This window comes from Aquarana catesbeiana, linkage group LG02 (genome assembly GCF_042186555.1).
Source record: "Aquarana catesbeiana isolate 2022-GZ linkage group LG02, ASM4218655v1, whole genome shotgun sequence".
NCBI classification, from domain to species: Eukaryota; Metazoa; Chordata; class Amphibia; order Anura; family Ranidae; genus Aquarana; species Aquarana catesbeiana.
The window spans coordinates 709,589,866-710,132,661 of NC_133325.1; the positions used below are offsets into that span (position 1 = coordinate 709,589,866).

At 43.2% G+C, this 542,796-nt stretch overlaps 2 protein-coding genes across 4 annotated transcripts; one reads left to right on the forward strand and one right to left on the reverse strand.

The window, feature by feature from the left end:
* The first annotated feature begins 505 nt into the window (after positions 1 to 505).
* On the forward strand, positions 506 to 47,388 carry RIOX2 (ribosomal oxygenase 2). 3 transcript variants are annotated; one of them, XM_073616982.1, is made up of 10 exons: positions 506 to 631; positions 7,654 to 8,076; positions 10,528 to 10,647; positions 27,406 to 27,534; positions 27,627 to 27,730; positions 29,322 to 29,424; positions 33,261 to 33,447; positions 36,573 to 36,658; positions 37,954 to 38,046; positions 43,398 to 47,388. In XM_073616982.1, the coding sequence occupies exons 2-10, from the start codon at positions 7,657 to 7,659 to the stop codon at positions 43,566 to 43,568; spliced, it is 1,413 nt and encodes a 470-aa protein (XP_073473083.1). In that variant the 5' UTR covers positions 506 to 631; positions 7,654 to 7,656; the 3' UTR covers positions 43,569 to 47,388. The 3 variants fall into 3 exon arrangements, with proteins under 3 accessions (XP_073473083.1, XP_073473085.1, XP_073473084.1); XM_073616984.1 differs by having other exon boundaries at positions 510 to 610; XM_073616983.1 differs by having other exon boundaries at positions 512 to 644.
* A 55,777-nt stretch (positions 47,389 to 103,165) lies between these two features.
* CRYBG3 (crystallin beta-gamma domain containing 3) lies at positions 103,166 to 403,658 on the reverse strand. Its single transcript, XM_073616985.1, has 22 exons — positions 403,030 to 403,658; positions 340,310 to 340,379; positions 308,105 to 308,523; positions 223,264 to 228,751; positions 212,098 to 212,145; positions 202,319 to 202,434; positions 188,893 to 189,040; positions 181,663 to 181,796; positions 177,974 to 178,088; positions 177,507 to 177,542; positions 177,266 to 177,405; positions 173,406 to 173,532; positions 166,755 to 166,897; positions 161,006 to 161,132; positions 157,230 to 157,262; positions 139,866 to 139,975; positions 137,999 to 138,125; positions 136,722 to 136,861; positions 117,991 to 118,114; positions 114,817 to 114,975; positions 108,887 to 109,046; positions 103,166 to 105,323 (listed from the first exon to the last, which is right to left on the reverse strand). Exons 1-22 carry the CDS (start codon positions 403,425 to 403,427, stop codon positions 105,235 to 105,237), a joined length of 8,451 nt encoding a protein of 2,816 aa, XP_073473086.1. The 5' UTR covers positions 403,428 to 403,658; the 3' UTR covers positions 103,166 to 105,234.
* Between the last annotated feature and the right edge of the window lie 139,138 nt (positions 403,659 to 542,796).

The window sequence follows — 542,796 nt, forward strand, 5'->3', positions numbered from 1 at the left end:
GACAGTCCCTCCAAATCAGGGACAGTCCCTCCAAATCAGGGACAGTCCCTCCAAATCAGGGACAGTCGGGAGCTATGCCATTACCGAATAATCGAATCATACATAATGACTCAATGCACACTGCACTGAATGTGCGATTCCTGTACAAATGGCATGCGATGAGGCAGACCGCATCAGTGTGAACCCAGCCTAAAAGAAGATTGTACAAAAAAAGTGATTAGTTAAACCCACAAGTGATTTTTTTTGTTACCACTACTATTCCTTTATAATGAGATTTACAAATGCAGCAATTTAGAAATTAAATGAAAGGTTTAGTGCTGGGAAACACCTTTTTGATAGATAAGTAGTGCATTTTATATAGAAATATATAGATCAGACCAAAATGAGGGACAAATGGGGAGGAAATAGGGACTTTGCTCTGAATGAGGGACAGTTGGGAGCTATCAGCTGGAGGTGTACAGAGGCAAGCTGGGCATGGCACGCAGTCTGCACTGCCACCACTAGGTGTCACCCTCCGCCCCAGCACAGCGCGCGGCCATGTGTTGTGATTGGAGCGAGGCATGCTGGGAGAAGAGGTGCAGACACGTGGTGGAGGTGGCATCGTGGAGCGGTGGGTAGATCAGGGAGTGCGGTGAGTGAAGGAGGTGAGAGCATAGAGATCGCCCATCCTGTTCTCCCTCCTATATATAGTACACGGGCTCTTCTCTGTGCGGAAGTGTATGGGCAGTGCCATGTGTTCTCAGAAATGCTCTGCTATGGATCATGCTGGGATTCTTTGTCATGTATAGGAAATAAAGTCTGGAGGGGAGAGAAGTGTACAGAAGGGGGGAGGGGGTTATACCAGACACTTGTCACCACTAACACCATGACATTGGGTGGAGTGGTGAGGGGTTATGGCTCTGGCAGGTTCTTATTGAAGTCAGTGTCCCCTGTGGAGAGAATTGCCCACTGTTTGTTCTGATGACACCAGGACAGGAAGTGATGAGAAATAGTCACCTGAATGACCCCACAGTATAGATCTCCTTCCTCCATACACAGATTGTAGGGCCCATTAATAGCACCGTGTTGTGATGTCACACATGTGTTGGTGCTCCGCAGTGCTATTAGTTTCAGGTGACAATGTAGAGCTAGGGTTGTCACCTCATCCCTTTAGGGCCGGTTCACACTGCTGCATAGAGTTGCCACCTCATCCCTTTAAACCAGAACACATATGAATCACACAGGTTCTGAGGATAATTTAATGAAGATAAGGCACCAAGTGAGTTTAATCGGCCACAGAACCTATGTAATATGTGTTCGCTTTTAACCGGTTCCCGACCGGCGCACGCCGATGTACGTCGGCAGAATGGCACGGCTGGGCAAATGGGCGTACCCGTACGTCCCTTTAAATTTGCCGCCATGCCATCTCGTGCGCCGGCCTGGGACCTCCGTGAGTCGGGTCGCAGGTCCCGTGGACTCGATCACCGTGGGGATACCCGCGATCGCCGAACGGGGAGATGCAAATGTAAACAAGCATCTCCCCGTTCTGCCTAGTGACAGTGTCACTGTTCTCTGCTCCCTGTGATCGGGAGCAGAGATCAGTGACGTGTCACAGGTAGCCACACCCCCCCCAGTTAGAATCACTCCCCAGGACATACTTAACCCTTACACTGCCCCTTAGTGGTTAACCCCTTCGCTGCCAGTGTCATTTACACAGGAATCAGTGCATTTGTATAGCACTGATTGCTGTATAAATGACAGTGGTCCCAAAAATGTGTCGAAAATGTCTGATAATGTCGCAGTCACAGTAAAAATCGCTGATCGCCACCATTACTAATAAAAAAAAAAAATATTAATAAAAATGTCATAAAACTATCCCCTATTTTGTAAACGCTATCACTTTTGCGCAAACCAATCAAATGCTTATTGCGTTTTTTTTTTTTTTACCAAAAATATGTAAAAGAATACGTATCGGCCTAAACTGAGGAAAAAAAAAATTTTTTAATATATTTTTGGGGGATATTTATTATAGCAAAATCTAAAAAATTATGTGTTTTTTTTTTTTTTCGAAATTGTCCCTCTTTTTTTGTTTATAGAGCAAAAAATAAAAACCGCAGAGGTGATCAAATACCACCAAAAGAAAGCTCTATTTGTGGGAAAAAAAAGACGTCAATTTTGTTTGGGAGACACGTCGCACGACCGCTCAATTGTCAGTTAAAGCGACGCAGTGCCAAATCGCAAAAAGTGCTCTGGTCTTTGGCCAGCAAAATGGTCCGGGGCTTAAGCGGTTAAAGGGATGAGGTGGCAACCCTACTGCTGCGTGGTGCGAGATTGCATGCGATTCGCACTGCTGTGCAAATCACAAGCGTTGTCCATGCGATGCAAATTCAGACCAAACTCGCACAGCACCCTTTTCTTGGTCCGCAGCAGAATCGGATCGCATGGGTGTTCACACCCATGCGATCCGATTTCTGGTGGAATTTGCAGATCGCACTGTGATATGTGAACTGATTTGGGGGGTGTCATTAACTTTTAATTGACATTCCCAGCAGTTTGCATTAAAGCAGTGTGAACTGCCGCCGGGAGACAAGCGATGCGGGAACCCGCATTGGATTCGCAGGGATCGCACATTGCGGCAGTGTGAATCGGCCCTCAAACCTGAACACACATGAATTACACAAGGATGAGCTCAGGCGTGTTCATAAGTCCATGTCCAACCGCTCAGTGTCTGCCAACCCTCTACTTCAATCCCTACACTGGCTCCCAATCACCCAGCGAATTAAATTCAAAATTCTAACCACAACATACAAAGCCATTCACAACTCTGCCCCAAGCTACATCACTAATCTTGTCTCCAAATATCACCCAAATCGACCTCTCCGCTCTTCTCAAGACCTCCTGCTTTCAAGCTCTCTCATCTCTTCCTCCCATGCTCGTCTCCAGGATTTCTCCAGAGCCTCTCCCATCCTCTGGAACTCGCTACCTCCATCTATCCGGCTATCCCCTACTCTTGCTACCTTCAGGCAATCCCTGAAAACTCATCTCTTCAGGAAATCCTATCATGTCTCCAACTAATCTCCTACCACTTCCACCAGCTCATTCCCCACAGTTACAACCTTTTGTACCACTTGCCCCACCATATTAGATTGTAAGCTCTTCTGAGCAGGGCCCTCTTAATCCTATTGTATTGTATTGTATTATAACTTTATTGTCTCCCTTTTATATTGTAAAGCACTGCGTAAACTGTTGGCGCTATATAAATCCTGAATAATAATAATAATAATAATGTGCCTTTCAGGAAGCTGACACTCCACAGCGCTAGTCACAGGTAGTGAGACAGTTCCCAATCTTTGCGGATCAGGAAATGTCTCAGTGCCTGTGATTAGCGCTGCGGAGTGTCAGCTTCTTGGTGGGCACATGGACTTGCGAACTCACCTGAGCTCATCCTGTGTTCTGAGGCTAATTTAATGCAGGTAAGGCACCAAGTGAGTTTAATTAGCCACAGAACCTGTGTAATTATTATGTGTTCGGGTTTAGAGGAATGAGGTGGCAACCCTATGTAGAGCCCCTGTGTTGCAGCGTACAACCTTACTGTGATACGAAACATACTGCTGGTGTGATTGAGGCTCCATTGTGGTTCATTAGGTAGTCCATTCATACAAATCGGTGGCCTTGGTGCAATGCTTGTTAAAGTGGAATTCAAGGATATACATAACTAATAAAACTGCTCCTTCCCCTCCTAACACCGTCCTATACTAACTAACCTGTGTAAGAAAGACATATAGACTTGCCTATTTTCAGCCCACTCCGGTCAGGTCATGTGATCTGGCTCCCCTGTGTCAGTCAGCGGCTGCTGCAGGGGAGAGGAGGGAGCGATGACAACAGATGGGCCAGAGGTGCCTATTGCAGCCATTTGCTAAAATCATTTAAAGTGGATGTAAACCCGAATTTTTTTTTTTTTTATATCATACTGTAGAGCAGGCATATGCAATTAGCGGAGCTCCAGCTGTTGCAGAACTACAAATCCCATGAGGCATAGCAAGATTCTGACAGCCACAAGCATGACACCCAGAGGCAGAGGCATGATGGGACTTGAAGTTTTGCAACAGCTGGAGGTCCGCTAATTGCATATCACTGCTGTAGAGTATAAGATTTCCTATCATTTGAGCCCAGTCTTGCCACACAGAGTTAATCTATCTCTGAGCAATCCTCTTATATTGTTCAGTGAGAGAAATCTTGACAAACTGACAAAAACTTTGTCAGATCCTCCCCCTTGCTGTGAGTGCACTAGCCTAAGACACATGCATGATTTTTTAATTCCCTCCCCCACGCCTTTCTTCAGCAGCTCTGCAAGGATTGGATGTTCCACACCTCAGCATGATTCGGCATGCTGAAGTCATGTGGTTACTTTCCTGTCTTTTCACTGGATGTTAGAGATCATAGCAGAAGTTCAGTTAGAAATACACAGGAGAAAATGCATATTGACAAGGAGAGTGTAGAGGTGGGCGGGGAGTCTACTGACATCACGACTCCACCCACCGAGCTCCAGACAACAGACCCACCCACAGAATCTGCAGTTTTTTGGGTCTCATAACAGACAGAGGGGAGACATTTGACAGGTAAAGATACATGCAGGAGACATGTATATCCTTATAGATAACCCCTATGGCAGTAGTTTAGAAAGGATGACATTGGGTTTACATCCACTTTAAGTTCATTTTTTTCCTCATTAATGTACATACAGCACCCCATATTGACAGAAAAACACAGAATTGTTGACATTTTTGCAGATTTATTAAAAAAGAAAAACCCTTTCTAGAGTTGGCCGTCCGGCCAAACTGAGCTATCGGGGGAGAAGAGCCTTGGTGAGAGAGGTAAAGAAGAACCCAAAGATCACTGTGGCTGAGCTCCAGAGATGCAGTCCGGAGATGGGAGAGAGTTGTAGAAAGTCAACCATCACTGCAGCCCTCCACCAGTTGGGGCTTTATGGCAGAGTAGCCCGACAGAAGCCTCTCCTCAGTACAAGACACATGAAAGCCCACATGGAGTTTGCTTAAAAAAAAAAAAAAACACCCGAAGGACTCCAAGATGGTGAGAAATAAGATTCTCTGGTCTGATGAGACCAAGATAGAACTTTTTGGCCTTAATTCTAAGCGGTATGTGTGGAGAAAACCAGGCACTGCTCATCACCTGTCCAATACAGTTCCAAAAGTGAAGCATGGTGGTGGCAGCATCATGCTGTGGGGGTGTTTTTCAGCTGCAGGGACAGGATGACTGGTTGCAATCGAGGGAAAGATGAATGCGGCCAAGTACAGGGATATCCTGGATGAAAACCTTCTCCAGAGTGCTCAGGACCTCAGACTGGGCTGAAGGTTTACCTTCCAACAAGACAATGACCCTAAGCACACAGCTAAAATAATGATAATAAAGAGTGGCTTCACAGCAACTCCGTGACTGTTCTTGAATGGTCCAGCCAGAGCCCTGACTTAAACCCAATTGAGCATCTCTGGAGAGACCTAAAGATGGCTGTCCACCAACGTTTACCATCCAACCTGACAGAACTGGAGAGGATCTGCAAGGAGGAATGGCAGAGGATCCCCAAATCCAGGTGTGAAAAACTTGAGGCATCTTTCCCAAAAAGACTCATGGCTGTATTAGATCAAAAGGGTGCTTCTACTAAATACTGAGCAAAGGGTCTGAATACTTAGGACCATGTGATATTTCAGTTTTTCTTTTTTAATAAATCTGCAAAAATGTCAACAATTCTGTGTTTTTCTGTCAATATGAGGTGCTGTGTGTACGTTAATGAGGAAAAAAATGAACTTAAATGATTTTAGCAAATGGCTGCAATATAACAAAGAGTGAAAAGTTTAAGGGGGTCTGAATACTTTCCGTCCCCACTGTATATGAAATTTTTTTTTCATACATCATGGGACACAGAGTCAGGCTAATATTCATTACCTGCTGGGTTATACTCCATCATTAGGTGAATGGACACTGGTAGACCAAAGGTCTTCAGACAGGAAGTGATCCCCTATATAACCCCTCCCATGCAGGAAGTACTTTAGTTTTTTTTTTTTTTTTTTACCAGTGTCTGCAAGGTGGATGGCACGGTTTGTTTGAGCTCTCTAGTCCCACATTCGGTTCCAAAAATGAATCATGGGATTGACTGAATGGATCCATTTGACACAAGCTTTTATGCTTAGATAGATGGTACCCGAGCCTCGCAAAGAAGACTCAAGATCCTAAGAGGTTTTGCCTGTAATGTGGCCTCCAGGCGCTGAACCCTGCAGAGTGGAAATCCTGGACACTACAGCGCTAAGGCATTTCCTGCAGGGTGCTGTACAGGTCCAAGGGAGTGGTTCCTAATGCACACGACATGACTTGCTATTAATCCCATGTGTCCCTTATGCTGCTGGCTCGTTTAGCTGAAATTTTTCTCTTTCAATGAATAAGCACTCATCTTGCCTAACCGCACAAGTGCAGTCTGCTGCCTCTTGTAGCAGCAGTTGAGCTTGGTGTTCTGTGATAGAAACAGCGGACTGCACATGTGTGGTTAGGAAAGCCAATTTCTTGTCGTAAGGTGCCGAGGCCATGCAGCCAATGGCAGGATGAAGAGCGGGAGCACAGCATTTTATGTACAGACAGTGTTGTAATGCATGTGTTTTTTTGTTTTTGTTTTTTTATATATGTCAATAACGGTGAACTAATCTTTCAAGTGCACTGAAACTGACCTGGCTGGTGTGAATAGGCCCTTATGAGATGGGTTCAATTAAAAAAAACAAGTTAGAAATATTGGCACCTAATATTTATGTTCTTATGGGTCTCCTTTAAAGTGAACTGGAGAAACACAAAAGCCTCAGTGGCTAACCTCTTACTTTGCTTCTCCTCAGCCACTGCAAGTGTTCCCTGCTTCAGTGTCTGGAATACCTGCTCCCCTTCAGCACACTGTGGTTTCACCTGCCAGCTCATCTGTCACTGCAGTATCTCAAACCTGGTGGTAGGAAACACTGTGTGTAGCACTGTCCACTTAAAGGGTCCTATAAATGTAAAGGCTGGGTTTGAACACACAGGCAGCAAGAAATGTAAATATATACCAATCAGCCATTACTTTATGACCACCAACCTAATATTGAGTAGGTCCCCTTTTGCTGCATTGGTGGGCACAGGTCAGGCTGCACTGATGGGTACTAGTGAGGCTGCTATGATGGGCACTGATAAAGTTGTTAAAATTTATTTTTGTAACTTAAATCTACATAAAACATTTAAGTGTCATTTCATGAGATGATTTATGAGGGTGTTTAGGGCGTTTCTCCACCCAACCCCTACCATGACAACTGGTGGCAAGTAACCCTTAAGGCCTGGCTAGCAGCTCAGGACTTGAAATTTTTAGCCCTGTAGGTGAGTATATATGTTTAAAGCTAAACTCCAGGCACATATGAAATATGCTGCCAGCAATGACAGGGGAGTTCTCTTCTCCTTCATCACTGCTCCATCTGTCTCTGATCCCAAAGATCTGAGGACGCTATCACAGTTTTGTGCTACACCAATGTAGATATGCAAGGTACACTTATGTTTCATTCTATGTGACCAGTCTAAAGGGGCTGTGAATGGGACCAGTTTAGGCCTTTATCTTGATATGTGTAAATAATCATTTTAGTCTTCTCTCAATAGAAAATGCCACGCAGAGCAAGACGGGTGGATGCTGATGACGATGCCGCCATACCCACCAAAAAACAGCCACTATCAACCGATCCTCCTCTGGATTTCACCACACCACAAAGCCTCTTTGAAAGCTTTATTGCCCCAGTGACCAGAGATGAATTCTTCAGCACGTACTGGGAGAAAAAGCCATTGTTAATCCAGCGCAGTGACCCCAATGTGCAGAGTTACTACCGGTCTCTCTTCCCGATGCAAGACTTGAAACTTGCCAGCGGGCAAGGGATCTACTACAGCAGAGATGTGAACCTGTGCAAGTGTAAGGATGGGAAGAAGGTGCTTTTACCTAGACGGGGAAAAGCCAACTACACAGAGATCATGAAGGATTTCCGAAATGCCAAGGCCACCATACAGTTTCATCAGCCCCAAAGATACAATGTAAGAACATGGTCCGTAGTTCTTTCTTTTGCAGGAATAAATGTCACATTTTGGACACAGCAGACCATGGAAGATAATGTGTAATTCTATATAACAAATGTTTAATTTTGTTCATACTGCAGTAGCAGACTATATAATAAAAGAAAGGTTTAGGTATGCCAGGCAGTAGGGTTTTTTTTTTATATTTAATGCTGGAGAGTTAAACCCCTGACTGTTTCTTATATATGTCAGAACGTCTGCGAGATATCAGTTCTGGAGTTTTTGGTTCTTCACTCCTGCTGTGGCCATTATGAGGTTTTTTCCCATTCTTCTAGTTATCTTTCTTTATTTTCAATTGTAGTCAGGGATATCAAAACTCAGAGGAAGACCGTAAGACCCCTTTCACACTGGGGCGGTTTGCAGGCGGTATTGCGCTAAAAATACCGCCTGCAAACCGCCCCTAAACAGCCTCCGCTGTTTGTTCAGTGTGAAAGCCCGAGGGCTTTCACACTGAAGCGGTGCGCAGGCAGGACGGTGAAAAAAGTCCTGCAAACCGCTTTTTTGGAGCGGTGAAGGAGCTGTGTATTCACTGCTCCTTCACCGCTCCTGCCCATTGAAATCAATGGTAAAGCGCGGCTATACCGCGGCCATACCGCGGCTATAGCCGCACTGTACGAGGGATTTTAACCCTTTTTCGGCCGCCAGCGGGGGTTAAAACCGCACCGCTAGCGGCCGAATACCGCTGCAAGAACGACGGTACAGCAGCGCTAAAAATAGCGCTGTTGTACCGCCGACGCCCCCACCGCCCCAGTGTGAAAGGGGCCTAACGGTTTTGGGAATTGCAGCAGGAAGTTCTTGGTGATGATTATTACATATATAGAAAGTACTGACTACCTATTATTAAAATATTACTTTTTGGTATACTAACCCTTAAGGCTCGGTTCACATCTATGCAGTTTGCGATTTGTGCATTTTGCTGTGCGTTTTGTCTTTTTTTTTGCACACGTGATTTTACTGTGTTTTGTATGATTTTTTTTTTTTTGGTTTATTTCTTGGGCAGATTAAAAAAACGCATATTGCAGCAAAAACGCAATACATGCTTTTATGCAGCTTCTCCATTGGAGTCTATAGTACCAAAAAAAGCATAGTTTTGCATTTTAAAATGTCCCTGACCCTTTCCAAAAATGCAGCGGCTGAAAAAAGCATAGATGTGTACATGTCCCATAGGAAACCATGTTAAATGGACTGTAGTGCGTTCCTGTAAAAGAACCAAAAAAACACATTGGTGTGAACTGAGCCTTAAACCTGCCAAACCGTCATCTAAATAGAACCATTCACATTTCAGCTGTAAGGGCTTAATCACACATAAGGCTGTTATTCCTGGTATTTAAACAAGCAATGATGAGGCAATGTCACCCCACGCTGCTTTTTTATTTTTTTTTCTAACACTTTTTATTGACAAGTGTGTAAAACATTAGACATACAGGGGGTCCCCTACTTACAAACATCCGACTTACAAACGACTCCTACTTACAAACGGAGGGAGACAACAGGAAGTGAGATGAAATCTACCCCTAGTAAGGGAAATTCACTCCTGTAAGAGTTAATATGGGAAAAAGGTGTCTCCACTGATGCTTTATCACCTATCCTTATTTCCCTAATAACCCCAAATTTTCAAAATCCAATTGTCATTGGGACAGAAAGTGAGGTGAAATCTTCTGAACAGGGGCACAGACAGCAAAACAAATGTTGCAGGGGTGATAACCCTTCCCTATGCTATCTACAAAACTTAAAAATTGATTTTTTGGCTGGAGCTACACTTAAAAAATTTACCTGTTTCGACTTACAAACAGATTCAACTTAAGAACAAACCTAAAGTCCCTATCTTGTTTGTAACCCGGGGACCCCCTGTATTCAGTAAATATGCTCAACATGAGCACCACACTGCTTGTTTTAATCCTCAAAATGCCAGACCACCATGCCACAACCCCATGTGAAGCTCACATTTGTGGCTTAGCCCCATTCACTTTAATTGGTCGTGTTTAGTGGCGGTACCACCCTTGGAATGCAAAACGCTGTTCAATTTTTTGCCATGAAAAGCATTGTGGCCGTGGCATAGACACAGCCCTAAGCGGCTGCATTCTGTGTTTAGGTGGGCAGTCAAGTGGTGGTAAATCTGACTCTTTTTAGCCACCCCCTATCCAAAGAATTTCTGTAGGTTTGGCTAAAGCAGAGTTAAAGCCTCTATCAAGTTTTTATTACCCTGTGTCTTTAGCTGGGGAGGCTTTCCCTATACTGTGTGGCAGTGGGAGTTTAATCTCTGATAAAAGCCTTCTACGTTCATGTGGATGCCATTGGTGCAAGGTTCGGGGACAGATCAGGTGATTATATAAGGTAAAAACCTCTGTCGTTTTTAAAAGATTTTTTTTTTTCAAACATTGCTTTCCCTCTAATACGTCTCCCTCTGTACAGGACAAGCTGTGGCAGATCATGGAGAAGCTTGAATGTTTCTTTGGTACACTCGTTGGATGTAATGTGTATATCACACCATCAGGTTCTCAGGGTCTGCCCGCTCACCATGATGATGTAGAGGTAAGCTGTTTTATGTAGTGTATTGTATGTGATTGACTTTTTAGAAAGGTTTCTAACAGTGCTCCCAGGTAGAAATGCACACAATGGAGGGTGGGACAGACGAGGCTGCCATTAAAATAATGTATTTGTTTGCCTATATCCTGCTGGTTTAGTGCATTTCTGTGTCTCATTGTCCTGTTTCATCTTCTGTCCGATGCAGCAGTCAGACTCATGGAAGCATACAAAGGTAGAGTACAAAGGTAGAGTAGGGGAAGTTGGAGATCCATGGGGCCCAGTATACAATGCTGGTCTTTTTGAGAAATTTGTGTTTACTAGAGGTGGAGGAACAGGGGGATAAGTATTTACAGATGCAAAAGCCCCTGTTTTGGAGGGTTCATTCCTACCAATTTCATTGCTGCTCTGAAGTATGTAGAATGAACCAGCAAGGATGGGAGAGGAGCTGTCCAAAATGATTCACAGCCAGAATGGCAGAGGTACTATATGATAATGATCTACAGCAAAGTTGGATGTGTTGCTATTCAATATGATCCACAGCAGAAATGGGAAAGGTTCTGTCTGATAATGATCCACTGCAAAGATCAGAGAGGTGCTCCCAGATCCTAGACTGGCCTCTCCTGCACATGGACAGCTTTGGTGCTGGACATGATAGTCAATCTCCACTCTTCATTGAAAATAAGAAATGATCAGCCACACTCCAATTAGCTCTTCTTGCAGTATTTTTAACCCCTTAGTGCCGGAGGGTAAAACAAATGTTAATGCCTGAACATAATTTTGCTACTTTGACATATGTTAGTAAAACTGCATCTATCATTGCAACTACTTTGGGTATCCAGGTGGATTATACCTTGTTTTTTTTTTCAGGACAAATCAGACCTTTTTTTGGTGGTAAATGGTGACGAATATTTCCTGATTGTTTTTTTTTTTTTTTTTTTTTTTTTTATTATCGAAGAAATACTGGCCCAAAAAATTTTTGTAATTTAGCTGTATATTTCTTGCTACTATCATAACCTACCACCAAAGAACAACCCAAAAATAATTCTCCTGCTCCTGACAATTGCAGCGATACCACATATGTGTATGTTGTTTATACCTGTAGTACAGCCCAGAAACAATAGTGCACATTTCTCTTTTTTTATCCCACCTAAAAAACATTGATACTAATTAATTTTTTTAATCCTGCCCAAAACATACTGACCATGACCTTTGACCCTTAATTGACCCAAACACTAATCCTGGCACTGACCTAGATCAAACCTTGATCTAGTTTATTTTTTCTGTAACTGATCACTGTGATATCCACTCCCAGCAATCAGATGACCCTGCATTGGTACCCATGCTGTACTGCGTGCTCCCAGCACAAAGACAGATCTGCATATATATGGCCCCAAGAATAAAGGCCCACTTCCATGAAGTTGCATATATGTGTACTGTTGGCTCAAAGGGGTTAATAGTCAACACGTTTGACTGCATACAGCGATCTCTCCACCCAAAATCAGCCTTCCCTGACATGTTTCACCACTCCTGGTGGTAGAGAGCGACCCCCCATACTTCACCTTCGCTTATCTTTGCGGGCAAGCCAGGAGTTGTAAAATGTGTCAAGGAAGGCTGGTTTTGGGTTGGAGACATCACTGTATGCAGTCAAAAGCATTCATTTTTAAAAAATGTTACAAGAAGACCTCATTGGCGTACGGTTGATTTTTTTTTTTTTTTTTTCCTATTTTCAGTAGGAGAGGTGCTGTTTGATGATTCACAGCAAAGCCTTTAAGGAAAGTTACAGGGGCCAGGACAGAGCTCAGGAAAACTTCTCCATACCTTGCTTGCTTGGTGTTGTATTCTGTGACCGAGTGCAGGAGACCTATGAGAAAGCATCTCTGCACCCAACTTCTGAGCAGTTCTGCCATGGACCATCACTTCTCACATCTCTGGGGCAGTAAAAGGAGGCATAGGAGTAGATTTACTAAAACGGGTACACACAGAATCTGGTGCAGCTGTGCATGGCAGCCAATCTGCTTCTAACTTCAGCTTGTTCAATTAGGCTTTGCCAATAAAACCTGGAAGCTGATTTGTTTCTATGCAGTGCGGCACCAGACCTTGCACTCTCCAGTTTTAGTTAAACTCCCCCATACCGTGCTGGGAATCCCATCTGTACATATTTCATGTTTTTTGGTAATCTATCCAGTTTGCACTAGGTGGCAGTATAACCCAGCAGCTGTACAGTTGTGCTCATAAGTTTACATACCCTGGCAGAATTTGATTTCTTGGCCATTTTTCAGAGAATATGAACGATAACCCAAAAACTTTTCTTTCACTCATGGTTAGTGTTTGGCTGAAGCCATTTAATATCAATCAACTGTGTTTACTCTTTTTAAATCATAATGACAAGAGAAACTACCCAAATGACCCTGATCAAAAGTGTACATACCCCAGTTCTTAATACCGTATATTGCCCCCTTTAACATCAATGACAGCTTGAAGTCTTTTGTGGTATTTGAGGACGATAGGGATGTACTGAAACATATCGGCCGAAAATGGCGTTTTCGGCAATTTGCTGAAAGAGAAATGTTGCCAAAAATGGCGCCGAAAAAAGGGACGGGGCCATCCCGCCGGGTGCCGCACATGCCTCATCCTGGCGTGCCCCTCAGAGTCTCCCCTCCCTCCTCCTCCTCTCACTCCTGTCCTGCACAGCCTCCCCAGTGCTTGGTAATGAATGTCACACTCACATGCTGTGTGTGAGAGCTGGATCTGAATCGCCGTGCAGCCGATGTAACGATGTCCCGCCTCCTAGACCGCCTCTTGTGATAGACGGCCTGTGATCCAATGCTAGGAATCATTGTGCCGTGTGTCATAGGAGGGGGGACATCGGCTGCACGGCAATTCAGATCCAGCTCTGACACACAGTGTGTGAGCGTGACATTCATTACCAAGCACTGGGGAGGCTGTGTAGGACAGAAGTGGGAGGAGGGAGGGGGGACACTGAGGGGCGTACCGGGATGAAACTGGCTGCACGGCGATTCAGATCCAGCTCTGACACATAGCGTGACATCGCATTACTGGGCACTGGGGAGGCTGCATAACATGGGCACTGGCAGGCTGTACATGATGGGCACTGGCGGGCTGCTGCATCTGATGGGCATGGGCATTGGTGAGGTTGCATGGCATGGGCACTGGCGTGGCTGCTACATATGGACACAGGCACTGGTGAGGCTGCATGACGGGCACAGACAGGCTGCTCTAACTGACTGGTAGGCTACATCTGACAGGCACTTGTGAAGCTGCATTTGATGGACACTCGTGAGGCTGCATTGATCTCCTGTACCACGTCTGCAGTCTCTGACCATCTCCTGTAATGTGTCTGCAGTCTCTGACCATCTCCTGTACCATATCCCCAGTCTCTGACCATCTCCTGTACCATGTCCTCAGTCTCTGACCATTTCCTGTAATGTGTCTGCAGTCTCTTACAATCTCCTGTATCATGTCTGCAGTCTCTGACCATGTCCCCAGTCTCTGACCATCTCCTGTATAAAAATATTTTTTAAAAACAGGCACTTTCGGTATCGGTTTCGGTTTTTGGGCCTAGTGTATTTTTCATTTTTGGTATCAGTTTCAGCACCAAAAAACCCATTCGGTGCATCCCTAGTGGATGAGGCTCTTTATCTTCTCAGATGGTAAAACTGCCCATTCCTCTTGGCAAAAGCCTCCAGTTCCTGTAATTTCTTGGCTCAATGATATTCAGGTCAGGAGACTGACATGGCTACTCTAGAACCTTTACTTTATTCTGCTGTAGCCAATGACAGGTCGACTTGACCTTGTGTTTTGGATCATTGTCATGTTGGAATGTCCAAGTACGTCCCATGTGCAGCTTTCTGGCTGATGAATGCAAATTTTTCTCCAGTATTTTTTGATAACATACTGCATTCATCTTGCCATCAATTTGACCAAATTTCCTGTCCTTTTGTAGCTCATACATCCCCAAAACATCAGCGATTCACCTCGGTACTTTTCATCATAGGCCTTGTTGACTCCTCTCCAAATGTAGCATTCATGGTTGTTACCAAAAAGCTCAATTTTGGTCTCATCACCCCAAATGACTTTGTGCCAGAAGTTTTGAGGCTTGTCTCTGTGCTGTTTGGCATATTGTAAGCGGGATACTTTGTAGCATTTGCGTAGTAATGGCTTTCTTCTGGCGACTCGACCATGCAGCCCATCTTTCTTCAAGTGCCTCCTTATTGTGCATCTTGAAACAGCCATACCACATGTTTTCAGAGAGTCCTGCATTTCACCTGAAGTTATTTGTGGGTTTTTCTTTGCATCCCGAACAATTTTCCTGGCAGTTGTGGCTTAAATTTTAGTTGGTCTACCTGACCGTGGTTTGGTTTCAACAGAACCCCTCATTTTCCACTTCTTGATTAGAGTTTGAACACTGCTGATTGGCATTCTCAATTACTTGGATATCTTCTTATATCCCTTTCCTGTTTTACACAGTTCAACTACCTTTTCCCACAGACCCTTTGACAATTCTTTTGCTTTCCCCGTGACTCAGAATCCAGAAATGTCAGTACAGCACTGTATGAAAGATGCAAGGGTCTGTCAGGAGTCCAGAAATGCATTGATCTTTTATACACACACACACTAATTACAAGCAAACAGATCACAGGTGAGGATGGTTACTTTTAATAGCCATTCAAACCCCTTTGTGTCAACTTTTGTGCATGTTATCAGGCCAAAATCACCAGGGTATGTAAACTTTTGATCAGGGTCATTTGGGTAGTTTCTGTTGCCATTATGATTTAATTTAAAAAGTGTAAATACAGTTGATTCATAATAAATGGCTTCAGCCAAACTCTGACCATGAGTGAAAGAACTGTTTTTGTGTTATTATTCATATTCTCTGAAAAATGGCCAAGAAATTATAAATTCTGCCAGGGTATGTACATTTATGAACACAAATGTATGTACAGCATGGTGGAAATAGCTCATCTTTTCACAAAACACACTTTAAAAACTACATTTTTATAATCCCGTTAAACTTGAGTGAAAACATTTGCGCTTTTATCTAAGAAGTAGCATTTCCTCTTCACCTTTTTAGTAAATTGGGACTAGAACACTTAATACAATTAATTAGTTGCATTTTAACTTGCAGTGTTTAAAAGCGCAGCAGTAAATTATTAAATGGAACTACCCAGATCTAACACACGTATTTACCAAGCCTTAAAAAGACATTTCCTGCTTTTCTTGACTTCTTCAACATTTTACTTTGCTCCAATTGTAGTTGTTGAGCTAATTTATCAAAAGGCAAAGAAGAAGTCATTAGAGATGTTTTAATGAAGACTTGTGAAGTGAAAATTAAAGGATCATTTAAAAAAATCCTCAGATCTTCTGTCTGATAGTTTTCTTCCTCCCAAATGAAACCTAGATCTTACAAAATACAAGGCAGGACACAGTGAATATTTTAAATAAGGAACCACTGGGTAATCCTGCTACCTTCAGGAGTAGAATGCTAGGTACAAACACAAAAAACAGCTTAGGGGTGCCCCCTGCTGTTTACCCTGGCTTTGCCTGCTGGTAACAGCGCTATATTTTTTGCTTAGCTTTTAGAAGTTAGGACCTCAGAATCCCAGCTGCAATTCCTTTTTCCCCTTTCGTTAGCAGCATACGTTTCAGTGGGGAAAAGGCATGTAGTAGAGTGTACTGATCCAATGGTGACAGCAGGGCAACTCTGCCTCATCTGCCCACGGATCCTTGATCCACTTCCTGTTCTGAGGACGCAGTAGTTGCAGCCGAACCTGCCGTGTCGGGGAACTGCATGTACTCTGTTGCCAGTCTTGGGAGGCTATAATAGTTTATAATATCCAGCTTGTCATTTAGCCTGCAGTTGATTAAAGAGTCCACCAATTATATGAAAAAAGAAAAAAAAACCCTAAAAGATAGGGGGCTGGGGAGCATTCCAGCGTGGATTCTGAGGTCCTAACTCCTGATGCTGAGCCAAAAGATGGGGCTATTTCCATCAGGAGAGGGTTAAGCACCAGCATGGGCTGCCCCTAGGCTGTTTTTATTTTTTTTGTGTCTGTACCTAGTGTCCTATTCCTGCAGGTGGCAGTATAACCCAGTGGTTCCAGATCTTCACTGTGTCCTTCAGTAAACACAGAAAAGGATTTTACTTGTCAGTGCAAAAATTCTCTTTATTCCTCTTGAAATTGTGTATCTCTGTAAAATCACCGTAACTTGAATTCATTGGCTGCATTCTTATGAGGTGCATACATATTGGCTAGTTTGTTTGTTATAGGTGGCATTAGATTACCAACACCATTACACTGTGTATTGTTCCTTTTTTTTTTTTTTTTTTATACGACTATAATGAGCCCAGTTATGTCAGTAGCATTGCTGGCTAAAACATTTTATCTTCTCTTTTGTCAAAAGATAATTTTCTTTATCGTACATCACGGGACACAGAGCCATAGTTATTAACTATATGGGTATGTAGGCACCTTCAGGTGATGGACACTGGCACACCCAAGACAGGAAGTTCACTCCCTATATAACCCCTCCTCCTACCAGGAGTACCTCAGTTTTTTCGCCAGTGTCTAAGGTGTTGGTCATGAGTGAATATGTGCTCTAAAGAGCTCCGCTGGAGGGATCCCTATTGGATTTAAACAGCCTCCACTGACCGGATCCATCCAAAGTGCCACTGAGGCCAAGGTGGATGGTACCCGAGTCTCAGATAAGAAGAACGAGGTTTTGCCAGTAACACCTCTCCTTGGAGGGCTGGACCCCGGGACCCAGTGCTTTGGTCATGCTCACATTACCTAAAGTTTTTCCTGGCGGGGTGCTATACAGGTCCAAGGGAGTGGAACCCCCATAAAAAGGGACCCAGTCCTTGAAGGTTTGCTAAACGCAGCCCGCCGTGATGGGTGAAGATTGGATCTGTCTTATATCAGCAGAAATCCTGCGGTGAGGATAAGGTAAGGGAAGAAGCCTAGGAACGGTAAAAAGTTCACCTATGGTTTTTCTTCCTTGGGAAAAATGTTGTCATGCCTTAAATCTCCACTAGAGGAAGTAAATGCACATACCTTAGTAAGTTGTCCCTCACTTCATCTCAGTGTCATAGCTTGTGTGTGGACTCAGCTACAGCTTGTCTCAGTGGGGGTTCCTCATGTAGGTAAGAGATATGTCATACTGCACGTCTCCCCCCTGGGAGAAGTAAAAGGATAGGGAATGTTGAACAATGGTTTTGCTCCCCCTGCAACCCCCCCCCCACGGGAGGTGCGGCGGCTCCCTTTTGCGCTAAAGTTTCCCCTGCTCTGATCACCATTAGGCCCTGCCTCCCCTCCTGCTGGGTCTGCTGAGTGGCAGATCCGAATATCGCGCGCGTGTGGGGGAACTAGTTGAAATTAAAAAAGGAGGGGGGGGGGCCGGGGCGCGGCGCCGTGTGCGGAACGTAGCGTCCACAAGGACACACAGCACAGGCGCAGGGAGGAAGCTGAGTACAAAGAGCAGACTCTCCTCAGCCGGATGGCTGGAGAGCACGCTGGCTGATCACACAGGACACAGGAGCGGTGGGGCACGTAAGGGCTGCATGTTCCCAATAGAGGAAAGACGTTTTTTCCCAGAGCTAGGCTGAACTTTTATTAGCGGCATTTGCTAGACTATTGTTCAGCAAATAGTGCATTTAAATAGTGCCTCTGCTTTTGTGCTTAGGACTATGCCTCCCAAAAAGCCCAGTATAAACACCTCAAAAAAGGTACCAAAAACATCACCCCCAGGCACTGAAGACTCTAGTCATGCCTCCACACTGTCAGAAGTGGCTAGCCAGGGTGAGTCATTGGAACCAGTTGGTGTTGCAGCTGCTTCTCATATCTCAGCCCCCGTATACGTGACTGAAGATGCGTTTTCCTCCGCCCTGTTGGGGTTAGAGGAAAGACTAGCGGATTTAATCGCATCCTCCATCCAAAGGGTTAGGAAGCGTGGTAGATCCCCCTCCCCCACCTCAGACCCTTTACCAAGGGAACAGTGGTTAGAGGATGAGGTGTTACCCTCAGGCGATCAGGAGGAAAGACAATCCGATGACTCCTCTGCGGAGGAAACAACGGTGGATAAACCCTTTTCAGCCTCGCAATCTGAGAAATTGCTGGTACAATCTCTTATGGAAATGGTTCGTTCTGCTTTCAAGCTGCCCCTAACTGAGTCAGCTGAAAGTTCAATTTCTTCTTTGGGTTCCTTAAAAACTCTGCAGGCTTTGCATGCGTTTCCTGTCCATGCATTACTAGAACAGCTTATTTATGCTGAATGGGATCATCCAGATAAGCATTTTCTACCTCCAAAGAGATTCTCAGTACTCTATCCCATGGAGGAGAAATTCACGAAAAGATGGAATGTACCAGCAGTTGACGCTGCTATATCCAGTATGAATAAAAGTCTAACTTGTCCAGTAGACAATGCTCAAATGCTTAAGGATCCAACAGATAAAAGGTTGGAATTCCTGTTAAAATCCTTTTTTTTTTGGCAGGTGCAGTTACGCAGCCTGCAGTCGCTGCAATAGGCATCTGTCATTCCCTAAAAGACCAGTTTAGACAGGTCCTTAAGGAGGTTCCTATACAACGAGCCCAGGATTTGGCCGAACTGCCAAGAGCATTATGTTTTGCCATAGACGCCATTAAAGATTCTATTCACCAGGCGTCTCGCCTTGCGCTTGTGCTAGTACACATGCGTAGGATCCTGTGGTTGAAAAATTGGTCAGCCGAAGCACCATGCAAATCCTGACTGGTTTTCCTTTTTGGAGATGATTTGGACAAACACATCCTAAGGATTTCAAGTGGGAAAAGTACTCTTTTGCCAGTCAAAAGAAGGAATAAATGCCCTTCATTTAAGCAGGCTCCTTCTCCAGCGCCAGGGGCATCTGCCTCTAGGCAGTCGCGACGACCTCCGCCGTCAGAGTCTAGAGGAAAGCCCCAGGCTCAGAAGTCCTGGGGCGGAAACCTGCAAAGCAGAATTCTAAAGCCTCATTATGAAGGGGTGGGGGGAAGACTTCTGCAGTTCTCAGAAGTCTGGCAAGAGGAAATTCAGGACAGATGGGTCATCTCCACGATAACTCTAGGGTTCAAACTGGATTTTCGAGAGTTTCCACCACCCCGTTTTCTGAGGTCAAACATTCCCAAAGATCCAGAGAGAAAGCAATCTCTGTTTCGGGCATTAGACCAATTACTGGCTCAGGGGGTGATCATGCAAATCCCCATGGAAGAGCAAGGTTTGGGGTTCTAGTCAAACCTCCTTACGGTACGAAAACCAATTGGAGATGTTAGACCCATTCTAGATCTAAAGAATCGAAATCAGTTCCTGAAGGTCCGCTCTTTTCACATGGAGTCGATCAGGTCAGTGGTTTCTATCCTACAAGGAGGAGCACTTCTGGTGTCTATCGACATCAGGGATGCATATCTGCATGTTCCTATATTTCCCGCTCACCAAAGGTTTCTGCGGTTCGAGGTAGAAATGCATCACTTTCAATTTGTAGCCTTGCCCTTCGGGCTGGCTACTGCACCCCGGGTATTTACAAAGGTTCTGGCTCCACCTCTAGCCAGGCTAAGGGCGCAGGGCATAACAGTCTTGGCATACTGGGACGATTTATTGCTAATAGACCAGTCGGTGGCCCGTTTGGAGCAAAGCGTGCGCATTACAACCAAATACCTGGAAAATCTAGGTTGGATTCTCAACCTAGAGAAGTCTTCCTTAAAACCGCTAAAAAAGGCTGGAGTACTTGGGTCTGATCATAGACACAGCCCAGAAAAAGGTGTTCTTGCCTCAGGCAAAGATTAACGCCATAAGAGAGCTGGTGCTCAGGTTGAAAAAATATCCCTTCATTTGCCTTTGCATGAGGTTGTTAGGAAAGATGGTGGCTTCATTCGAAGCAGTTCCCTAAGCCCAGTTCCATTCAAAACTGTTGCAAAACAGTATCCTGTCTGCTTGGAACAGAACGATTCAAGCATTAGATTTGCCTGTGCGGCTGTCCCCAAGGATGTCCCAGAGGCTCAATTGATGGATGGTGATCCGGAATCTGCGGAACGGAAAATTCTTCAGACCAGTTATCCGGAAGGTGGTAACGACAGATGCCAGCCTTTCAGGTTGGGGAGCAGTACTAGAAAAGACGACTGTCCAGGGATAGTGGTCAAGAACCGAAAGAACTTTGCCAATCAATATCCTAGAGATTCAGGCAGCGCGTCTGGCTCTGAAGGCCTGGACATTCAGGTTACGGGGCTGTCCTGTCAGGATCCAATCCGACAATGTCACGGCTGTGGCTTATATCAATCACCAAGGAGGCACCCAGAGTCTCGCAGCACAGAGAGAGGTGAACCATATCCTAACTTGGACAGAAAGGAATGTTCCATGCCTATCGGCAGTTTTCGTTCCAAGAGTAGAGAATTGGCAGGCGGACTACTTGAGCCGCCAGCAGTAGCTCCCGGAGGAATGGTCCCTTCACCCCGACATTTTTCTGGCTGTTTGCCAAAGATGGGGGACTCCGGACGTAGATCTTCTGGCATCCAGGTTCAACATGAAATTAGTCAACTTTGTGTCCAGGACAAGGTATCCACTCGCGTGCGGAACAGATGCGTTGGTGACCCCGTGGGACCAGTTCTCACTGATTTATGCATTCCCCCCCTATTCAGTTGCTGCCACGACTTCTTTGCAGGATCAAACTGGTAATTTTTGTAGCCCCAGCATGGCCCAGAAGGTCCTGGTATGCAGAAATCGTAAAGATGGCAGTGGGGGATCCATGGTCCCTTCCACTACGTCCGGACCTACTCTCACAGGGGCTGATATTCCATCCTACCTTACGAACTCTAAATTTAACGGCTTGGCTATTGAAACCCACATTCTGAAGAAACGTGGGCTATTCGGGTCCGTTATCTCTACCTTGATTAATGGAAGGAAGCCAGCTTCCAGAATCATATATTATAGAGTCTGGAGGGCTTATGTTTCCTGGTGTGAATCCAAGGGTTGGCACCCTCAGAATTATATTATAGGCAGAATTCTTGCCTTTCTACAATTAAGGGTGGAAATGAAGCTGGCCTTGAGTACTATTAAGGGCCTAGTCTCGGCCTTATCAGTCTTATTTCAAAGACTGCTTGCTTCGCATTCTTTGGTCCGGGTTTTTATGTGGGTGATGCGCCTTAATCCGCCAGTTAGATCACCTTTGAACCCTTGGGACTTGAACTCAGTTTTGTCAGTGTTGCAAAAACAGCCCTTTGAACCGATACAGCATACTCCCTTAGTCCTTCTGACAAGGAAGTTAGTGTTCTTGGTCGCTATATCCTCAGCAAGGAGGGTTTCGGAATTGGCTGCTCTTTCTTGTAAAGAGCCATATTTGATTATTCACGAGGACAGGGTCGTGTTGCGTCCTCATCCAAGTTTTCTGCCTAAAGTGGTCTCGGGTTTTCACCTGAACCAAGATATTGTCCTATCGTAGTTTTTTCCAAAACCATGTTCTAGGGAAGAGAAGTCACTACATTGTCTTGATGTGGTGAGAGCGGTCAGAACCGGAAGACTGAGGTCTTATTTGTGCTGCCAGAAGGTCCTAGGAAAGGACAGGCAGCGTCGAAATCCACTGATTCTAAGTGGATTCGGCAGGTTATAATTCAGGCTTATGGTTTAACCACTTACCCACTGGGCGCTTAAATCCCCTTCCTAACCAGACCAATTTTCAGCTTTCGGTGCTCTTACATTTTGAATGACAATTACTCAGTCATGCAACACTGTACCTATATGTAATTTTTGTCCTTTTTTTCACACAAATCTAGTTTTCTTTTGGTGGTATTTAATCACAGCTGTTTTTTTTAATTTTTTGCGCTATAAAAGAAAAAAAGACCAAAAGTTCTATAAAAAAATTGCATTTTTCTTCGTTTCTGTTATAAAATTTTGCAAATTAGTAATTTTTCTTCATATATTTTGGCCAAAATTTATATTGCTACATACAGTATCTCACAAAAGTGAAGTAGTGAGTGTACAGCTTGTATAACAGTGTAAATTTGCTGTCCCCTCAAAATAACTCAACACACAGCCATTCAAGTCTAAACCACTGGCAACAAAAGTGAGTACACCCATAAGTGAAAATGTCTAAATTGGGGCCAAAGTGTCAATATTTTGTGTGGCCACCATTATTTTCCAGCACTGCCTTAACCCTCTTGGGCATGGAGTTCACTAGAGCTTCACAGGTTGCCACTGGAGTCCTCTGCCACTCCTCCATGACAACATCATGGAGCTGGTGGATGTTAGAGACCTTGCGCTGCTCCACCTTCCATTTGAAAATGCCCCACAGATGCTCAATAGGGTTTAGGTCTAGAGACCTGCTTAGCCAGTCCATCACCTTTACCCTCATCTTCTTTAGCAAGGCAGTGATTGTCTTGTATGTGTGTTTGGGGTTGTTATCATGTTGGAATACTGCCCTGAAGCCCAGTCTCCAAAGAGAGGGGATTATGCTCTGCTTCCGTATGTCATAGTACATGTTGGCATTCATGGTTCCTTCAATGAACTGTAGCTCCCCAGTGCCGGCAGCACTCATGCAGCTCCAGAACATGACACTCCCACCACCATGCTTAACTGTAGACAAGACACACTTATTTTTGTACTCCTCACCTGGTTGCCGCCACACATGCTTGACACCATCTGAACCAAATAAGTTTATCTTGGTCTCATCAGACCACAGGACATGGTACCAGTAATCCATGTCCTTAGTCTGCTTGTTTTCAGCAAACTGCGGCTTTCTTGTGCATCATCTTTAGAAGAGGCTTCCTTCTGGGACAACAGCCATGCAGACCAATTTGATGCAGAGTGCAGCGTATGGTCTGAGCACTGACAGGCTGACTCCCCCCCCACCCCTTCAACCTCTGCAGCAATGCTGGCAGCACTCATACGAGCACGTGCACTCAACTTCTTTGGTCGACCATGGCAAGGCCTGTTCTGAGTGGAACCTGTCCTGTTAGACCGCCGTATGGTCTTGGCCAACGTGCAGCAGGTCAGTTTCAGGGTCTTGGCAATCTTCATATAGTATAGGCCAGCTTTATGTAGAGCAACAATTCTTTTTTTCGGATTCTCAGAGAGTTCTTCACCATGAGGTGCCATGTTGAACTTCCAGTGACCAGTATGAGAGAGTGAGAGCAATAACACCAAATTTTACACACCTGCTCACCATTCACACCTGAGACCTTGTAACACTAACGAGTCACATGACACCAGGGAGGGAAAATGGCTAATTGGGCCCAATTTGGAAATTTTCACTTAAGGGTGTACTCATTTTTGTTGCCAGCAGTTTAGAAATTAATGGCTGTGTGTTGATTATTTTGAAGGAACAGCACATTTACCCTGTTATACAAGCTATAAACTCACTATTTTACATTGTAGCAAAGTGTCATCTCTTCAGATATAATAAAATATTTACAAAAATGTGAGGGGTGTAATCACTTTTGTGAGATACTGTATCTTTGGTAAGAATAACCCGATTCGGTGTATATTATTTGGTCTTTGTGAAAGTTATAGAGTCCAGAAGCTTATGGTGCCAATCTCTGAAAATTGATCACACCTGATGCACTGATGGCCTATCTCATTTCTTGAGACAAGCCAGGAAAGTACAAATACCCCCCCCCCCCCCCAAATGAACCCTTTTTGGAAAGTAGACATTCCAAGGTATTTAGTTAGAGGCATGGTGAGTTTTTTTTGAAGTTGTCATTTTTTCCCACAATTCTTTGCAAAATCAAGATTTTTTTTTTTTCCCCACAAAATTGCTATATTAGCAGGTTATTTCTCACACGCAGCATATGCATAGCACAAATCACACCCCAAAACACATTCTACTACTCCTCCTGAGTATGACGATACCACATGTGTCAGACTTTTACACATTATGGCCACACACAGAGGCTCTACATGCCGGGAGCGCCATTAGGCGCTCTTGGAGCATAAATTACACATATAATTCCTTGACTACCTCTTAAACTTTTGAAGGCCCTGGAGAACCAGGACAAAGGAAACGCCCCAAAAGTGACCCCATTTTGGAAAGAAAACACCCCAATGTATAATCTATGAGGCATAATGAGTCTTTTGAACATGTCATTTTTTTTTCTACACGTTTTTGGAAAATGTGTAAAGAAAATGAAAATGCATTTTTTTTTTTTTTTTACACAATGTTGTCCATTTACACAATGTTTCTAACACATAGCATGTACATACCAAAAATGACACCCCAAAATAGATTTTTCTACTCCTCCTGAGTATGGTGATACCACATGTGTGAGGCTTTTCCACAGCGTGGCCACATACAGAGGCCCAACATACAGGGAGAACCGTCAGGTGTTCTAGGGGCATAAATGTCAAATCTAATTTGACTACCTATTACACTTTTGTGAGGCACTGTAGTGGCATGGATGAGAACTGATGTGGCATGGATGAGCATGAATAGGGATGGATGAGCCGTGGATGGGGATGGCTGAGTATGGATGGGATGACTGAGCATGAATGAGTATGGCCAGGTACAGCTGAGTACAGATGGGTACGGCTGAGTATGGCTAGATATAGATGGGGATGGCTGGGTACGGCTGAGTATGGATAGGTATGGCTAATTATAGATGGGGATGGATGGATGAGTATTGCTGAGGACGGATGAGTATGCTGGGTATGGATGGCTGAGCATGGATGGATGGAAGAATATGCTGAGGATGGAGGGGTATACTGAGTATGGATGGCTGAGTATGCTGAGTGAGAATGGGTGAGCATGGATGGATGGATGGGTATGCTGAGCATGGATGGCTGAGCATGGATGGATGGTTGAGTATGCTGAGCATGGATGGTTGAGTATGCTGAGTATGGATGGCTGAGCATGGATAATTATGCTGAGTATGGATGGGTGTGCATCGATGATGGATGAGTATGCTGAGTATGGATGGGTGAGCATGGATGGATGGATGAGTATGGATGGGTGAGCATGGATATGGATGGATGGGTATGCTGAGCATGGATGGGTGAGTATGGATGGGTGAGTATGGATGGGTGAGCATGGATATGGATGGATGAGTATGCTGAGTATGGATGGGTATGCTGAGCATGGATGGGTGAGTATGGATGGGTGAGCATGGATGGATGATTATGCTGAGTATGGATGGGTGAGCATGGGTGGATGGATGAGTATGGATGGGTGAGGATGGAAGGAGGAGTTTGTGGGTATGCTGAGCATGGATGGCTGAGTATGCTGAGTATGGATGGATGAGTATCCTGAGTAGGATGGGTGAGCATGGATGGATGAGTATGCTGAGTATGGATGGGTGAGCATGGATGAATGAGTATCCTGAGTATGGATGGGTGAGGATGGATGAGTATGCTGAGTATGGATGGGTATGCTGAGCATGGATGGCTGAGTATGGATGGTTGGAATGGGCACATAGTGCTGTGGGCACTACACATCCAGACCATAGTGCTGCTGCCACTGATCTCTCCCCTCGCTCTGTACCGATCGGTACAGAGAGGGGAGAGAGGAACTGGACGTGACGCCGGTTTGTTTACAAGTGATCGCTCTGTCATTTGACGGAGCGATCACATGGTAAATGGCCGCTAGAGGACCCGGCAGTCAGGGATATTCCCGGGGGCGTGCGAGAGTGGGATTCTGGGAGGCCGTAAATGTACGCCCTCCCAGAGTTATCGAGCCGCGCTGTAGCCGTCATTCGGCTATAGTGCGGTCGGCAAGCTGTTAAAAGATAAGATCCTGCCTTTTCAAGTCAACGCGCACTCTACCAGAGCAGTTAGTGCTTCTTGGGCAGTGCATCACCAGGCCTCCATGGCTCAGATCTGTAAGGCCGCAACTTGGTCTTCAGTACATACATTCACCAGGTTTTATCAAGTGGATGTAAAAAGGCATGAGGATATCGCCTTTGGACGCAGTGTGCTGCAGGCAGCAGTATAGGTCCTCAAGTCTGTGGGCGCCCTGCGTGTTGTGTCTTCTCCCTCCCCTCAAATAGCATTGCTATGGGACGTCCCATATAGTTAATAACTATGGCTCTGTGTCTGGGGGACATTTATTAGTTCTACTATAAGGTTCAGCTTTATACATAAATTCCTCTCTCTGCTGCTGCTGTAGAAAAGTAGCTCTGTGACTGACAAGTTTCTCCAGACCACTTTTTCATTTTGAGTCTGCTTGGAATGAAAGGCTGTGTTATAGCCCATGCTAATTCTGTTTTAGATCGGTGCAGTTTTGCCCACCCAGGTCTAGGAGATGCAAAATGCAGAAAAATTGTAGCATAGACTTTGCTAGATGAAAGTAGGCTACTATTGTAATTGGTGCAAGTGTATGTAATTGCAGAGAGCGAGGAGGAGGTGACGTCCCATACATGGGGACTGCTCTAGAGCGCACGCTATCATTTTTGTAAGCAATTCAGTGGTTTTATCTTTGGACACACGCTGAGTGTTAGTGGCTAGGGACTCCGATGCTTGTGTCTAGCTTAATAGTGCCCTTTTCCTGCTCTGTTTCTTTCACATCTGTCATTTGATACACACTTTAATATTGCGTGCACTGCACTATAAACATTGAGGCAGCAAAGCTACTACACGTTAGAAGAATTATGATGCCGGCTTTATAGAGTACGTTTTTGGTTTTATTGCTACAAATGTAATCTGTTCTTTTCTATACAAAGTTGTGCACTGAGGATTTGTGTGAGCGCTGCAGGATTGATCTATGATACTTTTTGTGTCACCAATTTACTTGATAAATGTCCCCATTGGTCTTTCCAGGTGTTTATCCTGCAGGTGGAGGGTGAGAAGCACTGGAGGCTCTATGAGCCCATTGTTCCCCTGGCTAGAGAATATGATGTGGCCCCTGTGGACAAGGTCAAAACACCCACTCATGATTTCTTATTAAAGGTAATTGCCTTTTTCTGAATATCTCCAGACTAGTTGGAATTGGTCTGTACACATAATAGTTGGTTTAGTGCTAAAGCAGTTTCTCCTCTTAGGAAGGTGACATGTTGTATTTTCCCCGAGGTGTGGTTCATGAGGCTGACACGCCTGCAGGCTCCTCACATTCCACGCATGTGACTATCAGCACCTATCAGAACATGTAAGTATTTTTTAGATGCAAGGAATGGTATGTAAACTTGAATTTTGAAAACAAAAAACATAGCACCATGCGCTAGACCAAAAAAAAAAAAACGCCTTGTATATAAGTCCCACCAAAGCTGAAATCTGACTGTGTATGAAGATACTTGGGTTTTGTACTTTTTTGCTGCCAGCTGTATTTACCATATCGTGTATTCAGCATGGTAAAATGCTCTGCTAAGCAAGGCAGTGTTCCTTGTGAAATGGCCTACTACATAAAGGGGCATATTGTACTGAGAAAATAATTTACTTGATGTGTACCTTGCATAATATTTCTGATTTTTAGACCTTGCAAGACTTCACAATCAGATTTGTAAATGTTTTACTTCCTTCTTGCTTCTCCAGATTCCTGAAATGTCTATTTTGAAGACATATACTTTTTTGGGCTCATTTCTGTGGGAAACCTGCAGACACATGAAGTGTTGTTCATGCAAACATTATGTATGGAATGATGGTACTACAGACATCTCTTGTATAATATTGGAATAACAATCTTGCCTGTTCCTGTGCCTGTGTGGCTTCCAGCTTCCCTCTAGGCCAATCACCACCATGCAAGGCTGACACTCATAAACTCAGTGGAGTCCTTTCCAGCAGCACTGTGCAGCTGGGAGCACCTGATCAATATCCATCTAGTTGGCTACTGAATATGGGGTTGACTTATAAAGCAGTGGTATGGATTACTGCAGCCCTGCTACTGCATTTCAAAGAAAAAAAATCTGGCACATTTATAAAGGACAGTGGACACTAAAATTGATTTGGGACTCCAAGTCAAATGAAGTAATGATCGTTTTAAAAATTGGGGGTCAAATATCTCCAGAGAAGGAGAAACCAGTCACATGACCTGTCAGTCATGTGATGGAACTCTCCTCCTATCATGGACTGTCCACTGGAAATGCAAGGACCAGTGGCGGAACTACCAGGGTCTCAAAGGTCGCACTTGCGTCCAGGCCCTAGCATTCCGCCACCATTGTGGTGGCGCCACCTCCTCAGCAGGGCTCAGAGCACTGATGATCAGTGCCCTGATTATCAGTGTAAACAATGTACTGACAGTCTTGCCAGTTAACGGCTCTCCTTTCTTCACATAGACACAGTGTGGGAGGAAAAGACTGCCGATAAACAGCAAGTCTGTTTACATGTGATCAGTTGATTGCCCCTTTACCGTGATCTCTGATCAGCTATGTATGAAAAACACAGCAGTCACAGAGAGTGCTGAATGTGTGTTCTCCCATAACTGGAAGCCTGGGGCTCAGAATAGAAGGGGGGGGGCTAGCCCTTCATGTTTGCTTGTGCGGTTGCCCTGAAGGTTCTAGTTACACCTCTGGCAGGCACCACTCTGAAGGACACTACAGGCTCCAAACTCTTAAATTGCAGGCACAACCCTGTGTATACACTGCATTCTCTTGCAGATAGTTATCCAATCTCCATTATTGATCTTGGGGTCTTATGTTTTTCTTTATGTATGACCATAACAAAAATGTTAACCTGCAAAACCATGGTATTTCTCCTTACTGATTTGTAACATTGCACTATTTCTCTTTGTCCTGTGTCTAAAGCTCCTGGGCAGACTATGTGCAGGACCTGATGCCTGCACTCCTACATGATGGTGCAAAGGAAAATGTGGACCTGAGAAAGGGCATTCCTCTCCAACAGTTACTGGTAAAAACCACACTTCTTTGCTATTCTTCATTGTGTATGGAGACCTTTGGACTAACCTTATAGATAAATGGAAAAGTGATAGAATGGGCTTTCACCCTTTAGCAGCAATTCTAGGTGATATGAGATCCTAGTTCACACTCCCAGTAAACCAGATTTCAGTAGACAGGTGTTGCTGCACACAAAGGCATTACGCCAGGATCAGCTCTTGGATTAGAGAGAGACTGTGAGGATTGACATATTGGAGCTGCCACTGCAAATGTTTTGTTTTTTTTTTAGGCACAAAATTCAGGGCTGTCATCCTCCTTTCGCACAACCTAGTGAGCCATATCTAGAACAGGTATACAGAAAAGATTACGGATCTCTCGGGATGCATGCTTGTTTAAAGAGGAGGTCCGCCCACATCTGCAAAAATTAAAAGCCAGCAGATACACATACTGAAGCTGCTGACTTTTAATAATAGGACACTTACTTGTCCTGGAGTCCAGCGATGTCAGCACCGTTGCTGATGTTTCTATTGACTATCGGGTGCTGCTGCTGCCATTGCGGGTAAGGGAACCCGGCAGTGTAACATTACGGCTTCACGCTGGGTCCCTACTTTGCATGCGTGATGCACCGCTGCGCTCTCCCACTGGCCCGGCAGCAGGGGAAGGAGGAGGGAGCCGAGCTGTGATGTAATTTGCCGCGGCCCGGGCGCTTGGAAGTGGGGATAGGATACCTGTTAAAGACCAGTATCCGTTCCCCCCGAAAGGTGCCAAATGTGGCGTCCAGAGGGGGTAAGAGACAAATCAGCAGAATTTCCACTTTTGGGTGGAACTCCGCTTTAAGGTTAGTGGCTCATTTAGTTAGTGCAGACAGGCGTGAAACCAAAATGACCGCTCCCAACATCTTTTCTTACATCTCTTCAGTATTGAATTGTGTCCTGGGAACATTGCATCCATTTTAAAGCCAGTTGTAAGTCTGCTCAGCTAATAACATTTACAGTGGGGACGGAAAGTATTCAGACCCCCTTAAATTTTTCACTCTTTGTTATATTGCAGCCATTTGCTAAAATCATTTAAGTTCATTTTTTTTCCTCATTAATGTACACACAGCACCCCATATTCAAAGAAAAACACAGAATTGTTGACATTTTTGCAGATTTATTAAAAAAGAAAAACTGAAATATCACATGGTCCTAAGTATTCAGACCCTTTGCTGTGGCACTCATATATTTAACTCAGGTGCTGTCCATTTCTTCTGATCATCCTTGAGATGGTTCTACACCTTCATTTGAGTCCAGCTGTGTTTAATTATACTGATTGGACTTGATTAGGAAAGCCACACACCTGTCTATAGAAGACCTTACAGCTCACAGTGCGTGTCAGAGCAAATGAGAATCATGAGGTCAAAGGAACTGCCTGAAGAGCTCAGAGACAGAATTGTGGCAAGGCACAGATCTGGCCAAGGTTACAAAAACATTTCTGCTGCACTTAAGGTTCCTAAGAGCACAGTGGCCTCCATAATCCTTAAATGGAAGATGTTTGGGACGACCAGAACCCTTCCTAGAGCTGGCCGTCCAGCAAAACTGAGCTATCGGAGGAGACGAGCCTTGGTGAAAGAGGTAAAGAAGAACCCAAAGATCACTATGGCTGAGCTCCAGAGATGCAGTCGGGAGATGGGAGGAAGTTGTAGAAAGTCAACCATCACTGCAGCCCTCCACCAGTCTGGGCTTTATGGCAGAGTGGCCCGATGAAAGCCTCTCCTCAGTGCAAGACACATGAAAGCCCGCATGGAGTTTGCTAAAAAACACCTGAAGGACTCCAAAATGATGAGAAATAAGATTCTCTGGTCTGATGGGACCAAGATAGAACTTTTTGGCCTTAATTCTAAGCGGTTTGTGTGGAGAAAACTAGGCACTGCTCATCACCTGTCCAATACAGTCCCAACAGTGAAGCATGGTGGTGGCAGCATCATGCTGTGGGGGTGTTTTTCAGCTGCAGGGACAGGACGACTGGTTGCAATCGAGGGAAAGATGAATGCGGCCAAGTACAGGGATATCCTGGACGAAAACCTTCTCCAGAGTGCTCAGGACCTCAGACTGGGCCGAAGGTTTACCTTCCAACAAGACAATGACCCTAAGCACACAGCTAAAATAATAAAGGAGTGGCTTCACAACAACTTCTTGAATGGCCCAGCCAGAGCCCTGACTTAAACCCAATTGAGCATCTCTGGAGAGACCTAAAGATGGCTGTCCACCAACGTTTACAATCCAACCTGACAGAACTGGAGAGGATCTGCAAGGAGGAATGGCAGAGGATCCCCAAATCCAGGTGTGAAAAACTTGTTGCATCTTTCCAAAAAAGACTCATGGCTGTATTAGATCAAAAGGGTGCTCCTACTAAATACTGAGCAAAGGGTCTGAATACTTAGGACCATGTGATATTTCAGTTTTTCTTTTTTAACCACTTCCCGCCCGCCCACGTCCTATGACGTCGTGGACTTTGAGCGGGTATATCTGAATGATGCCTGTAGTTACAGACATCATTCAGATATTGCTGGTTTCAGCTGGCGAATCTCTACACCATAGGAACAATCATAGCGGCCGTTCCACCGCTTGATTGTTCTTACGGGAGGCGAGAGGGGACGTCCCCCCCCCCGCCGCCTTCCGGTGCTTGTTCCGACTCACCGTTACGATCGGTGAGGCGGAGAGCGGATCCGCTGGCGCCGGATGTAGATCATAGAGATTTCCGGCGGACCAGATGGTCGCCGGAGTCTCTATGATCGTCGGAGGCCGGGCGCGATGTTATGACGTCACACCCGGCCTCTCCATTCAAAAAATGTTTACATTCCTTGTAATAGGAATAAAAGTGATCAAGTTTTTTTTTTTTTTTCAAAAAAGTGTCAAAATAAAAAAAAGAAAATGTAATTAACAATAAAAAACAAAAAAAAAATTTTTTTAAAGCGCCGCTGTCCCCGTGTGCTCGCACGCAGAAGCGAACGCATACGTAAGTCCCGCCCACATATAAAAACAGTGTTCAAACCATAAATGTGAGGTATCGCCGCGAACGTTGGAGCGAGAGCAATAATTTTGTCCCTAGACCTCCCCTAACTCAAAACATGTAACCAGTAAAAAAATTTCAAGCATCGCCTATGGGGACTTTCAAGTACCGAACATTGGCACCATTCCACGAGCGTCTCCAATTTTGAAGTGTGACATGTTAGGTATTTATTTACTCGGCGTAACTTCATCTTTCACAATATGCAAAAACATTGGGCTAACTTTACTGTTTTGTTTTTTTTTAAAACACAAAACTGTTTTTTTTCCCCCAAAAAATGCGTTCAAAAAATTCCTGCGCAAATACTGTACGAGATAAAAAGTTGCAACAACCGCCATTGTATTCTCTAGGGTCTTTGCTAAAAAAACATATATAATGTTTGGGGGTTCTATGTAATTTTCTAGCAAAAAAATGATGATTTTTACATGTAGGAGAGAAATGTCAGAATTGGCCTGGTAGGCAAGTGGTTAATAAATCTGCAAAAATGTCAACAATTCTGTGTTTTCTGTCAATATGGGGTGCTGTGTGTACATTATTGAGGAAAAAAAATGAACTTAAATGATTTTAACAAATGGCTGCAATATAACAAAGAGTGAAAAATTTAAGGGGGTCTGAATACTTTCCATCCCCGCTGTATATAACTCATTGTTGCCAGATTCAGCTGGTTTTTCACAGTGAAGTTTTTATTTTTATGTTTCTTCTGCATATAAAAATTGCAATAAACGTTGTAACTTTGTCTAAATCTCAAACTGTATGAGTCTTTTGTTTAGCATGTTGTGCATCATGTACATCTGTGTTTAGTGTTTAGGTCCTACTAGTGCAGGCAGTACTTTGGCTGGTCTCTTGAAGGACTTGGCTAACCGGATAGAAGGAGGATGCCAGCTGCGTTCATGTGAGATGCTGCGGGACTTCATGGGGAGTAGACTGCCACCCTATGTGAAAGACGGCGCTCCTCTTAACAAGGAGACAGGAAACACAAAGAAATCAGGTGTGTTTGTTACAGCGTCTTCTTTCCTACATAATTATTACATTCATACCTTGTAAAATTAATGCTTTGCTAAAATGTATTTGCTTTAACCACTTCCTGCCTGACGGCCGTCATATGGCGTCCTTGACTTTGTGCGGGTATATCTGAATGATACCTGCAGCTACAGGCATCATTCAGATATCGGCTTTTTCAGCCGGTGATTCCCTGCGCCGTAAGAATGATCATAGCGGCTGCTCCGCTGCTTGATCGTTGTTATGGGTGGCGAGAGAGGATGTCCCCGCCGCCCTCCGGTGCTTCTACCAACTCACCGCTTCCATCGGTGAGTCAGAGACAGGATCTGCCGCCCCCGGATGTTTACCATAGAGCTTTCCGGTGGACCAGATGGTCGCCGGAGTCTCTATGGTCGTTCGGAGGCCGGGCGCCTCAGCATTCAAACAAACGGCGCCGCCTCGGCTGGGAAGTCAAGAGCGTTCTTTTGGGGTTTTTTTCGTAATAGGAATAAGAGTGATCAAAATTTTTTTTTTTTTTTTTTTTTAAAGTGTCAAAAAAAAAAAAGTAAAATTAATTAAAAAAAAAAAAAATTAAAGTGTCCCTGTCCTCATGTGTTCGCATGCAGAAGCAAATGCACACGTAAGTCCCGCCCACATATAAAAACGGTGTTCAAACCACACACGTGAGGTATCGCCGCGAACGTTAGAGCGAGAACAATAATTCTAGCCCTAGACCTCCTCTGTAACTCAAAACATATAACCAGTAAAACATTTTAAAGCGTCGCCTATGGGGATTTTTAAGTACCGAAGTTTGGTGCCATTCTACGAGTGTGTGCAATTTTGAAGCGTGACATTTTAGGTATCTATTTACTCGGCGTAACTTCATCTTTCACATTATGCAAAAACAAATTGGGCCAACTTTACTATGTAAAAAAAAAAAAACGCGTTCGAAAAATTGCTGCACAAATGCCGTGCGTGATAAAAGGTTGCAATGACTGCCATTGTATTCTCTAGGATCTTTGCTAAAAAACGTATATAATGTTTGGGGGTTCTGTGTAATTTTCTAGCAAAAAAATGATTTTTACATGTAGGAGAGAAATGTCAGAATTGACCTGGGTGGTAATTGGTTAAGGTGCTGTGCTTTGTGGTTTGCTGAACTCCAAAATGAATGGCACTGCAACATACTAATGTACTAGCACATGTTAAAAGTGTGATTCAGTGGCACACCGCTGGTAACGCATATCCAGTACACATGCATTGCAGCCCACTATTACAATGCAGCGTAATGCATTGCTGTGTGTTATGGTGCACTGTGTTGTGAAAAAGTATGCTTTGCAATTAACTGCATTGGAAGCACATTCAAAATGAACAGGCTGCCTCAGTGCAACACATGTTAACTCATGACACGATGCGTGTTAACACAACATACTAGAATGGCAGAGTTTTGGCCCTGACAGGTTCACTATAAAGTTTAATTTTTATTGTACTTGGCCTTTCATAAACATAGCCTTCCTCTACAATCTCCTCCCAACACTTTGAATATATCTTATACCATTGTACAACACTAAGGTTTGTTGATTGTCACTGAGCCACAAAGCCTGTAGGTGAGATGTTCAGAAATCCTCTGCTGAACTGGTATATGCACACTGCAGTCTGTCATCTTCAAAAGTAATCCCATCTCTCAGAAGGAAGACCTTTATTTGACTCATCCTTACTTCACCTTCCTACTTAACAACTGCTGAATTAACATAAGTGGCACAGAGGAGGTGTTGTCAATGAGTTGGCTGACTTATGCAAGCGAGCATAAAGCACAACCAATTTGTAGCACTACAAAGCTTGAAACAGAGCCTGCATTTGTAATGAATAAATATAGTTCACGTTCATCTTTTAATACAAAGTATACTTAGATACATTTTTAACCATTAAATCACACATTGAAAATGTTTTCTTCCACTACTGTCTTTTTAAACTAGCCCCGTACACACTGACCGGATGTCAGGAGAAAACGGCTGGTTCAAAAATAAACGCCCGACATTCGGCCCGTGTGTATGTCGGTCTGTCTGATAGATACCAGGTGGTTGGCCAGCTTCTGTCGGGCGTGCATGCTGGAAAACCAGCATTCGACAGACTCCCAATTAGCGCTCTCAGTCAATGGCAGAGACCGCGCTGATCGTAGTGTTCTGGTGGGGAGGCGTCCCCCTGACAGAACACAACAGCTCAGCGGGGGAGTTCGCTGAACTAATCTCGCATGGTTAGTACAGTGGCTCCGACCGGACCTGTCAGTTTTTTTTTGGTGCAAAAAGCTGGGTTGTACAAAAAAGAACTAGTTGTACCTGGTTTATAACCCATACCAATGGAGTAGCAGAGGTATGCTTTGCATTAACTACATTAACACTCCCTCTGCTGGCCATCTATACCCTAGCACCTCTCATTTCTTTTTTTCGCAGAACGCTCTTAAGCGCCATGTTTATGGGTGTCAAGTGTTTTTTCTGCCCAAAAGCTCCACTCAGATACAATTGTGGTGTTTTGTTTTTTTTTTTTTGCCTGAAAACACTTCTCTGCAAATATGCCTGTACTCCCTAGTGTGCATGGACAAATAGACTAACATAGAGTTGCTTTTACAGCCTCAAAAAAAAAAAATTCCAAAGCCTGTATAAGCAGAATTTTTTATGCCATGTGCATGGACCCTTAATGTGATTATGATAGTAACTACCAGTAGATCCTGTAATGTTAAATATTATATAATGCAACTTCATGAGATGTGTAAGCTGTTAATTGGCAAAATACTGAACAACAAAAAGATAGCAGAAAAACACATTTGGTCAGAAGGATGAAGTGGGTGGGAGAGCGTATCCTTTTCATTTTAACCTTTAACGGAAATATAGCCACTTTCCTGGAATCTGAAGAGTAATCCATCCAGCACAGTGCAGAAGTGGTGAATATTGTTATACACACAAGTGCTCAATGAAGTGGTGTTTCCTGATTTTGCACCTCTTTAGATGAATGTGGACTGCAGTCTCTGCTCTGCATCCAGCATCTCCTCTTATGCTACAGGAGAAATATATTAAGCATTGCCATATGTCCGACTACTAATAGTATGTTCTTATTTGTATATATTTGGCTTTTTTTGTGTAGTCCATCCTCCAAACCTAAACAGCACAATCAGACTGCAGTACCAGGATTATGCCGCCATTACAGTAGATCACGTTCCTAAGATGCTTGTGAGTAGTTTACTGGGATTGTTCTGTTTTGTTTGTTCAAGAAAACAATCTGCATCTGAGCATAGGTTACCTATATCTACATGAGTTTAAACTTCGTTGATTTCTGCTTTACATATGTAACAACCATTCTCGCTCTCCCTTTTGGTTTCCCATAGAATATTGAAAGCATGAAAAGGAGCTTGTCTTTGTTTTACACTTTAATGCCCGGAGGTCAGTTACCCACACAAAGGCCAAAGGGATAGTACTGACTTATTTAGTAAGACCATTGATATAGTCTTTCTATACAGTCTTGTGCAGGTCCATTACATACCCAAAGGGTGAAAAAGTAGTATTGACTTATTCAGTAAGACAATATAAAATGCAAAGAGTGCAAAACCAAAACGCAGTTATATATTTCATTATCCTAAATGTGCATATTTATAGGGGCAGATTTATGTAGACTAAATCCACAACTAAACATCAGTGGCGGCTGGTGGTTTATTTTTTTGGGGAAGGGGGGGGACAAACACCTTGACACACCCCCCCTCTCCAATTCTTGCACCGCCTGTGGGGAGTCTAGGGGCCAGTAGCCCTTGTCCAGCCCTCTTGGTCGGTAAGGATCTGCGTCTTATAATGCAGCTCGGTGTGCCGGAGCTGGGGGAAGTCTCTCTGCACATTAGAGGGGCACTCCATGGCTAAGGGAGTGTAGATGAGTCTGCTGGAGCTGGGGGGAGACTGGCTCTCTTGGATCCAGGGAGCTCCAGGAAGGCATCCTTCGATTCCGCTGTGCGTCTCCTCCCTTCTCCTATGCGGCCAATAGGATCACCTGTCCTTTCAGCCAATCGAGTGACAGGTCTCAAGACCAGCTTCTGACTGTTAGGGAGGAGAATCTGTGTGACAATAACAAATATTCATTCGCTATTGTCATACAACTGGGTGGGCTCAGGGCACAGTGCTCTGCGCCTGGAGCTCACCCTTTTTTTGAAGCCTATTAGAGCCTCTGGCTCTAATCACTTTCTTCAATAAAAAAAAAAAAAACCCACCATAGTAATCCATGCGTCCAGCAACCTCCATGTAGAGTAGGGGGCCGGATGCATGGATGGGGGGGCGCCTGTGCGCTCCCGATGGACAAGCCGCCACTGCTATACATAGAAACACATACAGCCATCTGACATTGCAGCTACTTACAATAGTAATGTACAGTAACCTATAGCAAAGACATTTCAGCTTACTGTATAGATGACTTCATAGGTGAATTTTGATTTTTTTTGGTTTAAATGGCTTACAGATTTCATACATGTCTTGTCTTGTTTTAGGATCCCACAGATGAATTAATGATATATGTCTTCCATGCCTTAAACAATAACCGGGAATCTCATATGGTCTCAGACACTGAAGAAAGCCCTCCAGTAAGTAGGATGCACACACTTCGGGGTCGGCATTTGTTCTAAAGGGGTACAACAAGATAACATTCATTGCTTACACAGTCGATAGTTCCACTGACAGCTGAGTGCAGCTTTCTGCTGGTGTTAGAGATAGCTCTCTCTCTCTTTCTCTTTATATATATGTGTGTGTGTGTATGTATGTATATATATATATATATATATATATATATATATATATATATATATATATATATATATATATATATATATATATATATATATATAAAATATAATATAAAATTTAAGCAGATACACTGCCTGAAAGTATTACATGATCCTTTAAAACTCCTCATAAGGGTAAATGGCAGATGGTTTTTAAGTATCGCAGGGAAAATGACTGGATAGTGAGTAGTAATAGTATTTTTCCCCCCATGTACATAGTTGAGTGTGCTGTGGTACGACAGCTTTAATATGTCGTCAGCACAAATAAAACATACTTCCCTCTGTTCTCATTGTTTTATGGTAGTCAGCTAATATATGTTTGCAAAATTCCCTAAGTGCAAGTAAAAGTAAGAAAAATATCTCTCCCATGGGGAAAATAGCGTTGTTTTATGAGTTGAGCTTCCTCTCCTGTCTTTGAAAGAAAAACAGGTTTTGCGTGATCTGGATGGTGGTAAAGTACATGTAGCATTGGTGGGGAATGGCCTGCAGGGGGCACTGTTGCGCTGTCAGTGTGCTTTCCTGCTACCATGCAATTTCTATTCCACACCATGAACCAGCTCACAAGGTGTAGCGGGCAGACCTGTTTTATGCTATGTGACACTTATTGGTATCCAGCAGGTTCTGTAACAAGACCTTTGTGGGGCTATAGAAAATCACTGCGCCTTTGTATGGCTTAGCTTTTGTTAGCTGAGCACAGCTACTAATGGTGTATCACATGCTGATTATAACATTTAAGGGGCCAGTAAGTTAAAATTATAGTGGTATATTTTACTACAGATGATGTAAAGAAAAAACACTTTTAGAAACTAAAAACAGTTGTTAAAGCTAATTTTTATGAGGAGAGATCCCTATACTCATGTCTGCTGACACTAGCTGTCACTTGTAAACTGTCTGAAGTGTAGTGTGGCTGAGAAGGTAGAATAGTGGGCAGTACTATGCGTGTATGTGGGTTTGCCAAGCTCCGGATTACTATTGCTAACAGCCTCAGCTCTCTCATTCCGATCACCCAAGGTTACACTGCAAGTTATACTAAGGATTGGTTTGGTGACATTTCGGGGAGCAGCCAGGATGAAGTAGCATGTGACACCTCTGGAAGTGTCAGAAGCTGCACTAAATAGTAGGAACACTTGCTCAGCAATAGGGGTACATATTTCCATAAGTAAAGAAGTAACAGAACTCTTTTGCCTTTTTTTTTTTTTTTAATGTGCCTTGATTTTGATACATATTGACAGTGAGTTCCATTTACAGAACCAGATTGCATGCAGCTTATAGGTGTTTTCTCAAATACTGCATGTGATCCTGAAGATATCAATTCACTATTGCTTTATGCGGTATTTGCTGCATAAAGCAAAAATGCTTGGTAAATACCGCATAAAACAGGAGTGAAAGTCAATTCACAGACAAAAAAATGCATGCAGTAAATAAGTAGTGGTCTCGGCATGCGTTGTTTAAGGAACCGGCAGCAGCTGACATCCTTAACAACCAGTAAACAGCTTGGTTAAGGAGCGGTTATCAGCTGTCAGCGGGGTTCTCCACTGGTGAATGTAAGAGAAAAAAATGCTGGCAATTTTTTATTTTTTTTTTACACATTTTGTAGCAGCTGCCCGCTACTTAACCACTTCACGCAAAACGACGTACATCAAGCTGGAATCAGCTTTGATTGGGTCTCCGATGAAGTAACCCTGAAGCAACGTCACTTACGGTTTACTCAGCTGCCAATGGCGTTGATTTTAACCACTTCAGCCCCGGAAAATTTGGCTGCTCAATGATCAGGCCATTTTTTGCGATACGGCACTGCGTCATTTTAACTGACAATTGCTCGGTCGTGCGACGTTGTACCCAAACAAAATTGACGGCCTTTTTTCCCCAGAAATAGAGCTTTCTTTTGGTGGTATTTGATCACCTCTGCGGTTTTTATTTTTTGCACTATAAACAAAAGAAGAGTGACAATTTTGAAAAAAACACTATCTTTTACTTTTTGCTATAATAAATATCCCACATTTTTTTTTTCAAAAAAACAAATTTTTTCCCTCAGTTTAGGCCGATATGTAATCTTCTACATATTTTTGGTAAAAATCTTAATAAGTGTAAATTGATTGGTTTGCGCAAAAGTTATAGCGTCTACAAAATAGGGGATTTATGGCATTTCTATTATTTTTTTTTTTTTACTAGTAATGGCGGCGATCTGCGGTTTTTATCGGGACTGCGATATTGCGGTGGACAAATTGGACACTTTTGACACATTTAGTATGACCACACGATCTGTCTCCTCTCCCCTGAGAGAACCGGGATCTGTGTGTTTACAGGGATGGAGGTACATTCTAATATCCTCATATAAAGTCCCAGACTGTTTCTTTTCTTCGTTTCATTGACATCATGGAGCTGGTGGATGTTAGAGACCTTGCTCTCCTCTACCTTCCATTTGAGGATGCCCTACAGATGCTCAATAGGGTTTAGGTCTGGAGACATGCTTGGCCAGTCCATCACCTTTACCCTCAGCTTCTTTAGCATACCTCCAAGATGACAGTGGTCGTCTTGGAGGTGTGTATGGGGTCGTTATCATGTTGGAATACTGCCCTGCGGCCCAGTCTCTGAAGGGAGGGGATCATGCTCGGCTTCAGTATGTCACATTACATGTTGACATTCATGGTTCCCTCAACGAACTGTAGCTCCCCAGTGCCGGCAGCACTCATGCAGCCCCAGACCATGACACTCCCACCACCATGCTTGACTGTAGGCAAGACACACTTGTCTTTGTACTTCTCACCTGGTTGCCACCACACATGCTGGACACCATCTGAACCAAATACATTTATCTTGGTTCCAGTAATCCATGTCCTTAGTCTGCTTGTTTTCAGCAAACTGTTTGCGGGCTTCCTTGTGCATCATCTTTAGAAGAGGCTTCCTTCTGGGACGACAGCCATGCAGACCAATTTGATGCAGTGTGCAGCGTATGGTCTGAGCACTGACAGGCTGACCCCCCAACCCTTCAACCTCTGCAGCAATGCTGGCAGCACTCATATGTCTATTTCCCAAAGACAATCTTTCGATATGACGCTGAGCATGTGCACTCAACTTCTTTGGTCGACCATGGCGAGGCTTGTTCTGAGTGGAACCTGTCCTGTTAAACTGCTGTATGGTTTTGGCCACCGTGCTGCAGCTCAGTTTCAGGGTCCTGGCAATCTTCTTATAGCCTAGGCCAGGGATATACAATTAGCGGACCTCCAGCTGTTGCAGAACTGCAAGTCCCATGAGGCATAGCAAGACTCTGACAGCCACAAGCATGGCACCCAGAGGCAGAGGTATGATGGGACTTGTAGTTTTGCAACAGCTGGTGGTCCGCTAATTGCAGATCCCTGGCCTAGGCCATCTTTATGTAGAGCAACAATTCTTTTTTTTCAGATCCTCAGAGTTCTTTGCCATGTTGAACTTCCAGTGACCAGTATGAGAGAGTGAGAGCAATAACATCAAATTTAACACACCTGCTCCCCATTCACACCCGAGATCTTGTAACACTAACGAGTCACATAACACCGGGGAGGGAAAATGGCTAATTGAGCCCAATTTGGACATTTTCACTTAGGGGTGTACTCACTTTTGTTGCCAGCGGTTTAGATATTAATGGCTGTCAGGGACAGCAAATTTACACTGTTATACAAGCTATACACTCACTACTTTACATTGTAGCAAAGTGTAATTTCTTTAGCGCCCTTTCACACTGGGGCGGGGGGTGGCGTCGGCGGTAAAACGCCGCTATTATTAGCGGTGTTTTACCGTCGGTATGCGGCCACTAGCGAGGCGGTTTTACCCCTCGCTAGCGGCCGAGAAAGGGTTAAATACCACCGCAAAGCGCCTCTGCAGAGGCGCTTTGCCGGCGTTATAGCCGCACCGTCCCATTGATTTCAATGGGCAGGAGCGGTAAAGGAGCGATATACACACCGCTCCTTCACCGCTACGAAGATGCTGCTGGCAGGACTTTTTTTACCGTCGTGCCAGCGCATCGCTCCAGTGTGAAAGCCCTCGGGGCTTTCACACTGGATACACAGCAGCAGCACTTTCGGGTCGGTTTGCAGGCGCTATTATTAGCGCAATAGTGCCTGCAAACCGCCCCAGTGTGAAAGGGCTCTTAGTGTTGTCACTTGAAAAGATATAATAAAATATTTACAAAAATGTGAGGGGTGTACTCATTTTTGTGAGATACTGTACAATGTTTGGGGATTCTAAGTAATTTTCTAGCAAAAAATACAGATTTTATCTTGTGAACAGCAAGTGTTAAAATAGGCTTGGTCCAGAAGTGGTTAACAACCATGACAGATACTGGTTGTTAAGAAGGTCGGTGGCTGCCCGCTCCAGCTATTTATATCCTGTGGTAAGGATGCCAGCAGTAAATTACCACGGGTTTTCACCACTAAAATAACTCATGCAATATTTTAGTAGCATTTTTTTTAGTGGATGTCAAAAAACTTTTTGAAAAACGCTGTTCTCATACTTGGATGCGTTAAGACACCGCTTTGTGAATGGCGCCCATTCTCTCTTTTAATCCTGCATTTTTTTCAATGCAACAAATCAATCAAATAAAATGAAAACAAACTAAAATAAGTATTAAATATTAATAGCTAAAAAAAAAGAAATATACAAAATTGTTATCAGGAGAAGGGGAAGCTGTTAATTATGACTAATTAGGCGTTTAATAGAAAATTTTTTTTTATTACTTGTCAGATTGCTTTAACTGACATATGCAGACTGAAGCTTAATCCTTTTAACTGCAGATGAATGAAATAAAGTAGATATAAAAGTGACAATGTCCATATTGGATCTCTGTCCTGTCTGAACTGTGTTTATAAACACTGTCAGAAGGTCCTTTTTTTTTTTTTTTTTATAGCTGCTGTGTTTACACAGCAACTCCCAGCTGTCATTTTGACAGCTGTGAAATGCTGGCAGGTGTGAGGGGGAGGGTGGCCCGAAGGACAGGGTGTACTATACACGCCCTATGTACTTTGTTGGTGTTTTTTGGCATGCCTAGTGTCCACAACTGTCTAATAAGCATAGCTATTGTAATAACTAGTAAATGCACTAAAAAAGACGCATATCATGTATCACTTTTTTGTGTGTGATTGTAACTTGTAGCTGCCTTCTCTGTTCCTCTTCTGCAGGTGAGCGGTCTGCGTTTCCCTTTGTCACACATGAATGCACTTAAAGCAATCTGGGAGAGCAAGTTACTGCATGTTAATGATCTTCCTCTGGAGGATGACCATGACAAGGTGAACCTGGCGATCTCTTTGTGGACTGAGGGCTTAATCGAGAATGTCCACACTGAGAGCTGAACACCATACAGTCTCTATAACACCAGCCCAGGATGTGATTTGTCTCCCAGAGGAACAAGCCTACTGCTGCTGTGTTTTATGTGTTCACTTAATTCTGCTACAACCAAAAGCAAAAAAATCATTTGATGTTTACAATGGGTTGGATAGTGCCAATGTGCCTTTATTTTATCGTCTACCTGACTTCTTCAGCTTGGTGTGGCAGCAAGAGTGGACTTATTCTTTAGTCTTGTTTGACTCATTATGACCTCACGGCTCACCGGGCATTTCTCTGAACTCCTTACTGTTTTGTATTCATCGTCTGTTGTGCCTAGCCTCCTGACACGCCATACTCCTGTTGCATTCATGGCAACTAGTCTTCTCCCCAACGAGTTCTGCCTTTTTATCATATGGCTAGAATATTTGGCTTTGGTATAGGTACTTCAAGTGAAATGGTTTTAAAATAGAATTGCAGGTTTGTTTTCACATTAAATACTTTGGGCCAAGTGGCTTCTCTGCTGCTGGATATAGAGAGAATTTGTCTTATTGCATCTCTGCCATTCAGGAGACAACTTGTAATTTTATATTTGCATCTGATTGGCCGAGGTAGAGATTGTGACGTCATGGGCCAGCCTGTTCACTTTAGTCAATCAGAGGAAGCCTTGTGTTCATTGGTAAATTTACAAAGCTTCCCCTAAATGGCTAAGATGTGCTATGCCACTCTTCCAATATCCAGCAGCTCCTACTGCTGCTTGTCCCTAAAAAACTATTGAAAGTGAAAACAAGCCTGAAAATCTTTTAACCACTTAAGGACCGAGCCTCTTTTTGAGATGTGGTGTTTACAAGTTTAAAACAGTTTTTTTTGCTAGAAAATTACTTATAACCCCCAAACATTATTAATTTTTTTTTCTAACAACCTAGAGAATTAAATGGCGGTCGTTGCAATACTTTCTGTCACACTCTATTTGCGCAGCGGTCTTATAAGCGCACTTTTTTTGGAAAAAAATAAACTTTTTTGAATTAAAAAAAAAAAAGACAACAGTAAAGTTAGCCCATTTTTTTTTATATTGTGAAAGATAATGTTACGCTGAGTAAATTGATACCCAACATGTCACGCTTCAAAATTGCGCCCGCTCATGTAATGGCGACAAACTTTTACCCTTAAAAATCTCCATAGGCAACATTAAAAAAATTCTACAGGTTGCATGTTTTAAGTTACAGAGAAAGTCTAGTGCTAGAATTGATGCTCTCGCTCTACCGATCACGGCGATACCTCACATGTGTGGTTTGAACACCGTTTTCAAATTCGGGCGCTATTCACGTATGTGTTCGCTTCTGCACGTGAACTCGGCGGGACGGGGCGCGTTTAAAATTTTTTCTCTTTTCTTATTTATTTTACCTTTTATTTTTATTTTTTTTAAAAGTGTCACTTTTATTCCTATTACAAGGAATGTAAACATCCCTTGTAATAGAAAAAAAGCATGACAGGACCTCTTAAATATGAGATCTGGGGTCAAAAAGACCTCAGATCTCATATTTACACTTAAATGCAATAAAAAAAAAAAAATGTCATTTTAAAAAAAATAATTAAAAAAATGGCCCTTTTAAGCGCTATGGGTGGAAGTGAAGTTTTGACGTCGCTTTTGCCCTGCAATGTAATGGAGACGGGTGGGGGCCATCTTCCCCTCACTCGTCTCCATACCCAGCTATTGACAGCATCCGATCGCCTCCGCCACCGCTGATGGCTCCAGCAAGCGGCGAAGGGCACTGGAGCGCGGCGGGAGGGGGGGGGCCTCACCCGACGCCGATAAAAGTGCTCTCGCGGCGGATTAGCCTCAGAGAGCACTCTTATCGGAAACCAGACCGCTGGCTGAAGAAGAGGATACTGGTGTTATGGCAGCTAGCTGCTGCCATAACAACGATATCCCCCTTCAAAATAAGGACGTATATCGTCGTGCGGCGGTCCGGAAGTGGTTAACCACTTCCTGCTTGGCCTATAACAGAATGATGGGTGGGAAGTGGTTCTGTTATCCTTTCTGGCCGTCATATGACGTCCAGCAGGTTAACATGCCGGCACGCACCCGCGGGGCGCTCATCGTGGTGATCACGAGTATGGCGTGTCAGTCTGACACGCCGCATCTCTGATCGTGATAAGAAGCCTCTGACAGAGGCTTCTTACCACGTGATCAGCTGTGACCAATCACAGCTGATCATTTGGAGAACCAGGAAGTTCCGGTAAACAGCATTCCTCGGTTTGCGCTGACAGGGAGAGACAATCGGCAGCTCTCCCTATCAGAGGGGGGGGGTGTCTGTGCTGATAATCAGCACACTGATTATCAGCACAGCCCTCATCAAATGTACCCATAAGCTGCCAATCGGTGCCCAGTCAGTGCCCCATCATAACCCCCTGCCAGTGCCCAATAAAGTGCCAATCAGTGCCCACCACAGAGCAAATCAGTGCCCACCATAGTGTCAATCAATGTCCATCACAGTGCCAATCAGTGCCCAGCATTAACACCTGTCAGTACCTGCCCAAACAGTGCCATCTATCAGTGCCCATCAACGCCACCTATCGGTGTCCATCAGTGCTGCATATCAGTGCCATCTATCAGTGCCCATCAACGCCACCTATCGGTGTCCATCAGTGCTGCATATCAGTGCCGCCTATTAGTGCCCATCAATTCTACATATCAATGCCTCCTCATCAGTGCCAACACATCAGTGCCCATCGGTGCCGACTCATCAGTGCCCGTCAGTGAAGGAGAAAACCAATTTTATAACAGAAACGAAGAAAAACTTTTTTTTTTTCAAAAATGTCAGTCTTTTTTAGTTTGGCACATTTGTCACCTTTTGGGTGGGAAGGTGGTAACCGGATACATGGTTTTGACAGGTACCCGCACCCACTTCTGGCTCAGTTTTCCGCAGTGAGGTGAGCCAGATTTCCACCGATTTCCTTCACCCCGCAGCTGGCTCATTCACGTATGCGCAGTGGAAAACCAGCTGTGAAATTAATTAAATTAAATTTTTTAAATTGAAATGTAAATGTGAAACTTTGTCTCTGTGTAGGAGCTTCCTGTAATAAAGACCACTCACTGTTGCTCTCTCTCCCATACAGATTGACTGGTCTTGAATCCGCCCCTCCTGTAGTTCTCTGCAGTCAGCCTGTAGTGGGTGGGGCATGCTGAGCTCCTCCCACAGCTCTGCCTTCTGCACAGGCTATGTACAGCACAATGATGATGTCACTGATCCCTTTACAAGTTAATAACTTTGTAAAGGCATTTGTTGCACACACAAAGTGGGTTTATATTCTTTGTAGGTGATGAAGAATATATTTAAGTTAAAAGTGTTGTGTCCAGAGTTCAGCATTAATGAACTTGTGCAGGCTAATTATGAAAACATTGTACCATACAAAATTATTTTGGACTTGCTGACATTAACGTGAGGGGCAAAAATCAAATTGTATTGCCAAAGGTGCTGCTATTCTATCAAGTTAAAATAAATTCTATCAGCTAAATAGAGGTGAGCACACAGAGATAGTAATAGGGGGACATGATTTTCTCAGGTATATACATCTGTGACAATCTTATTTTGGGTATGTTATATGCTTTAACTGTGTATAAATGTATATATAGTGTATGCTGTACGGATTGGGCTTGTGAAAAGACTCTGAATATGGACTATTGCCCAGAGCAACCAAATGGACCTCACTGGTCACTTTTCTAATAGAGGCAGCAAATACCTGTTTACATTTGGTTGTCGGGGCATTCTTGTATTTCCCCTTGCTCCACCTTTATAAGTGTTCTCTATTGTACTCTGCCTGCAGTACTAATGAACAAAAACTCTATCACTGCCTTGTTTTCACATTACTGGCATGCCAAAGTGCTGAATTCTGATTTGATGTTTTCAATTAATATGGTTTTCATAATTATTAATAATAATAATCCAAATCATTTGGTGGGGGAGGGGGGTTGTGGTTTGGTGGTGTTAGATTACAGAGCTCATTAGTGCACAGCTAAATGAGGGACTTTTGCTTACCTCTGGACCTACTCTATTTATATGTGCCCTATGGATATTCCGTTAAGGCTCATGCAGACTGCATCTCAAAGAAGTGACTCCTACAGGAGCTAATGTGTCCATGCACACTATGGCTTTTTCAGGAGTTTACAGGCATATGCTCTTACAGGCAGAAAAAAAAATCCCACCAAACTTGTGCTTTTTGAGAGGTGCTTTCAAGCAGAAAAGATGCCTACGTGCCCACAAAAGTGCAAAAAACCCTGAAAATGCACAAAATAAAAGGAACAATTAGCTGAGAGGGAGTGTTTGTGGAAAAAAACGCATATGCTCGAAGAAGCTCAATAAAAACGCAAAAGAACACAAAAAAAATCACAAGCTTCTTCAAGCTTTTAGGCAGAGAAATATAAGCTCACATGCCTGTAAAACCAGCTTTTTTTGAGCTGCAGTGTGAATGAGCCCTTAGAGAGAGACAGTCTGAAAGCAAACAGCTTCTGCTCTGTTTTCAAAACCCTTATTGATCCATCCCTGAGTTATGGTTGCATTCCATAATCATATTAAGTGTATGTAAACCCTAACAATGAACTTCTCTTATTGTCTCTCTTTTGTTTTAGGCATACTGTGGAAAGCCTTCTGTTACATCTGTTAGATAAATTGATCCTACCAGAAATCCTGTGAGCTTATAACTTCCTGTACACTTTGTATGTGCTGCACTGAAGTCAGCAGTGATCTTGGCCCTGTCCAATTCTCCCTGTGAACTACAGAACACTACCCCATTATGTTATGGTGACGAGAGGGAGAGGTGTTTTGAAGTCTTAATTGGGAGTGAGCATCATTAAGTGACGATGATCATCCCATATAGATACAGTGCATTGAGGGACTATTGTCAAGCTAGGACAGGAAGTGTTACTGGCAGGGTCACCAGGTGGAAATAATTGGGGGGGGAAAGTTCACCTTCTATGAAATATATTTTTAGCAGAAGACTGCATAGCGTATAGTGGGGACATGTGCTATTAATCAATCGCTCCTTGCAACTTCCTAGAGTCAACCATTAGTTGCTTTTGTGTCTTTGACACAGCTGTTGTCCATTGGGCATTGTAATGTCTGGTACAAGCATACTTTTTTTTTTGTTTTCTTTTTTCGTTCAACCCAGCGGGCTGAACGAAAAAAACTGACAGATCGCTGTACTAAGGCAAGCAATGAGAGAGACCAACAGACCGCCCATCCGCCAGAACACACATTTTTGCTCTCGCAGCCATTGGAAGCTGATCGACTGCCAGTTTTCCATCGTGCCCGTTTGACGGAAGCCATTTGTGAGAGCGGCTCGATGGACAGGGAGCTGTATACATGGGCCGAATGTTGGCCTGTGTCTATGGTACTGGCTGATCTTGGCCGATATTTTACCCATGTGTACCCGGCATAAGATTCTTTTTTTTTTTTCCAGTTAACGAGTTTTTATTGGAAGAGCAAATTACATACAATATACATACATCAGTAGTACAGTGGTATTATGTTCGGGTTACAGTAAAGAAGTCCATAAAGAGGAAGCATAGGACAGGGTATATATGTACATAGTATCATACTACATAAATTTAAGCAGAGATGCAATAGGGGGACATTGCATAATCAAATTTTGAGTCCTTCAAAATTCTCATATCCCTGGGTGTATTAATCAGGTAACACATTGCACGTGGAGGCATTTTCTAACCAAGTGTCCCATATTTTGCCATATTTGGCCGGGCAGCCCCTGTGGGCATATATTTCCTTTTTATATGGCAGAACATTGTTTATGGCAGAGATCCATTTGTGAAGTGTTTGTGGTGTAGGCTGCAACCATTTTCTGGCTATCAGTAACCTGGCCGTGAACAGTAACTCCTGGAGAAATATTTTATGAAACTTATCTGAGTCAGGGTCTGGGAACACCCCTAGTAGGCACTGTTTGGGGCTTAGCGTTAGGGGGGAGCCCATTTCATCATGGATGAATTTCACTATCTGGGACCAATAATCTTGTATTGCTGGGCATAATCAGAGGAGATGAAAGAATGTACTGGAAGAGCTATCACATCTGGGGCACCGTGGGTTCTGATTGAGCCTGTATTTGGCTAGACGGAGAGGGGTCAGATATGATCTGTGCATAATATAGAGTTGTGTTAGGCGGTCTGATAATTTAGTGGAGACCTTTTTGCAAGTATCTAAGGCGTCCTCCCACTCGTCTTCCTCCAACCCTCCCACATCTCCAGACCAAAGATCTTTTAATTTATATGCAAGGGTCGCCGCTGTGGGTCGTAACAGAGAATTGTAGAGCCCCGAGATTAGTTTGCGATGGTCTGATCCCAGTATACTATAGAGGATATCCAATTTCACCAAACTGTTTCCTAATGGCATGGCGAAGCTGGAGGTAGCGGAAGTGCATAGTATTAGGAAGGTCAAAGTCTGTTTTGAGTTGTTGGAACGATTTTAGGACAGTGCCACAATAAACATCCGAGAGAAACCCTATCCCATGATTAAGCCACAATTCATGGTTTGGCACCTTTAGAAATCCCCCCAAAGCCGGATTGTCCAATAGGGGTGTGTGGGAGTGTGTGAGTGGCACCTTAAGCTTACGCATTACCACTTCCCAGATTCTACAATGATGGTATAGCAGTCCTTTCCTGTTGTCCAGTCTATTGGTGCCTGTAAATAGAATCTGGAAGGGGTGTGTGAGTCTACGTCTAGAAGGGGAGCATATCAAGGATAGTTAACGTTCTTTGTCATGTTTGTCTAAGTGGAAAAAATGGGAGAGTTGCGCTGCCAAGTAGTAAAGGTTAAAGTCGGGTAGCGCCACACTACCCAATTGAGTTGGGTTCCTAAGTGTTTGCCAGGACAATTTATGACGTCCCGATCCCCAGACAAAGGAGTTAAGGATGGCCTCAATGGACTTAAATATCCTTAAGGGTAGATATATCGGAGAATGCCACAAAACATATAGGAATTTGGGGAGGAGGACCATCTTGATCAAGTTTACACGGCCCATCACCCCTAGGGGCAGTTTGGCCCAAGTCTGAGTTTTTGACTTCAGTGTTGCTATTAGAGGTTCTATATTGAGGCGAACAAAGTCCTCCGACGACCGGGTTATCCTAATTCCAAGGTAAGTCATGACACTAACCCTAAAAAGTGGGGAACGGGTCTGTACTTCTGTGGGGACAGTCACATCCATCGGGAGGATTTGGGACTTATCCCAATTAATCTTCAAGCCTGAGTATCTGCCAAAATTTCGAATTACATCTAGGGCTAACTGCAGGGATGGGCCCGCATCTGCCAGATACAATAACATATCATCTGCATACAGACTAATCTTTTCCAGCAGATTTCCATGGCTCAGCCCCTTAATACCTGGGTGTGTTCTAAGGGATGAGGCAAGGGGTTCTACCGCAAGAGCGTATAGTAGGGGGGAAAGGGGACATCCTTGCCATGTGCCCCTAGAGAGAGGAAAGAAATCAGAAGTTTTTCCATTGACCAAGACCCTGGCGCGTGGGCTCTGATATAGAAGTCGGATCCATTTGATAAATTTGGGCCCAAACCCAAATTTTGCGAGGCATTCCCAAAGGTATGCCCACTCAACTGAGTCGAACGCCTTTGCGGCGTCAAGAGACACCACAACTCTAGAGCCCATTGTATTATGTTCAGCTTGAATATTCATATGGAGTCTGCGTAGGTTATACGCCGTGTTTTTTGCAGGCATAAACCCAGTCTGGTCCGGGTGGATTAGTGTTAGGATCACCTCATTCAGGCGGAGCGCCAGGATCTTGGCCAAGATCTTAACATTCAATTGAAGAAAGGATATTGGGCAGTAAGATTCAGGGAGTTCTAGATTTTTGCCAGGTTTGGGTATCAATACTATATTTGCCTCACTCATGGAAGAGGGTAGAGATTCGGATTCAAATATAAAGGAGAATAGCTCATGAAGTTTGGGAATTAAGGTCTCACTATATGTTGTATAAAACTCTAGGGGTAGTCCATCTCACCCTGGAGCTTTGGACGGGCTAAGCAAGGAAATCGCCTTAGTTATTTCATCTTCAGTAATGGGGCCCTCTAGCAGTTCAAGTTAGGATTGGGTGAGGCAGGGTAATTCTATATCTGATAAAAGTGATACTATCTCTTCTGTGGGATTATTGGTGGTAGATGAGTATAGGGATGCGAAGAAGGAGCGGAACTCCCCGGCCACCTCATCAGGGTCAGTCATCATCCTGCCATCAGCAGTTCGAAGTGAAACTACCGTGGGAGGTCTCTGGTCCAGGTGTGCTAAATATGCCAAAAGACGACCCGCCTGTTCTCCACATTCGTATTATCTCTGCTTATTATAGTAGATTTTCCTATCAGCTTTCTCAAAATGTAAACTATTTACTATTCTGGTCTGCGAGTGTGGAAGGGTTATCCGTAAAGTTCTTTTCCACCTCTACTAGGGATTGTTCTGCTTGCCTAAGCACCTGGGAGGAAGTCTTGCGGTAGCGGGAGATACGTTGGGATAGAATCATACGGGCATGAGATTTGAAAGAATCCCATACCACATAAAAAGGTGCAGTATCTCTGTCTGGAAGAAGAAATCCCATTCAGTGGCGGCCTCCCCCAAATCGGGAACAACCGTCAACCAAAATGGATTAAGCTTCCAGTTGTATGTCCTGGGGGGTGAGTCAACCCTGAGTTTGATCCAGTATGGGGCGTGATCTGACAATATACGCGGATTAAAACCCACATCTCCAAGCAGTGGGGAGAGGGTACGGGAAATCAGAATGAGGTCAATACGTGACATGGTATTATGTGATGTGGAGAAGCATGAGTATGCTCTATCTAACGGGTTACGGTATCTCCAAGTATCTATAAGGGCCAAATCCGTAAGGATTTTACCAAATCTAGTGTATGATTGGGACGGGTTATCATGGGGTGTTACCGACACACAGTCCAGTTCCCTGTTCATGACATTATTAAAGTCACCTAGCCACATCGCAGGAACAGTAGGGAATTGAGACATAAATGCCAGTCCCTCATGTAGGATATTAAATTGGAAGGAAGGGGGTATATAAAATGCTAATATTAGCAGTTCTAGACTGTTTAATTTGGCATGCAAGAATAAAAACCTGCCCTGGGGGTCAGACCTGAGAGTTAGTAGCACAAATTGCACTGTTTTCGCCACCAGTATGGCAATGCCCCTGGAGTTGGCAGAGTATGGAGCTTGATATAACCATCCCACCCAGGGCTTTTTAAGTGCCATCTGGAGTTGACCTGTGAGATGAGTTTCCACAAACACCATGAGGTCTGCACACTGTGTTTTGAGATAAGATAGAACTGCGTTTTGTTTAGGCTTTGCCCTGAGACCCCTCACGTTCCATGTAAGACATTTAACCTCCAACATGATAGCAGGTAGAGAGAACTGGATACCAGACAGCCACTGTCCATGACGACACGGACCACCCCAAAATCGGGAGGGCCCGCGTCGCCCCCCACCGATCCCAAAATGGGGGTCTGGTAGGGTAGGGCAAATGAAGCCGGTCAACGTCCTGTATGCCAAAGCTACATAATAACCCACCACAGTGCAAAACGACTGTACTTTTAAACAAACACCAAAATCTGTTACTCTTCAGCGTGCAGTATAGAAACCAAACATTAAACCAGTCAGGACATTCTGACTGCAACTGTATCAACACTCTAGCATACCCGGGTAAGCAATGCATCCAATTAGTAGCAAATGCAGTTTGCTGGGACCGGGCAGGCCAGGGAAACCTTACTTGTGCTCGAAAGCAAATGTTACATTGAAAATAAGAAATAACGGGATCCACAAGGACACCCGCAACTAGGGGAGCGATATTTCGCTGTAGAGCGAGCAATAGCAAAAGGAGTAGGACCACCTGTCCAGGGGACATAACTTCCAAAGTTCCTATTCCAGGTGCCGTAGCGGGTGACAGCTTGCCAGAAGGATATAGGGAATTGAATTATCCTGCATGTTCACCTACTGGATACCCGTCCAAGCCCAACCACGGGGAACACATGTAGTATAGGTGGGGAGAGATGGGTACAGGATTTCAGAGCCCTCATAGGAGTATAGCAGCCTGAGGTGAAGGTATCGGTAAAGTCCGGGGAGTAGGCAGTCCTCGCTGGAGAAAAAGATATGTGCATGTGCAACACAGGGGGAGAGGCAACCCCACGCGACCGCGGTACAGTACCTGTATGAAGGGGTGAGTTCAACTATTTTGAATAGCACATAAGCTGCAATGCATGTGTCACATCAAGCGCAGTGTATTCAGAGTCCGGGATAATTAGGCAGCCTCACGACCCGGCTCCGCTTTGTCCTCCAGCCAGGCGAATACGGCCTCCGGTGTGTCGAAAAAGTGTGCACGATCTGCGCCAGCAACACGTAATCTCGCTGGGAAAAGCATCGCATAGGAGTAGTGGCGGACCCGCAGTTGGCGTTTAGCTTCCGTGAAGAGGGCTCTCTTCTTTTGGACGTCCGCCGAGAAGTCCGGAAATACCTTGACTTCGGTGTTTTTGAAGGGGATGTTGCCCTTTAGTCTGGTAAGCCTGAGAACAGCATCCCAGTCTCGGAAATTAAGCATTTTAGTGATGAATGTTCTCGGCGGCGCACCCTGGGGAGGAGGTTTAGCCGCCAGCCTGTGCGCCCGCTCAACCACAAAGGAGGTAGAGAACTCGGCTCTCCCAAAGGTGCTTACAAGTAGATTCTCAAGGAATGAGGGGGGTCAGAGCCCTCTGAGCCTTCAGGCAAGCCGACAAACCGTAGGTTGCATCTCCTAAGATGATTTTCCGTGTCGTCTTGTTTAGCGAGCACCATGTTGAGCTGATGTTGTAGGCGTTCAGTGTGAACTTGTAGCGGCGGTATCTCTTCCTCCACGTGGCTTATTCGAGCCTCTGTCTCCATGACCCGGTCTCTTAGTTTTTGTAAGTCCTGACGAATTAATGAGACATCGATTTTTACCTCTTCAATTTTGCTTGTCGGTGTGCTTTTGCAGTAGGAAATAGCTTCCAGCACACGCGCAGTGTCTTCTGCAGCTGGGTCTGTATGAGGAGAGGAGCCGGTGCCATTTTCTCCCCGCGGCCTCCTTGTCTGTGTCCCGATATTTTGCCAGTTTAGCAGCTGGATCTGTCTTCTGCTTCGGCGGTGACATGATCCCCGTGGGCAGGGGGAGGCAAGGAACCCAGAGGAGGGTGATAGGTGAGCTGGTTCAAGTCCAGGATCTGTGTAATCGGATTATAGGCAAGCGGAGCTCCCGTCTTTCACTCCTTACACCATGCCGGTCCAGGCCACGCCCCCATAAGATTCTTGTTTACTATAATTGGGATCCTTGCATGTGTTTATTGAGCCTAACCAACACAGCCCCTTAACCACTTGCCTAATGGGCACTTTCACCCCCTTCCTGCCCAGGCCAATTTTTTAGCGCTGTCGCTTTCACCCCCTTCCTGTACCCATATGAAATTTTTATAATTTTTTTTCACACGAGTAGAGCTTTATTTTGGTAGTATTTAATCACCACAGGGTTTTTTGTTTTTTGCTAAAAAAAAAATTCTAAAAATAAAATAATTTTTTTTCACAGTTATAAAATTTTGCAAACCGGTCATTTTTCTTCTTCACTAATGTGTGCTGATGAGGCTCCACTGATGGGCACTGATCAGGAGGCACCGATGGGCACTGAAAGGCGGCATTTATAGGCAGCACTGTGGATGGGGCACTGATTGGCAGCTGTGATAGGCACTGATAGATGGGCAATGTCCTTTACCAGGAGCCGGTTATTGGGTTTCTTCTTTTCACCTCATGCTGTGCGCGTGAGGAAAGAAAAGCTGATAACTGGCTTCTGTTTACATCCTGTCATCAGCTGTCAGCGCGTATCACATGGTAAAGGGCCGCTGTGATTGGCCCTTTACCCCGATCTGTGATCAGCCGAGTCTGAAGGACTTTTCAGTCACAGAGTGCGCCGCCCATGTGCCACAGGGGGTGTGCAGGCAGAGCGAGCACATGAGGGCGTCCATGTATGCCAGCCTGGCATTGTAAGCCCGCACTGTAGCCATCTTTCAGCTATAGCATGGGCAGGAACTGGTTAAAAAGAAAAGCTGTACTATTAAAAATGTATCCTTTTGTATGGTCATGTGCATGAGCTCTAAGGCTGGTAAGTTGAAATTTATAAAATTTTTGTCATGGGTTTAGGATGTATGGAATAAAATCGGCTTATAGTAAGAATGTCTGCTGTCTAAGATGTAGGGTGGGAAGGAGAAGCATTTGTTTGGAGGAGAAACATCCACTCCATGCTTGGCAACATCAGATCTAAAATGTGTTTAATTAATTAAGTACAATACTGAAAACTAGTAATATTACCTTGGCAGGTAGTACGTAGAAGCAGACCACTGTTTAGTCCCCATGGCCAGTTAATGTTTTTATATGTGTTGTTTGAATAACTTTGTATTATTAATGGTTTGATGGTTTTGATTTGTGATGTTGAGTATACATTTTTCAGTACTGTTGTATGTATGATCTTTCACTATGGACAGACACTGATAATATCTGTTTCACATACACCCATAATACACGTGTGTTTGGATGATTAAAGGGAAATGTCACTTTTGCTGAAAAAATATCACATTGATAACACTAGCCATTTTGTAATTTTATTTTATTTACAATGACATTTCTGTTTAATCTGTAGTCGCCGTGCCTTTGTAAAACTGTCTCATTTTGTCTCTTTCATGGTTTGGTGTTTTGTGCACTACGTACCTAACAATCGTATTTCCTGTTTGCGAGATTTCTTTGCTGCCTTTTTCCAGAAGGCTTCACTGAACTATACACTCACCGGCCAATTTATTAAGTACACCTTGCTAGTACTTGGTGGGACCCCCTTTTGGCTGCAGAACCTTCTTAAGGCTGGGTTCACACTATGACAAATTGGGTGCGGATTTCTCCTACATCTAATTCACATGTCAGGAGATTGTGACCGGCTCTCTATGAAGTCAGTTCACACATCTCAGGAGTCCTGTGCGTCTTCTGGTCCGTTTCAGGTTCGAATTCAGCCAAAAATTTGCACTAAAATCGGACATGAAACGGTGAATGGAGACGCAGTGGACCCCTGCTGTGAGCCGCTCCATACGGCAGTGTGAACCCAGCCTAAATTCTTCATAGCATAGATTCAACAAGGTGTTGGAAACTTTCCTCAGAGATTTTGGTCCATATTGACATGATAACATCACACAGTTGCTGCAGCTTTGTCGGCTGCACATCCATGATGCGAATCTCCCGTTCCACCACATCCCAAATGTGCTCTATTGGATTGAGATCTGGAGACGGTGGAGGCCATTGACATACAGTGAACTCATTGTCATGTTTAAGAAACCAGTGGTGAGATTGGAGCTTTGTGACATGATGCATTATCCTGCTGGAAGGAGCCATCAGAAGATGTGTACACTGTAGTCATAAGGGGATGGACATGGTCAGCAACAATACTTAGGTAGGCCGTAGCATTTAAAAGATGCTCAATTGGTACTAAGGGCCCAAAGTGTGCTAAGAAAATATCCCCCACACCATTACACCACCAGCCTGAACCGTTGATACAAGACAGGATGGATCCATGCTTTCATGTTTACGCCAAATTCTGACCCTACCATCTGAATGTCGCAGCTGAAATCAAGACTCATCAGACCAGGCAACATATTTCCAGTCTTCTACTGTCCAATTTTGGTGAGCCCGTGCGAATTGTAGCCTCAGATTCCTGTTCTTAGTTGACAGTAGTGGCACCTGGTGTGGTCTTCTGCTGCTGTAGCCCATCTGCTTCAAGGTCCGATGTGTTGTGCATTCAGAGATGGTATTCTGCATACCTTGGTTGTAACGAGTGGTTATTTGAGTTACTGTTGCCTTTCTATCATTTCAAACCAGTCTGCTCATTCTCCTCTGATATCAACAAGGCATTTTCCTCAACACGACTGCCGCTCACTGGATATGTTCTCTTCTTCAGACCATTCTCTGTAAACCCTAGAGATGGATGTGCATGAAAATCCCAGTAGATCAGCAGTTTTTAAAATACTCAAATCAGCCCAGTCGGCACCAACAACCATGCCACGTTCAAAGCCACTTAAATCCCATTTCTTCCCCATTCGGATGCTCAGTTTGAACTTCAGCAAGTCGTTTTCACCATGTCTAGATGACTAAATGCATTGAGTTGCTGCCATGTGATTGGCAGATTAGCAATTTGTGTTACCAACCAATTGAACAGGTGTACCTAATAAAGTGGCCGGTGAGTGTGTCACACCTTAACCACTTCAATACCAGGCACTCCCCCCCCCCCCCCCATTCCTGCCCAGGACAATTTTTAGCATTCAGCGCTGTCGCACTTTGAATGACAATTACGCAGTCATGCTACACTGTACCCAAACTAAATTTTTATCGTTTTCTTCCAACAAATAGAGCTTTCTTTTGGCGGTATTTGGGGACAGGCTGGCAGGTGTTGGGCACTGATTGGCACCTTTTGATGAGGAATGTGCTGATTATCAGCACAGACCCCCTCTCTGACAGGGAGAGCCACTGATCGGCTCTCCCTGTCAGCGTGAACCGAGGAAAGCCGTTTACTGGCACTTCCTGGTTCACGTGATGATCAGCTGTGATTGGTCACAATGTATGAAGCCTCTGTCAGACTGACACACCGCCCCTCCGATTGCCGTGCTGCCCGCCCCCTGGCTGTGATATCATGATCACGTCATATGAAGTCCGGTCAGTATATAACAACCACTTTGCCGCCGTCATTCTGCTATAGGGTGGGCGGCAAGTGGTTAATTATCATCTGCAAAAGGAGTTTCTTTTTGCCCATCCTCACCTAAAGAGATGCTGTTTTTCTCACTACAACACAAGACACTGGCCCTTTCATTTATAAATCTGTTAGAGACCTGTTCTGTGGGGGCTGTATAAAACCTTTATCGCAAAAGGAAAAAAAGTTGCTGTGTTGCTGGAGTTCAGCTTCAATGTGTTAGTGTATCTAAATCTGCTAGTGCATCTAACATTCCCCTCCCCTCGGACTGACAATGCTGCTGTCCAAAGGTGTCTCTGTGCTCTTTCATTCAGATTGGAGGAACTCCAATACAGGAGGTGTGTTACTGGCCAGATCACCAAGTGAAAACAGAGAGCCTAAGAAAAGAAAACTAATGCAGCCACCACATGTAATGATTGGTAAGCTGCAATATATTACATTTTTGGTTTCGGGTTTAACCACTTGCCGACCAGCCGCCATCATTCTACCCTGGCAGGTTGGCTCTATTGTGTGAATCGCCGTAGCTGTACGTGGGTTTGCGCAATAGATACAGTGGGCGCGCGCACAGCGCCGGAGCCGATGTACGTGACCGGTGGCCATGATGTCCGCCCGCCACCTGCGATCGCTCCAAAGAGAGCCAGAACAGGGATCTGTCAATGTAAACAAACCGATCCCTGCACTGACAGGGGAGTAGAGAGCGATCATCTGTTCCTAGTGATTAGGAAAAGTGATCTCTCTCCTCCTCCAGTCAGTCCCCTCCCCCCACAGTTGGGAACACATTTAACCCCTTGATCACCACCAGTATTAACCCCTTCGCTGCCAGTGTCATTTATATATAGATCACTCTACAAATGTCACTGGTCCCAAAAAACTGTCCGATCTGTCTGCAATGTTGCAGTTCTGCTAAAATTCACTGATCACCACCATTACTAGTAAAAAAAAATAAATAAAAATGCCATAGATCTATCACCTATTTTGTAGACACTATAACTTTTGCGCAAACCAATCGATATACTTTTATTGCGTTTTTTTTTTTACCAAAAATATGTAGAATACATATTGGCCTAAACTGAGGTAGAAATTTGTTTTCTTATATATTTTTGGGGGGATATTTATTATAGCAAAAAGTAAAAAGTATTGTTTTTTTTCAAAATTGTCGCTCTTTTTTTGTTTATATATAGTGCAAAAAAAAAAAAAAACCAGAGGTGATCAAATACCACCAAAAGAAAGCTCTATTTGTGGGAAAAAAAGAACAAAAATTTTGTTTGGGTACAATGTCGCACGACCGCGCAATTGTCAGTTAAAGCGACGCAGTGCCGTATCGCAAAAATCAGCCTGGTCATAAAGGGAGTAAATTCTGCGGTCCTTAAGTGGTTAATACTGCGTTAACTGCAGCAGAGAAATATCTAGTAATTACCCTAGCCTGTGCAGTGTTGTAGAGCTGTATAAATTTAAGGACTGAATGTACAGAAAGACAAATTCGTTGGCAGGTAAAAAAGCTCCCATACATGTATTTCATTTGTTTACCCAGAGTAAACGCACATTTTAATGATTGTTATCAGACTTCAAGTAATATTAAAGGCAATGTTTTTTTTTTTAAATAACAAATATGTCATTCCTGCTCTGTGCAATAGTTGTGCACAGAGCGGCCCCGATCCTCTTCTTCTTGGGTCCCTTGCTGGTGCTCCTGGCCCCTCCCACCAATTGAGTACCCCCAGAGTAATTAGCCATTTTCCCTCCCTGGTGTCATGCGATTAGTTAGTGTTACAAGGTCTCACAAAATGTTATACTACACTAAACTTTATGTCCAACCTTCAATTTATTTCATTTGTTATTATGAACATCAGTATAAAGTAACTGCAGTGGAGATATAAGCACACTTGGGTTTAACAAATCATTTTTGCCATTTTAATTCTTCGTGGTCTACATACTCATATACTTTGTGCTAACAGGTAGGTGTGTTATCGCTCTCACTCTCATACTGGTCACTGGAAGTTCAACATGGCACCTCATGGCAAAGAACTGTCTGAGGATCTGAAAAAAAGAATTGTTGCTCTACATAAAGATGGCCTAGGCTATAAGAAGATTGCCAAGACATATGGTGCCCAAGACCATACAACAGTTACACAGGACAGGTTCAACTCAGAACAAGCTTCACCATGGTCGACCAAAGAAGTTGAGTGCACGTGCTTAGCATCATATCCAGAGGTTGTCTTTGGGAAATAGACATATGAGTGCTGCCTGCAGTCAAGCATGATGGTGGGAGTGTCATGGTCTGGGGCTGCCTGAGTGCTGCCCTCACTGGGGAGCTACAGTTCATTGAGGGAACCATGAATACCAACATGTACTGTGACATACTGAAGCAGAGCATGAACCCCTCCCTTTGGAGACTGGGCTGCAGGGCAGTATTCCAACATAACGACCCCAAACACACCTCCAAAATAGCCACTGCTTTGCTAAAGAAGCTGAGGGTAAAGGTGATAGACTGGCCAAGCATGTCTCCAGACCTAAACCCTATTAAGCATCTGTGGGGCATCCTCAAACGGAAGGTGGAGGAGCACAAGGTCTTTAACATCCACCAGCTCCGTGATGTGGTCATGGAGGAGTGGAAGAGGACTCCAGTGGCAACATGTGAAGCTCTGGTGAACTCCATGCCCAAGAGGGTTAAGGCAGTGCTGGAAAATAATGGTGGCCACACAAAATATTGACACTCTGGGCCCAATTTGGACATTTTCACTTAGGGGTGTACTCACTTTTGTTGCCAGCGATTTAGACATTAATGGTTGTGTGTTGTTATTTTGAGGGGACAGCAAATTTACACTGTTATACAAGCTGTACACTCACTACTTTACATTGTAGCAAAGTGTCATTTCTTCAGTGTTGTCACATGAAAAGATATAATAAAATATTTCCAAAAATGCGAGGGGTGTACTCACTTTTGTGAGATACTGTACATATAGTATACAGTGCATTAAAGTGTACTGTAAGGTGGAAAAGTGAACATTCTGTGCCTTATAGTGTACTGTATTGCAAAAAATTAGAGTTGTTTTTTGTGTTGAGACATATTGAGGGCCCATTTAAAAAGCGTGCATTATGTGGACAAGACCCTAGCATTCAGATGTGGTGCTCCATGGGAAAAGGAGAGCTCTTGCATACAGCATCCAACAGACTCAGGCCCCATACACACTATTAGATTTTCCAAAACCATGTAGTGCAAGGGCCTGCCTGATTGCATACAAATTGAAACTCTTAAGGTTTGACCTCATATTATATGGTTTTGGTAAATCTGAAGACAAAAATCTGCAGACAATCTAATAGTGTGTATGGGGTCTAAGATGAAAACGGTAGACAACCGCCAACTCCAACTTCTGTGTTCCCCTAATTTTTAATTTTTGTGATGTGATTTGATATCTATGTGTAATCTTTTGAGATTAGTGCCGAGTAGATTTTTGCTGGAATTGGCAGTTTATGGTGTTCAGGTAGGAATTGCCCAGAAGATAAACTCTGTTTTACCTCTAGGGAAGAAAAAGCTGCAACATGCAATCAATACAGCTTTCTCTGTAACTGTTTGTGTAACACTAAGCACTGTAATTTCAGAGAGTCAGCACTGAAGAGTTGGAAAGGTCAGCCGTAGATAACTCAAACAGGAAAGCACTAAAGATTTAGTAACAACTTTTTTTTTTATAAATTTGGCTGGCATAAACACTTTCATGCCTTTACACATATTTTGTTTTATGTGTAAAACAACAAATATATATATATTTTTTTTTATTTCAGCATTATATTACTATAATATAGTTAAAATCTGTATCTGTCAGGATGCACGACGGCTGCCATTGTGGACCTCTGCTGCAAATAATACTTCTGATCCTCGACCTACATCTGTTAATCTGTCATCAACAAAACAGTTTACTAATCATACTAAGTAACGTCTATTGCCTGAATCAATGTACAATGCAAAACAAGCTGTTTCTGTGAATATAGCTAAACCCACTCACACCCACCTGTAATTTTGTTTATACATATACTTCCCTAAACTGTCCACACTGCCCTTCTTAGCAGATAGCTTAGCACTAGTGTACCTGCTGACTATAGGTATAAATGGGTTAGACCAGTGGCTTCAATAGCGGATCACATTATATGCAATTTGCTTAAACTAGGACAGCAACACACATAATACTGAAGCCATGACAGCTAAGAGTTTGAAAGTAGAATTACCTAAAAATAGGCTTGTATGTGGCCAGCGTAAGATTTTCAATGGAGCTGTACATCTATTGTAGTGGTCCTCAAACTGTGCCCACATGCAGCCCTTTGCTTGCCTCTAACCAGTCCTTGGCACAACTCCTCCCACTGACACCAACGATGGGGCAGAATCCCTCCCACTAACACCACTGATTGGGTGCTATTTATCAGAAAGTACAACACCTGCTGGTGGCATTGTGATCCCCAGACTTGAATGGTGTAGGTCCAGTGTCCACCAGGGGGTGTCTTCCAACAGTCGGCAGGTCTCAGCAATTAGTCACCACCTGATGTTGGCTGCTGGGAGGTTATTTAGCCCATCTTAAGACTCACATTGTGCTTCACTATTTTACCTGTCTACTCGTAACCTTTTACTTCCGGAACCTGCTACCCAGTCTGGTCCCCATTCCTGACCTGTCTTCATCCCTGTCCCTGCTCTACCTGGCTCCCCTTCTCTGTACATAGGTCAATAGTTTCCCCTTTTCATGCATGTTCTCTGATTTGCGAATAGGTTGCAATATTTCTGTTTTATATTACTTGCGTTTTTGTGTTTATAATAAATTGTATTTTTGCAGTTAGGTTTGAGTCTGAGTCTGTATTGTAATTTCCACATATCTGGACACATTAGCACTGCAGGAAACCAGCACATGGGCTCTTGACACTTTTCTCTCCCACCAACACCAATAATCAGGGGACTATTCCTCCTTATCCCACTATTCCTTCCACTGATACACACAATGGTCTATTATTCCATGAACTAAATGCATATAAAAGCAAAAGTGAGGGCCTTCAAAAAATACAAGGATGAGGGATCATCAGCATTTCAACTTTACAAAGAATGCAGCAAGAAATGTAAGGGTGCAATCAGGGCAGCTAAGATAGAATACGAAAGGCACAATGCGGAGGAGAGTAAAAAAAAATCCCAAGTACATAAATAGTAAGAAAGGGAGGTCAGATCATATTGGTCCCATAAAGAATGATGAAGGGAATCTGGTTACTAAGGATGGAGAAGGTATTGAATTTATTCTTCTCCTCAGTCTTCACGAGGGAATCAGGGGGCTTCAGTAACCAAAACTGCAATGTTTATCCTCATGACACGTCAAAGGAAGCACCCTCATGGCTAACAGAGGACAGAATTAGAAATAGACTTGAACAATTAACATTAATAAGTCACCGGGACTGGATGGCTTGCACCCGAGGGTCCTTAAGAAACTCAGTCAGCGGGGCGTGGCTTGTACGTAAATATAAGCAGATGTGCCTCACATCGGCTCCGGTATCCTGATACAATTCATCCTGTTGTGAGTGTATATACCTGCAGAAATTGACCAGACACTTCGCTCCCGGTGTGGAACTACCCTACAGCGACTCCTGGTCTAAATCCCCCTAAGGCAGGGATGGCTAGAAGGCAGGAGGAAAGCCTGCATGCCGAGCGGCAGATCCAGCATGGTGGATCCTTGCTCCAGCAGCGCACAGTGAAGGACCGATACAACTCGGCAGCATCCATGCTGGAAAAGTATGCCCGCGATCTGGGTGCCTAGAAATCTGTGCAACAGCCACATACATCGTATGCAGCAAAAGCGGCAAAGAACTGCCCCACTATGAAACCGCAGCACATGAAACAGCATGCAGCAGAAAAAAATGGCATCTCATCTCCCCTCCCTCCTCCTGCAATTGCAGACCCCTCTGATTCTGAGCATAAAGAACCTACTCTGCAAGACATCCTTACTGCAGTATATACATATGGCTCCTCACTCACTGAATTGTCAACAGAAGTTAGAAGTATAAAGGAAGGTATACTGCATATTAGACATGACATGCAAATGATCGGAGAAAAGGCTACTACTTTGGAGGGTATGGTGAACTCCATAGAGGATGAGCTGCCTCCACTTTTGCAAGATGTTCAAATGACAGCAGCTAAAATGACAGAAATGGCGGCTAGAGTGGAAGATATGGAAAACAGGCTGCGCCGTAGTAAAATCTGCATTGTTGGCATGCCTGAAAAATCTGAAGGGAAGAACCCTGTTAAATAGAAAATTTCTATGCTGCGCTATCTCCTGAAATTAATTCCAACAATGATTTTAAAGTGCCAACAATGCAATATTGAAACTGAAAAATAAACCAGGATAAACTAACAAAGAAATAATATATTATAAAAAATGTATATAAAGTCGTTTGATTGCTGTGGTGATAAGGTCGTATGTCCGTTCCCTGTGAAGCAGACCAGCTGCTTCCTACACCGTCCTGTCCCCTCCCCCTGAGGAAGATGCGAAATATCCCTTGTATTGTCACGCATAGGGGAGGGGACAGGACAGTGTAGGAAGCAGCTGGTCTGCTTCACAGGTAACGGACATACGACCTTATCACCACAGCAATCAAATGACTTTATATACATTTTTTATAATATATTATTTCTTTGTTAGTTTATCACGGTTTATTTTTCAGTTTCAATATTGCATTTTTGGCACTCTAAAATCATTGTTGGAATTAATTTCAGGAGATAGCGCAGCATAGTAATTTTCTATTCAACAGGGTTCTTCCCTTCAGATTTTTCAGGCAATGGAAGAAGAGCCTTGAGGGTCCGCACCGATGGAAGACTGGAATCATTTAGGGTTTAATGGTAGAAGGTTTTCTACCAGGGAGGACTCCACTGCCGCCAGTATTTTATCCAAAGCGCTTTTTTTACTACTTAAATGTAAGTGTTTACTATTTTGATAATTTTTTTCCTGCTTACGGAATTACACTATGTGGCCCCTTTTCTCATCTTATATGGGCTAACTTCCCCGGATGCATACCATTTTTATGGAGAAAACCTTCTACCATTAAACCCTGGATGATTCCAGTCTTCCATCGGTGCGGACCTTCAAGGCTCTTCTTCCATTGCCGGGGGCAATACAAGCACATTTGACTCATAGAACATATGTTCTTTTGGGTCCACAGTCTCTGGTAAGCCTGCAATTCACTTGGATGGTGGTACTATCACAAATTACCTTTCATCTATCCCATTGGTTATTCACGAGGTGAACAGGACTGCCTATTTTGAATATGGACTGTGAATAATCACTACATGGAAGAGAACATAATTTTTGAGATCATTAGGGACTTTATTTTTATTTCACTACATGAAATGCTCACTGCATTTAGTTGTATATAATTTTCACAGTTTTACGTGGTAATTATTTGAGCCTATTTAACGCAATACTATAGCGCTACACTTTGATGCACATGTGATTTTGAACAAATTATCTATTTGTTGTGTCGGCTGCTAAATTTTGAGAAATGCTTTACCCAAGCAAACTACGTGTAGTAACACGTGTGCTCCATGCACTTTTTTGAAAACCTGGCTATGGCTGCCAACTCGCTTGATCATCTTGAGCGACATCTGCGAGCGACTGCTTGTGGTGATGATCCGAGCTACATGCATTAACCTGCCTACTTACATTTCTGTTTGCTCACCTTGCTAACAATGGAGCCCAAAGAAGAACACATTTGGATTTACTGTTTTATTACATCTCTAAACCAGCAACCTTTGTGATTGACTATCAGAACTCAAGGTCCTAGCCCTCGCTTGTCCCCCCTCACATACCCCTGTGGGGCACACTTGGAAGGCTTTCCAATGGGAACTTCCGTTTTCTTGGTTGGAAGACTGTTTATTTTTCTTTTTGTTGTTTTCAGGCCCAGGTTGGGTGGGCACTACCTCTGCTGATCACTTTACTGCTCTACTCTACCACAAGATTCTGTACTCTAGAGTAGGGTGACTGACGCCAACCACATGGAGTGCCTCCTGCACGCTGGACACCGTGGTACACTGCTTGATCGGACCGCCGGGTCCCCTGGCCACAGAATGGCCCCCCATTGGTTTGGGAATTCTTCACATATGTTTTTAAATGAGTAACCATACAGATTCGGTCCTCTCCTGGAATTTAAGAGGCTTGCACAACCCTAAAAAGGGGACTGCAGCATTTACTTTTCTCTCACACCAGGCTCCCACTGTTATTTGCTTACAGGAGACACATCTCACTGGTGACACTACCAATCTCTTACATATGACGAAATATCCTATTACAATATCATTCTGTGCACACTCGATACTCTAGGGGGGTTAGTGTATAATTTTCCAGGACTGCCTCATTCACTAAACTTGACGCCCAAATAGACTCTGAGGGTAGATTCATTTTTCTGATGGGTATGTGGGAATCTCATTCTTGTGTAATTGCTAGTGTTTGTGGGCCAAGGATGCCAGTATGTCTGTAGATAGGGCTGAAGAAAAATTCTTGCAAGCTCCTACGCCTGATCATGAGAGGCAGTGGATAGATGCACAAAAACTTTATTGCAGTATACATCAACAGCAGGCTGATAACAAGCGTTTCTTTACCTCTCAAACATATTTTGAAGAGGGTGAGAAAACTGGCCATATGCTGTCCATTGATAGCCAGGTCCCAACAACCTACCCAGGGGGGAAGATAAAAAACAACTAAATGCATCTCTCACCCTTGAGGAGATACAACTCGCACGGGCCATATTCCCAAACTCTATGGACCCAGGAAACGATGGCTTACCAATTGAGTTAAACAAAAAATTTGGAAGAGTACTCTTACCAGAGTTACTCCATACACTTACTAAAGTTCACTCCCTAGATTCTTTGCTGAGTTCTATTTATGAAGCGGTGGTGGTGGTCCTTTTGAAACCAGAGAAGGGTCCTGATAAACCTGAATCCTATAGACCCATCTCTCTGCTGAATACAGATTTAAAATTGCTCACTAAAGTCATCACCATGAGTCTATCAAAGGTGGTGACTAAACTTATACACCCGGACCAATCCGGATTCATACCTAATAGATCTAGGGCAAACAATCTTCATCGCCTATATCTAAATATGCAAATCCCCACTGACAACCAGGGTCAGAGAGCCATCCTCTCACTCGATGATGCTAAGGTATTCGATAGTGTTGAATGGAATTACTTATGGCAGGTGTTGGAAAAATTCAACCTGGGAGAGATATTCATTTCATGGATCAAACTATCGTGTAAGGCACCGAAAGCCTGTATCAGAATCAATAACACCTTATCCCCTCCCTTTGATCTGCACAGGGGTACAAGGCGGGGATGCCCCCTGTCCCCTCTGCTATTTGCGCTGGCCATAGAGCCCATAGCTGAAGCCATTAGAGGGAACACGGATATATGTGGGTTTAAACAAGGTGATCTAGAAGACAAATTGGCACTATACGCAGGCGATGCGCTCCTCTTTCTGGGTGACACTTCTGCCTCACTGATAAACCTTATGGAATTAATACATAGATTTGGGACCTTCTCCGGGTTTAAAATAAATGGACAAATCTACACTATTACCATTATATCCTCTTGTGGCTCCCTTACCCCGGATAGCAGAACAGATTAAGGTGGTAAATACCTTTCGGTACCTGGGCATAGTTATCCACCCTAACTTAGAACTCTATATCAAACTCAATATAAACCCATTGATTCAAAAATTTCAGGAAAAAACAGCTAGTTGGATTAAATTACCACTTTCAGTAGTAGTCTGCTGTAGCTTAATAAAAATGATTTGGAATCCACAACTCATATGCGCTTCACAATGCACCCATCTGGATCCCTATCCACGTGTTTAAAGAATGCAATTCCATTTTCTGACATTGATCTGATCTGCTATGAAATAATAAAATGGGTTTGGAACTGCCAGGCCACCCAAGTCCTTCGTTTCCTGCAGAGTTTCCAACTTAATACGTGTAACCTGTTTCCTCCATATCCATGTGTTTAAAAAATGCAATACCACACAATTTTCCACACATTGATATGGAGGAAACAGGTTCCACGTATTAAGTTGGAAACTCTGCAGGAAACGAGTTCCAAACCCATTTTATTATTTCATAGCAGCTCAATTGCAGCATTTAATGGGCTGGCTGTACCCTGAGTCCTCTGATCCTATAAGGAATATTATACGCACACAGCTGTTCGGTGATGGCCTTGTGGAATGCATAGAAGCAGGAGAGCTAGGGGCGTTACCATCTTACCCCACACTGGTACTCATGGTCAGAGTGTGGCGTAAAGCCAAACAGCATTTCCAATATGGGGGATTCGCTAACTGTTCCCGTATTTGGAACAATATTAACTACCCAGAACTAGGTCAATTACAGGGTTTCTCTGCCTGGTCTAGGAGTGATGTTGTATATATTCCACAGTTGTACCATGGAGGCGAGACTTCCAATCACTGCGTGTGGTATTCAATCTGCAAAATACCTTATTTTTCCAATACCTACAACTTAGGCATGCTACAGTATATCAGCACAATCTACAATCTGCCTACTAGGCTGGTTAGATGAGGAACAGTATACACCCCACACCTATATAGTCATTCTCAGGGCACTATTTGTAGCTAAAAAACTTATTGCTATCGCTTATCGGTATCACCTCCTACACATACAGAACAGGTTACTGCAATAAATGACTCTCTTATAAGGGAGCAATTGTCATACAAACATCGAAGTAGCCCAAGGAAGTTTGATAATATCTGGTATGCTTGGCTAGAGGTTCCTGGTTTAGCTCCCCTAGGCTTGGTTCAAAATAAAATTCTCGGTGGCAGGACCTTATCCTCCACTTAACCATAGAAATTGTTAGCCCGGCGGATGGTGTGTGTGTGGCCGGGGGGAACAGTGAGGTAGCGTTCCATGTACAATTTAAACTGATGAGATATACTTGCTGTGATGGTGTATAGATCTGCAGTGGTTGAATGTATTGTTTTGTTTTACCCAATGGTTAATATATATAAATACTGTGAACCCCTCCCCGCTGTTTAGGGGTATGTGGCACCCCTGCCCCGCTTGATTGTCCTGCTAAGGGCTGGGAGCGGAGTTGGGGGATAGGATATAATGAGGGCACACACAATCTAAAGCAACTCATGGACAACGGACTCACTTTTATCTGAGGTGGGAAAGGGGCTCCCGCCACGCCCCGGTCGCCTCCGCCGCTTACCGGAGCCGTCGGTAGTGGCGGAGATGCTCCCCTCACTGCCTGCATGCCGAGTGAGGGAAAGATGGCCCCCGCTTGGCTCCATAGCATGGGAAGGGGGAAGCGACATCAAACGTCACTTCCGCCCAATGCTCTTAAAGGGTTTTTTTTTTTAAATGACATTTAATTTTTATTTTTTTATTTTTAATTGCATTTTAGTGTAAATTTGAGATCTGAGGTCTTTTTGACCCTAGATCTCACGTTTAAAAGGTCCTGTCATGCATCGTGCTTTTTTTCTATTACAAGGGATGTTTACATTCTTTGTAATAGAAAATAAAAGTAACCCAATTTTTTTTTTTAAAAGGACAGTGTAAAAATAAAAAATAAAAGGTAAAATAAATAAGAAAAAAAAAATACAATTTTATTGCGCCCCATCCCGCCGAGCTCGAGCGCAGAAGCGAACGCATACGTAAGTTGCGCTCGCATATGAAAACGGTTTTCAAACCACACATGTGAGGTATCACCACGATCGTTAGAGTAAGAGCAATAATTCTATCTCTAGACCTCCTCTGTAACTCAAAACTGGTAACCTGTAGACATTTTTAAACCTTTATGAATGATTTTTAAGTGCAAAGTTTGACGCCATTCCACAAGCGGGCGCAATTTAGAAGCGTGACATGATGAGTATCAATTTACTCGGCATAACATTATCTTTCAGAATATAGAAACAAATTGGGCTAACATTACTGTTGTCTTATTTTTGAACTAAAAAAAGTGTATTTTTTCTAAAAATATTGTGCTTGTAAGACCGCTGCGCAAATACGGCGGGACATAAAGTATTGCAATGACCGCCATTTTATTCTCTAGTGTGTCTGAAAAAAATATAATATATATAATAATATTATAAAATATGTTTGGGGGTTCTACGTAATTTTCTAGCAAAAAAAATGATTTTAACTTAAACGTAAACAGCAAGTGTCAAAAAGGGGCTCGGTCCTTAAGTGATTAATGTGAACTGTTAGACAGGACAAGTAAAAACTGCTCCCATACATGTATTTCAACAGTATATTTAGTTGTTTGCTTGGAGTTTAGCTTTAAAGCGGAGCGCCACCGAAAAAAATTTTTTTAAAAGTCAGCAGCTACAAATACTGCAGCTGCTGACTTTTAAAACATGGACACTTACCTGTCCAGGGCGCCCGCGATGTCGGCACCCGAGGCCGAAGCGTCTCTCCGTCCTCGGGTGCTGCCGCCTCCATCTTCGGTAAGGGAATCAGGAAGTGAAGCTTCACTTCCCGGTTCCCTACTGCGCATGCGCGAGTCGCGCAGCGCAATACGGATGGTCCCTGCTGCCTCTGGGACCCGTGTGTTTCCCAGCAGGCAGCGGGGAGGGAGCAGGAAGTGGCGTAAATAACCGCAGATTCTGCGGCTATCTATGCCGGAAGTGGGTACAGATATCTGTAATATACAGGTATCTGTACCCCCCTCCCCCCTGAAAGGTGCCAACTGTGTCACCGGAGGGGGGGAGGAATCTGATGAGTGGAAGTTCCACTTTTGGGTGGAACTCCACTTTAAACACTCTTCAGAAATCAAATGAGTGGAAAAATGCCTATCGTCCATTGCCCACAGAAGAAGATGTCTGGATACAATAAAATGTGAATTTTATAGACGGAAAAAGAAATACAGTAAACTGAGATGTTCTGAATATCTAGGACTTCTTGGTCATTGTTATAATTAAGGTAATGTCAGGAAATCTTCAGACGTTTAAGCCGTCTGTGTATTTTTTTTTTGTAGTAAAACATAACCTTTATTATATCCAGATGTGTCTTTTAGCATGCTGAATTATTTCTGTTATAGGATGTTGGATTATCGACAAGCCTTCCGGTGGGCAATAAGAAAGCCCAATATGGAAATGGGCTCCTAGGTTTCCAAAATGCTTAAAGGTCTTCACAGACAAAATGCTAAAACTTATAATTACTAAGCAGTAAACGACTTTCATTGTTCAGACTGCAATGCCGATCGCTAATAGTTACTGCACTGATTTATACAATGATATACCTTGTTTATATTGTTCTACAGAAGGTTTATATTTTGTTTTCAAAACTACAATTTTCTTTTCAGAATTCCAAGATCAACAAATACACAAAGTCTCTGAAGTTGATGTAGGGTGCAATCCCATGTTTCTATCTCTCATCTTTCTCTTTCTTTAATTAGGCCTCTTGGCTGTTTGGTTATTAGATTTCTTTCTCTAGTCTACATGTGATAGTGTCAATCATGGGGAAATGCATATCAATGTCTCCAGTTCTCTGTTGAGGAAGAAATCTTAAAGTATTGATGTTGATGTAAATCGTCTAGTTCCTGGACAGGCAGCTTCTACACCCCAGAAAATCTCCAAAGTCTTCATGGCTTGTAGTGTAATGTAACAAACATGGACATTGAAATGCCACACCACTGCTAAGAGGTCCAGATGTGTTATTCCAGTAAAAGTCAGGGGGACAATACAAAAAGTAGCCATGTTTTGGGGGGTCCAAAGGCACCCCCCTTCATCAGAGCTTGACTGACAACAATGTGAATAGACTAGAAGTGAACTGAACCTTTATGCCCCGTACACACGGTCGGACTTTGTTCGGACATTCCGACAACAAAATCCTAGGATTTTTTCCGACGGATGTTGGCTCAAACTTGTTTTGCCTACACACGGTCGCACAAAGTTGTCGGAATTTCCGATCGCCAACAACGCAGTGACGTACACCACGTACGACGAGACTAGAAAAGGCCGGTTCAGAACCAAGCGTGGCACCCTTTGTGCTCCTTTTGCTAATCTCATGTTAGTAAAAGTTTGGTGAGAGACGATTCGCGCTTTTTCAGACTCGTGGCTTTCAGATCGTTTTCTGCCGTTCAGTTTGTGCTTGTGGGTTTGTATCTGCTCTTCAGTGCGTGCAGTCAGTTCGTATCAGAGTTTTCTGTGTGATCTTGCCTGCTCGTTGCTGTTTTTCAGGTCGCTCTTCACAGGCCTTGCTGTTCTTCAGTGCGTTCTGTTACTTCGTTCTGAGCAGCCGACCGTTTTCTAGCCATGTTTCGTATGCGTACTCCTCGTAGAGTTCGTGCTGTGCGGGGGCTTGGTGTTGGGGTCCTGACCTTGACACAAGTCTAGTCCATGAACAGGGTGGGGGGGAGTTCATGGACCAAGAATTGGTTGCTTCAGCGTGACCAGTTCTGTCATATGCCTTTGCTCCGTGAGATCCGTGAGAATAATCCCGATGATTTCAGGAACCGGATGACGGACCCCGTGTTTCACCGTTTGTTGGCTTCACTGACCCCCTATATCAGCAGGCAGGATACCTGCATGAGGCAAGACATCACTCCGGAGCAGAGGTTGGTCGCTACCTTGCGGTATTTGGCCACAGGGAGAAGTCTGCAGGACCTCAAGTTCTCGACAGGCATCTCCCCCCAGGCTCTTCTTTGTGGACATTTACTGCTTGTGTTTGTTTGAGCTGACCCCGACAGAAATGTGTGGAGTGCAGAAAATGTCGTGATTGTGTAACCTTATACAAAGCACTGTTGGCTGTTATTTACTAAATGCAAAGACACTTTTCACTACAAGTGCACTTGCAACTGCACTGAAACTGCACTTGTAGTGCAAAGTGGATTTCCCCTTAGGAAATAACCCCCATTTTCTCCTAAAACAACAATTACATCACCCCAAAAGTGTTGTAGTGTTCAGACAATAATCCACACATTCTTGATGAGCAATCTTTTTAATACCTGCACAATCACATGTGCATTTACCAAAGGTTTTTCTGACAAACCAACATGTTTGTTGTATAACAATTTTTGTGGTGTCATTATCCAAAATCAAAATGTGCATTTTATAGAAAACAGGCCTGTGTAAAACCCACAAGAAAGACACAAATCTTGATCTTACAAAGTTCACATTTGGTAGAACTGGAAGGCTATATCAGACATGAGTATTTAGGAACTGTGTTTGATATTGCGTTCAGATGGGGGGAAATCACCCCTGGAAAAGCCAAATTTGGAAGATGCACACAAATTTCCCAATGTCAACATGTGCTATCTGCCATCAGGGGGGATCAAGGAATGTGTTTTGGGGGAGAAAGCCCTTCCTCACCGCTACTTTATTATTGAGGAAGGGGTTGCACCCCCAAAACGCGTCCATTGATCTCCCGTGATGGCAGATAGCACATGTTGGCACACTGTGTGCATCCTCCAAATTTGGCTTTGGGAAAAATCACAAAAACATTTCGCACATTGTAGCAGACAAAAGAAGAAAGTGATTTGGAGGGGTTTTAAACTCGCCCCAAAACATCAATGATGTTTTTATATTTTGGAATAACATCATTGATGTTTTGCTTGATGTTTTCCAATTGTAAATTACACCCCATGATCTCCCCGATCAGGATCTGGGCACTTTCGGATGTGAAAGGATCTTCATCCACAACCTCACGATCACCTAAAAAGAGAGGAACCCAAAATAAATTAGTTTTCAAAAAAATGCCGCAATCCATCTCTTATCTGAGCCTGTGGTTGCAGACACTCACCTGTTGTGGTGACTAGTTCCACCACGTCTTCTTCCTCCTGCTCATCTTGTGTTGGGTGGATTTCCCCTTCTTCCAGAGGGGGGGGGGCTCTGGTCTCCTCGGATGAGGGGTGTCCTCCGAGTCTTTTATCCCCTATGTAAAACAAAAATGGTATAATTAGCACACAGATATTTGATGTCAGAACTATAAAGATGAAACATTGCTTGGAAGTGGGGTACAATTATCTATTTTAGCCAAGTTCCAAGATGTAGCTTTTTTAGTGCCCTTTGTCAAGCTGCAATACTTTACCTGTTTGGTAAAAGCTTCACAGATGTAGCCCCCCCCCCTATAGTATACACTGGAGCACCTGTGTGGCCCCCCTAATAAAAATGGTGTTCTTGTGTCCCACACTATAGTGCTCCAGTGTCAAGATGTGAAAACAGCTGCTCAGTGTCCTCTCCTTACACACAATCTAGTTTGCATTTCATTCTAGTAACAAAGCCATCTACACAACCCAATTCTTTGAAGACAAGTATAGGGTGTCAAAATGGTGGCCAAATGCATATGGCCTAAACAATGGTATTTTATCGTCCGAAATAACAATGTGTGATCCGAACGAATAATGTGCCCATGAACATGAAAGTTGCCATTTTAAACTGTACAACAGTTCCTAAAAGCACATGGAGCAGCACGAACGTAATAAACACAAAAAGAATAGGAACACAGCACAACTACTTACTTTTTTGCAGCACTCTCCGGATCTTTCTGTACTGCTCATGTTCTCGTAATTTCAGATCCGACCACCGCTTCCTGAGCTGATCTTTCGATCGTCGTACCCCGAATTTCCGGTGCAGACTCCTGACCACTTTCGCCATGATCTTGGCCTTTCTGAGATTGTGGTTGGGGTAAGGCCCATACTTTCCATCATAGTCGGCCTCCTTCAGGATGTCCACCATCTCCAACATCTCCCCAAAGGACATATTTGAGTCCTTTAATCTCCTTCTGGATCGGGACGTTTCAGGCTCCAGCCTTTCCTCCTCCTCCTCCTCCTCGTTGCTGTACTTAGCACTATACTGCTGTCTCTCCGCCATGTGCTCTTCCTCCACTGCGCTGAACGAAAAGGGGCGGGGAATAGACTAGAAAGAACGTCAGGGGCGGGCGGAGTTATACGCATGCGCAGTGTGTATAAATCGTAACGCGCGCGTCTTACGTACGATCTGTGAGCGGAGGAAGGAGCATCGGAGACGCCGATCGTGCTAACGAAGGTAGGATCTAAACTTGGGCCTATACTGCTTCGAAATGGAAGCCTATATTGTAACAAGATTAGGGGAGTTTGGCCTGACATTAGGCTTTGTCTTGTGTTGTGTCTTACAGAGAAAATGGATGGGTTCAACGACCACAATTTCCTGCCCCTGTTCATAGACAAGTACAGGGAGCTGCCCTGTCTGTGGCAAGTGAGACACCCCCACTATAATCACAAACAGAAGAGGCAGGCAGCGCTGGAGAAACTGCTGGAGTTGGTGAAGCCGGTGGTCCCCACAGCAACCATCCCTTATTTGAAAGCTAAAATTGGTGGCCTGAGGAGCACTTATCTTAGGGAGCACAAGAAGGTCACAGATTCCCAGAGGTCCGGAGCTGCAGCAGATGACATTTATGTTCCCAGGCTGTGGTACTATGAGAGACTGCGATTTCTGTCAGACCACACTGAAGTCAGGGAATCCCTCTCCACTCTTCCTTCCACGCTTCCTTCCACCCCAGCTGAGGCTTCCGATGTCCAACCTGGGCCTTCCAGCCAGGAAGAAGTGGAGGGGCCCAGCTGGAGTCAGGTATAGCATTCTTCTACAGATTTCTGGTCAATAAATAAATGATGTTTATTAGATGTTATTATTGATCACTAATTGCTGATTAAAAAAAGTGCTTTACATATCAATAGACAGTAGTGGGCACCCAAAATTGGGACAAGAATGAAAACTGCTGGGCTCAGAAGGATAGTCTGTTATATTTGTTAACATTGAATTTGCAGCAGTCAGGAGGTGAAAATTGTGTGTGATTGATGAATAAAAAACTAAAACTATGTCCCTTTTTCATACACAGGAAGACCTCAGCCAGGAGGAGGCTGTGGAATGTGGCAGTCAGGAGGAGGCGGGGATTATTAGTGTCAGCCAGGAGGAGGCGGGGATTAGTGTCAGCCAGGAGGAGGCGGGGCTAAGTGGCAGCCAAGAGAAGCCAGGGACAAGTCGCAGCCTGACTGAGTCTCAGGTCCCTCCCCTCCGCCTGCCATATAAACGAGCCAGGAAGGCCACTCCGAGTCCCGTGCAGGATTCAGCGTACAGGCTGATCCAGGAGGCTTCTGCGTCCCTCAGAGCCTTCCCCAGTCCTGAAGAGGCCTTTGCCTGCATGGCTGCCACAAAATTGCAGGGCATGCAGGAGGGCCAACGCAAGATCTCTGAGGACCTGATTTATAAAGTCCTTCGTAAGGGGTTGAGTGGGGAACTGACACACAAGACGGATGTCATTGAGAGGGACGATCCTCCTCCTCCTCCTGCTGCCACAACTCCACCACCACAGCCAAAGCCTGTAAGGAAGCGTGGAAAGAAGACCAAAGAGTGATGACCCTGGGTTCAGTCTGGTCTGACAGAAGATGTCATCTGCTGCTTTCCGGATCTCTGGGACTTCTGGACCAGACTGCCCTCCCTTAGATATGGACTCCTCAGGCCACCAATTTTGCTTTTAAATAATTGATGTCTGCCCTGGGGGTCCAAGGCTTCACCCACTTCTGCAGTTTCTCCAGCGTTGCCTCCCTCTTTGTTTATAGTTGTGACCCCTTAATAAAAATTTTTTAGGGAAATTCTACTCTCCTGTGTGTGTTTTCATCCAAAAAGGACAGTTTGTTGGTGACGATTCAGGTACATTTCTAAAGTACAATGTGAAATTAACAAGGGACAACAACACCAAACAATCTCCTACAGATTAAATAGAACAACATATTAGTGGTGTTGTGGGAACTTGTCACCAAAAACACTCACAAACATTTTCGGGAGTACAAATCAAAATCACCAAAAAAAAAAAAAAAATAAAAAAGAGAAACACAAAAAAAGAATCTACATTAAAGTCCAAAAATAAAAAAAAATGTTGTTGTCAGATGTGAGAAATCAAAATATATTGAGGGAATCCCGATAAATAGTAACGAAATAAGTTTGTGAGAAGTGTGTGTGAATATGAGCAGCAAAACTACTTAATTCTTGTCACATTATAAAGAAGAAGAGAGTGCGCTGTATTAAACCATTTTGAACATTGCAGCGTGACGAAAGTGCTGTATCCATTCCGAACGCTACGTTTACCAGAACGAGCTGTCCCATGTCGGAATTTCTTCTGAGCATGCGTGGCACTTTGTGCGTCGGAACAGGCCACACACGGTCGGAATTGACGCGATCGGATTTTGTTGTCGGAAAATTTTATCTCCTGCTGTCCAACTTTGTGTGTCGGAAAATCCGATGGAAAATGTCCAATGGAGCCCACACACGGTCGGAATTTCCGACAACACGCTCCGATCGGACAATGTCCATCGGAAAATCCGACCGTGTGTACGGGGCATTAATGTTATTTTTTCAAGTGCGGTTGCAAAACCAGTCCTTGTCAAAGGCTGGTTTGACCTGTGCTTGCACACTGGAAAACCTCAGACATTAAAGCGGACCTTCAGTCATTGCTTCATCTTTCCATCTATTAAATCTTCTGCCCTTGTTGTTTTAACTTTGGATAGTAAAGCATTGTTTTCTGCCAGTAAATACATTTTAAAGCCCACTTCCTTTTTCTTGTCTGGAAAAAAAGCCTAGGTTCATGACATCATGCACAGATCTCTCTCTCTCACTCTCCTGAGAGTTTGCCAGGAAGGGAGGGGGGATGAGTCATAAGAGGGCCAATTAGAGCTGCAGGGCTGGAGGTGTGCCTCTCTGTGTCTGTGAACAGACAACAGCTTCAGCTGCCCATAGTTAAAATGGTTGCAGCCAGACTCAGTGGAGGGAGATTTCTGCAGCATATTTGGCAAGTACAGAATCACAGTATATGTAAAATAATATGCAAAATGGTTGGGAAGGTGAGGGAAGCTTCAGAATGGCAAAGATGTTTTTATTACAAATTATGTGAGCAGACTGCCGTTCCTCTTTAAACATAAAAAAAGCATATCCCTCTATGGTGTGTGCTTGTCTCAGTGTAGGGCACTAAATTTCATTCTGTCTGCTGCCCCATTCCTCTGCTATCTGCATGAGTCACTGTTAACAAGTTTTCCTGATGCCAAGAGAAAAAAGGTGACAGGTGAGGGATCCAGATGATTGACAATCTCTGCTCTGTTCCTGTGTGCTGTGTGAAAGGGGTGGGGAGTGCCCCTTCTCTCCAATCAGCTCCCAGAGATTTCCTCACTGAGCTCCACAGTGTGTAATTTCAGCTCTCTGTCCCCTGTTTTCTGATAGCTGGCACAAGCTTTATCAACTCTGGACTTTGAATGGATGTAGAGAAGGGGAGACTGCAGATAAACAGGTACAACTTCTGTAGGAGGCTTTGCTTCATCTCTGTGTGCCACCTGAGGCCAGTCACTTCACTGGGTAAATAGAAGGGTTTACAACCACTTAAAGGTTCAGTTCATTTCACCGCTAGTTACAAACCTTCACGATACAAACAGTTATTTTTAGTTGAGTCCAGTGGAATTTGAAAATGTTTAAAGATACTTATCCTTGGGTTAAAACTTTGTGACTTAGGCTTATAGGAAAGAAAGCTTAAAGTGAATGTAAACCCGATTCATGAAGAACCTGGGTACATATATCTGCAGTGTTTACTTATCTCTCTCCAAAGCTCTAAGTCCTGTGTCTTTCTGCTGCTCCATTCCTCTGTTATCAGCATGATAACTTCTGACATGTTCTCAACAACAGATAAAACCAGCCTGAAATTTGTGTCGGGGAGGTCGCTATAAATAGATTAGCAGAGAGCTGGTCTATTCACAGCACAGCTCTGCAAGTTTCTTTCTTCCTCTGCCTATGTGGAGGGGGGGGGTGCCTTTCCTCCAATCAGCTGTCACACAGTGTATGCCAAGACTGAAGACAGCAGATCTACATGTAAAACTTATGTAGGAAGATTTGTTTCATCTCTGTGTATCATCTGAGGCTGTTCCCTTCACTGGGTATAGGAGAGGGTTTAAATCCACTTTAACATAAAAATATAAAAATAAAAAAATAGATATTTTTTTTGTTTTTTTAGAAATATGGAAGCTGGAAGGGAATCTGGTTCTAAGTGACTCTGCAGATTGCTTCAATAAAGTGCAGATGTGTTAATAAATATATAACATATACAGGACTACCAGGATTCATAGAAAAAAACATTATTTAATGTTCATCCAGGGACTTACATGATTCCCTTTGGAGATCAGGATTGAAGTTTTTCCCCCATTGATTGAAGCTAATTGGGAGACACTTTATAGGGGGTTGCCTTTATTTGGGCTAGAATTAGTTTTTTTTTGGTTGAACGACATTTTGGTTAAAGCCTTTGTTTTTTTTTTTTCAATTAAAGTAGCTTTCTCACTAGGGATGAGCCGAACACCCCCCGGTTCGGTTCGCACCAGAACCTGCGAACGGACCGAAAGTTTGCACGAACGTTAGAACCCCATTGACGTCTATGGGACTCGAACGTTCGAAATCAAAAGTGCTCATTTTAAAAACTAATTTGCATGGTATTGTCCTAAAAAGGGTTTGGGGACCTGGGTCCTACCCCAGGGGACATGTATCAATGCAAAAAAAACTTTTAAAAACGGCCGTTTTTTCGGGAGCAGTGATTTTAATGATGCGTAAAGTAAAAAAAAAAAAAAGTGAAATATTCCTTTAAATATCGCACCTGAGGGGTGTCTATAGTATGCCTGTAAAGTGACGCGTGTTTCCCGTGTTTAGAACAGTCCCTGCACCAAATGTCATTTTTAAAGGAAAAAATCTCATTTAAAACTGCTTGCGGGTTTAATGTAATGTCGGGTCCTGGCAATATGGATGAAAATCAGTGAGACAAACGGTATGGGTACCCCCCAGTCCATTACCAGGCCCTTTGGGTCTTGTATGGATATTAAGGGGAACCCCACACCCAAATTAAAATAAGGAAAGGTGTGGGGCCACCAGGCCCTATATACTCTGAACAGCAGTATACAGGCGGTGCAAACAAGACAGGGACTGTAGGTTTGTTGTTAAGTAGAATCTCTTTGTAATTTTGAACGGGTACATTTTTAACGTGTTTAGCTCCAGTCAAAAAATCTTTTTTAAGCTTTTTGGAAAACATAGGGAAGGGTTATCACCCCTGTGACATTTGTTTTGCTGTCTTTCCTCCTCTTCAGAAGATTTCACCTCACTTTTTGTCCCAATGGATTGGAAAGCATCAGTGGAAAGGAGAAATGTTTTTCCCATATTAACTCTTACAGGAGAGAATTTCCCTTCCTAGGGGTAGATTTCATCTCACTTCCTGTTGTCTCCTTCCGTTTGCAAGTAGGAGTCGTTTGTAAGTTAGTTGTTTGAAAGTAGGGTCCTGCCCTATATACTCAGCAGAAATTTGGGCCTTAGGTGTTGCTGTGGCCACAACACTGTAAGCCCTCACAGGGCCCTGCTGTGAAATATTAGATCAAGAATTGTAATTACATGCCCCTGTTGAACAGGAGCTGAAAAATTAGGCCTTAGGCACTGGTGCTGGTGCCACAACACTGCAACCCCTCACAGACACTCTAGTTGGAACGCAGGAACGAGCCCTGCTGCAAAGTATTGCATCAAAAATTGTAATTACACGCCCCTGTTAAACAAGGGCTGAAAAATTGGGCCTTAGGCACTGGTGCTGGTGCCACAACACTGCAACCCCTCACAGACACTCTAGTTGGAACGCAAGAACGAGCCCTGCTGCAAAGTATTGCATCAAAAATTGTAATTACACGCCCCTGTTAAACAGGGGCAGAAAAAATGGGCCTTAGGCACTGGTGCTGGTGCCACAACACTGCAACCCCTCACAGACACTCTAGTTGGAATGCAGGAACGAGCCCTGCTGCAAAGTATTACATCAAAAATTGTAATTACACGCCCCTGTTAAACAGGGGCTGAAAAATTGTGCCTTAGGCACTGGTGGTGGCGCCCAGAACCAAAAATTTTCTTACAAGCTATCAGCGTGATGATTGAGGAAGAGGATAATTACTCAGGGATAGTCACTCAGCATCAGCATAGGCAGTCTTTGAAGGGATCTGAGATTTCAAAAAAAATTATTCGGTTACATCAGCATCAGGTGCTTGGTAGCTGGTGGTGATCCAAGACTGATTTATTTTTATGAAGGTCAGTCGATCGACCGAGTCAGTGGACAGACGCACCCTGTGATCGGTTACCACGCCTCCAGCAGCACTGAATGTGCGTTCCGAAAGAACGCTGGATGCAGGACAGGCCAGTAGCTCAATTGCATACTGTGCAAGCTCTGGCCAGTGATCCATCCTCAAGACCCAGTAACCCAGAGGATTTTCGGTGGGAAAGGTGTCCAAGTCTGATCTTGCCCCTAGGTATTCCTGCACCATGTAAAACAGACGCTGGCGATGGTTGCTGGAACTGATCATACCTTGGGGCTGCGGACCAAAAAATTGTCTGAACGCATCGGTCAGACGGCCACCTTCTCCACCGCTCCTTCTTTGACTGACCGAAGCCTCAGCAACACGTTGTCCAGAAACAGGAGTTTGTAACCTCCCAGTCTCTGGGAACGCGTTGCACAGACCTTTCTGCAAGGCCTCCCGAAGATGTTTCATCCTCTGCTCCCTCTGCGATGGCAAGATAAGGTCCGCAACCTTACCCTTGTAACGTGGATCAAGGAGGGTTGCCAGCCAGTATTGGTCCTTCTTCTTGATACCACGAATACGAGGATCCTTACGCAGGCTTTGCAGGATCAGGGAGGCCATGCAGCGTAGGTTTGCTGAGGCATTCGGTCCGGAGTCCTCTGGGTCACTAAGGACGACATGGTCCGCAGCCACCTCCTCCCAGCCACGTACAAGTCCATGTGTTTCTTGGGACTGATCCCTTAAAGACTGCTGCTGATGCTGAGTGCCAGGCTCCACCTCCATACTGACACAATCTTCCTCCTCCTCCTCCTCCTCGTCCTCTTCCTGTGTGATCGGCGGGCACGCAGGAACACTGTCTGGATAAAGGGGGCCTTGAGAGCTAAGGAAGTCCTCCTCTTCCTGCCTCTGTTCTGCCTCAAGTGCCCTGTCCATTATTCCACGCAGCGTGTGCTCCAACAGGTAGACAAGGGGGACAGTGTCACTGATGCATGCACTGTCACTGCTCACAATCCTCGTGGCCTCCTCAAATGGTGACAGGACAGTGCATGCATCCCTGATCATGGCCCACTGGCGTGGGGAAAAAAAACCAAGCTCCCTGACCCTGTCCTGGTGCCATAGTCGCACAGGTACTCATTGATGGCCCTCTGCTGCGTGTGCAGCCGCTGCAGCATGGCCAACGTTGAGTTCCACCTGGTGGGCATGTCAAAGATTAGGCGGTTCTTGGGCAGGTTAAACTCCTTTTGGAGGTCCGTCAGCCGAGCACTGGCATTATATGGCCGGCGGAAATGCACACAGACTTTCCTGGCCTGCCTCAGGACATCCTGTAAGCCCGGGTACCTGCCCAAGAACCGCTGCACCACCAAGTTAAGGACGTGAGCCAAACAGGGCACATGGGTCATTTGTCCCTGTCGGAGGGCAGAGAGGAGGTTGGTGCCATTGTCGCAAACCACCATTCCTGCCTTAAGTTGGCGTGGCGTCAACCACCTCTGAACCTGCCCCTGCAGAGCTGACAGAACCTCTGCCCCAGTGTGGCTCCTGTTCCCCAAACACACCAGCTCAAGCACCGCATGGCATCTTTTGGCCTGCGTACTTGCGTAGCCCCTTGAACGACTACGGAGCACCGCTGGTTCCGAGGAAGAGGCCATGGAGGAAGAAGAAGAGGAGGGGGTGGAGGAGAGAGGTGTGTCACAATCATTAGCATTTTGGAGGCGTGGTGGCGGAACAACCTCCAACACTACTGCACCTTGTCCTGCATCCTTCCCAGCTGCCAGCAGAGTCACCCAATGCGCCGTGAAACTTAGGTAACGTCCCTGTCCATGCCTGCTGGACCATGAGTCAGCGGTAATATGCACCTTACCGCTGACCGCCCTGTCCAGCGAGGCATGGACATTGCCTTCCACATGCTGGTAGAGAACCGGAATCGCCTTCCGTGAGAAAAAGTGGCGTTTGGGTACCTGCCACTGAGGAACCGCACATTCCACAAACTCACGGAAGGGGGCAGAGTCTACCAACTGAAAAGGCAGCAGTTGAAGTGCTAGCAATTTTGCCAAGCTAGCATTCAACCGCTGGGCATGTGGATGGCTGGGAGCAAACTTCTTTCGGCGGTGCAGCAGCTGGGGCAGGGAAATTTGCCTGGTACAATCTGACGTTGGTGTACCAAAATCAGATTGCCCACAAGTACTTGACTGTGACACACCTAATTCTACACCTTCATTCCTCTCAGTGCAGGTCTCAGAGAGGACTGAAGGTCTAGTGGGGTTGGAAATCTCAGCTGATGAGGAGCAAGGAGAGGTCCTCTTTGTTCTTTGGTGTGGGTCTTTTAGATACGCTTGCCAACGAACTGCATGGCAGGTCAACATATGTCTGGTCAGGCATGTGGTACCCAAGCGGGAGATGTTTTGGCCACGCGAGATACGCTTGAGACATATGTTGCAAATAGCAGCGGTGCGATCTGATGCACTCGTCTCAAAAAAGGCCCACACCAAAGAACTTTTTGAATAACGCGCAGAGACTGCAGCGCCCTGCACATGTGGAGCTTTGGGGTGTGATGCAGTCAATGTGCTGCCCTTAGGCTGGCCCCTGGAGGGCATCCTGCCTCGTTGGTGATGTGCCGCCTCCTCCTCCTCCTCTCTCCTATCAGGCACCCACGTTGAGTCAGTGACCTCATCATCCCCTCCCTCCTCATCACTGGAGCAAACCTGGCAGTATGCTGCAGCAGGGGGAGCATGACTGCCAGATTGCTGTCCTTCTTGGGCACCCCCTCTGTCCGTGCTCATGTTACTGCCTTCATCGAGCTCAGTATCATCATCAGAGCCTTCCAAACGCTGGGCATCCTCCTGGAGCATGTACCCAACACTGTGGTCAAACAGTTCGAGGGACTCCTCAGGAGGACATGGTGGGGCTAGGGAAGGAGTCACTGATGACATTGAGCCGAGGGAAGAGGCCGCTGCTTTGCCAGACAAAGTACCCTGGGCATGGGTGAAAGAGGATGAGGAGGATGAGGACGGCTTGGTCATCCACTCGACCAAGTCTTCCGCATGTTGCGGCTCAACATGGCCAGCTGCCGAAAAAAAGGCCAAGCGTGTCCCATGGCCACATGCTGTTGAGGATGCACCGTCTCCACGACCAGCACTAGACACAGAGCCTGCTTGCCCTCTCTTATTGGCTTGTGACTGTCTGCCTCTCCTTCTTGGCCTTCCAGACATACTAATGGCCTGTAGCTGCACTAAGCTGGGATATATATATATATATATATATATATATATATATATGTACTGATACTGCAGCTAGCAAAATCAACTGCCTGCCTGTAGTATGAGAACACCACCAACCTTCTACAGGTAGCTCTAGCTGAACACTGTGAGGTGGACGCACCCCACTAACTTGTAGGTTTAGCTGAACACTGTGAGCAGGATGCACTGCACTAACTGTAAATAGGTAGCTGTATTTACTGTAACAAGACAAGCCTGCCTGTCAGTAAGAAGATAACAGAAACGGATCTAGCTGAACACTGTGAGCAGGACGCACCCCACTAGCTTGTAGGTTTAGCTGAACACTGTGAGGTGGACGCACCCCACTAACTTGTAGGTTTAGCTGAACACTGTGAGCAGGACGCACCCCACTAACTTGTAGGTTTAGCAGAACACTGTGAGCAGGACGCACTGCACTAACTGTAAATAGTCTAGCTGCCTGACTGTGGTACTAATAGGATCAAAAGAACACCAGCAATTTTCTTCAGGTAGCTGTATTTACTGTAACAAGACAAGCCTGCCTGTCAGTAAGAAGATAACAGAAACGGATCTAGCTGAACACTGTGAGCAGGACGCACCCCACTAGCTTGTAGGTTTAGCTGAACACTGTGAGGTGGACGCACCCCACTAACTTGTAGGTTTAGCTGAACACTGTGAGCAGGACGCACCCCACTAACTTGTAGGTTTAGCAGAACACTGTGAGCAGGACGCACTGCACTAACTGTAAATAGTCTAGCTGCCTGACTGTGGTACTAATAGGATCAAAAGAACACCAGCAATTTTCTTTAGGTAGCTGTATTTACTGTAACAAGACAAGCCTGCCTGTCAGTAAGAAGATAACAGAAACGGATCTAGCTGAACACTGTGAGCAGGACGCACCCCACTAGCTTGTAGGTTTAGCTGAACACTGTGAGGTGGACGCACCCCACTAACTTGTAGGTTTAGCTGAACACTGTGAGCAGGACGCACCCCACTAACTTGTAGGTTTAGCAGAACACTGTGAGCAGGACGCACTGCACTAACTGTAAATAGTCTAGCTGCCTGACTGTGGTACTAATAGGATCAAAAGAACACAAGCAATTTTCTTCAGGTAGCTGTATTTACTGTAACAAGACAAGCCTGCCTGTCAGTAAGAAGATAACAGAAACAGATCTAGCTGAACACTGTGAGCAGGACGCACCCCACTAACTTGTAGGTTTAGCAGAACACTGTGAGCAGGACGCTCTGCACTAAATGTAAATAGTCTAGCTGCCTGACTGTGGTACTAATAGGATCAAAAGAACACCAGTAATTTTCTTCAGGTAGCTTTATATACTGTAACAAGACAAGCCTGCCTGTCAGTAAGAAGAGAACAGGAATGGATCTAGCTGAACACTGTGAGCAGGACGCACTGCATTAAATGTAAATAGTCTAGCTGCCTGACTGTGGTACTAATAGGATCAAAAGAACACCAGTAATTTTCTTCAAAATACTGTAACAAGACAAGCCTGCCTGTCAGTAAGAAGATAACAGGAACGGATCTAGCTGAACACTGTGAGCAGGACGCACTGCACTAAATGTAAATAGTCTAGCTGCCTGACTGTGGTACTAATAGGATCAAAAGAACACCAGTAATTTTCTTCAAAATACTGTAACAAGACAAGCCTGCCTGTCAATCAGAAGATAACAGGAACGGATCTAGCTGAACACTGTGAGCAGGACGCACTGCACTAAATGTAAATAGTCTAGAAGATAACAGGAACGGATCTAGCTAAACTGAATACAGTGTGTATATATATATATATATATATGCAACACCTGGGATGCATAAATATAGACAATACACTTTAAGTGCAGCTAACTGATTGACTGTCCTGCCTAATCTAGCTAACTCAAATGAAATGACACTGTCTCTCTCTCTCTCTATTTCTCAGCACACCGGAACACACTGCACAGGGCCGCCGTGCAGGCGACCTTATATAGTGTGGGGCGTGTACTAAATCCCCTGAGCCATAATTGGCCAAAGCCTCCTTGGCTTTGGCCAATTACGGCTCTCTGTTAAGGCGGCGCTGTGATTGGCCAAGCATGCGGGTCATAGTGCATGCTTGGCCAATCATCAGCAAGCAATGCACTGCGATGCCGCAGTGAATTATGGGCCGTGACGCGCCACACGAATTTGGCGCGAACGGCCCATATCGTTCGCAATTCGACGAACGATCGAACAGCCGATGTTCGAGTCGAACATGGGTTCGACTCAAACACGAAGCTCATCCCTATTTCTCACTAGTCTCACTGTAGGAATTGCATCCTGGAGACAGATGTGCAGAGATATTTTCCACCTGTTTCAGAGACAACTTAGCCTGATGTAGCTGGAGAAGGAACCTCCTGTACTAATCTGTCTCCTTAACTTTTACTCCTTTTTAATAAAACTAACTATCTAGAGGATAAGACATAGAGTTTGCAGTTATTCCTGTTACAAGGAAATCGTTTTCACAAAGATCTTTATAGTGGATGTTTGCTTCAAAAAGAGAATCCCATGGAGATTACAAGAACAGTACTTTGTACACTGTTCGTATAAAAATTCTTCATGGGGATCACAGAGAGCAAGACCATCAATCTGAAATCTGGCATTTTTAGAAGGATTAGTATCTTGACAGCCTTGGACTGGCTCACCAGAGAGCCAAAAGATTTTACAGTGAACCTCATTAAATTCCTAATCATAATGCAGGAAAAGTTACACGATGGTACCACAACAGGACCAGATCTTTGGCCTGGCAATATTCTGTATAAATATGCACTTTTTTTGTCATCTCATCTGATGGGACTGAAGAGCTCATCTCTTTGTCACTCTCCTCCTATTGCGATGCTTCTTGCACTGAAGTATGATTGACTACTTGTGCTGCTTCTCCCTTCCCTGGTCTGAGCTCTGTTGTACAGCAAAATCAAAGGGCTGATACCAAATATTCAGGTATTTGCACTGCTTGCATTTAGAAACAATGCATAAGGATACATTGGAAAACCAAGGGAAATTACTTTGTATAATTTTATATCTGCCTAGAGTTCAGCTTTAACACACATTATTATTAAAATGGCCCTGTCAGGAACAGCATTTATAGTTACAATTCTGGCGGCTTATTTCTGAAAAGCTGCAGCTTCCTGTGTGCTGCAGGTACTCTACACTTCCAGGTGTGTGTATACCTGCTCCTCCCACTGCATGTAGTGGTTCCACCCATCAGCTCAGATGCCACTTTTGGACATATGAGACAACAGGAGGAACCACTGTGTGCAGTGGGGGAAACCGATATTAAGTCAACCTGCAATAGTAAAATACCTGGAGCGGTTGGAGAGCAGTGGAGTGGAGCCTTTTGTAGACATGGGCTGCCAAAAAGTTAAGTATAGATGATCTTCTTTACAAGGCTGCCTTTTTTATGTAACCCTGTGGTGATAGGGTCACTTGAGGTCATATTATTGATAGTACATTGTTTCCTGTGTTCGGCTCTCCGGGGACTCTTCTTCCTTATTGGCTGCTGTCAGTCACAGCCAGTGACCTAAAATAGAGAGAGGGGGCAGGGCAGAGCCATGGCTCTGTGTGTGAATGGACACGCAGGTCCGTGGCTCAGGAATGAGCCTTCATTGGGTGCCCCCAATGCAAGCTGCTTGCTCTGGGGGAGCTCCGCAAGAGGGAGGGGTCAGGAGCGTCGGCAAGGGACCCAAGAAGAGGAGGATTGCGGCTGCTCTGTGCAAAACTACTGTACAGAGCAGGTGAATATGACATGTTTGCTATTTGTTATTTTTCTTTAAAAGAAAGCCTTTGATATCACTTTAACCATTCCCCGCCCGGATTATAGCAAGATGACGCCAGTGGGAACCTCTCAACAATCCGGGTGGACGTCATATGATGGCCTTTCCAGATTACGCCTTGTGGCATGATCTGTCACTGACCATGTCCACCGGACACAGCCATTAACTGATCACTGTAACCAATCACAGCAATTACAATTGTAAACAATGGATGGCTTCCTTTCAAGCCATCCATTCTATACAATTGTGTTGCTAGCTGTGATTGGTCTGTGTGATCATATGGTACAGACTGGGCCAATCACAGCCCATCTGGACCATGTGATTAGCTCTGGCCAATCACAGCTAATCACAACAAAACAAACTGAATGAATTGATTTCATTCAGTAAAATGTTTGCATAGAGCAATGAAATCCATTGCTCTATGCAAACATAATGTGTAAAAAAAAAAAAATACTGAGCACTTCCCCAGAGTAGTACTATGGTAACATTATATTGCTCTAGTCAAAGTATGTTAAAAAAAAAAATCGCAAAAAAAAAGTAAAAGTTATTTTTTTTATTTTTTTCGTACTGGCAGTGTCCCTTATCACCGTCCCAACCATTGTATGATAATGCTGTACTGCACTGGTGACAGTATGTAATAATTAAAAAAAAAGTTTTAATTTCTTAATTTTCCAAACACTTATGACAAAAATGACAACTTCAAAAAAACTTGCCATGCCTCTTACTAAATACCTTGGATTGTCTACATTCCAAAAAGGGGTCATTTGGGGAATGTCTGTACTGTCCTGGCATTTTTTGGCTTTAAGAAATGAGATGGGCCGTCAAGTACATCAGGACTGATCAATTTTCAGATACGTACCATAGTTTGTGGACTGTATATCTTTCCTACAGATTAAATAATATACACTGATTTGTGTTATTTTCACCAAAGAAATGTAGCAGAACACATTTTGGCCTAAATTCAGCAAGAAAGATTATTTATTTGCAAAATGCTATAACAGAAACAAAGGAAAACTTGTTTTTTTTTTCCTTTCAAAATTTGGTGTTTTTTCATTTATTTAGCAAAAAATAAAAAAACCCAGTGGTGATTAAATACAACCAAAAGAAAGCTCTAGTTGTCTGAACAAAATGATAAAAATTGTGTTTGGGTACAGTGTTGCATGACCACGCAATTGTCATTCAAAGTGTGACAGCGATGAAAGCGGAAAATTGGCTTGGGCAGGAAGGGGGTAAAAGTGCCCGGAATTGAAGTGGTTAAATGAAATGAAGAAATAAAACTAGCATACCCTACACAATAGAATCCCCTTATTATGTAACCCTTTCCTACCTGAACACATTACCTTACTTACACTATGAGTATGAGCCCTTAATACTTTGCTCCTTTCTGGAACATAATGCTTATTTTTCATTACATATAAAGATATTTAAAAAGAAAACTGAACCATAATTAGATGTCCCACAAGTCAGTTTTAAGAGAACTGCCAACCCTCTGGCTATCCCCGTGTCTACACACCCAGGGCTGTTTACAAAATATTTTAGACACTAATGAATTTTCCTCAGAACATCATGGTTGCCTGGAGAGTTATGTAGGCCTGAAACTCTGCAGTACATTGGGAGGTCTGAACTACGCCAAGAGCAGTGTATTTCAAGGACAAAGAAGTCATACATTTCGCCAATTTTCCAGGCTTGGAAATGTTCTAAATTCACAGTCACGTCTTCCAGAGAGCAGCTTCCTTCCTCCATTATGTCATGGAATGTAGCAAGGCTCTCAGCCCAGTTCCAGAACCCTTCGTTACTATTGAACGGCACTCCCTCGGCACTTCCTAACTCAATTCATTACATTTTCCAGGAACTGTAAGAGCTCTCGAAGATGGTAACTAAACAAATGACATCACCATCATTACAGGAGCCGCAGACTGCATTGCATTAAGGAACCCTGTCATTCTGTTACAATGGAACATTGTAGTAAAGCATTGCTAAAGTTCTCTATTGTAATATTAAATGAAATAAAGTTACTGATTATTGATACTATTTATTTCCAGTATTTACAGCATATTATGCAGTGATTAATACTTTGCAGAATAGTTAGCAATTTACAGTCCTTACCAGTCATATACACATGCTCTAGAATTCGTTTAGGTGAAGGTCAGTCAACCAATCAGAGCACTGATTGCAGGAAAAAATTAGGAAAGCCGTAGGAAATCTACAAATCAAAAAAAGAGAACATTCACACCCCATGCAGTGTCCTTAGTGTTTGTATGTCTTTTTTTCCAGACACACATATCTAATCTAAGGTTTTGAGTTTACAAAGGTTAAGTAGATCCTGGAATACTAGAATAAAAAATTCTGTTGACACTGTATACTTACCCACATGTCTAGAGGAAAGCTACAAGCAGACCTATCTAACTAAGCTCTGTTGTGAAATTACTTTATAGCTTAGAGAGACTGTACAATCTTTTCAATGATTTTTAGATATACAGTACATACAAAAAAATCAGCTTGATGTTAAAAAAACATGTTAAATATATATAAAAAAAAGATGTTTATAGTAATACGTATACTGCAGTGATACTCCGTGGCTGCGCTTTATTGCTCTCTCTTAATGCAAGTCAGCGAGTCAGCTGACTTACTAAAAACCAATCACTCCTTGTGTGGCAAAAATCTTTCCTGGCGCCTCCATGGTAGCATACCAACAGTAGAGCTCTGCCTCAACTCCTCCCTCAGGACCAGTGAATAGCATAAAATAAAGACGTAGTCCCTCCACCAACATTCTCCTTTTTTTCCTCATACCTCTTGATCAGTGAAAAAGTAGCAGCATGTCCCTATCTCTGCCTCTGGCATTATACAACGGGTTCATCCTCTCCCATGCACAGTCCCTGTTCTTGGGCTACTAATAAGACTGGGAACCCCTTCTGTGGATCTTTTGGGGTTTTTCTTGCAGCGTTACCTCATAGGAACCCAGTCTGCCGATATCCAAACTAATGAATGCTGGTGGGTGTACAGGGGGATCAGCTTCCTTAGATTCCCTAGTTATGTTCATTTTCTCCTTTTCTTGCTCTCCTTTTCTTTCAGCTTCCAAAAAAAAAAAGTGAGTGTAGAGTAGATCTTTTTTTTCCCCATAAGTTTTTTTTAATGCTGCCCAGCGCAGCCTTTTTCTCCCTTATGGTAGTTCTCGGGGTTCACGGGCCTCCACCCGCATATCGGTAGTGTAGAATTGGGCCGCAAGCTACACGTTTTTCGGTCTGCCTGACGGTACACTTGGGCAACCCAGACGTCAGTGTGCATGTGCAGCCCTGAATGATTCAGGATGCTCCAGCATCTCTGCAGGAGTTGGGACCTCTGACGTGCCTAAAAGATCTGGCGGTCAGCAGCAGGAATTTAGTCTATGGAGGCCATCTTTGTCTTGGGAAACTGGTGCTGCAGGTTCTCCTGACCAGCTAACTTGCCAGAAGGGGGGCAGACGTGACAATTATCCTGCCCACCTTTTGGGATTTAAAAGTTTGGTTCCATTAGGGGTCAGGGCTACCAGTGATAGTCAGCCGTGCCCTGCAGGTCCCTTGTTGTCCAATTGGTACTTTGTATTGTTACATCACTCGGACCTGTTGTATTGTTTTGTTTTTTCCTTTTTCTTTAAAAGATTTCTAGACTTACTTTCTTACTCTATTATCTTGCAGCTGATCCTCCTGCCCATTTCAGTATGAGTCATTCATCACGTAACCCAACTGTGTCCAATAGGTATGGGACCATCTGTGCATGAGTATAAAACAAAAAGAGTGCGCCACTGACGAACAAACTATTTGTTTTATTCCTGTCCCCTCTAAGAGATCCAGGAAGTCTTCAAGACACCATGACAACTACAGTCCAGAGCTCAGGTCGCATTCATCATACCATAGGTCATCGGAAAGGTCTAGGTCACAGAGACATTATCACTCTCCCTATCCCCCAGCTCATTCATCAAGGAAAAAGTGCTGAGTGTGTGGCGCTGTACCACTTCCTTATAAATTAGTCTGTAAGGACTGTCTCAGGGACGATGTGGCAAACCGGGGACTGGAAAGTCAGCAGGTGATCGACCTACCTATACAGACCATAAAGGACTCCTTTTCGGAGTTGGCAGCTATAATCCCCGCTCAACCAGTTCCACAGGAGGCTCAAGTTCAGGATAAAGAGCCCAGTATCCTGGGGCCCACAGCTGTCAGCACTCCTCTGCCCTCAACGGGACATACAGCCAGAGGTTCACCACCAGAGGACCCTTCAGAGGATTTGGAACCCTCTGGTTTCAGTTTTTCTCTCGTGCAGCCCTTCATCCTAGCTGTAAAGAATGCAATTGCTTGGGAGGATCTGAAGGAACCACTGCAGAAAGCAAGAACATATTTTCCGTTTCTTAAGAGGAAGCAGATTGTCTTCCCTTTAATGAGGGAGATTAAAGAAATTATAAAAGATGAATGGAACAAGACGGATAGGAAGTCTTCCCTAGATTGTTTGAACAAGTTATATCCATTAGCAGATACAGATATACAGTCCGTGAACTCAATGCCTGTGGTAGATGCGGCAGTGGTGCACTTAGCAAAAAATGTATCTCTGCCTGTGGAAGACTCATTGTCATTCAAAAACCCCACGGATAGACAAATTGGCTTGGACCTTAAGAGAAGATACTTGGCCGCAGGAGCAGCTGTAAACCTGCCACTGCACCGACCTCTGTCTCTAATGCTATTAGGTCCTGGACAGAGAATGTTGAGACAGCTTTGTGCCAGGACATCCCCAAAGATGACATAATCAAAGCTCTGGAAGAGCTCAAATTGGTGGCTGATTTTGTGGGAGAAGCATTTACTGACACAATTCGTTGTTCCGCCAGATCGATGCTACATTCAGTTATGGCGAAACGGGCCTTATGGCTAAAGCCTTGGACATCCGACCTAGCATCAAAGCAAAACTGATGCAAGATCACATTTGATGGCAAATCATTATTCGGGGGAAAACTAGACAAAGCTATTTCCTGAGTGACAGGTGGCAAATCGGGCTTGCTTCCCCAGGGTAGGAAGGAAGGACAAGAATCTATTTATCAACGTTTCGACAGTCAATTTCCAGAGACTTCAGGCAGTCGCGACAATTCAAGGACAACAAAAGATCTTGGAGAGGCACTCAGGCATCCTTCTTAGGGGCAAGAAGAGATAAGACCCTCCCCACTCCCCAAGAGGGGACAAAATCTTTTTGACGCCAGGAGAGCTGAGACACTCCCGGTAGGGGCCCGGCTAAAGCATTTTTTTCTTATCTGGGCCATCAGATGGGTTCAGTCTATAATTCAATACGGTCACTTTTGGACCTTTTCTTGTCAACCTCCTCAGACTTCCTTCAGGAAAACAGAAACACCAGCCTCCCCGCATAAAGCGCTGGCCTTAAGCCAGTTTATAACGTCACTTCAACTCCAGAGGGCAGCGGTGCCTGTTCCCTCATCGGAATGATTCACAGGTTTTTATTCCACCCTGTTCCTAGTGCAGAAAAAAACAGGGGGTTAAAAGCCAGTGATTGATCTAAAAAGGCCCAACCAGTACATCCACCTCAAGAGCTTCAAGATTGAGTCACTACACACAATCATCCAAGGCATACAACCAGGGGATTGGTTAATATCAATAGATTTGCAGGATGCTTACCTGCATGTTCCTATCCTACCCTCCTTCCAAAGATACCTAAGATTCGCAGTGGGTCATGTTCACCTACAATTCCAAGCCCTGCTATTTGATCTGTGCACCTCTACCCGGGTTTTCACAAAGGTGTTAATCTCTGTCCAAGCCCCTCTGAGAGAGAAGGGGATAAGGATTTACCACTATCTGGACAATATTTTCCTGCTAGTAAGCAACCTGAACCAACTAATTGCCCACAGGGACATACTGCTGCAATCATTGTCGGAAATAGGATGGCTGATAAATCACAAGAAGAGCCAGCCAGCGCCAACACAGCACATGACTTATTTGGGGGTAATGTTCAATATGCATCAGGGCATAGTATCATTACCTCAACTGAAGATGAAGGTCATCATTCAAGGAATGTTCAAGGTCATGCAGAAATCTAACGGCTTCTCAGTGCCTGAGCCTCCTAGGCGCCATGTCCTCATGCATACCTCTAGTACCGTGGTCTCACTGGCATCTGAGATACTTTCAGTCCAGTTTCCTAGCGCAGTGGAGGAAACGAAAACTCTCTCAGACAATCCTGCTGACGGCAGTAATATGCAGGAGCCTGCACTGGTGGACAAATCTAGAGAATATCTCCAGGCCTCGTCACTTAGGTACCCACTCATGGACCATAATTACATCCGACACAAGTGGACAGGGGTGGGGAGCCCACTGCGAAGGGATCAGGATACAAAGAAGATGGTCTTTTCTCACCAGAGTCTTCCCACTCTGGGAATCCCCGCAGGTGGATCTATTTGCTACCCCAGAGAATGTCAGGCTCACAAGATTCTTCTCTCGCATTCCACATCCACAGGCAGAAGAGATGGATGCTCTATTATGCCCTTGGAAGTTCATGACGGCATATGCCTTCCTTCCTCACCCACTCATTGAAGTTTCTCCAGAGACTTCTAAGAGAACCAGTATTTCAAGTCTTACTGTACTGACCGAAGAGACCATGGTTCCCACTAGCCATGCACCTCAGTGAGTCCTACTATCAGGATTCCTTCTTTCTCTCAACTTCTGACACTGGGCAATCTAGCTCATCCAAATCCACAGAGGCTGGAACTTCGAGTATGGAGGTTGAAAGGCGGAGGTTTGAGTCTCTAGGTTGTTCCCAGGAGGTTATATCCACCCTTCTTAGAACCTGAAAGCCGACAACAAATGCCATGTATGCAAGGATCTGGGACAAGTTCTTATCATATGCTACTGGGAAGGATTTCGATCCAATCCTCCCTTCTACTTCTAATATATTGGGATTCCTCCAGGCCGGTCTCGATTTGGGGCTCTGAGGAAGAAGGCACTCCTTCGAAACATGTCAGCCAGTAGCGGTCCTGATGAGCTCCCCTCTGTCATCTGGGGACTGTTGGTTTCAAGGCTGATTGCCACAAATAGGTGGCTTTTACAAACAATATTTCTTTACAAGTTTGTGAGTCGTTTTTACCTTGTTTTTAATCAATATATGTAATTGGCATAATGCCCTAGGCTGGTGTGCCCTCTCTTTTTTCTATCCATTTGGGGCTCGGGCTGATCTCCCCTGGGGTTCAAGTGGTAGCAAATTCTGGGGCAACCAATACAAGATGGGCAGAGGGCCCTCTAGTTGTCATGTTTCTCAGAGGTGTGTTGAAGATCCGTCTGCCTAGGTGCTGTTTTCCTAAGTGGGATCTTCCCTTAATACTAGAAATTTTAACCAGTCATCCATTTGCACCCATAGAACAAGCCTCAATCTGGAATCCAACTCTAAAGATGGCATTCCTTTTGACCATTACCTCGGGCAGAAGAATTTCGGAACTCCATTACTTGGGGATAGGTGATGAGCATATCTCTTTCTTCCCGGACAGAGTAGAACTTCGCCCTCTCCAGGGGCTTACACCTAAGGTTACCACGCCAGGTCATCTGATGGAGCCTTGGGAATTGCCAGTTTTTACGGACTTAGAGGCAGATTCTTGTCATGAACTAGATATATCAAGAATCCTCAGGGCCTACTTGGAAGCTACTGAAAAGTTCAGGAACTCCGAGAGATTATTTATCGTCCCCTGGGGTAGAAACAGAGGGAAGGAAGCTCCAGCAGAACCTTGGCATCTTGGGTGGTCAAATTAATTCAGAAAGCTTAAAGGGCGAAAAACATGGAACCTCCATCTCAGGTGAATGCTCATTCAAGTAAATGAGTTTCAGCATCATGGGCAGCGAGAGTGAACATTTCCTTGGAAACGGTCTGCAGGGCCGCCACTTGGTCTTCTCGTCATATGTTTCTCAGGCACAACCGTATTGACCCAGGAGCTCTTACGATCGTAGAGTTTATAAGAAAAGCAGTTCATGCGGCTAAATCCTTATCTAATTAAAATTCTTTTGTTAGCATCAAAACCCACCCGTGTAAGCTAGTTATTTATCATTTGTTTGCTGCTATGGAGGCGCCAGGAAAATGAAAAATTGTATCATACTCACTGTAATTTTCCTTTGTTGAGGCGGAGCTCTATCATTGTTATGCTGCCATGGATAGGCACCAGGAAAATTACGGTAAGTATGATACAAGCTTCAGTTTTCCTCAGCAGTTGTTAACCACTTGCCACCCGTCCACTGTCAAATGACGGCTGGACGGTGCAGCTCTCGTTCTAGGTGGATATGACGGCCTCCCAGAATGACCACTCTTGCGAGCCCCCCCGGGGTGTGCAGCCCGGTGATCATCAGTGCCCTGATTACAATCAATTGCCCACCAGTGCCACCAATGATTGTCCACCAGTGCCAGCAATTAGTGCCTACCAGTGCCCACAATCGCCACCAATCTGTGGCCACAAGTGCCAGCAATCAGTGGTCATTAGTGATGCCAGTCAATGCTGGCTATCAGTTCTGCCCATCAATGCCCATCACTGCTGCCCATCAATGCTCATCACTGCTGCCCATCGATGCCACCCATCAATGCCTATCAGTGCCGCCTATCTGTGCCCACCAGTGCCGCCTATCTGTGCCCAGTGCCCATCTGTGCAGCCTATCAGTGCTCATCAGTGCCACCTATCGGTGCCCATAAGTGCAGCATATTCATGCCTCTTCATCAGTGCCACCTAATGAGTGCCCATAAGTGCTGCCTCATCAGTGCCCATAAGTGCATCCTATCAGTGCCCATCAGTGCTGCCTCATCAGCACCCATCAGTGAAGGAGAAAAATTACTTATTTACAAAATTTATTGACAGAAACTAAGAAAAACTTTTTTTTTCAAAATTTTTGGTCTTTTTTCTTTAGGAAAAAATAAAAAACCCAGGAGTGATTAAATACCACCAAAAGAAAGCTCTACTTGTGTGAAGAAAATTATAACAATTTCACATGGTTACAGTGTAGCATGCCCGCACAATTGTCATTCAAAGTCTGACAGCGCTGAAAGCTGAAAAATGGCCTGGGCAGGAAGGGGGTGTAAGTGCCCTGTATTGAGCTGGGTAAAGAGGAACTGCAGTTTGCTAACATAATTTGTAATACAAAGATCTTTGCCATTCTGAAGCTTCCCTCCAAACACTTTGCATATTAACAATTTTAACTGTGGGCAGCTAAAGCTGCTGCCTGTTCACCTGGATTTACACAGAGGCACACTTCCAGCTCTGCAGCTCTCATTGGCCCTCTTATGACTCATCCCCCTTCCTTCCTGGCAAACTCTCACGAGAGTTAGAGAGAGATCTGTGCATGATTTCATAAGCCTAGGTTTTTACCAGACAAGAAACAGGAAGTGGGTTGTATAAGGTATTTACTGGCAGAAAAAAATGGTTTAAGATCCAAAGTTAAAACTACAAGGACAGAAGATTCAATAGATGGAAAGTTGAAAAAATTACTGAAGGTCCGCTTTAAGCTTGGTGGTTAAATCAGGCTGTGTTACAGACGGAACTCTCTAGTGGTTGATCTGTAAATCAGCATACCCGATACAGTACATATTTGGAAAAGCAAGAGTTTATAAATGTAAAAATAATTACTTCAAGGCAAACATCGCTAAAATGTCTTCAAACATAGGCTCACATGAAATACATTATTCTTTCCCCTTAACATCATGCACTTTGGACAAGACTGTGAATCGTTTGTCAATCCAGAAATTGCTGACAAGTGATTTCTACTTTAAATTCTTATTTAGTCTTATTTTATTATGCTTACATTTGTTAAACCTCTGCTGCCCTCTAGCGAGATATAACATTTTATTTTCACTACATAGGTGCAAAAGACATCAATGATTTGCAATGGAAAGGAACAGCTGCAAAAAAAACAAAAACAACTATCGATTAAATAAAAGCTGCAGAAGTTTTAACTATTGTATGTTTAAAGAGAGCTAACAACTATTACGAAACACATGTAAAAATCACAGTAAAATCTGTCTTGGCTGTCATGCTCTGGAGTTGTCACAGGACACCTGCTTGATAGTCTGATATGCACCTTCACTTGCCCTAAGGGGCATTTAAACTTCAATCATTCACTGTTTCTTGTGTGAATTTCAGGTATACTGTGGCCCCGGGAAAAAGCAAAGCTTGTTGAACTCCATCAAAGAATGCTGCAGCCTTAGGTCGTATGGTAATTTTTTTACATGATACCTGTCCATATCTATCTATCTACAGTATCTATATACAGCTGTGCTGAAAAGTTTGGCAGAAATCATGAAAATTTGGCATTGATATTGAAATAATGATGGATAATACCAAAAAAACTGTCTTTTATTTAAGGATAGTGATCATACAAAGCCATTTATTATCAAATAGTTGTTTGGCTTCTTTTTAAATCATAATGATAACAGAAATCACAGCAATGGTTCTGAATAAAAGTTTCCATCCCCTGGAATGTTGTTTGGCCTTGGTACAAACAAGCGCTATGTTTGGAGAGGGGACAACAAGACAGTGACAAAAATACCATCTCCACTGTGAAGCATGGTGGTGGTTCACTGATGTTTTGGGAGTGTGTGAACTCTGAAGGCATGGGGAATCTTGTGCAAATGGATGGCAAGATGAATGCAGCATGTTATTAGAAAATACTGGCAGACAATTTGCATTCTTCTGCAGAAAAGCTAAGCCTGGGACACTATCCAACACGACAATGACCCTAAGCACAAGGCCAAGTTGACCCTCCAGTGGTTATAGCAGAAAAAGGTGAAGGTTCTAGAGTGGCCACCACAGTCTTCTGACCTTAACCTCCTCACGCCTAAGGGTAAAAAATGTATTAATGCCTAAGCACAATTTTGCGACTTTGACATGTGTTAGTAAAATCATACATATCATAACAAGTACTTTGTGCATCCAGGTGGATTATACCTTTTTTTCGGGACAAATTGGGCTTTCATTTGGTAGAAAACGGTTATGGATATCTCCTGATTTTTTTATTATCAAAGGAAAACTGGTCCAAAATAGTAAAAAATGTTTTTTTTTTTTAAATTTGGTTGTATATTTCTTGTTACTACCATAACCCGCCACCAAAGAATAACCCAAAATAAATTCTACTGCACCTGGTGATCACAGTGATACCACATATGTGTATGATAATTGTTGTTTGTAACCGTAGTACAGCCCAGAAACAATAGTACGCATTTTGCTCTTTTTTTTGTTTTGTTTTGTATTTTGTAGCTAAAATACACCGACACTAAATGACACTGATACTAATTTCAAATTACTGAAAGGTAGTAAATAAAAAAAAAACCTGCCCAAAATATACTGACTCTGACCTTTTAAACCCCGGTCTCTGTGCACAAAGGGAGATACATATACAGTACATGCAGCCCCACAGAAAAAAGCCCAGTGTAGTGGGGTTACATATGTGTGTTACATTGGCATCAAGGGGTTAATGTCATCAATCCACTCTAGGGAGATCTCAGACATGCGGTTCATTGAAGACGACCAAAGACTCTGCATGACCTGGAGGCATTTTGGCAAGACGAATGAACAGCTACAACATCTGCAAGAATTCAGGGCCTCATAGACAACTATTACAAAAGACTGCACACTGTCATTGATGCAAAAGGGGGCAATATACAGTATTAAGAACTAAGGGTATGTGGAGTTTTGAACAGGGGTCATTTCATTTGTTTACTTGTGGCCATGTTTTGTTTTATGATTGTGCCATTCTGTAATGACCTACAGTTCAATATGAATCCCATAAGAACTAAATGTGTTTTGCCTGCTTACTCATGTTTTCTTTAAAAAATGGTACATGCTGTATATTACCAATTCTCCAAGGGCATGCAAACTTTTTAACACAATTGTTTATATACAGTGGATATAAAAAGTCTACACACCCCTATTAAAATGTCAGGTTTCTGTGATGTAAAAAAACGAGACAAAGATAAATCATTTCAGAACTTTGTCCACCTTCAATGTGACCTATAAACTGTACAACTCAATTGAAAAACAAACTGAAATCTTTTGGGGGGGGTGGAAGTAAAAATAAAAAAATAAAATTAAGCAATCACATTAAATTTAAGCAATCACATTCAAACTCATGTTAAATAGGAGTCAGTACACACCTGCCATCATTTAAAGTGCCTCTGATTAACCCCAAATAAAATTCAGCTGTTCCGGTACGTCATTCCTGACATTTTCTTAGTCGCATCCTACAGCAAAAGTCATGGTCCACAGGGAGCTTCTAAAGCATCAGAGGGATCTCATTGTTAAAAGGTATCAGTCAAGAGAAGGGTACAAAAGAATTTCCAAGGCATTAGATATACCATGGAACACAGTGAAGACAGTCATAATCAAGTGGAGAAAACATGGCACAAAAGAGACATTACCAAGAACTGGACGTCCCTCCAAAATTGATGAAAAGATTTGAAAAAAAATGGCCACGGAGGCTGCCAAGAGGCCTACAGCAACATTAAAGGAGCTGCAGGAATAACTGGCAAGTACTGGCTGTGTGGTACATGTGACAACAATCTACCATATTCTTAATATGTCTGGGCTATGGGGTAGAGTGGCAAGCGGGAAGCCTTTTCTTACAAAGAAAAACATCCAAGCCCGGCTAAATTTTGCAAATCTGAAATCTCCCAAAAGCATGTGAGAAAATGTGTTATGGTCTGATGAAACCAAGGTTGAACTTTTTGGCCATAATTCCAAAACATATGTTTGGTACAAAAATAACACTGCAAATCACCAGAAGAACACCATACCCACAGTGAAGCATGGTGGTGGAAGCATCATGCTTTGGGGCTGTTTTTCTTAACCTGGAACAGGGGCCTTAGTCAAGGTAGAGGAAATTATGAACGGTTCCAAATACCAGTCAATATTGGCACAAAAGCTTCAGGCTTCTGCTAGAAAGCTGAACATGAAGAGGAATGTCATCTTTCAGCATGACAATGACCCAAAGCATACATCCAAATCAACAAAGGAATGGCTTCACCAGAAGAAGATTAAAGTTTTGTAATGGCCCAGCCAGAGCCCAGACCTGAATCTGATTAAAAAATCTGTGGGGTAATCTGAAGAGGGCTGTGCACAGGCAATGCCCCCGCAATATGACAGATTTGGAGTATTTTTGCAAAGAAGAGTGGGCTAACATTGCCAAGTTAAGATGTGCCATGCAGACTCATACCATAAAAGACTGAGTGCTGTAATAAAGTCAAAAGGTGCTTCAGCAAAGTAATAGTTTAAGGGTGTGCACACTTATAGAACCATATTATTTTAGTTTTACTTCCCTCCACATAAACAATTTCACAGTTTGTTGTTCAACTGAGTTGTAGAGTTTATAGGTCACATTAAAAGGTGGACAAAAGTTCTGAAATGATTTATCTTTGTCTCATTTTTTTTACATCACAGAAACCTGACATTTTAACAGGGGTGTATAGACTTTTTACATCCAGTGTATGTATATATATATATATATATATATATATATATATAACTACACTTAGAGGCGCCTCCCCCCCCTTGTTTCTTTTAAATATATGCCGTTAACTGCTCTTGCGGAGCAGAGGAGTGTCCCGGCCTTGTTTACCAAATGGATGGAAGAATCTAGAGAGACCATACACTGGATGGTGGGTCGCTGAATGCCTTTGTCACCTGGTCGCATTAGCCCGGAACTGCAGTGTTGTAGCTTAGCTCCCCGTCGCAGTGCAGCCCTCCCCTGGTACCCATTAGATAACCCAGGCATGGCCACTCAGAACAGCCACTAGGCAACAGCAGAGGGTGGGCCGGCATTCAGTGTAGCTGCGAGCCTGTGGGCGCCATCCTCTCGGTATCCCCAGTTCTTGTGGCACTCGGCCTCATATTATTATCGGTGTTGTTGTCCCGACGGAGTCCCGGGCAAATGCGACCCAACCCACCAGCCAGCACCAATTGAACCTCCAGCAGCCAGCAATAACAGACCCCTCCCTCAACTGTTGATCCCTCTCAGCAACAATTGATCCCCCAGCAAAAATAGACCCCCCCCCAGAAACAATGAACCCCCCTGCAACCCCCCCCCCCCCAAGTAACAATAGATCAACCCCAGCAATGATAGACCCCTATCATCAAAAATAGATCTCCCCCGCTAGCCAGCATTAATAGACCCTCCAGCAGACAGTAACAATAGACCCCTCCCTCAACAATAGATCTTTTCCAGTAACAATAGACCTCCCCTGCATTAATAGATCCCCCCACTGCAACAATAGAATCTCCAGCCCACCCCACCACCCCTTGTCATTACACACATTCAGTATGAGAGGTGCCAAGTTCCCGCTGAAAAAAAGCCATATAATATATATATATATATATATATATATATATATATATATATATATATATATATATAATTTTTTTATTATTATAGTATGTCTTTGGCTATTGTTTTGTATGTTACATTTAACAGTAAAAGTCTGATAACCATAATAATCAGAACATGCCTTCACTGCAGCAATAGATTGTGATTGCAATGTAGATAAGAAAAGCTTTCCAGTGTTAAATAATGATAAAATTCCCACTGTCCCTTGCAGTTCATCTTTTTCACTTGGTTGATGTATTATCCCAATCTAATAGTTACCAGAATCTTCATCCTCCAAACGGCTATGAATCTGAGCCTGGAAATATGAAGGTTAGTCTGTTCCCTAGTTCAACCACCAAGTGTTTTGACTTGTTACCTACAGCTGATCATTAAAAGCCAAGACAAAGCAGCCATTTAAATAATATCATTTTTATTAAATGTAAAGAAATCAACATCTGCATTGACATAATATATATTAAAAGAAGGCACTAGTCAGGGCTTATTTCACATTCCCCTTCTACATGTTCTGTTTGTGATTTACATCACCTCCTTCACAAGCAGCCTATCCTGTAGCTGCAAAATATATACATATGAGATAGTCTTTATAAATTCCTCTGATCTGGATTTACACATATACAAAAACATTACTTACAGCTTGTATAAATATTTTCTCTCTCTTTCAACATGTCGTCTAGGCAGTTTAAATATACAATACACTGCAAATGCCTGCAGTACAAATATAGCATATAGTTTTTATTTTAGGTATATACATGTATGACAGCAATCAAAGAACTACAAGCCTCAGCATGCCTTGGCAGACAAAGAATGCTGGGATGTGTAGTTGAATAAGCTGCCTGTTGGCCAGTTTTAATAGAGGAGAATAATAGAAGCTGCGGGGTACAACAATCTCCTCCATCATAAAGGTCTGTTGTGAGCGCTGCTCAGCCTTTTAGCTGACATTTCCTCAGGTACCACTAACAGTGCCTGTGTCTTTCCAGGACAAGGGGGAAATTATTTGAGAACTCCACCTTGCATAAATGGATTTGGCAATTCTTCCAATAAAAGAAAAATGATATAATAATTAAAAGTAGGTCAAACTGCAATATGAAGAATTTTGTTTGGAGTTCTCTTTTAACCTCCTCCCATTTCCAGTCTGCATAATAATGTTCCTCAGCCTGGACATATGTTAATAAAGTTCTTCCCTTTGAGAGCCACCAGCCAACACATTGCATAGCTGGTGGCTCTGTGTCTCAGCTGCCACTGACTGCTTCAGTCCTCTGTGAGATTCAAGAACCATTTTTAGTTGTTTCAGTTCATATGATTACGATGTCAGCTATGACCTAACTGATTGCTTGCAGGCTTGAGGATTAATTGATTAAATAAGTCTTCAGTCTGCTGATGGCACTGCTGATACCACTGCAGCCTGGTGGTCTTGATCTGTTGATCTATTTGTTTAATACTGCAATTGTCAAACGCAATTACAGTATTAAAAATAATAACTTAATTAAAAAATAGAAAAACATAAAAATATATATTTTTTTAATTTTTGTGCATTTCTCAGCCTATAATAAAAAAAAACAGAGAAAGGTTTCTATTAAAACAGTGTACCAAATAAAAGCCTCATATGTCCTTAAGAAAATATAAAAATGTATGTATGCAAATTAGTCAGATTTATTGTCAAGTTAATCAATGCAGGCTGATGCTGCTAAATTTGACATGGGCATGTCCTCTGGTCATGATGATATTTTTGTAGCATTTCACTAATTAATAACCCCATGCTGTGGCCTGCAATCCAGAATACATGCATTGTTAATGTGGTGCTTAAAGAAATGTTCAGGGAACACAGTCTACTTTTTTTAACAGCATCTTAAAGAAGAACTTGCAGTATGTGCTTTGTGTACAAGTTTCAGTGCAGGTTAGAGAATGAAAGGAAGAATCTGGCTGGCTACTATGGGCAACACAGACAGTTCTGTTTTCCTTTAGTCCCCCCTCCCCATTCCCCACACTCGGTATTTACTTGCATTAGCAATGCTCTTGTACAATGAGCCATGCGGAGTACATACACTGTAAAGTATAGTATTGCATACAAGCTTAGCTCATTCTTTCCACAATCCAATTTTAGGTCAGCACATACCCATCTTTTAAACACAGTGCTCAATGGTTTGCAGGTCCTGAGAGGTAACACAGACAACATTTCGCAAACATGACCTTTCCTATGTCCTGGTTGTGGTGACACTATAGTCACTGTTTCCAATTCTTTCTTGCCACCTCCATACCATCCAAACACACACAGCCTGACTTTTGGCTTAGCATTAGCAGAACATATTTCTGCAGGGAAGGCTTGAATCTGATGTCTTGGCCAGATGCCAAGCAGATTTGCAGAGCAGCTTCAGTGACGTGCGACTTCAGTAGTTGGGAGGATTTGTTTTATATGCCACAGAGATCATGTCATTAATAGCTTTGATCTCTGCTTGGTCTATATTCACAGTATTTCAATGTCCCACTTCTGTGTCAGGGCATTTTCCTGGGCTCTGTTTACTATCAGGAAGTTCTGATCGTAGTAATTTCCACCTAAACAGATGCAAAGAAATGAAATTAGCATAGAAATGCTGACATGTTGGTGCAAACATGCAGAGTTTAAGATCAGCTCAATAGAAACATTATATTTTACGGTACAGGAGTATTAGCCATTTGAATGAAGAGACTCTGGATTCTTATATGTCTCAATAATCCAATTGGTTAGATCTCCTCACAGAAGTTAGGGAGATGACAACATGTAAATCATCCTTAAAACAACCGTGCAAATGTAAGCTGGATTTCTGTTTTAATGTGACATGGAAAAACTTCATCAATATATCTGTATAAGCTGTCATGTGCCATTCATAAACCACAGATCTTTGGCTCTAACAATTCCCAGATTTTTAATAATGTACTGTAAATGCCATCTATGAACTATTATATCCCTGTCATTTATTCCTTGTATGGTTACGCAAGAAATATGTTAGACAATGAAGATGGGATTCTGTTGTGCTAATAAACTTTTGCCACATATGCCCAGACCGACACAAATCGTGAAATGCAGTGAGGTGTGTTAAAAAAAAGAACGTAAGAATGTGTACTTATGTTACTTATAGCAACCAATCAAATTACTGTGCCAGTTTTTCAGGTAGAAAAAAAAAAAACACCAACTGACCGGGTGCTAGGATCAACCAGACAGCTCTTTCTCTGCTAGTTCTGTAAATTACCCTTGTCAATGCAGAAAATCTGAATCTAAGATGGAGCTGGGGGGATATCTATATTTGCCCAGGGGCTTCTGAGCTGTTTTATGTGTAGGTATAAGACATGGAATGTAATACACAAATACACCTTAGATTGTAAGCTCCTTCAGGGCAGGGACTGATGTGAATGTATAATATATGTATGTAAAGGGCTGCTTAAATTGATGGCGCTATATAGGTACCTGTAGTAATAATAATAGTATTATCAGTTTTTTTCAGTCAATCACTATTTCTTCTTCTCATGCAATCACTGTAATGTACAATTTTTGTTACCAATAGGCTTGCTATATGTTAGCAGTAGGCTTAGGGATTTGACATATAGAATATTACAAATGGCAGAGTTGGATGTACATACTTGCACTGTCCTACTTTTCAGTATCCAAACAGCTCGACAAAGCATAGGTTGTAACATGAATCAGTGGTGGGGTTGGGACTTTTGTCTTTACAGTCGGGATCCACCCCAATGCCTGAACCGGCAGCTGGATCAGCCTGTCAGCAAGCCTCTGGTAGACTGTGCCAGCTGCTCCCCCACCCCCTGCACAGCCCAGCTCTCCAGTAAGTGCTGGAGGGGCAAAGCAGAGAGCTGGTGACTGACAGACTGAGAACCAAGTGATCAGCAGTCTTTGATCTCTCAGTTCAAAGTCGGACGGATGCTGCTTCCACCTAGGTGAGTATAAATGAGAACCAAGATCTGTCAGTAAGGGACAGTTCACATCATATGCAGTCCAGTGCATTTTTTTCTGCATCAAAAATGCATGGATAGTAGATTATATGGCTTATAGCTGCACAATTCTGGATAAAATGAGAATCAGGACTTTTTTTGCTTAGAATAAAGATCTCTCACGATTCTCAACGTTTTACTGTTTAGTTTTCTTTTAATTCATTGAAGTGTATTTTTTCCCAATACAGTGTGAAAATATTGCAATGCCATTTTATTCTCTAAAAATATATACATAATGTTTGGGGGTTCTGAGTAATTTTCTAGCAAAACATACTGATTTTAACTTGTAAGCAACAAGTGTAAGAAAAAGGTTTACTCTCTAAAGCAGAGTTCCACTCGTTTTTCAGTTTATTAAAAGTCTGCAGCTACAAAAAGTGTAGCTGCTGACTTTGAATAAACTGACACTCACCTGTCCCACGGTCCAGCGATGCCGCCACCCGAAGCCTCGCTCCTCTCCCCCTCCTCTCCGCGGAGCTTTCATTGCAAGTGTGGGCACCCAGCTGTGACAGCTTGGGGCTTCACAGCTGAGTCACGCTGCTCTCTTCAAGTGGCCAGGCAATCTTCTGGGACCTGTGACGTGTCCCAGAAGATTGCAGAGAGGGAGGAGCCGCCTAGGTGGAGAGGAGGAGTCGCCTTGGCTGCGAGACGACAGAAGCAGGAAGTGGGACAGGAAGTTGCCTGTCAAAAACAGCTTCCCACTCCCCCCCCCCCCCCAAAAAAAATGACATGCCAAATGTGGCATGTAAGGGGGTGAGGAGTACTTAAAGGGGAAGTTCCACTTTTTGGTGGAACTCCGCTTTAGAAGAGAATTACAGCCAAAGCTCTTTTGGCTGCACTTCTCCTATGGATCATAGGAGTGCCGTTCGTTTTGCACTCCTGTGACACGTTTTCAGCAAAGAGCGGGCTGAAGTCCGCTCTCTGCTGGTGTCACAGTCGGTCCAGGCTCAGCGTTATCATGACTATGGAGTCGGGATCCACCCAGATCCCAGGATTGAAACCTGGCTCAGCTTCTCAGTGAGACGCTGAGAGCCTGAGCCGGCTGCTCCCACCCCCTTCACAGCCCAGTGCTTCAGTGAGTGATGAGGGGGCAAAGCAGAGAGCTGTGACTAACAGTCACCAGCTCTCTGTTCGGGAAGCTGTGAGAACCGAGTGATCGGCGATGTTCGATCGCTTGGTTGTCAGTTTTAGAGGTGTCAGGGGACAGGGGGGTTAAATCGAGATCGCAATTTTTTTTTTTTAACGATTAATCATACAGCTCTAGTTCATACCAGTGCAGTCAGTTCCAGTGTGTTCCAGTTCCAGAGTATGTTGCATTTTTTCTGCACTGAACTGTACTGGAAAGCAATAAAACACACCGGAACGCACCAAAAATGCACTGGAACACACATGTCCTTATATAAGGTTAAGAAAAAAGAAGGGGGAAAAATGCACTGGACCCCATCAAAAACGCATTGAAATGCATCAAAAATTTGTCAAAAATGCACATGCACAAAAGCATCCGTAACGCACCCGGACTGCGTTTCTATGATGTGAACTGGCCCTAATACCAATAAATCCTGAATACTTGGTCATGCTTGTGGTATCTCGTTCAGCAAAAATCTGACAACAAGCAATCACCAATTGCTTTGTAGTCATTCTAATGCCCTGTACACACGATCAGACATTCCGACAACAAAATCCATCAGATTTTTTCCGATGGATGTTGGCTCAAAGTTGTCTTGCATACACACGGTCACACAAATTTGGTCGGAAATTCCGAACGTCAAGAACGCGGTGACGTACAACACGTACGACGAGCCGAAAAAAATGAAGTTCAATAGCCAGTGCGGCTCTTCTGCTTGATTCTGAGCATGCCTGGCACTTTGTGCGTCGGAATTGTCTACACACGATCGGAATTTACGCAAACGGATTTTGTTGTCGGAAAATTTTAGATCCAGCTCTCAAATTTTATGTGTCGGAAATTCTGATGGAAAAAGTCTGATGGAGCCTACACACGGTCAGAATTTCTGACAACAAGCTCCGATCGCACATTTTCCGTTGGAAAGTCCGATTGTGTGTACAGGGCATAAGCCAACTGCTTAAGATTCCTAATGGGCATAAGTTGTGTATATGTGGCACAAGTATACATATCCTACCTTTGACATCTAGGACAAGGTCATCACTTATATATGAGGAGATTATCCCATCCTTGTTGATTTTCCATTTTTGTCGGGTTTTGCCATGTTCTGCCCAAAGTGACACTTTTGATTCAGGGATGTTTTTGCCTCCGATAATGTCTAAGCATAAATCATTTGCCTGAAATCAAATACATACAAGTAAATTAAGTTAGGCATTTAATTGTACCTTTGCCCAGACTACAGACATAAAAGTGTTTACATATTATTAACAAGGAGTATAAAACAAGTCATTTACTAGTATCTGTGGCTAAACATACCACTACTCCCTAGGCCAGTGATGGCGAACCTTGGCACCCCAGATGTTTTGGAACTACATTTCCCATGATGCTCATCTACACTGCAGAGTACAGGAGCATCATGGGAAATGTAGTTCCAAAACATCTGGGGTGCCAAGGTTTTCCATCACTGCCCTAGGCAGAGGGACTTAGCAGAGCACCGGGCAATCAATGCACCTGTAGTTTAATAATTACTTCTTCCAGCCCTATAATGGAAGGTTCATACTTCTGTACAGACCTTGGACTGAGGGTAAGTAATGCAAGAACCTGTGCACTGCACCTGTGATCACGGTTGCAGGACTGATAGCAAAAATGTAATAAATGCTCATTTTTTATTTTATCATTGTGAATGCATTTATTAAATTTCTCCAAAAGGTGGACTTTTACAGATGCTCAAACGTCACAATAAAGACTGTACTGTGAGATCTCTGTCAGTTTTCAACAGCTTAGAAATAACTATTGTGGTTTCACATTAGAAGGCTGACAGGCTGCGAGGATTCTGGTGTAATAGAAAGTAAAAGAAAAAAAGTAATATTTAAGTGCGTCTGCTGTGAACTCTGAGAATGAAATCCTCCACAATGCTTATAGTTAGATTGATTAGCACTTCTGCCTCCCTCACAACACTGGGGTCCTCATTTCAAATCCTGGCAAGGACACTATCTGCATGGGGTTTGCATGTTCTACCTGTGCTTATGTGGATTTCCACTGGGTATTCTGTTTTCCTCCCACACTTTAAAAGACAAGCTTATAGGTTAACTGGCTCCAGCTTGGACAGTGCAAGTATGCCTTTTCCATGCCTAGCTGATCTCTCTAGAAGCGGAGAACCACTCAAGTAGCCATCTACCTGGCACTATGACGAGCATCTGCCCTGCTGCATAATGAACACAGATTGAGACAACACTGTCCAGCCCCTTCACCAATCAGAGAACGTGTTACAACCATTAAGAAGAGGCAAAGCTTTCTCTGAATGATGCCTATGCCAAGCAAACAAACTCCTGTGTTCACTGTGCAGAGGGAGAGCCACATGGAATCCAGAAGACAGCAAGGATCACTGTAGTAGCGATGGCTACTACAGTGATTATCCACTTCCGCAGGGATCCCATAGGTATAGAATATGCATACTAAGAATCGGGCTAAACCAATGTAACTATGCACAAATATCCATGCCTGGATATCAGCTTTAATCTTTTGTGTAATCATGTGGAACAAAAATGAGTGCCAATTTTATTGCTAAACAATTACAGTGATACTTTGGTTCACAAACTTAATTCGTGAAATGACTCTGGTCGCGAACCGAATTGGTTGTGAACCGAGGCAAATTTTCCCATAGGGTTCAATGCAAATCAGGTTAATCCGTTCTAAACTTTTTTTTTGTTTATATATAAAATTATGAAATGTATGTACAGTACGAAAAAAGGATTTTAAACATATATTACATACAGTCTTTTTACATTAAGCTGACCTCTTTCATTCTTTTATATCTAAAACCAAAAAAAAAAAAAAAACTATAGCTCCTCTTTAATCATTGTTTGAAACAATCCCAATTTAAATGACTAATTTAGGGGGCAGAAAATAGCACGGTGCATCCAGGAAAAGATCATCTGAGGGCATGATAAAGTTGTAGAATTCATATGAACTGTTTTTCCATGATTCCCAATCAAGTGAGCTCATCCTCATGGTAGTCAGGGGGTAGAAACCCCTATCTGAGTGGACTGGTTCTACTAAGACTCTCATCTTGCACTGCTCTTCTCAATATGAACATGTCAGAACAGGGAAGATGGCCGTGGCTCGTGTTTGTGAACCGAAGCAAATTTTTGTGAACTCTTCTGTTCGCGAACCGAGTTGTTCGTGAACAGAAGCGTTCGTGAACCGAGGTATCACTGTACATAGATTTTAAATCTATCTACATACAGTATCTCACAAAACTGAGTACACCCTTCACATTTTTGTAAATATTTTATTAGAACTTTTCATATGAAAACACTGAAGAAATGACACTTTGCTACAATGTAAAGTAGTGAGTGTACAGCTTGTATAACAGTGTAAATTTGCTGTCCCCTCAAAATAACTCAACACACAGCCATTAATGTCTAAACCGCTGGCAACAAAATTGAGTACACCCCTAAGTGAAAATGTCCAAATTGGGCCCAAAGTGTCAATATTTTCAGTGGCCACCATTACTTTCCAGCACTGCCTTGGGCATGGAGCTCACCAGAGCTTCACAGGTTGCCACTGGAGTCCTCTTCCACACCTCCATGACAACATCACGGAGCTGGAGGAAGTTAGAGACCTTGCACTCCTCCACCTTCTGTTTGAGGATGCCCCACAGATGCTCAATAGGGTTTAGGTCTGGAGACATGCTTGGTCAGTCCATTACCTTTACCCTCAGCTTCTTTAGCAAGGCAGTGGTCGTCTTGGAGGTGTGTTTGGGGTCGTTATGTTGGAATACTGCTCTGCTGCCCAGTCTCCGAAGGGAGAGGATCATGCTCAGCTTCAGTATGTCACAATACATGTTGACATTCATGGTTCCCTCAATGAACTGTAGCTCCCCAGTGCCAGGAGCACTTATGCAGCCCCAGACCATGACACTCTCACCACCATGCTTGACTGTAGGTGTCAGGAAAGGTTCCATACGCTGGTAATACTATCTGACATTTGGCGTGCAGTACTGAGGTCCACCAGTAGGTGTCTCCTGGCAGTTTGGAGCTGTCACGAGAGCTTAAAGGGGTTGTAAACATAATTTTTTTTTCATCTATTACCACTGTCAATTACATACTTAATTATAAGAATTGTATGATTTCCTCCCAAAATTTTTAGTTACCAGTGAAATATGTATCTAAAAATCGTCCTCCGGCTATGCCACAGCGATTCATTCTTCTCCTTCCTGGTTTGCGGTGCGCATGCATTACAGCAGCGTCACGGCAACGACGGAACTACATTTCCCAATGTGCTTAACGGCACCGCGCATGCGCAGTGCCATTTTTGTACATTTCTTGTAACGAGAACGAGCAACATTCTCGTTCACACGCCGCCCCAGCCTTCCCAGCGCGCCTCCCCATTCCTGCCTCCCCAGCCCCTGTGACGATGCAGCGTCATAGACACGCCCACTAACCCCCAGCCCCTGTGTCTCTCTGATACGTAGAGAGCGTCTCCACGCAGGGCTGTAGTCCTAGGGAGGGGGCGAGTACGATCACTAACCACCAGGAACAACGGCTCGAATGACGGTGGCAAGCTCCATAAAGAACAACAGGAAGTGAAGATTTCAAAGAAGGATTTGTGACATTTAGCAGAGAACCAGAAGGAGCAGGTAAGTGAACTAGCACTGCATTAGCTTAAAGGAAGCTAATTAGCAAATAAAAAAATTACCTTTACAACCCCTTTAACCCTGCTGGTGTTATGTGATCTTTGGGCAGCAGTACTGGTGTCCACCAGCGGGTGGATCCTGGCAGTATGGAGACAATATCACTTCCTGCAATCAGGCACTACCTGAGCCTGACTGCGGGAAATGGCATAAATACCCGACAAGGCTCACACATACTTGCCTTGGTATTGTCCTTGAGCCCTGACCTGTATCCTGTTAACCTGCAACCCTGAACTTGATCTTGATCCTGAACCCGATCCCTGTATCCTGAACCTATTTGTACATGTTCCTGTCTGTTCCTGTATCCCTGGATCCTTGCCCTGCAGCCTGATCCCTTCCACCTTGTCCCTGTCTGTCTTACTCCTTGTCCCCCATCTGCTGATCTCCTGTTTATGACCCTGGCCTGGCTAAGACTATGATTCTGGTATCCCCTTTTGCTGTATATATTGGTGAGTTTGTTGTCACTGTTTGGTTGTTTGGTATTGGTGGTGTGTTTACATTTGTATGCATTTATCTTAAAAAAATTACTTACTTTTTTCACCTACTTACGTTTGGTTCACTCTGTCGCAGCCACACAGTTCTGGTCACATTTGATTTATGACAGAATACCAAGGCCATCTCTGACCAGAAGTGGCTGTACAGGGGAACCATTTTTGGTTCAGTGTGTTTTGCTAACATGAATGCCGATGAGGTTGTTTAATTTTTCTATGCTGGCATCAGAGAGTAGTGAATATTGCCGCCAGGCTTTGAAAGGATGGTCTAGTGACCAGCTGCTTGAAATTATTCATTTGACTCACTCCCTGGTCGATCAGGGTTATATACTGTTTGGGGAGGTGCAGCCTTTGATCAAAATTTGTACAGAGCTGGCCCTGCCCTGTACTCCAAAGGGCCATGATGATTTCTCTCCCCCTTCTAGTATTAATCAGGTTGTATCCCTGGTGTGGCTTCTGGAAGATGATCCTACGTACTTTTGTTCTGGTCACATCTGATTTATGACTGTAGGCAAGACACACTTGTCTTTGTACTCCTCATCTGGTTGCCGCCACACACGCTCGACACCATCTGAACCAAATAGGTTTATTTTGGTCTCATCAGACCACAGGACGTGGTTCCAGTAATCCATGTCCTTAGTCTGCTTGTCTTCAACAAACTTTTTGCAGGCTTTCTTGTGCATCATCTTTAGAAGAGGCTTCCTTCTGGGATGACAGCCAAGCAGACCAATTTGATGCAGTGTGCGGTGTATGGTCTGAGCACTGACAGGCTGACACACACCCCTTCAACCTCTGCAGCAATGCTGGTAGCACTCATATGTCTATTTCCCAAAGACAGACTCTGGATATGAAGCTGAGCACGTGCACTCAACTTCTTTGGTTGACCATGGTGAGGCCTGTTCTGAATGGAACCTGTCCTGTTAAACTGCTGTATGGTCTTGGCCACTGTGCTGCAGCTCAGTTTCAGGGTCTTGGCGATCTTCTTATAGCCTAGGCCATCTTTATGTAGAGCAACAATTCTTTTTTTCAGATCCTCAGAGAGTTCTTTGCCATGAGGTGCCATGTTGAACTTTTAGTGACCAGTATGAGAGATTGAGGGCGCCAACACCAAATTTAACACACCTGCTCCACATTCACACCTGAGACCTTGTAACACTAACGAATCACATGACACCGGGGAGGGAAAATGGCTAATTGGGCCCAATTTTGACACTTTCACTTAGGGGTGTACTGACTTTTGTTGCCAGTGGTTTAGACATTAATGGCTGTGTATTGAGTAATTTTGAGGGGACAGCAAATTTACACTGTTATACAAGCTGTACACTCACTACTTTACATTGTAGCAAAGTTTCTTCAGTGTTGTCACATGAAAAGTTATAATAAAATATTTACAAAAATGTGAAGGGTGTACTCACTTTTGTGAGATACTGTATATTATCTGTCACCCTTGCAATGTTGTTCTTTTGGGACTGTAATTATTATAGCACTGGTGAGTATATCAGCAGTAAATTGTACTTATGAATCTGGTTGCACAAAGATGTATTTGGTTTCTGATTGTTTTGTGCAGTGGTGTAAGCAAGAATCTAATTTCAGGTTCCTTTCAGGACACTCATCTGATGTTATGAAAGCATTGCTCCAGAGGAGAATGACAAAGTATCTGAAAAATGTACTTTGAATTTGAAGCTACAGATAGTAATATAAAGAGATAGCGGCTGTCTATTTCTCGTGTCTTTTCAGTATGTGCAGTGTAACAATATTTACCTTGGATTTTAGGAAGCCTCGAGTGAAGTACCATATCTGAGAGCTCTGTCCATTCCTGGATGAAATGCTAACAAATGTAGCTCTTGTATCTGACAATTTCCCAGTCACAGTCAGGTACTTGTCTCTGTGTCTGTTCCTTACCATAAAGTACACAGCTGGCTGTAAAAGAAGAAAAATAAATGTTAAATCAAGTCTATTACATGTGAAGACAGTGTGGCAAAACATAATGAAGCAATGATTTATTTGCTACAGTGATGACATACTACACAACGCCTTACAGAGCACATAGAGCCATTCACAATGGTCTCTGTCCCCCTCTGTAGGGCCTACAAATCTATTGTCACTCTTACACTCATCAATCAATTTCAGCTAGAAGTCACTTACCTGTATGGTTCTGGAAGCTGAATCTCTCATGGGAAATCCATGCAAAAATAAAGTATTAATCATCTTAACTATTTAAATTCATACTGTAACTGCTGAGTAATCAGCAACAGAAACTACTCCATTATGTAAGCTACTTTAAAAAAAAATCTTGAGCTCCATAGTAAAATGCTATCTAGTGTCAAGAACTTGCAATGTGTATGTAAAAACAGAGAGTTACACTGGCACTGCTGCCTTTTGCTTTTCTAAATACAAGAGAAGTCATCTGGGAAGGAATCCTATTCTTTCCTGAAAACTTTTATCTACCTTTAGATGTTCCTGGTATCAAAGCAGTGCTTAGTCCCATTTACATGCGTTTACATACATTTAGAGTTTCTAAGGTCCCATGCACACTGGGCATTTAGACCAGGTGTATGGGGCTCTGGCATTTAGGTGTGGGTGGAAGGTACAGATGCACCATCCAGCAAACCAGCAGGCAGCCTGACAAACTCTGAGAGGCTAAAAGCTGCACCTAACGGTATACAATATTTAGGGGAGTAGGTCCCCAGGAAGGAATGCCCATAACGCAGAATTCTTGTGTTCCAGGCATTCTCCCCTGACTGCATACTACCCTAAATGCTTCGTTAGGTGCACCATCCAGCCGCTTGCAGTGGGGCTGGACAGTAATCCTGTGCCCTCCACCCACACCTAAACTCTAGAGCCCTATGCAGACTAATGTAGGCAAGTTTAACCAATGTTCTCCTTCAAACAACTGCCTGGTGCTTGCAGGAGACTGCACTGATAGACTGGCAACATCCACTCTCAGAATAGAACAGCTGGGTTCTAGCTGTCAATCTACAACCTTTCTTATTGACAACTGTGATGATATTCTGTAGTGTAGCTAGAGGCCCTCAGCATATAATTTGGAGGCCTCTGGACAGGGGGATGGCCATGTGTATTCTGTGTAGTAAAACCATGAGAATTTCTAGTTCTGATTTCTCTGGGGAAAGCAATCATCATCCAATAATGTATGGAATTTTTTAAGCCTTTCGTAAATACCAAACATGGTATTTTGCTAATGTAGCTACTTAGAGAAAAAAAAAAAGAAATGCTACCTTAAAATGGCGGTGAAGGCTTGTGTTCTTTTTTTATTAAAATAAAAAATATGTTATATTTACCTGCTCTGTGAAATGGTATTGCACAGAGCGGCCCCTTACCTCCTCTTCTGGGGTCCCCTGCCAGCACTCTCAGCTCCTCCTCTTCTCTGAGTGCCTGCTTAGCAAGTACCTGGCTATGTGCATCCATAGATGAACCTAGCATGGCCCTGCCCTCCTCGCAGTATTTGATTGACAGAAGAAGGAGACAATGGCTCCCACTGCTGCCTCAGTGTTCTGTGAATGCAGGAAGAGAGGAGAAAGAAGAACTGCAGCCATGCACACTGCTGCATTAGTACCAGTGTCAGGTAAGTGTTTAGGGGGAAGGAACAAGTGGTAAAACCTTTTTTTACCATAATGCAGAAAATGCATTATGGTAAAAAACGAACTTTATAACCACTTTAAACCAATGTACAAAATTGGGCAATGTAGGGTCCCTTTGTAATGAATGTATTACCCTCAGTCTTCACAATGACCCCAGAGATGGGACCTCCCCAGGGGCGGACTGACCATTCAGGCACTTGGGTACTGCCCGAGGGCCCCATGCCACTAAGGGGCCCCCTTCAGGGTTGCCAGTCTCAATAAAACCAGGGACAGTATGTAAAAATCTGTGTTTTTTTTTAAATCCCAAGATTATAGCTGCCCCGCTTCTCCAATACCTTTTCAGTGTGTGTATGTGTATTCTGTGTGTGTATACTGTGTGTGTATATTGTGTGTCTGTGTGTGTATACTGTGTGGCCCCATAATCTATTGCCTGGGGGCCCCATAATCTCCTATTGCCCGGGGGCCCCATAATCTTCTCCTATTGCCCAGGGTCCCCATAATCTCCTATTGGCCGGGGGCCCCATGAGTTGTCAGTCCACCCCTGGACCTCCCTACTATATTTACCTGATCTCTTTCCCCATTAAAACCATGTAATTGTATTCCCAGTGATGTGAAATTATACCTCTAAAAAGGTAAGGCTGCCCACAGATGGGTCTTTTTTTTTTTTCTTTAGAGAAGTCAGTTGGGCCAAACACCCCCCCCCCCCCCCCAAAACAAATGGATTCCGTTCCTCCATCCACATGAGCTAGGTGGATGGAGGAATCCTCCCCGCTGTGCTATTGTATTTTTACAGTGGGCTCTCCTCCGCTGTCAGAACACACTGATCAGCACTGCAGCTGACTCCGGCTGCTGATTGAATGAAAAATTTCCAACATTCCCATACGACAGAAGCCAATAGTGAGATCTGTTGAGCGGGAATGACCATAAATGGATTGAAACTTGCCTGGTCCCTGCTCAATGGGCCAAATTTCTATCCATGTATAGCCAACTTAAGAGTGAGATTTCATAATGGCTACAACTGGTTGTAAAACCACGATTCTATCCATCTAAAAGTGAAATATCAGTCTGAACATATCATCCCTGATAATATTGTTTTCTGTCTAACAGACCCTCCTATTTTCTGAGAAGAGCTTTAGGATACTTAGGTAGAACACAAAGCTAACACTAGTCAGATAGAACCTTGTGATGGACATGTTCTAATTACTACTATGGCCTTGAGTTAACTAAAACTGACGTCACTGGCTGTTTGCCTTTTATCTTTACAATCTGTGATCCATAATGATAAATGGCCCTTCAATGAGATTGATTGATGCGTTCAGTTCATAACTCGCTTTACCTGTTTTAGGGGACGAAGGGACCCGATTGCTTTCCAGCCACTAAACTTTGACCAGTTTAGAATTTGTTGGGAATCCAGTAACATTTGTCTTCCTAGGAAATTGGCACCTTCAAATGCTATCCACCTAAAAGAGATTGCACACATATTCATAGGTTTATTAATAAAACATCAGTTTTAACACTAGGTTCTGGGTCTCAATTGTGGGTTTGTTAGTTATAATGAGTCAGACATGCTTGGCATAACAGCAATGGCCCCTACAGTACTTCCCAAAAAACGTGAGCTTAATATATCAAAATGCATGGTCATTGTGGAAGATGTATGAATTGTTCTACAGACTGCACCAGGAATGGCAGCTTGTACACCTCTAGGTCTTGGTGTAGCTGTGCACAAAATGGGCATGTGCAAATGCACTGGACTTATGTATGGATGGGGCCTTTATATCTCTACCACATTTAGACATTGATTGTGGCATCCACTTATATGTGTGACGCCACTTCACTTCAACAACCCACCATAATAACTTGGTTAGTATAAGAGATTTTATTTTATTAGCTTCACATCTCAGTATTATGGATGACCTTACAGGCAGCAATCAGATGAGCACTACACAGCAGACTAACCATTAGATTCCGCGTGAAGTGCTCTCTCACTGCCCACCTGCTAATTTTTTCTGACCTCTAGCTTCCAGCAGAGCCATTTATTGTGGCGCAGTGTCATTTACATCAATGTCGTTACACCAACTTTCCTGCTACCTATCTATGATTTCTTATTATAGAGCACTGAAATCACAGAATAACTATGTGATTATCATAATAACAGTATGACCATGCCTATGTTAAATGCATCATACCATTCATTAGAAACATTATTGGCACTGTCATGGTTTCTTACTAGGGGCTTGCTTAAAGCAATATTAAAGGTTCGTTTTTTTTGCATTGTTTTAAAATACTACCTTGTTATACTTACCTGCTCTGTGCAATGGTTTTACACCGACCAGCCCTGATCCTTCTCTTCTTGGGTCCCCTGCCAGCATTGTGATCTCTTGTCACTGGTTTAGATTGACAGAAGTGGTAGTCAATCGCTCCTGCTTCTGTATCTGAGCCAATAAGAAGTGAGAGAGCCTTGGCTCTTGTGCACATCACTGGATCGAGATTGGGTTCAGGTATGTATTTAGGGGGGCTGCAGGGAAAGCTGCATGCAGAAAGTTTTTTTTTTTTACCTTACTGCATAGTAAAGAAACCTTCTGCCTTTAGAACCACTGCAAGTTCACTTTTACAAAACCTCACACACCCCTAAACATATCCAGGGAAATAAAAAAAAAAAAATTCTCAAATTCCCCCACCACTTGTTCTTGCTGTACTTTTAGTGGTGCACTGAAGTCTTAACGACCCCACCTGTTTTATTTCCTGTTAAATTAACCTGTAGGCCTCATCTACAAATTACCTAGACAGCAATGAAAAGATCACCTTTTGCCTTCATGAAAGAGATCCTTCTTTAGGCTCACAATACATACTGTATATATCCACAGATCATGTATCTACTGTATACATCTATATATTATAGTTCCCTAAACTGACAAAAGTGGCAATATGATTATGCATGCGTAAAATTTTGGGGGACAAGTGTAGAAAGTGTATAGGCTGCGGAGGATTTTTCCATTTAATAAACCTGATCCATACAAGTGTAGTTACCGTAATTCGAAGGTCCAAAAAAAAAAAAAAAAAAGCCTAAAATGTTATCTGCTACTAAATCATGGTTGCTTTTCAAACTCATGTGCGATACAACGCCTCCTCACCGCCTGTCTATTGTTGCCATAAAAGCGTTCTGAAAGCATATCGCACCTCAGACAGCAAAGCAAGTCTAAACGAGGCCACAGACTTCTTTGGGGGCTTTGAGATGCTGCAAAACATGATTAAAAAAGCGACATGGGGTATAATTTCATTTTTCTTCCAAAAATAATTTAATGAAGAACAATACCAAACAAATGTCCAGCGTATAACAATTGCATAAAGATAAGAAACAGTAAAGTCTACGCATAACATCGCAGAGACACACCATATTTAACAATTCCTCGCTAACCATAGAGGAACATAGAGGAGAACTGGTAACAACCGAACCCAGTGGGTCAGCTGTGTGAGTAGAATATCTGGAGCCACAGTCTCGTTAAAAAAAAAAAAAAAAAAAAAAAGGAAAGGGGGGGGGGGAGACTGAGTAAAGGAAAAACAAAATGATGTTGGCGGAATCTCTGGGAAAATAGGGGGGTGGCTACCATGGAGCATGAGACTCTCTCAATAGAAGCTGCTTTTCAAAAGTGAAGTAACTAGGCACGACGCAGAGAGGAGCAAGGTTAGGAAACAGTCAGGAGATAAAAAAAAGGGGGGGGGGGGGAGGGTAAGGGGTTAGGGGAGGTAGGAATAAAGGGAAAGGCCCCCTGATTGCTCTGGGTCAATATCCCCCACAGATAGCCCCAAACTGCGGCCCTATTGGAGGGTACCAAGAAAAGGCGAAAGGGGAAAGGAAGAGAAAGAGAAGAGGGAATATTCTTAGCTAGATGAGGGAGAGCGAGACTCTGCTGTGCCAAGGGGTATGATTTCTGAAGCAATGCAAAGCTAAGCAAGAAGTAGCTTATAAAGTGATAGGAACCCTATTCAATGTGACAGAACCTGGGCTTGGACTGCATCATAGGAGGAAAGAGAGGTAGTCACATGCTTACCAATAACAGAAAATATCAGATATTTAATGGGCTCTAGTGGACCAACTAGGCAGCAGTGATGATGGGGCGGGGAGTGTACTGCAGAATGGAGAAAAGCTATCCTGCCTGAATGGCAAATCCATTGGCTGAATGGGAAACATATACAGTATCTCACAAAAGTGAGTACACCCCTCACATCTTTGTAAATATTTTATTATATATTTTCATGTGACAACACTGCAGAAATTACACTTTACTACAATGTAAAGCAGTGAGTGTACAGCTTGTATAACAGTGTAAATTTGCTGTCCCTGACAGCCATTAATCTCTAAACCGCTGGCAAAAAAAGTCAGTACACCCCTAAGAGAAAATGTCCAAATTGGGCCCAATTAGCCATTTTCCCTCCCAGTGTCATGTGACTCGTTAGTGTTACAAGGTCTCAGGTGTGAATGGGGAGCAGGCATGTTAAATTTTGTGTTATCGCTCCCACTCTCTCATACTGGTCAATGGAAGTTCAACATGGCACCTCATGGCAAAGAACTCTCTGAGGATCTGAAAAAAAGAATTGTTGCTCTACATAAAGATGGCCTAGGCCAGTGTTTCTCAACTCCAGTCCTCAAGGCGCCCCAACAGGTCACGTTTTCAGACAGCTGTGGTAATTACTAAGGCAGTGAAACTGATCAAATCACCTGTGCAAAATAATGGGAAGCCTGAAAACATGACCTGTTGGGGCGCCTTGAGGACTGGAGTTGAGAAACACTGGCCTAGGCTATAAGAAGATTGCCAAGACCCTGAAACTGAGCTGTAGCACTGTGGCCAAGACCATACAGCAGTTTAACAGGCCAGGTTCCACTCAGAACAAACCTTGCCATGGTCGACCAAAGAAGATGAGTGCACGTGCTCAGCGTCATGTCTAGAGATTGTCTTTGGGAAATAGACGTATGAGTGCTGCCAGCATTGCTGCAGAGGTTGAAGGGGTGGGGGGTCAGCCTGTCAGTGCTCAGATCATATGCCACACACTGCATCAAATTAGTCTGCATGGCTGTCGTCCCACAAGGAAGCCTCTTCTAAAGACAATGCACAAGAAACCCCACAGTTTGCTTAAGACAAGCAGACTAAGGACATGGATTACTGGAACCATGTCCTGTGGTTTGATGAGACCAAGATAAACGTATTTGGTTCAGATGGTGTCAAGCGTGTGTCGCGGCAACCAGATGAGGAGTACAAAGACAAGTGTGTCTTGCCTACAGTCATGCATGGTGGTGGGAGTGTCATGGTCTTGGGCTGCATGAGTGTAGCCGGCACTGGGGAGCTACAGTTCATTAAGGGAACCATGAATGCCAACATGAACTGTGACATACTGAAGCAGAGCATGATCGCCTCCCTTCTCGGACTGGGCTCCAGGGCAGTATTCCAACATACTGACCCCAAACACACCTCCAAGACGACCACTGCCTTGCTAAAGAAGCTGAGGGTAAAGGTGATGGACTGGCCAAGCACGTCTCCAGACCCAAACCCTATTGAGCATCTGTGGGGCATCCTCAAATGGAAGGTGGAGGAGCACAAGGTCTCTAACATCCACCAGCTCCATGATGTCGTCATGGGGAAGTGGAAGAGGACTCCAGTGGCAACCTGTGAAGCTCTGGTGAACTCCGTTCCCAAGAGGATTAAGGCAGTGGTGGAAAATAATGGTGGCCACACAAACTATTGACACTTTGGGCCCAATTTGGACATTTTCACTTAGGGGTGTACTCACTTTTGTTGCCAGCGGTTTAGACAATTATGGCTGTGTGTTGAGATATTTTGAGGGGGCAGGAAATTTATACTGTTATACAAGCTGTACACTCACTACTTTACATTGTAGCAAAGTGTCATTTCTTCAGTGTTGTCACATGAAAAGATATAATAAAATATTTACAAAAATGTGAGGGATGTAGTCACTTTTGTGAGATACTGTAAATGAAGTGCAGTAACGTATAGAAGCAAGCAAACACGCAGAATTCCCTCTGCTGAATTAAAACCAGTACAGGATAGATTCTGGTTGGTTACTGTCAGTTACCTCAGCTAAAGCCCAACTATGGCCAAAACCTTTAATTTAGCTTTGATAGAGTGGAGAAACTTTAGCAGGGTTTTACTGCTATGATCTTAATGGAGAGATTTCCCTTCATTTATCAGCTCCTTGATCACAGAACAAGAAATGAGAGAAAGTGATTTCATGTGGATAACCAGATACAGACAGCAAAACAGACTTGTCTCTAGGTATAATATGTAGAACGAACTTCAGAGGTACGCTGTTTTTTCTTCTTGTAATTGAGATTTGTTTAAAACCTTTCCCTTAATTAAGTATAAAAAAAATGGAAATTCAGCTCAAAGCTCCATGTCCATATAATAACTGTCCCACAATTATGTCAAAGGAGATGCATCATATATAGAGTTTGATCATTCAAAAACATTTGCAAGCAGGAAGCATAGCAAAGAAAGTGTCTTACACACGGCCGGACTTCCCAACAGAAAAAGTCAGATGGGAGCTTTTGGTCAGACATTCCGACTGTGTGTATGTCCCATCGACTTTTTCTGTCGGCATTTCCAACGGACTCAGATATAGAACATGCTCTAAATCTTTCTGTCGGAAATGCCGACGGAGTTTAGCCCATTGGCAAGTCCGCTCATGTGTACGGGGCATAAGTTCTCCTACATGCAACTAGCCCAGCTGTTTAAGTATATCTACACAGATATCAATTCAAACAATCCCTTTGATGAGCAAGTACAATTTCTGCTGACACGTGGTTCTGGATAATCCCTTGTATAATTCTAGAGAAATTAATAAATGATTGTAATAACAAGGCATGTTCACAAACATATGGATCTCTACCAAGTAAGTTCACGTCAACTAAACCTAGTTTGTTTGCAACCCGGCAAGATATGTTTGCACCTTAAAGTTTCAGATTATAATTATGCAGACTGATATAAATGCCTTTAAAGACATACAGTATGTTCAAATCCAATTAAATGGAGAAAAAAATCTTTACTGCTAGATTTGTGCTAGTCTTTCAACCTGACGCTGTACATGAGGTGCACTGGATCACATAAAATTGATGTGGAGAGCTCTGTCCTGAAGGTGCCCTTGGCAATCGCAGAATCTCATTTTTTATTTCTGTACTATTTCTGGGCACTTATTTTTTAAATTCTGTCATTGGTTTCCCCCTGAATAATTCTCTTGAGGCCGATACTCTGCAGAGGATCAGGCAAAAATAGATATATTAAACATATTTTATCACTTTCTACAGATGTGACTGATGAAAATGTTCATATCCGCTATGTAACCATTTTCATTTCTTGTTTGTAATCTCCTTGGAATGCAAAATGCTTATTAAAGTTAAAGGGTATACAAAATGAAAAACTAGTGATCTACTATGGATGGTTTCAACAGAAGAATTCTCCTGTTGTCTGTTACTATATTAAAAGAGAAGAAAAGCCAAAGCTCATTTGGCTGTACATTCATGGATCACAGGAGTGCAGTTCGTGCTGCACTCCTGTGACCCGTTTTCAGCAGACAGCAGGCTGAAGTCCGCTATCAGCTGATGTCACAGAGCTGGTTCAGGCTGGGAAAAGATTGCGACCATATGCTTGGGATCCACCCACATGCATGGACTGGCACCCGGCTCAGCCTCTCCACAAGTTGCAAAGAGCCTGAGCCAGCTGCTCCCACCCCCTTCACAGCCCAACGCTCCAGTGAGTGTGGGGGGGGGGGGACAGAGCAGTGAGCCGGTAACAGTCACCAGCTCTCTGCACACGGAGCAGTTAGAACCAAGCGATCAGCTGTGTTTGATTGCTCGGTTCTCAGCCTTAGAGCTGGCAGGGGGCAGATGCAGCATCAGACCAATGCTGAATCCACCTAGGTAAGTATGACTCCCCCCCCCCAAAAAAAACTCAACTTCTCTTTTAAGATGGATTACAGAAGAAAAGAATAGCCATAGTAAAGTTAAACTGCAGAGAAACTGCTTAGTACACAGATGAAATGCAAATATATGAACTGTTTTAACTGTTAGAGGATTTGAATTTCTCTCTGTCTTGTCCAGATATTTACACAGCTCAACCAGTTTGCACAACCAGGCTGAAGATCTGATTTTTTCCCTACTGCAGTTAGTCTGGTTTCACACAGGCTTTCTGATCAGGTCCCCCTGTCAGTATTTCAGGCGGACCTGATTGGACTATCCTACCTCTTTATGGAGAGGCACATGTCAGCAGACCCGCCAGCATCCAATCCAATCATGGAAAGTCTGTTTCCATCTGACTTCAAGAAGGGCCCAGAGGGCCTTCTGGGGTAAATAGAACCTGAAGATGTCCACTGGGAAAAATTCATCCAAAGGTTTCTTGAAACTCACTTGCTCTCAGATTGCACGGGTTAGCTGGTAAATGTATCTTCCCAGCCGAGCCTGGCAACACTTCACTTACTGCCCCTATGGATTGAAGGGTCAATCATCAGCTTCCGCTCCTCTCCCCTTCCAGCCCGGCAGAAAGCATTTGCATTGGCATCCAGCCATGCAGAGGCCTCAGTAGCCAATTCAAAGATGTGTGACTGACCACCCGTCACTATCCGGAGTCTGGCCAAAAACAGCATGGCATACGTGGCATGCAGTTGCTGCAACCTTTTCTTCACGTCAGCGAATTCAGCTTGGCAGCGTTGCACTTCTGCAGAATAATCAGGGTAAAATAAAACACGCACTCCATTATACTGTATATTGCGCCGTTCTCTTGCTTGGGGAAGCACAATTTCTTTGTCTTTGCATTTAAGCAGCCTGGCTAATAAGGTGCGTGGGGGATACCCTAGCCGGAGGGCCCCCGGTGGCACTCTATGGGCACGTTCTACTGTGAATAGCGGGGTAAACACCTTCTTCCCAAAATGTTCCAGAAGCCATTTTTCAACAAATTCAGTGGGGTCTCTACCCTCTGTTTTTTCTGGGAGCCCCGCGATACGGACGTTGTTTCGTCTCAGACGGTTTTCAATATTGTCTGTTTTGAGTTTGTTTGCCCTTGCGAGCCTGGCTGTAATCTGCGTGTCACTTATGAGCGGGGTCAGTTTGTCTTCTATATCGCTAATACGCCCCTCAGCTGCTGTGGTGCGCTCTCTGGTTTTCTGTAGGTCATGGCAGATGAACCCCAATTCCTCCTTGAGACGCCCAAAATGCTCCTGGAGAGTGTGTACTGATGCAGTGCACAACTCTCAGGATTTCAGCTAATGTGGGTTGGTCAGCCGCATCACCCTCCTCATCTTCCTCCATGTCATGAGAGGACTGGTCAGTGCTGCCCGAGGGGCCCTGGGTAGGCCACGCATCCTACGGCTGGGTGTGGAACACAGCGGGGTTAACTGACATGTTGTCCCCATCCCCCTGCCCAACAGCGCCCCACAGCTTCTAGGTATAGTATAGCATGTCCCGGGGGGTCTTTCGCGATGCCCTTAGGTGTCTTAGGGGGCTTACCCTGATCCTTTGGCTTGTCTGGTCCACGTGGACGCTGGGAGACGGAGCTGTGACGACATATTGGATCTTCGGCAGGCCTCCTGTTTCCCTCCGTTTGCAGGTCAACATTGCGTCCATGGAGTTCGGCAGCGGTACCGGGTGTGTCAGGGGAGTGTACCGGTGGGTGCAGGAGCAAAGTCCAGAGGGATTGCAGGCTGGGAGAAGGATCAATATCGGATCAGGATCGGGAGTGCTGTGAAACACATCCTCTCACATGCCGCTCTTGGTCACGCCCCCGAACACCATACTTTGAATGTATGCTTCACGGTCTGATGTGAAAACATATTGTCACAAGAGAAACACCAACATTTTGGGCTATTTCTTTTCTCATTGCAACATAGGTGTTTATTTACTAAAGCTGGAGAGTGCAAAATCAGTCTCACTTCTGCATCGAAACCAATCATCTTCTAGGTTTTATTGCCAAGCTTAATTGAACAAGCTGAGGTTAGAAGCTGATTGGTTTTTCTGCAGAAGTGAGACTGATTTTGCACTCTCCAGCTAAATAAACTCCATAGTGGCAAAAGTGGCAAATGAACAAATATTTACATCAAACTGGCCAATGGGAACCCAGTACTAGCTACTCATGATGTTACTACAATATCAAATCCCTGCCAAAACCTGTAAAAATCCCATAATCATCAATCAAGATAACCAATAACACCAGAAATAAATTGCCTAAAAAAAAACAACAAAATATTCCAAATAAAAACAACAAAGTTGTTTTTGATTCTTTTCCCCTGATTAAAAGGTGATCAAAGTTCACAGTCTATTCACAGCACAGCAGAAGTGTGAGAGAACGGGCTTGATGCAATACTTGGGTAGCAAGTGATAAATATAATTTTTTTTTGTGCAATATTTTATATTTAACTGATAAAAAAGGACATTTTTAGTCTTTTAGTCCTGAATATAATACAGAATAATCCTATGAATAAAATATAAACATTCCCTTTCAAATAAATATTTTCCAGTGTAGCCAATTAAAAGCTATGATGCAGGTTTAGTCTTTACTTAAAGTGGATATAAACCAGATTCATGAAATTTGATCTGGGCACATATATCTGTGGTGTTCATCTCTCTCCAAAGCACTGAGTCCCATGTGTCTTTCTGCTGCTCCGTTCCTCTGTTATCAGCATGATAACTTCTGACAAGTTCTCCGACACAGGAGATAAAAGCAGCTACAAATTTGTATCGGGAAGGGTGCTATGAATAGATGCGCAGAGAGCTTGTCTATTCACCGCACTGCAAGTATCTTAGTTCCTCTGCCTATGTGGAGGGAAAGGGGGGGTGCCTTTCCTCCAATCAGCTGTCACACAGTGTATGCCAGGACTCCACTCCCAGTGCTGGAACAGGAAGTAAAAATTCTCACACTGACTTCTGTCGAATGGTCATGCTGGAAAACCAGCATTTGATCAGTGCATGCAGCCACTGGGCCGCAGCACTGATCAGTGTATTCTGATGGCAAGGGAGTCCTGCTGTCAGAATACAATGACACAATGGGGAGGACTTCCCCATCCACCTCAAATTTGTCGATGGGGAAATCAACTCAGTATTTTTCGTTCAGCGGGCTGTACTGTATGGCCAGCTTTAATCTCTGACAGTGAACTCTATAACCCTGGTGGTAACTCCTTCTCTGCTAGTCACAGCCACATGTCATGTAAACACCAGAGTTAAAACGCTCCCTTTTCTTGATGGTCTAGTTCTATCTCTGGAATCCTGCCCCAGGCTGTCTACAAAATTCCTCTATGATTAAAATAAAATGACTTGTACAAAAATATATCAATCAGGCTGAAAAATCACCTTAAAAATAACAAGTTTACCTTAAGTTCACAATATAAAGAAACCACCTGGAGTGACATTTTGGTTTCTCCAGAAGCAGTATACCCACATTCTATGACTGGAGTCTCTTCGTGTAATTAGTAATGCTATTTTAGCATGCCAATAGGACAAATGCATGTCACTAGGCTTGAAGTGCACAAACAATGTTGCACGGCATGTGCTCACATCAATATGCCTGCAGTGAAGCTCTATTTAATTTTCACCAACAATCAACCAGTGTAGTGTTAATAATCTAACTATAATATGCCTGTAGAAGCACAAGACATCTTTTGTATCCGTTACAGAAATTACAGATGCATTGTCAGTGTTTTTTACCCTGTCATTTCTAGAAAAAAATCTCTACATATTGTAGATTAAAAGAGAAGTTTGGGAATCTAAAAAATAAAATAAAAATCTGACTCATCTAGATGGCTGCAGCACCAATCCCAGCTGCCGATGTCCCCTGCTGCCTCTAAGGTGAGAACCAAGCAATTAAACACAACTGATTGCTCAGATCTTGGTCCTCAGCCTGCAGAGAGCCGGTGACTGTCAGTCACCGGCTCTCTGCTCTGCCTCTCCAGTGCTCACTGGAGCGCCAGGCTGTGGAGGGGGGGCTCAGGCTCTCAGCGGATCACTTCGGGGCTGAGCCAGCTGCTGGTCCAGGCATCTGGGCAGATCCTGACTGTAAAGTTGGGATCTTTCCCAAGCCTGGACTGGCTCTGTGATGTCAGCCGACAGTAGACTTTAGCCCGCTGTCAGCTGAAAACAGGAGTGCAGAACGAAATACACTCCTGTGACCCACAGGATAAGTATAGCCAAAGAAGCTCTGGCCATACTTCTCCTTTAAAGACGCACGCTAGGGAAAAAGCAGATTATTGTATTAAGAAGTGTTGCAACAAAATGAAGAACTAAGCTCAGTAGTTTAAAGTTGCTTGGTGTTCCCATGAGTGTTCCTTCACCACTTCAAATCAACACACTACACACAAGGCTCAGGATACATACAGGTAGGAGATGATAGTTGCTAAAATCGGCTACTTTTTTAGGTACATTTACTTGTGTATGCAAATAGTCAAAAGAAGAATTATCTGGCTCAACTAAATACATGGCACAGGCATTCCTAGTCAAAAGATTCAAGGGTATATCAAACTTTGGGGAAAATAATAAAGAAAAATGCGTGATGTAAGCAACTTGTTGATGCTATATGTGAAGACTGCAGCATCTCAGAAACTGCTGGCCTCCTGGGATTTTCATGTATTGCAATCTGCAGAGTTTACAGAGAATGGTCAAGACAACAAAGAACAAGAAGTTCAGAGGAACATTGCTAAACTTGTCAGAAGAAGCAGAAGTCTTCAACTGCTCATAGGCATACTAAAAGAGAAGCTTCTCCTGATAGGCCACACACACTGATACTTACCTTACCTGCTCTTCCGTGCCACTACATTTACCTGTCAGAGTGCGGAGTCTCAACCATGTATTAACACCAATGCCAGAGCTAACACAGAGCCTTCTCCTCTCTCTCTCACATGGGAGTGTTCAGACTTTGCGCTTGTATGCACTGCATCTGAGTATTTTTCAATTCAGTTAAATGAACTGGTGGAGGAGTGCAACAAGGCAGGAGCATAACTACAGGGGTCACAATTGTGACCCAACTGCTGTACACCTCAATAGGAGGGGCGGTGGGGGCTCCTTCCTGCAGCCACTGAAAACCCGCTTCTCCCCCCCTCCCTTCCGCAGGTATTCAGTGGCTGTAGGAGGAAAATAGAGGGGATGGGTTTGTCTACATGCCACCCCTGCTGCTCCTCCTATCCAGATCCCCCTGCCCTACTGTGTTGCTCTCCTGTAAATTCCCCCCTCATCCTCCCGCAGCTCCGTCGGCTTCTCCCCTATTCTCTACAGCCAGCTGCTGCAGAGAACTGTCAGGATGGAAAACAGGGAAATATGTATTCACCGGCCCCTTCCTTGTCTGAATGATCAGTACCAATCACTGACTCTGTCTATTCATAACTGAAGCATAGTAAACTGTGTTTACTATGCTTCAGTTTGTGAATGAATAAGCAGCTCTGTAGAGCTGTCCATTCATTCTGTGCCACTGAGGCTGCAGAGATGGAAATTGAGGGCTGTGTCCTCTATCTCCCTTCTTTGTGTCAAAGGAGAAGCATTAGAGGTCTGTTTAGACCCCACAAAAGCTCCCCAATGGGGCTCCTAAAAAATTATAAAAAAAATAAAAATGTAAAATAAAATAAAATGGTAAAAAATAACAAAAAAACAACTACTTATACCAGTGGTGGAACTACCAGGGTCACAAACATCACACTTGCGTTCCGCCATCGTGCTTGGAGTGAAGGTCCCCAGGCTCGGAGCGAACGGCCGCGGCCGGGGGTCAGAGGGGCCCTTCATGGTTTCTTGCACCAAGGCCCTGAAGTTTCTAGTTACACCTCTGCAACAAGGTGTATATCAGTGTAGGACTAGGGGTCGGGTTATGGTGTAAAAGGAATGTCTCTACATAAATGTGTAGCATGCAAATCTTCAGAAGCTATCTAGTCACCATGGTCTAAATCTCTGGGAAAGGTTTCCAGAACTCCTCCATAAATTCACGCAATGAAGAAAAAAGGCAAAAGGAGGTTCTACCTGGTACTAAACATATCTTTGCAATAAAGTGACAAGTGGGTGCACACATGAAAGAAGACATTCTTAAGATTTTTTTGTATGGTGTCCCTTATCTGTATAGGGTCAAAGCTTTCTAAATATTTTGTTAATGCAGCATAAAGATCTTGTAGAGTTTGTTTTTGGAGATTTGAAAAAAATGTGTATACATTCTAAGTGGCTTTAAACAGATAAAAATGTGTTTACAGACTAACTTTTGTCATTTCAAATAGTGAAGTAGTAAAGAAGTGAGTAGGATTTCTTGTTGTCACAAAACAAACAAGACAATTCAAAGTGTAATTCCAGAGAGCGACAAATACAATAATGTGCAAACAGGCGTGTTCAAATACCAGCAATAGGAATGCTTAACATTTCCTTACACAATTTGTTTAGATTAAAGGTGGTAATCAGTACTGTAGGCGAGTGTCAGCGCAAATATTAGAAACAACATAGTCATACGTCCTTGTGAAGGAAAGACATGCATCTAGGCAAAGTTATTTAGCAATGGCTACATCTTCAAAGGGTACAAGAGGTAAGGCTGCCTCGTTAAAATGCTGTTTTTAGAGCATTTTTAAGAACAATAGTCCAACATTAAAATGAATAAATATTAGGAAGTTGGCCATCAGTGCCCAGCCAAGTCCTGCCGCTCCCAGCCTTGCCCTGCTAATGCTAACGAGAGTTATTAAAGAGAAAATGATGCTGGTGCTGCAACTATGTAGGAGCTGATGTTTACAACAGGATTAATCCCACTGTTTGAGTCATAGTACAGCACAGCACACGTGGAAAGTCAAGTAACGACTTCTTTTAGGAACACAAACACATCAGCTTTACAATCAGCTTTGCAAATCAGCTTTACAATAGGTAAACTTTAATGAATGTCATATTTCTTACTTTGCTTATAGCTTTACTTTAATCTAACTTTATCTGTTACTTACATTGTGATGGTCTTCTATTGTCCTCTAAAGCGCAACTTCAGCCAAAACTTGGCTGATTTATATTTTTATTCGTGATAGTAAAGGAAAAAATATCAGCATATAGAAGATTCAATGAAACAGGAGTTGTAGCTGACAGAAAAGAGTATAAAAATAGACAAAAGGAGGCCAAACACATTATTAGTGCTGCCAAAGCACAGAAAGAAGAGGAAATTGCTAAATCTATTAAGAAAGGAGATAATACATTAGTGATAGAAGGAAAAAATACAATGGGATCACTTAAATGAAACTAAGCACGCTTATGTTGAGGGAGACTTGGATGTAGTAAACAATTACTTCTGTTCAGTCTTCCTAGAAATAAATTGCACTAACAATGCCAAGTTGGGGAATCATATTGGTTCTAGTAGTGACAGCTCATTTTTAGGATTTCTGGAGACAGAGGTAGCAGAGGAACTGGCTTGGTTAAAACCTAAAAAAGCAATAGGCCCTGATGGTATTTACCTCAGAGTTCTAAGATAACTTCAAGGTATAGTTGTTGGACCATTAATATATATTTTTAATCAATCTCTTCTAACAGGGGAAGTTCCCCATGATGAAAAAGAAGAATCATTGATCACTTAAAAATAAATACACAACTTGCTGACCCAAAGCAGCATGGCTTTACTGAGGGCAGATCATGTCAGACTAATCTGATTATATTTTTTTACTATATTACCAATGTTTTGGACCAGGGTGGTGCTGTAGACATGGCATACAATGGGTATAGAAAAGAATCACCCCCCTTTAAAATAAGCAAATGTTCTTGCTTTGCAGCCTGAAATGAAGACAGACACAGTAACTGCATTTACTCAGTACAACTTATAACAGCCAAGTGAAAGATATAACATCAACATGTCAGAATTATATATTTTTTTTAATTCAAAAACAGAATCACAGAGTTGAAAAAAGGATACCCCCCTCCTAAAAATGACTTGTAAAAGCAATCAGGTGTAGCTAATCACCTTCTCAGTGGCACACAAAGCCATTTGAATTTCAACTGTGATCAGCTATGGTCATTTTGATTAGTTCAGCATGAAGGGAGCTTTCCTGGAGCATTCCCTGGTAGTGCATCTGAAGCAAACAAACAACCATGGGTGGCAAGGCACTGTCAAAAAATCTCCAGGATAGAATTATGGATAGGCACAAGTCAGGCGATGGATACAAAATGTTTTTCAAAGGTTTTATCAATGCCTAGAAGCACAGTGAAGTCTATTATTAAGAAAAAGAAGATACAATGGTACAACGCAGACCCTCTCTGGACCAGTACGTCGCTCCAAACTGGATGAAAGAGCCAGGAGGAAACTGGTCAGAGAGGCTACCAAGTGGAATAGTGCAACCCTGAAGCAGTTGCAGGAATTTATGACAAATGAGTGGTCATTGTGTGCATGTGACAACAATATCACAAATTATCCACACATGTGGCTTGTATGGGAGGGTTGCAAAAAAAAGCCACATGCAGTCACAACTGAGTGCTACCAAAATGCACCTTAAGGCTGGGTTCACACTATTGCAATTTGCATGTCAGGAGCCTGTGACCGGCTCTCAATGGAGCCGATTCACACAGCACCGTGACGGCTGTGGAGCGAATTGCACAGGAGTCCTTTGTGTCTTCTGGTCTGTTTCAGGTCCAGATTCAGCCAAAAATTCGGACCAAAATTGGACCTAAAACAGTGAACAGGGACGCACCAGACCCCTGCTGTGAGCCACTCCACACGGAGATGTGAACCCAGCCTAAAGATTCTGAGGCCACATAGAAAAATGTGTTATGGTCAGATGTGGTAATATCCTGTTATGGGGGTGTTTCTCTACAGCAGGGACTGGAGCACTTGTCAGAAAAAAAGGAAAATGGATGGGGCAAAATACTGTCAAATTTTTGAGGAAAATCTACTGCCCGCTGCCAGAAAGTTGTCAATGGGAAGAAGGTTTACCTTCCAACATGACACTGACCCAGAGCACACAGCAAAAATGACCACGCATTGGTTGAATGAGAAAAAGTTCAATGTCCTTGCATGGCCTAGTCAGAGCCCAGACCTAAAGTCCATTCAAAATCTGTGGAATGACTTGAAGACTGCAGTCCACAAACAGTCACCATCAAATTTAAATGAACTTGAGCAGTTCTGCAAAGAAGAGTGGGCAAATATTGCAAAGTCTAGATGTGCAATGTTAGTGGAGACATCCCAACAGACAAAGGGATGTAATTAAAGCAAATGGTGGTTCAACAAAATACTGACACAAGGGAGTGATTTTTTTTTCCAATTCAGTGATTCTGTTTTTTTATTTTATTTTTTAATGACATGTTGGTGTTAAAGCTGTCACTTGGATGTTTTAAGTTGCACTGAGTAAATACAGCTGGAAAAAAAAACTGTTTGTCTTCGGTTCAGGCTGCAAAGCAACGGAATGTCATTATTTTAAAGGGGAATGATTTTTTTCTATACCCACTGTAATTTCAGCAAGGCATTTGATACAGTTCTACATAATGATCTAATACAAACATAGTACAAGCTAAGACTTAACCCTTGGGTGGTTCAGTGGATATGCAGTTGGCTAAAGGATAGATACCATGTGGTTGTAAATCGGGTTCACTCAGAACAGAGACCAGTCATTAGTGGTGTACCACAAGGCTCTGTACTAGGTCCTGTTCTTTTTAATCTATATGTAAGTAATATAACTAAAGGTTTGTTGGGAAAGGTATGTCTTTTTTCTGATGATACAAAGGTGTGTAATAGGGTTGATATCCCTGGAGGTGTCTGTAACATAGAACATGAGTTAGCATTGCTGGAAGATTGGTCAAAGCAGTGGAGACTGCAGTTCAAGGTTTCTAAATGTAAAATAATGCTCCTAGGAAAAAGGAATCCCTTGAGAGTGTACAAAAATTAGGGGGGTACAGTGTTAGTCAGTACTACAAAGGAAAAAGATTTTGGGGTACTTATTTCAGATCGCGAAATGAGCAAACAGTGTAAGCAGTACGAAAAGTGAATAGAATTCTAGGATGCATCACTAGAGGGATCACCAGCAGGAGGGAGAAGGTTCTGATTCCTCTATATAGATTTTTTGGTGAGACCACATTTAGAATACTGTGTCCAGTTCTGGAGACCTCACTTACACAAAGATCTTGATAAGATAGAATGAGTCCAGAGATGGGTAACAAACATGGTGAAAGGTCTGTGGGATAAAACACATGAAGAGCAACTTCAGGAACTTAAAGCGGAGTTCCACTCAAAAGTGGAACTTCCACTTATCCCCCCCCCCTCCAGTGCCACATTTGGCACCTTTCAGGGGGGGAGGGGGGAACAGGGACCTGGTTTTGACAAGTACCGTTCCCCACTTCTGGTAGACCGGGCCACAGCCCGGTCCCGGTCTCCCGGAAGTTCGCCCCCACCTCCTTCCTCCGCCGCCGGACGAATTAGAAGGTGCTGCGCGCATGTGCAGTAGGGACCCAGCTGTGAAGCCGAAAGGCTTCAATTCCAGGTTCCCTTACCAGAAATGCCAGCGGCTGCACCCGACAGCAGATCCGAAGATCTGCTGGGGTGCAGACATCACAGGCTCCCTGGACAAGTAAGTGTCCATATATTAAATTTCAGCAGCTGCAGTATTTGTAGCTGCAGACTTTACATTTTTCGTAGGGGGGCTGGACCTCCTCTTTAATATGTACAATCTGGAAGAAATAAAGGAAAGGGGAGACAAGACTGAAACCTTTAAATACATGAAGGGTGTGAATAAGGTTCAGGAGGGCAGATTTTTCAATTTGAAACCAAAATCAAGAACACTGGGACATGACCTCAAACTAACTTGAGAAACGTTCAAAACTAATCTTAGAAAGTATTATTTTACTGAAAGGGTAGTTGATGCTTGGAATAAACTTCCAGCAGAGGTAGTGAACCAGTCAACGTTAAATGGTGCATGGGACAAACATACATCTTTACGCAGACAAAAAAGTTAATGAAAAATAAATAAATAATTGGCAGACGTGATGGACTACTCTGTCTTTTTTCTGCTGTCACTTTTCTATGTTTCTATGTCTTTGATACTGGTAATGAGAATTCACCTAACTTCCCGCATCCATGAAAGAAATGAGGCAAGCGGGACTGGAAGACAGGGGCAGCAATACTAACCTGTCAGAGATTCTAGCACTTCTCTGTGTTACTGAAAATATTACAGTCTGCTTCCCCCACTGAAAAGATTTCTTGTCTCTCCCTGACCCAACAGGAATAGAGGGTAATTGTTTCCAAAGGAGGGTCACAGACCACCTTAAAAAAAGGTAAGAGGTAGTCAAAATAAAGGTTTGGCTAGAGTTGAAATAGGTGTGCGGACATTGCCAGCCTAGTAGTTACTAGTCAAGCTTGCAGGTTGGGAGCTCTGACTTCCTCAGCTGAATAATTCTCAGGTCAACAACTCACTCAGTTGTGAAGCCTGAGGATCAGCAGCACAATTAGCCTTAAGGAAGCAGGCAATGGCAGTACATAATGGGTTCTCCTTGAGGATGTAATGTGTTAAACCCTATTCTACGCTTTTTGGAAACCACACAAAACTGAAATATCTACTCTGGCTGAGACTAGCATTTAAAGCGAGGTTCCACCCAAATTTTGAACAATATCTGTATGTATTCTCTTCCTTGCCTAGAAGCTGACATGCCGTTTAAAAAAATTTAAATCGCCGTAATTACCTTTTATTTTTCTATTCTTCTTTGCACTTCCTGGTTCTGCTCCTGTGGGAGTAGGCATGTTTCTAGCCTCTCCCAGACTCCTGGGAGCTAGTCTCAGGCTTCCCAGGATGCCACTGAGCATGTGCGGGAACGAGCAGTGAATGCTGGGTGCACAGCATTCACCACATCCAGGAAATAAATGCTTGTGGGCTTCAAATGCCCACAATGAAGATGGAAACCGCCTGCAGCGAATAATATAAGTTATTCTTTCCGACGAAATCTGACACAGTCGGACATATTACATACAATATGTGAGTATGTAATGCTGAGAAGAAAAGTTTGTGAATGAACTAAAAAAAAAAAAAAAACGATAGATAGGTGGACCCCCGCTTTAAAATAACCTATATTTCTTTGTTATATAAAGTAGCAGAATGATAAACGATACTTACAGGCCTCTTCTTACCCACACAGACTGGGTGTAGAAGTGGAGGTCCTCGCTCAGGACAGAAGTGACAGCCTCCTCGAAATGCATCTCTCTCCCCTCACAGGAGTCCAGAGCAAATAAACTAATAGAGGGCTCTGCAAAGACCTGCAATCAGATAAAACACTTTCATAAGGATTTGAATACTGAAAATAATAGATCTTCATCTCCTACAAGGAGAATGAATGGGGTTGATTTATTAAAGAAGTAGAACAAGTCAGCCACATACTTCCCTATACCTGGTGCATGTGGTCCTCTTGCTATGGTTATATCAATACAGATGCCAGCTTTGCCAGTCTGGTGAGGCACTGTGCACCTTTTTCTGGGTTGTTATTAGCAAAAAATAAATTAACAAACCAAAAATGATAAATATAAAAAACACAGATCTTTGGACTCCCCATGACTTGAGCTGCAATTTATACTAGATATCAGTCACCCTTAAAATGGCGTGATTTTGGTCATGAACACAATTGTAGCAGCCACATTTATTATTAAAGTGGAGGTAAGCTCCACTTTTGATCTTGTACCTGAAAGTAAGCCTATAGTAAGGCTTACCTGTAGGTACAGTGAATATCTCCTAAACTTGAACTGTTTAGGAGGTATTCACAAGCGAAGCTGCCGTTGACGTCACCGACGCACGCGCACTGAAGGAATGACAAACTGTGCCATACCTTCAGAGCTCCGTGCCGGAGCCGAGGGCTCCTGCGCGTGGGACTGACATCATTGTGACTCTGGCCATTCATACAGCCAGAGCATGCGAACCTGAAAGGAAGACAGGGTGAAGGTGGGCGAGGTTTGGTAACAGCGCTGTGTGGGAGGGATCCGCTTTACAGGTAAGTCTGTCATACTGTGCTAGTATGCGGTGCATGCTAGTACATTATGACGTAACCCCACAGGGGGGCCCGCCTAAGTTTTATTTCAGTGGCATTTACTGCCGCTTTAAAGCTCAGATACTTTTTTTTTTTTTTTATCAGTTTTGAACACAATGTTGAAATTAGTAAAACCTGTGTGTTTCTTTCTCTTATCCATCACCTGAACAGGAATTGAGGGAAAATGTATACAGGGCTATACCATCATTGCAGCATTGTAAAGTTTCAAGTTTTCTGCACACAGATGGTACAACTTAAACATATTTTGGAGAATTGTTTAAATTATATAAGCGGAAGAGACCTAAAATCCAGTGACTGGCTAATAATGTATAGCGCATTGGGGACAATGAACATGAGATGTGCACAGATGTCTTACATAATCCATTGGCCGGATATATTTGATCTCAGCTGCAGGACATCCACAAGATGCCAAGTCAGGGAAATGTCCCTCTTCTAACACACACACATTGTCACATGCATCAGCTTGGTAGCACAACAGCCAGCTGGAAAACACAAGAGAAGGATGATAACATTTTTAATTTACAAGCCGCATGATTAAATAAAAATGCATCTAAAACAATTTTAGCAATGCCCACATATTGCACATCAGTTTATAGAATAAATGAATTCTTGCCAAATTGGACAACACAATCTAATGTCCCTGCCAGTAAGTTATTAAATATATTAGTCTTCATTACAGCTTTAAACAAAAGCACTAAAATATTTTTATTTTTGATATTATCATATGTGATAACACTTTATTATTATACAGTAAAATGTAAAATTTTTCTTTCTCCTCTTGCAGTGTTTCCCTAAACTTGATCTCACGTCTACATAATGCAAAGGAAGCTCAACTCCACTGCTGAGATGTCACAAAATTCACTTATGCATATGTCATACATTGCCGGTGGGTGTCAGGATGGGCTTATACAGCAGGTATCAACTAATTATGTATCCTATCTGCTTATCTGTAAAGCTTGAGGCACCTATGTCAAAAGGGGTTTTAGGTTCGGAATGTCTTTGAATGCTACCCAAAACATAATGATCATGGTTAAACTATAATAATAAGAAGTCAAGTCGCTAGTGTAATCAAACTAAAATTTGGCAATCCTATGAACTTGTTGACTTTCTTGTAGTTTCACAAACAAAAGTACATGATACTACACACTATCAACTTGTTCGATATTAGCTTTACATTCCTAAATGTAAAGTCTCTAAAATAAGAGTCACAATGTAACTGCAGGAAGAGCAAAGCTGTACTTTTCTATTGTAATCTACGGGTTAACCAATTTTGCCCCACTACCCATAAATTATTACTTGTTATTAAAACGAATGCATGACATTAATCTCTAATTAAGAACTGGGGGGGGGGGGGCAAGGCAGCACTCAACCCCCTTAGGCCCCTTTCACACTGGGGCGGCTTGCAGGCGTTATTGCGCTAAAAATACCGCCTGCAAAACAGCCTCCGCTGTTTGTTCAGTGTGAAAGCCTGAGGGCTTTCACACTGAAGCGGTGCGCTGGCAGGAGAAGAAAAAAAATCTCCTGTCAGCCACATCTTTGGAGCGGTGAAGGAGCGGTGTATTCACCGCTCCTTCACCGCTCCTGTCCATTGAAATCAATGGGACAGCGCGGCTATACTGCGGCTATAGCTGCGCTATACGAGTGGTTTTAACCCTTTTTCGGCCGCCAGCGGGGGGTTAAAACCGCACCGCTAGCGGCCGAATACCGCGGTAAAGCAGCGCTGTTTTACTGCCGACGCCCCCTACCGCCCCAGTGTGAAAGGGGCCTTAAGAAAAATGTAGGATTTGTATATTTGAGTGCCCTGGGTTTGTACTACAAGGACACTCATGAAAATAATATCTTATAATATTAAAGGTGAGTGCATGCAATTGAGCAATTATAGCTATAACTTTAGGGACTTTACAGCTAGTAAAGTCTTGTTTTAAAAGGGAAAGTCCAATGATACCTATATCAACCTTTTCAGAAGGTGCCAGTTGGTTAAACAATCAGGATCTTAGTTTGTGGCTCCATCCACCATAGCCCTGTTTCCTAATTATTTCACAAATGGGAAAAAGTCTCTATGTGTAGTCATCCATAGACAGACCGAAAAAAAAAAAAATAGTATACTTTATAAATGTAGGATTCTCTTTAGCGCATGTTTGGTGCAATATAGGTGGGTTAAAAAGAAAGCACACTATATGTACTGTATTTAATTAATACTGTACAAGTAAAAGCCATCTTACCATCCCCTTAGGACCTTGAAAGACTTGGGCATGAAAGAAATGAAGTCTGACACTTGTTGTGTGAAGTCAACACTCTCCCCTTGAAAATTTGTACTTTGGTATGCTTTTATCTGCAACAAAACAAAAAAATATAATTGTTTTCTGCAAATTTATGGGTCTTCTACACATAGATACATTAGGTAGTCACATTCATTCGGACTTGTTCTGTGATGTTGAACTCCAAGTAGCTTCCCCAAAACTGAAGAACGTTAGCAATCACTAGAGCCTTTCACACTGAAACATAACTGCTGGGGTGCATTTTCATACTGCTGCAGTTGGGGCAGATTTCTTTAGGCTGAATTGATCAGCTTTATACAAGAATGCCTTTAAAGTGTCACTAAACCCACATCATAAAAAGCTATCAATAAATGGTGCATTTCATGCTGTTCTTACTTACTCAGTCACTATGAGATTAGTTTTCTGTATTTTGCAAAAAAAAAACTGAGTGATCCTGCTGCTCTCGATCTCCTCCTTCTGTTCATGTCCCCAATTCAGCTAGGGATTTTGCAGCTGTGGTGGCAACTTTGCACATGCTCAGTTTTCATTGAGTTTCTATGCTGAGCATTTCCTCCCTTTTCACATCTGAGCAGCCCATGTGACTATACTGTGTGCACACACACAGTGGTAAATGACAGCCCACTCCCTCCTCCTCCATGCCCACTAACCAGCTAAACACAATCGGGTGGCATATGACATGTAAATCATGAAGTCATGGTGACTTCACCTCCCTCTTATTCTAAGACACAGGCTGGATGGGTAGCGCATAAATCCACCCACACCATGTTATTTCCACAAAATAATACATTTTTAACTTCAAATGTATATTTGTATGCCAATTTAAAATGGTTTATTGATACTAATTATTTATTTATACTCTGTATTCCAAAGGCTGTTTTTTTTTCTTTGAACATGTGACCAGCAGCAGAGGACTAGAAGCTCCTCCTGCTAATGTTTCCCTGCAGACAGGCTGGGAAAGATCTGGGTCATGTGACAGCTGTATATCGATTAGAAGAAAGGTACTTAGATGTTTTGTTTTTTTAAATTAAAATAATTACAGTGCCATCATCCACATATAAAAATAGAAGGGACATAGTAAATGAAAAAGTGTGTGTTTATTATCACTTTAATTGCACCTAAGGTGTACTTGAAATCTGCATGTTTTTGGACAAACATGGAGCTGTCTACAGGTCTTCATTAATACCCATGGCAGAAATTTTCAAACCAATATTGTAATGCAATGGCAATTTCAGAAATAAAACCTTAAAAAAAGCAACCCATAACAAAGATACATAAACACGGAGTTTGTGCATTTTTCCATGCATGTGCATTTTAGAAACAAATCTTGCAGAATTTAACCATCACAAACAAACAAAAGATTTCCCAAGACACTTAACAGCCAGCCTGCAAAACAACCAAATTAGCTCTGTCTAACAGTTTACACTAAAAACAGAGGGTTTTGTTTGCACACAAATACGTAAGCTGCAGTGCCCACACCAAGGGGGAATTTAACCATCAGCTCAATGTTGTTTTACAAGCCATATAGGCCAAGCTATATAGTCACTGAATGCTGACAGATATTAGATAAACCTTACACAGTTTAGTGACTGGAGTTAAAAACAATAATAGCAGAAATCAGTTAATAAGGACCGGTCACATAAAAAATGTCAGAACTGTAAGGCCAGCATTACATGGCCCAATATCTGCAAGCAATGAACTAGCCTGAGTACCAAATACTATAGTCAGGCAGTATTAATGTAGGCAGTAACCACCTGATAATGTAGGCGGTAACAACCTGAGTTATAACAATGTTTGGATAGAACCTGAGGTTCTTATAATCATACAATTCATGCAAAGAAATTTCCACTGAAAAAACTTGAGACTGGTTTAGTTATTCTTTTTGTAGTTCTCTTTCTCAAAAAGCATGTTGTATCTGAACACTGACCAAGCCAAGGAGAAAAGATGCAGATGGTTCTGACAATGTGTGATCCTGAGGAGGGCAGGCAGATCAGTTACTGACCACTGATTGTATTTGGAGATTTGTGAACGTGAATGACATCTTACGCCAAGCAAAGCGGTTTCCATAATTTTTGAATGACTCTGGACCACCCACAGGCTTACAGATCTTTAGGATCCCAGCAGTGAATCCAACACAGATGTTTTTATAAATGAGGTCCCATAACATTGTGATTGCTTACAAGTATAGCATCATATTAGCACTTCTGCATTTTTTTTATGGTTGTAAAGGATTAAGGTTTTTTACCTTTATGCATTCAATGCGTGAAAGTAAAAATCCTTCAATGTGCAGCTCCCCCCTCATCCCCACTAATACTTACCCAAGCCCGATCCAGCTATGAGCACCAGAGCAGTGGCTCTCACATGTCTCTCCCTTATCATTGGCAAGGAAACAGCAGCGGAAGCCATTGGCTCCTGCTGCTTTCAATCACAGCCAGTGAGAAGAGGGGCGGGGCTGAACAACGGGGGAGGGTCCAGGTGGGCCTGCGTGAGATATAGAAGAGGAGGAACAGGGCTGCACTGTGCAAGACCACTGCACAGAGCAGGTAAATATAACATGTTTGTTATTTGTTATGTGTAAAAAAGCCAGGCCTTTAGTATCACTTTAAAACCTTAGGTATGTAAACCTTTAAAGTGGTTGTATAGGCAGAAGTTTTTTTATCTTAATACATCCTATGCATTAAGATAAAAAGCCTTCTGTGTGTAGTACCCACCCTAATACTTACCTGAGCTCCTCCTCTATCCAGCGATGTGCATGAGTGCCTCGGCCATCTGGGATTCTCCCTCCTGATGCTGTCAATCAAAGTCAGATAGCCAATCAGGAGAGAGGGGGGCGGGGCCAAACCATGGCTCTGTGTCTGAATAGACACAGGGAGCTGCGGCTCAGCTTGAGTGCCCCCATAGCAAGCGGTTTGCTGTGGGGGCCCTCGATAGGAGGGATGGGCCAGTAGTACCGAAGAGGAACCTGAGAAGAGGAGGATCTGCTCTGTGCAAAACCACTGCACAGAGCAGATAAGTATAACATGTTTGTTATTTTTAAAGAAAAAAATAGGATTTTTCTAACAGCTTACCTGTAAAATCCTTTTCTTGGAGTACATCATGGGACACCATACTAATCACTATGTGGGTATATAGGCACCTTCAGGTGATGGACACCCAATGATGTATACCCAATACAGGAAGTTCACTCCCTATATAACCCCTCCTCCTTCCAGGAGTACCTCAGTTTTTGTAGCAAAGCAATATATCTAAACCCCAAAAAGAGGGGAGGGACCTCTGTGTCCCATGATGTACTAAGTACAGAAATCAAGATAAGGAAGGGGATATCACCGCTCCAGGTAGGTCAGACAAAGGTGGAAAACCTCTCTTCCAGTTTAGAAGCCCAGGTGCTGGCAATGCATACAGGGCCGCCATCAGGGGTTACAGCCATCACAAGTGTAAGGGGCCCGCCCGGGCCAGAAGAAGGCAGGACAGGTGGGTGGAGGGAGCCGTGCTGTGCATTACACAAACGATCTCCCAGCTTCTGCTCTTCTTGTGTCACTGACACTGAGCTCTGACATCGAGCTCTTTACTGCCACCTCTGGCTACTATGTGCATGCTCACTGTTCGTGTAATCTGTACTATGCTTCTCAGCAACATGTCAGCTTTGTGAAAACGACCTGGGACTTGGTAGGAAGACCTTATTTACAAGTAGGGGCTGTGGGGGAAAGGGAGGGGGCTGTTGGTGTACAGAGAGGGGCCAGAGCCTTGTGTGTTTACAGATTTGTGTATGCAGTGGTGTATTTTGATGTTGTGCTGCCCCAGGCAAGACTAAAATCAGGCGCCCCCCCTCCATCTAAAATTGTCCCACCCCTTCCTTCACAAATGGCTATTCGGGGGCTCCTGGTGGCTGTGTGGGGGCCCTGGTGGTTGTGCGGGGTCCCTGGTGGCTGTGTGGGGTCCCTGGTGGCTGTGCGGGGTCCCAGGCCCCTGGTGGCTGTGCAAAGTCCCTGGTGGTTGTGTGGGGTCCCTGTGCGGGGTCCCTGGTGGCTGTGCGGCTTCCCTGGATCCCTGGTGGTTGTGCAGGGTCCCAGGTCCCTGGTGAGTGTGTGAGGTCCCTTATTTGGCCTAGGCCAAAACACAGCACTGTGTATGTGAGGGTCAGATATATATTTACACAGGTGTGTGTGGGGGGGCTGACATATATACAGGTGTGTGTGTGTGTGTGTGTGGGGGGTGATAGATATATATCTATAGATATATATCTATAAATATATATATATATATATATATATATATATATATATATATATATATATATATATATATATATATATATATATATATATATATATCTATAAATATATAGATATATATATCTATATATATATAGATATATATATCTATATATCTATATATATATATAGATATAGATATCTATATATATATATATATATATAGATATCTATATCTATATATATATATATATATATAGATATAGATATCTATATAAATCTATCTATATATATATATGTGTGTGAGGGGGCTGACATATATACAGGATTGAGGGGGGGTTGAGTGCGTACAGGTGAGGTGGCCAGTGTGCGGATTCGGTAGGATGGTCCGTGGTCAGGCTGGGGGGGGGGGGGGGGGCACAGGCCTAACGCTGTGTAAGGGCCCCAAAAATTTCTGATGGCTGCCGCACTCCAAAAAAGTTTTTGCCTTTTATTCAAAAAATATCATCAAGATATTTTTTGAATAAAAGGCAAAAACTTTTTTGGAGTGCGGCTGTCCAGAACTTCTTCCGATGTGGACTGCCATGATATACTCCAAGAAAAGGATTTTACAAGTAAGCTGTTATAAAAATCCTATTTTCTTTATTGTACATCATGTGACACAACGCACCATAGTAATCACTATGTGGAATGGCCCATAGCAATGCTATTTGAGGGGAGGGAGAGAAAACCCGTAGGGCACCCCCCAGACTTGAGGACTTATACTGCTGCCTGCAGCACACTGCACCCAAAGGCGATATCCTCATGCCTTCTTACATCCACCTGATAGAACTTGGTGAATGTAGGTACTGAAGACCAGGTTGTGGCCTTACAGATCTGAGTCATGGAGGCCTGGTGACACACTGCCCAAGAAGCACTAACTGCCCTGGTAGAGTGCGCTTTGGCTTGAAAAGGTGGAATCTTACCCCTTAAATCATAAGTCTGAATTATAACCTACTGAATCCACTTAGCAACAGTGGATTTGACGCTGCTTGTCCTTTCTTAGGACAGAACAAATAAGACATCAGTCTTCCAAATCTGAGCAGTCGTCTTTAAATAGACTTTGACCACTCTCACCACATCAAGACAATGTAGTGACTATTCTTCCCTGGAACGTGGTTTTGGACTTGCTTTTGGCAAAAAATCAGGACGAGGGCGCAACACCACTCTGTCCTCATGAATAGTCAAGTGTGGCTCTTTACAAGAAAGAGCAGCCAATTCCAAAACCCTCCTTGCTGAGGATATAGCAACCAAGAACACCAACTTCCTTGTCAGAAGGACTAAGGGAATATGTTGTATTGTTTCAAATGGCTGTTTTTGTAACTCTGACAAAAGGGTTCCCAAGGGTTCAAAGGTGATCTAACTGGCGGATTAATCCACATCACCCCTTGCATAAAACCCCGGACTAAAGAATGTGTAGCAAGCGGTCTTTGAAATAAGACCGATAAAGCTGAGACTTGGCCCTTAATAGTACTCAAGGCCAGCTTCATATGTACCCCTAATTGTAGAAAGGCAAGAATTCTGCCTATGATATATCTCTGAGGATGCCAACCCTTGGATTCGCACCAGGAAACATAAGCTTCCTTGCATTAAAAAAGGTAGAGTCAACTGACCCAGAAAGCCCACGTTTTTTCAAAATGTGGGTTTCAATAGCCAAGCCGTTAAATTTAGCGTTCGTAAGGTAGGATGGAATATCGGCCCCTGTGAGAGTAGGTCTGGCAGTAGTGGAAGGGACCATGGATCCTCCACTGCCATCTTTATGATTTCTGCATACCATGACCTTCTGGGCCATGCTGGTGCTACCAGAATTACCGTCTTTCTTTCCAGCTTGATCCTGCAAAGAAGTCAAGGCAGCAATTGAATAGGGGGAAATGCATAGAGCAGTGAGAACTGATCCCATGGGGTCACCAACGCATCTGTTCCGTATTCAAGGGGATCCCTTGTCCTGGACCCAAAGTTGACTAACTTCATGTTGAATCTGGACGCTAGAAGATCTACGTCCGGAGTCCCCCATCTTTGGCAAACAGCCGGAAAAATGTCGGGGTGAAGAGACCATTCCTCCGGGAATAACTACAGGCGACTCAGGTAGTCCGCCTGCCAATTCTCTACTCCCGGAATGAAGACTGCCGATAGGCACGGAACATTCCTTTCTGCCCAAGTTAGAATATGGTTCACCTTTGTCTGCGCTGCAAGACTCTTGGTGCCCCCTTGGTGATTGATATAGGCCATGGCTGTGGCATTGTCGGATTGGATCCTGACAGGACAATCCCGTAACCTGAAAGTCCAGGCCATCAGAGCCAGACGGACTGCCCGAATCTCTAGGATACTGATGGGCAAGGCGCTTTCGGTTCTTGACCACTGTCTCTGGACAGTTGTCTTCTCTAGTACTGCTCCCCAGCCTGAAAGGCTGGCGTCTGTCGTGACCACTTTCCAGATAACTGGTCTGAAGGATTTTCCTTTCAGCAGATTCTGGGTTAGTAACCACCAACTGAGGCTTTGGGACACCCTTGGGGACAGCCGCATTGGCAAGTCCAAAGCTTGGATCGTTTTGTTCCAAGCAGACAGGATACTGTTTTGCCACAATCTTGAATGGAACTGGGCATAGGGAACCACTTCGAATGAATCCACCATCTTTCCTAACAACCTCATGCAAAGGCGAATGGAGGGATCTCCTTTCGACCTGACCATCTGCACCAGCTCTCTTATAGTTGATTTTTGCCTGAGGCAAGAACACCTTTTTCTGGGCTGTGTCTATGATCAGGCCCAAATACTCCAGCTTTTTTAGCAGTTTTAAGGAAGACTTCTCTAGGTTGAGAATCCAACCCAGATTTTCCCGGTAACTGGTTGTAATGCGTACACTTTGCTCCAAACGAGCCACCGACTGGTCTATTAGTAATAGATCGTCTAGGTATGCCAAGACTGTTATGCCCTGTGCCCTTAACCTGGTTAGAGGTGGGGCCAGAACTTTTGTGAACACCCGGGGTGCTGTAGCTAGCCCGAAGGGCAAGGCTACAAACTGAAAGTGTTGCTGTTCTACTTCGAACCGCAGAAACCTTTGGTGAGCGGGAGATATAGGGACATGCAGATATGCATCCCTGATGTCGATAGACGCCAGAAGTTCTCCTCCTTGTAGGATAGAATCTACTGACCTGATCGACTCCATGCGAAAGGAGCGGATCTTCAGGAACTAATTTAGATTCTTTAGATCTAGAATGGGTCTGACATCTCTATTCGGTTTTGGTACCGTAAAGAGGTTTGAATAAAACCCCAAACCTTGCTCTTCTGTGGGGATCTGTACGATCACCCCCTGAGCCAGTAATTGGTCTAATGCCCGAAACAGAGAATGCCTTTTCCCTGGATCTTTGGGAACATTTGATCTCAGAAAACAAGATGGTGGAAACTCCCGAAATTCTAGTTTGTATCCTAGAGACACCGTGGAGATGACCAATTTGTCCTTAATTTCCTCTTGCCAGACTTCTGATTATTGCAGAAGTCTTCCCCCCACTCTGGCGAGAGGTTGCGCCTCTTCATAATGAGGCTTTAGTATTCTGCTCTGCCTGGGCCTGACCCTGAGGCTTTCCTCTAGAGTCTGACGGTGGAGGCCGTCGCCACTGTCTAGAGGCGGATGCCCCTGGCCCAGGGGAAAGAGTCAGTTTAAATGAAGAACGTTTATACTTTCTTTTGACTGGCAAAAGAGTACTCTTCCCACTAGAAATCATTTGGATGTATTTGTCCAAATCCTCCCCAAATAGTCGATCCCCATGAAAAGGGAAACTAGTCAGAAGCCTTTTGCAAGGTGCTTCGGCTGACCAATTTTTTAACCACAGGGTCCTACGCATGTGTACTAGCACAAGCGCAAGGCGGGACGCCTGGTGAGTCTTTCATCCTCTACCCACTGTTCCCTTGGTAAGGGGTCTGAGGTGGGGGAGGGGTATCTAACAGGCTTCCTATACTCTTGGATGGAGGATGCGATTAAAGTTGCTAATCTTCCTTCTAGGCCCTGCAGGGCGGAGGAAAATGCATCTTCAGTCACGTATACAGGGGCTGAAATGTGAGAAGCAGCTGCACCCCCAATTGGTCCCAATGACTCAACCTGGCTTGCCATATCTGGTATCTCAGAAGAGTATGACAGTGTGGAGGCACGACTGGAGTTCCCAGCGCCTGGGGATGGAATTTTTGGTACCTTTCCGGTGTCTTTTTTGGGAGCCATAGTGCTGACTACAAAAGCAGAGGCACTGCTTTTTAAATGCACAGCTCGCTGAGCAAATAGTCTAGCAAAAGACAATGCTAATAAAGTTCAGCTTTAGTGTTGTTGTAAATGTTATTTCCTGTACTGGAAATGCCTGCATCAACCTTACGTGCCCCCAGCGCTCCTGTGTTCTGTGTGTCAGACTCCAGCTGTTAGTGGTGAGCATCTGTCTCTGTCTCTTGTCCCCAGCGCCTGCGCTGTGTGCTCCTCGTGGACTTACGTCCCGCACACGGCGCCAACCCTTAAGCCACGCCCCCTCCATCAATTACACATGTCCCCCTCCTCTGTATAACAAGCCCTAGTCCGCGCAGACAGCATTTGATATGCTCCTTGATCAAGGGGGGAGGGAAGGGAGGGCTGGGAGGTGGGAAGTTTGAAAAACTTCTGTGGGGAAAAAAGGAAAACTCAACATATGGAAGCCACCACCTCCGCCGCAACCCCCGAGGGGGGGGGGTAGAGGGGGGGATTACAAGCTACTGTTGTACCTCCCTTCCCCCAGGGAGGAAATGTTCTGGATGAGGAATCCCCCCTGGCTTGCTGAGACCACACACGTGCTGTTTAGCTGGGACTTCTGAGCTGACTGAGAAGCAACGTACTAAGGTATGCATTTACTTCCTCTAGTGGAGACTTTAGGCATGACAACATTTTACTTATGGAAGAAAAAAGCATAGGTGAACTTTTTACAGTTCCTAGGCTTCTTCCCTTCCCTTTTTTTCACTGCAGGATACTGCTGTAACAGACAGATCCAAACTTCACCCATCACGGCGGGCTGCGTTAGCAAACCTTCATGGACCGGGTCCCTATTATAGGGGTTCCACTCCCTTGGACCTGTATTAGCACCCCACCAGGCAAAAACTTTAGGTAATGTAGCATGACCAAAAAGTCCTGGGTCCTGGATTCCAGCCCTAGAAAGAGAGGTTTTACAGGCAAAACCTCGTGCTTCGTATACGAGGCCTGGGTACCATCCACCTTGGCCTTAGTGGCACTTTGGATGGATCCGGTCTATGGAGGCTGTTTAAATCCAGCAGGGATCCCTCTAGCTTTGGAGCTCTTCAGAGCACTTGTGACCAACACCTTAGACACTGGCGAAAAAAGGTAGGTACTCCTGGAAGGAGGAGGGGTTATATAGGGAGTGAACTTCCTGTATTGGGTATACCAGTGCTCATCACCTGAAGGTGCCTATATACCCACATAGTGATTACTATGGTGCTCTGTGTCCCAAGATGTTCGATAAAGAAAAGAGACTTTAGGAAACTCACTATGACCCAACATACTTGATAAAAAGGGAAAGATATTTTTGCTACAATTCCCACCGAATATCTAATGGTGTTCAAAAAAGTCCAGCTACAAAGTGACTGGGTACATTGGTAATTTAAAGCTGAACTCCAGGCAAATAAAAAGGACAAAAAATAATGCAAGACAGTGTTTTTCAATAAATTAGTAAATGTATTTTTGTAAATGTAAGCTGTATAAGTACCTGAATTTGACCTGGCATCAGCCGCTAGCAATCCCTTTATAGCAGAACTCAGGCCTGTATGTATTACTTAACTACAGCTGAGAAAAAACAGGTCTTCTCCCCTGCCAGACAGGACAGCACTGTATGGCAGAGCTTTGTGAATGTCAAGACTGGATAAATAGGAATAAAAATCCTTGGATGGGTAAAATGTCTCTCATATACATATTTCATCTGTGCATTTAGTTATTTGCTTGAAGTTCAGATTTAATTGGTTATTTTGTATATATTTGTCCTATAATGCTGTTTTGTATAAAGCTATCTTCTGCATTAAATTTAAATGTTACTAATAATTTATTGAAGAGGTGCTTGTACCAAGCATGTGAGAACATTTGAGAATGGCTGCATTATACTCTACCACATATGTAATTACACTGGAGGACATTTGTAAAATGAAATTGTACTACTTAAAGCGGGGTTCCACCCAAATTTTGAACAATATCTGTATGTATTCTCTTCCTTGCCTAGATGCTGACATGCCGTTTAAAAAAAATAGGATTTTTTAAAACAGCTTACCTGTAAAATCCTTTTCTTTCGAAGGACATCACGGGACACAGAGCCTCAGTAATTACTGATGGGTTATATAGGTATCACTGTTGACTGGACACTGGCACACCCTATCAGGAAGTTCAACCCCCTATATAATCCCTCCCCCTTGCAGGGATACCTCAGTTTTGTAGCCAAGCAATATAGCGTATTAAAAGAGGGGCGGGACCTCTGTGTCCCGTGATGTCCTTCGAAAGAAAAGGATTTTACAGGTAAGCTGTTTTAAAAAATCCTATTTTCTTTCTCGAACATCACGGGACACAGAGCCTCAGTAATTACTGATGGGATATCCCAGAGCAATGCTACCTGAGGGGGGGGAACCACGACCAAGTAGGGTGCAATCAGACCTGAGGACCCTGTACCGCTGCCTGCAGCACACTACGCCCAAAGGCGATATCCTCCTGCCTTCTCACATCCACCTGATAGAATCTGGTGAATGTATGAACTGAAGACCAGGTTGCGGCCTTGCAGATTTGAGCCATAGAGGCCTGGTGATGCACTGCCCAAGAAGCACCAATAGCCCTTTTGGAATGTGCCTTGATCTGAAACGGGGGAACCTTCTGTTTCAAACCGTAAGCTTGAATGATCAACTGTCGAATCCATTTAGAAATGGTAGCTTTTGACGCTGCCTGTCCTCTATTGGGACCCTCTGGCAGCACAAACAAAACGTCCGTCTTGCGGATCTGAACAGTTGACCCTAGATAGGCCTTAACTGCTCTTACTACATCCAACGAATGTAGAGATCTCTCTTCCGGAGAACAGGGATCTGGAAAAAAGGAAGGTAGAACAATGTCTTGGTTTAAATGAAAATCAGAAACCACCTTCGGTAAAAAACTAGGATGAGGGCGCAGTACCACTCTATCCTTGTGTATAATCAAATAAGGCTCCTTACAGGAAAGAGCTGCTAATTCTGATACTCTTCTAGCAGAAGAGATGGCCACCAGAAAAATTAACTTCCTTGTCAACAAGACCAAAGGAATCTGACTTATTGGTTCAAAAGGCTGTTTCTGTAACACGGCCAGAACCAAGTTCAAGTCCCAGGGGTTTAGGGGCGCTTTAACTGGAGGATTAAGACGCATCACCCCCTGCATAAAGTTTCGGACCAAAGAATGCGAAGCAAGTGGCCGCTGAAATAATACTGATAAAGCAGAGACCTGGCCCTTGATGGTACTCAAGGCCAGCTTCATCTCTAATCCTAATTGTAGAAAATCAAGAATTCTACCTATGACATATTTCCTGGGATGCCAACCTCTGGATTCACACCAGGTTATATAAGCTTTCCAGACTCTATGATAAGGAAGCTGGCTTCCTTGCATTAATCAAGGTAGATATGACAGGACCTGAGAGCCCACGACTCTTCAGAACGTGGGTCTCAATAGCCAAACCGTCAAATTTAGCGTTTGTAAGGCAGGATGGAACACTGGACCTTGAGATAACAGGTCTGGGCGTACTGGTAGGGTCTACGGGGGACCTACCGTCATCCTTACTATTTCTGCATACCAAGTCCTTCTGGGCCAAGTGGGGGCCACCAGAAGTACCGACTTCCTTTCCTGCCTGATCCTGCGAAGGAGTCGTGGTAATAGCAGAATAGGCGGGAATGCGTAAATCAGTGAGAACCGATGCCACGGAATCACCAACGCATCCGTCCCGCATGCAAGAGGATCTTTTGTCCTTGCCACAAATCTGTCTATCTTTTTGTTGAATCGGGATGCAAAGGGATCTACATCTGGAACCCCCCATCTTTGGCATATGGCCCAAAAGACGTCGGGATGCAGAGACCATTCCCCTGGAAGTAACTGCTGGCGACTTAGATAGTCCGCCTGCCAATTCTCTATTCCCGGGATGAAAACTGCCGATATGCATGGCACATGCATCTCTGCCCAGACTAAGATCTGGTTCACCTCCTTTTGAGCAGCTCGGCACCGGATGCCTCCCTGATGATTGACATAAGCCACTGCTGTGGCATTGTCGGACTGGATCCTGACCGGACAACCCTGTAGCCTGATAGTCCAGGCTTTTAGAGCTAGATGTATCGCCCGGATCTCCAGAATGTTGATGGGTAAGGTCCTCTCTGTCTTGGACCATACCCCTTGGACCGCAGCCTGTTCCAGAACTGCTCCCCAACCTGACAGGCTGGCATCTGTTGTTACCACCGTCCAGGTAACCGGTAGAAAGGATTTCCCCTTCTGCAGGTTTTCGGGTATGAGCCACCATTTGAGGCTCTGACGCACCGCATGCGACAGGTGCACCGGAAAGTCTAATGCCTGAACTTTCTTGTTCCAGGTCGACAGAATACTGTGTTGCAGCATTCTTGAGTGAAACTAAGCATAGGGAACTGCTTCGAATGAAGACACCATCTTCCCTAGTAGCCTCATACAAAGGCGGACTGAGGGACCCTTCTTGGTCCTTACTGCCGGAATCAGCTCTCTTAAAGCAGCGATCTTTGCCTGGGGTAGAAATATTTTTTCCTGGCTTGTATCTATAATCAGACCTAAATACTCCAGTCTTCTTACTGGTTTTAGGAAAGACTTTTCTAAGTTGAGGATCCAACCCAGGTGTTCTAGATACCTGACTGTGGTCCTCAAGTTTCCATTCAAAGAGGCTACCGACCGGTCTATCAAGAGCAGGTCGTCTAGGTATGCTATGACAGCTATACCCTGAGCCCTTAATCTGGCCAGAGGAGGAGCCAAGATCTTTGTGAACACTCGAGGTGCAGTGGCTATCCCGAAAGGCAGAGCCACAAACTGGAAATGGCGCCCTCCTACCTCGAAACGCAGAAACTTCTGATGAGCAGGAAAAATGGGCACCTGCAGATATGCATCTCTGATGTCTATTGATGCCAGCAATTCTCCTCCCTGCAGGGTGGGAACTACTGTTCGAATTGATTCCATGCGGAAGGACTGAATCCTTAGGAATCGGTTCAGATCCCTTAAGTCCAGAATGGGCCTGACATCCCCATTTGGCTTTTGGACCGTAAAAAGGTTGGAATAGAAGCCCAATCCCTGGTCCTTTGCGGGAACTATCATAATGACCTCCTGCGACAAAAGTCGCTCTAACGCTAGAAGGAGCGACTGCTTCTTCTCTGGGTCTCTGGGAACACTTGATCTGAGGAACCGAGGAGAAGGGAATTCCTGAAACTCCAGCTTGTACCCTAAGGTTACCGTGGAGATTACCCATCTGTCCTGGAAGTCCTCCTGCCAGAGCTCTGAGAACTGTCGCAGTCTTCCCCCCACTCGAGTGAGCGGGGGCGCCCCCTCATGCAGAGGTCTTAGTGTTTTGCCTAGTAGGCTTCTTTCCCCAGGACTTCTTTTGTCCCTGGGGTTGACTCTTGTCTCTGGACCCCGATGAAGGCGGCCGTCGAGACTGCCTGGAGGCTGAAGCCCCCAGCGCTGGGGAAAGAGTCCGTTTGAAAGAGGGACGCTTACTCTTCTTCTTGACAGGTAAGAGAGTGCTTTTCCCACAAGAGATTCTCTTGATATAGTTATTCAAGTCCTCTCCAAACAACCTTGCACCATGAAATGGAAACCCAGCCAGTATCTTCTTACATGGTGCTTCGGCTGACCAATTTTTCAACCATAGGATTCTACGCATATGCACCAACCCCAGTGAAAGACGGGAGGTTTGCACGATAGAATCTCTAATGGCGTCAACCACAAAGCATAAGGCCGCTGGAAGGTTAGCAAACCCCTGGGCCTGCTGTTCAGGTAATACTTTGATGACCTGCTTAACATGGTCTCTTAAGTATTGACAGACTCCAATCGCTGCTACTGCAGGTTGGGCCACTGATCCTGCTAAGGAGAAAACATCCTTCAATAGGGATTCCATCCTTTTATCTACAGGATCCCTGAGCATCTGAGCATTGTCTACAGGACAAGTCAGGCTATTATTTACGGAGGAAATGGCGGCATCAATAGCCGGTATTCCCCACATTTTAATAAACTTTTCTTCCATCGGATAAAGTGTTGAAAACTTTCTCGGTGGAAAAAAACGTTTGTCTGGGTGATCCCACTCAGAATAAATGAGCTTTTCAAGTAAAGTATGAACAGGAAAAGCATGTGCTGCTTGGAAAGGTTTCAGTGACCCCAAAGCAGAAGAGGATTCTTTAGCAGTTTCAGGTATGGGCAACTTAAATGTGGATCGGACCAATCCAGTGAGGATCTGCACTAAGACTTTCTCCTCTTGGGAAATCGCAGAGGGTCCCTCTCCACCTGAATCCTCCGAAGAGGAATCATCCGTCCCATCCCGATCCTCTGAAAGGGATTCATCTCCTTTATCCCAGAGCTCCTCTGTCTGAGGGTCTTGGGGAACAGAGGAAAGCCTAGTGCGTTTTCTTCCACTGAGTGAAGATGTAATCATGGCCATTAATCTTTCCTCTAGACCATTAATGGTTGAGGAAAAAACCTCTTGTGTAATATATACAGGGGCTGAAGTGCCAGAAGCAGGTGTAGCCCCTGACCCCGATGGCTCTCCCTGGCTAGCCGTCCCTGGCCCATCTTTAGGGGGGGAGGATGCTGCCGACAGGGGGCCCTCAGAACCTGAACGAGATCCCCTAGTGTCTCTGGTTCCTGGGGTGCTTGAACCTCTTCTACCCATAGTGCAAAGCAACAAGGTGTGAGGTATACAAATGAACACTGCCCGCTGAGCGATGTAGTCTGGCTAAAAGCCTTGCTACCCAATGCTCAGTCTGGTGTTACTTCAGTAAATGCTGCCTAGGAGAATGCCTGTGTCCCACCTTACATGCGACCGTCAGCTCTGTGTCTCTCAGAAGGCTGTGTGCACCTGTACAGAGTGCCTTTAATAGCCTGCAGCTGGCCTGAGTGGGAGTCTAAGCACCTGTGCTGACGTCCCGCCCCCTCCTCTACCGCCCCCCCTTCGAGTTTTGAAAAAAATGAGCGCTTCCCGCGCTGGCCGACTCTCCTGTCATGCTTCTGGAGAAAGGCTGGGGATGGGGGGGGGGGAGGGGGGGAGGGAGAGAGGCTGGTAACAAGATCTGCCTGAGCGGCTATCTTCAGAGATGGTGGCCATTAGGCCGCAGAGCCCGGGTGGTATAACCACTTTCTAGACCCCTGTGGCCCCTCTCTAGCCTGGGGGGAACATTCAAACATGAGAAATCCCCCCTTCCATCTTACCTTTTTGCAGCCTGCTTGAGACGCTGAGAAAAAACATGTGCAGCGATGAAAACACTGAGACAGACAGTCAGCATGTGCAGGTTTGTGCTCTTGGCAGCCCCCGGTGGTCACAATAGGCATAGCATGCATTTACCTTAAAGGAGAAAAGCCACTAGAACTCAAAAATTCTGTGGAATCTCCTCTTACCTTATCCAGCTGCAGGGTGCTGTTTACACAGACCCAATCTTCACCTCTCACGGTGGGCTCCGTTTGAAAAAACCGTCAGAGACTGGGGCCCCCTACGAATAGGGGGATCCAACAGTTCTGGGACCGTAAAGCACCTCGCCAGAAATTAGGAAGTTTAAAGCCATTTTCTGATCTGCGGGGTCCAGCTCTCTAAAAAGAGAAGCGTTACGGGTAAAACCTCGTTTCTTCGGACACGAGGCCCGGGTACCATTCAATTCGGCCATGAAAAGACACTTTGAATGGATCCGGTTCGCCTGGCTTGCCCCAGTATAGGATATAGGATATTCCCTTTGGAGCTCAGCACAGGACATCTTTACACGTCCATCACCTAAGACACTGGCGTAAAAACTGAGGTATCCCTGCAAGGGGGAGGGATTATATAGGGGGTTGAACTTCCTGATAGGGTGTGCCAGTGTCCAATCACCAGTGATACCTATATAACCCATCAGTAATTACTGAGGCTCTGTGTCCCGTGATGTTCGAGAAAGAAATTTAAATCGCCATAATTACCTTTTATTTTTCTATTCTTCTTTGCACTTCCTGGTTCTCCTCCCGTGGGAGTAGGTGTGTTTCTAGCCTCTCCCAGACTCCTGGGAGCTAGTCTCAGGCTTCCCAGGATGCCACTGAGCATGTGCGGGAACGAGCGCTGAATGCTGGGAGCACAGAATTCACCACATCCAGGAAATAAATGCTTGTGGGCTTCAAATGCCCACAATGAAGATGGAAACCGCCTGCAGTGAATAATATAAGTTATTCTTTCCGACGAAATCTGACACAGGCGGACATATTACACACAATATGTGAGTATGTAATGCTGAGAAGAAAAGTTTGTGAATGAACGCAAAAAAAAAAAAAAAAGATAGATAGGTGGACCCCCACTTTAGCTTAATTTTTTTTAAAGGTACTCAGGGTTTTACATTATAAATAAGCCATACTTCAAACTAAATTACTTGTGGTTTAGAAAAATTATGATGACAAAGAAATGCCCAGCTTAAAACCAATTTTAAAAACTGTCCCCCAAAGGTGAAATACCCAAGTTGGACATAGGTATTATAATTATACATACAGTATATAAACGTATATTGTATGCTACGTAACAAGGGGGAAAATTGCATTGTACATTTGCTGGATTTTAAGTTGTACAGCATCCTGTTAATGCAATATGTTCATGAAATATTTATTCTTGTAGGATGCACTATGCATTTTTCATAATCACCATAGACTAAAGAGGGTCACTTCCAAATGATTGCCACACATTCAAAGTGCAACATGTTCTGTTTAAGCCACTGGTAAAGAGGGCTGCTATGTGTTGTGGAACAGAACAAAAGCCTCTTCGCTAATTCATTCTTCACTGTTCCAGGTAGAGTTTCTGTGTTATAAGCAGAAAATAGCACTTACCAAGTGTTTGACTTCGTTGCGTCCAAGCGGCTCCTGAAAATTAAATCAACCCATTATTTCAGCATCTCTTTTTGCAACAAGACTACTTTATCATAAGTTAAAATGCTTTTACATGGAAATACAATATTAATCAAATATAAAAAAAAAAACTGGCAGCAGAATCAAGCTATTTGCAGGTCCGCTGAAACTCACAGGAAGTCTAATACAAACTTGACAGGTTAAATACTGCAGCTTTGAAACGGTAGAAGCCACTGGGAAGCCAAAATTGGTTAGGTGGCTTAGAAGTGTGACACGCCAACTGACAAACATTGTACCAGGTGAAAAGGGGATTTTTAGAAGCTCAGTCACTGCACTAACAATATACACTATACAACCTGATTGTATGACCTACAACCAATTATGTGGTGCAAGGACGTGCCAGTTTTGAAACCCTTACATATACCCAGTGAAGCGACTGGCCTCAGGTGATACATTAACCGATTTTCGACTGGCTCACACCAATATACGTTGGCAGAATGGCACGGCTGGGCAAAACAACATATGGGTACTTTGTTCCCTTTAGGAGCCGCCGGAGGCATGCTCCCGCAGCACGGCGGGGGGACCTGATGCACGTGGCCGGCGCGCTCGATCGCGGGCACGAGTGTCAGCACGGGGATTTGTGTGTATAAAACACACAAATCCCTGTTCTGTCAGGGGAGAGAAGACATATCGTTTGTTCCTAAGTAGGAACAACGATATGTCTCCTCCCCCAGTCAGTCCTATCCCCATACAGTTAGAACACATGTAGGGAACACACATTTAACCCCTTGATCGTCCCCTAGTGTTAATCCCTTCCCTACCAGTGACATTTACACAGTAATCAGTGCATTTTTATAGCTCTGATCGCTGTATAAATGTCATTGGTCCGAAAAATGTGTGAAAAGTGTCCGATCTGTCCGCCGGAATGTCGCAGTACCGCTAAAAAAAAAAAAAAAAAAATCGCAGATCACCACCATTACTAGTAAAAAATAAAAATGCTATAAATCTTTCCCATAGTTTGTAGATGCTATAACTTTTGTGCAAACCAATCAATATATGCTTATTGAGATTTTTTTTACCAAAAATATGTGGAAGAATATATATTGGCCTAAATTGATAAAGAAATTTGTTTTTTAAAAACATTTTTTGGGGATATTTATTATAGCAAGAAGTAAAAAATGTTTTTTTTTCAAAGATTGTCGCTCTTTTTATGTTTATAGCGCAAAAAATAAAAACCGCAGAGGTGATCAAATACCACCAAAAGAAAGCTCTATTTGTGGGAAAAAAGGACACAAATTTTGTTTGGGTAGAGCATTGCATGACTGCGCAATTGTCCGTTAAATCGGCGCAGTGCCGAATTGTAAAAAGTGCTCTGGTCAGGAAGGGGGTAAAATCTTCCGGGTATGAAGTGGTTAAGGTGAAACAAATCCTCCTATGTAAGTTGTACCTGTCTATCTGCAGTCTTCTCTTCTCTACATCTGTTCAAAGTGCTGAATTTATAAAGCTTGCCTGAGCTGTCAGAAAAAAAGGGGGTGGAGAGCTGAAGTTACACACTGCAGAGCTCAATGAGGAGAGCCCTTAGAGCTGATTGGAAGAAAGGGACCCCCCATATAGCACACAGAAATAGAGCTGAGGCTGTCAATTAGCGGGAGTCCCCCCCGTCACCATTTTTCTCTTGGTGTCAGGAAAATTTCTCAGAAGTGATTCATGCTGATAGCAGAGAGGAATGAAGAAGCACAGAAGAGTGACACTTAGTGCTCTCAATTGAGACACACTATACAGGGGTATGCTTTGTTCATATTTTATGTATGAGGTTTACGACCACTTTAATACATTGTTTAGTTATGTCCCCATATTAAATTGTTTTGATAATTCTAAAGAGATTGTACAGCAACTGTCAGATTGTATGGTGCAGGGCCAACATAACCTGAACGAGAAAAGTCAGAACACAGATGGAACAAATGTTTCTCTACAGTGTGAGCCACACAATTAGTATGTAGTACTCTACTCCGGCATAGTGCCCCAAGTTAACTGCCAATACTTGCTACTTATAGAGCTCACACCATGGGGACACATTTGCTTCATCTGTCTAGTGAGTGCTATTGCTACTCAAGTGATTATTTTCTTGTGATATTTCAGTGTGATCGAGCTACTAAAAAAAAATTAAACATACAATATGTTGGTATATTTTTATGCAGGAAATCATGATTGTCCTGCAGAATGATCACTATGATAAAGCTACTGAGCCATCATGGTTGCACACTTTCCCAAATCCTTCCTCCCACTGCTGTAGCACATACCATAATCCTTCCTCCCACTGCTGTAGCACATACCATAATCCTTCCTCCCACTGCTGTAGCACATACCATAATCCTTCCTCCCACTGCTGTAGCACATACCATAGCTTAAAACAAAAAATGTATCATATTTAATAAAAAAATGATCTTCTCTATTACTGACCCACAAAAGTACAAACCTGCTAAAACATTTTAGCTACATCCCTCCCCGTAATCCCCCATAGTAGTCATGTACTGCAGAACCATGGACAGCTCTAGTTATCTCTAGTGAGACAATTATCCACCCTCTTCATTCCCAGCAAACACACACAATACATGCCAAACAAGAAAAAGTCACATTTACTGATGCAACATACAAAATACGACCCACTGCTATGAAAATTCACAGGAGAATATAGTAAAAACATATATAGTAAAGCAGCCAGGAGTCCACAAATTCTTTAACAATTTGTTTTAAATACATTTACTGTCTAGATACATTACTTCATGTGACATTACATTTCAACATAAAACACAGCTATAATACATGTAATCTGTGTGCAATAATGCCAACACACAAAACAGAATAGGAGTTTTTAAATAGTTTTCTCCATGATCAATTGAATGAATTGAAGTTTTCAGGTATTAACAAACAAATTATTAATAAGATATAGTTGCTCCTTTTTTAAAAGCATTGTAAACATTTCTACCTTCTCCTGCATTAGTTGTGCATTGGTCATGTAGTTTCCTGGTGTCATTTGTTGCCCTGTATGCACAGTCTATAGTAGAACAAATCGTCACATTCCTGTGTCAGCAGTTTTTGTTTGTATAGTAACGTGGTATTCGGCATGGCATTGCACAGGTTAATGCATGGCCTTTGTATTTTAAGAGTTTACACTTCCTATGAATAAACTATATATCCCACAATCCCTGGGTCTCTCCATCTAGTGCTCATGTAGGTGAGAACTACACAGTAATTACATCTGATACAGACATAAACAGGTAGAGCATTCACAGTTAGAAAGAAAGCTGCAGCAAGAAAACTTTTTTTAAATACATTAGCACTATCATATTTGTGATGCAACAAAGATGAGATGGTGCATGCATTGGATGCTGTGTGACCCAGGTCAGAAAATGATCCTGTCCTGTTGGTGCATAGGGGACCAGCTATCTAAAGCAATAAATGGATATGGGGAACTTAATCAGTTATGACTTATAAGTTGCAGCCACAACACATGAACACATCATTACAAGATAAGGCAAACAGCACAGCACAGGGAATATATCTACACTATCTACACAAACAGCTACTTTAAACAGTAAACACATTTGACCGTGTACATTGCCTTTAATTAAGCAGATCATTCCTTTAAATAATTAGGTTAACAAATCATCAAACTATTACTGTGTTCACGGGTATAAAAAATATGAATGATAAAAAAAAAACATTTTTTGCATAATCAAAACATAGCAGCAACTTACCAGCAGAACTGGCCGGATGGACATGATTGTATTACTGCTTCCTCCCCAGTCCACATGGCTCTTATATCGCCCTTTTTCTAGTATATACTGCTCACCGCAGTAATGTTTCTGCTGATATGCAACCCACCTAATAAAGAAGAGATGAGGTGAGTGACAGTTTATTTAATTCTGTACAGTATAAGGTATTTGACAGAAAAATCAACAGCAGGAGGCTGTGTGGAGGAAGTTTGTTAAATCCATTCAGACCCTCCCCCTCCAATGTGTACAGCCTATGGTCAGACTGCAAGCCCTTGTCATGGCATCACTTATGAATTTCCTACATGTGTGGAGAGTTTATTGGATTGGAATGCTCTTCTAAGACCGGCCATAGACAGAGTGAATTTCTTTCCTTCAACCACAGGGGATGTCGGAGAACAACCACTAGCAATAATCGCAATTGTAAAAATACCTAAACAATTGTGAAATATGGCAGGCTGGTTGTACCGAGTACATTTAGCCTGCCCATACACGGTTCAAATCTCAGCCAGTTCTTGCTGAATCGGCCTAGATTCAAACCGTCTATGGCTGGTTTAAGGCACTTTGTTCCCTGATATCAGTATTGCATTGTTGCGATAGATCAGTGGTCTCCAAACTGTGGCCCGAGGGCTTGCCTTTATCCAGCGCTTGGGGCACTATTTCTCTCATTGATATGATGCATTATTTCCTCCTACTGACGCCAATAAAGAGGCACCATTCTTTCCACCGACACCAACAGTGGGGCATAATTCCTCTTATTTACAACAGTGGGGCCCTATTCCTTTCACTGACACCAATCATACTTTCTTCCACTGATGTAAACATTGGAACACTGTTCCTCCCATTGACATCAAAGACGGAGCACTATTCCTCTCACCAATACCAATAATGGGGCACTAATCCTGCCACTGACACAAACGACGGGGCATTATGCCTCCCACTGACACCAACGATGGGGCACTATTCCTTCCAATGATACCAATGATGGAGCACTATTCCTTCCAATGATACCAATGATGGAGCACTATTCCTTCTAATGATACCAATGATGGAGCACTATTCCTTCTAATGATACCAATGATACCAATGATGGAGCACTATTCCTTCCAATGATACCAATGATGGAGCACTATTCCTTCCAATGATACCAATGATGGAGCACTATTCCTTCTAATGATACCAATGATGGAGCACTATTCCTTCCAATGATACCAATGATGGAGCACTATTCCTTCCAATGATACCAATGATGAAGCACTATTCCTTCCAATGATACCAATGATGGAGCACTATTCCTTCCAATGATACCAATGATGGAGCACTATTCCTTCCAATGACACCAATGATGGAGCACTATTCCTTCCAATGACACCAATGATGGATCACTATTCCTTCCAATGACACCAATGATGGAGCACTATTCCTTCCAATGACACCAATGATGGAGCACTATTCCCTCCAATGACACCAATGATGGATCACTATTCCTTCCAATGACACCAATGATGGAGCACTATTCCTTCCAATGACACCAATGATGGAGCACTATTCCTTCCAATGACACCAATGATGGAGCACTATTCCTTCCAAGGACGGAGCACTATTCCTTCCAATGACACCAATGATGGAGCACTATTCCTTCCAATGATACCAATGATGGAACACTATTCCTTCCAATGATACCAATGATGGAGCACTATTCCTTCCAATGATACCAATGATGAAGCACTATTCCTTCCAATGATACCAATGATGAAGCACTATTCCTCCTCCTACTAACCACAGGCACTATGTAGATTTTTTACTTCCACTGACTAAGCCCAAAGCATTTTCTACTCTCACTGGCCATAGTGGGCCACTGACCATCCTAATGTCTGAAGGACAGTAAACTGCCCCTTTGTTTAAAATGTTTGGAGACCCCTGCCACATATGATAAACAGAAATCTAGGCCACTATCAGGTTCCCCTACAGAAGAGTATGGGTGATTGTAAGTGCTTTAATTTCCCATCACACATGATTGGGCATAAAAAGTGAACATCGCATCATCATCCACAAAATCTGAGCCAGTTTCCAGTGTAAATATTCACTTTGCTACATGAAAAGTTTTTACTCTTTTAGTAAGTACAGCCCTAAGCATCTGACTCAATGCATTGGAGGTGACTTACTAAAACTGGTACACGCAGAATCTTGTGCAGCTGTGCATAGTAACCAATCAGCTTCTAACTTCAGCTTGTTCAATTAAGCTTGGCAACAAAACCTGAAAGCCGGTTGGATTCTATGCACAGCTGCACAAGATTTTGCACGCCCCAGTTTTAGTAAATCCCCCTCACTTTGTGAAGATTGAGTTTAATTAATCATTCATATAAAAAGCAAATTCCTGTTAACTTTTCTGCACACGACATAAACTAAACTAAAGACTAAAGTGAATCTTCACATCTATTATTAAGTGATTCTCCGCTCTTTTATTAAATCAGCTTCGCTGAAAACGATGAACTCCCTATGTGGCTAATATTATCTCAACAGCTGTTAAGAAAGACACAGAGCAAATGCCTTTCAAATCGCAGCTAAGCATCCGCTGTCAGGTGTTCAGGAGGCCATGCTGCCACCTCCTGAATGTCTATTTTTTTCTCCTTTTTTTGCTGAGTGGTACTTTTTATGGGACTAATGCTCCAGAACCATAAGCCAAGCATTTGATTTGAAACACAGCCCCATTGACTTGAATGGCCACGTTTGAGTCAACTCAACATGCCACATTAAATTTGCCATGATGCAAAGACGCACTGGGATGTGAACAGCACCTTCATCTGTATCATAGGCTTTAGGTGTGGGGTCAGAAGGTGGTAAAGCCTCCGCTTAACCATTGTTTATACCGCCCATGTGAAAGAAGCCTGAAAGTACACAATACTTTCCCTTTAATGATAACATCAATGACGATTGTTCTTTGGAAAGTCTAAACTGCTTTATTTATAGCTACATTCCAGTCAGACATGACATTCTTGTATTTTAATGGATGTGGAAGACAGTATATATGATAAATGGTTTTCTTTCTTCCAAAAAACCTCTCCTGCAAATGTTTGCCTTGCTTGTTAAATCACCGTCTCATCTTTTGTAAGTCTTCAAATCTGATCAAGCAACGTTTTTACCGGTTGATGCACCACCCTACCCCTGAGCCAACATAGCCTCACCCTAACATAATGGCATAGGAGATGGACACAGCACAACAAAGATTGATGTGACAAGAGGTCCTGGTTGCATTCACATTACACATGGGTACAGTTGCAACACTGTCAGTGACTGACCCTGTGTTTCCTGAAGTTGCTTTTTAAAAGTATGCCAACCCTTAGCAGCCAATCAGAATGCAGCTTTTAGTGTTTCAGAAACTTATGTTTTTACTGAACAGGAATAGCTCCTCTCATTTGACCTTAAAAAGAGCTTCTGAGTTGTCAAACATCACAGTGAGTCAATTATGAGGTTTGTACCAGGTTTACCAAACATTTGTTTAATTGTTTCACAGTTCCCAAGTTTTATCTCTCTGTACATCTTGTTTTGTTATTAAGATACCTCCGTTTCATGGGCACTGATTAGCAAAGCATCATTAATGGGAAATACACTATAAAGCTTAACGACATGAAGCTGTAGTTTGCCATCAGTTGGGAATTGCAATTTCCATCATTATAAGGCTTTAGCAGCCCACAGCAGAAACAGAATTACTCAGTACATGTTGGTATTCACTATATTTGGGAAAAAACTGACTTTCCTGGTAGGTATATGAACTTTTAATATCAGTATTTCTTTTATAATGTAATCAGTTTAGGCGCATACTATATGAAGCGTCTGTATTTCCCCGTTAGCAGCCCATTCAGTGCCTTCCTTCCATGTTCTAACCTTGTTAGTGACAAGAAGGGGGGAAATTCCATTGATTGTTAGGAAACAGCTGGTTCTTTCGTACCTGGGGCTCAATGTGATGTAAGGCCCCAATTACACTTGTGCATTTCTGGTGCAGTTAAAATAAAAACGACTTTGTTCTTTTTTTCTTGCTTTTCCATGTGTGGTTGTCTAGTTTTCTTGCCCACGCACTTCTTCTCCCAATAAATTATTAAAAATTTTCCAGCCCTTCCATATAGTTGTTTATTGAGGCTCCCTGTGCCTGTGTCCTGGTAAAATTTACTTAGTACACAGAGAACTTAGAACACTTTCTACTGATTTTGCACTAGGGCACAGCGAAATGTAAAAAATCAAATGTGTGATAAGACCTTTGGCATCATAGTCAATAAAAATGGAATCACATGACGAAAACACAAATACCATAATGGAACAATAATGATAATAAACGGCTATAAAGGCACTAGGCTTATGGCGCATTTTGCTTGCGAATTCACAGCCATTCATCTGCATTAAAAATGCACAAGGGTAAACGGAGACATGTTTTTTTTTTTTAGATTCTTGAGCCTCTACTAGATTTAATGGTCAGCAGGACCCAAAGGAATGTCGAAATGGAAACTCAAGGAGGTGAGAGGAGTAGATGGAGTAAGCAGTTAACATATTGTATTACTTATCCCTTTCCTAAACCTACAGCCATTACCTTGAGGTGATACATAAAAGTGGTGACTTGTGATCCTTCATTGATTTCCCTGGCAATGTTCAGAAGACTGACAATATGGGAACATTATATTTTAGACTTAAAGGACAAGTTCACCTTTCCTAAAAAAATAATAAATGCACATATTTTTACAGAAAGAAAATGTGCATTAATCTTTTTTTCCTGCATGAGACTGGAAAGTATTGCACCCCTGATCAGGGGATCCGGGGTGCAATGTCAGGCGTCTGCAGACAAGCCCTGCATCTTTCTGCCTGTACCTTCATATGGGCTGTCTGTTGGAAGCTGCAGGGCTTGTGAATAATCTGCAAGAGCGGCTCATCGGTGCCCTCATAGTCCATTAAGAACTACAGGCCACCACGGATGACTGTACTTGTAGTTCATTCATTCACAGGAACATCTTTTCAAAAAGTGACGGAGAGAAGATCCCCCACTTGCTGTCACACTGAAAGGGGGAGTGGGGGAACTGGCGGCAGGAGCTGGAGCATGTTACATGTTTGACCCTAAATACGGGTGGACCATGTAGCATGTTCCAAAAGGTGAACCTAGCCTTTAAAACGGGACTCCTGTTAAAACCTTTTTTGTGTTGTTCTGTGTGCAATAGGGAATGGACATGACATGCTTCAGATCTTATATATATTGATCATTGTCTACACTGTGATTTATTTATTACAAGTATGTATATAGCACCAACAGTGTACGTAGTACTTTACATACTGTACACATGCCCTCACTTCTTCCCCCACTATATTGGTCACAGGTACATTGCAATCCCATTACAATATTATTGAATGAGAATTTTCTGACTGCTGTAAGAACATAATGTGTTCCTTGACCATTTAAAAGTCCTGATTACAGCAAATGCATTAAGATGTAACTCAGATGCTTTACAGGTAGTGTAAAAGGCAATGGATGAACACACTGCTTTTTAAAGCTTAATATTTCCCAGGCATAATCCATTACAGAGAGGAAATTGCCTTTATGTACTATTATTAATAGAGAATGGTTATGATATGACACAGATAAGTGTTAGCAGCATAGAGGAGAATGCAGCACATACTGTAAGATAATAGACAGAACTAACTCTCCTGATGATCTAGTGTGAAAAGATCACATATTTTTCAGAATTCTACTCACATTCCTTTTTTCACATGAATACACTGTGGTCTGGTGTTGTATCCGGCCAGTTTCATATCTGGGATTGTCTGATTGAAGAGATCCACATGCTTTCCATCCTCCGAATCTGACTCCAACAAAGTGACAGATGCTTCCAAAAAGTTCTAAAGTGAAAACAATATTTTGCCAGTAATTACATTTTTGGAGGATATAAAATCTGAACTGTAACTTTTTTTTTTTTTTTTTTTTCAGCACAACATACCCAGAACACAATTAACATAATTTTAAAGATAAACTGTTCTCTCAATGCTTACTGGGGTTTGAAGTGTCACGTAGAAGCGACCATTCTCTGAATGCTGCTACATACTAGTTCCTCTGACCCCAGCCAGGACAGTGAATCAATTGTTCAGCTTCACCTTCATTGATGTACCTGCCATGAATTAGTATTCAGCTTGGTCACGTAGGAGGGTCACTGTAACTGAGGGCTTCCCATCCAGGTAAGTGAGCATTCCACACAATTTATTTAAAGTGAAACTCCAGGAAAACCAGCCATATACACAGTTAAAATGCATACACTGTATGGTTACAGTTTTACCTGGAAAAAACCTTAATACTTCTGTGCAGCCGGTTACACTCATTTTTCACACTGCACAACCCAATGATTGGCATGTGGAGTTCCTGAATAAGAAATTCTTCTTCCAGATCTTCCTTTGTTATCTCTCTGCCTCCAGCCAGTGATTCAACATCATCACCTCTGTCCAATGAGCAGGAAGTTACTACCTGGTTTAAGCTGGCCACAGATGGATTGAATCAAAGACGGTTCATCAAGGACTGGCAGAGATTTGATCCATCTACTGTAAGGGCAGGCTGGTTTTACTGAAGTCTATCCAGCCTGTCAGATTTTTTTGCATGCGATTACTGACAGCATCTATAGCTGCCAGCAGTAATCATTGTGTTCTGCTGGCAGGGAAGGCTCCCCGTTGGCTGAAAACAATAGTGCTGTGTTGATTGGGGAAAGCGAGATATTTTCTTTCCTACAACCCGTAGTTGCAGGAAAGAAAATCAATGTCATGTATGGATGGCCTTAGCATTTTTTAAGAAATAGTCATTCTAAATCAGGTACTAACAGAGAGGTCTTCTCGACTGGCTAAGTATGTGTGCATCAAGGTGAAGTCTTTTGCAAGTAAAATACTAATTTATTTCATTCCCATTGATGAATTATGATGGATGTCTCTCTGGGGTTTTTATATCTTGGTGGGCTCAACATTTTTCGTATCCTTACAATTACAGTATGATGGGGGGTGGCACCTCACTGTTCTTGGGTATCAACCTTTCTCCTAGTGGAGACTTTAGGTTGTGCATAATTGATGAGGCAAATGTTTGTTTTTTGCTATTCTGTGCGTTATTGTTTTTCCACTGATGGTGGTTTTCTATTGTACTGATGTCTATACCTTTTGTTAAACGTAATAAAAAGAGTTTTGCAAAAAAAAGTATGTGTGCATCAGTAATGCATTGAAAAGTTAATTGCACAGGGATATTTTCAGACATTTTTTGTTCTGTCACCAAAAGCAGGAAAGAAACTGATAGAAGCAGCATATACATTTGCTGTTTTTTTTTTTTTTAATTGCTTGATATTTTCACGGATACCTATAATACTGCCAGTCCTTAAGTCCTATAATGTATTCAGTACACCCAAGGCACTGTTGACTCAGGTTTGTCTGTTTGCCAACCAGGTGAAACTGGAAACGCAATGTTACCAGTCTGAACACTGATTAATCAAAAAGGAATGCATGTGGGCCGTTATGCAGTAGACACCATTTACCGAAAACGAACTTATCTGAGTTTTCTGAGTTAAACTGTAACCGAGTGAGATGCTTCAAAATTAAATTGAACTACCCTAATAATTTCCGACTTAAACACTTTTATAAGCATTCGTGAAAAGAAATACATCTATTAATACAAAAAACATCTTTAAATATAAATACTGATGCATTTTATGTGTGCAGTCCAAATCCAGTTATGGAAATCTAATAGCATTTTATTCACTTACGTATATCAATAAATTGCTGCTGCTTCACAGTCCTATTTGTGCCGCCTCGGGAAGCTCGGACGCAGGCCGCAAGGACTCCACTATTTCCATGTAAGTCCCAATTTCACACTGAGGCAGTTTTCAGGTGTTTTAACACTAGAAATAGCACCTGAAAACTGCCTCCCATTCTGTGCAATGAGTGCTTTCACACTCGGGCAGTGTGCTTGCGGAACATTAGGAAAAGTCCTGTAAGCAGCATCTTTGGGGCAGCTTGGGAGCGCTCCCAAAACGCCCCTGCCCAATGAAATGAATAGGCAGCGCTTCCAAATCGACTTAAAAGCGCCCTGAAAGCGCCACAAAACTGCATTTTTCCTTTTTTTTATGGTCACGTTATCACCCCGCTAGTCCCGAAAAGCGTCGCTAAAGCATCACAAAAATGACTGGAGCTTTAGCTCTGTTTTAGCGGTGCTTCAGTGTGAAAGGGGTCTAAGTATGAAAAAAAGGATGGCGGCACACCTGGTCGCCATGTTTAAAAATCTTTATTGAGAGCTGAGCATGGACACAGCACACATGACAGTACTGCCCAAAGACTGCCCCCATCCCTCCCCCTTATAGTAGAGCAATCTATGGGAGGGTCTGTCTTGTCTGCTATTCATGTCCAGCTTTGAATAAAGCTTTTTAAAAGTAACAATATCGGTGTGCAACAGTCCTCTTCTACAAAAGCAAATTATTCACTATTACAGTGAAATAAATGCATGTCTGAAGTTTTATTGTGTTCATTTTAATATCTGCCCAAACCTTTCTTTCTTGAACACACAAAATATTCTAGCAAGGGGTAGTGACTGTTAGAAGATCCAGGGGGCTTTGGCTTTAAAAAGTGTTACTAAAGTAAATAATTAAAAAAAAAAAAAAAAAATTAAAACAAACATTTTATACTCACCTGCTCTGTGTAATGGTATTGCACAGAGCAGCTCGATCCTTCTCTTCTCGGGTCCCCTGCCAGCGATCTTGGCTCCTCCTCTTCTTTGTGTATCCCCAAAGCAAGCTGTATGCTATGGAGGCACGCGGTGTCTGCTAGCTTCCGAGCTGTGTGTCTATGGAGCGGGACTTAGCTTCTCCCCCACTTCCTCCTCAATTTGTTTGATTGACAGCAGTAGGAGCCAATGGCTTCTGCTACTGTTTGAGTCCCTGTGTGAAGGGTAAGAGAGGGAGAAAAGATGCAGCCATGCACAGTGCTGGATCCCTTCTCCCCACTCTTCCCCTTCACACAGGGAAGGGGGAGGATAGAGAGCAATACAACCAATGTTTTTTACCTTAATGCATTAAGGTAAAAAAATGTTTTTTAGCTTTAGTATCACTTTAAGCCTGATTAAAGAATCACTTTTGCGAGGGTGAAATCTTGACAGGGTGTGTTCTGTACACCTTGGTGGCATAAATGGACTTCATTGGAAGTGCATAGATAGAGTGTCATTCCTTCACTGATCTGATTCAACAATGATTACTTCCTTATGTGTCTTTGAGAAAGTGTGGAGAGAAATGTAAATTTGATAGTTGTAAATAATAATGTGGACACAATGTGGGATCCTGCCTTAGTTTTACATCTTTGGGTTATATACAGTACATTTATTAACCAATCAGATCCTCTTCACTTTTTTTCAGTTTTGTTATCTTGCAGCCTCAAACTACAGTTGTTTAAATTAATTTTTCTCTCATTAATCTACACTCAGTACCCCATAATGACATAGTTACATAGTTACATAGTAGGTGAGGTTAAAAAAAGGACACAAGTCCATCAAGTCCAACCTATGTGTGTCATATGTCAGTATTACATTGTATATCCCTGTATGTTGCGGTCTTCAGTTACTTATCTAATAGTTTTTTGAAAATATCAATGCTCCCCGCTGAAACCACTGCCTGTGGAAGGGAATTCCACATCCTTCCCGCTCTTACAGTAAAGAGCCCTCTACGTAGTTTAAGGTTAAATCTCTTTTCTTCTAGTTTTAATGAGTGGCCACGTGTCTTGTTAAACTCCCTTCCGCAAAAAAGTTTTATCCCTATTGTGGGGTCACCAGTACGGTATTTGTAAATTGAAATCATATCCCCTCTCAAGCGTCTCTTCTCCAGAGAGAATAAGTTCAGTGCTCGCAACCTTTCCTCATAACTAAGATCCTCCAGACCCTTTATTAGCTTTGTTGCCCTTCTTTGTACTCGCTCCATTTCCAGTACATCCTTCCTGAGGACTGGTGCCCAGAACTCGACAGCATACTCAAACCATTGCACAGAGCAGGTAAGTATGACATATTTGTTATTTGAAAAAAAGAAAACAAGCCTTTAATATCATTTGAACCGCTTCCAGACCGCCAACTGCATATATACTGCGACAGAGCGGCCTGGCTATGCTAAATCACGTACCTGTATGTCATATTGTGCACGCAGCGTAGTGGGTGCACGCATGCCGCCAGAGTGCCGCTCCCACTGTGATTGGACACAGCGGGAGCCAATCAGCGGGTCTGGCAGCCGTGATGGCCGATGCAACCCGCTGATCGTTCTGTGGCTTATGTAAACAAGGCAAACCGCTGATCTGTCAGGGAGCAAAAGAGAGATCTTGTGTTTCAGCTAAGCTGAAACACGATCTCTCTTTTTCTCCAGTGTATCCGTCCCCCACAGTTAGAAAGCACCTCCCAGGCACACACTTGACCCTTTGCTTGCCCCCTGGTGTTAACCCCTTCCCTGCCAGTGTAATTTATACTGTGACAGTGCATTTTTTTTTAGCACTGATCACAGTATTGGTGTCACTGGTCTCCAAAAAGTGTCACTTAGTGTCCAATTTGTCTGCCGCAATGTCGCAGTCCTGCTAAAAATCGCTGATCGCCGCCATTACTAGTAAAAACAATAAAAAGTCCCTAAATATATCCCATAGTTTGTAGATGGTATAACTTTTGCGCAAACCAATCAATATACACTTATTGTGATTTTTTTAACCAAAAATATGTAGAATACACATTGGCCTAAATTGATGGAAAAATTCGTTTTTTACATTTTTTCTATTGGGAATGTTTTATAGCAGAAAGTAAGAAATATTGTTTTTTATGCCAAATTGATGGTCTTTTTATGTTTATAGCGCAAAAAATAAAAACGGCAGAGGTGATCAAATACCACCAAAAGACAGCTATTTGTGGGAAAAAAAAGGCATCAATTTTTTTGGGGTAAAGCGTCGCACGACCGCACAATTGTCAGTGCCGTATCGCAAAAAAATGGCTTGGCCAGGAAGTGGGTAAAACCTTCTGGAGCTGAAGTGGTTAATGCCCTGAATCAATATGTCATTATAAAAGTGGCAAAGTGACATATACATATATACATATATATTATACACACAAAGAATTGGGGGGGGGGGGGGGGGGGCACACCCTAAACCTGAATATCAAAAGTTGTTGCTGCTATAAAGACCTATATATAAATAGAAACAGAATATTGTTTATTTTTTATTATGTGTGCGCGCTATTCTCTGTGTGTGCATATATACATAAATATATGTATACACACACACACAGTTTTGTTTTACATCCTGACCATAGGTAGTTCTGCACATATCAGCACACAAATTATTTTATTATTTTTTGTGGAGATAATCATTTGCTATAATAAGGTAACCCTCATAAAATCGTACCTTTATTATCTACCTTTGTTAGTACTTTCCTGATCAAAATGAGCCATTATCAGAAAAAAAACAAGACTCACTTTTTCTGGTTGTTAAACTTATAATACCTTCTTCTATAGGTACAAGGTATAATTTGGCCTCATTAATGACTCATGAAAACTAAGGGCTGTTAAACATTATGCCAGACCTGGGAGTTGGTATGTCAGTAGATTATCAAGATTTTCAATGTTTTCTTTTACTTAAAGGCACACTGAACACCAAAACTAAATTCTCAGTCTTGCATACACACAATCGCACAAAGTTGTCGGAAAATCCGATCGTTCTGAACGCGGGGACGTAAAACACGTACGTTGGGACTATAAACGGGGCAGTAGCCAATAGCTTTTGTCTCTTAATTTATTCTGAGCATGCGTGGCACTTTGTGCGTCGGAATTGTCCACACACGGTTGGAATTTACGCGAATTTTGTTGTCGGAAAATTTTATAGCCAGCTCTCAAACTTTGTGTGTCGGAAATTCTGATGGAAAAAGTCTGATGGAGCCCACACATGGTTGGAATTTCTGACAACAAGGTCCTATCACACATACTCCGTCGGAAAGTCCGACCGTGTGTACAGGGCATAAGACATTCATCAGGATTTATAAAGGCATTTATTTTCTTGCGTGGAGAGAAAAAGCAGCCAATATGTTTGATCAATTTACAGTTCTTGTAGTGTCACTCATAATTCATTATGTGCTGTGTGTCAAACCCAGTGTTGTCTTAACAATGTGATTCCCTATGCTGGGGTAGTGTGTTACTTCAATTAAACCCTTAAATCCCAACCTCCTTGATTAAACCAAAAGACAATAGTAATAATCAGTTCATAAATAATTAGGTGTTGTGCTCCCCTCCTCATGTGCCCTCACTCACCAACTCTCAATATGTATTGCGTCATTATGGACACTCCACTGGTAGACACATATAATGTGATGCTAAGGAGTACTTACGGCCTGCAGGTACCGAATGGACTGGAATGTGCTACTGTATCCTCCCCAAGCTTGGCAGTCCTCATACTCGCCCTCTTCTATGAGATACTGGTACCCTTTGTATCCTTCTTTTTCATAGCCAACCCATCTAAACAACATGGAAATACAAGTCAGAAACTGTTTAAATCAGCAGATATAAATATTTTAATCAATAAAAAAATTTGAATCACTTGCAGTTTTTAGATACATTTCATTCACACTATTGCGATTTCAGATGCAATGTGGGGCGCAAATAATTGCATGACGATGGAAATCACATTGCTTTCAATGTGTTCACATCCGTGTAACTCAGCACGGTACAATTTTGGAAAAGGTTCCTTTATTACTTTGGTGAAATTATGGCTCCAAAAATATACAAATCACTTCAAAGTAGCATCCAAGTTGCACTACATTATCACACTGAAATTAGTACTAAAATCAGGTCTCAGCAGTGTGAACCTAGCCTAACACTTTGCAAAATCGGGTCATTATACGATTTTCAGATGCTGTGGTCCTTCTTAAATTATCACGCTCTGTTCTGTAGGAATTTCTTACTGCTGTATGCAGTCATTTTTTACAGCCACACAATAGACAGCAGTGCAAGCTCTGTAATATGATTTATAAATGGAGCCACAAGAAATATGAGCATTATTTATTAATATGGATGCCAAGTGGGACCAAATACACATTTTAAACTGTACTAGTGTAAATGAAGCTTTAAAGCGGAATGTTGTCATTTAAATATAATGCTCAATAGCCAGAACAGATATAAATTCACTTTGTGTGCACCAAGAGCCTATGCAAACCCAGTTATTAAACAGTATTAAACCTAAAAACAAAAACATATTACACTGCAGCTTACCAATTCTTAGATGTGGTGGTAAACTCCCATGTATGATTTTTACCTATAGGTAAGCCTATAATAAGGCTTACCTATAGGTACAATAAATATCTCTTAAACAAGCACTGTTTAGGAGATATTTAATTTAGATGCAGCCGGTGACGTCACCAGCGCTTGCGCTCTGAAGGAACGCCATACCCGTGCCGTTCCTTTAGGGGCGTACTGTAAACAGCGACTCCTGCGCTCATGCGTGTGAGTGACGTCATCGCTGGCTCGGCCATTCATATCGCTGAAGCCCGCGAACACGGAAGGAAGACCAGGTGAAGAGGGAAGCGCCTTTAGTGATGACAGCGCGCCACTGGAGGCCTTTGTTTTTAGGCAAGTCTGTTATATTGTGCTAGTATGAGATGCATACTAGCACATTATGACGTAAACTACTCGGTGCCTATTTTTTTCTTTTTATGCGGTTTACTACTGCTTTAAATCCATGGATCGGATAGTGTATGCTGTATGCTGTCGGCCCCGTCTGTAAGTGAGTGTGGCTTGTGAGTCAGAGCGGGCCAGTGTGAGTGGACGGAGAGCACATGAATGTGCCTGTGAGTGCGCCCCCCCCCCCCCTTTTTTACGTGTTTTCCCATTTTCAAGTTGGATACTGAGGAGGACTTCCAGCCACTGACGGAGAGCTCGAGTGACAAGAAGGACCTATAGACCCTACAGAGGGCTAAGTCTGCTGGCGTATATGACCTTGCTCTTTAGGGGGTCCACCAGTTTTGGTAAGATTCCCCACGTATCCAGTTGTTTTTTTTCTATTCAAGATACCCCCATCTCCTTGGTGACTGTGGAAGTGACCTGGAGTTCATCACCTCATTGGAATCACCCCCTTTCACACTGTGGAATGCTTTTTGTGTGGACTCAATATATGTTTTTTTAATTTCTTTTTATGCAAAGTGTTTACCTATAGACTTATATTTGTGTTGCACTTGCACTTTATTTTACTTTATTTCATTTAATCAATTTTGTGATCATTCACGCTGTATATGAGCACAACACATCAAACAAACAGACAGTACTGACAGGGGAATCCCTCCTGCCGGGTAATTGTCTGCTCCCGGCTGGAGGGCGGGAGGGGGAAGCTGTCTCAGACTGGAGAATACAGTGAATATTGTTAGCAGCTATAACAGCCGCTAGTGATAATCGTAAGTGAATCTAGCAGGCTGGTTAAACCCAAGTTGATTGATCGATGAACTTGGTACTGTACATTCAGGCTGCCTGCACATGGTTCGAATCTCAGCTGGGTCCTGCTGAACCATCCAAGATTCGAACTATCTATAGTGGCCTTAAGTCTAAAATCTTCTAGATTCCCTGCCACTGGAAACAGAGGACACAGAGGAGTCAGAGCTGTGGGATCACGTGAGAGGACTAAAAAAGAAGTGTCCCAGGTTGACAACCCTATTCTTGCATATATACAGTACAATAAGTAAGCGCTGTCACCTAAAAACAGGAAGTGTGTTATTGGAAGGAAAACTAGAACATAAAAGAAAAAAACCCTGAAAATAAAAGTAATAAAACAAACGTAGCCACCACATCTAAGGGAGTAGTCATGCCTACAGGTTGGTGCTAAAAGTGTACTGCAGGCCCATACCTCCCAACCTTTTGAGATGGGAATGAGGGGCACCAAAAGTATGCAGGCATAGAACACACCCCCTGCTACGCCCCCTTAAAGGGGAATTGAACATAAAAAAAAAAACAAGATTGGTTAAACCCACAAGTGCTTTTTTTACCACTACTATTCCTTTATATTGGCTTTGGAATTTACAAATACAGCAATTTAGAAATCAGATGAAAGGTTTAGTGCTGGAAAAAACACTTTTTGATAGATATAAAATGCATTTTACATACAACTAGAAAAGCTACAATTTCTGGGGAAATTGTGTGAAGTGTTCTTGCCTCCACCAGTAGTCTACAAGCATTATCAAGTCTAGCAGATGAAGGTATGACCACATGCATTTGGGGGGGTCTCAGCATTTTGTGTTTACAATCACTGTTTCCTAGCAACGCTCATGCCCTGTTTATGCTTCATAACCACTGCTCAATACACAGGATCATGATAGATGTAATAACTGTGTAGTACTTCAAACGGTCCTATTTTAAAAACTATAAATCCTACAGCGAAGAGCTTTATATTGTGAGAATCACAAGGCCCAGACCTAGATTTTGATGCATAGTATGTCTCTGAAATAGCCCTTCAAATTTGAAGGGGCTAGAGTGTAGTTTCAATGAATGTCAATGGACGGCGTGAGTTGCAAACAAATGGTCATATTGTGAAAACTATCAAGCCTATGGCTTAGCCGTGGACATGTTTAGTGGCAGCAGGGATAGCTGAACATTTTGATATAAGATTTGTGTAGGTGGGCTTGAAAATGAGGGAGTGGCGGCAGTTTAGAAATCATGTCCTGATTTTTCAGCTTTTGTCACCTCCCACTCTAGTTTTGAACATTTCCCCATTCATTCCTATGGGACCAATTTCACCGCAAAAATGATGATATTTCGTGAACCATTTGGCGAAACATTCCACAAAGTAATAGCACACCAATCGGGAACAATCCGCACGTTTCGGTATATTACTTGTCTATGTAGTGTAAAAACTGTGGGAGGAGTTAGGGTGGTCAATTTGGCTATAATAAGAATAATAATATATATGTGAGATAACAGTAAGTGGTCTTGCTATGCAAGAACACTTAACTATATAGATCAGACCAAAATGAGAGACAAATGAGGAGGAATGAGGGACAGAGGGACATTGCTCCAAATCAGGGTCAGTTGGGAGCTATGCAAAAGCTCCTGACTCAGAAAACAACCGATTCAGTCTTTGTGTACACTATATAGAAACTTTCATTTTACATTCCAGATTAGTAAAGTTTTTCTCAAAAATGCCTTCATCACAAACCTGAAATGTTGATACTTTCAAAATTATACTAAAGGTTTTCAAAGAAAAACTCACATTCCACCAACAACTCGAATGGATCCAACATCTAGGGGATCAGTATTGTCTTGATCACTAATAAGCTTCCCGATGCTGCTGACATGTTCTGTGATCTCTCTTGACCACCCTTGAAAATGTGGCTTTTCATATATAATTATCTGTAAAACCGTTCATAATTTAAGCATATTTCTGACATACAAAATGACACGCTGTAGAATTATGTATTCAAAGTTGTTGCCATAGCAATTCAATCACTTACCTTTGGATCATTTGGTAGCTGCACTTTTAATCCGCCCTGAAATGAAGGGAAAAGAATTAAGCAGACATTTGTTCCTTCCACACAATTAGGCTTTGAATACTGAAGTCACAGAGTGCAATCACTGCCAGCCACAGAAGACTACAGAAAAGCAATCTCTGAGTCGCAACTACTTTTAATACATTTTCCACGCTAATGAAAGGTAGAGAAAATGTCATCTCAAAAATAAATAAAAAATGAGACAGGTTTATAAAATCTACAGAAAGAGGAGTTTTATTTAAAAGCTAAAACTTGATTAGTTGTTATGTATAACAACTCCAGTTCTGCGGCAGTCTTCGTTATAAATGTATCATGTTTCCACCAATCAGATTGTTCCCAGCACTTCCTAACCTGCAGGAGAAAAGCACTGCCTACACGTTTCATCATATTTCCATCATATACCATCAGTAAGAGATTAAGGGGTTTCTTACCATTTTCAAAGGACGCATTGATTTTACACCACATGCCTGGATTTGAGGCAGATCGCAGCCTTCCTCCAACACGGACACCGCACCGTTATACTGAGGCTCCGTATATGTCAGCCAGCTGAGAGGAGACCATTTTTATTTTATTAGGATTATACAGCACTGACATGTTCCATAGGGCTTTAGAGAGATTGTTCAGCCATTTACAACAGTGTGTTTCCTCTAAGAGCTTTACAATCATTCATACCACAATCAAGCAGACCCAAACATGCACTAGAGTGGTTTTTCTAGCTATCATTAGACTTGATTTAGAACTGGGGAAAAAATATTGGTACAAAATGGTTTTAAAATAAAAGGTGAAAACTGGTTTGTTGCTACTGATAACAACTTTATTCTTATTTTATGATCTCCACTTTTAAAGGAAATCTGTACTTAAAGAGGTAATAAAGTGTTATTAAAGTCTCATTTTTTTTTGTTGTTTAAAAATAACAAACATGTTATACTTACCTGCTCTCTGCAGGCGTTTTGCACAGATTTGATTTACTAAAACTAGAGAGTGCAAAATCTGGTGCAGCTCTGCACAGAAACCAATCAGCTTCCAGGTTTTTTTTTTTTTTTTTTTGTCAAAGCTTAATTAAACAAGCCGAAGCTAGAAGTTGATTGGTTATCACGCACAGCTGCGGCTGACTTTGCACTTTCCATCCAGTTTTAATAAATCAACCCCATTGTGATCTCCAGGTGGGGATGGCTTCCCCTGCACCCCCCCCCCCCAGCCAGTATGAAAACAATGGCTCCATGGAAGGGATTCCCCCATCAACACAGACTGTGTTAATGGGGGAATCAAGTGATTTTTTTTCCAGCAACCACTGGTTACAGGAAAGAAAATCACATTGTCTATGGCCTGCCCAAGTCTGTTATTTTTAACCTCCCTGGCGGTTTACCCGAGTGTGGCTCGGGGTTAAAATTCAGTACCATTAGCGGTAACCCCGAGCCACACTCGGGATCGCATTGCAGGATCCTGGGGCGGCGTTACTTACCTTGTCCCCGGGATCCTGCGATGTCCCCCGCAGTGTCCGAGGGCTCCGTCCTCCTCCGAAGCCTCTCCGTGCCAGGCTCCGTTCCCTGCGAGCGGCGCGACGCACGGGGGCGGAGCCTGGCGGCAAATTCAAAAAAAGTAAAAATCATAACACATACAGTACTGGAATCTGTAAGATTCCAGTACTGTATGAAATGATTTCACATCCCTTTTGTCCCCAGTGCTTTGTCCCATGCCCTGCATGCAGTTTTACATGATATACACTGTTCTTTCTGCCTGGAAACTGGAGATTGTCCATAGCAACCAAAAAGTGTCCCTTTACGTCAAAAATGGCTTTAGACCAACTAGAAAACAGCGATAGTAAATTAGAACACTTGCAGAATTGAGCGATAGTGAATTGTGGGGAAATTTATTTTATTACTATTTTTTTTTTTTTTTTTAATTATTTATTTTTTATTTATTATATTATAATTTATGTTTTTGTGTTTCAAACTTTATCATACCCGGGATATCTACTAGACTCTGGTTTGGACAGATTTAAGTGTGTTATTGTTAAGATTTACAGACCTACAATATAAAACGCCAAATTTCCATGCAAAATAATGGTACCGCTTTCAGCACCTAAAATCCGAAATAATCATACCGCCAGGGAGGTTAACATCCATTACCAGACCAAGCTGTACCAAGCCAATCAGTTTCTAACTTCAGCTTGTTCAATTAAAGTGATTGTAAGGGTTTTTTTTTTTAAACCAAACTTATCATACTTACCTCCACTGTGCAGCCGTTTTGCACAGAGTGGCCCCGATCCTCATCTTCTGGGGTCCCCCGGCGGCTCCTCCATGCATCAGATAACCCCCTACGAGAAGCGCTCTCCCGGGGGTTACCTCGCAGGCATGCTCCCGAGTCCAGCATTCAGCGGCCCAAGCCGACGATTGTATGGCTTGGTACCGCCCCCCGGTGTCCATGTCATTGGACTTGTTTGACAGCAGTGGGAGCCAATGGCTGCGCTGCTATCAATCTATCCAATCAAGAGCCAAGAACCCCGGGCAGAGAGACAGCGCGTCCCCGCCAGGTCAAGTTCCAGGTCTCAGGTAAGTAAAATGGAGGGGCTGGGGGCCAGTCTCTGCCAGGTGTTTATTCACCTTAATGCATAGGATGCATTAAGGAGAAAAAACATGAAGTTTTACAACCCCTTTAAGCTTTGACAAAAATGGAAGCTGATTGGTTATTTATGCAGAAATGCACCAGATTTTGAACTCTCCAGTTTTAGTAAATGAATCCCATTGTCTCTTTGCCCTGAATGGGCAGGGTTACAGTATCTCTTTAAGTGCTAGGGTCCAGTGTAAGAAAATATCAGGGCTGACAACGCTGATCTCCTTTTGAAAGTGCCAGTTGCTTGACTGTGTCTGACTTCAGTAAGACTTACACACACCTGGAACAAGCACACATCACCTTAGTAGATAAAAAAATACATTGTTATATCTCTATTGATTTTTGAAATAGTTAAAGCCAATGCAGGACAGTCAGGCAATTAGCATTTTCAGGAGAGAACGGCAGCCTACATATTTTTTTCCTGGCAGGTTTCCCTTGTTTTACTACAAATGGAAAGAAGGCAACTTGTGTATTGCTGTTGGTGAATGGAGGACTCTATTGATAGCTGCATCACAGTGGTGCTACAACAATAAAACCCAGAGAAAAAAAACATGTTAAATTCAGGAGCAGATCTACCACAAGTCACAAACTGCCTGCACTCGCTTACAGGGAACACACAAAGAAGTATTTTTCTTTCGACAGCTAGCAAGTTATTGTAGAACTATAGGCAAAACCTTTTTTTTTTCATTTTGGTTAAAGAGGGTTATAATCCTTCAGTAATTTTTTTTTTTTATTTTAATTTTATTCTAAGATAAAAAAGGCAGTCTCTAAGATACACAAGACAACCAAGCAGTGTAGTAGAAATACAGAGCAGAACATGTAGGGTTCAAATTCTATCTGTGAGTCATTTTTTTGGCATCTGTGTCCCATTGGGGGGATTTATCTTCACGTTCTCTCCCATAGGCAAAACAGGAAATGAGAGGAAATTCATGCAAATCAAGGGAGTCCCTTGGGGCCCCCCAGGTCACCAGAACTAGTGTCCCCATTGGAAGATTTCCCCTCTATTACTTTTCTGGAGGCAACCTAAAATTTGGGATTTTCTTTTACTTTCATTCATAATAGTAAACAAGACAAATAGAGAGGGTGACTCTCCCTAATGGAGGGCACAGACAGCAATACAAAACTGACAGGTGTTCTAATCCCTCCCCACTCTATTCAAAACCAACAAGAAAAAAAATGTTGCTTTAGTTATACTATCATTTTTTTAAGCTGATCAGTAAACAAGCTTGTAGAAACTTGTCAGACAGATAACAGAAAGTTCTGCCCTGTAGCAAAAACCGGGAGTAGAAAAAAGTATATGTGAAAGAGGTGTAGCCTGGGGAGGGAAGGGGGCTCAGGGCATTTAGGTTCATGTGCCTCCAGTAACCTAAATATGACTCTCCTTACATGTATAGTCTAGATTTATTGTTATTAAACTGGGTGCTAAACCTTATTATTAAAAATGACTTGTGTAACAATTCTTATTTCATAACCATTAAAAAATCTAGTTGCAACAAACCATACTCACACTCCTGAATTTACTGTTAATGATTGGGGGCGTTTGTCCACCAGATGCTCCAAGGATGGCACCTCTGTATGAATATGAACTGGAGAATCTGATGTGTCTTCTAGAGGGGATATTATGACCTCAGGAAAGTAATCCTGAAGAGAACAAATAACAGGCACTTAAAGTATGTCAGTCAAGGAAAAATAATAAAAAAAAATATGCTGTACATCTCTAAACGGTCAATTACTTCCTCTCTCCTCCCACCTAAAAATCTATTTCAGGCAGTGTTTTTTACATGTTTATTTTTTTTTTTTACAAAAAACATTGCATTTGTTCAGCAGCGCCCCCTGCCTAGGCAAGAGATATGTTTACTTTGACCTCCCAATGCCTCCTGTGATACCCACGCCACATATTCTACAAGAGCTGCACTGTCCATTGTTCATAAAATCTCAAGACACTTGCATTGCAGACACCTTGGTCTTGCAGCCATAAACAGAATGACATAGTGCCAAATCTCCATCTGTGCAGGCATGATTAGAGGCTGGCTGCAAGAAGTAGAAAGACAGAGCTGGACCCAATGACAGAAAAGATAGCGGCACAGGCCCAGACCTGCAGTAGAGGAGCGGCAGTGGAGAAGAGGACAACATGAAATTTAGAGGGCTTGTATGTTAATGCTACATATAAAAGCACAAAAGGTAACGAGCATATGAATAATATGTTGCAAGACAATGTAAGTGCAGAAAAATAGTCGTTGATCTGTCAGAAATGCACTCAACCCCTAAGTTCTAATGGCCCTTTCCTGGGCTGACAACACACAGCATTTTTGTGGACTAAGTGATGTTAGCCAACCCAGTTGTCATTTGCTAAACTGCTTAAAAGGAGAAGTATAGCCAAAGCTCATTTGGCTGTACCTCTCCTATGGATCACAGGAGTGCATTTCATTTTGCACTCCTGTGACCCGTTTTCTGCTGGCGTCACCAGTGTCAGTCCAGGCACCACGTCATCCCCACAATGAAATTCTGGATCCGCCAGGTGCCTGGACTGACACCTCGCCCAGCCTCTCAGTGAGCCACTGAGAGCCTGAGATGGCCGCTCCGCCCCCTCCACAGCTCAGCGCTCCAATGAGCGAGAAGGGAGCAGAGCAGAGAGCTGTGACTGATTGACAGTCTACAGCTCTCTGCTCACGGAGCTGTGAAAACTGAGCGATCGTCGATGTTTAATCGCTCAGTTCTCAGTGCAGAGGCGCCGGGGGACAGATGTAGCATCAGACCCATGCTGCTTCCACTTAGGGAAGTATGATGGAGAAAAAAAAAACAAAACAACTTTTACTTCTTTTATTCTCTCCTCATCTCTACAACATATTCGGTAGTCCTAGATAAGAACAAGGAGGACTCATTTGAATCCTTGAGATAACACAGGAAGTTTGCACAAGGCACAGGATGGCTCAGAATTAGTTTTTTTTGCAATTATCAAACAGATATAAAAGAACACTTTCAATACTATATTTAATGGACTAAAAGGGAAAAAGGGAATAAATAAGAGAAGTCTATTGTTAGGGTTTACATACAGTTGTGCTCATAAGTTTACATACCGTGGCAGAATTTATAAATTCTTGGCCATTTTTCAGAGAATATGAATGACAACACCAAAAAATCTTTCACTCGTGGTTAGTGTTTGGCTGAAGCCATTTATTATCAATCAACTGTGTTTACTATTTTTAAATCAGAATGGCAACAGAAACTACCCAAATGACCCTGATCAAAAGTTTACATACTCTGGTGGTTTTGGCTTGATAACATGCACACATGTTGACACAAAGGGGTTTGAATGGCTACTAAAGGTAACCATCCTCACCTGTGACCTGTTTGCTTGTAGTTAGTGTGTGTGTATAAAAGGTCAATGAGTTATCTAACTCCTGACAGACCCTTGCATATTACATCCAGTGCTGCACTGAGGTTTCTGGATTCTGAGTCATGGGGAAAGCAAAAGAATTGTCAAAGGATCTGCGGGAAAAGGTAGTTGAACTGTATAAAAAAGGAAAGGGATATAAAAAGATATCCAAGGAATTGAGAATGCCAATCAGCAGTGTTCAAACCACAACCAAGCAGTTTTTATGTTTTATGGAACACATATAAACATAGGAGGCAAATGTTTACTACATGCTGCAAAGACTTAATACAATATATAAAGAAAAAAATCAAGCTGAAAAGGCATACAATGCTGGTTTTGAAAACACAATAGAGTTAAATACATTGGTAAATCATTACCAAATTACTCTTCTGTTATAAGCAAAATTAATTGGGAACACAGAGTTGTTTTTGAGGCTGTCAATGGAGTGGAACTATTATAAACATGTTTTCTTTTCACCTTGCAATGCATCATTAAAGTGGAACTTCACCCAAAAGGTGAAGTTCTGCTTTAATGCCTCCTCCCCAACTCCTCTTTTATATTTGGCATTTTTTTTTGGGGGGGGGTACTTGTTTTTGACAGGTACCCACTCCCACTCAGTTTTCCTTCCTCCACCCCCCAGTGTTGTGGGACACGTCACAGGTCCCAGAAGACTACAGGACAATTCACTATGCATAGCACGGTTCACGCATGCACAGTGGAGACCCAGATGTAAAGCGGCAAGCTGTCACAGCCAGGTGCCCACAGTTAAAATACCAGGGCTGGGGACTGAACATGGTCCCCGCCACCTCGTCGGGTGAGCGCTAGATCCTGGTACAGGTGTCTGATTTCATAGTTGCTGACTTTTAATTTTCAGAAAACCAACTGGAGCTCCACTTTAAGCAGCCTGAAAAAAGCATCCCCCACTGCCGCTTACATGCAGAGAAAGAGGGACCCCCAACTCACCTTGTGACTTCAGTGACGACACATAGGGGTTGCCTTACTAAAACTGGAGAATGCATAATCTGGTGCAGCTCTGCATGAAGCTGATGGCTAGCATGCACAGCTGCACCAGATTTTGCACTCTCCAGTTTTAGTAAATCAACCCCTTGATTTAGGTAAGTATCCAGGGTTTTTTATCAAAGGGTTAAGGGAAGAGGAGAGCATGCTTGAGCAGTGGTGTCACACTCCTGGCTATGCTGCCCAGCAGAAAAAGTGGTTTGACAGAATTATGAACCCGCCGGCAGATAAACAGCCCATGCATGTGTATTTAACTTTGCAATTACTGGTTCCATGGAGTTCAAATTAACAAGAGTTCACCTTGGAAATCAGCTAGCCTAAAGCTTAAATTTTTGTATTTATCAATTTTGCAGTACTGTAAATGGGTCTATTAGGGTTTGGTAGAACACAACTCAAAAACAAACCAAACTAATGGGAGCATGTCAGTGAATATGATTTTTTTTAATGATTTTTTTTCTGGTACAATATTTTAATTGAAATATAAGAAAAACAAATGTAGTTGTAATAATCCTGTGCAGGGGATATAAGCAGTAAGCATGACATAATGAGTAGATATGATTTTTCAAACTAATACAACTGCTTAGAACCAGATGTGTAAATGATGTACCTGTAAATGGGAAAAATCCAGTTGTGCTCATTACAGCAGGCCTTAATCTTACCAGCTCAAGTATTTCAGCATGCCCCCTCCATCATGGTGCTGTGCACAATTTTTGAAAACATGTTTTATGCTAGTACCAAGTATAAAGTGGTAAAATATGTAAAAAATTGTAATTTTGACTTAACTAAGGAGTGGTCAAGACACAGTGGGTAGGGGCTGTTCTGTACTCCAAGATAATGACATTACAGGTAAGTCACAATTTCTGTTATTTTAATTTTACACTATGGTACAATACACAGGACTTATATTCATAAACCATATGAGCTAACCAAGCAATAAAGGGGTGGCAAACAACATAGCAACACAGAACTGTCAACAGGCCCACAAGAAAACAAAAGTTAAATAACACGAACAAAATGCCTTGAAGCACCTTGCACCCAAAGCTCACATCAGCCAAGGCCTGAACATCCACCTGATAGAACGTTTGACGAGACGACCAGGTGGTGGCCTTTCAAAACTGGGAAGCAGATGTTTGATGTTGAAAAGCCCAAGAGGCACAAATAACCCTGGTAAAATGGGCTCTGATAGAGAAATGAGGGATCCCCGGTATTGGCTGCGGATTTGTTAATTTCTGTGGCGAACCTGGAGAATCTCTTTGGCAGAGATTTTGAAAGATCTCTGTGCGCAGAGACCACTTTCCAGAGTCTAGATGTTAACTGCTTAGGAAGTCTGCCTGCAAATTGTCCACTCTAGGGATGTGGATGGCCGAGAACGCTGAGTATGCAAGTCTATGCTCACAGTATAAAGCGTATTTCTTTTGGATCAGCAGTGTTTTAGAGATAATCTGATGGCTTTAAGTTCTAAAATGTTAATGAAGGGGACAATGTCCCCCAGGCAGTCAGTGAGTTGTAAACTCTGCCCTGCTGTTACCACCTTCCAGGTCATGTGAAGAAACAACTTTCCCCATTCCAATGCAGAATAGAATCATGTCAGGGAGGGCTTTGTCGGGCTGGACAGAAGCATTGGGTGATCCAGGGGTTGGATTTGTTTATTTAACTTAAGTATGTTGGATAGAAGAGATCTGGAGTAAGCCTGGGAAAAGGGAACTGTCCCGAAGGAGGCTACCATCAACTTTAGAATCCTCATGAAGAAGCAAACTAAGGCATACTCTTTTGACCTAACCACATGCAGGACCTTCTCTCAAGGAATGAAATTCTGGCTTAGGCTGTGTCCAAGATTAGACCCAGGAACTCCAGATGGTGTGAAAGCTGGAACGCAGACTTTGGAAAATTTATTATCCAGCCAAATATTTGAAGGAACTGAGTCATCTGATTTACGATGGAAGACAAGTTTGTGGCTGAGGAGTCCTTCTTCAAAAGGTCATCCAGGTAACCTGTGACAGGAATGTGCTGGGTGTGCAGATGAACCAAAAGTGGGATAAGCACTTTCGTTAACACCTGCGGTGTAGGGGACAGCCTTAATAGTAGTACTACAGCATGGAAGTGTTGGTCTCCCACAGCAAAATGCAGAAAGCACTGATGTGGGGGGAATATGGGAATGTATGTATAGATGAGCTTTTTGTATGTCTACTGATGCCAGAAATTCCCCTTGTAGGAGAGAAACAATAACTCTGCCTCTGATTCATGAACAGGTTCAGGGGGAATAGAGGACGCGTACCATTTATGGCCTCTGGAAAACAAAGGTTCCAGAATTGCTGAGTGTTTTCGAAGGATTCAGGCAAAGGGGCGGAGAATTCTGCTTTCGTAGGAAAAGGCATTTCTGAGAGAGAGCTAGAGTAAGATGATGGAAGTGGTGTAAAAGTTGCTTTGGGAGAACTGGGGCATTGCTAAAAACCTTGTGCACACAATGAGAATATTGCACAAATTATTGTTCTACCTTATCTACAATGCTGGGCCTACTAGTGGTCCAGGCTTCACCTGTCAAAGTGGGCATACCCCCAAAGGGGTCCCTAGGGTCTGGAAACTATAGAAATGGATCACAACACTGGACCTAAATAGTCCACAGAGTAATCACGGTTTTATGAGTATGTTCTATGGGCAGCCCTAGCAGGACTTTTGTGTCCAATTACCTGAATGTAGCCTGCATAGCACCCGTGGTCTGAGAATACATGTCCTATGTCCTGTACTGTTCTTTCTGAATTCAGGTTGTTCAAACTAAGCTCTGATATACTGAATATATAATAAAAGTAAATAGAAAAAAAGACACATTCTAGCATTTTTAAAAATGTGAAAATGCTAGCCCATAAACGGTGGATCTTAAACATTAAAAAGAGCAAAGTACAATAAAGCGTGTAATCCTAGCAGCCACTCATAAATTGGCTATCAATATCTTACCTAAAATTAGACAGGGAAATTGAGTTCATGAGCATAAAATGAAGTAAATGTCTTAAGTAATCTGAATGTGTAGTGTGTTTATCCATCTATACAGTTTCATTAAACAAATTACAGCCTCAAAAAAATATTTTTTATAACAGACAATTGTAATTCAGTTATCTCAAAAAGCAATCACTTCCTTCTAAGTGTACACCAACTAATTAATCGTGCATGGAAAAGCAAATTATATCTTCACAGAATTTACTATGGGCCTGTGATGCATGTAGACATGCACACACATGCTGCAGAATTTTTGTATATGTGGAATTTACTAACATGTGTGGTCTTCTATGGAATAACTCGACTGGATTGCAGTGTGTTACTAAACCCAGTAATATGAAAATAGTTCACCACCCCCCCTCCCACAGTGCCCAAAGCTTAGAAATATTCTTTTTACATTAAAATACTACCACTATATACCTTTTTGGATGATCTGTATTCTACGGTTACATGATAAACTGCACAGTTTCTCCAGTGCTGAGAGTTCAGGAAGGAGGAGATTTTCACTACACCCTGTATACACGCCCACATGTGTGATGTCAATATCATGTGACATGCCTATCTCTGAGAACAAGTAAATGTTCTCTCCAGCATTAAAGACACAAGTGAGCATGTGCAGGTTGGCTACTCTGCCTGTGTTATCTGGCCTTCCCCAGATAGACAGTGCAGGAGGGGAAGGATCTGTGCATACAGAATAAAAAAGCCTCTTTACACAATGCAGAGGATTAACCCCTTAAGTTCCACAGTGAGTATAACAAGCTGAGCATGTCTTAAATAAAAATGTGATTTGATTTTCTCTGATGTTTTGGGGCCTAACTGCTGTTTGCATTTTTAAAATGTACACAGCATGTAATAAAACAGCATCAAGTGTGCATGGCTGTTAATAATGTATGGAATTGTTGGTATTTGGTTTTTAAAAGGTGCAAGTTTTAGGGCCACACCTCACACCTTAATTAATTTCTTCATGTATAAAAGGAAGCCCAAATGCTGAGAATTGAAGAAAGCCAAACTAGTGGAGTTCACATTTCTACATTCAATGGGCACATTTACCATCCTGCTGATCATACAACTACCAGGAAAGTGCTATGATCAAGGGAGGAACACAACTAGCCTTTCGGAGAGCACAGTAAATGTACTATACTAATGTCTGATATTGAAATTATGTATAAAATCCTTATATGTGATGTAATGTGACTGCTACTATTTCCATTTAAAAATAGAACAATCACATTCACCAACTGCAAATCAATACAAGTATCCACTTTCCTTTTAACACAACGTTCCATCAAAGAAAGATGTTGCCCAAGGGGTAAACACAATGCATATATGCAATATCATATAGTTCCTACGTACCTTCACTACTCTTTTCACTGACCCTATGCTGATTTTATCTGGCTTAGCTCTGGCTCCTGGAGGATCCCAGAGGTGCAGTAACACAGCTTCCCCTTCTTCAAGGACATGAGCTTGACCTTCAAAGTGTGGCTTTTCATACAGTATCCAGCTGTGATGGAGAAATAAATACTGTAATGGGAGAAGGCAGGCAGAAAAACGCAGACACATTTCGGAAGTAAATTTACTTCGGCTTTCTTACAACCATCTGGAAAATATTGTTACGTTATTACCAAAAAGGCAAACACCTACACACATACTAGCACTCAGAAATAATCACATAGAAACATACACATCTGCAAACACTTATACATGTATTTTCTATAAGCAAATAATAAGGTGGAAATCATAGTATAGCAATTCATTCTAACAACCAGTTGTTTTTCTCTGGTATAACTCATTTAATTTGAAAAATCAATTAAGATATTTTTTTTTTTTGGCTGGTACGATATTTTTATTGAGGTTTTGAAAGTGATAAAGTTACATGTAAACGTTTTGTAAATACAATGGAACTAATATAAGATATACACATAAATAAAATGCAAGATATAACAATGTAAAAGAGAAAATAGGAAAATTTAAGGTGTGATAATATTCACGTATGGAGAAGAGTCCATAATGAAGAAAAACTAAAAGAGCAAGGAAGATAAAAATGTTCAATTTACAAATCTGGGTGAAGTAATTGCATTAAAAAAAATCTTAAATAAAATCAAATAAATAAATAAAATAAAATATTTGGGGGAGAAGAGAAAGAGTAGATGGAAAAGGGAAGAAAGGAGACACAAGAAAGTGAAGCTTACTGAGCTTTTGAAGTATAGAGAATCTTAACAGAGAAAGATTAGAGAGAAAGCAAAGAATTCTCAAAATCAAGTTCAGTAGTATAATCTAACCATGGAGACCATGTATTCAAAAAGTGAGAATGTTTGTCAAGAAGAATTGAGGATACTTTTTTATGGACCATGGGTCCCATAATTCTTTGTTTTACCTCTCTAAAGTTCAGGGAAGGTTGCCTCCAAGCCTTAGCAATAGTTTTCCTGGTATTAAAATAAATTATTATTTAAACATTGTCTAGGTAATTATAGCCCATAAATGACAAGAAGAGCTGCTAGTGCTGTTTTGTGCAATCTGACCACCTTCTGCACATAAAGTAAAAAGGATGGTCTTTGGATGGTAATTTTTAATGATCACTCAGGAACTACCCATCTATTTTTCAGAACACGTTAAGGGCCTGCTCACACCAACTTAAAGCAGAGCTCCAGCCTCAAAAATTGTTTTTTAAAAGTCAGCAGCTACAAATTCTGTAGCTGCTGACTTTTAATAAGGACACTTACCTGCCCAATGAGCCCGCTTGGGTGCAGGCTCTGTCACTGAAACTGAGGGAAACCGGCAGTGGAGCCTTTAGGCTTCACAGCCAGTTTCCTACTGCGCATGCATGAGTCACGAGGTGCTTTCTCAATGGCTCTGTCATCTTCTGGAACACGCACAGGTCCCAGAAGGCAGTGGGGGGGCCTCGAGGCAGAAGAGGAAAAATATATCCAAAAATGAGGGGGGGGGGGGGTTGCTGGTCCTTAGCTTAAGACCTAGTTGTAGATTGGGTGGAACTCTAATTTAAGGACAAGTCAATTTACACCACTGCAATTTGGACATTTCAATAAAGTTCCCCCCAAAAAATAAAAAAAAATGTAAATAAAACAATTCATGCATCAGCACTGTTTCTCCCAGTGCACACAAGTGGTTGTGGTGTGAACGACCACTACATGTAGATGCAACACACATACACATATATATATATATATATATATATATATACACATATATATATATATATATATATATATATATATATATATATATATATATATATATATATATATATATATATATATATATATATATTATTTTTTTTTTATATTATTTTGATTTGACACACTTATTACAGCCAGAAAGAGCAGTCTACACTACCTTCCACCTGACTGGGCAATAGTGATGATACGAACCGGACCCACTGTGCAAAATACAGGATGGAGGCTAATGCTGCGTACACACGAGCGGACTTTATGGCAGACTTTGCCCGGCGGACTTTTCAACGGACTTTACGACGGACTTTCTGAATGAACGGACTTGCCTACACACAATCAACCAAAGTCCGTTGAATTCGTACGTGATGACGTACGACCGGACTAAAACAAGGAAGTTCATAGCCAGTAGCCAATAGCTGCCCTAGCGTGGCTTTTTGTCCGTCAAACTAGCATACAGACGAGCGGACTTTTCGACCGGACTCGAGTCCGTCGGATAGATTTGAAACATGTTTCAAATCTAAGTCCGTCCAACATTTGAGAAAACAAAGTCCGCTGGAGCCCACACACGATCAAATTGTCAGACGAAATCCCGTCCGCCGGGTAAAGTCTGCCGTAAAGTCCGCTCATGTGTACACGGCATTAGGGCAAAGAGAGCAGTCATTGGAAGAATTGCTAAAACAGGAAATAAGATACCGTAAGTGGTAGTTGTGCACTGCCACCTAGTGGTGTGTGTATATAAAAGTACAGTACAAATAAACGCAGAAACTGTACGACATAAACCATGTGCAATAAATCTAGCTGCTGCTATCACCAGGATGTTATCATAAAACAACAAATGAATGAATATCTAAAAATGTGATAGCGCTGCTGCAATCTGACAAATAATACATAAATCCTATAATATGCAATAAATGCATGTTCTGAATAAATATACAATCCAATAGTAAAAGTTGATTGAAACAAAAAAAAAAGTCTTATTATTGAATGTGTTTCAAATTACACTGTGAGAAAAAAATGCTTCTCAAGCAAAAAATGTAAATAAATCCGATATTGATGTGCAATAAATGCATGTGCTGAAAAAATGAAAAGTCCAATGATAACTATATATGAAAGTTAATTGGAACATTTATATATAGAGTGTGCTTCAAATTCCACTTTGGGAAAAAAGTGCTTCTCAGATAAACCAACAATCTGTGACAAGTGCTCCCTTCACCAGATGAAATGGCTGCTGACCTCCGTCTTAGACCCTGAAAGAGTCAAACTAACTCACAAATACTGATAATTCCCATCAGGAACAAGGCTCCACACTGATCTTTAATGGTTCCCACCTATTTATGCATGTCGGTCTGGAGTTGCTGGTGATCATCACGCAGGCAACCTTTAAAGGAGAAGTATACGAGGTACAAAGCGTGTTTGATCCCTGCAGGACCTTGTGGGGAACCATTAAAGATCAGTGTGGAGCCTTGTTCCTGATGGGAATTATCAGTATTTGTGAGTGAGTTTGACTCTTTCAGGGTCTAAGAAGGAGGTGAGCAGCCATTTCATCTGGTAAAGGGAGCACTTGTCACAGATTGTTGATTTATCTGAGAAGCCCTTTTTTCTAACAGTGGAATTTGAAGCACACTCTATACAACAGTGATGGTGAACCTTGGCACCCCAGATGTTTTTGAACTACATTTCCCATTATGATGCTCATCAACACTGCAGAGTGCATGAGCATCATGGGAAATGTAGTTCCAAAACATCTGGGGTGCCAAGGTTCGCCATCACTGCTATATAAGAAGATTTTGTGTTACAATTAATTTACATATATATTTGATATTGGGCTATTCATTTTTTCAGCACATGCGTTTATTGCACATCAGTATTGGATTTATTTACATTTTTTACTTGAGAATCACTTTTTTCTCACAGTGTAATTTGAAACACATTCTATAATAAGAAGATTTTTTGTTTCAATCAACTTTTTTATACATTTACTATTGGATTGCATATTTATTCAGTACATGCGTTTATTGCATATTATTGGATTTATGTATTATTTGTCAGATTGCAGCAGCGCTACCACATTTTTTAAAACAGCAAATAAGTGTTTTATCTGCCTTGTTATAAAGCAGAAGTGTGTAAATCACAAGACTATACAGAATTACGACTAATCTGGTAAGCAAACCAGTAAATATATTTGTATTTAATACGTGTATTTAGCTGTTTGCCTGGAGTTTTGCTTTAATGAACATGAAACACCTTGTAGGTGACAACCTTTATTTGCTACTCTCTCACCAACCATTAAGCAATAAAGCTGACTGTACTGACAGGAAAACATTTTCAATACATTTTGGTAAAACTAACCAATACAGATGTAATTCATATCAAAATGTATTTGCAAAGTGGATAATACCAACACAAAATATATACTTGCTAAATCTATACTTCAGTTACCTTTTTTTGTCTTTGTAAAAGGGTATTATCTGCAACAGTCTAGCTCAGCTACAAAATGTTATAAATAGCAAATTGCATTGCCAGACCTTTCATTGATCACTTTCAGAAGAATATGATGGTATTGGCTCATTCGGAAAACTGTGCAAGATGCAAAGCACTAAGCATGATAACCCAGAGCAACCAATCAGAGTCAGACCAGCCCCAGATGGATCCTGCTGGGTTCCGCTAGATATTGCACCTTGTATTTAGTCTTTACCTCTGCATATTCTGCAGATTATACCATCCATATACAGTGAGGGAAAAAAGTATTTGATCCCCTGCTGATTTTGTATGTTTGCCCACTGACAAAAATGATCAGTCGATAATTTTAATGGTAGGTTTATTTTAATAGTGAGAGACAGAACAACAAAAAAATCCAGAAAAATGCATTTCAAAAAAGTTATAAATTGATTTGCATTTTAATGAGTGAAATAAGTACTTGACCCCTTCGCAAAACATGACTTAGTACTTGGTGGCAAAAGCCTTGTTGGCAATCACAGAGCTCAGACATTTCCCGTAGTGGGCCACCAGATTTGCACACAGGAGGGATTTTATCCCACTCCTCTTTGCAGATCCTCTCCAAGTCATTAAGGTTTCGAGGCTGACGTTTGGTAACTCGCACCTTCAGCTTCCTTCACATATTTTCTATGGGATTAAGGTCTGGAGACTGGCTAGGCCACTCCAGGACCTTAATGTGCTTCTTCTTGAATCACTCCTTTGTTGCCATGGCCATGTGTTTTGGGTCATTGTCATGCTGGAATACCCATGCACGACCCATTTTCAATGCCCTGGCTAAGGGAAGGAGGTTCTCACCCAAGATTTGATGGTACATGGCCCCGTCCATCGTTCCTTTGATGCAGTGAAGTTGTCCTGTCCCCTTAGCAGAAAATCACCCCCAAAGCATAATGTTTCCACCTACATGTTTGACAGTGGGGATGGCGTTCTTGTTTATGCCAAGGAGCTAAATTTTGGTCTCATCTGACCACAACACTTTCACCCAGTACTCCTTTGAATCATTTAGATGTTCATTAGCAAACTTCAGACGGGCCTGTACATGTACTTTCTTGAGCAGGGGGACCTTGCGGGCGCTGCAAGAATTTAGTCCTTCACGACTTAGTGTGTTACCAATTGTTTTCTTGGTGACTTGGTCCCAGCTGCCTTGAGATCATTGACAAGATTCTCCCATGTAGTTCTGGGCTGATTCCTCACCGTTCTCATGATCATTAAAACTCCACGAGGTGAGCTCTTGCATGGAACCCCCAGACTGAGGGAGATTGACAGTTATTTTGTGTTTCTTCCATTTGCGAATAATCTCACCAACTGTTGTCACCCTATCACCAAGCTGCTTGGCGATGATCTTGTAGCCCATTCCAGCCTTGTGTAGGTCTACAATCTTGTCCCTCACATCCTTGGACAGCTCTTTGGTCTTGGCCATGGTGGAGAAATTGGAATATGATTGACTGATTGCTTCTGCGGACAGGTGTCTTTTATACAGGTAACAGGCTAAGATTAGGAGCACTCCCTTTGAGAAAGTGCTCCTAATCTTAGCTCGTTCCCTGTATAGAAGACACTTGGGAGGCAAAAATCTTGCTGATTTATAGGGCATCAAATACCTTTTTCACTCATTAAAATGCAAATCAGTTTATAACTTTTTTTGAAATGCGTTTTTCTGGATATTTTTTATGTTATTCTGTCTCTCACTGTTAAAATAAACCTACCATTAAAATTATAGACTGATCATTTCTTTGTCAGTGGGCAAACATACAAAATCAGCAGGGGATCCAATACTTTTTTCTCTCACTGTAACTGGAAGGAAACATACATTTATATGCCATAAGTCTGTTTATGTTGAAAAAGCAGAAACACTCTCCATCTTTATGTATATTTTTTCTTATTTCTTTCAAAGCTGTTATTTTTCTCCCTTTTGTAAACACAGCCAACACAGAAAATAAGCAATTTCCTCTTGAAAGCATAGCCGTAAATTCTGTAGACTACTTGCATGCACTAAACAAATTCCAGACAATATTAGAAGAAGATGAAGTGGTCACTCTAAAGCCAGCCCATAAATACTAATGTTTAACGGCTCTAATAAGGGAGCTAAAGAGCATCTCAAAGGGGAATGTGAAATATTTCACAGGTGTCGGCAGCTCTGCCAGGTAGTTGTGTCCGCTGGTGAAAGCTTAATTATCCAATATGCACAATGCAGATTTTGTCTTTGAAGTTCACATTTCGGAAGTCGCTTGTTACTATAGAAACACGGGATTATCCTGCTACTCATAATACCTTCTAGTTTACTGCAATGATATTTACACTAATATAAATTTAAAACATGCTAAAGTCAGCCCACTTTATCGTGGCATGGATGAAGTTTGTTTTTTAATGAAGAAAACAGGATAGAAGGCTTGGCAGACCATGGCAAAGGAACTATTGAAACTTAAAGCTAAACTCTGGGCACAAAAACTTTTATTAAAATATATTCCTCAATAGCCGCAAATGATTTAAATCCACTGTGTGTGTGCCAAATTCCTTTGGGAAACCAGTTATCATGTATAAATAGCCGAGACATCATCACAGTGCTGTACATATGAGAGAAAAACAGAGGGCGCACCAGCCTTGCGCATTATCTTTATAACATTAAAATGTATTTGTGGGTAAAAAGATCTACCTGCTTACCAAACTTAGCCCTGAAGAAGAGGGGATACCCCTTGAAACACGTCAGCCCTCTTTGGACGCTCATTGCTTTCCAGGCTACTGGCCAGCAGATCGTTTTGGAGGATTAATTTGATGGACTTTTATATCTGCTTGATTTTATCGCTCGTTTGTGAGTGTGATCTTTTTACCCACAAATACATTTTAATGTTATAAAGGTAATGCGCAAGGCTGGTGCGCCCTCTGTTTTTTCTCTCAGAGTTTCTTCTGGATTCCCCCTGACCTGTTGAGAGTGGCAGCACAGCCGATGCGCCGGTGGGATTATGCGGAGAACTTCTTCCCTGCTAACTACACGGCAATCTTTTGAGCGCAGGAGCTATTTATTTTCTTTTCATATCCAATACTGTACATAGCCTGTGCAAAAAGCAGAGGCCTTGCCCATTACAGGCTGCCTGCAAAAAACTATAGGAGGGGGCGGAGACAAGACCAGTCACCCTGTACGGGGGGAGAGAGCTGCAGTGAGCAGTCTTTATTATGGGAAGCTGCTACACAGAGGCAAAGATTCACACTGGACTACTGCAGAAAAATACACAAAGCACACTGAGAATGTAAGAATACACATGTCTCTTGTATTTGTATATTTGTTTATCCAGAAGTCCAGCCTTAAATACTTTCTAAAGCCTCATTTTTAGTTTTGGATAGAGTGGTGAGGAGAGGAGTTAGTTGTCTAAGAGGGTTTTTTCACTTTAGTGAGATTTCCTCTCACTTCCTGTTGTATCCACAGGACAGGAAGTAAAGGGAAAGTGTTAACTATTCCCCACTCCATCCAATATGAAAACAAAATTGACTTTAGATATACCTTAACTGCTTGCTGACCAGCCGCCGTCATTATACTGTGGCAGGTCGGCACGATCCCGCGAGCCGTCGTAGCTATACGTCGGCTCCTTTAAGTGGGACAGCAGGCACGCACGTGGCCACTGCACTGCGGGGGGTGCCAATGCTCGTGGCCGACAGTCGGGATGACCACCAGCCATGAGCGATCGCGGGCACAAGAGGCAGAACAGGGACGTGTGTGTGTAAATACACAAATCCCTGTTCTGTGAGGAGATGCAGATCGTGAGTTTCTAATAGCTAGGAATCATAATCTGTCATCCCCTCTAGTCAGTCCCCTCCCCCTACAGTTAGAACACACAGTCAGGGAACAGAGTTAACCCCTTGATCGCCCCCTAGTGTTAACCCCTTCCCTGCCAGTGACATTTATACAGTAATCAATGCATTTTTAGAGCACTGATCGCTGTATAATTGTCAATCGTCCCAAAAATGTCTCAAAAGTGTCCGATGTGTCCGCCATAATGTCGCTGTCGCGATAAAAATCGCATATCACCACCATTACTAGTAAAAAAGTTATAATAATAAAAATGCCATAAATCTATCTCCTATTTTGTAGGCGCTATAACTTTTGCGCAAACCAATCAATATACGCTATTGTGATTTTTATTACCAAAAATATGTAGAAGAATACAAAATCGGCCTAAACTGAGAAAAAAAAAATTGGCTTTTTTTTTTAAAAAAATGGGGATATTTATTATAGCAAAAAGTACAAAATATAATGTTTTTTTCAAAATTGTCCCTCTTTTTTTGTTTATAGCGCAAAAAAGTAAAAACCGCTGAGATGATCAATTACCACCAAAAGAAAGCTCTATTTGTGGGAAAAAAAGGACATCAATTTTGTTTGGGTGCAGCGCCGCAGGACCGCGCAATTGTCAGTTAAATCGACGCAGTGCTGTATCGCAAAAAATGCTCTGGTCATTGAGCAGCCAAATCTTCTAGGGCTGAAGTGGTTAAAAAAGACCCTCCAGTGCTGCCGATATATCTCCCTCACAGATTTTGTGTCCATGCCCACCTCCTCTCATTATATCATATTCATTAGCAGCTTTTTTTTCCCTGGCCCACATCTGCTCATCTAAAACATGCAAAGGAGATGAAGTAGATACAGACAGGAGCTGAAATCTCTGCAAAGGGACACTGTGAAAATATATTTTTTCACAAGAATGATTTGCATTTCTAAGCTTATAAACTACATAATAATTATAGCAATGTGTAAGCATGTTTTACCCACTTGCCCTCCGGAAGGTTTACCCCCCCCTTCATGACCAGGCCATTTTTTGCGATATGGCACTGTTACTTTAACTGACAATTGTGTGGTCGTGGGACACTGTAGCCAAAACAAATAGAGCTTTCTTTTGGTGGTATTTGATCACCTCTGCGGTTTTTATTTTTTGCGCTATAAACAAAAAAGAGCGACAATTTAGAAAAAAAAAAAAAAAAAAAAAAAAAACAATATTTCTTGCTTTCTGCTATAAAACTTATCCAATAAAAAAAATGGAAAAAAAAAAATCTAATTTCTTAAAAAATTTAGGCCAATATGTATTCTGCTACATGTTTTTGGTAAAAAAAATGCCAATAAGCATATATTGATTGGTTTGCGCAAGAGTTATAGCGTCTACAAACTATGGGATAGATTTATGAAATTTGTATTTTTTATTAGTAATGGCGGCAATCAGCGACTTCTAGCAGGACTGCGACATTGTGGCGGGCAAATCGGACACTAAGTGACACTTTTTGGGGACCAGTGACACTAAAAATAGTGCTAAAAATATACACTGTCACTGTACTAATGACACTGGCTGGGGAGGGGTTAACATCAGGGGTGATCAAAGGGTTAAATGTGTGCCTAGGAAGTGTGGGGGGCTGCTTTTACTATGAGAAGGCAGAGATTCGTGTTCCTGCTTTGTAGGAGCAGAAAAATCACAACCTTCCCTTCTCACAGAACGGCGATCTGGCTTGTCCAATCACAGCAGGAGTGGGTCGCCGGCAGAGCGCGTGCGTGCCCCAGACCCAAAAGTGCAGGATCACGTACAGGTACGTGATCTTACCCAGGAGAGCCGCCTTGTCGCTGTATATTTTCAGTATACGGTCGGCAAGTGGTTAAAATCCACGCAGTTGATGATGACAAGGTCTTTGTATAGAATAATTCCAAGAATTGGTATATTAAACATAGTTACATTGGTTCAGCTGGCCAATGCCCCTGGAAGATGGAAATCACTGACATAGACACCTCTACACCAGTGATCTCCACTTGCTTACTGGCCCTGTGCTGAGCGGCTGCTCTCCTGTACTGAGAACACAGAAAGGCATGGGCACCATTCAGAGAACTGCACTGCCCGCCTTACCGCCTTGTTCAATTAGAGAATGCTTTGCATTCATTCAGAAAATCCAAAGCATTCTCTTAATGGCACCTGTGCTGAATGGCCAACCTCTTGTGTTCAGTAAGCGAAGGTGCAGCCGCTCAACACAGGATCTTGAAGTTAGTGGCGATTACTGGAGTAGCGGTTTGTACTTCAGTTATTTCTGGCTTCCAGGGGCATCAGCCAGGTGTGGTATATACATAGATACATTAATCCAAGCTAGACCAATGTAACTATGTATAAAACACCCATACCTGGAATGATTCTGTAACCTCCCTGGCGGTATGATTATATCAGATTTTTGAATCTCAAAGCGGTACAATTGTTTTGCATAGAAATTTGGCATTTTATATTGTAGGCCTGTAATTCTTAGGAATAACACACTTAAATCTGTCCAAACAAGAGTCTAGTAGACATCTCGGGTATGATAGTTTGAAACACGAAATCATAAATTATAATTTAATAACTATAAATAATTATAACAAATAATATGAATTTCCCCACGAATCACTATCGCTCAATTCTGCAAGTGATTCTAATTTATTATTGCTGTTTTCTAGCTGGTCTAAAACCGCTTTTGACGTAAAGGGACACTTTTTGAATGCCATGGACAATCTCCAGTTTCCAGGCAGAAAGAACAGTATATATAATATAAAACTGCATGCAGGGCATTGGACAAAGCATTAGGGACAAAAGGGATGTGAAATGATTTGATCTTTAAGATTACAGTGTACTGTATGTTATGTTTTTTGTACTTTTTGAATTTCCCATGCTTCGCGTCACTCGCAGGGAATGGAGCCCGGCATACAGAGCATCGGGCGGAGGACACAGTGGGGGGACATCGCAGGATCCTAGTGACAAGGTAAGTAACCTGGACCAGGATTCTGCCATGTAATCCCGAGTGTGTTATCGCTAATGGCACTGAAATTTAACCCCGAGCCACACTCAGGAATACCACCAGGGAGGTTAAGAGTCAGTCTATCCATAACACTGAACACAGTCAAGCCACAGGGCTCTCTTTGATGGTTATGGTATTTTGAGCAATGCTGCTCTCCTTAAGCAGGGAAACTCCAAATCATTACAAAGAAAAAGCTCTGAGGAATGCATATATTCTGGTCATGCAAACACCTCACTAGCTTTTGGCATAGTATATTTCGGCAAATCTCCTCTGTTACTGGCATCTTCAAACTCCCCCAGACCCTGGAATCGCTTTGTTAAACTTGGGCATTGCAGCTTTCCCTCCTAACTTCCGCATAGTAATCACGCACATATTTTTAGCAGCCAGATCACTAACAACAAAAAACTGGAAATCTAATGTAGTACTGAATATGTCTGAAACACCCAAATTTACACAATCCCACTATGTCTATGACTACTTGCCAATAACTGTAACTCTAGGAAGAAATTTGACATGCAGTGGAAGATCTGGAGGGAGTGGCTTAATGTAACCCATTGATATGTCTGTACTGAAAACTTTGATAACCAATAAACCATAATTTCATAGTTACCCTTCCTGATCCAATTGTTCACTCAAGATGGTCCATCTCACCACAACCCAACCATTACCCTGGTTCTACACCTATCACTTTCCCTTTGTTATGTTTTCCTACCCCTTTATTATTTTTATTATTTTTCTTGTAATCTATATTTTTTTCTTTTTCTTTTTTTTATTCTCTAATACCTTAGTCAATGCCTTTACTCTAGCATACTATGTGATTAATATTACAACCAGCTACCTAATGTACAATCATAATGTTTATGACAGGTTTTGACAGATATTTGTTGAACATATGCTTCCTTTCTGTACTCTGTATACAGTTTATTTCTCCTGTTTTATATTGTGAAAACATTTTTCAATAAAAAATAATAAAAAAAAAAGCTCTGAGGAAGGGAGCATGTCTCCCGAAACGCGTCAGTTTCCAACCACAAAGATGTGACTTTCCTGTTAATGGAGTTTTGTGTATGACATGCATTTTATCTTCTCATGTTTGTGAATATGACTTTGGCATTTTTAATACATTTTTATTGGTGTTGAAGGTAATACACTAGAACATACAAACTCCTTAAGGTAGCGCCATGGTTGGGAATCGAACCGACCATAGTGCTGCTAAGCAAAAGTGCTAACCAGTTTAGCATAGGCGTGCGCACAGGGTGTGCCAGGTGTGCCTGGGCACACCCTAATCACCCCGTGTGGTGCATATTTTCAATGTTTAGTTCCCTGATATTTCACCAAATAAAAAAAAAAATCATTTTTTTGTTCTCCTAAAAAATTGTAAAAAAATTATTAAAATAATATTGTAACTGCCCTACTGACACCACCAATATCTGCCCTTATAACACCATTCACTGCTCTATTGACACCTTCCGTATATATACACACGTACACACATATATGTTTGAGCTTTGGGGTGCACACCTCAATGCAATAGGCTGCGCACACCTAAGCAGTTTAGCCAGACACAGATGGTTCAATTCTTGGCTGGTTCAGCAGGGACCGGCCGAGATTTAAACCATCTATGAGCAGGCTGATTGTACCAAAGTCGATCCATCAATCGATTTGGGTACAACCAACATGTTGGATTTCTAGCATGCAATTTTTGCCAGCGGCTATGGCCGCTAGTAATAATTACTGTATTCCCCAGGCTGGGATGGCTCCCCTGTGGTTGCTGGAAAGAAAAGCATATAATATATGGCCTGCCTTAGCCACTGTTCTCCAGCAGCTACCATAAATTGAAATATTACTTTATGGAGGGCAGACCACATAATACACATCATTTCTCAATAACGCTCTCTGGCTACATCTAGGGAGGCTTGGGGTGGATGTGTTACTAGTAAAAATTGGTTGCAAGGCAAACTGTACATCTGGCCTCAGAAGTGCAAATATTCTGTTGAGCTTAGATTTATACAACATGCTTTAAAGTGATTCTGTCTTTTAGTGTAGTGGTTGTTAACTTTTTAGCTCCTTCCAAAAACTGCTGCTTTCACTTAAAAGACTTCAAAGAATAATGAGAAATGAAGAAAAACTGTTATAAAAAGCCAAATACATTGAGCAACAAAAACAAATGAGGTGCAACTGATCATACTTGTTTTTTTGTAATAACAGTTGTCAAGTAAGTAATAAAAAGGTAATAGCATTAAAAAGAATATAAAAGCTACTTTAGTACAATGTGCAGCAAGTTGGTTTAAATTCCAAATGTCTTTCTTATTTTTCCTTACCATCCTCTGATCACACGAATATTTACACCATTTGGGAACACCCAGGATGTTGCATCAAGAGCGTCTCCTTTTAGTTCAATCTTGTTCTCGTGATGTACAACATCTGACAGGATCACCTGCATTGAGTTAAGATAACAACATCATTTGGCTCAGTCTGTAGGCACTTAAACAATGTTGACATCAAAGTTTAACCATGTCTTTGAAACATCAAAGATCTATATAGTTAATGTACATGAAAAAATGTCTTTATGTATCACTTAAATGAATGTACTCTGTACATAAAATGCTGTCAGAGCATAATGTATACCATTCTAGTACGTGGACCTGGAAGTATAGACTTCCATTTTTAAGGGTGACGGGTTCTTGAATTCCACCAGGAACACATGGACACAAAGATGTTTTATCCTGGGTAGAATTCATTGCTCATTTCAGTGGTTTCAAGACCAATGCATGACTAGAATGCATTGCAGCTCTTAAATTGTCAGTTTACTGCAAATAAAATGTTAATTACAGATAGAGCCTGGTGGGCTAAATTACATTGGCAACAAGGTATGTAAACCCCGTAGAATTGACTGGTTTTCTGCAGTAATTTGTCATAAAATGTGTTCTGATCCTCATCTAAAGCCCCGTACACATGGGCTGAAGGTCAGGAGACAACGGCTGGTTAAAAAAAACTGTAGTGTATACTGCCTTAAGTCGCAACCATACACAAGCACAATGTGTTTACACTGACAACACACAAACAATTCCAATTTTTCTTGTCTTTATTGAACACAACTATGAAACATTCACAGTGCTGGATGAAAAAGAAGTGGACCCCTGGAGTTAAAAGCTCGTCAAACTTCCTTTGGCAGCAATGACTTCAAGAAAGCGCTTTTGGTAGCTCTGGATCATACCTGTACAACGTTCAGGAAGAATTTTTCGATCATTCCTCTTTACAAAACTGCTTCAGCACAAACACATTTGAAGAACGTCTAGTGCGAACGGCTCTCTTTAGGTCAATTCCACAACATCTCTATGGGGATAAGGTCTGGGCTCTGACTGGGCAACTCCAAAAGACGCATTTTCATTCTATGAAGCAGTCTGTGGTGGATTTACTTTGATTCTTAGGATCATTGTCCTCCTGCATCTCCCAACTTTTACTAAGCTTCAGCTGGCAGACAGCCACCCTGACATTATCCTGTAGGATATTTTGGTAAACTTGGGAAGTCATTTCCACTCGATGATGGCAAGTGGTCCAGGCCCTAAAGCAGCACAGAAAGCCCAATTTATGACGTTCCCTCCACCATATTTCACCATTGGGAAGATGATGTTTTGATGTTGGTAAGCTGTGCCCTTTTTGTGCCATCCATAGTGCTATTTTTCCCAAATATTTAGGCCTGTTGTACAGGGGAGTTTTTTATTGATCTGAAAATAGATGCATTGTTGTCTACGGGACATTGCACACAGCTGAGTAAAGATCGGTAGTACAGCGTTGAGTACAGAGCAGTAAAACAAAAATAGAAAATTTTACATTTGAATGCAATAATTTACTTGTGTGTGTATACTTGTTTAATGTTTACGCAAATATAAGTGAGTATATTACAATACTGGCAATGACGAAGAATTTTACTGGTCATTACATATCTGTACACTTGCACACTTTTGGCAAAAAAGCTGCGCGATGTCACGGGCTCGGATCCTCCCTCCTAGACACGTTGCGCCCTGTGATTGGGCTTCCTCAGTAGGCCTACTGATAATTGTTGTGCTACACTATTTTCATAAACAGGGATGTTTGCAAGTACCAGTGATGTCTTCAAGCCTTTAGGTGTTACGTTTGAGTTCTTCTTTACCTCATTAAGGATTTTGCATTGTGCTTTGGGAGTCATCATGGCTGGGCGCCCACATCTAGGAAGTGTAGCCACATTACTAAACTGTCTTCATTTATAGACAATTTATCTGACGAATGATGGATGCCTAAACACTTTGTTTTGTATCTTTTTCCAGCCTTATGCAGATCAGCTACTCTTGATTGTATTTCTTCAGAGGACTCCTTTTTGTGAGGCATGGTTCACATCAACAGATGCCTCTTATGAACAGCAATAGTAAAATATGTGGGTGTCTTGTACCAATCAATTAGCTCTAAACCACACCTCCAGACTCATTTTAATAATTGGACTCCAGGTGTGCAAACAACTTACTCCAATAAGCTTTTGTTGAAGTAATTAGTCTATGGGTTCACTTACCTTTTCCTCCAGTACTGTGAATGTTTAATGGGTGTGTTTAGTATAGACACAAGAAATTAGAATTGTTTGTTTGTCACCAGCTTAAACACATTGTGTTTGTCTATTGTTGTGCAGGGAAAACAGTTAATTCCAAAGAGTTTTTTTGCCACTATAGTTTTGGAAACTCCAGCAGTGAGAGCAGCATGTCCTATTCCCTTCTAATGCATTTTTCACTTTAGGTGAGCAGACCCAGGATGGACTTACCCTTTAATCTCACATTTGAATTATAAAAATTAAATAGTGCAATAGGGGTTACTGTATTCTGCACCTCACTGTTGCTCCTACTAAAAATCTGGTTAAGATACTCCTTTACACATGAACAAGCCAACCTTGGCTACAGGTAAGCCGCCAGGGTCTGTAGTTTAGGTTCCTGTCTATGGTGCCAAATCTGGTATCTGGCCTAATACCACAGTACATAGACAATAAATTAGTGCAGCATTTTATATTAATCTGTATTACAACAGAAGCATTATTGGGCATGCCGCAAGAAAGAAGTCTAGTTGATGATGGATAATAGCCTCAATATGGAGCCATCTTCTAACCACACTATAAGGCATCTGCACAACCAGAGAGCAATTAATTTGCTAAGTGGAATCCACATGCTTTCCAGCATAACAGCGGTAGTAAAAAAAAACTAAAAAAGTCACTGACTTTCAGACATCTCTTCTTTTGTCCAGTGACTATCAGAAAGAAATATGTTTATTGTGATGCTACAAACGACAACCAGCTTTAGAAAATTGTTCTCAATGCTCCTTGATGAAACTACAGCCTTGTCTTGCCTGTTGTACAACCTTGTTCTTTGAGAACTAGAGGAGGCAGTGCTCAACCACTTCAATACTAGGCACTTTTGTACCTAAATTAAAATTTGTGCGCTAGCAAAATATAGTGAAGTGATACAATACAGAAGCTCCTAGAGGTGATATCTAGAGCCACAATATGCTTGAAACCCAGCATAAAAATACAAGAACAATAAATAACAAACGAGTGTGTTACATCATGTCTCAATGAAAAATAAAAGTGAAAAAATATATATATATAAAAATAAAAAAGAAGTGAAAGTTCTGAAGGTACGATTGATCACTCAGGCTATGTTTCCACTAGTGCGTCCCCAAAGTCGCGCGATTTTGCCGCGATTTTTTACCGCGATTTTACCGCGACTTTTTACCGCGATTTGAAGCAATGCCTGTATCTATGGACCTCAAGTCGCATCAAAGTGGGACCAAAGTAGTGCAGGGACTACTTTGAAGTCGCTGCGACTTGAAGTCGCACAGATATGAACGGTACTCATTGGAAATCATGGGAAACAATTTGTCATGCGACTTTTCAGTCCCAAGTCGCATGAAAAGTCGCACTAGTGGAAACAGAGCCTCAATCCTTTAAAGAACGCCACATTCAGTTCATGAAGCCACGTGAAAAAGGAGAAAGGGAGACGTTCCTTCGGTGTATCACATCAGAAGCAGAGAAGTGAAAAGATGCAAAAACGCTTCCAAACCACCGTTGATTGCAGGAGAGGAGTAATGGATGTGCCCTTACCCCATTCGTTGGACCTCCTCTATGGCGAGGTCATACGGGCCTGCAGATATAACCCTCTGCGGGGACAGATGGAATGTTAGTATCCAGGTCCTGTTAGCGTGCACCGCCAACTTCGAGCTGATCCAACCGATCCGCCCGCTGCAGCATCAGAAGGGAGACTCGGGATTGGAAGGATCTCCAGTCCGGCCGAGACCAGATCTCCTCAGAGTGGCACAGGCCTGCAAGATGGCGGCGGCCGCAGGTGCCTGGAATCTATGGCGTATAGACGGCCCCGGGGGGGAGGGACTCCGCAATTTTGACCCAGGACAAGGCAGGGGACACAGAGGAACGGGCTGGCAGGGTGTCAGCCTGATTTGACAAGGCAGATGCACGGATGGCGACGGATTCAGATCAGGATGCCTGGAGCTCCCCAGATACACGTCCTCCTGTGCTCACATCAGGACACGCCCCCTGGAATTCCACATCTTAATCGTTCTTTTTTGTACCTTCCTGCCCAGGCAAATTTTCAGTTTTCAGTGCTGTCACTTTTTAAATGACAATTGTGCGGTCATGCTACACTGTACCCAAACTAAATTTTTATCATTTTGTTCCCACAAATAGAGCTTTCTTTTGGTGGTATATGATCACCTCTGGGGTTTTTATTTTTTGCTAAACGAATAAAAAAAGACAAAATTTTGGAAAAAAAAAAAAGTTTTCCTTTGTTTCTGTTATAAAATTTTGTAAATAAGCAAGTTTTCTCCTTCACTGATGGGCACTGATAAGCTGCACTGACGGGCACTGATAAGGCGACACCGATGAGGTGGCACCAATGAGATAGCACTAATGGGCACTGACGATGGGCACTGATAGGCGGCACTGATGGGCACTCATAGATGGCACTGGTGGGCACTGATAGGCGACACTGATGGATACTTATGGGTGGCACTGATAGACGGCACTGCTGGGCACTGATAGGCAGCACTGATGGCTCGCACTGATAGATTTCACTGATAGGCATCACTGGTGGCACTGGCAGGCATTTTTCATTGGCGCTGATTGGCAGCTGCCTGGGCACTGATTGGCATATGCCTGGTGGTCTAGGGTGGCATACCTGGTGGTCCTGTGTGGTGGCCATCCCTGGTGATCCTGGTGGCATCCTGGTGCTCCTGGGTGGGCATCCGAGGGGGGCTGGGCTGATCAACAATCAGTGGAGACCCCCCCTGTCAGGAGAGCAGCCGATAAATGGCTCTTCCTGTTGAATGGACACGGCTGATCATGTGGTAAAGAGTCTTCGTGAGAGGCTCTTTACCTAGATTGGAGTTGCGGTGTGTCAGACTGACACCCAGCAACAACGATCACCACGATGCACGCCCCCATGGGAACGCGCTGGCAGTTATCCTGCTGAACGTCATATGATGCCCAGTCAGGATAACTGAACCACCGCCCGCCCGTCATTCTGCTATAGGCCGGACGGGAAGTGGTTAAAGTGTTTGTTAACCCAATTTGTTTTATATTCTGGTCCCTTGTGTAATCTGCTCCCATCTAAACGGTAAAAAAAAAAAAAAAAACCCTGAACATTGCACTTCCTGTATCCCCTCCCTAAATAGACCACGATAACCAGGGTAGCTCCACCCTGATCACCATGGTCAAAGTACGTCCCTCTGTCATACGCTGTCCCCTCTGCTCTTCTCTTACTCCCCTCCTTCCTCCCTGTCATCTTCCTCTGTGTCTGTCTCCGGCCTGGCCCCGCACCCCCGCCGCTATTGCCTGTAAAATAAAATCATTCAATTTTCACTGCCAGCCTCTCTATTAGAGGCTGGCATAGCACACTGTGTCATTAGTTTTACAAAACGAGCAGTGTAAATACCTAATTTGAGCTGTCTTCAGGCCGGTCACATGACTCGCAGCCACTTTACAGCTCTGACACAGGGCTTCTGTGGAGGAGTCGAGCGGTCACATGATCTCCCCGGCTGATGTCAGAGGGAGATCACGGCCCCTCCCTCAGAAGCCATCCATCAGAGCTGGAAAGTGGCCGTGAATCATGTCACTGGCCCGAAGACAGCTAAAAATTGGTATTTACACCGCTTGTTTTGTAAAAATAAAGACATAGTGTGCTATGCCAGCCTCCAATAAAGGGTCTGGCATAGTTTTAAATATATGGGTTAACAAACCCTTTAAGGGTTCATATTCATATATATGCGAATTGGATTTTTTTGTTTTGAACCGCATCCGATTGACATGACATGTGAATGAAACTGACTTTCTATGGAGCTGGTTCACATATATGTGGTGCAGCAGCAATGCGAATTAGCAGCGAATTTAAAAAGAGTCCTGTGCGTTTTCTGAACACATCACACATCTGATCAGTTTTAAACACAAATTTGATCCGAAAAAAAAAAAAAAAAAAAAAAACAGCGTGGGGGTCCTTTTGGGTCTTGTACAGATTTTAGGGTTAACCCCACGCCAAGAAAAATAAACAAAAAAAAAACTGCGTGGGGTCCCCCCAAATCTATACCAGACCCTTATCCGAGTATGCAACCGGGCAGGTCAGGAATGGGGGGGGGTAAAGTGGTGCGGGCGAGCGAGCCCAACCCCCCCTTTGAACCATACCAGGCCACATGCCCTCAACATGGGGGGCACTTTTCTGAAATAGCGACATCACCTGGTGGCACCGCCCCCCTTGTGATGTCACTAATCCAGCATGCATCGGTCGATGATGATCCCTTAGTTATCTAATAAATGTCAGATAGCGGAGCAGGCAGAGGACGGGAGCCTTTGTCGCGAACAGAGCTTTTTTTTTCTTTTTTTGGGTCGGTGGTGGAGGCGGGCGTCGTGATTTACAACTGGGTCTGGTATGGATTTGGGGGGGACCCCAAGCCTTTTTTTTTTAATTACATTTTGGTGTGGGGTTTCCCTTAAAGAGGTTGTAAACTTTCCTTTATTATTTGTACCTATAGGTAAGCATAGAACAAGGCGCACGTTTAGGAGATATTTACTGTATACTGCGCCTATGATATCATCAGCACATGCGCTCTGAAGGAATGGCCGCCCATGCTGTTTCTTCATAAGCGTGTGCCGTGACAGCAGCTCCCGCGAGCATGCCAAGGGAGTGACGTCACATGCCACCAGCCAGTCACACAGCCAGAGTCCGCGGCCCAGGAAGGAAGATGGGCAAAGATGGATGCAGCCTGCAGCGGGGACAACACTGGCTTCATATGCAGGTAAGTGTCACATAATGTGCTAGTATGCGATGCATACTAACACATTATGCCTTTACTTTGCAGGGGGGAAAAAAAAAAAAAAAGCGTTTACTTCCTCTTTAAAATCCGAAAGGGTTTTTTTCACAATTTATTACTGCCAGCAATGTTTTCTTTTACATTCACCTGTCAGCGGGGAACCCCGCTAATAGCTGAGGCGTCATCCATTGTTAAGAGTGCGGCGACCGGCTTCCCAGCCCGCTCCTTAACCACCAGTTAATGTTAAATACGCATCTAAATCATAGCTGAACCACTGAGCATCTGCTTTGGAAATTCACAGTGAAAACTGAGGGGAAATTCACACCTAACATGTGTGAACCTAGCCTAAAACTAGGGAACACTACTTCTGGATTTTTCAGTCTCAGATAAAGCCCTGGTTCACATTGATGCAATTTAACATGTCAAATTGCATGCCAAATCGGCGGCAATTGCCAGAAATGGCAGCGTCCGAATCGGTGTGACGCCGTACCGATTTCCAAAAGTAGCTTCTGTTATACTTTTGGCAATTTCAGGGTGCGATTTCCATTGACATCTGTGCAGAAACCCACACAAATGTCTCTCAAATCCCCCCAAAGTTGGGCCTTGAAATGCAGGAATTAAAACGTGCAAGTTCAGCTGAACTCGCACGATTTAATTCCCACAGTCAGTGTGCACCTAGGCTCAAGGCTGTGCAAGCAACTCACCAAGGCCTTTCTGTAGATGAGGATATATGTATTTACAAGTTTTTAGCTGCTGGGGAAGCCAAACCCTATAGCAGTCTAAGGGATATGGTAGCAGTTCCTACACTTCATTTGCAATTTACATTTAATTTCCTTGCATCCCTAGTTCCATGCTGAACCATATTTGCCAAAATAATTCCCTTAAATCAGAGCACGTCATGGGGTTTTATCCATTTAAAAAATACCCTGGTTTCACTATTAGGCCTCATGTACACTGGATGTTTTGGGACATTTTTACAGCAGCTGTTTTTGGCTGCAGACGTTTTTTCCTACAGTCAATGAACTCCCCATCATGTTATTCTATGTGTCCATGCATGTTATCAGCAGTTTTTGGCTGGGGCATGTTTTGGCTTTAAAAAAAAGCCCACAAAAATAGTGGGTTCTGAGAGGAGTTTTTCAGCTGTTTTCAGCTGTAAAAATGCTCTAATGTCAAAAAACGCTGACAAACGCTCAAAAACGTGGCTCACCAGCGTTTGAAGTTTTTGATTAAATAATTATTTTTTTCTGAAAAAACGCTAAAAAAAGCGAATAAACGCTAAAAAACGCTATTGCAAAAACTTTGAAAATATCACTGCAAAGCTACTGGCGTTTTTATAACGTTATTTTAACGTCCAGTGTGCATGAGGCCTCATGGTCCTTAAATTCTCCCAGACTTATTAATAATACCCAACCACAGCCTCTAGCTCATGTTCTGGAAATAGATAAATCAGCCTGGAATCAATTAGGATTATTTATTACCAGCCAGGGGCATATTAGAACAGCTCCTTTGTAGTTTGCTAATAAAATGTTAATTTGCCATGTTGTGTAAAGATTACAAAGGCAACTCCTTGAACCTTCAGACGAGCTTGCCTTGTTTTGCAGAGTAATTTGTTGATGACGAGTGTTTAGCAGAACAAGTTAATTAGGTTGCTGTTCTGTAATGAACTACTGGCGCCCCTGACACTGAAAGGGTTCTATTAGTATGCAGTGTGCCGGTATTGAAACAAACAGCTCTTAAATGAGATAAAAGGAAATCCTCAAGGAAAAAATCAATAAATCAGATTAGGAAAATTAAAATACGTTGGGGGGGGGGGGGGGGGGGGGGGGCGCAACAATGTCGAGGTTTGAAGTCCGAACGTGTAAATTTGATGCAAAACTGTGCACTTTTAGTATTAGTTACTAGCCTCATCAAACTTTAGCCCCAATTCATGGCAAATGCGCTTTGAAATAGTGTTACTTGAGCGCAATTGCAGAGCCGCCGGTTAGTGCGATTTCATGTGCGGCTTGCTGACACCTGTGCGACTTCATGCACAGATGTCAATGCAAGTCACACAAAAAAAGTGCAGTAACCTTTTTGAAATATGTGCAATTCGGATTCGCACCAATATATAATGTTTCCATAGCCAGACATAGGGTGCAACTTGCCATGTCACTTTGCGCTGTCACATCACATGACACGTCGTATGAATCACATGACACGTCGTATGAATCACATGACACGTCGGGAAAGATAGTGCTCAAGTACACACACAAATTGTCTCTGACACTATGGGATCATTGTGTGAGTGTGATGTCATGCATTTTGCTGCATCTTCCGATGTAGGCATAATCTATGGACATGAAAAATACATTGAGTTGAGCATCTCGGTGCTTTGGAGGAAATGGAAAAGAAAGTTTTCCATGCTGTATTTTGGTATAAATCAAAGTAAAGCCCAAAGTCAGACACCTTTTTATTTCTTTATAGTCATGTATTCCGACTGTTATGATTTGTGACTATGGGGTTGATTTACTAAAACTGGAGAGTGCAAAATCTGTTGCAGTTCCTCATAGAAACCAATCAGCTTCCAGTTTTTTTTTTTGTCAAAGCTTAACTGAACAAGCTGAATTTAGAAGCTGATTGGCTACTATGCACAGCTGCACCAGATTTTGTGCTCTCCAGTTTTAGTAAATCAACCCCTATGTGAATACAACCAACTACTTACTTATATACATATATGTATTTTTATATTAGTATTATAACACCACTCTATCATTAGTTTAGCATTTACCTTTCCAGGCCTTGGGTTGAACTTTAAGCAGCCGGAATCTATGGTGCTCTGAAATCACAAACAAGTTTGTATTAGTAAGCTGCAAAATTACAGGAGGAAGGTATATGCAAGAGATATATGTGGAGCCAAATAAAGTTGTTCTATTCCTCATTTTAATGCAGGATTTGTGCACCCCCATTGAAAACACTAATGGTATTTTACAGTGGTTCTAATCTCTAAACTCTTACATATGCCTAGTAAAGTGACTAGCCTCAGGTGATACAGAGAATAAACAAATCCTCCTACAGATGCTGTACCTGTTTACCTGCAGCCCTCTCTTCTCTACACACAGATCAAAGGCTATTTCTCAGCGCTAGCAGGCAGGGGGCAGGGATCTGACGTCACACACTGCAAAGTAAGAAGAGCTCAGTGTAATCTGAGACCTGAACGGAGGGAAAGGACCCACACCCTTTAAATAGTCTCATAGTGAAACATGCACAGCAGAGGCTGTCAATCACCTTCTGTGTGCTGGGGGGGGGGGGGTCATCATCTAAGATTCTGGTGTCAACATGCCCTGTCATAAGTGATTTATGCAGATAGCAGAGGAATGACAGAGGAGACAGAAATCACAGTAGATGCTTTGGATTGAGGCAAGTACATGCTATAGAGGGATATGCTCTGTTCATTTTTCATTGCAGAGATTTACAACCACTTTAAAGCAGACTCACACTCCTAAAATTAACACATTGCATCATTCTAATCATCTCCCTCACCACCCTGTTATACATTTGCAGGGTTTTTTCTGCAGGTGCTCTTTCCCACTTTTTGATTCCTTGGCCCTTTTCCAGCCACAGCCTTCTAAAATACATGTCACACATCCCTAGAGGATTCAGAACAGTCTCCTCTAGTGGGTTTATCTGACACAAGTACAGTGGCTGGGGCAGCTGAGTGATCAGGAAGTGACAGTCAGTTCCCGAATTCAAGATTGCATTGCTGAAAAAAAAAAAGAGCTGTGAAGACTTCGGGTGCGAGGAAGACAATACTGGACTTCGTGATCTGGTAGATACACTAGATTGTAAAAAGTATTGGGACGCCTGCCCTTACACGCACATGGACTTTAATGGCATCCCAGTCTTAGTCTGTAGGGTTCAGTATTGAGTTGGCCCACCCTTTGTAGCTATAACAGCTTCAACTCTTCTGGGAAGGCTGTCCACAAGGTTTAGGAGTGTGTCTATGGCAATGTTTGATCATTCTTCCAGAAGTGCATTTGTGAGGTCAGGCACGTAGGACAAGAAGGCCTGGCTCGTAGTCTCCACTCTAATTCATCCCAAGGGTATTCTATCGGGTTGAGGTCAGGACTCTGTGCAGGCCAGTCAAGTTTCTCCACCCAAACTCGCTCATCCATGTCTTTATGAACCTTGCTTTGTGCACTGTCATGTTGGAACAGGAAGGGGCCATCCTATAACTGTTCCCACAAAGTTGGAAACATGAAGTTGTCCAAAATGTCTTGGTATGCTGATGCCTTAAGAGTTCCCTTCACTGGAACTAAGGGGCCAAGCTCAACCCCTGAAAAACAATCCCAAATCCATAACCCCCCCCTCCACCAAATGATTTGGGCCAGTGCACAAAGCAAGGTCCAAAAAGACATGGATGAGCAAGTTTGGGGTAGAGAAACTTGACTGGTCTGAGTCCTGACCTCAACCCGATAAAACACCTTTGGGATGAATTTGAGCTTAGACTGCGAGCCAGGCCTTCTTGTCCACATCAGTGCCTGACCTCACAAATTCATTCTATAAATATGGTCAAACATTCCCAAAGACACACTCCTAAAGCTTGTGGACAGCCTTCCCAAAGAAGTTAAAGCTGTTATAGCTGCAATGAGTGGGCCAACGCAATACCTTACGGACTAAGACTGGCAAGCCATTAAAGTTCATGTGCATTTAAAGGCAGGCGTCCCAATACTTTTGATAATATAGTGTATGTGTCAGCAGCTATAGTACTTGTAGCTGCTGACTTTTATTTTTAAATAGCCAAGTGATGTTCCTCTTTAAAAGAGGTTTCTACAGCTTCTCCCGAATGATTACCATCATGACTCTTTAGTGTGTTACTAAAAAGCATTACTGAGTCTATTACTGAATTACTGGGTTGTCATACTCCCTCTTCTTTACAGTACTGAAGGGAACAAAACAGCTGTTTACAGCTAATCCTAATCACTCCTTCAATGCCTTAGCTTTTTGGATACTGTGAAGATGGGGCGGAACATCTGCATGGGTTTTATTGTGTACCCATTGGTAAAACCTTAATTTCCTGCCCCTGTCATACCCTGACTAATTGAGGCACAATGGAAAAAAAATGTGGGGAAAACTCCCACGATGGGGACAGAAACATTGATAACCACCTGATAGAAATTCTAACCCTTCCCCTTTTATGAAATAAAAATGGTGTTTGGGCTATTTTGGCTCAGTAGACCATTAATGGCAAACAAACAGTCCAAAGGTAAGATTATGGTAGGGGCAATAAACGGAGCCTAAAGCCCTAGGCTCACTAAAATGCAGTGAACTACAGAATTGTCTCTTAAAACCTAAGTCATTTCATGCCCTGACTTCCAACACAAACCGTTGTATCTACATTGGATAAAATAATCAATATTTTTATTGAGGCCTGCTTTAAAATGCATTAAGCTGTGCACATAAGAAAATGCTGAAACAAGCACAACTGCACTGTAAAACTTGAAATAGAAAAAGGAAAGATGGCACAAGAATCAGAACATGCACAGCATGAATGATTACGAAATGAATATAAAAAACAATATGGCAGTTATTAAAATGTAAGAAGGTAATTGGTAAACAAGTCCCAGTAAATGATGATGAGGGTTGGTAATAAGCACCAGCGGCAGCTCCCTTGGGAGTTGAAGACAAGGTAAAAAGGATAACAAGGTGCGCCAGACTAAGTGCAGTATATTGGAAAACAATTTATTTAAAACAAAGCCAATTGGCTACGCACACAAAATCGGTGAGAAACGAGCAAATGAGGTAAGGATGTCCATGGTCTCTATAGGATCACTGTGAGGTCAGATCTAAAGAAAAAGCAGAAGCTTTGAAACAGGTCATCTGACACGCCCATACGTCACTTCCGGTTCACGGACTCCTCCAAGTGCGTTCCACACTGGTGTGCATGCTGACAAGCAGGAACAAGGCTGGTCCTGTACATCGCCCTGGTGATCCATCCGCTGCAGCCCGCTGGGACGCCCCTCTGGATACAGCTCCGGACCTAACAGTGACCCTATAGAGACCACGGACATCCTTACCTCATTTGCTCGTTTCTCACCGATGTTGTGTGAGTAGCCAATTGGCTTTGTTTTAAATAAATTGTTTTCCAATATACTGCACTTAGTTTGGCGCACCTTGTTTTCGTTTTTACCCTGTAAAACTTGAGCCTAGGATGATTTTGTTTTTTAAAGTACCAGTATTTTTTACTTTTGTTTTGCATATAAGCCAACAAGGGTAACACAATCAATAATTAGTGTTTTACTGCATAGATACTACCTCTGTTTTTTACCAAGTACAAATATACCAATTGTCCCCAATTTTCTAGCGGTTTATTTAGTTGTCCTGTGTCCCAGGATACCAGCCTGAGGCTCGCCAAGGGGATCTGCTGTAACTCTTACCCACCCGAGAAAGACACACAGTATGAAGACCAATCAGGGGAGGACAGAGGCAGCACAGAGAAAGGTGTCACCAGATAACCAGCACTTGATGTCCTCTGAAAATCAGGCAGTACTTCTGTCCCCAGCCCCATTTGGCCAGCAGGGCCCAGGAGGGACTGCCTGTGGGCATCATTTATCAGAGAGGATCATATTCCACCGGGAAGAGATGAGACTATGAGTGTGTGGAGAGAGCTGTGTGGGCCTCTTACATAAGGGTTCATCTCAGCTGGCTGGGCATTGCGAGGACTAGCAGTTCTTCAGCAGATGCAGAGCCTCCACTTATATTACATGGAGAAGCCTGCCTTTTCTGTCTACGGTCTTAAGCTTTTGGCTTTAATAACAATGTAGAACGTGATTTTGAAATAATGATAACACATCTATATAAAATACTGCCTTGTCTCTTGAATAGTTCAGAACCTAAGAGATTAAAAATTAACTGGTGTCTCCCCCCCCCAATCGCAAGCCCCTTAGTGCTACAGGTTGCCCTTTTTCCCAGCTACCACTTTATAATTGTTGTCAGATGTGTACCCCACAAAAAGAAAACAAGAGATCAAAGTGCACCCAGATACAGTTTACAACACACCTATAATTTCTTTCCATTTACACAATTCCCACCACCTGACAATATAAAGTACAGATTAAAAGTTGTAGCTAGCTAAAATACTACATAAATAATTTTATTAACGAACAATGTTTTCTTGGCTTTACTTCCGTCCTTACTATGATAAATCTTCCTTTATATAAAGTCTTTGAAAATTCAATTGTACAATACGTTGACCATATGCTTCGTGTAGAATGATGCCCATTTTAAATAAATGTGCTACTCCTAATTAATAATGTATTCTCTGCCTATAATGGCTTGTTGAATGCACAGCAAAAAAAAGGAGTCCCTGGAAATGTTTTTGAAATGTTGGCAACTATGCAAGTGCATGTGATTGTGTGGCCACATACATCAGTGAACAAGCAAACAGCAGCACCGCTCAAATGTCCCAGTATGTGACTGTGGCTTGCTCAGTTCCTGCTGCTTGTTTGGCCTAGTACAGGCTCGTCAAGCTCAGTCCGTGGCTACAACAAAATGGCGCCCGAAATGGGGTGAAACATGTTAAAGAGATGTTCTCCCACAGGTGGAGAATAGATTGAAGCCTTTTTGACAAAGTCAGAACCACGGTGTGCATAAACAGTGTGCAGGGAGGTGTCACCACATACATCAGTGGTCATATACAATACAGGAATTAAAGGGATTGTAAAGACAGAAGGTTTTGTTATCTTAATACATTCTATGCATTGGGATAAAAAACCTTCTGTGTGTAGCAGCCCCCCCTCAGCCTCTCTAATACTTACCTGAGCCCCATATAGATCCAGCTATATTGTAGGAGTGCCTCAGCTGCCCGGGACCCCACTCTTCATTGGCTCCCGCTGCCGTCAAAGTCAGTCAGCCAATGAGGGGAGAATGGGGGCGGGGCCAGGCCACGTCTGAATGACCACAGGGAGCTGTCACTCGGCTCTGGTGCCCCCATAGCAAGCTGCTTGCTGTGGGGGGCACTCAACAGGAGAGAGGGGCCAGGAGCACCGAAGAGGGACCTGAGAATAGGAGGATCCAGGCGGCTCAAAAACCACCACACAGAGCAGGTAAGTATGACATGTTTGTTATTTTTAACCAAAAAAAACAGAGACTTAATATCACTTTAACACTAATGTGTGGCATGTCCACAGTGCACTGTGATAAAGGTTATTTTAACAATAAAACCAATAAAGAATTCATTTCTGTAGAGAGATCCCCAACCGTGGCTCCCGTGTTCTGTCAAAATGGCCAACTAGTTGAAATCTCCAACTACATCACTTCCAGCAGCAGTTTTCCACGAGTTGGCTCTTCTGCCCATGCCCACACATACACCCGACAGAATAACAGAAACCCCCGACAGCTGTTGGAGAACTCAACGACTTTTCCTCAGATCTACCAATCGCCGCAGTGCGCAAGGTACGTCACAAGCCTTCTTTGAAAACTCTTCTCCAGTTCTCCAACAGCTGCCAGGAGTTTCTGATATTCTGTTGGGTGCACGCGTGCACATGGGCAGCAGAAATCTGCTGCTAGATAGTCACCGGAAGGGATGTAGTTTTTGAGAGATTTTGACGAGTTGGCTATTTCGACAGAACACCGGCTCTGAGTTTTTTTTCTAAACTTAAACATTGCTCCCAAAATAGATGTCTTTCTGTTAATCCACAATAACAAAGAATCCCTACTGACAGCTGGTATTACAGTACAAAATACACCTGGGAGTATAATCATTAAGCATAATTGTGTAATTGCCTTGCAAAATCCTGGTACGTTTGATCCGCCACTATAAAATTCAATTAACAACTTCAACATACAGCAGGTCAGAAATGCTAAGGAAGAGAAGTATTTTGTTGGATATTCCAAGAGGCACTGGGGGTTATTTACTAAAGGAAAATCCACTTTGCACTGCAAGTGCACTTGGAAGTAAAGTCGCTGTAGATCCGAGGGGGACTTGCAAGGAAAATAAAAAACAGCATTTTATCTTGCACATGATTGGATGATAAAATCAGCAGAACTTCCACTCATTTCAGATCTACCCCTCAGATTTAGAGCGACAGCAGTTCCAAGTGCACTTGCAGTGCAAAGTGGATTTGCCTTTTGTAAATAACCCCCACTTTCCTAATATAACAAATATAACCAAAATTACAGTCAGGACTATTTACCTAGAAGGGGCTTACCTACCAAGAACATGTAAAATATGAATATGTAGATGTATATGCCTAAACATGTTCCATTGCAATTTGTTAAATGTTCAAATGTATGCAGGTGACACCTTCCCATTCCTGACCTTCTAATTTGGGCTGTTTCTATACTAAAAAACAAAACCCACACACTACTAGTACATAGTTGCCAATAGTCCCGAATTTCCCGTGACATTCACGGGATTTAGACCCTTTTCCCGATTTTAGTGCAAATGTCCCAGGAAAGCCCTTTTTTCACAATTTTTTTTTTTTTTTTTTTGGTAGAGGTCCGCGGCCGGCGGAGATAATGTCTCCGCCAGCCGCCATTTTCCAGAAGACCAGAACATCCATGCCGCTGCACTCTGTGTTTGAGCCGAGCTTAGCAATGGGCAGCGGTGGGTGTCCTGTGATTGGCTCCGCACACCGCAGTTTTACTTTTCCCCTGTGCCGCACCTACAAACTTATGCCCCGCCCCATAATTATAATAAGACTCCGCCTACATCCAAAAAAGTGTTCCTAAAATTTTTTTTACAATGTTGCCAACTATGCTAGTATTAGAATATATGTTTGATATCAAGCGTTTATATCATAAACCTGTCAGCAGTATTAGCAAAAAGGAACATATAAATATTGCATGGCTTTTTTTTTTTTTTTTTAATATTTTTAGCAATAATTGTGAATGTGACAAACATATGCACATAAAGGGATGTGGTACATGCAAAATTCGAAACAATCAGCAATCCTATCTTAAAGCGGTATTAAACCCAAAACCAAAAATGTATTATACTGCAGCTCATCAATCAATAGATGTGGTGGCTGCATCAGTTTTCTATTCTTTGGCTTTTTTCCCTCTGTTTTCACCTGGTGATCTAGCCAGTAGTACACCTCCTGTATTAGTGACACACAACTCTGGAGAAATGAGCACAGGAGGCACAGCAGACAGCAGCATTGTCAGTCTGGGGGGTAAGGTAGTGCTACCTGTATTAGAATATTTAGAACCATTAACAAATTGAAGCCAAACTCCAGCTTACACTTTAAAATCATAGCAAACAATTACATCAAAGTTTTTTTTCTTTTTGGTATAAAGGTTTTGCATGAATAAATAAAAGCTGATCATTTTAATCACCCCTGCCAATGGTAAGTTGTTTTGTTTCATCCATGTAAACTGATAAATTCTGCTAGAGAGCTTGTGCTTTTGAAAAATAATAGACTTGTCCGCTGGATCATCAGATGAAAATAGAATAAAGAAAGCCTAAACAGGAAACCAATACAGCCAACACATCTAAGAACTAGTAAGCTGCAATATAATAAATGTTTGCTTTGGGTTTAATACCGCTTTTTAAAGGGCCCACAATTCCAAAAGTGATATTTTAGTTATACATCAGGCCAGGTTGGCTGCTTTAGCCACTGGCTTCATATCTGTCTTGAAAGCTGCAACAGCGAGATCTCCCTACTAGATGAGCCGAACACCCCCCGGTTTGGTTCGCAGCAGAACATGCGAACAGGCAAAAAATTAGTTTGAACGCGCAAACTCACCGTTAAAGTCTATGGGACACGAACGTGAAAAATCAAAAGTGCTAATTTTAAGGGTTAATATGCAAGTTATTGTCATAAAAAGTGTTTGGGAACCTGGGTCCTGCCCCAGGGGACATGTATCAATGCAAAAAAAAGTTTCAAAAATGGCCATTTTTCGGGAGCAATGATTTTAATAATGCTTAAAGTGAAACAATAAAAGTGAAATATTCCTTTAAATTTCATACCTGGGGGGTGTCTATAGTATGCCTGTAAAGGGGCGCATGTTTCCCGTGTTTAGAACAGTCCCTGCACAAAATGACATTTCTAAAGGAAAAAAAGTCATTTAAAACTACTAGCAGCTATAATGAATTGTCAGTTCCCAATACACATAAAAGTCATTGAAAAAAAAACAGCATGGGATCCCCCCAGTCCATTACCAGGCCCTTTGGGTCTGGCATGAATTTTAATGGGAACCCCAAACCAAAGTGAGGGCGGGGCCACACAGTGACTTCCCCGGATGACCCCGCCCCCTCTGACGCACCGTGACTTCCCCATGGCTTTCCCGGGGCATCAGAGGGGGGTGGGGCCACCCGGTTATGTAACCGGGTGGCCCCATCCCCCTCTGACGCCCCGAGAAAGCCATGGGGAAATCCCGTTACTATTTCAAACAGGGGGGGAGACCAGGATCTGGGGGTCCCCTTGTTAAAGGGGGCTTCCAGATTCCGATAAGCCCCCGCCTGCAGACCCCCACAACCACCGGGCAGGGGTTGTGGGGATGAGGCCCTTTTGGGGGCTACCCCAAAGCACCCTCCTTATGTTGAGGGCATGTGGCCTGGTACAGTTCAGGGGGGGCGCTCTTTCATTCCCCCCTCTTTTCCTGCGGCCTGCCAGGTTGCGTGCTCAGATAAGGGTCTGGTATGGATTTTTGGGGAGACCCCCACGCCATTTTTTAAAATTTTGGCACAGGGTTCCCGTTAAAATTCGGATTTTGAGAGGGACCCCTACGCTATTTAAAAAAAAACTATTGGCGCAGGGTTCCTCTTAATATCCATACCAGACCTGAAGGGCCTGGTATGGAATTCGGGGGGACCCCCACGCAACTTTTTTTTTTTTTTAATTTTGGTTTGGGGTTCCCCTTAATATTCATACCAGACCCAAAGGGCCTGGTAATGGACTGGGGGGGATCCCATGCCGTTTTTCTCAATGACTTATCTGTATTGCCGAGACCCGACAATTCATTATAGCCGCGAGTAGTTTTAGATGACTTTTTTTCCTTTAGAAATTTCATTTTGTTCAGGGACTGCTCTAAACATGGGAAAAATGAGCCACTTTACAGGCATACTATAGATACCCCCCAGGTACGAAATTTAAAGGAATAGCATTAAAGGAATATTTCACTTTTATTGTTTCACTTTAAGCATTATTAAAATCACTGCTCATGAAAAAACGTCAATTTTTAAAACTTTTTTTGCATTGATACATGTCCCCTGGGACAGGTCCCAGGTATCCAAACACTTTTTATGACAATACCATGCATATAAGCCTTTAAAATTAGCACTTTTGATTTCTCCCATAGACTATTAAAGGCTGTTTCGCGGCTTTCGAATTTGCCGCGAACACCCCAAATTGTTCACTATTCGGCAAACAGGCGAACACCCGATGTTCGCGTCGAAATTACATTTGATTGGGCTCACCCCTACTCCCTACTGATATTTCTGGCTCTATTCCTATCTGCTATTTAGTTTTGTGTGTTCCAACCCCTCTAGTATACCACATAGTCAAAAATAAATGAAAAAAAATCCAATAGGAGAGTGGGAATTCCTTATAATGGCAGGACTGTAGATCAATGAACCTAAAGTAAAGCCATGCTTTGCCTACACAGGGCAAAGCAACAGTTGAACTCTAATTTTGTCCTCCCAGACGGCACATATTTACCTTCCACTGTTCTACCACTAGGAGTGAAATTAATTAATTAACTGCTCTGTAAGTATACCAAAATCATCACTGACACTAAAAAAGCTGACAGCTCCGATCAGAGCCACTGTACTAACGATCCAACGTTAGTACAGAAATCTCTCCCGCTGAGACGGCCCCCTCTGCCAGAAAACTCTGATCAGTGGTCTCAGCCATTGACTGAGAGTGCTGATCGGGAGTTGGTTGGCTGTTGGTTTTCCAGCAAGCTCGTCTGACAGAAGCTGGCTTCTGTCGGACTGGCTGACATACACATGGATCGAATGTTGGCTGGTTTTTATTCGGCCCGTGTGTACTAGGTGTGACAGCACTATCGTCGTAGGTGTATGTCAGCTACTTTAAGAGCCATAGCAGGCGCTGCACGGCGGGGGACCCGATGCGTGTGGTTGGTGGCCGTGATATCCGCTGGTCACCCACGATCGCGGGAAAGAGAGCCAGAATGAGGATCTGTCAATGTAAACAGACAGATCCCCGTTCTGACAGGGGAGGAGAGAGAGAGAGATCTGCTGTTCCTAGTGATCAGGAACAGTAATCTCTCTCCTCCTCCAGTCAGTACCATCCCCCCCACAGTTAGAAACACCTCCCAGGGAACACATTTAACCCCTTGATCGCCCCCTAGTGTTAACCTCTTCTCTGCCAGTGACATTTACACAGTAATCAGTGCGTTTTTATAGCACTGATCGCTGTATAAAATGTCAATTGTCCCAAAAAAGTGTCAGATCTATCCACCGCAATGTCGCAGTCCCTCTAAAAATCACAGATCGTCACCATTACTGGTAAAAAAAATGCCATAAATCTATCCCCTATTTTGTAGGCACTATAACTTTTGAGCAAACCAATCAATATACACTTATTGCATTTTTTTTTTACCAGTAATATGTAGAAGAATACATATCGGCCTAAACTGGTGAAGACATTTTTTTAGGGTATTTATTATATTAAAAAGTAGAAAATAGTTGTTTTTTTTTCAAAATTATCACCTTTTTTTGTTTGCAAGAAAAAAAACTGCAGAGGTGAACAAATACCACCCAAAGAAAGCTCTATTTATGGGAAAAAAAGGACCACAATTTTGTTTAGGTACAGCGTCGCACTTCCGCACAATTGTCAGTTAAAATGACGCAGTGCAATATAGCAAAAAGAACTCGCCAACAGGCCCTGAGAAGAAAAAAACTCAGGTGGTGTAACTGTGAAGGAGGTACTATAAACTAAAATATACCCCTTTTGAGTGGACTCTTTTAACCCACTGAAACAGGTCTTACCGTTAACAGATCTTCCGTTTCCTTGGATTCTTTTTTTGTAGGTAAATCTACTTTTTCTTCAGTGGGGCTTTCCTTATTTTCTTTACTCTGTGAGTAGTTCTGAGATGAATGGAAATACTGATAGTAAACACTTTTGGATGACATTCTGGGCTGATATTTTATTTCAGGTTTTAGTGAAGACAATCCAGAATCTGTCACCATTTGTAATGGAGAAAGAGGAGTCACAGGAGCAGCATCTGGAGACAGATCTTTATTTTGATTGGAGCTAGATTCACTTGATGTTGATGGTGAAGGTTCATTTTCAGCAGTTGCTTTTGGGCTATTTTCTACAGAAGGTTTTGCACCAACTGTGGAAGACCGTGAGGCTAAATTTAGGAATAAAGACTGATGACCAGAACCTGAATTCACCTTGTTTTCTGCTTTTGTAATGAACAAACCAGATTTTTTCCCTCCAGGTGTTGTTTCCTCCAATAGCATTTTCTGAGCATCAAGATTTGACTTAGTTGGAGCAGGCATATTTTCCCGTGTCCCTGATCCATCTGTATTATCCAGGGCACTGACAGTAGCTGCTTCACTGAGAGATGTCAAATTTCCTCCAAAACCCATTTCTTCTACGTTGGCCTCCTTTAAGCGATCTGAAACAGACTGCAGTAGTGATAAAATTGATGTATGATCATTAGAACCACTACCTGTTGTTCCCATTTTATGCCTTGGTGAGCTGTTACTGGATGCAGCATCTTCACAAGAGCTATCATCCTCATATATCGGAGAGAGCGAAAAGGGATAAATCCTCACACGCCTTGATGGTACACTCAGAAATAAGTCAGTTGCACTGGCATGTCCATTATCAGCATATTCTTCCTCATCATCACTTTCTATTTCAACATATTTACTATTATACAGGGAAAACTGAAAAGGATCAATTCCATCTGTTCCAGAAATGCACATATTCTCAGTTTTATTATTAATAAAGGGTGTGTCCATAGAACCTTCAGTCTCAAGAGATTTAGAGGAAAAGCCTCCTTGGTCTCCATCAAGTCCTAAATCAAACGTCAAATTTGTATTCTCTGTATCACCTTGTATCATTGCTTCCAAGTTAGTATAGCTGTCATCTTGCACATTAACTCCATTTTGTGATTTCTCTCCATCTAGGTATGTGGAGTCATTCAAAATGTCCTCTGTATCTACTACCCTTCTGAACCCATTGTTCTCCTTAGTCCCTTTAACTGAACCACTTGTTGGAGTTGGTAGCAGTACATTAGAGTTGACTTCATAAGAACTGAAAAGTACCGGACTGTCACTATCTAACAAAAAAATTGTTTTGTTTTTTGGGTTTCTAGTGTTCTCATCTGGGCCATTTACACTAGCCATAGATGTCTGTGTGCAGCTATTATTTGTAACAACGTTTTTGTCCAAACTACTTTGCATGCACTGTTTTGATGAATTTATAACATCATTTACTAATCCTGATGCTACAATTGATATACATGGATCAGTGGTCAGACTCTGCATATTTTTGCTGGATTTCTCTGGGGCTTCTGCTTCATCTTCTGAAGAATAGTCTTTTACCATCTGGATTAAATGTTTCTCAGCTAATGTTTCTTTAACTGTACCTAAACTAAGTGCATTTACATGGTTTTTATTTAAGTTCTGAAATTCATCAATGGCAGAATGCAATACTGAGAAAATTATTTCATTGGCTTTTTTCTCAAACAATTCAGTGGATAACTCTGAATGCTCTGTGCTTGGAAGAGACATTTTTGAAGTTGCAAAGTCTGAAGATTTAATGTCATCTGTGAAGTTTACATCCCTTTGAAATGTAGACTGAAGTATTATATCGTTCTCCTTTACTGGTTCTTTATGAGTCAAATCGCCGTTTGGATGGAAGTCTGAAAGTGAATCACAGCTTTGTAGCTCCCAGTGTGAATCATCAGACATCAGTGACTCATTTGTTAAGTCATTTTCTGATGTGTTGGTCTGGAGTGAAATGTTTATGATGTCATCACTTGTATCGATTGTCAAATTGTTATTTTTAAGATTTTCTATAAGTACATCAGACGATTTATCTGGCAACACTGGTAAACCTTTTTCTAGAAATGTGTGCTGTGGAATATTATCACCGACGTAGTCATTCGAAAACAAGTTTACAACATTCTCAACTACATCTATTTTGTTTAATGCTGGAAACCTTTCAGCTTCCATGTAGCAGCTGTGTGGGGGATTTTCAAAATTATTGCAATCCAAAAACTGGCTGGATTCATGAAAAGACAGGATAACATTATTCACAGTTAGGTCTTTTTCATTGATGTCAGAAGGCACTTCTGAATTTGTGACAATGTTTTCTTCCTGTTCATCCTGTTGAAATGTAAAATTTGAATCTTTGAATTTGCTGTCATATTCTGGCTCCAGAGGTGGAGGTGAAGAGTTTGGAAAACGTATAAGCTCTTTCTCAAATGTTGCGCTTTCAACTTTACCTATTGATACTATATCTGAATGGAATTCGAAAAGAGGAAGTTTTACTTCTTCAATGTTAACAGATTTCACTGACACTTTGGCAACATAAACATCTGAATTCACATTTACTTTAATTCTATCATTTGTTGAAAGTCTACCTGACTCATCCCCACACATATCTGCCACACCACTGTCTTCCAAAAATACTCTTGTTGAACTATTCGTTCCTGTCTGGCTTTCTGTTTCTTCTATTAATGGCTCATTTGGTTTTTTGACAGCATTATCAAGAAGGGGAGCTACAAGCAGAGGGTTTTCTACATTTTCAATTTTGGACTCCGCATGTTCCGTTTTTTCGTCCTCTTGGTCTTCTGGTGTGTATGCCTGTGATGAAACCATCCCTGAGTCAATGGCATCTGAAAGAGGTAGAGGGCTGTCAAATCTTATGTCAGTGCAATCAGTAGAACATGGAGAACCAGATATAGTTGGAGAAGGCGATTGGCACTCAATACCATTGTCAAAAGAGACAGTTCTGGCAGGTTCTGTTACATGAGATGAACCATTATTTAAAAAGGTTTCTGGCACAGGCTTCACATCTGATATGCTACCCTGAGCATTTTCATTAACTAAAATGGTCACTGATGTGTCATTATTTGCAAGTGTTGCCAGGTTAAATTCATTTAATGTATCATCACAAATTTCAAAATTTTTTTGATGCTGTTCTATAATCATTGGGATTTCATTTGCCTTTGTTTGAGGTTCTTCTGAAAACTTAAGACTAGGCTGTGCATTTGCTAATTTTTTGTCCATGGTCATTGATTTAACCTGTTCATTTGGCAAATTGTCCTTCTCTGTGAAGTTACCATTTGTGAAAATTTCTTGTTCAGTATCTCTACTCTGTATTGTAGGACCTACAGCAGATTTAGAAATGACATCAGTATTTGCTTCTTCAAGCTTGCAGTTTTCATCTGTGTCTTGTAGGTCTTTTTGGATATCTAAATGCATATTTTCATAAGGCTGTAGATTTGCAGTGATCTTTGTCATTTCTTCAACTTTGGGTTGTGATTGTTCTGAAATGCTTTTGTTCTCCTGTACATTTAGCTGGAGCTTTTCTTTTCCTCTCAAATTTTCTACTTCGATCAGTGGTGCATATTCTTTGATTAATCTCTGCTGATTATCAAAGTTGCTTTCTGCATTAAAGGCTGCCTCTTGAGTTGGACCTTTCTCAGAGGTTAATGGTCTCCCAGTGTTCACTTTGCTTTCTGATATGGTGCCTACAGAATTCTCAAGTCTCTCTAATTTTTCTTCAACTTTCTCAAGATGCTTCTTATTGTTTTTCTGCTCACTTTGGTGTTCTCTTAGTTCCTTTTTACTACTAGTATGTGTCTGTAGGTCCTCTGTAACACTTGAAGAAAGATTTTCCTGAGAGCTCTGTGACCTGACAGCTAACTTAAGGTCCTTTAAATATGGATCTACAGAGTTACTTGTGCTGTTTTCTGGGATGACCTGCCGATTCTCCTGAATTTCTCCATCTTCTTTGGAATTTAAATTTAGATGATTTGGAAGCAGTGAGACATTTTCTGATGTTTTTACAGTTGTTGTGTTCTCTGTGTCTATTGGCTGAAAATCCATAACATTTTCTTCAGCAGTTTCTGAGCTTTTCTCAAAAACTTGCTTTAATTCATATTGACTCTTTGGGCTTTTATCTTTGTTTGGTTGTAAAGTCTCTAAGATTTTAGAAGTCTCAGAATTTGTCTGAAGATTTTCCAAAACATTTGGGCTTTCTTCTTCTTTTCTTTGTACATCACCAGAAATTGGCATGCTTTCCATTGAGTTTTTTTGCAGATCATTTGGTTGTAGATCCTCTAACATTTTTAATTCTTTCTCTGAATTTTCTTGATCAACAACAGAAATGTTTGCGCTATTGTCATTTTGTGGTGACAAATCTGAATTAAAATTCAATTCATTATTACTTTTCAGTTGAAGATCTTTGGAACTGTTTAAGTTCTTCTCTGCATTTACTGATAGGTTTTCTGAAATGTTTGACCTCTTCTCTGGATATTGTAGTAAATCACTAGAAATCTTAGAGAGTGCTGTAGAAACCGGTTCCACTGAACAGCTTGATTTTTTTTCAGCTTTTGGCTGTAGATCTTTTGAAATGTTTGCATTTTTCTCTGAATTTGGTACAAATTCTTTGGTAATCTTTGAACTGTTTATGTTATCGAGTGATAAATCCACCGACATATCTGATCTTTTCTCAGCATGTATCTGTACATTATTAGATATTTTTGAGCTCTCTTTGGTGCTTTCTTCAATATCCTCTAAAATGGTTGTCCTCTCTATAAAAGTTGGTTCTTGAATCCATGAAACTGAAGAATTTACTTCAATATTTTCTTTTAAGTCCTCAACCTTATGTGAGAAAGATTCATCTTTTTGGTTTGAAACAGACATCATAGAAATAACTTCTGGCTTTTGTATTAAGTCAACGTTATGTAAATTAGATTCACCTTTGCAGTTGGAAACAGACACTAGGGAACCGGCTTCTGCATTTTGTTTCAAGTCCTCACCTTTATGTAAATTATATTCACCATTGTGGGAGAGAACAGAAACTATGGAATCGTCTTCTGCATTTGCATCTTTATGTAAATTATTTTCAGCAGTTTTTGTTAGAATAGAAACTACAGAACAGGCTTCTGCATTTTGCTCCAAGACTTCAACTTGTGAATTAGATTCCCAATTTTGGGTTGTAGCTTGGACCTTTGGTTGCATCTTCATCTTTATTAGCATTTTGGATGGTGGCACCTCCTCCTCAGAACTTCTGCATGTGACTGGTTCCATACCCACTATCTCATGTAACAAATCATGGTTCTCCATGCCAACATCTCCAGTGCTACTTGTTTCTTTTTCACTGATCTCATCTTTTTCAGGAATTGGAGAATTTACATCAGCACGTCTTTTCAGGAGCTTCCTGATCCTCCGGGATCCGCGGTAGGTGCCATATGTTACTGCTGGGGCTTCTTGGGGATAGCCATTGAGCCTGCCAAAAATATTTAAATAAATGTTACAATGGTTCTTTCAAAGGTATTAAAAAAAGAAAGTGTGTGTGTGTGAATATATTTATATAGATATAGATAGATAGATAGATAGATAGATAGATAGATAGATAGATAGATAGATAGATATAGAGAGAGAGAGAGAGAGCGCGCAATAATGTAAATATTGTAATGTATATAATGTAATAATCTCAACATTGTTAATAATGTGTACATAAGATGAATCTCTTTTCACTTTGAATACCCACCACATGCTAGCAAATATCTGTTTTTTTTCCCCCTTAACTTTAAATGAACACAGCTTTATCTTAGTCACTATCATTAATGTTGCTAGGTGAACAGCCTCAATTCCTTTAGTAAATCAATGCCATTGTATTTAACCCTTTCGCTGCCAGAGCCATTTTTGCATTTTTTGCACACGTTTTAAAAAATAATTTTAGGCCTGAAGATTACACAAAACCCACAAATATTATATATTTTCTGAAAGCAGACACCCTAGAAAAAAAATAATGGTAGGTCCAATTTTGTATGTCACATGATATTACCACAAAGGAAAGGACAAATAAATGCAATAAATTACCCAAATGTTTGGTAAAATATAAAAGACAAGGTTACATCGAGTAAATAGATACCCAACATGCCAAACCTTAAATTTTTGTGTGCCTGTGAAATGGCAGTACCCTATATTTTCTATAGGCGACGTTTCAAAAGCCCCCTACAGGTATCAGTTTAGTGTTACGGAGGAGTTTGTGTGTTAAAATTATTGCTCTCCATCAACAACTGACTAAACATAAGCAAGTGGGGGGCACGAGCTCTATAGATTTTGAAGACTACCATATAGCAGCCATTCTGGCCCAACTACCCTGCTGGTTCCATCCAACTCCAACTACCCTATGGGGGCAAATTGAATGCTCCTCAATTACAAGAACAGACCTGAAAACCTGGCTACTGAGCACCCCACTGGGCTCATTGATCCCAAAGTCCCTATCTCCAACTATTAAAGCATCAGCGCAAGCCTGGAAAAAATTATCCATCTCAATGAACCAGACCCCCCATGAACCACAAACACACATCCCTCTGGCCTCCTTGAAACACATAGCACCTGAACTACCAGTAACCTCATGGACACACATGGGCGTAGGGCCCCTACAACATCTACTGCAAGACAACTCCCTCAAACCATTCTCCCAATTGCAATCTGAATATACAATACCCACATCTGAATATTTCACCTACCTCCGTATACAACATTGCCTCAAAACGGTCCCCCTTCCTCTGTACAACATCCACCCCAAGACTTGGGATTATCTCACCAACCCTAACACAAATCTCAGAGGAATCTCATACTTCTACAACTCCCTACACCAAAAACATACCTTCACCAAACTAAAGCCTCACAAGAAATGGGAAATAGATCTGAATCACGAATTCACAGACAATCAATGGCATCAATCATTCAAATCCACGTACAAGGCCACGAAATGCGCGGCCCTTTGGGAACTGGCGCAAAAAATCTCTCTGCGTTGGTACATGACCCCAGCCAGAATCACGTCTATTAATCCTCAAGTCCCCAATATCTGCTGGAGATGCAACTCATCCCCAGGAGATCTTCTCCATATCTTCTGGTCATGCCACCTTCTTAAAACGTACTGGGATAGTATTTTCCAGCTAATCTCAAACATTACACACATCAAAACTCCCCCCTCCCCAGCACTTGCGATCCTGAATCTTACTATTGAGGACCTTCCTCACCCCTTTAGAATAGTGACCACCCACATCCTGATGGCAGCTAAACTTAACATAGCTAGACACTGGAAGTCAGACACATCCTTAACCCTAACCCAAGTCGTAGATTTGGTATCATTACACTACAGTTATGAGCACACATCTGCTTCTGACACAAACCATTATAAAAAAATACAATCCAGCTGGCAACCATGGACCACCTGGACTAGAGGCTGCGCAATTCACGTCTAAGTTACTGCATTAAAACCCCTTCCTCTTGACCGAGCAATACTATGAATAGAGTATGTTTACATGTTTATTTTCAACTAACAACCTTTCAGAACATTTTCTTTCTTCTTTCTTTGGAATGCACTAACACAGATGGTCCACTTCACTCCTGTGACTCTAGTGATCCCACTTGGGGTGTCACACTAGTGAAGTGGATCAGCAACGACTACAGTATACCGTTACTAGAGATACTGGTTATTATGTACTCAATGCATTAATTCATTGTGTATGGACAAAGTTTTACTCTACCCAATGTGGAGCTGTTTTCAATGCATTGTCCACTTTTACGTCATACACGACGTACAATGTTCAATTGTACAATGTATACTATGTAAAATTAATAAAAATTATTGATTAAAAAAATTATTGCTCTCACTGTGGCGTGCATAGTGATATGTAACATGTGTATCGCAATTGACATTTTCATGCGTAGGCGCCCAACCCATGCGTTTACATTCGTGCGTGTGTATATGTGGGGGTGGGGGGTAAGCCTCAAAAAAAAATTTTGGGGGGGGATTTTATGTGCTTAGGTGTAACTTTCTTTTTTTTGCAAAAATAAAACAATTTTTTTTTACCTAACTTTTTTTGTCCCCTGTGTAATGTTTTTTTGGTGACAGGTTCTCGTTATTGAGATATGCATGGTATAAAAGGCCCTGCATGTCTACCCTGTGCTCCCCAAATGTTTTGCAATGCAGATCGCATTGCAAAACATTATTTCCTGGCTGAGCTAGCCGGGGACACAGAGAGCTTTACCCAGAAGTGACGTCAGAGATGTCGCTTTCCAGGTCACAAGAAGAAGGGGGGGGGGGGGAGCGGACGTGCGTCCGCTCTTCTCCTTCCCCTCCAGCCGCCGGCACTCCCTGGAGCTCTGGGGCCCGCAGGAGTCTTCCTGTCAGTTTCACACACAATCTTGATGGCTGCAGCCTCCGGATTGTGTGTAATACACCCTCCCCTCCGCTGTCAGGTCTGTACAGTGTACGGACCCAGCGTTGAACGGATGTAAGCCCGATTCATGAAATTTGAGCTGGGCACATATATCTGCAGTGTTTTGTTGTCTCTCTTCAAAGCACTATGTCTGGTAGCTGTCTCCTGCTCCGTTCTTCTGTTATGATAAAAGCAGCCTGATTTTTGTGTTGGGAAGGAAGCTATAAATAGATTAGCAGAGCCCTGAACTATTCAAGGGACAGAGCTGAAAGTCTCTACCTATGAGGAGAGGGGGTGTGTGCCTTTCCTCCAATCAGCTGTCTTGGCTGTATGCCCAGACTTCACTGCAGTGCTAATCAGGAAGAAAAAATCTAACACACACCATGTGCACCTTCTAAACAGTATATAAAGCTGAAGACAGCAAATATACATGTAAAACCTATGTAGGGAGATTTGTTTCATCACTGTGAATCGTCTGGGGCTGTTCACTTCACTGGGTATATGTGAGGGTTTACATCCACTTTAAAGGAAGGTCAATTTAAAAAATAATCAGACAGATTATTACTTCTTAACCCTTTCCCTGGTACTACCTCCAATTTTGCAGCTCAAAAAGCAGAACCAATTTTACTATTTTTCACATGCATGTTACAGACTTGAAATTTTTTTGAATTTATATAGTTGTTGAAAGAGCAGGGCCTGTGAATTAAAAAATGCTACATGATTTTGTAAGTTCTATGATAGCTGAACAAATATTTATGAAAACTATAACAATAAAAACACTATAAATTAATAATAACGCACGCAAAAACAAAATAGTTCCATAAAATCCTGATCAATATAAAAGTTAAATATGAATTCAGTCTATAAATACGAAGTATGTTTACATTTTCAGTCTTGTATTTTTGTGAACATTGAAAATCTATGGTTCATAAACACATTCCAATGATTACAATATGTACATGGTGCATTTCTATTTTTTTTATATATATATTTTTTCTTTCCAATGTTTTAATTTTATTACATTTCACTTAGTTTTAAATATTTTTTTTTATTGCGTATTATTGTCATAAGTGAGCTGCCAAGCCTCTTGTGTAACACTAAAGTGACAAAAGACATTCTTAAAGTGGTTCTAAAAGCTGAAGGTTTTTTACCTTCATGCATTCTATGCATGAAGGTAAAAAACCTTCATTGTGCAGCTTCCCCCTCAATCCCTGCTATACGTACCAGAGCCGGATCTCGATCCAGCAATGTGCACGAGAGCAGCGGCTCTCCCGGGTCTCTCCCTCCTCATTGGCTGAGACATAGCAGCAAGAGCCACTGGCTGTCAATCCCAACCAGTGAGGAGGAAGCCGGGGGGGCAGCTTGCAATGGGGACACTCAGTGGGGGGAGGAGCCAAGAGCGCTGGCGGGGGACCCAAGAAGAGGAGGATCGGGACTGCTCTGTGAAAAACCACTGCACAGAGCATGTAGATATGGCATGTTTGTTATTAAAACAAAAGTGAACCTTTAGTATCACTTTAACCACTTATTGACCATATACTGTATATATACTGCGGCAAGACGGCTATCCTACACTCCCGTGTCTGGGGCATGCACGCGTGCTTCGGGCAACCCGCTCCCGTTGTGATTGGACATCGTATCCACCGGGAACCACCGATCGTTCGAGACAGAAGCAGACGGACTGCCTACGTAAACAAGGCAGACTGCCGTTCTGTCACTAGGGAAGGTTGTGATCCTGGGTTTCTGCAAAGCAGGAACACGGATCTCTGCCTTCCCATTATACAATTACCTCCCACACAGTAACCAAGCACATTTTAGGCACACATTTAACCCTTCGCTGCCAGTGTCATTAGTACAGTGACAGTGCATATTTTTTTAGCACTGATCACTGTATTGGTGTTACTGGTTCCCCAAAAAGTGTCAAAAGTCACTTAGTGTCCAATTTGTCTGCCACATTATCGCAGTCCTGCTATAGGTCGATGATCACCGCCATTACTAGTAAAATAAATTAATAAATAAAAATTCCATAAATATATCCCATAGTTTGCAGACGCTATAACTTTTGTGCAAACCAATCAATATACGCTTACAAAAACATGTAGCAGAATACATTTTGGTCTAAACTGATGAAGAAATAGATTTTTTACATTTTTATTGGATATGTTTTACAGCAGAAGTAAAAACATTGTGTTTTTTTTTGGTTTATAGCACAAAATAAAAACCTGAAGAGGTGATCAAATACCACCATAGGAAAGCTCTACTTGTGTGAAAAAAAGGACACACATTTTATTTGGGTACAGCGTCGCAGGAACGCGCAATTGTCAGTTAAAGTAACGCAGTGCCGTATCGCAAAAAATGGCCTGGTCATGAAGGGGGGGTAAATCTCCTGGAGCTGAAGTGGTTGAGGGAAGTCCCTACCCAGTACCTTCACCCTTTGTTTTTGTTTTTTTTACCCCTGCTTACTGGGAGGTGGTATCTGCACATTTCAGATACTCGCCCATCCAACAGATCTAGCGTTGTCCCGCTAAGATCCTCTCATGCCCTATGCTGCCAGGTTCTTTATGACATCATTTATGATCGTCCCACCGGCTGTTTTGGGTTCAGCAGGAGGGCCTCCTGATGACGCGCCGATAGGCCTGCCCCCTTTCCTGAATGAAAGGCTATGAACATCACATATCCCAGGAGGCACAGTGGGCTATGTGCAAGTCATTTGCCTAGGGCAGTGATGGTGAACCTTGGCACCCCAGATGTTTTGGAACTACATTTCCCATGATGCTCATGCACTCTGCAGTGTAGTTGAGCATCATGGGAAATGTAGTTCCAAAACATCTGGGGTGCCAAGGTTCGCCATCACTGGCCTAGGCGAACGAGTTCCATCTGCTATACTCACTCTCTGGCGCTGTCCCATGGATTCACTAATCCAGCAATGCGGAGCTGCTACTTCAGGCTTGAATGATTCCCATCATCATTTAACTCACTTCCTGTGAGCCCATGGCATAAAGGCTCCGCCCACCTGACCTGAAGAATGCTGCAGAGAGCGGCACCACATGATTATGCAGTTTTGCTCTCTGCAGCATTTAGGATTTGCCCACGGCAAGAGGGAGAAGAGGGAGAAGAGGGAGAAGAGAGAGAAGAGGGAGAAGAGGACCTGTGACATCAATGGACCAGATGCAAGATCGCTGAATAAAAAAAAAAGGTATTTACTTTTTTTTCGTTGTAAAGGGTGCCTGGAGTGCTCCCAATGGGGTGAGGGGAAAAGAACAGAGCTCAGAACTGGGCTTTTCATTTATCACTCTCTTTAGTCAATAATATAGGAATTTGGGAACACCTTTCACCTGTTTTTGATGCAGCAGTGTTATTCCTAACCATAGCAATCGCAGGCTTCTTTCTTCAACTAAGCAAGAGAGAAAGGAACTGACACAGCACAGAATTTAGGAAAGACCCCTGTACATCTGAAAGGCTATGTGCTGCGTCTGGGGGAGTAATAGCAAACTCAGATTAAGCCCTGGTTCACATTGATGCGATTTGGCATGCGATTTGACATGTCAAATCGCATGCCAAAACGGTGGCAATTTCCGGCAATGGCAGCTTCCGAATTGTGGTGCCACACTGATTCCTAAAAGTAGTTTCTGTACTACTTTTGTTGATTTCGGGGTGTGATTTCCATTGACATCGGTGCATAAACCCGCATAAATCGCCCCCCCGAAGTCGGGACTGACATGCGGGAATGAAATCGTGCGAGTTCAGCTGAATGCGCACAATTTCATTCCCGCAGTCAATGTGAACCTGGGCTGAAGGAAATGAAATGGTAAAGCTGCAGTCTTTTCTAGACAGTCTTTGCAGTTCACCTATTATTAGTTTTACTTGTTACTTGGAATTGCTCTTAATCAAATCTTGTAGGAAAAGAAAATTAGGAAGCGGATATACTGGTTTCAGAACATTTACCTCTTCAATGTGATTCAAGAGAAGTGTTATTAATCAGCCCTAATACTGTAACGTCTGTGCTTTATCTCAGCAGTTGGCACAATGGCACATCGGTGTCTTCTAATTTTAAAGCCTTAGCTTAACTGCTTCAACCCCGGAAGATTTTACCCCCTACCTGACCAGAGCACTTTTTGCGATTCAGCATTGCGTCGCTTTAACTGATAATTGCGCAGTTTGCGCAGACAAAATTGACGTCCTTTTTTCCCCACAACTTTCTTTTGGTGATATTTGATCTCTGCAGTTTTTATTTTTTCCACTATAAACAAAAAAAGCATAAATTTTGAAAAAAAAGCAATATTTTTTACTTTTTGCTATAATAAATATCCCCCAAAAATATATAAAAAAAACGCTTTTCCTCAGTTTAGGTTGAATGTATTCTTCTACATATTTTTGGTAAAAAAAAAAAAAAAATCGCAATAAGCGTATATTGATTGGTTTGCGCAAAAGTTATAGTGTCTACAAAATAAGGGAAAAATAAGTTTTATGGCATTTTTATTATTAATTTTGTTTTTATTAGTAATGGCTGTGATCTGCGATTTTTATCGTGACTGCGACATTATGGCGGACACATCGGACACTTTTGACACTATTTTGGGACCAGTGACATTTATACAGCGATCAGTGCTATAAAAATGCACTGATTACTGTGTAAATGACACTGGCAGGGAAGGGGTTAACCACTAGGGGGCGATCAAGGGGTTAAGTGTGTCCTAGGGAGTGATTCTAACTGTGTGGGGGGGGGGGGGTGGGCTTTAACTCACATGACAGCGATCACTGCTCCCAATGAAAGGGAGCGATGATCTCTGTCATGTCACAAGGCAAAATGGGGAAATGCCTTTTTACATAGGCACTTCCCCGTTCTGCGGCTCCGTGACACGATCATCGGGAGACGCACGGTCACGCTGTACGCGGCAGGAGCGCGCCCGCTAGCCCCGCCAATTTAAAAGGGATGTACAGGTACGCCCATTTGCCCACCGCTGCCATTGTCTGCGTTTCTGTGGAAATGAGGGGAGGGAAGGTATTTTGTAGTTTCGCAAAAGACAGCAGGCCATCAATCTTCTTATTTCAATGCATAAAAGGTATGTGCTTCAAGTTCACAACTGGAAATGAGGATCTGAGTACATTTCTGGCTGACTTTCATTGATTTAGGAGGCGTCTGGGCACAGCTATACACTACTTCAGGTGCATAAAAGGATGTAGGGGTCTATGTGTTCTTGTGATCAGGCCGTAAAGAGAATGGGTGGCCTTTTCACATTTTTTAGATATACTTTATATATAGAACAGCTTGACATAAGTATTATTATAAACAAGAAGTAATGTTAAAATAAAAAACAACAACCTTCTTTTCTATCAATAATTTGCAATTATATATGTACATGGAGGAGTAGCCATATTTTCTCAATACATACAAAGGTTCTGCTTCCTGCGTTGCAGTCCTACAAAATCGATTGACCTTTGCTACTTTTCTGACAAGACGAGTCAACCAATTCTGAAAAGTCATGACAAATCCCCGTGTGAGTGATATCACAAAACGCAGAACTCCCTCTAGTCTAGTGGTTAATCCACACATCTCTACATTTAATACAAATATACACACAATTAAAAATGTATGTGCTAACCAGAGATATGCTATATTTTATGATCACAGCAAAGGATGAAAGTATCAGACAGAAGGCGGTGGTTGACTGATAAATGATACAATAAATAATGGCTACTTCAAGAGAAAGACGCAACAAAAAAATAAATCGACAAACTGCTAACATCACCTCTACAATTGTGGTAAAGTGAAAATTTACACTCTTGTTATTTTTATTTTAATACAGAAAAAATGTACAAGGTTCACACTTGTGGGTAGGGGTGGTTGCCAATGGGTAAATTGCACCTGTTCGGTGTAGCCAAATCATTTTTATTTATTTCATTCATTCCTTTATTCTTGATGGTGCCCCTTTGCATCTGAAACAGCAGCGCATTTTTGGTTGCAGGAAATCACCTGGTGAAAAAGTACCATGTGATTGGTTTAAAAAATGGTGCAGGAACACTTTTCCACGCAAACGCAGCTTGCAGAGCTGCATAGATCTGAGCCAAGCTTTAGACTGAGTTATATGCAACTCAATACAGTTAAACCTGAACTCTCAGTATATCTAAAAGACACAATTTAATGCAGAACTATGCTAGTTTATACACAATTAAAGTGATACTGATGTCTAGTTTTTTTGGGGGGGTTAAAGATAACAAACATGTTATACTTACCTGCTCTGTGCAGTGGTTATGCACAGAGCAGCCTCTATCCTCCTCTTCTCGGGTCCCTCTTCAGTGTTCCTGGTCTCTCCCTCCTGTTGAGTGCCCCCACAGCAAGCAGCTTGCTATGGAGACACCCGAGCCAAGGTGCAGCTCCCTGTGTCCACTCAGACACAGAGCCTCGCCCCCGTTCTCTCCTCATTGGCTGACTGACTTTGATTGACAGCAGTGGGAGCCAATCGTGACACGCTGCTATCTCAGCCAATGAGGAGAGGAGTCTCGGGTAGTCGAGACACTCCTACAACATTGCTGGATCTAGATGGGGCTCAGGTAAGTATTAGGGGGGCTGAGAGGGGCTACTGCACATAGAAGGCTTTTTATCTTAATGCATAGAATGCATAAGGATAAAAAAATATTCTGCCTTTACAACCACTTTAAATATATGTGTAAATTCAAGCAATCCCTATACAGCAGAGCTCAGGCTGGAGAAGGGAGAAGCAGCACTGAGCCAGTGCTGCTTTAGTTTTAGTGCTAGCAAGGGACAGGCTGATAGGAGGAGTGAGTGACAGAAATAAGAGCTAAGTGTTATATGTCTGCTACTTCTCCTTTCACTGTTCACTTACTGTAAGTGTTATTTAACTGCAAGGAAGAAAAATCAAGTCCAATGCCCTACGTTTGCAATAGGTCTCCTGCCCTGCCAGACAGGCTGTGCATTGGGGCAGAGCTGTGTAAATCTCAGGCCTGGATGACAAAAATGCAAATCCTTTAATAGGTAAAACAGCAACGATAAGTGTATTTTGTGGTTTGCCTGTAGTTCGCCTTTGGATTCTGAAAAGCTCTTTTTTTTTTTTGCTGTGTCTACTTTCTCAGATCACATGATTTTGTGCTATGCAATTGTTGCCTACCTCTGTGAAAGTTGGGGTAGGATTGGGAAAATCTCACCTGTAATTTTACTTTTCACAAATTAGTATTCCCAGCAAACAAGATTATTGGAAGAAAGTCCTTTACAAGCAACAGGGTGGCCTGTACCAGGGCCAGGACAAGGAGGGGGGGGGGCAAAAGGGAAGCCGCCCTGGGTGCAGCATGTATTGTAGGGATGGGGGCGCTACAAGTTCCTTCTACTATAAGGCTGACAGGAGTAGTGACAGCGGCATTACTACTTCTGTCAGCCCAGCACTGGAAGCGGCAAGTAGAGGAGGTGAGAGCTGGGAGGAGGTGAGGGCTGTGCTCTCCCCCCCCCCCCCTCATAAGCTAGCACATGATGAAGGGGGGCGCAATTTGGCACTGAATGATCTTGTCTCTGGACTGGCCTGTACACGATCTCTCTAGGCATTTTGACTAAAGTATATCAAATAATAGAGCACAGTAGGACCTAAGCTGGTCATCCACTCGTAGAATTGTGTTCAATTTTTTTTTAAGAATGTTTTTCCAATTTTTAAATGATTAGTGGGATCAAAACAATGTTTGTTTTTGACCGCACTGATGAGGAAATTCATAAGAACAGGATGGAAAAAAAAATGTCAAACTAATTTCTAACAGTGAATGTCGTTTTTGTTTGGTAAAGTACATTCGTTCCAAAATTGTATGTTAAAACCAAACAAAATGTTGAAGTATTTTTGAACGATATTTATCAAGTCATTAAGCGTATTGAGAAATTTCACATTTGTTCAAAATCTACTAGTGGCCAGCTTAAAGCTCCGGCCTATTTTTGAACTAAGGCCCCCGGTGTTGGTGATCGCAATGCCATTACAGTTTTTTTTTTTTTTTTTTTTTTTTAAAGCATTTTACCTTTTACAGCCAATAAATATCTTCACTTGCGCTGTACTTTGCTGCGGCGAGGTACGTCATATGCTGCCGCCCTTTGCTTTCTGGGGTATAAGTGTCATCAATCCCAGAAGTCAATGGGCATCCTGCAATACACCGGGTGTGCTGCTTTGTTCACACTGCGCCGCCGCGAGTTCGGAAGGTGCATGCTGGGTAGCCATCAGCACCGTTTACCGGAAGAAACTCCGAGCAGGCTTCAGATGCCCACACTAAGGATGGACTCTTATTGGATCCGGAGCGTACAGTTACATAGTTAGTCTGTTTGAAAAAAGACACAAGTTCATCCAGTTCAACCAAAAAGAAAGGGGGGAATTATACAATTCTATATACACAATCCTATACCCACAGTTGATCCAGAGGAAGGCAAAAAAAAAAACAATAAAGCATTATCCAATTTGCACCAGCAGGGAAAAAAAATTCCTTCCTGATCCCCCAAGAGGCAATCAGATGTCCCCTTGATCAACCTATAAATATTAGTATCCAGTTATATTATGTGTATCTAGGAAGGAATCCAGGCCTTTCTTAAAACAATCTACTCAGCTGTCAGAATCACCTCTTGAGGAAGTCTATTCCACTTTTTCACAGCTCTTACTGTGAAGAAGTCTTTCCGTATTTGGAGATAAAATCTCTTTTCCTCCAGATGTAAAGAGTGTCCCCTTGTCCTCTGATGACCTTAACCACTTAAAGACCGCCCACTGCATATATACTGCGGCAGGGTGGTTCTATTGCGCGAAACGACATTCCTGTACGTCGTTTCATGCAATAGATAGTGTGGGTGCGCGTGCCTGCTGCACGGAGATGGAGCCGATGCGTGTGCCCGGTGGACCCAATGTCCGACGGCCACCCATGATCACGGTACAGAGAGGCAGAATGGAGATTATGTAAACAAGGCAGATCCCCGTTCTGACAGGGGTCAACATGGAGATATGCTGTTCCTAGTGATTAGGAACAGCGATCACACTGACGGAACACGTTTAACCTTTTGATCGCCCTAATGTTAACCCCTTCCCTGCCAGTTTATACAGTAATCAGTGCATTTTTTTTAGCACTGATCACTGTATTGGCGTCACTGGCCCCCAAAAAGTGTCACTTAGGGTCAGATTTGTCCGCCGCAAAGTTGCAGCCCTGCTGAAAATCACAGATCATTATTGGTTAAAATTTTTTTTTTTTTTTAAATTGTCCATAAATCTATCCCATAGTTTGTATACTAACTTTTGCGCAAACCAATCAATATGCGCTTATTGGGATTTTTTTACCAAGAATATGCAGAAGAATACATATCAGCCTAAATTGATGAAGAAATTTGTTTTTTAAAATTTTTGTTTTTGGATATGTATTACAGTATAGCAGAAAGTAAAAAACACGTTTTTTTTTTACAAAATTGGCTTTTTTTTGTTTATAGCGCAAAAAAATAAAAACCGCAGAATTTATCAAATACCACCAAAAGACAGCTCTATTTCTGGGGGAAAAAAAAAGGACATAAATTTTATTTGGGTACAGCATTGCACGCCCGCGTCAGTTAAAGTAACGCAGTGCCATATCACAAAAAATGGCCTGGTCATTAAGGGGGTAAATCCTTCCGGGGCTGAAGTGGTTAAAGTGAATAACATCAAGTTCACTATATGGACCACTTATGTATTTATACATGTTGATCATATCCCCCTTAATCTCTACTTCTCAAGAGAGTACAGTGAGTACAAATAAACTAAGACAGCAAATGTTTTCATATGCCGATTTAAGATTGCATAAGCTGCGACTAACATGGGGGTGATTAAAAAAAAAAAAAAAAGCCAGAGATCCGCTGGTCCAGGCCACAATGATGTCATACATCCCAGGAGTCTTCATGGGTATTTTTTTCTTCATTCATCTGGAGGAGGAATTTTCTCAGCTAAGCACACCCTCCTCCCTGCACGCTTGAGCTAAGGGCAGATGGATTCCAGGAAGTAAATGCTACATGAATCATCTGCCCTTTCTCAAGATGGCCACAGCCCAAAATGCTAGAGGGATGTTTTTCCAAAGTGATTTCTCAAAAAAAAAAAAATAAAGCATGGAGACATGGATGGATGGGGGAGCTTACTTTGAATATTAAAAAAAAAAAAATGTAATAGCGTTTTCAGTTTGAGGGGCTCATATGGTAATATGTAAGGTAAATGGCACATGGGGGAGTTAAAAATATAAACACAAATTACTCACTACGGGGAGAACCCCTGGGGGATTCCAGGATGGAGAAGGATCTGACGGTCCTAGTACAGTGCCCTGAAAAAGTATTCATACCCCTTGAAATTTTCCACATTTTTTCATGTTACAACAAAAAACGTAAATGTATTTTATTGGAATTTTATGTGATAGACCAACACAAAGTGGCACATAATTGTGAAGTGGAAGGAAAATAATAAATAGTTTTCAATTTTTTTTACAAATAAATATGTGAAAAGTGTGGCGTACATTTGTATTCAGCCCCCCTGAGTCAATACTTTGTAGAACCACCTTTCATTGCAATTACAGCTGTAAGTCTTTTTGGGGATGTCTCTACCAGCTTTGCACATCTAGAGTGACATTTTTGCCCATTCTTCTTTGCAAAATAACTCAAGCTCTGATCAGATTGGATGGAGAGCGTCTGAAAAGCAATTTTCAAGTCTTGCCACATATTCTCAATTGGATTTAGGTCTGGACTTTGACTGTGCCATTCTAACACATAAATATGCTTTGCTCTAAACCATTCCATTGTAGCTCCATCTGTATGTTTAGGGTCGTTGTCCTGCTGGAAGGTGAACCTCCGCCCCAGTCTCAAGTCTTTTGCAGAATCTAACAGGTTTCTTGTAAGATTGCCCTGTATTTGGCTCCATCCATCTTCTCATTAACTCTGACCAGCTCCCCTGTCCCTGCTGAAGAAAAGCATCCCCACAACATGATGCTGCCACCACCATGTTTCACGGTGAGGATGGTGTGTTCACAGTGATGTGCAGTGTTAGTTTTCTGCCACATGTAATGTTTTGCTTTTAGGCCACAAAGTTCAATTTTGGTCTCATCTGACCAGAGCACCTTCTTCCACATGTTTGCTGTGTCCCCCACATGGCTTCTTACAAACTTCAAGCATGACTTCTTATGACTTTCTTTCAACAATGGCTTTCTTCTTGCCACTCCTCCATAAAGGCCAGATTTGTGGAGTGCACTACTAATAATTGTCCTGTGGACAGATTCTCCCACCTGAGCTGTGGATCTCTGAAGCTCCTCCAGAGTTACCATGGGCCTCTTGGCTGCTTCTCTGATTAATGCTCTCCTTGCTCGGCCTGTCAGTTTAGGTGGATGGCTATGTCTTGGTAGGTTTGCAGTTGCTCCATGCTCTTTCCATTTTTGGATGATGAATTGAACAGTGCTCCATGAGATGTTCAAAGCTTGGGATTTTTTTTATAATCTAACCCTGCTTTAAACTTCTCCACAACTTTATCCCTGACTTGTCTGGTGTGTGCCTTGGCCTTCATGATGCTGTTTGTTTACTAAGGTTCTCTAACAAACCTCTGAAGGCTTCACACAACAGCTGTATTTATAGTAAAAATAAATTACACACACAGGTGGACTCTATTTACTAATTAGGTGACCTCTGAAGGCAATTGGTTCCACTAGACTTTAGTTAGGGGTATCAGAGTAAGGGGGGGGGGGGGGGGGCAAACACAAATGCATGCTACGCTTTTCAAATACTTATTTGTAAGGGATTTGGAAAACCATTTATCATTTTCACTTCACTTCACAATTATGTACCACTTTGTGTTGGTCTATCACATAAAATACATTTATGTTTTTGGTTGTAACATGACAAAATGTGGAAAATTTCAAGGGGTATGAATACTTTTTCAAGGCACTGTAGAAGACAGACTGAGCAGTAGCATGCAATGCCAAGCTGCAGCAAGCAAAGTCAGCAGACTATTAGCATGCATTAAAAAAGGGGATTTACGCCAGAGATAAAACAATAATCCTGCTACTTTATAAAACTCCGGTTCCATCCGCATCTGGAGTATTCCGGTCACCAATCCTCAGAAAGGATGTGCTGGAGAGAGTCCAGAGAAGGAGGAATATCTACAAGCACTAAATGTATTCTCTCTGGAGAAGAGACATGATAGCAATTATACAAATATCTCAATGGTGATCCCAGCTTAAGTATAAAACTTTCCACTCTCAGGGAGTGTAAGAGGACACGGGGCCACACGATGAGACTGGAAGAGAAGCGGTTTAACCTTAAAGTGATTGTAAAGCTTAGTTTATAAAAAAAAAATAACAAGCATATCATACTTACCTCCACTGTGCTGCTCGTTTTTCAGAGTGGCCCCGAACACCGTCTTCTGGGGTCCCTTGGCGGCTCTTCCCCACATCAAATAACCCCCTAGAAGAAGCGCTCTCCAGGGGGGGTACCTTGCGCGCCCTCCCGAGTCCATCATTCGGCGTCCATAGGCGTCAAATGTATGACTCGGCCCCGCCCCCCGTGTTATTGGATTTGATTGACAGCAGCGGGAGCCAATAATTGCACTGCTATTAATCCATCTCTATCTATCAATCAAGAGCAGAGAACCCCGGGCAGAGGAAGAGCGCGTCCCTGCTGGATGAAGTTCCAGGGCTCAGGTAAGTAAAAGGGGGGGGGGCTAGGGGGCAGTCACTGCCAGGTGTTTATTCACCTTAATGCATAGGATACATTAAGGTGTAAAAACACAAGGGTTTACAACCCCTTTAAGCTGCGTAGGGGGTTCTTCACTGTCAGGGCGGTTGTGGAAGGTTGTGGAACTCTCTTCCACAATCAGTGGTGTCAGCAGGAAGTATTGATAGTTTTAAAAGACTCTTGGACGTGCATCTTAGCAAACACAATATACAGGGATATGGGAAATGATTGTCTACACCAGGGGTGCCCAACCTTTTGCTGGCTGGTACTGCTGGTGGGTACTGCTGATGGGTACTGCTGATGGGTACTGCTGATGGGTACTGCTGATGGGTACTGCTGGCTGGTTCCCGACCCACTATCCCTGAGCATCAGTGTGACATGAGCCGGCACTAGAGGAAGCATGCGGCTGCAGTAGAGAGCAGAGCCGATGCTTCCTGTATGGCTCTTGTCACAGGCGGAGTACATTTGGTATCACTCCACCTGTGACAGGAGCTGGTGCTATACAGGAAGCATCCACTCTGCATCCTCTAGTGCCGGCTCTGTTCTTCACCTTGATGCTTGGGGATGGCGGGTTGGGAACCTGCAATCTGGGCTTGCCAACCCGCCATCCCAGAGCAGAAGGTGGCGGGCCACATCAGAGGGCACCATGGGCCACATGTGGCGGTTGAGTACCCCTGATCTACATGAACACCCCTACACCAACACAGGTTGGACTGGATGGACTGTTGTCTTTATTCCACCTTACCTACCATGTAACTATATGCAGTGTAGTTGATTCTTGTATTACTCTTGGTGCACAGTAATAATTGAAGCTCTGCTGGTATATGGCCGGGAATATAAGACACAATAGAGAGAGGAAAAGGAGGTATATTTATATATGGCAAATAACATTTTTGCACACATTTATTACGAATACGGCTATCCTATGTGCAGACTGAAGAAACACTCAGTTTGTTTTTACATTCACGATAATATTATGCTGGGATATTTGCCAGAGAACTGGAAAAGTCATATATACTAAGGGCATCTGGCTACAATATTCTGTTTACATTATTACATTTCACTCTTTCTGCTGAAGGCAATACAGGAATAGGAATGGCGGTTTACCATTACACTGAATTGCAGTAAGGGGCCGCTTACCATTTCAGAAGAGGCGACTCATTATGATGTAATCAGGTAAAAGGCGTGACCTTCACTGTTTTTCTGTTTATTAGATGGTAATAAGAATCAGATTGGTGTCACGGGGCTCGGGACAATGCTCTACACAAATATTTATACCTTGGATTTAATGAAGGGAAAACAGCACCAACCTGTAAATCATTGAATTAAACACGGTAATGGTTTATGAACCGTCTCACCCCATATAAAACAACGTTTCGGCAATATTGCAGAAGGCAGCTATTTTATTAAACTTGGTCAGATTACAATGACCTGATTTCACTTTTATATGGCATAAGAGAGAAAGTGATAATAAGGAGATGCACATACTGTATATAAAATGCTTATATATACTTGTCCCTCCCGTTATTACTTGGTGAGTCATTGACCTGGATTAGGCATGTGTATATAAGGTGTTGGGACATCCGATACGCACACGTTCTAGGTCACTGACTCACTCAATAGTAAATCAAGAATAAGACGGACAGCTCCAAAGCCTGCACCTCCAAAGACAGCAATCACAGATCTTGTATTGCTATACTGAGATTCCCATCAAAATTCAGCTAAATAAATCAGCTGATAAGTGAACTGCTAATGCTGTCCAGGAAACACTGCAACTGCGCCAAAAATCATAGTCACCATTATTCCGATTTTAATATAGTCAGGTTCAATACTGTATATCTCCTGGGAAAATTGTGTGGGTTGTGGTGTTCTTTTCTTCTTAAAGCAGTAATAAACCCCAAACTAAAAATGTATTACAGTAAAACCTCGGATTGCGAGTAACGCGGTTTATGAGCCTTCCGCAATATGAGCTGTTTTTAAAAAAACTGACTTGGTTTGAGAACGCTATCTCGCAAGACGAGCAGGATTGAAGGCTCTGGGGAGTGCAGCATCGCATTTGGCCAGAGGTGCGGGGGCGCCAGTGTCTCTTGGAGACATTCGGAAACACTCGGAAAACCGAGCTTCTCTGAGTGTCTCCGGCGCCCCCCCCCCACCTCTGGCCACATGAGGTACTGCATACACTAGCAGTGACATGATCTGAGTTTCCACTGATTCCTATGGGGAAACTCACTTTGATATACGAGTGCTTTGGATTACAAGCATTCTTCTGGAACGGATTATGCTCGTAATCCAAGGCACTACTGTATTTTGCAGCTTACCAATCATTAGATGTGGTGGCTGCATTTGTTTTTTTTTTTTTGGCTTTTTTCCCTCTGTTTTCACCTGGTGATCTGGTCAGTAACACACCCCTTCTATATTACTGAGCACCGGAGGCACAGCAGACAGCAGCATTGTCAGTCTTGGGGGGAGGCGGGGGTAGTGTTTAATGCAAAAGCAGATTTAGAACCATCTGTGGGGCATCCTCAAACGGAAGGTGGAGGAGCGCAATGTCTCTAACATCCACCAGTTCTGTGGTGTCGTCATGGAGGAGTAGAAGAGGACTCCAGTGGCAACCTGTGAAGCTCCGGTGTACTCCATGCCCAAGAGGGTTCAGGCAGTGCTGGAAAATAATGGTGGCCACACAAAATATTGACACTTTGGGTCCAATTTGGACATTTTCACTTAGGGGTGTACTCACTTTTGTTGCCAGCGGTTTAGACATTAATGGCTGTGTGTTGAGTTATTTTGAGGGGACAGCAAATTTACACTGTTATACAAGCTGTACACTCACTACTTTACATTGTCATTTCTTTAGTGTTGTCACATGAAAAGATATAATAAAATATTTACAAAAATGTGAGGGGTGTACTCACTTTTGTGAGATACTGTAAATGAAATACTTGTTGTCAAGCAAGTACACAGTGAAAGAAATATAAAAAAATTGAAGTAAACATCAAAAATTCGTAATTTCAGCAAGTCCACAGTGAGAAAAAAAAAAAAAGATATACACACACACACACATATATATATATATATATATATATTCAAAACTTATTTTCAGCAAAGTCCACAGTGAAAAAAAAAAAAAAAAAAAAATTTTTTATATATTTATATATATATATATATATATATATATATATATATATATATATATATATTATAAGCAAGCAAGTGTCCAGTGAAAGAAGTATAATAATATTGAAGTAAACATCAAAAATTCGTGTGACTGCGACCGTCCAATATTATTTGGATCATCATCACAGAGTCACTTTATGGGACATTATATCATGTCTTTTTTTTTCACTGTGGACTTGCTTAAAATAAGTTTTGAATATATATATTTTTTTCTCACTGTGAGAATTTTTGATATTTTGATGTTTACTTCAATTTTTTTATATTTCTTTCACTGCGCACTTGCTTGGCAACAAGTATTTCATTTATATATTTTTTACTTTGTTTGGGAATTCAAGTTGCTCCAACACTCACTCGCGCATTGCCCACGGCAATTATAGATATTTTTTCACCCAACTGAGTGATATATCACATAGCGCTGCATTTGTTTATTTTTCATTTTTTTTAAGGACCACTTTTGCTAGAGAGTTTGTTTGACGAAAAACAACAGACTTGCTGGCTGGATTATCAAATGAAAATTGGAGAAAAAAAAAAAAGCCTAAAAAGGAAACGAATGTAGCCATTACATCTAAAAACTGATAAGCTGCAATATAATAAACTATAATGTTTAGGTTTGGGTTTAATACCACTTTAGAGCTTATGTTGCAAATGTCACTTTTTTTTACAAGCAGCAAAGTCAAAGAGGTTTCCACTTCACAGATAAAGGGAGTGGGGTGGATTTGTACACAAAAGCATCGTCTGGATGAAAAAATGGAAACCTTAAACAGGTGAGCTGTGTCCCCCTGCAAGGGAGCCTGTGACAACAGAATAATGGGAGTTCCCATTTCCAATTTTGTTTAGGTGCAGGCTCTTGGGGTGTAATTCTGATCTTGGCTACACTACCCAGGGTATGCCTGACCTAGACCAAACATATGGGGCAGAAGCCCAGACTTCACTGACTTCGTTCTTATTCCAGGTCAGGGACTCAAGAGGGAACATTGCAAAGCCCTGCGTGGGAGGACAACAGATCCAATTTTTCCCAACTGCAGTAAAGTAACTCTTACAGATCTTGTCCCCATTCCAGCCTGTGGCTAGACAGTGAAAGGAGAAGCAGCTAACTGATACATTCATCTCTATGTCACTGTAGTCTCTCCTCTCTCCTATCCCTTGTATGTCCCTTGTTAGCACATAAGCACTGCAGCACAACTGACTGGCTCCTTGTGCTGCTTTGCCCTCTCCCAGATTGAACTCTGCTGATCAGGAGATTGCAAGCGATTCTAGTAACTGCTTGAATTTTAAAAAATACATTTAATAATGTATTACCAAGTGGTATTAAATATTCATTTAAAGTGGTATTAGAAGTTCGGCTAATAAAAAAACAAACATGTTATACTTACCTGCTCTGTGCAATGTTTTGCACAGAGCAGCCCCAATCCTCTTCTTCTCAGGTCTCCCCCTGGCGCTCCTGGCTTCTCCTCCTTGACCAGTACCCCCAATAGCAAGCCACTTGCTATGGGGGCACTGGTTTCTACTTGCTCCCGAGCCCTGCTCTATGCGTCCACAAGACACAGAGCTGTGGCTCGGCCCTGCCCCACCTTCTCTTCATTGGTTCACTGACTGTGGTTGACAGCAATGGGAGGCAATGGCTCCTGCTGCTGTCTCAGCCAATGAGGAGAGGGAGTCCCGGGACACATCGCTGGATGAAGAGGGAGCTCAGGTGGGCTGTGGAAGAGGTGCACACAGAAGGTTTTTTTACCTTAATGCATAAAAAACCTTCAGCCTTTATAACCACTTTAAAGTGGGAATAAACCCTTTTTTGGCACTTGTACCTCCAGGTAAACCTATAATAAGGCTTACCTGGAGATACAGTGAAAATCTCCAAAACCTGCATGGTTTTGGAGATATTCACAATGCACGCAGCCTGTGACATCACCAGCGCATATACTTGTGCCGTCCCTTCAGAGCTCTGTGCTGCGGTCTGCGACTCCCATGCACATGTGCGGGAGTGATGTCATTGTGGCAAGGCCAATCAGCCGGGCAAAGAACGCAAACCCGGAAGGAAGACCGGGTGAAGATGGAAGCGCCCGTCAGTGGTGCCAGTGCCGTGCTGGAGGGCTTCATTTTAGGGTATCTCATAATGTGCTAGTATGCGATGCATACTAGCACATTATGCCTTTACCTTGCGGGGTTTAAAAAATAAAAAAAAGGTGCAGTTTACTACTGCTTTAAACAATGCCAGTGGCACAACTGTGGCTATGGTAAAAACAGATAAGTGTCATGTTGGGCAAAGGGCCTTCTAAAATTCCATCTTAGAAAACAAGCAAAGTCGGCAATTGTATTCATTACTGTCCATGTTTACTATAGTAACAGAAGATAAATCTCCTTTATGAGTTTGAGTTTATAGAGAAGTAAACCATATTATAAAGATTTCTTGCAATCAGTAAGGTGCTGTATATTTCACGTCTCCGTGTGCATGCCGAAGCAACATTCTCTTTTCAGTATGTATGGCTAAACAAATCACGTCAAGCGAGAGATGTCATCAAGTGTATGGGCCTGGCCGGTGTCCAGGTCACTGAGGCAGATATACGATCTCTATTAATAGTTTAAACAGGCCTGCTTACTCCTCGCTCCACTTTCCTAGGAATTAACTGTTGAGGAGTGCTACATGGTCGTGCAACTCCGCTGAAGAAGGTGAAAAGAAATGGCTTGAAACCCAACCTAAAATAACATGGACACAGCGAAGCGCTCTGTATCCCAGGCTCAGAATATCATTACACACTGTTATTGGAAATGTATGAGCTTTTTTTGCTGATGTAAACATTCTGCCCAATTCAAATGTCAAAGACGAGTTCTATTTATTTTAGTGGTTGGTACTCTGATTAAAAAAAGCACTTTCATTGGCACTGTCTACATGTCAACTATTTTCCTTGCTGCCAACCCGCTAAACTTTATACAGTGTGAGGTTGATTTACTAAAAGAGTAGAGAATGCTCACTTAGCTTAATAAATAAGTGGGCGGCACAGTGGTGCAGTGGATAGCACTTTCGCCTAGCAGTAAGAAGGGTCGCTGGTTCGAATCCCACCCACGACACTACCTGCCTGGAGTTTGCATGTTCTCCCTGTGCCTGCGTGGGTTTCCTCCGGGTACTCCGGTTTCCTCCCACACTCCAAAGACATGCTGGTAGGTTAATTGGATCCTGTCTAAATTGTCCCTAGTATGTATGAATGTGAGTTAGGGACCGTAGATTGTAAGCTCCTTGAGGGTAGGGACTGATGTGAATGTACAATGTATATGTAAAGCGCTGCGTAAATTGACGGCGCTATATAAGTACCTGAAATAAAATAAATAAAATAAATAAATAAGATGATGCTGTGTCTATCTCACTTACCTAATCACGTGCAAACAAATATTTATTACCTACCCCTTTAGTAAATAAAGACTTGTGACCCTTGTAGAACCCGTAAAAATGCACATTAACATCAGTGCAGGGCAATATATGCATTGCAGCATCACTTATTTAGAATGGTAATCCAAAGCACATGTAAAGTAGCTGGCAATGCACCTGCAGTACACTGAACCACAAAGTAGTGCCGAGCATTGCCAAAAATAGTGGAAGGTCCAATGTTTTGCATGCTAAAGGTGTACTGCAGGCCTGTTGAAAATGAATGGACTGCCTTAAGTCTCGTACACACGATCGGATTGTTGGCCAACAAAACCGTGGACTACTGTCCGAAGGGCGTTGGCCCAAACTTGTCTTGCATACACACGGCCACACAAATGTTGGCCAACAATCAAGAACGCAGTGACGTACTACATGGTTTTTCAGCTCTTTAGTGCCACCCTCTGGGCTCCTTCTGCTAATTTCGTGTTAGTAGAAGTTTGGTGAGTGTTGATTTTTCTTTTCGTGTTTTTCATTTAGCGCTTTTCATTTCATGCTTTTCAGTTCATTTCTGAACGGCTGTTCGTCAACCAGACATGTTGCGGAATCGGAGGAGATAACGTGTTATTTATTATTGGCCTTGGAATTATTGCTTTGACATTATTTTTTTAGTTAAATAATGATTTGATTTGGTATATTTGGATGCATAGAATGAACTTTTTGGTTAAGTTCTATTGGCAGATAGCATGTCTAATTTTATTTGTTTTCTTTTTTTAATGCACAATAAAAAAAATTGTGGAGAATAATACTTGGTTATGTGTTTTACTTCAAATGACAGTTTGGGAGTAGGCAGTTACATTTTAAAAAATACAATGTAAAATTGACACCAACAGTTGTATCTTTGATCTTAAAAACTACGGGATAATGGTGTTGTGGTAACTTGCCCAAATGATTAAAAAAAAAAAAAAAAAAAAAAAAAAAAACCAGCATAATAATCTTATTCTCGATATCACTAGAAAAAAAGCCTTTGAAAATTCGCTTGCAATAACTCCATCAGTATCACCAGCAAAGCAGCTTCATTATTATCCCATTAAAGAACGAGAGAATTGTGAGCTGCATTTGGAGATTTCATAATTTGCCACGTCACGAATGTGAATTCTCCATTATGAACGCTAGTTTACAAGACCGACTGCTTCTGGCTTGTCCTTGCTTCCGAGCATGCATGTATGTACAATGGACTTGTGTACACATGCTCAGAAAATCCGACAACAGACATTTGTCCGCGGAAAATTTGAAAACCTGCTAGCCAACATTTGTTGGCGGAAAGTCCGACAACAATTGTCCGATAGAGCATACACATGCTCAGATTTACTGGCAACAGCCTGTCATTGAACATTTCCCATCGGAAAGTCTGATCGTGTGTATGGGGCTTTAAAGCAGTGTGCATTGATGCAAGAATAATAGGATTTTTATAACAGCTTACCTGTAAAATCCTTTTCTTGGAGTACATTACAGGACACATCACGGGACACAGAGCCATAGTAGTTACTATGTGGGTTATGGGCCACCTTTAGGTGGTCAGGACCGTTTTTAAGGCAGTGCAAAAGGGGCAGCTGCCCTGGGCCCCATCATTATTGTGGGGCCCAAAGCAGTTGCCTCATACTTGCCAACTATCCTGGTTTAAATTCCCTTTCCCCTTGAAGTTTTAGTCCTATGCTGTGTCCCGATATCTCAGTGTGAAGTTCTGTTACTAATGCCTCCCAGCTTTCCTCTACATGATTCAGAATTTGCCACAGCGTACTGCCTCCTAGCTAATCCCATCCCCCCCCACTGCCACTGATCCCAACCCCCCTCCTCAAGCACTGCCGCTGATCCCAGGAGTCCTAGGATTCCTAGAAGTTTTCTGTCTATTGATGGGTTCCCCTCACCTCCCCAGTTCATGGTGTGCAGGCAGTGAGGAGATGATGTGCTGTAACCTATAGCAACCAATCATTGCGCGGTAAAGATATGCAGTAACCTCTAGAAACCAATCAGTGAGCAGTAATAACGTGCAGTAACCTCTAGCAACCAATTAGTGAGTGGTTTAGATGTCTAGTAACCTCTAGCACCCAATCAGTGAGTGGTATAGATGTCCAGTAACCTCTAGCAACCAGTGAGCAGTATTGATGTACAGTAATCTCTAGTAACCAAACAAGCAGAAGTCATGTGCTGTAACCTCTAGAAAATAAACAGTGACCCATAATGTGTGCTGTAACCTCTAGCAACCAGTCAGTGTGCGGTAATAATACACTGTAACCTCTGGCAACCATCGCAATCATTGCCTGATCTCATTCAGTAAACTGATTTTGAGTCTAGCTGCTATTTATTGTATGTCTCAGAGCATGTGAAGAGTGAAATTGCATGTAGGGGGGCCCAAGAAAATGTTTGCCCAGGGCCCAATCAATATTAAAGACGGCCCTGTAGGTGGTGGACACTGGCACACCCTAAGACAGAAAGTTCACTCCCTATATAACCCCTCCCACTACTGGGAGTACCTCAGTTTTTGTAGCAAAGCAATATACGTGTATTAAAAGAGGGGAGGGACCTCTGAATCCCGTGATGTACTCCAAGAAAAGGATTTTACAGGAAAAATCCTATTTTCTTTATCGTACATCAGGGGACACAGAGCCATAGTAGTTACTATGTGGGATGTCCCAGAGCAATGCCAACTGAGGGGAGGGAGACAAAACAAAAGTAGGGCACCATGAGACCAGAGAACTTATACTGCTGCCTGCAGCACACTGCGCTCAAAGGCGATATCCTCATGCCTTTTTACATCCACCTGATAGAATCTGGTAAATGTATGGACTGAAGACCAAGTTGTGGCCTTGCAGATTTCAGCCATGGAGGCTTAGTGATGCACTGCCCATAAAGCACTAACAGCCCTGATGGAGTGCGCTTTGATTTGAGAGGGTGGAATCTTCCTCTTCAAACCATAAGCTTGAACAATTACTTGCTGAATTTAGAAATAGTAGATTTCGATGCTGCCTGTCCTCTTTTAGGACCTTCAGGCAACACAAACAAAACATCCGTTTTCGAATCTGAGCAGTTGCCTTCAAGTAGACTTTGACTGCTCTCACCACATCAAGAGAATGTAGTGACTTTTCTTCAGTAGAACAGGGTTCTGGAAAAAACGAAGGCAGAACAATATCCTGGTTTAGATGAAAACCTGACACTACCTCCAGTAGAAAGTTAGGATGAGGACGCAATACTACCCTATTCTTGTGAATAATTAAATATGGCTATTTAAAAGAAAGAGCAGCCAACTCTGATACCCTTCTTGCAGAAGATATGGCTATCAGAAAAACTAGTTTCCTTGTCAAAAGGACCAAGGGAATATTTCGTATTGGCTCAAAAGGCTGTTTCTGTAAAGCCGACAGAACTAAATTAAAGTCCCAAGGTTTCAGGGGTGACCTAACCGGTGGATTAAGCCACATTACCCCCTGTATAAAGCTACGGACCAAAGAATGCAAAGTGGTTGTTGAAATAATACCGATAAGGCCGAGACCTGGCCTTTGATAATACTCAAGGCCAGCTTCATCTCTAACCCCATTTGCAGAAAGTCAAGGATTCTACCTATGACATACTTCCTGATGTGCCAACCCCTGGATTCACACCAGGAAACATATGCCTTCCAGACTCTAGAATAAATTATTCTAGAGTCTGGCTTCCTTGCATTAATCAAGGTAGATACCACTGAACCTGACAGCCCAGGCTTCTTCAGAATGTGGGTCTCAATAGCCAAACCGTTAAATTTAGCATTTGTAAGGTAGGATGGAATACCGGACCTTGTGACAGTAGGTCTGGATGTGGTGGTAGGGTCCATGGATCCCCTACTGTCATCCTTATGATCTCTGCATACCAAGATCTTCTGGGCCACAAGAATTACAGACTTCCCTTCCTGCTTGATCCTGCGAAGAAGTCATGGAAGCAGCAGAATAGGAGGGAATGCGTAAATCAGTGAGATTTGATTCCACGGGACCACCAAGGCATCTGTTCCTCATGCTAGCGGATCCCTTGTTCTTGACACAAAAGTTGTCGATCTTATTGTTGAACCTGGCGCAAACAGATCTACGTCCGGGATCCTCCATCTTCGGCATATTGCCAGGAAGATCTCGGGGTGAAGGGACCATTCTCCCGGGAACAACTGCTTGCGACTCAAATAGTCCGCCTGCCAATTTTCTATTCCTGGATTGAAAACTGCCGATAGGCAAGGTGCATTGTTTTCTACCCAAGTTAGGATATGCTTCATCTCTCTCTGGGCCGCACAACTTCTTTTGCCCCCTTGGTGATTGATATAAGCCATGGCTGTGGCATTGTCGGATTGGATCCTGACAGGACAATTCCGTAATCTGAACATCTAGGCCTTCAGGGCCAAGCACGCTGCCCGAATCTCCATAATATTGATGGGCAAGGCCATTTCTGATTTGGACCATTTCCCTTGGACAGTCGCCTCTTCCAGGACTACTCCCCAACCTGAAAGGCTGGCATCTGTTGTTACCACCTTCCAGGTAACTGGTAGGAAGGATTTTCACTTTTGCAGATTCTTGGTTATCAACCACCAACTGAGGCTCCGGCGCACCTTTGGAAACAGACACATTGGGAAATCTAGAGCTTGGACCTTCTTGTTCCAAGCTAATAGTATACTGTTTTCCAGCAGCCTCGAATGAAACTAAGCATAAGGAACGGACTTGAATGAAGCCACCATCTTTCCCAACAACCTCATGCAAAGCCGAATTGAAGGATTCTTTTTTGCTTTGGTCACCTGAATCAGTTCCTTTATGGCGCTGATCTTTGCCTGGGGCAAGAATACCTTTTCCTGGGCTGTATCTATGATCAGACACAAGTATTCTAATCTCCTTGACGGTTTTAAGGAAGATTTCTCTAGGTTGAGAATCCAACCTAGGTATTCCAGGTAGTTGACTGTGGTGAACATACTTTGGTCTAAGCAGGCTACCGACTGGTCTATGAAGAGCAGATCGTCTAGGTAAGCTATAATCGTTATATCTTGGGCCCTTAATCTGGCTAGAGGAGGGGCCAGGACCTTTGTAAACACTCGAAGTGCACTAGCTAGACCGAAAGGCAGAGCTACAAACTGAAAATGAAGATTTTTTACCTCGAAACGTAGATATTTCTGGTGAGCGGGGAAAATAGGCACATGGAAGTATGCATCCTTGATGTCGATTGACGCCAGAAGTACTCCTCCTTGTAGGATTGAGACTACTGATTGGATTGACTCCATGCGAAAAGAGCGGATATTCATGAACCGGTTTAGATCTTTGAGATCTAGAATGGGTCTGACATCTCCATTTGGTTTTGACACCGTGAAAAGGTTTGAATAAAACCCCAATCCCCGCTCTTGCATGGGGACCACCGAGATCACTTTTTGAGACAAAAGACAGTCCAATGCTTGAAAGAGAGACTTCTTTTTCTCTGGATCCTTGGGAACATTTGATCTGAGAAAACGAGGAGATGGGGACTCTCGGAACTCTAGCTTGTACCCTAGAGCTATTGAGGAAGTCACCCATTTATCTCTTCCTGCCAGACCCTTGAGAACTGCAGAAGTCTTCCCCCCACTCGAGCGAGCAGGGGGCCCCCCCTTTATAAGGAAGCTTTAGTATTTTGTTTTGTAGGTTTCCTCCCCCAGGACTTCTTTTGTCCCTGGAGTTGAGCCTGAGGTTTACCTCTTGAACCTGACGGCGGAGGCCGTCGTGACTGCCTGGAGACTGATGCCCCTGGTACTGGAGAAGGAGCTCGTTTAAATAAAAATACGTTTACTCCTTTTCCTAACTGGCAAAAGAGTAGTTTTCCCACTAGAAATTTTTTGGATGTATTTATCCAAATCATCCCCAAACAGCCGTTCACCGCTGAAAGGAAAACTAGCCAGGAGCTTTTTGCAAGGCACTTCGGCTGACCAATTTTTCAACCATAGTATAATACGCATATGTACCAGCCCAAGCGTAAGGCACGAGGCCTGAAAAATAGAATCTCTCATAGCGTCTATTGCAAAACATAAGGCACCTGGTAGCTCAGCTAAATCCTGGGCCTGCTGATCAGGGATAACCTTGAGCACCTGTTTAAACTGGTCTTTCAAGGATTGACATACACCAATTGCTGCCACCGCAGGTTGAGTCACTGAACCTGCCAGAGAAAATGCGTTTTTTAACAGGAATTCCAACTTTTTATCTATTGGATCCCTAAGCATTTGAGCATTGTCTACCGGACAAGTCAAACTTTTATTCACAGAGGATACAGCAGCGTCAATTGCTGGTATCTCCCACTTTTTGTGAACTTTTTCTCCATAGGATAAAGTGTTGAAAACTTTTTGGGACGAAAAAAATGCTTATCTGGGTGATCCCACTCAGAATACATAAGCTGTCCAGCAATGAATGGACAGGAAAGGCATGCAGAGCTTGAGGAGGCTTTAGCGAACCCAAACCAGAAGTGGGCTTATCAACCGACTCAGTTAAAGGTAGCATAAAAGTGGAACGGACCAACTCAGTAAGAGATTGCAGCATCAATCTCTCAGATTGTGAAGCTGAAGGACGTCCTTCAGCATTTGACCCCTCAGAAGAGGAGTCATCAGCCTCTTCACGGTCCCCTGAGGGAAATTCGTCTTCTCCCGCCCCCAGTTCCTCCGTTTGAGGGTCCTGGGTAGTGGAAGGGGACCTGTCGCGTTTTGTCCCACTCTGGGAAGATGTGATTAAAGCCGCTAACCTTTCCTCCAATCCTATTACAGCTGAGGAAAAAACCTCTTCATTAATATACACAGGGGCTGCAGTGTTGGAAACAGTTGCAACATTTGACGGACGTGATGGCTCACTCTAACCAACCATCTCAGATCTCTCAGGGGAGGATGCCATTGTAGAGATGAGACTAAGCTTCTTAGAGCTTGAGGGAGACACTTTTAAGCCCTTTTTTGGGGTGTTTCTACCTCCCCTTCTGACCATAGCCCGATGCAAAAATGCAGAGGTACTACCAGAAGAAATTGCACCCACCGCTTGAGCAAATAGTCCAGCAATTGCCGCTGCTATTAATGCTCAGCCTGATGCTTCAGTAAATGTACCAAGGGAATGCCTGTGTCACCACTTACATGCCCCCTTCTGCTCTTGTGTCCCTCCGTCAGCCTGCAGTCTGCAAAATGGAGCTTTTTAAATGCACTCCTGTGCTGGACTTTGCCGCACGCTAACACCGCGCCAAGCCACGCTCCCCTGCCTCCCCACCGCACCCCCCCCCTCCTCTTTTCAAAAGTGCGTTTTCCCGTGCGAGCACGGGCCTCCGATCCAACGGGATTGGTGTGTGTGTGTGTGTGTGTGTGGGGGGGGGGAGTCGAGGAGGAGAGCTGGTGAAAAACCGCCATGCAGAGGTGGTGGAGAACGAAGCGGCATCCGCCGATCGTTCTGCCTTCCCCTATCTATCCAGGGAGGGGGGAGAGCTTCTGCCCAGGTGGGGGGTGTTTTTAGAAAAAAATCCCCCCCAACCACTTACCGGAGGCCTGGGACTGATAGCCGGAGTGAAGTCTGCAGCTTCTGCTGACACAGAGCGGTCTAAGGAAAGCATGAACAAGGTACGTGCTCTATACAGCCCTAGTGGTGACTTTAGGCATGACAGCATTTACTTTTAAAGGAGACAAAACATAAGAAAATGTAAAATTCCATAGGAATCTCCACTTACCTTATCCCGCCGCAGGGATTCTGTGGTAAGACCAACAAACCCAATCTTCACCCCTCACAGCGGGCTCCGTTAAAAAACCTTCAGGGACTGGGGCCCCTTTTTATCGGGGAATCCACACCCCTGGACCCGTAAAGCACCCCTCCAGGAAACATTTTGGCTAAAAAAAACAAAGCACTGGATCCCGGGGTCCAGCCCTCTAAAAAGAGAAGCGTTATGGGCTAAACCTAATTTCTTCCACCACGAGGCCTAGGTACCATTCGGCCTGAAAATACACTTTAAATGGATCTGGTTGCATAGCTTTCCCCAGCAAAGGAATATTCCAGTGGAGCTCAGCATAGCACATCTTTACTCATGATCAACACCTAAGACACTGGCAAAAAAACTGAGGTACTCCCAGTAGTGGGAGGGGTTATTTAGGGAGTGAACTTTCTGTCTTAGAGTGTGCCAGTGTCCATCACCTAAAGGTGGCCTATAAACCACATAGTAACTACTATGGCTCTGTGTCCCATGTACAATAAAGAAATACACTGCTTACAAAGCACACAAGTATGAAGGGGCCCTCAATGTGTCAGCAGAGGCTTCCACTGTCCCCTGATTTGAGGTTAATCTCTATAACAAAAATCATTTAGTAAATATAGACTATATAGACTAGATAGCATTTTTTAAATTTTCTTGGGGTTCTTCTTTGGAAATGTATTTCTGGCAGTAATATGAAAGTTATACAAATTATGTGACCAGACCTGTTGGACCAGACTTGCTTGTACTGTACATGGAAGGGAAAATCATACAATTGATAGATATGTGAACTGCAACATTCACGGAATGTAATAATATAACGCTTGTGCTGAAATGAAAAGCTTTCAGAGAATGCTTCATTGGAGATTTCTTAAGTTGATGAAAGTCATCTATACATAACATTAAGAGACAATAAGGTCAATTCACGAACGCTTACCGCATGCGATAACACGGTCACGTGACTCATTTGCATAAATGATCGCATGCAGTAAATAAAGTCCAATTCACCCAAAAAAAAAATAACAAAACGAATGATGCGGTATTTGCCGCAAAATTAAAAATGTGCCGGTAAATATCGTCAAAAAAACATGCAGTAGGCACCTAGGGCACATTCACACCTGACCGTTTTCAGCTCGGAAAACGCTCATCTCAAAAGTTCCAAAACGCCCAAGCAAAATCCCTTTCATTTAAATGGCCCCTCTTCACATCTGAGCGTTCTGTCGCCTAAAGAAAAATGCCTGAAGCTCAAAAAAGTACATGAGCTTCTTTTTAGGCAGATTACAGGCGTTTTTCTGCTTTTTACATTGGTGACCATTTGACCTGTACAAAATTGTGGCAAAAAACGCGATAAAAATGTGACTTTCCATCTGAAAATGATACGCTCAGGTGTGAATGCAGCCTTAAGTCCAATTCGCAAATGGAACAGAGAGTAAAAAAACATGCGATATTCATCCCCAGGGTTTTGCTGGTGGTATCACAAGTGGCATTCGGCAGAAACTCCCCCACCCCACCCCCAAATAGCTGCTTGCTAAGGAGCGGGCCGGGAAGCCGGCTGCCGCGTCTTTAAAGTGGAGGGCCACCCTAAAAAAAAAAAAATTGCACCAAAAATCTTTAAAAAATTAAAAAAATACATTTTTACTTACCTGAAACCCTTGCTGCTAGGCAGTCTTCCTAATCTGCCTCTTCCTATTCTGTGGCGTGTCCTGCTCCTCTGTGAGTGGCCCCGTTGCATTCTGGGAACTGTGTGTGTTCCCAGAAAACCACGGGGCCATTCACAGAGCGCCGCACCACTCGCACGTGTGCAGTAGGAAACTGGCAGTGAAGCCGCAAGGCTCCACTGCCTGTTTCCCTTACTTAGGATGGTGGTGCCGGGACCTGAGAGCGGAGGGACGGGTCGGCCTCGGGCGGCCGACATCGTGGGCACCCAGGACAGGTAAGTCTACTTATTTAAAGTCAGCAGCTACAGTGTTTGTAGCTGCTGACTTTTAAAAAAAAAAAATGATCCTGGCCGGAATCCCGCTTTAAAGTGATTGTTAAGTCTCGTTTTTTGTTTTTTTTTAAGTTAAAAATGATAAACATGTTATACTTACTTGCTCTGTGTAGGGAATTTGCACAGGGCAGCCCAGATCAACACTCACTTAATGTACTGTATTTATGGAGAAGCAGCGTTGTCACCCTAAACTGCTCACCTGATTGCACTACAAAAAATAGCTGAGAAAGCGGATTAACTTGGTTGAGATTTCAGTACAATCCACAGGGAGTTAAAAGAAGTCTGAGAATGAAAAATTACAAACAAACAATCATACTCACTTAGATGGCTGCAGCACCGATCCCCGCTGCATTTGTCCCCTGCTGCCTCTACACCGAGAGCTGAGCGATCAAAGACCGCTGATCGCTCAGTTCTCGGTCTTCACTGTGCAGAGAGGCGGTGACTTTCAGTCACCAGCTCTCTGCTCTGCCCCTACGGCGCTCACTGGAGTGCTGGGCTGTGGAAGAGGAGGGAGTGGCGGCTCAGTCTCCCAGCAGCTTGCTAAGAAGTTGAGCCAGCTGCTGGTCCAAGCATGTGGAAGGATCCTGACTGTAAAGACAGGACTGATCCAGCACTTGGACCAGCTGAGTGACGTCAGCCATCAGTGGACTGTCGCCTGAAAATAGGTCACAGGCAGTGCAGAACTAACTGTATCCAGTGATTCATAGGAGAAGTAGGGCCAAATCTCTTTTAAAAAGGATGCTGTTTTTCTGGCAGGATCAACAGGTGTTTTCTGTATTGTAGGATGTGTTCTTGGCCCTAAAAAAAGGGTCCTGTGCCACCAAAAGCAATTTCCTCTGTCCCCTTTCCCATCTCCCCCTCCAACTGTAGTGTTTTCTTCCCCTCTGCCACCTTCACATCACATTTTCCCCCACTGTAATGTCCTGCCTCCCCCCCCCATAGCAGTGTCCTGTGCCCTTTGCCCCCCTTCACATCACCCCCCCTTCCGTAGTGTCATCTGCCCCCCTTTTAAACCCCCCCCATATAGTGTTCTCTGCCCCCCCTCTTCACATCACCCCCCACTGTAGTGTCCTTTACCTGCCGCTCCACCTATAGCAGTGTCCTGTGCCCCCCAAAACAATGTTCTCTGTCCCTTCTTTCCCTCTGCCGCCTTCACATCACATTTCCCCCCACTGTAGTGTCCTCCCCCCCCCCCCCATAGCAGTGTCCTGTGCCCTCTGCACCCCTTCGCATTACCCCTCCCTCTCTGTAGTGTCCTCTGCTGTCAGAGTTGACTTTTCACATGAACAAGCTGGTGATAGGTTGCTAGGATCACCCAGCTTCCTAGCAACCAACCACCTGCTGGTTAATGTGAACAGTTAATTCCGGCAGCTCCTGTCCTCCATCCAGTACTCTGATATGTCCCGTTCTCTGCTCTTTAGAGGGTGGGGGGGTGGGGCTACCAACAATACAGGGCCATGTTCCCGATCTACCTATCGGCTGCCTGAAGTCAACCGGTAGATCAAGATCGACGGCTTGCCGACCCCGCTTCAAAGTGTGTGTAAAGACAATTTTTTCTGAATAGAGTTTGGAAGTGATAAGTAATATTGCTAGGAGAAATGAGGCATATAAGAACACCAGCTATAGTCTGCATCACAGTTTCCCCTGGATATTCAGAAGGTTAAAACAAAAGGAATGCAAATGCTCAACTTCATCAGCAGGAGCAGTGCATATGTCCAAGGAAATGTACTATACCACTGCAGTATTTATATGGCTCTAAGTTTTATTGAAGGTTCCAGGACAGCCAATGCGTTTTGGAGATCTGCATCCCCCATCAGGGCTGTGTACAAAATCAACCTGAGACCACAGCAAAGGGGATAGCAGCGTGAAACAGCAGCTAAGAAACCTGAAAATATACTGTAGTATGGTACATTTTCTTGGACAAAGACAATGACAATCCCGATGTAGTGCAGCACTTGCATTACATTTGTTTTCAGGTTTGTATTGCTCTCTGTCCCCCCTGGAGAGATTTCTCCTGGTGATCATTGTCCGGAGGGGTGAGGGGGGAAATCAGCCGAAGACGGTACCTGCGACAATCGCTTTCAATCATTTCCCCTAGCTTCGGAGACATGTCCTCTTTCTTCTTCTTGTGTCTGTGGAAGTGAAGCTCTTAAACATAACACAGATGGTAAAATAAAACCTGCCATCGGTCTTAAGGCCCGTACACACAATCCAAATATTGTACAACAGATCGTACGACTTTTTTCACTTAATAGTCGCAAGTAGAAATTGAATAGGTTATCAAAGTCATGAAAATTCTCGTACGACAGAAAAAAGAAAAATCAGAAGTGATGTCATGTGTTGTAATGTATTTGTATTGTATTTTTGGACGACAACTATACTGACTAACCGAAAATCGTACGATCTGGTATCGTGCGAGGAAAATTTTCGTGCTTGTCCGGTCGAATAATATCGGATAAATTGTCGTGATGGGCTCTTGGAAGCGCTGTACTAACGATCCAATTATCGTACGATCGTGACAAAAGCAGTATTTTTCCTCCGATTTTCGGATTGTGTGTACTGGCCATAAACCATCCCCTACGCTATCCACTGTAATAAACTAAAATCCCAGCACTTCAAAGATAGCATTACCAGTTTGCTGATTGATGCCATTTGGGTCTGGATTTGATGTTAAACTCCTGTTGATGCATGAAATCATCGAGCTCAGGAAGTTGATTAGTGGCGTGATTATTTTAGTAAAACAAATGCTAGAATCTGCTGTTGGGCAGATCAGGCTGTCTGCTTTAAATTACCAGCTACTTTCAGCTGTGCAGATCAAAAAACAGAGATGTTTTCAGGTTATCTGAACTACCAAGAGCCTTCTCATTTTTAAAGAGGAATTCCTGTCTAACGCTATGTTTAATACCTACCTACGCTGCCTAACCTGTGTAAAACAAATATGTATACTTCCCTATTTTCAGGCCACTCTGCTCCGGTCATGTGATTTGCAGCTCCGGCTCCCTTGTGATAGTCAGAGGCAGCTGTAGGGAAGAGGAGGGAGCACCAACAACGGCTGTGAAATGGGAGCCTATGGTTGTTGTCACTGCTCCTGGAATTCCATGCTCTTTTTGAGCTCCTGCTCCTCTCCCCTGTAGCAGCCTATGACTGACACAATGCAGCTGGATTGCGGATCACGTGACCGGACTGGAGCGGGCTGAAAATAGGCAAGTACACACATTCTTTTCCACAGTTTAGGAAGCATAGGTAGCAGAAGGGTTGGGGATCATTTTTTTTTGGCTTCCCCCTCCCTGCCAGGGCTTGGGGCCCCATCAATCATCGCCCGGTAGGGTGCAGGGTCTTTGAGGGGGATGCAAAACCACCCTCCCATTTGGGAAACATTTTTAAACATAGTTATTGTTAGGCAGGAATTCCACTTTAACCATCTCCTGCACCCCTTCCCTCTATATTCCTCTTAAAGTTAGCCACAAATTGTCCAAAGGAGAACAACAGGGGGCAACAAAATAGGAAAAAAATTCTAATTTTTGATGTCTTCTGCTGTCCCCTCTAACTCTGTTGCTCTGAACACAATACAGCTCTTCAGCTGAACTCGCACGATTTCAAACCAGCATTTCGGTCCGACTTTGGGGGCGATTTGAGAGACATCTGTGCGGGTTAATGCACAGATGTCTATTGAAATCACCCCCAAAGTAGTGCAGGAACTACTTTTGGGAAAGTCTATCGCAAAGTCGGTGTTGCACCAATTCGGACGGTGCAGTTGCTGGCAATAGGCTCCGATTTGGCATGCGATTTTACATGTCAAATCGGCCCGGTATGAGCGAGGGCTTAGTGACTTCCAAGTGTGGACACAGAGAACCAACTACTCTGAATGTCTGGTCTTGCAGATCAGCTAACTTGCATATATATATATATATATATATATATATATATACATATACACACATACACACATACACACACACATACATATATATATAATCTTTGCAAAGAACAAAGCATAGTGAAAAATCCAGAATAAACAATCAGAATTCACTTTACTGAACCCACAACAGAGCATTACAGATTTCGATTAATTGGTTTTGCACTTAGAACCTTGTTCCTTGCACTGTTTTGCTGAATAAATTTTCCACATTTTGTCATGTTACAACCAAAAACATAAATGTATATTGGGATTTTATGTACTAGACCAACACAAAGTGGCACATAATTGTGAAGTGAAAAGAAAATGATAAATGGTTTTCAATTTTTTTACAAATAAATATGTGAAAAGTGTGGCGTGCATTTGTATTCAGCCCCCCTGAGTCAATACTTTGTAGAACCACCTTTCATTACAATTACAGCTGCAAGTCTTTTTGGGTATGTGTCTACTAGCTTTGTACATCTAGAGAGTGACATTTTTGCCCATTCTTCTTTGCAAAATAGCTCAAGATCTGACGGATTGGATGGAAAGCGTCTGTGAACAGCAATTTTCAAGTTTTGCCACAGATTCTCAATTAGATTTAGGTCTGGACTTTGATTGGACCATTCTAACACATTATTATGCTTTGATCGAAACCATTCCATTGTAGCTCTGGCTGTATGTTTAGGGTTGTTGTCCTGCTGTAAGGGTAAACCTCAACCCCAATCTCAAGTCTTTTGCAGACTCTAAAACCTCGTACACACAAATCGGATTTTCCACAGACAAAACCTCGGGCTTTTGTCCAAAGGCGTGTGCCTGGATTTTGTCTTGCTTACAAACGGCAAGGAATTGTCGGCCAACGAACACGAACGTACTGACGTACTACATGGTTTTTCAGCTATTACTTAGTGCCACCCTTTGGGCTCCTTCTGCTAATTTCGTGTTAGTAGAAGTTTGGCGAGTGTTGATTCGTGCTTTTCATTTTGCGCTTTTCAATTAGTTTCTGAACAGCCGTTCATCAACCAGATATGTTGCAGGATCAGAGGAGATAACGTGTTATTTATTATTGGCCTTGGAGTTATTGCTTTGATCCAAGTCCAGTCCAGGAACAGGAGGAGGAGGAGTTCTTGGACCAAAACATTGGTTGCTTTATTAATCGTGACCAATTATGTCATATGCCTTTGCTGCGGGAGCTCCATTAGAATAATCCAGATGATTTTTGGAATTATCTCCGGATGACGGACCCCTGCTTTCACCAACTCTTGGCATTGTTGACCCCCTATATTAAGAAGCAGGACACATGCATGAGACTTTTATTTTATTTTTTGGTTGAATAATGATTTGATTTGGTATATTTTCTATATTTTTGGATGCATAGAATGCACTTTTTGGTTAAGTTGGCAGATAGCATATCTAATTTTATTTGTTTTCTTTTTTTAATGCACAATAAAAAAAAATTGTGGAGAATAATACTTCACTATGTGTTTTACTTCAAATGACAGTTTGGGAGTAGGCAGTTACATTTAAAAAAATACAATGTAAACTTGACAAGGGACACCAACATAGTTGTACCTTTGACCTTAAAAACTACGGGATAATAGTGTTGTGGTAACTTGGCCCAAAAAACAAAAACAAGCATAATAATATTATTCTTGATATCACTAGAAAAAAAAAGCCTTTAAAAATTTGTTTGCAAGAACTCCATCAGTATCACCAGCAAAGCAGCTTCATTATTATCCCATTAAAGAAGAAGAGAATGTGAGCTGCATTTGGAGATTTCATAATTTGCCACGTCACGAATGTTAATTCTCCATTACAAACGCTATTTTACAAGACTGACTGCTTCTGGCTCATCCTTGCTTCCGAGCATGCGTGTTTGTACTTTGGACTCTTGTCCGACGAACTTGTGTACACACGCCCGGAAAATCCGACAACAGAGATTTGTCCGCGGAAAATTTTAAAACCTGCTATCCAACATTTGTCCGATGGAGCATACAAACGGTCGGGATTTTCTTCCAACAGCCTGTCATGACACATTTCCCAGCGGAAAATCTGATTGTGTGTACGAGGCTTAACAGGTTTTCTTCTAAGATTGCCCAGTATTTAGCTCTATCCATCTTTCCATAAACTCTGACCAGCTTCCCTGCCCCTGCTGAAGAAAACACAACATGATGTTGCCACCACCATGTTTCACGGTGGGGATGGTGTGTTCAGGGTAATGTGCAGTGTCATTTTTCTGTCACACATAGCATTATGCTTTTAGGCCAAAAAGTTAAATTTTGATCTCATCTGACCAGAGCACATTTTTCCATGTTTGCTGTGTCTACCACATGGCTTTTTGCAAACTGCATATGGGACTTCTTATGGCTTTCTTTCAACAATGGCTTTCTTCTTGCCACTCTTCCATAAAGGCCAGATTTGTGGAGTGCACGACTAATAGTTTTCCTGTGGACAGATTCCCCCACCTGAGCTGTGGATCTCTTCAGCTCCTATAGAGTTACCATGGGCCTTTTGGCTGCTTCTCTGATTAATGCTCTCCTTGCCCAGTCTGTCAGTTTAGGTGGACGGCCATGTCTTGGTAGGTTTGCAGTAGTGGTGCACCAAATGGAAATTTTGGTGCTGAAACCGAAACCAAAAATGCAGGATGCACTTTGCCGAAAACCAAAACCGAAGATTACAGTTTTTAAAAAATATTTATATTTTTATATATAATTTTATTATATTCGACTTTTTATTAAAATCATCAATTTAAATTAATACGAGTTTATTGTTGGCCATTATTGGCACCTTTAGTGCAAGAAAAGCTCAAGAAAAATGCAGTCTGCAGTTTCTAACCATCTCTTGTATCATTTCAACAGTCTCTAACCATCTCCTGTATCATGTCTGCAGTCTCTAACCATCTCATGTATCATGTCCTCAGTCTCTAACCATCTCTTGTATCATGTCTGCAATCTCTTACTTAAACTTAAACACACTGCTAATAGTATTAGCAATATTTCCATTTGGTGCACCCCTAGCAGACATGATACAGGAGATGGTCAGAGACTGTAGACATGAGACTGCAGCCTCATAAGTGTCCATCAAATGCAGCCTCACCAGTGTCTGTCATGCAGCCTTACAAGTGCCTGTGGGATGAAGCATGCCTGTGCCCATCAGATGCAGCCTCACCAGTGTCTGTGGATGCAGCCTGCCTGTGCCTGTCAGATGCAGCCTCGCCAGTGCCTGTGGATGCAGCCTGCCTGTGCCCATGAGATGCAGCCTCACCAGTGCCTGTGGATGCAGCCTCACCAGTGCCTGTGGATGCAGCCTGCATGTGCCCATAAAATCCAGCCTGCCTTTGCCCATAAGATGCATCCTCTCATCAGTGCCCATGGATGCAGCCTGCCTGTGCCCATAAGATACAGCCTCACCAGTGCCTGTGGATGCAGGCTGCCTGTGCCCATAAGATGCAGCCTGCCTGTGCCCATAAGATGCAGCCTCTCACCAGTGCCTGTCAGATGCATCCTGCCTGTGCCCGGATCAGAGCTGTGATCTCCCGCTGTGTCATGGAGCTGGATTTGAATTGCCCGGACCGCAGTAACAATGTCCCGCCTCCTGTGATCATGTCACACTGATTTAATGTCCCGGCATTGGATCAGTGTGTCGTCTATCACAGGAGGAGGGACATTGTTACTGCGGGCCGGGCAATTCAGCTCCCTGAAACAGGGAGATTGCCGCTCTGCAAGGAGAGGAGGAAGGAGGAGAGAAGGAAGGAGGAGAGGACAGGACCGGGAGCCGCCAGGATGACATTTTTCACATATTCATTTGGGGGGAAAAATTGGAAAACAATGTATCATTTTCCTTCCACTTCACAATTATGTGCTACTTTGTGTTTGTCTATCACATAAAATCCCAATAAAATACAATTATGTTTTTGGTTGTAACAAAATGTGGAAAATTTCAAGGGGTATGAATACTTTTTCAAGGCACTGTAAGTTACCAGATTACGTTTAAAAAGATTTAAACAGCTCCGCAACAGGAAACCATAGAAAAGTTTTGGTCAGAGCAAGTAATTCTTTAGTTAATAAAAACCACCCTGAAACAACTGCGCTGCTCATTAAACCAATCTTTGATTTACGGCTGCATATGAAGATATAAAGTTCCAAAGTACATATTCCAGTGGAAAGGCTATTTCACAGCAGACACAAAAAGAAAACTCTTAAATATTTAATGCACCACCTCTAACATCGTCCTATGTCAATACAATCAATTCTGCAGATAAATATAACACTGCAGGATACATGTTTTATTTACAAGATGCACAGTGATTTTAAAGGAATAGATTTAATCTGTCTGAGATGATGTTTTAAATGTTTAAAGGTGACCTTCACCTAAAAACCATTTTTAAAGTTGAACTCCAGGAAATTAGCTACTTTGTAAAAACTGCAGGTATACCATGAGTTATGTCTAACGAGGTGCCTGCCGCCTACAAAACTTATCTGTTATTCACATTTGACAGGTTTATTGTGCTCTGATGCTGCTGCTCACTGTGGTCTCAGCTCCTTCAAAAGCAGAGTTGCTGGAACTGGTAATCCTTCCCCTCCCCTCCTTCTGCCCATTCACAGAGGACTTTGTATTATGTGAAGTCACTCACAAAATACAAAGGCTTCTGTGAATGGGCAGCAGAGGGGAGAGCGGGCATAACTTCTCTGTATGCACTTTAAGTTTCAAATATCCAAGTACTGTTGAGCCTGACAGAATTTGTGTTACCACGCTGATATTTTACTAGAGAATCCACTGACAATTAAAGCCCAACTACAGAAAAAAATAAAATTATCCCTTGCAGTCGGGCTGTGCCCACACTGCAAGAGTTAATTGCTTGTTTTGTAAAGGGGGGAGAAGAAACATTTTTACTCACCTGATCCTTTGCTCCCCCCGGCAGATGGCGTTTCCCCATGCTCTGGTGGTTGACTGTCTCCCAGCATCAACACGTCCAATGCAGAGTTTGGTCTTGATGATATCAGAACCCTAGACCACTGGAGCAAAGGGAAGAAGACACTGCGGGGACCAGCCTAGCAATGTGCAGCAATGGAGAGTCCGGTAAGTGAATACGGTTTTTGTTCAGTAAGGTCCAGTTACTCCAAAACTGAATGCTAACCACTTGCCTACTGACACGTTTCCCCCCTTCCTGCCAGGCAAATTTTTATCTTTCAGTACTGTCACACTTTGAATGACAATTGTGCGGTCATGCAACACTGTACCCAAACAAACGTATCTTTTTTTTCACACAAATAGAGCTTTGTTTTGGTGGTATTTAATCACTGCTGGGTTTTTATTTTTTGCTAAATAAACGAATAAAGACCAAAAATTTTGAGAAAAAAAATGTTTTTCATAGTTTGTTATAAAATTTTGCATATGTGATTTGGCTACACTGATGAGGCAGCACGGATGGGCATTGATGAGCACTAAAAAGGCTGCACTGATGGGCACTGATGAGAAGGTGCTGGTGGGCACTGATAGGCAGCACTGATAGCTGACATTGATAGGCGGCACTAATGGGCACTGGTAGGTGGCACTGATGGCACAAATTAGCGGTACTGATGGGCACTTATTGGCAACATTGATAATCAGTGCCCTAATTATTAGTGTACATGTCCCTTTTAGAGGAGCAGGTTTTTGGTTCTCTTCTCCTCTCCTCATGCTGTCAGCATGAGGAAAGAAGTGTCATGTATTCATGTCCCACTTGTTGCCAAATATGTTATATTATCTTCCCACGTGTTCTGATAAATCCAACAAAGTGCTGAGGCATTCATTTCCCTGTACAGTACTTTATCATCTGACACCTCTGATTCCTACTTTTTATGGCTGAGTGTCAGGAAATAAGTCCATACAACTCCTTGCTATTCTTTTTTTTCCTGTTTAAACAGTAACATGCATGAAATAAACAAGCCATTCAGATGTGGTTTGCACTTATGGACCACAATATACAGGCTCTTGATACCCCTGTGAAATCATATCCATGAATTGTAATCTCATTAAATGTACCATTTTATTAAAGGATGCACAGAGAATGGGTCAGTAACAATACTCCCTGTGCACATTAGGAAATATTTGTTTCTTGCTGTATTATGGAAAGTCTAAGCCCCGGAGTACTGCCAGGAACACCGCTGTATCAAGAGCAGCCGCAGGAAATTAACCTTTTAGTTGCCAGAGACATCCTCTGCTCTGCATAGACTGGTTTTTGGAGGATGACATACAATTAAGCATTTTTTAGGCGTGTGTATAATACCAGGATGCCTTAAAGCTGATATCCAGGTATGTTCTTAATTGCATATTTACAATGGTCCAACCTGGATGGACCTGATGGACCACTGTGGAAGATGACAATCACTGGAGTAGTCAGTGCTACTATAGATCAACCCTCCTCTCCACCTTGTATAAGAAGAGAACACCTTGTAAAAAATTGTATTCAGAATTCTGTAAATGGCGACAGTGCTGGCCAACCCCTGTGGTCAGTATGCAGAGGGGCAGCCACTCGCTACAGAACGTGGAAGACAGAAAAATAGAAGAGCAATGGAAGATTGGTGAAAGCATGGAAACTAGTTTATTATTAAAAAATAATGCACCATGTCTATTTCATGTTTATTTTTTACTTTTTTAGATCTAGAATTGTCCCAAGCATGTTTGAATCCACTTACGTTGACGGACCCTTGCTATTTTCCTCTTGCTATTTTGAGGTCATGTTCCCGTGTTCTTTTGTACCCCGTTGATGTATTTAAAGGTTGCACTCTTTCCCTTCTTTCCTCCTGACTGTACAAATTTAGTTCCTGAAGTTTCTCCTGATAAGTTTTATCCCCCAAATCTTTCACCGTTTTTGTTGACCGCCTTTGGACTCATTCTATCTTACTAATATGCTTTTGTAAGTAAGGTCCCCAGAACTAGACACTATGGGGTTTATTTACTAAGGCTAGAGAGTTCAAAATCAGTCACACTTCTGCAGAGAAACCAATCAGCTTTCAGGTTTTATTGCCAAAGCTTAATTAAACAGGCTGAGGTTATAAGCTGGTTGGTTTCTCTGCAGAAGTGTGACTGAACATGTACTCTATAGTTTTAGTAAATCAACCCCAGTATTCTAAATTAGGTCTCACTACTTTGATATAAAGATCTACAGTACCTTAAAAAAGTATTCATAACCCTTGAACTATTCAAATTTTTTTCATGTTACAACCAAAAACATAAATGTATTTTATTGGGATTTTATGTAATAGACCAAGACAAAGTGGCACATAATTGTGAATTCTTGCCACAGATTTTCAGTTGGATTTAGGTCTGGACTTTGACTAGGCAATTCTAACACATGAATATGCTTTGATCTAAACAATTCCATTGTAGCTCTGGCTGTATGTTTAGGGTCGTTGTCCATCTGGAAGGTGAACCTCCACCCCAGGCTCAAGTCTTTTGCAGACTCTAATGCCGCGTACACACGACTGGTTTTTCTGTTGGAATGAACTCTGAAGGTTTTTCTGACGGAGTTCTGCTGAAACTGTCTTGCGCACACACGATCGCACCAAAGTCCAACCGTCTAGAACGCGGTGACATACAACACGTATGACAGGACTAGAAAAAGGAAGTTCAATAGCGAGTAACCAATAGCTTCCGTCTCGTACTTGCTTCAGAGCATGCGTCGTTTTTGGTCCTTCGGAACAGCATACAGACGAGCGGTTTTCCCTTTTGGAACCGATTCCGTTGGAAAGATTTGAAACATGTTCTATTTCTAGGTCCGTCAGAATTTTCGAAAAAAAAAAAGACCGATGAGGCTCACACATGATCGGAATGTCCGCTGAAAATATTCCGTCGGACTTTTCCTGCCGGAAAGTCTGACCGTGTGTACGTGGCATAACAGGTTTTCTTCTAAGATTGCCCTGTATTTGGCTCCATCCATCTTCCCGTCAACTCTGACCAGCTTCCCTGTCCCTACTGAAGCAAAGCATCCCCACAACATGATGCTGCCACCACCATGTTTCACGGTAAGGATGGTGTGTTCAGGGTGATGTGCAATGTTAGTTTTCTGCCACACATAGCATTTTGCTTTTAGGCTAAAAAGTTAAATTTTGGTCTAATCTGACCAGAGCACATTTTTCCATGTTTGCTATATCCCCCACATGACTTTTCGCAAACTGCAAACGGGACTTCTTATGGATTTCTTTCAACAATGGCTTTTTTCTTGCCACTCTTCCATAAAGGCCAGATTTGTGGAGTGCACAACTAATAGTTGTCCTGTGGACAGATTCTCCCACCTGAGCTGTGGATCTCTGAAGCTCCTCTAGATTTACCATGGGCCTCTTGGCAGCTTCTTCGATTAATGTTCTCCTTGCCTGGCCTGTCATTTTAGGTGGACGGCCATGTCTTGGCAGGTTTGCAGTTGTGCCATACTTGTTCCATTTTTGGATGATGGATTGAACAGTGCTCCGTGAGATGTTCAAAGCTTGGGATTTTTTTTATAACCTAACCCTGCTCTAAACTTCTCCACAACTTTACCCCTGACCTGTCTGGTGTGATCCTTGGCCTTCATAATACTGTTTGTTAACTAAGGTTCTCAAACAAACCTCTGAGGGCTTCACAGAACAGCTGTATTTATACTGAGATTAAATTACCCACAGGTGAACTCTATTTACTAATTAGGTGACTTATGAAGGCAATTGGTTCCACTAGACTTTAGTTAGGAGTATCAGAGTAAAGGAGGCTGAATACAAATGCACGCCACATACATTTTATTTGTAAAAAAAATTGAAAACTATTTATCATTTCCCTTCCACTTTACAATTATGTGTCATTTTGTGTTGGTCTATCACATAAAATCCCAATAAAAGACATTTAGGTTTTTGGTTGTAACATGACAAAATGTGGAACATTTCAAGGGGTATGAATACTTTTTCAAGCCACTGTATATAGGAGAATCAGGACCTCCTTCCTTCTATTGTTGACCAATCTAGTGATTACTAAAGATCTATATAGGGGAATCAGGACCTCCTTCCCCCAGCTGATGATCCCTCTAGTATAGGGATCTCCAAACTTTGTAAACAAAGGGCCAGTTTATTGTCCTTCAGACATTAAGGGGGCCAGACTGTGGCCAGTGTGAATAGAAAATGCCCTGGAGTCAATGGGATTAAACAATGCCCCATCATTGGTATTAGTGGGAGGAATAGTGCCCCCGTTTATGGTGTCGGTGGGAGGAATAGTGCCCTGCTGTTGGTGTCAGTGGGAAGACTAGAGCCCAGCTGTTGGTGTCAGAAGAAGGAATTGTGCCCATCATTGGTGACAGTGGATGGAATAGTGTCCCATCATTGGTTTCAGTGGGGGGAATAATGTCCCATCACTGGTGTTAGTGGAAGAAATGGTGCCCCATCATTGGTGTCAGTAAGAGGAATATGCACCATCAATGGTGTCAGTAATAAGGAGAGCCGTCAAAACTGTAATCCTTGAAGTGTCGTTTATTGGTACAGATCATCAATGGTGTCAGTTGGAAAAATATTCCCCCATTGTTGCGGTCAGAGGTAGGAATAGTGCCCCAAAGGCCAGACAGAGACAAGAAAAGAGCTACACCCGGCCCCGGGCCACAGTTTGGAGACAGCTGCTCTAGTGATACATCATAGAATTGTAAATGCTTATCCTACAGCCTGGCCACACATTTTGCAATCACTTGAAATAAGTACACATCTGATATAGTACAGACTGTCCTGTTAAAGCAGTTTTAAACCCAAAACCAAAAATATGGCTGCATTTGTTTTCTTTTAGGTTTTTCCCCTCTCTTTCCACCTGGTGATCTGGCCAGTAACACACCTCCTGTATTTGAGTGCCTCCACTCTGCGTGAAGGTGCAACAGAGACACCTTTGGCCAGCAGCATTGATGATCTGGGGAGAGGGGAGTGTTATATGTACTAGCAGATTTAGATACTGTAACAAATTGAACTCCAGCTAACACTTTATAGCAGTGGTTCTCAACTCCCGTCCTCAGGACCCACTAACAGGCCAGATTTTAAGTATTACCTTGGGGAGATGCAGACCAGAATACTGCAATCACTGAGCACCAAATGATATCACCTGTGATGTATTTCAGTTATCTTGCAAACCTGGCCTGTTGGTGGGTCCTGAGGACAGGAGTTGAGAACCACTGCTTTATAGGGACCTACAGAATTTTTTTTTCCTTTTGGGATAAAAGGTTTTACATGAATAAAGCCAACCCTTGTAAGCAAGTCTGTCAGTGGTAAATGGCTTGTCTCAACCCCCCAACTGCTACATCTGCAGGACAGCTTGGGCTTCTGAAAAACAACAAACATACTGGCCAGAACAGCCGGTGAAAGTAAACAAAAGAAGGCCTGAAAAGTAAAAGGAATGCAGCCATCACATCTAAGAACTGGTAAGCTGCAATATAATAAATGTTTGCTTTTGGGTTTAATATCGTTTTAAGCACATGTAGAAAAAACCTTGAGAACGTTAGCCGGAAAAAGCTATTACTTGACGTATACAGGCATATATCTCCCCAAGAATGACGGATTAGATATTTATTCGCCCTGGCACAATCGTATTTGTAAATCTAAATACTGGAGTCTCTGGGGTGAGTCTGCTGCCCTCTAAGGATTAGAAGAAATAAGGTACAAGATTTTATTTTAAAAAATGTATTTTGAGCACATTATAAATGACTCAGGGGTCTCAATGACAACGAAAACTGCAAGGATACATACTTCTGTTCTTTCATATTGCTATTGGCAGAACAGACAGAAAATCCAGGGTCATACATTTAGTGGTCATGCCCACGGTTAGTCTTGGATGGTCTGCTCTGAAAGACGCATACGTGTGAAATCCAACCTTCACTATGACAATTCATTTGGTCTGTATTATTTTAAATGCTATTCTTGGTCACAAATAAATGTCATTTCCTTTGGAAGCTTGACCAAACCCAAGAAATAATTCTCTAATGTGCTACAAGTCAGTGCTTTAAGCTAATGAAGTGTTGTAATTGCAGCTAAAGGGAAGGTAAAGGAAATGACCCACATAATGGAACAAAAACAGATGTATTAAAAAAAAAAAAAAAGTGTTTCACAGCTCTTCATGCGGTATTAAACCCTTGTTTTTTTTGTCTTTTTTTTCAATTAAAATAACAACGTGCCTATACTTACCTGCTCTGTGCAATGCTTTTGCACAGAGCAGCCACAATCCTCTTCTTCTGGGGTCCCCCACCAGCACTCCAGGCCCCTCCTCTTCGGCGGGTGCCGCCACGGAAATCCACTTTCCCTAGGGGCATCTGTGCGTGCTCGCTCCCGAGTCCCACTGCTGCGTCCACTGACACAGACAGCGGGTCTCGGCCCCGCCCCGGCTCCCGTGTCACAGCTTTTGATTGACAGGAGCGGGAGCCAATGACTCTCACTGCTATCAATCAGTCCAACGGAGAGAGAGACAGTGGCAGGAGCTGGATTGGATCAGGCTCAGGTAAGAAAAGGGGGGGGGGGGAGCTGCAGCACAGAAGGTTTTTCACCTTAATGTATTAAGGTGAAAAACTTTAAAGTGGTTGTAAATTCTTTGCATTAACATAATAAACTTTCTGTGTGCAGCAGCCCTCCTTAGCCCCCCCCCCCCCAATACCTAACTGAGGTCCATCTAGATCCAGTGATGTTGCACGAGAGACTCAGCTGTCCGGGACTCCCCTCATTGGCTGAGACAGCAGCGTTGTGCCATTGGCTCCTGCTCCTGTCAATCAAGGTCAGTGAGCCATTGAGGAGAGAAAAGGAGCAGGGGTGTGGATATATAAGGCAGCATGTTGCCCCTGAAGTTGAAAACAGAAAAAATGGACAAGCATAAGGATTTGAGCAACTTTGACAAGGGCCAGATTGTAATGGTTAGACGTCTGAGTCAGAGCAACGCCAAAACTGCAGTTCTTGTGGGATGTTCCCAAACTGCAGAGGTCAGGATCTACCAAAAGTGGTCCAAGGAAGGAAAACTGGTGAAGCGGCAACTGGGTTATGGGTGACCAAGGCTCACTATTGCATGTGTGGAGCGAAGGCTTGCCTATGTAGTTTGATCCAATAGAAGAATTATTGTAGCCCAAATTCCAATAGAAAGATGTCAGAACACACAGAGCATCACAGTTTGTTGTGTTTGAGGCTATGTGGCCGCAGACTGATCAGGGTGCCCATGTTGTCATGCGCCTACAATCAGAATATTAGTAACAGAACTGGACCACAGGAGCAATGGAAGAAGGTGGTCTGATCTGAAGAATTCAAAAATGGTTTGAGGAACACAACGAGCTTAAAGTATTGACTTGGTGTCCAAATTCTCCATATCTCAATCCAATCAAGTATCTGTGGGATGTGCTGGAATAACAACATGAAGGCCTCAACTCGAAATTGACAGGACTTAAAGAATTCGCTACTGACAGCTTGGTGCCAGATGTGACAGCATACCTTCAGAGGTCCAGTGGAGTCCATGCCTTGACAGGTTATGGTGAGTGGCCCTAATGTTATGGCTGATCAGTGTACATATGCAGAGTCTATGATTCTGTACTTCTGTTTAAATTAGTGGGCCAGGTATACCAGACTCTACCTACTCTACGCCTGTGCATTGCACTGGAAAGACAACGAAAGGGTCATCATTCTAGCTCCCCCTGTGCTCCCCTTGACCACACATGCAGCATCTTCTGTTTGATCCCTACCCTATTCTTCCTGGCTCCCCTCAAGTTCCTCATTCTTCCTTCTGTACTACAGATTTGCTTTGTGCAATACCTGGGCCCCTCCAAAGTCAGCTTCCATATAATGTGCCATCCTACGCAAAAGCCCAAGGAAAGGGGTATAAGCCTGTCTAATAAAGGGTTGCAGACACTGCATCTTTCCTCATTAAAATAATCAGAGTGCACCAGGTGGTTATGTATTCAGTCCCTCCAATTCAGGATTCAGTCTGGAAAGGACATGGTGAAACAAACAGCAATTTCTTACGAACAGAAACAGGTAGGAACTTGCACAAATATGTTAAATTCCTTGCAACATACATTCATCAGCCAGAGGGGATTTTTTTCTTATCAAAAGTGGAGTTACACTTTAAGTCACTTATAGTCAGGATCCAAACCCCACTAGCTATTAAGAATTATTTGCACCTAATATTATCAAGTCCTTCAGAAGCAGAAGAGGTAGGTCTCTGATTAGCCATAATCCATTATATAAAATATTAAAAGCAAATGAAAAGCCTATGTAATAGAGTGACAGCACAGGAGCACAACTGGAAGAGTTTCACCCTTAAACGTAAAGTGTCCGAAAAAGGCCCTTAATGTTAAGATCTCCAGATAATATTTTAAACTGCATCTAAAACCACAAACATGTAATAAATTGCAGCTTACTAGTCCTTAGATGTGATAACTACATTAGTTTGCGCTTTTCAGGCTTTTTAAGAACATTTCTTGCCAGGTGCAGAAAACGTCATGAGAGCAAAAATATTTGGACCACGCAGTTAAAGCGGAGTACCAGGCAAAATTTGAATTCCTTTGAAAACATAAGCACTCCCCACCCCCTCCCCTTTTTTGGATATTTTTTTTTTCATACCTTTTTCGTTTATTTTCTTCAGGACTTCCATCCCATGACGCCGCAGCAAGGTACGTCACTTCCACTGTTTTTTTTTGTGCCCTCCTCCTTCCCCCCTTTGCCTTCTGGGACCTGTGCATGTCCCAGAAAATGACGGGACCATTCAGAAAGGGCCGCACGACTTGCGCATGCGCTGTAGGAAACAGGCTGTGAAACCGCAAGGCTTCACTTCCCGTTCCCCTTAGTATGCATGCCGGCGCCTACATCGGAGCCGATGGACGGGTCAGCTTCGGGTGCCCACATTGCGGGCTCCATGGATAGTAGGGTTGTCCCGATACCGATACTAGTATCGGTATCGGCACGATACCGAGCATTTATCCAAGTACTTGTACTCGGGCAAATGCTCCCGATGCTTCCCCTGATACCTAGAAGTCAGCTGTGATCAGCGCGTGGGGGAGTTACAAGATTCTCCCCCAGCGGCTTTCACCAGCTTTAGTGACATACAGCGGTGATCGGTCACCGCTGTATGTCACTGCATCCTCCTCCATGCCCCCTCCGTTCCTCTGTGCCTCTCCGCTGTCCCCCTCCGTTCCTCTCTCCTTTTCTGTCCCCCTCCGTTCCTCTCTCCTTTTCTGTCCCCCTCCGTTCCTCTCTCCTTATCTGTGTCTCTCCGCTGTCCCCCTCCTTTCCTCTCTCCTTAACTGTGCCTCTCCGTTCTCCCCCTCCGTTCCTCTCTGCTTTTCTGTCCCCCTCCGCTGTCCCCTCCGTTCCTCTCTCCTTTTCTGTCCCCCTCCGTTCCTCTCTCCTTATCTGTGTCTCTCCGCTGTCCCCCTCCTTTCCTCTCTCCTTAACTGTGCCTCTCCGTTCTCCCCCTCCGTTCCTCTCTCCTTTTCTGTCCCCCTCCGTTCCTCTCTCCTTTTCTGTCCCCCTCCGTTCCTCTCTCCTTATCTGTGTCTCTCCGCTGTCCCCCTCCTTTCCTCTCTCCTTAACTGTGCCTCTCCGTTCTCCCCCTCCGTTCCTCTCTGCTTTTCTGTCCCCCTCCGCTGTCCCCTCCGTTCCTCTCTCCTTATCTGTCCCTCTCAGCTGTCCCCTCAGTTCCTCTCTCCTTATCTGTTCCCTCCATTCTCCCCCTCCGTTCCTCCGTCCCCCTCCTCCTTCCTTTGTGAATAGACAGAGTCAGCTGACTCTGTCCATTCACATAACTGAAACATTGTAATCTCCTGTGATTACGATGTGTCAGTTTATGAATGGAGAGGAGCCGCTGTCTTCTCTCCATTCATTTTCAGTGCAGCTGAGGCTGCAGAGAAAGGGACTGGAGAATCTCTATCCTCTGTCTCTTTCTCTGTCTCAAGGGGGAGATATCAGAAGTCTGTTAAGACCCCTGATATCTCACCAAAGCCCCCCAAAAGGGCTGATTAAAAAAAAAAAAAAAAATAACAATAAAGAATAAAAAAATATTATTGTAAAAAGTAAAAATTGTAAAAAAAAAAAAAAAAAAAATAAACACACATACAACGTTCACCCCCCCCCCCAAAAAAAAAGCAAGCACTGTTAAAAAAAAAAAAAAAAAAACTGTCACGTGACATTAAAAAAAAAGTATCGGTATTCGGTATCGGCGAGTACTTGAAAAAAAGTATCGGTACTTGTACTCGGTCCTAAAAAAGTGGTATCGGGACAACCCTAATGGATAGGTAAGTGTCCTTATATTGCAGTATTTGTAGCTGCTGACCTTTAAAAGAGAAGTATGGGTTTTATTTTTTTGGCTAATCATACTTACCTAGGTGGATGGAGCATCAGACCGATGCTGTAGCTGTCCCCTACCATCTCTGCACTGAGAACCGAGCCATCGAACATCGCCAATGGCTCCGTTCTCACTCCTCCCCAAGCAGAGAGCTGTAGACTGTCAGTCAGCATCGCTCCTGCTCTGCTCCTCCACGCTGAGCTGTAGAGGGGTGGGGAGCAGACATCTCAGCGTCATGCTGAGACGCTGAGACTGCCATCAGTCAAGCCAGCTGGCGGATCTAGACTTGGGAAGTCAGGATGACACGCTGGCTTAACTGATGGCAGTGACGTCAGCGGACAGCGGATTTCAGACCGCTGACTGCTAAAAAACGAGTTGTACTCCTGTGACCCAGAGAAGAAGCCCAGGTTGGACTCCTCCTTTAATTTTTTTTCACCCAGGATTTAATGCTAAAGTGATGCCTATGGAAAATATAGGGTACAGAAGATTATTATCATTTTGAAGGCATGCACAATTTTTGACTGGGTATCTATTTACGTTTGCAGAAAAATGTAAAAATGGACTTTGGTAGTGAAAGTTTTAATGAAAGCTGTGATTTAAAAAATATTCAAAATTGTGTAGAAATTACATTAAACATGTCAAAGCTTACACAGATGTTAGTGATCTGGACACCAAATTTAAGTTGTTTATCAGCATAGCATCTTTAGTTGTATTAACACTAATGTTCCTGCACTTATCATGTGTGAAATTTCGCATTCAACCCTTGAATACTCAGTAAATTGCTGGGTCAGTGGCCTGATACTTGTCACTTTTTAGTACTGTGCCACAAGACAGTGGATGAATATTTATATTTCTGAGTACTAATGTACTGTTCAGAGTAGGCCTGCAACTAACGATTATTTTCATAATCGATTAGTTGGCCTGATTATTGTTTTGATTAATCGGGGAATCGGTTAATAATCCTAAAAAAAGGTGTGTTTTATAATTTAGTTAATATTTAAAGTTTAAAAAAGGCAATTTATTCTTAAATATCTCTATGCAGTGGTAAATATAAACCAACTATATGGTTAGGGAGCAAAATATCTAATCCACTCTGACAATGACAGAAGAGATATACTGTATATACTATTAGAAGAGATATACTGTATATACTATTAGAAGAGATATACTGTATATACTATTAGAAGAGATATACTGTATATACTATTAGAAGAGATATACTGTATATACTATCAGAGGATATATATACTGTATATACTATTAGAGGATATATATATACTGTATATACTATACTACTGGAATTTGCAGATAGTGTATGTGGTTTTTGCTCAGAAATTACATTAGTTTTAAAAACAAGTGAAAATTTCAAACAACATTCTTTCATTCAGCGAATGTACAAAGATTTTTCATATGAATATTCTCGTCAGAAAATTGATCCGTGTGGCCAGCATAAGGCTTGGTACACACCTATGTAGTTTGCTGTTGATCTGTTTCTGCTGTGCTTTTTTCTGTGCGTTTTGATTTTTGTGCACGTGTTTTTGCTGCAATTTGTGTTTTTGCATTTTTTTTGGCCAATTTTTTGGGCAGATTAAAAAACACAAATTGCTGCAAAAATGCATTACATGCTTTTCTGCAGCTTCTCCATTGAAGTATATTGAACCAAAAAAGCACCGTTTTGCGTTAAAAAAAAGTCCTTGATGCTTTCCAAATACACAGCGACTGAAAAAAGCATAGATGTGAACGTGTCCCATAGGAAACCATGTAAATGAACTGTAGTGCGTTTCTGCAAAAAACACATAGGTGTAAACCAGGACTAAGACGTTTAGTAACATAATGGGGTTAAAAAAACTAAAATGAGCCCTTTATAGTACAAAAAAGCAGATAATCACTACTGTAAGGGGTTAATTTTTTTACTGTAGAACTGTGAAAGTAATATTTACAGTAGCAATTATTTGCTCTTTTTGTACTGTAAAGGGCTCATTTTAGTTTTTTTTAACCCCATTATGTTACTGCCTGATTAATCGATTATGAAAATAGTAATCGATTAATTTCATAATCGATTAGTTGTCGATTAAGCGATTAGTTGTTTCAGCCCTAGTTCAGAGTCTCTATGTCTAGTACACAGGATGAGGAAATCGGCCAAAACATACCTCTTTTGGATCGATCGTCCAATAATCTGATCATTAATACACAGTTTTCTAGAGCCAGACAGTTCATGCGAAATTATCCGAAGGGACAAGCACGAAAATTTATCTCGTACGATGCCAGAACGTACGATTTTCATGTAATTAGTATAGTATTTGTACGAGACAAATTGTGTGACCAAGACCACGCATGCTTGGAAACAAAAAATACACTACTATACCATACACTACATCACTTCCGAAGTTATACTCTGTCGTACACGAATTTTTCTAACTTCGGTAACCTATTGGTTCTCGATATGAGACTATGCATTCAAAAAAACAAAAATGGACGATATTCTCATTGTGTGTTCTATGTTTTATCAGCTCCAGAAGTAGAGCGTTTAACCATTTGCTGACCAGCCGGTTGGCTTGGCTGGGCAAATCAACATTACCTTACGTCGCTTTTCCTTTTGAGCACTAGATCGACGCCATTACTAGTAAAAAAAAATAATAATAAAAATGCCATAAATCTATCCCCTATTTTGTAGATTATAACTTTTGCGCAAACCAATCAATATACGCTTATTGCGATTTTTTTTGTAGAAGAATACATATCGGCCTAAAAACTGAGGAAAAAATGTTTTTTTTTTTTTTTTTTTTTTAATAAAAAACGTGGGATATTTATTATAGCAAAAACTAAAAATATTGTGTTTTTTTCAAAATGGTCGCTCTTCTTTGGTTTAGAGCGCAAAAAATAAAAAACGCAGAGGCGATCAAATACCCCCAAAAGAAAGCTCTATTCGTGGGAAAAAAAGGACGTAAATTTTTGTTTGGGTACAATGTCGCACGACCGCGCAACTGTCAGTTAAAGCGGTGCAGTGCCGAACCGTAAAAAATGGCCTGGTCATTGAGCAGCCAAATCTTCAGGGCTGAAGTGGTTAATCCAAGTCTGTCGGTGTTATAAACATCTCACAAAGCCTAGGAATGCCGTGGTAAACCACTGACTGAAAAAGGAAGGACAAAGCTACAGGAGTTTTAAGATACGGTAATTCACGAGTCTACCAGCAGTCTGTCTTCATCTGGCAGAGGGACTAAATACTGGCTATTTGGAGGAAGATCTGAAGTTAAAAGACCAAGAGAAAAAACGCACGAGGGAAGAAACAGAAAACAACATAATGGTATTGATTTATATGGGAGGAAAAGAAAAGTGGCTTCTATCAGAATTCCAGATATTCAATCAAAGAAACACTTGAGATAAAAAAAAAAAAAAAAAAATGTCTTGCTGATATCATATAAAATGTCTGTAATCACAAAGAATATACAAGTTACTGTGATATGTATTCATTAAAAGAAAAACGCAAAGTGGAACAAAACGTATCACAACACACTTTCAGCCTCTTTTCATTCAACGCTTTTTTTTTTTTTTTAATAGTTAAATAATTATTTTACAATAGGTTACCAGCAGTCTCCTTTTCAAGTGAAAGGATATTATAATTGTAGCGACTGTCAACAAGGGCAATAATTGCATGCTACTAAGCGAGGGCTGTCAAAGGAAGAAAAAACTCAAAGCTGTTACAATGGAGTACTATGGAAAAAATGATGGTTTAAAGTGGGCACAGCCTGCGAAATGGTCATAGGGCTATTATAAAGATGTATTTTATTTTTTCAGCCCAAAACAAATTGTCCCAAAGACTAAATAACTCCCTGGGTAAATAAAATCATTTTTGCAGCAACTGGATACGGAACAGGATGGGTAATTCTTGTGATTAGACAATCATCGGTCCATGTTTCTGGACATTATATGCCCATTTCATTAATATAGCAACTGTAATTTAGTAGTGAACAGAGTGATGTGATGGTGGATAGTAGAGAAGGTAGACACTGGCCTTAGTTCTTCTCTAATTAAAGAATTAGTGTATTTTAAAACCGTGGACGTTAAGGCCTGTAAGCTCCATCCCATCATATTTCCTTGGTGCTACCGTAAGATGATGTTGTATGATGAGCACGACTAGGTAGAGAGATAATGAAGATACACTATACTACCAAAAGTATTGGGATGCACATAAACTTTAGTGGCATCCCAGTCTTAGTCTGTAGGGTTCAGTATTGAGTTGGCCCACCCTTTGCAGCTATAAGAGTTTCAACTCTTCTGGGAAGGCTGTCCACAAGGTTTAGGAGTGTGTCTATGGGAATGTTTGACCATTCTTCCAGAAGCGCATTTGTGAGGTCAGGCACTGATATTGGATAAGGCCCGGCTCACAGTCTCCAACTCAATACTGAACCCTACAGACTTATGCCCCGTACACACGGTCGGACTTTGTTCGGACATTCCGACAACAAAATCCTAGGATTTTTTCCGACGGATGTTGGCTCAAACTTGTCTTGCATACACATGGTCACACAAAGTTGTCGGAAAATCCGATCGTTCTGAACGCGGTGACGTAAAACACGTACGTCGGGACTATAAACGGGGCAGTGGCCAATAGCTTTCATCTCTTTATTTATTCTGAGCATGCGTGGCACTTTGTCCGTTGGATTTGTGTACACACGATCGGAATTTCCGACAACGGATTTTGTTGTCGGAAAATTTTATCTCCTGCTCTCCAACTTTGTGTGTCGGAAAATCCGATGGAAAATGTCCGATGGAGCCCACACAAGGTCGGAATTTCCGACAACACGATCCGATCGGACATTTTCCATCGGAAAATCCGACCGTGTGTACGGGGCATTAGACTGGGATGCCATTAGGAAGGCATCCCAATACTTTTGGTAATATAGTGTAGGTAGTCATGTGCCAGTGCTGAAGATTCTGAGACTTGTCACTTGGATGCCATTCAATTAAAGCGCAAGCACCCCAACACACAAGTATATTAGGTCTGGTTTTCCCCCGTTGCCATGTATTGGCAGCCCTTTGTAAATGAACTGGATGACTTAACCCAAAGCATGCCACTCAAAGTACCATGTGTTAATGTATGTGAAGTAATGCATGACTTTTTTTTAGATGTGGATAGAGCGGGAAGGGATTATTACCACTAGTTTAATTGCTGTCTGTGTCCCCGTTAGGTAGATTCACCCTCTCCAATTGCCCTACCAACATCACCAGGAATGAAAGTAAGGATAAATCCAAAATTTTAGGTTGCTACCAGAACAAGAATAGAGGAGAAATCTTCCAATGGTGACATCTAAAAGGGGCTTTACCTCACATTGAAAAAATATCTTTTTGTTTCCTGTGAGTCAGGAGAGATAAAAGGTAAAGTGGAATTCAAGGTCCTAACTAAGCTTAATACCCTCTTCTAACTCCCTTGTAGAAAGAAGATGCTTATGCATACCTATTCTTAGGGCGTCCAATCCAGTAACGTGATCGGCTCCCAGCAGAGGCTTCAAGGGAGAAGAGGGGCAAACGACATCAGATGACCCATAGTAAGCCTATAGGTGATGTCACTGCCCAGGCTTTCCGTCCATTGTTGGCATTCTTTCCTGCCCTCTGAGACCAGCCGCTGGGGAGATCATACGACTGAACCAGAGCGCCCTGAGAATAGGTAAGTATAAGCATTTTCCTTCTACAGGATAGCTGAAAAAGGAGTTAGAAGGGGGTAGGAGCAATTTTAGGCTTAGTTGGATAGAGCCTGGAATTCCACTCCCTATTGAGGCACAGATGGCAAAACAAAAACTAATAGTGATTACTGTCACATTAGCTGGGAAGCTGGGACTGCATGTAAACATGTTAAAAAACATAAGTAACAGCATGGTAAAGTTCTCTAAAAAGGAATGTGCAAGCTGAATATCCATTTAAAGTGGAGCTCCACCCAAAAGGGGAAGCTCTGCTTGTTTGCTTCCTCCCCCCTCCGCTGTGACATTTGGCAGTTTTTGGGGGGGGGCAGGTACCTTGTTTTGTCAGATACCCGCTCCCATTCTGGCTGAGCTCACCGGGTTGAACTCAGCCAGAAGTTTAGTCCCCCTTCTCCTTCCCCTGCTGCTGGGCCATTCACAAAGTGCAGCGCGCTTTGCACATGCTCAGTAGGGTATTGGCTGTAAAGCCGCAAGGCTTCAGTGCTGGTGTCCCTTAGAAGAGATGGTGACAGCAGCACCGGAGAGCTGATTGAAAAGTCGGCTTGGATGAAGACATCGCTGGATTCCTGGACAGCTAAGTGTCCTAATATTAATTTATATTTATTTTTTTCTGAAGGAGCCTGGAGCTCCGCTTTTAATCCCAACAGGACAAAGTAGCATACGTTTGATGAGATAATCATTCACATTAAAAGCCCAACGTCATCTAAAACCTTTTCACTTTTGAAGTGGTTGTAAACCCTTACAACACACTTTTTGCTACAGGTAAGCCTATAATAAGGCTTACCTGGAGCTACCTGGATATCTCCTAAACCTGAACAGTTTAGGAGATTTCCCTGTATTTGCATGTGCCGACGTCATCGGCAAAGGCACACTGAAGCAAACTGAAGCAATGGCACATACGTGCTGTAGCTTAAGTAAATGCGCCGTTACTGGTGGCTCCTGCGCGCAAGTGACGTCATCGCAGCTCCGGCCAATCACAGCGCCGGAGGCCGCGATGCCCAGAAGTAACTCCGGGAGCGATGTCGGCCGCCAGAGCGATGTACGACGACGGCTGCAGGGGTTTCTATCTCAGGTATGTAATTCATAATGAGCTAGTATGCTATGCATACTAGCTCATTACGCCTTTGTCATGCAGATTTTTTTTTTTTGTTTTATTTTGTTTTGTCCTAGGGTTTACAAGGGTCATATTTTTATTGCTGCCTGTTTCCCCCTTGATAAGACCTCCACTCATTTCCTTTCCCTGGGGCACCAGTACAAGAAATTAGAGAAATGCTGGGTATACACACACATTATTTCCAATCAACCAAAGTCTTCTCTAACCACACTATTCAAAGCTATTTTTACAAGGTAGTACTGAATTCATTCTGAGCTCTAACATGTTGAATTATCCTTGGCAGTGTCCATGAGTGTCAAGGTGTCTGACTCTCTGCAGCTCCTATTCTCTATGCAGTGGTGCTTGATATTTAAAATAAAGGCACGCAGCAGCCGGAACATACATGATAAAACTAATTCTGCACAATAAACAATGGGGTTGATTTACTAAAGGCAAATATACTGTGCACTGCAAGTGTACTTGCTCCAGAGCTTAGTAAATGAGGTAAAGCTTTACTTTGCAAAGAATACCCGATCACATGCAAGGGAGATAAAAACCAGCATTTTTGCTTGTACATGATTGGATAATAGAAACCAGCAGAGCTTCCCCTCTTTTTAGAGCTTCCCCTCAGCACTAGATCAAATGCACAGTATATTTGCCTTTAATAAATCAACCTCCCTTTGTGGATTCTTCTTCACGCTCATTTTGAGTTTAAAGTGATCACAAAGTTCACAAATACACTATCTTACCAAAAGTATTGGGACACCTACCTTTACACACAGATGAACGTTAATGGCATCCCGGTCTTAGTCCATAGGGTTCAATATTGAGTTGGCCCACCCTTTACAGCTATAACAGCTTCAACTCTTCTGGGAAGGCTGTCCACAAGGTTTAGGAGTGTGTCTATGGGAATGTTTGACCATTCTTCCAGAAACGCATTTGTGAGGTCAGGCACTGATGTTGGACGAGAAGGCCCGGCTCAGAGTCATCACTCTAATTCATCCCAAAGGTGTTCTATCGGGCTGAGGTCAGGACTCTGAGCAGGTCAATCAAGTTCCTCCACCACAGTGCTCAAGATCTCAAACTGGACCAAAGGTTCACCTTCCAACATTACAACGATCCTAGGCACACAGCTAAGACAACACAGGAGTGGCTTAGGGACAATTCTGTGAATGTCCTACAGTGGCCCAGCCAGAGCCCTGACCTGAACCCTATTGAACATCTTCAAAGAGACCTGAAAATGGCTGTCCACCGACGTTCTCCATCCAAACTGACTGAGCTTGAGACGATTTGCAAAGAAGAACGGCATAAAATCCCCCAATCCAGGTGTCGTTTCATACCCAAAAAGACTTGAGGCAATCTAAATACTGTATATGGCACACTAAGCGATTTAACCGCTTGCCGACTGTAGATGTACGGCGTCAAGGCGCCCTCTCTGCGCAGAATCACCTACAGGTACGTAATTCTGCACTTCCGGGTCTGTGGCGTGCACGAGCGTCGCCAGCGTCCCGTTCCTGCCCCCTCACCCCACCCCACAGTTAGCAAGCACTCCTTAGGAACACATTTAACCCTTTGATCGGCCCTGATGTTAACCCCTTCCCTGCCAGTGTCATTAGTACAGTGACAGTGCATATTTTTTAGCACTTATCACTGTATGTAGCGTCACTGGTCCCCAAAAAGTATAAAAAGTGTCATTAAGCCCCCTTACACACTGAGGTGATTCTAAACTGCCAGTAAAACACTGAGTGCTAGACATGTGCTGTTCGTTTTGTACGAATTGAAAATTCGAAGAAATTTCCAAAAATTCATTAATTTGCGAAATACGAATTTCTATGCTTCTGAATTGTATACGAAATTTCATTGACGAATTTCGGATCCAAATTCTGTTACAACGGAAACGTGACTGGTGTTTTGTTGACCAATCAGAGGTTTTCTTCTGCTGCTGAATGAGGGTTGGGAAAATTACCCTTTTTAATATGGGAGTGGGAGACTGGTACTGGTAGTCGATGGGAGATTCAGAATTGGACAAAATAAGAATGTTCGTTAATATCATTCAACTATTGTCATAATAAATTATGATTATTCGTTATGATGACGTTAAAAACCAAGGAAGTCAGCACAGCACAGGGATGGTGGGAGCCCCTCATAATGAGCACAGCAGGGGTATAGCCCCAGGAGGAAGTCAGCACAGCACAGGGATGGTGGGAGCCCCTCATAATGAGCATAATGAGTTGATGACTGCCATATTGAGAAAGGTATTTTTTGCTTTTTAAGTTCATCATAACGAACGTTCGTAATTGTTACGAAAAGTTAACGAACCTAACGAAAATTGGTATTTCGTACGAATCCAAATTGCATTTCGGACACGAATTACGAAATACGAATTAACGGCTAATACGGAACGAAACAAAACAAATTTATTGACGGCGCACATGTCTACTGAGTGCTTTGAAGAGCTTTTCAGGCGCTTTTGAAGAGCTTTCCATTCATTTCAATGGAGAGGGGCGTCTTTTCACTGCCCTGCCAGCGCACTGCCCTAACGTGAAAGCATTCATTGATTTTAATAGAAATAGGTATTTGAGAGCTTTTCAGGTGCTTTTTTTAGCGTGAAAGTGCCTGAAAAGCACCTCAGTGTGAAAGGGGTCTTAGTGTCCAATATGTCAGCCGCAATGTCGCAGTCCCACAATAAGGCTACTTTCAGACTGGGGCGTTGGCGCTAAATATAGCGTCCCTCTATCGTCGTTTTAGCTGCGCTATTTGGCTGCTAGCGGGGCGGTTTTAACCCCAGCTAGCAGCCAAAAAAGGGTTAAAACCGCCCGCAAAGCACCGCTGCAGCGGCGCTGCCCCATTGTTTTCAATGGGAAGGGGCACTTTAGGAGCAGTGTGTACACCGCTGCAAAGATGTGGCTTGCAGGACTTTTTTTCCCGTCCTGCAAGCGCACCGTTCCAGTGTGAAAGCCCTCGGGCTTTCACACTGGAGACACAGGAGAGGCTCTTTACAGGTGTATTTTTAGCGCTGTATCGCCTGTAAAGCGCCTCAGTGTGAAAGTAGCCTTAGTCGCTGATCGCCGCCATTACTAGTAAAAAAAAAGAAATAAATAAGAATTCTATAAAAACATCCCATAGTTTGTAGATGTTATTACTTTTGTGCAAACCAATCAATATATGCATATTGGAATTTTTTTAACAAAAATATATAGCAGAATACATACTGGCCTAAACTGATGAAGAAATTAGATTTTGACATTTTTTTTTTTATTGGATGTGTTTTATAGCAGAATGTAATAATAATAATAATATTATATATATATATATATATATATATATATATATATATGTATATATATATATATATATGTTAGTATCTTTTGTTTATACTGCAAAAAATCAAATACCACCAAAAGAAAGCTCTATTTGTGGGAAAAAAAATAATTTTATTTGGGTACAGCGTCGCATGATCGCACTTACGGTAATTAAAGTAACGCAGTGCCGTGATGCAAAAAATGGCCTGGTCATGAAGGGGGAGCTGGAGTGGTTAAAGGGGTATCTTTGTAGTCAATTACTTTTTTCTACTTTACTTTAGATCAATTTCTATTGTATTAATCTTTTTAAAGTTTCCCTTTTAAGATATTGCTTTCCACAGCAGATTTGATATTCCCACAACAGTGCATTTTAAATGTGCCTCCTAAGTGCTGTGATCTGCTGATTCCAAAATACTGAAGGTGTTTTCTGTGTATTGAATGCTCCATCTCTATTTAAAAAGGGGTGATACCTGAGCAGTACAGCTTAGGGGTAAGTCTGATAATAAGATATGAAGCTATATAGCCAAAAGTGTACAATGTATATCAGAATTAGGACTCGGATTATACAGATACAGCTCGATACATCTTAAAGCTCATTTGCACCCAATGTGGAGCCCCATACGCATGTGCCTGGCCTACAACATGTACCCAAGCACGGACTGTAATGTGTACACATCATGGATCTTAGTGTGGACAGTGTATACAGACGTTTGCCTTTGCCTGAATTCCTCAGAGAGGTATATATAAGCTAAATTTATAAGTTATGCATGAATTGATTCATGTCTAACCATCAGATGGCACAAACCATTAAGGATCCATCTGTCAAACCCATTGGCTCACTAATATGAGCTCTTATAGGTTAAGCATAGTACTGTAATAGATCATTATAAAGTACATAAGTGACATAAATGCAAGGCAATGGTCATTTCCCTATCTTTCAAAAAAAATAACTCAGTTAATTTTTAACTATGTCTAAAATGTCTACCTAAAATTAAATATTATAATAAGAACATTAACAATATAGCTACAAGGCTTTTTTATGAAAATGTATTATATTTTGTCTTGTTCTGAGTACAGTGTTGTTGATTGGACCACTGGGCAGGGGGTGTGTTGGACCGATGGAGAGTAAGTACTGACGCAGGAAAGTAAGTACAGTAAAGCCTTGGATGGCAAGCATAATTCGTTCCATGCTTGTAATCCAAAGCAAATTTCTTCATAAGAAATAATGGAAATTTAGATGATTCGTTCCACAACCATTTATTTCTTCAGTTTATAGTCCATATAAAAAGGTTATAGTAATGTAATAGGTTGTGTAACCATAAAATGTCCATCCACAAATGGCAGCCTCCACAAGGGGATTAGAAGCAAAATCCATCAGGAGCTACAGAGTATAAAAGAGAAGAGAGGCGCCTCTAAGTGTAGCAATATGGTTACATTTAATGAAGGTACAACATTTAGCAACTCACATGGTTGATGATTAAAAGAGGCACATCTAAGTATGCAGAGATCCGGGGTAAAACTGTCCATATAGGCGGTCCTCTGCACCGCCAGTGTCTTGCCAAGAAAGTTCCCCCGGTGGATAAGGACCCCCTTGTACTGCGCATGCGCCGAACTTGCGCAGTACAAACGACTACAGGGCCACCGAAAATAGACGAAGATGAACAGCTGATCGTCAGCTGTACATGGCGTCTGCGCACTACATTCTACCCTATGTCCACGTTAAAGCCGCACCATCAAAGTGGACATAGAGGTAGAATAATAATATGCTGAGCGCAGCAAGGCCGTGCCCGAAGCATGGTAAGCGCAGCGAGCCCGCAAGGGGCTTGTTACAAATTCTTTCTTATTAAAATAGTCTTGGCACGCAGACGCCGTGTACAGCTGACTCAGGTGTGCAGCTTCGGCTCTTGTCGGCGGCTCCCTTGTTGTTCCTACTGTGCAAGCGCTGCGCCTGCGCAGTAGAGGGGGGTCCTTATCTGCCGAGGGGAACTTTCTCGGCAGAACACCGGCTCTCACCGTTGTCAGTCTGTAATCGTGACCGGGAAGACTACCCTGCAGTAGAGCGATCTGAAAGCGAGTCTTATACCACTCATGGAGCGCAGCGTGCAAGGGACGACATCAATGGCGGTGCGGAGGATGGTCTATGTGGACAGCTTTACCCCGGATGCCTGCATACTTAGATGTGCCTGGTTTAATCATCAACCATGTGAGTTGCTAAATGTTGTACCTTCATTAAATTTACACTTAGCCTCTGTTCTCTTTTATACCCATTTGTGACTTGATGCTACTTATATATCAAGATATTGCTTGCATATCAAGTCAAAATGCATTAAAAAATTTTTCTTGTTTTGCAAAACGCTCTCAAACCAAGGTTTTACTATACTCCCTATGGAAATTAAGTTTGAACAGGCAAACATTACACAATGCCTACAGATAAAGGAGATATAATTGAACAAATCACACATAAAATTTACATGGTGTATTCATTTTCATCATCTGTTATCTCATGGAAGTGGTAAATACACTCTTACACTTACCACCACTTCAAATCCATGAAATTAGAATACAATGTTCCAGATTAGCTGCCAATGATTAGAACCTTCTTGGGCAGTGAACCTGCCTTATTTAAGCCTCAGATATCTAGAGTCTGGTGTTCTATTTGCTATTAACACACGAGGTGTCATCATGCCAAGATCAAACAAGCTCCCTAAGGCCCTAACAAAGAAGGTTGTAGATGCCTATAAGACTAACAAGGGTTTTAAAAAGATCAACAAATTAGTTGAAATCAGTCATTCCACTGTAGGGAAGCAAAACTACAAATGGTGTAGTTTGTAAATGACCACTTGATCGTCCAGGACTGGCCAACCCAAAAAATTAATCCCAAGAGCTGGTTGATGCTAAAAGTAGTCTCCAAGAACCCCTACATTTTTCTTGGAAAACTTGGTATCAGACTGCATGAATCTACACTCAGAAATAGAAAAAAAAGTGTAGCCTGCATGGGACGTGTTTCAGTAAAAAGCCTTAGCTTTCCAAAAAGAATATTACAGAAAGAGTAGTCTACCATTAAACATGTGAACAAAGAGTAGACCTTCTGCTGAAACTCATGAATCAAAGATTCTGGCCAAAGTAACAGTAGACATGTTTAGTGCAAACTGAAAACAGCATTTCAGGAAAAGAACCTCATACCAATTGTGAAGTATGGCGGTGGGAATGTCATGTTTGAGGTTGCTTTGCTGCTTTAAGACCCTGCACAGCTCATAGTCATCGAGTCAACTTTACATTCTGTGTCATATCAAAGTCTACTGAGAATGTGAGGGCATCTGTCCAAATGTTTAAGTTGATCAAAAAATTTGTATTTTGACATGATAATGGTCTGAAGTACATTAGCACATCAACCAAGGAATGGTTCAAACTTAGGAAATAGAGGATTTAGAAATGCCCTAGTCAAAGCCCTGATTTGATTTACATTTTTGGGGGATTCTGAATTGGGCAGTTCATGCAAGGAAACTCACAAACAGCTTGCAACTGAAGGAATTTTGCAATGAAGGAGTAGACAAAAATTTGATATTTTTTCAAATAAATGATTGTAAAGTAGAGCTGCACAATTAATAGTTAAAGAATCAAGGACACGATTCTACCCCCCTAGCGATCTTAACACAGCATTTTCCCGATTCACTGCAGAGCGTTCTCTGCTCAAAGCTGACAGATGTAAAAAAAAAAAAACAAAAACAGACAGCCTGCCGAGTTTAACCAAGTTTAGCTTAGGCTGAGATAAAGAGAAACACTGTAACATAGGCGTGCGCACAGGGTGTGCCAGGTGTGCCTGGGCACACCCTAATCATCTAGTGCACATTAGCTATATTGCTCTGTGTGCCAGTGGGGAGATGGGAATAATCTCCCTCTTACCTGCTCTGCCATAAGAAAAGTGCTCACTCGCTTCTTTCACTGTGTCAGCAGGGAGAATAAAGTGGTTGTTAAGCCACTCTAACCTGTATACACCATCAGCACTGCCTCCTATTGTAGTATCCCCCTTTGTATGTGATTTATAAAAATAAATACAGCAAATACCTAATTTCACTGCCGAGATTGTGATTACATGACTGGCCAGCTTTCTCCTTTCCTCCTCTGAGAGATGCACGGGCGGGGCTGAGACTCCTCTGCTGATGTCTTAAAAAAGAAGAGGAGATAAACGAGACGGGACTTTAAATGAGACATGCAGTCAACAGTGCCATACTTTGCCACAGCTCCCGGACAAGACACCCCTTTGGGGAGCCTCCAGCTCTTAAGACTGCATCTCCGCATGGCGGTTGTGAGTACTGTTTACAGTAATTTTCATACCACACCTTTTTCCCTGGTGTTTCCTCCCCCTCAAGGCAGTGACTTAGACACTTTTCATTGTCTTTCTTTCAGATCAAAGACATTGCTGCTCCTGATGAGTGGATTAATATACTTCACGAAACGCGTAGAGCCATAGTACATGCAATGCTTCAACCGATTTTTTGTTTTCATGTATTTTTCAGTTGTATGGACATTTGCATTGTTATCACAAAGTTCAAGCTAATAGGAAGTTTCTCAGTGAATGTAGCATAAGGGTCTACATAATGTCATGCAATTCATGTTCCTATTTGTATATATATATGAATTTTGTTGTTTTATCATGTATCTCCCTGTACAAATTTTTTTAATCATGATCTATATTAAACATGCTGCCTTTTGCACCCACCACTGTTGACTGCATGTCTCATTTAAAGTCCTGCCCCGTTTTTCCCCTCTTCTTTTTTAAGAAACCGGGATGGAGGCACCAAGTCCCAAAGGTCCCAAATGTTTCTTTGTTTTCCTGCCTCTGCTGATGTCAGTCTGGAGGGGAGGAGGAGAGAGTAGGCTGGTCATGTGATCGCAATCTCGGGTTTTAAATGAGGTATTTACAGCTTTTATATTTATAAATCAGTCACAGAGGGGGACACTGCAATAGGAGGCAGTGCTGATGGTGTATACAGTTATCAATTGCTGCCACTGTGCCCATCAAATGCAGCCACTGTGCCCATCAGATACAGCCACTGTGCCATCAAATGCTGCCACTGTGCCATCAAATGCTGCCACTGTGCCATCAAATGCTGCTACTGTGCCATTAAATGCCAACACTGTGACGCCCCCGCCTGCTGTCTGCCCGGCACTTACCCTGTCTCGGTGGGGCAGCGGGTGATGGTGGCGAGTGGTGTCCTCCATGCGTCTCTTCCCGTCCACTCCTCCCGATAGGCATGCAATCACACCGCCTGTCGTTTCAGCCAATCAGGTGATGGGTAACAGACCCGAGCACCTGATTGGTGGAGAGGTGGTTCAGTATTAGGAAAGCGAATATTCATTCGCTGTTCTAACACACGGGTCACCTTTTTTGACGCTCTATGGCTCTAATCAGGTGCTTCAAAAACACCCCCCTGCCACTGTAATTTAGGCGCCCAACATGCGAAAAAGGGCCGGGCGCCTGAATAGGGGGTGGCAGCAGCAGCCGTGGATAGATTCATGCTAAGCATGAATCTATCCATTGGTCATAGAGGGTGTGGCTGCGCCCGTGCACCCTTATGGACGCTCCGCCACTGGGGGGCGACTCACACACAGACAGAGAGGGTAGGGGGGAGGAGGACGCAGAGAGGAGAGCAGATAGCAGGCATGTAAACTGACCACAGTGTCTGATCTCAGCAGCCATGATACACCGTGGTCAGTTTACAGAGGGGTGGGGAGAAACTGGCAGGATCAGCCAGGTTTTTTTAGGTGTTACAGGGGGCCAAATGACATAGGACATGCACTGTGTTATATAACATGCGTTAAGGGAGCAGGATCCATTTTTTTTTTGCGTTACCAAATGTTTTAATGTACTGGGACAATATACATGTAGAGACACACACATGCATGTGTGTTTGAGCTTTGGGGTGCACACCCTAATGCAATAGGCTGCGCCCACCTATGCATTGTAACAATTTAGCTCTTTAGATCAAAGGGATGAACTTCGGTCTGTAAATGAAGTCAAATTAACCACTTAAAGTGGTTGTAAACCCACTAAAAAAAAACAAAAAAAAACAAAAACCTGCAGACAAAAGCATAATGACAAAATGTCCAAGACAAAAGCATAATGAGCTAGTATGCATAGTGACGTCATGGCGGCTCTGGATAATCACAGCGCCGGAGCCTGCAATACCCGGAAATAACTCCGGGGGTGATGTTACCGGGGGTAACTCCGGGGGTGATGCTCCGGGGGTAACATCACCCCCGGAGTTATTTCCGGGTATTGCAGGCTCCGGCGCTGTGATTATCCAGAGCCGCCATGACGTCACTCCAATACATGAGCGCGGGAGCCGCCGGTAATGGCATGTCAGCTGAAGCAACGGCCTGCATGAGCCGTTACTTCAGTTCGCATTTACTGATGACGCTGGCACATGCTGATACAGGGGATATCTCCTAAACTGTGCAGGTTTAGGAGATATCCACTGTAGCTACAGGCTTACCTGTAGTGAAAAGTGGATTGGAAGGGTTTACAACCACTTTAAAGACTAAACCTTTTTCTAACACTTGTTGCTTATAATCTGTATTTTTTGCTAGAAAATTACTTAGAATCCCCAAACATTATATATTTTTTTTTTAGCAGATACCCTGGAGAAAAAAAAAATGGCGGTTGTTGCAATACTTTAGGTCACACTGTATTTGGGTGGCACAGTGGTGTAGTGGGTAGCACTTTTGCCTAGCAGTAAGAAGGGTCGCTGGTTCAAATCCCAACCATGACACTACCTGCCTGGAGTTTGCATGTTCTCCCTGTGCCTGCGTGGGTTTCCTCCGGGTACTCCGGTTTCCTCCCACACTACAAAGACATGCTCATAGGTTAATTGGATCCTGTCTAAATTGTCCCTAGTATGTATGAATGTGAGTTAGGGACCTTAGATTGTAAGCTCCTTGAGGGTAGGGACTGATGTGAATGTACAATGTATATGTAAAGCGCTGTGTAAATTGATGGCGCTATATAAGTACATAAATACATTTGCGCAGCGGTCTTTCAAACACAATTTTTTTGGAAAAAATACACTTTAATGAATTTAAAAAAGCTAAAAAAACTGTAAAATTAGCCCAATTTTTTTTCTTTATAATGTGAAAGACGATGTTACACTGCGAGAATCGTGATCTTTATTCTAAGAAAAAAAGTAGTGATTCTCATTTTGGCCAGAATTGTCCATCGTAAAAGGTAAAATATCATTTATTTCTTTTTATTAAAATAAAAAAAAAAAAGGAAGTTACACTTACCTGCTCTGTGCAAGTATATTGCAGAGAGCGGCTCCTTACCTCCTGTTCTAGGGTTCCCTTCCTCTTCTGCAGGTGGCCCCATAGCAAGCCGCTTGCTATGAGGGCACACATGCAGGCTCACTCCCAAGCTGGGCTGTGTGCATCCACAGACACACACAGCACGGCTCTGCCCCACTTCATCCTCACAGGATCTGACTGACAGCAGAAGAAGCCAATGGCTCTCACTGCTCTCAGCAAAGCCTGTGAGAGCAAGGAGAGGGAAGAGAAGACCTGCGGCCGGGCACAGTGATGGATCGAATAAAGAAACAGGTGTTTAACCTCCCTGGCGGTATGATTATTTCAGATTTTAGGTGCTGAAAGCGGTACCATTATTTTGCACAGAAATTTGGCGTTTTATATTGTAGGCCTGTAATTCTTAGGAATAATTCACTTAAATCTGTCCAAACAAGAGTCTAGTAGACATCCCGGGTATGATAAAGTTTGAAAAACGAAATAAAAAATTATAATATAATAAATAACTATAAATAATTAAAACACATAATAATATAATAATAATAAAAATTATATAATAATGTAATCAAATCAAAAACACTGAAATTTGCTCAGTTGCAGAATTTTAGCTTTTATTACTTTTAGTGTTTGATGACGGATCTCCCCACAAATCACTATCGCTCAATTCTGCAAGTGATTATAATTTATTATCACTTTTTTCTAGCTGGTCTAAAACCACTTTTGATGTAAAGAGACAGTTTTGGTTGCTATGGACAATCTCCAGTTTCCTGGCAGAAAGAACAGTTTTATATATATAAAACTGCATGCAGGACACTGGGCAGACCACTAGGGACAAAGGGGATGTGTCATTATTTGATACAGTACTGTAATCTGTAAGATTACAGTATGCTGTATCTATACTGTGTGTTTCACTTTTGAATTTACCGCCGAACTCCGTCCCCGTGCGTCGCAACGCTCGCAGGGAACGGAGCTCGGCACTGTGAATCGAGCGAGACACAGCGGCTCGCCGATCACAGCGGGGAGACATCGCAGGAACCAGGGGACAAGGTAAGTAATCTCTTCCTGGATCCTGCGATGCAAGCCCGAGTCTGGCTCGGGGATACCGCTTTTGGTATGTAAAATCCACCCCGAGCCAGACTCGGGAATACCGCCAGGGGGGTTAAGGAAGGGGAGGGGGGAACAGGTAGTGGAAGATTTTTTACCTTAATGCAGAGAATGATCTAGGGTAAAAAAAAAAATGTAATGTTTAAAATCACTTTAAGGATATCACTTTTATCTGTAGGGACTGTTTGAATAAAGATTCAGTGCTTGCCTGTTCAAATATGTCGAAAAAGAAAAACAATTTCTATGAAGCGTCCTTTGGCATTCTCCTAGCACATGGTATTTTAACCCTTGCAGCATCAAAAAAGATGCCCTTCGTTATTACGGTTTAGGCAGCCTAACTCCATTAGGCCCCTTTCACACAGGCACCGTCAGTTTATCCATGTTAAAAACGTATCCGTTCTTATCCGTTGCTTCATCCGTCTTCATCTGTCATCCGTTCCGTTAATCTCTGTTTTCATCTGTCTTCCGTTCCGTTAATATCCGTTTTCATCCGTTAACGTACACATTTACATCCGTTTTTATCTGTTTACAGCAGTTTCTTTGCATTTAAGGAAATTACCCAGAAAGCCTTGCTCCACCCATTCTACATTGCCATGCGTGAACAATTTGCCGACTACTTTCTATCTCCATCAGGAGAAGTTTCATGGCAGTACCAATATATATATATATATATATATATATATAAATATAAAATGCAGTGCAAATTTAAATGTATTAATTCATTAACCACTTAAGGACCGCCTAACGCCGATTTACGTCGGCAAAGCGGCACGGGCAGGCAAAATCACGTACATGTACGTGATTTGCCTTCCGCGGGTGGGGGGTCCGATCGGACCCCCCCCCGCCGCCCGAGGCGGTCCCGTTCTGTTCCCCGGCGATCCGAGATGAGGGGGAGGCCATCCGTTCGTGGCCCCCCCCTCGCGATCGCCGCCGGCCAATGGGAACATTCCTTTGCTGCTGTATGCTAAACAGCAGCAAAGGAAATGATGTCATCTCCCCTCAGCTCGGTATTCCGTTCCAGCGCCGAGGGGAGAAGACATCAATGTAAGTGCACAACACACTACACACACAGTAGAACATGCCAGGCATACAAAACACCCCGATCCCCCCCCCGATCGCCCCCCGATCCCCCCCCAATCACCCCCCCCCCCCTGTCACAAACTGACACCAGCAGGTTTTTTTTTTTTTTTTTTTTTTTTTTTTTTTTCTGATTACTGCATGGTGTCAGTTTGTGACAGTTACAGTGTTGGGACAGTTAGTATTACCCCCCTTTAGGTCTAGGGTACCCCCCTAACAAAGTTTTAACCCCTTGATCACCCCCTGTCACCAGTGTTGCTAAGCGATCATTTTTCTGATCGCTGTATTAGTGTCACTGGTGACGCTAGTTAGGGACGTAAATATTTAGGTTCGCCGTCAGCGTTTTATAGCGTCAGGGACCCCCATATACTATCTAATAAATGTTTTAACCCCTTGATTGCCCCCTAGTTAACCCTTTCACCACTGATCACCGTATAAACGTTACGGTTGACGCTGGTTAGTTCGTTTATTTTTTATAGTGTCAGGGCACCCGCCGTTTATTACCGAATAAAGGTTTAGCCCCCTGATCGCCCGGCGGTGATATGCGTCGCCCCAGGCAGCGTCAGATTAGCGCCAGTACCGCTAACACCCACGCACGCAGCATGCGCCTCCCTTAGTGGTATAGTATCTGTACGGATCAATATCTGATCCGATCAGATCTATACTAGCGTCCCCAGCAGTTTAGGGTTCCCAAAAACGCAGTGTTAGCGGGATCAGCCCAGATACCCGCTAGCACCTGCGTTTTGCCCCTCCGCCCGGCCCAGCCCAGCCCACCCAAGTGCAGTATCGATCGATCGCTGTCACTTACAAAACACTAAACGCATAACTGCAGCGTTCGCAGAGTCAGGCCTGATCCCTGCGATCGCTAACAGTTTTTTTGGTAGCGTTTTGGTGAACTGGCAAGCACCAGCCCCAGGCAGCGTCAGGTTAGCGCCAGTACCGCTAACACCCACGCACGCAGCATACACCTCCCTTAGTGGTATAGTATCTGAACGGATCAATATCTGATCCGATCAGATCTATACTAGCGTCCCCAGCAGTTTAGGGTTCCCAAAAACGCAGTGTTAGCGGGATCAGCCCAGATACCTGCTAGCACCTGCGTTTTGCCCCTCCGCCCGGCCCAGCCCAGCCCACCCAAGTGCAGTATCGATCGATCACTGACACTTACAAAACACTAAACACATAACTGCAGCGTTCGCAGAGTCAGGCCTGATCCCTGCGATTGCTAACAGTTTTTTTGGTAGCGTTTTGGTGAACTGGCAAGCACCAGTGGCCTAGTACACCCCGGTCGTAGTCAAACCAGCACTGCAGTAACACTTGGTGACGTGGCCAGTCCCATAAGTGCAGTTCAAGCTGGTGAGGTGGCAAGCACAAGTAGTGTCCCGCTGCCACCAAGAAGACAAACACAGGCCCGTCGTGCCCATAGTGCCCTTCCTGCTGCATTCGCCAATCCTAATTGGGAACCCACCGCTTCTGCAGCGCCCGTACTTCCCCCATTCACATCCCCAATCAAATGCAGTCGGCTGCATGAGAGGCATTTTCTTTATGTCCTCCCGAGTACCCCTACCCAACGAACCCCCCCAAAAAAGATGTTGTGTCTGCAGGAAGCGCGGATATAGGTGTGACACCCGCTATTATTGTCCCTCCTGTCCTGACAATCCTGGTCTTTGCATTGGTGAATGTTTTGAACGCTACCATTCACTAGTTGAGTATTAGCGTAGGGTACAGCATTGCACAGACTAGGCACACTTTTTCACAGGGTCTCCCAAGATGCCATCGCATTTTGAGAGACCCGAACCTGGAACCGGTTACAGTTACAAAAGTTAGTTACAAAAAAAGTGTCAAAAAAAAAAAATATATATAAAATAAAAAAAAATAGTTGTCGTTTTATTGATCTCTCTCTCTCTATTCTCTCTCTATTGTTCTGCTCTTTTTTACTGTATTCTATTCTGCAATGTTTTATTGTTGTTATGTTTTATCATGTTTGCTTTTCAGGTATGCAATTTTTTATACTTTACCGTTTACTGTGCTTTATTGTTAACCATTTTTATGTCTTCAGGTACGCTATTCACGACTTTGAGTGGTTATACCAGAATGATGCCTGCAGGTTTAGGTATCATCTTGGTATCATTCTTTTCAGCCAGCGGTCGGCTTTCATGTAAAAGCAATCCTAGCGGCTAATTAGCCTCTAGACTGCTTTTACAAGCCGTGGGAGGGAATGCCCCCCCCCCCCCCCCCACCGTCTTCCGTGTTTTTCTCTGGCTCTCCTGTCTCAACAGGGAACCTGAGAATGCAGCCGGTGATTCAGCCAGCTGACCATAGAGCTGATCAGAGACCAGAGTGGCTCCAAACATCTCTATGGCCTAAGAAACCGGAAGCTACGAGCATTTTATGACTTAGATTTCGCCGGATGTAAATAGCGCCATTGGGAAATTGGGGAAGCATTTTATCACACCGATCTTGGTGTGGTCAGATGCTTTGAGGGCAGAGGAGAGATCTAGGGTCTAATAGACCCCAATTTTTTCAAAAAAGAGTACCTGTCACTACCTATTGCTATCATAGGGGATATTTACATTCCCCGAGATAACAATAAAAATGATTAAAAAAAAAAATATGAAAGGAACAGTTTAAAAATAAGATAAAAAAAGCAGAAAAATAATAAAGAAAAAAAAAAAAAAAAAGCACCCCTGTCGCCCCCTGCTCTCGCGCTAAGGCGAACGCAATCGGCGGTCTGTCGTCAAACGTAAACAGCAATTGCACCATGCATGTGAGGTATCACCGCGAAGGTCAGATCGAGGGCAGTAATTTTTGCAGTAGACCTCCTCTGTAGATCTAAAGTGGTAACCTGTAAAGGCTTTTAAAGGCTTTTAAAAATGTATTTATTTTGTTGCCACTGCACGTTTGTGCGCAATTTTAAAGCATGTCATGTTTGGTATCCATGTACTCGGCCTAAGATCATCTTTTTTATTTCATCAAACATTTGGGCAATATAGTGTGTTTTAGTGCATTAAAATTTAAAAAAGTGTGTTTTTTCCCCAAAAAATGCGTTTGAAAAATCGCTGCGCAAATACTGTGTGAAAAAAAAAAATGAAACACCCACCATTTTAATCTGTAGGGCATTTGCTTTAAAAAAATATATAATGTTTGGGGGTTCAAAGTAATTTTTTTGCAAAAAAAAAAATAACTTTTTCATGTAAACAATAAGTGTCAGAAAGGGCTTTGTCTTCAAGTGGTTAGAAGAGTGGGTGATGTGTGACATAAGCTTCTAAATGTTGTGCATAAAATGCCAGGACAGTTCAAAACCCCCCCAAATGACCCCATTTTGGAAAGTAGACACCCCAAGCTATTTGCTGAGAGGCATGTCGAGTCCATGGAATATTTTATATTGCGACACAAGTTGCGGGAAAGAGACACATTTTTTTTTTTTTTTTTTTGCACAAAGTTGTCACTAAATGTTATATTGCTCAAACATGCCATGGGAATATGTGAAATTACACCCCAAAATACATTCTGCTGCTTCTCCTGAGTACGGGGATACCACATGTGTGAGACTTTTTGGGAGCCTAGCCACGTACGGGACCCCGAAAACCAAGCACCGCCTTCAGGCTTTCTAAGGGCGTGAATTTTTGATTTTACTCTTCACTGCCTATCACAGTTTCGGAGGCCATGGAAAGCCCAGGTGGCACAAACCCCCCCCAAATGACCCCATTTTGGAAAGTAGACACCCCAAGCTATTTGCTAAGAGGTATAGTGAGTATTTTGCAGACCTCACTTTTTGTCACAAAGTTTTGAAAATTGAAAAAAGAAAAAAAAAAATGTTTTTTCTTGTCTTTCTTCATTTTCAAAAACAAATGAGAGCTGCAAAATACTCACCATGCCTCTCAGCAAATAGCTTGGGGTGTCTACTTTCCAAAATGGGGTCATTTGGGGGGGTTTTGTGCCACCTGGGCATTCCATGGCCTCCGAAACTGTGATAGGCAGTGAAGAGTGAAATCAAAAATTTTCACCCTTAGAAATCCTGAAGGCGGTGATTGGTTTTCGGGGTCCCGTACGCGGCTAGGCTCCCAAAAAGACCCACACATGTGGTATCCCCATATTCAGGAGAAGCAGCTAAATGTATTTTGGGGTGCAATTCCACATATGCCCATGGCCTGTGTGAGCAATATATCATTTAGTGACAACTTTATGCAAAAAAAAAAAAAAAAAAAAGTGTCACTTTCCTACAACTTGTGTCAAAATATAAAATATTCCATGGACTCAATATGCCTCTCAGCAAATAGCTTGGGGTGTCTACTTTCCAAAATGGGGTCATTTTGGGGGGTTTTGTGCCACCTGGGCATTCCATGGCCTCCGAAACTGTGATAGGTAGTGAGGAGTAAAATCAAAAATTTACACCCTTAGAAATCCTGAAGGTGGTGATTGGTTTTCGGGGCCCCGTACGCGGCTAGGCTCCCAAAAAGTCCCACACATGTGGTATCCCCATACTCAGGAGAAGCAGCTGAATGTATTTTGGGGTGCAATTCCACATAGGCCCATGGCCTGTGTGAGCAATATATCATTTAGTGACAACTTTTTGTAAATATTTTTTTTTTTTTTTTTTTTTTGTCATTATTCAATCACTTGGGACAAAAAAAATAAATATTCAATGGGTTCAACATGCCTCTCAGCAATTTCCTTGGGGTGTCTACTTTCCAAAATGGGGTCACTTGGGGGGGTTTTGTACTGCCCTGCCATTTTAGCACCTCAAGAAATGACATAGGCAGTCATAAACTAAAAGCTGTGTAAATTACAGAAAATGTACCCTAGTTTGTAGACGCTATAACTTTTGCGTAAACCAATAAATATACGCTTATTGACATTTTTTTTACCAAAGACATGTGGCCGAATACATTTTGGCCTAAATGTATGACTAAAATTTAGTTTATTGGATTTTTTTTATAACAAAAAGTAGAAAATATCATTTTTTTTCAAAATTTTCGGTCTTTTTCCTTTTATAGCGCAAAAAATAAAAACCGCAGAGGTGATCAAATACCATCAAAAGAAAGCTCTATTTGTGGGAAGAAAAGGACGCAAATTTCGTTTGGGTACAGCATTGCATGACCGCGCAATTAGCAGTTAAAGCGACGCAGTGCCAAATTGGAAAAAGACCTCTGGTCCTTAGGCAGCATAATGGTCCGGGGCTCAAGTGGTTAATTTGGGTATTTCATTGTATTTTGATAACATAAAAAGACACAAAAGCACATGATCTGTTCAAAACAGTTTTAGTTTTATTATTCTGCATAACCCTTTTAAAATAAAGGTTTTTTCACTTTGTTTTTTTATTTGTCAAAGTATGAACTTTGATTATTTCTTCAAAACGGATCTTAACTGATCGGACGGGACGTTGACGGACATTGTCAGTTAACGTCAGTTAATATCTGTTTTGACGGATCTGGACGTAGCTTTGTACATTAAAAAAAAGGATAAAAACGGAAGCGGAGGTTAACCACTTCAATACCAGGCACTTAGACACCTTCCCGCCCAGACCAATTTTCAGCTTTCAGCGCTGTTGCACTTTGAATGACAATTGCGCGGTCATGCTACACTGTACCCAAACAAATTTTTTATCATTTTGTTCCCACAAATAGAGCTTTCTTTTGGTGGTATTTGATCACCTCTGTGGTTTTTATTTTTTGCGCAACAAATAAAAAAAGACCGAAAATTTTGAAAAAAAACAAGTTTTTCTTTGTTTCTGTTAAAACTTTTTGTAAATAAGTACGTTTTCTTCTTCAATGACGGGCACTGATACGGCTGCACTGACGGGCACTGATACGGCGGCACTGATGGGCACCGATGAGGTGGCACCGGTGAGGTGGCACTGATGAGGTGGCACTGACGGGCACTGATGATGGGCACTGATAGGCGGCACTGATAGGTGGCACTGGTATGCGGCACTGATGGGCACTCATAGGTGGCACGGATGGGCACTTATAGGCGGCACTGATGGGCACTCATAGGTGGCATTGATGGGCACTCATAGGTGGCATTGATGGTTACTTATGGGTGGCACTGATAGTTGGCACAGATGGGCACGGATGGGCACTGATAGATGAGCACTGATGGGCACTGACAGGTGGCATGAATGGACACTGATGGGTGGCACTGATGGCATTGCTTGTTTGCAGTGATGCCCCTAAGGGTGGCATTGCTGGGCATCACTGCAACATAATTGTGCCAATCAGTGCCCATTTGTGGGCACTGATTGGCACAGATTTGGCACACTGGGCACATGTGGATGGCCATGGGGCACATACCTGGCCATCCACATGTTGCCCCTCTCCCTGGTGGTCCTAGTGGCGATCCCTGGTGGTCCAGTGTGGTGATCTGCGGGGGGGCTGCGCTGATAAACAAGGCCAGACGCGAGTGAGGAAGAGCCGATCAACGGCTCTTCCTATTGACAGCGTGATCAGCCGTGATTGGACACGGCTGATCACGTGGTAAAGAGCCTCCGCCGGAGGCTTTTTACCAAGATCAGTGTAGCGGTGTGTCAGACTGACACACCGCTCCACCGATCGCCGCGATGTGCGCCCCCGGGGGCGCGCTGCGGCATGTTATCCTGCTGGACGTCATATGACGTCCAGTCAGGATAACACAACCACTTCCCGGACGTCAATCCGCTATAGGGCGGGCGGGAAGTGGTTAAAGTGGTGTTCCGGCCTAAATTATACTTTATAAATAAAAATACCCCTATAATACACAATCTTAATGTATTCTAGTAAAGTTAGTCTGTAAACTAAGGTCTGTTTTGTTAGTTTATAGCAGTAGTTTGTTATTTTATAAACTTACAGTAGGCCGTGGCCATCTTAAGTGTGGGCATCTGAAGCCAGACTGTATTTCTTCCTGGATCTCATCCTTGCAGATCTCACACATGCTCAGTGCAGCACAAGCAGTGTAATAGGTTTCAGGTCAGGTTTCTATAGCAACGGCAGTGTCAGAGGAAGTTGCCGCCCTTTCCCAGAAGGCACTGCAAACAGGAAATGATGCGATGGGCCGCGGCCAGGGAGGAGGAAGTGAAAAATGAATACAGCAGATATACAGTAGGTGCTGAGAAAAAAATTTAAAAATATCCAATTCGTTTACAGTGCACAGTTTAGTGAGGGATGCTGAAGAGCTGTAAAAGTGGGTGGAACTCCACTTTAACTGATGGTAACGGATGGTCGACGGATGGAAGAAAAACGGATAGACGGTCCGTCCGTGTGAAAGGGGCCTAACAGTAATAACTGATGAAGATTCAAATGTGCTTTAAGCCCATTTACAGTACAGTCAGCATAGTGCACATCACACTTCTGGCAAGGAATTAGACAAATGGATGTTTAATGACAATCTTCTCCCTCTCAGCGGAAACAAACACAATGGAATCTCACACAATGGGGATATACTTTCACACACCCACTGGCAGAGTCACAGCTCCCTAGCTTGCAATACAGACACCCAGATGCAGACGAGGAAAACCAAACAGAGTCATGGCTATATATGACAATATAGTATTATTAGAAGAGCTTACAATCTAATTATGAAGAGCAGTGCAATTAAGTAACTTACTGCAAGCAATCACTAAGAAAGCTTCTGCCTATGCTGACCTGCTAAAAGTTACTGCTAGTTTCTTGCACTAAAACACAGAATATCACAATGTTATTACAAGTCCGGCTAAAACTATTTTAAGATGGCCGAGATTCAAATCATCTATGGGCAGGCTGATTGTACCCAAGCTGATCCATGGATTGTTTTGGGTACAACCAGCATATCAGATTCTTTACATGCAATTATTGCCATGTGATTATTGGATATAGCTGCTAGCAATAATCACTGTTTTCTCCCAGCAGGGATTGCTCGCTGCGCGCTCCTGCCCCCCCCCCCCCCCCCCATCCTAAGAGGTTTACTGGGTAAGCATTGAAATGGCTGGACAGGGTGAATAATATTAAATCAGGTTTTTAATGAATGTAATATTTTTAATCTGTCATTGATTGTTTTGTTTTTTGATATAGCAAATGCACTAACAGTGGTTTTCAAGTCCCCTGAAGAAGCCCCAAGTGGCGAAACATGTCGGGAACAGATACCTCATCACCAATGTCTGTGAATAAATAATTTATGATCATATAAAAGACAAGTTGCTGAATTTTAATGTGTCTAAACTTTTAATGATGTACCAATAAAATGTAATTTTTTTTTAAATATAATATATTTCCTTGTTCTATTTTTGGCACCATTAAAATCTCCAAAAAATATCCCTTGTAAGTAAATACCTATCCAGGGATGTGGTACCTGTAAACGATGTCACCAAATCACACTACAATGTAAATTGACTTCATCCTTATACTTTTATGTCGCATTAATTTCACAAAAATAATGATGCCCTTTTTATGTATGACCACCTATACTTTATGGTCAGTGTGTTGAACAATGATGACTGCTGAATTGTAATACAACTATGTTGCAGATATTTGTAAATCGATGTGTTTAGTATGTATCCATAAAAGTTCTACAATTATGCCATTAATACAATTTTATGTTTAATTTTTCAACACTATGTGGTCCCTTAATTTGTGTGCCCTACACATGAACTTAACAAGCTCTATTCAGTCTGCCAAATTTGCAGATCTTTATTATCTTTTTTCATTAATTCGTGCAATATGCATGTTTTAAATTAATAAGATTGATGTAGGGTTACTTACTTTGGTCTGGATGGAGGTGTCTCTTGCTGCTCTTGTTTTATGGTTTCTTTGGATATCTCAGTATTGCTTTCCACTGAGGGTCCTGCCTGAGCTGGGCTGAACTCGGCTGTCTGTTCTGCTTCACTTGCAGAAACATCTTGTGTGTGTTCCTGGTGTGAGTCCTCTTTATCCAGGTTATTTTTAACTTGTGCGTCCTCATGTTCCTTGCAGACGTCCTGGGTGCTGTCCACCTGCTTGGCGTTTGCCAGAGAAGTTTTTGGTGAGAAATGGAAAAGGTTTCCAATAAAATGAAAAAAGTTCTCTCTTGACTGTTTCTCGCTGTCAAGTACTTTGGAATTCTGGCTGTATTCTGTGTCCTTTTCCACTTCAGACTCAGAGGTGACCTGAAGACGGGGACTAGAACTTTGGTCTTCTTTTACCTGCATGGGAACAGACAATATATAGTTATTGTAAGTTATTCTAAGCTTTCCTGTTCTTGCCTGTAAAAATGTTACCCCCCACATTCACACCTCTATGGTAATTTCTGAAAACAACCCTAAAAAAGCAAGCAGGATTTGTGAAAAATCCACAAACATTTCCAAAAATTCTGAAGCCATGAGAAAAAAAAAAAGTTTCTCCCTGTTTTTATCTGGATAAAATGGAAACTTTCTGAAAAATTAAAAAATAAATCATTGTGCAGTAGTTTTACAAATTAAAAGTCATTTTCAGTTATTGGCAATGCTGATCCAGAAGCATATATTGCTCTTGCAAGAGCTTGATTAATTTTCGCCTTATTTGCAGGTGTAATTTTCTCTATAAATAAAAGGTATTGTATATTTTAGGTTTGTGTTAGGCCGCGGTTTGTAACACGTCCTTACTTGAAGATGCCTCTGGTGAAGAAACACTTTAGGGTTGATTTACTAAAACTGGAGAGTGAAAAATCTGGTGCAGCTCTGCACAGAAACCAATCAGCTTTCAGGTTTTTCGTCAAAGCTTAATTAAACAAGTGCTGAAGTTAGAAGCTGATTGGCTACCATGCAGAGCTGCACCAGATTTTGCACCCCAAAGTGTTTCTTCACCAGAGGCATCTTCAAGTAAGGAAGTTTTACTTCAAGTAAGGGGTGCTTCTCACCCTTTCATTCTGCTCCTCATCATTTCATTCCATAAAGTATTTTTTAATGTCTTTAGGGCACCTCTGGCATGCCAGGATGTGTTTTGTCATCCTTGTAGCATTTGGAAAATAATATTTTCTTAAAATAATTGCAAATTGCAGCTTTGCTCTCAGCAGAAATTGCACTGTGGAAATGTTTCCAAGCTCTAGATGTTGAACTCACTATTTTACTGACAGGAGGAAAAGTAAAAAACAAATTTACTGAGTAGACTATAGGAAAACATTATGCTGTGATGGCGGAGAACATTAATAGGAATCATTTAACGGTTATAAAGATAAAGCAATTCGTCAGACAAATTCACCCTCTTGCCTGTCAAAGGCCTGAGAGGACAGAAACATCATGTACTGTATTCCAATAATCACTTAACTGTAGGAAGTACAAGATGGAGCCGACATGCAAACTAAACTACAGCCTTTCCCCTGCAGTGCCCCCTACGGAAGAAATGCATATTTCTCTTGTTTGAGAGATGCATTGAGAAGTACAGTGTCAGAAATCTTTAATTACGGTCTTCATGTTATACAGTACTAACAAATGGCCACTGTTCCCACTTATAACTGGCCCTCGCAGCAAGGGGCACATGGAAGGGCAACGCATTTAAAAAAAAAAAAAAAAAAAACTAAGAAAGTTCCCAGCTCAACTTGCTAGCCAGCCTGCAACCAACCAAGTTAACCTGTCTAACAGTTTGCGTTAACAGAAGTTTAGTTTGCACACATTTGCAAACACATGCATAAGCTGCAGAGGCCACGACAATTCACCCCAGTATTATTTGCAGTCTTAACTCTATACATTTTTGAGAACCTCCATAGTAGAACCACATGCATTATAATGGATAGGCAGAGGGCAGGTCATCCTAGATGGAGCCCACCCCTCCTCAAAGGCACAGGGGCATACTGGACACCCAGCACATAGCACAATGGCAGCAAAGGCATCCAGTGCGTCCCCTCACCTGTATTCCAACAGTACTTCGGTTGGTTGCAGGCTGGCTGGCAAGTTGAGCTGGGAATTCTCTTTGGTTTTGTTCTTCATGTTATATAGTTTGAATACCATGTCCCAGATATGTTATATATTATTGTAAAAGAACATATTCCACACTCCTGTTATGTCCCCCATTTTTTTCAGAACCCTCCCCCCCCAAAAAAAAAAAAATCTGCTTTCGAAAAAAACGTGAAAAAACCCTGTTTTTACCCCCACTTGTTCCGTTTTCCTCCAGGCCTTTCCATTTCTATGTGCATCTGAATATAGGTCAGTTCAGATATGTATACTCCCATCCTACAAACCTTAAAAGTTTTAAGTTGTACATAAACCCTAATGAACTTGTGCATTCTTTTGGCCTTTGAAAAGCATTTTGTTAGATCTTATGAATAAGTGCTAAAAATACCTATTGATACTGCCAAGATTCCAGTAACTTCACAACTTCCGGTGTTCTGTGTTTCTGCTGCACTAAAATTTCAAGTGATCGGTCCGGCCCCCTTTCCTTCTGCAAGCTACAGAATATCCCCCCTCCCCTATATTTTGAGATGGAGAGCGAGAGGTGCTCTGTATTGTAAATCACACGTTAGAACCCTGGGGTGAAAATGACTCTACGCCATAGATACAGTACAGCAAGTGAGCGCTATCCCTCTTGGACAGGAAGTGCGTTGCTGGGAGAATCACTGGTCAAAAACAAAGAGGGGATGCAGCTAGCGATTGAAACGTGAAGATGCTTGCCTTTGGAGCTCTGTACAATACACGCCTTTCTGAAGCCTTTTCAGACTGACCATCTGTATTATGCCCAGTGTGAAAAGGAAGAAAACATCTGACTTATCCAGACACAGAAGATTCTCGGCAACATGACTGACCTCTTTCAATCGTGACATACACTCGCTCCCGCAACAGAAGAGTGATCTGACCCTACAATACCCAGAACTCTTCAGCTCCTTTTGTGGAGAATTGGGAACAATATACTCCCTCTCCACCTTATACACCTGCCCCCACTCTGATAACCACCCATCCAGTGTCACTTTTGGTAAAGGAACAATCTGGCGCCCCCTATGTGAAGCCGCATGAGTCAGCAGGCTCTAAGTTCTAAGAAACTCCTCATTTGCGTTCCATGAAAATGGACCTAGAGGCGTTTGCAATTCACATTGAAGGGGTCTTCTGTAGGGAACTGGAAGTAGTAAGGGATGTGGTTACCTGCATACATACCAAAGTTTTATTCCTTAAATCTGCCACTACCTGTATGGAGATCTAGGTCACCTCTTTGAAGCCCAAGCAATTGTACACTGCAAAAACACAGGCTCTTATACCCTCTGTTGGACCCCCTTTGCAGAAAATGCGAAACACTATAAAAAAGGACTTTCTTTACACCTGATTGTTCTGGAAGAAAAAAAGATACTCCCACATAACTGCCAGGCTTATTCCATTTCTTGGAAACTGAGGATATTCCAATACCAAACTGCTTGGACCTTACCTTTGATGAAATACAGCCACTGATGCAATCACCTCTGCCTCAATGTAGACGACGCTGCGGTTCCTGTTGCTTGACTCAGGCCCGACGTTCACCCAGACCTGAGGCCCCAGATCAGTAACCTCCCAACACTGCTGTAAATGCTATCCTAAAAACGCTGATCTCAATGGTTTCCTCAGAAAATGCCATCTACCTGGCTTGACTTCTCCCCGTAAAAAAGCAGAAGGACCCCGCATAGGGATAGATTTACTGGATGTAACTTTGGATTTGCCCATTATCCTACGTCTAGCCTGGACTCAGGTGATGACTAAATGGCCCCTTATACAATACTAGTGTCATGTTCTACTTGAATCAGATAGCTGATTTCCAGTGACATAAGTGTTCATTTTCTTTAGTCTAGTATTCAGACCTTTTGATTGTGCTTAAGACTATTGTTCAATCTGTCCAACCTACAATCCCAGGATGTATGAACACTGGATGACCATTATGATCATGGATTTTTCCATCAGGCTATTTCAAACATCATGTGGGTGTGTGATGGCCACATAAGGGCACGAGACATAACCCATATTATTATGCACTGTGCTATTCAGTTTCTCAAACGATGGTACCTGTTTAAAGACAGACCACCTCGTCACCCTATCCTGACGTATGGCCAATGGCACCGAGGCTCAGATGAGATCTGTCTTGTTCTTATCTCTGGTAAATTTTGTTCTAAATCTTAAAATGTTGTATAACAGTTGGTTGTTCACTCTACTACCTGTCAGCTGCCTGAAGATATTACATGGGGGTTTGTGAAACCCCTCGCGATAGCAATAAAATTAAATTTAAAAAGTAAAAAAAAAATTATAACAAAATGTATCTAAATAAATAAAAATTTAATCTTGGTTGCCCTGCACACACCCACAAGTGACAATGTGTGCACAGGGTGTATATATACAGTGGGGACGGAAAGTATTCAGACCCCCTTAAATTTTTCACTCTTTGTTATATTGCAGCCATTTGCTAAAATCATTTAAGTTCATATTTTTTCCTCATTAATGTACACACAGCACCCCATATTGACAGAAAAAACACAGAATTGTTGACATTGCAGATTTATTAAATAAGAAAAACTGAAATATCACATGGTCCTAAGTATTCAGACCCTTTGCTCAGTATTTAGTAGAAGTACCCTTTTGATCTAATACAGCCATGAGTCTTTTTGGGAAAGATGCAACAAGTTTTTCACACCTGGATTTGGGGATCTTCTGCCATTCCTCCTTGCAGATCCTCTCCAGTTCTGTCAGGTTGGATGGTAAACGTTGGTGGACAGACATTTTTAGGTGTCTCCAGAGATGCTCAATTGGGTTTAAGTCAGGGCTCTGACTGGGCCATTCAAGAACAGTCACGGAGTTGTTGTGAAGCCACTCCATTGTTTTAGCTGTGTGCTTAGGGTCATTCTCTTGTTGGAAGGTAAACCTTTGGCCCAGTCTGAGGTCCTGAGCACTCTGGAGAAGGTTTTCGTCCAGGATATCCCTGTACTTGGCCGCATTCATCTTTCCCTCGATTGCAACGAGTTGTCCTGTCCCTGCAGCTGAAAAACACCCCCACACCATGATGCTGCCACCACCATGCTTCACTGTTGGGCCTGTATTGGACAGGTGATGAGCAGTGCCTGGTTTTCTCCACACATACCGCTTAGAATTAAGGCCAAAATGTTCTATCTTGGTCTCATCAGACCAGAGAATCTTATTTCTCACCATCTTGGAGTCCTTCAGGTGTTTATTAGCAAACTCCATGCGGGCTTTCATGTATCTTGCACTGAGGAGAGGCTTCCGTCACAACTTTCTCCCATCTCCTGACTGCATCTCTGGAGCTCAGCCACAGTGATCTTTGGGTTCTTCTTTACCTCTCTCACCAAGGCTCTTCTCCCCTGATAGCTCAATTTGGCCGGACGGCCAGCTCTAGAAAGGGTTCTGGTCGTCCCAAACGTCTTCCATTTAAGGATTATGGAGGCCACTGTGCTCTTAGGAACCTTAATTGCAGCAGACATTTTTTTGTAACCTTGGCCAGATCTGTGCCTTGCCACAATACTGTCTCTGAGCTCTTCAGGCAGTTCCTTTGACCTCATGATTCTCATTTGCTCTGACATGCACTGTGAGCTGTAAGGTCTTATATAGACAGGTGTGTGGCTTTCCTAGTCAAGTCCAATCAGTATAATCAAACAAAGCTGGACTCAAATGAAGGTGTAGAACCATCTCAAGGATGATCAGAAGAAATGGACAGCACCTGAGTTAAATATATGAGTGTCACAGCAAAGGGTCTGAATACTTAGGACCATGTGATATTTCAGTTTTTCTTTTTTAATAAATCTGCAAAAATGTCAACAATTCTGTGTTTTTCTGTCAATATGGGGTGCTGTGTGTACATTAATGAGGAAAAAAATTAACTTAAATGATTTTAGCATATGGCTGCAATATAACAAAGAGTGAAAAATTTAAGGGGGTCTGAATACTTTCTGTCCCCACTGTATAGGTGAAACGCAATTGCACTACACATGTGAGATATCACCACAAATGTCAGAGCGAGAGCAATAATTTTAGCACCCAACTCACAGTTAACACTAAACTGATGAGCATTAAAGGCTTTTAAAACATTGCTTATGGAGATATTTTGGGTACCATAGTTTTTTAGGCATGTAATTGTTGGACTTGACATGTTTGGTTTCTGTTTACTTGATGCAACCCCATCTTTTATATTTTACCAAAAGTGGGTAATATATTGTGTGTTTGCACTAAAATTAATTTGATTATATTTTTTTCTGAAAATATGTGTTTGATAAACAGTTGCGAAAATATCGTGCAAAATAAAAAATTGCAACTACTATCTTTTTATTCTACAGGGCCTCTGCTTTCAGAAAATATATACTGTTCTGGGGGTTTGAGTAATTTTATGGCCAAAAATGCAGATTTTTCCAAAAAAATGAAAACACTGCTCCTGAACTGGTTAAAATGCTTCTTGGAGTGGTGTGCTACACACTGATTCAGTTGGAGAACTTTTTGATTGCCTTATTCCCTTCTCACCAAAATCTGTATGGTTGATTCTGTCTTGTTGGGTCCCAAGTCCTACTCCATAGAAAAGACAAAATGGCTTGAATATCTGAAACAGATGTATGGCATTTGGAATGAATGGTTCTATAATACTAGGCAATATTTGCACTATACACCAGCCATTCTGGATGTGCATCTGGATCATGGAGCATAAAACAATGATTTGCATGGCTTGCCCATTGTCCTAAAATTAGGAAAAATCCTATTGTTTTTAGGATACTGCATGTGATAGAAAGAGACATGTAAATGTCTTTTGCTTTAGGAAAGCTTAAGGGCCGGTTCACTCCAGAATGCGGTACGGGAAAGTAGAGCTGCACAATTAATCGTTACAAAATCGTGATCTCGATTCACCTCCCCCGAGGATCTCTCCTGCAGAGGTTGCCCATTCTTTCTGCTCACTCAGCTGTCAAAAGTAAGCATCTGGGCATTCTGCCAAGTCTTTTAACTTGAAACATTGTAACTAAGCTTCCTTCTTAGATCAAAGGGATAGAACTTCTGTGTAAATAAATAATCCAGGCAGTCTGCCAAGTTTTCAACAACATGTAAATGCAGGAAGTTTAACCACTTAAAGTCTAAATCTTTTTCTGACACTTCTTTAAGTTAAAATTAATATTTTTTGCTAGAAAATTACTTGGAACCCCCAAACATTATACATATTTTAGCAGAGACCCTAGGGAATAAAATGGCAATTGCTGCAATATTTTATGTCACACTGTATTTGCCCAGCGGTCTTTCAAATGCAATTTTTTTGGGAAAAAATACACTTCAATGAAAAAAAAAAACAAAACAGTATAGTTAGCCCAATTTTTTTAGTTCTAATGTGAAAGATGATGTTATGCCATGAGACTCATGAGAGAATCGTGATCTATTTTCTAAGCAAAAAAAATTGTGATTCTCATTTTAGCCAGAATCGTGCAGCTCTACGGGAAAGGCACGTTTCGTTAGAGTTTCCCGCACAGTGTTTGAATGTGCTGCCCTTGCGATCTGCATGCGAGTGCCAGTGAATTGTTAACGGTGTGTTCGCAGGCACCAATGCGCATAGTACTGCAGTACCATATGGTTTGGTGCAGGCTGTTTTTAAACGTAGCGTAACCACTACTTTTTGCACTTTCTGGTGCATTTTGCGCTACTGTGTGATCCCAGCATACATTGGCCCTTATTGTGCTACTCAAAGATTTTTAAAACAAACTACACTATTACAAAGCAAGGTCCCCTTCAGTGTGTTATTTAATGTGATTCTAAAAGTTGGAATTAAAAAGTTGCACAGAGCAGCCGCGATCCTCTTCTTTTTGGGTCCCCCGCCGATGGTCCTGGTTCCTCCCCCCTGCAGAGTGCCCCCATAGCAAGCCTCTTGCTATGGGGGCACTCAAGCAGGCTCACTACCAAGGCCACGCTCCTGTGAATGGACATTGCTCATTCACACACAGAGCACAGCTTGACCCCGCCCCCCGCGCTCTCCTCATTGGCTCACTGGCTGTGATTGACAGCAGCAGGAGCCAACGGCTCCCACCGCTGTGTGAGCCAATAAGGAGAGAGAGACCCAGGAGAGCTGCTGCTCTCATGCACAATGCTGGATCGAGAGGGGGCTCAGGGAAGTATAAGGGGGGCTGGGGGAGGAGCTGTACGCAGAAGGTTTTTTACCTTAATGCACAGAATGCATTAAGGTAAAAACCTTAAACCTTTAAAGGTCTGAAAAATTTGATGGTGGAATTTGCTCTAGGCACTTATAATATAGTTACAGTATTTAAGGGGTTAAATAACAACACATGCAACTGCTTTAAAAGTCTAAGGCATTCCTCAATATTTTCCTAGTTTTTACTTGACTTTGGACAGTTGAAACAAGTTCCTCACATAAAACTCCCTCTGCGATTGTTAGTTTTTTACAGTTTACTTAACTAGCTTTTTAGTTTCCAATTACCATTAATTAAGAATTTGTTTAAATGGGTTTAGGCATCATTAAAAAGTGCTGTTTGTGATTGCAGAATAATCTAATTACATTAAATCAGTTTTCTAAATCTCTGTATTACATCAACGCAGTATTGAGTTTCTATTTATTTGTAATGAGAACATTTGGAACGGAACATAAAGTAACACATGGATACACGACACAGGCACAATATGGCCTCACTTCTACCTCTTTCATTCAAAATCAGACAGGCAGTGTCAAACTTGTTGCTTGCGTTGTATACATGTGTGTTTGTAATAAACCTCAGGATTCACAAACATGGATTTTATTGCAGTTTACCAATCATTAGATGTGGTGGCTGCATCAGTTTTTATTTCTTATGCCCTGTACACACAGTCAAATTTTCCGATGGAAAAAGTGCGATCGGATTGTGTTGTCGGAAATTCAGATCGTGTGTGGGCTCTATCGGACTTATTTCGTCAGAATATCTGACACACAAAGTTTGAGAGCAGGATATAAAATTTTCCGACAACAAAATCCGATAGTTTAAATTCCGATCGTGTGTACACAAATCCCACGCACAAAGTGCCACGCATGCTCAGAATAAATTAAGAGATGAAAGCTATTGGCTACTGCCCCGTTTATAGTCCCGACGTACGTGTTTTAAGTCACCACATTCAGAACGATCGGATTTTCCTACAGCTTTGTGCGACCGTGTGTATGCAAGACAAGTTTGGCCCAAAATCCGTAGGAAATGGATTTTGTTGTCGGAATGTCCGATCAATGTCCGACCGTGTGTACAGGGCATTAGGCTTCTTTCCCCCTGTTTTCAACTGGTGATCTGGCCAGTAACACACCTCTTGTATTAGTGAGACACAACACTGGAGGAATGAGAACAGTCTGGGGGGGGGGGGGGGGGGGACAGTGTTAAAGTGTTAAGCCGTGTACACATGGACGGACTTTTCAGCATCAAACATCCAACGGTCTTTCCGATGGACTTTCGGACGACCGGACTTGCCCACACATCCACAGACTAAAGTCAGTTCGAAAGTCCGTTGGTATGAACGTGATGACGTACAAAGGGACTAGAATAAGGAAGTTCATAGCCAGTAAACAATAGCTGCCCTTGCGTCCTTTTTGTCTGTCGGACTAGCATACAGACAGATTTTTCGACTGGACTCGAGTCCATCGGAAAGATTTGAAAAATGTTCCAAATCTAAAGTCCGTCTGATTTTCGACAGAAAAAAAGTCTGCTGAAGGTCCGATGAAGCCCACACACGGTCAGATTGTCCGACGGATTCGTTCCGTCGGACCAGTCCTTTCGAAAAGTCCGCCCGTGTGTACACGTCATAAGTTTACCTATACAGAAAATCTGTAAGGTGAACTTACACTGGATCCCCCCCATCCCCCTTGGCCCTGAGTCCCGCAATCCCCCGATATCAGCCACCGGGATATGCATTTTGGAGAATGTCTCCCCAATAGGCTCATAGCCGGCAAAACCTGACATTGGTTGGAGTTCTATATTCAAGCTCAACCAATGCAGCTCTGTATTCATTAATACATCATTTGACTTTATCATAAGCCTCTTGCAGTCCCTGAGTAGAATCTTGCTGATATAGAGAGAGCAGTGTGATAAAGATGAGCTAATCACTGTGCTGCTTCTCCCTTCTCTGTCCAATCACAGGCTGGGGCGGTTCCAGAGCTCAGAAGAAGTAGGTTAAGTGATGCTGACCATCAGATGTCGTCAGGTCAGATGTTGTAAGGCTCCTTTGACGCGGACGGCTGTTCTGCCGCAGTTAAAAGCATATACTATGTTCTGTGAAATTCAAGACTCCAGTCACTGTGATCAGCTGCATTTCTACAGTGTGATTACCTTAGTTTACTTGTGTTTACATGTGTCTGCGTTTAGCTGCATTTAGCTGCGTTTGGAACATTCTTGCCATTTCTGATGTGCTTCCTGTTGCTTTTCTCTCCTTGTTGCCGCTGCTATCCGCAGGAGAAATAGTACACTGCGATTACCTGTAGTTAAGTGCAGATAGCTGCGCTAAATCGCTTCTGGACGCAGTCAATTCTATTTTTTCTATCCGCACCAAACTGCATGTAACTGAATCGCAGCTAAATGCAGTGTGTGAATGGGGTCATAGGAAAGCATTGTGTGCTTTTAGCTGCGGTAGAAAACTAGAAAATCCACAGCTAAAAGCACAATTCTATCCATCCGTGTGAAAGGGGACTAACTCTCGATGTCCAGTGGAAGAAAGAAGCACTGCGGGGAAAAATCTCTGGATTTAGGTTAATCACATGCATTCCTCGACTCGCAGGCTCTTTTGCAGATGCACGGGGAGGTCATTAATTCCTAATGGTACCCCCCGCTGCTTTAATGTTTTAAAAACATTGGGAGGAATTTATCAAAACTGGAGCAGATATAATCCGGAGCAGCTGTGCATGGCAACCAATCAGCTTACATCTTTAGCTTGTTCAGTTAGACCACTTTCACACTGGTGCGTTTTTCAGGAGCTTTTGAGCTAAAAATAGCACCTGTAAAGCGCCTGAATAACACCTCCCCGGCAGTCCCAGTGTGAAGGCCAGAGTGCTTTCACACTGCGACACTGTGCTGGCAGGGCATTAAAAAAAAGTCCAGCAAGCAGCATCTTTGGAGCGGTGGAGGAGCGCTAAATGACAGTAAAATGCTGCTAAAACTGCCCGCCCGCTCCAGTGTGAAAGCAGCCTTAAAGTGACTGTAAAAGATCACCTTGTAAAACAATCTATTCAGTTTAATAAACAATAAACAAAAGGCAAAACATTTTTGTATAGCTATAAAAATAAAAAAATAAAAATGCCTTTTTTATAAATGATCATATACCCTTTGTTCTCAGAAGCATAATAGCTTGGGGAGCACACTGAGCCTCCCAGTGAATGGCTGTGCAGTGGGGGCATGTCAGTACATGTCCGATTGTTGAAGGAGAGTACACTGAATTCCCAGCATAGCTAGAGAACTGACCACGGTGTACCTTCCTGCTTAGTGTGGTCAGTTTTTAGTGGGAAAGCAAGGGGACTGACAGGATCACCAGGGATTTCCTATAAAGGAAGCAATACAAAGAGAACAGGATACTTTTTCATACAAGCGCATGGTACAGCAGGCACATATCAGGAATATAAAGTGTTGGGGTAACAAACGCTTTAGGATGGACTGCTTGGTTGCCATGCATTGCTACCTCAGTTTTAAAGCATTCTCATATATATATATAATACACATACAGTGGGGATGGAAAGTATTCAGACTCCCTTAAATTTTTCACTATTTGTTATATTGCAGCCATTTGAAAAATCATTTAGGTTCATTTTTTTCCTCATTAATGTACACACGGCACCCCATATTGACGTGAAAGCAGCCTCACTGTGACCCATTAATGCAGCTTTTCTGTGCCCCATCAATGTAGCTTTTCGGTGCCCCATCATCAATACAGACTCACCTGGACTTCCCTGGATGGATCACACACACAGCGGGGATGGGTCTGTGTTCGGCGCGCGGTGTAACAAGGTCCCGCCCCCCTAGACCGGCTCGTTTCATAGGCGGGACACTGATACTATCACACAAGCCAGTCTAGGGGGGCGGGACCTTGTTGCACTGCGCACCGAACACAGACCCAGCCAGCTCTGTGACACACAACGGGACATCCCCGCTGTGTGTGTGATCCACAAGACTAGAGGAGGAGAGAAAGAGGGAGGGGAGCACTGCAGCCTCACCTCAGCTCAAAGCGGCACCAGGGCAGTCCGGTCCTGCCACTCTGTGTCCTTCGGCTGACAGTTTCCCGGTCCACCCCCGCTCCTCACTCGCCCTGCATTAAATTCCACTCGCAAGCAGGCAAGTGGAATTTGAGGGCTGTATATATATATATATATATATATATATATATATATATATATATATATATATATATATATATATATATATATATATATATATATATATATATATATATATATATATATATATACACACACACACACACACACACACACACACACACACACACACACATACACATATATATATATATATATATATATATATATATATATATTATATTTATTAGCTATATTGTAGACAGATGACCACTAGAGGGAACATTTACACATAACATGAATGACAATAATCACAATATGGAACAGCAAAGTAAAAGTTGAAAGTTATAGCAAAAGCTAGTTTTATGTAAAAAGTCAAATATTAAGTCACTTGTGGCCTTAAAATACACAGCGCTTCCCCCTTAAAATGGATAGTTGCTGAACATGCTTTTCTCTATTCATATGTCAGCAGTGGAGGAAACGTTTCTAGCATTATGCTGATATTTTCAGGGTCACCATCTCACCCACAGACTGATGAGGCTCCTTCAAACAGGGATTATGGATCCATAAAACTTTGAAAACTGACATACCTGGCACTTTTATGTGATGTAACTCTCGACTCAGTGACACAGTCACAACATTTTCTTGATAAATTCTCCCTGTATACAATGTGCTTGGATGTGGGAAGATTATTCCTAGAAATCATCTTCATTGGAAACTGTTACATTTTGTCTAGTACTGATATTTTATTGTTTATGAATTTGCAAAGAAAGTACAAGAAATTAAAATAATGAAAATATTTTGTAAGAAGTATTGTGTGCATTTAAGGGGAAGCCAGTTTACTTTAATTGAGCCCATATTTTTTAGATTAGGACTGTTAGCATTATTATAAACATGTGGCCTTCATATTTTTATATGATAGCTCTACCCTATTCTCACAAAGGTATTGTAATACAGGAAGTAGCTTTAAATGGACAACCAATACAATGAGCAGGTAAGCAGCTCCCCTCAGCCCCCCTAATACTTACCTGAGCCCCATCTCTGTCCAGTGATGTGCACGAGTACTTCGGCCATCCAGGACTCTCCCTCCTGATTGGCTGAGACACAGCAGCGGCCCCATTAGCTCCTGCTGCTGTCAATCAAATTCAGTTAGCCAATCAGGAGAGAGAGGGGGCAGGGCCGAACCACGGCTCCGTGTCTGAATGGACACACATAGCTGCAGCTTGGCTCGGCTCAGGTACCCCCACATAGCAAGCCGCTTGCTGTGGGGGCACTCGACAGGAAGGAAGGGCCAGGAGCACCGGCAGGGGTCCCAAGAAGAGGAGGATCTGGGCTGCCCTGTTCAAAACCACTGCACAGAGCAAGTATAACATGTTTGTTATTTTTAAAGAAAAATTAGACTTTAGTGTCACTTAAAGGGCTTTTTTATCTTAATGTATTCTCTGCATGATGGTAAAAAAACTCCTGAGTACAGCCCCCCCATACTTACCTGAGCCCGATCTCGATCCAGTGCTGTGTACAGGAGCAGAAGCTCTCTTAGCTCCCTCCCTCCCCATAGACTCACAGGCAGCAGCAGGAGCCACTGGCTCCTGCTGTTGTCAATCACAACCAGTATGCATAGAATGGGGGCAGGGCTGAGCAATGCTCTGTGTGCCAATAGAAACACAGAGCGCGGCTCGGAAGCAAGCCTGCATGAGAAACCCCATAGCCGGTGAATTGCTATGGTGGCACTTGGCAGCGAGGAGGAGCCAGGAGCACTAGCAGGGGGAGCACAGAAGAGGAGGATCAGGTCTGCTCTGTGCAAAACTGTTGCACAGAGCAGGTAAAGTTTAGCATGTCTGTTATTGTATATAAATTAAATTTGAACCTTTACAATCACTTTAAGCATGGTATGGGCCTCTCTCCATCTATATGCATTTTTTACCAAATTGAAGTTCATGGGGCCAAAAACACACACACAAAAAAAACAACTGTACCTTTTTCCAAGTCACATAGAAGTGCATTGTATGTGTGAACTGGCAACGTAGACAATATTACAATTCCTTTTATCATGCATTGTGACACAACAGCCAAAGAGCAACAAATCACACAAGTCTAAATGGGGACTAAAGAATAAAATACCAAATCAACTTTTAAACAAACAATTATTTCCTGGTCGAAAAAAAAAAGGGACTAGTTTGTTCACTCTGAGCACCTGAACACCTATGATCTGCCATCAAAATTTCCGATTGCTGCAGGCTACCAGCTAAAGATAGAGCAAAGCAACAAGCTTGGTGAGCACAAAAATAAAAAAATTAAAAAACGCCTTGGTTCACCTTATATATCTTTGTATGAACCATTTCCTTCAATGTCTTTACTGTAGCTATGTCCTTCTGCATAACATTATACCGGGGATCTGTTTATTGAACTGCTAAGGCTTGCTTTGGAAGAATCGGTCAGTATACCTCCCATATGCCCGTGATTCATCCATTACGCCAGTGACCTTGCCAGACATGTAATTGAGACTTTATGATGCATTGCTACATGGTGTGCCAATGTTGTCCACAAATGGAAAATAAGCTAATTAATTTGCAGTAATGCCTTGGTGTGGGAGACATCCGTTTAATCACATCACAGAGTGAAACAATAACTCTGACCTGAGTTAACACTAAACTGGAGGAGCTCCAAGAAGAGAGTGCACTTAACCCTGAGAAAATGAGAGTACCTTAATTATGACCAACCAGGCTGGATGTCATGACCAGATTCAGCTCCAAATCCTGGATTACGGCTCTTCAAAGGTTCTCAAAAATTCAACAAATCCACAGATAAGCTGAATTAACTCGGTATTTCACCATATTAGTCAATATCCAGCTAATTCTCATAGAACCTATTAAAAAAGAATTCTGCTATATAGTAATAATATATTAATTATTTGATCTCCTGCATATTTTGTAAGTTTGTAAGTTTGCCCACTTACAAAGAAACAAAGGGTCTATAATTGTTATCATAGGTGTATTTTAAATGATAGAGACAGAATACTAACCAAAAATACCAATGTTATCAATTGAGTTGCAGTTCAGTGAGTAAAATAAGTATTAGATCCCCTGCCAACCAACAATAATTCTGGCTCCCACAGACCGGCTACAGTATGTGCTCATGTGGTATACAGATTAGTCCTGTCAATTTAAGAAGGTGCTCCTAACAACAACTCATTATGTGTATAAAAGACATCTGTCCACAGAATCTCTTTCTTCCATTCAAACCTCACCATCATGGGCAAGACCAAAGACCTGTCAAAGGGCATCAGGGGCATCAGGGACAGATTGTAGACCTGCACAATGCTGAAATGGGCTACAAGACCATTAGGAAGAAGCTTGGTGGGAAGGAGACAACTGTTGGAGCGATCAATCGCCCTCAGTCTGGAGCTCCATGCAAGATTTAGCCTCATGGGGTAAGGATGATCATGAGAAAAGTGAGGAATCAGCCCAGAATTGCACAGGAAGAGCAGTTGGGACCACAGTCACCAAACCATTGGTGACACAATACACCGCCATGGTTCAAAATCCTGCAGCGACCTCAAGGTCCCCCTTCCTTTAAGAAGGCACATGTACAGGCCCATCTCAAGTTTGCCAATGAACATCTAAAATGATTCCGATAAGGATTGGGAGAAAGTGCTGAGGTCAGATAAGACCAAAATTGAGCTCTTTGGCAATAACTCAATTTGCCGGGTTTGGAGGAAGGAAAAATGCTGACTATGGCCCAAAGAACACCATCCCTACAGTAAACCACAGAGGTGGAAACATTATTATTATTATTATACAGTATTTATATAGCGCCAACAGTTTACGTAGCGCTTTACAACTTGAGGGTAGACAGTACAAGTACAATACAATTTGATACAGTAGGAATCAGAGGGCCCTGCTCCTTAGAGCTTACAATCTAAGAGGGCACATTATCGCACATCACAAAATCTTGGATGAGAACCTTCTTCACTCAGCCAGAACACTAAAGATGGGTCTTTCAGCATGACAATGACCCAAAACATAGCGCCAAGGCAACAAAGGAGTGGTTCAAGAAGAAGCACATTAAGGTCATGGAGTAGCCTAGCCAGTCTCCAGACATTAATCCTATAGAAAATTTATGGAGGGAGCTGAAACCTTGAGTTGCCAAGTGACAGCCAAGAAACCTTAAGGATTAGATCAGTAAAGAGTGGACCAAAATCCCTCCTGAGATGTGTTCAAACCTGATAACCAACTACATGAAAATTACCTTTGTGCTTGCCAACAAGGGTTTCTCCACCAAGTACAAAGTCATGTTTCGCTTGAAGATGAAATACTTATTTTACTCACTGAACTGCAACTCAATTTATAGCATTTGTATAATAGATTTCCAAGCCTGGATCTTTATTTGCTTTTATATTATAGAGAGTGGGACAGAAACTGGAACACCAAAACGTTAACGTGTCTGGAAACATCCAAACTTCCAGAGTTGACAGGCATAGAGCCAGGAGCTGTAGCAGTTCCTAAAAGATGCAAGAAGTCAGCGAGTGTCCCAGCCCATCTAGAACCTAAATCATGATTGAACTGTAAACACTTCAGATGTGTCAGGTTTTTATTGCCATCTGTGTCCCTACTGAGTTTCCTCCTTACAGCACAGGAAGTGAAGGGAGATATTGAATGGCAAAAAGACAAAAATAAAAACATGTAGAGTGAGGAAGGGTTAGAATACCTGTCAATGTGTTGATTGCTGTCTGTGCCTGCAACCCCTCCATTTCTTGTACAAGTATCACAGGAAATCACAGAAAATCTTCCCAGTGGGGTCACAGACAAAAATAGCGACCTGTGTATAACTAGGGATATAGGTATTATCTATCTAAACATATGGTAGGACCCAGTCATTCTGAACTGAAACACAGATCTGACAGAAATTGTCACTATTTCTCACTCTATTTAAAATGAAAATTTAGGGCTGGCTCACACCACATGTAGTCCAGTACATTTTTTTTCTGCAATAAAAAATGCATGCAGAGTAGGTTACATGAATTTCAATGGTGAACTTCACACCATTGTAGTGCTTTCCAGTAGAGTCAACAAAAGTCGAACATGCTGCATTTTTTCTGCAAGGAACTGCACTAGAACGCATCTAAACACATCAAAAATGTAACAAAATGCATTACAGCAAAAAACAAAAAAAAAAACAAAAAAAAAAAGAAGAGGGAAAAACGCACTGGAACACATTGAAAATGCATTAAAAAGCACACCAGAATGCATCAAAAACATGCATGCAGAAACACATCCAGCCTGCGTTTCTGTCATGTGACGTGGCACTAAAAGAAAAAATTTGACTGACGATAGTCTTTAAATTCTGATTGCTGACCTGGACACACATAGTGCAGTCTTGCACAAAACTATTTCCAACTAAATTGAAATCAGACTGGTTGCTGTAAATAACTGCACTTCCGGCTGCGTGCCTTCTGCACCTGACAGGGAGACCCATTCGAAAGTACAAAAAGACCTTGACAATGCAACTCCTCAATGTGGCGAGGGCGTGTATCCCCGCGTTGTGGCAGCAACCCCTTCCACCAACCAAGGTCCTGTGGTATTCTAAAATGAACTGTATCCTCCGTATGGAGGAATTAACTGCTACTTTACACAATACGGAGGAACAATTCCGAGACAAGTGGAGGCCCTGGAGATATTTCACGGGTACCAACACGTACCTGCAGGAGATCGCTCACACTCATACCCAAGAGACATAATGCAATCATTTATGGATTATCATTTTGAGACGCCCGCCTGTACATTGTATAGGAGTGGGAGTTATTGCCTTTCTGGAGGGGGCGCTGTTGCTTCTCAGTTCCCCCCCTTCCCTATCTCTTCCCCCTCTCCTCTTTTTTCTTTTTTCTTTCCTTCAGCCCCTCTGTTTCCCCCTTTCCTTCTTCTATTCTGCCTCTTCTCTCTCTATCTCGTGTATCCTCTGTAAAACTTTGCTCATTACTGTAGTCGTAGAGAAGGCTGTAATTCAATCATAGTGCCTGGAAGTTACACTTCGAGTAAGAAATGTATGCTAGCAATATATTCTTTATTTTATTTGATAAATTCATTTCAGTTTGACGCCTCATGTTTTTTGACTAGATTGATACTTGTACAGGGAGGCTCTTTTAGGCCCCTTTCACATTGGGGTGGTAGGGGGCGTTGGCAGTAAAACAGCGCTATATTTAGCGCTGTTTTACCGCGGTATTTGGCCGCTAGCGGTGCGGTTTTAACCCCCCCGCTGGCGGCCGAAAAAGGGTTAAAACCTCTCGTATAGCGTGGCTATAGCCGCGGTATTACCGCGCTATAGCCGCGCTGTCCCATTGATTTCAATGGGCAGGAGCGGTTTAGGAGCAGTGAATACACCGCTCCTTCACCGCTCCAAAGAAGCGCCTGACAGGAGATTTTTTCTTCTCCTGCCAGCACACTGCTTCAGTGTGAAAGCCCCCGGGCTTTCACACTGAACAAACAGCGGAGGCTGTTTAGGGGCGGTTTGCAGGCGCTATTTTTAGCGCAATAACGCCTGCAAACCGCCCCAGTGTGAAAGGGGTCTTAGGCCCCCTGGTCTTCTTCTATATAAGTGATACAGTATTGGCAAAGAAACATTCAAAATGTCTACAAAGTTTTTTGTACGCATGGTTATATCTTTTGTCTCTTGGAATTTGTTGACCAATTGTACCTATATGTAAGAAAATGACATGACTTGTTCTGTTGCATGGAACTTTGCCATAAAATAAAGGAATTAAAAAAAAAATAACTGCACTTTATACATCATCATTCATTTTTGTACTGCCAAGGACATCATTCACACAGGGCTTACATGGCCATTCCCCTGTTGTTTTGGCTATGGGACAGGAAGTAAAAGTAAAGCATCCCAATGGCACACGGATGTAAAAAAAAAAAAAAAAAAAAAAGACAGGGTTTATAACCGTCCCTTACTTTAACAATAAATCTGGGCGCATCCCATCCCATATCCCTCAATTTAAAAATCAAAGAACCTGGGTACAAAATTGTTGGCTGAACAGCAGCTGCATCACTGTTTAAGGTATTTTGACAGCCGGTGGGGCTATCAAAAAAATCTATTAGGTCAGCTTAAGGCAAACAAAAAATATGTATCTGTCCTTTCTATTATGTCACTACTACTGAGCAGGACTGAACTAAGATAAAGGTCTGCTTTCAATAAGCTACATATTAGTTTCTTCTCGTTGAAAGAATGTGAAATTATGAATTGGTTGTAGTTAGTCAACCCTGCTTTTTTCAACAGATCTGCATTCTTTTTAACACTAAAACTCCACTAAATATTTTAGGGTGAGATGATAGTAGAGTATCCACTCAAGGACCCAGCCTTTTTCTGACATTTGTTGTTTACAAGTAAAAATCAGTATTTTTTTTGCTAAAAAATTACTGAGATCCTACAGAAAAAAATGGCAGTGGTTGCAATTTTTTTGTCACATGGTGTTTGTAAAGTGGTTTTTCAAACTAATTTTTTTTGGGGGAAAAAATACACTTGAAAAAAAAAAAAATGAAACATAATATACCCCAATTTTTTGTATAATTTGAAAGATGATGTTACGCCGAGTAAATAGATACCCAACATGTCATGCTTTAAAATTGCGTGCGCTCGTAGAATGGCGCCAAACGACAGTACTTAAAAATCTCCATTGCTCAGACGTTCGCCGTGATACCTCACATGTGTGGTGCAAATACCGTTTACATATGTGGGCGTGATGTATGTATGCGTTCACTACTGCGTGCGAGCACGTCGGAACGGGGGCACTTTCAAAAACATTTTTTCTACACTGTCCCTTTAAAAAAGTTTTTTTTTTTTGATCACCTTTATTGCTATCGCAAAGAATACAAACATCCCTTTCGATAACAATACAGCATGACAGGTCCTGTTTATGGAGAGATCTGGGGGGCAAAAGACCTAAGAAAAATTCTCTAGCCTTAAAAGGAAAATTTTTTTGTATCTTTTGCTACAGCTAAGCCTATAATAATAAGGCTTAGCTGTAGGTACCATGAATATCTCCTAAACCTGCACAGTATAGGAGATATTCACCTTGCATGCAACCACTGACATCAGCAGCGCATGCGCTCTAAAGGTCCGGCGGATGCTGTTGAAAAATTAGTGCTCCTTGCCGGAAAGAGGACTCACTCGAGTGGCATCATCGCGGCTCTGGCCATTAATAGAGCCGGAGCCACGAACCCGGTAGAAACGCAGAGGGAACATGTCAGCTCCCTCAGCAGCGACTAGGAGGCGATGCCGGCGCTTCGTTCTAAGGTAAGTATGCGATGCATACTAGCTCATTATGCCTTTGCCTTTCAGGTTTATTTTTTTTTTTTTTTTTGCAGGCATACAACCGCTTTAAGAAAAAAAAAAAAAAAACAAACATGTTTACATGGTCCGAGAACCAGAAGTGACATATGACATCGCTCTTGTTCTCCAAGGGCATAGAGATGAGCGGTGGCCATCTTGTTATAGCTCATCTCTATAGGACATTGCCGACGCTGGATGGCTCCTGGGCTCACAGATCAGTAACGGAAGGCGGGGAACCAACGGGAGAGGGGGGAGGATTGTTTCACTTTTTCCGCCACTTTACAAGTGATCCCGCTGCAAATACGCAACTGAGATCACTTTTATCTGAAAGCCAGCCGGTTGAGGGAAACGAAAATACCGGGGTTATGGTAGCTAGCTGCAGCCATAACCCCAGTACACCGTCAAAGTCATGACGTAAATTCCCAGTTAGGCAGTCGGCAAGTGAGTATATAGGGATGAAGGAATAGCACACATAGGGATGAGAGAATAGCATACATAGTAATGAGAGTATAGCATATATAGGGATGAGAGTATAGCATATATAGGGATGACAGAATAGCATATATAGGGATGAGAGTATAGCATATATAGGGATGAGAGTATAGCATATATAGTGATGAGAGTATAGCATATATAGGGATGAGAGTATAGCATATATAGGGATGAGAGTATAGCATATATAGGGATGAGTGTATAGCATAGATAGGGATGAGAGAATAGCATATATAGGGATGAGAGAATAGCATATATAGTGATCAGAGAATAGCATATATAGTGATGAGAGAATAGCATATATAGGGATGAGAGTATAGTATATATAGTGATCAGAGAATAGCATATATAGGGATGAGAGAATAACATATATAGGGATGAGAGAATAGCATATATAGGGATGAGAGAATAGCATATACAGGGATGAAAGTATAGCATATATAGGGATGAGAGTATAGCATATATAGGGATGAGAGAATAGCATGCATTATATATTTCTAAGTAGGGAAATTCATCGGGTTTCTCACAGTGCTTTTGAGCAGGAAGGTACTCCTTTGTCACAAGTTTTTGTTTTCTGCAACCTCCCCCTCTTGCACCAATATGTGTGTGTGAGCCTGTTAGTGGCTCATACAGAGGGTAGTCTTTGATTTTAGGGTTATTCCAGTCAAAGGATACCGGCAGCTACAAGGAATCAGCTAGACACTGTGCCTTTATTGTTCTTATATTACTTTACAGATTAACACATAGAAGGAAAAAAAACTGTATGGAATCCCCAGTCTAATCATTGGCCAGCAGAATATATATTTCCAAGGAGCCTCTCCCTGATTCTGAACCTGCTCCAACCTTCCAAATATAGACATGTCAGGAATGTTACACTGAATTAAAACAGCAGCTGTGCAAATTGACGGAAAGTTTAATAACTTCAATTCGTCATATTCAGATCCAGGCCGTATTAGAATTACACGTGAAGTCTCCCGATGGCAGAGGATGAATAATCTAGTCCTACTTGTTACGCAGTGAGGGCAGAGGCAGTGTATATACAGCCATGTGTCAGACACATTCCCCACATCCAGGCATCTGCCAGCATGTCCTGCTCTCTGGGGATAGGAGAACGCTTTTCCAAGAAGGAAGAATTAGCCGCTGTAGCTGACTGACGTCTATGTCCGCTGAGATCACCAACAGAACAGGCCCTGTAAGGCCGCTTGGTGTTTCACCACCTCCGTCTGCTCATATGTAATGGAACCCAGCGGTGTTACTGCCACTGTGCATATAGGATTACCACCAGGGCACAAATACAGGAAAGGGGGCACTGGATTAATGGAAGGGTCAGTCTATGGAAAACACGTTTCACTTACAGAACTGCTAGAAGCACTCATTAAGACTCACGGAGCATAGACAGATGTCCCACCACCTGTGATATTTAGGAAGACATCTGCTCATCTGTGGCCAGCTTTAGGCTATACGGTATATACATGATCTGGTGTCTGGAGGATCTGACATGTCATGTGATTGTTCTATAGAACTGTGACAGTACACCATGGTTGCTTTTGGACTAGCATGTGCTTTAGCAGACACCCCATTCCTGGTCCTATCTTAGTGGAACAATAGTGATTTACCAAAAAAAGTGTTTCAGGCTATCCATTTTTAATGATTGGCCAGCACTGTCTGCAGTGGTCACAGGAGGTCAAAGACATACAACTGTTTATTATTACTTTTATGATTAGAAATACCCTTTCTTTTTGTTTGGCCTACAGAATCCTCCGTCCATGCTATATAGCAGACCCGGCTAGTTTATTCTGGCAGCCAGCGCCAGTGGCTGTCTGAATACCCGAACAGTAATTGCATCTGCTTGGATGCAGCCGCTGTTTAGCTGACAAAGATTGCGGGGCCAACCACAAATTTATTTTGGCAGTTCCTCAGGAATTAGCTGAAATTCAAACAGTGGGGTTGATTTACTAAAACTGGAGAGTGCAAAGTCTGGTGCAGCTCTGCATAGAAACCAATCAGCTTCCAGGTTTTATTGTCAGATCTAGCTGATGTTATGCCGTGTACACATGGGTGGACTTTTCAGCATCAAACGTCCGACGGTCTTTTCAACAGACTTTCGATGGCGTTACGACGGACTTGCGAACGACCGGACATGTGCACCCACGAACGGACTAAAGTCTGTTCAAAAGTCCTAAAGTCCGATCGTTTGAACGTGATGATGTACGACTGGACTAGAATAAGGAAGTTTATAGCCAGTGGCTGCCCTTTTTTGTCTGTTGGACTAGCATACAGACGAACGGATTTTTTGACCGGACTTGAGTCCATCGGAAAGATTTGAAACATGTTCTAAATCTAAAGTCCGTCTGATTTTCGACAGAAAAAGTCCGCTGGAGGTCCGATGAAGCCCACACACGATCGGATTGTCCGACGGATTCGTTCCGTCGGACCAGTCCGGTCGAAAAGGCCGCCTGTGTGTACACGTCATTAGAAGCTTATTGGCTACCATCCACAGCTGCACCAAATTTTGCACTTTTTAGATTTAGTAAATCAACTCCAATGCCTGGTCAGCTTTAAGGCTGGGTTCACACATGCGGCAGCTACGGCTCACAGCATGGGGTCCGGTGTGTCCCTGTTCACCGATTCAGGTGCAAATCAGGTCTGAATTTTTGCCTAAATTCACACCTGAAATGGAACCAAAGATGCACAGGACCCTTTCCAAATGGGGACCACGACCGCCCCGGAGCTGTGTGAACCGGCTCCATTGAGAGCTGGGCACACTCTCCTGTCGTGAGAATCGGATGTGTGAACCCGACCTAAAGCAGAACTTTACCCATAACAACTTGATAAAAAAATAATGTCCTTTAGCAAGGAACATGCATTATAAAACAAAACCAAAAGAAAATTGCCAGCTCAACTTGTCAGCCAGCCTGCAACCAACTGAATTAACCTGTCTAACAGTTTGCATTAAAAACACACATTTGCACACCTTTGCAAATACATGTGTAAGCTGCGGAGGCCAAATCAAGGCACCCCATTATTCTCCGCAGTCCTAACTCTATGCATTTTTTTTTTTTAACGCAAACTGTTAATTCGTTTGGTTGCAGCCTATCCGACAAGTTGAGTTGGGAACTGTCTTTGGTTTTGTTTTACATGCGTTGCCCTTCCATGTGCTCCTTGCTGTGAAGGCCAGTTATAGGTGGGGGCAGTGTTCATATGTTTGTTCCTTTGGAATACTGGTGAGAGGACGCACTGGACACCTTCACTGCCATTGTGCTACTTGCTGCCCCTGCGCCTTTAAGGAGGGGTGGGCTCATTCCAGGTTCACCTGCCCTCTGCCTATCCATTATAATGGATGTGTTTCCACTGTGGAGGCTCTCAAAAATGTATAGAGTTAGGACTGCAGATAATCATCGTGGCCTCCGCAGCTTACGCATTTGTTTGCAAATGTGTGAAAACGAAGCCCCTGTTTTTAAAGAAAACTGTTAGACAGATTAATTCGGTTTGTTGCAGGCTGACAATTTGAGCTGGAAATTTTCCTTGGATTTGTTTTACATGTGTTGCCCTTCCATGTGCACCTTGCCACTAAGGTCAGTTATAGGTGGGGGCAGTGGCCATTTGTTTGAACATACATTCTACATTAATAATTATGCTACCAGCATTAGTGTGTGCTGTAAATTGCCTCCAGTATTGTTCCTGTTTCTTCTTGTTGTAGAAGGCTGCCATTCTGCTGAAGCCCAAAACCCCTGAACAGCAGTAAATCATAAAGCGGAAACTAAACCCATCAATTTAACGGTTTCACAAAAAAGTTACATTCCTGGAATGCCGGGATTGCTAACTGTCACATTTGCTTGTGAACTCAACCAAACTGTCAAACCATCAAACCATGGCTGGTTTGATGGTTTGATGCTGCAGCACCATGGCAGTTTCAGAATAAACAGAAGCAGCTTCCTTGGCTGTAAAGGATAGGAGGGCTTAATTCCGCTTCAAGGTTGTCAGCAGATCGGCCTCTACAAACTCAGCAATGCCTAAAAATGAAGTGACTGAGCATGTGCAGAGCAGGGTTCCACTTTTAAGCCCAGTACACGCGATGAGAGGACCAATGACCATCCATTTTTTTGTTGCATGCTAGTCTCCATATCGAAAATGAAGTGGTTACTTTAGTTACGAAAATTCTCGTACCACAGAATAAAAATTCAGAAGTGATGTGATATATTGTATTATATTTTTGGAAGAAGACTGTACTGATTAAATTAAACATTTCGGGGGACATTGCTTGTCCCTTTAGATAATATCGGATGAACTGTCGTGATCCGCTCCCGAAAGCTGTGTACTAACCATCAGATTGTTGTACGATCGATTAGAAAGCGGTATTTTCATCAGATTTTTTGATCGCGTGTACAGGCCATGAGCTTCATACACGCAATGGAGTTGATTTACTAAAGGCAAAAAGGCTGTGCACTTTGCAAAATGCAGTTGCACTCTGCAAGAGCCATTGCTCCAAAGCTTAGTAAATGAGCAGAAGCTCTGCTGACTTCCATCATCCAATCATGTGCAAGTAAAAATGCTGTTTTTTTATTTTCCTTGCACATGATTGGGTACTCTTTGCAAAGTGAATCCTGACCTCATTTACTAAGCTCTGAAGCAACTGCACTTGCAGAGGGCAACTGCACAGTCTATTTGCCTTTAGTAAATCAACCCCAATGAGTCTGTGATCGTCTGGTTTTTTTTTTTTTTTTGCATGCTATTCTCATATCGAAAATGAAGAGGTTACTAAAGTTCTGAAAATTCCCATATGATAGAATACAACTTCAGAAGTAATGTAATGCGTTGTATTGTATTCTTTCATTTCCGAGCATGCTTGGTCTCCGATTTTTTTTAACTAATAGTGTACGTATTAATCGAATATCGTTCGTCCTGGTATCATATGAGAAAAATTTTTGCGTTTGTCCTTTCGGAAAATTTTGCACGAACTGATCAGCTCTCGTGTACTGATCAGATTATCATACAATTGCTTTGAAAACTATATATTTTTTTTATTTTCTCATCGTGTGTGCTGGGCATTAGGTACATTTGCTACTTGTCTAGTGGGATTTATCCATCAATACTCGTCCAGTACTGGTCTACCCAGCAGCGCTGGTACTATCTAGTCAAAGATTCAATAATGATCAGTTCGGTAAAAGTATTGGGGGCTATAACATATTTTCAGAGATAGAAAAAAAGGGACACTTTCAGCACCAAAATGTGTGAACAAAAGACGCACCCTTACCAATCAGTGGATCATCATTTCATATAGCCTAGAGCAAAGCAAACAAATTCCATCACTCAGGTTAGAACATGAAAATATCCCTATGAATAGCTGCTAGTGGGCAACACCATTACCTTTCTTGTTAAAGTGGTTGTAAACCTTGTACAACCACTTTTTGCTACAGGTAAGCCTTTTTTAACAAAGGTAACAGGTAAGCCTTTAATTAGGCTTACCTGTAGCTACACTGGATATCTCCTAAACCTGTATTTGCATGTGCCGACATCATCAGCACATGCGCACTGAAGCAAACTGAAGCAATGGCACTTACGGGGCGTTGCTTCAGTTAGACTGTGCCGTCACTGGCGGCTCGCGTGCGCATGCGAGGGAGTGACGTCATCGCGGCTCCGGCCAATCATAGCGCCGGAGCCCATGATACCCGGAAGTAACTCTGGGTTCGATGTCAGCAGCCGGAGTGGTGAACGAGGACGGCTGCGGGGGCTTCAATCTTGGGTAAGTAATTCATAATGAGCTAGTATGCTATGCATACTAGCTCATTATGCCTTTGTCTTGCAGGTTTTTTGGGGGGTTTTTTTTGTTTTTTTTTAGGGTTTACAACCACTTTAACCTCCCTGACGGTTTTCCTGAGTCTGGCTCGGGGTTAAATTTCAGCACCAATAGCGGTAACCCCGAGCCACACTCGGGATTACATTACAGGATCCTGGTGCAGGTTACTTACCTTGTCCCCAGGATCTTGTGTCTGCGGGCTCTGTCTCCTCCGAAGCCTCTCTGTGCCAGGCTCTGTTCCCTCCGAGCGTCGTGACGCACGGGGGCGGAGCCTGGCAGCAAATTTTTAAAAAAAGTAAAAATCATAACACTTATGCCCCGTACACACGATAGGATTTTCCGATGGAAAATGTGTGATAGGACCTTGTTGTCGGAAATTCCGACTGTGTGTAGCTCCATCACACATTTTCCATCGGATTTTCCGACACACAAAGTTTGAGAGCAGGATATAAAATTTTCCGACAACAAAATCCGTTGTCGGAAATTCCGATCGTGTGTGCACAAATCCGACGGACAAAGTGCCACGCATGCTCAGAATAAATAAAGAGATGAAAGCTATTGGCCACTGCCCCGTTTATAGTCCCGACGTACGTGTTTTACGTCACCACGTTTAGAACGATCGGATTTTCCAACAACTTTGTGTGACCGTGTGTATGCAAGACAAGTTTGAGCCAACATCCGTCGGAAAAAATCCATGGATTTTGTTGAAGGAATGTCCGATCAATGTCCGACCGTGTGTACAGGGCAATACAGTACTGTAATCTTACAGTATGAAATTATTTCACGTCCCTTTTGTCCAATGCCCTGCATGCAGTTTTATATTATATATACTGTTCTTTCTGCCTGGAAACTGGAGATTGTCCATAGCAACCAAAAAGTGTCTCTTTACATCAAAAGTGGCTTTAGACCAGCTAGAAAACAGCGATAGTGAATTGTGGGGAAATTTATTTTATTATATATATATTTTTTTTCATTATTTATATTTATTTATTATAATTTATGTTTTTGTGTTTCAAACTTCATCATACCCGGGATATGTACTAGACTCTTGGTGGACAGATTTAAGTGTGTTATTGTTAAGAATTACAAACCTACAATATAAAACGCCAAATTTCCATGCAAAATAATTGTACTGCTTTCAGCACCTAAAATCCGAAATAATCATACCGCCAGGGAGGTTAAGTAGTGTTAGAAACATATGCAACACAATAATATGAAGGGTGGACATAAGGAATAAAAACATTGGGCAGTTCTTGTTATATCTATAATAAGGATATCTGAAGGAAAAACAGTTGGAGAGATTTAAATCAGGAGTGGAACTGTCCCTGTAAATAAAGAACAGTTAGAAGCTACAATGCAACATGAACTGAGCCAAATAGAATGAAAGCGGTTGAATACCCTGTGGAAAAAAAAAAAAAAAAAAACCCTGTAAGACAGACAAAGGCATAATGAGCTAGTATGCATCACATACTAGCTCATTATGAAATACTTACGTTATGATGAAGCCCCTGCAGCGGCACCCGGTCACCGCTGAGGGAGCTGACGTTACTTCCGGGTTCGCGGGCTCTGGCGCTGTGAGTAGCCAGAGTGGCGATGGCGTCACTCTCGCGCATGCACGCCGGATCTTCAGAGCGTATGCACCGCTGACGACAGCGGCTGCATGCAGGGTGAGTATCTCCTAAACGGTGTACATTTAGGAGATATTCATGTTACCAACGGGTAAGCCTTATTATAGGCTTCACCTGTAGGTAAAAATCACAAAGCGGGGAATACAACCGCTTTAATAGCAGATTTTAAAGGACTTTGGAAGCCAAACAGCTAAAGGCAAAGAATTCAAGAACATTTCCCAGAACCGGATTACATACAAAAATAACATTTTAGTAATTCACTTGATGATTCCAATCCTGCTGTGCTGTAATGGTACAGAGTATAAGAAAGGCACCTTCACTTTTTAGAGCTTAAAGCGGTATTAAACCCCAAACCAAAAATGTGATATATTGCAGCTTTCCAATCATTTACATGAATAAATAAAAGCTGATCATTTTAATCACCTCTGCCAATATTAAAGTGTTACTAAACCCACAACAGTAAAATCAGTCTTCATAAGCAGTAAAGCATGCTTGTTATACTCACTGTGGAACGTAAGGGGTTAATCTTCTGCATTGTATAAAAAGGCTGTTTGATCCTGTCTTCTCCAATCCTCCCCTTCTATCTCCTGACAGTACAGAGCCTTGGAGGCACTCTGCACATGCTCAGTTTGGTGTGTATTGCTAGAGAGTTTTTTTTTCTTGGGAGGATGCATATGATCAGCACAGGGCCAATCAGCACTGTCCAGCCAGAGGGTCAGGGGTCATGCAGCCTCATAGGACAATCAATCAGAGTAGAATGAAAACTCTTCCTACAAGCTTTAACCAGACACTGATAGAAGTCACAAGACTGCTATATACTGCTGATGAGAAAAAGTATTTAGCAGTTTATGTTTACTAAAATAATTGCATTTCCATGTTCTGTGTACTGTGGGAGACCAGATATAGTGAATGCATGGTCCTGGGTTTAGTAACACTTTTCATGCATGTAAACCAATACATTCTGCTGGAGAGCTTGAGCTTGTGAAAAACAACAGACTTACTGGTGAGATCACCAGATGAAAATAGAAGAAAGAAAGCCTAAAAAAGAAAACGAATACAGCCATCACATCTAAGAGTTGGTAAGATGCAATATAAGAAATGTTTGCTTTTGGATTTAATACTGCTTTATAGCCTGTAGACTCTGTGCCACTGCCCTGCCTCCTGCCAGCTTTATAGAATGCTAGTGAACATGCCACGCTGGCTACGTCCACCCTGAGCTTACCCCCCCCCCACCGCTCCATATAGAAAACAAATGCTCAAAAAATGTTCAGCTTGCATTGATCTATGCAGATCAACAAAGCTCAATAGACATGATGTGAACGATCCCTAAATGTACATTTTGTTCGCTGTTTTTAGCATTTAACTGTATGTGCTTCAAAAGACAAACATGCACTCGCCCTGTGGCAATGTTTTGCAGATACGTAGACAGGCTACAACTACATAGCTAGTAACAGGAGCAGTCTGTTGAGCAGGAATATCAAGGTTCTGTAAGGCAGTTACACAAGTATACATTGTGTAAAATTAATAAAGTATATTCAGTTACCTTTGACCATTAACCCTTTCGCTGCCAGAGCCGCTTTTTGCGTGTTTACACACGTTTAAAAAATCATTTTAGATCTGAAGATTACACAAAACCCACAAAAATTATATAGTTTCTGTAAGCAGACACCTCGGAGAATAAAATAGTGGTGGTTGCAATTTTTTATGTCACGTGATATTACTGCAAAGGGACAGTTTTTTTCAATCAATTTCAGTAAAAAACACACTAACGTGCATTTTAGGGCAAACAAACACAATAAATAACCCACATTTTTGGTAAAATATAAAAGACGAGGTTTCTGCCGAGTAAATAGATACCCAACATGTCAAACCTTAAATTTTTGTGCACCCGTAAAATGGCATCAAACTTCCTATATTTTCTATAGGCGACGCCCCCTATAGGTATGAGTTTAGTGTTACGGAAGAGGTCTTGTGCTAGAATTATTGCTCTCACTCCGGCGTGCGTGGCGATATGTAACACGTGTATCTCAATCTACATTTTCATGTGCAGGCGCCCCGATGCATGTGTTTACGTTCATGCGTATGTATATGTGGGGGGGTCTCTAAAAAAAAAAAAAATTGGGGGGGGGGGGATTTTATGTGATTGGGTGTAACTTTTTTTTTTTTTACTTTACTTTACTTACTTTTTCATTACATAGGGGACAGACAGTCCCCTATGTGATGATTTTTATGTGACAGGTTCTCTTTATTGAGATATGCAGGGTCACACCGGGGACACCGAGAGCTTGACCCGGAAGTGACGCCAGAGACATCGCTTTCCGGATCACAAGAAGGGGAGGAGAGCGGATGTGTGTCCGCCCTTCTTCTTCCCCTCCAGCCGCCATGAAGATCCCGGGCCCACCGATGGGCAAGTGGAGCCCGGTAAGCATGGCACGGCGGGGGGGCAGGGCACTGGGGTGTGTGCGAGTGATCGGGCGACAGCAGAGCCACACGAATGCTCTCACCTGACAGGCACGAGTACCTGTCAGTTTCACACACAATCCCGGTGGCTGAAGCTACCAGATTGTGTGCGATATCCCCCGCCGTTAGGCCCGTACGACGTACAGACCTGGCGGCAAAAGGGTTAAACCTTTTCAAATGTTCACATACACATTGTTCACAAAGTTCCATCGGCTCCTGGGTGCTGCTGCCGTCATTCCTACTAAGGGAACCCGGCAGCGAAGCCTTGATGGCTTCATAGTCGGTTCCCTACTGCGCATGTGCGAAATGCGCTACGCTCTCTTACTGGCCCGGCAGCAGGGGAAGGCGGAGGGAGGAGGAGGGGGGCGAAAGTCTGACGTACTTCGCCGTGTCGAGATCCGATGGAAGTGGGGCGGTTACCTGTCAAAAACAAGTACCTGATCCCCCCTCCGAAGGGTGGGAGGAGACAGATGAGCGGAGCTTCCACTTTGTTGTGGAACTTCGCTTTAGGTGTCTCCAAAGCATACTATAGTATACTTCTGATTATCAATTCCACAGTCCAGGTTTGAGGAATAAAAAACTGATTTGATTTAAAGGAGACCAGCCAAAGCTTTTTTGGCTGTACTTCTCCTATGGATCACAGGCGTGCAGTTCGTTCTGCACTCCTGTGGCCCGTTTTCAGCAGACAGCGGGCTTAGCCACAGGTTTGTGTGTTTGTCACAGAGCCGGTTCATATGGTCGGGATCCACCCAGAAGCCTGGCTTCTCAGTAATCCACTGAGAGCCGGAGCCAGCCCCTCTCGCCCCCTCCCCAGCCCAGCTCACTGCTCTCTGCTCAGAGCGTAGGGGAGAGTTGAGTGATCAGCTGTGTTTGATCACTCAGTTCTCAGTGCAAAGCCGGCAGAAAGATCGATGCTGCACCCACCTACGTGAGTATAAGTTTTGTTTTTTGCAAAGCTCATACTTCATTTTTAATAAGTAACAAGCAATGCATCTTCAGCACATTCCCCATACCTCGAGTCCATATATCTGTGTATGTAGAGTGTGCTTGTATATTACCCACCTCTTCTGTTTGACTTGAAGACAGCCTTTCATGGATGTCCGGGGCCAAGTTACTATCCTTCTCTTCATGTCTGAAAAACAAATACATTATTCATAAACTGACCACACAAATGCTGTTATTTTTTTTTTCTGCATTTACCTTATGATTCTGTAGTCTGTATAACATGCTCCTGTTAGTTATCATATATTTATAGGCTTACAGTATCACTAAACCTGGGAACAAAAGTGATAGTATTTTATCTTACCAGTCCTTAGGCAGCATTAGTTTTCTTTTTTGACACTTTTTTTCCTTTATTTTAAGCTGGTAACACACTTCCTGTCCTAAGGTGACAACCATGCTGAGTAGCCTTGTCACCCTAGGACAAGGAATGTTAGGACTTCCCAGCGGAGGTGGTTTGTAATCCACAAATACCAGCGAACAATGCTAACTGATAACAGTGCAGAGGTAGAAAGCACAGGAAGCGATTAGCTCACAAGATTTCTGCTACTTTTTTTGCACTTGTCAAACAGATATAATAAAATACTTTCAATGGTATGAACATACGCTTTCAATGTGTACAGCAAATAATTTACGTTATATTGTCAAAAGTATTGGAACGCCAGCCTTTACACGCATCATGAATTTTAATGTCATCCCAGTCTTAGTCTGTAGGGTTCAATATTGAGTTGGTCCACCCTTTGCAGCTATAACAGCTTCAACTCTTCTGGGAAGGCTGTCCACAAGGTTTAGGAGTGTGTCTATGGGAATGTTTGACCATTCTTCCAGAAGCGCATTTGTGAGGTCAGGCACTGATGTGGACGAGAAGGCCCGGCTCGCAGTCTCCCCTCTAATTTATGCCAAAGGTGTTCTATCGGGTTAAGGACAGGACTCTGTGCAGGCCAGTCAAGTTCTTCCACCCCAAACTCGCTCATCCATGTCTTTATGGACCTTGCTTTGTGCATTGGTCTAAATCATTTGGTGGAGGGGGGATTATGGTGTGGGGTTGTTTTTCAGGAGTTGGGCTTGGCCCCTTAGTTACAGTGAGGGGAACTCTGAAGCCGTCAGCATACCAAGACATTTTGGACAATTTCATGCTCCCAACTTTGTGGAATGGGGATGGTGCCTTCCAGTTCCAACATGACTGCGCACTTAAAGAGGGACTCCACCTGAAAAAAAAATATTAAAAGCCAGCACCTACAAATACTGCAGCTGCTGACTTTTAATAAACGGACACTTACCTGTCCTGGAGTCCAGCGATGTCAGCAGCCAAAGCCGATCAATAGCTCGGCTCTCGGCTGCTGCCCCTGCCAGTCTCGGTGAGGGAATAAGGAAGCGAAGCGTTGTGGCTTCACTTCCCGGTTCCCTACTGTGCATGCGTGAGTCGCGCTGCGCGTCCTAATGGTCCCTGCTATCTCCTTGGACCTGTGTGTTTCCAAGGAGACAGCGAGGCGGTGCGGGAGGGGGCGTGACTCCCGCAGGAGTCTATTCCCGGAAGTGGGTGCAGATACCTGTCTAATACAGGTATCTGCACCCCCCTTCCCCCTGAAAGGTGCCAATTGTGTGGGGGAGGAATCAGATGAGTGGAACTCTGCTTTAAGTGGCAAATGATGAAATTGGAGTACCCATTCTATTATGTTATTAAATGAACACAGGCCACCGCATTTCAAGCTTTTGTACAACTTCCAACAGATCAGCAGTTGATAATGGAATTACAAACTAAGGCTAGAGTAACACAGTTTAGCCATAACAACAAAAATAACACTCACTGAAACATGCCTAAAAGATGTCAGAATATTCACCAAAAGGCCACAATATGATCAAACTAAGTTTAAAACTACTATGCTTTAATGAATCCACATGAAGCCATTATAATTAATGCAGTGTTTAAAATGATTGTAGATTTAATTTTTTTTTTTTAGATAAAATTTTTTTTTGTATAACAAACATCATACTTACCACGGTTTTGCACAGAGCAGCTCCAATCCTTCTCTTCTGGGATCCCCTGCCAGCCCTTCTGGCTCCTTCTCCCATCAAGTGCCTCCATAGCAAGCCAATTGCTATGAAGGCACTGGTGCAGGCTCCATCCTGAGCTGCGCTGTGTGTGTCCATAGACACACACAGAATGGCTCGGCTCCACCCCCTGCTCACTGGCTGTAATTGACAGCAGCAGGAGCCAATGGCTCTCATGGCTGCCTCCATGTCCAGTGAGAAGAGAGAACGGAGAAAGCAGTGCTGGAGCGAAATCGGGCTCAGGTAAGTATACGGGGGGGGCTGGGGGAGGGGAACACAGAAGATATTTTACCTTCAACCTTTACAAGCACTTTAACAGCTTTTGCACACAACTGAACAGAGTAAAATCTGCTTGCTGAGGCTCTTTGGAGTCACTTCTGCAGCGTATTTCCGGCCACATACATACATTCATGGTGTTTATGCATGCAAGGCTGTGCACAACGTTTTTTGTAATGTATGTCTATGGGCAAAAATATGCTGCAGCTGTGGATCCGAGGAGACACAACAACTATTGTATTTTACTCTACGACTGTACTACTAATATATGGTTGTATGCAAGAGCCCTAAACCTTCATTACTGAAATATTGAACACAGGTTCTCGGCTTGCTCTTTGTTTAGACCTGACTCACCTCCGCTGGCCTACTTACTGAAGCAAGCTGAGGACCTATGATAGAAATATCAATATATTGGCGAGTACAGAGCTTTACAAAGCACTGCTCTGGAATCCAGCGAGTATTATAAAATCTCATACTTGGAATGCTGCGATAACCTAAACTGACCCCCATTAAATCAGAAGCGGGTTTCTCCCAAATTACAAACATGGTTTATCACTCAGCCACTCCTAGATTTTTATGGTGTTGTAAATCTTCCTTTTTTTTTCTCTTTTTATTACCATTCTTTATCATCATTTGTTATCATTCAAGCTGATAACAAACTAGATCTGGTGAGTGGAGGTTTTCACAAACATTCACGAAAGTATTTGAAACAAGAGAAGTGTTTCTCTTGAGAAATAAGAACGTTTTAAAGTTCAACAACTGTCCAACTAAATGGTTCAGTATTGTGGGGTCCTGGTGTCTTGAAGGCTCTCACTATTAATTATTGGCTGGGTGGGGAAAAAGACAACTTGTGGCAAAGTCCACACAAGAAGAACCCCAAGAAGATACAAGGGAGCGAAAACAGTCCAGAAACTGTCCCAGTCCACTTTTCTATACACACTGCAAAAAGCACTATTTGCCATGGTTTGCTCAAATCCAAATGAGCCTTTCCATGTTGGTGCGTCCCAGAGTAATCATAGTGTTACTCATAGAGGCAACCTTTTTTCATTTGAATGATAATCTGTTAAATATTTGTTGAAGAGATCTTATGGGAAATTGACTGACTGACCTATCACTATACAAGATTCAGGTATATTACAGCCTTAAGCCTCGTACACATGATCGGATTTTCCACAGACAAAGCATCAGATTTTTGTCCGAAGGGCGTGTGCCGTGAACTTGTCTTGCATACAAACGGCACACAATTGTCGGCCAACAAACACAAACGTACTAGACGTACTACGAGCCGATAAAGAGGAAGTTCAATTGTCAGGCGCCACCCTTTAGGCTCCAAACGTACATTTTCGCCAGCACACCATGGATCAGCAAAAAAGTTGTCCAGAAAGGTTTTTAGTGAAAAAAAGTCACATCACAAAAGGGGTGCAACGTTTCGGGGCCGCGCAGGACCCCTTCGTCAGGCAAGTGAGCTCCTTCTGCTAATTTCGTGTTAGTAGAAGTTTGGTGAGTGTTGATTCGCGCTTTTCATTTTGCACTTTTCATTTCGTTTCTGAACGGCCGTTTGCCAACCAGACATGTTGCGGAATCAGAGGAGATAATATGTTATTTATTATTGGTCTTGGAGTTATTGCTTTGACTCGTCCAGGAACAGGAGGAGGAGGATTTCTTGGACCAAAAATTGGTTGCTTTATTAATCGTGACCAATTATGTCATATGCCTTTGCTACGGGAGCTCTAGGAGAATAATCCGGATGATTTTCGGAATTATCTGGGGATGACAGATCCCTGCTTTCACCAACTATTGCACTGTTGACCCCCTATATTAAGAAGCAGGACACATGCATGAAGCTTTTATTTTATTTGTTGGTTGAATAATGATTTGATTTGTTATATTTTCTATATTTTTGGATGCATAGAATGCCCTTTTTGGTTAAGTTTTATTGGCAGATAGTATGTATAATTTTCTTTTTCTTTTTTTAATGCACAATAAAAAAATTGTGGAGAATAATACTTGGCTATGTGTTTTACTTCAAATGACAGTTTGGGAGTAGGCAGTTACATTTTAAAAAATACAATGTAAAATTGACAAGGGACACCAACATAGCTGTATTTTTGACCTTAAAAACTACAGGATAATGGTGTTGTGGTAACTTGCCCAAATAAAAAAACAAGCATAATAATATTATTCTTTTTTTTTTTTTTTTTTTTTTTTTTTGAATCAAGCCCATTTTATTTATTTAATTTGTAAGTAGCATTTCTTTTTTTTTTTTAATTCTTTATTTAATTTTATAAATAACACGACAACCACATACATCAGGTTTACAAAAGAAAAAATATTCCTTATTACAAATGAACCACCATTACCCTTAAAACCCTCCCCCCCCCTCCCCCATCTTGCAGAGTTCCATAAAAGTAGGGATTTAAAAACTATTATTTACTTATCCCTACCCCCTTTATATTTACCGTGTAATCTCCTCGACATCTCCAGGTTGTTTTAAACGTTACCCACTTAGCCCATTTGTCCTTACAATCAATACCTTCTTCCGAATCCATTTCCCCTTCCTCTAACCTCTTTAAATTGCATATTTCGTTAACCCTGAATATCCAATCCCGTATTTTAGGGCTCTCCACCTCCTGACATTTTTTTGGTATTAAGCTTTTAGCCACGTTCAGTAAGATGGGAACTACTGAGATTTTATATGCTCTAATAATATTATTCTTGATATCACTAGAAAATAAAAGCCTTTTAAAATACTTTGACAGACCTCCATCAGTATCACCAGCAAAGCAGCTTCATTATTATCAAATTAAAGAAGAAGAGAATTGTGCACTGCATTTGGAGATTTCATAATTTGCCACGTCACGAATGTTAATTCTCCATTACGAATGCTAATTTACAAGACCGATCGCTTCTGGCTCGCCCTTGCTTCCAAGCGTGTTTGTACTTTAGACTTTTGTCTGACGGACTTGTGTACACACGCTCGGAAAATCTGCCAACAGACATTTGTCTGCGGAAAAATTATAAGCCTGCCATCCAACATTTGTCCACGAAAAATCTGCCAACAATTGTCCAATGGAGCGGTACAAACGGCCGGATTTTAGGCCAACAGTCTGTCATCACACATTTCCCGGCGGAAAATCTGATCGTGTGTACGAGTCTTTAGGCTCCGTTCCGACAGAATGGGGTCCAATACGTCCCTGTTCACCGATCCAGGTGCGAATCAGGTCCAAATGTCACACCTGAAGCGAACCAGAAGAAAGACGAACAGGACCCTTCTTCAATGCCGACCTTGGCCGCCCCTGAGCCCTGTGAACTGGCTCCATCAAGAGCACACTCTCCTGTCATGCGAATTGGATGCGGAGAATACCGTATACAATTTGCATATGTGTGAACCCAGCTGTGGAGCATTTTTAAACCTGGAAACGAAAACTCTTCCCATGCAGTGGGGCTGCGCATGCACTTCAAAGTGTTAAAGCGGTAGTAAACTCTGCATCTTACCTTGTACCTACAGGTAAGCTTACAATCAGGATTACTTGTAGCTACAAAGAATATCTCCTAAATGTGCACCGTTTAGGACAGGGGATGCTCAACCTTTTAAAGAGCAAGACCCACTTACCAAGTGATTTTGTAACTGGTTGCGAGCCACAATGAACTATGGAGGTTAACCGCAACCAAAATGTAACTGAGCCTTTACTGTCCCAAACCCCTATAAGGCTGCTTTCACACTGATGTGTTGCGGTTTATCCACACCACGGGTGCAGTACAGTGCACCTACGGCTTTCCTCTGCATTAGTGCATAGACTTCTATAACATCTTGCCGGTGTGGAGTATTCAGGAGTTTTGGTGAGCTTTCAAAAAGCGCACCAAACCTGCAGGATATAATAGAAGTCTATGGCTCAGTGCAGCTAACCCGCAGGAAAGTCGCAGGCGCACTGTGCTGCACCCGCAGATCAGTGTGAAAGCAGCCTAATAATCGGTAACCCTTTTATAGGTGCTAATATGCCAATTGCAAAAGCTATTATGCCCAGTGTATGTAAAGTTGTATACACTTACCTTCTTTTCCTCTTGCAGCTGCTGCTGGCATCACTCTCCAGGCTGCGAGAAAGGATCAGAGGCAGAGTGCACTTGCTATCACTTCACCTGGGACAGGAGCTGGTGTTACAGTGGAAGCTTCAACTTATGCGGTTCCTGCTCCCTCCATGGCTGCCTACGCCATCTACTGACTCACTGTACCCAGATGCTATGGGATGGCGGGTCGGCAATGATCGCGATCAACGGGTTGCTGACCCCGGGCATGTGTTTCCCTGGTTTGAGGTTGTAGGCCACATCCACATGTGGCCCACAGGCACGAGGTTGAGCACCCCTGGTTTAGGAGATAGCAACATCAGCAATGACATCACCCGCGTGTGCGCAGCACAACATGTGCATTTAGTGCATACAGTATGGCGTTGAATTAAAAGCGCTATGCCACCATCGCCGTCATTGTGGCCCTGGCCATTCAAGCAGCCAGAACTTGCAAACCCAGAAGGAAGATCGGGAGAAGCCGGTGGTGTTTTAAAGGAGGTGCGGTGAGGAGGTGAGTGTGTCACTACTCCCATTGTTTATTTGATGTAGGCAGCTTCTTTTACTTAATAAATTGACTTTTTATTTGGCAATATTGCACTATGGCTGTTCTTTGTTTCCTTTGAGCAGCATTTATACAAGAAGTGCCCTTTCTTGGAGCGAGCTGTATCATCTACATATGAAGTTTCCCAAGATGTTTTGATACCAAGATCTGGACGTAGTTCTTAGTCTTCGCCTGGCACCTGGATGTCTTTACAGATCCTTTAGCAGGATCCCTTATCTGACTATCTGATGAGCCTTGTTTGACCTTTGGGTCATTTTTGGAGGTGAGCGGCCAATTCATAAATTTAACAGTCAATGTTTGGATTGATGTGTTGTCTGTGTTTTCATCTATCAAGTCACTCCTATGAGATTTTTATCTCTATATGAACTGACTCCTACCAATTTGCTTTAGTTGGACTTTTACTTACATTTATTTATTTGTATGTTTTGGATACTTATCATGTTCATTCTTTAAGTATATTCATTTATAGCACGCTATCGAGTAAGCGCACCACTCTTATTTCTTCCTTTTACATTTGATTACGTTGTTGTTTGGGTACACTACCAAGCGGTTGCAGCTAATTCATGGTCACCATACATTTATTATATATTTTTTCTCCTCTGAGTTTATTTTGACTATATTCACCGTAGGTTGATGGTTTTATATTTATTTTTTTAAAACAAAATTACACATAGTAGCGTGCAAGTTTATTCCTTTATAACACAGGGAAAGCAAATAGCTTACGGTGTCACTGGAGGTCCTCAGAGCGCTGGTGACATTCACTACCTAATTTTTCTCTATGAAGTCCCAAACTAGAGAAAAGTTTGCGCTGGAGTTGGTTCTTAAACTTTAAATTTGTTCTATGACAGGTTCCCTTTAGTGTCAGATCTGAACTTATTATTTTATATGCCAGAGACAGTGTGCCCTGCTATATACCACATGAGAAATGCAGAAAACCAATACAAAATGCTAGAATCGTGCAAAAAATAATTTTAGAAAAGTACGGGAGGAAGGTCGCGAAAAACAGGTTAAAAGTGGAACTTTCTCTTTATATGCACATTTTTTAACTGTATTAATAATATACAGCAAGAAAAGTATTGCTTACATCTTAGGAATGGTAAGAGAAGTGAACGTGGTCTGTTTAACCATAACTGCACCTTGGGGATCACATTAAAAAGAAAACCCATGTGCTTTTTATCTGGGATAATATTTCACTATTTAATATGAGGACACAGCAGAAGGTGCCCCGTTTCCTGACCCACCCATATAATGAATGTCAAACATAAACATCCAGTATGGAGCGCCAGGTCTGCTTGTACTGAATGACTCAGAGGGCAGCTATTCCAGCGTCTCTGCAGGTAAAGGTTTTTCTAGCAAACTCATATAACAATGCTGTTCAGTCACATTTTGTATAAGATACTCCAGATTCTGATACAGTGACTTTCATAGATATTTATATAAGATATTTCAAAGGTGTGTTGTGGATTTTGGGAGAAAAAAAAAAAAACTAAAAAGTAAAGGCCTTCAGAGCTCATCTAATAAATCCAAACCACCACTGTTCAAGGATATAATTTTTCGTAATATAGTCCTTAAAGAGAACCAGTCACAATTGGGCTTATGCGGGAATCTGGATATCAAAGCTCAAATTTACTTTCCCCCTAGCCCCCACCCCTTCATGTACATATATTTTTGGAATATTTTAATACTTACCAGATGGCCCTGAATGACTGTCCAACATTGAGAAGGTAAGACAATCAGCTCCATTTTCACTCCGCATGTGTATGCATCTCTAGTAGGACCATTCAGTCATCCACGGCTACACATAGCCTCAGCCATGGTGGTTCATCGCATGAGTTTTTCCATGTTATGCTGGGACCTGTTCCACCCCTGGGAGTATTCATTCTCATAGGTCCCCACACTTATTTTTCTTCTGGCATGCTGAAGATAATTGCTTGCAAATGGCCAACTGATTGTGTGTATTAAACATGCCTACAATCACGCATATTGTATCTAATTACAGCCAGTGCCTTTGTGGTCAGTCCCAGGGCGCTGAGTGGAATACAGGTGCGGGTGCTGGAATTTAGAATGGAGTGATCTCCTCATTAACTTCCTGCTGTGGCACAGCGCCAGCATCTGCATCCCACCCAGTCCCATCAGTCCAGACATAGGTATCCATTACCTTGTTTTTTTGTGTTTTGTTAAAGATATATACTCTTTTTTACTGGTACATTTTTCAAAATAAGCATAAGCTTTTTACTCATACAAGTCTTGTTACTGACTGTCACTTGGTTGCTCTAGTTGGGATCTTCCTCCCTCTAGATGAAGCTGTTCTTTTTGATCTTAAGTGAATAAGATTGATTGACTCGTTACAATGATATCTGAAAGTTGGTGGTATATATTAGGCAACAAGTAAACATGTTGTCCCTGAAGTGGACATAGCAGTTTTTTATGTGTGGGGCAGACTAATCAGGGTGCCCATGTTGACCCTTGTCCATGGCCAAAAACACCTACAATTGGTATGAGAGCATCAGAACTGGACCACAAAGCAATGGTGGCCTGGTCTGATGAATCAAGTTTTCTTTTACATCATGTGGATGGCCGGGCGCCAGGTGCGTGCATCGCTTACCTGGGGAAGAGATGTCACCAGGATGTAGTATGCGAAGAAGGCAAGCCGACTGAGGTAGTGTGAGGCTTTGGGCAATATTCTGCTGGGAAACCTTGGGTCCTGCCATTCATGTGGATGTTACTTTTAGGCCCCATTCACACTTGTACGACACCACAGTCGTAAGACTGTGGATCCGACTTTGCCCTGCGACTTGAAGTCCGACATGTGTCCGACTTCAATGAACAGGGATCCGACTTTGATCCCCGACAATACCAGGCACTGTCTGGTATGAATCTTTAGGGGGAACTCCATGCACAATGTAAAAAAAAAATGGCATGGGTTCCCCCTCCAAGAGCATACCAGGCCCTTTGGTCTGGTGTGGATTTTAAGAGGAACCCCCACTCCAAAAAAACTGCGTGGGGGTCCCCCCCAAAATCCATACCAGACCCTTATCCGAGTACACAGCCTGGCAGGTCAGGAAAGGGAGTGGGGACAAGCAAACACCCCCCCATCCTGAACCACACCAGGTTGCATACCCTTGACATGGGGGGTGGGTGCTTGGGGAAGTGGTGCCCTGCGCCCCCCACCTCAAAGCACCTTGCCCCATGTTGATGAGGACAAGGGCCTCTTCCCGAAAACCTTGGCCGTTGGTTGTCGGGGTCTGTGGGCGGGGAGCTTATCAGAATTTGGAACCCCCCTTTAACAAGGGGGAACTCAGATCCCGGCCCCCTACCCTATGTAAATGAGTATAGGGTACATTCACCAAAACAAAGTGTCAAAAATAAAACACAGTACACAGGGTTTTAAAGTATTTTATTAGGCAAATCCAGGGTCTCTGTCGACTTCTTCTCCCCTCTCTGGCTCTTCTTCCTCTTCTAGCGGTGTCTTCTGCCTCCTCTGCTGATGTCTTCTGCCTCTGCCTACTTATATTGGCATGGGGGAGGGGAGAAGAAGTCGGAAGAGACCCCGGAGCTGCCTTATAAATTACGTTAAAAACTTGTGTACTGTGTTTTATTTTTGACACTTTTTTTTTTTTTTTTTTAGGTGAATGGGTAGGGGTACACTGTACCCCATAACTCATTCACATAGGGTGGGAGGCCGGGATCTGAGGGCCCCCCTTGTTAAAGGGTGCTTCCAGATTCCGATAAGCTCCCCGCCTGCAGACCCTGACAACCAACAGTCAGGGTTATCGGGAAGAGGCCCCTGTCCTCATCAACATGGGGACAAGATGCTTTGGGGTGGCCCCTGCCCCAAAGCACCCACCCCATATGTTGAGGGCATGCAGCCTGGTACAGTTCAGGAGGAGGGGGTGCTCCAAGTCAAAGCATACACTGGGCTAAAGAAATTCCTCCCACCCCCATATGACGAGGCTGGATGTCTATTCAATCAACCGCTGATCAAGTGTTTTCAGTCATTTAGTTCCACATAACCAGAAGTATTGGATGTTTTTCATTCCTTCTGGGGGGAGTGAAGACAACGTGAAAATGTGTTGCTCGTGGGCAGGGCTGGTACAAGGGAGGGAGAAAAAGAGGAAGATGCCTTGGGCGGCACAATTTCCTGGAGGAAGGAGGGGCGCAGGTCAAGTGTCCGTAGTGTGCTGCTAAAACCTTACTGGACAATAAGCACATTGTGACCGATTACTGCTCTACAATGCGGCAGAGGCAGAGCTGCCTGTAACAATGTGCCGAGTGCGCTCCTGCTCCCGACACAAGCCTAGAACCAGCCTTTCACTTCCCTGTCAGGCGGAGCAGCGGCGTAATCTCTGCCCAACAGGCGCTTCCTAGTCCCAGCAAGGCGTGATGTCACCGAGAGGCTGGCTGGGAGGCGGGATGGAGAGGACCATAGAGTGCTGCTGCTGCCGGGAGGCGGGATGGAGAGGACCATAGAGTGCTGCTGGCACACTGAGTGTGACCTAGAGGAGGAACCAACCGCTCTGTATATCAAACAAGTAAGCAGATATGCAGATTAACTAATTAATCTGAGCGGGGAGGTAATTAATTATGAATGGTATTTGTAATATGCAGCAAGAAGGGGGTTAATGTACTTTCACTGGTCACTGATGCATTAGTTACCAGTGGCGGTTAATTAACCCCTTTTGTGCTGCATTAGTGGTACCAGTGTCAGTGTCAGCTGCAGCATGAAGGGGTATAGAATGCCTCCGGAAATTTCTGCTCTTCCAAGAAAACTGCAGAGATCATGATATAGAAATCTTAGCATTCCCAAACATGGCAATAGGAGTTTCCTTTTTGATAAAATGCTTCTAAATAGGGATGCCAAGGGTGCAACTTCTCTTATTATAACACTTATGCCTGGTACACACAATGAGATTATTTGATGAATGATCTCCTGGTTTTTTGCATGCTAGTATCATATAGAAAATAAAGAGTTTAGTAAAGTTAAGAAAATTCTCTTATGACAAAATAAAAAATAAGAAGTGATGTCATGTATTGTATTTTTAACTGACACCTGTACTGATTAAATAAAAATCGTCCGATTCGGTATCACACGAGAAAAATTTCCGTGCGTGTCCCATTGGATAATTTTGCATGAATTATCGTGAAGGCAGTGTACGAACGATAAGATTATTGTATGATCGCTTTGAAAGCGGTATTTTCTGATCAAGTGTTGGGCCTTAAGACTGCTCAGGTGTTGATAACAAGGGCAGAATTTTAGGCTGGCCATACCCGGTGCAAACTTTTTGCTCAATTCCCCCCCCATCAACATAGACAGCGTTGATGCGGGAATCCCCCCAGCCGAACCATTGCACTGTACAGTATTCTGAGGGCAAGGGGGGCAGTGGAAGCCGCCCCCACCGGGACAAGACAGTGAATATTGCTAGCGGCCGCTAACAATAATCGCAATAATAGCCCGGCAGGCTAGTTGTACTCGAGTTGATCAACTTGGTACATTCAGCCTGCCCATACATGGTTTGGCCGGTTTTTGCCTTGGGAGGAGTGAGGGCATCACTTCTATATAACAGAACCTTGGCCTAGTGACTGGTTTCTAGACTCAGCACTGCCCCATGTTCACCCACACCCTGAAGCACCAGGTATTTTGCTGACTGTGACAAAGGAAGAAGCTGTCTGGTATACGAGGGTAGGGGTCCCTTTGCACAAGCAATGCCACTTGAAAGCTAAAGTTTAGTCTTTTTTTTTTTACAGCACTAGGGATACTATTTACCAGCAATTATGTGTGTCCCTTGTGCAATCCTCTGCCCTGGATACCTCTGCAGAGGCGATCTTCCAATGATGCAGGGGTTCTGTGATTGGAGGACAGACAGATAAATGAAAGGTCTCCTCTAATAATGGAAGACTTTGCATTGTAGGAATCTATGGTATGGGCACACCTCCCAACTTTTCAACATGGGCCCGAGGGACACCTATAAGCAAATGTACGTAGGCATAGGACCCCCTTGGAGGAGAATTATACAAAAAAATAAAATACCGTAAATAAAAATTAGTTAAACCCACATTTTATTTTTTATTTTTTTTACCACTACTATTCCTTTATATTGGCTTTTGAAATTTACAATTGCAACAATTTAGAAATTGGGTGAAGAGTTTATCACTAAGAAACACTTTTTGAAATATCAGTTGTGCATTTTATAAACAACTATATAAATCAGACCAAAATGAGGGACAAATGAGAAGGAATGATGGACAGAGTGACATTGCTCCAAATCAGGGACAGTTGGGAGGTATGGTATGGGTACTACGAATGAAGCATGGGGGCCAAAAGGGCATAGCTAGGTACTTCGATGATCACCAGTCACAGGTGTAGCTGGTGATATTAACCCCCGCAGCACTGGAAGATCACTGTTGCTGAGGTATTTAAGGGCAAAGGCTTGAGGATTTACACTGTAAACAGGAGCCACCAGTGCACAGGACACACTTCACTGCTGGTAAGTTGCATCTATGGTGTTAGTGACAAAAAAAAAAAAAAAAAAAAACACAAAAAACACAAAAAAAAAAAAAACGAAAAAACACCATGCTTTCCACTAAACTTTAGCTTTAAAATGGTTTTCAACCCTCACATATACACAGTGCAGTTCCTGGACTCAGGTGATGCACAAATCCTCCTACATAAGTTGTACCTGTGTTTCTGCTGTCTACAGCCGTTCAAAGTGCAGAATTTACAAAACTTGTCTGAGTGGTCATAAAAAAGGGAGTGGAGAACTGAAATGACATGCTGCAGTGCTCAGTGAGGAGAGTTCTGAGAGCTGATTGGAGGGAAGAGCCAACACCCCAGGAACAGAGCTGAGGCTGTCATTCAAAGGCTGTGTGCTGGAGATCCCCCTCCCGTCACATTTTTATCTCTTGGTGTCAGGAAAACTTGTCAGAAGTGGCTCATGCTGATAGCAGAGAAACAGAGCAGCAGACAGAAATGACACATAGTGCTCTGCATTGAGACAAGTACACACTATAGAGGGATATGCTTTGTTCATATTTCATGTCTGAGGTTTACAACCACTTTAACCCTGAATGGATGAAGGGACAGTGTCTTGAAACTACAAAGTAAATCCTTTATGAATATATCCAAAACAGAGAAAATTAAGAATCTGCAATAACAAACTGCTAAAAGCCAGGTAATATAAATAATTTACATAAAATGATTTTTTTTCCCCAATAATAGTAAAATTTAATTTTAAACACATTTTCTAGGAGTTTTTAGCAGAATTTTATATCCTATATACAAAGAAGAACATGGGGACATGCTGCAAAAATCAGACATACAAGACTGTGTCAGTATTTAATTGCTATTTAATGACTGGTTGTATTAAGAATTGGAACTTCATTCATTCTTAGCAAAAGAAATACAGACTTTCGAGAAAAAAAAAAAAAAAAATCACATCTCTGTTGTCTTGCACATCTTTCCCATAATAAACTCGGAGATATACTTATGAATTATAAATGTATGCTTTAAACTGCTTTTAATTTCCACTGGAGTGTAATGGCAGATCACAACCTCAATTTCTCCAGATTTTATCCACACACTGTAGAACATTCATATTTAATATGCAGCAATAGCATTCATTCAGCCATTCAATCTAAGAGCTCGTACACGCTGAAGAAGACAAATCAAGTGGCATGACAAGGCCATACAGACAGCTGTCCCATGGAGAAGGACCTGAAGTGGCTTTCTGCAAACCTCCAAATGAATGTCCAAGTGGTTCTGGGAAACGCAGTTAAAAGGCAATCTCTCATTAACATTTGATGCCACTCAGACCTCCCATATAGTGTTCACAATATTCCTGATATACACCCTTTGTACCCATCATGCTCAGGGCTCTGCTTTCTCGTCCCACTGCCCTGCACTACTATGGGTGTTGTAGCCAAGTGAAATGTTACGTAAAGTTGTGATAACGTCTAAAAAACACACTGGAGGGATTGTTCTTGATGAGTGAATCAAGTGTTAAAAATTGGTGTGTAGCAGTAGCACTAATTTTGTCCAAAGCCAATGAACCTACCAAGAATTAGAACACCAGGTACTTGTGCCCACACACAGATCAGTGGGGAAAAAAATTATTTGATCCCCTGCAGATTTTGTAAGTTTGCCCACTTAGAAAGAAATGAAGGGTCTATCATTTTTATCGTAGGTGTATTTTAAATGATAGAGACAGAATATCAACCAAAAATCCAGAAAAAACACATGATACAAATGTTATAAATTGAGTTGCAGTTCAGTGAGTAAAATAAGTATTGGATCCCCAAGAAAAACATGATTTAGTACTTGGCGGAGAAACCCTTGTTGGCAAGTTAAGACATATCTTGTAGTTACTGACAAGGTTTGCACACATCTCCGGAAAGATTTTGGTCCACTCTTTACAGATCTTCTCTAAGTCCTTAAGGTTTCTTGGCAGTCGCTTAGTTTCAGCTCCCTTCATGAATGTTCTATAGGATTAAGGTCTGGAGACTGGCTAGGCCACTCCATGACCTTAATGTGCTTCTTCTTGAGCCACTTCTTGCCTTAGCATTATGTTTTGGGCCATTGTCATGCTGAAAGACCCATCCAGGATCCATCTTCAGTGTTCTGGCCGGGGGAAGAAGGTTCTTATCGAAGATTTTACAATACATGGCCCAAACCACTGGCCCCTCAAAGCGGCAAAGTCCATCTGTATCTTTAGCAGAGAAAAAGCCCCAAAGCATAATGTTTCCTCCTCCGTGCTTGACTGTAGGGATAGTGTTCTTAGGATCATAGTCAGCATTTATATTCCTCCAAACGCGGTGAGTCCCCCGCCTCAAGAAGGCACATGTACAGTCATGCCAATGAACATTTAAATGATTCAGAGAAGGATTGGGAGAAATTGTTGTGGTCAGATAAGACCAAAATTAAGCTCTTTGGCATTAACTCGACTCGCGTGTTTGGAGGGAAATAAAAATGCTGGCTATGACCCTAAGAACAACATCCCTACAGTCAATTTCTCTGGTAAAGGTATGGGCTGACTTTTCCGCATTGAGGGGCCAATGGATGGGCCAAGTATTGTAAAATCTTGGGTGAGAACCTTCTTCCCTCAGCCAGAACACTGAAGATGAGTCATGGATGGGTCTTCCAGCACAACAATGATCCAAAACATACTGCCAAGGCAACAAAGGAAGCACATTAAGGTCATGGAGTGGTTTTGTCAGTCTCCAGACCTTAATCCTTTAGAAAATTTATGGAGGGAGCTGAAACTTCGAGTTGCCAAGAGACAGCCAAGAAGCCTTATGCCCCGTACACACGACCGGTTTTGCCGTCGGAATAAACTCCGAAGGTTTCCCCGACGGAATTCCATTCAAGCGGTCTTGCCTACACACGGTCAAACCAAAGTCCAACCGTCCAGAACGCGGTGACGTACAGCACTGCTGTGAATAGACAAGCTCTCTGTTTTATCTCTATGCACCATCCCGACACAAATTTTTAGCTGCTTTTATCTCCTGTGTTGGAGAACTTGTCAGAAGTTATCATACTGATAACAGAGGAGCGGAGCAGCAGAAAGAGACGGGGCTTTGGAGAGAGATAAGTAAACATGGGGTTTACATCCACTTAAATAATAATATATACTACAAAGCCAGAGAAGATACAGTATTCAAACAAATTCACAGTCAGGTGAGAACAAATTTACAAGATAAATGAGGTGGAGAACAATACAAGAAGAACAACGTAAAACGAACATAATACAAAGTCACGCACCTCCGTCCACATTACACCGAGCTCATAGACCTGCCAACTATGAGGCATGCAGATTATTTCCTCCACTCACCAACAAAACAAACATTCCTCAATGGATGGAAGGGCTGATTTATAGGTCTCTTAGTAAATACAGAACACAATCCACGTTCTTCTACAAACCAGAACAAATTACGTTTGACTCAAGTCCTAAACTTTTTGGCATCTAAAAAGCAAGCTTTACTTGTATTCAGGATTGGCATGAAAAACTCACCTGGACAGGAAATTACAGTTTTATTAGAACCATAACATTACAATAGATTGCGTTACATGGAAAAGCTGGACATTTATTTTTAAAAAATGAACCCTACTGCTTCTAGCATTATTATAAAGCACTCACACCTTCCACCCATTCTTCTAACACACCCTCCAATCTGAAGCTGTTCAGAAAAGAGATAAGGCCTCATGCACATAGGACGTTTAAAAAAAAAAAAAAACACCAGCGCAGCTGCCAGAAAAAAGCAGCGTTTAAAACACACTTTTAGCCTCAGCTAAATACTTGTTACAGTGTTTAGCAGGTTTTTTCTTTTATGGAGTTTTTCGTTTTTACAGCTCAACAGCCTCTGCTCCTGGATGCACAGGCTGTCATTTTTTTCTACTGCCCCTAAACACTTATGCCTCCAAACGCCTCTGAAAGTTTATGTGTGCATGAACACATAGGCTAACATGGAGGGGCGTTTAGAGGCAGTAAAAAAAAAAAAAAAAAAGAACACGTCAGACGCCCCTAACAGCAGCTGTAAAAACGTTCCGTGTGCATAAGCCCTTAAAGCGGAGTTCCACCCAGAAATGGAACTTCCGCTGATCCTGTTTCTCCCCCCCTCCGGTGTCACATCTGGTACCTTTTTTTTGGGGAGGGGGGCAGATACCTGTCTAATACAGGTATTTGCTCCCACTTCTGGTAAAAGAGCGCCGCAGTATACGCGGCGAACTACGCCATGTCCGGCCCCTCCTCCGTCCCCCCGCTGTCTTCTGGGAGACACACAGGTCCCAGAAGACAGCAGGGACCATTCAGAACACACAACGCGACTCGTGCATGTGCAGTAGGGAACCAGACTGTGAAGTCGCAATGCTTCACTTCCTGATTCCCTTACTGATGATGCCGGAGCCTCCACCCAGAGCCCAGGGACGGGTCGGCTCCGGGTGAGGACATCCCGGCCGCCCTGGACAGGTAAGTGTCCTTATTTTAAAAGTCAGCAGCTGCAGTACTTGTAGCTGCTGACTTTTTTTTTTTTTTTTTTTTTTGGCGGCGGAGCTGCACGTTAAGAACAGACGATCATTTGGCTCCTACGTTGTATCTATAGAAACTTTATCATATGACACTAACACTAAAATAGCCCAACACCTCTTCAGGGTATGATCATACTGTCCCTCGTTACATGATGTGACTGTATGTGGGCAGAGATAATAAATCCAGGCCATGAGGGGTAACCATCAGCAAAGTGTAGGCATGTGTAGAAATCAGTCAGAATGACATGCGCCATCGCTGTAAAATGCAATTAAAAGCAGACCACACACGCTGATTTTTCTTGTTTTGGTTTACTGCAGGTCTGATTGGTGTAAAAATTAGTACAGATAGGAATGTTATAGGGTTCATTTACTAAAACTGGAGAGTGCAAAATCTGGGGCAGATTTGGGAAACCAAGCAGCTTCAAGGTTTTTTTTTCTTTGTTAAAACTTTACACCGGAAGATTTTACCCCCTTCATTTTGCTATACGGCACTGGGCTACTTTAACTGGTAATTGTGCGTTCATGCAAAACTGTACCCAATTTAAATTTATATAATTTATCATTTAAAAAGGGCATACATTTTGCAAAAAATTTATTTCTTACTTTCAGCTATAGAACATATCTAATAATAATAAAAAAAAAATCTTCATAAATGTAGGCCAAAATGTATTCTGTTACACATTTTTTGGTAAAAAAAAATCCCAATAAGTGTATATTAATTGGTTTGTGTGAAAGCTATAGGGGTTGATTTACTAAAGGTATATAGACTGTGCCAGTTGCACTCTGCAAGTGCAGTTGCTCCAGATCTTAGTAAATGAGCAGAAGCTCTGCTGACTTCCATCATCCAATCATGTGCAAGCAAAAATGCATTTTTTTTTTTTTTTTTTTTTAATTCTCCTTGCATGTGATTGGGTACTCTTTGCAAAGTGAAGCTTTACCTCATTTACTAAGCTCTGGAGCAGTCACACTTTGCACAGTGCAGTCTATTTACCTTTAGTAACTTAACTCCATTGCAACTACATCTATGGGATATATACTGGATTTTTTTTGTTTTTATACTAGTAATGGTGGCAACCAACTTATAGTGGGACTGCAATAGTGCGGTGGGCAATCTGACACCAACTCACACTTTGTGGGCACTGACTAACACACACTGACATCACCAGTGACACTAACGCAGTGATCAGTGCTAAAAATATACACTATCACTGTACTAATGACACTGGCTGAGAAGGGGTTAACATCTAGGAGCAATCAACAGGGTAATTGTGTGCCTAGCAAGTGTTAATGTGTTTACAGTGTGCTGCTGTGTACTACAGATCAATATAGAGCTTTGTGTTGTTTGCCAACACTGAGCTTTAGGCTGTGATTTGGTGGCTGCATTCATTTTCTTTTTTTTTTTTTTCTCAAGCTAAGATCATTTCCAGCAAATACAGAAAATATCTGTTGATTTTAGAAGAAAGGCAGCATCCTTGTCACTCCCTGTGAACTATTATCCACCACAATTATCTTTCTTCAATAAAAGTTCTAATCTCATGCAAGTCCAGCCAGGGTAGCAACCATGGCTTCCTCCATCGAGACAGTGGAGGAGTAAAACGTAGCCACTTCAGGACAGGGTGTGCTATAAGCAGGAAAAAGCCTGAAAAATGAAAGCCAATTTAGCCACTTTATCTAAGCACTGGTAAGCTGTAATATATTACATTTTTGTTTTTGAGTTTAGATATACTTTGAAGGACACTGCTTCATTGTTTGCAGTGTCTTACTACACTGGGTTACTCATGCAGAAGAAGATGGCCCTTTTATCACAACAATTCCGCTGTAAAATGGCCCACAAGGAGATTGTGAACAACACCAATAAGAACAATGCTATAAAAATGCCTCATAAACCCGTCTATATCCTACAGACACACTCACTGACATATGAAGTATACCGCTGTCATAAATCACTGCCTGTCATGTCACACAGTGCTAGGACAAAGTCACTGCATTTATATTGGGAAGAGCATGCACAGGTGTAATTAAAAAGTCTGTGTAAAGAATGGCATACAGTAATTCAAGGAACCCAATTAGATATACTTTTTTATTCATATGTAGAAATCAGGAAAAATTAAAGATGATTTCTGATTGGTTGCCAAGACCTCCCAGAGAAACACTCAATGCAAAAATAATCAGCTCCCAGTCCTTAGTATTAAATATTTACATCCACGTCTTTATAGAGGAAGGTCTGTTTAGACAGACTAGGGTTGCCACCTGTCCGGGATTCATCCGGACAGTTCAGGTTTTGAATCATGTGTCCGGGTTTCAGAACACCTGGAACCCGGACACATTATTCAGACCGGACTCTGGCTTCCCAGCAGGGTTGCTGTCTGCAGTTGTCTAAGTCAAGAGTGTAATGTGTTCTCAGTGTTCCCCTTTAAATCAGGGTTCCCAGAGCATCCCTTAGGTCAGAGTCCCCAGAGTTCTCCCATACATCAGTCTGCAGAGTCCCCCCCTTACAGTGTAAAGAAACTCTGCAAGTTCAGATGTAAAAAAGGTGAACTCTGCGGATTCAGGTTTAAAAAGGGGAACTCTGTGGACTCTGATGTAAGAGGGGACTCTTGTGATTAACTTCATATGATTATAAATGTTATTTAATCACAAAATATATGTTCTGCATGGTATATGCTGTAAAAAAAATAAAAATAAATAAATTGCTGTGCACCACTAAAGTGTTCGGGTTTGAAAAGGTGGCAACCCTAGTTTAGACACAAAAACACAAGGTAGTCTGTGGCCATTATGACTACATTGGAGCCTTTCAGGGCGATTGTCAGATGAGGCCCCCCATCAAATGCAGGAGGCTGTATTCCCCAACTCCACATTGCAGTGATAGTTCCAAGAAAACGTATCTTATGTCATGCTGCAAAGATGTGCTACTACAACTAGCTTGACAGGTTCCCTTTAAAAACACTTAGATTCAGTAGAAAGTATTATAAATCAGTGTTGCAGTTCCTGATGCCATACATCCCATGAGTCTTCAAGAGGTAAGGAGAAGTTTTCTCAGCTAAGCACAATCGGTGTGCATGCTTGAGCTAAGGACAGATGGATTCCAGGAAGTATATGCAACATGAATAATTTGCTCTTACTCAAGATGGCCACAGCCAGAAATGCTAGGGGGATGTTTTTCCCAGCAAAATAAAGCATGGAGACATGGCTGGATGGGTGAGTTTGCTTTAAATATTAGAAATGAATTAAATAGCGGTTTTGGTTTGTGGTGCTCAGATGCAGTGAAGATCCGCTTTAAAGGAGAAGTACAGCCAAAGCTTGTTTCTGTGGATCACGGGAGTTCAGTTTGTTCTGCACTCCTCTGATCTGTTTTCAGCAGACAGCAGGCTTAAACTCGCTGTCGGCTCATGTCACAGAACCAGTTCAGGCTTGGGCAAGATTGCGACAATGAAGTCAGGATCTGCCCGCATGCCTGGACTGGCACCCGGCTCAGCCTCTCAGCGAGCCGCTAAGAGCCTGAGCTGGCCACTCCCACCCCCTCCACAGCTCAGCGCTCCAGTGAACGAGGGGGAGTGAGGGGGGGGGGCAAGGCAGACAATGCTGACCGACAGTCACCAGCTCTCTGCTCAGGGAGCCCCGGGGACTGAGCGATCAGCGGTGTTAGATCACTCAGTTCTCAGAGCTGGCGGGGGACAGATGCAGCATCGAAGCAATGCTGCATCCACCTAGGTACTGTAAGTATGATTCTGCAAAAAAAGACATACTTCTCTTTTAAAGTGGAAGTTAACTTCCATGCATGACTTTTACCTATAGATAAGCCTATAATAAGGCTTACCTATAGGTAACATAAATATCTCCTAAACGTGTACCGTTTAGGAGATATTTAATGTACATTCAGCCATCTGGTGCTCTGAAGGAATGGCCACCCGTGCGGTTTCTTCAAAGCCCCGTGCCGTGAACAGCAGCTCCCGCGTGCATGTGACGTCATCACGACTCCGGCCAGTCACAGAGCCGGAAGCAAAACAGGTGAAGATGGAAGCGACCTCCAGATCTGACATCTCGGCACAGGAGGGCTTCATCTTAAGGCAAGTTTCACATAATGTGCGCATACTAGCACTTTATGCCTTTACCTTGCAGGGGAAAAAAAAAAAAAAAAAAAAATTAAAAATGTCCAGCAGTTTACAACCACTTTAAAGCAGAGGTCCACCAATTTTTTTTTTTTAAAGTCAAGAGCTACAAATACTGCAGCTGCTGACTTAAAATAAGGACACTTACCTGTCCAGGGCGCCCGCGATGTCGGCACCCGAAGCCAATCTATCCCTCGGCTGTCGGGTGCTGCTGCCGCCATCTTTGGTATAGGGGAATGAGGCACGACTCGCACTGCGCTATCCCACTGGTCCCTCCAGTCTTCTGGAACCTGTGTGTCTCCCAGAAGACAGCGGGGGGGGTGGGGACAGAGAAGGCGCCGGAAGTGGCGTAGATACCTGCGGGTGGATCGGGTATCTATGCCCAGAAGTGGGAGCAAAATACCTGTATTAGACAGGTATCTGTCCCCCCCTCCCCCGTGAAAGGTGCCAAATGTGACACCAGAGGGGGGAGGAACCGGAAAAGCTGAAGTTCCATTTTTGGGTGGAACTCCGCTTTAAGTGCATCTCACAGGAAGTGACCAGACATACATTTGTGGCAATCACCACTCCAGTCCCTGCATACAAGGGTGACTCCATAGGACGTTGCAAGAGAAAGGAGCCACCTTAAAACAGAATACACAGAGCAGTGATCATGGCACCGAGTTAAACTGGAACACAGGCAAGGATTACAAAATAAAGAAGCTGCATACACAGTATGAGGGGACTTCAAACTATGGCCCTCCAGTTGTTCAGGAACTACAATTCCCATCATGCCTACTCATGTCTGTGAATGTCAGAGTTTTACTATGCCTCCTGGGACTTGTAGTTCTGCAACGGCTGGGAGGGCCGAAGTTTGAAGATCCCTACAGTAAGTGATTAAACCAGATGCTGAAAGAGTTTAAAAAAAAAACTGGAGGGTTTAATATCACTTTAAACTAAGAGAAGAACAGTCTTTTCCATTGTGGGTGTACATTAAATCATTACTGAATGAAATTTCTGTCCATTGCTGAGATATCATTGTGGGATGTTGTTCTTACAGATGTGCTGGGAAAATAATGGGACACAAGGGAAAATCTGAGATGGACAGAAGGGGAGAGTGTGAGAAGAACAATACTCACTGTTGTCTTTTCTTTTTTTAATGGTTTCCAGAATCCACAACAATAAGCCCACTATGTTCCCTGAACACCCACTTTTACAACTCGGTGTTACAACCCAAAACCTACACTAACAACACTTCTTTCAAACAGCTAGAGAAGGTCAGGACACATACAACGTCACTCTAGAATACTGAAAAAACACGTTTCTTCTATTTATTCCTCTTTATTGGTTTCTTGTACAGCAGAATTCACATGGTAAGAGATGATGGCAGACAGTACTATAAGATGAGAGAATATATGGAATACTGAAAGCGTTCTACCATGCCTAAGGACTGCCATACACGGTTTGTTATAATGCAGCCATTTGCTAAAATCATTTAAGTTCATTTTTCATTAATGTACACACAGCACCCCATATTGACAGAAAAACACAGAATTGTTGACATTTTTGCAGATTTATTAAAAAAAGAAAAACTGAAATATCACATGGTCCTAAGTATTCAGACCCTTTGCTGTGACACTGATATATTTAACTCAGGTGCTGTCCATTTCTTCTGATCATCCTTGATATGGTTCTACACCAGGGCTTGACAAATTTGCTTGGAATCTAGGAGCCAGCTAAAAAAGTTAGGAGCCAGCTTTTTTTTTAAACGACCGATAAAGCTTTATTTTCAATATAAAAAAAATAACTAATCTTAAATTTACACAGAAAGACCGCCCCGCTAGGGGCCGAATAGCGCCACTAAAACAACGGTAAAGCGGCGCTAAAAATAACGCCGCTTTACCGCCGACGCCCCCCGCGGCTCGGTGTGAAAGTGCTCTAAGGGTCCGATCAGGTCCGCCTGAAAAACGGACAGGCGAACCTGATCAGACAGCCCGTGGGAAAACAGTTTTTACTTTAAAAATATAAATAAATAAAAATAAAAGCTATTATTGCGAAAAAAAAAAAAAAAAAAAAAAAAGCTATCCCCACACTCACTTTCTTCTCTTCTCCACTTTGGGAAGGAGATGGGTGGGTAGTGAAAACAGGCAGGTATTGCAGCGCTGCCTCCATTAGCATTGCATTAGCATTGCTGGTTGTTGGTTGTAATACCAATGGCCACCACAAGATGGCGCCAGATTCCAGAAGGACCAAAGAAGGCCGCAAAGCCGCAGCCTCAATTACCGGCCGGCGCGGCCCGACGCGATCGCACGGGGGGGGGGGGGGGTCGGAGTCCGCACGGAGATAGGATACCCCCAGCTGTGCCGCCCCAGGCGCCAGGTCGCTAATTCTAGTCGCAAATGCGACCTGGCGCCCGGGGTTTGTCGAGCCCTGTTCTACACCTTCATTTGAGTCCAGCTGTGTTTGATTATACTGATTGGACTTGATTAGGAAAGCCACACATCTGTCTATATAAGACCTTACAGCTCACAGTGCATGTCAGAGCAAATGAGAATCATGAGGCCAAAAGGAACTGCCTGAAGAGCTCAGAGACAGAATTGTGGCAAGGCACAGATCTGGCCAAGGTTACAAAAAAATTTCTGCGGCACTTAAGGTTCCTAAGAGCACAGTGGCCTCCATAATCCTTAAATGGAAGACGTTTGGGACAACCAGAACCCTTCCTAGAGCTGGCCGTCCATCCAAACTGAGCTATCGGGGGAGAAGAGCCTTGGTGAGACAGGTAAAGAAGAACCCAAAGATCACTGTGGCTGAGCTCCAGAGATGCAGTCGGGAGATGGGAGAAAGTTGTAGAAAGTCAACCATCACTGCAGTCTCCACCAGTCGGAGCTTTATGGCAGAGTGGCCCGACAGAAGCCTCTCCTCAGTGCAAGACACATGAAAGCCCACATGGAGTCTGATAAAAAACACCTGAAGGACTCCAAGATGGTGAGAAATAAAATTCTCTGGTCTGATGGAGACCAAGATAGAACTTTTTGGCCTTAATTCTAAGCGGTATGTGTGGAGAAAACCAGGCACTGCTCATAACCTGTCCAATACAGTCCCAACAGTGAAGCATGGTGGTGGCAGCATCATGCTGTAGGGGCGTTTTTCAGCTGCAGGGACAGGATGACTGGTTGCAATCGAGGGAAAGATGAATGCGGCCAAATGCGGGGATATCCTGGACGAAAACCTTCTCCAGAGTGCTCAGGAACTCAGACTGGGCCGAAGGTTTACCTTCCAACAAGACAATGACCCTAAGCACACAGCTAAAATAACGAAGGAGTGGCTTCACAACAACTCCTTGACTGTTCTTGAATGGCCCAGCCAGAGCCCTGACTTAAACCCAATTAATCATCTCTGGAGAGACCTAAAAATGTCTGTCCACCAACGTTTACCATCCAACCTGACAGAACTGGAGAGGATCTGCTAGGAGAAATGGCAGAGGATCCCCAAATCCAAGTGTGAAAAACTTGTTGCCTCTTTCCCAAAAAGACTCATGGCTGTATTAGATCAAAAGGGTGCTTCTACTAAATACTGAGCAAAGGGTCTGAATACTTAGGACCATGTGATTTTCAGTTTTTCTTTTTTAATAAATCTGCAAAAATGTCAGCAATTCTGTGTTTTCCTGTCAATATGGGGTGCTTTGTGTACATTACCGAGGAACAAAAGTGAACTTAAATGATTTTAGCAAATGGCTGCAATATAACTAAGAGTGAACAATTTAAGGGGGTCTGAATACTTTCCGTCCCCACTGTATATATAGCAGTAGGGCAATGGACAGTGTCGGTAGAGCAATGGACGATGTCAGTAGGGCAGAGATTGGGGTCAGTATTTTAATTTTTTTTATTATTACTTTTTTTACAATTGTATTTTTTTAAATCATTTTTTTACAAAAATTATTATTGTTTTTTACAATTTTTTAGGAGCCCCATTGGGGGGACTTTGGTGAAATATCAGGGGTCTGTTTATCTCACTTTTGAGGCAGAGAAAGGGACTGAGGACAGAGATTCCCCAGTCCCTTTCTCTGCAGCCAAGTAGCAGGGGAAGTCTTCGCAGCACAGGGCGATTAGGGTGTGCCCAGAATCGTGTGAATTTTTCCTGCAACCCAAAGAAATTTGCACCGTCTATGGGCTACCTAAGAAATATATTTTCTAGGTGCATGATTGCCTCTGGGGAGGAAAAACTTTTGTTGCAATAATTTTCATTGGTTATAAAATAGTAAGTAACAACAATGACCCCATGCAGGAATCTAGAACATCTGATAGGAGTAAAGCAGCCAGTAGATGATTCGATTTTCCTTCCTTCCACATGTGAAATCGTTTGATATGGAATGCCTCCCACAATGCTATTGTGTTCTGGAGCGGGGAGCCATCCCAGCCAGCAGAACACATTAACTGCTGATAGTGGGTAGAGGTGAGAATAATAATCACAAGTAAAAAAATCTGACAGGCTGGTTGTACCCAAGTCGATTGATGGATTGACTTGGGTACAATCAGCCTTCCAATAGATGGATCGAATCTTGGCCAGTCCCTGCTGAACCAGCTAAATTTCGATCCATTTATGGCTGACTTAACAATCAAATCAGGGTAATCATAAAACAGACAAGTGAAAAGGACCTATATGAAGATAATGCAATTAGGCCCCTTGGGGGTCAGTATTCATGGTCCACAAACGAGCAGTAAAGGTGGGAGTAAACTCCCTTGGTTGATTTTTACCTGTAGGTAAGCCTATAATAAGGCTTACCTATAGGTACAGTAAGTATCTCCTAAACATGCACCGCTGGAGGGCTTTGCTTTCCAGAAAGTCTTTCATAATGTGCTAGTATGTATTGTATCCTACAGTGTCTTGAAAAAGTATTCATACCCCTTGACATTTTTCACATTTTGTTATGTTACAACCAAAAATGTAAATGTATTTTATTGGGATTTTATGTGATAGACCGGGGGTCTCCAAACTTTTCAAACAAAGGGACAGTTTATTGTCCCTAAGACTTTAGGAGGGCCAAATTGTGGCGAGCGGAGGCAGCAAATGTCCTGGGCCCAGCATCAGTGAGAATAAATATGGTCTCAAGGTTGGTGGTCAGTAGGAGGAGGAGTAGTATCTCATCATTGGTATCAGTGGAAGAAATAGTGCCCCCTTGTTGGCGTCAGTGGGAGGAATAGTGCATCATATCAGTTGGAAGAGTATTGCCCCCCCAAGGACTGGATAAAGGCTAGTAAAGGGCCACATCTGGCCCTTGGGCCACAGTTTGGAGACCTCTGTGATAGACCAACACAAAGTGGCACATAATTGTGAAGTCGAAGGAAAATTATAAGCAGTCTTCAAAATTTTTACAAATAAATATGTGAAAAGTGTGGCGTGCATTTGTATTCAGCACCCAAGTCAATACTTTGTAGAACCACCTTTCGCTGCAATTACAGCTACAAGTCTTTTTGGGAACGTCTCTACCAGCTTTGCACACCTAGAGAGAGTGAAATTTTAGTCCATTCTTTTTTGAAAAATAGCTCAAGCTCTGTCAGATTGGATGGAGAGCTGAACAGCAGTTTTCAAGTCTTGCCACAAATTCTAACTTGGATTTAGGTCTGGACTTTGACTGGGCCTTTCTAACACAAGAATATGCTTGATCTAAACCATTGATCTCCAAATTACGGTCCACCAGCTTTTGCGGAACTATACGTCCCATGAGGCATTGTAAAACTGACATTCACAGACATGACTAGGCATGATGGGAATTGTAGTTCCTGAACAAATAGAGGGCCATAGTTTGGAGCCCTCTGAACTAAACCATTTCATTGTAGCTCTGGTTGTATGTTTAGGGTCGTTGTCATGCTAGGTGAACCTCCGCCCCAGTCTCAAGTCTAACAGGTTTTCCTCAAAGATTGCCCTGTATTTAGCTCCATCCATCTTCCCATTAACTCTGACCAGCTTCCCTGTCCCGGCTAAAGTAAAGCATCTCCACAACATGATGCTTTCACCGCTATGTTTCACGGTGGGGATGGTGTGTTCAGAGTTATGTGCAGTGTTAGTTTTCTGCCACACATACGTCTTGCTTTTAGGCCAATTTTGGTCTCATCTGACCAGAGCACCTTCTTCCACGTTTGCCTTGTCCCCCACATGGCTTCTCGCAAACTGCAAACAGGACTTCTTTTGGCTTTCTTTCAACAATGGCTTTCTTCTGGCCACTATTCCACAAATGACAGATTTGTGGAGTGCATGACTAATAGTTGTCCTGTGGACAGATTCTCCCAGATTCTCTGCAGCTCCTCCAGAGTTACCATGGGCCTCTTGGTTGCTTCTCTGAATAATGCTTTCCTTGCCTGGCCTGTCAGTTTAGTTTTAGGCCATTTCTTGGTAGGTTTGCAGTTGTGCCATAATCTTTCCATTTTCGGATGATGGATTGAACAGTGCTCTATGAGATGTTTAAAGCTTGGGATATTTTATAATAACCTAACCCTGCTTTAAACTTCTCCACAACTTTATCCATGACCTGTCTGGCCTGCATGATGCTGTTTGTTTACTAAGGTTCTATAACAAAGCTCTGAGGGCTTCACAGAACAGCTGTATTTATACGAAGATCAAATTAAACACAAGTGGAATCTATTTACTATTTGAGTGACTTCTGAAGGCAATTGGTTCTACTAGATTTTAGTTAGGGGTATAAGCGTAAAGGGGAATACAAATGCACGCCACACTTTTCAGATATTTATTTGTAAAAAACATTGAAAACCATTTATCATTTTCTTTCCACTTCACAATTATGTGCTACTTTGTGTTGGTCTATCACATAAAATCCCAATAAAATTAATTTACGTTTTTGGTTGTAACGTGACAAAATGTGGAAAATTTCAAGGGGTATGAATACTTTTTCAAGGCACTGTAGCACATTATGACTTAAAGTGATTGTAAAGGCTCGCTTTTTTTTCTATAAAAATAACAAACATGTGATCCTGGGGGGGGACTTCAACATTCCGTTGGACCCTAGAGTAGACACCTCCTCCGGGACCTCCTCAGTCTCAAATGGAACCAGGAAGGGTGTAATACGGAAACTGCATGAATTACAGTTGGTAGACGCATTGCGGACTGTACATGTTGGAGAGAGGGATTACACTTTTTTTTTCGAATCCCCATCAAGCATACTCCCGTATAGACCTATTCCTGGTTCCACATTATTTACTTGATTCAGTTTTGGGGATTTCCATAGGAAATATAACGTGGTCGGACCACGCCCCGGTCACGTTGTGCCTCTCCCTGCCGGGCACGGCTCCCTCCCCGGAGTGGCGATGGTGCTTAAATGAGAGCCTGTTACAAGATCCCGAGATCCGGGAAGATGTAGCTAAAGAAATTATGGCATACTTTCAAATAAATGACACTCCGGGGAGTGACCCGGGCATGGTATGGGAGGCTCATAAAGCCGTGATTCGGGGGATTTTGATTAAACATGGATCCAGGCGTAAGAAGGAACGAGAAAAACAGATAAAAAAAGCTATTAGAGGAAATACAGGTCTTGGAATCTCAACATAGGAGGACACAGGCACCCGCTGTGGGGAGAGAATTGATGCATCTGAGGCGGCAGATCACGGACATCCTTCGATATAAAGCTAAGGCAAAAATACAGCTAGGCAGGAAAACAACATACAAACTGGGAGACAAATGTAGTAAATTATTGGCCGGGAAACTTAAAGAAAGAGGTACGACAACATATATACCTCAAATAAAAAGGGGGAAACGGACAGTTAATATCACTGCCAAAGGGAATAGTCCAGAGGTTTGGAGAATACTACGCCTCTCTATATAGTCTGAATCCAATATCTTCACCTCTTACCACAATGGAGGAATACCTTTCCTCAGCATGGCTTCCCCAGATCGTCATAACTTGGAAATGCCCATTTCCACCGAAGAAATTAGTGAAGCGTTAAAAACAGTCAAACCTGGGAAAGCCCCAGGCCCTGATGGATTTTCCATACAATATTATAAGAGAGTTTTTTTTTCGATACTGGGTAATCAGATGACAAAGGTATATAATGAGCTGGGCCGAAGTGCTGCGCTACCCCCGGAAGCATTACTGGCACACATTTCGGTGATTCCAAAGGAAGGGAAGGATCCGGCGGAGTGCGGCAGCTATCGCCCCATCTCATTATTGAATGTGGACTTAAAGCTCTTCACCAAAGTACTAGCCCTACAGCTCCAACCATTGCTTTCCCAGTTAGTGGATTTAGATCAAGTGGTGTTTGTCCCGACTCGTGAGGCGAGGGATAATACTATTAAGGTACTTAACTTAGTGCAATACGCCAACGATACAAATACACCTTGCGTTTTTTTGAGTACAGATGCTGAAAAAGCATTTGATAGAGTAGAGTAAATTGGCAATTTATGTTTGAGGTCCTTAAACAAATAGGAGCGGGAGACCGTATGACCCAATGGATATCTGGAGTTTATACTTCACCACAAGCATCAGTTAAAGTAAACGGAGTATTTTCAAAACCTTTTAAAATTACAAATGGCACGCGCCAAGGATGTCCGCTGTCGCCATTATTGTTCGCGCTTACGTTAGAACCCTTACTTAACAAGATTCGCCAAAACCCGGATATCCAGGGGGTATGCTTGGGAAATAAGAACTATAAAGTGTCAGCATATGCAGACGACCTGCTGTTTTCCATGTCTAACCCGCTTATCTCATTGCCCAATCTTATGAAAGAATTTAAGATCTATGGAGACCTATCAAACTTAAAAATTAACTACGCTAAATCAGAAGCGATGGAGGTGAGGCTGCCCCCTCCAATACAAAAGGCTATACAACCAAATTTCAATTTTAAATGGGTACCTGCGGTGCTGAATTATTTGGGTACATATGTACCATCAAATATAGGAAATACTTTCACTGTAAATTTTATACCATTATATAATTCAGTACGGTCACTACTAGACAAGTGGCAACACGGATTACACTCGTGGTTTGGCCGCTGTAACACTATCAAGATGTGTATTCTTCCAAAATCTTTATATCTTTTTCAAGCGTTACCCATTACTATTCCGGTGGTTTTTTTTCATCAGATAAGTAAACTTTTTTCAAAATTTATATGGGCAAAGAAAAGTCCTAGGATTGGTAGAAGATTAATGACGATACCCAAGTGTTATGGGGGGGGGTAGCTTGTCCCGGATGTATTCAAGTACTACCATACGGCTCATATGGGGAGATTAGTGGATTGGTGTAGACATGGGGAATCTAAGCAATGGGTAGACATGGAACAACAGCTGAGCCCCGTACCTCTACGTAGAGCACCCTGGTGTTACAAGGAGTTACCCCCCACCCTTAGAAAACATCCTATTTTAGGACCCACACTACGAATTTGTGCTAAGTTTTGCAGTATTCCTAGATTTTCCTCGAGCCACTCACCTCTATACCCTATTTGGGAAACCCCAAATTCCAACCAGGAATGGAAAAGGGAGCATTTAGTAAACCGGAGGAGAAGGGAGGTTTTCAAGTGTCACATTTTGTGCAATTGGAGGCTTGGCCAACAATTGCAGCATTGATTAAACCAGGAGGGGATTATGAAGTTATCGGCGTCAACTTACGGTATTTGAATTATACTGTGAGGAGAAGGAACCTCTCGCTCGGGTGATCTCTAAGATTTACACACTGATAAATACCCCGTCGGAGGAGTTTGTGCTACCATCCATTAGTAAGTGGGAAAGAGATCTTAATAGAACTTTTAATCCAACTCAACGTAGGAAGATCATTTACTTGGCAATGAACTCGTCAATAAATACACGGACACAGGAATTTAATTACAAATTGCTAACTAGATGGTATTACACCCCGTCGAGGCTCAGTAAATTTACAGCAGAAACTTCAGACCTATGCTGGAGATGCGGGAAAGAGGAGGGAACACTCCTTCATATCTTTTGGTCTTGCACTAAGATCAGAAAATATTGGTTAGAGGTTCAGAAAATATCTCAAAAACTTACAGATTTCTTAATACCAGATGATCCCGCTTTTTTTCTGCTCCATTGCTCACAAATCCCGACGCAAGTATATAAAAAGTCAGTGTTGTGCCACTTGGTAAATGCTGCCAAGACCTGTGTCACTATGTGTTGGAGAGATACAAGACCACCCTCTATTGCAAGGTGGCTTAACAAAGTTAGAGAAATTGGAGCCATAGAAGACTTGGTCCACGCAGCCCAAAATAGAAAAGAACAATTACGTACAAACTTGGTCAATATGGGACCGATTTGTATGTTCAGAAGAAGGGAAGAGAAAGATGGAAGATAGAACAGAAGAATGAGAATGTTTTATGTAGAACTTCTTTGTATCTCGCCGTGTAGAGGGGAATAGGGAGAGGAGGAGTAGGAGATTGGGGTTTTTTTTTTTGGTTTAGGTAGGGTTTGGGGTATTTAATAAAAGGAACTAAAGGGAGGATTAGAGAATTAAATAAGGAATACGATACTGGGAATAAGCCTTGTAGTACCGAGGTCCTAATTTAGGTAAAATTATAAGGGTATAACCTATAAATGTTTATGTAGAGACTAAGGAACTTTAAGATAATACTAAAAGCAAATATTAAGTATCGAACAGATGTATTTGTAAATGTTTAAATGTGATGTAACTATGTATTCTCCAACACCCTTTATATAAAGAATTCTAAAAAAAAAAAAAAAATATAACAAACATGTTATACTTACCTGATCTGTTACAGTGGATTTGCACAGAGCAGCCCGGATCCTCCACTTCTCGGTCCCTCTTCTGTCATCCTGGCCCCTCCCCCCTATTGAATGCCCCCACAGCTCCCTGTGTGCAATCAGACACAGAGCCCCACCCCAGCCCTGTCCCCTCTCTCCCCTAATTGGCTAGCTGACTTTGAATGACAGCAGCGGGAGCCAATAGTGCCACTGCTGTGTCTTAGCCAATCAGGAGGGATAATCTCAGGTGGCTGAGACACTCATGGACATCGCTGGACAGAGAGGGACATCAGGTAAGTATTAGGGGGGCTGAGTGGAGCTGCTGCACACAGAAGAATTGTTATCTCAATGCATAGAATGCATTAAGATAAAAAACCTTCTGACTTTACAACCCCTTTAAACTGCCTGGAGACAATTTTTTGTTCTTATTGTTGCTGTGGTTTACTACTGCTTTAAGGAAACAGCTCTAGAAGAGGAGAAGGGGGAAAGGAGAAAAGGGATCGGGGAGGGGTTGGAGGAAGGGAGGAGAAAGTGCAAGCAGACAAAAAGGGGAAAAACAAAGGTGAGCCTCTGAAAGAACCGATGGGGCACGATCCCTCCCACTGACACAACCGATGGGGCACTATCCCTCCCACTGACACAACCAAAGGGGCACTCTGTAAACGCTCAGGAAACAATTAGGATAGGTAGAGGAGAAGAGGCACACAAAATGTCTCCCCCACAGACTCAGACTAGAAGAGTTCAAAGATGGAAAGGCATTGATAAGCCATGGTTCTTATATTTGAAGACATTTGGCTTGTTAGTTTCTCATTAAAGAGGAGCTCCAGTCAAATTTTTAAAAATTAAAAGTCAGCAGCTACAGAAACTGTAGCTGCTGACTTTTAATAAACATATATTCACCTGTCCCAGGATCCAGTGCTGTGCTCACCTGAGCTGTTTGTTCCACCAGTCTTCAGTCCCTGATGGCAGTAACTGAACTGTGGGGACCCAGCTGTGACAACTTACAGCTTTACAGCCAGCTGCCCACTGCCCATGGGCGAGCTTGCGCTAAACATTGTGAATATTCCCGCAGTCTTCTGGGACCTCTGACATGTCCCAGAAGATTTCCATCCCCACTGTGTGTGTGTGTATATATATATATATATATATATATATATATATATATATATATATATATATATATATATATATATATATATATATATATATATATATATATATATATCTCATTCATATTGATTCTGCCACTGCCCTCGTCACTTGAGCTGGAAGTTTAAGTAATCTTTGTCTTTCTTATGTAATCTGCCAATCTCTCACCCCACCCACGTAATGGAGATGAAAATAAAATACATGATTGAAGTCCAGCCTGGATGGCAACTGTGGCTCCCTCCATAGATACAGTGGGAAGTAATGCAGCCACCAGATCTAAGGACTGGTGAGATGCAATAGTTTTGGATTTAGATACAGTTTAAGTGGCCATCTATATCTGACACTGCAAACCAGGTCTGCTTTTTTATCCCCTTTCAGAAGCTGCTGGATGGGAAATGAGTGAACGTAGATTTGTCCCATGATTTCTGACCCATGATTTTTGACTAGATTTTGAAGCACCACCTTATACGAATGGACAAGCCCCTATCATCTCAGCTTCCCAATTCTCAGATGCACCTACAGTTCACAGTGTGGATGCAATACATTGTGGCTTCCATTATCAAGAAAAACCCAGGAGATACAGGCAACAATGACTGTTTTTGTACAGCTACAGAGATGACACCTTTTTTCTATTGGGGTTTTTCTGGAGAAGACCTTTAAGACAAATCAGCCTTGGTATTAGCAGTACATTTGGAAAGATAGCTGGAAACCTAAAAACCTGTCTGTATAAGATCTTACTAGATCACATCTTGTTTGATCAGGTTCAGTCCATCTTGTCTTCTCTACAACAGTCACCAATAATATGATTTTTATCTACGTGGAACAAAAATGGTCATTATCTCTGTGACTGTATTTGTTATATAATAACAAGAATAATTGCCGAGTCTTACATCAGCATAACAGCGCACCTCTGAAGTGCCTACAAATTATGCCTTAAACTCAAAAACTAATTTAGGGAAAACTGCCCACTCAGCTAGTTACAGAATGTTTAAATATTCTTTATAGTTATAGAAAAATATTAGAAATTATATAAAGAATAAAAACACGGAAAATGTATAACAGAAAGGGTGGTTCATTTATTGTATCAAACAAACCTGCTAATCGTTTAAACTTCTTAGACTGAGCTAAGGGAATAGACGTGCTTGCATGTACCTCTTTCAACCTACTTTGGAGCCTCCGAGTCCTGAGAGCTCAGTATAAGGGCTCCAAGTTAGGACTCCGACCCAACAACTATACTTACCTCCCAAATTTTTTAAAATGAGAAAAAGGGATACTTTTTAGCATAAAATATTGGGTCAAAGGTCACATCCCTTTTACCATCCTAATCATACAGAACATGAACAATTAAAGATCAAATATGATTATTCTGCTTATATTTGTTCCAATAGTTTTTATTACAAATGTAAATCATCATACAGAAGTTTATGCTTAAACAATTGGCAGAACCTTATCAAAACAAGGATGCATTTTCCAATATGATCAGTGATCCTGACCAGTTAAACATAGAAAAGCTATATTTAAAAAATTGCATCTTTGGCATTAGGGGAGGGATAGCGCCCCATCGGTTGTGTCAGTGGGAGGGATAGCGCCCCATCGGTTGTGTCAGTGGGAGGGATAGCGCCCCATCGGTTGTGTCAGTGGGAGGGATAGCGCCCCATCGGTTGTGTCAGTGGGAGGGATAGCGCCCCATCGGTTGTGTCAGTGGGAGGGATAGCGCCCCATCGGTTGTGTCAGTGGGAGGGATAGCGCCCCATCGGTTGTGTCAGTGGGTGGGATAGCGCCCCATCGGTTGTGTCAGTGGGTGGGATAGCGCCCCATCAGTTGTGTCAGTGGGTGGGATAGCGCCCCATCGGTTGTGTCAGTGGGTGGGATAGCGCCCCATCGGTTGTGTCAGTGGGTGGGATAGCGCCCCATCGGTTGTGTCAGTGGGTGGGATAGCGCCCCATCGGTTGTGTCAGTGGGAGGGATAGTGCCCAATCGGTTTTGTCAGTGGGAGGGATAGTGCCCAATCGGGTGTCTCGGTTGGAGAGATAGTGCCCTATGGGTTGTGTCAGTGGGAGGGATAGTGCCCCATCAGTTGTGTCATTGTAAGGGATAGTGCCCCATCAGTTGTGTCAGTGGGAAGGATGGTGCCCCACTGGTTGTGTCAGTGGGAGGGATAGTGCCCCATCGGTTCTTTCAGTGGGAGGGATAGTGCCCCGTTACTGATGTCAGAATTATGCCCCATTATTAGTGTCAGTGGGAGGAATAGTGTATCAGCTGGAGAAAAAGGGCCGGATAAAGGCTTGCAAAGCGCCACAGTTTGCAGACCACTGATCTAGGGGGGACTACTGCACAAGAGAACTCTACATGTTTGGCCCACACTAGGGTCATTGGTTCGAATCCAAACCACAACACTACCTGCCTGTGGTTTGTATGTTCTCCCTGTGCCTGAGTGGGTTTCCTCTGGGCACTCCGGTTTCCTCCCACATCTAACGTGCTGGTAGGTTAATTGGCTCCTGTCTACATTGGCCCCAATATGTGTATGTATGAATATGAGTTAGGGACCTTAGATTGTAAGCTCGCTGAGGGCAGGGACTGATGTAAATGTACAATAAATGTGTAAAGCTCTGCGTAATTTGACAGTGCTATAGAAGTACCTGTAATAAATAAAATTTAAAAAAAAAAACGTACATTTTACTCAAGGCCTCTATCTAAAGCCCTGTCCACACTAATGCAATTCCTCCTGCATCTGTCGTCACACTGCAATCCACAACAACAGAAATCACATTATTCTCTATGGTGTCTGATCATATCAATACAACATGGTGCGGTGCGTTTTTTTTTTTTGTTTGTTTTTTTAAAAGGACAGTTTCTATGCTACAGAGGGACAGTTTCTATGCTGCAGCATAGTGTGTTTTTGTGCCCATGGCCTTCAATAGGAGTGCATGAAAAATGTATAAAAAATATTTATGGTGCATTTATGGCGGGGGGGTTTGTGCTTTACAACTAGTTTTTTTTTTTGTAGGAGGAAACCAGTCCCCTGCCATAAATGCACCAAAAAATATATGTTTATACATTTTTCACGCACTCCTATTGAAGGCCATGGGCAGGATAGAAACTGTCTCTGAAAAAAAAAAAAAAAAAAAAAAAAAAAAACAAACACACATGAAGCAAGAAAACACATTAAAAACAAAAAACACACAATGTGCTACATAAAAGCATTTAAAAACACATAATTATGAAGAAACACTAGCTTGAACCTAGGATAAATCTGAGGTCAGATTTCTACTTACTTTGTCTACCATCGGAGGAAGCATAAAAAAAATGCAGTGTAAGATACAAATTATACATGAGAACACATGTCCACATGCAGTCACGATCAGGTCATCATCATTATTCTAACATAGCTGAATAATTTATATCATATCATTATTTTCATTTCTGCTTGCTTGTATTTCAGATGAAACTATATGCACTGCGCCACAACTAACTGTCTAGTTGCCAGAAAAAAAAAAACACAACATTTGTAGTGATAGTTACATAAAACTCAATAATATCATCTGCAAAATACTGACAAAATGCAAAAGATAAACCAAAGGGTTAATAAAAACACATACTCCTACATACTATGGGGTTGATGTGCTTTTCAGCTGCATTCACACCATTGCCTTGCTAAGCATGTTAATGCACAAGTACATGTGCTTTGTGGTGTGCTGGCATTCATACTAAACGGCCCCTGTTCATCATTTCAGAAATGTCAGGCACTTCCTGCTGTGGGGGAGCATGTGACTTTCTGCCCTTCCCTTGTGTAAAGTGTTCAGGCCCAAGTGGCCAATTGCAAAGCTCCAACACTGACATTAGGACTGAGTGAAACGGGTATAAGTTGTGAATCCTACCATGCAGGAGATGGTCAGCGACTGTGGACATCCCGCAGGAGATGGTCAGCGACTGTGGACATCCCGCAGGAAATGGTCAGCGACTGTGGACATCCCGCAGGAAATGGTCAGCGACTGTGGACATCCCGCAGGAAATGGTCAGCGACTGTGGACATCCCGCAGGAAATGGTCAGCGACTGTGGACATCCCGCAGGAAATGGTCAGCGACTGTGGACATCCCGCAGGAAATGGTCAGCGACTGTGGACATCCCGCAGGAAATGGTCAGCGACTGTGGACATCCCGCAGGAAATGGTCAGCGACTGTGGACATCCCGCAGGAAATGGTCAGCGACTGTGGACATCCCGCAGGAAATGGTCAGCGACTGTGGACATCCCGCAGGAAATGGTCAGCGACTGTGGACATCCCGCAGGAAATGGTCAGCGACTGTGGACATCCCGCAGGAAATGGTCAGCGACTGTGGACATCCCGCAGGAAATGGTCAGCGACTGTGGACATCCCGCAGGAAATGGTCAGCGACTGTGGACATCCCGCAGGAAATGGTCAGCGACTGTGGACATCCCGCAGGAAATGGTCAGCGACTGTGGACATCCCGCAGGAAATGGTCAGCGACTGTGGACATCCCGCAGGAAATGGTCAGCGACTGTGGACATCCCGCAGGAAATGGTCAGCGACTGTGGACATCCCGCAGGAAATGGTCAGCGACTGTGGACATCCCGCAGGAAATGGTCAGCGACTGTGGACATCCCGCAGGAAATGGTCAGCGACTGTGGACATCCCGCAGGAAATGGTCAGCGACTGTGGACATCCCGCAGGAAATGGTCAGCGACTGTGGACATCCCGCAGGAAATGGTCAGCGACTGTGGACATCCCGCAGGAAATGGTCAGCGACTGTGGACATCCCGCAGGAAATGGTCAGCGACTGTGGACATCCCGCAGGAAATGGTCAGCGACTGTGGACATCCCGCAGGAGATGGTCAGCGACTGTGGACATCCCGCAGGAGATGGTCAGCGACTGTGGACATCCCGCAGGAGATGGTCAGCGACTGTGGACATCCCGCAGGAGATGGTCAGCGACTGTGGACATCCCGCAGGAGATGGTCAGCGACTGTGGACATCCCGCAGGAGATGGTCAGCGACTGTGGACATCCCGCAGGAGATGGTCAGCGACTGTGGACATCCCGCAGGAGATGGTCAGCGACTGTGGACATCCCGCAGGAGATGGTCAGCGACTGTGGACATCCCGCAGGAGATGGTCAGCGACTGTGGACATCCCGCAGGAGATGGTCAGCGACTGTGGACATCCCGCAGGAGATGGTCAGCGACTGTGGACATCCCGCAGGAGATGGTCAGCGACTGTGGACATCCCGCAGGAGATGGTCAGCGACTGTGGACATCCCGCAGGAGATGGTCAGCGACTGTGGACATCCCGCAGGAGATGGTCAGCGACTGTGGACATCCCGCAGGAGATGGTCAGCGACTGGACAACTTGCTTCCACGCTCACTTTAGCGCTGGGCTGCGGAGGGAGTGGCTCTCTGAGAGGCTGGTCCAGGCATGTGGGTGGATCCCAACCATACATTTACAATCTTACTGGCTCTGTGATGTCAGCCAACAGTGGGCTTCAGCCAGCTGTCTGTTGAAAATGGGTCACAGGAGTGCAAAACGAACTGCACTCCTGTGATCCATAGGAGAAGTACAGCTAAACAAGCTTTTCAAGCAATTCAATTCACCAAAGAACACACGCATTCATTATTTATCACCTGGAAGTAGGCAGTCAGTATTTTAGCAATGTACAAAATACCAATGAGGGGAACTCTGCACTGGCCAGTTAATTAAAAGTATACAATGTATTAGTGCCGGTTCACACTAGAAGCGGCATGACTTGCAGGTCGCCTCACCGAGGCGACCTGCACACGACTGCCACGGCGACTTGCAAAACGACTTCTGTATAGAAGTCTATGCAAGTCGCCCCCAAAGTAGTACAGGAACCTTTTTTCTAAGTCGGAGCGACTTGCGTCGCTCCGATTAGAACGGTTCCATTGTACAGAACGGGAGGCGACTTGTCAGGCGGCTAGGTTGCCTGACAAGTCGCCCCCGTGTGAACCGGCTCTTAGTGTGCAAATGTTCTGCTCTGAGCTCAAAAATGAAAATAAATCGTAACATTTCACTGGAGGGAGATCGTTCTGTGAATGAAAAGCACACTAGAATGTTTCCACAGTTTCATCATATTTCTGTGCGCATTTATTTAGGCCCTATGCACACTGCTGCTGGTAAACTCCCGTTTTTGTGAGTTTAGGTGTTTTTTGTTTGCCCTTAAACTCCCCTGTATGTTATCCCATGTCCAGGCACACATGAACATTTTTTGCAGTTTAGTAGCAGAAGAGTTTAGAACAGGGGTCTCAAAGTACAGGCCCGCGGACCGGTTAAAAATGGCCCGCAGGGCAGGCGGGGGGGGGGGGTGGTGCTGCACCACGCTGAAGAGCTTTATCTTTCCATCTCCTGTGTCTTTTTCGCTGCATGCTGCTGCAGCCCAGCTAGATACAGACACCGCACAGGAGAGGAGGGAGGATCTGCCCATTTCCCCGCCCACCTAGGCACTGATGATAGACCAGAGCCCCGAATCCAGGGTCCTGATGTCATCTCAGGGTGGGAGATCGTGGCGTTCTTGGGGTGCCCTGTGTTGAGCCAGGACCTGCCAGGGGGAGAGGTAAGTGAGCCATCACACTGAGGCTGAGTGGGATTTGTGAAGAGGGGGTATTTGTAGGGGGTAGTGCTGGGGGTTAATAGCGCGTCCGCTGACACCACTGCTGGGGGTTAATAGCGCGTCCGCTGACACCACTGCTGGGGGTTAATAGCGCGTCCGCTGACACCACTGCTGGGGGTTAATAGCGCGTCCGCTGACACCACTGCTGGGGGTTAATAGCGCGTCCGCTGACACCACTGCTGGGGGTTAATAGCGCGTCCGCTGACACCACTGCTGGGGGTTAATAGCGCGTCCGCTGACACCACTGCTGGGGGTTAATAGCGCGTCCGCTGACACCACTGCTGGGGGTTAATAGCGCGTCCGCTGACACCACTGCTGGGGGTTAATAGCGCGTCCGCTGACACCACTGCTGGGCGTTAATAGCGCGTCCGCTGACACCACTGCTGGGGGTTAATAGCGCCTCCGCTGACAACAGTGCTGGGGGTTAATAGTGCCTCCGCTGACACCAGTGCTGGGAGTTAATAGTGCGTCCGCTGACACCAGTGTTGGGGGTTAATAGCGCGTCCGCTGACACCACTGCTGGGAGTTAATAGTGCGTCCACTGACACCAGTGTTGGGGGTTAATAGTGCGTCCACTGACACCAGTGTTGGGGGTTAATAGTGCGTCCACTGACACCAGTGTTGGGGGTTAATAGGGTTAATAGCGCGTCCGCTGACACCAGTACGGTTGTTTTTGAAGTTTGAAAGTTTGCATGTGGCCTCCAATGGGATATGAAAACTTGTGGCCCTCAGGTAATTTGAGTTTGAGACCCCTGGTTTAGAAGATGTTTTTCTAAACTATAGGCGCGTTTAGCACTTCAGCATGTATTTATTTCAATGGCCAGAAATAATTAAAGTTTTGGCCAATGAAGTAAACACTGAAACTCCAAACTCTGCTAAACTCACCTACTAGTTTGAAAAAATGCAGCTTAGGTGAGTTCATAACGCTGATTTTCTATTGTCAGCATTTACAAGACACCAGAGTGCATAAGGCCTTACAGAACTATCCTCTGGTGTAGTGTTAGCATGTTAAAAAAAAAAAAAAAAAATTGCAAGAAAACGCACATAAAAATGCTAAATTTAAGTGCTAAATATCGCAGAACATAAAAGTTTAACGCATTCAGTAAATAACGCATGAGTTATTTTAACTGAAAAATGTATGCAGTATTTATCTCTAAGGCCCCTTTCACACTAAAAATAGCGCCTGCAAACCGACCTAAAACTGCCGCTGCTGTTTCTTCAGTGTGAAAGCCCCGAGGGCTTTCACACTGAAGCGGTGCGCTGGCAGGAGAGAAAAAAAACTTCTGCAAACAGCATCTTTGGAGCGGTGAAGGAGCGGTGTATTCACCACTCCTGCCCATTGAAATCAATGGGGCAGCGTGGCCATACCACCGCTGTAGCGGCGCTATGCGAGCGGTTTTAACCCTTTTTCGGCCGCCAGCGGGGGTTAAAACCACACCGCTAGTGGCCGAATACTGCCGCTAAAACGACGGTAAAGCCGCACTAGAAGTAGCGCCTTTTTACCGCCGACACCCCCACCGCCCCAGTGTGAAAGGGGCCTTAGTGAAAAGGGTAACTGTAAAATCAATTTAAAATACAGCTAGGTTTTTAAGGAACACATAATTAAATGAAACTGTAGTCTTTTATATTTTTTTTAAAACTCTGCCTGAATTATTTCCATTTTTATGTTTGATTAAAGCACAGCCAGAGCCATACATTCATAATTTACTATTAAAAACAGCCCCACCTTTAGCCTATGATGTGCACAAAGCCCAATCAGCAGTTCTGAGGAGTTCTGCATTAGAACTCTGCAGACTCCTAATACCACAAGTGTTCTGTGTGGTAAGAACTAGCACCCTGGCTTCTGTACATTGTGGTTGAGTAGCTTTGCCAAAATCTGACCGAAACATGTGTTTACATTTACAGAATACATTCAATCAGAGCTGTCCCAGATACAGCTATTGTGGTGTGTAAAGCAAGTTTTGATTTTACTTTCACATTTTTACATACTTGCCTATATATATATATATATATATATATATATATATATATATATATATATATATATATATATATATATATATATATATATATATATATTTTTTTTTTTTTTTTTTTTTCAGAAATAAAAAACTGATAATTGACATGTGCGTATGTATTCACCCCATTTGTTATAAAGCCCATAAAAAGCTCTGATGCAACCAATTACCTTCAGAAGTCACATAATTAGTGAAATGATGTCTTCCTGTGTGCAATCTAAGTGTCACATGATCTGTCATTACATATACACACCTGCAACACCTAAGAAAGAGGCACCACTAACCAAACACTGCCATGAAGACCAAGGAACTCTCCAAACAAGTAAGAGACAATGTTGTTGGGAAGTACAAGTCAGGGTTAGGTTATAAAAAAATATCCAAATCTTTGATGATCCAAAATCTATCATAACCAAATGGAAAGAACATGGCACAACAGCAAACCTGCCAAGAGATGGCCGCACACCAAAACTCACGGACAAGGAGGGCATTAATCAGAGAGGCAGCACAGAGACCTAAGGTAACCCTGGAGGAGCTGCAGAGTTCCACAGCAGAGACTGGAGTATCTGTACATAGGACCACAATAAGCCGTACGCTCCATAGAGTTGGGCTTTATGGCAGAGTGGCCAGAAGAAAGCCATAACATTCAGCAAAAAACAAAATGGCACGTTTTGAGTTTGCAAAAAGGCATGTGGGAGACTCCCAAAATGTATGGAGGAAGGTGCTCTGGTCTGATGAGACTAAAATTGAACTTTTTTTTGGCCATCAAAGGAAGCGCTATCTCTGGCGCAAACCCAACACATCACATCACCCAAAGAACACCATCCCCACAGTGAAATATGGTGGTGGTAGCATCATGCTGTGGGGATGTTCTTCAGCAGTTGGGACTGGGAAACTGGTCAGAGTTGAGGGAAAGATTGATGGTGCTAAATACAGGGATATTCTTGAGCAAAGAAAATCTGTGGTCATACTTAAAGATTGCTGTTCACAAGCGCAAACCATCCAACTTGAAGGAGCTGGAGCAGTTTTGCCAGGAGGAATGGGCAAAAATCCCAGTGGTAAGATGTGGCAAGCTCATAGAGACTTATCCAAAGCGACTTGGAACTGTGATAGCCGCAAAAGGTGGCTCTACAAAGTATTGACTTTAGGGGGGTGAATAGTTATGCACATTGACTTTTTCTGTTATTTTGTCCTATTTGTTGTTTGCTTCACAATAAAAAAGAAAAAAAAAAAAAATCTTCAAAGTTGTGGGGATGTTCTGTAAATTAAATGATGTAAATCCTCAAACAATCCATGTTAATTCCAGGTTGTGAGGCAACAAAACACGAAAAATGCCAAGGAGGGTGAATACTTTTGCAAGGCACTGTATGTCATTGGTGTATCCAAAGGAACACACTGCTCCATAGAGGGGTGAAGGCATCTAGCACACCTTAAGTGTAGAATTCTGAAGATTCTTCCAGAAGCTGTAGCTCTGCCGGAAAGCTAACAGAGGAGCTGGTGCAGGACAGGTGAGAATTAATACTGTTCTTTTGGCAACAGAGTCATATGAATGCTTCTATTGCAGACTTTTCCATCTAGAAAGGCCACATGTCTGGCTGATCCTCTTGATTCAGAGGTCAAAGATGTTTTCAAGGACCTGGAAGAATACTAATAAGGATACTAATAAGGACTTATGACTGTTCACTAATTTCCCTGATCTGCATGCTTTTTCTATATCAGACGCTCAGAAAGTGCTGAAACCAGGAAATCAGCATAACAGCCAGGCGGTTGGAATTTTTATAAATAGGTCAACCATGGTCGCCTCCATACTTCTCTCATGACAAGATTACTTCAAAAACGTAGGTGTGGCATTCATCTACAGATCTTATCTCTTTTTTGGCCAGGCTTACATACATACATTTTACAAGAAGCACTGCCCGAGGTCTTCCCACTTGTACTCTGGTTTGGCTCCAGTATTATATTATAAATCAGAAAGACTAATTTGTCTCAGTGTTGCACAGATCATATGATCATATTTAATTCTAATTAGAAAGCTGGCCTCAAGCTGATTGGAATCCTCTGATTTATGAAACACTCCTGCGCTGGAAAGTTAATACTCTATACATTATCTCAGACATCATTAATTTCTCTCCATGTAGATTATATAATGCACGCGGGTTGTGCCATGTCATGCAGAGTAATTCACGCTGGCAGTCATCTGAAATGCCCACAGCTCTTATATCTTTGGAGTGTGTTTTATTTGCCAAGCTTGTGCTAGTGTGCCAAGTGCAGATGTGAAGCTCTGGCATAGATCTGCGCTCCTCGTTTGGATTTTGGCCTCTGGTCTAAATGAGAGGGGAAATGATGTGTATGTTTTGGAAGAGGTCTAGCTGAAATATCCAGAGAAAAATCAGGTTACAAGATAAGTAATGGCCATTAACTGAAGTTCAACTTGTTTAGACAACCTGCCAGGTCAGCTAATTATACCAAAGATTTTAGCAGGCGTTATTGCAGGCCCTTACCTGCGTGCGTTCTATAAATTTTGTGATAAACTATTACAATACACTTCTTAAGGGCCGGTTCACATCTGTGCACTGTTTTTTTTGGTGAGGGGCGTTACCATTGGACTTTATAGAACATGCAATAAAGTGTTTCTAAATGTGATTTTTTTTTTTTTTTTTTTTTAAATTAAAATAACTAACATGTTATACTCACCTGCTCTGTGCAATAGTATTGCACAGGGCAAGCCTCTTCCTCCTCTTCTGGGGTCCCCCGCTGGCGCTATCCACTCCTCTTCTGTATCTGTCCCCATAGTAAGTGGCTTGCTATGGGGGCAGATGTGCGGGCTTGCTCCCAATCCATAGACACACACAGCATGGCTCAGCCCCACCTCCACTCACAGGATTTGACTGACAGCAGCAAGAGCCAATGGCTCCCACCGCTGAGCAAACATCCTGTTAGAAGAGAAAAATGGGGAGAAGAACTGCAGAGGGGCACAACACTGGATGGATACAGGACTCAGGTAAGTGTTTGGGGGGGGGGGAATACAGCAAGAGGGAAAACGTTTTTATTCATCTTAAAGCGGAGCTCCACCAAAAAGGGGAAGCTCCACTTGTCTGCCTCCTCCGCTGCCACATTTGGCTAGCACCTTTTGGGGGGGGGGGGGGTACCTGGTTTTGACAGGTACCTGCTCCCACTTCCAGCTCAGTTCGCCATGGTGAATTGAGCCGGAAATTCACCCCCCCCCCGCAGCCAGCCCATTCACAAGGTGCAGCACGCTTCGTGCATGCGCAGTAGGAAACTGTCTGTTAAAGCTTCAAGGCTTCATTCCCAGCTTCCCTTTGTCAAGATGGTGGCACCAGCACCCGATAGTCAATTGAAAAATCGGGTGAAAACAATGCGGGATATCTGGACAGGTAAGTGTCCTAATATTAAAAGTCAACAGCTACAGTATTTGTAGCTGCTAACTTATTTTTTTTGGGGGGGGGAGCCTGGAGCTCCTCTTTAATTCAGGGAATGCATTATGGTAAAAAAAAAAAAAAAAAAAAACCAAGAACATTTTTAGCTTTAGAACTAGTTTAACTACCTCCTGCCCACCGTATAGTAAAATGATGGTGGGCAGGATCCCCTCTCGTTCTGGGGCAACGTCATATGACACTGACAGAGTGTAAGGCGAGGAGAGCCGATCAGCGGCATCTCCTCGCAGGGGAGATTGTACAGGTAATAAGGGCACTGATCATCAGTGCAGCCCCAGCAGTGCCCATCAGTGACACCAATCAGTGCCCATCAGTGACACCAATCAGTGCCCATCAGTGACCATCAGTATGGAATATCAGTGCCCCCTCAGTGCCACCTCATCAGTGCACATCAGTGAAGGAGAAAAATTATTTATTTACAAAATTTACTGACACAAACTAAGAAAAAAATATATTTTTTCAAAATTTTCGGTCTTTTTTTTTTTTTTCCCCCTAAAAAAAAAACAAAATAACAGCGGTGATTAAATACAACCAAAAGAAAGCTCTATTTGTGGGAAGAAAATTATAAAAATGTCATTTGGGTACAGTGTTGCATTATCGCACAATTGTCATTCAAAATGTCAGTGCTGAAAACTGAAAATTGGCCTGGGCAGGAAGGGGGTAAAAGTGCCCAGTATGGAAGCAGTTAAAGATGCAGCATGTAGGCCTTTTCATTTCTAAAGTCTTTTGAGTGTAAAAGACATATTACAAAGGTGGAAATGATACAATGAATTTGCAATCATACCGTGATACAGGAATAATGCAGTCCCAGAATGGACATACAAAAGTGACAGTAGACATGGTGCAATATCAATCTAAACCAAAATAGTCAAGAGACACTCACAAAAACACATTCTCAGTATTTATCCTCAAATCTAGATTTTGGCAAAGAGGGAATAACCAATAAGAAAGGTAAAGGGAGTGTAGAGAAAGAGAAAAAAAAAAAAAAAAAAAAAATAGGGGTGGGGGGGCTTAGGGGCAGGAATTAAAAGGGATGATATGTGGGAATTGCGGAGAAATGTGGTAGAAGGGAAGAATATGGATTGGTGTAATAGGTTAGGATAGTTGCTGCATCAATTTTCCATTGAGTTCACCTATTGACTACCCAGCAAGTTTTCTGTAATCCTGAGAGTGCACAAACTCTGTCCATCTGGCACTAGAGCTGCATGATTAATCACGGAGAATCGTTCTTGCGATTCTCCACCCGCCACGATCGCAACTCTGGATTTGGGCGAAACTGACCCATCAAGCAATTTGTTGTAATGTGCTCACATTAAAAGCGCGCACCGCGGTGTCCCCGGGATGTTTCCTGTTTCCCTGTTGCGGAGGGGAGGGGAAGCCGTCGGAGCCAGCGTGAAATGTCTGACGTCACTCGGCAAAGAAGAATGTGATTGGTCGGGTATGGTTTCTTCTGCCCAGAGGTCTCGGGGACAGCGCACCAGCACAAGTGTGACTGCAGCACTGACGAATTTACAAAATGTGAGCCGCTATACTTTTTTTTTTTTTTTTTTTTTTAAGAATCAGCAAATGATTTCTTTGTAATCTTAATCTTTCTCTTTCAATCAAGTCTCTCTCTCTATCACTCTTTCTCAATCAATCACTCTCAATTTGAGAGTGATTGATAGAGAGAGATTGATTAATTGAGAGAGGGAGATTGAGAGTCTCAATCACTCTCTCTCAATCAAGCACTCTCTCTCAATCACTCAATCAATCTCCTAAAAAAAAAAAAAAAATTACGTCGCAAGAATCGTGAACTTTTTATTCTAAGCAAAAAAATTGTGATTCTCATTTTGGCCAGAATCGTGCAGCGCTATCTGGCACTTTGAAATTTTTCTTTTTCTTTTTTTTTAACACACCACACCTAAAATGCATAGAAACTTGAAAGGTTCTGTCTTTACCATAAATACATGATGAGTCACGTAACTGCCCACCTTGGAATCAAAGATCAAAGTAACACAAAGTAACAAAGTATTTCATGGTTACTTCTCTTTAACTTTAGCGGTCAGTAGGGATGAGCTTCGAGTTCGAGTCAAAAGCATGTTCGACTCGAACATTGGCTGTTCGCCGAACAGCGAACAATTTGGGGTGTTCGTGGCAAATTCGAATGCCGCAGAACACCCTTTTAAAGTCTATGGGAGAAATCAAAAGTGCTAATTTTAAAGGCTTATATGCAAGTTATTGTCATAAAAAGTGTTTGGGGACCCGGGTCCTGCCCCAGGGGACATGGATCAATGCAAAAAAAAGTTTTAAAAACGGCCATTTTTTCAGGAGCAGTGATTTTAATAATGCTTAAAGTCAAACAATAAAAGTGTAATATCCCTTTAAATTTCGTACCTGGGGGGTGTCTATAGTATGCCTGTAAAGGGGCGCATGTTTCCCGTGTTTAGAACAGTCTGACAGCAAAATGACATTTCGAAGGAAAAAACCCATTTAAAACTACCCGCGGCTATTGCATTGCCGACAATACACATAGAAGTTCATTGATAAAAACGGCATGGGAATTCCCCACAGGGGAACCCCGAACCAAAATTTAAAAAATAAAAGACGTGGGAGTCCCCCTAAATTCCATACCAGACCCTTATCCGAGCACGCAACCTGGCAGGCCGCAGGAAAAGAGGGGGGGGACGAGAGTGCGGCCCCTCCTGAACCGTACCAGGCCACATGCCCTCAACATTGGGAGGGTGCTTTGGGGTAGCCCCCCAAAACACCTTGTCCCCATGTTGATGAGGACAAGGGCCTCATCCCCACAACCCTGGCCGGGTTGTGTTACCCCAAAGCACCCTCCCAATGTTGAGGGCATGTGGCCTGGTACGGTTCAGGAGGGGGGGCGCACTCTCGTCCCCCCCTCTTTTCCTGCGGCCTGCCAGGTTGCATGCTCGGATAAAGGTCTGGTATGGATATTTGGGGGGACCCCACGCCATTTTTTTTTTTTGGCGCGGGGTTCCCCTTAAAATCCATACCAGACCTGAAGGGCCTGGTATGGAATTTAGGGGGACTCCCACGTCATTTTTTTTTTTTTTTAATTTTGGTTCGGGGTTCCCCTGTGGGGAATTCCCATGCCGTTTTTATCAATGAACTTCTATGTGTATTGTCGGCAATGCAATAGCCGCAAGTAGTTTTAAATGGGTTTTTTCCTTCGAAATGTCATTTTGCTGTCAGACTGTTCTAAACACGGGAAACATGCGGCCCTTTACAGGCATACTATAGACACCCCCCAGCTACGAAATTTAAAGGGATATTACACTTTTATTGTTTGACTTTAAGCATTATTAAAATCACTGCTCCTGAAAAAACGGCCGTTTTTAAAACTTTTTTTTGCATTGATCCATGTCCTCTGGGGCAGGACCCAGGTCCCCAAACACTTTATGACAATAACTTGCATATAAGCCTTTGAAATTAGCACTTTTGATTATTCATGTTCGTGTCCCATAGACTTTAACGGTGTTCGCGTGTTCGAGCAAACTTTTTTCCTGTTCGCATGTTCTGGTGCGAACCGAACAGGGGGGTGTTCGGCTCATCCCTAGCGGTCAGTACTGTTTACACCACAATTTATGCATTCTGGATGCGTTTCTGCCTGTGCATTTTTTATGTGTTTTTAGGCTTCATGTAAACTAGCCTACATTTACTACGGCGGCGGGAAAATGCAAAATTGCAACGCATTTTTTGCTGCGTTGTGTTTTCCCATGGCCATGGGTCAAAACGTTCCCATTCTGTACACAATTCTTCTGCGTTCAGGAGAGGGAGGTTGAAGCTCACCTGAATGCAGCAGCTCCTAAACTCTGCTAAAAGCCTATGTGTACGTGGACACATAGGCTTTTATGAAGTTGAGTTTAGGAGCTCTGACAAAAAAAAAAAAAAAAAAAAAAAAAAAAACCACGCCAAAATCTTCCAAAACTCAAGTTTAGGAGTTGCCAGTGTAGGCTAGTGTACATGAAGCCTTACCTCTCTTTCTTCTTCATCTCAATTGAGCGTATGTGCATTTTTGATGCACTTTGCCATATTCCATACAAAAAAAAATGCCACGTTCTCCTTTTGTTGACTGCACTGGAACGCACTGCACTGGTATGAACTAGGGCCATAGGAATCCATGTTAACACTGTCCATGCATTTTTGATGGAGAATAAAAACGCACTGGACTGCATCTGGTATGGAACGGCCTTTAGAGAGGGAGGTAAGAAAAAATAGGGAAGGTTGTCTTTTTGATATGTTCAAAGTGACCCTAGAGGAGCCTGTCTGTGTACACAAATACCATCAACCCTTTCATTACTAAGCCAGTTCCACAGGAAATATTTATTTATGGTACTTATATAGCGCAGTCAATTTACGCAGCGCTTTACATATACATTGTACATTCACATCAGTCCCTACCCTCAAGGAGCTTACAATCTAAGGTCCCCAACTCACATTCATACATACTAGGGACAATTTAGACAGGATTCAATTAGCCTACCAGCATGTCTTTGGAGTGTGGGAGGAAACCGGAGTACCCGGAGGAAACCCACACAGACACAGGAAGAACATGCAAACTCCAGGCAGGTAGTGTCATGGTTGGGATTACCAAACAGCAACCCTTCTTACTGCTAGGCGAAAGTGAGATTCGACTTACATACAACCAGCCTGCCGAATTCACTTGCGATTATCGCTAGTGGCTGCTATAGCTGCTAGCGAAAATTACTGTCTTCTCCCGGTGGGGACGGCTTCCCCTGCCCACCGCCCCACCCCTCCCCCCGCAGGAAGATGACAATGGCCTGGCAGGGGGGGTTTCCGCATCAACACTCTCTGTGGTAGGTTAAGTGTCTCCTTTTCAAACTGACCCTAGTATGTATGCATGTGAGGTAGGGACCTTAGATTGTAAGCTCCTTGAGGGCAGAAACTGATATGAATGTAAAGCTGCTGCATGAATTGTTGGTGATATATAATTATCTAAAATAGATAAACAGCTGTAAGAGAGAGTGTATTGGGTTTGTGTAAAGGCTGTCATTAACTGGCTACAAAAAAAAAAAAAAAAAACACAATATAGTTTCCCTTTCAATGTTTTCCCTTGAGGTGACTTTTTTTTTTTTTTTTTTTTAAAGGGTCAGGGTTAAGGCAAAAAGACAAAGACAGTTAAATTCCCACTGCAGGTGTACGTAATTTCTTATTTTACTAGCTCTAGAACCTGACTTCTGATGTCTGATTGGCAGTCCTAACATGATGTGTTAGAAAAAGGGGTCTCCAAACTGAGGCCTGTGGGCTGGATGTGACCCTTTGCTTGCTTTTGCCTGGCCCTTGGGGGACAATTCCTCCCACGGACACCACAGATGGGGAACTATTCCTCCCACGGACACCACAGATGGGGAACTATTCCTCCCACGGACACCACAGATGGGGAACTATTCCTCCCACGGACACCACAGATGGGGAACTATTCCTCCCACGGACACCACAGATGGGGAACTATTCCTCCCACGGACACCACAGATGGGGAACTATTCCTCCCACGGACACCACAGATGGGGAACTATTCCTCCCACGGACACCACAGATGGGGAACTATTCCTCCCACGGACACCACAGATGGGGAACTATTCCTCTCACTGACACCGCAGATGGGGAACTATTCCTCTCACTGACACCGCAGATGGGGAACTATTCCTCTCACTGACACCACAGATGGGGAACTATTCCTCTCACTGACACCACAGATGGGGAACTATTCCTCTCACTGACACCACAGATGGGGAACTATTCCTCTCACTGACACCACAGATGGGGAACTATTCCTCTCACTGACACCACAGATGGGGAACTATTCCTCTCACTGACACCAGAGATGGGGAACTATTCCTCTCACGGACACCAGAGATGGGGAACTATTCCTCTCACTGACACCAGAGATGGGGAACTATTCCTCTCACGGACACCAGAGATGGGGAACTATTCCTCTCACTGACACCAGAGATGGGGAACTATTCCTCTCACTGACACCAGAGATGGGGAACTATTCCTCTCACTGACACCAGAGATGGGGAACTATTCCTCTCACTGACACCAGAGATGGGGAACTATTCCTCTCACTGACACCAGAGATGGGGAACTATTCCTCTCACTGACACCAATGAAGTCAATTTTTTACTCTCACTGACCACCAAGCCTATGGAATTGTTTACTCCCACTGATGCCAGGACATGTTCTACTCCCATTGGTCACAGTTCCCCCCCCCCCCCCCTTAAAGTTTGAAGGGCAGTAAACTGGCCCCTTTTTTGGAAAGTTAGTATAACTTTAATATTACTATTGATTTAGGTTATTTAATCGTAGGACTTTCAGAAAAAAAAAAAAAAAAAAGAAAAAAAAATGTTGAAAACATTTTCTGACAATAAAGTTAAAAAAGGGAGATCATGTTCTAGTTGACACAGTCCAAAAGAATGCAAACCACATTCTTCAGTACTGAATCACATAGCAGGAGCCTGAAGGGATGGGACCTTTTATTGCCTTGGCCAAAGGTGTTTAACCTTTTCCATCTATTAAAGTACCAAGGGTCACATTTTTTTAACGAAAATATTGCTTTGGGGCCACCATTAAAATAAACAGTTTTAATGACAATCCATTAGAATGAATGACATACTGTATCTAATTATGAAACAAAGTCTCTACTGGCAGATACCATTTTAATTTCTAATCTGGAAACCTCAAATATCTACTAGGGTACATCATTTTAATTTCCAAGACAATACTTGACCCCTGCATTTGGCATGTCATTTCCCTAGATCCTTATCGACTGTGTTACAGGTGAAACAAAGCAATATTTTTTAATAGCACCTACAAAAAAAAAAAAAAAAAAAAAATCCACAATTAACAAGGAAAACAACATCGTAGACCTCTCTACTACCCAACCACAAAACTACATAGAGCAGCCCTAACCTCCTCCTCTCAGGTCCCCCACCAGCACTCCTGGCTCCTCCTCCTGCCTTCTGAGTCCACCCACAGCAAGATGTCTGCCATGGGTGCACTCATGCAGGCTCAATCCGCATCTATTGCCACGCACAGTGTGGCTTGGCCCCTCCCCTGCTCCCTCTTCACAGGATATGACTCCCGCTGCTGCATCTGAGTCCTGTGGGGAGGGAGAGCAAGAGCAGTGATGGATCAAGATCTTACTCAGGTAAGTATGAGGGGTCAAGCTGGTCATAGAAGGTTTTTTTTACCTTAGTGCAGCAAATGTATTAAAGTGTTACCAAACCCAGGACCCTGCATTTACTATATCTGGTCTCCCACAGTACACAAAACATGGAAATGCAATTATTTTAGTAAATATAAACTGCTAAATACCTTTTCTCATCAGCAGTTATAGCAATCTTGTGGACTTCTATCAGTGTCTGGCCAAGCACTGGTTACAGGCTTGTAGGTGGAGTTTTTATTCTCCTCTGACTGTTCTATGAGGCTGCATGACCCCTGACACTGTCTGGGCAGTGCTGATTGGCCATGTGCTGATCACATGCACCCTCCCAAATAAAAAAAAAATTAAAAAAAACTCTAGCAATACACACCAAACTGAGCATGTGCAGAGTGTCTCCTAGGGCTCTGTTCTATTAGGAGATGGATTGGGGACAGTAAATAAGAGGAGAATCAGAGAAGACAGGATCAAACAGCCTTTGTACACAATGTGCAGGATTAACCGCTTAGGTCCCACAGTGAGTATAAATAGCATGCTTTTAGTAACACTTGAAGGTAAAAAAAAACCTTCTGGCTTTACAACCACTTTAAGCTATGTAAAATAAAGTTTCATAAACTGCATACACTTATTGAAATAACTTTTTCCCAACATTATTAGAGAAAAAAAAAAAAAGTCCACCCAAAATGAATATTTCAAACGAAAATGTCTTTCTTGGACAGAAGCCAATGAGTTTGTCTACCCATCACCTTCTTATATTTCTTTAGGATTCAGACGGCACCCAAATCCATCCACCTGTCATTCACATTACAAGGAGATCCCTGGAAAGTGGACCTTTCATTAGTGATATTGCAGCAAGAGGAGTGAGAATCCCTAGCTTGTACTACAGTGAAAATACCAGGATCCTTGCTGGGTGTTTCAATACTGAAATACATTTTCAGAACATTTGTTAATTCCTTCAAACTTTTTGTGTTTCCCAAATACAATACTTGTGTTTAACTAGATATAGAACATCTCCAACCACAATCCCACTTCTCCTTTCATGCTGCCCACATAGCAGTGACTCAAGCTATGTCCGATTACTCATAACACAAACCAACGGCTCCTTCTACAAAGGCTTTAACTACGTCTTACTCATTGGTGCCTAGAAACTCATTTTTACAGTCTGATCTCTACAAAGTATTGAACAAGCTCTGAATATTGACAGCCATTCCAAGGAAGTTATTCTGGGCATTTGGTTTATCTGAGCAGAGCATTGTAGAACGATGTACTGGGGGAGCAAAGCACCCAGCCGTATAGAATGTATGGAATCCGATTTTAATCATGATGACAGATGAAGGGAAAAAAAAAGCTAAGGCACCAAAATGTCATGCTGGATGATGATTGACCAGACTTTACTGGTCCTTAATGTGAGATGGCACCTCTGTGAAGTCTGCTGTGTTATGACTTATAGTTAATAGAACATGTACCAAAGCCTCGTACACACGATGAGATTATCGGACAAATGATCATCCGTTTTTTTGCATGCAAATCTCAGATCGAATCTGATGAGTTTACTAAAGTCACAAAAACTCCCGTACGACAGAAAGAAAAAAAAAGAAAATCGGAAGTGATGTCATGTGTTGTAATGCATTTGTATTGTATTTTCAAACGATAGCTGTACTGGTTAAATGAAAATCATACGATCTGGCACCGTACGAAAACATTTTTTTGTGCATGTTCAATAGAATAATAAATCGGATGAACTGTCATGATCGGCTCTCGAAAGCCCTGTACTAACGATCCGATTATCGTACGATCAATTCGAAAGCGGTATTTTCCGTACGATTTTCTGATTGTGTGTACGAGGCATTAGACAGCAGCAGATGAGGAACTACAGTGGGGAGGTCTCACTAGACCCCAAGAGACATGAGAATCCACAAAATGATTGAGACTTCCAATGTCAGACTTTGGTTCTAGGTAAATGAACCTTTCACAGTGCTCAGTATATAATCCCATCCACCCTCTTCACTTTAGACACATATAAAAAAAATGCATTAAACTGAAATCTCAGACATGAGAAACTATGGGAACTGCCCCAAAACTGTGCTGTCCCGGGTCTCACTTTTCTAAAAGTTGGAAAGAAAAGGACCCGGTGTCTCTGCTACTGCATTGTTGTCATTAAAAAAAAAAAAAAAAAAAGTTAGGGGGGCACCAAAATGAAAATTCTGGACCATAACCGAAAATTCAGGATGCGCTTGGCTGAAAACCAAAACAGACAGTTTAACCGCTTCAGCCACGGAAGATTTTACCCCCTTCCTGACCAGAGCACTTTTTGCGATTCGGCACTGCGTCACTTTAACTGACAATTGCGCAGACGTGCGACGTTGCGCCCAAACAAAATTGACGTCCTTTTTTTCTCACAAATAGAGCTTTCTTTTGGTGGTATTTGATCACCTCTGCGTTTTTTATTTTTTGAGCTATAAACAAAAAAGAGCAAAATTTTTTTTTTTTTTTTTTTTTTTTTTAAACGCAATATTTTTTACTTTTTGCTATAAAAAATATCCCCCGAAAATATATAAAAAAAAATATTTTTTTTCCTCAGTTTAGGCCGATATATATTCTTCTACATATTTTTGGTAAAAAAAAAAAAAAAAAAAAAAAAAAATTCACAATAAGCGTATATTGATTGGTTTGCGCAAAAGTTATAGGGTCTACAAAATAGGGGATAGTTTTATGGCATTTTTATAATTTTTTTTTTTTTTTATCATTAGTAATGGCAGCGATCCGCGATTTTTTATTGGGACTGTGACATTATGGCGGACACATCGGACACTTTTGACACTATTTTGGGACCATTGTCATTTATACAGCGATCAGTGCTATAAAAATGCACTGATTACTGTGTAATTGACACTGTCAGGGAAGGGGTTAACCACTAGGGGGCGATGAAGGGGTGTCCTAGGGAGTGATTCTAACTGTGGGGGGATGGGCTTCAACTCACATGACAGCGATCACTGCTCCCGATGACAGGGAGCAGTGATCTCTGTCATGACAAGCCAGAACGGGGAAATGCCCGGTTTACATAGGCAGTTCCCCGTTCTGCGGCTCCGTGACACGATCGCCGAGAGACTGGTGGACATCGAGTCTGCCGGTCCCGCTTGCACGGTCTCTCTGTACACAGCACGCACGCACTGCTATCCCCGCCTCTTAAAGGGGATGTACAGGTATGCCCATTTGCCCACCGCTGCCATTGTGCCAACGTATATCAGCGTGCAGCGGTCGGCAAGTGATTAAAAAATACAAATCAAAAAAGTAATTAATATAGCTGGCTTTTTTTTCGTTGAAGTCAATGGGGGGGGGGTTTGCATTGAAGTCAATAGGATGCGATTTTGCATTTAAGTAGCATAGGGGGGTGGTCTATCAATCAAAAAGTGCATCCCGTCAGATAATGCCTCCGATGATCTGTGCATGCGCAGTATGCAACGTCACTACAGGTGATATGGTGATCAGCTGCGGTGACGTCAACACTGCGCATGTGCAGATTGTTGGAGTCATTATCCGTCGATCTGCAAAGGGAGAATGTAATTGTGCAACACAACGAAATCCGCCTGTCACATGATCGTCAATTCTCCTGCATGAGCAGAGAGGCAGGCAGAACCTGACGACTACAGTCTTCCTTTTCAGATGATCGGATAATGCCTCAGTCAATCTGCGCATGCGCAGTGTTGACGTCACTCCGGCTGATCAACATACCAGCTGGAGTGCCGTTGCGTCCTGCGTAAGCGCAGATTGTCGGAGGCATTATCTGACAGGGAGCACTATTCGATAGGACAGGGGACGTTTCTGCATTGAAGTCAATGGGACGCGATTTTGCTTTAAAGTCAACGAGATGTGATTTTGCATTGAAGTCAATAGGACACAGCATGCCATTATCGCCACTTTTTTTTTTTATATCGGCCAAAACGTTGATAACTCTATTTTAAGCCGATAATTTTCAGCGGCCGATATTTTGATGCACCCATAGAAAATGTTATTAGCCAAAAGAGGCTCTAGGACTAGGTGATCTGTAGAGAGCAGGGTGTAGCAATGGTTTCTACACTCCTGGATGGATTGTAAGAGGAACATGGATCCAAAGAGTCCTGACCCTTCTGATTTAAAATCATTGAACCAGTTACAGCCGATCTTGAAAAAAATTTTTTATTGAATTATTAGACATAGAGTGTGTTCCAGGGAACTAGGGGATCCCTTGTTTTACTACATTACTATGGGAATATGTTCCAGGCTAGAAAGTAAAAAAAGCATTACAACTGTTTCATTGGGTGATACAGCTGCACGATTAATCGTTTAAAAAAAAAAAAAAAAACACGATCTTGATTCAACCCCCCTCACAATCTTAATCCAGCATTTCCACGATTCATGTAACAAGTGCAGAGCAGTTCCCTGCTCACAGCTGTCAAAAAAAAAAAAAAAAAAAAAAAAAAAAGCAGCCAGCAATGTTTATCAACAACATTGCTCAGAGCTGAAAGAGAGATAAAAAGAAACATAGCAACTTTCTGTTCATTTACAGAACACAGGAACTAACTTTGGTCTGACACTTGTTGCTTACAAGTTAAAATCAGTATTTTATGCTAGAAAATTACCCAAACACATACATATATATACATATTTTAGCAGGGACCCTAGAGAATAAAATGGTGGTCGTTGCAATATTTTATGTCACACTGTATCTGCACAGCAGTCTTTAAAACACATTTTTTTGGGAAAAAATACACTTCAATGAATTAAAAAAAAATAAAATAAAAAGTAAAATTAGCCCAATTTTTTTGTATAATGTGAAAGATGTTAGGCCGAGAATTGTGATCTTTATTCTAAGCAAAAAAAATTGTGATTCTCATTTTCTCCAGAATCCTGCAGCTCTAGTGGGTGATCAGATGTGAGTAATAAATAGAATAAACCGATGGAGTATATTGTCGGTCTATAGCGAGACCCTGGAGGATACCAGGAAAACCAGGGAGCTGCAACACATGTACACATTTGTTCTCTGAGCAAACCAAGAGATCCATGAAACAGTTCAAGGAAGGACCCGAGTAATAGTTACAATAGAGCAAAAACGAAAACAGCTCACACAAACAATTGTTTTGTTTTTCTAATAAGACTTCATCATGTTGGATCAGACACTTTCGACTGCGGCACACACAAAAATCGCATGGAGGTTTTTGCATCGTTTTGCATACTTAAGTCCCGTGGCTTTACACTTTTTATAAACTCACAGCAACCAATCAGATTTTACTTTACCAAGTCAGATATTTTAAATCCTCTATGCAGGCAGAAAAAAAAAAAAAAAGACCTATTAGGGTCTCCCGAAATAGTTACTAGATTATAAAATGAGGAGAAATCTAAAATGTAATGGTTGTCACCTGAACAGGATTAGAAGGATATCTTCCGGTTAGGACACTTGTCTTCATGACACCTGTCACAGGTGGAGTTTCTTGTAATGGCCCATACACATGATCAGAAAATCGTATACACCACTTTCAAAGCGATCGTCCGATAATCTGTCGTGTCTATATTTCCCTCGCACACGTTCCTGGGAACAAGGCTCATCGATAGCGAGTGCTGCAGCAACTACCAGCTGCTTACTGGAAACTTCACAGATATAGTAAATGCACATATTCACCAGCCCACCGGATCCTCACATGTCGTCCAAAGGATCACATCACAGGAGAAAGTGCGATGTTTCAGGCATGTGACGAAGGGGTCCTGCATTGCACTTCCTCTTGTGATGTGATCTTTCTGCAATTAAAACCTTTGGATGACATCTGAGGATCCTTGGTGGGCTGGCGAATATGTGCATTTATCGTCCGATAATCGATCATTAGTACACAGCTTTCCAGAGCCGATCCCAACAATTCATGTGAGATTATCCAATAGGAAAAGCATGAAAATGTTACTCATACAATACCAGATGTATGATTGTATGATTTTCATTTAATCAGTACAGTTTTGCACCCGAACATACAATACAAATACAATGCAACAAATTACATCACTTCCAAATGTTTCATTCTGTTGTACTAGAATTTTCGTAACTTTAGTAACCTCTTCATTTTCGATAAGGAGACAAGCGTGCAAAAAAAAAAAAAAAAAAAAATTGACGATCATTCTTGCAATCAGTGACGGCCCGTCCACTAGGGGCACTAGATGCATGGATTCCAATGGGGGAGGGGGGGTTAAGCACGTGATTTGAGCCAGAGCACTGCACTCCGAGCCCACCCAGTTGTGTTACAATAGCAAATGAACATTCGCTATTGTAACACTGAATCTCCTTCCGGCCAATCAGGATGCGGGTTACGAGACCCGTCACCCAATTGGCCGAAAGGATATGCGCGGAGAGGAGGGAGAAGACGCATGCAGGGGAACTGAGCAGCAAACAAGTATCCCGCAGAGAGGCCGGTGGTGCCCACCACGCTGCCTGCGAGATGGGGTAAGTGCAGGTCACTGACTGACTCACCAACTGGGGGGGTGTCGCCTGTGACCTGGCCGGCCAACTGACCGGGGAGGGTTGGGGGGTGCCGTTCATGACTGGGGGGGGGGGGGTGGATTGTTTGCCGCCCACCCCCCAAAAGAAGAGCACCAGCCGCCACTGTGTTCAATAACCTCATGTGTATGAGACATTCGTTTGAGGAGATTTCCACTCACTTCCTGTTATGGTCATGTGGTTGGAGACAGGAAGTGAAATAAAACTTCATTCCCCCCCTGTCTGTTTTTGGCAGACAGGATCGGATTGGATGCTGGTGGGTGTCAGTGGACACAAGTCAGCTGACATTCGACACTCCATAGAGAACTATTGATAGTCCAATTGGGTCCACCTGAATAACAGACAGACGTACCCGATCGTTCCGCTGGTGTGAAAGCAGCGTTAATGTCAAAGCTTACTGAACAAGCTGAGGTAAGAATGGGGGAACCAAGAGTAATAACAACAGATGTTCTAACCCCGCCCTGCTTTGTACAAAACAGTGCTGACTGTGCTTCCACTTTAAACAACGTTCAATGATATTTCATTAGGGTAGCACAGTGGTGAGCACTTCTGACTTGCAGCACTGGGGTCCTTGGTTCAAATCTCAACCACGACAATGTCTGCATGGAGTCTGCATGTTCTCCCTGTGCTTCTATTCATCTCTCGAGTTTCTTTCCACCCCTCATGGAAATGACAGTAGGTTAATTGGCCCTTGTCTGAATTGGATCTAGTATGTGTGTATGGGTCTAAACACCCAACCTTGGCCTCCTATGGCAGACTCAGGTAGGATTCTGTATAGTGGATGATGCAGTTCTGGTGCTCAGGTCAGACATGGAGCCATAGGAAAGAGTACAAGTCAAGGTTAGATATACTCCAAAGATGGGAATGTGTGGATGGGACACGACTGAGGAACACCAGAGGTAGCTTTACCTGTAGACAACAAAATTCCTACAACCTCCTACTAGAACTTCTCACCTATTCCCCCGCTGTATATTCTCATTCCATTCACAACAGTAATATATACCATATCATATCTTCCCACCAGGACCAAAACAAACACACAATATGGATCCTTGGAATACCAGCGCTACAAACACGTGTCACTGATACTTCCCTGGCATCTCTGTTCTCTAGACATTTTTTTTAGGGGGGGGTATGATTTTTTTTTTAAAAAAACAATAAATATACTTTACTAACAGAAACGAATACATCATACTAATTATACTATAATATAAAATAAATAAAAATGTATATAATACTAACAATAATAATATTTTTCCAATAGATACTAATACTTCATACCAATGCTCCTATAATGTATAACAAATAACAATGTAATACTAATTATAATATTTTGCTAATACTTCATACAAACACTGCTATAATATATATATATATATATATATATATATATATATATATATATATATATAAATAAATAAAATGATAATATAATACTAAGAATAATACTTTACTAACAGATTGTAAAGTGTATGTAAACTAGCACTATCTCTTATTTGCTACCTTGTTGGTCTACTAAATATGTAATTGAAAGCGTTTCATTGTATCCGTTTAGCAAATGCAACAAAAAAGTAGCTGTTCATCCAGCCAGAAATCTTGTGAGCTGATAACTTCCTCCAATCTCTGCCTCTGGACTGCTATCAGTTAGCATTGTTCTCTGCTATCTTCATGGACTGCAAAACACCTCCCCCTGTTATACAAGAAGGTATTCTGTAGTTCTGACACAGTGTTATATAATCTTAAAGTGAAACTTTACTTAATAAGAAAGTTTGAGAAAAAGGGAATTTATTAATGGAAAAGTGACACTCACTAGGGGAGATTTACTAAAACTGGTGCTCACAGAATCTGGTGCAGCTGTGCATATTAACCAATCAGCTTCCAGGTTTTAAGCCCCTTTCAGACAGAGCAAAGTCCATCAAGTGGATCTCTCCACCGATCTCTCCACGGATCCCGCTGAGCAGGTGGATGACAGGTCCGTGTCCTCTCCACTATGCAGAGCAGACACGGACACAGTCCTCTCTTCTGTATGGGTGGTTGGATAGATGTTTGTCTGTTTCCATCCGACTGTCCACAAGACAGATGTTGAACATATCCCCACCTGTCTGTTTTTGGCAGACAGGATCGGATCGGATTGGATCCTGATGAGTATCAGTGGACAGATGTCCGCTGACATTCGCCTCTCCATAGAGAACTATTGATAAGCCAATTGGGTCCACCTGAAAAACGGACAGCTGGACCCGATCATTCCGCTGGTGTGAAAGCAGCATTAAGGTCAAAGATTAATTGAACAAGCTGAGGTAAGAACTTGTATATGTGGGCTACTAAACACAAGGATCCAATATTCATAATACATCGATAGTAACAGAGGTAATAATATTGTAACAACTTTCAGCTGTCTTCCAGGTAGTAGTCATAAGTAATAATAATAATAAAACAGAATTAAACAAAACGGATCCAATACTCCCGATAAGGCAAAAGTAGTAATGGTAGTAATAATGATAATGTAGATCAGTGTTACAGGTAGTAGTCCTAGTCGTGGTGTTAGTAGTGGGCTGGGTAGTAGTAGTAATAATAATAGTTTAATAGGAAGATCGTGCTACAGGTAGTAGTCCTAGTTTTGGTGTTAGTATTGGGTTGGGTAGTAGTAGTAGTAATAATAGTGTAATAAGTAGATCAGTATTACAGGTAGTAGTCCTAGTCGTGGTGTTAGTAGTGAGATGAGTAGCAGTAATTTGGGACCAGCAGTAACCATAATGTAAAAAGTTATGCCAGTGTGGTGATGATTGGGGGGGGCAGTGACTGGTGGAGGTGATGGGTGGTTGTCCTGGTGACGGTAGTAGTAGTATTGGGAGTAGTGTTGGGAGTAGTAGTAGTAGTAGTATTAGGAGGAGTAGTAGCATTAGGAGTAGTAGCAGTATCGGGAGGAGTAGTAGTACTATTGAGAGTATTATTGGGAGTAGTAGTAGTATTGGGAGGAGTAGTATTACTATTGGGAGTAGTATTGGGAGTAGTAGTAGTAGTAGTAGAATTGGGAGTAGTAGTACCTGTGTTGTTCCTCTCCCTGCTCCTCCTGGGAGGAAGTCCTGGAGAAGCCCTTGGCCCTGTCCTGCTCCTCCTGGGGGCCCCTGGCTCCTCCATTGGTGTCCTTCCTCAGGGAGAGTCTAGAGGGGCTCTTCTCCTGCTCCTCCTGGGGGCCCCTGGCTCCTCCATTGGTGTCCTTCCTCAGGGAGAGTCTAGAGGGGCTCTTCTCCTGCTCCTCCTGGGGGCCCCTGTCCTGGGATTGGCCCCTGAAGAAGAGTCTGGACAGGCTCCTGTCGCTCCTCTCTGGCTCCTCGCCGGTCCCCTCCTCCTCCTTGTCCTGGGAAGGGCTCCTGGAGAAGAACCGGGAGAAGCTCTTGGCCATCTCATCCTGCCAGGAGCCCGGTCTCCGGCGGGTGCCCATCTCCTACTTCCCGGTACGAGGCAGTGGGCGCTCCGGGGACATGCGGGAAGTTGGTGAAGTTTGGGGGGGGGAGGTGTGTGTGTCAGTCGGGAGTCTCCATAGAGTGACAGGAGAGAAGATCAGTGACCCGGAGCACAGCGCTGCGCCTTCTACTCATCACACGGCTGCCCCCTTCTCTCCCTGCAGCCCGTTCCTTGGCCCCGCCCAGAGAAGGAGGAGGAGGTGTGGCCGGCCGTCCTCTTTGACGGTCTGCTCTCAGTACACACGATGAGCCCCGCCTCTAGAGGCGTGGCCGGCCGTGTCCTTCTCCGGACACACGATGGCCCCGCCTCTAAAAGTGCCAGGAGGTGTGGCCGGCAGTTTCCCTCTGCGGTCTGATCTCCGTACACACGATGGCCCCGCCCTTGAAGGCGGGCGGAGGTGTGGCCGGCCGTGTCCCTCTGCAGACACACGCTGTCAGTGCTCGGTCCCTGTGTGCGCCTGGTGGTGGTATATAATTATATCTGTCTGTATTTATTATCATTGTGTTTTACTGTCACATGTCATTTCCTGATGTCACCATACATGTCACTGCAATGCATTAAGTGACCTCCACATACTGTGAGATAAATCAGGATTCACCAATCTCCTCATATCCTGAGTGTGAAGACTCACACTCACTGATGTCACACAAGTCTTCCCTGTTCCCACCATCTAGGGATCCTAAAGTACAACTAAACACAAAACTTTTTTCTTTTTCATTTTGGATAAAGTAAGGGGGGGGGGGGGGTATAACCCCTGTCTTTTCTATTTTCTTTTTGCCATTGGTGTCCCACTGGGGAGATTTCCCTTCACTTCCTGTCCTATAGACACAACAGGAAGTGAGAGGAAGCAATCCCTCCAAAGTGAGGGAATCCCTGGTTGTCACAAGAACTAGTGTCCCCATTGGAAGATTTCCCCTCTATTTTTGTTCTGGGGACATCCCAAATTTGGGATTTTCTTTTACTTTTAATGTTAATGGTACACAGGACCAGTAGCGGCCCATCTATACAGGGCGCTGGGGCACCGCCCCCCTAATCCATGCGTCCGGCCCCCTAATCTACGTGCAGGGCGCCGGATGCATGGATTTCAATTTTTTTTTGTTTTTGTTTTGAAGCACACGATTAGAGCACGAAGAACACTGCACCCTGAGCCCACCCAGTTGTGTTAGATTAGCAAATTAATATTCACTATTGTCTTCCTGATTCTCCTCCCAGCCATTAGGGTCTCAGAACTCCCGGCCAATCGGGTCTCAGGACCCACTTTCTGTTCGGCCGAGAGGGGACGCAAAGGCCCCGATTCTTCCCTTGGCAAGCTGGAGCGAGGAGCAGCATCGGCCCTCTAAGGTAAGGCCACAAATCACCGCCATCCGTCTCCTGTGGGGGGGCACTGATCACCACCGTGGGTCTCCCGGGGGGGGGGGGGGGGGGGGGGACTGATCTAAATTCCTATGCACTGGGGCCAAGGGTTATTTAAGCACTCATTGATGTCTAGTGGAATTTGGTAAAGCAGTTTTACCTGATCCTCTGTTCCCGCAGGCTCCTTAGACCGGTTCCTGCAGCCTCTTCTCTCTTGCAATCTAAGGTTCTCTGACATCATCAAGACTGATGCAGAGCTCATAGCCCTACGTTGGATGTGAGGACGTTGAGGGACAGTCCCCTGCTGGTGCACAGGGACCACCATCTGCTGGGGCAGCGGAGCATCAGGTTGGTAAAAGTGCTTTTCCTGTCCTCTAGAAATAAACCTGCAGTTATCTCTCACTGCCTGGAAGGACTTTTATTTTTCCTGGAGTGGGACTTTTTATGAACTTACCTGCATTTGGATGTGTTCAGAGAATCCAATCTGCCCCCGGATGGTCGGAATTTAATATCAAATTATGAAGCTCATGTCATAGATGACAACTGTCCTGGATTTGCTGGGACAGTCCTACATCTCTGTTCTAATGCTTTCACAGGTTGTGTCCTGAGATCACAGCATCTCTCTTATTTGAGTTCAGCTCACAGCAGGTACTGGCTAAATTTTCATCCATCTATAGCCGTTCCCCTTCCAGAGAAGTTGATCTAATGATTGGTTTCTCTCAAACTGGCTTGTTGGAGAATTTTCCTTTGATTAGTACTGCAGCCAACCAGATCAGTGTATTCTAACAGTGAAGGAGTCCCTGATGTCAGAATACAATAGCACAGCGAGGATGATTCCTACACAGGGCCGGTAATACCACTAGGCAAACTAGGCAGCCGCCTAGGGTGCACTGCTGTCTAGGGCGCCTGGCCACTGGTGTTCCTACTCCCTTCTCTCTGCAGCAAGAAACTAAGTCTCAGTATCAGGAAGCAGCTGCCGCTCCGTTCACACATAGTGTCAGAGGCACAGCGGCGGCGGAGGACTGTGTCTGTGTCCTGACTCCTGAATGAATGGAAGCAAGCAAACATTCATTGATGGGCACTGGTAGGCTGCATTGATGGGCGCTGGTGAGGCTGAATTTGATGGGCGCTGGTGAGGCTGCGTTTGATGGGCGCTGATGAGGCTGCATTTGATGGGCGCTTCATTAAAAAGGTGGGAGATACATGGGCAGGTCAAAGGGGGTGGAGTCAGGGGTAGAGCCAAGATGGGGGGCAGCAAACTGTGGTTTTGCCTAGGGGGTCAAAAATCCTTGCACCAGCTCTGTTCCTACATCCACCTTGCTTCTGTGAATAGGGGAATCTCTTCAGTTTTTTTTTCAATCAGCCTACTGGCTCACCGAAAAAAAATGATCTATGCATGGCCAGCCTTAGGGTTTGTTCACTCTATTTGCGGTGGCTTATGTTATTCTATGTAGAACATGTGACCCATTCACATTAACCACTTAAGCCCCAGACCATTTGGCTGCCCAAAGACCAGAGCACTTTTTGCGATTCGGCACTGCGTCGCTTTAACTGACAATTGCGCGGTCGTGCGACGTAGCTCCAAAACAAAATTGACGTCCTTTTTTCCCCACTTTCTTTTGGTGGTATTTGATCACCTCTGCGGTTTTTATTTTTTGCGCTATAAACAAAAAAATAGCGACAATTTTGAAAAAAACACATTATTTTTTACTTTTTGCTATAATAAATATCCCCCAAAATATATTAAAAAAAACATTTTTTTTCCCTCAGTTTAGGCCGAAACGTATTCTTCGACATATTTTTGGTAAAAAAAAACGCAATAAGTGTTTATTGATTGGTTTGCGCAAAAGTTATAGCGTCTACAAAATAAGGGATAGTTTTATGGCATTTTTATTAATACATTTTTTTTTACTAGTAATGGCGGCGATCAGCAATTTTTATTGTGACTGCGACATTATGGCGGACAGATCGGACACTTTTGGCGAGATTTTGGGACCATTCACATTTATACAGCGATCAGTGCAATTAAAAATGCATTGATTACTGTGTAAATGTGACTGGCAGTGAAGGGGTTAACCACTAGGGGGCAGTGAAGGGGTTAAGTGTGTCCTAGGAAGTGATTCTAACTGTGGGGGGCGTGGCTATGTGTGACACGACACTGATCACCGCTCCCGATTACAGGGAGCGGTGATCAGTGTCCTGTCACTAGGCAGAACGGGGAAAAGCATTTCCCCGTTCTTCCTCTCCGTGAGACAATCGCGGGTATCCCCGTGGACATCGAGTCCGCGGGACCCACAATCACATTCACGGAGGTCGTGGTGGGCGCGCCCGCAAACCGCTTCTTCAGGGGCAACGTACAGGTACGGTAATCTGTCTGTACGTGTCCTTCTGCCGACGTATGTCAGTTAAGCAAAACAAAACCAAAGAAAATTCCCAGCTCGTCAGCCAATCTGCTACCAACTGAATTATCCTGTCTAACAGTTTGCGTTAAAAACAGGGTTTTAGTTAGCACACATTTGCAAATGCATGCGTAAGCTGCAGAGCCGCTCCAAGGCACATTCACATTAAGGGCACATTCACACCAGAAACTACAAGTCTACTGCGCATCTTTTCATGGACATTTGCATGCATGTTTTTCTATCTATGTTCATCCTATGAGGTTACTTCCTTCTTCTTTCTTTCTTTGGGCTTTTATGTGCTCTGCGATGCGTTGTAGTTCATTTGTGCATGTTTGCACTGTACTGCACTGCACCAGAAGGGGCCTTTCACACCTAAAGCAGTGGGATGCAGTTGGATGAATTTTGGACTGCACTCCAACTGCATAGACCGTTCAAAATCAAGGTAATCCTATGAGCATAGTTCACATTATTGCACTGCAGTGCAGTCAAAAAAATAGGTAGAGCATGCTGCATTTTTCTGTACCGCAAAGGCGCCAAACGCATGCAACTGTACTGTAACACATTACAGTGCACATAGAAGCCCTGGGAAAGAAATAAGGACAAATGCAGATAGAAAAATGCGCATCTACTGCATGTAAATGCGCACCAACTGCATGTAAAACGCACATCAAATGCATGTACTGTATCTGTGCAAGGAAAAAAGCATGCCGCACATGTGCAGTTTCTAGTGTGAATGGACCCTAATGGAATGAACTATGCCCATAGGATAACTTGCATTTGGACTGTCTATGCAGTTGGAATTCAGTCAAAAATGCACCCAACTACATCTGGTGTGAAAGGGCCCTTTTGCAAAGACATCCTAAAATCAAGGTAATCCTTTGGGCATAGTTCACATCATTTCAGTGCAGTTCAGCCCAGTTAAAAGGGTAGAGCATGCTGCATTTTTCCGCACCACAAATGCAGGGAACGCGCTACAAACACACTATAAACATGCTTCAAACGCACCTACACTGCACCTGCTCAAGAAAGCCAATCCCAAAAATGTATAGAAAAATGCACTGCAAACGCAGCATGAAAAACACATTCAAGCACACGTCAAATGCGCTTCAAATGCATGGAAACATGCAGTCAAAAACGCAAAGTTATGGGTAGTTTCTGGTATGAATGGGCCCCACAGTGGTGATGTGCAAACGTGCTGTATTTTTCCACAGTGCATTAGATGGCCCCTCAGGTCAGCACAGCTGCAGTACTGACACTTAGATGAAGTGTAACCTATATGCAGTATGCACTCACAATAATGTTAAAAAAAAAAAAAAACATGCACATTGCATTGGCCCCTCACCGTTTGGCAACATGGACACTAGCTGGCATGCTAAAATGGACACAAGTGTCCATTTTAGCGAGTGGGTGTGATCTAGGCGGGGCTACCTGTAAAGTCAGTGTGATTTGCCTGGGACCACCTGAAAGGTGGGGGTATTAGGTGTTTGCCATGGGTGGGCATGACAGCGTTCTGGGGACTGGAATTAGGCTGTTGGTAAGGGTGTAATTGCTGGTGTCAATGACACCTTATGAAGTGTGATTCCTTTTCTATGTGTAGCACCCTGATGTTTAGGCAATGCTGCTATTAAATTTAGTTACCAGGTGATAGTTGCCTTGGCCAATTGTTAGGAGATCAATTGATTTCCCCCTAATTCTGGACTTGCTGCACTTTTCTCTTCTGTCTCTAGTTGGCGCTGTAGCTGTGACATTGGATAAGACAAGGGCATAGCAAGGGGAGATTAGGAATGAATGGGGTGTCCCACCCATTTCTTGGGTCCCTTGGCCTGCTGGGAGAGCCTATTTATTTGGGAGGAGCCAGGTGATCGGGGTTCTGTGCCACCTGGACAGCTGTCTGGGTGGACATGTGTCATACTGCCCTGGGCTGCTAGGCCGTAAGCCTGAGGCCTATCCTGGGGACATCTGGCTGTCTGAGGGCCTATCCAGAAGCAGGAGAGCCGCGTAGGGTTGGAACTGCGGGCTTGCAGTCCAACCAGAAGTAACGGTTCTGCCGGCCGGGGAACCAGTTGTGGTGGGAGGTAGAGAGGAAGCTGTCGCCACTAAAGGATCATCCACCTTGTTACCAGAGACCCCTGTGCGTAAGCTGAGGCCAGTACCAGAGCAGTCTTCTCACCAGCCGGGGACGTTGAAGAAGTGAGAAAACTTCAGCAAGTGCCAAGCCAGGGACCCAGCGTGTCAGCAGGGGTGACGCTTGAAGAGTATCTGTGAGTGCCAAGCCAGGGACCCAGCAGGGTAGCAGGGGTGACACTTGAGGAAGATACTGAGTGCTAACAGTGGAAGAGCTCAGGGGATCCAGTGGCTATTGGGTCTGAAGTCTAGTGAGAGAGACCGGGAGCTCGAGTGAAGACCCACAGTGAGTGATTGTAGGGTAAGCTGAGAACTGTTTGTGTTGCAAATAGTTGGATACAATTACAGTTAGTAACTTCTACAAGATTGTTGCCATAGGAGACAGCGTCCTACTTATACAGAAGCGGTGTCCGGCTGGAGGCCTTCACCTGTATGGCTGTCTGCCTATAGAAGTCTCGGAGTCTGCCAATTAACATTGCATTTACCTAAGTGTGTCCTGGCCCTAACCCTCTCTCCCACAGTTCTGTTTAAGAGACAATAAATATCTTTGCATTCAAAAAGTGTCTGGCACCCAGCCTTTTCATCTTGCATTACACCCCCCATGCCTTGTAACCCACTTTACACAGAAGGATGTCAGCTGTCCCTGACTCTGGAGGTCACCATTAGGCCTAAAGGGGCCCGGGACTTTGCTATATATGTAACACATCAAAGAGAAAAAATCTGGAAGGAAATTTCAGCAATTCAAACCTGAGAGAAGTCCTAAGCCTCCCCACTCTATAACAAAACGTGTAAAGTGTATTTCCAGACAAAACCTTTTAATTTCATATCCAGTGGAGGATTAATGCCCATGTCGGGGTTTTACTGCTGACAGGAAGTGAGTGGAATTCGCCAACAGCAAAATAAAAATCACACACTCATAGGTGGAACTGGATGGACCTGTGTCTTTTTTCAATCTTACAAAGTATGGAACAATGTAGCAATGCAGACAGAAATAAAAAATGTTTTTTGTTTAGTAGAGCAGAGCCATTCTAGAACCTCCGTCAGCTTTTTATTGCTGTCTGTGTCCCTGTTGCAGATTTTTCCTCATTTCCTGTCTAGTGAAATCATTGGAAGTGAGAGGATCTGTCTAACAGGGGTCCTAATCCTCTCCCAGTCTATCAGTACTAAGTACAACATTCTGCCTGGACTTCCACATTAGAGAATACACACTTGTTGAAGTTTTGTTTGTTAAGATGTAGAAAAATTATTCTTTACTTCCTTCCTCTTGGCTTGTAGTTTTCAGCCGTCCTACTTCAGCTTGCCAACATGTTGCTAAATAACTAATTCATATTAGGAGAAGAGAAACTTTATGAGAAGAAACCTACTGGGATGAATGGATAGGCCTCATGCACGATGCAGCTCAAAGAAGTGGCTCCTACAGGCGTTTGAGCTATTTTGAGCTTTTACTTTTCCCCAAGGGATTTCATATTTTTTCTGCCTGTAAGCTCATTTGCCTGTAAACTCCTGAAAACACCTATAGTGTGAATGGACACATAAGCTAACATGGAGGGGAGTTAACAGGCAGGGAAAGTAAAAGCTCAAAACAGCTCAAACACCTGTAGAAACCGCTTCTTTGAGCTGCAGTGTGCATGAGGCCATAGACATACAAAGGGATAATGGATAGATGGATGCTGGATGGATAATAGATAGATGGATGATAATAAATGGAAGGATGTTAAAATGTAGAAATTATTCTTTGCTTCCTTCTTTTTGGCTTGTAGCTTAAAGTTGTCCTATTTCAGCTTGCCAACTTGTTGCTAAATTACTAATTTATATTGGTATGAGAAGAATGATTTTATAGGAAGAAACCAAATGGGATGGATGGATAGACAGACAAAGGGATGCTGGATAGATGGATAATGGTTGGATAATGGATGGGTCGAAGGATTATAATGGATGGATATATGATTGATGGATGGATGATGATGGATTGATAGATGATGTCTGGATATATGATCGATGGATAAATGGATAGATGGAGGAAGGGAGGGAAGGGTGGATTGATGATGGATGGATAATTAATGGATGGATGATTGATGGATGGTGTATAGATAGATGATTGATTATTGGATGGATGATAATGGATGGTGGATGGATAGATGATTGATGGATATATGATGGATGGATGGATGGATGGATAAATGGAGGGAAGGGTGGATGATAATGCATGGTAGATAGATAGATGATTGATGGATACATGATGGATGGATGCAAGGGCGTTGCTAGGTCTACAAAAGATCTGGGGCTAGAGCCCATATATATTACATTATATATTATCATTACATCAGGGTCCTCAGAGAGCCTCCCCCCTCACATCAGGGTCCCCAGAGACCTTGTCACATCACCTGCCACCAGATGCGGATTGTCACATACAGAGAGGCTGGGGGAATACAGAGAGGCAAGTGCTTACAGACAGGCTAGTGTATACAGACAGGTTAATGTATACAGAGAGGCTAGGGTATACAGACAGGCTAGTGTATACAGAGAGGCTAGGGTGTATAGAAGACAAGCTAGGGTAGTACAGAGTTTCCCCACTCCTCCATGGTCTGCACTCACCTTCCGCTTCCCCAGCTCAGGAGCTCGTGTGAGAAAGTTTCTCCAGACTCTATGATATGGAGCAAGGGAGGAGCCTTGCTTTCACACTGATCTCTGGCTGTCAGTGAGCCACTGAGTGCAGACTCAGTGAGAGTGTCACGGCTGTGCGGGACAGCGCTGTTTCAGGCAGCCCACGACACTCTCACGGTAGGGCCGGCCCTGGACCCGGGGCTATGGGCCCCAGATTCAGGGCTATAGCCCCATTAACCACCCCCCAGCAATGCCACTAGATGGATGAATGGAGAGCTGGAGGAATTGAGGGAAGGGTGGATAGATAATGGATGGATGGATGATAATGGATGGTGTATAGATAGATGATTGATGGAAGATAATGGATCTTCCTCTTCCAGTCTTTCTGATCAACAATTATTAGCACTATAACAACTCAAAACACAAACTCATTTGGTTATTAAACCATCAGACAGACGTAGAAACATTGTCCTGATGTCCAACCTACAGTACCAACGTATGTGCTATGACATACTCAATAACAGGGAATGGTATTGCCCTATTTATTGGCAAGTGGTGGTTTCCTTTGAGAGTGAGTTTTGGGACCTGTGTACCCAAGCCCACATGAAAGGTTTGATTGACAAAGATACTTTGGAATAACTTGTTAACGCCTTTCCCCGTACCCCCACGTTCTATGCCTTGCCCAAGGCTCATAAAAACTTAAAGTGTCCACCAGGAAGACCCATCATTTCTGGTATAGGATCTCTGTCTGAATGTGGAAGTAGATATGTAGATTAATTTCTCCTTCCACATGTAACTAGTGTGCCTTCCTTTATTAAGGACACACCGAACTTGCTTAGACATGTTGAGGGTACTCATGTCCCTCTGGGCAACCTGCTCGTTGCCATGGATATCGAATCTTTGTATTCGAGTATCTCACATGAGCAGGGCGTCCGAATGGGAGTCCTTCCTCATGGAAGAAGATAGACATTCTTGACCTTTCAATCGTTTCATCCTAGACCTATTATCCTTCATTCTAACCAAAAATTATTTTGTTTTCATGGACCAGCTTTATTTACAGGTGCAGGGTGTAGCCATGGGCAAATGTTTGCTCCATCCTATGCTAACCTCTACTTGGGAGGATAGGAGAGAGAGGTTTTCTCCAGTGACTTATATGTGCCCTGGCTCCCCTGCATCCCGTGTTGGTTCAGATTTGTTGATGACCTGTGGCCACTTGGACTGGCACAAAAAGGGACCTACATAGCTTTATGGATCAATTAAATACTAATAGCTACAATCTTAAATTTACATATTCAATGAATATGTCAGAAATATTTTTTCTTGATCTTAATATTTCGATTGACTCAGAAGGCAATATACAATCTGATCTTTATTGCAAACCCAGTGCTGGCAATACTTTACTTCACGCCAGTAGATCACACCTGAATTCGTTGATACAAAGCATTCCATATGCTCAGTACCTCCGTCTCTGGAGAAACTGTACCTTGGACATAGATTTTAAAAAACAGGCAGATCTTCTACGTGAAAGGCTGCTTGCACGAGGGTACTCTTGTACACTCCTGAGACATTCTTTTAACAAGGCATGGACTAAAACAAGAGGTGCTATACTTTATAACACTCCATCAAAGCGTGATCATCAAACCGTGGGCTAGGTCACAAGGTTTTCCACTTATAAACCACATTTGCGAACACTCATTGCTAAGAACTGGCATTTCCTCACTGAGGACCATGCCATTTCCAAATATGTCACACCCACTCCTGAACTTATCTTTAGACAAGCGACCACGCTGAGAGAACAACACTGACCTCCAGCCACTATGTACCACATAGAGATAGTAATCCTCTACCACGAGGGACATATCAATGTGGCAGATGTCCACGCTGTCCATGGGTCAGAGAGGGTGAGGGCATCAGATTACCAAATGGTCAATGGCATAGATCCAAAACATTTGCTGATTGTTCAACTAAAGGAATCATATATATCATGTATTGTAGATGTGGTGTATTTCACATTGGCAAAACAAAACATGAGTTCAGACAAAGAATTGGAGACCATACATACTATTCAGATGGAGGAAAAATAGTTATACCTGTTACTAGACATATAGGTCTATATCATAAGTACCACACTGAAATGGTCTCCTTCTTTGTCCTCGAGGTATACCCAATGAACCCTAGGGGGGGCAACTGGGATAAAATCATACTTCAATGTGAGACGCTCTGGATAGAGCATCTTAATGCAATGACTCCGCCTGGCCTCAATGAGGTCAATTCCTACAAACCTTTCTTGTAAAATATGGCTCGAATTATGGGTACCATATGCCTCTTCTCTCTTTCTCTCTTTTTTCTTCTTTCCCTTCTTTTCTCCCTTTTTCGTTTCCTTTTTCCATGTTGTCTGGTTGGTTGGAGATCCCTGGCGATTTATTGTGGTAGATAGTTTTAAATCAATATAAATATGTTCATTAAAACTGTTTTAAAACTCAACGGCTAAATGCTACCTCATTGCTACACATATGACAAGCCTCTGCTGTGATGTTACTATTCCCTCCTTGGGTCTTTCTGACGTTATAAGAGCGTCATTATGATATGACCCACTAGAGGGCCCTCCATGTTATTTATTGTCCAGGTTATGGTTCTGTCCTTTTCCAACATGGCTGCCCCTGATGCACTGTCTGAGAGTGCGGTATTTGTATGGTGGCTCGGCATTATGACTCTCCCGGTGGGTATGCAGCCCTAGAGGGGTTATCAAGCAGTCCTTTTGGTCCTGCTCTTGCCCCGTTGTCTTGATGGCAATGCACTCACTGACGTGCTGTGTATTTTGCAGTTTTTTGGACAATGAGCATGCGCTGAATTGGCGCATGCGCACTTCGGGTCCGGGTCCAGTGACATCAGATGCAATGAGCGTCATGGGCATCACTGGGCAGAAGCCCATTTGCGCACAATATATAAATAGAGATGGTGATAGTACTACCACCTCTGTGCCTTTTGGGGTTGTGCGGACTGTACAGGCTATCTGGTAGGTTCATTTCTAAATACCCATGACTTACTTTTATTCTTAGAATGTTCCAAAGCTCTAGTTGATTGCCATTCACTGTTTATATGCGCTTTGCTTTATCTGTAGGGTGTTCTGTCCATCTATGGACCTTTTGTTGGATACCTATATTTTTAGCCTCGATCCCTATACTCCCCAATTGTGAAGGTGAGAGAGCCATTTGCAAAAAATCTTGTCAACAGCAATGTATGCGACACATCATCTGCATACGTGCACTGTTGTGGTCGCATGCACTGATACCCCCACATTATTTTTCCTACAGGTGCTGAATTCAGGGTCCTTTGAATATCACCCCCAATATAGCAATATCTGCACTTTCAACTTAGATACATATGCTGACACCGCATATCCTTAGGTACAGTATATATACATATGTGTGTGTGTGTGTGTGCACTGCAGTGTACGTCAATGCATATATGTTCACGTTCTGGCTCATGCACTTATCTCCATATAACACCCATTAAGATAATACATCTGCCTTTACTCTATAGATATATACCTCTCCATAGGGACCATTCTACCATCTATAGAACCTGTATAGCCGAGCGCACCCCTTTTGGTATATAACTCTATTAATGCTTTATACCTATATAAAGAAATTGTATCTCATACTCGCCATTCTGGATAGACTGTTTTTGAGTATGCCTGACTACAATCTTTTTCTTAAATAGACCACTATCTTTTGTATCCTGTGCCTCTTAACGGGCTCCCGTGCCCTCCGGGGTGGGTCATCCTTTCCTGGGCCCCTGGCAATTCGACGCTCTTGGTAAGACAATTGATCATTGGGGGGACTCACAGCAGATGCTTTACCTACATAAAATACTAGTATATGTACATATAAAGAATTTATGTTTGTTTACTGTATCTTGTGATTAATATGTATTTTCTTTATTTTCATAGTTATGTGATAATCATTATTTAATCACCATCTAATTGTATAATGAAGCTCCTGAAGAAGCGGCTAATGTAAATCCACAAGACATGTAGAGCAACCAATATACAGATGGTATCTATGCTCCAGTTGTCACAATGTTAATTTTAAAGTCCAATATAGCCTCTTCCTTCCCTTTATAGATAATGGATGTGTATATATAGATGATTGATGGAAGATAACGAATGACGGATGGATAGAGGATGGATGGATAGATGATGGCTGGATGGATGAATGGACAAATGGAGGGAAGGGTGCATGGATGATGGATGATTGATGGATGGAAGATAATGAATGATGGATAGATAGATGATTGATGGATGGATGATAATGGATGGCAGACGATTGATGGATGGATGATAATGGATGATGGATAGACAGTTGATGGATGGATGATAATAGATGGCGGATGGATAGATGATCGATGGGTATATGATGGATGAATGAATAGATAGATGGAAGAAGGCTGGCTAGATGGATATTCACTTTAATTAAAAGTCCATGTTCTCTTTATTTAAACCTGGAGAGAAAAACTGACCTAGGGTCTTTTCACACGGGCGGTCCTCCTGACGGACCGATCCGCTAATCTGAACAGGTGGATGATAGGTCCATCTGTGCTCAATGTGCTGAGACGGACCGGTCAGAGTCCCGCTCTCCTCTGTGGGGAGATCGGATGAAAACTGACCGCCTGTTAATTTTCATCTGATCCGCCAGACGGATTGAAAATAGGGTCACCATCCGTCTGGATTTCACAGACAGGTTCGGATTGGATAGCAGCGGGTGTCAGAAGACATGTCACCGCTGACACACTGAATGGAGTGTCCAATCAGGTCTGCCTGAAAAACTGACAGGTGGACCTGATCAGAAAGCCTATGTGAAAGGGGCCTAAGTGTCAGCTACTGTTTAGTCCTGCCACATGTTCAGTTTACCCCATAACAACCATGCAGCATATTTCCATACCTTAGTTTGTGGTGTTATTTATCACTATGCTTCCTTTTTCAAACATAATAAAGTATGAATTATGTGTGCAGGATCAGAGTTATGTGTACATATCTGTATGATAAACCATATGTGCATAGAATCACATGGAAAGGTGTGCTGATGTCTGCAGTTTTATGACAACATGCACTGTTTGCTCACTGTTATCATGCTTTTAGGAAGAAGGATGGGTCATAGTAAAAATGCTGGGAGCTCATCCCAGAGACATGACAATGGTCGCTTCACAAAGAGATGAAGAACCAACTTGTTTTTCATACAACTCTGCTTCCCTTTGTCCTTTGTTATCAAGAGGCAGAAAGAGATGACATGCTACAATATGGCCACACATTTTGGCCACACATTTTGCAACTACCCACCCATAAAAAAGAAAAAAGTAACTTGAGATCTCTTGGCTAGAATCAATCAAGTAACCATGGCACAATACATACCCGGTCATGAAGGGGTTAAAAGATAAGTAAAGGCAAACATATGTTTTATAGTTTTGGATAGAGCGGAGAGCGATTAAAACACCTGTCCATTTTTATTGCTGTCTGTGCCCCCATTATGGAGAGTCACGTTTCTATTGGTCCAGTTTACTGTTATCATTGAAAGTGAAAGTAAAAGAAAACCCCAGATTGTCACCAGAACAGTAGTAAAGGGAAAATCTTCCAATAGGGACACTAGTTCAGGTGACAACTCCCTTTGGAGAGATTTCACTCACTTCCTGTTTTGGCTACAGGAAAGGAAGTGAAGGGAAATTTCTCCAGAGGGACACCGAAGGCAAAGAAAACTGACAGGGGTTAAAACCTTAAAAAGTCCCCTTTGATATAGGAAAATAGATAAAAAGAGTTGACAGGTAAGTTCTCCTCTGCGGTGATAAGGGTGCTCATAGACATTCAAATGGTGCGTCTTTAATAGGTGCTTCCTCCACCGTTTAGCCAAACTGCTCACCTCAATCACTGGACCCCTGAATTAACAGATAGGTCTAAAGGGCATTCACCAATAGGGTGATCACAGATGAAACCTTGAATAGCCAGATGATGGGGATTAAATGACCAACCACTTCAAACGACCGCACGTTGTCACTCTCAATCGAATATGCCCGACCGTAATGCCACAGAAAAATCAATAAAAGATAAATAGTGCACACTGTGTGCGCTATACAGGAGGACCTTGTAATGTCACTGCAGCCACCTTATTCAAGTTTGTGACGAATATATTCATGCCCGATGAAATTGATTACATGCCATTTATCCTAGCACTTGGCAATAGTGCTATACTTGTGAGTACCTGTCTTTTACAAAAAAAAGTAATACGTTTTAGCCACACAGTGTGCACTATATATCTTTTATTGATTATTCATGGCATTATGGTCTGACATATTCGATTTGAGAGTGACAACGTGCGGTCGTTTGAAGTGGATGGTCATTTAATCCCCATCATCTGACTATTCAAGGTTTCATCTGTGATCACCCTAGTGGTGAATGCCCTTTAGATCTATCTGTTAATTCAGGGGTCCAGTAATTGAGGTGAGCGATTTGGCTAAATGGTGGAGGAAGCACCTATTAAAGACGCACCATTTGAATGTCTATGAGCACCCTTATCACCGCCGAGGAGAACTTACCTGTCAACTCTTTTTATCTATTTTCCTATATCAAAGGGGACTTTTTAAAGTTTTATAAGCAAAAATTTGTTTATGATTGCATTATTAGCGCTGCACTGTTACTATTTTTTTATTATTTGTTCAAAGGATTACTATATATTGACCTTTAGTGTACAGCTGCTTCCATTCTTAGAGTTATTCATATGTTTTGTTTTGCGCTGACTGAACCCACATATCTTACAAAGGGGTTATAACCTGCCCTCACTTTACCCAAACAGAAGAAAAGTTTTGCCTTTAGTTTAAGACCCCTTTCACACTGGGGCCACGGCCACGTTAGCGCTAAAGAGCCACTCGTTTTAGCGTCGCTTTACTGCTGTTTAGCGGAGCTTATAGGCCGCCAGCGGGGTGCTTTTAACCTCAAAGAAGGGGTTAAAAGTGCCCGTGTTGCAGCGCTTTCGAATCGCTTTTCAAAGGTCAAGGCATTTTGGGAGCACTAACTACAGCGCTCCCAAACTGCCCCAAAGATGCTGCTTGCAGAACTTTTCCTAACGTTCCGCAAGCGCACCACCCCAGTGTGAAAAGTCACAGTGAAATGAATTGGAGGCGGTTTTCAGGCACTTTACAGGTGCTATTTCTAGCGCTAAAATGCCTGAAAACCACCTCAGTGTGAAAGGGGTGTTACTTTCAAGTGAAAATTTACCGGGTGCAAGTCATTTCAAACTAGGCCTGCATTGCTTAGAAAGAGCCATAAGGTGTAACAACTCACCGGAATGGAAACAGAGGGTGAAAGAATATGAGCCAGAGATCATGGGCATGGGCACCCCCCCTCCTAGTTTTAATAGAAATTGAAATAGGTCTTAATACACCTCAGGAGTTTAAAAAAAAATAGGGACACTGGCCCTTTAAAAGTTAAAACGGGAGTTTGAGTGGGAAGAGGGTGTACCACATGACATAGCACAACATTCTGGAAGGATTGGGGCTTATTATATAAATAGGGGTCAGCTGAGGTAATTGTCAGTGAGACAGCGTTGGTACAGCAAGCTCCCCAATCCCCCCCCATTTGTCGCAAGGCACTTTATTTGGTGTTGTCACCCTTTCAAATAAAGGGGGGACTTGTGTTTATTTTTAAGTATTTTAGCTCAAGTCCTTAATGACTGAACAAAATTTATGGAGAAATAAGTTGTTTTCACAGACATCTCAAGTCTTCTGCGACTCGCGGGAGCCTCCCGCATTTGACTACCGGCTCACGGACACCCACAAGTGCGGCACGATCTCCAGCAGCCTGGACCACCCCCTCCTCCCAGCCAGAGGAGGCATCACTATGGGGACCGATTGTGCCAAAGAAGGTGCAGCACGGGACCTCCTATGTGTCCCAGACTGTTACTCTGCCCTCCTCTCGTAACCCTCCAGCTCCTACAATCACTGAGTGTCCCGCCCTCTGCCAGTCCAGCTCAGAGAGTGTTACGGAGCCGGGATAGCAAATGGGAGGTGAGCAGCAGCTGTGTGGAGGGAGCTGGTGTCGGATTGAAACAGAGGGAGGAATGAGTGAGAGAGAGCTGGTGAGTGTGAGGTCGGTGTTCATTACTGTGTAATACACTGCAATGTCTTTTCTGGCAGCACTGCGTTCCTGCCTGGCTCTTTATGTGCTTCCACACAAAGCCTGGTGACCATGCAGGCAGCCCCTGAGTGATGTACACACATGGTGGGAGCATGGGAGCTATAGAGGAGGGCTGGTACCTGGGAGGCAGGTGAAATAATTTTGTGGGAAATCCTGACTGGTCAATTGTTCTCCCAGATGACCTTGTCTGGTGGCAGGGGAACACTGATCAAAGGGGAGTACAAATTTCAGGTGATTTCTCTATTTCTCTGTATGCATCAAGATCACACTGACCCTCCCCAATGTCTGTTGGCAGGTTGGCTGTAAAGGAAATTTGTAAGTTCTGTATATAATTGTATTATATTATGTATGTATTGCACACTGCCCTCACTGTGCACACGGCACTAATAATGTTTTCATTACATGTTTGCATTCTTTCAAGTCCTGATTAGAATTAGTCTGCCTATGTTATGCCCCTTGTTACCATAAACGTACAATTGTAATATTAATGTGATACCTATGTAATCATGTGTATAAAAACCTTCAATTGCTTCATAATAAAGCAGAACAGTTATTTGGAAAGATGCTGAGCGTATCTTTTGTATCTGTCCCCTACTGCAGTAGTTATTATTAATTTGGAACCACTAATCAATATGAGGATAGGCGTTGCCTATCTATAAATTTCCATGTCAGATGGCGATCCAGCCAGGAGGGGATTTACAGGTGACCCTGAGAATTCGAAATGAGGAGCTTGAGGCGATCCAGGAATTTCTGATAATCGGCCGGCTGAGGTAAGCCTTTTGCTTACATTTGAGTTATCAGACTTCTTTGATCGGTAAGGCATTTTCGGGACAAACGATACCTATTTTACTCCCCTTAATCAAACTGTATTGATTGGTGGTTATGTGTTATGTTGTTACTGTCCATTGGAGTGTTATAGATAAGAAAGGGAAGAATAGTGATGTTAACAGGTTATAGGTAGTACATGTACATATGTAGTAAGTAAGGGATTACAATACATGGGATGCAAAGGATATCAGAACAAAAAAAAGGAAAGCAGAATTTAAGCAGGGAAATGTTAAAGATTTAAAATAAAGTGAGAGAATGATATGCATGTGTTGTGTACAAATAGGAAAAATGTAAGCGATGTTAGAGAGATATTTGTGTATGTGTGTGAATGCTGGAACCCTTAGTTCTATCTCTTGTGTGTGTCATGTATGCAGATGTGACCCCCTCCTTTGCGCTCTCATGATAGAATGTAATTGGGATGAGAGATCAGTAATAAGCTGGAAGGACACCATACCAATTTCTGTTTTTTAGACAAAACATTTATAACAAAATGTGCCGTCTTAATTAATCTAATGATAAACAATGTGTTCACAATTATTTTGAATCTGTTTTCCAAACATGGTAAAATGAAGGTTACATTTAACCATGTATTACACAAACTGAATATCCTTTGATAGTGGAAACAGTGCATTTAAAAAAGGGAAATCAAGTAAAATGTCCTCATTTAAGGAAATATATCTGTGGATATATATTAGAATTAGGATGTGATATTGAGATTATCACTTGAGTATTAATTTCTGATATGAGTTTAACAATTTTATTAATAATATAGAGTTGGAAATGAAATCCAGGTTATTGGGGAAATTTGTAAAATGGGATTAGTTTAGATTAAGATAACAATTTCTTAATTTTACATTTATACAATAAACCCTTATTGAGAGAAAAAAAAGATTAAGATGTGGTTGTTAATTGGAATACAGCTTCCATAATGTTTAACAAAGCCATGATGGATGGGATACATAAGAAGTTTTTCTACAAAAGTGAAATCTAAAGGTCTGATAATAACTTGATGTGCGGTCCATGATGTGAGAGCAAAATTTAAATATAACAGACTCATCACACCAAGTCCACACACCCTGTTTGGATAGATGCCACCTGCAGCCAGTTATTTTATAGTTTTTGATCTGGATGAGAGCTTTCAGTTCTGTCACATACATCTTGTTGGTCCTTTTGTTTTTTAATTTATTTTTATTTTTGAAATCCAAAGCAGAATGTGTGGATTGTGAAATGATGTGCCCCTTTTCCTTGTAAGTGCAGTGGCATAAGCAGAAGAATACTTTGGATTTATTGGGCATCTCTGCATGACCGCAGGGTATTGTTATCATTTATTTTGTTATGACATCAGGAAAATAATGTCAGATGGAAACTAAGGACTTGTGTTATCTAGCTAAAACTAACAACAGAGCAAGCAATGAGAAATGTATAAAATTGCCAGGAAAAAGTTGTACTTTTGAAACATGAAACTGGAGTTCTTACACAAACAGCATGATAGAAAACAAGCCATTGTAATATATTTCATGCAAGCTGGACCCAGTAATGAAGGGTTCTTCCCCAAAATATATCAGAGCTGTCGCTTTATGCAAGGGTGCTATTAGACAAAGTTAGACATTATTTTGGTCAAATATTAAATTTTTAATGGCCCCACATTGTGCGCAGCAAATATGCAGCTAACTAAATGTTTGTCTAATGAAAGGTTCAAAATATGAATTTGTTTTGTTTGTTTATGTACTAATCTAACAATGAAAAATGCGTACATTTGAATCCATTCACCTTATTTCCGCTATTGGAGGAGGCTGGAGAGAAAGCAAAACCACATACCGTATGTTAAATTGATGATGTAGGAATCAGTTGCCATGAGCCCAGTGCAGGACACACTCCCTGAAGTCCCAGATATTACATTTTTTGTAGATTTGATCCCGGTTTTATACCGAGGATGGCAATACCCATACTGAGTATGCAGTTTATCATCCAGAAGGATACTCTGTATTCAGAGTCATTGGATCCTTTTTCCCCACTTCAAGAAGCAGAGCTCCATGTTTTAGCAAAGCCTGTGAGCTATAACAAGAGTAAATATTGATATAGATAGTCGAGATATAGAGAGCTTTTGGTTCCATTTGAAGGACCAGAAGTGTGTTTTTACTTCGGCAGGTAAACCAATCAAGCATACTAAATTAATTTGATTGGCTGTTTTCAGCCTTCCAGCTTCCTGCTGAGGTAGCCATACTAACATTAAAACTCACACATGGAAGCAGACCAGGTAACTAAGGATGCTACATTACAGCCCCGGACACTTTCTGGGTCTGTGCAACTCACAGATTCCACCCTAGTTCTGGCCCAGTATAGCTGGGATTAATAATTCTACTTCAAGGACCCCAGAACGAGAAGAACAAAAGGTCCACAGGGGGCAACTTCTTATGAAACAGGATTTTGGAAAAATTTGATCTTTTATGTCTGCCAGTCACTCTTTTCCCTCCAGCTTGACAGATGGACCATGTCATCAGTCACAAGCAGTTATGGCTGCCTTAGTAAATGAGCATGGGATAGAGGGTTCTCCACAGTTGTTTTTTTATAATATACCACTTCTTGTTTTACCTGTTACCAAAGGTGTTACCAAAAGCTGAACATCCCTTCCAGAGATTACAAAAAAATATATCCAGATGCCCAAGTCAGGATCTTACGAGTATGCATTTTGTCTGTATGGACATGTTTTCTGGATGTCCAGTGGCAAATGCTACTGCAAAGGCCACAGTAAAAAGTGTTATCACAAGTAGTTTATAAGTACAGAGTGCCAGAATCTACAGAGAGTAACAGAGGAAATCATTTTTATAGGCCTCATGTACACTGCTGCTGGTAAACGGACATTCAGAGGCAGTTGGCTGCTTTTTTCAGCTGCCCTGGAACTCATCCAATATTATCTTATGTGTACATGTACACAGGTTCGTTTAATGTTGTTTTAAGGCAGTTGCGTTTATAGGCTCTTCTTTGAAGCCAAAAAAATGAGTTCAGATGCTGAAGTTTCTGACGTTTCAGATGCAAAATGCAGCTAAACGCGGTACTGGCAATTTCGTTTATAAGCGTTTTTACAGGTGCCCTATTTTTTAACATTACAAAACTTAAAAACGATAGCAAATGATGAAAAAACACTAAAACATATTTTAAAAACTTGTAATTGCTTGTTATGCTTCATGGATCATTTATATACCCCTAATGAGCACGATCCAATCCAATACACCACTAGCATTGCTGTTAGCCAAAGTATAATTGGAATTTGACCTATATGTTGTTAGATTTCAACCAGATGACCCCACCATTGAGCTTCACCCCCGACTTGATCAAATATAGTTGCATGAAATTTAGGGTTAGGGGTTAGGGTTAGTTTTTCCTATTAGGGTTAGGGGGTTATGGTCAGGGTTTTCCCCTTGAAGAACAAGTTTAGGGTTATGGTAAGGGTTATGGTTTCCCATTAGGGTTAGGTTAGGGTTTCCCATTAGGGTTGGGGGTTATGGTTAGGGTTTTTCCCTTGAAGAACAAGTTTAAAGTTATGGTAAGTGTTATGGTTTCCCATTAGGGTTAGGGTTTCTGGTTAGGGTTTCCCATTAGGGTTAGGGGGTTATGGTTAGAGTTAGGGTTTTCCCCTTGAAGAACAAGTTTAGGGTTATGGTAAGTGTTATGGTTTCCCGTTAGGGTTTTCGGTTAGGGTTTCCCATTAGGGTTAGGGGGTTATGGTTAGGGTTTTCCCCTTGAAGAACAAGTTAGGGTTAGGGTTTCCGATTAGGGTTAGGGTTTCTGGTTAGGGTTAGGGGTTAGGGTTTCCCATTAGGGTTAGGGGTTATGGTTAGGGTTAAGGTTTTCCCCTTGAAGAACAATTTAGGGTTAGGGTTTCCAGTTAGGGTTTCTGGTTAGGGTTTCCCATTAGGGTTAGCGGGTTATAGTTAGGGTTAGTGTTCTCCCCTTGAAGAACAAGTTAGGGTTAGGGTTTACGGTTAGGGTTAGGGGGTTATGGTTAGGGTTTTCACCTTGAAGAGCAAGTTTAGGGTTATGGTAAGTGTTTAGTGCGCTACTCAAATTAGAACCAAATAATAATGTGAATATAAAGAAATGAAAAAATTATAGTTCATATGGAAAATGATGGTATCATAAACTGATGGTGTGATTCCTCTTTAAGTCTTCAGTAAATCTTCTATAGATCTTCTAAGACAGTGCAGAAATAGGAAAAGGGGGCTGCTTACCAGATTTGATGGATCCCCACCACAGAGATCATGCAAGCCTGAACAAACTCCTCTCGGGGTCAGGAACAGCTGGTCTTTGAGTAGAGACAGACTTCCCTCCACGCCTGGTAGTTGAAATTTTAGAGGCGGCAATCAGGAACACTCTCCTCCATTAGCTGCTACAGCAAGACCACTCGTAGCAGGAAATAGTATATTTTAAAAGAAAAAGAGGCGCTTCATTGTGCTTTAATCCATAAATGGACAACTGACATCAAAGCATTGGCAGGGTAAAACACCATAGCAATTGAAAAACACAGCCGACGCGAAGCCGATCAGCTGAGAGTGTGGTGACATCAGGTCCTCTGGCTCCACCCAACGCTACGTTTCTCCTAAACAGGCATCTACTGGGAGAGGAGGCTATGGCCAGACGTCACCCACCACACCTTTAAATACCTCAGTGCATCGTTGACACCAGAAATGGATTTGGGATCACATCCTGCACAGCCCATTATGTGCATGGACATGAAACCAATCATCCTCCTTGTCAGCCACAAAATTAGTATGTACTAGCTAAAGCACATCACAAATAATGTATATAATTTCATAAACCCTAATATATTACAACCAAAGCGATATATTCAGAGTCCTATTGCTAAAACATAGCGAATATAGCATCTTCCAGTGAAGCATTCACTATAGAATTCGCCTCACTGGAAAATATATCACCATATATAAATCTGATATTTATCATGGAAACAAGCTGATAAAAATATATAGGTAAAAATATATAAAAATTATTATTTACTTTATTCAAAAAACAACAAAACTGGATAATTATTTATAATTTCCTTAACCCATATCTATGAGCCAAAGTCATCCAAAGGAATTTACTATAAAATAGGGACAACATCTGAATATGTATTAAAATTAATTGTCCCAAAAATCCAACAATCCCAATGCAACCAAAAATTACACTCACAGGAACATGTTATAGGCAGGTGCAGCACACAGACATATGTCCAACCAATTCCGTGCAAGGAAGGTGGGATGCCGAAACTTCAATTGAAAATGTTGTACTGGAGGATAGTGGCAGTGTTAGCAGCCCCATTCAGATTGTCCCAAAAATCCAACAATCCCCATGCAACCAAAAACTATTAATATAATTCCTTTATTACAGGAAAGGAAGGAGACAATGGTTCCCTGACACATGATTATGTGCTATAGTCGCTCACAAGAAAATGTTATAGGTAGGTGCAGCACACAGACATATGTCCTACCAATTCCGTGCATGGAAGGTGGGATGCTGAAACTTCAATTAAAAATATTGTACTGGAGGATAGTGGCAGTGTTAGCAGCCCCATTCGGATCTATGTGAAATCGTACCTCAAAACTACCCCAAAACAAGGGGATATCTGCTTCCCCCCTTAACTATTATTTATATAGCAGTTTATGTCCCACTCGATGTTGAGGCCCCAGGGGTTGTAGCACTGCATGTCAAATATCCATCGAGTTTCTCTACGAGAGATATGGCGTTTTAAATTATTTTCCCTCCAGTGAGGGGTATATTTCTCGATGGCAATGACTTTTAGGAGGGACGGATCTTGATTATGAACTTGGCGAAAATGCCACGAAACACTATGTCCAATAAATCCTCTCCTGATGTTGGACAAGTGTTCGTCTATTCTGATTCTAAGGGCACGGGTGGTCCTACCGATGTACTGAAACCCACATGGACAACTAAGGAGGTATATTACCCCTATAGTTCCATATGTGATGAAGTCCTTGATATGGTAGGTCTTAGAAGTAACAAATGATGTAAAAGTAAAACTTTTCAAGGTTTGTGACGATCTACAGACCGCACAGCCTTTGCAAGGAAAAAAGCCTTTCAAATGGCCAAACATTTGTACCTTCGGGGGAGGGTCAATAATTCTGGGTGCCAAAAGGTCCTTTACATTTTGATTTCTTCTGTACAGAACTTTAGGATAATCAGGGAGCTCTGGGCCCAGAACCTTATCGCACTTTAGAACCTGCCAGTGTTTTTGAATTATTTTATTTACCCACCAAAAATGGGAAGAGAAAGTGGTCAAAAAGGACCATTCCAAATCCTTTTTGGTTTGGTCACTATTTTTAATTTTAGGCACCAGCAAGTTGGATCTATCCCTACATGTGATCTCTTGTAAATCTTTATCCAATTGGAGGGGTTTGTATCCTTTTTCTACAAAACGGTTTTTAATAATTTCTGCCTGGGTTTCAAAATCTGTAAGATGTGAACAGTTTCGTCTTATACCTAAAAACTGACCTTTAGGTATGGCTTTAAGCCAATTAGGGTGATGACCACTGTCTATTGGTATATATCCATTGCGGTCAGTATTTTTGAAAAATGTTTTGGTCAACAAAGACCCTCGTTCTTTAAAGATAACCAGGTCTAGAAAGTTAACCAACGTAGTACTGCATTCATATGTGAATTTGATCCCCCAATCGTTGGCATTGATGAGCGTCATGAATACCTTGAGTGATTTAACATCCCCTTTCTATAGAAAGAAGGCATTGTCTATGTAACGACGCCATAGTAGGAGGAGGGGCTCATTTAAAGAAAAAAAGTTGATCATTTTCCCAAAGGGCCATGAACAGCCCTGCCAGGCTGGGGGCAAATTTGGCCCCCATGGCTACCCCGGTGCTCTGGAGGTAAAACTGGCCCCCATAAAAGAAGTAATTATGCTCCATCGCAAACTTAAGCAGTTTTAGAATAAATTCTAACTGAGAGGATTTCAGCTAAAGGTCTTTTTTGAGAAAAAATTCCGCGGCTTTATAGCCAAGTTCATGGGGTATAATAGTGTACAGGGAGGCCACGTCTGCGGTGACCAGCAAAACGTCATCCTCCACTGTGTATTCAGAGACTTCCTTTATGATCTGCATAGAGTCCCTCAAAAAGGCCGGGGTTGTGTTCACAACTGGCTGCAAATAATGACCTACAAATTTTCCTACCCTTGATGTCAGGGAGTCTATGCCGCTTACTATGGGGCGCCCTGGGGGCTGTATAGGGTTTTTATGAATTTTGGGAATATAATATATTATGGGTGTTCTCAGTGCCAATGGAATTAGAAATTCACATTCCTTATCATTAATAATCCCCTTCCTGGGGGCGTGTCCAAGATGGCGCGGTGAGAGGTTGCACTGTCCGGAGCTCTGCTGGCCTATGCTCTTTAATCCTGCTGCTGGACTGCCTTAATTAACTGCTGATCTGCCCAAGCTGCCTCTTCATGACCCGAGGATCCACCAGATTACACTATAAGGGGAAGAGGCTCCGATTCCCTCCGGTATCAGAGGCGATCTCCCCGAACCCGAGCCTGCACGTGGCGGCTCTCTCTAGGCTCTCCTCTAACATGGCATCTCAAACGGAGATGGAGGAACCGGCTGCCCCGTCGCAGATTGGACTGCAGGATGTCATGGCTGCCATAGCTTCTTGCCAGGCAACTTTAACTGGCAAGATCGAGGAGGTGCAACTCGATCAGACAGGATTTGGACAAGATCCACACTCATGTGGCTGCAAGTGGAGCAGCGGGTCAGGCAGATGGAGGACACAGTGTCGGAGCATGCTGCCTCCCTGCAAACGCTGCGATCTAAGGTCCGGGCGCTGGAGTACAAAATGGATGATGCTGAGAACCGTAATAGGAGAAACAACTTAAGGTTGGTGGGGCTGCCTGAAGGGGTGGAGGGGAAGTCTCCTACTGCCTTTATGGAAGAGTTACTCCGTTCCCTGTTACCAGCTGCACAATTCTCCTCTCACTATGCTGTGGAGCGGGCTCATAGGATCCCACCATCCCCAAACCATGTGGACTTCCCTCCTCGCACCCTGATATTCCGGATGCTGAACTTTCGGGACAGAGATAAAGTGCTCCGAGCTGCACGGGGGACTGGAGAATTTAAATTTCAAACTGCAAAACTAATGTTTTTACCCAATTTTTCAATGGAAACGCAAAAGCTTTGTCGATCGTTTGATCAAGTGAAAGCTTCGAGCCCGGGCAATACGATATAGTGTGCTGTTTCCTGCTAGGCTCCGGGTCCAGGATGGTGAGTCTGTTCATTTTTTACCTCACCTAGGGATGCTGCTGCATGGCTGGAGACTCTGCCGCCCCGGAGATGATCGGTGTCTTCTTGTTCCTACAGCCTGCTACTGTGTTCATTTGCTGTTGATGCCAACGCACCACAGGATGTCTATTCCGATCTGATTTGGATGTGCAGGGTCTTTCTCTGCCTAATCTTGTGTTCTGATACCATATCCTGCTGCAAATAGATCCCTGTTGTGCTTTATTGATGGTGTGCTATGTGCCATTCTTGTCATGGTCGAGTGATAAACAGAAAAAATTATATTACTGCGCTATCCCAAAGATAATCGTGTATATAGGGTTAAATCTTAAATGAAGTGACAAAAGCTGCAACTGTCAATGTGAGACACACACACTACAAATATCATAAAAAGGAAAGCTCCGCTGTAAATGATTTGTGATCATAAAAAATGATACAACTTTTAAATCACACCATTGAAAATATATAAAGGGTTCTTGCAAAATGGTATCACATCAACATTTATGTTTTCACCAGTGATAAGTGCAAAGAATTGTGGGACTAGGGTACATAGCAAGATGCGCACGTAGCAAAATCCACTCAGATAGGTTAGTTGAAAAAAGCCCACTTATAGGCAATTGTATAGAAGGTGACTTTGTAATCTTCCTGTCAGCAAAGACATGCAATTTCAACACTCGGAGGGGTGTGATGGGGTGCAATGAAAGAGTGCCTCCACCCACGAAAATACTGCCGCTTACCAGCTCCTTAGATCCCCTGTTTAAGGAGATCATACACGCCTGTGGCTCTTAAACCCCAGCTTCGGATCTTTCAAAGCTAAAGGGGCTCCTCAGACTCTCCACGTAAGATGTCATCACATGTGGTAGAAGTATGTTCATTCACCATGAAAGGACATGAGAAGTTCCATAGCGTAACACATTTTTAAAATTTTATTGGTATAAAAAAGTAATACACTTACAGTTGTACAGGAAAAGTAAAGCGATATAAAGCGATGGATTAAAAACAAAACCACGAGCCGGCCGGCTCTCGTATGCTGCCCGTAGCTTCCGGGACTAGCGCGGTATGTGGTGACGTCAGCACGCCGCTCCTCCCTACGCCGTTTCATCACAGATGACGTCTTCCAGGGGCACCTGGAAGACCTGTATTTACTGCACAAGATCTGCTAGTTGCCCTGCTTGCTTGAGGGACTGTTGCTGGACTTTGATGCTCTATTGACTCCTGTGACAAGAACTGAAGCAGAAGGATCTACCAAAGGAGTGGGACTGTCGCCTGTCCTGTTTCTGCTGTTGAATGTGTGGCCTGAATAGCCTGCTCTATTTCACGTTATAAAACCTCGAGACTGCACCCCTGGGTTCTCCAGGAGAATAAAATTTGCTTTTCTGCCAGCATCTCTGTCAGGAAGTGCTGGGGCCTCTGATTGTTGTTCTCAGCTCATTGAGATACACGTCCTCCCTGTTTAATTGACTTCAGTTACGGTTGGGTTCAGGGGATACATGCATTGCTTACCTTTGTTGGGAATGCGGGGTGGGGGGTGGTTTGTACTGCCATTGCAGTACTTTTGGGGAAGTTTCTTGTTACTGATTAGGGCTAGTCCCCGTGAGGTGCCTGTTGCCCTCGTTAATAATTTTGATGACATGACATGCCTAACCTTTCTTATTTCTAGGTACATTGCACTGGGGAATGGGGAGCTGGTGGGGGTACTATCTGCTTCCTGGGTCGGCACACTCCTTGTTCCCTTTTGCCCTGCCCAACTTCTCATTTTGATAGACCACCATGGCCCAGCTTAAAATACTCTCCTAGAACGTCCGTGGTCTAAATTAGGCCATTAAGAGGTCCCTGGTGTTTCAGTATCTACAGGGGGCTGCCCCACATATATGCATCCTACTGGAGACGCATATGACGGGCTTGTGACAGACCTAGCCGGGAGAGAGACTTTTGGAGGGGACTGTATGCTAGCCTCTTGCCGATCGATCGTGGGCCCTTGCATTTGGGGGAATGGTGCTCTTTGTGAGCTGTATGCCTGGGGACCCTTGAGGTGGTATTACTGTGGATTCGGTCCTGGTTCCCCAGGACACACAGACTCTGGGGACCCTGGATTTGCCATATTGGAATAGTGGCTGATTCATAATGCTGGGACAGATACTGTTAGGAGATGCTGATGTAAATTCCAGCACCTGTCTGTCTGTTGTCTGCTAAAAAGTGTATTGTAAATAAGTCTCTAGTATGGGATCTAAGAGTCATTAGATCCCCATTGTTGTTTGTGTTAATTAACTCTGCTATTGTGAGAATGTTGATTGGATGTTCTGAACTACAAGATGGCCAGTCTGGCCTAAAGGTCATGTGTGAGTCATCTAGGCTGTCTAAAGGGATTAGTTAATTAGCTCATGTTAATTAGGTTAATTAGGTTAATTAGGTTACAGCTGTATTGTTAGGGTAATATGAGCACCTCCTCTTTTATTGTATAAATCAGACTGTATTCCTGTCAATAAAGTAAGATCCTGTTTGAACTTACATACAGCCTGCCTGGTGTTTGTTCTGAGCTATCACAACTGGGTTAGAACGGCACATAGCTGAAGTTCTAATCCCGGAGCATTGGATGACCGAACCATCAGACGTTGCAATCTGATTCAATAGCTGCAGAGGAGTGTGCAAAGGGGCTCGTTACATTGGTTGGCAGCCGTGGAATTTGCTCTCCAGTTACTGGGACACTCCAAACCAGCCTGCAGGAGAGCCACGCTGAAAGATTTACTTGAGAGCCGTGGAGGGAACGGTGGGATCGTGCTTCCTTGCCGTGAACACATCCAAACCATCACCTGGATCCAAGGTCCAGATAGCAGGAGAGGAGAGATACCAGCCACCATGGATGAGGAATTCAGAAGGAGGTTGCGAGAAAAGCAGATACAGCACAGAGGACCAGTATCAGAGCAGGTCCTGCTAGGATGGTTTGATTCTATACGCTGTGAACTCTGGAAGGAATCGCTAGCCCGTGAGCAGCGACACCAGGGAAAAGTTCTCGCCTCCATCCATGTGAGGTACTGGTCGCAGTATGAAGTGCGAATGCTGTTTTTGGGGGAACAGCCGAAACAGGAGTGGACAGCCGAGTTAAGCAGGCTGATCCGGGCAGAAATTCGGTTGGACGAGATCTACAGAGCCCTCCAGTGGTATGTAGCCCAAGTGTGCCCGTGGACAGCGGATGACAGCCCCACGGAAGGCTTTGACTACGATGGCCTGGGATTGTTGTACTGGAGGCTGTCCAGGGACCCTGACTTTGGGAGTGATCGGGAGTTGCGTTTGGAGGAAATAATGGAGCACAGAGAGCGAAGACTGAATGTCTCAGAAGTGCACTGGGCACAGGAAGATTTGGAGTTTCTGGCCGTTCAGGAATGGGAGCTGGAGATCGCCTACAAACAGTTGTTAGACTCTGCTCAGCAGCAGGGTGGTGCTCCCTTTGCCTGGGACTATCAGGAAATACCAGTTGACAACTCTGAAATCCTGGCTGAAGAGTTGACAATGTGGCAGAGTAACAGTGTGCTTTGCCAACCTGCCCCTGCAGCTATGGAGGCGGAGGTCTTATGGCGGATGCAGCAAGTACTGACTGACCTTGATGAACCTGTTTCTGCATTGGATGATCTTGGATGGAGGAATGTGCCTGTCCAGCAGAATGCCAGAGAATCGGCAGTGGAAAATCTGAAGATTGCCATCCCCAAACCTGAAGTGCTGACAACAGGGCAGAGTTCTGCTAACCTCTGCCCAGCACTGATAGCATCTTCTGGGTACCACGGAGAGGAGATGGTGAACCTTTATCCCCAGACACCAGTTGCAGAGACAGGGGATTTGATAGACTTTTCTGCTGAGGAAGAACAACCTGGTGAGCCTCCAGCAGAAGAAGAGCTGTTATTAGGGCCAAACTTCACTGTGCTCTGCCCAGCACCAACAGAAGTATCTGTGAAGTTACAAGGAACTTCCCCAGCTGAAGCGCTGGCAACCGGACAGAGGGTCCAAGATCTCTGCCCTACACCTGCGGCGGTTCCGGAGGCTCAGGGTGAGAAGGAGGTGGTCACTTCCCAGCAGCAGATCAGGATACAGGGGGAGAAGGGAGAGGAGGTGTTCGTCGTCCCTCCCCAACAGTTAGCCGGAGCAGACGGTGTGGGGTTTCCAGCAGAAGGGCTGGCAACAGGGCCGAGTACTGCTGGACTCTGCCCTCAACTTACAGAGGATGGATTTCCTGTGAAGGTGGATGGGACTTCAGTCTCCACCTATATACCCCAGGGATGCTGGGCAGTCGGCCCAGATCCCCAACAGCATGACGGAGTGAGCCGAGACACCCTGTCTTCTCTCCAGTGGCAGAAAGGACTCCAGGGAGAATGGCCAGTCCAGGCCTCTCCCCAGCGGCAGATATGTTCTCTGAGAGAGGCAGAGTTTGGCTGGGTGAATAATACTCTGGAACAATTTGTTTGGGGTACTGTGTGGGTACAGGCATTAGAGGACTGGAACTACTGACTAACTTCGGAGTCAACCCGTCTGGGGTCTCCGCCTGTGTTAGTCTCCTGCCGAAAGGGGAGAAATGTGACAGACCTAGCCGGGAGAGAGACTTTTGGAGGGGACTGTATGCTAGCCTCTTGCCGATCGATCGTGGGCCCTTGCATTTGGGGGAATGGTGCTCTTTGTGAGCTGTATGCCTGGGGACCCTTGAGGTGGTATTACTGTGGATTCGGGTCCTGGTCCCCCAGGACACACAGACTCTGGGGACCCTGGATTTGCCATATTGGAATAGTGGCTGATTCATAATGCTGGGACAGATACTGTTAGGAGATGCTGATGTAAATTCCAGCACCTGTCTGTCTGTTGTCTGCTAAAATGTGTATTGTAAATAAGTCTCTAGTATGGGATCTAACAGTCATTAGATCCCCATTGTTGTTTGTGTTAATTAACTCTGCTACTGTGAGAATGTTGATTGGATGTTCTGAACTACAAGACGGCCAGTCTGGCCTAAAGGTCATGTCTGAGTCATCTAGGCTGTCTAAAGGGATTAGTTAATTAGCTCATGTTAATTAGGTTAATTAGGTTACAGCTGTATTGTTAGAGTAATATGAGCAGGAGGTCTGCACCTCCTCTTTTATTGTATAAGTAAGACTGTATTCCTGTCAATAAAGTGAGATTCCTGTTTGAACTTACATACAGCCTGCCTGGTGTTTGTTCTGAGCTATCACAACTGGGTTAGAACGGCACATAGCTGAAGTTCTAATCCCGGAGCATTGGATGACCGAACCATCAGACGTTGCAATCTTATTCAATAGCTGCAGAGGAGTGTCGGGAGAGTGGAACTGAGCGAGCAAAGGGGCTCGTTACAGGGCTCTAGAGTCCTCGCCTTGCGAAGATCGTGGGTAGGGGCCTCATATTACTCTAGTTATGCCCGGGGGGTGAGTGTCCTCATTCGGAGGTCACTGCCATTTCAACTTCTGGAGGTGCGCACAGACCCAGGGGGCAGATATGTGATCCTACATCTTCTTATACATGAAAAACGTTTAGTAATTGCTGGAGTGTATCTGCCCCCCCCCTGCTCAGGCACAGGTATTATATGATATAATGCAAATTATCCTTGACTGTGACACTCCTGCTTTATATATATTTGGTGATTTTAACATGGTCTCCTCCCATGAACTGGATAGGCTCCACTCCGCGACTAGGACATCTTTGGATCTTCCTCGGTGGGCGGAGACTTACCTATTGACGGATGTCTGGAAGCATTATCACCCTCATGCCCGGGAATATACATGTCTTTCCACCACTTATAAACACCTCTCCCGAATAGACCTGGTGTTTGCTTCTTTTACAGCCCTTCAATGGGTTGGAGAGGTGCATCACCTTTCTAGAGGAATTTCAGACCACGCTCCTGTGTGTTTAACACTATCCCTAGCTGAATCCCCGGGCATGCGGCTATGGTGTCTCTCCAGGTACTGGGCCCTAGACACCGGGATTAGGGAGGGGATGACCGAGGCTATTTGTACCTACTGGACCCTTAATCGCAATTCGACCAGCCCTGGTGTAATGTGGGATGCTTTTAAGGCTTGGGTTAGGGGGGAATATATTTCGCGTATCTCTGCAGTGCAGAGGGAGGCAGCCAAATCCCTGGCTAACTTAGAAGCGGATGCGGAGAGGAGGGAGCGAGAATATGTGAGCTCCCCCACTGAAACCACCTACTATGCCTGGCAGAAGGTGCTTAGGGAACTTTCTCTATACCGAGTTGAACAGACGAAGAAATCCTGCCCAGAGAGTGTTTGAATTTGGGGATAAAAATGGCCGTCTGTTAGCCTGGCTGGCCAGAGGACAGACATCTTCCACTCATATTGCCGGTATTCGGGATGGGGGAGGCCAACTGATCACATCCCCAGAGGATATTAATGATAGATTCTCTCAATTCTACCAAGAAGTATACTCCTCGAGGAATCGCTACTCTTCAGCGGATCTTCAGGACTATCTCGACGGTATTGCCTTCCCTACGCTGGCGAAAGAGTATAGGAAAAATCTAGAAGCAGATATTACCCTGGAAGAGGTTCAGGCTGCTATAGTGGGACTGCAAAGTGGTAAGACCCCAGGAGTAGACGGTCTTCCTACGGAATTTTTTTCCCAGCATATAGAATTGTTGGCCCCCCGGCTAACAGCCCTCCTGGCTGAATTTGCCAGAGTGCCCTGCCTGACTCTATGGCAGAGGCCGTCATTGTGTTGGTTCCCAAGCCCGGTAAGGATCCTCTGGAATGCGCCTCCTATAGGCCTATTTCCCTGCTAAATGTGGATGCCAAGGTCCTAGCAAAAATCCTTGCATCCCGCTTATCCACTGTTATCTCTGACCTAGTTCATGTGGACCAAACTGGGTTTATGACAGGTAAGGGCACCGACATCAATATTCGACGGCTCTATCTGAACCTGTCCCTGACCCATGACCGGGAGGGATCTCGTGTAGTGGCCTCCCTGGATGCCGAAAAGGCATTTGATTCTGTGGAATGGGACTATCTCTGGGAGGTCCTACACAGGTTCGGGTTTGGTACCAAGTTTATACACTGGGTTCGGATGTTGTATGGGGGGCCTAGGGCGCGAGTTCGCACTAATAACCGGGTCTCTGATCCTTTCCCGTTGTTTAGGGGTACTCGGCAGGGGTGTCCCCTCTCTCCCGGCCTTTTTGCTCTAGCCTTGGAGCCCCTGGCGATTTCGGTCAGGGACTCCCAGGCAATTTGTGGGCTGCAGATTGGGAGGCTCGAGGAGAAGATATCCCTGTATGCCGACGATGCCCTATTGTACCTGAACGATGCAGGGCCCTCGCTCTCGGCTGCCCTTGAAACGTTTAATGTATTCGGAACGTTTTCGGGGGTTAAAATTAACTGGTCAGTCATCTTCCCATTGGACGATCGGGCAGCTGTCCTGGCCGAGCCATCTCCCTTACGCTGGGTAACTGAGTTTAAGTACTTGGGGGTAGTGGTTTCAAGGGATACAACGCAGTTCTATGCCCGTAATATTCTTCCTCTGCTGGCCCCTTTCAAGGAACGATGTGTGACGTGGGCGGGCCTCACCTTCTCCTCGGGCATATTAATATTTTTAAAATGATTCTATTACTGAAATTCAATTACTTGTTTAGAAACAGCCCAATCTGGATACCAGCCTCCTTTTTCAGAGAAGTTGATAGGTGTATTAGTACATTTATCTGGAGAGGAACCATTCCAAGACTGGCCAAATCTACGTTGCACCTCCCCGCACAGTTGGGGGGCCTTGCACTGCCTAATCTCCAAATCTACTATTGGGCTGCTGTACTGGTGACGGCGTACTGGTGGTTTGAGGGGACACGCGCCAATGCAGCGGTCTGTCAAGAGGTGGCTTCTCTGGGTTCGTTGCAGGACCTACAGAACCTGCCATACAGGGGGGCCGGGGCATACTGAATGGTATTGATTCCTACAAAAACTACGCTCCGGGTCTGGGTGTCGGCCAGGCAATGATTTGCTCAGGAGACACGCTGGTCTCCGGTACAGCCTCTTTGGGGAAATCCTGCTCTGGCACATTTCAAAACAATCCCTGACCCTCAGGTTTGGGCTAGGTTTGGTATAAAAACTCTGCCAGGTGATACGTTGCTATCATATGCTCAGCTTTTCACTTGCCAGGGTGGATGTTTTTCAGATATCTCCAACTGCAGCATGCTGCCAGAGCCCAGTTTCCCTATAGGCCCATACTCAAACTAGACCCTGTTGAGGAGATTCTTTCACAGGAGAGACTCCAGAAACCACTCTCTGTACTATATGGGACCTTGCTTAGGACTGATTCCCCCAAGATTGATAAATTATGGGACTTATGGAAGGCTGATATTCCCTCCTTGGATAGAGAAGACTGGGTGGACTCTTTAGAGCAGTGCCCTAGGTTGGTCGTCTCATCACGGGACAAGCTGATCCAAGCGAAACTATTACATAGGGTTTATTACACGCCAGCCAGGCTTCACAAAATCTATCCAACCAGGGACCCCCATTGCCCATGATGTTTGGTCCAGATAGGTACTTTCCTTCATATGTTATGGGACTGCCCCAAGATACAGGCCTTCTGAAGGGAGGTGTTTGATATGATTAACGTTAAATTGGAGCTGTCGCTCCCCATGACACCAGAGCTGGCCCTCCTGGGAATCCATGATGACGACCAGAGGTCTCATCACAGCAAATTGCTGATCTCGTATTTATTATATTACGCAAAAATATTAATCGCTTGTAAATGGTCATCCCCTGCTATTTCTACTAAGTCCTCCTGGCTATCCATCATCGACGCTGCATTACCACTATACAAGTTAACCTATCTTAGTCGCGGATGCCCCTGGAAGTTTGAAAGGGTGTGTCAGACATGGATTTCACCATAGATGGGAGAATCCTAACTGCCACAGGTGGTACTGCATCCTGATTACGGCTCTAGTTTAGTTCCTCTCCCCCATATATACACTTATTCCCCCCAATACTGGAGTTTTGTACTTATTTCCTGGGCCTTTATTGACTGCCCCTGCCCCTGAAGGTGCACCGGTTATGTTTATCTCCACTGCTTTATCATCGCTCTGTCTGGTACCATGAACTGTTGTTCGATGAATGTATGAATGATTGCTTTGTAGTGTCATGTCATTTAGACTCATTCAGCCGCCTTTTCCTTGTTATGTGAATTATCCTTCAATAAAGAAAATCTGATTGTTAAAAAAAATAAATAATCCCCTTCCTATGACCATCCTGGACTATATTTTTAAGGAATTTTTTATATTTGTCTACTGGATCTTTGTTTAGGATAGTGTATGTATTCCTATCTGATAATAGGAGCTCCATCTCCTTCAGGTAATTATCCTTTTTGAGGACAACAATCCCCCCTCCCCTTGTCCGCTGGTTGTATGAGCTCTTTCCTCTTACACAGGGAAGCAATCCCTTCTTCATTCTTTTTTACACATTCCTTCTTAAAATTCACCTATTGCAAGTCCTGTAAAACCAGTTCCTTAAATACAGTAACACTGGGAGCTGGTTTACCAGGAGGGTTGAACAGGGATGCATTTCTTAGTCCTGTTCCTCTTACTTGGGGCCTTTGAAGGGGCCCCTTTGAAGACGTCACGCATGACGAAACATGTAGGGCATGGCTACGCATTGTACGCCATCACGGAGTTCGCCCTATGTTATGCACGGGTGTTCGTTTTTTCTTATGCCGGCTTTTAATAAGTTTTAACATTGCATTACGGAGTTTGTCTCTCCGGTTTTTGTTTTTACCAATAAACACAATTCTAATTTACTACACCATTGGAGCCCTCCTCTGCTTTTTTTCACCTATAACCCTTGGGTTAAGTGGGTGTCCCCCCTTCAGGCAGACGATTTGGACCACTCTCGCTTGGATACGCTCTACTCATCAGCTGAGTCGGACGCCATCATCTCACTGTCCCCACAGAGGTCTATATCTGCACGTGTATAAGACCTCGCCAACAGGGAGGTCCACCACTTCGGGTAAGGGTCCACCTTTAATGTTTTTCGGACTCACTGCTTCTATGAGACACATTTTCATATCTGTTTCTCCTCCTTACACCTATATGTGTTGTGGTTTGATGAACTGCGGATTTGCATTCCTACCTTCATGGACCTGATGCACTCTCACTGAACTTTTTCCCTCTATGGAAACAGACTCACAAATATAATATGATTTCACTTATGATTATTTTTGTTGTTTCACTTATTTGATCAAGTATTGAGTACTAGATTTGTTTATGATTTAATTATCGTTTTCTTTATTTCTGCAAATTTGATTGTATTCATTTCAGGACATCCAAATTTATTAAGTATTTATTTATATTCATTTTTAAATAGTATTGGAATATTGTCCTGTCTCCTCTGTGTTTACCCCGTATCTCTGTAATGAGCCATATTGGTTCCTAACGGGTATGTCATACCCCCAAGGGGCTTGTGGGAAATATGGGGGGTCATCTCTATATGGCTCCCTGGGGGGATTCCGCTGTGATCGGTCATCATAGTATCCCCAATGATCCATATCTGATTGTCTAGCGCGGGGATGTGTGTATGGCCAGAATAGTGTGGTTTAGTGGAGGGTAGATGTCTATTGCCCCTCCTACCTGAATTGTGACCTCTCCCTGGATTTTTAGTATGCTGGTGGGTATATGGTGGAAATAAATTGTATGATCCATTGGAAGCGCACTGAACTTTTTTCTTTATACTGTACAAAACCTCACGTTCAAGGTTTTTTGGTTGCAGCACTCTGGGTTATTTATGTTTCATATGTTTGCGATTTTGTGTGTTTTTTATGCACTTTTAAAGTTGGGGGTAGCGCGGAACGTTTGTCATATATTGTCCCAAAGTGTTATGGTTTCCCGTTAGGGTTAGGGTTTCCCATGAGGGTTAGGGGGTTATGCTTAGGGTTTTCCCCTTGAAGAACAAGTTTAGGGGTATGGTAAGTGTTATGGTTTCCCGTCAGGGTTAGGTTTAGTGCTTCCGGTTAGGGTTTCATATTAGGGTTAGGGGTTATGGTTAGGGTTTTCCCCTTGAAGAACAAGTTAGGGTTAGGGTTTCTGGTTAGGGTTAGGGTTTCCCATTAGGGTTAGGGGTTATGGTTAGGGTTAAGGTTTTCCCCTTGAAGAACAAGTTAGGGCTAGGGTTTCTGGTTAGGGTTAGGGTTTCCAGTTAGGGTTTCTCATTAGGGTTAAGGGGTTATAGTTAGGGTTAGGGTTTTCCCCTTGAAGAGCAAGTTAGGGTTAGGGTTTCCGGTCAGGGTTAGGGGTTAGGGTTTCCCATTAGGGTTAGGGGGGTTATGGTTAGGGTTTTCCCCTTGAAGAACAAGTTAGGGTTAGGTGTCCGGGTTAGGGTTAGGGTTAATTAAAAATATTTTAAAAATTGCAATTAAAATTTGCATAAAAAAGACAAAATAAATTAATAAAAATAAATAAATTACACATACAGCTTTTAAAAAAAATAAACAAAAAATTCTAATAATCAATTGCAATTTAAAAATGAAATATACTGTATTTATCGGCGTATAACACGCGCCGGCCTATAACACGCATCCCAAGTTTAGGAGGGAATTTTAAGGAAAAAAATGTTTTAAGGAAAAAAACTTACATTTAAATGCCCATCAATGCAGCCTTGCACAGCGTCCATCTGCATGCTTGTCCAGTGTCATTTGCAGCCTTGCAGTCATTTGCAGCCTTGCAGTCAACAGCCTTGGGGTCATTTGCAGCCTTGCAGTCATTTGCAGCCTTGGTGTCATTTTCAGCCTTATCAGTGTCCATTTGCAGCCTTGCAGCTTTGCCAGTGCCGATCTGCAGCTTTGTCTGTGTCCTTTTGCAGCCTTGCCCAGGCTGCAGTTAAACTGCAGTGACATGTCAGTGTCACTGCAGTTTGAAAATGGCGCTGCCGGCGCCGAAATACACAGAGCCGGTCCTCGGCTCTTCTCGGCGGCTCTCGTTTACTTTCGGCCACTTTTGGCTCCACTCGTAGTCCCACCCGGGATGGGCGTGACTGTGAGCGGAGCTAGCCGAACCTACACTCGGCTAGGTTCGGGCGGCGCTCGAGTGAAGCCGAAAGTGGGCGAGAAGAGCCGAGGACCGGCTCTGTGTATTTCGGCGCCGGCGGATTTTCAAATCGCGGTCGGCGATCGCTCCGCTAAATCAGCGGGGGTTCGGCGTATAACAGGCACCCGCGATTTTCCCCTGATTTTAAGGGGAAAAAAGTGCGTGTTATACGCCGATAAATACGGTATTTAATAAATTGCAATTAAACTTTGCATAAAAAAGACAACATAAATAAATAAATAAAAAATGTAATTACATATACAGCTTATAATAAAAAATAAACAAAACATATACTAATCAATTGCAATTAAAAAATTAAATATATTACAAAAATTGCATTTTTTTCCTCACATATGCTCATTATGGGATCCATAGTAAAAGCACTGAAATTAGTAGATAGTAGATACAAGTACACTGCTGCTCTCTCAGCTGCTGCTACTCACTCTGGTCTCACAGAACGGCTGAAATAGTTAAAGCGGGGTTCCACCCAAATTTTGAACAATATCTGTATGCATTCTCTTCCTTGCCTAGATGCTGACATGCCATTTAAAAAAATTTAAATCGCCATAATTACCTTTTATTTTTCTATTCTTCTTTGCACTTCCTGGTTCTCCTCCCGTGGGAGTAGGCGTGTTTCTAGCCTCTCCCAGACTCCTGGGAGCTAGTCTCAGGCTTCCCAGGATGCCACTGAGTATGTGCGGGAATGAGCGGTGAATGCTGGGAGCACAGCATTCACCACATCCAGGAAATAAATGCTTGTGGGCTTCAAATGCCCACAATGAAGATGGAAACGCCTGCAGTGAATAATATAAGTTATTCTTTCCGACGAAATCTGACACAGACGGACATATTACACACAATATGTGAGTATGTAATGCTGAGAAGAAAAGTTTGTGAATGAACTCAAAAAAAAAAAAACGATAGATAGGTGGACCCCCGCTTTAAATAATACTGTTTTTTGGGTTTTGGGAGGGTCCTGTGATGTTATCTTAAATAAGGCCTAACTCCTAGGCGCAAAGGTGGCAAAACACGGCAAAACGTGGCATGCAAACGCGGCAAAACGGGCGTTTTTAAACGCCGATTTGAAGCTGTCAAAAAATTTGTTCAGAGGAGGTTGCTACAGCGTCCCGTGTACATTAAGCCTTACTAGAAGTTTTGAGGTTTTATTTTTACACCCCCTACAGTCTACAATGTAGCAGAAAAAGTAGAATACTTTTGCCTGAATGTTTTCTTATATTTTATCAAGCCCCTAAGGGGATGTTGGACTCTCTCCCTATGGGATTGGGTTTGGGAGTGTGTTACTCACTTGCTTATATTTTGTCTCAGCAGCTGAAGTCCTCCATTTGGATCTCACAGAGAATGTTGCTGATCTTTTAAGGTTTTTAACAAACTAATTTATGTGTTTTCTCCCCAATTCCAGATCCTAAAAGTTTGGAAAGATCTAAAACTAAAGTCAGGTGACATGTGGATTGTTAAGAGACATTTATACAGTCAGGTCCATAAATATTGGGACATCGACACAATTCTAACTTTTTGGCTCTATACACCACCACAATGTATTTGAAATGAAACAAACAAGATGTGCTTTAATTGCAGACTTTCTGCTTTATTTTGAGGGTATTTACATCCAAATCAGGTGAACGGTGTAGAAATTACAACAGTTTGTATATGTGCCTCCCACTTTTTATGGGACCAAAAATAATTGTTATGGCAGCTAACGGCTGCCATAACAATGTTATCCCCCGGTGAGCTCACCAACACCAAAAGACGCGGAAGGTCAAGGAAAACTACTGTGGTAGGTGACCGAAGAATTCTTTCCCTGGTGAAGAAAACACCCTTCACAACAGTTGGCCAGATCAAGAACACTCTCCAGGAGGTAGGTGTATGTGTGTCAAAGTCAACAATCAAGAAAAGACTTCACCAAAGTGAATACAGAGGGTTCACCACAAGATGTAAACCATCGGTGAGCCTCAAAAACAGGAAGGCCAGATTAGAGTTTGCCAAACAACATCTAAAAAAGCCTTCACAGTTCTGGAACAACATCCTATGGACAGATGAGACCAAGATCAACTTGTACCAGAGTGATGGGAAGAGAAGAGTATGGAGAAGGAAAGGACCTGCTCATGATCCAAAGCATACCACCTCATCAGTGAAGCATGGTGGTGGTAGTGTCATGACATGGCCATGTATGGCTGCCAATGGAACTGGTTCTTTTTTTATTTATTGATGATGTGACTGCTGACAAAAGCAGCAGGATGAATTCTGAAGTGTTTCGGGCAATATTATCTGCTCATATTCAGTAAAATGCTTCAGAACTCATTGGACGGCGCTTCACAGTGCAGATGGACAATGACCCAAAGCATACTGCGAAAGCAACCAAAGAGTTAAGGGAAAGAAGTGGAATGTTATGCAATGGCCAAGTCAATCACCTGACCTAAATTCCGATTAAGCATGCATTTCACTTGCTGAAGACAAAACTGAAGGGAAAATGCCCCAAGAACAAGCAGGAACTGAAGACAGTTGCAGTAGAGGCCTGGCAGAGCATCACCAGGGATGAAACCCAGCATCTGGTGATGTCTATGTGTTCCAGACTTCAGGCTGTAATTGACTGCAAAGGATTTGCAACCAAGTATTAAAAAGTGAAAGTTTGATGGATGATTGTTAATCTGTCCCATTACTTTTGCCATAAAAAAGTGGGAGGCACATATACAAACTGTTGTAATTCCTACACCGTTCACCTGATTTGGATGTAAATACCCTCAAATTAAAGCTGAAAGTCTGCAGTTAAAGCACATCTTATTCGTTTCATTTCAATTTCATTGTGGTGGTGTATAGAGCCTAAAAGATTAGAATTGTGTCGATGTCCCAATATTTATGGACCTGACTGTATATAAGGAAATGTTTGGAGACTCAATACAGCATCTATTTTAGGTACAGTTGTGCAAAACTTGAAGCAAAAGTCACCTGGATCCGCACCAGACACCGCAAAAATGACTAAATTAAAGTAATCTCTGTGATTTGTTTCCCTCTTGCAATCACAGTCTAAGGTACTTTTTGATTCGATTACTTTAATTGTAAGGCACTGATGTGAATGTACAATATATATGTAAAGCACTGCGTAAATTGACGGCGCTATATAAGTACCTGAAATAAATAAATAAAAATAAATACAGCGATCCGTGCTATAAAAATGCATTGATTACTGTATAAATGTGACTGGCAATGAAGGAGTTAACCAGGAGGGGGCGCTGTAGGGTTAATCATGTTGCTAGGGAGTGATTCTAACTGTGGGGGAGGGGACTCACAAGGGGAGGAGACCGATCGGTGTTCCTTTGTACAAGGAACACACCATCGGTCTCTTCCCATCTGACAGGACGTGGATCTGTGTGTTTACACACACAGATCCACGGTCCTGCTCAGTTACCGGGCAATCGGGGGTGCCCGGTGGACATCACGGCCGCGGGGCACGGGCACCAGGACCCGAGTGACACAGGCGTGTGCGCCCCCTGGGGGACCTGGAATGGCCGCCGTCATATGCCCAGGATAACAGCTGCACCGTCCCGCCATCATATGACGGTGGGTGGGCAGCAAGTGGTTAAAAGTGCCACATCCAGTATTCAAGACAGAGAAGGGAGTTCCCCTAAATGGACTTTTAAGGCAACTAATAGTATTATATAAAGATATACAAGAGTAATATAATAACAATAAATTTTATTAGTAATTAACCACCTCAATACAGGGCACTTTCACCCCCTTCCTGCCTAGGCCATTTTTCAGTTTTCAGCGCTGTCGCACTTTGAATGACAATTGCGCGGTCATGTTACACTGCACCCTAATGAAATTTTTATCCTTTTTTTCCCCACAAATAGCCCTTTCTTTTGGTGGTGTTTGATCACTTCTGCGGTTTTTATTTATTGCGCTATAAATAAAAGAAGAGGGACATTTTTAAAAAAACACAATATTTTTTACTTTTTGCTATAATAAATATCCAATTTTTTTTTCTTTTTTTTAAAACAAATTTTTTCCTCAGTTTAAGCCGATATGTATTCTTCTACATATTTTTGGTAAAAAAAAATCGCGATAAGCGTATATTGATTGGTTTGCACAAAAGTTATAGCGTCTACAAAATAGTGGATAGATTTATAACATTTTTATTATTATTTTTTTTTTTTTTACTAGTAATGGCGGCGATCTGCGATTTTTATTGTGACTGCGATATTGAGGCGGACATATCGGACACTTTTGACACATTTTTGGGACCATTCACATTTATACAGCGATTCGTGCTATAAAAATGCATTGATTACTGTGTAAATGTGACTGGCAGGGAAGGGGTTAACACTAGGGGGCGATCGAGGGGTTAATGTGTGTCCTAGGGAGGTGATTCTAACTGTGGGGGGAGGGGACTGACTGGGGGAGGTGACCGATCGGTGTCCCTATGTACAAGGGACACACCATCGGTCTCCTCTCCTCTCTGACAGGTCGTGGATCTGTGTTTACATACACAGGTCTACGGTCCTGCTCTGTTACCCGGCAATCGCAAGTGCCCAGCGGACATCGCGGCCGCCGGGCGGGAGGGCGATTACGTCATATGACGTCCGCCCAGAACAACAGCTGCCTCGTCCCGCCGTCATGATATAAAATTGAAATGAAACATTGATTTATCTGAACACAGTCAGTTAATGTCACCATACAAAGGGGTTATATGAAGAGATCTCCTTACACCAAACGCGTTTCGGGATACAGTTTAGTCCTTCTTCAGGGGTGCAGAGGAAGGAGGAATTCATCTGAAGCATAATTAAACAATATAATCAGTATCTTTAAGTGGAACATTCACCAACATGAAATACATAGTTAAATGTTAGACTGTTGCGGTAATCCACTTACATAGTATTGAATGGCGAGATCATTTTTAATATTTCATTATGTAGCATTAAAAAGTGTAGACAAGCAGCACGAGGTAATTGTGCCGGTGGGGTTGCTATCTCAAGGCAAGAGGGCATCAGAGGGGTCTAGAAAGACTCTGTGTTGCCATCCTCAAAGGGGTAGGAGTCTCCTTACATTCCAAGGCAACAGAACGGCCAGAAGATTATACTGGGGCCTGCAGGTACTTTTATTCAGTCTACCATACATGTTTTGAGCAGCTAATATTATGATTTTTGACATATCTTTTACCTTGAGTCACAATCCGGTACACCTCTCTCATTTCCAGGGATTTCCATTTTCTGGCCCCAGTATACTCTTCTGGCCATTCTGCTGCCTTGGAATGTAAGGAGACTCCCACCCCTTTAAGGATAGCAACACCGAGTCTACTTTCTAGACCCTTATGATGCCCTCTTGCCTTGAAATAGCAACCCCTTTGTAAGATAAATCAGCAGCTAACACAAGCAAGGCCTAATATACATGTGCAGCAGATTTTACCACCCTTCGAAAAATGATCTGCAGTGAATTGCTTTTTAGAGGGAGTTGAAAGACAACTCGGTGGAGAAATTTTGCCTTTTGATTGCCTATTTTAATCACTGAAAGCCCACGGCAACAGCATGCATTACACTCGCAACTATGGAGCAAGTCCCATTTAATTGAATGGTCCACATTTGGCAGCGCTTTCCCCGCTAAACACAACATGTTTAATACATCATACCACATTGTGACTGCCACTGGCCATGGTAACTTGTTGCTTGGTGGTGAGGACATAGCTCCCAACTGTCCCTGATTTTAAGGGACTGTCCCTGATTTGGAACAAAGTCCCTCTGTCCCTCTTTCCTCTTCATTTGTCCCTCATTTTGGTCTGATCTATATAGTTGTATATAAAATGCACTTTTTATCTTTCAAAAAGTGTTTCCCAGTGCTAAACATTTCATCCAATTTCTACATTGCTGCATTTGTAAATTTACAAAGCCAGTATAAAAGAAAAATAGTGATAAAAAAAACACTTGTGGGTTTAACTAATAATTTCTTTTTGTATAATTCTCCTTTTAAGGGGGTGTGGCAAGGGGTGTGTCCTATGCCTACATACTTTTGCTAATAGGTGTCCCTCGTTCCCCTCTCAAAAAAGTTGGGAGGTATGGGTGAGGGGACAGTAACGTGGAACACAGAACAACCACTATTTTTTCCCGCCCCTTGGCTACAAGTGTGACCGAGGCCTAAGAGTCCATCCAAACTAACCACTGAGTTATAATGCCAGTGGTTGGTGTGTGGTACAGTCCAGCGGGATCAGCACAGCATGGATGCACTGATCTTGTCACATCACAGTGTGATGTTTTTTTTTATTAACTTTATTAAAATGTCATAGAGACATTTCAAAAAGTTCAGTTAGCTGCCATGTGGTGTGAGGCGGTGGATTGCCTACACTGCGCTGTGCAAAATACCTAAAGAAGTGTAAAATAGCACAAACAATGTCAGAAACTGAGAGAGAATGTTGCCACGGTGGTATGAGAGCATGCATGTATGGTGTGTGAATTGGAATAAATGAGCTGTTTGTTCTAGGTTTTATATTTTAATTAAAAATATATATATGATAATTTCATAAAAGGTAATGTTTCCCTTATCCCTTTGATCTATGCTTATGGAGATATACAACCTCAATTCCAAAAAAGTTGGGACGCTGTGTAAAATCTACATAAAAACAGAATGCAATGATTTGCAAATCTCATAAACCTATATTTTAGTCACAAACAAAAATATAAAACAAATGTTTACATTGAGAAAATGTACCATTTTAAGAAAAAAATAAGGTCTTTTTGAAATTGATAGCAGCAACTCGTCTCGAAAAAGTTGGGACAGGGCCATGTCTACCACTATGTGGCATCCCCTCCCCCTTCTTTAACAATTCTTTTAAATTACTTTGTAAACATCTGGGAATTGAGGAGACCAGTTGATGGAGATTTGGGAGAGGAATCTCATTTTTGCTTGATGTAGAATTTTAACTGCTCAACAGTTCTGGGTTTTCTTTGTTTTTTTTTTTTTCCTTTCAATATGCACCAAATATTTCCAATTAGTGAAAGGTCTGGACTGCTGGCAGGCTGGCCAGTAAGCACCAGGACTCTTCTATAGTGATACAAATTGAAATTTGTCTGACCACAAAAGAATTTTCTACTTTGTAATAGACCATTTGAAATGAGCTTTGGCCCACAGAAGACATTATTCTGAAATTGTGCGACAAGTTTTAGACCCAGCTTTTCATAGATTGGTGAACCTTTGCCCATCCTTTACCTCTGAAACACTCTGATTCTCTAAGATGCCCTTTTTATACCCAGTCATGTTACTGACCTGTTGCCAGTTAAAGTGGTTGTATACCCTTTTTTTTGTATTTTTACCTACAGGTAAGCCTACAATAAGGCTTACCTGTAGTAAAATGAATATCTCCTAAACGTACGGTTTAGGAGATATTCACTTTGCATGCAGCCGCTGATGTCAGCGTCACATGTCCTGTGAAGGTCCGGCTGAAGGTCCGGCTGACGCTGCTGGACCTTGCCGAAAAGAAGTCTCCCGTGCGCATGTGCGGGAGTGACGACATCGTGGCTCCGACCACTCACAGCGCTGGAGCCGCGAACCCAGAAGACACGCCGAGGGGAAATGTCAGCTCCCTCGGCGTGGACCGGTATCAGCTGCCGACGCCGCGTTCTAAGGTATTTCATAATGAGCTAGTATGCATTGCATACTAGCTCATTATGCCTTTTGCCTTACAGGTTTAAAAAATAAAAATAAAATTTCTGCGGGTATACAACCGCTTTAACCTAATTAGTTGCAAAATGTTCTGATTTGCAAGCTACAGAGGACTGTCTGCCCATGAGCCCCTCTAGACTGGCTGCTGGACTACACTCCTATGAACAGAGCCCATGGACTTGTTCTCTACCCAGGATCTGTGGGTAGAGCATAATTCCTGTGCTGCAATTAATCCATGGTCTCCAGCCATGGATGCTTGAACTGTTCCAAACTGCCTATTTGTGCTAAAAACTGTCTTGTGCTCCCCAGTGGCAAGAATTCAGACTGTTCTAGTCTGACAATACCTGTGCTAAATTATACTTTATGGTCCTCAGCTGTGCACCCATACACTGTCCTAGTCTTCAGCTACTCATGCTATATGTTCCTGCACAGTCTGTACTAGTCAAACTGTTCTTGGGCTACAGCCGCTGATAGAGAAGTGTCCTCTACAAGTTGTGCTTGGTGTTTTGAAATATTCTACACCCCTCTACCCTCTCCTGTTACAAGGTTCTTCAGAAATAAATTACAAAAAGACATCCCCTACAATATAGTAAAGACACATAACAAAACAAGACATCACAAAAAGACATCTCCTAGACCAGGGATCTCCAAACTGTCTAAACAAAGGGCCAGTTTATTGTTCTTCAAACTTTACGGGGGCCGAACTGAGGCCAGCAAGAGTTTTTTTGGTATTAGGGGAAGGAATAGTGCCCCATCATTGGTGTCAGTGTGAAGAATAGTGCCTCATCATTGGTGTCAGTGGGAGGAATAGTGCCCCATCACTGGTGTCAGTGGGAGGAATAGTGCCCCATTGTCAGTGTCAGTGAAAGGAATAGTGCCCCATTGTCGGTGTCAGTGAGAGGAATAGTGCCCCATTATTGGTGTCAGTGGCAGGAACTATGCCCCACTGTTATTGACAGTGAGGGGAATAATGCCCCAAGGGCTGGATAAAAGCATGCACAATTTGGAGACCACTGCCCTAGACTGATTTCTGAGCCAGAATTAATGAACTGTTGCTGTGTACCTGGCTACTTTTGCACTGTTTTGGGAAAGAAACTAATCTAATCTTCAGCAGCCCCTTTGGGGGTGAGCACTACATATAGCTTATTCTTAATGTAGTCTTTAAATAAAACACTAAACCAATGTTTAAATAGCTGTAAAATCCTGATATACTAGAACTCATTTCTGAACCTAAATAAATTACAAAAACTGATAAAAGATAACCCACATTAAATTTGTATTAAACACCGTAAAATCATTTCATTCATTTCTAAAATTCCTGCTTGACTTTCTCTGTGCAGCTGATTAACCTGGCATTGTGCACATAGTCCCAAGCCAGATGAGAGTATTTCATGTGCCGGAATTTAGTAAATTAGACCAGTGTCTCTCAACCTTTTTGCAGTCAAGGCACCCTTTAAAATTGTGCATAATTTCAAGACACCCCATTCTAAAAATATAAAAAAACTAAACTAATAGTTTTACATATACAGAGGTATCCACACATGTAGGACACCCAGCATTAGAGGTGATTTTTACTAAGGCAATATACTTTTGCACACTGATGCTGACTTGCAGGGGTGTTGCTAGGTCTACAAAAGATCTGGGGCTAGAGCCCATAGCAGCGTAGTAAAGAAAGTCATACGCTTGGGCGGGCATACACATGTATATACAGTAATATACGTGTTTGTGTATATATATATATATCTCCCCAGAGAGCCCCCCACTTACATCAGGGTCCACAGAGAGCCCCCTTACATCAGGGTCCCCAGAGAGTCCCCCCATACATCAGGGTCCCCAGAGAGTCCCCCTTACATCAGGGTCCCCAGAGAGCCCCCCTTACATCAGAGTCATCAGAGAGCCTCCCCCTTTCATCAGGGTACCCAGAGGGCCCCCCATTTACATCAGGGTTCCCAGAGAGCCCCTCTCACATTAGGATCCCCAGAGACCCTCCCCCTTAAATCTGGGTCCTTAGAGAGCCTCTGCCTTAAAATCAGGGACCCCAGAGAGCCTCTCCCTTGCATCAGGGTCCCCAGAGAGCCCCCCCCTTACATAAGGGTCCCCAGAGAGCCTCCCCTCCCCTTTGGGGACCCCTGCAGAGACTCGGGGCTATTGGCTGCAGATTCGGGGGGCTATAGCCCCAAAAGCCACCCCCTAGCAACGCCCCTGCTGACTTGCATTCCAGCTGGTCTCTTCTTCCTCAGTTTCTCTCCCACATTCAGCTAGTGTGACTCTGGTGCTGATGGAGAGAGGGGCAGGAGAGGGGCAAACAAGAATGTCCTCAGGTGCCCAACATCCTCCTTATCAACTGCTGACAGCATCAGTTTTTGTGAAGCTGGCAGCTGGGCTACACGTTATCCAGGGTTGTAATGGTGCACAATAAAAGCCTGTGGCATTCTGTTACAAAACAATGCAGGCTTGATCCACCTGTAGGCTTGTTAACAATTTTTAGTCATTCCGCCAATGCACCCCTGAGGAACTCAGAAGGCACCCCGGTTGAAAAAAGCTGAATTAGGGCATACCTAATGCATCACCTGAAATTGGTGGCTTAGCGAATGGCCTGGTGAATGAGGCTAAGGCCTTAGTTAATGAGATGTAGCCCCCTTTTAGTATAGGATGCTAGGTAAATTTAGTTTTTGGCTTACTCTGTAATCAGAGGAGCAATGATCATTCCCCTTGGTCTGATAATGGTTTTACAGGCTAGTCTGATTGTCTCCCCCCTGACTCTGGGAGAAGATTCCAGAGCTTAGGACAGGAAATTCAAATGACTGGCTTGAATATTTACCAAGCTCTGGCTAATCCCTGGGGATGTATGTACAGAATTGGGAGGTGGTAAATAGCCTGAAGCCCTGGGCAGACTCCTCATAAGGGATGAATATGTGAGCTTACCCCTTAACCATTCTTGACTGAATGTTGAACTTCTCTACCAAGGGATCGACTATGAGGAGGTAGCTGCTGAAGGACTTGTGAGTAAAGACCCTGACTGACTCTCTATAGTAACATAATCAGAGAGATTGTCCTCAGCTATGAGACTCTAACTATTCTGCAGCTGCCTTATGGTCCCCAGCTACTTTAACTATTTTGGAGCTACCTCATGGCCCCCAGTATGAGATTTTAACTATTCTGGAGATACCTTAAGGCCCCCAGCTTTGAGACTTTACCTGTTCTGAGGTACCTCAGGGTTCCCAACTGTGAGAACTAGACTGTTCTACCTTTCACATAGAATAGAGTGTCCTCAGTCAACCGACCTTAAGCATTTTGGAGTATTCCATACCCCCTTATGCCTCTCCTGTGAAAATTTCTTCAGCAATAAAAGTTAAAAAGACATCTCCTATACCAGTGATGGCGAACTACATTTTCCATGATGCTCAACTACACTGCAGAGTGAATGAGCATCATGGAAAATGTAGTTCCAAAACATCTGGGGTGCCAAGGTTTGCCATCACTGTCCTATACTGTTTAATGGAGTGAATAAACTATTGCTTGAGTAACCGGTGGCCTGTGCACTGTTTGCAAAGTTAAATTCAGTAGAGTAGCGTAACAGAACAACGTATTTTTTCCCTAATATTAAAGCGGTTCAGTCTCTTGAAAAACAAAAAAGTCAGCAGCTACAAATAAAAGGACACTTATCTGTTCAGGGATCCCGCACCATCCTCACCCAAGCCAGTTCTTCACCAGTCTTTGGGTCCCTAGCACTGGCATTTCTAGTGTGGGAAACCAGCTGTGACTCAGCTGTCCCACTGTGCATGCGTGGGTTGCACAGCACTTTGTGAATGGTCCCGCAGCCTCTTGGGACCTGTGATGTGTCCACAGAGGTTGCAGGTGGGGGGGCATCAGGACAATTTCTGGTGGAATTGCTTAGGCGATCCTGGAGGAAGTAGAAGCAGATATCTGCCAAAATCAAAGAAAAAAACCTCAAGAAAAAAAATAAACCTCCAATATTGTTGGGAGGGAGGTGTGATTCTCAAAAGTTGTAACAGCTCAGCATCATATCTGTATGTGAAATTCATTAAAAATCATATAGTACATATTTTTGACCCTTGGTTACAACTGTATCCTGGCCTGGCTATATCATGGCTATGTACTCTAGTTATGGCTAAACTTCACTACAGCAAGGGTGAGTCTTCTAAGGGAGTGTCTATGAGTGTCAGTGTTACAGATTTACAGTATCTCTAAAGTTATTATAAGTGCTGTAACACGTCTAACTGGTTATATGTAGCCTGAAGAAACCTTTAAAGGAGCCTGTGTAGTGACTCTGCAGAATGTTTACGAATACTGTACTTAAAGCGACATTAAGCCCGGGTTCACACTACAACGGGCTGCGGATCACACAGGAGCGCCGTGTGTCCCTGTTCCCCGTTTCAGGGACGAATCAGGGCTGATTCTATGCCTGAATTGGGCCCTGAAACGGAGCCAAAGATGCACAGCGTCTTTGTGCAGTGCTCTCCGCAGCCGCCCCAGAGATATGTGAACTGGCTCCATAGGGAGCCAGTCACATTCTCCTGCTATGCGAATTAGATGTGCGGAAACGCACATCTAATTCGCATAGATGTGAACCCGGGCTTAAGGATATCCTTATACTCCAAAAATAATCCATACACATCTGCTAATTAATGGCCTTGTAATCTAATTCTCATGGAGTCCTTTCTTATTGTGTTTTTCTGCCACCTTGTAATGTGCTATGTGATCTTCAAAGCCTCCCATTTCCCCCCTTCACTTCAGTTTGTTTGGAATGAGCAGCAGTTGCAGTCATCTGCACTTCTCTATGCACACTACAAATCCCATAGTCCATAGTCTATATGGGGTGAGCAAGAGAGAGTGGTTACATTCCTACATTCAGTGGAAAAAATGAGAATAAATGTAGCCACTCTCTAGCAGGAAGCCAAATTGCAACAGCAAAAGAAAAAAATGGAGATTTGGAGGAGACTGAGAGTGATAGAAGTCAGTTTTGGAGTTAAAGTGGAACTACACTGCATCTGATCACCACAAACCAAAAACACTATTTAATTCTTCTTTAACATTTAAAGAAAACCCCCCATCCACCCATGTTTCCATGCTTTATGCTGTTGGGAAATCTATTTGAAAAACACCCCTTAGCATTTTTGGCATCTTGAGTAAGGGCAGATGATTCATGTAGCATTTACTTCCAGGAATCCATTTGCCCTTAGCTTAAGAATGCATTCAGGAGGGTGTGCTTAGCTGAGAAAACCCCTCCTTCTTTCTAAAGAGTACTGGAACATATGACACAATTTACCTACGCCTGCAACCAGGAAGTAACTGAAGATATGTAAAAAAAAAAATTGAAACAAGTATATTTAATATAAATTTAATATACCCTCCAATCCATTTACTAATGCTATCAGCATAAGGATTAAAAATAGTCAATGTTGACCCTGTGAACATTCCAACCCACCTGACACTCTGGGTTCAGACATCCTTGCAACACCTTTGAGTAATAAGACAACACTCAATATGTTTATATTCTGTTAACGTTTACTGGAATGTTTCAGATAAGATATAGTTGTACAATAAGGGTAATGGCTCAACTGAGCTTTGGTTAACAGCACAAGCTCAGTAGAATGATTCCCCTGGTAAAACAGTTAAGACAGTTGGCAATAACAGGATACGATATCTACATATGTACTATGGAGTACCACTTGAACCTTGCCTGAAAGGATAAGCAAAGTTAAACATAGATTCTGGTAATACTTCTAAACAGTGAAAACCCAGGCCGGCCCGTTTAACCTTTTATCCTAATGAGAGAAAAGCTAAACAAGGATGGCATAAGGGCCCTTTAGGCATCAATGACAGAATGTCCCTGTAAATGACCAAGGAAAGACGTGCAAAGGTGGGCAATTGCCCTCTCACCAATGACCAGGCCGACCAAGCACCTTCCAGATAGCGACTCCCGAATAGATGTCCTGGCTGCAGACCCGCCTGCGATGATCACGGAACACGTATTGTGAGTTAAATAAATAAATGCGTTGCGCTAGAAAAAATTAAAAATAAATATGTATCCAAAGTGTATAATTCAAATACAAAACTGTATGTGACAAATTCAAAAATAAACACCAATAAATAAATAATGAGCAATAAACTCCTAAGTGACAATCCGTGATAAAAAATTAATTATTAAAGTGCAATGTGCATATATAATATCGCTAAAATCAAAGTGCATACATAGAATGTAGAAGTGCACAGTACTTCTGCATATACATCTGTAGCGCTGGTAGATTTACAATCTACCGCAGATTAGGTAAATTTAGTAAATTGTGTGTTGGGAAGGTTAAAAGTTCCAGCTTGGCTGACGTGTGTGCTTCCGTGCTGACCGGTGGGTGTCGTTGTTACCACTAGTCAGTGTTGGAAAGGCAACGTGTCGAAGTGTATAGATGCTCCTCTGTCTCGGAGACAAGCTCGGTGGAGGTGGTCCTCCGAGTTGCATTCTGGGAAGGGGGTATTTATGGGGACAGACGCCATGTTCTAAGGTCGTTTTGCAGCCACCTGCTGGCCCTCCTGGCCGACAGGTATGCGTTAAGGAGCTACCTCGTGGTCCTCCGATCGGGAGGCCCACGATGCTACAGCGCAGGGGTGGGTCCAGAGGCTTGTCTGGGGCCTACCACTGCGGCCGAGGAATGGTCCTGAGCTGTCGGTCCTGTGTGACGAAGCTGGACAGCCGAGGAGATCCCAGGGGAGGACCCGTCTTGGAGAGATCACGCAGCCTGCTGGTCTATAGAGGGGCCTGGTGACTCGGTTGCAGGACGTATCCAAAAGAAGTAATTATACAGCATAGTGTCGCCGGTTCGGCTGAAAGGTTCAAGCACTGTGACTGACTGTTCACTGCAGAAGATCTGATACATCCTGTGGCAGAGGATCGTGCAGATTTACCCCCCCCCCCAATAAGTCTGTGGCAGAGACTTTAGATTCGTGCTGCGTACTGGCTGCTAGACCGGTGAGAGAGGCCCATCCAGACGAGCAAAGAGTGCATCCCATGAGGGGAACGCATTCCACATAATTATCTGAATTCTACCGGGACATTTGTCGCTAAGATCTTGTAAGAAGATATTTGAGTTTCTCCTGAAGGTTTCCTTTTCCGTCTCTTTCCTGCTACTTCCTAAAGTTTGACTGTTCAATAAAACATTGAAAACGTACTCCAGTGTTGGTGCGTGTGTCGTCCAGCAGTAAACTCAAGGGAACCCCTAGACCCGGTGCCGGTAAAACAGAGGGAAGCAAAGTGAAGGTAACAGACCCTCCTCAACCAGCAGCTCCATCGTGAGTTAGTGCTACACATCAAAGATATAAATAAAAGTTCATATGTGATGAGTGTAAATTATCAAATATATAACACAGTGTCCATCAGTGGTGTCATCCAGCATGCTCTTTAACCACTTGCTTACAGGGCACTTAAACCCCCCTCCTATTCAGACCAATTTTCAGCTTTCAGCGCTGACGCACTTTGAATGACAATTGCGCGGTCATACAACACTGTACCCAAATGAAATTTTTATCATTTTTTTAGCACAAATAGAGCTTTCTTTTGGTGGTATTTGATCACCTCTGCGGTTTTTACTTTTTGTTAAAAAAATGTAAAAAACTGAATTTTTAAATTTTTTTATATTTTGTTATAAAAAATTTAAAACGGGTAATTTTTCTCCTTCATTGATGTATGCTGATGAGGCGGCAGTGATGGGCACTGATAGGCGGCAGTGATGGGCACTGATGGGTGGCAGTGATGGGCACTGATGGGTGGCAGTGATGGGCAGCACTGGCAGGTGGCACTGATTGGCACTACAGGTGGGCACTGATAGGTTGTACTTGTGGACATTGATAGGTGGCAATTGTTGGCATTGATAGGTGGCACTGTGGGCACTGTTAGGTGGCACTGTGGGCACTGTTAGGTGGCACTTTTAGTGGGCACTGATGAGGCAGATGTGCCTCTTCCACTTCGGGACCGATGTCCCTGACATGTGAGCTGGTGATCGGCTTTTTTTTTCTACTCGCACTGTCAGCGTGAGTGAAAAAAAAAAACAATTACCGATCTTTTGTTTACATCATGTGATCAGCTGTCATTGGCTGACAGCTGATCACATCGTAAGGGGCCGGGACCGGCCCCTTACACGGATCGGTGATCAGCCGAGTCTCAGTGACTCGGTGATCACAGCGCGCCCAGCGCGCGCACTGCAGGGCGCACGCAGGGAGCGTGCACAGGGGAGGCCATCATATGACGGCCTCCAGGGAATGCAGGTCCGCGCTGTGGCCGTCATTCGGCCATAGCGCGGGTGTCTAGTGGTTAATCTAGAGATTAAAAGCTGCAGGCAGCCTGCTCCTGAGCCTCCATCCTGGGAAACTTTTTGCCAGCAAGATCCTACATATAAACATCAGTAAATTATTACATTGGTGTGCAGAAGCCCCCCCAAAAATATCAGGAGATATCATTACCATTTTATCCTGAAAAAACAAGATATAATTCTCCTGGATACAGGCTTGGAGCGGTACTGACTGAACCAGCTGGAGATCGGCACCTGCACTTCATTATAGAGCCCAGGGGTGGCTCCAAAGCGTGTTTGGACACAGTTAGCTACTGTGTCACACGCTCATAAGGTGAGCGCATAAGCTTTAGGGGGTCACTGGAGTGCACCGGTGCATGGTTTTGCAGCAACACATATTGGATGAGCATGCTGGATGACACCACTGATGGACACTGTGTTATATATTTGATAATTTACACTCATCACATATGAACTTTTACTTATATCTTTGATGTATATGCAGAAGTACTGTGCACTTCTACATTCTATGTATGCACTTTGGTTTCAGCGATATTATATATGCACATTGCACTTTAATAATTCATTTTTATCACGGATTGTCACTTAGGAGTTTATTGCTCATTATTTATTTATTGGTGTTTATTTTTGAATTTGTCACATACAGTTTTGTATTTGAATTATACACTTTGGATGCATATTTATTTTTAATTTTCTCTAGCGCAACGCATTTATTTATTTCATCATTTCTATGTTATAGGCATTGGTCCGTTGTGGCTCGCAAGATCTTTTTTCTATTTTTTACGTATTGTGAGTTGCTGTATGGTCAAGTTGGTGCTGGTCAGATGTCCGATGAACAGCAGGCAGCGCTGGACCCCTTCTCGGTCGGGCGAGAATGTTGTACTCCAACGTGGTAAGCCGCGCTCTCGCTCTGCCTGCACAGGGAGATCCCTCACACATGAGGCCTGGGAAGCAAGAGAGCCTGGGGCGGATTTCCCAGCAGTCTCCCTGATAGTAGCAAAGATCCCTGGGATATATAGTCCGGGTGTATAGCCATGCAAGGGAATAGCCATCTGGTGGAACTACCAATCCCACAATCCCTTACGGACTGCCGCACGTCCTAACTTTGAAGAGGAATATCGTTGCTAGCTGCCATAACCCCGGTATCTTCTTCTTCAGCTGGCGGTCCGCTTTCAGATAAAAGTCTCTGTGGCAGATTCGCTGCGAGACCACTTTTATCGGCGGCGGGAGAGGCCCCCCTTTCCACCGCTCTCCGGTGCCCTCCACCGCAGCGGTGGAGGCGATCGGATGTTGTCCTGTTGTCCCTTGCTGGGTACTTCCGCTCTTATTTTTTAAATGACACATTTTTTTTTTTTTTTTTATTGCATTTTAGTGTAAATATGAGATCTGAGGTCTTTTTGGCCCAAGATCTCATATTTAAGAGGTCCTGTCATGCTTTTTTTCTATTACAAGGGATGTTTACATTCCTTGTAATAGGAATAAAAGTGACACAATTTTTTTAAAAAAGAACTGTGTAAAAATAAAAAATAAATGGTAAAATAAATAGGAAAAAAAAATATTTTTAAATGCGCCCTGTCCCGCCAAGCTCGCGCGCAGAAGCGAATGCATATGTGAGTAGCCCCCGCATATGAAAACGGTGTTCAAACCACACATGTGAGATATCGCCGTGATCGGTAGAGCGAGAGCAATAATTCTAGCCCTAGACCTCCTCTCTCTTAACTCAAAACATGCAACCTGTAGAATTTATTAAACGTTGCCTATGGAGAGTTTTAAGGGTAAAAGTTTGTCGCCATTCCGCGAGTGGGCGCAATTTTGAAGCGTGACATATTGGGTATCAATATACTCGGCGTAACATTATCTTTCACAATATAAAAAAGAATTGGGCTAACTTTACTGTTGTCTTATTTTTTAATTAAAAAAAGTGTATTTTTTCCAAAAAAAGTGCGCTTGTAAGACCGCTGCGCAAATACGGTGTGACAGAAAGTATTGCAATGACCGCCATTTTATTCTCTAGGGTGTAAGAAAAAAATGTATAATGTTTGGGGGTTCTAAGTAATTTTCTAGCAAAATAACAGTTTTTAACAACAAGTCTCAAAAAGACGATTTGTCCTTAAGTAGTTAAAGATCAACTCCACAACAGATATTTCAGTGGATGAGCATCAGTTCGTTAATTCCTTACCACAAGAATATAATAAAGGTGTGGCTGTCTCTGAAGGCCCATTCATGCTTGTGCATTGTGGTAATGCACATGTTAACGCATGTTACGACAACATATGGCAATTCACCCATTCTATATGTGATGCCTTGCAGTGACAGTTATCATGAATGGTACCCCCGTGCATTGTACCGTTGAACCAAATGCAAATTGCGATGCAGCACACAACAATACATATACCATAAGTTGTGGTGATCTGTTGCTAAATAAAGGGTCATTTATGTTTTTTACTTCTGGTGCATAGTTGGCAACATTGTAAAAAAATGTTTAGGGACACTTTTTTGGCTGTAGGAAGAGTCTTATTATAATTAGGGGGTGGGGCATGCATTTGTAGGTGTGGCACGGGGTAAGTAAAAATGCGGCACGCAGCAAAAACGGGCGTGGTTTACGCAAAAGCGGGTGTGTCTTAAGTGGGCGTGGCCCAAAGGGGGTGTGGTTAGAGTCTGAGATGAATAAGGATGGAGAGGGAAAGGGGAGAAGGGGAATGGAGGGACAGCAGTCCCAGATCCTACACAACAATAGAAATATATGTATTCCAGAAAGTTTAACAATCAGCAGATAAAGATACTCCCAACACCTGGTGTCAGCACTTCAATTATCCCAGCACCATGGTTGTTATGGTGTCAGGATGATTGAAGTGCATTATTTCTATTATTACATTGTAATATAAAATTAAATCATTCAACTCACCATAATGCCGAATCAGTGGGATCCCTGAGCGTGTCACCTGCCACGTCGCTTGCCACCCGCCGTCCGTCCTTGCATCAGGTGCCTCCAGCAGAGTCCGTCCTTGCATCAGGTGTCCCATCAGAGTCCGTCCTTCCATCAGGTGCCCCCAGCAGAGTCCGTCCTTGCATCAGGTGCCCCCAGCGGAGCCCCCCTTACATCAGATGTCCCCAGCGGAGCCCCTTACATCTGATGTCCCCAGCGGAGCCCCCCCTTACTTTAGATGTCCCCAGCGGAGCCCCCCCTTACATCAGATGTTCCCAGCGGAGCCCCCCTTGCATCAGGTGTCCCCAGCGGAGCCCCCCTTACATCAGATGTCCCCAGCGGAGCCCCCCTTACATCAGGTGTCCCCAGCGGAGCCCCCCTTACATCAGGTGTCACCAGCGGAGCCCCTCCTTAAATCAGGTGTCACCAGCGGAGCCCCCCTTACATCAGATGTCCCCAGCGGAGCCCCCCATTACATCAGGTGTCCCCAGCGGTGCCCCCCTTACATCAGGTGTCCCCAGCGGTGCCCACCTTACATCAGATGTCACCAGCGGAGACCCCTTTACTTCAGGTGTCCCCAGCGGAGCCCCCCTTACATCAGATGTCCCCAGCGGTGCCCCCCTTACATCAGGTGTCACCAGCAGAGCCCCCCTTACATCAGTTGTCCCCAGCGGAGCCCCGCTTACATCAGATGTCCCCAGCGGTGCCCCCCTTACATCAGGTGTCCCCAGTGGAGCCCCCCTTACATAAGGTGTCCCCAGCGGAGCCCCCTCTTACATCAGGTGTCCCCAGCGGAGCCCCCCCTTACATCAGGTGTCACCAGCAGAGCCCCCCCTTACATCAGATGTCCCCAGCGGTGCCCCCCTTACATCAGGTATCCCCAGCGGTGCCCCCCTTACATAAGGTTTCCTAGTAGGTCTCCGCCGGCCGTGTGGTTATAGAACCCCGCCCCTTTCCATAACAGGTCTGAGTGAAGCCGGGCGGGGCGCAGTGTGGGCGGCCACACAGGAGTTCCGTCTAGCCACCCAGCCGCGTCCCTGGTGTTCCTGGTCTTCTCAAAAATGGCGGCCGGCGGAGACACCGCAGACCTCTAGTGGCTGCGGCGGCAGATCGTAAAAAAACGGATTTCTCGGGACATATCCCAGGAAACAATAAAATCGATAAAATAGTCTAAATCCCGGAAATGTCCCGGGAAATTCGGGACAGTTGGTAAGTATGCTGGTGCATTGGCAATCCATTAACACAAAGCACTCCTCCCCACCCCTTGCCTCTCCTCTTCTCTCATGCCTGTGTAATTTGAATCCCTGTAGCTGCTCCAGTGCTTGTAACATAAAGAAACATGTGTTAATTACCTTTATCCTTTCTGTTTTAGGTCCCTATTCAGTACAGTGTGTGTGTTTTCCTAATACTAATGCTAAAAACCTTGTTTGCAGAGCTCTGCTGTGCAGACACATGACCTCCCTCTGCTAGCTTATATTCATCAGAGAGTAATCTCAGCCCCTCCCATTGTACTCACTTACTGGGGAAGGGAAGCAGAGAGAGGACACGACAGGACAGCAGGGCTCTGAAAAGAAGGTATTTAGCATTATAATTTTAGCAAAACACACACACACCATACATAACGGGGACCTAAAACACAGAGGTTTAAAGTAATTAATACATGTGACTTTACAACCTCTTTTATGTACTGCAATGGAACTCTTAAGTGTGTACGGGTCCTCAGTGTGACTCCCCAATTATTTCTATATTCTGCATTGCGAAGCATATAGTAGGGGAGAGTGACACAACTATTAGGCTTGTACTGGCCATGGCAGAAGGAAGAACCAAACATTCTGGTGGACACATGTCACTACTGCATTCCCCAAAAGATACAGTATATAAGAAGTCAAGGTATAATTCCAATTCTAGACAATTATACAAAATTGAAATGCAATCTGAGGTGGACATGGTCTTTAGGTTTTTGTAACAACTGTGGAACAGAAGAACATAACACATTCCATAGGGTCACACCATAAGGTTTAATAAAAGCAGTTGGCTTCCACTGACCTCTATGAATAAGCCCAATAAGGGTGAAATGCGTAGGAGGGTCTGGCTTAAGGAGGGGAATGTGTTGGATGTCAACTACTTTGATTAAACCTTATGGTGTGATACTATGGAGTTTGGCTTTGGCCTTCGGCTTTACTATATACACTGAGCTGGATGAGCTTCTAAAGCATGATGTGAACAGGGACCCTAGGAATAAATCCGGGACTTAGAGTTGTGTAGTCAGTTCTTTTCTTCTTTAACTGTGGAAATGAGACTGCTCTTGCAACAAAAATGTTTTTGTTTTTTTGTTTTGTGGTTCAGAGTTTATGATGCACTTCATGGCACAAGTTACATATGTGCAGGATAAAAATTTACTTTTTCCAGTATCAGTAGTGGCCCCCATATTTCTTTTTTAGATGGTATTCATGCAGTGAAGATAAAGAGATAAAATAGCCATATGAACACTCAGAAATGATTTGCAAATAACCCAAACCCAACTGGTGGGTTTGGTGGAGGGCTGCAGTGATGGTTGACTTTCTACAACTTTCTCCCATCTGACGACTGCATCTCTGGAGCTCAGCCACAGTGATCTTTGGGTTCTTCTTTACCTCTCTCACCAAGGCTCTTCTCCCCCAATAGCTCAGTTTGGATGGATGGCCAGCTCTAGGAAGGGTTCTGGTCGTCCCAAACGTCTTCCATTTAAGGATTATGGAGGCCATTGTGCTCTTAGGAACCTTAAGTGCAGCAGAAATTTTTTGTAACCTTGGCCAGATCTGTGCCTTGCCACAATTCTGTCTCTGAGCTCTTCAGGCAGTTCTTTTGATCTCATGATTCACATTTGCTCTGACATGCACTGTGAGCTGTAAGGTCATATATAGACAGGTGTGTGGCTTTCCTAATCAAATCCAATCAGTATAATCAAACACAGCTGGACTCAAATGAAGGTGTAGAACCATCTCAAGGATGATCAGAAGAAATGGACAGCACCTGAGTTAAATATATGGGTGTCACAGCAAAGGGTCTGAATACTATGTGACACCATGTGATGTTTCAGTTTTTCTTTTTTAATAAATCAGCAAAAATGTCAACAATTCTGTGTTTTTCTGTCAATATTGGGTGCTATGTGTACATTAATGAGGAAAAAAAATGAACTTAAATGATTTTAGCAAATGGCTGCAAGATAACAAAGAGTGAAAAATTTAAGGGGGTCTGAATACTTTCCGTCCCTACTGTACTTCTGTATTATGATGTGCTTGTTACCAGCATTGTACCTTAAAAGTTTTAAAACTGGAGCATAAGGTGTGGGATGTGATGCATCTAATTGCTAGATCACGGAAATGGGTCTACTACTTTACTTACAGTCAATTAACCTAACTTCACTATAGAGCTAAAAGATAAGAATGTGCTTTTGGGCTCTGGGGGACTACTTTGCATCTACTCTGCTACACAATGCACAATACACGTTGCAAATGAACTGATATTGAACTCTGGTTCAAAATAACATTTGTATGTCTTTTAATTAAAGCTTGGAGGCCTACTAGAATGCAAATCATCTGATAATTTGATGTTTAATGCTGTACACAGGTCTTCTCCAACCACAGATAATTATGGCTGCTGAAGAGGAGCACCCCACTCACGCACAGAAAAAAGTTTTAAAGCTGAACTATGGGATAAGCAGATGCTTAAATACATTCGTCATGTGTGTTCTTACTTGAATCTTGGGGGGAGATTTACTAAAACTGGAGCCAAAAAACTGGAGCACTCAGAATCTGGGGCAGCTTTGCACGTTAGCCAATCAGCTTCTAACCTCAGCTTATGCAATTAAGCTTTGACAATAAGGTTTTGCACGCTCAAGTTTTAGAAAATCTCCCCCATGGTGTATTTTGTGTATTTCTTCCAGATCTGTGCAGTAGTCCAGTGTGAAACTTTCCACTGTACAGGAGCTTCCTATAATAAAGACCAATCACTGCTGCTCTCACTCCTTGTACAGGGTGACTGGTCTTCTCTCCGCCCCCTCCTGTAGTTTTCTGAAGTCAGCCTTAAGTGGGTGAGGTCTGCTAGGTCCCTCCCACAGCTCTGCTCACTGCACAGACTATGAGCTGCACAATGATGATGTCACTACTACTTTTACATGGTAAAAAAAAACTGTATTGCAAAAGCATTTGGTGCATTCAAAGTGGATTTCTATCCGTGGTAACTATTGAGGAATACCACTTGTTGACCACTTAACTGTAAATATACATCATTACTTTGACGTTAAATACCTGGGTTATGGCAGCATGTAAGCTGCCATAACCCCGGTATCATTATTTACAGCAGGCGGCCGGCTTCCAGATAAAAGTGGTTCCATTGGCACATTCACAGCGGGATTGCTTTTATAGATGGCGGGAGAGCCCCTCCTGTCGCTTTCCACTGTCTTCCAGGTTTTCCGGAGCTGTTGGTAAACCCGGAAGTGATCCAGTCCAATCGGTGGCTGGGCAGGAAGTCAGGTGAGGGCAAGATGGTCCTCACTTGGCTCTATGCCCTTGGAGGACAGGAGTGACGTCTGTTAACACTTCCGTCTCTCGATCTTAAAGGGCTGATTTTTTTTTTCTTCTTGTAAACAACTAATGTCAGAAAAAGGCCTGGTCTTAAAGTGGTTGAATGAAAGTTTTTCAGCCTGAAGTTCAGCATTCAATTTCCCCCAACATCCCTTTCCAAAACATTTTTCACAGAAGGGGTTGTATTTTTAATAACATTGCATTGGGTTTATGTAATCAGTTGCAATCAGTGATTATCAGAGCTCTGCTTTAAGACCCCTTTCACACTGGGGTGGTTTTCAGGTGCTTTAGCGCTGGAAATAGCTTCTGCTAAGCGTTTGAAAACCGCCTTCCATTCATTCAAGTTTGACTTTTCACACTGGGGCGGTGCGTCTGCAGGATGTTCCAAAAAGTCCTGCAACCAGCATCTTTGGAGCGGTTTGGGAGCGCTGTATTTAGCGCTCCCAAAACAGCCTGCCCATTGGAATGAATGGGCAGCGCTTGCGAAGCACCTGAAAAGTGCTTCGGAAGTGCCGCAACACAAGAGTTTTTAACCCCTTCTTTTGGGTTAAAAGTGGCCAGCTAGCGGCTGAAAAGCGCCGCTTAAACAGCGCTAAAGCGATGCTAAAATGAGCGGTGCTTTAGCTCTAACACGGTCGCGGCCCCAGTGTGAAAGGGGTCTAAGTAACTTGTGTTCACTTTAATAGCGTTAGCAGGTTCTGTGCATTTATAGACATGACAAAAACTGATTTACAGCTGTAAATATACATACTGTAAGTTTATGTGTATATGGGTGCATTATAAACAGTGAAGTGTTTACCACACCTATTTGTTTCTTCTTAGCCTTTGGCTTTGTTGACTGTCTTTTTACTTATGCTGCAGATTTAGTTCCCTGGAAGCCCAGGGGCTATGAATACAGAGCAAAAATATCGCAACACCACAAAGTTACAGATATGTGATAAGTACTCCGCTCATCATATCGCTCTTTTGTCATCGCATATTAACTCTTGCACTGACAAACCAAATTCAACTAACCTTTCAGAAACTTTTTGTGCTTTCCTAGATAGATCAGAATAATAAAATCCCAAATCAGTGATCTATGCCGGAATTCAAAAATTAAAATATGACTGTATAAAAAAGTGCCCTGAAATTGGCATTATTCCAGCACTCAACTCTGGTACCCAGCAAAAAGAACTTCAGAAAACTACATGTGGAAGCCATTTTTTTTAAATTTTGGATAGAGTGAGAAAATACAATAACAATAAAAGACAGACAGTGATTCCTAACTTTCTACATGAAATAAACATACTTTTTTTTACGTTTCTGTCCCCATGAGAAATTCCCCCTCACTTCCTGTGTAATCAGTAGTGCAGGAAAAGGGGGGCAATCTTTCAAGTGGAGGACATAAACAGTATTGCAATTTTTGTTCCCAGTGTGGGGAATAAAATAAATCTCCCCTGTCACTGTCTGCCTGATGAAGGGGACCCTGCGTGACCGCTAAACATTAATTGTTGCTTCTACTGGGGACTCTACTATAATAGTTTATAAGGAATATTTTGTTGGGCAAGTAAAATGCAAAATATATCCCCAATGGGAACATGTAAAGCAAAAGAAAACTGCAAAGTTTCTAAATCTTTCCCACTCTATCTAAAGCCAAAAATATTTTTTCTCTCCTTATTAAAAAAGGCACTTAGTTGCCAGTGACATCACTAAGGTGGGGCCTGAGGGGGCCATGACTCCCCCAATATTATAGTGTGCCCCCCAAGCATAACTCATTAAAATGACCGGCGCAATGGTAATCCGACTGACTCGTCACTTGTCTGTCAGTCTCAGAGCCGCTGCCTCGAGGAAGTCGGGACTAGGTGACATCACGTGACGGCCGCCAGCAGCCGCTGTTGTTTATGGGAGTTGTAGTCCGCAGCGGCGGCTGCGTGCTGAAGTTCCCTGCTCCCAGTGGGTGGAGTCTGGAGAACAGCGTGGCCAGCCTGAGATAGCTACAACTCCCGATTGCAATATGTTGGATCTCATAGAGTTGGACAGTGGACACACACATGGCTGGCCTGGCCGTGCCGCTGGTGGCTTCAGTACACTGTGCACGCACCAGAAGTTGACCCCAGGAGACAGGAGCATCGCCCTCCCCCTAGGACTGGAGGAGGCCATGCAAGGAAGAGGACCTGTCCTGCTGAGCTCTGAGCTGGCAGCTGCCAATTCGGCCCATAGCTGAGGTGAGAGACCCTGACACCCCCAGCTGACCCCCACATGATCATCCCATCTATCTCCCCCCCATACACCTCATTTACCCTGCCCCAGTGCCCATGGCCTGTGAATCCTGCTCAGAGCTGGCCACAGACATTTTAGATTGAGCAGTCCACGTGGGGGGGGGGGGGTCTGGGCATGGTAATTTGGGGTTTCAGTATAAACTATTACTCACTGAGCCAGGTATAGATTATTACTCACAGAGCCAGTAATAAATTATTACTCACAGAGCCAGGTACAAATTATTACTCACAGAGCCAACTACAAATTATTACTCACAGAGCCAGTAATAAATTATTACTCACGGAGCCAGTAATATATTATTACTCACAGAGCCAGGTACAAATTATTACTCACAGAGCCAGGTACAAATTATTACTCACAGAGCCAGGTTTAAATTATTACTCACAGAGCCAGGTATAAATTATTACTCACAGAGCCAGGTACAAATTATTACTCACAGAGCCAAGTACAAATTATTACTCACGGAGCCAGTAATATATTATTACTCACAGAGCCAGGTACAAATTATTACTCACAGAGCCAGGTACAAATTATTACTCACAGAGCCAGGTTTAAATTATTACTCACAGAGCCAGGTTTAAATTATTACTCACAGAGCCAGGTATAAATTATTACTCACAGAGCCAGGTATAAATTATTACTCACAGAGCCAGGTACAAATTATTACTCACAGAGCCAGGTACAAATTATTACTCACAGAGCCAAGTACAAATTATTACTCACAGAGCCAGTAATAAATGATTACTCACAGAGCCAGTAATAAATGATTACTCACAGAGCCAGGTACAAATTATTACTCACAGAGCAAGGTACAAATTATTACTCACAGAGCCATGTATAAATTATTACTCACAGAGCCAGGTATAAATTACTACTCACAGAGCCAGGTACAAATTATTACTCACAGAGCCAGGTATAAATTATTACTCACAGAGCAAGTAATAAATTATTACTCACAGAGCCAGGTACACATCACAGACCCAGGCCTCCGCACTTTCAAGCCAGCAAGGTGCTGCGGCCGCATATAGGGAAGTTGGTTGCCTCGGCTTCTCTGTCCCTCCTCCTCTCCTTGCGTCCTGGTTGCCAGGTGACCGGGGGCTGTGGGGCACATGGGCCGCGAACTGCAGCTTTCAGCCATGCATATCGTCCCACGGCCGGCCCTGCCAGCTTCCACATGCGGCCTGGCAGCCCAGCGGCCCTCAGCCCACCGGTAGACGCCCGGTCTGCCCTATGGCCAGTCCGGGCCTGCATGGGTCCCACTGGGCCCATTGGGCTGCCTCAGAGAGGAAGGGGGGGCGAGCGCCACCGGATTACACAGATCTCTCGCTTACACGGCATGGCCATTATGTGTAGTCTATCATAGGAACCCATTCAGGAAGCGGGACTTCGTATATGACAGCAGCCACCCGGTAAGTGGAGATGCCTGTTCTGTGTAATCCGGCGGCGCTTGCCCCCCTTCCCTCTCCTCTCTCTAATCACCATGCACTGGTGAGGCTGCATTGATGGGCACTGATCAGGCTGCATTGATCTACACTGGTGAGGCTGCATTGATGGGCACTGATGAGTCTGCGCTGATGGGCACTGCATTTTGAGGCTGCATTGATGGGCAATGATCAGGCTGCATTGATCTACACTGGTGAGGCTGCATTGATGGGCACTGGTGAGGCTGCAAAGATGGGCACTGGTGAGGCTGCATTGATGGGCGCTGATGAGGCTGCGCTGATGGGCACTGATATGGCTGCGGTGATGGGCACTGGTGAGGCTGCATTGATGGGCACTGATGAGGCTGCATTGATGACCTCTGGAGTGCATTCTAGTCTATGTATATAAATTGCGTTTTATGGCTGGCCCCCCTACTTTTGTCCCTGTCCCCCATGTGCCCCCCTAAATATGAAAGCTGGAGACGCCACCACTGTCATTTGCATACATTTAAGAAATCTTATCTTTGGCTGCCACAGATTTGCCTGGGCCTCTAATGTCACTCACTATACCTTTTGGCAGATGTAACCTCTTGATAAGCTTGATCTGGCCCTACACTTGTAAGCAGGTGCTTCCAAGAGGGTTCTAAAGTGTTAAAAATGTTCTTCTACGGTGTTCATGCTCTGAGGTTAACTATGGTCAACAACAGTATGTTGCACATTGTTACAATGTATAATTGATCTGGTTGACCAGGTGAACTATGTTGCAAATTGTCACAATGTATAAGTTACATAGTTGGTAAGGTTGAATAAAGACAACAGTCCATCCAGTTCAACCTGTGTAGGTGTGTGTGTGTAAAAAAATAATTTCCCATATCCCCATATATTGTTTTCGCTAAGATGCACCTCCCAGAGTCTTTTAAATGTATCAATACTTCCCACTGACACCACCGATTGTGGAAGAGAGTTCTACATCCTTGCCGCCCTGACAGTGAAAAACCCGCTATGCAGCTTAACCACTTCAGCCCCGGATGGTTTTACCCCCTTCCTGACCAGAGTACTTTTTACAATTCGGCACTGCGTCGCTTTAACTGCTAATTGCGCGGTCATGCAATGCTGTACCCAAACGAAATTTGTGTCCTTTTCTTCCCACAAATAGAGCTTTCTTTTGATGGTATTTGATCACCTCTGCCGTTTTTATTTTTTGCGCTATACACGGAAAAAGACCGAAAATTTTGAAAAAAAATGATATTTTCTACTTTTTGTTCTGAAAAAAATCCAATAAACTCAATTTTAGTCATACATTTAGGCCAAAATGTATTCGGCCACATGTCTTTGGTAAAAAAAATGTCAATAAGTGTATATTTATTGGTTTGCGCAAAAGTTATAGCGCCTACAAACTAGGGTACATTTTCTGGAATTTACACAGCCTTTAATTTATGACTGCCTATGTCGTTTCTTGAGGTGCTAAAATGGCAGGGCAGTACAAAACCCCCACAAATGACCCCATTTTGGAAAGTAGACACCCCAAGGAAATTGCTGAGAGGCATGTTGAGCCCATTGAATATTCATTTTTTTTGTCCCAAGTGATTGAATAATGACAAAAAAAAAAAAATTACAAAAAGTTGTCACTAAATGATATATTGCTCACACAGGCCATGGGCATATGTGGAATTGCACCCCAAAATACATTTAGCTGCTTCTCCTGAGTATGGGGATACCACATGTGTGGGACTTTTTGGGAGCCTAGCCGCGTACGGGGCCCCGAAAACCAATCACTGCCTTCATGATTTCTAAGGGCGTACATTTTTGATTTTACTCCTCACTACCTATCACAGTTTTGAAGGCCATAAAATGCCCAGATGGCATAAAACCCCCCCAAATGACCCCATTTTGGAAAGTACACACCCCAAGCTATTTGCTTTGAGGCATGTTGAGTCCATGGAATGTTTTATATTTTGACACAAGTTGCGGGAAAGTGACAAATTTTTTTTTTTTTTGCACAAAGTTGTTACTAAATGATATATTGCTCACACAGGCCATGGGCATATGTGGAATTGCACCCCAAAATACATTTAGCTACTTCTCCTGAGTACGGGGATACCACATGTGTGGGACTTTTTGGGAGCCTAGCCGCGTACGGGGCCCCGAAAACCAATCACCGCCTTCAGGATTTCTAAGGGTGTAAATTTTTGATTTCACTCTTCACTGCCTATCACAGTTTCGGAGGCCATGGAATGCCCAGGTGGCACAAACCCCCCCCAAATGACCCCATTTTGGAAAGTAGACACCCCAAGCTATTTGCTGAGAGGCATGGTGAGTATTTTGCAGCTCTCATTTGTTTTTGAAAATAAAGAAAGACGAGAAAAAACTTTTTTTTTTTTCTTTTTTCAATTTTCAAAACTTTGTGACAAAAAGTGAGGTCTGCAAAATACTCACTATACTTCTCATCAAATAGCTTGGGGTGTCTACTTTCCAAAATGGGGTCATTTGGGGGGTTTTTTTGCCACCTGGGCATTCCATGGCCTCCGAAACTGTGATAGGCAGTGCTTGGTTTTTGGGGTCCCGTACGCGGCTAGGCTCCCAAAAAGTCTCACACATGTGGTATCCCCGTACTCAGGAGAAGCAACAGAATGCATTTTGGGGTGTAATTTCACATATTCCCATTGCATGTTTGAGCAATATATCATTTAGTGACAACTTTGCGCAAAAAAAAAAATAAAAAGAATAAAAAATTGTCTCTTTCTCGCAACTTGTGTCACAATATAAAATATTCCATGGACTCGACATGCCTCTCAGCAAATAGCTTGGGGTGTCTACTTTCCAAAATGGGGTCATTTGGGGGGGTTTTGAACTGTCCTGGCATTTTATGCACAACATTTAGAAGCTTATGTCACACATCACCCACTCTTCTAACCACTTGAAGACAAAGCCCTTTCTGACACTTTTTGATTACATAAAATAATAATTTTTTTTTTGCAAGAAAATTACTTTGAACCCCCAAACATTATATATTTTTTTAAAGCAAATGCCCTACAGATTAAAATGGTGAGTGTTTCATTTTTTTTTTTCACACAGTATTTGCGCAGCGATTTTTCAAACGCATTTTTTGGGGAAAAACACACTTTTTTAAATTTTAATGCACTAAAACACACTATATTGCCCAAATGTTTGATGAAATAAAAAAGATGATCTTAGGCTGAGTACATGGATACCAAACATGACATGCTTTAAAATTGCGCACAAACATGCAGTGGCGACAAACTAAATACATTTTTAAAAGCCTTTAAAAGCCTTTACAGGTTACCACTTTAGATTTACAGAGGAGGTCTACTGCTAAAATTACTGCCCTCGATCTGACGTTCGCGGTGATACCTCACATGCATGGTGCAATTGCTGTTTACATTTGACGCCAGACCGACGCTTGCGTTCGCCTTAGCGCGAGAGCAGGGGGGACAGGGGTGCTTTTTTTTTTTTTTTTTTTTTTTCTTTATTATTATTATTTTTTTTATCTTATTTTAAAACTGTTCCTTTCATTTTTTTTTTTTAAATCATTTTTATTGTTATCTCAGGGAATGTAAAAATCCCCTATCATAGCAATAGGTAGTGACAGGTACTCTTTTTTTGAAAAAATTGGGGTCTATTAGACCCTAGATTTCTCCTCTGCCCTCAAAGCATCTGACCACACCAAGATCGGTGTGATAAAATGCTTTCCCAATTTCCCAATGGCGCTGTTTACATCCGGCGAAATCTAAGTCATAAAATGCTCGTAGCTTCCGGTTTCTTAGGCCATAGAGATGATTGGAGCCACTCTGATCAGCTCTATGGTCAGCTGGCTGAATCACCGGCTGCATTCTCAGGTTCCCTGTTGAGACAGGAGAGCCAGAGAAAAACACGGAAGACGTTGGGGGGGGGGGCATTCCCTCCCACTGCTTGTAAAAGCAGTCTAGAGGCTAATTAGCTGCTAGGATTGCTTTTACATGAAAGCCGACCGCTGGCTGAAAAGAATGATACCAAGATGATACCTAAACCTGCAGGCATCATTCTGGTATAACCACTCAAAGTCATGAATGGCGTACCTGAAGACAAAAAAATGGTTAACAATAAAGCACAGTAAACGGTAAAGTATAAAAAATTGCATACCTGAAAAGCAAACATTATAAAACATAATAACAATAAAACATTGCAGAATAGAATACAGTAAAAAAGAGCAGAACAATAGAGAGAATAGAGAGAGAAAGAACGACAACTATTATTTTTTATTTTATATTTTTGTTTGTTTTTTTTTTTTTTTTACACTTTTTTTTGTAACTAACTTTTATAACTGTAACCGGTTCCAGGTTCGGGTCTCTCAAAATGCGATGGCATCTTGGGAGACCCTGTGAAAGTGTGCCTAGTCTGTGCAATGCTGTACCCTACGCTAATACTCAACTAGTGAATGGTAGCGTTCAAAACATTCACCAATGCAAAGACCAGGATTGTCAGGACAGGAGAGACAATAATAGCGGGTGTCACGCCTATATCCGCGTTTGCTGCAGACACAACATCTTTTTTGGGGGGGTTCGTTGGGTAGGGGTACTCGGGAGGACATAAAGAAAATGCCTCTCATGCAGCCGACTGCATTTGGTTGGGGATGTGAATGGGGGAAGTACGGGCGCTGCAGAAGTGGTGGGTTCCCAATTAGGATTGGCGAATGCAGCAGGAAGGGCATTATGGGCACGACGGGCCTGTTTGTCTTCTTCTTGGTGGCAGCGGGACACTACTTGTGCTTGCCACCTCACCAGCTTGAACTGCACTTATGGGACTCGCCACGTCACCAAGTGTTACTGCAGTGCTGGTTTGACTACGACCGGGGTGTACTAGGCCGCTGGTGCTTGCCAGTTCAAAAAAACGCTCCAAAAAAAACTGTTAGCGATCGCAGGGATCAGGCCTGACTCTGCGAACGCTGCAGTTATGCGTTTAGTGTTTTGTAAGTGTCAGTGATCGATCGATACTGCACTTGGGTGGGCTGGGCTGGGCCGGGCGGAGGGGCAAAACGCAGGTGCTAGCAGGTATCTGGGCTGATCCCGCTAACACTGCGTTTGTGGGAACCCTAAACTGCTGGGGACGCTAGTATAGATCTGATCAGATCAGATATTGATCCGATCAGATACTATACCACCAAGGGAGGTGTACGGTGCGTGCGTGGGTGTTAACGGTACTGGCGCTAACCTGACGCTGCCCGGGGCTGGTGCTTGCCAGTTCACCAAAACGCTACCAAAAAAACTGTTAGCGATCGCAGGGATCAGGCCTGACTCTGCGAACGCTGCAGTTATGCGTTTAGTGTTTTGTAAGTGACAGTGATCGATCGATACTGCACTTGGGTGGGCTGGGATGGGCCGGGTCGGGCGGAGGGGCAAAACGCAGGTGCTAACAGGTATCTGGGCTGATCCCGCTAACACTGCGTGTTTGGGAACCCTAAACTGCTGGGGACGCTAGTATAGATCTGATCGGATCAGATATTGAACCGTTCAGATACTATACCACTAAGGGAGGTGTACCGTGCGTGCTTGGGTGTTAGCGGTACTGGCGCTAACCTGACGCTGCCTGGGGCTGGTGCTTGCCAGTTCACCAAAACGCTACCAAGAAAACTGTTAGCGATCGCAGGGATCAGGCCTGACTCTGCGAACGCTGCAGTTATTTGTTTAGTGTTTTGTAAGTGACAGTGATCGATCGATACTGCACTTGGGTGGGCTGGGCTGGGCCGGGCGGAGGGGAAAAACGCAGGTGCTAGCGGGTATCTGGGCTGATCCCGCTAACACTGCGTTTTTGGGAACCCTAAGCTCCTGGGGACGCTAGTATAGATCTGATCGGATCAGATATTGATCCGTACAGATACTATACCACTAAGGGAGGCGTATGCTGCGTGCGTGGGTGTTAGCGGTACTGGCGCTAATCTGACGCTGCCTAGGGCGATGCATATCACCGCCGGGCGATCGGGGGGCTAAACCTTTATTCGGTAATAAACGGCGGGTGCCCTGACACTATAAAAAATAAACGAACTAACCAGCGTCACCCGTAACACTTATACGGTGATCAGTGGTGAAAGGGTTAACTAGGGGGCAATCAAGGGGTTAAAACATTTATTAGATAGTATATGGGGGTCCCTGACGCTATAAAACGCTGACGGCGAACCTAAATATTTACCTCCCTAACTAGCGTCACCAGCGACACTAATACAGCGATCAGAAAAATGATCGCTTAGTGACACTGGTGACAGGGGGTGATCAAGGGGTTAAAACTTTATTAGGGGGGGTTAGGGGGGTACCCTAGACCTAAAGGGGGCTACCACTCACTGCCCTAACACTGTAACTGTCACAAACTGACACCAATCAGTAATCAGAAAAAAAAAAATACTGCTTGATGTCAGTTTGTGACAGGGGGGGGGGGGTGGTTGGGGGGGGATCGGGGGGCGATCATCGGGGGGGGTCGGGGGTGTTTTATGTGCCTGGCATGTTCTACTGTGTGTGTGTAGTGTTTTGTGCACTTACATGTCTTCTCTCCTCGGCGCTGGAACGGAAACTGCCAAGCCGAGGAGAGATGACATCACATCCTCTGCCTGTGTGAAACTACACACAGGCAGGGGAGGATTCCGATTGGCTGGGAGCGATCGCGAAGGGGGGGCCATGATCGGATGGTCTCCCCCTCGCCTCCCAACGCTCCCAGTGAAATGCCGACCGCCGCTGGCACCGGGGGGGGGGTCCGATCGGACCCCCCGCCCGCGGGAGGCAGATCAGGTACAGGTACGTGATTCTGCCTGCCCGTGCCATTCTGCCGACGTATATCTACGTTAGGCGGTCGGCAAGTGGTTAAGGTTAAACCACTTCTCTTCCAGTCTAATTGTGTGGCACCGTGTCCTCTTACACTCTCCGGTACTGAAAAGTTTCCTACTTACGCTGGGATCACCGTTGAGATATTTGAATATCGCTATCATGTCTCCTCTCAAGCACCTCAAGGAGAATAAATTTAGCACTTGTAGTCGTTCCTCATAATTGAGGTCCTCCAGTCCCCTTATTAATTTTATTGCCCTGCTCTGGACTCTCTTCAGCTCCAGCACATCCTTTCTGAGGATTATAAGTGTTTCACTGTGTTCTTAGGTTGACCTGCTGAGCTGGAGGTTTCTGAAGAGGAGGGTGTAACACTACTGAATGGCTTACAACAGGGGACTGAAGAGAGGTTAGAAAAGATACAGTACATGGATCTAATGAGCAAAATGCTGTCTAGAAGGAAGCTATATTGTCATTGCTAAAGACTACCATATTTGTGTCACTTGCTAAAGCAGCCAACCAGACAGGAAACAGGTGACATGGCAGGGGCGATGGATATTCTGATAGTGAAGGGGTGGGATGCTTGGCCTCTTCACTAGCACCCAGATCCCCACATACCAGAACCCTTCCAGGATGTAAAGGGCCAGAACAAGAATATGGTGGTGGAGTATCACTGTATCTACTGTACAAGGAGCTGAACATTGCCAGCCACATCTATATGCATAGAGTTGAGACGGTAAAACCGGGCCTGAACCATCCAGTTATTCACCAGATTGGAAGCAGGCACCCACTTTTCGGAGACTGGATCAGTTTACCCGACCCAGCATATTATGTGTAAATGAACTTTGCACTGTTTGTCCTTTCCTTTGCTGTTTAAAGCGTTTGTATTGCTGATTTTTACCTACAGGTAAGCCTAAAATAAGGGTTACTTGTAGGTAAAAAGAATATCTCCTAAACCTGCAAGGTTTAGGAGCTATTGACTCTGCATGCACTCCGCTGATGTCAGTGGCGCATGCGCTCTGCAGGTCTAGCGTATCCTGCGTATCCTACGAAGGGCTTCCACGCACATGCACGGGAGTGACGTCATCATGGCTTCGGCCATATGTCAGCTCCCTCAGCGGTGACCAGGCGAGCTGCGGGAGCTTCGTTCTATGGTAAGTATTTCATAATGTGCTAGTATACATTATGCTATTGTCTTGCAGTTTTTTTTCTACTGCTTTAATACAACGCTGTTTGCTTAATTTGAAACTGATGTGTAGCCTTGTTTCACTCCGCCTTGCCTCTATGTTAAACAGTGTTCTGTGAAAATCTGCATTTACAGTTGATATAAATAGTCTACACACCCCTGTTAAAATATCAAGTTTCTGTGATGTAAAAAAAATTGACAAAGATAAATAATTTCAGAACTATTTCAACCTTTAATGTGACCTATCAACTGTACAACTCCATTGAACAACAAACTGAAATCTTTTATGGGTCTGCAGGTCATACTATATAAATAGGGGCTCATTAATGCTCTAGAGAGAGGTTAGGAGTGGTTAGGGAAAAGACTGGCAAAATGTATCTTTCATGCTGTCAGTCTGAACTGCCCCTTGGGGGGAGCCCGGTTGGGGTTTCCAGTGGGGTCTGGAACCTATGGACTTATTGGGACTTGTATTACTTGTGACTCAGAGTCCAGCCTAAATATGGGTGTAACATGCCACTAGAAGTGAACTTAAGCCAGCCATGGGTCAACTCCTGGGAAAAAGTGAAGCAACTCACCCAAGAATCCCCCCCACCTCAAAAATAAAAAAGTGTGTGTGTATGTATATGTATATATATATATATATATATATATATATATATATATATATATATATATATATACTGTATATAATACGTACTCCTTTTTTAACAAATAAAGTGCAACATTAATTGTAAAGTGCCAGTTTACGAAGACACCTCCAAAATTCCCATGCATTAAACAAATAAATAAAGTACAGATGCTACCCATTTTTAACTTATGTTATATTATTATGTTATTATCAGTTACCACTATTTTAGGAATTGACGCCACATTTAATGTGTATTCCTATTTGTATGTATATGTAAATTATGTGTGTAATTTTGTTATTACGGAATATTAAATATCTCAATCTCCACCATTGTATTTATTTCAACCACGTGCTTTGTTCAAAGTCCCACCCTCTTGCTCCTAATTTTAACAATATCATTGTCAGGGATGGAGGCACATGATCTTACCAGGCCATGGCCTCATTTAAAGCCCCAATGTTTCCCCTCCCCCTTTTCCCCAATTTTTGCTTCAACTGGGATGGAAGCAAATGGTTGCAAATAACTGGTTCTATCTATTTAACTCATTCTGCGTCTCAGTGGCCCATTGTTAACCTTCCCTGTTTTACCCCTATATACTTTGTATTGGCTATTACATTGTTCTCTATCCCCTTGGTGACCCACCTCTGCAATTATTAGGCATTATATTTTGTGGTTGTGCAGCTGGTGGCTTGTGTTGTGGCCTCCGTGCCGCCCGGATTTCATCTTGTCCAGGAGCTGTGATGCGCACTGCGGGGCGTCCCTTCCTCCCTCTGCCCCTTGTGACGCCAGGGGGGTGGACGCCCAGTCACTGTGCATCGACATCAAACACTGCGTGCCGGATGTGCGGCGTCCTTTTGGCGCTGCCTCCCCGGCGGGGATTTTCCATCTCCACGAGGGCTGAACGTGGTTGTGAGCTTCCTCCTGTTCCCGGCGCCCGTGCATGTGACGTTGGGGGCAGTCCGGTGGCGGCGCGCGTTTATTTATGGGTGGCTGCCCTGGTCGGGCCTGGTCACACGGGACTCCTGCACACACTAGTTCTCATGTCCCTCCTGGACCAGGGCTCTTTTCTCCCCCTTCTCCAGCACCAGGTAATTTTTGTACAGTTTGCAGTCACTTTGGTTGTCGTTGATATACACTCCTTTTTTCAGGCGTCTTGGTGGCAACCCTTCGCCATGGCTGTCCACCCTCACTCCTGTTCATTGACCACCACCAGTCCCCTTTCTTTCCCCTTCCCCCTGTATACATTAATCCCACCACACGACACAGACCTCACTGTCAACACACCCCCTTTTACACCAATTTTGCACTACATTTATTTGGCCTAATCACCTCCTACTCTTATTGTCACATGTTCACCTTAGGTATGCCCTGTGTGCCCGGGTCTGCCCGGGTTGCCGCCTGTGATGTGTGTTGCCGTTGGACCAGCCCCCCCAGCTCCCGACACTGATGCCTTTGGGTGGTCTGTGGTCCTTGACATTACGCCTCCAGCTGCATATATACTTGTAAGTGATCTCCCCTCTATTGATACAAGATTATTTATCTAGTTGTTCATCTCCCATTTGCAGATACACCACGTGCTTGCTCCTGATGAGTGGCACCAAGCAGCAAAACGCATCGAGCTAACAACTGCCGTATACCAGTATACTACAGCTCTAACAGTTTCTATTATTTATATATTCATACCATCACATTAGTGCCCAGCAATGCAGCCCTTACCAGTGTCCAGCAATGCAGTCTTACCAGTGTCCAGCAATGCAGTCTTACCAGTGCCCAGCAATGCAGTCTTACCAGTGCCCAGCAATGCAGCCTGACCAGTGCCCAGCAATGCAGCCTGATTAGTGCCCAGCAATGCAGCCTCACCAGTGCCCAGCAATGCAGCCTGACCAGTGCCCAACAATGCAGCTTCACCAGTGCCCAGCAATGCAGCCTCACCAGTGCCCAGCAATGCAGCCTGATTAGTGCCCAGCAATGCAGCCTCACCAGTGCCCAGCAATGCAGTCTACCAGTGCCCAGCAATGCAGCCTTACCAGTGCCCAATAATGCAGCCTCATCAGTGCCCAGCAATGCAGCCTCACCAGTGCCCAGCAATGCAGCCTCACCAGTGCCCAGCAAATGCAGCCTCACCAGTGCCCAGCAATGCAGCCTGATTAGTGTCCAGCAATGCAGACTCACCAGTGCCCAGCAATATAGCCTGACCAGTGCCCAGCAATGCAGCCTGGCCAGTGCCCAGCAATGCAGCCTTACCAGTGCCCAACCATGCAGCCTCACCAGTGACCAGCAATGCAACCTCATCAGTGCCCAGCAATGCAGCCTTTCCAGTGCCCAGCAATGCAGCCTGACCAGTGCCCAGCAATGCAGCCTCGCTGGATCATGGAACTGAATATCTGGGCGTACCCATCCTCCTCCTCCAGCGGCCGCTGTAACAAGGTCCCGCTTCCTATAATACATGTTACACCGATTCACTGATTAAATTTTCTGACATTGTTCCGCCTATCACTGGAGTCTAGGAGTTGGGACTTTGTTACACCTGCCACTGGAGGAGAAGGAGGACCAAGGGAGGGGGGGATGGGGGGGATGGGCACGCCCGGATGGCACCCCCCAATGTGTGGCACCAGGTGTGGACTGCCCCCCATTGGCACGGACACCCTCCCCTTCCCACACACCCACAGTGTCTGCCACATCTCGCAGTCCTACAGGACATGGCTGCTAACAGGAACCAGGTTCCTGCTGTTAAAAAGTACAGGAACGCCGTTCCCATGCCCTGAGCCAGCCACACATGGATCGAAATTTGACCAGTTAAGTAGGAACCATTGATCGATCCTTGTATGGGCAGGCTGATTGTACACAAGTTGATCCATTGATCAACTTGGGCATAACCAGCCTGGCGGATTTTGGCATGAGTTTACTGTTGGCGGCTGTTGTGTGTTTCCAGGTGTGTTCTGCCACCCGGAAAGGCTCCCCATGAACCCCCCCCCCCCCGTTCCATGAGATAAAGTATAAAGAGTCCAGGCAATCTACATAGATCCTACACAGATTCCTAAGAAAAAGATATTCCAGTAGTGGTTCATTCCTGAAGCAGAAGACTCTGCATAAGTGATGTCAAGGATCGTAATAACAGCAACTTCAAATCAAATAGAAAAAGGCTGAAATGGGAATGTAAATTCATACAAAATTTCTAAATCATACCAATAGTCTAAATAGGGACAGGAACTTTATGTGCATCTGTGATTTTATTGAACTTCTCCTCAAGACTTCAATTATAGGTAAAAGGACATTTCAAAAGGACTCTTTGGCTTTATGCACACGGAAGTAATTAGGCATCCTGTATATACAGTATCTCACAAAAGTGAGTACACCACTCTCATTTTTGTGAATATTTTATTATATCTTTTCATGTGACAACACTAAAGAAATTACACTTTGCTACAATGTAAAGTAGTGAGTGTACAGCTTGTATAACAGAGTAAATTTGCTGTTCCCTCAAAATAACTCAACAACAACTTCCGTTTCAGGCGCCACATGTGAAGGCAGCAATAGACGGCGGCTCTGGCAGGGACACTGACAAAAAACCGTCTCCATCTCCCAGCACAGCCATCGGGTCCTCTCCTGCTCCCCGCAAGCTCTCCGCTCACCAGTGCATGGAACGGTACCTCATAGAAGGTGGATCGGCCACTACAAATCCCGCAGCTCCAGGTCCTCTGTCACTCGGCTCCCAACAATCCAAGATGGCCGACGGCGCAGCCGTGAATAATACAGCACTCCTAGCCCAGCCTGCCCACTGCCTCTGACTCCCTGGAAGATCAATATGGGAGAATAGCACAGGAAGTGGCAGCTCTGCTCTCCTCCACAATCACAGCAGTCGTAGACAGGGCTGTTAATGCTGGAACCAACTCAGAAGGGAGATTAGGGAGCAGGCAGACTCTCTGAGGCAGAGCAACCCATCTCTGATTTGGAAGAGGAGGCCCACAGCTCTCAAGCTACAGCTCATCAAACCTCAGAAACCCAGCAATACATCAAGTAAAAAATTAGACGATTTAGAAAATCATTCGCGCCCTAACAACTTACGTATAATCGGCATTCCTGAATCCTTCAACTCTGATTCCTTTGCAAACCCCTGCACTATGTGCATACCATCAGCCCTTGGGCTAACCAACCCTTGCACGCTGGAAAGGGCACACCACATAGGAGCCACATCAAATGACAAGCGCTCCCATGTTCTCTCATAGTATGCTACCTCAACTATTCGGATAGGGTAGCCATCTTAAAATCCTTTCGCATTGCCAACTCTTTCCAACTGGAGGGCAAAAAGCTATTATTCTTTGCTGACTACTCCCAAGAAGTATCACGCAAAAGAAAGCCCTATACCAAAAAGGGGTTAAATTTACTCTGGCTTACCCAGCCATCCTCCGGCTTACTGACCCGTCAGGGGAAACCAAGTCCTTCTCTCACCCGGAGGAAGCGGCCTCCTACCTCAAAGCGCATTTACATATCACCCAAGAGTTAACTGCTATGGAAACCAACCGCTAACCAGAGGCTCCCAGGGATCAGTATAGCCCCCGCAAAGACCCACCCAAAAGGTTCCGTCTATCGGACAACCAAGGATCGCACAAACACCGCTGACTGGAATCCTTGGTCGCCTCTGTTTTTCATATAAACGAGAGCTCATGGCTTTTCATCACTAATCTGATATACCATGCTGTATGTTAAACATTAATGTTGGAGAGCGCATGCTCAGACGGCCGGAGCAGATGCATTTTTGAGCTGCTCCACACACTCCCAGCAAATACAGCCAGATTTAGCAGCCTCGCACCTAACCCACATTGCATAATTGCCCGATCCTCGTGTGGTGAGGATCGGGAATCTGCTGGATGTGCCACCGGTCTTTTGGAAAGCCCCAGGGTGGCTCCCGCTACTCATTTCGTGCGGCGGGCAGGGAAAGCAAGATGGTGACTGGCTGCAACACAGGCATGTCGCCGGCTACAAGGGAGGAGAAACTGCTTCCACAGAGGAACACTCCTAAGCCTCCTGGCCCTGGAAGCCACAAAACGGGCTCCTTCATAACCTCTCCAGCTAAAAGTGAGCCCATAAACGAACACTGCTCCCCATCCAGCCCTGCAAAGTCTCCCTCACAAGTTACAGCTCTATCACCTGGCCAGGACTCACATACCTCCTCTGTTTCAGATAGGGAGATGGCAGACATCCTATGTAGCCAACCCAGCAGCCAAGAGCTTGGTCCTGACAGCCCTGCAGACCTTCCTGCTACCCTGTCAGCCCAGCCACAATATTCTGGGGACCCAATACTTTTGGCCCACTTTGCGGATTTTCTACAAATGGAGCTGGCGAAAGCTACTGACAAATTAGCCTTGGACATAAAACAAGATTTCCAGGAGTTGGGGAACCGACTAGAGAGCATTGAATTAAAGGTGGATGACACTGTTCACAGAGTATCCCAAAACTCAACTTTGATACCTGACCTGCAAGACTGCCTTGAGGAGGCCTATTCAAAAATTTACGACCTTGAAAACCGTGCTAGGCGCTATAACTTTCCCATCAGAGGCATTCCGGAAAATGTGAAAGATATCACTTCCATCACTTATTCACTAATGCAAGCTGCAGAACCTGACATCGATGAAATCCATATGGAAATAGATCGTATTCATAGAGTCCTGGTCCCTCCAAAACCTGATGGCCCCCCCAGGGATGTTATCGTGAAACCACATTTTTTCAGAATCAAAGAGGCAGATCTAGAAATAGATGGTCACAAAATTCAAGTGTTTGCAGATATCTCCCAGGCCACCATCCAAAAAAGGCAATCATTCAAGCCCTTGTTGTCACCGGTAATTCAACAAAATATTCACTATAGATGGAACTACCCCTTCAAGCTCCAGTTCACCTTTAACAGAAAGTCTTACTCCTTTTCTACATTTGCTGAAGGTGAAACTATTTTACTGAAGTTGGGCTTCATCTTTCACAGTCCTTCATCCCGGAATCAGCCTGGACCCAGCGGTCCTCCTCCTCCGCTCTCCCCCCTCCGGAATTGGCCCGGACCCAGCGGTCCTCCTCCTCCATTCTCCCCCCTCTGGTCACCTTTGCAGATGAAGAAGTCAGCTTTTTCCTATCGTACATCCTGAGAACTTGTTACATATTACCAGATGATCCCCTTGTTTGGGGCGGCGGCTTCTCAGTGGTCCAGTTATAGGACATTAGCCACTGCTCTTATCTTTTCTACGAAATTATGCAACATATGAATAATGCTTACTGGTCCTAACCAAGTTGTGTGTTTTTTGTTTTGTTGATGTTAACATATCTTATTTTTAGGTTGGACACTTTAACTTGCATATCACTAAACCGTTTTTTGGTTATTTCACTATGTTGCTCCACAAGTTTTCCTGGACGGTGCTATTGGGCCTTAAGTCTGCTATATGTGACTCCACTGCCGGGAGGAGTCTATGCACTCTCCTTATTCGAAGGACTCTTCCTATTACCAGATTTTGGTGAAGACTCCTCCTCACTCTGAGCTTTGGCTCTGAGACACTTAACTTTTTGTTGGTTCATGTGTATGATTTTCTGCTTTTCTGTGCACATTACTTGGAACTGGGGGTTTCCTGGCCTGATTATCATCTTATTCTTCTTTATTTTCTTCTTTATCTCTGCTTTAACCTCTTTTATTGTTCCTTTCTGAGGGTCGCTCGGAGATTCCCTTGGTTCCTCTGGATTCAGAATTTCGCAGACTGGTAGGTGACTTTATATACCAATAATTGTACTGATTGTTTCTTATGCCTAGTGTAACAACTACTTCCCAAAACATCCGCCTGCTCTCACATAACATTTAAGGTTTCGGATCACTCTCTAAACAGATTAAAGCCTTCACACATTATCGATCCTTAGGGGTGGACATTGTGGCTCTTCAGGAGGCTCACTTTGCTCCCCTATTTACCCCTTGCTATCTCCATAAAGACTATCCTCTTTGCTACTATGCAAATGCATCGAAAAACAAGAAGGGAGTGGCCCTCTGCTTCTCTAGAAGGGTGAGAAAGAGGGACGTTATCTTTTAGTTAAAGGTTACCTGGGGGAAACATTGATGACCTTCTTAATCTATTACGCTCCTAACACAAATCAAATTGCGTTCTTTCGCTCCCTCTTACAATCCATGGCTCCTGAGTTTGAAGGAGAAGTAATTCTAGCAGGTGACTCTAATCTAGAATTAGACCTTATTAGGGACAAATCTCACACCATCGTGCTCCGATCCCCTCCTAAGCAAAGTCGCAAATTTACACAGTTGTTTTATCATTATGATCTAGCAGATGCCTGAAGAGAAGCTAACCCCACCTCTATTATTCACATTATTCGAGAGCACATGGACACTACTCTCGTATAGACCATGTATTTCTCCTCTCGAGACTATTGCCAAAATTAAATTCCACTAAAATACTATCTACTTCCTGGTCAGACCACGATCCGGTAATGATACGGTTTTCAGATCTGATCAACAGGATAGTGAAGACACTGGTGTCTTAATGAATCCCTCCTCAGTGATGAATTTTACTGTCTTGAGATTTCTACTCATTTGAAGACTTACTTCGATATTAATGTATCAGAGGACACCTCCCCTGCAATTAATTGGGCTGCACACAAGGCTTCTATCAGGGTTTTTTTTTTAATTCAATTGTCCTCCAGACTCAAAAAGGCTTGTGGTGAGTTGATATCTGCCAAAACCAAAGAATACAAAGCTCTAGCTACACAACATAAACGCTCCCCTCCCCTAATCTATTCACTAAACTGGAACAATCCCGTTTGGAACTCAACATTTGTCTCACCACGAGGGCCAAGAAACAATTACAGTGGACAAATCATAAGTTCTTTACCTGGCGTGAATGCCCAGGTTCCTTGCTAGCACACAAGCTTACCCCTAGACACTCGCACTTGGTGCTTCCTAAAATTAGACTTTCAGGAGGCCATCTCTCTCAGGACCCCCAAAAGATTCTTCAGGAGTTTCACAATTTTTATGCTGAATTATATGGGCATCCCGGGATGCTGCTCCTCCATCCATCAGGGAATTTTTGGGGAATCTCCCCCTCCCATCATTTGCAGAAGCTCATAAAGACCTTATGGACGAGCCTTTTACATGTGAGGAGATCTGTAATACTATCAAAACATTATCACTTCATAAATCTCCTGGCCCTGATGGCCTTCCTAACTCTTACTCCACACATGGCTCTTTACTTACTTTACAATTCCCAATGGGGTGGAGGTGTGGTTTTGTATGAAAATAAGGCCTATATTAGTGTTATTCCTAAACCTAACAGGGGCCCTACTGACATTCTTAATTACCGCCCAATTTCACTGATAAATTGCGATTTAAAGATCCTTACGAAACTTTTAGCCTCTCGCCTTAATACCTTTTTAGCACAATCTATCCATAAGGATCAGTCAGGATTTATCGCAGGGTGCCAGATGCTAGATCAAATTCGTAGATCCGTAAGACCCTGATCTCAGTTGTACGCTCCAATTGGGATGCTCCACTCACCCGGGAACTTTTGCTCCTTTCATTAGACCTCAATAAGGCTTTTGATAGTTTAAATTAGAATTACCTTTTTGTTACTCTAGAGACCCTAGGTTTCGGCTCTACATTCCTTTCCTTGCTGAAGACGTTATATAGCTCCCCAGTAGCCCAAGTCTCCATTAGAGGTCACAAATCATCACTATTCCCTATTAAGATGGGCACAAAACAGGGCTGTCCTCTCTCCCCTTTGCTCTTTGCATTGGCAATAGAACCCCTTGCTATGGAGATTCCTTCTCACCCTAACATTCAAGGTATTCATTGTGGACAACAGGAACATAAATGTGCTTTATTTGCTGATGATGTCCTTATGTATATCACTAACCCTCAAGTGACTCTACCTAATTTGATATCTTTGTTGGACCATTTCTCACAACTCTCTGGCCTGTCTCTAAATTCTCAAAAAACAATGGCATTTAATGTTTTGCTATCCCCTGCTATAGTACAGACCCTTCGGAATACTTATAGTTTTAAGTGGACCCATCACTCCCTCCCATACTTAGGGGTTCAGTTGACATCTTCTATTGAAACTATCTATAAGGCAAATTACCCCCCATTATTTAAAAAACTTAGGGAGGACCTTCGTTGTTGGGCTGACTATTCCCTTTCATGGTTCGGCAGAATCAACTCAATCAAAATGACGTTCTTACCCAGACTCCTTTACTACTTTAGAACTCTACCGGTGGCAATCCCGAGGGGAGATTTACAACGTCTATAAGCTGAAGTCGTGCGCTTCGTAAGGGGTAACAAGAGACCTTGGATGCAAAAACGAACGGTTTATAAAAAATCTGGGGGTGGTCTTGGTCTTCTCAATCCACAGGCTTATTTCCAAGCAGCCCAGATTGCCCAGTTAGCCTACACTACTGCTAAAGGCTCAGTCCCCCTTTGGGTCTCTATTGAGGAACTTTCTTGCCATCCATTTGCAATAGGATCATTAATGTGGCTTCCTATCCATTTACACCCGCCTATATTATGTTCCTCTCTATCACATTCTTTAGCAGTTTGGGACAGAACACGTCACCACAGCCCTTTATCATCCCCACACACCACTAGCTCTCATTTTTTCTAACTGAGAATTTCCACCTGGCTTGGTACCAAGATTATTTCAATGGTGGCTTAATAAGGGGTTATTAAGAATTTGCGACTTTCTTAATCGAATATACACTTTGCAACATTTTAAGCATACGTTGCAAATGCCTCTAAAGTCATTAACACCATTCTAATAGAGGCTAATTATAAAACACTCCTGTGTTGGTACCTGGTTCCGACTAGGGTAGCCAAAATGCATCCTTACACTTCATCAAATTGTTTCCGATGGTTTCCGATGGTGCGGCCAGTTGGGGGCGATGCACCACATTTTGTGGCAATGCCCCTCGTGACTAGGTTCTGGATTAGGATATTTAATCTAATAAACTCAGTGATAGGGGTGAACATTCGCAGATCTCCAGGAGCAGCTCTTTTTCACAAACTGCCTGATGAAGTGCCCAGAAAATCAGTGAAATTGATTACTTATATATTACTGGCAGTGAGAATTACAATTGCTAGGCATTGGAAGCAGTCGGTTATTCCTCTTGATTACGTTAGAAGTAAACTCAGTTGGATCATGATTAATGATAAACTCACTCATATACTTTGTAATAATTCCAAAAAATTTGATAAGATATGGGACCCGTGGATCGGTTATATCTCGACTCCCTAATGAATTCCAGGATGTCCCTCGTCTCCTTTTTCTTCTTCTTCCTCTTCTTTTTTCCTCATTATTTCCCTCCTTTTCTGGTATCTACAGGTATGGTACTTCATGGGCTTTATAACAAAGGGGGTGAATACATACGCACATGCCAATTATCATTTTTTTATTTCTGAAAAATAGTTTTATGTATATCTTTTTCTAATTTTACTTCACCAACTTAGACTATTGTGTTCTGATCCATCACATATAATTCAGATTAAAAAAAAACATTGAACTAAAGGCTGTAATGTAACAAAATAGGTAAATAGCCAAGGGGGGGGGGGGGGGTGAATACTTTTGCAAGGCACTGTATGTGTCTTCTGATTGGTCTTGTGCACCAGCTGGCACACTTTTTACTAGTTTCAATTTTCATCAGTATTTCACAAATTGCAGGCATGCTGTTGAGTGGTATGCTTGTCTTTTTCTGTATGCTATATGATTCAGAGCTGAGCCACAAAATCGTTCTGCATCATCCAGCTTGTGCAAATTAAGTTCGTGTAATATGTGTGACTGGGTACTTTTTCCAATTTTTGCTAGGTAGATAGCAAAATAGCATATTATAGGTAATAAATAGTAATTGTCCTGATTTGGCCTATATGAGTTTCTAAGGTTGAAGTCTATACAGCATAGCTAGTAGAGTCACATTCAACTGGACCTGCTATATTGGATCTATATTGATTTTGTACTTTATACTAAACTTTTTGCAATGTACTGTACTATAGAGTGGTGCCTGTGAAACCGTTTAGAGTTGCAAGAAAAGTGATCAATGAAATATATGTTCCTCCACGGATTCTTAGATTTGCAATCTAAGGTAATGCCAGCAAAGATTTTCTGGTAAAGAAAGAAAGTTCTTTACCCTGTGTTAGTAAAGTCTACACTGGGGCTGGTTTTATTGGGAGTCTGATAGAGCTCTGGGTGGGAAAGACTCCCAATTCCGTGGACCGCATTTTGATGATTCATGTCTAGGTCTTGATTAAGTCAGCTGGTCCTAGCTCTCAGGTAGAGTGTGTGTGTCTCCATGTGAGGAGGCGACTAGGAGCAAGGCTGTTTGTACCCGAACTTGGATACAATTGTTTGCTTTATAAGGGACACTTACCATTAATCAAGGACTTTGTCAGGCTACAGACACAGTAAGGCTCAGTAGAGTAGAAGTTTATTTTTTTTACGCGTTACTGCCAGAGGCCTCTACCTTTGGTTTGTGACCATCCTTTGGATTAAACCTGGCACTTTTGTTAAAGAAATTGTGAGATGGTTCTTTCCTTGAGTCTTATCCCCTACAGTACACATTTCTACCTTTGAATCCATAGCCTAAGGCTTTTTATTGGATGTATCCTTCTGAAAGCCATAACTGGGCCCATGTATGATCTGTTCTTGATAAGTTTTGTTGGGAAGAATGACCCTGATGGAAAATGGTGGTTTGTGATGTCAAGCTCATGCTGCAAAAAAGCCACAGAAAAGGGGGGTTGCTTCAATGGCGGGCCCCATAGGACAATCCTTCATTACAGAAGGGGTCCTCAGATGTGAAGGAAGCATCAAATAAGTCCATCTTCTTATAATTGTAACTGCCCACTGTGTTGAAGGTCTGGGTAACGATAAGTGGAGCATTCAGGCAAGAGAACTTTGAGAACATAGTTTATATCTGAGGACTTCAACAAACATCGGCATAAAACATATAAAGGGGAATGCAATAAAGCTCTAGAGACAGTTTTATCGAATAATAGCATGCGCCAGATTAAAAACCCCTATTGCCTGTTTCTTTTTTAAATCAAGAAATACGTTTATTGAGATTTCATCCTCAGATACAGACATTCAATACAAATAAAGTACATCGACTCATATCCAGATAGTCAGAGCCAATCAAAGTAACACTTAAGCCCGGTACACACAATCGGATTTTCCAATGGGAAATGTTCGATGTCAGGCTGTTGGTGGAAAATCCGACCGTGTGTATGCTCCATCGGACAATTGTTGTTGGACTTTCCGCCAACAAATGTTGGCTAGCATGTCTTCAAATTTTGCGCCAACAAACATGTGTTGTCTGATTTTACGATCGTGTGTACACAAGTCCGTCGGACAAAAGTCCAAAGTACAAACACGCATGCTCGGAAGCAAGGACAAGCCAGAAGCGGCCGGTCTTGTAAACTAGTGTTTGTAATGGAGAATTAACATTCATGACATGGCAAATTATGAAATCTCCAAATGTACTAAATTCTCTTCTTTTTTAACATAAAAGTTTTTATTGAACAAATCAGTATTACAATACAGTCAGCTTCCTAAAAATCACATATTGCTAAGTTACAGTATCAGTTTGAAAATCCATTTTTAGCATCCTACCAATCCATAAAAACATAGTTTCTACGATTCCTCAACCGATGATAATTTCCAAGTAAATTCCTGTGTAGGTTCGGTCCACAATACCATTAGGGCACTCGATCTCTTTTCCCCGGGGTGGGGGGAAGGTCGCCAGTTACCTAGCCTGTGTATTTAAATAATTTGTTTGGTATGGTCGGTTGACAACCGGTGGGAGGGGGTTGGGTAACCCCATCCGGAAAGGGGGGGAATCCATCACTTGGTCCCCCACCTCTCCGGCCCTCACCCACTCACATCCACCCATGCTGCCCACACATTGTTAAATTTAGCCGGGCACTGCCTGTTCTCGTAGGTAAGCTTGTACAGGGGTAGGACTGAATCAACCGCCTTTTGCAAGGATTTCAGTGTGGGGGGCTCGGTTGACTTCCAGTGTATCGTTATCTCCCTCCTGGCATAGAATAGCCAGAAAGTAATGCAGAGTTTAGCATACCTGTCCCCCTCAACTTCCCCCAAGTAGCTCAGCAGGAGCACCATTGGTTCCCTTGGTACCAGAGTCCCCAGGAGTTTGCTCAAGTTTCCCAGCTACTTTTTCCCAGTAGGTCTGAATTTTGGGACAGGCCCACACCATATGCCAGAATGTTAATATATGTAATAAGTCCGCGCTTAGGAATGAAAGGGTTTGCAGCCTCCCCTAGTAAGTCCCTAGTGGGACTATTTGGGTATTGAATATAGTAAATGGGGAAATGGCGCTACCCTATGTGTATCTAATAGTAGCTACCTATACCATAAAGTGAACGAGGATATTACTGTCCCAGTGTGTCTACCAAACTATAAGTAGTTCCATAAATGTGCATAAGAATATTAATAATAATAATACTGAGTAGTAATTTGCTTGGCATACAGTGTCTAAACTGTGACAATATGCCCCTCAGGGCAGACACCCTTAATGTGTGGTAATATGTTGCATCCAGGGACAGAATCCCATTAAGAACAGGTATCACCAGCAGTGCAAACTCAGAAGAGTCTCAATGTGTACATACAGTACAAGGACTAATGTTCAGGGTGGGTTGTTTGTGGAGTGCCAGCACCTAATACACCTATATATTCAAAAAAACTAATACCATACATAAGCTACATGTGACCACAGTATGAAAAAAAATATATATCAGGACCATATGTGCAAGGAACTACTTAAGTTCATATACCAGAATATACATATATTAGAACTACATGTGCAACTTTATATATGTGACAAATATCTGTGAAAAAAATCTATGAAAAAAATCCAATTTAGGGGCAGGAGGCGGAGCCTAGCGGAGCAGACATGCATTGTTAGAGCTCCACACCGCTGAGGAGAGAAGAGAAGGACAAAGCGGAGCCTGCAGGCTCAAAAGGTATCCATTTGAACCGTTTTGCCCCAGGGAACAAACTGTGAAAGTTTGGGCAGGAAATATGGTACTGGGAGGAAACCGTGGCAGAAATAAAAATCACCTCACAAAGAGCTCACAGGCACTCACTGCAGCTGAAGCAGCTCCAGTCACCTCACAAGATACAGCATCAGGGCGCTCTCACAGACAGAAAATGTCACAGCAAGACTCTCCATTTGAGTCAGATACAGAACAAATCCTCTCACAAACTTCTCCACAAGCCTCCTCAGTATCCCCAGTAATATTATTACAATTTGAAAAGATGCTTCATAAGGCTTTAAAACAAACCTCAGACCAAATAACAAAAAGCCTAACCAAAGAAATAAGAGAGCTGGGAAACCGCACCGCAGCCTTAGAAATAAAAATGGATGAAATTAAAATTACAACCCAAGAAAATATAACAGAATTGGAACAATTAAAAAAAGAGAATTTAATACTTCAAACTAAGCTCGAAGATTACGAAAATAGAGCCAGACGTTCAAACTTGCGCATAAGGGGAATACTTGAAACTGTGACAGACCTGCAATCTACTATTACTGCTCTATTACAAGAACTAAAGCCAGATATCCCTATTGAACGTTTAGAACTGGACAGAGTACACAGAGCCCTCACAGCCAAAAAGAAAGATGGACCCCCACGTGATATAATCACAAAATTTCATTATTACAGAACGAAAGAACAAATACTAATTGCTGCAAGAGAAAAAAAGGAACTTAATTTTCAAGGACACAATTATCAAATTTTTGCTGACCTATCCCAACTTACTATTACTAAAAGACGATCCATGAAACCCCAACTAATGGAACTGCAACGCCACAACATTATGTATCAATGGGGCTTCCCCTTTTCAGTCAGATTTAACTACCAAGGTACAATTTACATAAGCAGATCAGCAGATGAACTACAACAAACCCTTTTAAAATTAAATCTGACAGAACCCACAAGCAGCAACACTCCCACACGCAGAAGAATGGCTTCATCTTCACCTTCAGGCAGCACCCAGAAAATTTCAGAACAAAATGTGAATCATCATTCTCACAAAAGAGGCCGTTATGCCACATCATCCATGGACCAAGAAGATTCAATGGACTGACATCCTAATTCCTGATATCTCTTCATTTATTATACTAAGAGATGGTTCTCTATAAAAAACCTGTATTTATAACTGAATGTAACTGCATTCTGATAGTCACACACTGTGTGGGATCATCTTACATTCCAGTTATATTTCTTATTACTTCTGATTCATATAGCCTTAGAATATATAAGTGAAATAAGGAAATTCTTGTTCAGTTATATATTATCAGGTAATAACAATAGATTTATTACTTTTTAGGACAAATATGTTCAATAATCCAGAAGTAATGGAAGCTTTTTCTTTCTTTTCTTAAAACAAATATATTATTACCTAACTAGTTCCTAGAATTATGTTTTTGTTTATTCTAATCTGAAGCAATACAACCTCAATTTTATGAGTTAACATATATAAACAGTTACATATGAATAAAATATGTAATTGTTTACTCTAAAAGGGTTAAAATCCCAAAATTAATTCAAACTATCTTCATCAATACCAAAGTTATTAACAGTACCTTTCTAACTGAATTATTTAGCCTAGGGCAAGACTAACCATATACAACCACCCTGGAATAAATAATTTCAACAAAAACTATATTCTGCACTCCAATTAATGAAACATCATTTTGATGTCTTTTGACATAGCACTTCTCTCCTGTAAGCGGAAGATCCGTGTACCCCCATTAGCCCTCCTCATTCTCCCAACCATATTATGTGGGAGTGTGACAAAGGCACTTATTCCCCTGAGAGAGATATTTATTCTCTTTCACGGGTAAATTGTGATTACTTGCAAAAAATAATTTATACAATGTATCATCTAATCTCATATGTTTTTTGTTTACTCTTTACTCCAGAATTCACTGGTTTCTTTTCTATATATTCATCTCTTCAGTCCACACAGGTTGATCTGCGCAGTCAGCTCTGCATAACAAAAAGTAAGTCAAAACTATTTGATCTATTGCCATGGCACCACTGAATATACTTTCCCTGAATGTTCAGGGAATAAATGTCCCTCAAAAAAGGACCAAAGCCTTCCGTACTTTCCATAACAAGAAGGCTCACATAGTATGCCTCCAAGAAACACACTTCACCAAAGATTCTACTCCAAAATATATTTCTCCTTTTTATCAACAAATTTACACGGCTTCTGCCTGTACCAAGCAAAGGGGAACTCTAATTGCATTTCACCGATCCACACCATTCACCTTATCATCAGAAATTAAAGACCCAGAAGGTAGATACCTGATACTCATGGGTTATATAATGGATACAGCAATCACGGTGATTTCCTACTACGCTCCTAACAAACAACCTACACCATTCCTCTCACATATATTACAAGTGATTAATACACACAAAATAGGAACAGTAATAATGTGTGGGGATTCGAACCAGGTCCTCCTCCCATTTCTAGATAAATCACCTTTTACACCATCCAAAATAACCTCTAGATTACCTTTTTCTCAACTTCTTTCCAAATACAATCTGGTAGATTCATGGAGAGAAAGTAACCCAATGAAAAAGAAATTCACTTATTTCTCGCACCCTCATCAAACCTTCACCAGAATAGATCATATTTTTCTAACAATAGGAATGATACCAGAAATTATTGCATCAGATATAATTCCGATTCCGTGGTCTGACCATAATGCAGTATACACTACTATAGCCTCAGCCATACCAAAAGCGCATGACCCAACGTGGTACTTACCGGACATAATGCTCAAACACCCACTACATCAGATGGCCATTGAACAAGCTTTAAAGGAATACATATCAATTAATAATACAACAGACATCTCCCCAATAACACTGTGGGAAGCTCATAAGCCTGTCTTGCGTGGTACAATACAAAGACAAATGGCACTATTTAAACGGGAACGCAAAAATCTAGCAAAAAAACTAGAACTCAATTTTAATGCAGCCTACATATCATTTCAAGATAATCCATCTCAGAGTACAAAATCTCATCTGGAAAAATCTAGATTGGAATACGATCTATTTCTCACTGAGTCAGTTGATAAATCCCTCAAACGCTCCAAACACAATTTCTACATGAATACAAACAAACCAGGTACATATTTGGCTCGGGCATTAAATTCAACTAACAAATCTTTCAAACCAATACGTTTGAAATTATTAAAAAATGTTTATACTTGTAATCCAGTTAAAATAGTCCATAAATTTCACTCACATCTCGCAACTTTATACAAGACAAACAATGAATTTAATCCTACAGAGGCTGAATCCTTCTTCTCAAAAATAACCTTACCTGAGTTATCTCAGAATCAAAAAAGCAGTTTGGATGAGCCTATAACTATAGATGAAGTTGCTAACGCCATAAAAGACCTAAAACTTAACAAAAGACCAGGCCCAGACGGCTACTCGGTTTTATACTATAAAACATTCTCAGAAATACTCTCTCCCATTCTCACTGAAACTTTTAACAAACTTCTAGATGGACATTCTTTTCGGCAAGAAACACTAATGCCGCGTACACACGAGCGGACTTTCCGGCATACTTGGTCCGGCGGACCAGAGTGTGCCGGACAATCCGCCCGTGTGTGGGCGGCGGCGGACTTTTCCGGCGGACTTCTTCCCAAAAGCCCGCCAGACCTAGATTTCAAACATGTTTGAAATCTTTCCGTCGGACTCAGTTTCGGGCGGAAAGTCCGCTCGTGTGTGTGCTGGTCCGACGGAAAGCCCGCTCGTGTGTAGGCTGGTCCGACAGACCAAATACGACACGAGGGGATAGTATTGCATCTCGCGCTCGCTGCAATAGGAAAAACAAATCTTCCTATTGCGGCGAGCGCGGGGCATACCAGGCCCTTAGGTCTGGTATGGATTATAAAGGGGAACCCCGCTACGCCGAAAAAACGGCGTGGGGTCCCCCTAAAATCCATACCAGACCCCGATCCGAGCACGCAGCCTGGCCGGTCAGGAAAGGGGGTGGGGACGAGCGAGCGCCCCCCCCCCTCCTGAACCGTACCAGGCCGCATGCCCTCAACATGGGGGGTGGGTGCTTTGGGGGAGGGGGGCGCCCTGCGCCCCCCCCCCCCAAAGCACCTTGTCCCCATGTTGATGAGGACAAGGGCCTCTTCCCGACAACCCTGGCCGTTGGTTGTCGGGGTCTGCGGGCGGGGGCTTATCGGAATCTGGGAGCCCCCTTTAATAAGGGGGCCCCCAGATCCCGGCCCCCCACCCTATGTAAATGAGTATGGGGTACATGGTACCCCTACCCATTTACCTAGGAAAAAAGTGTAAGTAATAAAACACACTACACAGGTTTTTAAAATATTTTATTAAACAGCTCCGGGGGGGGATCTTCCTCCGGCTTCGGGGGTCTTCTTCCGGCTTCGGGGGTCCCTCCGCTTCATCTTCTCCCGGCGTCCGGTTGGTTCTTCTCCGCTCTCCGGCCTCTTCTCCCGGTGTCGCAGGTCTTCGGCCGGCCCCTCCGCTCTCTTCATGTAGCTCTATTGCGAGCGGAGGTCCGGACTTCTGGGCTTCTTGGCTTCTTGGCTTCTTGGCTTGGCTTGGCTTCTCTTCTCTTCCCCCAGATGTTGACACGACGCTCTCTCCGGCTGGACTGGTTTCTGAGGGCTGCGTTGTGACTTATATAGGCGGAGACCCCGCCCCCATATGATGTCACAGTCCCTGGGCATGCTGGGACTGTGACGTTTTAGGGGGCGTGGTCGACCACGCCCCCCGACCACGCCCCCTAAAACGTCACAGTCCCAGCATGCCCAGGGACTGTGACATCATATGGGGGCGGGGTCTCCGCCTATATAAGTCACAACGCAGCCCTCAGAGACCAGTCCAGCCGGAGAGAGCGTCGTGTCAACATCTGGGGGAAGAGAAGAGAAGAGAAGCCAAGAAGCCAAGAAGCCAAGAAGCCCAGAAGTCCGGACCTCCGCTCGCAATAGAGCTACATGAAGAGAGCGGAGGGGCCGGCCGAAGACCTGCGACACCGGGAGAAGAGGCCGGAGAGCGGAGAAGAACCAACCGGACGCCGGGAGAAGATGAAGCGGAGGGACCCCCGAAGCCGGAAGAAGACCCCCCCCCCGGAGCTGTTTAATAAAATATTTTAAAAACCTGTGTGGTGTGTTTTATTACTTACACTTTTTTCCTAGGTAAATGGGTAGGGGTACCATGTACCCCATACTCATTTACATAGGGTGGGGGGCCGGGATCTGGGGGCCCCCTTATTAAAGGGGGCTCCCAGATTCCGATAAGCCCCCGCCCGCAGACCCCGACAACCAACGGCCAGGGTTGTCGGGAAGAGGCCCTTGTCCTCATCAACATGGGGACAAGGTGCTTTGGGGGGGGGGCGCAGGGCGCCCCCCTCCCCCAAAGCACCCACCCCCCATGTTGAGGGCATGCGGCCTGGTACGGTTCAGGAGGGGGGGGGCGCTCGCTCGTCCCCACCCCCTTTCCTGACCGGCCAGGCTGCGTGCTCGGATCGGGGTCTGGTATGGATTTTAGGGGGGACCCCACGCCGTTTTTTCGGCGTAGCGGGGTTCCCCTTTATAATCCATACCAGACCTAAGGGCCTGGTATGCCCCGCGACGGGGCTCGCAAGGTGTCAATCTAGCCGATAAAAGCGGCAAGATTGACATCCTTTTCTAGTCCCGTCGCACCTGAGTCACGTTCAAAATGAACGGACTTGTCCGTGTGTGGGCAAGTCCGTTCATTCTGAAAGTCCGCCGGAACTCCGGCGAAAGTCCGTCGGAAAGACGGGCGGACTTAGCCCGCCGGAAAATCCCGGCGTGTGTGGGCAAGTCCGTTCGTTTTAAAGTCCGGCGCACCTGGCGGACAAAGTCCGTCGGAAAGTGTGCCGGACCAAGTAGGATAGAAAGTCCGCTCGTGTGTACGCGGCATAATGCAATTGTTTGTATGATCCCAAAACCCCTTTCTGATGATACTTCCTGTGTGAATTATCGGCCTATCTCTCTGTTAAACCTCGATATTAAATTATTAGCAAAAATAATAGCAAAACGCCTCAATAGCATTATAGGAAAATTAATACATAGAGATCAAGTAGGCTTCATGCCAAATAGACAGGCAGGCGATAATATACGCAGGGCAGTGTTATTGGCACATATTGCTAAAAAACGGAAAATCCCTTTATGTTTTCTATCTCTCGATATTAAGAGGGCATTTGACACAGTATCCTGGCAATATATGCAATATTCATTACAAAAATGGGGTTTTGGACCCCACTTTTTAACATGGATCAAAGCATTATATAATAAACCCAAAGCCTATATAAAATATGCTGGATACAAATCTGAAGCCTTTAATATCGAAAGAGGTACCAGACAGGGTTGCCCATTATCTCCCTTATTATTTGCCCTTATACTCGAACCCATGGCCCAATACATCAGAACAAACCAAACTATAACTGGCATTGAAGTAGGAGGTATTACACACAAATTATGTATATTTGCAGACGATATATTACTTTTTCTATCATCACCACAGGTCTCTGGTCCTAACTTAACCACTTGCCGACCACCGCACGACGATGTACGTCGACAGAGCGGCACGGGCAGGCAAAAGGACTTACAGGTACGTCCTTGCCTGCCCGCGGGTGGGGGGTCCGATCGGACCCCCCCTGGTGCCTGCGGCGGTCGGCAAATCTCCCCCGGCGATCGGTGGTGAGGGGGAGGCCATCCATTCGTGGCCCCCCCCTCGCGATCGCTCCCAGCCAATGGGATCATTTCCCTGCCTCTGTAGTGTACACAGAGGCAGAGGAAATGATGTCATCTCTCCTCGGCTCGGTAATTTCCGTTCCGGCCCGAGGAGAGAAGACAGGTATGTGAGTGCACCAACACTACACACACAGTAGAACATGCCAGGCACACAAAACACCCCGATCCCCCCCCCCGATCGCCCCCCGATCCCCCCCAATCACCCCCCCCGTCACAAACTGACACCAAGCAGGTTTTTTTTTTTTTTTCTGATTACTGTATTGGTGTCAGTTTGTGACAGTTACAGTGTTAGGGCAGTGAGTGTTAGGCCCCCTTTAGGTCTAGGATACCCCCCTAACCCCCCCTAATAAAGTTTTAACCCCTTGATCACCCCCCGTCACCAGTGTCGCTAAGCGATCATTTTTCTGATCGCTGTATTAGTGTCGCTGGTGACGCTAGTTAGGGACGTAAATATTTTGGTTCGCCGTCAGCGTTTTATAGCGACATGGACCCCCATATACTATCTAATAAATGTTTTAACCCCTTGATTGCCCCCTAGTTAACCCTTTCACCACTGATCACCGTATAACCGTTACGGGTGACGCTGGTTAGCTCGTTTATTTTTTATAGTGTCAGGGCACCCGCCGTTTATTACCGAATAAAGGTTTAGCCCCCTGATCGCCCGGCGGTGATATGCGTCGCCCCAGGCAGCGTCAGATTAGCGCCAGTACCGCTAACACCCACGCACGCAGCATACGCCTCCCTTAGTGGTATAGTATCTGTACGGATCAATATCTGATCCGATCAGATCTATACTAGCGTCCCCAGCAGTTTAGGGTTCCCAAAAAACGCAGTGTTAGCGGGATCAGCCCAGATACCTGCTAGCACCTGCGTTTTGCCCCTCCGCCCGGCCCAGCCCAGCCCACCCAAGTGCAGTATCGATCGATCACTGTCACTTACAAAACACTAAACGCATAACTGCAGCGTTCGCAGAGTCAGGCCTGATCCCTGCGATCGCTAACAGTTTTTTTGGTAGCGTTTTGGTGAACTGGCAAGCACCAGCCCCAGGCAGCGTCAGGTTAGCGCCGGTCGCGCTGACACCCACGCACGCACCGTATCCTCCCTTAGTGGTATAGTATCTGATCGGATCAATATCTGATCCGTTCAGATCTATACTAGCGTCCCCAGCAGTTTAGGGTTCCCAAAAATGCAGTGTTAGCGGGATCAGCCCAGATACCTGCTAGCACCAGCGTTTTGCCCCTCCGCCCAGCCCAGCCCACCCAAGTGCAGTATCGATCGATCACTGTCACTTACAAAACACTAAACGCATAACTGCAGCGTTCGCAGAGTCAGGCCTGATCCCTGCGATCGCTAACAGTTTTTTTGGTAGCGTTTTGGTGAACTGGCAAGCACCAGCCCCAGGCAGCGTCAGGTTAGCGCCGGTCGCGCTGACACCCACGCACGCACCGTATCCTCCCTTAGTGGTATAGTATCTGATCGGATCAATATCTGATCCGTTCAGATCTATACTAGCGTCCCCAGCAGTTTAGGGTTCCCAAAAATGCAGTGTTAGCGGGATCAGCCCAGATACCTGCTAGCACCAGCGTTTTGCCCCTCCGCCCAGCCCAGCCCACCCAAGTGCAGTATCGATCGATCACTGTCACTTACAAAACACTAAACGCATAACTGCAGCGTTCGCAGAGTCAGGCCTGATCCCTGCGATCGCTAACAGTTTTTTTGGTAGCGTTTTGGTGAACTGGCAAGCACCAGCCCCGGGCAGCGTCAGGTTAGCGCCAGTACCGTTAACACCCACGCACGCACCGTACACCTCCCTTGGTGGTATAGTATCTGATCGGATCAATATCTGATCTGATCAGATCTATACTAGCGTCCCCAGCAGTTTAGGGTTCCCACAAACGCAGTGTTAGCGGGATCAGCCCAGATACCTGCTAGCACCTGCGTTTTGCCCCTCCGCCCGGCCCAGCCCAGCCCACCCAAGTGCAGTATCGATCGATCACTGACACTTACAAAACACTAAACGCATAACTGCAGCGTTCGCAGAGTCAGGCCTGATCCCTGCGATCGCTAACAGTTTTTTTTGGAGCGTTTTTTTGAACTGGCAAGCACCAGCGGCCTAGTACACCCCGGTCGTAGTCAAACCAGCACTGCAGTAACACTTGGTGACGTGGCGAGTCCCATAAGTGCAGTTCAAGCTGGTGAGGTGGCAAGCACAAGTAGTGTCCCGCTGCCACCAAGAAGAAGACAAACAGGCCCGTCGTGCCCATAGTGCCCTTCCTGCTGCATTCGCCAATCCTAATTGGGAACCCACCACTTCTGCAGCGCCCGTACTTCCCCCATTCACATCCCCAACCAAATGCAGTCGGCTGCATGAGAGGCATTTTCTTTATGTCCTCCCGAGTACCCCTACCCAACGAACCCCCCCAAAAAAGATGTTGTGTCTGCAGCAAACGCGGATATAGGCGTGACACCCGCTATTATTGTCCCTCCTGTCCTGACAATCCTGGTCTTTGCATTGGTGAATGTTTTGAACGCTACCATTCACTAGTTAAGTATTAGCGTAGGGTACAGCATTGCACAGACTAGGACACACTTTCACAGGGTCTCCCAAGATGCCATCGCATTTTGAGAGACCTGAACCTGGAACCGGTTACAGTTATAAAAAAAGTGTAAAAAAAAAAAACACAAACAAAAATATAAAATAAAAAATAATAGTTGTCGTTTTATTGTTCTCTCTCTATTCTCTCTCTCTCTATTCTCTCTCTCTATTGTTCTGCTCTTTTTTACTGTATTCTATTCTGCAATGTTTTATTGTTATTATGTTTTATCATGTTTGCTTTTCAGGTATGCAATTTTTTATACTTTACCGTTTACTGTGCTTTATTGTTAACCATTTTTTTGTCTTCAGGTACACCATTCACGACTTTGAGTGGTTATACCAGAATGATGCTTGCAGGTTTAGGTATCATCTTGGTATCATTCTTTTCAGCCAGCGGTCGGCTTTCATGTAAAAGCAATCCTAGCGGCTAATTAGCCTCTAGACTGCTTTTACAAGCAGTGGGAGAGAATGCCCCCCCCCCAACGTCTTCCGTGTTTTTCTCTGGCTCTCCTGTCTCAACAGGAAACCTGAGAATGCAGCCGGTGATTCAGCCAGCTGACCATAGAGCTGATCAGAGACCAGAGTGGCTCCAAACATCTCTATGGCCTAAGAAACCGGAAGCTACGAGCATTTTATGACTTAGATTTCGCCGGATGTAAATAGCGCCATTGGGAAATTGGGGAAGCATTTTATCACACCGATCTTGGTGTGGTGAGATGCTTTGAGGGCAGAGGAGAAATCTAGGGTCTAATAGACCCCAATTTTTTCAAAAAAGAGTACCTGTCACTACCTATTGCTATCATAGGGGATATTTACATTCCCTGAGATAATAAAAATGATTAAAAAAAAAAAAAATGAAAGGAACAGTTTTAAAATAAGATAAAAAAGCAAAAAAATAATAAAGAAAAAAAAAAAAAGCACCCCTGTCCCCCCTGCTCTCGCGCTAAGGCGAACGCAAGCGTCGGTCTGGCGTCAAATGTAAACAGCAATTGCACCATGCATGTGAGGTATCACCGCGACGGTCAGATCGAGGGCAGTAATTTTAGCAGTAGACCTCCTCTGTAAATCTAAAGTGGTAACCTGTAAAGGCTTTTAAAGGCTTTTAAAAATGTATTTATTTTGTTGCCACTGCACGTTTGTGCGCAATTGTAAAGCATGTCATGTTTGGTATCCATGTACTCGGCCTAAGATCATCTTTTTTATTTCATCAAACATTTGGGCAATATAGTGTGTTTTAGTGCATTAAAATGTAAAAAAGTGTGTTTTTTCCCCAAAAAATGCGTTTGAAAAATCGCTGCGCAAATACTGTGTGAAAAAAAAAAATGAAACACCCACCATTTTAATCTGTAGGGCATTTGCTTTAAAAAAATATATAATGTGTGGGGGTTCAAAGTAATTTTCTTGCAAAAAAAAATAACTTTTTCATGTAATCAAAAAGTGTCAGAAAGGGCTTTGTCTTCAAGTGGTTAGAAGAGTGGGTGATGTGTGACATAAGCTTCTAAATGTTGTGCATAAAATGCCAGGACAGTTCAAACCCCCCCCAAATGACCCCATTTTGGAAAGTAGACACCCCAAGCTATTTGCTGAGAGGCATGTCGAGTCCATGGAATATTTTATATTGTGACACAAGTTGCGGGAAAGAGACAAATTTTTTTTTTTTTTGCACAAAGTTGTCACTAAATGATATATTGCTCAAACATGCCATGGGAATATGTGAAATTACACCCCAAAATACATTCTGTTGCTTCTCCTGAGTACGGGGATACCACATGTGTGAGACTTTTTGGGAGCCTAGCCGCGTATGGGACCCCGAAAACCAAGCACCGCCTTCAGGCTTTCTAAGGGCGTAAATTTTTGATTTCACTCTTCACTGCCTATCACAGTCTCGGAGGCCATGGAATGCCCAGGTGGCACAAAACCCCCCCAAATGACCCCATTTTGGAAAGTAGACACCCAAAGCTATTTGCTGAGAGGTATAGTGAGTATTTTGCAGACCTCACTTTTTGTCACAAAGTTTTGAATTAAAAAAAGAAAAAAAAAATTTTTTTTTTTTGTCTTTCTTCATTTTCAAAAACAAATGAGAGCTGCAAAATACTCACCGTGCCTCTCAGCAAATAGCTTGGGGTGTCTACTTTCCAAAATGGGGTCATTTGGGGGGGTTTGTGCCACCTGGGCATTCCATGACCTCCGAAACTGTGATAGGCAGTGAAGAGTGAAATCAAAAATGTACACCCTTAGAAATCCTGAAGGCGGTGATTGGTTTTCGGGGCCCGTACGCGGCTAGGCTCCTAAAAAGTCCCACGCATGTGGTATCCCCGTACTCAAGAGAAGCAGCAGAATGTATTTTGGGGTGCAATTCCACATATGCCCATGACCTGTGTGAGCAATATATCATTTAGTGACAACTTTGTGCAAAAAAAAAATAAATAAATAAATAAATTGTCACTTTCCCGCAACTTGTGTCAAAATATAAAATATTCCATGGACTCAACATGCCTCTCAGCAAATAGCTTGGGGTGTTTACTTTCCAAAATGGGGTCATTTGGGGGGGGTTTGTGCCATCTGGGCATTTTATGGCCTTCAAAACTGTGATAGGTAGTGAGGAGTAAAATCAAAAATGTACGCCCTTAGAAATCCTGAAGGCAGTGATTGGTTTTTGGGGCCCCGTATGCGGCTAGGCTCCCAAAAAGTCCCACACATGTGGTATCCCCATACTCAGGAGAAGCAGCTAAATGTATTTTGGGGTGCAATTCCACATATGCCCATGGCCTGTGTGAGCAATATATCATTTAGTGACAACTTTTTGTAATTTTTTTTTTTTTTTTTTTGTCATTATTCAATCACTTGGGACAAAAAAAATGAATATTCAATGGGATCAACATGCCTCTCAGCAATTTCCTTGGGGTGTCTACTTTCCAAAATGGGGTCATTTGGGGGGGTTTTGTACTGCCCTGCCATTTTAGCACCTCAAGAAACGACATAGGCAGTCATAAATTAAAGGCTGTGTAAATTCCAGAAAATGTACCCTAGTTTGTAGGCGCTATAACTTTTGCGCAAACCAATAAATATACACTTATTGACATTTTTTTTACCAAAGACATGTGGCCAAATACATTTTGGCCTAAATGTATGACTAAAATTGAGTTTATTGGATTTTTTTTAGAACAAAAAGTAGAAAATATCATTTTTTTTCAAAATTTTCGGTCTTTTTCCGTGTATAGCGCAAAAAATAAAAACGGCAGAGGTGATCAAATAGCATCAAAAGAAAGCTCTATTTGTGGGAAGAAAAGGACGCAAATTTCGTTTGGGTACAGCATTGCATGACCGCGCAATTAGCAGTTAAAGCGACGCAGTGCCAAATTGGAAAAAGTGCTCTGGTCAGGAAGGGGGTAAATCCTTCCGGGGCTGAGGTGGTTAATACCAGCTCTTGATGGATTTGCAGCCCTATCCGGCCTTATGATTAATCCTAAGAAATGCCTAGTGCTTAATATTTCACTCACAAACATGGAATTGATCCCGGCTAGGGCTGCACTCCCATTCACATGGGCAGAAAAATCAATCCCATATCTTGGAATTCATTTAACAGCATCTCATTCTGACTTATTCTCAACCAATTATCCTCCTGTATTAAGACAGATCACAAATCTAATAAAACAATGGTCGCAACTTCCTTTATCCTGGATAGGGAAGATTAATGCAATCAAAATGACTATTCTACCCAAATTGCTTTATCTATTCAGAGTCCTCCCTATTCCAATTCCTTCCTATTTTTTGAGAATAGTACAAAAAAGAGCAACTTCGTTTATATGGGGCTCTTCTAAACCACGTATACCTATACACTCACTACATCTTCCCAAAAATAAAGGAGGCCTGGGATACCCTAATTTTACTAACTACTACAGAGCAGCACATTTGGCCAGTCTGTCCAAATACCATGCAAAACAGGAAATCCCATTATGGGTATTTATAGAGGCTTCAGAAAATGACCCTCTATTAATATCAAATTTATTATGGCTTGATCCTAAAGACCGCTTTAAAATTCATAATCCCATAACTAAACACTTCTTATCTCTCTGGGATAAACTAAAAACCAAATATCAGTTACAATCTCCACACAATCCTCTCCTTTCTTTTATCAGAAATCCGGCCTTTTATCCGGCATGGATCTACCCAAATTCTTTTAAAGCTTGGACAACATCAGGCATTCAGACACTAAATGACTTCATAGCATCTAAATCATTCCTTTCATTCCCATCGCTTAGAGAAAAATATGATCTACCAAACTCTGAGATATTTAGATATCTCCAAATCAAAAATTTCTATACACCATTCCTAAAGGGGGATACACCATTATCCCAATTATCCATTTTTGAATCAATCTGTACAAAAGATCCATTTGCTAAAGGTACAATTTCATCACTTTATAATCAATTATATGGAGTAGCAAATCTTAATAGACCCTCTTACGTTCAGAGGTGGGAGGAGGACCTGGGACGAACTTTAGAAGACACGGACTGGTCTAACATATGGCTCACATTTAAGTCATCTTCACCCAACATCTTAGCACTGGAGACAAATGATAAAGTCCTAACTCGCTGGTACCTTGTACCCGCTAGAGTGGCAAAATATTCACCTAATACCTCAGCTCTTTGTTTTCGAGGATGCCCAGAAATAGGCACATATTTACACATATGGTGGACGTGCCCAGTAATCCAAACCTTCTGGAAGGAAGTCTTCGTGATTGCATCTAAAATATTTAAAAAAATAATACAACCAGATCCATATTTAACTTTACTTAATCTAAAACCGGAATGGTTAACACTCTCTCAATTCAAACTTATGATCCAACTAATAACGGCTGCAAAACAAACAGTGGCCAAGGCATGGAAATCTCCTACATTGGTACTAGCAGAAACAATTCACAGAATGAATAATACAATGTCCCATGCTAAGATGGTAGCCATCGATGAAAATCAAATTCCAAAATTTGAAAAACTTTGGCATCCTTGGATAAAACAACAGTTCCTGTCAAACTTCAATGACTCTGTCCTATTGCCATGGTAACAGATTAAATGACTTACAGAGACACCCATTCTAAGGCTTCAAAGAGAACTAAAAAGAATAATAAACTGACGAGCGGGACAACCTTGTGGACCATACCTGTACCTTTCAACCCTTTTTTTTCTTTCTCTTTCCTTTTCTCCACCTTACGATTAAAGCTCATTATCAGAATTTATTTGACCTATATACACTCTACTTGTAAACAATATGTATAGTAGGTATAAATCATTTAAATACCTACAAAAGTAACTAAGGAAATGATATATATCTTTAATTTAGGTTTACGTGAACCCAATGTTTAATATTTGAAATTTCATGATATTTACCTATATAAACCCTACTATAAAACAATGAGCTTACTTTAGAGATCATTGTAATCTTACTTTATGTATCTTTATAACATTGTATACTCAATAAACTTCTTTTGACAAGGAAAAAATCCAATTTATCAGAAATAAAGGATCACAGTCTGTGTGCAGTCCAAACTTTAGAAAAATAATAATAATAGGTGAATGTATCAACGGTGACTTCTGTGTTCATCAGGAAAAAATTGGTGACTCCAGGTGCTCCCCCCAATGTGATCCCCACTCACCAGAAGCAGTCACCCCTGTAGGGGTAGCGGGCATAGAGTGGGTGTCTGGAGTGGATGTTCCTTTATGTTTTCTGGTTGCCTCCGGTTATCTGTGGGTGTATCCCAATGGCTCGGTTTGGGGTTTCCAGCTGACTTTTTTCAGAGATGGACTCCTCCGTGCCTCCTCAACATATCAATGTATTTTCCTCCATCTGTAAGTTGGTCTTGAAAGCATCACATTCTAGAAACAATAGACAAGGTGATCCTTTTGATGGACTGATTAAGGTTTGGTCCCAGTTCAGTCAGGAGACTTTCCTGTCATCCTACATGATCCCTTCTGAGGATTCTTCTATCCTTCCAAAAAAAATGTATGAAATCCTCGATGAGTCCTCCTTCTATGTGATCTAGAAGATCTGCTGACCAGAGAGGTGAGGAGGATTCTGGGAGGTCACATGACATCACTCTTATCTCTATTAATAAAACACAGACCTGACCGGAGAGGTTCAGAATAATGGATGCTTGCGGTTGATGATACATCAGGCCGATCCACGATACCAAACTGGTACCGAACCCAAACTTTTTTAGGATAGCCCAGAGGTATCCCCACTCAACGCTGTCAAATGCCTTATTGGCGTCCAATGACAGCAGAGCCCTGGCTCCCTCATTGTCAGCAGGAGTTTGTATATTAACATACAGTCGCCTGAGGTTTACCGCTGTCGACTTGTTAGGCATAAATCTCACCTGATCCCTGTGTATGAGGGCTGAAATAACAGTATTCACTGTCCTGGCAAGCACCTTTGCTAATATGTTTATGTCCATTTGAAGAAGGGAAATAGGCCTATAAGAATTGGGCTCTGTAGGTGGCTTGTCTGTTTTGAGAAGCAGGACAATACTGGCCCGTGTCATTGAAAGAGGCAGCTGTTGTTTAAGTCTAGCTTCGTTTAACACCTCCAAGAACTTAGGTAACAGTAGATCCAGGTATCTCTGATACACCTCTATGGGCAACCCATCGCCCCTGGGAGCTTTGGACGCGGGGAACAGTCTCACCGCCTCCTGCAGCTCTTTCAAGGTGAGGGGCCCGTCAAGTGCATCCCGCTGGGAATCCGAGAGCCGAGGCAAGGATACCAACTGTTAATAATTGTCAAGGTCCTCTGGGTTATAGGTCACCCTTGAGGCATATAGATCCACGTAATAGTGTACCAATTTGGCCATAATACCATCAGGTGTATTAGTCAGCCTATCAGTCACCAATTTCAAAGCTCCAATGTTAGAGACTGTGGTGCGGACATTGACAATTTTTGCCAGCAAGCGGCCAGTCTGCTCCCCCTCCTCGTAAAAAATCACCCTGGAAAAGAAACGCTTCTTTTCTGCCCTCAAACTAATAGCTTTACTTAGAGCATCCTGAGCCGATACCCAAGAGGCCTTTAAACTTTCTGTTGGATTGGCAACATACTCCTCCTCCAAATTCCCTAACGTGCCTAGTCAACTGTTTCTCGTGCTCTTGTGTTAGATTTAATACCATTTATAGTGGATATAAACACCCCCCTAAGAAAGCACTTAAATGCATCCCAGCGTAGTAATCCATCCTCATATAATGCATTCTCACTGAAAAATTGTTCAATTTGGGACCTAATGTAAGTATCAGAGGGCAATAAATCTAGCCAATATGTGTTTAACCGCCAGTTAGCTCACTTTAGATTAGTCCGCAATTTTGTTTTTTTGCAAAATTGTTGTCACATGTACCACACAGCCAGTACTTGCCATGTATTCCTGCAGCTCTTTTTAATGTTGCTGTAGGCCTCTTGGCAGCTTCGCTGAGCAGTTTTCTTCTCGTCTTTTGATCAATTTTGAAGGCATGTCCAGTTCCTGGTAATGTCACTGTTGTGCCATATTTTCTCCACTTGATGTTGACTGTCTTCACTGTGTTCCATGGTATATCTAATGCCTTGGAAATTCTTGTGTACCCTTCTCCTGACTGATACCTTTTAACAATGAGATCCCTCTGATGCTTTGGAAGCTCTCTGCTGACCATGGCTTTCGCTGTACAATGCTACTAAGAAAATGTCAGGAAAGACCTACTAGAACAGCTGAACTTTATTTGGGGTTAATCAGAGGCACTTTAGATGACAGGTGTGACTGTCTCCTATTTAACATGAGTCTGAATGTGATTGCTTAATTCTGAACACAGCTACATCCCCAGTTATAAGACACTTATGGAACCACATTGTTTTGGTTTTTTAGTTTTACTTCCCCTCCCTAAAAGATTTCAGTTTGTTTTTCAATTGAGTTGTACAGTTTATAGGTCACATTAAAGATGGAAAAAGTTCTGAAACAATTTATCTTTGTCTCATTTTTTTTCATCACAGAAACCAGACGTTTTAACCACTTCAGCCCCGGAAGGATTTACCCCCTTCCTGACAATGCCAGTTTTTAAAATACAGCACTGCGTTTCTTTAACTGACAATTGTGCGGTCATGCAACGCTGTACCCAAACAAAATGTATGTTCTTTTTTCCCCACAAATAGACCTTTCTTTTGGTGGTATTTGATCGCCTCTGTATTCTCAATATTTTTTACTATAATAAATATCCCAAATTAAAAAAAAAACAACAAATTTCTTCCTCAGTTTAGGCAGACATATATTCTTCTTTTTTTTTGGGTAAAAAAAAAAATCACAATAAGTGTATATTGATTGGTTTGCACAAATGTTATAGCGTCTACCAAATAGGGGATAGATTTATGGCATTTTTATTATTTATTTATTTTTTACTAGTAATGGCGGCAATCTATTTTTATCGGGACTGCGACATTGCAGCGGACAGATCGGACACTTTTTTTTGGGACCATTGACATTTATACAGCGATCAGAGCTATAAATAGCCACTAATTACTGTATAAATGTCACTGGCAGGGAAGGCGTTAACACTAGGGGGCAATCAAGTGGTTAAATGTGTTCCCTCAGCATGCTCTAACTGTGGGGGGGATGGGACTGCCTGGGGGAGGAGACTGATTGTTGTTCCTATATACTAGGAACACACGATCTGTGTCCTCTCCCCTGCCACAACATGGATGTGTGTGTGTACACATCCACGTTCTGGCTCTGTCAAGAGTGATCGCGGGTGCCCGGTGGACATCGCGGCCGCCGGGCACGCACATCGTACCTCCTATATCCCTTAAAGCGGCCGCCATACAACTACAGCGATTTACGCAGGGGAGCCATTCTGCCGCCGTCAAACGAAGGCGCGCGGTCGGCAAGCGGTTAACAGGGGTTAGTAGACTTTTTATATCCACTGTATATCTATCTATCTATCTATCTATCTATCTATCTATCTATCTATCTATATATATATATAGTGAGGGAAAAAAGTGTAGCGCTGGTAGATTTTTTAAAATCTACCACTTATATGTAAATTTAGTGGGTCATCTGTTCTGTACATAGTTCAGATTCAATCTATTGTTAAATTAGCCTCTGTTCCAGTTTGGCTGTGTTGCGTGCAGTTCCACATTGTGCATGTCGTTGTCACCGTAGGTCGGTGTTGGAAAGCAACAAGCTGAAGTATATGAGTGCTCTTCTTTCTCAGAAGTAACTCGGCAGAGGTTGTCCCCTGCGGTGCATTCTGGGAAGAGGTACTTAAGGAACAGATGCCATATTTCTTGATCTCTTTCTTTCCACCTGCTGACCCTCCTGGCCGACAGGTATGTGTTCGGAGTCCTACCTCGTGGTCCTCCGGGCCGGAGGACTGCGTTGCTGCAGCGTGTGGGTGGGCCCAGAAGTCTGTCTGGGGCCTACTACAACTGCTGCAGAGATGGTCCTGTGCTGTCTGTCCTGCGGGAAGAAGCCGGACAATTGAGAAGAATCCAGGGGAGGACCCGTCTTGGAAGGATCATGCGGAGTGCTGGTCTGGAGAGGGGCCTGGTGACTCAATTTGGAGGACGCATCTTAAGTTAACCTACCACATAGTACTGCTGGGTCGGCTTAAAGGTTCTGGTACTGTGTTGCTGTTCATCTAAAACTACTATGTCCAGTGGTAGAGGATCGTACAGTTTTGTTCTACCCAAGTCTGTGGCAGAGACTTTTTGTTCGTGCTGCGCTCCGGCTACTAGGTTAGTGAGAGAGACCTATCCGGGCGGGCAAAGATTTAATCCTGAACCGAAGATACATTCATCCCTGAGATTTAAATTCCTTAGTGCTACACCAAGGAAAGGTATTTGAACTTCCCTGCAACTCTTCTTCTACCTCTTTCCTGCTACTTCTTCCAGTTATCTCCCATTAAAGCATTGGAAAAAGTACTAAAGTGACTGGTGCCTGCATTGTCAGATAATAAGCTCAACGTGGACTCTAAGTTTGGTATTGGTGAAACTACAGGTAAAAAGGTGACGGTAACAGCCCGCTTTAAATCAGCAGCTCCACCGTGAGTTATTGCTACATGTGGGGGCTCATCCGGGATTGGTTGCCGTTGCCCTAAGCAGCCCTGAGAAGTATTTCACCGAGAGTTATTGCTACAAAAGTATTTGATCCCCTGCTGATTTTGTACATTTGCCCACTGACAAAAAAATGATCAGTCTATAATTTTAATGGTAGGTTTATTTTAACAGTGAGATACAGAATAACAACCAAAAAAAACAGAAAAACGCATTTCAAAAAAGTTATAAATTGATTTGCATTTTAATGAGTGAAACAAGTATTTAATCCCCTTATCAATCAGCAAGATTTATGACTCCCAGGTGTCTTCTATACAGGTAAAGAGCTGGGATTAGGTGCACTCTCTTAAAGGAAGTGCACCTAATCTCAGCTTGTTACCTGTATAAAAGACATCTGTCCACAGAAGCAATCAATCAGATTCCAATCTCTCTACCATGACCAAGACCAAAGAGCTGTCCAAGAATGTCAGGAACAAGATTGTAGACCTACACAAAGCTGGAATGGGCTACAAGATCATCACCAAGCAGCTTGGTGAGAGGGTGACTACAGTTGGTGTGATTATTCGCAAATGGAAGAAACACAAAATAACTGTCAATCTCCCTCAGTCTGGGGCTCCATGCAAGATCTCACCTCGTGGATTTTTAATGATCATAAGAATGGTGAGGAATTAGCCCAGAACTGCATGGGAGAATCTTGTCAATGATCTCAAGGCAGCTGGGACTATAGTCACCAAGAAAACAATTGGTTACACACTACGCTGTGAAGGACTGTAATCCTGCAGCGCCCACAGGGTCCCCCTGCTCTAGAAAGCACGTGTACAGGCCCGTCTGAAGTTTGCTAATGAACATCTGAAAGACTCAGAGGAGAACTGGGTGAAAGTGTTCTGGTCAGATAAGACCAAAATCAAGCTCTTTGGCATCAACTCTACTCGCCATGTTTGAAGGAGGAGGAATGCTTCCTATGACCCCAAGAAAACCATCCCCACTGTCAAACATGGAAGTGGAAACATTATGCTTTGGGGTGTTTTTCTGCTAAGGGAACAGGACAACTTCACCGCATGAAAGGGACGATGGACGGGGCCATATACTGTCAAATCTTGGGTGAGAACCTCCTTCCCTGAGCCAGGGCATTGAAAATGTGTTGTGGATGGGTATTCAAGCATGACAATGACCCAAAACACACAGCCAAGGCAACAAAGAAGTAGCTCAAGAAGAAGCACATTAAGGTCCTGGAGTGGCCTAGCCGGTCTCCAGACCTTAATCTCATAGAAAATATGTGGAGGAAGCTGAAGGTTTGAGTTACCAAATGTCAGCTTCGAAACCTTAATAAATTGGGGAGGATCTGCAGTGGAGATGTGTGCAAACCTGGTGGCCCACTACGGGAAATGTCTGACCTCTGTGATTGCCAACAAGGGTTTTGCAAGTACTTAGTACCAAGTACTAAGTCATGTCTTGCAGAAGGGGTCGAATAATTATTTCACTCATTGAAATGCAAATCAATTTATAATTTTTTTGAAATGCGTTTTCTGGATATTTCTGCTTCACTGTGGGTATATTGTTCTTTTGGTGATGTGCAATGTTGTTTTTCCGCCAAACATATCTTTCGGAATTATGGACAAAAAGTTCAACCTTGGTTTCATCAGACCATAACACATTTTCCCACATGCTTTTGGGAGACTTCAGGTGTGTTTTTGCAAAATTTAGCCGGGCTTGGATGTTTTTCTTCGTAAGAAAATGCTTCCATCTTGCCACTCTACCCCATAGCCCAAACATATGAAGAATACAGGAGATTGTTGTAATTTCTGCTGTTATTCTGTCTCTCACTGTTAAAATAGAACTACCATTAAAATGATAGTCTGATCATTTCTTTGTCAGTGGACAAATGTACAAAATCAGCAGGGGATCAAATATTTTTTTCCCTTACTGTATGTATAAATTATTTATAATAGTCAGGACCAAAAATATAGAATACTTTCCTCACTTTTCCATATAGATAATGTTTTGCATAGACCTTAATAGCAGGAGTTTAAAATACACACACACACGGCCAAAAGAGTCAGAAATGGAATGCATGCCCCTCCTACCTGATCTGTACATGAAGCAGTTGATGTCAGTGTAGATCAATTGTTATCTGCTTCACTGAAGTATGTACTGCTTACTAAAAGTCAGTGTTTAACAGGCAACTAAATTTGTTACCTTATCCCAAATACTTCTTGTGACTAGGGATGAGCTTCGAGTTCGAGTCGAACCCATGTTCGACCGTTCGTCGAATTTCAAACGTTATGGGCCGTTCGTGGCAAATTCGAGTGGCGCGTCATGGCCCATAATTCACTGCGGCATCGCAGTCTTTGCTGGCTGATGATTGGCCAAGCATGCACTATGACCCGCATGCTTGGCCAATCACAGAGCAGTCTGTACAGAGAGTTGCACCCTGGCTTTGGCCAATTATGGCTCAGGGGGTTTAGTACATGCCCCACACTATATAAGGCCGCCTGCGTGGCAGCCTTGTGGAGTGTGTTGCGGCGGCGAGATAGACAGAGAGACAGTGTCATTTGATTTAAGTTAGAGTAGGCAGGCGAGTCAGTTAGCTGCACTTACAGTGTATTGTGTGTGTGTATATATATATATATATATATATATATATATATATATACATCCTAGGTGTTGTGTGTGTGTGTGTGTGTGTGTGTGTGTGTGTGTGTGTGTATGTATATATATTATATATATATATATACACTGTATTCAGTTTAGCTAGATCCGTTCCTGTTATTCTCTTCCTACTGACAGGCAGGCAAGTGTTTTTACAGTATTTACAGCTACCTGAAGAAAATTGCTGGTGTTCTTCTGATCCTATTAGTCGTATTAGCTACAGTATTTACAGTTAGTGTAGTGCGTCCTCTGCACAGTATGCACCTAAAGCTACCTGAAGAAAATTGGTGGTGTTCTTCTGATCTTATTAGTACCGCAGGCAGCTGCAGTATTTACAGTTAGTGTAGTGCGTCTTCTGAACAGTGTTCACCTAAAGCTACCTGAAGACAGTTGCTGTTGTTCTGATCCTATTGATACCACAGGCAGGCAGCTACAGTATTTACAGTTAGTGTACTGTGTCCTCTGCACAGTGTGCACCTAAAGCTACCTGAAGAAAATTGGTGGTGTTCTTTTGATCCTATTAGTACCGCAGGCAGCTGCAGTATTTACAGTTAGTGTAGTGCGTCCTCTGCACAGTGTGCACCTAAAGCTACCTGAAGAAAATTGGTGGTGTTCTTCTGATCCTATTAGTACCCCAGACAGCTGCAGTATTTACAGTTAGTGTAGTGCGTCCTCTGCACAGTGTGCACCTAAAGCTACCTGAAGAAAATTGGTGGTGTTCTTCTGATCTCATTAGTACCGCAGGCAGCTGCAGTATTTACAGTTAGTGTAGTGCGTCCTCTGCATAGTGTGCACCTAAAGCTACCTGAAGAAAATTGGTGGTGTTCTTCTGATCCTATTAGTACCGCAGGCAGCTGCAGTATTTACAGTTAGTGTAGTGCGTCCTCTGCACAGTGTTCACCTAAAGCTACCTGAAGACAATTGCTGTTGTTCTGATCCTATTTATACCACAGGCAGGCAGCTACAGTATTTACAGTTAGTGTACTGTGTTCTCTGCACAGTGTGCACCTAAAGCTACCTGAAGACAATTGCTGGTGTTCTCATACTAATAATACTACAGGCAGGCAGTGGATTCTGCTAGCTGCAGTATCAGTATATATATATATCCCAGCTTTGTGTAGCTACATCTCACTGCAGGCCATTAGTATGTCTAGAAGGCCAACAAGGAGAGGCAGACAGTCACAAGCCAATAAGAGGGCAAGCAGGCTCTGTGTCTAGAGGCAACAGTGCTGGTCGTGGAGACGGTGCATCCTCATCAGCACATGGCCATGGGACATGCTTGTCCTTTTTTTCGGCAGCTGGCCGTGTTGAGCCACAACATGCGGAAGACTTGGTAGAGTGGATGACCAAGCCATCCTCATCCTCCCTCACCCAGGCTCAGGGTACTTTGGCAAAGCAGCTGCCAACGTGGCCTCTTCCCTCAGCTCAATGACATCAGTCACTCCTTCCCTAGCCCCACCATCTCCTCCTGAGAAGTCCCCCGAACTGTTTGATCACAGTGTTGTGTACATGCTCTAGGAGGATGCCCAGTGTTTTGAAGGCTCCAATGATGGTACCCAGCTAGAGGAAGGCAGTAACATGAGCCCAGAGAGAGGGGGTGCCCAAGAAGCACAGCAATCTGGCAGTCATGTTCCCCCAGCTGCAGCATACTGCCAGCTTTGCTCCAGTGATGAGGAGGGAGGGGATGATGAGGTCACTGACTCCATGTGGGTGCCAGAGAGGAGGAGCAGCAGGAGGAGGAGGCACATCTCCAACAAGGCAGGATGCCCTCCAGGGGCCAGCTTAAGGGCAGCACACTGACTGCATCACACTGCAGAGCTCCACATTTGCAGGGCACTGCTGTCTCTGCGCGTTATTCCAAAAGTTCTTTGGTGTGGGCCTTTTTTGAGACCAGTGCATCAGATCCCACCACTGCTATTTGCAACATATGTCTCAAGCGTATCTCACGTGGCCAAAACATCACCCGCTTGGGCACCACACGATTGACCAGACATATGTCGACCTGCTATGCAGTTCATTGGCAAGAGTACCTAAAAGACCCACACCAAAGAACAAAGGGGACCTCTCCTTGCACCTCATCAGCTGGGATCTCCAACCCCACTATACCTTGAGTCCTCTCTGAAACCTGCACTGAGAGGAATGAAGGTATAGAATTAGGTGTGTCACAGCCAAGTATTTACGGGCAATCTGCTATCGGTACACCAACGTCAGATTGTACCAGGCAAATTTCCCTGCCCCAGCTGCTGCACCGCTGAAAGAAATTCGTTCCCAGCCATCCACATGCCCAGCGGTTGAATGCTAGCTTGGCTAAATTGCTAGCACTTCAACTGCTGCCTTTTCAGTTGGTAGACTCTGCCCCCTTCCGTGAGTTTGTGGAATGTGCAGTTCCTCAGTGGCAGGTTCCCAAACGCCACTTTTTCTCACGGAAGGTGATTCTGGCTCTCTACCGGCAAGTGGAAGGCAATGTCTTGGCCTCACTGGACAGGGTGGTCAGCGGTAAGGTGCATATTACCGCTGACTCATGGTCCAGCAGGCATGGACAGGGACGTTACCTATCTTTCACCACGCACTGGGTGACTCTTCTGGCAGCTGGGAAGGATGCAGGACAGGGTGCAGTAATGTTGGAGGTCGTTTTGCCACCATGCCTCCAAAATTCTACTAGTTTTGATTCTGCCACACCTCTCTCCTCCACCCCCTCCTCTTCTTCTTTCTTCATGGCCTCTTCCTGTGATGATTTCTCCTTAGAACCAGCGGTGCTCCATAGGCGTTCAAGGGGCTACGCAAGGACGCAGGCAAAAAGATGTCATGCGGTGCTTGAGCTGGTGTGCTTGGGGGACAGGAGCCACACTGGGGCAGAGATTCTGTCAGCTCTGCAGGGGCAGGTTCAGAGGTGGTTGGTGCCACACCAGCTTAAGGCAGGCATGGTGGTTTGCGACAATGGCACCAACCTCCTCTCTGCCCTCTGACAGGGACAACTGACTCATGTGCCCTGTTTGGCTCACGTCCTTAACTTGGTGGTGCAGCGGTTCTTGGGCAGGTACCCGGGCTTACTGGATGTCCTGAGGCAGGCCAGGAAAGTCTGTGTGCATTTCCGCAGGTCATATAATGCCAGTGCTCGGCTGGCTGACCTCCAAAAGGAATTTAACCTGCCCAAGAACCGCCTAATCTGTGACATGCCCACCAGGAGGAACTCGACGTTGGCCATGCTTGAGCGGCTGCACCCGCAGCAGAGGGCCATCAATGAGTACCTATGCGACTATGGCACCAGGACAGGGTCAGGGGACCTTGTTTCTTTTTTCCCCACGCCAGTGGGCTATGATCAGGGATGCATGCACTGTCCTGTCACCATTTGAGGAGGCCACGAGGATGGTGAGCAGTGACAGTGCATGCATCAGTGACACTGTCCCTCTTGTCCACCTGTTGGAATAATGGACAGGGCACTTGAGGCAGAACAGAGGGAGGAAGAGGAGGACTTCCTTAACTCTCAAGGCCCCCTTTATCCAGACAGTGTTCCTACGCGCCCGCCGATCACACAGGAAGAGGACAAGGAGGAGGAGGATTGTGTCAGCATGGAGGTGGAGCCTGGCACTCAGCAACAGCAGCAGTCTTCAAGGGATCATTTACAGTCCGAAGAAACCCATCGACTTGTGCGTGGCTGGGAAGAGGTGGCTGTGGATCATGTCGTCCTTAGTGACCCAGAGGACTCTGGACCGAATGCCTCAGCAAACCTACGCTGCATGGCCTCTCTGATCCTGCAAAGCATCCTCCTATTCGTGGTATCAAGGGGAGGGATGATTACTGGCTGGCAACCCTCCTTGATCCACGTTACAAGGGTAAGGTTGCGGACCTTATCTTGCCATCGCAGAGGATGAAACATCTTCGGGAGGCCTTGCAGAAAGGTTTGTGCAATGCGTTTCCAGAGCCTGGGAGGTTACAATTTCCAGGTCCTCATGGACAACGTGTTGCTGAGGCTTCGGTCAGTCACAGAAGAGCGGTGGAGAAGGTGGCCGTCTGACTGATGCGTTCAGACAATTTTTAATTCAATCTGATTTTATTGAAAAAGAAAGAACATACAAGAAAAAGTACTTCACATAGACATCATTAGTAGTAGTAGTGTTGATAACAATAGATCCAATGTTGTCGCAGGATACATATTGTAGTACGTTATGTGTGCAGATCACAAGGAAAAAACATTGTTTAATTAGCATAATGAAATATAACAAGGATAATCGGAGAGCCCTCACTATATATTGGAGGGGATTACAGGTAAACTTCGTGTGTGTTTACAATCAACTTATTCCAGGAGTCTGTTACGTTGTATAGGATTAGCTTGTGCGGACCGTATTCTGCGTCTAAATTTTAAGGAATACATTGCTATGCAAAGGAGAAGGGTTTGGGGGAAAGTAGAGAAACAGAAAGGTTAGGAACTGGAGTCGCTCCAGCATGGTCATGGGGCGGTACCGTCCAGGTTGCCCTCTGCCCAGGGGATAAAGTCCGATGAGTATCGGAACATGGACCACGAAGTCCATGTAAGAGAGAACTGGTTGTCTTTATTAGATTCCTCAGCCAACAGGCGTTCAAGGTCCCTGATGCGGTCCACCTCAATAGCCCACTCCCCCAGGGAAGGTACAGTTCTTGACTTCCAATATCTTGGGATCACCATTCTAGCAGCAGCTAGGAAATGGCGTAATACATCTTTTTTAATGGATTTGAGTGTGCCCGGAAGTATGGACAAGAGAGCTATCTCGGGTGAAGGAGAGAGAGCCGTCGCCATCAGCCTGCAGTATAGTAGGAAGATCTGTTGCCAGAATTTTTGTATGGGTGGGCATTCCCACCAAGTGTGGAGCATGGTGCCCCTGGAGTTTAAACATCGCCAACAAGTATCTGGATTTGTCAAGTTGAAGCGATGTACTGTCGAAGGGCATCTATACCACCTCGTCACCAGTTTAAACCCCTTTTCTTGAGTTTTAGTGGCTAGGGAGAGCTTGTGTGTTAGAATAAAGCATTTTTGCCAGTCAATGGGGGAGATGGAGTGTTGGAGATCTTTTTCCCAAGCCTTTGTGTAGGGTGGGAGATCAGGGTGAAGAGCATTCAACAAAAGGGAATAAAGCTGTGATACCATGTGTGTTGGAGGATCGTTTTGGAGGAGCATATCCTCGAATCCTGTGGGTTCAGCTAGAATATCTTGTATTGAATGGAAGGTTTGGATATAGGAAGTCAATTGTTGTTTCTGAAGCCATTGCATAGGGTATCTAGAGAGCGATTCGGGAGGAGTGTCTGGCATTAGAGTGGGGTCTGTACGGAGAACCTGAGAAAGCCTCCTATGGTCTTCTTTCCGCCAAGGTCCAAAGCTTGTCACGTGCATAGCCGGTGGGAAGGCTGGGGTCCCAAATAGGGGGGTCATAGGTCCCGAAGGATTGGATATGTTACCTCCAGAGTTTAGGCGATCCCAAATTTGGATCGTTTGGCGGGTGAGGTCACAGAGGGGGAGTGAACCCCTACGAATTGCGGGTGTGGTCCATGGAAGAGCTGAGAGATCAATGGAGTTCATATGGTTTTCCAAGTGAACCCAGAGCTTAGTCGTATGGTTATGGAACCAGTCTAATATGCGAGTAAGTATTGCTGCCTTATGATACAATGAAGCGTCCGGGGCCCCAGCTCCCCCTCTCGCTTTCGGAAGAGATAACGTTTTGTATCTAATTCTAGGACGAGCTGAATTCCAAATAAATTTAGAGAACAGCTGGTGCAATTTCCGAAAATAGGAGTTAGGTATGTATATGGGGATTGTCTGAAATAGGTACAAAAATCGGGGAAGGACATCCATTTTCAGGGTGTTCATCCTACCAAGCCAGGAGAGCCGTTTAAGTGTGTAGTTAGACAAATCGGCCTGAGTTCTGAGGAGTAAGGGGGTAAAATTCTTGGAAAAGAGTTGGGATACATCCTCCGGTATCTGAATACCGAGGTATCTGATGGAGGTGGATCCTGTTTTAAAGGAAAAGGCAGTAGAAAGCCTGTATAGGTCCGACTTTGGCAGAGAAATATTGAGAATTTCCGATTTGTTATAGTTTACCTTAAAGTTACTGACTTCCCCGAATCTCTGGAACTCCTGCATCACTGAGGTTAAGGACAAGTGTGGACGTGTCACAAATAGAAGAAGGTCATCTGCAAACAGAGCAAGTTTAGTTTGAGTGGGTCCGACTGTTATTCCGTGCACAGAGGGATTGTTTCGCAAAGCAATGGCTAAATGTTCCATGGTGAGAACATACAGGAAGGGAGATAGGGGGCATCCCTGTCGTGTCCCGTTAGAAATAGAGAATGCCGACGACAAAGTACCGTTCAGTCTTATCCTAGCGGATGGAGAGGAGTATAGGGACATTATCCTTGAGATCATGTGGGCTCCCAGTCCTATTTGTTGTAGAGATAACCGAAGGAATTGCCAATCTACTCGGTCGAATGCCTTCTCTGCATCAACTGTTAAGAGGCATAAGGGAATATCGTGGGTTCGGGCATAGTTGGATAAAAGAAGGGTTTTCAGGGTGTTATCCCTTGCTTCTCGGCCACTCACAAATCCTACTTGATCCAAGTGGATCAAACTGGGCAACAATGGTTGTAACCTGTTGGCTAATACTTTAGCGAAAATCTTTAAATCCACCCCGATCAAAGATATTGGCCTATAATTTGTACATAAAGTCGGGTCCTTCTCTGGTTTTGGAATAAGGGAAATATGAGCCTCAAGTGTTTGTGGGGGAAACACTGAGCCCTCTGATACAGAATTGAATACTTTAGTGAGGAAGGGAATAAGGAGGGGAGCAAATAATTTATAAAACTTTGGGGTAAAGCCGTCCGGCCCTGGGCTCTTGCCAGTTGGTGTACTTGCAATGGCTTTCGCAACTTCATCTGCTGTTATAGGTGTTTCAAGTTCGGTAATGGTGTCCTCATCCAAAGTGGGGAGCGCGGTTTCCCTGATATAAGAGGACTTGTGCTCCTCTGTAGTAGAGGGGGAGCCTGACGATTGGGCCACAGGTATGTTGTATAGGGATTGATAAAAATCCCTGAATGTCTGCGCAATCTTAGAAGGTGAGGAGATTAATTCTCCATGTGGTCCTTGGATATGGGGGATGAAGGTAGAGGATTTTTTTGGATGTAGGGAGCGGGCCAGTGACCTGCCACACTTGTCTTGGAATTTATACTGATGGAAAGCGAGTTTGTCTGCAAATGTACGTGCAGATGTCTCATATAGTCCTCTGAGGTGTAATCGGGCTTTGGAAACCTCAGTGAGCGTTTCGGTTGTTGGGGAACGCTTATGGTCAGTTTCCAGGTTTCGGAGCTTCTGGATTGCATCCACTATAGCGGCTGAGCGTTCCCTTTTCAGACGAGATCCTAATTGAATGAAGGTTCCACGTAATACTGCTTTCAGTGCCTCCCATTGGATGGGGAACGACGTGGTATCTTGTGCGTGGTCCCCAAAAAAGTTAGAGATTGTTTCCGAGATATGTGTAATACAGTCTGAGTTAGCTAGCAGTGAGTCATTCAAGCGCCATGTCCACTCCTTGATAGGTGAGGAGGGGAGCGAGAATGTCAAGTATATAGGGGAGTGGTCTGACCAGATCATAGAATCTATTTCACACTCGGGAGACCAGTCTAGGCAACTGTGGTCACTCAATAGATAGTCTATGCGACTATAGGTCTGGTGTACCTGAGAAAAATGTGTGTAGTTACGAGTCTTGGGGTATAATACCCTCCAAACGTCTACAAGGCGTAAGTCGTATATTACTCGTTTCAGGGCCCTCAATTTGGGGAATGAAATACGTGACCTTGAAGTGGAGGAATCTAAGGCTGGCTCCAGGGGAGTATTAAAATCTCCACCGAGGATGAGTTTGCCCTCCATGAATTCAGATAGGATCCTCAGATACTGCAAAGCTGATGGAACTTGGTTAACATTTGGCAAGTATATATTAGCTACCGTAAATTTGACTCCCCACAGCAAAAATTTCACAAAGACATACCTTCCCTGAGGGTCGGAGAGGTGATCGAGCAATTCAACGGGGAGGCTTTTGTGGAAAGCTACAGATACTCCCTTAGTTTTCTGAGATGGATTAGTACTATGGATCCATCTGTTAAAATATCTGTTAGAGCAAGGGGTGGAGGCTGATTGAAAGTGCGTCTCTTGCAAGAGGAGTACATTAACTTGGCATTTATGCATTTGGTATAGTATTTGTCCCCGTTTAGAGGCAACATTGAGTCCATTTACATTGTATGAACATAATTTAAGTCGAGGGTGAGACAACACTGTATAGGCCATGGTGGAGCGAAGAAATAGGAAAGAATTTGAAAGTCTAGAACAAGAGGGGGAGGCAGTTGGGGAAGATACGGAAAAGAGAAGGTAGTTGCAAAAGGGGAAGAGGAATGGAGAATGGCTAGTTAGAGGACACCTGGGAAAGGTGTCTCAAAACAAAATCTAATGTGTTCGCAACAGCAAAACACTCCGTGAAATATCACGTGCTAGGCACAAATCGTGCCAAACCTATTTGGGGGGGGAGGTCGGATTAGAGAGGTCTGAGTTGTGATCCCGACAACATAGCAGGCATATATAACGTATATGTATGACACCCGTCAATCATAGTATATTGAATACTTGATATTTTAGGTTATAGAAGAACATGTCATATATCTAATCAGTGTTCAAAAAAAAAAAAAACAAAAAACACTTAAACACCCATAATCAGTCAGCAAGCAATAGTATGTATAATAAACATTTCAATGATGTAACATTGAGGAATTCAACTAGTTCTATGGTGTAGGATAAGTTAGGCCCTGGACTGAGAGGAGACCAAGAAGCCCATAACAGGTAATAAGGTATCTTCTGGAAGACTCCCAGTCAGTCAGCGGGTCCCCAGGCCCAAAGGGCTAGAAAGGCACATTGGTTACAGGTATCACCCCAGAGACTTAGTGGTGGGCTCCACTCGGGCCAGGCCGCATCCCAAATAAAAGAATCATAGGGTTCTGGAGAATTGTATAACAGAGCAAGGTCTCTTAAGGAAACGATGCTCCTAGCATTCAATTTGGTCGTAGTATGGTCCATGTGTGGATAAGTGTACATTTAAAGCTAGGGACGTCTGGTGTCGAGCGGAGCCCCCACGCAGCCATAAAAAGCAGTAACATTACCACCGTCTAATCTACACCCTTTTTTAAATGTAACTGTAACTGTCCCATTAAGGGCAACATAGCACCCCCCCACCTCCTGAGCTTAGTAGACTTCTATACTATCCCTGTAAATGGAGTGGTATAGTTAGTATGAGTTCATAGGAGGGTACAGAGAAAACACGGTATCATTGCAAACCTGGACCAGTCCCTTAATGAAACTGTGGAGTGAAAGGTGTAGATCCATTGTAAAACATTGAACAGGTAGAACAAGTAACAGTGTTGACTCACGTGGGGAGCCAAATCAGTCTTCCGGGGATGTTGGACGTCTTGCTCTAGGACCAAAAGAAGCAGATCTAGATCTTGAGCGTCTGCGACGTTGTGGGAGAGGGCCCTGTAGTCGTTGACGATCCTCTGGAGGGTCTAGCCAGTTCGGGATGCTGATAGGGTCTTGTGCGAGGAAGGTGAAGAAGGCAGGAAGTTGTTCAGGGTCTGACAGAACAAACTTACAGTTGTCGTCTCGGGTTACCTTGATACTGAATGGATGGCCCCAGGTGTAGGAAGCCCCTGCTTGACGTATCAAATCCAAAAGTGGGCGGACCGCCCGTCTCATGTATAAGGTGTTGCGGGAGAGGTCCGGATAGAGGTGTACTGTAGATCCATCGAATTCTACAGGACCTAAGCGCCAGGCCTTACGCATAATCTCTTCCTTGAGGGTATAGTAATGGACCCGGCATAGGACATCGCGGGGGCGGTCGCTGCGGTCTCCCCCCATGCCTCCCACTCTATGTACTCTGTCCAGTTCAATAGGGGATGTAACTTCCCTGCCCAGGACCTGGTTGAGGATAGAAACGACAGTGGGTTTTAGATCAGTACCTGAGGTTGCTTCCGGCACTCCCTGTATCCTAATGTTGTTCCTGCGGCTCCTGTTTTCGCTGTCCTCTATGCGGAGTTGGTGTTGCCGCAAGCGGGATAAATGTGAGGTGGTTGCAGATTCGAGGGCCACAATACGAGCCGCATGGTCATCTTGGGTAGTAGCCAGAACGGATACAGCATTCTCTGTCGTTGAAACCCGATGCTGAAGGGCTTGTAGTTCTACATGGAGGGAGGCTTCCATCTTGGACGCCCAGGATTCAAAGTCCGCCCTAAAGGCAGAAAGAAGGGCTGTAGTCGCAGAGCCGGCTGATCCGCCCGAGGCCGGAGGAAATAGCTCCGCAGGGCCATCTTCGGAGGGGGTGTCAAGGGGCATAGCGGCCATTGAAGGGGCCGAGGGCTCACCCGTAGCGTCCTTGTATTTTGAGGAGTCCATGTGAGCCAGAGAAGGAGGTTTAGGCTTGCCTGGGGTGCGACTGGCCGCCAGCTTGTCTTTTCCCGTGCGGGAGTCGAGCGATGATGTACGTAGTAGGTAGCGCTGGATTGTACCTTGCTGCAGCTCAGCGGAGTCAGAGGAGTGAGAGCTTGAGGATGACATAGAGATTCCGGGTGTAGGTAATTTGCAACACAGCCTGATAATGTCGGGAGAGCACAGAGCTCAGTAGCCCATTTCTTCAGCCGTCCATCGTCAGCCAGTAAACATGATATCTACTATGGGGGATAGGACGGTCGCCACCTGCGACTCTGGAGCCAGGACTGCTGGTTTTTACACCACAGTATGAGATGGAGATGTGTTGCAGAACTATGGCGAGGTAGCAAACTGTCAGCCAAGGAGTATTTATTCTGGGAGAAGGGTTACAGGTGGCAGCTGGGTCCTCTGGGCAGTTCTTGTGACAGTGTAGATACACAGTGATCCAGGAGCTGTTTAAGGAACAAGTGCCTACACTGCAGCAGGGTGAAGCAAGATGGCCGCTCCACGTGGCCTCAGGGTTATTGTTATAATCCACCCCACGAGTGGGGGTAAATATTAGTTTAGTCCCTTTCTGAGGTCACAGTCTGCTATATCAGGGCACCCTGGTGTTTAGATTGGCCCTGGATTTAGCACAGGAGAGATGAGGAGGCTACTGAGGTGTAGTAAGATGGCCGCCACTTACTGTGTGAGATGGTAGTCTTCCAGGCTGGCATGCAGGAGTGGCACAGGGGAGAGTGCAGGCTTCGGTCAGTAGGCTGGGCTGCTCTGGTGTCTGTGTGGAGGTAGATCCAGGTGCGGAGTAGCCAGGAAGGCCTGGATGTGCAGGCCGGGTGCACCAATATGGCCGCCGCTCCCCCTGCCAAGGCCGAAGCCGCGGCCTGTAGTTAAAACGGCCAGACCACGGGATCGCCGTGTCAGCGGCCCCAGGCTAAGCCGTCCCGGTGTTCGTGTAGGGGGAGAGCTAAGCGTTGTGCGGCCAGGAAGATCCGGATGCGGCCTGTGCGGGCCGGGTGTACCAATATGGCCGCTCCCTTTGTGAAGGCCGAAGCCGCGGCCTGTAGTAGATTCGGCCGGCTCTCGGGATCGGCGTGTTGGCGGTCGCAGGTGACACCTCGGTGTGCGGGGGGACCCCCGGTTCAGTGGCAGTGGTGAGGTGGTCCTGCTAGGGGGAAAAGGATGAGGTTATTCCCCAAAACGGCAGGAGCTCTCACTGGGCACGTCTGATCAGGTCTCCAGCCGGCCACGCCCCCCCTCAGACAATTTTTTAGTCCGTAGCCCCAAGGTCTGATCGGTTCCAGCAACCATTGCAAGCGTCTGATTCACATGGTACAGGATTACCTAGGGGCAAGATCAGACTTGGACACCTTTCCCACCAAAAATCCTCTGGGTTACTGGGTCTTGAGGATGAATCCCTGGCCAGAGCTTGCACAGTATGCAATTGAGCTACTGGCCTGTCCTGCATCCAGCGTTCTTTCGGAACGCATATTCAGTGCTGCTGGAGGCTTTGTAACCGATCACAGGATGTGCCTGTCCACTGAATCAGTTGATCGGCTGACCTTCATAAAAATGAATCAGTCTTGGATCACAAGCTACCAAGCACCTGATGCTGATGTAACCGATTGATTTTTTTTTTTAGATGTGAGATCCCTTTAAGACTGCCTATGCTGATGCTGAGTGATTATCCTGTTATGCTGAGTCACAATCCTCTTCCTCCTCAATTTTCATGCTGATAGCTTGTAAGAACATTTTTGGTTCTGGGCACCGCCACCAGTGGCCAAGGCTCAATTTTTCTGCCCCTGTTTAACAGGGGCGTATAATTACAATTTTTGATGCAATACTTTGCAGCAGGGCTCATTCCTGCGCTCCAACTATAGTATCTGTGAGGGGTTGCAGTGTTGTGGCACCAGCACCAGTGTCCAAGGCCCAATTTTTCAGCCCCTGTTTAACAGGGGCGTATAATTACAATTTTTGATGCAATAGTTTGCAGCAGGGTTCATTCCTGCGCTCCAACTATAGCATCTGTGAGGGGTTGCAGTGTTTTGGCAATTTTTCTGCCCCTGTTTAACAGGGGCATGTAATTACAATTTTTGATGCAATACTTTGCAGCAGGGCTCATTCCTGCACTCCAACTATAGTATCTGTGAGGGGTTGCAGTGTTGTGGCACCAGCACCAGTGCCCAAGGCCCAATTTTTCAGCCCCTGTTCAACAGGGACATGTAATTACAATTCTTGATCTAATATTTCACAGCAGGACCCATTCCTGCGCCCACCAAGAGTAACTGTGAGGGCTTACAGTGTTGTGGCAACACCACCACCACCAAAGGCCCAATTTTTCTGCCCCTGTTCAACAGGTGCATGTAATTACAATTCTTGATATAATATTTCACAGCAGGGCCCGTTCCAGCGCCCACTAAGAGTAACTGTGAGGACTTACAGTGTTGTGGCACCAGCACCACCACCACAGGCCCAATTTTTCTACCACTGTTCAACAATGGCATGTTATTACAATTCTTGATCTAATATTTCACAGCAGAGCCCGTTCCTGCACCCACCAGGAGTAACTGTGAGGGCTTACAGTGTTGTGGCAACACCAACACCTAAGGCCCCAATTTCTGCAGAGTGTGTAGGGCAGGCCCCTACTTTCAAACATCCAGCTTACAAACGACTCCTACTTGCAAACGGAAAGAGACAACAGGAAGTGAGATTAACTCTACCCCTAGGAAGGGAAATTCTCTCCTGAGTTAATATGGGAAAAATGTGTCTCCTCTTCACTGATGCTTTACCACCAATCCTTGTTTCACTAAAAACCCCAAATTTTCAAAAAACATTTGTCATTGGGACAGAAAATGAGGTGAAATCTTCTGAAGAGGTGCACAGACAGCACAACAAATGTTACAGGGGTGATAACCCTTCCCTATGTTTTCCAAAAAACGTAAAAATAGATTTTTTGGCTGGAGCGACACTTTAAAAATGTACCAGTTCAAAATTACAAACAGATTCTACTTAACAACAAACCTACAGTCCCTGTCTTGTTTGCACCGCCTGTATACTGCTGTTCAGACTATCTAGGGCCTGGGGGCCCCACACCTTTCCTTTTTTTTTAATTTGGGTGCGGGGTTCTCCTTAATATCCATACAAGACCCAAAGGGCCTGGTAATGGACTGGGGGAGGGGGGATACCCATGCCGTTTGTCTCACTGATTTTCATCCATATCGCCGGAACCCGACATTATATTAAAGCCGCAAGCAGTTTTAAATGACTTTTATTCCTTTAAAAATGTAATTTTATACAGGGACTGTTCTAAGCACGGGAAACACGCGCCACTTTACAGGCATACTATAGACACCCCCCAGGTACGATATTTAAAGAAATATTTCACTTTTTTTTTCACTTTAAGTATCATTAAAATCACTGCTCCCGAAAAAACGGCCGTTTTTAAAACTTTTTTTTGCATTGATACATGTCCCCTGGGGCAGGACCCGGGTCCCCAAACCCTTTTAGGACAATAACTTGCATATTAGCCTTTAAAATTAACAGTTTTGATTTTGAACGTTCAAGTCCCATAGACTTTAATGGGGTTCTAAAGTTCACACGAACTTTCGGTCTGTTCGCAGATTTGGCGCGAACCGAACCGGAGGGTGTTCGGCTCATCCCTACTTGTGACGAACCCCTGTCCTCAACAGGTCTAATGCTTCCTTTATCCAGAACCAGCACTATCCAAGACCCTTTAGCCCACCCAGTCACCAACCGTAACTCAGTGTAGGGTGAACAACAACATCAAACTCTTTTATTCAAACACATGTTACAACAGATATACAACTCAGAGACACTCCCCCCACCCTTGGATTCAGGGCGGGGTAAACTGTCCAATCACAATAGACACACAGGTCAGGTGTATTCAAATTTCTCATCAGTAAACAGTCTTATCAGCAGGGAGAGCTGTTGGAGGAATTCACCCCCGCCAATCTCACAGCTAATCTACATACACATCCCATAATATCCAAGGCAGACAGACACAATAGATCATTGGAATACAGCCACACCCCAAAGGATCACAGCAAAGAGTCCACAACAGCATGAGACAACACACAATATATACATATATACAACATTCCAGGGTGGCTGTATAGTGTGTCTAAATAGCACAGATCATAGTGGGGTTCTCAGTCACCCTGTGCCCTAATCGACGCAGGATGATTTACACATAAAAGGGGCCAGGGGAGCGGGACTCCAGAGCTCTCCAACGTAAGCAGAGTTCTACAAACCTCCCACCCAAAGTGACTCCTGTCACACTTTTTAAAGTATCAAACAATGTAACACTGCTCCAGGTCCACCCACCAATACACTCCCCCACACCCCTCTCACTTAGGTGCAAGCTCAGCATGTTCCAATGTAGCAATATAGATGTAAACAATCCGGACAGCTGCCCTCCAGGAATCTTCATCCTAATTTAGATATGAAAGCAACTTCTTACAGCTACAAAGACACTGCGGGGACTGAGAAAGTTGACACATTTCATTAAAAGCAAAATGTGTTGACTTTCTCAGTCCCCAAAGTCTCCCTGTAGCTGCTAGAAGTTGATTTTATATCTAAATAAAGATGAAGATTCTTGGAGTGCAGCTGTGTGGATTGTTTATGTCTACATTACACTTTTTAAAGTATATTTAGGGTAGAAAGGGTTAAAATCCATTATTTGTTTTTCCCCATCAGGAAGGGAGAAGGCGTTTCTAAATGTCTGACTGAAGGAAATCGTCTTTTGGAAAGTCATCATTGTAACAAGTGTCCTAACTTGGACACTTAAGTTGGCCATACATGGATCAAAATTTGTCCGGTTCAGCAGGGACCAGCCGAATTTCAGTCCATGTATCGATCAACTTGTGCACAACCAGCCTGTTGGATTTTTGCCCAATGATTAGTGCCGCTGGACCAATCATTGTGTTCTGCCTGCAGGGAAGGCTCCCCACTGGCAGAATACAATAGCGCTGTGAGAGGGATTCTCCTATCAACACTGACTGTGTTGATGGGAAAATCTAGCATTTTTTTCCCTTTCTGGTGGGAGGAAAGAAAATTGCATAATCTATAGCCTGCCTTACTCTCTATTTCCATTCCTGTAATACATTTTAATTTTTTCCCCTCGCTTTCAGTCTCAATGACAATGGTCATGCGGACAAATATAGAAGATGAATTGCCCCAGAGGCACAGACAACTGATACACTACCCTATTCTATCCTAAATTTAAAAAAATAAAATAAAATAGCCATAGATACACTTCAACATATGTGCAGTTCCCTAGGGGGTGAATTATTTATATAGGAGCTATATGACTACATAATAATAATAATTATGGCTACATATATTGTAGATTTTCACTTATATCTAGAAAAATAAAAAAAATAGCAGCCAGTGCTGGATCTTCTCTTCAGAAAAGCAAAAATGCTTTTTAAGATCAGTGTCATGGATCCACCCTATATTTAATTTTTATTTGTAAAATAAAAATAGTAAATAAAATAAATAAATAAAATTAACCAAAACTATTATGGTTTCCCATTACTGACTGATTTAAAAATGTTTTAACTATAAAGAAAAGTGATATATATTATCTCTGCGTACATACTGTACGTACGGTGCTAGGCTACTTTAATGGGTCATTAAGTGTAAAGTGCACTGTCAAAACTAAATTTATTATACCTTAATGGGTCATTTATCAAATGTAGATGTTCCTCTCGGTTACATAGCCTATCCCGACCATATAAATGTATGCAGAGTTGATGACTGAGCTGAACAAGGGTGTCACCTGAGAAGCTGAAAAAAGTTGTGGCTTTCACATTCCTTCCTATTCCCTAATGACTTCAAGCTACTTTGGCTGACACCCAACAGCTCTGCATTTTTCATTAGTTTAAGAAGAATCTTAGGGGTTTTGAACAATTTGAACGTGGCTTTGGGCCACCTGTTGGGCACCTCTTGTAAAGCTTAAACTCTATCCTTCTCAGGAAAATTATTTCATCAGGCTGGGAGAGCAATATACGAGGTCTCAAAAGCAAGTGGCAAAGCAGGTGGAATCGAAAATCAGGACCTTCTTCACTGACCTATACATGCAAGAACTATATATAGACTGATGATACTGAGCAGAAGCGTTCCTACATGTCTTTTCCTGGTCCTTACAACAGCCACCTGAACTGCTATTGAAAAAGTAATTCCCCAGCGTACTACAGATTTTTAACACTTCATTAACAGGATTTGGAAATTAAGGCTTTAACAACCAGCTGATCAAAAAAACAGGATTTCCCCATCCACACCACTGAGGTGTATGGGGGAATCTCCTTGCTGTGCTATTGTATTCTGACAGTGGGGACTCCTCCACTGTCAGAATACACTGATCAGCGCTCTAGGTTGGTGTTTCTCAACTCCAGTCCTCAAGGCGCCCCAACAGGTCATGTTTTCAGGATTTTCCTCAGATGAAATGGCTGTGGTAATTACTAAGGCAGTGAAACTGATCAAATCACCTGTGAAAAATAATGGACAGCCTGAAAACATGACCTGTTGGGGCGCCTTGAGGACTGGAGTTGATAAACACTGCTCTAGGTGATTGGTTGCATGCGCTGATCATATAAAAATTCTCCAACAGTCCCGTTCGAGAGAAGCTGATCATTAGATCTAATTCTCTGGAACAGGAATGACCATAGATAAAAAATTGTATAATGTTTTATGGTAGTGTGTGTGCAAAGTATTGTTTGTACTTTTTAAAACTGTAAAGGAGTTACTTTTTGAAATTTCGTAAAATTCAATTTGCAATGACAATAAATCTTATCTTTTTTTAATTGGCCCGGTCCCTGCTGAACCAGCCGAATTTTGATCCATCTATGGCCAGCTTTAGGTTTAACATGCTTTAAAGTGCTACACTGAATGCTAATAAGCTTACCCCTACACCTTAAAGCCTAAGGCTGGTCTGACACGGTGGTTGCAGGAAAGAAATTTGCTCGATTCCCCCATCAACACAGACAGTGTTGACAGGGGAATCCCCCCCCCCCCCAACCCCGCTTAGGTCTAGGGAACAAGAAAAGCACTCTGGCAGTGGAATGTCCGTCGCATCCCCATGTCCATGCACTGGTCTTGATGATGGCAGAGGACCTGCAACCGTCAGAGAGTAGGGGAGAAGAGGCTGTGGGACCCAGTCTTGCAGCACAGAGGAGCCTGAGGGAGCAGAGGTCTGGGTAAGTGAAAGTGCTCCTCAAGGTCATCTAGACCAGTGCTTCTCAACTGCAGTCCAAGAGGCCCAACAGGTTATATTTGCAGGATTTCCCTCAGATGAAATGGCTGTGGTAATTACTAAGGCAGTGAAACTGATCAAATCACCTGTGCAAAATAATGGAAAGCCTGAAAATATGACCTGTTGAGGACTGGAGTTGAGAAACACTGATCTAGACCAATGTTTCTCAACTCCGGGCCTCAAGTACCCCCAACAGGTCAAGTTTTCAGACCTACTTTTATTTTGCACAGGCGATTTGATCAGTATCACTGCCTTAGTAATTACCACAGCCGTTTCATCTGAGGGAAATCCTGAAAACATGACCTGTTGGGATATTGAGGACTGGAGTTGAGAAACATTGATCTAGACCTAAATGAGAATTTGAAGTGGTTGGTAAGGTTGAATAAAGACACCAGTCTATCCAGTTCAACCTGAGTGAGTGTGGGTGCGTGTCTACAAATTGTCCCTATCCCTGTACATGTGTCTCATTAAGATGCTCATCTATTATATTATTTAAGGTACCCATATAGTGCCATCAATTTACGCAGCGCTCCACACATACATCACACACTCACATCGGTCCCTACAATCCAAGGTCCCCAACTCACATTCATATACTAGGGCCAATTTTGGACAGAAGCCAATTAACCTACCAGCATGTCTTTGGAGTGTGTGAGGAAATCGGAGGACCCGGTTTCATGCTATGCATGAAGGTAAAAACCTTCTGTATGCAGCAGCCTCCCCCCGACCCCCATAATACTTACCGAAGCCCCCTCGCGATCCAGCGATGTCCACAAAAGCCTTGCCTCTCCGGGGACTCGCACTGCTGAATGGCTTTTGGCAGCAGCAAGAGCCGATGGCAATCACAATTAATCACAGCAAGTGAGCCAATCAGGAGACAGAGGGGACGGGGCTGAGCCACAGCTCTGTGCGTGAATGGACACACAGAGCTACGGTTCGGGACCCCACCTGCTTAGGTGCCCCAAGAGGAAGCTGCTTGCTGTTGGGGCACCCGGCAGAAGGGTGGGGCCAGGAGCGCCGCGTGGGACCCTAAAAGAGGAGGATTAGGATTGCTCTGTGCAAAACCACTGCACAGAGCAGGTTAGTATGACATTTTTGTTATTTTAAATAAAAAAACAAAAAAAAACAAGACTTTAATATCCCTGTAAACTTTCAGTGTGGGGGCAGTTCCAATGCAAGGGAGGATATTTATTTTCCCCGGAGTTAAGCTTTGAATATCTTGGATGATAACGAATAAAAAAAAAAAAAAAAAAAAAAGTCCCTTAACTTTTGACATTCTTTCTTCAAATCAGAAAATGAAGGCCGGTCATTGTTGTTCTTAGGACGTGCTGCCATCTTGTGCAAACAAGCAGTGATTCTGTGCATTCCAACAAACTGGTTGTGCTGGATGAGTCACTAAAGTGTAATATTTGCACTGCTGTCAAAATGTTCACCCAATCAGCTTAGAGAACAAAGTTCACTGAGGCAAATATCTTGATTTTCTTGATAGCATGTGCGTACATATACATGTTTGTTTAAATATTGCCTTACAACCTGACATAATGTAGCTTGTGATGGTATGCTAAATATAGCAAAGAACAAAATAACTTTAATCGTTTGGATGAAAACATTGTGTATCAAACTATTGACAGTTGTCATTTCCCTAAATATTATTTTCAGGTTATTCTTTTTTCCATGTCAATGGGCACAATTCAGTAAAGGTTATCGCATGTGTTATGGCGGTCACATGACCACTTAACGCAGGCGATATTGAAAATGTCAATTCACTATTGCTAGTAAGCGGTATTTACCGCAAACACCAAAAACACTTGTTAAATACTGCATAAGAAGGCATTAAAGTTAATTCACAAAAGGAAATAAATAAATGCATGCAGTAATTAAGTACTGGTCCAAGCTTGCGATAACTATGGAAATGGTCAGACCCCCCCCCCCCCAGTGATTGGTTTAAAAAATAGGTGGGAAAGCGCAAGCTGGAGCAGGTGTCAGCTAGATTTTAGTCAGCAGTTGTTTCTGGAGGCTGGCAGACGGCATAGCAAAGATGATGGAGCTCTTTGAATCTAGTCTTCTGGAACTTAAAGCAATGCAGACGACGAGGAGGAGAAGATCTCAGGTGGTCCTTTTAAAGGAAGGAGTGTGCACGGCTTAATCAATTCACGGATGTGGATACCCTGCAGAAGTTCAGGTTATCCAAGCAGTTCTGGTTATCCAAGCCACTTATCATGGAGCTTTATACCCAACTCATAGGGTAACTTGAGTCCTCAACACAGAGAAGCCATGCCATACCAGCCATAACTAGTTTGCTGGCAGCCTTACACTTTTTTGGAAAAGCACCCCATCAGATGCTTGCGATAACTTACTGCATGATTTCATGCATTATATAAGGCATACTTCGGAAAGAGAACGCATGCAAGATTTTAAGGAGAGCTTCTTTGTGAATTAGTTTTTTCTCTGAATGTTGTGCATTATTTTACCGCATACTCAGATGCAGTAAAATATCGCTTAGTGAATTGTGCCCAATGTCGCTAATCTCCTCAAGCCTTTCAGCCACTTCTGTAACTATACACCCACTTCAATGTAGGGTGCACATCATTACTCTGGATGACAGTGAACCATGCCTGCCCAATATGTGCTGGAACATACCTTTAGAGCCTTCACAACACAAGATCACAAATGGGAGACAGTTGTATACCACCCAACTTTTAGAGATGGGAACAAGGGACACCTATTAGCAAAATTAGGTAGGCATAGGACACACACCCCTGTCACGCCCCTTAAAGGAGAATTATACAAAAAAAGAAAAAAAAAGGATTAGTTAAACCCACAAGTGCTTCTATTGTACCATTACTATTCCCTTATATTGGCTTTGAAATTTAGAAACGCAGCAATTTAGAAACTGGATCAAAGGTTTGGCACTGGGAAACAATTTTTGAAGCAAATAAAAAAGTGCATTTTATATACAACTATATAGATCAGACCAAAATGAGGGACAAATGAGGAGGAAAGAGGGACAGAGGGACAATGTTCCAAATTAGGGACAGTCCCTTGAAATCAGGGACAGTTGGGAGCTATGCAGTTGTCACTCCATAAGGGGAAGTTATGGGCATCATTCAGCCTAGAAGACTGAGGGCATCTAGTGGCAGAATGGAAATACTTCTGGAGAGTCAGAGCTGCTTTTCTATGTTAAATGTTGGCTGAGACGCTTTCCTTTATTTTTGGCTCTAAGCAAGAGGTAAACCAATTTAATAATGACACATGGATACCCAGAAGTAATTATGAGGATACATTAAATAACTTAAAAAAAACTGCCGTCTAGAATAATCAATACATAATAGGTGGGTACAACAAACAGAAGTTAAACAAATTTGAAAAAACATTGATGGTGATTCAAAAGAACAGACAAAATAGTGGTGTGGTTAAGGAGGTTTGACTCAATGTTCCTGTATAAGCTGATTTCTGACTAGTTCTCAGTGTCTATCTATCTATCTATCTATCTATCTATCTATCTATCTATCTATCTATCTATCTATGTTATTGTTTTTTTTGTTTTTTTTTACCCTCAGTGTGTAGTTCTATTTTGCAGTTTAATATGAAACATAATTCTGATAGTATCTGTCCTTCATTCTCCAGCTGCAGAGATTACGGAGATCACACTGTAAGTGGGTGAGTTTATGGCAAAGGAGGGATCACATCTGATTATCCCTTGCCTGTTCACCGTGGCATTGCCATCTGCAGAATCCAGAGTGGACTCAAAAGGGGGAGGAAAGGGTGTGAACATGGTCGTGGTTACATTACCATCATAAATATGAACAATGGACCACACAGAGACTGCTCTCCTATGGTTAAGATGATCATAACAGCTGCCACATCCTTTACATACGGTGTAGTGCTACCCCCGCAGGAGGCGCTGAATTTGTGTCCCAGGTTCTTTTACCTCTGTGTAGCAGCCAAGCAAACAGCATGATTCACTCCTTTGGCTCAATAAACAGTCTAGGGGTTTGCCTTTTTTTTTTTAAAGTTTTTTGCAAAGTAACTTGGATGGGCTTAAAGTGTTACTAAACCCAGGACCCTGCATTCACTATTAATAGGTATTATAGCTGAGCACCCAAGATCTAGACGACACTAGCTTAGGTGGAAACTGGAACTCACTTTATTAAAATGCAGACACATACTTTATACCCCGCAGGTGGACATTCCCCTTTTGGTGATATTACCATAACAATGCAAACTGTAAACCATAATGAACAGTCAACATAAATGTAGCTCCCCCCTGACCCCTGGCATCAGGGAGGGTTGACATTTCACCTCAAGGTGCTGGTTCTTAGGCATGGAGGGTATGGACATTTTTAGAAAAGATGGGCACCACGTGTAGAATGCAAAAGTGAGTTTATTGCTCGCAACAGAAGAAAAATGTGGGAGAGAGGGTTAGGGCACAGGACACCCCTAGAACAATATTCAAAAGCTCAGCAGACTTCAAAATCAAACAGCACAGGTAGACAGCAATACAGAACCAGGGCCTTGGGCCTGCACCCAATTTTCTATATCTAAGTAGCCACAGCTGTCTCCTATAGCCACAAAACTCACAGCACCATACAGAATTTCCTTGGATTAGTTCCCCTTGATGTTTCCCCAGCTTCTTCACAGTCCCTAGCTTATGAAGAGTCTCCTCTGGTACTTCATCTCAGAACTCCATGCTTCCAACAAGAGGTTCTTGCTCTCTGGCAGATCCTCTCCCATGCCCCCAGGCAGCTACCAGGCTCTCTCCAGAAGAGCCCCCGAACACATGGCTAGGCCTCAGGCTTCATGCCTACCCAGCATCAACTGTTCCTCACTCATCGGATAATACCCAATAATAAGGTAAGTATGGAAATAGCAATGCGCAAGGTGACCACAATATACAGTGTCAATATCATATCATAGGTAATGTGAAATAAAAGGTATCAGGTGCAGACAATGCTGGGTCTGATAGGATGAATAAAAAAAAGTGGGCTATCTCTTTTCCATTCCAGACAGTGAATAAGGTAACTGGTGTCTTTTCTCATAATTGCTGTGACACCTCAGTGCTCTCAAGCCTCTCACCTTACTGCTCTAGGTAGCGCTCATGTGTCTCCGATCTGCCTGTGGATCCTTCAATGGTAAACTCAGCCTGTGCAACTCTGTGATAGATAATGCCTCCTCTAAGTTGGTCCTAGGAATCCTGTCCAAATGCCCTCCATGGTAATGGAATATAAGGAAGAGATCTTCAATGGTGTGATATCGTTTTTCCAAAATTTTATTTAGTAAAATCAACTAGTTTTACTCACTTTTAGCAAAATATAGACATGTACTCCACGAGCTTTGAGCTTGTACTCCTGCGTCACTTCTGGTATGTCTGTCGCTCAATCCCGACCACGTGACTTCATCAGGGGAAACCAGTGCTCTCTACAAACTTCTGTGGCTAAGCCCCGGTGTGCAGGGCGAAATATGTCAGAGGACGCTGGCTGAAGCCACACTCATTCATGCACTGGGTCAGTGGGCAGTATTACTTCCATTCTCTGGAGATTCTTCTACACCCCTGAATTGTGCATAGGCACATGCTCCCTTCACTGCAACCGGCGGAGAGATCTTTGTCTCAGCTTAGAACTGCTCTTCAAATTATACCTGAATCACAGGTGATGTACAGTGGGGAAAATAATTATTTGATCACCTGCAGATTTTGAAAGTTTGCCCACTTACAAAGAAATGAAGGGACTATAATTTTTATAATAGGTGTATTTTAAATGATATAGTGACAGAATATCAACCACAAATCCAGAAAAAAAAAACATAAAACAAATGCTATAAATTAAGTTGAAGTTCAATGAGTAAAATAAGTATTTGATCCTCAAGCAAAAGCAGAATATCAACCAAAAATCCAGAACAAACACATGATACAAATGTTAATACTGAGTTGCAGTTCAGTGAGTAAAATAGGTATATGATCCCCAAAGCAAAGCATGAGTTAGTACTTGGTGGAGAAACCCTTGCTGGCAAGCACAGAGGTAGGACATTTCTTGTCACCAGACCAAATGTGAACAGAGGCAGTGGTAAATCTGTAGCCAGCTAGAACATGTGTGTACATAGGGTTAGGCTAGTCAGTAGTCAACAAGACCCTATGTGCACACATGGATAAGCCAACCTATAGCCAACCATATGTGTGCACAAGGAATAAACCAGTTTATAGTCAATCAGAATGTATGTACACAAGGAAATGGCCAGCTTGTAACCAACCAAAACATGTCTGCGCACAAGGATAGGCCAACCTGTGGACAAGAACATCTGTTGCGCTCTATTCAAAGTGAAGGGAACTGAGGTGGTGCAACACATACTGTATAAGAAGAGAACAGGGCCACCTAAGTTCAGTATTAAAATAAACACTATTCTAAAGGATTAAGAACACTCACAGAATATGGAGTAAAAGATTGCTTATCAGCAGCATCGGTCTCTCATCGCCATCCCGCAGATATTGCCAGGGATCCTGTCAGCTGTAGATGGTGTGGAAACAGCATGGACACCCTGTGGAAGACAGGAAGTCCAAACAAACCAGCATGGAACACACGGGCAGAAGTGATGTCACTGGGATAGAGAGACGACCAGAAGGAAGGCAGGCATCCAACATTCCGGAAGCACAATATAATGTTTTCTTATAGCTATGGACCATTGAATTTTATGGACTTTGTAGACTTTTTTTTCACTCCCAGTCCCTACCAGTGCGTTATGTAGTAAAGCTAGTCACTCATTCTCCATGCGCTAGAAGAATTTCATTATTACTATTGTCTATGCTTGGTGCAACACATATTGCTCATTGAACCCTACATGAGACATACCCAAACCTTGGTTTGCGGTATGACAAAGCTCCTTTGTATTCCAAGTAGCCTACTGTGATCAAAACTGGGCTCAATAAAAAAAAAAGGGACTTACAGAAGCACCAACTTCCGTGCCAACTATCAGCTAAAAAAGTCAATTTAGGTGATAGCATTTAAGGACCTTTTATAATTTTGTGAGTATGGAAAATCTAGCTACATAATACCTTCCCTGGCATACTGTATGTGTGAGATTGTCATAAGGGTTTTCCTTTGGCCAAACCTGTTGAAATCACACTGCCTGAGAATGAGTAAGTTCAGGCAGACTGGTATGAATAGCCAGCTTTAGATTGAGTACATATGATGTTGGGTCTATACCATAGCCCCCATCAACAATCCCCTAGTTTAGCAAACCTTGACTAATGCTGTGTATAGATGCCATTGAAACCTCCTGAAAATGCAGCCCTAACAGTTTTGGACAAGCCAAGTAGATGGCACTTGTTTTATTCACTTGCATAAATGTGCATTCAGCATCACCAATGTGCACAACAGATGGACAGCCAGAAGGCCTTGAAAGAAATCTATAAAGCGTATCTCCGCAGCTCTGCTAAACAGGAGGCAACAATGATAGGGGTTAGGTCCTCCCTGGATACAGAACCTGTGCAGCCAGAGCTTACATATCATATGTCATTAAATTAGAACATTAAAACATTTCACTGCATTAAATATGGGAGGCTTGTCTCTCAGAGATATATAAGGAACCAGCCACTATGATGCATTTCTATAGAACTGCTTTAAAAGTATTGTTTAAACCTTCCTCAACAAGATGCTCAATACACATTTTGACTTCTATATTCGCATTAAACTGCTTAAGCTTCTGCCACTATAGAGCATTTAAAAACATACCAATTACTATTATTCTTACACATTAAAACACATTGTTTAAGTCATTTCCATAATCTCAGTCGTGCCAAATGGCTTGAAAATGTACATTATTAATGCTTTCATAAACCAAACGGCTCACTGGTAAATGGGAAAAATGGTTTGCTCATGTTTAAAGCATGAATTGAATGGGATACACTGCTTTTAAAGCAGTCAGCCCTACATAATGCTGTGTAGTAAGTGACACAGACAAACATCTGTTATCGGCTACAGTAGAGGGAAATGGTTGAAGTGCTATTTTTGGTTAAGAAAAAAAAAATATATATATAAAAACATCTCTTTTAATGTGTTTGTAACGACCACAGCTACCACTAAAAGTGTTTTATTTTCTGTGTAGCCGGCCCTGGTTATATGGGAGATTTACCCTGAATTGTGTAATTATTTTGAAAGGGTGTTCCAAATCAGTTTCCTGAAACATGCTGACATATGCCTACCCTTATTGTAAATACTTCTTCAACCCACTGCCAGTGCTGAAAATACAACAGTACTTCAAATTACTAATAGTAGGATGTTGCAGAAACCTGTACTGACACATACATGTACACTGACACTGCAATTATGAAAATGCTTGTTGCCTAGTTGTCTTGCAGATCCTATGGTTTCAGTACTTTCCAAATCACTGACCCACAACAAATGCAGCAAGTGAAGACAGAACTCTTGAATAAAACAGAATATGTAAAAGAGAAATCAAGGCTGCAAAAAAATCAAAACAAACGACAGGTTGCAAAAAACAACAGGACAACCCCAGTATATTAATAGTAAAAAAGTCAGGTCTGTGCATGTGGGCCCCTTACAAAATAATAAAAAATTGGTGACTAGGGACAAAGAGAAGGCACATTTTTAAAATACTTTCTTTTTTTTCCCATAAAATTTTTATTGAAAGTTAAAACAAGATATTTACAGAGATCTTTAACATAAGAAACACAAAGAAGGTTTATGCCACCACAATACTCCATTACATGGATGGAGCAATCACTTCAGCATATATTGTACCTGGTGGGGGAAACAGTGATCTGGACCCGTCGTGTGGTACTACAAGTACAAGAGTTCACCTGAGAGCAGACCCTAGCGGGATTGTCCGCTATACTTTTGGCTGTCGCTGGGGCTAAGTGGGATGCTGCTGGAAGGAGCAGGTTCAATAGGTGTGGGATATGGTTAAAGTATAGCTCCATTTAAATACGGGCGTAATCAGTGGCTGGGGGGGATGGTTGTGAGTGTGTCCCATGCGTATCTGCTAGGGCGAGTGGGTGGGGAGTGGGTGAGGTGGGCATGTGATGCTGGTGATTGGGTGTCTTGAGTGGATGCCTGAGTGGGGTGTGGGGGGGGGGGGGTGAAGCCGGAGGAGTGGTAGGGAGTGAAGGGGAGATGTATCCTCTCTGATTCCCTTTCCTGGGCATCTGGTGGTTCTTGGGTATTCTATTGGATACCGTGTGTTTTTTGGGGGGAGGTGTCTTTGAATTAAATTACTTTCTATAGCTCTGTGTATACAAAGGAAAATGGAAAAGCCCAGTCCATAGTTGGGATAGTATTGACACAGCCCTAAAAGTATCACAATGGCTTAAAATTGTATATAGTCCAGAAACATTTGGACAAAATAAAAGTGAATAAAGCACCTGGACCAGATGTCATACACCCATGTGTACTCAAAGAGTTGAGCTCTGTTATTTCAAAGCGATTGTTTCTAATTTTAGAGACACTTTAATGACTGGTGTGGTACCACTGGAATGGCGCAAGTCCAATGTGGTGCCTATATTTAAAAAGGGAAGTCTTTACCAAGTAACTACAGACTGGTTAGTTTAACTTATAGTCAGGAAGATACTTGAGCGTTTAATAATAGACCATATTGAAGGATTTTTGCAAGAAAACAATATTTTAAGTAATAGCATGGATTCACACTTTTTATAAGGAAGTAAGCAAAAACTTAGGCAAAGGAGTGACTGTGGATATAAGTATACTTGGATTGTGCAAAAGTGTTTGACACAGTTCCCCACACACGGCTAATGTGTAAGGTGAAGTCTACAGACTAGGAAAATTCAGTTTTTAAATGGATATAAAACTGGCTAAAAGACTGCATTCAGAAAGTAGTGATTAATTATTCATACTGTGAATGGTCTAAGGTTATTAGTGGTGTACCCCAAGGTATAGAGGTGGGACCCGTATTTTTTAACCTATATATAAATCATATAGCGTTTGGGATTAAAATTACAATTTCAGTGTTTGCAGATGACACCAAGCTGTTTAGTGGAATACCATCTTTACAGGACAGCTCCAATTTACAAGCCAACCTCAATGCACTATTTAATTGAACAGCTATTGGGCAAATGAGGTTTAATGTTGATAAATGTATAGTTATGCACTTGGGGGGCCAAAAATATGCATGCATACTACAATAAGAATAGCTAGGGCAGTCAATGCAGAGAAGCATGTGGGTGTTCTGGTAGATCATAAACTGGTCATAAATTGATCAAACTTCAGGCAGTTTAGCAAGGACCTGCTGAATTTCTATCCATGTGTGGCCGCTTCGCAAAACAGAAGTTGATCCAACAATTTGCTTCTGTTGAAGGGGAATGTTAAAAATATGTTCTCAATCAGCGGCTACAGCCAATGTAGCTTGACTTCAGAGAACCCACACAGTCAGAGTACAATGTTTTAATGGACCGACCATTAAACGCCTTCTCCATAGGCTATAAGTGAGCAAAGAGCTTGAGATGAATGAATTACCTTGTCAGGATTTGGCTGATCATTATACAAAGCACAGTTAACTTGAGAGCAGAGGAAAAAAGTATTTTTAGACTTTGCCAGCCATTTAATCCACATAGGAGCATGTTTTGGCTGAGAATATTCTGGTGCTGTTAGAAAAAGGCTTATACGCACAACATCAATAAGTGAGCTTGCAATAGAAAGCATATGGTGTGCTGCTTTAGGTTGTGTCTCATAAAATGCAGAAGGTAAAAATTCCACAGCAGGATCCTTTCTGCATCCACCTCACCTTCCTCAATATCATCTTTAAGGATCATTTCATACTCCAGAAGAGCTTCAGGTGGCGGAAAGGCAAAAAAAAGCACTTTTGTGCCCTGTAGACCAAAAACTTCAGAAAAGGTAGTTTTCTACAGAAATTAAATGTAGAGGCAGCGAAAACTGCCTTAGTCATTGCATGTCTGAGAGGGAGCTAGAATTGGAGGAAGGGAGCTGTGTCGGTATAGGACAGTGATGGCAAACCTTAGCACCCCAGATGTTTTGGAACTACATTTCCTATGATGCTCATGCACTCTGCAGTGTAGTTGAGCATCATGGGAAATGTAGTTCCAAAACATCTGGGGTGCCAAGGGTCGCCATCACTGGTATAGGACCTTGCACTGGTGTAAGGGAACATCTATCGTCCTGAGTGTTTTGCTGTATTTCCTCGGTGCCATCTGTAGCACAAGTGTTATGGGACCTCGGGTCACACCCGCCCACCACCTTATTCCCCATGATACAATCATATAGTAGAATAAAACACAACAGTGTTTTGGCAGAAAATGGCCACGGCACTTTATTGGTTTACAGTTTCATAACAACATAAATGAATCCAATATGTGGATGAAATAAAACATAGTAGGTTTTGCCCAGTTGTCAGAACTTGGTCAGCTTAAAGTCTATTAAACAAAGAAATATGTCCCCACCAGCCAGACTTGTAAAACAAGCCCGGCCTACCCCATCTGAAAGGTGGACCCCCTCTTGCCTATATAGCCCTGGGATCCCTCCCTCAAGATCCACGTGCCGGAACGCAAAGCCCCCTAACAGCGGCATGTATTTGGTCATAGTCAGATTGACCCTCTTCCTCATTTTCTCCATCACTCTGTGCAATGGGGAAGACAGCCAAGCTAAGCAGGGAACTATCTCTGAAAACACAATGGTTGTACCAGGGGAAGTTAAATGAAAGCGATAAAGATCTCTTTTTATCTTGAGTAAAAGATCCAAAGTATGAGTGTTACCCAAGTCATTACCTCCCAGATAGACTATCAGTATCAAGGGTGGCAGCCAAATCTGATACAATTGAGACAATAGAAAAAATAGTTGGTGCCACTTCAGACCTCTTACACCCCTCCAGTACAAATGATGAGA

Coding starts and splice junctions, on each gene's coding strand:
- CRYBG3 (XM_073616985.1), bottom strand. CDS start 403,427: ATGGGCACCCGCCGGAGACCGGGCTCCTGGCAGGATGAGATGGCCAAG. Junction 202,435..212,097: donor TCAACCCAAGGCCTGGAAAG/GTAAATGCTAAA, acceptor AACTCAATGCAG/GTGATCCTGTCAGATGTTGT. Junction 139,976..157,229: donor GCAACGAAGTCAAACACTTG/GTAAGTGCTATT, acceptor GTTTTGTTGCAG/ATAAAAGCATACCAAAGTAC.
- RIOX2 (XM_073616982.1), top strand. CDS start 7,657: ATGCCACGCAGAGCAAGACGGGTGGATGCTGATGACGATGCCGCCATA. Junction 27,535..27,626: donor CTCATGATTTCTTATTAAAG/GTAATTGCCTTT, acceptor TTCTCCTCTTAG/GAAGGTGACATGTTGTATTT. Junction 36,659..37,953: donor ATCACGTTCCTAAGATGCTT/GTGAGTAGTTTA, acceptor GTCTTGTTTTAG/GATCCCACAGATGAATTAAT.